The 576716-nt window shown below is 39.0% G+C and overlaps 6 protein-coding genes, 2 long non-coding RNA genes and 1 other non-coding gene across 11 annotated transcripts; 3 read left to right on the plus strand and 6 right to left on the minus strand.

Annotated features, from left to right (window-relative positions):
- Positions 1-36723: 36723 nt before the first annotated feature.
- ADM (adrenomedullin) lies at positions 36724-39840 on the minus strand. Its single transcript, XM_068398943.1, has 4 exons — positions 39747-39840; positions 39048-39158; positions 38609-38749; positions 36724-38073 (listed from the first exon to the last, which is right to left on the minus strand). Exons 2-4 carry the CDS (start codon positions 39143-39145, stop codon positions 37764-37766), a joined length of 549 nt encoding a protein of 182 aa, XP_068255044.1. The 5' UTR covers positions 39146-39158; positions 39747-39840; the 3' UTR covers positions 36724-37763.
- Positions 39841-45703: 5863 nt separating this feature from the next.
- SBF2 (SET binding factor 2) lies at positions 45704-334589 on the plus strand. The gene is given in 41 exon segments (XM_068398307.1): positions 45704-45871; positions 96231-96316; positions 159763-159900; positions 176167-176280; positions 177949-178059; positions 180415-180520; positions 202049-202181; positions 203760-203868; positions 204582-204695; positions 205485-205562; positions 207888-208001; positions 208532-208660; positions 209447-209545; positions 215694-215898; positions 219189-219298; positions 220785-220934; positions 251708-251776; positions 269393-269563; positions 271139-271401; positions 272687-272859; positions 273118-273191; positions 273582-273777; positions 274976-275103; positions 277363-277538; positions 278472-278617; positions 282537-282735; positions 284738-284934; positions 290125-290262; positions 297906-298090; positions 301352-301528; positions 304558-304659; positions 305901-306086; positions 312885-313011; positions 314399-314526; positions 316507-316707; positions 316709-316738; positions 326933-327037; positions 328518-328711; positions 329130-329217; positions 331573-331704; positions 332008-334589. Coding segments are annotated over 41 exon segments (5535 nt in total). The 5' UTR covers positions 45704-45816; the 3' UTR covers positions 332107-334589.
- Positions 334590-388394: 53805 nt separating this feature from the next.
- LOC137662736 (uncharacterized) lies at positions 388395-393249 on the plus strand. The gene is made up of 3 exons (XR_011048047.1): positions 388395-388562; positions 388819-388981; positions 392835-393249. It is a non-coding gene; the product is annotated as an uncharacterized lncRNA (long non-coding RNA).
- Positions 393250-394612: 1363 nt separating this feature from the next.
- LOC137662735 (uncharacterized) lies at positions 394613-400711 on the plus strand. The gene is made up of 3 exons (XR_011048046.1): positions 394613-394771; positions 395730-395856; positions 400383-400711. It is a non-coding gene; the product is annotated as an uncharacterized lncRNA (long non-coding RNA).
- On the minus strand, positions 398970-443194 carry SWAP70 (switching B cell complex subunit SWAP70). The gene is made up of 12 exons (XM_068399411.1): positions 443030-443194; positions 434813-434953; positions 428343-428516; positions 417936-418163; positions 414166-414312; positions 413824-413932; positions 411807-411988; positions 407905-408012; positions 406163-406329; positions 405183-405381; positions 401863-401959; positions 398970-401095 (listed from the first exon to the last, which is right to left on the minus strand). Exons 1-12 carry the CDS (start codon positions 443126-443128, stop codon positions 400977-400979), a joined length of 1770 nt encoding a protein of 589 aa, XP_068255512.1. The 5' UTR covers positions 443129-443194; the 3' UTR covers positions 398970-400976.
- Positions 443195-455538: 12344 nt separating this feature from the next.
- WEE1 (WEE1 G2 checkpoint kinase) lies at positions 455539-467744 on the minus strand. Of its 2 annotated transcripts, none has more exons than XM_068398814.1 (11): positions 467093-467744; positions 464499-464704; positions 462843-462909; positions 462587-462759; positions 461525-461646; positions 460685-460831; positions 460192-460287; positions 460025-460110; positions 459596-459766; positions 459360-459505; positions 455539-456862 (listed from the first exon to the last, which is right to left on the minus strand). In XM_068398814.1, the coding sequence occupies exons 1-11, from the start codon at positions 467651-467653 to the stop codon at positions 456712-456714; spliced, it is 1926 nt and encodes a 641-aa protein (XP_068254915.1). In that variant the 5' UTR covers positions 467654-467744; the 3' UTR covers positions 455539-456711. The 2 variants fall into 2 exon arrangements, with proteins under 2 accessions (XP_068254915.1, XP_068254914.1); XM_068398813.1 differs by having other exon boundaries at positions 455539-456886.
- A 7282-nt stretch (positions 467745-475026) lies between these two features.
- ZNF143 (zinc finger protein 143) lies at positions 475027-518250 on the minus strand. Of its 2 annotated transcripts, none has more exons than XM_068398313.1 (16): positions 518170-518250; positions 505067-505185; positions 504168-504260; positions 503607-503690; positions 503300-503380; positions 501980-502176; positions 497546-497620; positions 492936-493055; positions 491827-491902; positions 489907-490032; positions 486714-486893; positions 485398-485625; positions 484010-484158; positions 482173-482334; positions 481173-481319; positions 475027-477028 (listed from the first exon to the last, which is right to left on the minus strand). In XM_068398313.1, the coding sequence occupies exons 2-16, from the start codon at positions 505176-505178 to the stop codon at positions 476945-476947; spliced, it is 1914 nt and encodes a 637-aa protein (XP_068254414.1). In that variant the 5' UTR covers positions 505179-505185; positions 518170-518250; the 3' UTR covers positions 475027-476944. The 2 variants fall into 2 exon arrangements, with proteins under 2 accessions (XP_068254414.1, XP_068254413.1); XM_068398312.1 differs by having other exon boundaries at positions 505055-505185.
- A 2772-nt stretch (positions 518251-521022) lies between these two features.
- On the minus strand, positions 521023-560055 carry IPO7 (importin 7). Its single transcript, XM_068397856.1, has 25 exons — positions 559833-560055; positions 550619-550700; positions 548866-549019; positions 548356-548514; positions 545987-546143; positions 545266-545355; positions 544737-544831; positions 544549-544633; positions 540144-540278; positions 539510-539609; positions 538335-538411; positions 537861-537977; positions 535871-535960; positions 535175-535340; positions 534308-534468; positions 533295-533423; positions 531583-531649; positions 531379-531504; positions 530962-531059; positions 529525-529620; positions 528312-528532; positions 528001-528206; positions 526664-526870; positions 526198-526314; positions 521023-523992 (listed from the first exon to the last, which is right to left on the minus strand). Exons 1-25 carry the CDS (start codon positions 559914-559916, stop codon positions 523895-523897), a joined length of 3117 nt encoding a protein of 1038 aa, XP_068253957.1. The 5' UTR covers positions 559917-560055; the 3' UTR covers positions 521023-523894.
- On the minus strand, positions 535489-535670 carry LOC137663258 (small nucleolar RNA SNORA23). The gene has a single exon (XR_011048158.1). It is a non-coding gene; the product is annotated as a small nucleolar RNA SNORA23 (small nucleolar RNA).
- Positions 560056-576716: the final 16661 nt, after the last annotated feature.

A 576716-nucleotide genomic window follows, 5' to 3' on the forward strand; every position in this document is an offset into this window, starting at 1 on the left:
TCCAGTTTCATGTCCCATCTCTGCTCTCATAATGAACAATTGACATGTACCTTTGGGAAATGGAAGTAACACTAAGCTGACAAAAATGAAATAGCATATTTTCAACAGTAGATGTTGTTGTACGCTTCCTTTAGCACACGTAAAACATAAAGCATTAAACTTTGCGTCAAGGCTTAGAACACCCCAGTGATGCCTGTCAACACCTTGTTAAACACTTGCCGTCTGGCCCATGAAGGAGTCTTTCTGCCAGTCCAGTTTGTGGGTAGGTTATACTTTTCTACACCGTAATGAAAGTAGTGCAAGTGTCTCCAGAGTGATCTTAAACGTTCTGATTCGTTTTGTAAAATGTTAGTACTTTCTGAAGCCATCTAGGTTTTTGTTCACTTCTTTTGTGCAGCAAGCAGTAGTTCCCTCAGGTAAATTTTGCACTGTGTAAAAATATATTACTTTTTATCTTTTTAATCTTATTATACAAGACAGTTGTCCCCTTCCTTTTACCACAAAGTTACAAATGATTAAATTTCTTTATATTATTTTTTAAATTCTGTATTTCTGTTATGCCTTCAACTTGCTTTAAGCCCTACTTTAGAGATTATTCTTTTGGTGATAGTAGTAAAGTCATGATTATTCCAGTGTACATGGTATCTGGACTGCTCTCTCGCAGTCAATCTATTTTAACAAAAGGAAACGCAATAAAAGTTTTAAAGATTTGCTTGCATGTCATCATCTACTGAAGAATGGAAAAAAAGAAAAGCCTAAATATACATTTGTATTATTAATACTTATTTTTAGAAACAGATAAATCTTGTCTGGGAGATGATTAAAGTTGGAATGCATATTCGTCAAAATTAGGAAATGGTCTCTCATTCTCCCTTGAAATTGTTTCAGTTGTTATAATGTACTGCTTTCATTTGAACAGTGCCTTAAAAGCTAATGGATTTTGAATTCATTTTTTGAGATAGATTCATATTACTGACAAAGCAACTAATGGATCAAATGAAATATTTTAATCTATAACATACCCATTAGTGGCATTCAAGCAATATTAGACCTAGTAGTCGCTTTTTTGATCTTCAGTCAGTTCAGTTAATTATATGCTTGTCACATATGCATTTAATTACTGAAGAGTAACTGATATTCCAACAGCAAAAAATCACAGTTAAATAAAGTAATCTCCAAAAGCTGGAGCGGAGGTTTGTGCCAAATGTGAAACCTAATTGAATCGCATTATCAAATACTCTCTACTAGAAAGGAAGAATGATTCAAATTTTAGACAAAACAACAGATGAAAATTGTAGTCGTGCAAAAAGGGAGAAAGTGATTCCACTGAGTGATTGAAATTATACAAAGCAAGTCATATCTGTTTTATAAAGTCAGCAAATCCAAAAACATTATCTTTCTTATCCACTGCTTTTCAAAAAGCTTGTAGAAATTTGTCGGGCATGTAAGTGTTCAGTCCTGTATTTGAATTAGACCCAGTTAAGAACTCTTGATACGGATGATTGTGTCTTTCTCAGTACTGAGTTAAACCAGAATTTGTAAATCTGAAAGTTTGGTTCCTTCTCTAAATATAAGCAGCAAATTTTCAATGTTTTTGAGACTGCTGAAGGCCATTCCAGAAAGTATGTGAGAGGGGCAACAAGGAAGAGAAACTTTGATTGGGCCAATTTTTTCTTGGATAATTGTGGTGTTCGGAATGTGTACATGCAAGATACAACTATGCATATATAAAATGCAAAATGTTTTGAAAATTACTTGCACTGACATTAGAACTGATAGTAGGTTTGGAATCCTGTTTCTTGTTTTTTTCAGTCAAATGAAATTCTTCTTTCTGAAAGGATACCTGTGAGTATAATTGTCCTGTAGTATATTATTATAAAATAATATACATGTAGTATGGAAATATAAATCTGGTTGTTTAAAAACTGAAATGGAAGTGGGAGCTATAGAAATTACAGGAAAATGTGACTGTTCAGTCACTGCTTTAAAAATGAACTAGGAAAGTATCTGTACAGTCCTAATAATCTGAGTCTAGAATAACATAAGTTTTCCATGAGTTTATAAATGGAATATACTGTAATACTTTGTTGCAGAAGAAAGGTTTACAAGCAAGATGGGACTCTTTGGTGTGTTTGGAATTGTAAGCTGTCATTCAGATATTTGGAAAGCTTTCTTTCCAGCCAGTTGGCAAATTCTTTGCTGGCATCTAACTGCTTTGCTTTGTCACAACAGCCATGTAAAAATGCTAGTTTAAAACCAGTTTATCTCAAACCTACTTAGCACGCACTTTGCAAGCGTTTACCTTTGACGGAAGACTGCCTTGCTCTACATTGTACATAATTTATCTGAAATTCTGGAACTGTTCTAAGAAGGAGAGATCTGACTGTATTAGACAAACCTGTATGTGAAGCTGAAAGACCTTTAATCTGATTTATAAAAAGGAGAATTTTCTGAAAGTTGCATTTCACAGCTGTTATGTGATATGCAGATGAAATACTTTTTAACCACCACTCTGATGTACAATGCTGTTTTACTCAGCTTTGTTTTAAGAGGAATTTTATTTGCTCAGAATGCACATAAAAAATATTGAGCAAGAAACAGTCTAATAAATTAGACACTGTCTGTGCATGATAAATAATGAAACATAATGAAAATAATTACAGCTCACAAAGGGGAACTCTGTGGTCTATGTTGGAAACCCCTAAAATAAAGAATATTCTGAATTATTTGCTTTCTGCAAAATTCAGTACTGGAATCTAAACTGTATGTTTAGAGTTGGTTTACATACTATGTTTGCAGTAGAAATGCAAATAGCTCCATTAAGTGACACTCAGTTCTGCGTTTGTATTACTTTCAGATCACCATTAAGGTTTTCGTGATGATCTGTGACAAGGCTTTGCATCTGGATTATTTGGCCGTGAAGTCAGAAGTTTCATTCCCAAATAAGAGATATCTGTGTGATGCAGGTGGAGCACATAACTGCCCAGAAACTGGGAAATGCAAGATACGGTTTAGACATAACCTTACACAAACGTTATATAGCCTTAAATAAACTCATGGCTAGGTGTTGCTGAACTGCAGTCTTCCCTGTCCCCAGAATATTCCCCATCTTCTCTTTATTTTACAGGTGTGTTTTCCAAGTCTCTCCTTTTACAAGTGTGAGTGAAACTCTGCAACCTCCAAAGCTGACCAAAACATACAACAAATGTACATGGGGATTCCTAGTGGCCATTTACAGCCCAAATAAACCTTCTCTGTAGTGCTAAGCAGGCATAGCTGGAAAGAAATCCAACCCAAAATGTTCTTATTTTCATGTAGTAACTTAAACTTTCACCTGGGGGAGGGAGGAATTGCTTTATTATTTTTATCCAACCTGCCTGAGTAAAAAATGCTATGTCTAGGCCTGTGCAAAATGACTTAACCCCTGTCTTCTTTCCATAAAGCTCTTCTAAAACATTAGGTGTGGGAATCTACAGCTTGTGACATTTTCCATCATTTTTTCCTACCCTATAGACAATGGGAAAAATAACATTTTATTTTTTAACCGTGGTTTGCCAAGACAGCAGCGTCAGGCTGCCACTACCAAGTACCAGGATGCGGCCTGCGTGCCACTCCTGGGCAGGGCCGCGGGCGAGGCCTGCGGCACCACCGGCTGTGCGGGCCGCGGCGGGAGCTCGCAGCCCTCCCTGCGGCCTGTTCCCACGCCGGCGTTGTGAAAACAGCAGTTAGCAAGGAACATAGATTTCACCTTACATAACCGTTCGTGCCTGTCGGAGACTTCTTTATTTCTGCCATTAGTGTGTATAAATTAAGAGGAGGGAAAAGTGGGTTTTGCCTTATTACAGATATATCTCTCTCTGTTTCCAAAGTGACTTGATGACCTGTTTGCTGCTGTGGTATTTTTCACTCAGGCAATTTCATGAAACTCCCGTCTCTTCCTTAACCTGGAGGTTGTAGTGAAGTGGGAGTTGGCCTCTTCTTCCGGGCAACTAGCGATAGGACTAGAGGGCACAGCCTCAAGCTTCGCCAGGGGAGGTTCAGGTTGGACATCAGGAAGAATTTCTTTACAGAAAGGGTTATTAGACATTGGAATGGGCTGCCCAGGGAGGTGGTGGAGTCACCATCTCTGGATGTGTTTAAGAAAAGACTGGACATGGCACTTAGTGCCATGGTCTAGTTGACAGGGTGGTGTAGGGGCAGCGGTTGGACTCAATGATCCCAGAGGTCTCTTCCAACCTGGTTGATTCTGTGATTCTGTGAAATTCCCTTCTATTCAAAAAAACAGCACACACACCTAAGTCATATTTGTGCCCTTTTCTGAGGGTCTAAGAATGACTTTATTTCCCTTTGTCTGTATAGGATTAAGTTCACTCTGTGCAGTAACTATGAATCCAAGTCATAGAATCATAGAATCATAGAATGGTTTGGGTTGGAACTAGATGACCTTTAAGGTTCCTTCCAACTCAATTCCCTCTATCCTAGTTTTTGATCCTACAACTCTTGCATACCTTTCCTTTTTGATTTATTGCCCCTGATAAGTTGCGGGGGGTTGTGTGTAGTTTGGGTTTTGCTGGTTGGTTGGTTGGTTTTATGTTGGGTTTTTTCCCCCCTTTCCTTTAGCCTTTTTTTATCCTGGAGAGGCCTTGAATTCCATGGATAGCTTGAAGGACAGGTATACAGGAGTGCTCTGCTCAGGGTTTTGCTTTGATTCTCTACTTACACATTTTTGACCATACACCTTCATACCCCTTTCCTTTTTCATTTCTTGCTAATGCCCAGCCAGCCCTATAAGGAAAATCCAGTATGAACAGAAATACCGGTAGATAGTTAAGATGGTGTCAAAGACAGAGCTTTTCCTGCTGTGCCTCACCAGTATTGCTTTATAATCTTTATGAACTAGAGGTGAAATCTGGACTGTCCTAACTGATTGTCATCAGTCAGTGAAAGTCTTCCAAGAATAAATCCGGTTCCATTTTTAACCATGTCTATTTTGGTGTACATAACATCCTATGGTAGTGAGCTTGTCTACAGCTTCATTATGCACTGTGAGCCAGGGGGATGTGAGCCAGATTTGATCCAAATGTTGTATGACCAGATATAGCACAGCTCTTTGAACTCTTAGCTTTTGCTGGTTAAGACTACAGCCAGTGTAAGCTCATATCTGCCCCCAGAATACTGCAAAGGCATCCCCTAACTGATGCTTAGGTCACAGCAATGCACTATTGAGCCAAAGGAATGTGCCATAGATTACCACGCTCAGGCATATTGTGCTACCATGGAAAGACAAAGGATCTGTGGGGAGGGTCTCTGTACATAACAAACTTGTCATTTCCACAGGGAGTAGCTCAAGCGTGGACAAATTTCTTTGAGACTCAGGCAGCCAATAAAGACTGGAGCAGATGAAAGAAAGTATTAAATGAAAGGTGACCTGATAGATAAGTCAGCTGTTTGAATGGCTTATATCTGTCATCTCCTGTATGATCCAGTGGGCATAAGCAGAGAGCAGGGGAACAGCCAGTCTTCTCAGATGTAGACAAAAGTGGAAGAAAAAAAGAGCTGTTAAACTCATTGCCTGGCTTCCCTAGTAATTAGTTTCTGAATTTTGACAACCTTTTGTTTATCAGAGGAATCTAGAACTTAAATTAGTAGATAATTTTAAAAGAGATCACCACAGTGATATTTCTTCAACTTTGTTTTTTTCAATTCGATTTAGTCTTTCTTCAAAACTCAGGTTGTGTTATTTCATAGAAATGAAATATATGTTTTCAGCTGTTATATGTATGCTACCCTATAACAATGGGGAAAGTTAAATTTGCTGTATGCAACCATTCATTTAGTAATCTGGTACTGAAACTGGATATTTGGTAGAAGAGCAAGAGTAAACTTCACATACATTCTCTCTCTTGGCTTTTCCAGATATGCTTTAACAGTTCATAAGGTACTGAATCTGTTCATAGAAAACACAGCTGTTGTTGATTGCCAAAATGCTCTGCAAGGGGTACTACTCCAGTGATGATTTCTACAGGTGAAAATAGTGCACCAGGGAAGAACAAAAAAGTTTTAAAGGCGTAACTATTACGACCATGTCCAGAGTTGCTAAGAAAAAAATGCATTCATTTCTTTTCTGGCGTGAGGAAGTGTGCTCATTGTGGCTGAAGATTAGAGAAGAACAGATTGTAGATCTGCAACACCTCTGAAAGACATATAAATGTTTTCACAGTCCCAAACGAAATTAGTCATTAATTTTGCTGATTGATAATGTGGAATCAGTTTTCCCCCAAATTAAGGCTGGTTTGGGTCCCTTGTTCTGAAAAGAAGCTATCTGACTGCCAATCAGCCCAGCCAGCTCTGGGGTGATCACTTTATAAGAATGGAATCCAAGGATAACCCCTCAGGACAATTTTTCAGGATTTTGCAGCATTGTGGGAAGGAAGGAGTGCTTACATGACTTATGGATCCATCCTGCCTTAGCGGTGCCTTGAGTTACTTGTAACCAGCTCAAGATAAAAAGGATAGAGTTTTTCTTGTGCCAATAGCACACAGACTGGTGTGAAGTGGTTCAAGAAGTGGAAGAGCATATCAACAGCTTAAAACCATTTTTGCCAGCTTTTTCCATGCATGGGGCCAGAATCCATAGCCTTCATTTTTCCCATCCTTCACCACACAGGCGTCCCGTGGGCACAATTAACTGTGAAAATTCGGTAAAACGCAGGGGAGAAACTGACAGCCAGTGCATTTTTGCCCCTTGCACTGGCTATCAGTTTGTCAAAGGCTGAAAACAAATCTTTTTTTTTCTTTAATTAGCATCTGTGTTTTCTTGTGATCATTCACAATAGAGGCTCTTCTAGGAAAAGTTACATGGCCCATAATGACTGTCAATGGAGCACATCTCTCTGGATCGTATCTACTTTTCAAAACTCGTGCAGGCTTGGGCAATGCTGTACTTAAAAAAGCCAACAGAGCCACCTAGTGCTTAAATTAAAAATGTACAGTCTGGGGTGTTTTGGACTTACATGGGCAAGAGCAAGATCTAGGTGCGATCTCAACGGTCAGAGAGGGAAAACAGCTCATAGTCTTTCATATTAATCCCTGACAGTTCTTGTTTCTTACAAACTGTACAGTTATTGATGCTAGAATTAACAGTGTTAACATTGTACGTGGAGATTTCTATTACTTCACTAGAGACACACAAGACTGGTCAAAAAGCTTTCTCTGATATTTAGCCTCAGCCACTTTCACATTATTGTTTTTAGTTATACGTTTTCATTTCTTCTTGGCATTTAAACCCTTCAGATACCTGTGCTGCTTTGTTTCCTGCTGCTTCAGGGTGTATACTTAATCAGTTGTTTTCTGTAGTGCAGCCTTCCTTCTGTGAACTGTCTTTTTGACAGTCTGGCATATCAAACTCAATGCAGTGCTCTAGAGTTGGTCAGAAAGATGGGAAAAGGCCACATTGCAGGTTTCTTACTTTTTTCCTCAAAATACTGCAACAAGCTTCAATGGCTGTTGTCTCCCTTCCCAGTAATCAGCATGCATGCATGCATGCACACAACAGACATGCACACAATTTACACTGATTTTTTCCTCATCATTTCTCATGGTGAGCTCAGATATAGTTGCTCAACATTTGTTATGCACAGTCATTTCCCTTATTGCATATTCATGTTGTAATTTTCTGCCCTATGGATAACTTCTAGAGAAAATAAACACTATTTTTGTAGTTATTTTCTAAATAGTTGGACTGGCTTTGTTCTCCTAATGTAATGTAAGAAGGTGAGCACAAACTAACTAATGACTACTCAACAAACAGGTAAAACACAATTTTGCTGCCCTATGGAGAAAAGATTGGGGTCAAAGCAGAGCTGGAACCATGACTGAACCAAGCTAACAGCTTCTGCTGCCATGGGAGATGTAGGACAGAGGACAAAAGGAGTCACACTGGGAAGAGCCACTGATGTTTCTGAGACAAACCACCTCTTCCTGGGTCCGTATCAGAAGTCATTGTCCCATAATCATTCTCCTTTTTTTCTTTTTCTGTCCAAGTCTGGTCTAATAGTATGGTTTTCTTAGGCAGCAGTGATTCATTTAAATCCTAATGTCCATTTAACAATCTAGCATATGTGTAATTCAAAGGTAGGACAGGCTTTGGGCGTGGGAACTTATCTGACCTAACTTTAGATGTTTGAAAGATAGTTGTCTAAATCTAAGCTGGTGTTCTAAGATTCTTTATAGTCCATGAGAAGAAGCAAACACTGTCAACAAAATGGTTTCTTTTAATCTCCACATAGGTGCCTAAGAATGCTGGAGTCAATCATCATTCTCAAGAGTTGAATCCCATGTGGCCAACAGTAACTACTAAAAATCACTTGCTTACCAGGAATCTCAGAGTGAGGCAGAACTATATTTGTTATTTTGGAAGCTACTTCTGGATGGCCATCTTAGGAGGGGCTATGTAATAAGAATGCTGTCCTTTAAAGGAATCACTTAACAGCTGTACTCCTTTTAGTAATTGCCCAGTGTGCTCAAGAAGGGAAACTGAGGGAGTGTTCTGCTTTATAAACCTATTTTGCTTATTATTGGTGGTTCTTCTGCCCACTATATATTTAAAGTTTTTAAAAACCGTTAGTTTCTTCAGTGATAATATTGCCAAAAGTCAAAATTAAGGTTCTGATAATATCACAGTGCATTACTGCTGTATTCCGTTTACTGCATCCCTTCAAAGGGACTATCATATTATCACTATGACCTCAAAAAAATGTTAGTCATGTTTAATCATTAGAACAAAGAGCTGGAGGCCAGAAAGATCATAATACAACAATTAGGGACAGAGAAGAGCCAACAATGTGGTTCATAGAAAACAGAGACAAGAAAAGACCTGTTTGAGTCTGTGGAGTGTTTCCATTTTGCTCAGCTGATGTACTGCACAAACCCATGATATATCCAGTTTCTCCAGAATTTAAGTTTACATTAAAGTAGATCATGTGCCAAGCTGTCCTGTTTACAAAAACTTTTGTCTACACAAGGAAATTGACTGATCCATCTCTCATGGCATAAGCTATTACTAGCTATTCTAAAAGCTGCAACTAGTTATTTAAGAGCAACTATTGTGGAATAGCTTATGCTACAGTGGTTACACCCATCACTTTCCCTAGAGATAAAAAGATCCATTACAATATTCTAAACATGAACTCATTTTAAACTTTTGCAGCATTTTTTTCAGGACTCTACAAATAGGCAACTTGAAATAATATTCTGAATGATGTTAGTTGTCTTTGAACAGTAAAATCTAATGGCATGACTTGGAATGCTTAGCAAAACATTTTGATTGAAGGCAATTAGAATTAAGCATGAGAAGAAAGAGGAGTTATTATAGGGAGCAAAACTCAGAAGGAAGGGAAGAAAAAGACAGAAAAGGGGACTGAAAGGGAATGAACAGCAGCAAAAGGAAAACGATAAAGAAGAAAATCGAAGTGTAACAATAACAGTGAAAGTCAAGACAGGAATGTTTCCTCAACTGAGAAACAATCGTGGTAGTGAGCCTGAGTTAGCTACCACACTACAAAAGGATAGTTTATCCCCTTGATCTTAATGCCAGTACCCCACTGATATTAGTGTGCATCTTGCTGTAGATTAAGTGTATGATATTGTCCTAAATTTAGACAAGCAGTCATTAAACATGGAATTTGGCCTTCTCTGCAGAATGACTTTGCACATCCCTCACATAGATCTCAATGCCAAGACAATATTTTCTCCATTGCATGCCCATGTTTGTTCTGCCAGCCTTTTCATTACTTCCTTCATTTACTCACAATATGTCAAAGCCTGACTCTGTGACATTTCAGTCTGAGTATCTTTTAAAAGAACTGTTTTTTCTATCTGTTTTGAACAGTACAAAGCAACTTGCTGTTTGTTTCCCTCCCTGGGGCAGACACTTCTGTCTTTCTAGCAGACTTAAATGCTGTGATAGATTGAAGGAAAAGTGTGTTGTTTCCACAACATACAGTATGGTATGAGCTGTCGAGCAGGTGAAGTGACAAGGAGCCATGCTGTGCCACAAGAGCCAATAAGGACAGAATAGGGAAGCAGAGCTACCTCTGTCAGACCTGCCCTGAGATGCTTTCCAAGATGGTGTGCCCCTAGTGTGTCAGCTTTCCACACAATTCATGGACAGGTTTTGCACATCCTTACAGGATCGGGAGCTAAAGTGATTTTACAGAAGTGTTGCTTCTTGTATTTTCATAATTCAGGAGCTGATAAAAGATTACCTTGATCAAAAAATATAATTAATCATAGTTATGATAATTGAGGGAATGTTATCTATGTAATGGAAACTTTTGCCTGTTTTTTAATGTTCAGGTGTATTTTTAGTGCCTGTATATGAATGTGTATCCATATTTGCTAAGAAAGCCTTTCTATCTGAAATTAGGAATAAAAGAGAGTCCTTTGTTTTAGATCTTATAGTTTGACCAAACAATTAGTCAAGGAGATTAGATGAACATTCTACTGCAAATGTTTCTGCAGGGGAATGGAACTTCAACAGAAAACCAAAGAAGCCAGGTACTATGAATGGGTGTATAAAGTGGAAAAGACTCAAGCACATAAAAGTACTAGAGAAAGAAATGGAAGGATTTTATATAGGATGGAACTGAAAACATGGGGCAGGAGGTCTGATTTAGCTGCAGGAAGTGAGATCTAAGGAAGTGAGCTGGACAGGAGAGGCTCTGGCTGGAGCTTTCAGAGAGGGGTTCTAGATAACTCCAGATGATATGGTATCTACTTGTAACAAGTGATTTAGGATGTGTCAAGAAAATACACATTGTATTTCTTGGGTTATCCAAATGAAGAGCAGTAATGTTTTAAAAATACATGCAATGTCTGTTATAGTGTGTATACCTTCTGCGTTAGGTACTTCCTAAGGTGTAAAATGTAATTCCAACTATATTTTTGCAGAGAGTGCCTTGGGGTTCCCTTGGGATTCTGAAAACTGGAGACAGATAGTTGTTGTTGGGTCTATTTCTGTGAAGGGGGAACAGAGAACCTATGTCCATGTAATGTATGTACTGTGGAGGCTACTGGAATAGGTAATGCTGTAGCCTACTAAGAAAAGTTTAGCGCTACAAGTGGAATGAAATCCAGCACAGCAGATTGGGGAGCATATATTGGTGCAGTTTGAACAGATCTATGGGACAAGGGTGAGTAGATGAGTTCACAAATAATTTCTCTGTGTGAAGTTACCAGGGACGTAAGGGCTCTTTAATATTGTAGAAAGAGGCAAAAATGGGAACCAAGAGAAGTAAGGTTAAGCCAGCAAATGCAAATGGGAAGTTAGGCGTGCTTTTTAACAGTGTGTATGATTAATCAGTGTGGGGGCAGTTGTTGATTTTCTACCTCTTGATGTTCTCACTTCAAAGCAGTGTACTTTTCTGAAAGCAATACTTCAGTTGAACAGAGTTGTGGATCTCAATGTAGTAATAAATGGGTAAAATGTAATGGCCTTGACAAACAGGAGTCAAACGAAGAGATCTACTCGTTCATCCTGGCCTTAAATTCTCTGAATCGTTGAAATTTCTTCGACAGCTTTGACTTCCTCATCCTAGATTTCATATTGCTTCTTTCTGCATTCAGTTTAATGTTTTAAATTCATGCCTGAAGGCCAGAGGCGCTTTCTTTGTTGTTGTTTGAACACCAACTGGAGGCTGAAAACATTTCTGTTTGTCCAAATCTGGAAAAATGCGGAATGATTATATTACCAAAGGGAGAGAGAAAAAAAAGAAGAAGGAATACTGTGTACCCAACAAAACAGAGGCAAGAATGTAGGAATGTAAATGTGTTACAGGCTGTTATTAGGATTTTGGATGCAAAAATAAAACTTATAAAAGACTGAGGAGTTGAAAAGGCATAATACAATCCAATTTATTTAGACTAGAATTTGCCTTCCCTAGATTGCTAAGGTGACAGGAAAAAATTATAACAAGAAGGTAATCATATTTGTTTTAAGTCTGGCCGTTTCCACTGAAATGCCTGCCTCTCTATAATAGTTTTTTTGAAGAAAGTGCCTTGGGGAATTACTAGAAAAATGAGCTTTATTGAGTGTTCATGGCCATCTGAACTACCCACCCATCCAGTATAAATGTGTTCTGGCAAAATAAGTGTTTGTGTTGCCATGGCCTTTCCCGTGATGTTATTTTCTTAAGCAAAAGCATTTTTCTAGCTGAGATCTTAACAAGGACACAGGCAGGGCGCCATGATTCAGTCCTTGAAGAGAAAAATAATGGTTTGGAGGAAATGGTGAAGGAAAGGGATGGTCTCAGAGGGGGAAGAAGAGAGGGCGTAGATATCTGGTGACACTTTTGCCCAACAGAAGCAGTGATCCCTTCCACTGATCACTCCATTTGTGTGGGAGAGTAGTGCAGCCTCCACCAGCCCTGCAGAACCGCTGGTAAGCCCAGTGCTAAGATTCTCCTGTAGCATCCTCAGTACAGGGAAAATTTCTCTTTTGAAATAGCAGCTCAGTTGTTATTTGCTGAGCAAATCACACACCTCAGACTTTCTAAAATCAGGTCAAAGGGCCCTGTGCTGTGCACAGGTACAGGGACTCTATACAAAAATACATCCCCAAGGTCTATGTGGATCCATGTGATATATCTGCAAGATTTGAACTATTCTATGTACTGCTTTCTTTTTTTTCTTCCCCTGCCCTGCAAAATCACTTAGGGAAGGTCCTGCCTAAGTGTTTCACATCGGTTTCTTTCTTCCAGTGAATACTTTTGCAAGTGCAAATGATTGTGAATTTTACATCGTTTACTGATTTGTACTCTGGTTTGCTGTCAAAGTATTTTATCATAAAAACTAGTGAGCTGGTCACATAAGCATTGAACAACATTATTATGTAGTTAGTATACATCACAGCGACTAAAGCAAAACTAATGGGTGCTTACATAAAGGGCATAAGAACAAGGCAGGTATTGAGTTACCCTTTCTCTGCATGACTTCCCAAATTCCAGTAATCATCAGTTTGTGAGGTAGAGGTCATATCTGAATCCTTCTGCTTCCCATCCACCAAGGGGCCACGAATTCCTTTCTGAAGGATTAAAAGACAAAAAAAAGAACAGCAGGACCAAAGGCTGGGGTGTAGCTCTCATAGGGTTTCGATGAGATTTAGGCATTTTTCTTCCTTCGGCTCCTACAACTCTTCTCTCTCAAACTGCTTTCATACCCACACAGCTCCACAAAGCACAGCAGAACATTGATCTCACCAGAGAAAGCAAAGGGAATAAGGTCCTAAAACGTGCTAAATGTGGGTCCAAAGCCAGTTAAGTATTTATTTGTAGGAGAGAACACGTTACAAAAAAAAACAAGTATTGAAAAGTAAAAATAGAATAAGCCTCTTGGGTCATCTTACCCCACCCAAATTAATTTTCTTCATAACGCAAACCACGTAATTGAGCAGTACCCCTTCTGTTTTGAGGAATGCAGTCCGCTCTTACTGATACCTGAACGCAGCACCATTTTAGCAAACAGATCTATTACAGAACTATGACAAAACAAACAAAGCAACATAGAACATTTTCTTTACCTTTAAATAAAATGAATTAGCTGGAAACTAAGCAAATAGCATTTGATAGAAATAACAGAATATGCTAGAACTTTACTCCAAAAAATGTGTAGTGTGTTCCCCTGATTGCTGAGACACGTTCAGTCTCATGCTCCTGCTTTGAGATTACTTTTAGAAATCCCAGGAACAGAGCTCTGCTCAGTCCTCTGGGAAACAGTTCCTCAGCCTGCCACCTCACAATGAGTTCTTCCTGTTCAACTCAACACTTACCTGCCATTTCATTGATCTTGTTGAAATATCTTCAAAAGCTCTTACTTGTTGTCTTTCATATTCATACCCACTGGAAAAAATCACAAGATATCTAGTTTAAAGCTAAGAATCACTGAAAGGAGAACTTGAGCTGAATCCAGTTTGCTTTATGCAACTAATTCCAAAGAAATTAAAAGGCTATTTAGGAGAGGGAAGCAAACTTATACCATTATGTAACATCAGTCATATCTTTGATTTTTTTTTTAATATGACCTTTTGAAAATTAGATTAGAAAGAGAATTTCAAATTAAAATTGCATCAATTAAGTTTCTTGCTCTTGCAGTTCAGGAGGGACATGTCTGATACATGAGGCAATATTGGAACTGCATGTTGTGGGATGTATCTGACTCATGGTCCTAAGTGGATTTAGTTGTCACAGTGTGATGTAGGGAGTTTGCAAGCTCCATTCAGCAAGAAAGGGATTGACTTGGATAATGATTCTGGAGCAGAGGGAAAGGGAACCAGCCACAGAGGGTGAGAAAGCTGCCAGGAGAGCAGCAAGAATCACTCAGGACACAACATCACTTAGAGGGCGGCATTTCTAAGTTGATGCTGACAGGAATTCAGAGATATGGGGGAACCAAGAGAGATCTAGAGGCTGGAGACAGGACTATAAATTGAGTTACTGGTGCTTATCTGCTGTCACACACAGTGACAGTAATTTATAAGTGTACCTCAGTAGTCAGAATTCCCCCGGGTTGCTTGTAAAAACTCTTGAGAGAGATGGCCTATTCACATGCATTTCCTCTCCTGGAGTTTACAGCCCCTAGAGCAGAAAGTACTTAATGGAGGTAGTGTTCTCTACTTCAGCTACAGATAGGTGTATTAGTGAGAGCTGCTTCTGGTCTTTGAAAGGATCAGTCTTCAAGCTGAGATTACTGAAGGAGTGGATATGCGTTTAATTCAGCCATTAAACTAGATTCGAAGGGGGATGGGGTAGTAGCTGGGCTTGCACCACTGGGGCAACGCTCTAGTGTTGAGGTAGACCAGGAGGCCTCCCATCCCCCTGGGGTGAAATCGGTGTGCTCAGCTCGCTCCCTGAAATGCCTGTACACCAATGCACGCAGCATGGGGAATAAACAGGAGGAGTTAGAAATCCGTGTTCGGTCAGGGGGCTATGATCTAGTGGCAATTACAGAGACTTGGTGGGACAACTCACATGACTGGAATGTGGTCATGGATGGCTATGTCCTGTTCAGGAAAGACAGGCCACTAAGGAGAGGTGGTGGAGTTGCTCTTTATGTGAGTGAGCAGCTAGAATGTATTGAGTTCTGTCCAGGGGCGGATCAGGAGCGAGTTGAGAGTTTGTGGGTGCGAATTAAGGGGCAGGCTGGCAGGGGTGATACTGTTGTGGGTGTCTATTACAGGCCACCGGATCAGGATGAGGAGGGTGATGAGGCCTTCTACAGGCAGCTGAGAGCAGTCTCACAATTACAGGGCCTGGTTGTTACAGGGGATTTCAACTACCCTGATATTTGCTGGGAGGCCTACTCAGCCAGCCATCCTCAGTCCAGGAGGTTCCTCCAGTGCATTGATGATAACTTTCTGATGCAAATGGTGGATGAGCCAGCTAGGAGAGGAGCGCTGCTGGATCTGATCCTCACTAACAAGGAGGGTCTGGTTGAAGCGGTGAAGGTTGAGGGCAGCCTTGGTTATAGTGACCATGAGATGGTAGAGTTCAGGATCTCATGTGGCAGGAACAGAATAGCTAGCAGAATTACAACCCTGGACTTCAGGAGGGCCAACTTTGGCCTTTTCAAGCAATTGCTAGGGGATATCCCATGGGACAGGGTACTAGAAGGTAAGGGGGCCCAAGATAGTTGGTTAGCATTCAAAGACTGCTTCTTCCGAGCTCAAGATCAGAGCATCCCAACAGGTAGGAAGTCAAGGAAGGGTACCAGGAGACCTGCATGGTTAAACAGGGAACTGCTGGGCAAACTCAAGTGGAAGAAGAGGGTGTACAGATCATGGAAGGAGGGGCTGGCCACTTGGGAGGAATATAAGTCTGTTGTCAGAGGATGTAGGGAGGCAACTAGGAAAGCTAAGGCCTCCTTGGAATGAAACCTTGCAAGAGAGGTCAAGGACAACAGAAAGGGCTTCTTCAAATACATTGCAGGTAAAACCAACACTAGAGGCAATGTAGGCCCACTGATGAATGAGGTGGGGGCCCTGGAGACAGAGGATAAAAAGAAGGCAGAGTTACTGAATGCCTTCTTTGCCTCTGTCTATACTGCTGGAGGCTGTCCTGAGGAGCCCCGGACCCCTGAGGCCCCAGAAGAAGTCAGGATAGAGGAGGAATCTGTCTTGGTTGATGAGGGCTGGGTCAGGGACCAATTAAGCAATCTGGATGTCCATAAATCCATGGGCCCTGATGGGATGCACCCGCGGGTGCTGAGGGAGCTGGCGGAAGTCATTGCTAGGCCACTCTCCATCATCTTTGCTAAGCCGTGGGCAAGGAGAGAGGTGCCTGAGGACTGGAGGAAAGCGAATGTCACTCCAGTCCTCAAAAAGGGCAAGAAGGAAGACCTGGGTAACTATAGACCGGTCAGCCTCACCTCCATCCCCGGAAAGGTGATGGAACAACTTGTTCTTGGTGCTGTCTCTAGGCACATCAAGGATAGGGGGATCATTAGGGGCACTCAGCATGGCTTCACCAAGGGGAAGTCTTGCTCAACCAACTTGATAGCCTTTTATGAGGATGTTACCCGGTGGATAGATGATGGTAAAGCTGTGGATGTGGTCTATCTCGATTTCAGTAAAGCATTTGACACGGTCTCCCACAGCATCCTCGCAGCTAAACTGAGGAAGTGTGGTCTGGATGATCGGGTAGTGAGGTGGATTGTGAACTGGCTGAAGGAAAGAAGCCAGAGAGTGGTGGTCAATGGGACAGAGTCCAGTTGGAGGCCTGTGTCTAGCGGAGTCCCTCAAGGGTCGGTACTGGGACCAGTTCTATTCAATATATTCATTAATGACTCGGATGAGGGAATAGAGTGCACTGTCAGCAAGTTCGCTGATGACACAAAACTGGGAGGAGTGGCTGACGCACCGGAAGGCTGCGCAGCCATTCAGAGGGACCTAGACAGGCTGGAGAGTTGGGTGGGGAGAAACTTAATGAAATATAACAAGGGCAAGTGTAGAGTCCTGCATCTGGGCAAGAACAACCCCATGTATGAGTACAAGTTGGGGACAGAGCTGTTGGAGAGCAGCGTAGGGGAAAGGGACTTGGGGGTCCTAGTGGACAGCAGGATGACCATGAGCCACCAATGTGCCCTTGTGGCCAAGAAGGCCAATGGCATCCTGGGGTGTATTAGAAGGGGTGTGGTTAGCAGGTCAAGAGAGGTTCTCCTCCCCCTCTACTCTGCCCTGCTGAGGCCGCATCTGGAATATTGTGTCCAGTTCTGGGCCCCTCAGTTCAAGAAGGACAGGGAACTGCTAGAGAGAGTCCAGCGCAGAGCCACGAAGATGATTAAGGGGGTGGAACATCTCCCTTATGAGGAGAGGCTGAGGGAGCTGGGTCTCTTTAGCTTAGAGAAGAGGAGACTGAGGGGTGACCTCATTAATGTTTATAAATATGTAAAGGGCAAGTGTCATGAGGATGGAGCCAGGCTCTTCTCAGTGACATCCCTTGACAGGACAAGGGGCAATGGGTGCAAGCTGGAACACAGGAGGTTCCACATAAATATGAGGAAAAACTTCTTTACGGTGAGGGTGACCGAACACTGGAACAGGCTGCCCAGAGAGGTTGTGGAGTCTCCTTCTCTGGAGACATTCAAAACCCGCCTGGACGCGTTCCTGTGTGATATGGTCTTGTTAATCCTGCTCTGGCAGGGGGATTGGACTAGATGATCTTTCGAGGTCCCTTCCAATCCCTAACAGTCTGTGATTCTGTGATTCTACTATTGAAGCCATAAGCCCCATGGCTGGGTTGGGCCAGACCATGGTGAATGGCCCTGGGAATGGCTACAGCCACTTTTATTTTCTCCGTCTGCAAATGTGAGTAAGCCTCCTTTGAATGTGATTGTGGAAGATTAATCCCCATGGCTTCAAGATCTGAATACAAAAAAATAAAGGCACATTTATATGTGATGGGCAAATTAAGCTAAATTAACCTCATGAACAATGAAGGCTTATAAAATAGTCTGCCTTCAACAACATGCTAAAGAATACGATGTAATTACAATTTAGTTCTAAGTAAGTACTTTTTTATTATTAAAATTAATGGTACATTTAATTAATATGGAATTATTGGGAATGATATGCTTTACTGAAGTAATAATGATGAATTCCTGAAGATTAGAGATAAGTTTTGTGGTTCCTATGATAAAATATTTTTAGCTGGCTAACATATGAAGGCATTTAGAATTGTCCTAGTTTCTTTAATGGAAAATAATTTCTTTCATGAAATACTTTAAAATTATTCTTACATAACTTGCGGGGAACTTACTGGGCTTTTTGTAAGTTGGCATGTTGATCAAGCACACGTATTGCCTAATCTTAAAACAAATAGAAATCAGCAGGTATTTTATAGATTTCCAGTATGTTATGTACTTCCCAATATGCACGTGGGATCAATCAGACTCACAGTTCTCTGTATTCCCAAATAAGGTATGTGATTCTAAGTTTTGATTAAAGAGAGATCCAGAATCTCATTTATTATGTAGATGAAGAGTAAGATAACTCTTCTGTTTAGGACTTTGAGGATGGGCTGTGGGAGATGTGGGTTCTAATTCTCAACCTGCCTTATTAAGCATGGAAAAGCTGTTAAGAACCATTTCTTTGATGCCTTGATGGTTTGTCTGTCAATTAATTAGCTGTCCTTTAAGGTCCTATCATGGCCCTACATGGAGATGTAAGTGAGCATAAAGAGTGCCCGTTGTTTCTCTGAGCTTAATCCTACAGGTAAGAGAAGTAAAGCAGGCTTTGCAGAACTACAAAGGAGGCTTTGATTCACTTTCCCCTATCATTTGCTAAGATCATTGCACTGAAGAGACTTCAGTTTCATCTGATGCAAGACTGGAGCAGTTTTCTTAGTTTGGGGACACAGACAACTCCAGGCTACTACTTTGTTCAGGGCAGATTACAAAGTGATGATCCAGTCCTAACTGGGAGGAGGTGGGGGTTGTCCATCATTAAATAAACTAAGGCTTAACCAAATGTAAAAAGGAGATCTAGTCTAGTTATAAAACCTTAATTATAGATGGATACCTTTAGGTTATGCTGTTACAATGTTGCAAACTTTTACTATAAAAAGCTTGAAACAGTTTTGACCTAGTTAGTGTTTGCATTCAGATACCGATGTAAGCTGAATTGCAATGGTCTGGTTATGTATCTCTTAAGTTTTAGATGAGAATGATCTGGTTATGTATTTTACTTTGAATCAGCAATTGAATAGCATAAGTTCAACATTTGTCCACTGCTTTCTAAATGCCAATGCCAATGTATGTTGTAAATAGTCTATGACTGTCACCATTGGTCTATCACAGAGAGTATTATTCATATCTCAAGTCTTTGGAGGAATAAAGTCCTCTATTGAGATTCATAAACAATATGCCATTAATTTCCTGTGTAGAAATTAAGACAGCTGGTAATACCCAACAGTGACACAGTGGGATTCAGCACAGTGGGACTCAGCTTGGAAGTGGAGGCCTTCTCAGTGCCTGTGACTTGCTTCTTCCAAAGATTGTCACCTCTACTGCAGGGACAGCTGAACTGCATGCAAAAATGCTCCCACATCACCACATTCTAGAACATAAGCAGAATCAGTCCTGATTTTTTAGTGGAATAGTTTAGAAAAGGCTGGCTGGATTAAACCATTTCCCTGTTGTGGGAAGCAAAGAGCAATCATAAAGATAGGCAGCTGAAGGCCACCATCAGTTAAATTCACCTATGTTTGTGAGTTAACACCTTGACATATTAGGGGGGGCAAATACAAAACTTTAAAGGAAAATACTAACATTTATCATGGCAACTGGCAATCACTTGTCTGCAGCAAATCAATATAGGTAACCAAAAGCTAAGTTGTATGTTGAACGTTGCCTCCAAAATTTTAAAGGGCCAGAGAACTGGCAAACCTATCTGTATTGGGTCTGGCTGGGATGGGGTTAATTTTCCGCATAGCAGCCCTCACAGTGCTGTGCTTTGTATTTGTAGCTAGAAAGGTGTTGATAACACACCAGTTTTTTGGCTACTGCAGAGCGGTGCTCCCACAGCATCAAGGCTGTCTCTCCAACATCCCTCCTCACCTCCAAAGGCCAGTAGCCTGGGGGTGGGGGTGGGCAGCATCTTGGGAGGCGACATAGCCAGGACAGCTGACCCAAACTGACCAAAGGGATATTCCATACCATATGACGTGTGCTCAGCAATAAAAGCTAAGAGAAAGGAGGGGAGTGGGCAGGGCTTTCATTATTATGACTTTTGTGTTCCGGAGCAACCACTACACATACCAAAGCCCTGCTTCCCGGTTGGACATCGGCTGCTAATGGGAAGTAAAGAATAAATCTTTTTGGTTTTCCTTTGCTTCTGCACACGGCCTTTGCTTTTGCTTTATTAAACTGCCTTTATCTTGACCCATGACTTCTTTTCCATCTTATTTTCTCCTGCTCTGTTCTACTGAGGAGGGGAGTGATAGAGCAGCTTGGTGGGCACCTGGCAGCCAGCCAAGGTCAACCCACTGCAATATCAGACAGATGTTATGGAAATGTTGTGATGAATTTCATTTAAGTTGGATTCATTTTTATCCCTGTAAAGATTGTGACATGGCCAAGAAACGGAAGTATATTCTTGTCCAAATTCTGTGTTTGTCCTCTGTGTCTGAAGGACTGAAGGACGTTTGCCAGACTATTCAGTTGTTGGTCAGAAGCTGGAAGAGCTACCAGAATACACTTCCCTAATACTTATGAATTATATTATTTCAAGTATCACGTTGCTAGCTTTTGAGATAGTGCTAAGCTATCTAAATGACTAGTATGATCCAGAAATTAACTACATTGTGAATCTAATCAGTTACTGTGAAGGAGATCAACTGCCTTACAACACTGTGGCTCCTCATTGATGTTACTCAGAATATGTTTGTGGCAAGTGATCTCTGATTTCAAACTCTTAGAAAGAACTTGAGAATATGGATCACAGATTTCCAGCGCACTGGCAGATAGTCATCTGCACTGATAATGTGTTTGGGATGAAATCTTGACTCCGCTGAGGTCAATGCAAGTTTGCAATCGCTGCTTAATAGTAAGACCATACAGCTGAATGACGGGGATCGTTCTTTGGGGTTTTTTAGTTAATTTTGCCCTAAAGCAAATTATCCATCAAGGTGTTACCAGTTCTGGGAAACAATGAAATCTCTTGTTCTGCTTTCTGGGATTTCATGTTGTTGCATGAATGAAAAACAAAGAAAATGGGCTCTTTATCTTGAAACCTTCAGAAAGGGAACTGAGGCCAGTGAAAGTGTCTGCTCCTTTCAGGAGGTTTTGGTGTAGTTATGAGTCTTGGAGATCGGTTTGAGTTCACATGTTATCTAAGAGACAGCAGTTATAAAATTAAGCCACTGGAGGTCATGTCAGTGTTGCTAGGCACTGGACAGCCACGCTTCTTGGTGCTGGGCCATTGTGCAGAGCCTGCCTTGGGAGATATCCCAAGGATACCCGCTGAGGGTGAAAAGAGTACTCGTCCAAGAAAAGCAGGAAAAAGTGTCCTTCTGAAGTGGGGGAAGGGATGTTGTTTGGTTTCTGTTTTCAATCTGTAGAAGCCCAAGAAAGGGAACCAAAAAATTATGGAGTGGGAGGACAGAACTGGGAAGGAGAGAGTAAAAGTATCTTTTTACATCAAGAATGGCCAGAGCAGACCACTGTTTAAAGCTTGGAGCTTCATTATTCTTGGTCCAGCTGGCAGTCTGTTAGAAGAGTCCTCCTGGCTCCTGGGTATCCAGACAAGTTTGGAGAAATGCAGGTTTTCCCATTTCCACTCTTGCAAGAGTAACAATTTCCTTGCCAGAAGCACTGACTAGGGGAAAGCTACATATCTGCAACTAGAGTAAGGACAGAGAGATGGGTTGCTGCTTCAGGACCCCAGAGGGGACTTCCAATATGTGGCCAAGAAGAGTCTGTTAATGTTGGCATTGAAGACAGCTGACTGCATTGTGTCTGTGTTCACAAAGATTCCCTCAAAGTACTGTATTAGTCAAAGCCTCTGCTGTAGTATACAAGTTAGATTTCCAAAGGTTAACTGGTCTTTGCCAGAAGAAATTGGTTTCTGTCCCATCATTTCCTGCAGACCTTTCAGAAGCAGGACACAAACATGTCACCAGAGCCACGGGAAGGGGGTGGTTTGTCTTGCCTGGCAGCCCCTGAAAACCCACGTCCTCCCTGATACTTTTTCACCTAACTGTTTGAAAACATGTCACTGAAGTGCTTGCAGGCAATAGACATTTGTCTTTACTGCTTCAGTAAAAATGTCTGTCGTGGCAAAGTGCAGTGAGACAAACTGCGATGCTGCCTGAAGAAAAGAGTATTAGCTGGATAAAGTGTGCCTTGATATTGCAGTGAGATCAGGAAGTCCTTCTCTCTATTATCTGTATTATTTCCAGTGCCTTCTGGTAACCAAAAAGATCCATCAAATGTTACATGAAGAACAAAAGAGAAACATGAGGCAGGAAAAGCCACTTTTCTGGAGAAAAACTGAAGATTGTGAGAGATAAACTGAGCTCCATTTTGTTAATTTTGTTGAATTCAGCGAGGTAAATCATAAGCCTATAACTTTTAAAATTAATATTCTATGTTGTAATATATAACAGTCTTTATGAACTGTTACTTCTCTCTTACCACTTGGCCTTTCAAGGCATTCTGAATTGTGAAGTCTTCTGTCCAAGCAAGGGCATATCTGCATGCACCACCTAACCTCTTTAACCATGTATATATGCATATTTTGAAAAAATTGTATATAGAGGGAAAATAACAAAAATAATAGAAACAGATAGTCCTGGAACCTTAACACAATATTTTTGGTTTCCTTGAAAATTATTTGCAGATTTGCTGAAGAAAAACACGAGTTCACAAATACTACAGATTCCTACAAGAGGTAATAGGAAAAAGATTCTAACTTGATGCATTTCCCATTTTCTTAAACTTCCAACCAGCTTTTTCCAAAGCTTAACAGTAACACCTAAACACTGGCGTACACATGTAGATTTCATTTAGGATTTTCAAAGGTCAGTTCTGAGCACCTACATGGTTTGGAAACCCATTTAGGGGCACGGATACTGTTCTCGGACAATAAACAAATGTAGATGGACATTTATGCCTCTGGCTGAACATTCCACAAACTTATAGAGAAGTCCACACCTAAATAATTGTTATATTCAGTATCATGATATTCTGGGATTCTATACATGTTATAACTTTTTAGCTACGTTTAGTTAATTCTTATTATCAATAAAAGGTATCTTTAACCAGATATATCATCTCCTAACTACTTCTTGTATCTTCTGGATTAGGCACTGTTATACATTATGTATGCTATTATTTGCATTTATTTTTCTGGATAACTTTTATTGCACAAGGAACCTGTGTTGCTGTTCTGTAGAAGTGTATCCAACCCACTGTGTTCCCCTACAGACTAATGAATTCCTGGGTCTGTCCCCTGAGAACAGACTTCTACCACACATTCTTTAATCTGTGTTATGTCTGGCGTGTCTCATTCTCCTTGCCTATCTGCTCCAAGTGTCCACTTTTCAGGTTCTTGACCCCTTCTAGCTCTTTTTGTTTTGGAGTCTCCATGTTCTCATTTAGAGAATGAACCATGGCTGGTTTTAATCCAGATAGTCCCAGTTCTCCAACCACACCCCAGCTGTCAGCACAGTCATAAGCAACCACTCTGCATGGCGACGTAGCAGAGTAGGCATGAACAACATAGAACTGCTTGGCTCAGGGACCAGGGATTGCTCCTTGGAGGACATGACATAATCCATGAAGCCTCTTCACGTCCAGTTGTCTCCCAGACTCCCCAGGGTATCTGTGTTTCCTGTTCTTGCCTTAATGTGATTAGTGGTAACTATTTCCTTGCCCAGTGAGTCCTACTACTTTACAAAATGAGTGTCAGGTACACAGTAGCACAGAAAAAAAAAAAAAAAATCTGTCACCAAGCCCAGGAAGGGTAAAGTTTTGCTAGAAGAGGTAACTTACCTTAACAAGTCAGGGAGAGAGATATCCCCACAAGCTCACACTGTGCCATCATACAGGCTCAGCTTTCTAATTCTGTAATTACTTAAATATTTAGTCAAGTGCAGCTGTATTGCAGACTAATATTTCAATTTCTCAGTTATCTGTGTAGCCACGTTCTTCATAGGTGGCACTGAGGCAAGAAAGTAATTGTAATTTAGCATTTGGAAAGTTGGCATACACTTTTGTGTCAGCTTCCCTTTTTAGCCAAATGCTGTTTCAAAAATCTTCCATGTTACACATGGATGAAAATAACTTAGAGATTGGAGGAGCTTTTCAAACAGGAGTCAACAGAAGCAAAAATCCTACTCAACCTCTGCACAGTACAAGCAATATTTAAATATTCCAGGCATTTTCACAATGGTTTAAGTTGGAGAAAATCTGGACTGAACACAGACCATAATCTTTCTAATGGCATTTTAAATTCATTGAGCACATTGGCAGTTAGCCAGTTGTCTGACAACAGGAAAGGGGTTAGGTCAGAATGACCTAGACACATGCAGGAAAACTGTTACCTTCTCAAGGCATTCTTCTTGGGATAATAATTTTGAAACCTACAACAAGAAATGGATCATGTCATAGCAGTGAACCTAGGAGGGAACACCTGGGCTAATGAGTGCTACAAATGTGCAGAAGCGTTGATACTCCTCTCATTGCTGCTACAGAGTAAGAGCCCTAAAAGGCTGAGTGCTGTTTAAGTGGAAAAGCTTGACAGCATGTGTCTGGGAACATAGTTGCCTTCTGGCTCAGGATAACACTGTCAGACCTTACCACCCCAGGGTACCAATGTGGGCTTTTGGGCTCAGTGGGAAATGCTGTGGTTCCAAAGTGCAGTATCACTTTCAGACTGGGAAAGAGCAGCTGTAAGGGATATAACTGAGTGCAGCTACTACCAGACACGTGTGCTGAACAGAAGGCTCTAACGCTATGCTGTGGCCTGAAAACTGCAGTTTGGTACAGTTCCATCCCAGCTATTTGGGGGACAAAAGTACTCTGATCAGCCATCTGATCCATTTACTTTTCTCTCTCATGTCTGTGACACTATATGTTTGAGAGAAGTTCCAAGAAATCCAGAACAAAACACTGAATGTGTCATGGTAAGCAAGAATGTTTTTCTCCTCCTTTTGATTCCAAGGCTGTGAGCTTTGCTTTCCTTTGCCATCCACTTCTAACACATAAACAAGGCAACCACTCTTCTGTTGCAATGTGTCTGAGGTAGCTGTAATCACCATGCTGACTGACAGTAATTGGTATGTGCTTTGGTCAGCTTTAAAGTCATGCTAATTAAAACTAATTTTCCTACTCACATCTTGAAAGAAACACAGTATCTGGAGGCAAGATTGTGTTGTCAAGCATCTGGGGAAAACTTTAATAAATCCTCAGGCACCAATGTCTGCCTCCCTCAGAGCTGGCAACAGTAGCCTCCACGCTCCAAAAGAACACTGTCATATTCTCTAGGCTCTTGTCCTCTCAATGTGCATCAACAATTCTACTAGTAGGATAAGTAAAGCTTATTATGCTAGGTAGCAAACCAGCACATATTGTGGATTGGGCATTCATGTGATAGCTGAAGATACTTAGTATTTTTTCTGAAGTACTTTCTCAAGTACTTCACTGGAGCACTTTCTTGAACATGCATAACATCCCCAGAGACCTGTAGAATGGGGAATAGAAAACACTGAAATAGGAGGAAGAACTAGGGAATACAACGTGCAATTCCTCAGGTGTGGGCTTAGTCAGGACACTGGACTCAGTACAGAATACCTAATAAACTCTTTAATTATAGCAGGGTTTAACATTGTCTTAAAGTACCTCCAGCAGCCTGTTGCCACCCATTTTAAGTTGGTTCATTATGGAGTCAGCAGAAAGTGCTCACCTTTCTGAAGCATTAGCACAATGCTTGCTGTGCTGGTTCGGCTGGGTGTTGTCCGTTCAGTCACTCACTAGCTACTGGTGTTTGATGAGATTGGAGTTAAAGGCTTCAGAACAATAGAAAGTCTTTGTCTTGTAACCGCTGCCTCTATCTGCTCAACAAAAACGTCTGTAAAGACTTCAAGGTGATTTGAAATATAGCAAAATAGTTTTCAGAGGATGCCTTGCAGTTTCATAGGATATTACATGTTTTCACTTACAAAAACTTTAAATAGGTGCCAGGAAAACTAAAGCAAAGAACTCCAAAATCAGATTAAATAGATACCAGTGAATTTTCCAGGACTCTTCCATCCTTCATTTCCTAACTTGTTAATACAAATGCTTCTGCAAGAAGGAGGTTAGTACCAAGAAACAAATTATAGTGTTTGTGTCTTGTTCAGCTTTAATTAATGCTGTGTTATTTCATCAGTGTTTTTTATAAACCACTGATAAAACTAAAGATGTACTTGCTTCAACATCCTCCTTAAGATGTTGCCAAACTCATGTTAAGTATTTACAAAGATTTTATAACTGAAGATACATATGCATCAATTTACCTATGTTATCATTTGACAGCATTGTCATAAGATGCTATTTTTAGTGCCACTATTGTCTGCTTTAATTATTTTATTTTTTGTTATTCTGGCAAACATGGAACTTGTCTGAAAATATTCAGGTTCTGATGTGAGAAGCACAGAAACTGTAGGTTCCACATGACTACAAGTGCTACAAGATGTCATGATTAACCCAGATTTACCAGCGTGAATGTTAGCTTTTTCATTGTTCTGTAATACAGGACTGTACAAAGAAAATATAGTTATTATTTTGGTGTAAGACGTTTTGACAGTTTGGTAGACATTGCATTCCTACTTTCTGTCTTGTATGGCTTTGCTGTCTTCCATACCGTTTAGTAGTTGCGTAATTGTTCCCTTTCAAGCATACAAACAATGAGGTCAACTTGAGTCACGTCAAATAACTAAAGCAAATACCACATATGAAACCATTTAAGATAACAAATCATGTGATCACATATATTACCTCTTGCCTGGATTTTCTGGATCATACTAGAAGTGCGTTAGAATACACAAAAGCAACAGAGCTTACCAGCTGACTGTTTTGCCTATGATAAGCAACTGATGAGCAGTTTATTGCAAAGTATTTAACACAGACAAGCTAGAACTGAAAGTTACCTTCCTCTAAATCATTATGCTGCTTCTTTAAACTGACCTTTTCAAGGCAAAACCTGTGTTTTCCTGTAGAAAAAAATATGACAGGGATGAAGGTTTAATTTTATTTTAGTGGTTTTAATAACATTCAGCTATGTTACATTTTAAAGCTGCCTAATTATCAGATGTAACATCTGGGATACTGTATCTATCAGACTGTGTTTTATCCAAAACTGGGAACAGATACAAGAAAGTGTTATTTATATTTATTAACTGGAACATACAGAGAAAGGTCAACACTTTCCCTATTCATCCTGCATCAGCAGAGAGGCTGGTGAGAAAGCAGGGTAAAAGTAAAACTCCTTAATCAACAAAAACTAGTGACTTTAAAAATATGCAGAACACATGAAAGCAAAGAATAAGCTTTTTACCCATGCATTTTTTCCTTTTATTGAATATCATTCACTTCAGTTATGCTCATTGAGCACATCACAGACCTCTGCTGTTCATACTGAAGTCGAAAGAAGTGGTTTCGCTCTTGCTGCAGTGGTAGACAAGAAGAAAAGCATTAAAACACTGTTCCTAAACCAGCAGCAATTAGGAGAAAGCAGAACATGGTTTAAATAGTTTCCATTAATATGTTTTATTCCACTCTGTAGCACTCTTGAAGTAGTTAAACTGGTCAGTTGCTTCTATAACCCTCCCAACTCTTTGTGACAGTAGTTACAATTACTGGCCCTTCAATGCAAGTTATTCTGCCTCTTGTCCAGAGATTTTTGTGAGTCTTTCTCTTTTGTTATCTACACTGCAAGGCCTCACAGAGAAGAGTTAATTCTCTTCTAACCTTACGGTCTTACAGAGTTTCAAGCTGCTGCTGGAGGGTGTGTGCACACATACGCTGAACAATCCTGTTGGCATCTCTTACTGTGCAGACATGTTTCTATACCTATATGGTCTCATTAGCTAGTTTTCCAGTCATCTGCTACAGCACGGGCACCATCCACATTCCCCATATAGCACAATAGAGTGTCTTTTCTTGCAAGGAGGGGATTCTCAACACAGAAGCATTATTCATAATAACACAAGAAATGTCTGACTGCGTTAGAGCAGTAGCCTGCCTAGGCCAACGTGCTGCCCCCACTGTCTCCTGCAGTGAAAGGAGATACTGTTTAGGGCATCATGTGAACCTGGCCACTTCCTGTGGTCTGTTCTCCTCATACTCTCCCAGCATCATTGGATTAAGGACTTTAAAGAGCACACCTCTGCCTATTCCCTATTGTATCTGTTTTGATACTGTTATCTGGGATATCTTCTCTTTTTTGTTTTTTGGACTTGCTGATGCCGTCTACCTCCACAGCTTCTCAGGACAAGAAATTCCAGGAATTCACTAACTGCTATGTAAAAAAAAAAAAGTGTTTTCTTTTATCAGTTTTAAATCACTTCCCTGCTAGTTTCAGTGAGTGCCCCCCCCCGCCCCACCCCAGTTGTAATATTGCAGGGTTTGATGAATAACACTTCTGCATTCACCTTATCCACCACCTTAATGGTTTTGTAAACCTAAACCACTCCTCAGCCTTTCTAAAAGGACTGGGCTTTTCCAGTCCCTTTCTCCATCATAGATCTCTTTTTTTTGCTCCAGCCACATTTACTTTGAATACATGAGAGCTGCCAGAGTTAAAATTAGGGCTAATTCAATGACTGGTGGCTTTAAACTGCTGTGTTTTTGACCAGAGAGCAGAACAGAATCCTAACTGGAAACAAAAACTGAATCTGGAACAGAATTTGAAATATCATTTTGAAGGCCTTTTCAAATATACATGTATAAAAAAGTTACTAGTTCATGATAGTAATTTGACTGAGATCTGGCATCCCCTAGCAGATACTTGTGCAGTACAAGGACTGTTCAGACTAGCTTTTGCACAAGCCTTTGTTTCAAGAGAGTAGCAAGGGTGCCCTGGCTGCTCTGTGCTGCTCTTTAGATTCTCACTGGACTTGTTCACGCAGGGGCCTGCCTCCAGTGATCTCCAGTGAACAGCCTTTAATGGAAGAGATCTGGCAATAGCTTTGATTCCTGTTCTTCTATATCTGTCAATTGTGTGTTAATGTCTAATGACGTGCTCTGTAGGTGACAGTAAGCCTAAGTTTGTCAAACCTTTTCCCATCAGTCCTATGGTGTACCTTACTGGGTAGGTGTGTTTACATGTATGTGATTCTGTGCTTCCATGATCTATGTTTGTGTGTGTGCATTCATCTGTTGGGTAGTGGCAGCTCAGCCTGTTCATTGGTCCTGTCTCCCATTCCTCTGCCTGAACTGCCAGTAGTTAACTGCAGTGCTTCACCTTATTTGCAGCCTTACCTGGGGCCTTACAGATTGAGGCAGAGGGAAGCTGCTTTTCTGGCCTGGGAACATGACTAATGCTTGTTGTGAGGCAAGGAAGCAAAGGTGTAGGCTGAAGTAACTTCCTGGCTGAAGGTCCATGCTCCAAGCGTGCCCCATTCATACAACATTTCCATGCTCATATTTGTAACCGTCCATAATAGAGTATGTAATATGTAAGCTGAGCGAGCTGAATGAACCAACTGGTGAATCACTGTATATCCAGTGTAGAGCAAATTTAACCAGCACTGAATCCAAACCAGAGGTAAATAAAAAATGTGCTATTTCAACTACTTGTTTTAAACCCATTATGAATAAAGGGCTGAATGTTGTATGTAGGCATCATATAGTATATAATTTTTTTAAGCAACTCTACAGTCATAGAGGTGAACAGAAATATTTTGATGGAAAGCTCATTTTTCAATGCCTGTTTGAGTTACTCAGCAGGATTAAAAATAAAATTTAAAAAATCCTTCATGTAAGCCAAGAGATCTTTACAATCTTTTACAGATCATCTCTACTGTCTTCAGCTTCCTCAGGTAGAATTTGAAGAAGCCTTTCATACCAGATATACTGCTTCCTTCTTGTGTAAGTGTTGTTGGATTATAATAAAAGCATTTTGCAGCAGGTTATTTATTAAAACAAGAATACTCGTATTATACTAAGTAAATATAACTTACATAATTATATCAGAGTACATATGACTGTGATTTCAATCCAGTATAAAAATGTCATTGCACAAAATAGTCCCTTCAGTTGTTCGTAACAGTTAGAGGAACAACTTCAGTTCTGTGATCATAGAAGCTGACAGCTCACACCTAAGTACTGCTGAGGTGGTGCATTGTTTATGGCTTATTTAGATAGGTGGGAGAAACAGGTCAGTCTTGATTCATCACACTGATCTGATTCCTGCCTTTTTAACAGCTCTCTGTCTAGCAGTGAAGAGCATGTGTACATCTCTCCAATCATGAGTTCTCCTGAAAAGGCAGTACTGGTCTTTCTAACTTCATCCTTCTTTACTCATTAGTAAATAGGTAACTCCTGTAGCACACAGGACCCACTGTTCTCCTTTGATCCCTTCAAGTTACACCTTGAAAACATTATTTTCTCAAAAAACACTGCTGTGTTCACTGTTCTCTCAGTAGCCCACAGTGGCGAAAGTGGTATCAGGACAGAAGTATCCAGGCATCTGTTGGACAAAGTGTAACCCCTGAGCTTGCTCAGAACAACAGAAAGAACAGAATAGTTTCCTTTCTCCATCTCCTCAGAATATGTAAAGGTATTGTGCTGTTCCTGCTTTTTCTGAGTAAAGCCCAGGAGGAATGAAAAATTTGAGTCTCTGCCTTACTCAGCATATTGAGTAACCAGCCCAGGCCAGATATAAAATTCTTTTAAACGCAGGCCTCCCTGCTGGCAGCAGCACTGTGCCACTTTGACATCCAGCAATAATTTTAAATGAGAGTGATTTATTTTTCTTTAGAAGGCAGCAGATGGCAGCAAAGTTGTACAGATGTGCCAGACTAGTAGAAGAAGAAAAATATCTCAGTACACACACTCTAACAACATTCCATGGAAAAAACGTATCATTTGTTTCTGTCTGTCTTGCAGTGTGGTTAAGACAGTAAATCAGGTTTAATGGCCCTCGTGCACTTGTAACGTGAGGGGTTTTTTTCCCCCATTACTAGGAGTTAATGAAATCAGATTGAGGCGAGATGATGTGAATTATCACTCAGTAAATCATCTTTGTCTCTGCAGGAATCACTTTGTGCAAATCTTTTTATATCCTTCATTAAACAGATACTGACTGCCTTGTGAAAATATTATCACAAAGTGCTAGACTGTGTGTGCACCCTGACTGATGCAGGAGCTTTGACTGCCAATCTCTGCTGTGAGCTATGTACACCACTCACTTGCTCATTTGAGTTAGTTGTCTGGATACATCCTTTTCCGAGGCTTCAAAATAGGTGATGAGTTGTTTTTTTGAAAGTAGAGAGGAGAGAGAGAGGAGGAAGGAAATGCTACTAGATAAAGTCATAGTGTTTAAAACACTCCCAAAATCCTACTGCATTAAAGAAAAAATGAAGTCTGGGTTTTGGACAAGAACACTGGAAGTTTCTGGGATTCGATCCCTACTCATGAACACATTTAGCACCGCACTTGACACATGTATGTTTGTTGAAGTTGTCATTGCCAGCAGCACCACATCCACTTAAGAGAAGCAGCAATGATCATACATTGCTGAACTTATTTCAGAATGAACGGAGAGTCTGGATTTGGGTTACCTCTTTTTGATGGAGTTCCTGTCCTTTACTTCTACTTTTTAGTAGTTTCTTCAGTCTTCAAAACCAGAACTGGTGAATAAATGAAGTACAAAGCAAAACTTACAATACAGTCTTTCAGTATAAAAATAGACATGTTTTTGAAAGAGAGCTGGGGCTTAGATTTTTTTCCTGCTGAAGTCAGTAGAAGTTTTGTTTCAATTAGATGGGATCAGTCTCAGGCCTGGGATTTGGTGTTGAGATTCCTATCTGGCTCACCAGTCCATCACCACCAGAATGTCTGATGTCTGTAGGCAGTAAGGAGACTAATGATATATGCCAGTTGCATATTTTTCATGTTGTTTATCAATAAAGGGCCAGACTATGAATTTGTTCCTTATGCAGAATGAGATGCAGAGCTCTACAGCCCCAGGAAAAAAATTACTTAGAAAAAGTGGCTTAGAAATCCATCACTTTTGCCTTGTCTCTAAGGAGAACAAATTTACTTTACAAGGTGCAGCTGCCTTCTTCCAGTGTGCAAACTCAGATCTGCTCCTGAGTCCTTATATACAGACAAGGAAGTGTAGCAGCCTCTGAGAGTTTACTGCTTTCTAGCAGAGAGCCACGATAGAGTCAGGTCAGGTAAGGGGAAATGAGGAACCCTTTTGTCCTCTCCTGTAACAGCAGTGGGATGAATTACATGGTGGCCTTTTAGTCTTTGTGTGTTTTGGTTTCATGATAACTCCTGTGACAGTAACTACCTATTAGAAGAACAATAATTATGTTTGTTTGATGAACTGCTTAGTTTGCTCCTGAACTAACAGATAAGATCTGTTATGTTTGTTCCCCTGTTTCTGCCAATACCACTGGACATCAGAGATTAAGACCTGGACATTTGTTTGTTTATTTTTACACCAAGTTAGCAAAGTATTAAGAAAATATAAACTACTCCGTAATTGCTGGAAAAGTTGCATGTAATTTGCAAACTGACAGGTCTGGGAAGTGACAGTTGACTGAAAGTATTGGAGGAATATTTATTTTGCAAACCGATTCTGAGAGTCAGAATTTGTTACAAAATATTTGCCTTCAGCTGGGTTGAGCTGGTCTTTCCTGACTTTGGAAAAACCCAGGCTTTTTAAGTGGATGGGAGACTCAGGGAGGTCTAGTTAAATGATTGGTAAAAGTTATCACAGAATCAAAGTCAAAAGATTTCATTTGGCCTCCTCATTGCTGTTGCTGTTGCAGGGAATTTTGCAAGCAAAACACTCCAGTCTTATCAAATCATTAACATTGATGCTGGTCTTAATGGAAGCATTTGTTTTTCATTTGGGGACATTATAGTTATCAAGCATTTTGACTAGTGAATATAGCATGTAGTAAAAGGGCTTTTATGTAGCAAAGTTCTTTACCTCACGAACAAATTATGCTCCTTCTCCTCAGAAAGGATACATGGCCCTGCTCCAAAGAATTTAGTATTTAAAAATTAAAACAATTTTAAAGCTGACACAAATTATTTGGTGAAAAAAACCTGTTCTTAAAGACATATTTGGATAATAAAAGCAAACCCTAGTGAATACAATAAACAAATTTTAGTTTGGCATAATTAGATTTAGTTATTGGTTGTACTCAGTCATGCTGGAATTTTTTCTCCTGATGCCTGTGTGCTCTACACTACTTAAGTATGATGTGAGATAATATAAAATGGTGAATTGACGGCACAAGGAAAATATTTGGATGGCTGTCTGGAGTTGCCATTATTGGCTTTAATTATGACTTGCTGTCCTTTGGGTACTAAATGAGCCAGAAAAGGCTTCATATGTGCCAAAGTATTCATTAGTATTCCCCTTTCTGTCATTGTACTTGCAGAAAAAGTTTATATCTGGCACCTGACTGCAGTTCTTATTAGCACAGACCAAGATGCTTTGCAGATTTTGATAATCATCTGAATGCACACCAGTGTCTCTACTTTTTGGATACAGTAGAGGTTGTTCCTAGGTAACAGTGGCAGAACTCTTTGACCGCCTTCTGATGTAACTGGAAAACAATCATTTTTTGCAGTCCTCCATGTGACGTGGCTGCTTAAAATTAAGTTTTGTGGTACTGGCTGGATAAAGAAAAATAATTACTTGTTTCCTTCTTCCAGGTTAGAGGACCTACACTGGGACTTTATGGGAAAGCACTTGTATATTAACATTTTAGGCCTCTTGCCACCATTCCCTATAGCACTAATAATGGAGCCACAAAAATCTTTCTGGGATAAAAATAGCCTTTGGAATCTATTTTGGTAATGAAAAATTGTCTATAGTGAAATACTTTTTCTTTGCCATAGGGTGTCTCTAGGGTAGGTACAAAACAGAATAATAACTCATAAAGAATTTTCCATGAACTCTCCTGACACTTCACTGTGGAGGCTCTGCTGAGAAAGATGACCACTCCTTTGGCATCTGCTCTTGAACAGACTGGTGGACAAGGATGAATTCCTACTCTGATACATATTTACTGTTGCAAAACTTAATTTTAATTTAGAACATTGTTTGAACTGAACTTACAGTCCTGTTTTAAGCAGCCTTTGAAATGCTGGCCTGTGGGGCACCAGACTGTTCTTAGAAACGAATACTTTAACTGAGGTGTTGTGTAAACAGATGCTCCTGATTTTGGAGGCATTTGATGACAACTCCCACTTCTCATCTGCCACATTAGAGCATAATCTGGCCTTGACCTAAGCACACAGCTCTTCTTGAACTTCCAGGACTTTAAGAGGAAGCTTGCTTTCATGGGCTGATACTGTTTCACAGTCTTGTTCTCCCTGAGGGGTTTCAAAATCCTCACACGCCTCAGAGGTTTTAATCTCGTTTGGGTATGTATTTCGACTACTGTTTAAAGGTTAGTGCCCAACATTTTGCTTTGTGGGATGTTCATAGTGAAAAGGTGCTTAGCCAATGTTCTTCAGTAATGTCTCCTGCATGGGCAAGAGGAAGAGCTTGCTCTTTACACTTTAAAAGACAGGGTTTCAAAGAGTTTTGGGGGGATGGAAGGAATTTTAAAAAAAAAATCTTTTCTTTAGTTGCTGTTTATTGCAGCTACAGAGTTTTGCTTCTCCTTACAAGTGCGGCAGGTGGTGCTCTTGGTCCTTCCAAATGGAAATTGCATGCACTAATCTCCAGTAAGGTCTGTCTCCAGTAAGCATCCAGCACCAGCTTGCTGGTTTTAGCCCTGTCGAGTTAGGCCAAGGATCTTTCAGCTTTGAGTGAAGTGTTCTCTGTCAGTAAAAGGGAAAGGAGGGCAGAAAAGGTATTTTAAATGGGGACTGGGTTTTGGCAGTACATGAAGAAAAAATCAATATAAAAAAAGTAGCTAGCTGGCAAGTACATACTTAACCGCTGTATAGCCCAATCCAGCTTTGATGTCCCAAGTTTAGATGACAAAGATGCTAGCTGTGTAACCCGAAAGTAAAACATTGTAGCTATTAAATTGTATGGTTCTGTGGAAGTCATTTCAGTTGTGCTATGTACTTTAAGCAGAATCACGCTTTCACCTACACATTGTAATTTCCCACTGCAAGCACCCCAAAACTTACAAGCAGCAACTATTCTAGTTTCCAGATCTTTTATGATTTAAGAATAGCCACTTGCTTGTTTCTCAGCTGGTAGCTATAATCTGCGCTGAAGGATCACGCGTTTGCTGTCACCCCTTACATCTTACAAAATCTGAATCAGAAAGACCATCAGCAGTAGAGAGGTAAATTCCCTTCCAGCTGTTAACAGACAGACGGTAATTAAAACTGGCAAGTGTCAATATGTACGCTTTTTTTTTTAAAAAAAAAAGGACATTTCAAGTGGAAAATCCACCTCTCAAGATTCTGGAATTCTTAATTGAAAATGTTTAGGAAAGTAACTAAAAACAGGCAATTCTGAGCAGACCTTCAAAACTTTGGGGAGAAAAATTATTCTGAATATATGCCAGGTATCTAGTCAGCTGGATTTCTACCCGAGCTTTTTTGCAGCAGTATTCCTGGAAAGGCGTCATTGCCAGTTCTTTTGAATATTTCTTGTAAATATATGTTCCTTAGGCATTTAGTATTAGGCAAAAAAATATGCCCACTTCATTTATGCTAGCAGCATTAAGTGCTGCTGTTCCCCAGTCCTCTCCTGCGTATGTTAACTGTGTTCAGAGATACTGTAAAATAGGGGAAATTGTATGTTTTATCCAAGATGTTATTCAAATTACACTTGTTTAGTTTTTAGGTTTGTTTTCTTGGTGTGCAAAGAGCAGACACCAATAGATGGTGCTGTTGGTGCATTAATAAGGTTCAGTTTCACATTTGTTTTCTGGTCTGGGGTTGGAATTTGTTTTTTTTTTAAAAAAATGAGAACACACACACAAAAAAAAAGGAACAAAACAACAAAATCCCTAATGCTAAGCTTTTATCCAAGATGTTCTGCCCTCACTGAACCGGTCACCATTTAACTTTAACCTGAACTGTGGCCCAGGAAATCCGTCAACATAAATAACCTTGGAAGCTGCCATGACCATTTTTGGAACGTGCTCCCTCAATAAATCTGTTACTTTGTTGTGCAATGTTGAAGTGTGCAGTTGTTTCTCTGATTAATTAGGGCAAAAAATAAACTTGCACGATTAATCCAAGCTGTGACATGTTTCAGCCCTGGCTGGAACATGTGGGTAGAAAAGGCCTTAGAGCCTTCTCAACAGATCTGTCCTGGGATTTTAAGATGCATTCTTGCTTTTGAGTTTACTTGCTTTGACTAGATAAGGCGGCTGCTGACAAAGTCTGTAACTGAGGGGTTTTAGTCTGTCACAGAACTGCCATGCTAGGTAAGAACAGTGAGAAATCTTTCCCACCTGCCCCCACTAAAGACAACATAACAGAACTGGTTTATGTAATAGTGTTTATTTTATTTCACATATTACCCATGGAGAGCAGCTGATACATTCTCTACATCTTTCACCAGTCTGGAATGCAAGATTAAAAAAGGTATGGAAAAAGTTTAACGTTTGACATTTGCGATATGAAAAATAGAGGGGATACAATGTTTTAAAATGCCCTTATGCAATATATATATATAAAAATGTATAAAAATAAAATATATTTTAAAAAAAAGATACAAATAGGACATGACACAGGACAATCTTAAATATCGATACGTATCTCATGATCCACACACACCGCACTTAAAATTAACAAAAACCACATACAATTGCACTTTTCCTATCTGTGACGTTCAAGTATATCACAGTCCCCGCAGGGACTAGTTAGTGTCCGATTCCCTGCCGGGTGCAGATAACGCAGAGGGTAGAGCAGATGTGGGCGACCGGTCCTTGCCGAGGGCTGAACGCGCCCCCTCAAACACTTGGGGGCAGAGGGCGAGGCCGGGGCCGCCGTCCCCGGGCCCGGGGGTGCCGCGCGGTGCCCGGCGCCCGCCGGCGGGTCCCACTGGCCGCGGGACTCCCCTGAGCAACCCCTCCTCGGGGCAGGCGGCGCCCGGGCAGCTCAGAGCGCAGCCCGCCGGCAAGGAGGGCCCGACAGCCCCCGGGTGCAGCGGCGGGGCAGGGGGCGACATGGCGGCCGGCGGGGCAGCGGCGCCTTCCAGTCCCGGGCGCCGGCGGTGTCTCGCCCGGGGAGGGTAGAGTCAGTGACAACCCCGCCGTTGCGGCTGGCGGGGGGAGCAGCCCTGCGCGTCCCCAGCGGGACGCGGCCTTCACAGCTTCCCCGCGCTGTCTCTCCGCGCCGGGCGCGGGCGGAGGCCGCGGGACCGCCAGCCCCTCGCCCTGCCGGGCTCTGGCGGCGCGGCCCATCGCTCCGCCGCCCCCAGCCCAGGGAGGGCGCGCCGGGGTCCCATCCAGACATGCGCTCTCCACGAATCCGAGCGGCAGCTCCCGAGCGGCGGCGGACCTCCGAAGCGTCCGTGCCTCAGTCCATCCATCCGAGACGGCCTCGGACGAGTAGTGCGGCGCTCAGACCCCGAGAATGGGGGCGAGGGGCTGCTCCCGCAGAGTTTGGGGGCGCCGCCCGGCCCGGGCGTAGCGCGTCGGGCTGCGGCTCTCGGGCAGGGAGCGGCGCTTGCGGCCGTAGCCCTGGGGGCTGATCTTGCCGGGAGGGGCGGTGTCGTCCTTATCCTTGTCGGTCAGCTGGAAGATCTGGTGGGCCAGCTTCTGCACCGTGCATGTCCCGAACCGGCACCCCGTGCGCATGGCTTGGAAGTGGGCGAAGCTGTTAATGCTCTGGCGGTAGCGCTTGACGCGGATGTGAGCATCCTCCCGGCTGCTGCGAGGGAAGAAGAAAGAGAGCGGGCATGAGAAAAGCGCAGTGGGGCCCCGGAGGAGGGGACCCGGTGGGCCCCGGAGGAGGGAAGGGCAGGGAGCCCCCAGGCTGGAGGCGGGTCCGTCCCGACCGTGCAAAACTCGCCCCCTTCCCCCCCCCCCCCCCCCGCCGCCCCGGTTCTGTACTCCGCCGAGCGGCGGGATAGGGGCGAGCTGGTCGGAGAGCAGAGATTGCTGCCGCTGGGAGGAGAGGCCCCGCCGTTTTATGGCTGTTACTTTATCTACGGATCCAGAGCTCAAGTTACTATTTATATTTGACTTTCACAGTAAAGGCGCTGCTATCTCCCGCCAGCTGAAGAGCGCGGGGAAAGGGAGGCGGGAGGCTGCTTTCAGCGCGATGTGCAGCCCGGGCAGGACCTGTCTCCGGGGCTTGGGGGAATCTATAGCGAGAATGAGCCTAAACACGCGGAAACGAGGGGACCCTGAAACTTTCCACTGCCTTGAGCAGGTGCCCGAGCCCAGAAGGAGCTGGAATTTACCTGGGATGCGAGACTCGGGGATCCTCCTTCACGTCCTGGGTCCGTATGAGCGGCTGCACGTCGGCGGCTGCCCCCAGCCCTCGGAGCGCGCCCGAAGGCTTCACGTCCCGCTTGGCTCGGCTCAGTGCCCATTTCGTCCATCTGAAAGGAGCGCAAGGGAAGAGGACAGCCTGTTAGCGCAAGCCTGCAGGGCGGGAGCCAAACCAAATAGATTCGAGGGGAGATAATCTTTGCCAGCGCCGAGATTTTTTCTTTTTTTTTTTTTTTTTTTTTTTTTGGATGTTTCCTGAAAGGGCATGAGGCCTTTTAGGAGCTGTGCAATTCCCGCAGGGAATCCAGTCCCTCTGATCGCGGCCAGAGCCCGGCGCGGGGGCGCGGAGGCTCCGCAGCTCCAGCAGCAGGGCTGGGCGCTGGCAGGAGGGCGCGCTCCGATACTCACTTTCTTTTGAACTCTGTCGCTACGTCCACCCTTGCAGCATCCACCCCGAAGAAGGTCACAGAGCCGAGACACAACAGGGCTACGTGGACTAGTTTCATTCTGGCTGGACTCCTGGTGGAGGGAAAAGAGAAGAATTATAAGCGTGGATACTAATAAAAGTCAAGTAAGGTCTGTCCCTTATTTCTGGTGATTCCAGAGAGCTCCTTCCCTTGGAGAGACCCCAGGCTACCGGGGACTTTGTGCGCGATATGAACCAGAAGCTAATATTTGCTCAGCAACTTATCACAGAGTAAATAACAGAGCCTCCAAAGTTTACGTTTGTGGAGAGTTTTACTCGCAGAGGCGGCTGAAAACCAGCAGGATTTGCAGCATACCCCCAGCGGCTTGCGCTAGGATTTAGCAAACCCGTGAGATCAGAGCGAGCTGGCTATCAGACACGTTTCCAAACTCCAGCAAGTGTTTTGCTGCCTGGAAGTTTATCCCCTGATAGCTCATCTTCCCATTTCACACGCAGAAACAGCTAGTTCTTGATCTTATGTTGTAAACTGCAGCTGATGCCAAGAGCCAGTGCAAGGCTCTGCAGCGTAACACCAAGCTCTTCAAAACAGTCCAGATTTAGTAGATTTTTACTTCCACTCCACCTCTCCTGAATCGCTTTTTGTTGTTGTTGTTGAGGGAGAAAAAAAAAATAGTTCTTACCTGACAGTGAGGTTAATCCACTGAGATAGATGTTCTTGTAGTAGCGATCCGAACTTGCAGGGTTTCCTGAGGAGCGAGAACTCCTCCTTTGTGTGTCTGAAGTAACCACTGCCGAGCTTTGCTTCATCGCTCCCTTTTATAGAGCAGCGAGCGCGGGGGAAGTGGGTGGACCTTGGCGGACTGCGGAAAAATAAGATTACTGAAAATTATCTTAAACAACCCCCTTGGTGTTTTGTTAATTATAACGACAGCTTTTAGGTGTGGATTCCATAAGACCCTCAGTTTTCTTTACTGGGGACAGACTTTTTAACTGCTGATATGTAATTATGTTTACACGGTCCGTAGCATAATTTCTCATTCTGGGCATCTTAACTTCAGGTGGGTGTAAGCAGGGGAGTAGGAACTAGACCCTATTGATTTCAAAATCCGTGCAAATCCATCAAATACCGGAGTTCCATATTTGGACATGAATTATAATGAATAACTGTAATGAATGCCAACCTTTACATAAGTAATGAGGTGACAAATCAGACATCATTAGTATTTATGACTCAGCTTGGGTGCATTTTTTATCTAATAAAATGTATTTGATTTACTTGATTGACTCCAATAAATCACAACTTACATGGTTTTGGAAGACGAAGGTTAGAGCGCACTTCTGTACCTTTGAACAAAGGAAGCGGTATTGCTTTGGGGCAGACACAGGGTCACTGAAATGCTTGGGCTTATGGGCGCCAGGGAAGATTTCCCGGGCGTCGTTTTATCCCCAATCCACAAACCTGTATACATGTGAGTGCGCTTACTTCCCCGGTTATACAGCTAAACCAGTGCAGGGTCAAGGTCTCTAACAGCATTCTCCAGGCTGGCCGTCAGCAAAACCTTACTCTGCCCACCTTTTTGGTTTTTTTACAGTCTTTAACATCTTTGCTCCGTGATGCTTCAGAAATGCAGAGGTCCGGCTTCGCAGGGGGTGCGGGAAACCAGCACCAGATGGACTGTTTCTCTGCTTACTTGTCGCAATGGAAATTCAGTGGAACCGAGGGAAATGCCCCAGGAGACCTGCGCCCTGGGGCGTTAGGGTCCCCTTCCAACCGAGAGATACTCGGGAGTGAGGAATGAACTGGCGTGTGCGAGATATTTCTCTCACATTTTGCCCCAAGAAAAGTGTTTCAAAAAGCAGGTGAGTATGTGCTGGTGACTCTGCCTTTCTAGGTAACCGCGGTATATAACAACACCCTGGAGAGGTGTGAGCAAGAAGATGACGGAAACCTTTCTGTGCACGGCTGACTCGGTCTAAGGTGCTCCCCTTCCCTCCCTCGCCAGCAGCGTCCATGCATCTGGAGGCTTCTGTCTGCGGCATCTACCTGTACGGGGGCAGGCTGGCCCGGGAGCCGCCAGCCCGTCCGGCTGCCGCCTCTCCGTCTCTCACGCTCTCCGCCGGCACCCGCCGGCACGGAGGGTCAGCCGCCCTGTAGCTGTTCCCCTTCGCACCCTCCAGCCGGCCCGTCTTTCTGCCCCGAGCCCTCGGCGCGGCTCCCGCGGGGCGAGGCGGTTTCCCCGGCCGTGAGCTGGCCGCCGGGGCAAGCCCAGATCCGCTCCTCCGCCGCACCTGCCCGGCCGGAGCGCGGGGCGGGACGCGGCGGCGGCTCCGGGGGCGCCAAGAGCCACCGGGGCAGCGCGGCGGCTGCCCCACGCGGGAGGCGCAGCGGGAGCCGCCAGCCCCGGGCTCCCCCTCGTCTCTTCCGCCCGCCGGCTCGGGCAGGGGCGCGGAGCCGCAGTCCCGCTGCCCTCCCCACGGACCGTGCTCCGGAGTAGGAATGCACAAAGAGAGGGGCTTGGGGTGTAAACTCAGGGAGGAAAAAATGGGAAAATAGGTGTTCTGGAAGGGGACTGTATCATGACCGGAGCTGCACAACTGCATCAGACCACGACGATTGGGTTTTAGAGACCTCATGAGGCAGCTCAGGCTCGAGAGAGTTCAAGCGTTTCCTTGATCAGCAGCTGAAACTGAATCTAACTTTTCCGAATAAGAAAGCAGAATTTTGTGTGATGAGTATTGCTTTGATTCAAATTAAGTCTCCTGTTCCAGTAAAAAAAATCACACACTTCCCCAAATGCTGGAAAATCCCTCATTAAAATCCTTGGCTAAACGGGAAGTGCATTTTGTATACTCTTAGGCAAACAATGCAGAAATTGGTTTAGGAATAGTAACAATAGTAGTAACGCAACTCACATGGGAGTTCCATACCGACTACAACTGTCATTTTAGTGATACAAAATTAGCTCGTTCTAATTCATGAGCTGGCAAACTTTGGCACATAAAGTATCAGTTTATTGCTGATGTGATTTGTGAAAGGGCTTCAGCAGGTAAAGCTGGTTTGAATGTAACACAAAACATCATGTTCTTTGTTCAGATTCTCATTGTGTTCTCCCTAAGCACTTGCATTCCTGTGCAGTTTGGAAATGAGCAATAGTCACTGAATTTGTACTATGAGGTAACAGTGTCCCCTTTTAAAAAAATATTTCATAAATAGTGAGATATTTCCATTTTGGAAAAAAGTTACACAGAACATTCCATGGAAATATTATTCACAAACTATTATTCTGAGGCAAAGCCACGCAGTTCAGCAAGACCGGGCTCTCCTCTGAAGCGTAGGGTCTCCTCTGGATTCTGCCTCATCCATTGCAGGGAAGTTGGCCTGGAGGAACATCCAGCTCTTGTACTTGTTTAGGGATTATTTTGGGCATGTCATTCAACCTCTCGGTGTTGCCATATGTACAAAAGACTTTACAATATATATCTGCTCTGGCAGGGAGATTGTGAAGATCAGTTGCTGTTTGTACAGCATTTTATTCAGGCTGACTTTTACTCCAAAAGCAAAGGTCTGAAATTTGTAGGCATCAATGGGGAATCAGTTTGGGGCAAATATTCTGTGCTGATTATGCAAGAAAATTTGTTGTTTGAAGCCAGTGGGAGTGCCTTTGTGTGTTTCATTCTGGGTTTAAACAAATTTTACTGAATTCGTATGCCATGAGTATGAATATACTTGATTATGTTTCAGGCTGTATGAAATCAGCAGAAAGATGATACTAATAGAAGAAAGCACACAGTCGGAGTGTGGCAGCATTGTCCCTTGTGTGCTTTCAGTCTCCTGGAGGGGCTGCAGCCCCACAGTCCTACACCCAGGGATAAATATACGGCTGCTTACCGGGTCCTTCTGGAGACCTAGGCCTTGGTGTCCACCCAGAGCCACTGCTCCATGAACCCCTTCATCTCCCGTGAGGAGCCGGGCTACTCTGCTGCAACAGAGGGAATTATGTTTTTGGTGGTCTGGATGAAAGTTCAGTTTACTTTGCATTAGACTTCAGGTGAGCAAACAATCTGTCTATTCCACTTCCTCATTCGTCCTATAAGAACCTAAGATTGGTCTATACTTAAGGGAAGTTAAGGAAGTAAGTTCTGGGTGACTGACTCCTTTTGCTGTCCATGCAGGTACACAGCTGCATTCAAACCCAGATGAACAGTGCCCTTCCTGTTACATGGGTACTTAAGACGTGCCACTTCTCATGACATGCTTTATAAACTAACCAAGCTTTGGTTATATTGGTCTAATGGAAGAAGGAGTAAGGCTCTAAAGTGGGCACTAGTAGTACTGGGGAGTCAGTAAGTAGCATCTTCCTCTTGATCCAGCATTTGTTAATGCCCTGGGAAAAGTGTTAGGTGATACTCTTCTGCTAGAGGTGCTGGCTTAAAAGAGCAGTGAGACTTAACTACTGAGATTTGTTATTACGTATTGAACCTTTTTATGAGTGCAGATATGATAACCCTAAGATCCCATTTCAGCTCCAAATTAGGTAATTTCTTGGTCTCTCTATACTTTCCCTACAGGTTTAGCTGTACAGAACATTATTCCTTGCTTTTGTAAACTGTTGCATGTCTTGGCTTTGTGCTGTTGAACAACTGCAGCATCCCCCAGCTGGAGTTACTGCAATGATGAGCTTTATCCTTGTCCACCTCACAGAGGTAATGTGTGGCTTCATTAAGATTTGCATTCCTTTGTTGCTGCTTCAGAAATGCTTTTAAACAAAAAGCTCAGTGTTCTGAAGACAGCTTTGTGGGTTTCAGTCGTTAAAGTCTACAGGATCGTGAACCAAAATGCCTATGCATAACATAAGAAAGGTATTCCTTCTTCTAGCTGCTACCTAGTGTAGGAAGTGACTGACCCCACAGAGTGTGTCTCTTTCTCAGAAAGTATATTTAATCTTTTTGATGTATGTATTATGTGATTTTCTTTACTCCTAAAGTTAACAAGCAATTTTATTAAGCCTAGATCTTTCTACATGGCATCTGACTTCAAAGCAGTTAAGCCATGAAGCTGATTACTCCAGGAAGATTTCGACCGCTGCCCTCCTTTGAGAAGGCACAAGCGAGAACACTGTAACTGATCGTCAAAGCTTCCCGACCAATTTGCCTCTGGGTTATCAGCAAGACACCGCATTGGCATGTCTCAGCTACATAGGAGGTGTAAGAATTGCGTGTTTGAAACAGAACTGTCTGTGTGGAACCGCTAATGACTGTCCGCTGGGTCCCTCGTGATGGTGGATCTGGGTCTTCAGGAGCAAATCCAGTGAATTTGCTACATTTCTATGTGCACCATGGTACCCATGGCTGCTGCAGCTCCTCACTGGGGTGCAACTGATGTCCTTTGCATTGTTTGTTCTCTCTGTGCCGTCAAACAGGACGTACATGGAAGCTTATCAGAACGTTTTGGCAGACTCTGTCAGTTAACCAAGTGCTCTACTGTCAGACACCCTGCTTATCACCAGCATCTCTGCGACTCCTGGCAGGCCCACCAGGTTTTCGAGGGTGAGAGTCCAAAAGGTGTCAGCCTCATCTGTACGTTATAAATAGCAATGCGAAATCTCCCCGCTGAGTTGCGGAGCGCCCTGGCAGCCACTGCTGGTGCGTAGACCAGCATGTCGGAGGCCAGGAGGGTTACGTCGAGGCATTGCTGGCTGTCGCTTCCGTTAGCAGCCGACGCCATCTCAAGGCTCCCACCCCCAAGCGCTGCGACCCGCATGGAAGGGGGCACCCACGTCGGCCAGAAGGACGCGGCAGGCGGCAGGATCGGGCAGCCGCGCCCCGTAGGGCAGGGCAGGGCAGGGCAGGGCAGGGCAGGGCAGCCTCCTCGGGGCGCCGCTGGGGACAGCGTCGGGGGTGGCGGCTGCTGGTGTGAGGGAGGGACGGGGCTGAAATCCCCATCACTCGGCTGCCTGTCAGTCGGGCGGCGGGCAGGGCCGCAGAGCTCAGCCGGGCCGTTAGCGCCGCAGCAGCCGTGCGGGCCGACTTTCCCCCGCGGCGGCATATCCCGCACATCCCGGACAGAGCGTAAACAAGAAACATCCTGGAAACGCAAGTCTCCATTCCCGAGGCTGAGCTCGGCGGGGGGATGGCGTTAAATTCGCCGCCGCCGCGTTTTATTTCCGCACAGCCTGAGCGGGGTCGATGCCCTCCCACGGCAGCTCCTCTCAGGAGAGGTCCCCGCGGAGGGCGGTGAGGTGAAGTCCCGCTCAGGTACACCCCAGTTTTCCCGAGCGTGCAAATCGGTCAGACCTGCCGCGGTTGTTTTTTTTTTTTTATTGAAGGGAGAAAGTGTTGCGGGTGTTGCGGACCCCCTGCGCCCTGGGTGGGTGCTTCACAGGGAGGCTCTGAGGAGACAAAGCCCACCGCGGGCGGGGAGGGCCCGGACGTCCGCCCGCGGTGGGCTGCGAAGCGAGGCGATAGCGTTTGCACTGGTGACCCCCGAGGACAGCCGGCGGCCCGGGGACAGCGGGGCCGCGCCACCTCCGCCGCGTGCCGCCGGCGAGCCCTCAGCCCACGCCCAGCCCGGCGGGGTCACGGCGCAGCGGTCTGGGCGGTGCGCAGGCGCACAGCGCACCCGCGCCTCCAACATGGCTGAGGTAGTGCCGCTTCGCTTGCAGCGAGCGCGGAGGGGAGGATGCTGAGCCTCCCGGGAGCCGCCGCCGCCGTAGCAGGGGTGGTGAGGCCTGAGGCGGGCTCCTCTCAGCCATGGCCAGGCTGGCCGACTATTTCATCGTGGTGGGCTATGACCACGAGAAGACAGGTAGGTGTGGCTGCGCGCAGGGCTGCCCCGCGGTGCCTGGCCTCTTCCCCCCTCCCCTCGTTCCTGCCCGGCCCCGGCCCCTTCCCGCCTCCGGTCGGGCCGCAGGAGGAGGAGACTGCCGCGTACACGGGCCGCGTGTCCGGCCGTGGGGAGGAGGGCGGCTGAGGGCAGCGGGGCCGGCCTCACCCCCGCGAAGAGGCGCAGCGGTCGGCGGGAGCCAGGGAAGGGTTAATCCCCCTTTCCTGAGGCGGAGCGGGCCGGCGGGAAAGCGGAGGGGCTCCTCCACCGCCCGGGCCCGGGCAGCCTCCGGCCGGCGGGGCGGCCTCGCCTCCGTATGGCGACCTCAGCCCCCCTGGCAGCACCGTTAACCCGGCCCCGCGGTGAGCGGGGCACGGCGCAGGGCCGGGCGGGCGGCAGCCGGCCGGGGCGTACCCCGCGGCCTTGCCCCATCGCCCCCGCCCTTGGAAACGGGCAGCGGTTCCTTTGAGAAAGCGGGGGCAGCTTAAAATGTCGCCCACAGACGTGCACAGCACCGGCCCCCCGCCTCGACCGGCAGCCGGTGCCCAAGCGGCCGCTCCCGCTGGGCAGGCGGCGGAGGCCGGCTGGGTGCCGGGGGTGTTAGTGCGTGGCTGTTTCCCGAGCCGCCTCTGCAGAAAGCGGCGGTTCTGGCTGCTGTTCCCCCACCTTTGCACTGTGAGCTGAGGCACGTACACCCGCGGCCTCGAGGGAGAACAAAGACTGGGGGGTCCTGGAAAGCAGTGGGGCTTTTTGCTCGTTTTGACTGGGATCTTACAGGTTATCTCCTGTTGAAGAGGTGCCTCAGCTGACACCTGGGGAAGCGCTGTGGCACTCGGTAGGCTCTTCAGGAATGGCTGCTTTTCTTAGGGAATCGAGATGTTTTCTGTCTGCTCGGGTGAAAGTGATGTTATCTGCTATCGTTTTGTGGGTGAAGAGAGAGTGGTTTCTGTTATGTAACTTTCTGTTTTGATAACACCACATTTGTTGCTGGAGAGACCTTAAATCAGTGTAGAAACTGATTTGGAAATGAAGTGATTGTCTACTGGTATGTGTTTGTGCTGGGTATTTCAGAATGATCCTTTGAAATGTATGTTGCTAATAAACAATATTTTAAACAGTTGAATGTCCTCTTAATTTATTTGACTATGCATAAACCAAACAACACTCAAGTTTGTTACTCTAAGTAATTCTTTGAAGTAGCAGTTGCATGTAGTCTGTATTTGTTCCTTCTGAAAGTGTGGCTAATAAACTCTTAAGAGTAAGATCCTTTAATTTTTTTAAAGGAAATTAAATTTTCAGATAAGTCATTACATCTGTGTGTTTAAAGACACAGTGGATATTACTATACCAGTATTATTATTCCATTAATTATGGTGTGGTTTCCCTTCCCACCCCATTTTGCAATAGTCTTGTCCTAATTGTGGTGGCAAAATTATAAGACATGTGAAAGGGAGAGTACTTTAAGTTAAAAATAAAGACCTCCTCTTTTGCCCCTCTCCTGTTCAGAACATTTTCCCCAGCAATAGTAGAGAACCCAAATCAAAACAAAAAAGCAACCAAAAAATCCAGGGGTGCGTTTAAGGAGGAGACAAAGCAAGTAGGCTGCCTTCTTAAAGGGTGCAATCAGTCTGACATAGCCACTATGTGAAATAAAATCACAGATGACATTGGAAAGCTTTATGTTTGTAAATTGTCTTCATCTGTAGCATTTAAGTATGTGTTTAACTTCCTGTACCTAAATTGTCTCATTAAGTTTAGTAGAGTTGCTTGCATGGATGAAGTTGAGCAGATTCAGAAATAACTCCAGAACCTTAATTTGAAAAGGTCGTGCCCAGAAAGTAACTATTTAGACTTCATCATTTAAATTACTCGTTGCTACTTTAATGCTTCATACTAAAAATGCTTGAAGGAACAACATTCTCTTGAAGACTAGGCATGCATTGTTTTCCAAATTCCTTTACCCCCACATGCGATCCCATAATACATGGAGTACTGACCTTTCTTTTTCTTGTAAAAGTCATAGTCTCTTGATGCATTTATTATGCTGCTTTCTATATGAAAAAGCAGGGGCAGTCATTTCTAGGATTGTAGACGTATTACCATGAAGCTTTTAAATTTTTAAGTATTTTTTTTCTTTTTTTTTTCTTTTCAACAAGATTCTGGCTTGTTTTTAATATGTTTGCTTTTAATGTTGAGTGCAATTACATTTTGTATTGTTTTTTTCAGGAATAATCTGTGGAATATCTTTGTGTAAACAAGCAAACAAAAATCCTGTAACCTTCCCCTCTTCCCCAACCTGTACGTCAGCAGCAGTTTGGATAATATGCGCTTGTGGTTAATAAGAAAGGATGTTTATAGTACTGTTCTCCCAGAAAAACCTTACTGCCTCTGGTGTTTCTCTATAGCAGCCATCATCTGCTCTGACTTCACATGGGTTACATGGATTTATTTACATGTGCCAATATCTGCAATATACTGAAAATGTGGTAAAGAGATTGCCTTCCTGTGCAGATTACCTAGCTTTATTCAAAAACATTCACTATAAATATCTAAAATGCTGCATTTGTGTGCTTGTGCAATTTAGAAGCACATTTCTACATTTTTCTTGTTGCGGAAATACCTTCTGATTGGTGTTACAAGTTTTTTATCCAACATACTCAGTCTTAAGGGGAAGTGAACATTTTTATTGTCTTCAAATAAACCAAAGAGAGTATCCTTTGCAGGTCAAATGTTTTAAAGTTCATTCCTGTTCCAGTCTAGGCCTATGTAAATTGATGTTACTGCAGTCCTGGTGCTGTCATCCCTATTGTGTTAAATCTTCCTTTCATTTTCAGCTTGCTTTAGGGTGCTGACCTGTCAAAAAGACCCTTCTTGCTGAGTATTTTGTCCAGGTCACTGTATGATTTTTTTTTTTTTTTTTTTCCCCTGGGTTACTTTTCTGCTAAGTTTTCAAACTGAGTTGGCTCACCTGGATATCAGATGAATGCCAGTATCAGCATAAAGGAGAAGCAGGGCCGTGCAGAAGGAGGACAGGTCACTGCAGCCTGAATTTATATCGGCTTAAATGGTCCTAGAACCTTGGGCACAAAGATGTTAGTCAGGTGCCTTAGTCTCCTACATGCTCCACAGAAAGTAATGGATGCCTTTGAATAGTTCTGTAACAGGCAGTTCATTCGTGCTTGGCAAGATGCACGGAGATGCAACCTGAGTGGAGAATGAGCTTTGCCGTTGACAACTTAGGTGTCAGTAGACTTTCAGGCCCATAGGAAGTTAAGGAGAAGTCTTTGTGTTGCAAAGGATGATCTGATTCACCTAGCTTTTTATGTATTTCAGGTACAGTTGACTGTATTCCCACTTAAAAATTACTTAGTCTGTGTCTTTCACCATAAAAGTAAGCTTAAATATATCATAGTTCTAATTGCTTTTTATTTTAAAGACTCGTTCTGAGCCACTACAAAGAACTGCAATAGCAGTAGCTTCTATTGGAAGTTCATGTTCAGTGTCTTGACAGAGTTGGAGAAACCAGCTTTAATAAATCCCCTAGATTTAATAAAACCCCTTGTTTTTGTTCTAACAGTGGAAATGTGAAGGATTTCAGTGATATGCCAAGGTTGATTGCTTTACCGTGTTTGTTTTGCGTTCAACTGAACCTCTGCTAAGGTAGATAACCACATTTTTCTCCAATGTATCAGCACAATATAAAGCTGTTATGTAACTTGATACAAAAAGCACTTACAGAAGTCTCTGAAGGGAACAAAGGTGCTAGAAAATGTAGGCACTCTGGGTTAAAAGCTAGAGAAAATCCCAGAAGACCTTACTGTATATCTGTTTTCTTTTTCCATGGATTTTGAAGTGTGTTTGATGTGCTTCACCAAAAATTCCCATTTAATATGTTTGCATAATGGAATGTGGATGGGATTTAGGAAGAACACAGATGTTTGCAAAGATCACAGAAGGGCATGAGAAAATGCCTTTTTGCTTTGTTTGGTTTTGTTTTTTGCTGGTATAAGCCATAATCATAAATTTATCCCTGGAATTTACATGTAATGGTACTTGAAAAAAGGTAGAAGAGAGGACGTTTTGTGTCTGTCTTAGCTCAGCAACTGAAAGGTAAGGTTAAAGAAGAGAAAACTAAATACTGGATTTGATTAATTTGCCCGTACACCCATAATGGCTCTCTTGCAGGATGCTGTTGTGTACCCAGCAGTTAACTCTGAAACCTGTGAGATGGAGCGAATGTTTTCTGTGAGACTTCTTCACTGTAAGAAGACAGACTAATGTGCATTGTTCTTGCTTGTGTATGACAGAAGGCTTGCAACAGTATAGCAGTTTTATTTGGCTGTTGTCGTAACTGATAAATGCTGATATAACATGTGTAGGCTCTGTTGTGGTTGTTTCTGTTCTGATCTTTATCAACTTCTTTTCAGGGAAGCCTTTCTTGTCTGACATAGCTTCATATCTTGGTGGATTTCGAAACTAGACAAGTGATTGATGATAGAGTGGGAGAAGTTCCTAAATGCAGTTGTCTGATTCTTTTATTTTTAATGTGGGCAGATTCTGCCTGTGAAGAATATTCCTTTTATTTTGTGGGGTAAATAGCATATAATATCATGAGGATTTTTTAATGTATTTATTGTATATTAATAGTTCGGCATTCCTCTGGGCTAATGTGTATATAAGGAGTGGATGATTTCTTGGTGTCGTGGTATGTAGAAAAATAAGGGAATCAAGCTGTTACTTCAGTGGCTTTCTTACCAGTGCTGTGGCTTAATTTGATTCAAGTCCAATCTAGGGAATTCTCAAAGGGAAAAAAAAAAAAACAACAAAAACTAAATCCTTTTTGTGGCAGAAGAATTCTCGTAGCTGTAATTTAATGTAACAAGTGTACTATCAGAACTGAAGTGGAATGCAGATATGTGAGTAACTGTGTATTGGTAAGAGATTACAGTAGTTGGCTATGACTGGAGAAGGGCGTGGGTGCCCAAAAACTTTTCCAAACAAATTAGTTGCTCTTGTATAAGAAATTATCTCTTTCTACAAACTTTGTCCTTGCTCAGTTTAGTTTTCAAATACAACAGTCTCCACAATACCATGCTGAAACAGAATGAGAATAGTTCCGTTGCATGTGGGTTTTTTTTTTGTGGTGTTTTCTTTTTGTTTGTTTTTTTTGTTGTTGGTTTTTTTTGTTTGTTTTTTTTGTGGTTTCGGGTTTTGTGAGATAAGGCTATCTTGAAAATCTGCTTGGAGGGAAAAAACTGCAACAAACCCAGTATTTTTTTGGTAGCATGTCTTCCTAATATGTATTCAATGAAATTCTTCTAATATATAGCTTTGACTAAAAAAAATTAATGTTATTTTGATTTATGGATTCACTATAATTTTGGAAAAATCTTAAAATCAATAAAGATCAGTATAAATCTTCTTTCCCTCAAATGTCTGCTAATGAATATCTCTAAAGATCTTGGATTTGAAACTCTTTGCTCACTTGGTCTTGCCGTCATAACAACAGCAGCAATAAAAATACATTTTTTTCAGCCTTTCAATTTAAATCAAGACATTAATGGAGCCTGAATGTTTATTCTGTAAGCTATCTTCATTTGTCCTAAAATGTGAGGACACAGATTCTGTTAAGGGAAGTACCTTTTCATATCTTTGGGGATATTTTAAGACTAAATTGCAGTAAAGAAACTATCTTTCCCCTTTTCTGTCCTGGATTAACTTTGTGGATTATCTAACAAAAAGACACTTTTCCTGCAGCGTGTTCATGGAAAACAGTTTGTTATGCAAGCCTGGATACTATTTAAGCACTGGCCTTTTATAACCACAAGCATATTTTTCAGTGGGGGGACAATGAGAATGACATTTAACTCCTCCAATGTCACAAACATAATAGTCTTGTCTTCTAACACTGGGGAAGATAATTGTACTGCTATGGTAGCTCATTGACATGAGTTTAAAATACCACCTACCTTCCCAGCCATCGGTACTTAAAAAGTAAAAACAAGGGAAAACCACAGTTGCTGTAGAATCATTTTAAAAGGTGGAACAGTAGATTCACTCTTCAACCTTCATAAACCTCAGTGAAAGTTGTATCTTGCAAATATACACTGGTAATTGGGAAGTCTTCTTTTACTCCTCCTTTGCAGTAATGAGATTTTCAGGCTCCTTGCTTATATAGTGAAAAAAATTATTTCTAACAATAACACTATCATTATTGATGAGATTAATTTTCTTCTGCTTGGTGTTTTGGGAATTGTATTCCAGTTGCATGTATTTTTTTAAATAAATTATTCCTTTCGTGTCAGTGGTATATTCTGAAGTCAAGGACAATCCAATTAATGTTGATTGGGATTTGGCAGCTAAATCCCTGCTCATTGAGCCAAGAACATGCTTGTTATTGCTTATCTGTTAGTGACTAGATACATCATGATTTCATGTCTCTGATGTTCACAATTCTCAATTTTCAATCTTCTACAAATTGTGTAATATGAAAAAATGCAATCATTGAACACAGTTTGAATTCTTTGCTTTGTGGTAGTCTTGTGCTCAAGGTAACAACAAAGTAACTAATCACAAAGTTTCCCTTAAACTGGATGTAGGTAACAGACTCTTAGTACTGCGGCCAAAACCAGTAGTTGGTGACAGTTAGTACAGTCTGAGGTTTTGTGTAGCTGTAGTAGAGGAATACTAATATACAGAAAATACAAAATCATCGTAATTCTGGATACAAATTCAGGACAGCTGCATACAAAACCACATTGGACCCTGGGAGACCTCAAAGGATAAAAAGAGACAAAGGAATGTTACTGGGGTTACAAAATCAATCACTCAGAAACTCGGGGGGGGGGGCGGGGGGGTGGACAGTTAGGAATAATGTCCTTTTAATGTGGGTTGGATGTTGTTTCCTAGGATTTAAAAATGCAGAACTCGGAAAATTCACTATCTAACACTTGGATAGGTCTTCAGCAAGATTGGAAATGTCTTTTCAAATGGTAGACTTGCATGTTGGGTCTAATGGAATAGTAACTGGAAGGAAGATGAGACATTCTGGCAGAGGGTTTCTCAGATACTTGTGGACACAAAGGAGCGACGACTCTTCTTTCTAGAATCTTGACTTCAGTAGTGGAAAATTGTGCTTTGGAAAATGGGTTTCGCTGAGCTACTTCTGCCAGATGACATAAATATTAATGCCAGGAGTATTGAGTGTTGTAGGTTGGCAGCATCGCCTTCAGGCTCTGTAGTGGGCTGTGTATTGCTTCTATGTGGTTTGGGAACCCTTGCTCTGTAAGACAGTGGCCACTCTTCCTGCTCACTCTGACACATTCTGGTATTTTGAAGTTCTGTCTTCTAGTTTGGTTTTCTAGTTTACCCCAGAAGAATCTCTGACCTTAGTGTCTCTCTCTCTTTCTCCCTCCTTCCCTCTCTTCTCTCTCTCTTAATCTGTTTAGCCATTTTTATCTGCTCTGTGTTTTTCTGAGATGAAGTCCTCTTGTCCAGTCAATCTGATTTCTTGTGGTTTTCATCTTTAAATAAATATAAATTCATCACAGAAACACAAAGGCCAGGTTTCATCCCTGCTGTAAATTTTGGGCCTAAAAGAGGGTTTGCTAGAATTTGTTGTCTTTTCCAGTCTTACTTCTTAGAAACAGAAAAAGTGTTTGGTGTGAAGTTTTCTGAAATAATTGAGCTAGAGACAGATATTAAGCATTGAGACTTAAGGTGGTACATTTAGTTTGGCTAAGTAAGAAATAATTGAAAATAGTTATAGAATAAGAGGTTAGAGTGCCCTTAGTAGTGCTTATGGCCGTTAGCTGTTTGCGCATCTAAAAAGCATTGCACTTGTGTTTCTTCTTGGATTCTTATAACCGCATTAGTTGTAGCACAATAAACCTTTTAGCTTGATCGATGCATTGTTAAACGCTTTCACATTTTAAATGTATGAATTTAACACGTGTGTTTGTGCTTTGGACAAGGAAATACAGACACTCGTCCTTTCTTGTGACTATTGTTCTATGAACTATAAATGTAATTCGTTAAGTGGCAGTAAGCAGAAGCTGACTGTATGACTAACAAAATACTCAGAACTTTTCAAAAGGACAAAGTTGTGATCTTGTCATAAATACAATTGTAATGGGCTTTTAATTCTTGAAATACTGTTGAATGGGCATGCTGTACTTTTAAAATAACAGTAAATTAAGAAATCTGTGTTTTTTAATGCTATTACACAGGCTGCTTTTCATAAAAATGCAAATTGCAATTGCATAAAAAAAGAAGCAACCCACACGCTTTGTTCCTGCAGAGCCGTTTCTTCATAATTAGTCTCATTTCCCAGAAAAATATATAGTAGTTTTAGGAAGCTTGTACAATGACTGAGCTGTTACTCTTCTATATTGTTAGTATATGCTATTTTTAAACTAAGTTTAACAGAAATTCTAGTAGAAGTTGCAGGAGGATTTCCATTTTCCTTCTTCTTGACTGGTAACTTGTGAAGAGAGAAGTAGGTTTCATATTTTTGAAGAACTTCATTTTTCTTTGAAATCTTCTTTAAGAAATGCTGATTATACTTTTCCTTCCTAAAACACAGATTTAAACCGACATTTTTTCCCATATTATATTGGTAATTTAATCTATTTCTAGTCTCTCTCTTTTAGGTTGTGGGTCCTTAGAACCTTCAGTCTGTGAGAATTTTTTTTATTCACTGTTTTTTGTTTAGTGACGGACGTAGCTCTCAGTATTGATCCTGTAAGAGCTGGTAGCGGATGCTGATGTGGTTGATTGAAAATTATGATTGAATTAATTGTGTCTAGTAGAAGGGTCTGGATTTGTCCTTGATATCTTCTTCTTTCCCAGCTTTGAAAACTCATAGTACTCATAAACCCTGGAGATGGCTTTTGTGCAGTTCAGAAGGTCACCGCTCATTTGGTAAAGCGGTGGGTCCTTCTGGAGGCTCCTGGTGCTGTGACTGGCACAGTTTCTGGTGGGCTTCTAGGCAGAATTTGGTTTTTGTAAAGTAGCTTAGCCTGGGGCCTCTGCCTAAGCAACAGATTGTGCCTGACTGCAGCTGAGGAACTAGTTGGAATTCCCTGTGAAGGGAGGGAAGAGCTGCTGCCTGAGCATTGCCTTTGACTTTGGGCTTCACCTCACATTTCTTAGAAATATAATTAATGAATTATTCTTACTTGATGCATTTGAGGAGCTACATGCTTTTGCGAAATGGGAAACTAATTAGTGTGTGTTTCTCATGATCAGCAAGTTTCAGCAATACTAGAAAACCCAAGGTTTGGAATGGATGCTTTTAATAGTATTTCCCAAACAGATAAGATAACAAGGTGTATACACAGAATAAAAGGATGTTTTCCATGGTAATAAATAGTCAGAGCTTAGAGTTTGTGTTCACAAATTCATGCAAGTTCTAAGTGCTCGAAGTTCTGCAGAGAAATGTTTCCTCTCTGGATATTTTATAGTGGCTAAAACTTAAGTGCTTATTTTAAGTAACAAATTCTGGTCCACTTTGCTAAAGTAAGTTAAGATGATGCCTGTGGAAGTCTCGGATTTGCCTTTTAGCTGGAGGCAACTACCCCTACAGCAATTTTAGGCACTTGTGCCAGTTCTGTGCTAGTTCCACTAGTGAACTGAGGTTTTGACACAAGCTGCCAGTAAGCATACTTTAAGCTGAGAGACCTGGATTTGTGGTGACATGATTGAGGCATGGGGCATGTGTCCTCTTTTTCCGGCTCTGAAGGATTGATCTTTTCCAGCAAAGCAGCACCAAAAAGGACCAGAACATCCCAGACCATCTTAGTAGGTTGTACTAGGACTAGAGTGGCAAAGCGGTGCTGTGTCAGCTGTGATGGCATTATAATTCAGCAGGACAGCCAAAGCAAGTGTCATGTTTTTTCAGTTACAGGCAACTGAAAACAAAACAAAACCATAGAGAGCCACATGTTTGCGATTTGAATTCAGAACTCTTCTTTCAAAAGATTCTCTTTCCTGTTTGATTAATCTGCATAAATAGTGATACCAGGTTTGACACTGAGTAAACAGTGTTGATTCAAGTAGTGATACTTTTGTAAGGTTGTTGTTTCAGTACTGTGTTTTCCAAATATTTTGTTTATAGTGTTTATTATGAAGAGAGATGAGATCACAGATATTTAACAAAATATCCTTGTGGAGGCTGTTTTTATTATTTTGTTCTCTTTTGCCACATGGCATCTTTTTGGAAGAGGCAAGACTGTCACTGAAGCATTTTATTTTTTGTGAGAGTGTGGTCTTGAAAAGTGTCCAGAAAACACACTTTATACCTTTCTGACCTTGTGAGATGTTTTTGCATTTTTTAAAAAGTGTTTGTTTACGTGTTTGCTTATGGGTTTCTTTTTCTTTCTTTCTTTTTTTTTTTCTTTTAAGAAAATATGGTCTAGTTTTTTAGTAAGTGGCCCATTTTTATAAAATTGCAGTTCAAGAACATGTGACTTCAGTGGTCTAGTCTCTAGACATAGTCATTGATAGTCATAGCTTCTCTTCTTGTTAGTAGCCTAATAGAAGACAGAAGACAATTTACATCCATAATTAATTCTATCAAAAAATGAGGATTATTGCTCATTACAGTGAGATAGGATTTTAAAGGCCTGACTCAGAAGACTATTCTTTTCTTGATAATATGCCTACCATTATTTGAAGTTAGAAAACCTAGAGGTAAGATTTATATAAAAGTAATAATAATCATAATAATAAAAGGTCTTAACTTGAACTGGACCCATAGCGTCATATGTTTTATGGAAGTGACCTTGGAGATACTCACTTTCCCAAAGTTGTGATGACTAAAGATAGGATGCTGAAAAATAAAACCCACGCAACTCTCATCTTCATTACAGAGTTGTGTCCGTTCTATTTATTCTCAGCCAGTGTGCTTAAAGTTATAATAAAGTTTGTGGGTTGCATTGTCTCCCATTGCTAAGCTCTTTCCTCCTTCCCCTCCCTGTCCCCCCCAAAATCAGTAATTTTCTTGTTTCAGGTTTCTTGTAAAACTTAGGTCGTGGCTACTAATAAAATACTCTGAAATTCTGAAGCAGAAGACTCTTGAACTGCAGCATATAGTTCTGAATTAAAAATCAGTTCCTGTTTTATAAAGACCAATTTTACTAATTCTTCTTTAGGTTGAAAAAAAACCCCAAGGGTAAATATTTCAACAAAATATAAAAATTGATCAGATATTCTGATCAGTTTCTGGTATGCCTCCTCATGTTTGATAATTAACCTTACCATCCAGCTATCTGATTTTTCACTGTTTTCTGTCAAAACTACACAAGTTTTGTAGCAAGAATTGTTGTTCTGCAAAACTCTTCAACCCCCTCCCAACTCCAAAAGGACGAGCATATAGCTTCTGTGAAAAATCTGGTATAGAGGTGTCTAACTTTTAAAAAAATGAGGTCTAGAAATGAGCAGTAGTTATTGAGCAGTAGGAATCCCTAATTACTTACTGTCTAAATATGGTATGTACTCTAGCTAATATTAATTGTGCTTTCTTAAAGGTTTGAAAATAGATTTGCAGAGACCAAAACATAAATTCTATGTTTTACTAGATTTATTTGATTTATGGTTTTATGAGGACTCTGAATCTTTTTTATTCTTATGTATTTGATAATTACCAAGAAGAGATTTAGACTGTAGTAATCTTAATATAGTTGTACAAAGCATCGTGTGCTTTTTCAAGTTTTTACAGGAGATGAACCAAGATTTTTGTCAGCATTGTCTTGCCAATCTTAATTTTCAGCAAGTTTTCGTATCTGGGGCTTTTAAAGAAGCCAAGCTGTTGCTGGTTAAACGGTAAGAGTCTCAAGAGTTTTGAGTAGATTAAAGGATATAAGCAAGTGGTCACTATTCGTAGGGAAAGTTGGTAGCATGGGCTCCCAAAGTTAATTTTGCAGACCTTTTTGGTTCAACTTGTAAATATCTAGTACAAAGAGAGGTGGAATAGTTAGGAGATGAGACTTGCAGATGATTTAAAAAAAAATTAAAATAATTCAGGATAGCTGAATCTAAAGCTTATGGTGAAGGGCTTCAGAAAGAGCTTTGTGGTACTGAGTGACAGATGTTAAAATTTTGGATGAAATGCAGTTTTGATAAATACAAGCTAAAGTACAAGGAGTGGTGAGAAAAGATGGTCCTAACATATGTTCACAACAATGATCTCCAATTTAGCTATTGTCTCTTAGCAAAAAAGTTCTTGGAATTTGTTGGGACAGTTCTCTGTAAACATCAGCTTAATGTCTGATGATAATGGCAACAGTAAACTCAGAAATAAACAGTGTGGAATTGTGGAAAAGAAACCATCAGAAAAGCTTGTGGTGTTGGGAGTTGCAGCCTAGGGGATAAGATTGGATTAGGTGAATCCCAGAGGTCCTGTTTGCCTCTTCTTTCTGTAGTCCTGAATCTTAAGAAAGACTGGACAGGACCTTGGGAATCACCTGATCTGTTCTTCTCCCCCAAGGCACAATTAGCTGTAGCCTTTGCTGGTCGGGATGGATCTTTGATTAACTCATTCTTAAAACCCCTCAATAACAGCACTTTCCCAGCCTGCTTTCTCCGTCTGTTCCAGTGCTACTTGGTCTGGCTTTTGGAAGGGTTTTCATAGTTTTTGGCTCAAGTGGTTTTTGGTACAGTTTTAAGCCTGTTATTACTACTCTCCTTAAAGTGTGGTGGCCAAACTGGATGTGGTAACTTACATGAAATCTTACCAATGCTAAGAGTGAGACTTTTATTTGCTGGTTTTGCAGGCAGTTTCATGTGTAGACGTCACTCTAATTTTATTTTTTTTCTTTTTTTCTGTTTCAGTGTCACAACACTGAGGGTCACTTTGTGGTCTGCTTTACCCTCTACATCCCTTTTAACTAAACTGTTAACTATTTGGCCGTCCCATACATGTGCAGTCAGCTGTTCTGACCTAACTGCAGCTTTGCAGTTCTCCTCGGTCATACTCTTAACACATGTTTTTTTCATAACTTTTTCCAGTCTTTCAAGATCACTTTGAATTCCTAGCTTGTCCTCTAACGTTTATTGTCTGCATTACTTCTGAAAGTAATTAATAATTTACATCTATATATATTGTATGAGTGTATACATCTGCTTTATATATATATATATATAAAAAAAGAACAGCTTCAGTTATGTTTTGTATTTCAGCCTGCAGTGACTTTAAGCAAAAACAAACCAAAAACCACCCCAAAACAAAAACTGAGCATTAAACCCCATAATGACTCACTTATCATAGCTGGGAGATAGAATTAATGCTGCTGTAAGTATGATTGAATGTGTGTAGTGAGTAAATTTGCAGAAAGTATATTCAGTTGATGTTCCTAGGCATATTAAATTTGAGGTGCTTTGTGGTATATTTAAATAGGGGAATATTTTAAAAGTCAGGGTATTTGGAGAAACAAGTTAGCTAATTATTTCATAAACAACAGGTGTTGTTTATGAAAAAAAAGTGCATCTTTCTGCACATTATTGTCTTTTGTCTTGAATGTCCGTAGTAGTGTTGCTACTGAACAAGCAACAAGGTGTCTTGAATACAAACTTTTTTCCAAATCAGGGTCACTGGACAATACTTATTTGAGTTAAAGGCAGTTGATCACATAAACCTTGCTTCTGTGGGAAACCTATCTGAAAGTATCATTCTTACTTGCAAGAACATGATTTACTGTCACTTAGAAGGATATCTGCTTTCCTTTGTGATAGACACATTATAGTATGCTCCAGTTAATGTTCTGGGCCTGCCACAACCTCAGAAGGGAGAGGTTATGTTCTATCGATTTATTGTAGGCTCACAGTCAAGTGGCATTTAATTGTTTGCTAGGACATAGATACAGCTCTGTTTTCTTCACCTATGCTCTAATTTCAAACCACCAGTTCCTTCAGTTTCTTACAGTTGCAAAGTATGGATTGAGGATTTTAAAAAAATTATTGTTTTTACTGCTAATGGTGCATGCACTGGAAATGCATTTTGACGTGTAAAATCTTGGCAGTGTAATTTATTTATGGGGCAGGAGATGCCAGTAAGGAAATGGGTGATTTAGCATGTGAGCAGAGAATCATACTTTATTCTTGCATTACAGTTTTAAAAGAATTATCTAAAAAACAGAAAGAACATACTCATTGTTTGAAATCACAATTTAAACATTACAGTTTAAAAAGAATTATCTAAAAAACGGAAAGAACATATACATTGTTTAAAACCCCAATTGATGGGTTTTTTAGGCCTTTCTCTTTGTTGATGTGTTTTAGTTTTAGTCACCTAAGTATTTAACAGCATCTGCAGTACTTAACTATGCGTAGAGATCAGGTGAAATAATGTTATGCTACATGGACAAAATATAATTTGCATTATACAAAGTTCAGCTTTAGTGAAGACTACTAGTGTGAGAAGAAATACAAATACACAGTAACACTTCTGAGGTTTCAAAGTTCATATGTGTCGATTTAAAATAAATTTGGATACAACATATTCTTTTTCAGCATCTCTTATAAAGGACTACATTCTTTGTGTGGATCCCCACTTAATTTAAGTCACTCTGGCAGCTGCGTTCTTAGGGGAGGAGGGAACGAAATAAACTGTTAACCTTTGAAAGCCAGAACACAAACAAATAATGTTTAACTTGTAGACCCTTGTGGATATTTCAAACAATGGTGTTAATTTTGATTGCCTTTTTGAAGTAGACCCATTCTTTTTGTTCTTGGTTCGGAAGCTAAACATGTTGTTTGGAACTTTTCTGCAGCTGTGAAGAACAAAGTTTGTCATGCAGTAGTTTAGTAAGATGACATCATGAGATGATTTTGACTACTGTGGCAATCTGCCTGCGTTTGCCCTCCTGTAAGCGTGATCACTGGCATGTATTTGTTTCCATTTGGTTTAAATCAAGTAAGCATTGATGAAATTGCTTGCTGTGGCTATTTACTTGATCCCATTGTTCTGGGCTATTGTTATTTTGAGCTGAAAATCATTTTGCTCAATCTGTTTTCCAGGTTGTTCTCCTAAAAGGTGCTCCAGGTAAATCCCCTTATCTTGTAGACAGCAGAGCATTCCTGTAAGGCTGTGTCAGGCTGTTGGTGGGTAACTCAGGGATGTTTGAATGGTGACAGACCAGTTCTTTGAAATTCCAGCATGACAGAAGGCCAGTAACTGCGGAGCCTTGCTCATGTCTCCCCACATCCTTGGCTTATGGAGTACTGGAGAATGCAGAGCAAAATGCGTCTCTCTTGAGATCATCTTATATTGCTTTACAACACTGGCTTGCACGAACTTGTGTGGGGTTTAGCAGGTAGAAATGATGACCAGCCTGAATGTTGGCATTAATGCCATTCTGGCAAGTGGATGAGGAGCTAATTTTTGCTAAATACATATGGGCCATAAGATATGTTCACACTTACTGGAAATGCTTTGGTTTTGCTGTATTTTTAGTCTGTAGTCAGTCCAGACAAAATATTTGGCCTACCAGGATATGTGAATCATTCTTCTTTGTAAGGCTTCATTTATCATCTGAAAATGTTTTGCATGGGGGAAACATTGAATGCACTCAGAAATTTTATTGTTGATGTGCGTTTTTACAGCTGTTATGTAAAAATCATGCTTTGGTAAGGTCAAAATATTATTTAATTGTTTTAGCCGATTGGAACCACAGGAAAACGTAGGGTGGGAAGCTCCCAAATGACTTGTCATTCCTCATCACCTGTAGGTGAGCAATGGCCTGTAGACTTAAAAAAACCCACAAAAACCCCAAATCTTAGCAGCTGGTTAGTTCTGGGAAAAAAAGAGAAGAAAAGTTGCTCCTTCATCCTTTATGCATTGCTGATACTTACGCTTTGTGGAGAAAAAATACTTTATAACTTCCTTTATCAATGTAAAAATATACATACAGTACAAAATTAATGTTAAGGCTTGAATGAACAGATGGACTTGTGTTGTTTTTTTTTTCTTTGTAGTCTGGTTTTAAATGATACTAAGGGCATGTGTGAATGCAGATGAGGAGGGCACTGTCTAGAATTCTGTAAGGACTTTCAATGTGCATCTCATTACCTGAAGGAATGAGGCAGTTGCTGTAAGTTGAGGGGAAAATAATGTTCTAGTAGACAGTTGGGATAACCTTCCAGTCACAAAATTCTGTAAGTTTTGAACAAATTTTAATTTAAGTATGACGTCAGGAAGTTTGATGACGTGTGATATGTATGAATGATGTCTGCTGGGGTGTGAGCGTGTACAGTTTCTCTGTACGTGTTCCAGTTCCTGTCACTAAAGGAGTGTGGCTCTGTAAATGCTTAGAGGCAGGAAGAGCATTATAGAAAAATGTATTTTAAATAACAATAAGGAATAAAAAGGGCACTGGAAGAGGAGGTGAGAGATTGTAAACATTGTCTTTTAGAGAGCAAGTGTTCAGTGTCCAGAGGAAGAATCCTGTGAAGGCAGTGGAGAGATAACTAAAGGACTTGAAAGTTGAGGCAGCTTCTTATTACAGAGGATTGAAAAGTAGATAAGGAGGAAGTGAATTTCAGAGCAAACATCTTGCATGTTGAGATGTGCTAAATTATATTTACAGATTGGTGTTTAGATGTGAGTAGCTTGGGCAAGCTACAAAACAGGAATTTGCAGTGATGTGTGATAGGGAACTACAGATAAACACTTGATTTAAGTCTAATGTGAGGCAGTTGGAGAATTGAGTTGCATGATATCTCTGCAGCACTGTCACAGTGTGGGCTAGCAAAAAGGCCTTTATGAGGGTGATTCCATCTTTACAGATTTCAGACTTGGGGAGGATTGTTTTGATTTGGGACAGATGAAAAAGAGATGTTTCTGTAGATACTGCTTTCAAAACAAGGAAGTGAAGACAGAAGGGATTTATCTGTGCCTACTGCCTGAACTATGTTGTAGTTCATAGGCACTATGTTGAAAATTTCAAATGAGCTGGCTTGGTCACGTATTGCAAGAATATCTTGAACTTACAGAGATGTTAATTTTTAACATAGTTGGCAAATATTATTCAAAAGTATTTTTAAATTTTTGGAGATCGTGATAATTCCCTAGCTCTAGAGTGACAGCGTGTCCAGTGTAAAGCAGCATTAAGCTACCCTGGTGTTGCAATTTAGCAGGAAATGTGGATCTTGCATACTTGACCCAAAACATATTTGAATTTCCTTTGATTCCAAGCAAGTGCTTTTTACTGAAGATCAAGGTGTTTTTTGATGTTATGGAAATATTTCTCTTATTGGTCAACTACCCAACTTGAAAAGCTTTTAGAAGTGATGATGGTTTTGCTTAAATGTGCATCAGACCAACTTTAATAAGTTACACTTTGCTGTTTCTGTGGAGTATCTTTCTGGTACTGGAAACAACAAACCACACTACATCTACACTTAAAGTAGACTTAAAGCTTTGTTAACCTTTACCTTGAAAATTTCAGAAAGTGCATTACTTTCTGTATAAAGAATGTTATTTATGATGGATTCTTCTATTTATTGTAAAGCAAGATGCATATTGTAAAGCGTGCTTATTTTGGCTTCTGGTTTCTTGACTTGAAGAAGGGGCTGCTTTTTTGTTGCTGTATCTTTTACACAGATGTGCATTTTATTTCTTGCTTAATTTTACTGTCATCCTTCATGTACACATTTGATGACAAAGAAGTAGCAGAACATCCTTTACAAAGCATTTGGATACTTTACTGTGTACCAAATCATCACTTTGAATTCTGGGGGAAAAAATTAATATAATGAAACAGCTGAGATCCAAACATGTCAGAATTGAGCTTGAGAATGAACATTCTGCATTTTCAGCTGCTCTGTGCAAGATAGTCTTTTGGAACGTGAAATATGTAATTACTATGTGTGAGAAGATGCAAAAGGCTCTTTATTTGATGTAAACACTATCATAATTCTTCATGTTCTGTTTTACTCCAGTGTTGATGATTACTTACTTACTTACACTTTGTTTTATTTGGTAAGAAGACATAAAGAACTTCTGAAGAAACATCACAAAATATTCCGGATTATCTCGAGGATAAAACTGATTTTATTCTTCATGGCAATCTTTCCTTATTTCTGTGGGAAAAGCTGTATAATTTTTTTAAAACCAGAATACAAGCTTTTGACTTTTCAGTCTTAAACCAGACATGAAGCTCAAATCCTCAAGTTCAGGGTAAAAATACTGCTCTGTCACAACAGAACTTGTCATTCTGATATGGAGAGGTCTGTAGAGCTTCTCAACGCAGCCCAAGGCAAATCCTGCTCTGTCAATGGGATGGTGCAGTGAAACAATTGAAGGAGTCTGTCTTGGAGGATTTGTGTGCATAGGTTCTCCACTGTGGGAGTTGCCATGTGGGGCATACAGCCTCCATAGGTAAGGTCATCTTATCCTTAATTAAAAATTAAAATTAATAAAAATTAAAAGATTTTCTTTTTTTTTTTTTTAGCCTTCTGTTTAAGATTTATACACTAGTGAACTCAGTGACTAGTTCTTTGTCTGAGACTTTCCTCAGACTTCATGCTTTATAGTGTTTGTGGCAGTTCTCTTTAAACATCTTTAGAATTGTGAACTCAGGCTAAACTTGGTTTTCAGTATCCGGTTGTTGTTGGACATTCTTCATGGGCAGCCTGAGGATACAGTAGTTGCTCTTTCCAAATACAGTAGTTAAGGAGAGATAAAGTAACAGTTTAGTAATTTGCCACTAGCTTACAGTTCTACGGATGTCTTCCCTACAGCTGGACAATGGACATAAAAGAAAATATAAACTGATGTCTTTTCTATTTTTTGGAGTCCTTCTGGATACTTAATGCAATGGTTAGGCTGAGAAGAGTACGCTACAGGCACTGCTGTATTTGAATGCCACTGCAGCAGTCGCATTCATATCTTTATGCTTCTGGGTGATTCTTAGCCCAGTGCAGATGCGCAAGTGTAGACACCTGTGTTCCCTGTACAATCCAAGTTTTTCATACATTGATAGCAAACAGAATTGTAGCTTCCTCACCTATTCGCTTCAGACTAAGGCAGTATGCTGCTCATGTTTTTTAGTAGATGTAGGAGACTTGTATCAGTGTAATGAAAAATGTTCTCCTGAGCTGTTTTATCAGATGGTTTATCATGTAGTCCAAGGAAATTACCTCATTAAGAAGAAGAAAGCTCTGAGGGGAAACTGAGATGCTGTGCTCATCCATAGCTGTGCATTTATGGGTTCAGCATTGTCATGTTGACTCCCTCTCCCAGCTTCTTTGCATGGTATTAAGAATAAATAATCCCTGTATCTCTCCCAAGAGATAAGCTTTCTAGAAAGACCCGGAAAATCCGGAGTAAAATTATGATCAGTTCATACTCTACCTATAAACATGCAACTCTGAGGTAGCAGATGGATGTGGACTGTATATGCAATGCCAAAGAGACTGTAGAAATTCCAGGTCTACATTGCAAGTGTGTTGCTGTAGATAAGGAAATTGGGGTGCAGGAGGAGGTTGCTGTGGCTATTCGGAGTTGCTCTAGTAGGTTCTGCTCTACATATGATCTGAGCCTCCAAGTAAGATGGTGTGAAGCTGGGCATTTATGCTGCCAAAATGCAGACCATATGATTATGGGCATATTCTAGGTCCATTATTTTATTTCTGTCTGTAGGGCTGCCTTGTTAGATCTTGCAACGCTGAACTAATGTTCTGTCCTAGTCAGGAACATGAGAGGAGTGGCTTTGGCCTCTTCAGTTTAAATTGAAGGCCATAATTAAACTTTTTTCAATCATTGTTCTGTTTGGTTATGTTCTGGTTTGAGTCATGAAGGAGTTGCCTTTTAATTTTTTTATTCTCATTGACACAATAGAGTTGGGGTTGGGAGGATTAGTAAGGCAAGAGGATTTCTTGTCAGAGATACATTCAGGAATGGGATTTAATTTTTTTCTTCTTTTTTTTACTATTACTATTTTTTCCCTGAGGGGAAAGATGCTTACAAAAACAAGCCAGGATCCAGACACGTAGCACAACATTTTTTTTTTTTTCCCTTTTAAATTGAGTGTAGGTATCCTATTAAGTTCATAACTTCCTTTTCAGTTTTATACAGCAATTCTTGTACCTACATCAGAAAAATTGGATTTTTGCCATTTTATTTACCTGTAATAAAATTTGTTGTTTACAAGTCAATGGCTAAACATTCTGATTTTTCTCTTAATGCAAAGCCTTGGATTTTTTTTTTTTTAATTTTGAAAGTACATTTTTAACTTTGAAAGTTCTGGAGTTTGAGTACTCAGTCTCCAGTAAATTAATTTCTCCTGTGTTTTTCCATTGACAATAAACTTAACAAAAAAGTCCAAGAGGCTAAATAAATGTTGACAGGTACAGATACGGGATAAGGGTAACAGGATGATATGTCCAAACCCTGTAACTCCTTTTTGTAAATTTCTATTAAAACATGTAGTTATTGAGTAATACAAGTCCTCAGAGGCCTGGTCTGTGAGTTGTGCATACAACATTTGAAAGTCATGGTGATGCCAAACAATATTGGAAATTCCTATTAAAATTTAAAACTGCGCTCACTGTGTAACTGGACACAGAATGTACTATAAAGCCAGGGATACTGTTTCATGACTGCTGAGTTTTCAATGTGTTGTCTGTTGAGATTTCTGAAAAACAACTCCTGTTGAAAAACTTAAAACTTTTTACCAGCTGATAATAAATTATTTCTATATGACTGTTTTGCTAAACCAAGAGAATGGCAAGAAGTTACAAATGGTAGCCTGTAGAAAGTCTGCATCCTCTCTGTCTGCAGCTCTTCTCAATAATTGTCAAAATGTTTTTATTCTTGTTAGAAAGCATTAAGTAACTTGCCTCAGCTGCTACTTGAACAAAAATCAACCCCAAAAGCCAACCCTGATGTTACACAAAAACAAGGGAGACCTGGAGGGCAAACACATAAACCACCACCACAAAAAAACCAACCAAACAAAAAAACCCTGAACCACCACCAACAAAAGAACTAAACTAAAAATACCCAGAAATCACTTTTTCATTTTCCTCCTGTGTTTTCTATAGAAGTTTGGGGCCTTCAGATCCACGAGTGGATTCTGTCATTTAATTTATTTAAGTAGTGGATAGCAATAGGTTTTACAGTGTGCGTGGTCAGCCCCTTGAGGGAAGTAGTAACAGAAGGCGTGAGGATGAAAAGGTAGGATCTGCTTCTGCCACACAAGAGGTTTTTTTACCTCTGTATCAGTAAGACCTTTTTGCTAAATTGTCAGCCTCTTTATGGTTGAAATATTATTCAGTGATAGGGCAGTGAGGTGCTGAGCATTGACTCTTGTTCAACTTCTGTTCTGCAAACTTGTGATGCTCTAACTGAAGCATAATAAAAGTATGTGCCTCTCTTGGTTCTGTATACTGTGCATGTAAATTAAAATACTTCGGCGTTTCCAGTTTCCAAGATGGGGGAAGGAAGAAAGCAGTAGGGACAATATTTTGATTTTTTTTTTTTTTTTTTTTTTGATGAGAGGGGGTACCTTTTAGGGATTGTTTTGGCTATGTTCCTGTTTTATTTCAATGTACCTCTGCATTTAAATCTGTCCCACTTCTGTTAATTTCAAGTTAATACATGTTATGATTGTATTGTGGATAAGTAGGACATAACCTGAAACCTGGCTGAAGTATATGGACAACTACTTCAGCTCAAAGACAAATGACTTCTTTATAAGTTGCACCTTAGAATATTTATGTTGCAATATTATGAATGTGTTTGTCATAGTAATTGATTCAGTGTGGTGTATTAAGTCTGTAGAGGACCGACCACCTTACTAGCCATCTGTAGTACCTTCGTGATTCAAAGAAAAACCTTCAGAAGTCATTGGTGCATTTCTTCCCCTCTTATATTCTTTCACAGCACATGAGAGAATAACAAATAAATGAAATTAATCTAGCAAGGGTTTTTTCCTGATTAATTTAATATTACTTTTATTCAGTGCCATACCTGTTAGGGATACAGAACTGAAAAACAGGACTGAAATTGTAAATTGAACTTTTCTGTTGCAGTGCAATAATAGTTACTCTTGTCATCATGACTGCAAGAAAGTAACAGATGAGTAATAAGATGGATTGGGGAAGATTCCTTGCCTAAAGTTGAGACTGGGGTAACTGAGAAGCAAAGAGAAGTGAAAAATAGAGGTACATAGATAGAGCGTGTGCCCGGCTAAGCAAGGTGGGTAGAAGCTGTGCTATTACCTTAATGACGGTTGGTACAAAGTAAATGTTGTACCTTCAGGAAGCTGGCATGGTCTGTAGGAAGATTCTTACGCATCTGCCTGGTAGCTTTTTATGTTTTACTGGTATCGATGCTCCTCAGGCTTTTTTCATTCTGACTGAGAGGTTGTGTTTTTCCTCTTACATCTCCATGGAGACTTTTTGGAGTTAAAGTTAGCAGAGATTATGTACACACAACATTGTCTTGTCATTCATAACTTCTCAGTTCTCTAGACTAATCCCAAGCATTTGTTAAGTGTGTGATGACTAGATTGTAATACTGTACATAAGAAATGTTAGAAAGGAGAAGGCTGTTTGGCTTGGACAGTGTTTTTCTGCCAAGTTCTTTTTTCGGTGTCAGGGTTATGACTGATACCAAACGCTGGTTAGATTACTAAAGAAGCTTGCAACTATATAAATATAGAGAGCAGCTCTCATCTGCATATGTGTTTCAGTTATTCGGCATACTAAACCAGAAAATCAGGTAAGTAGATTTCAAAGTACTGGTGCTTTTGCTAATAATAACAATGATAAAACTTTTTACTTCAGCAAATAGATTGTTTGCAAGATAGAGATTTTGGTTTTGCATACAATATTTATCAAATAGAATACCTGTTAGTCCTTTGTTCTGTGGACCAGGCTTATGTGTTAAAATATCCTTCCTAGAAGGGCTAGTGGAAACAATTTTCAATGTGTTATACAGCATATTTCCTGAATTTTGAGTCTTAAGTTTACAATGGTTTCTTTCTTATTTCTAAAATAAGATGCACTAAGATATATATTTCTAAAATGTATACTATATATGCTTTTGTTGTGTATGTATGTATTTTTGGGGTAACATCTGAAAATATTGTCATCCTGAACAAACTAATAGGCCATAGTAATTTTTTTCCCCCCCTCATTTCATGGTCTCTGTATCAGATGTTCCAGTGGAAGAGATGTGGTTTGTGTAATTCTTCTGTGTTGTGGAGGGATTTTTGTTTTTTTTTTTTATCCCTCAGTAGCCACTGGTTATGTAGGGGAGGTTGGAAAAATGAGGAAAGGATAAACCTGGAAGTGTAGGGCTTTTTCCTTAGATTGTAAAAATTATTTCCTTAATGGATAAAGCAGTTAAATAAGATCTTGCAGGTCCAGCGAAGAGAACTTCAGGGATGATTATTGTTATTATGGAACGATAAAGCTGGAAGCTTTTACGTTACATCAGAAATAAATGTGACACAGAACACTCTGGTTTTCAGTGGATTCGTTAACTTTCTAAGGAGATATTTCAGATTGGCCATTAATACTGATGTGTTTGGTTGAAGTATAATGGTAGCAGAGTTTAGTACTTAATTTGTGAGGTTAAGGAATGCAGAGGGCTAGAAGTGTGTTGATGCACAGTAATTTTATAGCTGATGAATCGTCACTGAAAGAAGCTTTTGTGCTACCATGCTGTCTTGGCAATTTTCAGCTTGTGTAATAGCCACTTGAAGGGCAGGTTTAAGAACAGCCCTTAGGCTTTTTGTACATAACACTGAGGACTGGTCTTATTCCTACCAGGCAAAGGGTAAGGAAGTGGAAAGTGGCTTATAACCAACTTCCACTTGCCCTCTGGTCCTGTGCTGCTGTTCTGGGGCACCTGGCCAAGCATACATAATGTGAAAGACCTGCTAGTAAACCACATTATTTGAAGATGGAGAATATATGCAATTTGCAACAATTTGTACATATTACAGAAAAGGTTGCATTTAGCAAGTAGCAAAGAAACAAAGTTATGTTACAGACTTGTTTAACAATATGACTATTTTATAATAATGTACATTTAGCATCTCCGTAGTCTTTTACAAAAAAAAAAAAAAAGTCGAAGTACTTTCAGACATGTTACTCTCATATGACAGATTCTTCATTCATCAAGAGTCACATTCTTGCTGATTTTTTTCCCCTACTACAAAGTAGTAGCTCCCCGGTACTCTCCTCATCCCAAAGGCATTGTATGTTCTAAAGAATGTGAAACTTACATCTTAAAGTAAATTCTTTTGTACTCAGAGAAAGTATTTACTTCCATTGTTTAAATATTTAAACTTAACTAAAGTGCAAAATAATATTTTTAGTATCATTTATAGTTAACTCAGATTGTGTCATTCTGATTGTTCTATACATCTTACGTAGAACATTTTCCTACTAGTTTCAGTTTTTAGCTTGTACATCTCTACTATTCCTAGATCTAAAATGTGCTCTTCCAAAAAAAAAACCCAAACCTAAAACCACTCACCCCTAAAAAGCAAAAACCCTCCCAACCTTTAATGTTGTTATTCTCTCATAATACACCTTTGTTAGTAGCACAGATGAGGCTAACGTCCTTCTACTATGAATGTTCACAGGTCAGTGTTCTCTCCTTTCTCCTTCCCTTTCTGTGCAAGAATAAGGCAGTCACCAACTGAATTTTGTTTTCAGTGTATCAGGACCTGATTTTGCCTTTATTCATGGTTATTAGTTTGTGTCATTTGAAGCCAATTTTTAAGTGCATTCTGTCTTTGGCATGTTGAGCTACAGCATTAGCTGTTCTCCAGAATGCAATTAAATGATTGGAAGTCATTACTACTAAGGGAGAGAAAGCATCTACCATTCATCCAGAAATAAAACATTATTACAATTCAAGCCAAATAGGATAAATAGCCCCAAAATATTCTTTATTAAATTTCTAGGTCAAGTGCCTAAGCTTTTATCATGAAACATGTTGGTATGTATGGAGATATTTACAGGTATTTTTGTGTTTCTCTCTCCAGATCGGACTTACATTTGAAGGCTTTTTTTAACTCCTACTGAAAACAGTAGAACTCGGTGCTGGTATGCACTCATTTAAAAGATACAGCATATTTATTTATATGCCCAACTTTTATGGTTTTGTTTTCTTACTTGTTTTGTAAAATGCTATGTGATGTAAAGTATTCTGATGCTTTTAGCCACGCAGAATTGCAGAGGGGCTGCTGAAGTTGAATGCGTTTGTTGAAGTTACTGTGCAGTACTATGTGTATGTGTTTCCCAAATTGGAATTGATCCAATAAAGATATCCTTGAGGTAGTCCGTCAGAATCCACAAAGTGGCTGAAATAAATATGCTAAATAAATATGCTGTGTTTAAGCTAATAAGGAGTAACCACATCACTTCTGAAACTAACAGTAGTGTGATATAGGTGAGGATTTAAAAAAACTTTATTTAAAACTTAAAATTATTTTGAGTCACGTCCATTCCTTTTTTTGTGAACTGAAAAGAAAAGTTTCACTTCTTAAGGTAATGTTTACTTTTAAACCTATGGCAACCTTCCTCTAGAGTGTACATTGTCTATCTCAAAGTTGTATTAGATCATTCATTCTTTTGTTAATGACTCACTAGAATTATTTGTTTGATAATGAATCACAAAGCAGGTTTGAATGAAGCTTGTTGAGGAGTGTATTATTATCAAATTTGCATCACAAATGCTACATTCCTACATATATTTCATTTGGTTTTATTGAGTTACTGGTCCTGTTCTTCTCTGCTGCTTCTTTCTCCCCTCCCCGCCTCATCTCACTCTCTGAAAGGACAGCTTGAATTCAAGCTTACTACCTTTGATAGCCGTTGCATTTTCTTTTCTATTGCTTTAGTGTGATAATTTGCCAAGCCCATCATTTTTGTAGATAAGAATCTGCTCTAGCTGTAAAGTGCACCATTTACTAACTTTCACTAACACTATTTCTTATGAGTAAGATTAGGTGTAAAAATGTTTTGATCACACTGAAATTACCTGGGTTAGATGTTCAGAATTCTATTAAAAGCAAAATTTTGTAGTGTAAAATTAGCCAAGAATGTAGATATTAGTTTCCAGGTCATCTTAAAGAAAAGATGAACTGCTGGTGCCTGGAAGCAGTCTGTGCTGTGGAGGTGTATCATTCAAGTTTAGGAGTTAAATTATTGCTAGTTTTTAATCTTACACATCTTTGTATTGTACAATCAATTTGCATGTGAGTCAGATTTTAATTACGTTTGTTTTGATTTTCAATAAATTCTATGTTATCTTCAAGAGCTTTCTTCTGTTCTTCAAACTGTTGCAGTAGCATTTCCCTATCATAACAATATCATCGATGGCATCTTAGGTGGCATTAACAACACTTGACATCTCTGAGAAAACAGGGTTCTGAACATGTTGATTCAGTCAATAAACTCCAAAAATATGTTTTCTGTTACGGTTATGACTAGTTAGCTTAGCTTCTCTGGCTGTTTCTGAACATACTTGATTCTTGGTAGAAGAAAATCAGGTAAATGTACACTTGAAGTATAACTGGGAAGTTCATAATATGTTGAGATTTTTGTGTATCCTACTTCATTTTGTATGGTTCATAATGTTCTGGCTAGTTGGCTAGAGGATGTTCTTTGTGGAGCAGTGGGGATTTAGTGCTAATAACATGTTCAGTCTTAGAACTGCAAAATCTTTATTGGCTTAGGTATTTGCCTGAATTTGTTCTAGATTTTGTGTGATAGCTTTTTTTTTTCCTTTTAGAAGGGGAAAAACATGAAAAAGCAAAATAAAACAACAGAAAAGTTTCAATACAATATAGAATTTATGGATGAACAAAAAAGCCAAGTGTATGTGCATTAATTAACAGGCATAAGTTTTAGTTTACTGTATGTTTTGACACTGTTTGAGTTTGTTTCTGTGCAGGCATTTTTTTTCCCTGAAGACCTATGAGCTAAACGATGTGCAATCAGGATAGGTACCTTTTTTCCATGATCATACCCTTCCTTTCGTTTCTCTGTCTGCTTGTCAGGATGTACAGGATCTAGCCATTGAGATGGAGAGCTGTTTCTTAGTAGGTGTGATATTTGGATTTGCTCTTGCTAGGCAATGTCAAGGCTTTCAGCAGCCTCTGCTGCCCTCTCCTGCTGTGCTTTCTGGCTTGTGTTCTTGGAAAAGTGAGTGACTTTCAGGATGGAGCCAGGGCAAAATGGACCCTTCCAGCTTTGGAAATCGAGAGGGTAGAGGGTTCCATGCATCCTGATGCTCTTCTGTAAAACTGAGATGTTTATAGTTAAATTACAGCTTCCCCTACCTCCTAAAGCATATCAGCGTTAGTTATGGCCGGGGGAGAAAGACCTCAAGCATGCTACTTAGATTAACATGAAGGTGAATACAAACCACGTGAAATTGTTATACTAGTTGTGGTGGTAGCATAGTTTCTTACACTGAAGTAGTAGGCTAATCTTACATGTTCAGGAAATTCTAATACTATTTCATATTCCTGGGTCACAGGTAGTAGGAAAACCGCCTTCAATTGTATTGTTAGTGGTACAGGAGAAATAGATACTAAGTATGGAAGTTAACATTTCATATGTAATTTGGGTGATCTAGGCAGTGTTTGACTGTAGCATAGAATAACAGTTTGCTTTCCCTTTAAAAAAGGCATAATGTCTTATTTCATAAAATGTTTGAATATATAGTTAAAATGAGGAAAGATAATATTGAAAGGTTTGAAAGTAAAATTTCTCTGTAAAGATATGTAGTAGGGTATGAAAACTACTTTGATAATTCTTTCTCTAGGAATTAATTGCTCTGAGGAAAGTTGGTGGTAGCACTAAGGAAGGGATTAGAAGTTCATCCTGGAAAAAAGTCATGTGGGGTTTTGCATGTATTCCATTAAATGGTATAACAGTATCTTTAAAGGCTCCTTTTTTGGATAACAAATAGAAACACAGTTTAGAGAGAGTGTTTGAAAATACATTTAATTGCACGTTGTATAAATATGCAATGAAAACAACTAGGACTTGGATGACATTGTACAGGACAAAGAGTACTTGAAGTGCAGACCTCTGTGGGAAAAGTAATGTTTACTTCAGAAAGTATCATCTATCAGTTTGACAAATAAAGCTTAACTGGCATAAATTTCCATTATAAAAATCTGCTTATATAAAGACATTACTTGAATCTAGTTGCATAGTGAAACCTTCCTGAATATATTAATCTGAAATGGCAAGTATCTATTGTGTCATTTTTACGCAGTTATTCTGGCTAGCTATATTACAAAATATGTTTTATTTATCCAGCATACTTTTGGCTTTCAAGTTTTGGTACAAAAAGCTGCAGCACTTCACTAATTCAGTAGGCATGTGTTCTTGGGTGGAAATTAGTCTGACAATCCTGAAAATAAAAATACCATGTAAGTTGTTATCTCTCCTCAAGGGAACATTGTAGGTGCATTTATGATGTTATCAGTGGCTGCTGGCAAGTGTTTGAGCAGGCTTTAGCTGGATCACGAGATCATGTTCTTCCCACAACTGAGACAAGTTCCTTATCCTCCATGCCGCAGGTGATGAGGAACTTCACAAAAGGATTTGGAAAGGCTGTGTATTCTACAACAGGCATTGAGTAATTAGTTGGGTGCCCAGTGCACACTGATTGACTCTTATTTTCTGTGTCTAATTTGGGTCAAAACTCATCCTAGAAGATAAGAGTTTTGATGTTTTAAAAGTAAAGCTAGGTAACATCTTGTTTAAACTCTGCATACTAGGCTGTACTGTTTGACAGAGCATTTGGTAGGTTTCAGATAACCCTGAAGTTGAAAAAAATCCATACTGAATTAAGGTGACAACATGTATAAGGAAAGATATCTTGGAATAGTTTGATGGGGTGTCTTTTTGATGTGTCACTTTCAGCATGTAGAGAAATTCTTTCCTCTTTGTAGTAGTTATGTTCTGAAAGGATACATTTAAGAACAGTTGGAAGTAATTTGGCAATTTGACACTCAGACTGTATTACACATGGAAGTCCCACAAGATTTCGAAGTTTGTAGGGCTTTTGCACTTTAATATCCTTTTGCATGTAGTGGCAGGGCTGGATAATAGCGTAGTGCTTTCATTTGGAGGTTGCATGTTAAAGACAGTGGTGAGGGGTTCTTCAGTGATAACCTCCTAGGTCTGGAATCTGGGAAACAGTGCCATAGTGGTTTGCTCTTATTTTGATTTTTGTGTTTTAAAACTAAAAGTGCCACTTCTAATCAAGGATTTACAGTGGAGTTTCAGTTTTGTGATAGACATCTGAATAAAAGCAGATGAGTGAACTCTAATGTCTGTGGTGCTGGGTAATGATTCTGAATACTTTCTTAACATTTCTATTGAGTGTTATGGTTGTGGTATATGCTGAATCCAATTCATTACAATTATTGTTGACTTATACATTTAGACACTGATAAATGGCATGTAGATCAGATAGAAGGCATGCTAGAGTCATAGCTCATAGCTAGGATTGAAATGTGGTAGCTTTCTATGTATATGTGAATGCTTTTTTTGTTTATAGATAGCATAGTTTTAATACTAACAAATCTGGTGTGCCACTGTTCTTCACTGTTTTGCAATATGTACGTATGGATTATATGCAAAAGTGAAGTAAGTCGTTGGATTTCCCAGTCGTTAATCATTTATATCACTCGTGTTTTTTCAGCATGTTTGAACTAACACCTGAGAGCTTAATGTGAAGACAATTCTAGCCTAAGCCCATGGTCTTTATATACAGGTGATAATTATTTCTGGAAGAATTTTAGGACAGTCTTTCCACAGTTGAACTCCTATTAAATGATTTTCCTTTGGAACTTTGGATGCAGTTTTAATTTAGTTTCTTTTGGGAGGTAAGAGTGGAGTGTTGGCTTTGGTTTCTTTCCTAGACTAGTTTTTTTCCTTGTTTGTTTTGTTGGGTTTTTTTTTTTTAAATTTTTTTGAAGTGTTCTTTCTGAGTGACTGCAGCTTGTCACTCATAGGTAGGCAGCTCTCCCAAATGAAATATTTAAGGTTTTGTCATGTTTATTCATGTAAAGCAGACTTTGTCTGAATGTGCCAGAATGAAATTACTTACTCTGATACATCTGGTTGTGTTCCACTATTGAAATTCTTGTAGGGTTCAAAAATAAGAACAAAAGGTAATAGAGAACACCAGGACAGAACAGTTGTCCCTGGTTGTACTTTTTTTGTCCTTTATTCCAGAAGTGTAAAAATCCTTTTGGGTACTATTGATATAATTTTTCTACAGAATTACAGTATAATCAGCAGGAGGGCTTCCTGAGCCCTTTAACAATATTTCTTCTATAATGCATTTTTCATTTAAAGTACTACAGAATTTGTAGTTCTGTATTTGAATGTAGCCCACGTGAATATGAACACACCACTTTCACTTCAAAACTTGAGACTAGGGAGTATTTTCCTTGTACAGACTCTGTAGATGGAACATTCATATTCCATGCATGGAGAATGAGAAAACACGTGGATGCATTAGCTGGAATGCATCTGGCACATCTCTTCCTTGGGGAGATGGAGTGTTCCATAGCTGTGAGTTGTTGTTTTTTTTGTTTTTGTTTTTTTTTTTTCAAAGTGGCAGAAAAAGTTGTTCTGTGTTTGTTCTTTATCCAAGATACTCTGGCTTCCCGAATTATTCTTTTGCAACTTGAGAACTGACTCCATCTTGTACTCCACATATGTTGTATCCCTGTTACCACAGAGATGAAAATGTTAAGATGCTCCACCAATCATCCTTTATCAAAACAAAAATGACCAAGATCTTTACATTGGAAGATTTTGTTCTTGAAAAGGCACTGAGTGTCTCTCTGGATTTGAAAGCCTGTGGCTGTCACAAGTTGACATCACCTAAAGTCAGACCATTTAGCACCATCTTTAGTGCCAGGCAAGTTTTTGTCAGCAAGCTCATCAGGTGCTGCTATCCTAACAAGTCTATTTTGAGGATATTACCTCTATGTTTACATGATAAATTTGACAACCTGTACAGCATCAGGTCATTCAGTAAAATCTGGGAAGACAAAGTTAATAAATGCTTCATAGAATCATAGAACGGTTTGGGTTGGAAGGGACCTTAAAGATCATCTAATTCCAAGCCCCCTGCCATGGGCAGGGACACTTTTCCACTAGACCAGGTTGCTCAAAGCCCCATCCAACCTGACCTTGAACACTTCCAGGGAGGGGGCATCCACAGCTTCTCTGGGCAACCTGTTCCAGTGTCTCACCACCCTCACAGTAAAGAATTTCTTCCTAAAATCTAATCTACATCTAGCCTCTTCCAGTTTAAAACCATTACCCCAATGCTTGAAGTGCTATGTTTTCATGACGTCACGCCTTGGAGAGTATGGCTATTTGTGCCAGGGAAATGAAATTAAGAAGACAGAATTATGACAGTAGCAGTTGTCCTCCTTATCTGGGAGTTCTAGATTTGCCTCCACAAGACCCGCATTCTTTTTCTGTGGCTACAGTTCAGGCATTCAGCCAGTGTATATCAGTTACAATATGCTATCACAGAGAAAAATAGTGTAAATTTATTTCATTCTAAGCAGGTTCGTCTTTACTTTTCCAATGAAAATTCCTCACCTTCATGGAAGTAGTACCTCAGAACCTTTCCAGAAGGTGGTCTCTGTTGGAACCATTATTTTCTTCTTGGGAAAGGTGTACTGCAGTGGTTAAACTTGCTGAAATAAGCAGAGGATATCCTTCAGTGTGGAAATGTTTTGTGGTCATCTTTTATCATCTGTCTGCTGCCTGGATGTCATTGCCTGTTAAGGAAATTTGATTGACCTCCTGAATCCTATTTGTGGGGGGTTGACCCTGGCCAGTGGCTAAGCCCTCACTCAGTTGTTTGCTCACTCCCCTACAGTGGGATAGGGGAGAGAATCAGAAGTGCAAAAGTGAGAAAAACTTGTGGGTTGAGATAAAGACAGCTTAGTAAGTGAAGGTGGGAGGAAGAAACAAAAGAAAAAAAAAAGTCATGCAAAAGTAATCAGTCTCCATGTCGCACCAGCAGACCAAAGCCCAGCCTGCCTCCAAGCAACATCTACTTTGGTTGGAAAAACTCCCCCACTTTTATTACTGAGCATGATGTTATATGGTATTGGAATATCTCTTTGGTCAGTTTGGGCCAACTGTCCCAGCTGTGTCCCTTCCCAACCTCTTGCCCACCCCTGGCCCTACCCGCTGGGGATCAGAGTGAGAAACAGAGAAGGCCTTGATGCTGTGCAAGCCCTACTGAGCGACAACTAAAACACTGGTTTATTATCAACACTGTTTTAGTCACATATCTGAAACACAGCATCATACGGGCTGCTGTGAAGGAAATTAACTTTATTGCAACTAGACCCAGTACACTCTGTCCCCGAAAGTCTCCAAATCCTGTCATTTCACTGCTCACAGAGTAAATAGGGAATACCAGGTTTTTAGAAAGTGAACATTTGCTTTAATCCTTCTTCTTAGCTAAACCTTCCAGGTTCAAAAGGAAGCATTTGAAGCACGAGTCTGATTTCAGCAAAGACATTTGTTCCTTTGCCTCACTGCAGTTGGGCTCTCAGAATATTTTACACTGCTTTCCTGAAGTGAACAAGCTGTTCCTCTTTGACTTCCTGCCCACTGAAACCACAGAGTTACTTCTTACTCCAAGTTGTCTTCAGGACGTTTCTTTAGGAGTTATTAAAAGAGGCCTAGATGATACTGGTCTGTGGAGTTAGCTGTTGTGCAAAAGCTGAGCACTGTACCAGTGTAAGCTATGGAGTAACTGGACGTATTCTTGAATCCTTAGTGAGGAGGACTCTACTTCCTATAAAATCGATTCCAGTCCTTAGGTTTGGTTCTGTGATTACATACTCTGCTAACCACTGTGGTAAATCAGTATGTCTTCCTTCTAAGACAGATGACCTATTTATTTTATGTGACTCATTGCACCAAATGTTACCTCAAATGACTTCAAGTGTCTGGAATCATTCTGAGTTCTCCTGGCAAGTATTCCTTTGGTGAGTGGGTCAACATTGCTCAGATTTGCTGTGATAGTACTGTTCAGCACTTGTACTTCCCCGAGTCCCCAAAAAAAGTGACATCGAATGTGTTTCATGAGAGTTGGGAAGCTCATTTTCACAGTCATGTTGTGCAAGGACTGTGGTCTTTGTTAGAAAAGAAGTTTTACATCAATGCTGTAGGGCTCTGGACTCTTTGAAATGAGTGAAAGCTTAGATATGGTGGACAACCTCACTGCCTGTTACTAGCTTGACAGGTAACATGATGCAGAGTCATTTCTCTTAAAATAAGCAAATTGGTTTTTGGGATAGGTGCATGGAAATTCATCTGTCAGCATTTCACCCATGTGGGGCTTCAAACTCTGATGTACAAATTTGAGGTGTCTTGCTTCTAAACCATGAGCAGTAGACATGATATTCTAATTATGATGTTGGAAGTGGGGTATCCATCTGTTTTCCTTCCTACAGCAACTGGAAGCTCTTCTGCTCCTACATGAGTTTGTAGCCAAACTTTCTTGGATACGCTCCTGATTACATCAGGATGTCTGGCCATACTTGTGTTTTTCTGGTTCCAGTGTTAAAAATATTTCTAGCCCAAGGAAAGACAAGGTATGTCACTGATAATCCATTTTTTTAATATAGGTGAGAAAATTTTGATATTTGGACCTTATGCAATTTTTGTTTTGTGTGAAAGGGTGGTCTTTCACATGTGTGCACACACCTTATTTTTCAAGACTGGTTGAATGCATTTCTTATTCTGCATTAGAATGTTCTCCAGTCTCAGGTGACCAGGTATTCAGGACTGCATGAGCACTGCATCACTGAGGCTCTGGTTCTTGGTAAGTAAACTTCCTGTAGCGTGATTCCATCTCTGCTGTTTCCAGTTAGTATGGGTGGAGCGTAGTAGTCTGTTTTAGTCCCAGTAATTTGCCTTTTTCTGTCTCAAGTTACTGAATTGTGAGGATTTCTATGAGTTAGAATTCATATTAGGTCATTTAATTTATGTCCTGGCAGGACTTCAGAAGCATGTAAAAAGTGTTCTTAGCTGGTATTTTCTTCAAAACTATTGTATAACCAGAAATGCTCTTGGAGGATCACCATCTAGTGCCTTTCATGCTACTGAATTCTCACTGTTATATTAAGAAAACATTCTATATGTGGACTACATAAGAATACCACAAAACTAAAGGAATTATTTATTAAAGAATGTCTGTTATTAGGCTACAGCTGAGAACAGGTTATGGTAAGAATTGATTTTTGTGGCCATAGTACTACTTAATAAAAATGGCTTTTGTAAGAGTTTATCTGTGTGGGGACACAGGAACGTAAACCCCTGGGTGGAGACATGTCACTTGGACATAAAGTAGCTGTACGGGTGTTTTATCTATAGCTTTGTCACTTAGTTGTGGTTTTGAGCAATTAATCTTTCACTGAGTATAAAATGGGGAGGTCCCTGTTTTGACAGGTCATCTGTCACCATGGTAACCAAAGACAGTGACCTCTTTATTAAAAGTTTTACAGTATTATGATGGAAAGTATTTTATAAGTTAAAGCATTAAGTTTGTGTTCTGACATCTGTCACAAGAAAAAATGTCTTTGAGTACAGCTGTTAGGCTGAAGAGAAATTAGTAGGCAAAACCTTTGAGAACTAAGCAGTCTCTCTTTAAATATAATGGTCCAGGATAATGATCTATTTAGGAGACATAAAAAAGAAAAAAGGGAGGGTGGGTTATTAGCTTCCCTCTCTGCGAGTCACCCGTTCTACCTAGATAACATAGCCTCATGCTACACATGTTCTTACAACACATGATGTGGCCACTGCTGGGTTATACCCACTTCTCCGCACTGAGGTTCGGGGCTGCATCTGCAGTTGATGTAGGAGAAGTATTCTGTATCACACTGATGAAGCGGCTCAATCAGTGCAGCAGCAGTCATCATAAGATTCTGAAATAAAACTTTTTTTTTTTTTGTTTAGAAACTGTAGTGGTAGATGATACAGATACTACTCTTTTATAAAGGAGTAGTTCCTGAGGCAGTTACCAAAATTAAAAAACTTCAAATCTGAAGCTGACATGATTCTGTTCCTCTAATAAAAAATGAAGTAACCACTATTGGAGCTGTGTGGGTGGGTGCACTGTTGCATTTTAACTAACAGGGTCCCACTTATTCAAGCCTGTAAGATCAGGCTAATCTGGGGAAAATAAAAGCTGAAGGATGTTAGCTTGTAGTTCCTCCTTATTTATGAATATCTTAAGCATTGCATATTAAATCTGAACCTTACATTTTTACTTTTTTTACTTTCTATATTTAGAACAGAGCGCTCTTCTATTTCTTCCCTTGACTCCCCTTAAGGAACTTGTATGTGATGCATAAGATTATTCCTATGGAAAGCAGGGTAATTCAGTTTTCAACTGAGATCTGTATGTGGAAATGGAATAGTGTACTGAATTCTGTGCAGTGTGTTGACTAAAGAGAGAATGATTGTGATGGGTAACTCAAATAACACCTTTCCACCTGGCAGAAGAGTTAGAGGAGGCTCTTTGGTTATCTGTTACTATAGTAAGCTTACTTTATTTGCTAAGCTAGATTTGACATTAGCATCAAACCAATAAAGATGTTAAAAAAGAGATTATGCAGGTCTTACCTCATTAGCAAACTGATCTTCAAGGAGATTAGCTAATATAACTTAACTCTGTAGAAGGAGCCAGCATTTTTGGATGTATGTGTAATCTTTCAGATAATTTATGTAAAAAATAGAGGTCTGAGTAATGACAAATGGCTTGGGTTTAAAACGTTGATTAGTGTGTTTTGTTGATTTTTAAAAGGAAAAACCCTTTTCCTACTAGCTTTTTGTATGTTATGGATAGCTGCAAAATATGTGGCTGTTAAAATACTTAAAAACCGTTCGCAAAAATAATTTGAAATACTATAGCCATTTATCTCAGTATTTTTGCTTGGAGGTCAGATACACGAAGCTATGTAAACCTATAACTGCACATTTCTTTTCCTACTACGCCTATGTTCTTTATACAGGTCAGTTTACTTTAAAAGGTATAGGAAGATTTAGGAAAAGGTAGAATGTATTCAGTTTGAAAGGGACAAAAAGTATCTGATTTGTAGTGAAGATTAACCTTTCACTAAATATAGAGTCCAAACCTTCTACTTCAAATATGTGAACTTGGTATAGCTAGAACTATATGCTAATGCTGTATTTGCTCTTCCTCATGGGATGGAAAAAATCTGTGCAGAATCTTCTTTCTGTCTCTCAAAAAAATGTACTCTCTGCTCACTTATCATGGGTCTGTATGTTGGTGAGCCCTACACTGAACTGAAGTTATCAGCCAGCTCTGGGAAGTGTTTTGCTTACTCTTTTGCAACATTGCATTCCCTGCTAATTAGATACATCCGACTCTCTGGTGCCTTTGGAACAAGTCAGCGCTTGAGAGGACACATTTGGTCTTGTACAGTGACAGTTCTCCTCATCAGCAAAATTTTCAGGTGATAATTCACACTGGTAATCTAATTTTATCTTTTTTCAAAGATAGACTGCGGTAGGGATAAGATTCCTTGTGCAGTATGAATATTTGCTTGAGGTCCTTCGGACAGTGGGTCTCAAATGATGTTACACAAACCATTGTGATTTTTGGAGCAAAAAAAAAAAAATTGTGTTCCTCTTAGTGGTTGTTTGTGAATCTCTTTAACAGGGAAAATATGTAATTTTATATACATTTTGAGGAAACCCATTTGCTTTGCATTGTTTCCGTTTTTTATTTAGAGATGCAATAGGCACGAAATGTTTGTCTTTCATTTTGGAATGCTCTTTTGAATCACCGTTTTTATGAGAACTTGTTTCTGAGCTCTTTCTTTTTTGACTGAATTTGAGCTCTGTAACTCCCTCCCTCAAACAAAACCAGTTGTTCAGACCATTGGATACAAACGCGTACTTCAAGGGAAGTCTCATTGTTTGCCTTAGAAAAATGTCTTTGTCCAAGAGTTTACGCATCTCTTGTAAAAGAAGACCCAACCCTGAACTTTGTATATGTTTATTCCACCCTGTATATCCAGCTACTACTAATCTTATTCTGTCAAATAGACTGGATCTAATATTATTCTGGTAGCACATGCATCAGTTTTGGAAGCATTTCTTGAATCTAAGACACTATTTCTGTAGAATAACTTTTTCCCTACTTGGATCTTAGAATAAGCAATACAAATAGTAAGTGTTATGATGCCTTGAGTTTAATATAATTTCACCTTATTGATATATTTCAGGTTTTGTATTCCTACTTTTATTGTAAATATGTTTATAGCTAACAGCTGAAGGGAGTGGAGAGAAGCTGATAGACTAACACAATATGCACTGCATAAGCCTGATTTCCTTAGGAAACCAACTGGGGAAGGGTGAAGATAAACTGTTAAAGCCAAAGAGCAGCAGCTCAGAAGATGCTGAAAGTACCGAGTTCTGACATGTTTTGTGGAAGTAGGTAGTCTAATAGAAGAACTGTACAAGTATTTGAAGTTAGAAAAAGCTTACAGTACAACAAAAGTGCTGTTGCACACCAAACTGCTGTGGAGCAGGTGTTGCACATGAAAGAAAAATTTATCAGTGCTCAGACCTTGTTAGACTGAGATTCTGACAAGTGGGATCAAGCCCTTTAGGAATTCAGGCTTCAGTAGCTTGTTGCTCACAGCACTACTTGTTCTTCGTCTCCTGATCCAGATTTTCCATGTTTTTTTTTGTAGTGAAGTTTTGTGGATTTGTTTTGTTTGGGGTTTTTTTGGTCGACTTGATTTTTCCCTTACTCTTAATTTGTTATTTAGCACTTTTTTTATGAAAGTAGGATTGCAATATTAGGAAACTTCTTCAGACTTTTTATATAGGATTTAGTGTGCAACTTGCCTAAATTCTGTAGGGTCTGAAAGGACCTATTAAAAATTTAATTTCATGATTATATATATGGGTTTTCAAAATGAATAATTTATTGTGGTACCTTAGATGGCACTTAAAATTAAATTACTTTGAGCAGCTTTGTCTTTTTTTTCATTGTCACATGACTCTCATAGCTCCACAGAATGTCATAGAAGGTATCTTTTTTTTGTGTTGGCTTTGTAACTTTGTTTATCAGTGTTCACACAGGTATGAATGATGTTGATTTTGAAAGCCCCCTAAACTATATTCTTGAAATTTTCAATAGAGCGTAGTAGCATATTTCCATGTTCTGTTTGCTGGGCCTGAATTTTGTTTAGGATTGTTATCTGTATGATGTCATTCATAGATATAATTATGCCTTTCTCTGACTATTACCAAGCATGATTAGACACTTCCAGAAGCTGTAAGATGTTATTTTGTATATCTGAACAAATAGCATATAGTCAGTAAAATGATAAATGTGGGATTCCCTCCCCTCTCACCCTAGTTTAGCTTTGTTTCTACTCTGCTCCTAGGAAAAAAAATTATAGTAGAGGTTAAAACATGCTTGTACTTGAAATAAAACGTAAACAAGTGTTTCAGCATATTTAGGGTATGTTTTAATTATTGCATTTAGACCTGAATCTTCATATTCAGGAATCCTTTAAATGCGTGCTGATACAGAACTGTTGTGCAAACATTCTTCCTTGCCTTTTATACTCCTATAAAGGGATTTAGAAAAATAGACTTCAGCAGATGAACAGACTTTAAAAGCAGGCGTAGAAAGCCTTTTTGTGAAGTTGTTTCTTTGTTGGATTTTAGAATATGAATAGCCTTTCTTTATACTCTGCAAAATCAGATTACAGTTACAGCTACTTACGGCTCTGGACTGTAAATATCTGTATACTTATTCTAACCTTGCAATACGTGTTTGGTTAAAAAACCAGCCAAACAAAAAGTAAAAAAGGTAGAAGAGAAGTATTTACTCAAGCTATTTTTGTATAGTGTATTCAAATTTTGTATGCTGGAATGGGTGTTGGTTAATACATTGAAATAATAATACTGAAAAGTGAAATTGTTTTAGGGTAGAATTATAATCTTAGTTATGTTTAGGAAATTTCAAAATGGAGCTTAATTTTTAATTATTGGGTATATCAGTTAAATTTCAATCAAAGGGTGGTTGTGGGAGGAAGATAACTTACTGAAAACAGAAATCAGATTTAATAAATAGGGCAGTGTTATTTCATAGGCAAAGCAATATACAATCTTTATTAGAACTGAGAAGCTGCCTAAATTTTCTTTTTTTTTCCTGTGAGCAGTCTGAGAAGTTCTAAGACATTGATTCAGAATACAAAGCTGAGTACAGTTTTGTCATCTTAATTTTTATATCTTCCTTAAAAATAAATAAACAAGATTTTTCCAAGACAGTTGGGAAGTCTTGTTCAGTTCGGTGTGTTCAAAAGAATGTTTGTTTAGCATAGAGTGTTTATTTTGAAGTCTGATCTTCCCTTCCTATCCAGAAGCTGGCAAAAGTGATTTGTTTGCAAACAAGAAGGGGAATTGTCAGGAGCAGGAAACTTTCTCCCTGCCAGCCCCCCAAGCTTTTTTCCAATGTCTTGAATATTATGACAACCGTTCAATATAATAGGGAGTGACTTCAAGATTATTTTACATTCACTGTTGCTTTTTCTTGTCTGTTATTTCCTTTTAAGACTTTTGCAAAGCCATGTTACTGTCCACCCAGCAAAAATAGAATGTCTGTCGAGAGGTGTATTGTGTCCCAAACTTCTATTTGGAAGGAAGAGTCCTGAGATCCAGCTGTTACAGCCAAGCTGTGTTAATTGTATCAGTAACTTACCCAGATAAAATTTTGGGGGAGTTGGAATCCTAGTGAAAGGTGGAGAATGATGGTACTGAAGGGTTCTTCAGTAGTAACTGACACCTTCGTAGGTCCTATGACAGAAAAGCTGTAGTAGAAGCAACAGCAGCAAAAAGAAACGATTTTTTTACAGAACTTGCAGTTGAAAAATGTCAGTGAGGTCATTGCCACTGGTTGCTAAGGTTTTGGTCTTAAGCACAGCTTTCAAAATGAGACAGCACTTTACATGACTAACAGTTTTTCGGGTATAATACTGACTTGGTGGCACTTGGTATGTCGCTCTTCAGAAGGGTTAGAAGCTGACAGAGTCATGGCGACCAAATCGTTGTGTGCACCGTCAGCCAGTGCTGTTGTGCCTGATACTGAGAGCTATTAGAGGGATGGCATTGCAGCAGGTAAATATGTATCTAACCTATGGTGGTGATTATAAAATCCCTATTTATTCCCTCTTCTTCCTCTTCATACTGCCCATGCTTCCCTTTTCTCTGATTTCCTTCCTCTTCTGCTTTTTATGGTATTTATCCATTTTCATTTTGCGTTGCATTGATATACCTTGCATGGATGAAGTTCAGCCTTAAATGTGAATTTTCCCCAGACTTCTCAAACCTGTTTTAGAGGTTTTCTAACTGAGTAGCAATTGCTAGCCTTCTTTCAGCAGAAACACCTGCTAGTTTAGTAGAGTGAGATACGGCATATATTTCTTTATTCCCCCTGCCCCATGCTTTAACTTAATTAAAATACAGGCTAGAATATTTTTCTTCCTTTATTTACAAAGCATGGAAATGACTCCTGATATCCAGGAATAATGAAGATCATAGTTGACCTGCATAGGAGAATATCTATTGCAATAGTGGGAAGGATGATCCTGTGAGTAAGTTGCTAATCTAAGATTAGAGTGGTTTCGTTTGATCCTGTTTCTTGTACATCCTCTGGGGGCATAGATCACTTTCTCTGTGCTTCCTTCTCCTGGGTATAAGATGGGTTAATGGCTCTGCAAAATTGGGAAGTACCAAAATCAAATAAATTTTGAGGCGTTCAGGAATTTGGACCATCCAGGTAGTCCTGACTAGCAGTGCCAGTACATTTGGTGGAAGATTGAAGTACTACTTTTTTTTCCTGGTAAGTTCAACAAATTTTTCCTGTTTACAAAGAAAAGGGCCTGAGGATCATCTTATCCTATTATTTGTTATATCCTTGATAATATGGCAAGCCTCTGAAATGTCTGTTGTTCAAATTCCCAAGATTGTTGCATGCATTTCTTTGACGTGATTAAGATGAACTGACTATGAATTTTGCCAGTTGTACAAATAGTGTCTATGGTCATTGTGGGAAGCCTGTCTTCACTCCGTCTTCCTAGAAGTACCAGCATTTTGTTTTAACCTTTTGTAGCTGTTAGGCTGCGATAAAGTCTTTCTTCTCTAGAATACATCAGAATTAAATGCTCTTTATGTAAATTTTGATGTCCGGGTTACTTCAGACTTTAAGATGCGCATAGACTGTTATGTGCTATAATGGGGTCGAGCAGATTGTTTCAGAACTTCATGCCATGTGTTTTAGGCCTATCAAAGAAATGTTTTCCTTTTTAGGTATTTAATGTTAGTTCTCCTTTGGCCTCTTGTTCACTTTGGTTCCAGCTCTGACTTCTGTATTGGGACTGAGTTAAAATGGGGATATCTTTTTGTAGTATTTTCCGTCTTATGGCATCAAGAGTTCTGTAGCAATGTTTTTAAAGGTATGGGGAGACCTCAGCTACGTTTCTGTTCCCTTTTACAAATGGTGGCATAAGATGGAACATGAGTTGTCTTCATGCTTCCATGAAGAGCTTTTCCAAAACTCCTAAAAAGTGACAAGAATCCTTGATAGTTTAAAACTTCTTCTGTTTCAAATTGTTTAAGGGCTTTGATATGAAAACGTTTTTACTTCACAGCAGATTTTAGTGCTTTCTTTAGCACTAGGTCCTTTTGAAAAGAAGGATAAGCACTACTGTACTCCACAACCTGCATCTGTGTATCTTTCACACTGACAGTATGTTTCTAGCTTTGAACATGTAAAGTTGTACTTCTGAATACTCAAAATGATTTATTAACTTTACACGTAGGATTTGTAATGGTAGTTTTAAAGTGTTTTGTGTGGTGTAATTCCTTATGTTCTTTCTCTGTGATCTGTAGTGTTTTTCTTCTGCGCAGACCTGAAAACAATATCTTTTGTAACAAATCACCGAAGTTTTTACATTCAAAGCTTTCTTTGCATCTACGATTAACTACACTTAGAGCTCAAATGTATTTTTATCAGGGGTTTGTAAGTGAAAAGACAGAGTTTATCACAGTTCTCATTAATTTGGAATGTAAGTTGCATTAACAGCTCGCTTCTGGAATTTCAAGGGCAAGCAAGAGATGGCATGTGACCTTTCATGGGGAAAGATTTATATAAGAAGGGAATTTAGGGGACTAGGGTTCAGGAACCAGCAAATTATGCCAGAATTTTAATGTGTTGCATGTTTGTATTGTTTAAAGAAAAAGATGGGAGAAGAAGAAGGAGAAAGAGGGCAGATCAGAAGAGGTTAGCTGGGGAGAAAAGTTGCTTTTTCCTTAATAGCTTAAGGTATAGACTGCTCATTCAGCATTCTTACGGGCTGAAATTTTGGTTTTGGTCTTGGGTGAATTCACTATGTGTATGTATTGTCCAGGGACAAGAACGTAATGTCTGAAAATTTGAAGCCTGATTTGATTCTTAATGGATTAAAGAGTTAAGCCATCTTGAAGGTAAAGATACTATTGGATGATGATGAGATGATTATTATTATTACCCGGCACCCTTAATGAAAATGAAATTGCAATTCATTGCTGTAGGTATAAAATTACAATTTTCAAAATTGCTGCAATATCTTCACAATTTTTGTACCCCACTTTATATGACATAGAAATATTTTACTACAAGAGGAAAGAAAAAAATTGCAAAATTATTCAATTAAAGTATAGGAGTAGTTTTGCTTTTGTACGATTAACTTTATTAAGATAACAATATGGGTGTTTAATAATAGTAATGGCAGTAGTTTTGTTGGAAATGTCTTTTGAATTCTTGTTACTGCCAGGCGTGTTTTGCATATATAATTAATAATGAAAGTAATTACTATTTTACGTGGAACACATTGTTAATATGCAGTGATCTTCCATGCTATGCTCATGCACATGTATACTATATTAAATAGTTTGTTGTCTAAGTGATGTGTATAGTGCATCTGAGTTTAAGCAGTTTCAAAAACCTCCAGAAATTTCTGTGTAATTGATTTGAATTCAGTGAGCAGTGCTAGCTATGGGGTTTCCACCAGATTTTTGGGCAGCTTGCACATTGTTTGAAAGGATACCAAAAGACAGAAATCTTTGTATTGATGATACAAAGATCATTCTTGCTGACTGTGGCTATCTGAATCCATTAACAGTGGAATAACCTGTTTTTCCAAGTTAAAAACAAGATGTCAGTATTAATGAGTGCCAGGTCTTCCTGCCATTCGCAATAAAGGGAGTGGAATGAAGAGCAAAACCTCTGGGATCTTTTTAGATCTGGGATCTGTAAAGCAGATACTGGCAGGCACTGCCTGAGGAGGTTACTACTGGTATTCACTGGCTGTTCAGTGTGTGTGTGTTTTTAATGTGGTGTCACACTTGGTCAGTTAGTTTTGGTTAATAGGAATTTCACTTGGATATTGAAGGAATGTCCTTTTAGTGTTCTTTCCCCCCTCCCTCCTGTTCAGATTTTCTAATTTATTCTTTAATAGAGGTCTTTGCATTTTGTTAAATATTTGTAATAGATTCCTTTACATAAAATAGAATTTTGCATTATTGATTAAACATGATTTCAAATACTTGATCAGAAGAATTAAAAAAACCCCAACAACCTCTGTGTTTGAAAAATCATTTACAAATAAAGATGTGATTGAAACGTGATTTAACAATGAGTTAACATTTGGTATGTGGCCTTGGTATTTTTGGAAGGTTGTCAATAGTTATCAGTACCATGTATTGAAACAAATTATAGCTGTTGTTGAAATCCCATGATCTGATTTTTTTTCTGTTTCTGCCTGTTGTGCTGAAACAGTTGAGAATGTAAGATCACTTAGGTGTTGAGTTGCAGCCACTTCTTGAATAATATGATATCTTCAGACATAACTGCTGTGCTGAAAGGTGAATGACTTAATGAAAGTCAGCTGAAGGCAGATAGCATCGACACCCTCACCCCAAACCATGGGATTTAGGGACTTACTACAATTCTACTGTTATTTAACTAGCTGGATTGAAAAATGCCAACAGGGAATCAACAATAATTACACTATAAAGTATTGGAAAAATGTGGTGAGTGTACTGTACTGTACTGAATTGTTTTTATTATTAAATGGGAGTGCAGCTGCTGACTCTTCTCTTGCACAGGTTTTAATCTTGTGTAGCAACATTAAGGAAATTACTTTGTATTTGCATTCATGTAAAGGAGTAGAGCCCATAAGAACAGACCTTTTCTATCTATCTTTTTGCTTCTGTATAAGGATTAAATGTTAAATTTCTATATTTTGGTGAAGTACACTTCAAATCAAAGAAAGAAGCTTCTTGTGGCAAGAGCAGGCCAGGTCCTTGCTGCCTGTAGAATGGAGATTCTTTCAAGTGTTCCTGGGTCTAAACTTTTCACAAAGAATGCAACTTGCAGTTCAGTAACTTGTGTATTTGAAAATAATAATTTTATTCATTTTTCAAATTTACCAAATTACAATGAATTTTACTTTGTAATTGCAAACATATAAAACACTGAGATTTTGAAGAATTGCCATGATTTGGACAGAGTGTAGATTCATTAAAAAAAAAAAAAAAAATCCTCCTTCCCCACCCCTGCCTGAAAAGAAATCAAATTCTGGTGAGGTGGAAAGAGGGTTTCCCATCTATCTGTATTGTATACAATTTAAGAAACCATGTGAAATAGTGAGATTTTATGCATTATAAGTAGATTTGTAAATCTCAATCACACGACTTTTCTGTGGAAGGATTAACGGTGCTTTTTTTTGTTTTGTGTTTTTTTTAATTTTTTTTATTCACATCTGATGGATGTGAATACTTATTTTTCTTAGTTTTTCTGATGTTCATATCTTGGATACAGAACTATTCCTTTTTTTTTTTCCTTTAAAATGTGTTTCTATGATGTATTCTTCATGCATTCTTCTGTAAACTCTTTTTTTCCAACTTTGATCTTTCTTTATATTTAAGATGAATCTTCACAAAATCATCAACTTAACTGCTGTGGGCCTTAACTTCAACTGTTTGATATCTGGAATTTTTTTGAGACTTCTGTGAGCCTTTCTGAAAAGGATCCTTTTCTAATTTTTTTCAAAACTTGAATGCTAAATCAATTGCACTTGAACTAGAGATAGATAGAAAGTGTTTCCTTTTTCACGAGTGTTTTCCCAACAGTGGCCTCTAAGATGGAAAAATCAGGAATAACTGTAGTGGGCATAAATTGCAGAGTTTTGGGAGCAGGGGGCAAGTTGTACGAGAGGAGGTCAGGAACTACCGTGTGCCAGGCACAGCTGCTTCCAACCAGCTTTGAAACTGGTGTAAACACCCCAGTGTGTATCAAAACCTCAGCCAGCTAGAGGAGCTGGTGGCACATCTGCTCACACGTATTAAAGACAGAGCAACAGCCAGGAGAGGCAGGAGATGTGGAAGGGGACATTGCTGGGGACACAGCTAGAGTCACACTCTTGGAAGGTGCTCCATGCTAGAGGAAACACACTCCCCGAGGGATGCTGGCTACCGGCGACCTATGCTGGGTTGGGGACATCCCTGGAGGGACTATAACTTTGTAGATCTGTGCTGGAGCAGAAGAAAATCAACAAGAGGCAAGGAACAGCAGAATAAAACCGCTATGTGCATGACCCCAGCCCCCTGCACTGCCCAGCACCTCACGAAATGAATTGGGATGGATGGAGGGATGGATGGATGGATGGATGGATCAACAAGGGAAGCTGAGATTAAGGAGTTGGGGGGTAGAAGTGCTGGACTGAAGTTGAGTGGGAGAGGAAAGAAGTGTTCGCAAATGTCTGTTTAATTGTTTGTTGTCGTCTTTGTCCCTGAATCAGTGGCCAAAACTTTATGTTAATTGGCAAAAAATTAAATTGAAGTACTAATTCCCTGAGTCAAGACTGGTTTTCCTGTGACAATAACAGGTAGTCTATGAAGCAGCCAATTGCTTATAAACAAACAGTTGCCTAGCCCATATATACTGTGTAGAATCTAATTGCTACTCCTCATTTTTTCTCTTGAAAGCACTTACTTCCCACTGAAGTAAGAGCAACCCAAACCAGTTTGTGTGTATTTGTATTTGTATATCTTTGTATGTCTTATTTTTAAATGTAGTAACTTACTGAGATGTCAATTAGACCATGATAAAGCATCCAGTTGACAGCAATTTTGAAGGCATCTACCTGCCTTCAGTACTCCAGAGGAAAAAATCTGAAGCATGTAGGAGTGTTGTACAGAAACTCTGCTTGTGTTTGGTAGCAGAGGAGTAAAACAATTTGAAAGTAGAAGGATTTAAGGGTCCATGATAAAAATCTAGTTAAGGATTCACCTTGGCTTTACTTGAGACTTTAAGAGAAGAATAATGCATGTGCAGAGAAGTGCAAAATGATTTTTTTTCTAAGTAGTACTTGGAACATTTTATTCTATATATAATGGTTTCAAGGTATCTCCTCAACATGTGAAGCTTTCGTTTAATTATTAGTTGTTTTGGAATGATTCATCCCAGAGATGAACTGAAGTGCAAGTTCAGGTAGCATAAGAAGTTCAGTCTGGCTTTCAGAAAATGTTCAGAGGTGCAATTCTTTCAGGTAACTTCCTACTAAGTTTTATAATCCTTCCTGAAAGCAAGATGGAATTACATGCAGTAAGGTCTTTTAACACTGGTGGCCAGCATTAGTGGCCTTTCAGGGTAAGTAACCTGAAAAGACTGATAACATTTTGGCATAAAGGAGTGAATATTACAAATTTAAAAAAAAAAATTGTACATCTCTTAATTCTGAATTAGAAGAAGTTCCTATGCTGTAATGTAGGAGTCTCTTTCTAGCAGTCTAATAAAGAGAAACGGAACTACTGGTAGCTTCAAAATGTGATGAAGGAGAAGAAATTTTGAGCCACTTTCCTGGATTTCATTATTTATAGGTGTAGTTGGTAGTGTCAAAGGTCTCAGTCTTTTGAGAATTGTGGTGGATTCACCTATACACAGCAGGGACTGAACATTTTTTGCTGCTGTAATTCTTTGATACTTCCTGTCCAGGAAGCGTTGGTATCTCTGTTCACCTCAGTCCTTCTGCCCTTTCTTGCTGCTGGCCTCTCAACCATGAGTTCTGCTCTCCTTGGAGGGTGCTTGTGCTCACTGCTGTCTTGGGTGCGTTTGTTTGCTGTCTCTTCCTTGCTCCACCTGCCAGCGTTAGAACAACTAGAGGAAGAAGAGATTTGACAAAGATATGACTTAAGGAAAGCGGATAATGTGGTAATTTGAAACTTTAACTCAACAAGGGAAGAAGTTCTGATACCAAGTCAGTGAAGGAACAGCCCTCTCAGAATGAAGAAGAGAGTAGTAGAGGCTCTCAAGTAGGTGACTGCATAAAGGAATGGGAGGAAAGAGGAGTTCTCTGAGTGGGATACCAAACGTGAAGGGTAAGAGGAGAGCAGAGAAGGCTAAATGCTGTTTGTTGCATGCTAGCTACAAAATACATATCAATTCTTGCCATATCTAGTTGAAAATATAGCTCTTCTGTTCTTTTTTTTTACGTGGAAGAAGGAAACGGGGACTGGATGTCTATAGAAGAAAGGAGGAATGCAGGGATGTGTTTGCCTGCCTTAGGAGGGAAGGTGCGTGACTGTCTGCTCTTCTTAGAGCTGTTTAGGAAGGGAATGGTAAAGCCTTTCCATTTATGCCTCCTAATTTTGAAAGGATGTTGAGATGAAATGGAAGGGGGAGAGGAGTGATAATTCAGTAGAAGATGCTGCGTAAGAAAGAGTACATGAGGCAACAGTTCATCTTAAACAAGTGAAATTAGTGACTGGTGACCCTATTCAGTTCCTACAGTCTAATAGATCTGGAGTTCCCTTTTCTTACAAAAACTGCAGCTGTAGCCATGTCTGTATTTTTTCCTTGGTTTTTGGTATATCCTAACTCTGCTTTCACAGCACCTCTGCAGCTTCTCTCTATGATCTCTCCTTTGGCTTTTAACTTGCTGATTACGTCTCTTGCTGCTGCTTACATCTCACAGCTAACCCGGTCTGATTGCAGTTCTTCAGCGTGCTGCCCTTGGGAGTCACAATCAGCATGTGCTATCTTGGGGATCAGGTTGCTGTTTGGAATTTACTCTGTGTAGTCTATATGCCTATTGCACCAAGAATGTCTGTTCCTAAATTATTTTCAAGAGAAAATCATAGAATGTTAAGCGTAAAAATACATAAACTGGAGAAAATACTGCTTACTAAATTGTCAGATTGATTCTACCTAAATGTCCTGTAAAATTTCTTGTGGGTTTTAAGATAGAAGCAAACTCAAACTGTAAATTAGCAGGAAGCTTAAAGGAAGCATATTTTTTTTCTACCATAACATTGATTTATGAATTGCTTTATGCTAGTAGACTTGAGTTGTGTCAGATTGAAAATTTTCTCATGGTAAGGCCAGGAGTATAATGTATTTGTTGCTGCTGCTTGGGTGTCTGCAACACATATGGACTGCTACTACTAATGCAGAATTCGTACTGTTTCGTAATATCAAAGTATAGCTTTGAGAATTTCACGAGAAAATGTTTAAAAATTTTAATGTTTAATCTCAAAGCTTCATTACATGATTTTAGAGAAAGGGTGATCCAATGGAGTGTGATGGGTCAGCACAGATTATTAAAGCTATTAAAAGATATTTTAAATGGTTGCAAGTTTCAACTTTGCTGTTTAGGAAGCTTTATGTATAGTTTAATGAAAACTGATTTCTGAAATATCTGTTTTTATTTTAAATCAAACTTTTGGAGTGATGTCAGCTTGCTTCCTTATCCTCCCTGTTTCTCCTATGATCCACTTACTGGGGAAGGGAATGAAAATACAGTGGAGTCTAGAGCTGTGCGTGCTCTGGTTGGTTTGAATGTAGCTGCTGATTGCCTGGGTGGGTGCTGCCTTACAGAAGAGGTAACTGTTCAGCTCTGCTGCTTTTTCCTCCTCTTCAGAGTAGAGGAAAGAACACACCTCTACCCAGCAACAGACTTGCAAGCATATGTGTGTTTTGTGTCTGCTTACCTCTGAAATTACGTTGAAATCATCCAAGAGATGCAGAAATTGCTAGAGTGAGGACTGACAGATAGGTAATGTTATCACAGAAAACTTGTTTTCTTGGGTTTAAAATTAAAATGTGTATGGAATGTTAGACAGGTCTTTGATGTGCGTGTGAAATACCTGGCCATGTTAAAGCAGTTTCCTTCAGAAATCAGAATAATATTAATTTTTCGATTTGTTTAGTATGTTTGTAAGATAAGGAAAGCAGAGAAGTTGCTTTTTTGTGTAGCAAAAGGCAAGATTTGTGCAAGAAAAAAGGTCATTCTTCCCACTATTGTACCATGCTTTAAATGTGTAAAGCGTAAGCTGAAGGCTATTGATTGTATGCTTTACATTGTGTAGTGGCTGAATTTAAAATGGTCCTAGCTTGCAACATTCCTTCAGGGTGGTATTGATTAATGTAAAAATTGCTTTCGCTTTGCCACTTTATATTGTGGTGTATCCTAGAGCTAAAATTCAGTAAAAAAAAGTTCTGTTTTTTTTAAGATTTACTCTGGGACTTCAGCAGGTGAGGAACAAAATTCATGTTTGTATGTGCATTCCTGTACCATTCAGGATGAAAGGACACTACAGTTGAATACTTGTGGTGTTTCTGAAGGGCTTCCTATCTGTAAGACTGTGGCGTAAAAAAAAGAAAGGGGAAAAAAAAAAAAGACAGTTGCATCAGAGAAGTTATCAGAAATGAGCAGTTTTTCTCTACACCTTTCTGTATAGAAAATCACTGCTGAGTTGTCCAAGGAAACCAACTAGAAATACTGCCAATGAACTAGAGTGCCCTGGATAAATCATGTGTTTTTTTAATCTATAGACTTCTTTTTGAAGACTGCTTGTTGACAAATATTTGATTTTTTTTTTTTAAATACCACATTATCCATTACACTAGGTTTTAATTTACTACTGTTTGTAGAGAGAAACTAAAATTACCAACAATCGTCTGTCACTTTGGAAACATGTGTGATGGGCATAGGCTGGATGCAGCTTGCAGCTTCATTTCATGTAATGATGCCTTGTGTTACTACTGGAGAATATTAAGTTTGTATTTGTTACATGACTTGCAAGACACATTTGAGGAGCCTGTTCTGCCTCTTGTGCTGAAACATTTTCTAATATTGGGCATATTCTGAAAATATTCTCAAAATTATGACACCAGTTTGCCTTTAAGTAATAGAATTTTCTCTTTCAGCAGGTCCAACAGAAGGTTTGGGAAAAATAATACAAAGATTTCCTCAGAAGGACTGGGAAGACACTCCTTTTCCGCAGGGAATAGAGTTGGTAAGTTTGCATTACATTTTGTAATTTTTAGAATTTCTTTCACATACAATTGGAAGATACCTCTGCCTTCATGGAATAATCTGTATTATCTAACCCAACAGGGTATGGATAGAAATTACATGGGTAGAGGGGATACATAATAGCTTTAAGAATAATATTTTGGCTAACAGAAGATAATTTATTCTGCTTTGTACCTCTAAGTAGATATTCCTAGAATACAGAAAAAGTCTGCTGCAAAGTTAGAAACAGTGTATTTAAAATAAATGTTTATTTGTGTCAGTAAGTTTATCATTGACTATGTTTTTAGAAGTATTCTTCAGATGGCAGATGGCTTTTCATTGTCACGTTCAAATAAACACAAATGTGTGTTTGTATATTGTAGATTAAAAAAAGAATTAAAAATAATATCCCAATGGACTGGCTTGATAAAAATGGTCAGTCTTTACCCCATATTCTGTTCTTGACAGATGGCATAATGGGTGCTTACAAAAACAGTACACTGAACAAGGCTAGTGTACAGTGATGTATTTTAAATACCCTCTCTGGGAATTCATGAAGTACCACTTTTTTCCCTTCCTTGGTCTCATATTGTGAGATGCAATGAAAAGGTCTCTCTTACTCATCTGGATCAGGGATTTATTAAACATACGGCCCTAAAAGTTCTGCAGAGAAATGAAATACTGTGGTCACACTCTGCAAATTAGGTTTCTGAGAAGTCAGAGCGAAACTGTTACTGCTGTGAACTTAGGAACTTCTGAGGCAGAATGAGCTAGAGAAGGAGATGGCCCGTAGGAAGTGTTGCAATAGAAGTCTTTGTACTGTAGGACAAAATCAGCTGCAGAGGACAAAGACACTGAGTCTTCGCCGTATTTATTACACAGATATAGCAAACATAGCTAGCTTTTACCAGTACAATACCTTTCAACCAGTGCTCAGCTCACTTGCTGAGTCATAGCATGCTGTTGTCCAGGTGTTGTCTTCTCCAGTGAAAGAGAAGGGAGGGAATCTTGGTGTTTGCTGCTGGCACTCTGGTGTAGCAGAGGTTTATGTTATTCACTCTGTGCTGGTGTACGCGACTGGTTGCTCATTTTCTTCAACAGTGTGGTTTTCATTTCTTCATAGTCAAGCATAAGCATTATGTTTTGGGGGGAAGTCATACATTAATTACTGGCGTAAGCATTATTTCTGATACACGTGATGGATAGTTGCAGTGTTTGTGGTACACTTGCATAATGCTGCATTTGGCAATGTAGTGCTGTGCTGAAACAATGGAAGCTCCTGCTTTCTCTGAAGTGTTTCTATTACTGTTACAACATTATACCACTCTCTATAGCAACTGCTGTTTGCTTTAGCTGGTAATTCTCTACGTAATACATGTCTAGCCAGCATGTGCTCGATGACTGCTGACCGGGTTCACATAAGTGGCTTTTTTGTATAATACACACATTTGTAGATCATTAGCAGAGAAATAAACTTTTGATGCCAAGGCTTCGGGGTGTTTTCTTTTTTTAACCGCTCTCTTGGTGTTGAACTAGGTGGTTTGATCTTGCCTTAAACAACTACAAGAATTTGAGTCATACTAAGATTTATTTTGTCATACAAATCTCCCTTACCTATTTCAAAGAAAGTAATGTTTCTGACTTCCAGTGATGTTTTGAAATAAATGAGCACAGCTTCTCTTAAAGCAGTAAAACTTCTTAAGTGATATATCTGTATCCAAATGTTATTTCCCATTTAAGTTTCATTGTAGGATGTTAGAACTACAAGAAATACTTTTCTAAAGGAAGATTTTTTTTTTTCTTGATTGAACAAAACATTATTTTTGTATCTGTTCTCAAATGACTCATTAGGAAAAGCCATTAAGACTTTAAACTTTCCAAGTAAAATGAAATCTGACCACTTAAAAGTTAAGGACATCTGTTCAGCCAGTTGGCAAAATTAGTCAAATCTTGATTTGCTTTCCAAATGTGGCAATAAAATTTTAATTAAGATTGAGGAGTTAGACATATTCCAAAGATCAAGTACTACAGTAAATCACTTAGAAAATCAGATTTTGGCCGCATGTGTTTTTCCAAGGTTTTGGATGAGTGTAACATGAATCAACATTAATTCATGGAAAGGGAAGACAAAAAGCTATGTTACCCTTTTCCTTTTGTCACCTTAAGGGCAGCTTTAATATCATTAAGGCGATAACAGGCAAACCTTGGGGGGAAAAAAAAGGAGAAAGAAGGTAAGAATAGAATAGTTGACATAAATGTATATGAGAATGAAGGCAGACATTTATATGAATAGCACTTAGTTCTGTGAGCAATTTGAGTTAAAATTGTTTTAAATGTACTTCCTCTTCATTGAGTGAAGGATCTTTATGGAATTATATGGTTTCCCTGAAACAGGAAAAAAAAGCAATGGTTTGTATCTGAAAAACATGTTAGGCTCTCTTCACTGTGTTTTCATGAAGGAAACAAAACCCAAAGCTTTTTATGCCTAGCAATGGGATTGAAGGGAGATTTGATTTTTGAGTCTTGGCTTCTGTCAAAGTTATTTCTTCGGCCATGAATCATGGAGATCTTCAACTGATTATTGATGAAGATCTCACTGCCCTGTCCCGCCACTATTTTGTAAAGCAAATTATTTGCCTGTGAATTTGGACATGCGGATTTTTTTTTTGAAGTTTTTGCCAAATAATACAGGTTGAATCAGATAATTTGTCTTGGCAACTAATGGATGATATGATCTATTGTTTCCCATTCATGTATTTAATGGCATTTTATGAAACAAGGTCAGGGGAAAAGAGTGGAAAAGACCTATGCCCACCCCCAGGCTTTAATACTTTAGGATGGAAAATGCCTGTTTGGACACCTTGTGATCTCCATAGCTTGTAGAGATGCGGTTGGTCCAAGCTCCAGCCAAAAACTAATAGACAAAATCCTCTGAAACTTTTGTGGAGGGCTCTTCTTTTTCCCCATTTCTTGAATTCGTGTGGTCAGATTTCTGAGACATAAATTAAGACAATGTAGAGAGCAGAGCTGTGCAGGTAATTTTAAAGTTAAATAATAAAAACACTGCAAACAACATTTTTGATTTCTTTGAGCCCCGTTTTGAAAAATGGCCCAACATGGGAAAAACTGTGCCTAATGGACCTGCCCTTGCATGCGTGAAAAGGAACAATTTTGAGAACATCTTATCTAGGAAAGATGATGACCTTATTTCAACTTTTACTTTTAGCCTTGACTGTATTTGTAGTTTTGTTAATTTGACACAAATATGTAGAGAATTGGGTCATTATAAAATGTAATTGCAGTTTGAACTTCACTGAAGAGTGTCATATTTGGTGTATATATATTCTGTATTAAAGGATTAAGAGTTACATAAACTGTTTCTGTTTTTGTGTGTAGCATGTTCTGGTCTTGTTTAACAAACATGTAAGTTATGAAATAAACACATTGTCCAAAATTCAACAGAAATAGACTTTATGAAATTTTATTGAAGTGTTTTAATTTGTCTTGTTAAATAAATTGCATATCTTCTGCTTGTCAGTGGTGAGTGAGCAAAGCCATGAGTCCCTGTTGAGGGGAAGGTACTGTTAGTAGGTCTCGGTCAGTGTATCTTCTTAGAGCATCTACTTGTCTGAATCTCGTCAAATTACCTAAAGAGACTTTTCTTACTCTCACACTCTTTGCATTTGCCACTACTCTAATGGCTTCACAGCTTTTAACTTTGTTCTGTTTACAGCTGAATGCAGAAACTTTGATAAGTGAGTCACCTGCAAATTGCTGTGAAACATACCTGAAGATTTCTGTAATGGGTGACTGATCATTGCAGCAGCTAGTAAGGGCCCTAATACTTTTTTACAGTTTGTTGAATTGTGATATAACTGAGAATAAGATATGATATTTGTTAGTATTCTATATCATACATATTGATTGTTACTTCAAAAGCAGTAAGATGCTGCTCTTTGATTTGCTAGAACAAAGCAGTAAGGCATTCGACACTGTCTCCCACAGCATCCTCCTAGATAAACTGGCTGCCCAGGGCTTGGATGGGTGGACTCTTCGATGGGTTAAAAACTGGCTGGATGGCCGAGCCCAAGGAGTGGTGGTGAATGGGGCAAAGTCCAACTGGCGGCCGGTCACTAGCGGTGTTCCCCAGGGCTCAGTTCTGGGGCCGGTGCTGTTCAATATCTTTATAGATGATCTAGACGTAGGGATTGAGTGCACCCTCAGTAAATTTGTGAACGATGCCAAGCTGGGTGGGAGTGTCGATCTGCTAGAGGGTAGGAAGGCCCTACAGAGGGATCTGGACAGGTTAGATAGATGGGCCGAGACCAACGGCATGAGGTTCAACGAGAACAAGTGCCGGGTCTTACACTTCGGCCACAACAACCCCATGCAGCGCTACAGGCTGGGGGAAGAGTGGTTAGAAAGCGGCCCCGTGGAAAGAGACCTGGGAGTGCTGATCGACAGCCGGCTGAACATGAGCCAGTAGTGTGCCCAGGTGGCCAAGAAGGCCAATGGCATCCTGGCCTCTATTAGGAATAGTGTAGCCAGCCGGTCTAGGGAAGTGATCGTCCCTCTGTACTCGGCACTGGTGAGGCCGCACCTTGAGTACTGTGTCCAGTTCTGGGCCCTGCACTTCAAGAAAGATGTTGAGGTGTTGGAGCGAGTCCAGAGGAGGGCGACCAAGCTGGTGAAAGGTCTGGAGGGTATGAACTATGAGGAACGGCTGAGGGAGCTGGGGTTGTTTAGCCTGGAGAAGAGGAGGCTCAGAGGTGACCTTATTGCAGTCTATAACTACCTGAAGGGAGGTTGTAGTGGAGTGGGAGTTGGCCTCTTCTCCCAGGCAACTAGCGATAGGACAAGAGGTCATAGCCTCAAGCTTCACCAGGGGAGGTTCAGGTTGGACATTAGGAAGAATTTCTTCTCAGAAAGGGTCATTAGCCATTGGAATGGGCTGCCCAGGGAGGTGGTGGAGTCACCATCTCTGGATGTGTTTAAGAAAAGACTGGACATGGCACTTAGTGCCATGGTCTAGTTGACGTGGTGGTGTCAGGGCAACGGTTGGACTCGATGATTCCAGAGGTCTCTTCCAACCTGATTGATTCTGTGATTCTGTGAACCTTTTGTGGGCTATTCAAGAGGAATATAAGAAACATTTTTTTATAATTTCAGCTTAGAATCTGAGCATCTTCAGTTTACTGACAAATAGCAGTCCATCTGCAATTTACTGACAAATACAAGTCAGTTTTCTCAAGTTTCATGGAAGTAAGCTGACCTTGAGGAGTAAAGGAGGCTTGTACTCATTCTTAAAGTTAATAAAGTATTTGGCTCAGAAAACGATTGGTTTTCAAAAGAATGCAGTTAGAACATACCAATCTGATAGTTGTCCCCCATGATATTTCAAATGAACATGTTTGGGTATCCTTCTCCATAGTCTGTCTGTTTCAGACAAGTTATTTCAGCTTTACACAGGTATAGCTTAAGTTTAAAAATAACCCTCTAGAATCAGCTGAGACATATAGAGCAGTTTAAAATTAGGATAATCAAACATCTTGTTCTCACTTGTAGAAAGAATCCTTGAGAGAGTATGTTGGTTGAATGAATTGGCTTTATATTTCTGCATATTTTTCTTATTTATAATGCAGTTTTAATTCTGCTGTATACCTTTCTAGACATCATAATTAGTTTTACATCAAAGGAGGAAGCTTTGGTATGTAATGCTACACTGCATACTCATTTTTGTCCCGGGGCTAAATTAGCTAAACTAAGTGTCATCTGCATTACTCAGTGTTGGGAGGCTAATGTTAATTAGGCCAATGAAAGTCATGCCTAGAAATAGATGCATTGTCTGAAGTTTAAACTAGATACAATGTGTTTGTGCAGTTTGTGAGTAGCGGGGAAGAAAATTTCCCACTCTACTGGTGGTGATAGTGGTGGTAGTAGTGTCATGAATTAGTAATTTTCATTTCAAGTATGTGCAAGTATAGAAATGAGAACATACATTTCTAGACAAGCTAATCACCCATCCAAATAATTACTTAAATTGTAAAGTGTAATTGTGAATTGTAAAACCTGTTATTTAATACAGTCCTTTGAAGACAGCTTACACGTATTATGATACTAAGAGAAGTGCTTCTGAAGAAAGACTGTATGTGTCTCTTTGAGATCTGGTAGGATACCTGCTTCCTCCTAGAGGAAGAGGAGTTGGTGTTGTTGAAATGGGCATATTACTCCTTTGTGTAGAGCCTTATCTTTGCTATAGATTATAGCATTTCTGCGCCTTTGAACAGCGTCAGATATGAACTCTTAAGTACGTATGAAGTATGTCTTTTATGAAATACTGGGTTCAACTTTCAAATTCCAACTAACCTGAGATATGAAAAAAAAAAGCAAATGAGAGTAAGGAATGGTATTTATGTATTTTCAAAGTATATCTGTATTTTGACCGACCTAGTAGATCACAGTCTTTTGACAAAAACCAACTTGATAGTCCTGTACAGATGTCCACTTCATGATGACATACATAACTTACGAGTGACAGCTATACCTCTTGAGATCTTAAGTGAATATACAGTGCTGTTGGAGCTTCACAGTGGGGTTGGGGAGAAGAAAGCTGTCAAAAAAACCCTCACCAAAACCCAGCTAATTTGTCTTCAGAGTTGCAGTGAAGAACAGAATTTCTGTCACTCAATTGAAGACATTTTAAGGTAAACCAGATTTTAAAGTAGTGAACTCCTAAACTTTTGGAGATGCCCAGTGCAGAGTCTCTGAAAATAATTATACATGCTGTCAAAAGTAATACTTTTTAAATTTCCAGTGCTAATCACTTAGTGTTATTTTTTGTTTTACCAAGTTGGTGTAAGGCATCTTTTCTAGGAAAAAAATCTGATACTTGAACATTTTACTACTTATTTTAAATAAGACATAAGAGACAAACTGGGTTGCAGATTAGCTAGTTAAGGCCTGAAGTGATTAAAGTTTTAAGAGGGTTAATCTTTAAATGCGTCGGTCTTAGCTAGCTGATCTGTAAGCCAATTTTACTGCAACATTAATGCTTTTAAAGACCTGAATAAAGGGTTGTCTACAGCATCCATTTAACCTTCAGTGCACTTGGTCAGCTGCAGAGATTTTGATTTTGTGAGTTTTTTCCCTCTTTTTCCTCAAACTTTTTTTACCTCTCAAGAATCATTATGTATATAATTATTTAATGAACAAGTGCATGACAGAGCTCAGTATAGCACTTACAAATACATTGTGTTGTTCTTTCATTCTCATTATGTTGCAGTACAGGTGCTTTCAGCAGTTAGTAGAAAACAGATGATAGCAAAAGTACAGCTAACTTTATCGGAGTTATATTAGGGACTCAGTTTATATTCCTTTAACTTGTCTGTATTAGCCTCCAGTGGAAATCTGAGTGCCGTAAATGTGGTGTATTTTACAGTAGTGTCTCTGCTGTGCTGTAAAATAGTTATATTCTGGTTTTAGAATCCCACTGCTTTTACTGAGTGGATTTTAGCTCCTGGATTTTGTAGACTAGTGGGGTAAAACAAGTTGATATTGAAATCCAAGGAGTTGCAAGTAGTCCTGTGTAGCAAAACTTTGTCTTACTTGACTAAATACTGTGAAAGGTGCAATTGCTATGTTTTACCCAGGCAACATTTTTAGTAAAATGGTAAAATATTGAAGTGACACCTGTTTGGAATTTCAAGTCTCTAATCTTTCAATGGAGTGTCTTTAAGTGTAACCTTTTTATAGCTCCCAAGGTGTTTTAAGATACCCCCTGCCCCGCCCCCCCCCCCCCAAGATATTTTAAGTTAAATTCTTTTCAGATCTTCTGGAGGAGAAAGCCATTTTTATAAGCTTCCTTAAGAAGTGCCGATGTTTTTAGAATCATAGAATGATTTGGGTTGGTTTTCTCCATTCTTGCTATCTGTCATCTCTGCAAATAATACGTGGCTGCATAAGATGGTCTTTTTCGCTGAAGCTTTGTGTGTGATTCAGAATCTGTATTACCTCTCCATAAGTTTTTCACATCCTCTTTAAAAATTAGCGGAAAGACTGCAACACGGACATTTCTGTAAGTCTCTGCTTGTGGGGTTTTTGCATAACAGTCAAGCAGAGGAGGTTCTGAGACCCACAGTTAACAAGTGGTGTTGTGACTTTTACAAAACTCTGAGTATCTTGATATTTTCACCTTATAACTAATAGACTTGTCTGTGAGCGGTCTCCTGGAGACTCTGCTTTTCCTGAAGATCCTGAAATTTTGATTATTAAATGTTTTTTGGTGTTCTTTGTTTAAAAAAAAAAAAAGCTCCATATGTAGTGATGGAGATAATGGAGCTACTCACTGGATATAGTAATGCAAATGTGATTATGCTTCGTTTAAATAATGTTACAATGATGGAACTATATCAGTATCATCATTCCTACTCTTTGAGTTCCCTCTCCTGCAGGTATTTGAGAATGATCAGTAGTTCTTCCCCTCAACAGTCCTGTCTGCCTGTGTCCAGCCGGTCTAGGATTCTTACACAGACGTGGCATTTTTTTCTCCCCCTGTGCTTTTCTGAGATTTGAGAGTCTGCAGGATTACGGAGCATTCTTTGTGCTCTTCAGTTTCACAGGGTACAAGCCTAGAGTGTATAATACCCTTGGAATAAATGGTTTTCTGGCTAGTATGTTTCAGTAAGAACTTTTTCCCTATCAGTTTATCTTACTATCTGTATGTACTGAGTGTGAACATATATTTGTGAAGATTTTTCATGCTTTTTTTAGAGGAATTAAGAAATGGTCTAGACTAAAAAGGGAGAGCAACCTATAACTCACACAGTATGAAAATGGGCTATATCTCCAGAAACCAAAACTGAAGAACAGAAATCCTATTATATTTCATTTTTTGAGAGTAAAAATTATGGGAAAGTTTTTATTTTCATTTTTAAAAATTCTTTTCAGCTTTATTTTCCTTGAACACTTTATAGAATAGGCTGGTTATGGATGTGCCTTGTCTTTTTCCAAAAATGTTTCTTTATGCTTGAACATTAAACTTAGATGAATGCAATACATGACTGTAAAGTGCTGTATGTTTTTGAAGAGTTGAACATGTTCTTAATATCAGAGGAGGTTCTTTAAGTGACTTATTCCACTTCGGACTAATCATCATTGAAAGTTATTTCAGAATAAATCTATATGAAGACAAGTCATTTAAGTTTGGAATGCAAGCAACAAAAGAGGAATTTGTCCAGAAAGACACAAACCAGTGTACACTTTTAAGTCAGTTGAAAGTACTTTAAGTGCTGTACCTTCTGAGTTTACAGCACTGTTTTGGTGTTGTCCCAAATTCACAGAAATTAACAGAGATCTATTTATGTGCATCTGGATCTGTTGTTATACAAAATGCTAGTTTCCAATTTTTTCTTGTGTCATATGCAGTTGACTGTCCTCGTCTAAGTTAGCAGTATACAAGTGTCAGCATTTCTCCATCCTTTGTCTTGGCAAACGAGTGTTGTGCATCTTGAGCTAAGTGTATATTAGGGAAGTTTAGCTTTTGAAAAAAGGTAGACACTATTTTGAGATGGCCAGAGATTAGACATGAGAAGACTTCAGGTAAATAAAAGAAAGTTAATAAACTGTTCTCCTTGTCCTTTGAGAATAAGGTGAATAATCGTGAATGGATTCTATAGCAGAGAAGATTTGGTGTGAAGAGTAAGAAACATTTAAGTAGCTGGAGCTCGCACTGCTTAGAATGACATTTTTGAGCAGTATTATTTGGTTTTAATGTTAGACAGATACCTGTGAGGAATGACTTGTGTGAAGGTAATAGCATGGCCTGAAAAGGGGAGTAGCTTGGATAGTCTCCTGAGGTTCTTTTTAGATTTGTTAATCTGAAAAGCTAAGGCTTTGGCTCTCTATCTGCCTGCTTGTTTGCCTCTCTGCAGAGAGAGACAGTAGTAATTCATTGGGAAGATACCAAACTGAGACATCAGAATGGAGATGAGTGAAGACATCTGTGTGGATTACCATGAGAGATGAGATCTGGTTTTTAGGTATGATTGTCATGTGTTTGTCCTTGCTGGGAACTACAGCAAGCTTTTTCTTAGGAATTCTTTTTGTCATTGTCAGATCAGGTTCCTGTAACTACCTGAGAGGAAGAGAGAAAATTGAACTTGGACAAATGTAACAATCGAGTAAGGCATTAAAGTGAAGTACCTCAGAACCACTTACCAATTTGTTGTTTTAAATTCCTATGTTTTGTTTCAGCTCATTATTACAGATAAATATGTCAACCTTCTGTAAGAAATCCAAACACTTTTTTTACACTTGAAGTGCTGTAATTTAGGCAGTTTTTTGACTGAAGTTTCTTGGGGGTTTTTGTTTGCTTGGTTTGGTTTTTCTGTGTGTTTGTGCAGGGAGCTGAGAATTTGTGTGGTTTTGGAGAGAGCCAGAAAGCAAGACTGTTGTCTGTTGAATTTACAACTATGTATCCAGTTGTCACAAAGCTATCCTTTCTGGGGTTGTGTGAGGGAGCAGAAAGGCAGATAATGTGCATCTAATCAAATACAGTCTATTGGGCTGAATACAAGATTGTGAAATTTGAACTGGGTCATTGAATGTGTTCTGGGAATCCAGAAATAATTTATCTGTGAAGTTGATTCCTTTGACTGTAAATCAGTTTGGAATGTTTTCTAATAGTTCAAGAAACCAGACTAATGGAAAAATAAAGGCTATTTTATGTTTTTCTGAACAAATTTGTTAATGATTTGTGTTTTGTTAAAGCTCATACTTTTTGTACTAAGAATTTCTAATCAATAGTTCTTGTAAATCACGATATTCCCCCAAACGCCAAATTTGACCAACTGTTAAATTTGTACTCTTTATAGAAATTTTGTTATGTTTGATGCAGGTTTCTTCTGCTGGCTTAAATCATCTCACCGGTTTTAAAGAATGACTTCTTAAACTTGAAAACTTTTGTGATGCCTTTACACAGTATAAGCGCTTGTTCATAATATATTATAAAAGGTGTATCCTAGTTGTGTTCATTAAAAAAAGAAATAAAGAATAATAGATATTAAGGTGACCCTTCACAATTTTTCATATTCAGTGTGCTGCAGCTCATTGTATCAGCCCTTGTATTATCCAGATAGAAGCCAAACAGAAACATTGGTGCAGAGACTTTTTGCTGTTTCCAATTTGTGTAACTCCTGTTTTTTCTTTCTGGACTCAGTATGGGGCAGAGCAGCTGGGGCTCTAGACATACACCTGGCACAAACGCCTGTGCAGGCTTGGGGAGAAAGCAGTGGATTTCAGTGGTTCAGTGTCAGACTGAGACTGTGCCATATAGAGTCTGAGGCAAAGGACTTGGAGGCTTATTTCCAATGGTTTTCAAAAGCAGTGTGTTGGCCTCAAGCACCATCACTAACTTAAGTGTCAAAAGGAGTTGGATTTATAAGTCCTGAAGTTGGGATGTTGGCTGGTTTGTTTATAAAGCAAAACCTACTTAATATTGTTTCAGTACAGCGTGTTGATACTGTCTTTTAACTAATTGCATGGAATTGGCAAAGCCACTTTCAGATCTTTCAGTTTTTATTGTACAGATTTTTTAGACTCTTTTGTATGTTTCCTAATAACAGATAGCATATTGTTTTCTTTTATACAAAACCTGGTATTTGTAGATATAAAAGTTTATGAATGAACTTGCAGGTTAGAAGATACAAAAGGGAGCTAGGGTATTTAGATGTCCCTCTTCCTCCTGTATTATTCTATAATAATACAGTCTTTAATAATTTCTGATATGGTTCTGATGTCCTGATTTTAGTAAGGATTTGGTAAATGTTTATGAGAATTTTAATGAAGAAACCTCCTTATTTTAAGTAAAAATCAATAAATAGTAATTTTATGGAGTTTGCTTTAGATTGTAGTAAAGTAAAAGAATAAAGAAATAATGCGTGTTTATATGCAAAATACAATTTGTATTAAGAAGAATAATATAAATATATTGAGATCTATTTTGTAAATGCTTATTTTAGGGTCAGTCACCGATGAAGAATTTGTGTCTTTGTATTGAAATTCTCCTGAGTGGGGATCTCCCATAAGCATGGCTTCTTACCATGAATTTGGAGTATGGAACCAGTATTGTGGAACCAGTGATTTTGTCAGCAGTTTGCCTGGACTTGTCTTAGCAAAAACTTTTCTTCTTTCTCTGTCTTCATTGCTCTGTGAATGTCAGAAATAAATCGATACAGGCCAAAACCTTTAAAAGGGGCAAATTTCTAAGACGAGTGTGTTAATGCTGCAATGTGATCCATGAAGTGTTACAGCCTTACTTAATGTTGCTACAAGAGACCTCTCCCAGGTATGTTTAGTTGCAGTGTCTTTACGTTTTTCAAGGACGTGCTGTCATAGTATCATTTGAACAGGTGTTTTTATTTCGCTGTAATGGACACCAGGATAAACTAGAAAGGAATTTTATTTCTGTGTCAGCAATAGAGTAATAAATTAAGCATTTGAACTGGCCTCTAGTATGGATCTCTGAATCTCCAACTTTAACAGATTTGGAGATAAGGCAGTTTTCAGGCTTTAGTTGCAGTTAATGCTACTTGTATGATGATCCTTTTACAGTTTGTAGTTCTTTCTCAGCCTGGAACTCATTAAATCTGAGCTGTGGCGTGAACCTAGGCAAAGAGGAAGAACACTGATGCCCAAATCTTCTTTTGAATGGCTTTTGGAACTTATTCTCAAGAGCTTCCCTGACTGGATATCACAAATCTTGCAGGTTTTAATGCAAGTTGAGAAGATGGGTCATAATATCTCCCATCACCTTCTCTACAAGGGCCCATATCCCAACTGTCTTTGTTTTGATACGACTTTTACTGTTACCAGATTTCTTCTTTTCTGCATCTGTCTTTTTTTTTTTTCTTTTTGGGTTTTGTAGCTACTATGGTTTCCTTGAGAGGTAAAGAAAAAGTGGGTAGACTTTGAAATGTCACCTAAGCTCTGTGTGTTTCCCTAACATAAAAATATTTGGAGTACCTATCTCTATTTTGTGTGACTTCAAGAAAAAAATAAACAAACAAACCCCCTCCTGCACATTAAAAGCATAAACTTGATCATTATTTCATGGTCCTGAGGCGTTTTGTTTGTTTGTTTGTTTGTTTTTCCCCATCTTTTTGGATTTGTATATCTATCTAAGGTACTACTGATGTTTTTGAAGAAAATTTTCTGTCCAGATTTTTTCATATGGGTGTCCTCAAACTACTTGCTTGTCTTTTCCTTGCACTGGCTGGTTCCTTAACTGTTGTGAGAAACCATGTTTTATTTATGTCAGCAAGAGGAGATAAGAAAAACTGATCACACTCAGATATTGAACAGGTTTTCAATTATCCTCAAGTCAAAAATGTCTTTGTTCTTTTTTTGTTGAAAGTATACATATTCTGACTTGAATCTCTGCCAATTTACTTGAGCTAAAGCAACCAGTATATACATAAAATAAGGAATAAAGCAATTTTAATGTAATAAATAATGTGTAATAACACCACGCCACCCCCAAATAAATGATCTGCTGTTTTACTGAGCTGCTAATATTCCTGTTGTCATTCTGAAATAAATTGTGGGGAATTTAATATAAGAACTGGCTTTAACTTTCTGCTTTTTTTTTTCCCCCCCTGTCTCCGTGTCTTCAGAACTGAAGTTTTAGCCCTTTACCTAAGTAAAGGCAGTTAAAACCAAAGCCGTTCTAGTGTGTCTTTAAAACAAACTGGTGGAACAAGGCCAGACTATGTAATTACTTTGTGTAGATTGACGCAGTATATTACACTGGATTATAATCAAGCAAATATGCTTTTTAGTATTAAAAATGCCCAATGCAATTATGATTTTGGTGCTTTATCTTAGGCTTACCTGTGAGCTAAGAGTGCAGGAAACATACTTTTGTTCTAAAAAAGGTGAGTAAATTCAGAATTTTGGACCAAGAGAGAATATCTTCTTTTGTAATTTACTGAAAAATCTATGTTATATTGTAGTATTTTAAAAACTACCAACATTCCCCTTCTGTAAATGGCATACACAAAATCAACCTCACTTCATTTTTAAATGTATGGTTTCCTTTTCCACATGCGTTATAGAATGTGGACAAGAGAGATGTTCATTAAAATCATGGCTTATAAGCTTAGAACAAAGAGTGAATTAGATTTAATACCAAAATAGTGGGATAAGAAGTGGGTACTAAAGTTACAGTGTGCATTCGTGACCTCAATGTTTTTAACATTCTTCGAATACCAGATTTGTCTAGTTCTCGGTATCACCTCATGATTATTCACTATAACTGCATACCAGAAAAGCTTATTTCACAGTGATTTTCCTTCATTCTGGCCCAGTAATATACTTGTAGAGACTTGTTGGCATTTGCAATTTTTAAGATTTGTTAGACCGTTTTCATATCTGTTTCATGTCTTGTATATTGAATTTGATCTCCTTCTCCCAAATAACAGAGGAATTGGCAAGACCTCTCAAGAAGTGGATGGAGAGTACATTCTCCCCCCATCCCCAATTTAGATATTTTGCTCATATGGCCAATGCGTGCTAGCAGCAGCAATTTGTATATGAGAAGCTTTTGAGCATCTACAGCGAGTTATCATATTTGCACTGAGTAATAAAAATTGCCTGGAAAAATCACTTGTTGCTGATTTTGGTTATGGCTCCATTATTTATATAAGCACATCTTCAAAGTTTTCTATATTGAAATTCAAGATTTGTTTCTTGTTCCACTTTGATCAATAGTATTACTTAAAAGGATGTTCTTTGGTCATTTCACGTCTGAATATCTTTAATCTAAAAGATTAGCAGCATTTCTGTGTAGTTGGAAAACTGTTTGGGAATATTATAATAAATGAATATCTACAATTTTCTTTGCTCTTGGGTAATACAACTGTGAAAACTTCACATGAAGTGGGAAACTGTTTCCAATTTATATAACCAAAGAGATATAAAATGAATGAAAATCCATCAAATAACAATCATTTTGTCAAGTTTGATCAGACTTGAAAGATTGTTGATGTTATTTTTTTGTAATAGGATGCCTCAGCTGAAGAAAGTAAGTAGTTGAATTATTTTGAATATGCATGAGAAAGCGTATTGCAGTAATAAATTCTGCGGAATCATATGTGATTAATAAATATTTAAATACATTTCAGTTGGGTTTAAGATGAAGGCATATGAGTGTTGAATTTTGTTTATTGTGGCTGCCATGGACATAATTTTGATAGTATTTTGTATGGCAAAGACTAAGTAGTTAGTGTTAAGTGTTCAATAATACGTTTTTCCAGGATGTTTCTGTTTAGTGAACAGTGGTGAACAATTAGGGAAAATATAATTGAATGTCAGATTTTTGTGCTGACTTTGGGTTTAGACTGCAAATAGTATAGTGGTATTGTGGAATAGTTCAGCTAAAACCGCTTAACTCCTTAGTCCCTGAGTTCAGAGTGTGAATTAATAGAGATAACAGAAGTGGGTTGGTTTTATTAAACCATTTCTGCCTTTCCGTTTTAACAACCCAAGAAGCAAAGGCAGAAGCAATTTAACCAAAAAACCTAAGAGCCTATTTAAAGGTTTTTAGCCACACCTTGTCTTTCAAAACTCACCATTGAGCTTGCAAGAACACTTCAAAGTTCCAGAAAACAAGAGATCCTTTTCACTGGTTCTTCTTCCTTTTTTAACCTTTTTTTGTAGGAACTACAAGTGCATTCATTGACACAAATTTTTTTTTTTTAACAGTCTGTATTTGTAATTTGATGATAATGAAAAAGAATTGTTAGAAATGGTTATCTGAGCAGGAATATTTGGTGGCATGTTCTAGGTTTTTTTTGATGAAACATTTTGAGATTATCAGCCACTAAATATGCATCTGTTCTAAGTATCCTAATTTCAGTTGTTAAATACATAGATGTGATCTATAATGAAGCATTTTAGGGTGTGCAGTATGGGATAATAATGACATACTTCTTGTGTTATTAAGGTGTGTCATTATTACAGCATATGCACACCCTTTTATGTCTTACTGCTTAAATATGATAGTGCTTTATAAGCTTTCCTTTTAAAGTATTCATTCAGGGTGATGGGTTAGGTAACAGCATATTTATGTACACGATTTTACCTATTATGGATGATACCTTACTTGTGAGTTGCAAAAGCAATACTACAGTGGAAACCTTAATTAAATTAGGGATTGAATTTAGTAGTCATTTCTAAAGTGTGTTCAAAGAAGGAAACTTAATGACTCTTGTCTCTTCAGATTATCAATTTTAAGTGTGGCGGAAAAGAACATACCCTTTGAATTTTAGTTTCACAGTATTTTATGTCTTGCACTGAATGAAGTAAGAATGGAGTGGTCCTAACTGGGTCATCTCGCATTTTGTTTTAATGTGAGTTACCCCCTTCTTCAGGTTTTCTTGTTTGGGAGGGTGAGGTGGTTCTCTGTGCCAGCACTGATCCAGAGCGAGAAGAGAAAGCAAACTACTGAACTTAAGCATCATTCTAGAAATGCATAAACAAGATTTGCAAAGTGAACTTAGATATTTCAGACCCCAATAGAGAGAGAGTGCAGATAAGATGTATGCTTTCTACTGAGACAGCTTCAGGGTGATTTGCTGTTTAAATTTCATCCTATTGGCAAAAAGCTGACTGCACAATTTTTGCAAGGTTGTATTCTTATTAGTCTGTATGTGTTACCTTTCTCTTCTTTAAAGTATCTGCTTTGCGAGGTGTTTTACAAGTGGCTGTCAGAAGCCACCCGGTCGCTGGCCCTTGTACTCGTGTGTGACTTCAACTTGCCAGATGTCTGCTGGAAATACAACATGGCAGAGAGGAAGCAATCTAGGAGGTTCCTAGAATGTGTGGAGGACAACTTCCTCATGCACGTGGTAAATGAGCCCACTAGAGGAGGGGCCCTGCTTGACCTGTTTGTGAACAGAGAAGGACTAGTGGGAGATGTGAGGGTAGGTGGCCGTCTTGGGAACAGTGACCATGAAATGTTAGAGTTTTCAATAGTGGGGGAAGTAAGGAGGGGCAAGAGCAGAACTTCTGCCTTAGATTTCTGGTGGGCTGACTTTAGCCTGTTTAAGAGGTTGGCGGACAGAGTCCCTTGGGAGTCAGTTCTGAAGGACAAAGGAGTCCAGGAAGGCTGGATGTGCTTTAAAAAGGAATTGCTAAATATTCAGGAGCAGGCTGTCCCGGTGTGTAGGAAGACAAGCCGTCGGGGAAAAAGACCGGCCTGGTTAAACAGAGAACTTAGGCTAGAACTTAAGGAAAAGAAGAGAGCCTATTTGCTCTGGAAGAAGGGTCGGGTAACTTGGGAGGTCTAGAGGGATGTTGCCAGGTCATGTAGGGAGAAGATTAGAAGGGCCAAAGCTCAATTAGAGCTTGATTTGGCTGGTACAGTCAAAGATAACAAAAAAAGTTTCTACAAATAATCAACAGCAAAAGGAGGGTCAAGGAGAGCCTCCACCACTTGCTGAATGAGGAGGGTAGTGTAGTGTCAGGGGATGAGGAAAAGGCAGAGGTGCTCAATGCCTTCTTTGCCTCGGTCTTTAATGTCAAGACCAGTTGTCCTCAGGAGACTCGGCCCCCAGAGCCTGAAGTTAGGGACAGGAGGCTCTGTGTACCCTCCATAATCCAGGAGGAGATGGTTAGTGATCTGCTGTGCCAGTTGGACACCCACAAGGTTATGGGCCCAGATGGGATTTACCCCAGAGTAATGAAGAAACTGGCAAATGAACTTGCCAAACCACTCTCTATTATCTACCTGCAGTCCTGGTTAACTGGAGAAGTTCCAGCTGACTGGAAATTAGCAAATGTAACACCCGTCTACACGAAGGGCCGGAAGGATGATCCAGGGAACTATAGGCCTGTCAGCCTGACCTCAGTGCCAGGCAAGGTGATGGAACAGATCATCCTGAGTGCCATTACATGGCACATGCAGGACAATCAGGGCATCGGGGCCAGCCAACATGGATTCATGAAAGGCAGGTCCTGCTTGACCAGCCTGGTCTCCTTCTAAGACCAAGTGACCCGCTTAGTAGATGAGGGGAGGGCTGTGGATGTAGTCTATCTAGACTTCAGTAAGGCATTCAACACTGTCTCCCACAGCATCCTCCTAGACAAACTAGCTGCCCGGGGCTTGGATGGGTGGACTCTTAAATGGGTTAAAAACTGGCTGGATGGCAGAGCCCAGAGAGTGGTGGTGAATGGGGCAAAGTCCAACTGGCGGCCGGTCACTAGCGGTGTTCCCCAGGGCTCAGTTCTGGGGTGTCCGGTGCTGTTCAATATCTTTATAGATGATCTAGACGTAGGGATTGAGTGCACCCTCAGTAAATTTGCAGATAACACCAAGCTGGGTGGGAGTGTCGATCTGCTGGAGGGTAGGAAGGCCCTACAGAGGGATTTGGACAGGTTAGATAGATGGGCCGAGACCAACAGCATGAGGTTCAACGAGAACAGTGCCGGGTCTCACACTTCGGCCACAACAACCCCATGCAGCGCTACAGGCTGGGGGAAGAGTGGTTAGAAAGAGGCCCGGCGGAAAGAGACCTGGGGGTGCTGATCGACAGCCGGCTAAACATGAGCCAGCAGTGTGCCCAGGTGGCCAAGAAGGCCAATGGCATCCTGGCCTCTATTAGGAATAGTGTAGCCAGCCGGTCTAGGGAAGTGATCGTCCCTCTGTACTCGGCACTGGTGAGGCCGCACCTTGAGTACTGTGTCCAGTTCTGGGCCCTGCACTTCAAGAAAGATGTTGAGGTGTTGGAGCGAGTCCAGAGGAGGGCGACCAAGCTGGTGAAAGGTCTGGAGGGTATGAACTATGAGGAACGGCTGAGGGAGCTGGGGTTGTTTAGCCTGAAGAAAAGGACGCTCAGAGGTGACCTTATTGCAGTCTACAACTACCTGAAGGGAGGCTGTAGTGAAGTGGGAGTCGGCCTCTTCTCCCAGGCAACTAGCGATAGGACAAGAGGACACAGCCTCAAGCTTCACCAGGGGAGGTTCAGGTTGGACGTTAGGAAGAATTTCTTCTCAGAAGGCGTCGTTAGACATTGGAATGGGCTGCCCAGGGAGGTGGTGGAGTCACCATCTCTGGATGTGTTTAAGAAAAGACTGGACATGGCACTTAGTGCCATGGTCTAGTTGATGTGGTGGTGTCAGGGCAACGGTTGGACTCGATGATCCCAGAGGTCTCTTCCAACCTGATTGATTCTGTGATTCTGTGATACTGCTATGGGAATCGTGTGAATTTTGGGAGGCTATGTTTTAAACATCAGTTTTAGCAGTGCAACAGATAAATATGTGTAGATCTATTAATTCCGCTACAACTAGAAATGTTATGCTATTGATAGTTGAGCTGCTTTCCCCAGCTCAACTATGGTGTCCCCAGTCACGCAAGATTTTGATGCTGAAAAGGAAGTCTTGACTTCCTGAGGGTCTTGTGATAATTACATTGAATAGGAGTGGAAGTATTGATATGCAAGATCAGAATAAAAATTAATCAAGCTTATTGTCTAGAATCCAAAAGGAATCAGTGATGGATAGTTTGGGAAGTAGTGTTGAGATACCATGAGATGACGCACTGTTACTTCTTTTGATAAATACACGGGCATATGCTGCTCCAGGTTTCAGAGGCTTCCACAATGATAGGGTACATTTGGGCTAACGATTATGCTAGTTCCTCAGCAGCTTCTCCTCCATTTCTTTGAAAGCTTTGAAGCGCATTATTCTTTTGTCCTTCGTGATAGTCCATGGCAATGTGTTCTGCAGTTTCACTGCATTTTGTGAAAGACTTCCATATGTTTTGTACCTACACATGATCATTTTATATAATCCTCTCTATTTAATTTTCATGAGAAATAATAAATTCTTCTGTATTTACATTATTGATTCTGTTCATAAGTATGTAGATGTGTGTTCTATGCCTGTCCTAGACCATATTTTTTCCAAGATGGAGAAACCTCTCTGATACAATCTTTCCTTGTACAGAAGCTCTTCCAAGCCTCTGGATACTGTTGTTTTTCTCTGTTATTTTTAGTTCAAATGTATCTTTTTTTGAACTGCAGGGACCAAAATGGCAAGTCTTGCTGTTTGTGTGTACCTTCCAGCTCTGTTCCTAATAATTTTGAGCCTTTGATTTTTTTTTTTCCCCGTGGTTACTGCACATTAAAGTGAAACATTTCAGATTCTCTTTCCTGAGTGGTAACAGTGTAGTCTATTATTGCATATACATCTTTAGGATTGTTTTTTTCTCCTGTGCTTTAGTTTCCACTTCTCAGTTAGGAACCATGTGATGCTTTGTTACCCAGTTACTTGGTATTGTGAGACCCTTTCATGTGCTCTCACAAAAGACTTCAGCATTGACTGTTCCAAATACTTTATCTTTCCTAGACTTGACAAATTCATGGTTGAACTTTTTTTGATATTTTCAGAAATTGTCTCTAGAAAAAAAAAAAAAAACAAAAAAAGCCTGTCAATCAGCCTCTGCTACACATGCACAGATCTCAGGGGAGATCTTTGTGAATATTGTTTATAATCTGCCTCCACTGGGGAAAACTAACCATTTATTTATACTTTTAAAAATCGGTTCTTAGTCCACAAAAGAACTGTTATCCTATACCATGACAATTTAGTTTAATTGAGATTTTTTGATGAATATTCTTGCTAGAAGATTTTTGAAAAGTGAACTGTATTGTTGTATTCAGTATATCCATTTGCTTTTGTTGAAGAACTGTTAATAGATGGATGATTTATGATCTTGCTGTAGAGAAGCCTTTCTGATTATTTTACAGTATAATTTTTTTATCTGTAGGGTTACTAGTTCTGTATTTTGACATTTTCTACGAGTTTGCTACATGTAGAGCAAAAATTCTGGATAACTTCAGTGCTCTTTAAAAATGGATGAAAGATTTGCCTATCTTCCAATAACCTGCTATTGTCTCCAGGGGCAGAAAGTGAAAACCACAATTTATAGCTCTCTAACTTCATATTTTGTTAACACAGAACTCTTGGAATAATACTGTCTGTTCCTTTCCTGGTGGTTTGATGGTTTCATTTTCGTTTTCTGAAATCTTCTATATCTTCCCCTCCAAAATACAGTTTTGTTCTGGGAACTTCCCCAGGCACCTCTCTAGGGACCAATAATATAGAGAATTCTTACTGGGGTATTTTGAAGCTCTTGATTAGTCATGAGTGATCATTTTACCTTTGTCCTCATTTTATCCATTGTCCTCACCAGTTTTTACAAGCTTTCTACTTCTGATGCGTTTTGAAACATATTTTAGTAGTAATTTTTATTCCTTAGGAGGCTTCTCTAGCAAATTTCTTGATTAGTTTTATTGGTAGTTTTACATTTAACTTGCTGGAGTTTCTGCTCACTTTTACTTTCCTCAACTTGGAATAGACTTTTTCCTGATGTTTAGTTGTACTTTTTTCAAAAAGTAATTATGGCTACTGCGTGATATTAGGAAAATAAATTTTCCTGAAAATACTTAGAGTAGCAGATTCCCAAGAACAGGATTCCATGTGCATCTGTTGAAATGCACTCTAACCTCAACAGACTTCAGACTCAGCACCATTACTTTAGGAACAGTCAAGTCTACATGAGGTTTTTCACGTCGACATCCAACAAACAAACTGCTAGAGATTCTTTCTGGTATTGGTTATATTCCTACTCTCCTGCCTTAAGAGCCTGCTTTTCCTTACAAGCTGGGTTCATTGCTGCTGTGAGGGTGTCCTCTACTGAAAGAGGTTCAAGGCCACTAGTGTGTAGGTCCTATCTTAGGATAATGCTCTCCTAATGTGGCACTTCTCTGTACTGAGAAAGAAACAGCGGCTTGAAGCGGGACTGTTTTGTGTGGCCTTGTTGGCCCGGCATGGTCTGACTGGCCTGCTGCTTTCCCAGCAGAGAAGCAGCTACATTGCATTCAGAGGAGCAGTGCCTGGGCGTAGCTCACCAAGGGAACTGCATGGGCCACCTTGTCGTAGCCTGGGATGTGACAGGAGGAAAAGGGATGACTAAATGGTTATTCTGGGTGCTGATCTTTCAGCTTTTACAGACTTACTGTCATTTTTTTTCTTTTCAATCGGTATTTGATGCAGGAACATGTAATTAAAAAAATGTTTAAAAGTTGAAAAGAGTGAATTTTAATGAGTTTTACGAAGCAGGGGTTTTGACTCTGAAATTTCCAACCAAGTTGCCAAGGGTGTGCTTTCATGAAAGCCTGCAGCCAGCCCACTCGTGTTCATTTGGAACAGAGCTCTGGAGCTTGTGGTGCTTGTCACTGCTTGAATTTTCCTCCCTAGGAACAGTTTTGAAATTCCCATACCAAATCTCCTGTTTGTGATTATCTTTCCTCTTTGAAATTAATTTGTGTATGTTTACACTGCTCATTGTATATTTTTAATATGCTTACCTTTTCTTCAGGTTTACTTGAAAATAGTGTCTCTCCTGAAAACACAGGTGATGAAAATTGGATGCTAAATTTTTCTTGCTCAGATACACATTTCAGTAAAGATCTCTTCTACAAAAAAAAGGTATTTTGATATGTAAAAGATCTTTGATATTAAAAAAGAATCAAAAATATTTTCATACCAAAGTGGTAAGACTGTACTTGGTACTGTAAAACGTGAGTGCTTATCTTAGAACTTGTTCATACATCCTCCTTGGGATGCAGCTTTGCCGTTTGAAGTGGTTACAGCTGAGTCTACATGTAAGTCTTTCACTGCAGGCCAGACATACTCTTAAGTAAACTGGCAGAAGATGTCAGAAAGCTTGTATATTGATTGGCTTTAGTTTTATTTTTAATGATAAATTTATTATTATATTATCAGATATTAGTAGGAAGCAATACTGACTGTATGGTTTCTATTCACTCTAATCTTAGCACTAAGTAATTCCTAGTAAGAAGAACAGTCCAAATCTGTAAGTGTGGCTCTAGTTTAAATTACGAAATACTTTAATCTGTGTTACTTAGCTCAGCATTAAGTATTGATACGTGGAATATGTTAAAAGAACTCATAGTTCTAGGTTGGCAGTTTCTAACATATGTCTTTCAGCCAGTAGGATTTTCCTTCTGTCTTAGCTTTAAAAATAAATAAATAAAGAAAAAGATCCAAACAGTACCTTTTTTTACTTTGTACACAGAAATTATTTAGTAGAGTCCCAATGTTGGAAGTGGCCCTTGAGCATTCTGTATGACGTCCTTGGCAGGGGGGGAGGAAAAACTCCTGCAAGAGGCATATCCAAAACCAACCAATGCATTCAAGGGGAATATATGTGTGCTTGCATCTTCCTGCAACTGACTGCAGTGTCAAGGGCTGTACGGATTGAATTTTCCTGACCAAGTCCCTTTCTTGCCTCTGTGAGAGTCAGTATTGAAGAAAGCAAACAATTCAGGTCAGTCTCCTTCACTGAGGAACCGGAAGAAGATTCCAGATGCTTGTCTGGCTAGGAGGGGGAGTGGGCTAAAGCCTTTAGTTGGCAGTATTTCCTTCTTAGGGTTTTTTAAGACTTTCCTTTACTAAGAATGCTATTTTTATATTACAAAAACAAAAACCTACTGTCTCTGGAAACAATTATTTTAGATGAGACATTAGAATTATGCATAAATATGAACACTTCATTTTTTTTTCTTAACTATTAACACTTGATAATTTGCTCCTTATGTATTTTGAAGAATAAATTTGCTCATTACCCTTGATGTGATAATTTACTCTTTATATCATTGTTAATGTAAGTTTTGCAAAATAAACCAGCAGGCCTTATGGGAGTCAGTCATGAGTACTCTTTGCACATTTTTGCATAGCATGTAGTGCAAGCATGCACGAATATAATATTTTATTGTGTTGTGCCTTTTCTTTTTTTAGTCCTGGCATTAAAAGAATATATTTAGTCAGGTATTTACCATCTAAGGGTATTTTCATGGTCTTGTTTCAAATATCTGACTCTTGGTGCTCCAAATTGTGTCTTCGTTGAAGTGAATTGACATTTAAGAAACCCTCTGTTAGAGTAACCAGTAGAAGTTGGTTAGCATCAGTTACATGAAGAAACCACAAGTATCTGGCTTCCAGCAGATACTGGAATCTGGTAATAGAAGATACTATCTAGCAGATAGTAGATCCAGCAATCACAAAGAAGGCAGTACTGCAATCCAATTTCCTTTACTTTTTCTTCCTTTACTCTAAAGGAGAAGTCAGTTTATTAATTTTAAATGTTGCGCAAGGATGTGCTTTAAGTACTTAAAAAATCATGCTGTAATTTCATTTGAGGATGAGCATTATAAATTGTACGATTTGTAAGTCAAAGGAATTATTTTTTTTTTACTGTTTCTATGTGAGTGATGCTAATATTTACCACTTCCATTGTTACACTTCTGATTAAAAGTCCCATTCGGTTTTCTTGTAACTACTAACTACAACTAAGATTAACGAACCTAAGAAATGCTAGCTTGGCTTGATCTACCCCCTGTGCAGTTGCAGTCTATCAGTCTCTTGCCTCACATGACTCTGCAGTCTGCCTTGTCGATCGGATGCTGGAGTGGAGAGAAGCAGTGGCACTGTGGTCCAGCTAGAGCCTCTTTCCATCTGTCACCTGACCTTTCTTTTTTCCTTTCTCTTACCCTATCCCAATCAGTTCAAAAAATTATGAGAGTGGGGAAATTAAGCAGTTGGTAAACCATACTTGCTTCGTGGAGTAATGGTTTGACAATCCTTGGTCAATACTCTGGATAAGCAGCCTTCTCTTAAGTTCTGTACAGAGGGATAGGTTACCCTGAAGGGGAAAGTGAAAGGTGCTAAAAAGTGTATATATAATACAGTGGCCCTTTAGCAAAGAAACCAAACTTCAGTAGATGCATGAAGCGAATAATTGTCTCAGCATTAGAGGTCATCTGTTTGTGTCCAAGTGAATGTGTAGTAGTAGAAGGTTTGCAGTTTGGCTGTCATCGTACTTGTTTTCCTTTCAGCTGTCTGCTTGAGAAGGTGAAGTAACATCACATGATATACACTGTTCATCAGCGGAGAGAGCTCTAAAATCCTCCTGCCCCCATGTTTAAAAAGGAAATTTTTAAATAGCTGATCTGTTAAAAAAAAAAGATCTGTGTTCACCGAAGTATTTTTTTTTTCAGCTATTTGCTGAATCCCTTTTGCTCCTACAGATCAAATTGCAGAGGTGGAGTATTTGATTGTAAAATTGCCTAGAAGCTTTCTGCTTCAATCCATAAGTCTAAATATAATACATAACTGCTTGATTTCCTAGCTGATCAGTTGAGCACATTCCAACAGTACTAATTTTACTGTATCCCATTTCTGAATAATATATATGCAAATACCTCAATTTTTCTTTATTTTATATTTAACCTGGAACTTTGTAGTCTTAATCTATAATTCTTTGGATGCACTTGTTGAGAAAGTGCTCAAAAAGAAGAACTTCTTCTGTAAATTATTTTTTCCTGTGTTGTCCTGGAAATGTTTACTGTTCATGAGAAAGCCTATTATAAATTTGCAAGTTGTAGGAAATGAGTTATGGGCAACCTTTATGTTGGTATTATGGGTACGAGTTGTGCATCCATGAGATCAAGAAGTTGATTTACTTGGGGTGAAGGAAGAGTAGCTCAGCAATTTATGGTCTGGATGCGTGGGCAACCAGATGGGTAAAAAACTGGTTGGGTGACTGGGGTCAGAGGGTGGTGGTCAGTGTATCATATGCTATCTGGAAGCCAATAAAAATCAGCATACTGTAGGGGTCTGTCCTGGGACCTGTCCTAACAACTGCCTGGAGAAGGTGATGGAATACTTCCTGATAAAATTAGCAGATGACTCCAAACTGGGGATGTGAGTCCACACACTGAAGGGCAGGGCTGCCATCCAGAGGAACCTATATAGGCTGGAGGAATGAGCCAATGGAAGTATTATGAAATTAATCTAGGAAAAATGCAAAGCCTTGCGTTTGGGAGGGAAGAACCATCTATAGTGTTTCAAGTTGGAGACTGTCTGGGGAGCATCTCTGCTGAAAAGGATCTGGAGATCTTGCTAGACAGCAAGCTGAACACGAGCCGACAGTGTGCTCTGGCAGCAAAGATGACAAACAACGTCCTAGGCTGCATTAACAAGAGCACTGTTGGGAGACTGAGCGGATATTAATGTCCTTTACTTAGCACTTAATAGATCCCATCTGAAATGCTGCATCCAGTTTTGGGACCTCCAGCATAAGACAGTTGTCAATCAACTGGACCTATTCTAGAGTAGAGCAACCAAGATGGTCTGGCCAGGGCCCAGAGCACTTGCCCTACAAGAAGGGCCTGTTTAGCCTGAAGAAGGGACAGCTTTGGGTGGATCTAACAGCAGCCTTCCAATACCTACATGGAGGCTATTGAGAAGATGGAGCCAGGCCCTTCTCAGTGGAACATGATAGGAGAACAAGAGGTAGCAGGTATAAATTGAAATAATAGAGGTTCCAGCCAAATAAAGGAAGAGCTTTCACCATATGGAGAGTCAAGCATTGGAACAAGTTGCCCAAGAGACTTTGTGTGGTCTCCATCCTTGGAGGTTTTCAAGACTGACTTTGTAAATCCCTGAGCAATCTGTTCTGAACTCAGTGTTTATCATACTTTGAGCAGGAGGTTGGACTATAGACCTCCTAAAGTGCCCTCCCCAGGACCTCCTGTTATCAGCACTATCTTATGTGTCATACATGTGCAGAGATTGGTGCTGAGAAGGAAGAACTGTAAAGTGAGATTACATCTAGGTTAAAGCTGCATCCCACCTTGTGACAGATGGCTTTACTGAGTCAGAGAATGTTGGTGAGAAGAGAAGAGAATCCCTGTTGAGGAGTTAATATGGAGTAAAAAAAAAAGGCATGTCTTCCACTCGCAAGTTCTTCCCATTCTTGCAAGGTACAATGTAGTTTTAAATTTCCATGTGTCTTGGGGAAAAACTTTTGAGGTCAGAGGAAAGTTCATTTTAATAATAGGTAAGTAAAGGAAAAAACGTTGTAGAAGTCACTGTTTGGGTTTCAAGTTGTTTGAGTTGTAACATTGCATTCAAATATGTTGGATTTCTTTTGATGTTAACCTTAATTCTTAATTTATTGGCAGTCCATTTGTAATTTTTGGCTAAACATTTTCCCATCATCTGTTGCTGATGCGTATTTCCATTTTTTACCTTTAGTGTGAAGTCTAGAGGAGTAGAAATAGGAAAATATCGGCTGTTAGCTCTGCAGAGAGCAAAGCTGACATGGATTTTTCCAAGAACTTGACGGACTTTGTATTTAGACATAGCGGTTCTCTGTATTGAAGCATTTGAAAACATTTCAGTTGATATTTCCTTATATTTTTCAATTGTGGATGTTTAGAGAAACAGTGGATGGCAGTCTGAATAAAAGAAAATCTTTATCTAATTCCTGGTACAGATGTAAACATCAATTTTACAAAACTTTCTTTCCTTGGACATCATGTTCCTTCTGCATATTACTTGGTGACATATTTCATGGTAGTACGTTGAACCTTGGAATTCTAGTGGTTTGTTAAGGAAAAACTGTATATTGGAAACATATCTTGTAATTCAGCCTAGTTTTAGCTAGTTTGTCAGGGGTTTCTTGTGTGTGTGTGAACTATAGCAAAACTGTCTTTGGAGAAAATGGGCTGAAGTGTTTTGAAGTAGCTTGGCTCAGTAAAAACGTCTGCAATGTTGCTGTGCAACTTGCAGTTTCAGCTGGCATAGGAAATGAGTGAAGTTTGTTTTGCATAAAAAGTGACATGGCAGTTTCTGTAGTCTAGAAAGAACTTGTACGGAACAAGATGGAATTTTTCCACAGACCCTGGAAAGTATTTTCTTGTTGAGAAGTGGAGTCCCACAGGGCCAGGACTTTGCATTTGCCACTGTTGAACATGTTGAGGTTCCTGACCCCATCTGTTTCTGCAAGCTGAACAGGTCTCCCACAATAACAGTCCTACCGCTGGTCTGTCAACCACTCCCTCCCCACCCTGGTTGCTGTCATCTACAACTATGTATGAGTATCAGATGGCTTAGCTGAAACAGGAACATAAAGTAGAATTACAAAGAAGTCATTATTGACAGATGTGTTCAGAAATATTAATATTTTAAATCTTCTATATTTTAATAATCTGTTCACTGCACGTATAAATACTGTTCTCCTGTCCTCTTAAGCTTAGGGAAATGCAAATGATTATGGGCAAAATATTCAATTTGCAGTTGTAAACTGCTGAATTTTTTTTAAATGCTTTTTTCCTATATTTTCTATGTATTCCTATATTTTCTATGTATGCATATATTTCCAATGTATTCCTATATATCCTATAGCATTACAGCAATGAATATGTTGTCTTTCTCTTTGGTTTCGTCCTATCAATTATCTTACAGGAAAAGTTTGTCATTCAGACAACTGTTCATCTCCCAGGCAATATCACTTTTCTACATCTAGTTTTGTATTTGCTTTTATTGATTTTTTTTTTTTTTTTCCTCCATGATGTGAAAATACCTAAGAATCTGAAAACAATAATTTGGAAGTACACTGTATGGTTGTCATTGTAGTTTGATTTTTGTAAAAAAAAAAAAAAAAAAAAAAAAAAAAAAGCACAACCCCTGCATTGCAAAATGGCCCTACTACTGAGCAAGAATCCCAGCATGTAGCTCACTGAATGACTAGATAGGTCACACACATCATATGATTAACTTTGTAGTTGGTTTCTTATAAGCAACAGTGCAGAATTGTTTTCCAGCTCTCGTCGTTCTCCCTGCCCAGCATCCTAAGGGTAGTTAGTCTGGGAACTAGTTCTGGCTGCTGTTCCTTAGTCTGGCCGTCAGTGACAGCAGACTTCTTTCAGTTGCGCAGAACTAACAACTCCTGCAGTCGCTGCTGTGACCTGTTAGCAAAACCAAAGTGCATATTCCAGAAATACCTTTTAAAGGACCTTGTGGAAATAAGTACATGTTAAAGAATACAACATTGTCAACGTGCTGCGGTGTAATGTAGGAGATAGACCTATTTATTAATTGCTGCAAAATCACCAACATTTTGATGTAACTGGTGGCCTGCTTCACAAATCTGGATTTGAAAAAGATGAAGAAAACACCTAGTTTAAAAATACATTTTTCCTTCTTAATATTTAAGTTATTGATGGGCTGTTTGCATTTTATTGTAGCATTGTTTTCACGACTCCATCCAGTCACGTGGTTTCTGTTTCTTTTTCACATGTAGAACCAGATATACAATGTGTTGCTTTTAGTAGTCACTGTGCCTTGGTTTATGGTAGTAGTCAGCAGCGTCTTTTATAGCGGTGTGCAGTGTTCCTAGAAACCTGTAGAAGGCAGAAGAAGATACCGCTTGTAGCTCACCAAACCTCTTGGTCAAAAGTTGCTAGAGGCCTGGAAGTTCTTCCCCATGTGCCTGCTATCAGCCCTATCTAGAAACAGAATACACGCTTCATTAACTTGAGGTAGCCATTCTTATGATAAATAATTGCGATTAGTCGGTACATGATGTGTTTGTTAGGAATTTTGTAGGTGTACATGTATGTCTACTGAAAATGCAATGAAGGTAAAAATGGCAAACTTAATAAACAGTCTGAATATGTTTTCACATTTTGTTCTGGAAGGAGTGTATGTCTTCCGTGGGAGGTGGTTGTATGCAGAGCAGTCTTTCTCTTCACCATGTGTTGCTTGTAGTTATGGCACTTAGAATGCTGTGAAGGCTGGAGACATAAATTCACCTACTTTATCAACTGATCGCTTATTTTTCAGGAAAACAAACCCCTAAGCAGAAATTTGTTTCATTGTCAGTGTGTCAACTCACTCGTTTTCTTACCTCTTCTATCACAGATGTCTTATTGTGGCCAATAGGTAAATGTTTCTTTCCTTTTTAATTTTTTAAAACTTTTAAAACTCCTTAACAAGCCTAGTGGGCAAAACAATGTGATTTTTATTTTGCCTTTTAATTTTTTAAGAGAGTGATTTTTAATCATAGGTTGAACTTTGAACTCTTTTTTGATTATGCAACATTATTTGTATATATATTTTTTTAAATTCAGGAAATGATGTGGTAGATGAAGCTGTAATGTTTTGCAGTTATCTATTATCTATATCGTATGGATTTATTTTTAATAACTCATTTTTTGTATTTTCAAATGAATGTTCAAAATTTAAGTGACTCCATCTATTGCAAGTGCTTTTTAAATTAAAAAAAAACATGTTGGGGAAATAATATTTTTCTCTATAAAAAATATTAAATACTCACTCTTTTGTCTTTAATATCAGTATGTTTTGTGTTTACGAAATGCCTATGGAAAGTTTTGTGGGAATGGCTTTGAAAGATATCTAGATACCTTAAAGATGCAAATTATGAAAATGTGGTTTTGTATCTTATAGCAGAAATGTAATTAAAAAGATGTTTTCCTCCGGTTGAAAATAAGTGGCTTCTTAATGTGCCATCCTGAAAAACTGTTATTGAAAAGTAAAGTGAAAATATCTAAATGTTTGTGCTCCATTTGTTAGTACTGGAAGATTTCTTTTAATACAGAAAGACAGTGCTCAGAGAGCTTTAGGCTGAGACTGTGCAATTTTCCAGTGCAATTTGCATTTCAATAGTTTTGATGAATAGGTTCCATGAGGGAAATGAGAATGAAACTTAAACATGGCCCCCCCTGCCCCTGCCCCAACCAAAAATGTGATATAGATGGAGGCAACTTTATGGGTAATCTAAATTCCTGTAAATGCTTTTTTTTTTTTTTCAATCTGTTGTGTTTCTGTGTTTTATTTCATCTGAGGTTTGCAGGCCAAACCTGACTGGGGCTTCACCAGATAGTTATGCGTGGAGGTATTTATGTGACAGGGACTGCTTGACTTTTTAAACTCTTCTCATTGTTATAACGCAGTCCCAGCTGTAATGTGGAATGCAGCACGAGCTTCCGGGAAGTACTCGAACACTGCTTTAAAAAATGCCTAAATAGGAGTATCATCAGTTGGTGACTCAGGGTAACTGAACTCAGCTTAGCAATTCTTTTTAATTCTTTTGTTTTCCTGTCCTGCGGTGAGACATGGTCTTGGCAATGGGTGTTGCGATAAAGGGAAGGAAAGGTGAATGCTGTTAATAAAGCAGGAACTGCAGGAGGTTATGTTTGTTTCTCTTACTTGTTTTGTAATGAAATGTGTTGTTTCAGTGAATAAGCAAGAGGCAATGACATGCAGAATTGCACGTTCTAGTGAGATACTGACCTGCCAAGATTCTTTTCATTTACAACATATTCCAGAAAAAACTTTTGACCAGAAGCATCATGTTACTACTTAGTAAGCTCCTCTTAGAACAAGAGAATCCGGCGTTTCTGAAACTACAGTGTAGCATCTTAGTGTAAGAGGTTGGTGTGATTATAATCAGAGGAGTTACTTTGTTTATGCACTGTTGTAAAATTCAGTATTTTATATGTCGTTTTAGTTACTGCACTATATACTACTTATAGTTGCAATATTTGCTCACATTGTAGTTAAGTTTTTAAAATTCACTTCAATTTCTCCATTACTCTTAAGACCTTTCACGTGAAAGGAGATACCTATTATTTTTTTTTGCACCTTGAGAGGTTTTTTTGAGCTGTTTTACTGATGATGCATTAGAGCTAGAATTCATTGCAGTTCATAGTTGTACTTTGCTGATAGTAAACTAAGTACTGATGTCTTTTATTTAAGTGGGTAGCAATGTTTTCGTGACACAGAAAAATTTATGGCTATGCACACTAGCTGCTTACATACTTCTAGTAATACACTTATGGCTTACATATTTCTAGTAATTAAGAACACAGGAAAGACATCACTACTACATAAAAATACACTGAATGATTTAATAAGTACTGTACATGTCGGGTCTTAATTGCACAGGTGATTAGAACTCTGTATGGAGAAGGAAATGGGCACTATTTTTTAGAGACCATCTAGTGCATTCCTTTCGTATTAATAAAACTGAAAATAGCATCAAATCTTTCAAGTGTGTCCACTGAAAGGATGGTAGAACTTACCAGAACAACTAATAAAACTAATTAAACAGGAGATTAAAAAAAAAAAAAAAACACAACGAAGTGAGATGAACAGGATACCAAAGAAGAAAACATTAATGGTTCCACAATAGAAAACTGTGCCTCATGAATCTGTTCATGTTTGAGTGCACATTTGGAACTGGATCCAGCTGTACTGCGGATGGAGAGGCTGCTCAGTCTGTGCAGCTGATCCCTTTATCTTGTGACCTGGAGTGTGTGACACATTGGATAAGGGATTCATTCCTCTCTCCTACATGCCATTTCAGTAAATCCTTCCATGCCTGTCACCTCATCCTAAGCACACTTTTTTTGTGCTGTGTTGTTTTTTTTGTGTTGTTTTGTTGTTTGTTTTTTTTTTTTGTCGGTTCTGAAGTTATTTAGGGAAACCCCAGAAACAACGTACGCAGAAAGGAGGATGCATCCTGCTGACATGCTCTTCCTTTTCCAGGAACTGACGTTCTCTTCACTTTGACTGACAAACACAAGGGATATTAAGTTCTTAATAGTTGTGTGAAATAAAAAGGGGGAGGGGGACTGCAGTATTTGAGAATTTGAAGAGTAACTTCAGTTACAGTCTCAGAAGTTGTTTCATTTTGTAATTAGAGTACTCATGAAAATATGCCATTTTAAAAAACTGCAGCTGAACAAAATTCTCTTGGTTCCACAAGGGAAAACTATGTGTTGCTAATCTATTAATATTCTCTGAGTGCATAAACCAACCAGTGGATGCAGCTGAAGTCACTGACATAATTTATTTGAAGATTCCAAGTCCTTTGCCAAACCCCTTCGAAACAGGTGGAGGAAATTGCAAGGCAAGGGGCAGTCAGGAATCAGGTGGTGACCAAGAGAGCTGAAAGAAAACAAAAGGTTACTGTAAGTGTTCACCACAGCAGAAGTGTTCCTTGTTAGAGGTGAGACTGTTTATATGCAATAAGTATCAGGAATAGGATTAGCAAAATTGCAGATGTTAGAATTATTTATTAGGATCAGAGAAAACCCTTGGGAGAATTTTGGGGGAGCCAATTAGTTGGGTGAATAGCAAGACGGCAGATGAAATTCAATGCTGATGAGTGCAAAAGCATGCATATTGAAGGAAATAACTTGAACCATGCATAAACTTTGCTGTGTTATGAATTAATTTTACAAATTTAGAAGACATTGGAGCAACATTTTGGACAGCAGAGTTGAAGATCTCTGGCTCAGTAAGCAGCAGTGGTCAAAAAAAGCAAAAGCTAAGATGTGTTAAGAATAGCATTATGGAAATAAAACACATAAACTAATAGTTCCACTATTGCCTCAAACCACAGAAACAAGAAGTTTGGGAATGATTACTAGAACGACAAGGTAGATGAAAATCTGAACATTTGGACTGTTTTGTCTTGAGGAGTAGCTGTTTGAAGTTTGGGAAAAGTGTGCAAATTTTTGTTTGTAAAGCTCTGATACAGTAGAAAGACACCTTTCTGCTCATGTCGAGCGGAGGCAGTCAGTAGAACAGACAACTTGCGAATGCAGACCTCCCCATTAGCTACTGCTCTGTGCAGTGCACAGCTACGTTCTGACAGCCATTCCCAGAGGTTTACTATGGAGGTGAAGAATTTAATGAGATTTTAAAAGACTGTTCAAATCCTTTTGTAATGTAATGAGTAAGTACATAAGGGGCAGAGTGACCACTTCAATTTTTTCCAGTAGTTAATGTAGCAGCGTGGGATAGCAGACAAAGAAGCTGTTTCACATAAAACTGAATGGAATGGAAAGATCATCCTGAAATAAGAGATGGAGGTGCTGTAGCCCCTTCTGTTCTGAAGTCAAGAAAAGGAGCAAGAAGGAACGCATCAAGGAAATGTCTGTCAATCATCAGATAATTCCAATAGTTACAGAAATACTAGAGCTCTGTATTTGGCAAGTGGAAGTAAGTGGTTGTTGGAGGATATTGTTGTGTAAGACATTCTGGCCACGAAAGAAAAGAGATGGGTAGCTGGCAATATCTGTTGTAGTTCTCCTGTCCTGGTCATCTGGTTGTTCTTCCCGTTCCATTATCCTCATGTTATCTTAAGAAACCCAGGATGCAGTTTACCCCAGGGGGAGTAATATTTAATGAGTAAGATTATCCAGTTCTCAGGCTTGATGAATCCCTCTGTTCAGTGTTGTACAGCTGTATTTGATATCCCCAAAGTCAGGTTACTTTTCAAAATCTTCCCTGCATTCCGCAGCATGGATTAACATATATAGCTTACTGACATGACTAGAACATGTTTTTCTGAAAAGCAAAGCCTGCTTATCCTGGATAAAAAGCACAAACCTAGCAGCAAGTGCAGAGATTTGCAGTTAAAGCTTAATGTTCCCGGTTGTTTACACAGAGTACTCAGCTAGTATAGTATATCACCTTCCCTTTTTAAGAGCTGTGGGCTTTCTCTGAGCTCCCTGAATGCCCCCATCAGGCATCTCAGCTTTTCATTATGTAATTGAGCTGTTTGACACTTTGTGTCTCAAGGAAGCAACTTCTCTGAGCAGCTTCCTATGCCCTTCATTACAGAGCTTCCCCTACTTAGGTTGTCATTTGTTTCCTGAAGGGGGTGTTGGGTCCACCTCTTTGTGCCTAAAGCTAGATGTCTCTAAAATATCAAGTCTTTTAAATGTTGGTAATAACTGTAAAAAGGGAAGATTTTCTGTAGGGTGAGAGGAAGTTATGGCAGCATGATACTGTCCTAGAGCCTACATGTTAAAAATGGAACAAAACAGAAGCCAAAAATCCACAAGACTTTTCCAAGCGTCGTTATAGCTGTCAGTAAGATTCTTCTAGGCAACAGTAAGTGAACTTAACGGTGTATATATAACACGTGTGCCAAAACAGTAACTTGTATGTGCAGATAATGATGCAAAGTATTTAACAGTTAACGTCTGTATTGGGCAGTACGAAAGCATTGGTAAGCTGTAGGTAGCAGGTTAGTTCAGTCGGATGGTCTCCTGAATTTTGATATCAGTTATATGTATTTGGCTAAGAGCATACAAGGAGTTATGTTTGCTTGCGTGATAAAGAAACTGTTTTTGCTTATAAAGCTGAATTCAATCTATATGTGCTTATGTGTGTCTAAGTCGTGCAGAAATGATCAGCCTTTGTGAATTGCCACCTGTTTTTAGTTAGAGGAAATCTAAGGTTATCTGACATTACATATTTTCAGGCCTCATTTTCTTTGGCAAAAATGCAGGCAGGAGATGCATATGCTTCTGTTGTAAGAATACTGACTGATTATATTTAGGCACCTTCTTAAATTCTTGTATACATTGTATTTAGCTACATAGTAGAACTTTTCAGTCGTGGTTAGAAGACTAAGTATTTTCCTCTGTGTAGCCGGTTAATGTCTTTATGGTCTTGTCAATGTATGGATTTCAGTTCTATCATCAAGGACATTGCTTTTTGAATCATATTCAAATGATAGTCTCACATACTAGCTTTGATTCAGTTGACAAATTTAGGCTATGAGAATACATCTCTGTGTGTGTAATTTCACATATGTCTGCCTCTTTAATCTGGAATCTTATTAACCCTTATTAATGCTGATACTTGCGGGTTTTTTAAGCGTTATAGTTACATTTAAAAAAAACCCCAAAATACATGCTTGTTAATAGTTTCTTATTTATTCATCCTTTCTGTATTATCAATTTCAGGCAAGAGCGACCACTACTAGGAGTGCTCTGATAGTTAAAAATAACATCTCTGTTTAAACGCTTACAGTACTTTATCTTGTACAGACTAGTGATTTGCACTGAGATGATCGTATTAACATATTCGTGCCAGTAGCATAATTTTAAGCATATATATTGCTTATTGGCTTGGAGGATTAAATGTTCCTTATCATATATCATGGAGCTCTTCATGAAACAAACAAACAAACTTCAAGGTTTGGAATGTAGTCTCTAGTATCACATTGCCAATTTGTCTCTGTACTGCTTATGCATTTTTTAGTCAAAGAGGAATGTATGGTGGTTAATTTCAACTTTTGTTTTCAATTTATTTGTTTTATAAGTATAACCCAACTATTTGTAGTTCTGAAGGAGGAGAAACTAAAGATACATAGACAAACATTAGAACTATACTTTCAAAAATCTGACATTACTGTACATAGTAAAACCTAGTAAAAATTATAATTTAGTGAATGGTACCTTACGTCTCTGGTTTTGTTGCTGAAACTTGTCAGGGAAGATCCCTGTTGACTGAAGAAAGATATATGTTGTGTCCATCGTCAAAAACTGTAAAAAAACACTGTCTGGAGGAGGCAGGCTGCAACACAATCAGATTTGCAGCTGACATCAGTCTGAGGGGTGCAGTCTGGTGCACTCGAGAGGAGATGTCATTCAGATGAACCTGGACAGGCTGGAGAAACCAACTGACAGGAACCTCAGGAAATTCAGCAAGAACCATATGGAAAAACTTCTGTACTGGTCATCTCCATCTGTATAAGTTTACAGAGCTAAATGAAACTACCAGTCATATCCAAAACCCCACTATGTTATACTCTTACACCTAGTTCAGTTACCGATTCCATGATATATGTAAAGTTTTTAGAGCAGCTCATCTCAGCTTCTCTCTTTTGGAGCTTGGAAACCCATAAAAGTGTCCTGCTGAGTTGCTGTCCTTTAAAAACAGCCATGCTCCACTGATCAGCAACTTTCAGAGAAAGGACAAACAGCTAAAGGTGCAAATTCTTTGGCTTCTTTGAGCTTTCTACTCAACTTTTATAAACTATCATCTGATAGGTGAGCTGCTTTCCTGTGTACTACTTCTTAGAGACCCAATTTCTCCTTTCCCTCTGTTGGGTTTGAGTTTATTCTTTCACTTCAGGAGCCTGAGGACCACAGGCCAGTATGCCTGGTGTTGCGTGCTTCATCACTGATAGAAGCACAGAAGATTGTTATGCGCTGAAGACTCTGTTAATGCTAATGAGTAGAGATTTCACTGTAGCTATGAATGGTTCCTATTAAATTGAATGACTTTTGTTTCTACTGGGTTTGACAGACTAAAAATAACTGTCTGGTATGCAGAATTTATAGTGGTAGTATAATTCTTGTATTTATAATGCCTTTCTCTTAGTACTAAAAAAAGGAACTTAACTTGTCAGTTGTATTTGCTGAACTTGAAAATTGCAGAATGTAGTAAAGATTACAGCAAGACTATGATGTGCTTAGTCAGTATAAATATGCATCGTGATGGTTTTATGCTTTAGTAAAGTCTACTAAACCTTCAGCAGCCCATTGAGAATCATCCAAAGTGAATTTTCATTACACTTATCCAGACAATTTTTATAATCTTAGCAAACGTACTCCATCTTGAGGTTTATTTAGATGAATAATGTTTCAAATTTAGCTGCTCAAGATAACTGCTTGGGAAAAAATAGCTCTTTATGTGGAAAGATTGCTGTCCTTTTCAATGCTTGTCTATATATTTACTGGTACTGGGCTCAATAAAAATAACTTTCTTCATCAATACACGCAGGGTAGGTGTGTATTTCAGAGATACTTGCAAGCCCAGCTCCTGCTGAATACAAGTCCAGTTGTAAGAAAGCATGTTCCTCCAGCTCAGGAGAAATTCCAGAGCAAACTGGATAATCTCTCTGTTGTCTGTTCAACTCTTCTGGCTGTGTGGTGTTTTCTAAATCTTAACAGGAAACTTTCGCATCACTGCTAGTTTTCCAGGATTCATCTGTGGGCTACCCCCTGCAGAGCACTGAAGACACTTTATTGGGGAAGGCATAACATGGCTTTAGCCTCTCTGGCAGACTTTAAACTATGCATGGTTTTCTATAGACATTTTCTCAATTTTAAAAGAGAAAGAATATTCTTGGGAAAGGGTGTTCTTTTCAGGCCTTGTGCCTAGAGGACTTTGCAGTGGTATGTCTAGGATCACTTGAGAAGATGGTAGGTGGCAGAGCTTGGATGATTTGGGGAAATTAGATGCTGGTGGAGTGATTCTTTCAGGCTGGTCTGCTTTTCTCTGTTGTCTAACGGAGATCGGGGTTATGACAGGGAGCGTGTTTGTTCCTGGGGTCACTTGCTGTTCGGGACTCCAGATACTAGGGTATTCTTGCTCTTTCTCCTGATGTGTGAGAGTGGAGACTTACCTGTGTGCTTGCTGGGCCACCGTGAATCCTGTGGTCAGCTTTAGCACTACACGAAGCTATTTGCATCAGCAAAGATAGATGTTTTTCCAAAATTGTAATTTGAATAATGGAAATGTGGTCTATAGTGAAATTGTAGATTTGAACTGTGCTGGGGACCTGAAAAAGAAAGTGTGCCAGTTTTAATCTGCGTTCCATAAAACAACTGTGGTAAAGGGGCCAGATTTGCATCTTCAGACGTTTTGTCCTGCTTATGCTTTCTTTTTATTCTCAATAGAAGAGATTCTAATTCTGGTTAGTGTAAATGGAGTTAGACTAGCTAGACTCTGAGAAGTTGAGATTCCTTCTCTTTGTGTTCTTCTGTCCGCGTTTCATTTCTTAGAAGTTTAACCCACAGCTACTGCTCTGTGGAGCTTTTGGTGATTGGTGGTAAGAAGTAAGGCGTTTTCTTTAGGAACAGAATTATTGCATCTACCAGAAGGAAAGCAATTTATAACAAGTGCAAAAGGATGTAATGCAAATAACATTGAAGGCTCCATATTATACACTTTTTGCAAGAGGAAAAACCAAACCAGTAGAAGAGGAAGAAGGGATGGTTGGACAGTTTTTTCTAGTAATTAAAAATACAACTGTTAAAACCAGATTTATATTCAATAAAACTTAATAATTCTACCGAAGATTTATCAAAAAGATACATATCTCTATCTGCATACAAATTTCTTACTATGGCAAGACCTGTGCTGTGCTTCCTAGGAAAGCAAACTGGCAATTCTTGCTCTCTTACCTTGCTTGTTTCTAGTCATTTGGGCCATGGTAGGGGTGAGGGGTTGGGGCAGGGAAGGGGGAAAGGAGGTGGCGGAGGGGGAACAGCAGAGTAAAAATCCTTTTCTGGGCTGCACAGCCACTCTGACATGAAACAGCCAGCTCCTCACAGACAGCTGTCCATGCTCTGAGCATTTGAGTCACAGATGAACTATGGCCTTGATGCAGTTCTGTAAGGATGTTACTTTCCAGCTTCTTTGCGAGCCTGCTTTAGGAAACAGTCACACCCTTTTCTGCCTGTGCGGAGGGGAAGCGATACTGGCCTGGGGCTGATTTTGCCTCCAATCTGCTGGGAAGTCTGTGCATTGTGTTTCAAGATCTGGAGTAGTGGCGAATGCAATGCAGAAATTCTCTCAATGGTTGCTGCGTTGTCAGCTGGAGTCTCACTGGGTTTGTTAGCGTCAGGTACGAGCTCAATCCCTGTGGGACTATTCCCACAATATTCACTTTCCAATGCTCAGACTCAGGCAAGCTGTCTAGAATTGGGGATTTCATGGTCACTCTTGAGCTGAAATTAGTACGTTCCACCCTGAAGACAGTGTAAAAGTTCTTCCCAAATGGCAATGTGTGTTGTTTAGGGTTACTGATCTATGACAATTTCTGTTACCAGTTTGTAATCTAACAGTGAAAAATAGAAAATTTGAGTCTCTGAGTAGAGTTGAAGGAGGGTGGTGTGTTTTTTTTTTTTTTGCTTTGTTTCTGGGCTTAGAAAGGAACATACTCGGTTGAATTCACATCTGGTTGGCTGATTTTCTTCATGGAGAAACTCCAAATTCATTGTGAAGATTAGAGTAAGCGTTTATGGGTTTTCAGGATTTTGAATGGAATTTAAAGTATTGTGTTTTCAAGCAGTGGACAAATCAGTTTTCTCATAGGTATTTGTTCATGTTCTAATTTTGGCATTTCTTTGTCTACATTCTAATTTTAAAAATTGTTTTATACTTCGTGTTGTGTCTTGGGATTTCGTAATGTGCTCACTCTTTTTGCAGAACTGCACGAATCCATTAAAGTTCCTCATGACAAAAAGTTCTCATTTAAAAGACATTGCCAAGTTACTTGGAATTGACTTATTTATCAAAATAAGCTGCTTATTAATGAGAGTGGAATTTGCAAATCATAAAGAAATTGATAATGTATTAATATGCGTGATTTGTTTTAAGAGAGTACGAACACGCTGTCTTACTGTTGCCTTATTTTTTTCATGATAATGGTTAACAAATGTATTTGTATCCGAAAAGAGGTCTCATGAGCAAGATAAAGAAAAAATGGTTAGCCTGTAAAAAGTGCTTGCCAGCTAAAAATGTCATTCCTCTCAAACTTTATGATTCTCCTCTTTTGTATTTAAACTCATAAATTGCAAATTATGTAGGTTTTTTTTTCTGGATTTTTGAATGTCCAGCATTGCAAAACTTGAGAGTTTTCCACAATTTTGGTGTTATATTATTGACTCATTTTTGGCATGTCTCTCCATCTTTATTCATATCTATTTCTTATAAGTGTACTCATTCCAAGAAGCTCAGAAACGGAAATCTTCCACTAAACTTTCCTTTATCTTCTGTTTGAAAAATGATTTTTTTTCTCACAATTAAAATTAATTCTCAAACTAGTGCCTAGCTTTCATCTTTCTGTGCTTCATGTTTTAGATATCTGTTGTTTCTGAAGTGTAAGGTTTTATAGAAATTATTGTCCTGTCTATGCATCTGTCTGCGTGTACAGTAGCCTACAATTGTGTTTGAACCTTTGTGCTATGTCACACAGACAGACCAGTTGTCTACATTATTTCATACTAAAAAAAACAACCATTTGAGCCTTCAGGCTGATAAAAATGTCATGTGTCTTTACTTGACTATAAGTAAAAAGAAACAGTTGTATGTTAAGGATATGTAAGAGCAGGATGCAGATATTACTAAAGTACTTAATTACTCATTTTGATAATTGTGATGTAAATGGCAGCCACATAAAATGATCATGTGGTCATATTTGAGATTTGAATTGGTTGGTTGAAGACATGTTGTTTATTCTGGCTAAAGAAGAAGATAAAACTTTAGATTGGAAGTTAATGTTCTGAAGAGCCCTGACAACATTTTGGTTTTTTTGAACTTCAACATCTTTGCTTTCAGCAGGAACGTGAATATTGTCAACAGCTTGTTGCAAAACATCTGTGGACCACGAATCTAAAGACCAAGTCCAGGAAAAACTTTGCTGCCAGTTCCAAATGTTTTTAGAAGGAAGACTTGAGGAGGTTTAATTACTGTAAGATTTCTGGAGCTTTTCCCCAAGTCCTCCATGCACATTATACAAAATCATTGTAAGAGGCATTTGTCTAAAAAGCTGTCGTCTTTGGTTAGCCTTGTCAAAACAGAAAAACCGTCCTGAGATTTTTGTTACAATATGTTAATCTAGAGACAGAACTGCCCCAAACTGTCACTCACTGGATTGTCTTTCTAATTTCATTTTAATTTCTACACCATATTGGAAAAGATGATCTCCAAACTTGTTTAGGCCCTTAATTGGCTCAAAAGAGGAATATACCAATAGAATGATGCTGTTCTGGATTGATGGCTGAGTCTATATGCTACAAATTCTCTCTCTGGTGTTGGTCTGGGCTCCTTAAAGTATTATCGCCATTGATCTGTCACAGTTGATGAAATGAACTTAAAAAAATATCTTTTAGAATTTTTATTTTAATTCTCCCTAGAAACTTAAGCAGGCATCAACTGCATCAATTGACCATCAATTTCTTTTGGTCATGTTTCCATATTTTTTCCTCACAATTCTGTGGGTATGTTAAGTTTTGGTTCCAGTAGAGGTAGATAATCTATTTACATTATATTACCATACAAAGAGGGGTTTGAGGCATGACCGATGCTGTAACCTTGTTCTAGAAATGGTTGTCTTCACTTTGTCCTGCAGTTCTCTCCTAAGAAGGTTTTTTTGGTGTGTTATTTTTTTGTTTGTGATTTTTTTTTTTAAGGTAAGTATTAGAAAATCTTAACTTTTTATTGATTATAATAAATTTTAGTTCAGTACTTAGACTGAAGTAGTGGGTAACTTAGGGATGATTGGGAACAAGTAAGATCACTCCAGATTGTAGATAAATCTAGATCATAATCTCCTGCTGTGGCCTGTGATGTGTTGAAGGCTATTGTGGAAGGGTCTAAAGTCACTTTCTGTGCTGTAAATGGTTGGTCCCTGACACCAAGGCAGTTCTTTAGAGCTGCTGCATTCAAGGCTCCTATCACAACATCATGTTTTATTAAGATTTGACGGTTTTAAGTCTGCAGCAGCTTTCGTTGCCAAAGCTCAAATATCCATGACCCAGTTTTTTCAGACTGGTAATATTGCTGAATTTCCTGCCAAATGAAAACATTTTCAAAAGTATATCTGCTCAGCACTTCAGAAAGTCTGGCCCTGAGAGTGTGGTGTCCAGTTGTAGCAATTAGGGAATACCTGTAAAAAGTGGCTCTTCAACATCACACAGAAAAATCAGTGGCAGAGGCATGGGCATGTATGCCCGTTCCTAAGGCAGCAAATGGTCAACTGTGTGACTGATCAAACACATGTGTTGTTTTACTGTACAACACTTCCCTTGATTTCTTTTCTGCTTATAATTGCCCACATGTTGTAGTTGTTCCCTTTCTCTCTTAGAAGCAATGAATCTTCTTTGGAATATTTACATGATTAGCACTGGAATTAAGAAACTACCTTTAAATTTCAGCAATGTCAAATACAGAATTATGCATTTATCTTCCTTATTTTATAGTTAGGTCACAAATGCTTTTAGTGCAAGGATAAAATGTGTTTGGATTCTTTTTGCCTTTTGTTTTTTGTTTGGTGTTTTTTTTTTGTTTGTTTTTAGCACTGATTGTGTGTTGTGGCATAAGAGAGAGTGGCCATTTACGTGGTTGCTTTCATGGCAGTCTTCGTTTCACAGTCGTAGCTATAGGCAGTCTTGGTTTCATTATGTGGAATGTATCCTTCAGTGGTCTGGGGTGCACATCAGCATGGTTCTGCCACAGCGGAGTTGTCTAAAATCCACGTCCACTATCAGTAGGAACTTCACCGATGTATAGGAAGCTCAGCGTGTATTATACTGTCAGCGTTTTCTATCCAGCTCATCTCGCTTCTTTTAACAGATGAGATGCACAGCTTTTCCCTGCTCCTTCACTTTTCTGAAGTTTCCTTTTGCTGACTTACAGGTAACACATTTACAGGTGATGAATTTGCTAGTAAAACTGGTTTTCTGTGCAACAAGGAATTGTGAAGTCATCTTTATTTTCCATCCGAATTTGCTCATCGCCATAAAATGTTTCTAGTAAACTCGTTAGCAAGTGGCTGTAATCAGTTGTTCAGGGAGATGAGTAATTTCCCGCTCCCAGCTTTCTGCTACTGGGAAGTAGTAGCATCAGTTTATACCCTACTTTCTGGAGTTTGGAACAGTTTCCAAATCGGTGTGGAAATACTGGATTTGAAATAATTCTCTAGTTTTGGACAGTGTTCTGATGTGCTGAAAGATGCAAAGTATGTAGTTGAACATCATCTTGTCTCCTTAGACGTGTTTTGAACAATAGTTTTGAAGTGTAATAAAAATAAAAGGAAAAAAAGACATTTTATGATCCTGTAATGGTTTTAGAAAAGTGCAAGGCATTAGAGCAATTGAAAACAGTTCTTATTGCATTTAAGTAGTGCTATAGGTCAATGACACTTTGCATGCTAAGTTGGTTAGTGAAAATGTTAAGTAAGGTGCATATATTATGGTGCAACTTTTAAATGCCTCTTGAAGATGCATTTAACGTTACTCAAATATTTATAACTTTTTAATCCTAAGAATACTGACATCAAATCACAGAAAGTGCATCATTAAATCTGCATTTCACTCATGAAATGTATCTGGTTATTTTACAGCTGTTAGCAAGTCACGGGTTTTATAGAAAGAGAAGGATATGATCCAGGGTTTGCGTTTGTAGCATTTCTTTCCCTTCTAGTAACTTGTGTTGCAAAATGTTGAGTTGCAAGCTGTCATTCATAGATGGACACTTACTCTTTTAAGGCATGTATAACTCATAGTATCAAAATATGTACCGTTTTATAAATAATTTTCTTTCTCAGCTGTAGAGTTTCTACTTCATGGAGGACAGAATGTAAACCTTTAGAAACTCGTAAGAATATTACAGTGTAAAGATTTCCACCTTTTTTGTTTCATTGCTAATTGAAAACTTTTGAAAACCAAAGTAGTTACTTGTGCTATTTGCCTTTCTTTTACTAAATTATAAGGGAGACACTGTACTTGATCTTTATTCTATGCTGTACTTTTTCCTTTACCCTGCAAGCATGGCTTAGTTTGCTGTATAAGCTTTCTTTGTGGCTGTTGTTGAGCAGTTGGAGACAAAAAGAGGAAACAGACAGTAGAACAACAGTTTTGAGGAGCAAGTGGACCTAAAGATTACTAAGATAGGAAGAATAACCCTAGTTTTTATTGTAACCACATTTATTGGCTAACACACTATTAAACGTCATTGTACTGGGGATTTACATTGTCGTGCAGATATATATCCATTTGGGTTTGGAGAAAGACGAGTTATGGTTTTTCTTGCATGTATTCTAAGGCATGATCTGCTGATGTTGCACTGGCAGCTATGAATGCACCTGTTAGAATATGCCACATTTTCAGTGTTGGGGGGTTCCTTTTTTTTGTCCTGTTTTTACCACCAAGTAAATCGGAGAAGTAAGGGTAAGTCTTCAACAACTGAAATGAAAGATGTTAGTGAGGATCAGAATTATTCCATCCAATAATATTAAACAAGTGTTCCTAAAAATATAAAAGTCTTAATGCATTTAGCTAAGCACAACTGCATCTTACTAAATGCATAGTCACCACAGAAGTGGAAGAACGCCTGGATTGTTCAAATCCCGTCATATCATTCCAGAAATTGTAATCACTATTATTACGGTTAGAGGGTGGGGTCAGTGCTTAGGGCAAGAGGCCAACAAGTAACATATTGCTGTGCCAGTTTTATGAAGATGGATGTGCAGAAATGGACAGTGTTAGGCAGTTCAATTCCATCAGTTTAAATTGTACGTAATTTTGTTATTAGTGTTGCGCATAGGAAAACCTTCGTCTTGTAATCTACAACTAAAGAGCTAAAATATGTAACAGTATTTCTTCCTTATTACTATGATTTCATGTTTAGGAAAAAGATCATGGATTACTTTGTTTCTGAGGCAAGACCTGAGATTTTCTTTCTTCATCCTACCAGTTTCATTTTTACAAGACGTGAAGCCTCTCTAGGAATTGTTCATCTCTGAAACTCTTTGGGGTAGGATATTCAACATGTGCAAAGAAACATCAAATAAAATTCACAGCGGTACAGGGAAAGCAGACAATTCTCTTGGGATTGAGTCATGGCTAGAGCATTGCTGTCTCTTTGTGGTTTTGGGGAAATATTTTTTGGAATGGGCAGCTTTCGGTAAGACATAAAACCGAGGTCTGCCCACTGTGAGCACTAAAGATCTGTCCATGCAAACGTAGGAGTGTTATCCGCTTTGTTTTCTTTAAAATTCTATCTTGAGTAATGACATTCTACCTACATTTCTCCAGCAGCTTTCCTGTGATGAAGTGTGTTGTGTCCAGTTTTAAAATAGTTTTGAAATTTCTTGAATGGAGGAAAAAAGTTTCAAAAAGGGCCCATTACTCTTCATGAATGGGACACCACCAAAGTGTATGATCAAAGTGAACACTGTTGAAAGTCAAGCTGAATTGGATTGCAAAAGGTAGTTAAGAGAGAGTTCTTTAGCTGTACAAATGGCTACAAAAAGAAATAACAGGACTCTATTACACTATGGAGTTTGGATTAAGGTGAAAGATCTTTGTACAGTCCCAGATGAAATTGTCTGATGCAACTGTCCATAACTGCTGTAGTAGACAAGAGCTCAAAGGCAAGATGACTAATGAGAAAAGAATTGGAAAGTTGCATTGCATCTTGTGCCTCGCTACTAACCGAGATTTGATTTTAAGATTTATTGCAATGCTGTTGGTGGCAATTAGTTGAAGTATATGCTGATTGAATAAATTGAGGATTTAGAAGTAAGTACTGCTACAACAATTAAGGAAAATCATGTCCAGAGGTCTTAATTTAATGAAACCATTTCACAGGAGGACAGCTCAGAGATGAGGAGGCTTAAGGCACACTTGAAGGCTTTTCCAGTGTATATTGATTTTGGGAAGTGTTGAGGAAAATGAATACCTGCCTCAAAAAAAGTACGTTATTCTTAAGTGTGTGGTTAAATAAGAAAAATAGTAAAGAAAAGTAGTGTGGGGGAAAAAAAGAACATGTGTAAAAGTTTGTTTAAGGGGAAGGTAAATTCTTGGTCTAGTTTTTAAAATGTTGACATTGCTGTGTAAGAGAGAACCCAAAAAAAGGGTTCTGCAAAAGACCTGATGTAGTTGGAGCAAGGAAAAAGCAGTTGCTCAGCAGGATTTTTAAAAATCAGTTAAAATTATAGTGCTTTAGTTCTTAAGTATAGTGATCAAGGGATGTGGTATCGCAAACTATGTACTGATCAATAGAATGTGAAAGATAGATATTTATTAGAGGTTATAAAGGAAATGGTATAAGATAAAGCAAGATTAGAGTCAGAGGTAAGTGAAGAACAGGTCAAAAAGATGTGAGTCACTGGGTGACAGGAAGAGTAGGTGGTCAACTATGGCAGAAAATTACATTTTCCTGGATGCTGGTGGGAAGACCAACTGAAATAGACTTTGTGGATCATGATTCAAGTTTTGGTCGGCCACTCAGTCTGTAAACTTGTTTATATATACAGTCCTTACCCTGAAAGGCTGATATATCTTTGTATATTGCTAATTTCTTTTGGCTTAACAATAGTGAAGTAAATGACGTCTTTTTGTTTCCTTCTTTCCCTAGTGTGGTTATCATCTCCCTGGTTTTGAACCATAAAACATCTGAATCAGTTGGTGAATTGAGGGCATGGGGATGTCAGTTCTATTACTGGCAGCATGGAGGGGGCTGTTTGACGGCTTTGCTGTTACATGTGGACATTTGATGGCAACTTCTGTGACGTGGAGATGCTGTTTAGCTGTGGTTTACAAATGAAGAACACCAGTCCATGAGCGCTCTCATAACCTTTAGTTTCAGATAACATTGTCTAGATCCTGGCAGGACTATTCTTTCCGTTCCCTCTGCTTAATTTTGACCTGGTATTGTGGTATGTTTTTCTTTCCCGTATCTGCTGCTCATCTGCTTAAGTGACTTTTCTCTTGCATTCACTTGTTTGTTTTATTTCAGTTTTTTTTTTTTTTTTAAAAACGAACATGTGGAGGAATGTTTTTAAAATGTGTCACTTGTTCCATGGTAATACAAATGAAAATTTTTCGGTTTTAGCTATGAGAGGTTAAGTTATGAGTAGAGAGTTTAAAGTTTTGATGTTTTAGTAGATTGAGGTCATGGCCTGGGGAAGGCTACAAACGTTTTCAGTTGGCTTGTATGTCAGCTTATCTGTGTTTGCTGTAATGGATCGCTTTCCATTTTTGCAGGGGGACAGAAAGTTAAACCAGGTCTTTAAAAATCACCGCACAGTAACAATTAAGTCAATGTACCTGTATAGTTTTATTGTGATAAATTCCTACACAGGTGCAGGACTTTGCATTTCCCTTTGCTGAACTTGATGAGAACTCCTTTATATGTGAATCTAGGAGAATTCTTGGATGTAAGTTGTTTGGATCCAGATTAAATATTAAAAAAGCATGAGTCAGTATAGAACTAGAACTAGTGTCATCTAGCTGCATTTTCAGTATACACATATTATAGCTTTTTGTTATTTCAGTATGGGCTATCTCTGAAAGTATAAGCTTCAGTCTTTCAAACCAGCAGTGCAGCGTGAGTTTTTTCACAATAATACTAAGAGGAGCTGGTTCTTTTTTAATACATTTATTTCCTACCCCTAGGCAAAATTTAGCAAAAGATGAAATTCCTTAGGACATTTGCCTTTCAGGCTTATGTTCATGTATTCAAGATTTGAGCTCAATTAAAAAGAAATTAGAACATAGTTCTTGCTTTATGTGGAGAGTTCTTTTTGTTCTGGGTGAAGTATAGTTTATGAAATAAAGTACAATAACTTTCTGACTTCTTGCAGAAACGTGTAGGCCTGTGTTTATTACTTGGTCCCTACACAACCAGTATTTTGAAATTGCTGAGGCTTAAGTTTTTTAAGGACATAGTTATTATTCTGAAAATCTGGGGGGGTGGGGGATACTATTTCTTGAAAAATAGTCCATTGGTTTCTGTTTTGGTACAAATCTGTGTATAATTGAAAAATCATTTTGGCAATCTGCTCTGAGTTTATCTGTGTGGGCCAAAACCATTAGGTAGTATCTATTGCCTGTTATGCTTTTTTTTTTGTAAGAAAAATAAATTATTTCTTAAATTGCATGATGTTGACTAGCAAATACGGAAATAGCAGAAAAATTCTGTAACATTTTAAAGGGTCCTCGAATCCCCAAATACTCTGAAAAATCACTTTTCTTCTGTGCTGTTGTAGGTTGAGTGTAGGACAGTATTGTTAACTGTTCAAATGTCGTGGGTCAACACATGGTTCCTGGTATGCAACTGTTGAAAGGGGTTTTTTTGGCTTGTTTTTCAGTTTTTTTTTTTTAATGCAACCCATACACACATTGTCAAAACTCATGTATTATTCTTCCAATGTTTGTCCAGTACTGCATAGTTATTTTCAAATTTTCACTTAATTTGTTTGGAGTTTACAGCAAATATTTTTCATATTATTTTTCTTTAGTATGATCTGTTTCATATTTTGGAGACTTAGGAATGTAGGAAACATTGACGCATCAGGAAATGTTGCATGCAGCAGGGTATTTCTGCTCATCTTGTATCATTACTCCTGAGACAAAATTATGAATATGCTGATATATTTGTAGGCAGCTTTGCAGTCCTTGCTGTTCAGATGAGACCATCATGTCTGAGATGTTGTCATTTCGGCACTTATGACATAGTCATCATCTTACAGACACAGATTGTGTGTTGTAGGAGCATTTTATAAACGTCTTCCTGTTACATCAAATTTTAGTCTTACTGTGAGTGTAGAGCTAAGCTATATCTTATTATTTCTCTATTGAAATGTTACCTGACATTTTCTGTTGTCTAAAGCAGTGGCTTCAAACTTTCATGGCATTGTAGGTGTCAATGCTGAACTACTAATATATTTTAGAGCTTAGGTTTTAGTCTTCTTTCAAACTTGACTGTAGCAGCAGTGATTTACTCGGCTGTGGGTAACTTCAAACAGTTTCACAGTCTTCTAGAGATGGCTTTTGCCAATATAGTAATATTTAATGTTAGATGAGGTGAAAAATAAAGAGAACCAAAAGTAGCTCAGTGTTTCACTGGAACACTGTATAATTTATTCTTAGTATTAAAAAAGCCTGAAAGTTTTCAGGTGATTTTTATGTTGACTGTATCATGAAAGAATAAGTAGTCATTCTTTTAAAAGAACATGCTGTCCTTTTGGATAGCTGTATTGCACAAGTGATGTCCAAGTCAAAAGCGTGTTGTGTTTTTTTTGTTTTGCTTTTTATTTTCCTGCAGATGGCTTCCTCTTGGGTATAATTTGGAATAAAATTCAGTACTGTTAAGTGTTTTGGCTCTTTACTTTATTCAAAATATGTAAGACATTACAGATGCCTTGAAATATTTCTATTTCCTCTGTATGCTTATGGGACAGTAGAAGGGAACCCCCCACGGTTGACTAGCGTTTCTATTTTTATATATAGGAGTACCACTAACATTTGATTAATTTTGGGAAAGAAACATGTTAGTTATTTAATGTGGTCTTTACAATATAATTTTCCATGTATTGATTCCTACTATTCAATAGATCCTTCTATTGTGTAATAATTACTTGATAATAATTTAACAAATATATAATAATAACAACAGCAATATATTTTCCCTATCTCTTGTGCAGTCTACATGAAAAAGATGTGACTTCTGTTTCTACTCCCTGTATTTTATGACATGATCTATAATTGATGATATTCGGTGATGTTCAGTTTGCAAGAACTGTAAGGGCAGCCCAGGTGCCTTTGAATGTAAGAGTCTGGAATTATCCCACCAGTAAAGAACTAAGAGGGGGCCTTTTCTGGGCATGCTGTCACTGCAGGGGACACTTGTATGCAGCTGAAATGTGCAAGTGTGCTTATAGGGGATATTTTTTCTGCACTTGTTAGCTGTCTTGGGATAGAGGGGGAAACGTGCGTTTTTTTCCAAACAGTAAAGTTAACAGCTTACATTTTTCAGTTCTCTTAACATTGCATTGTTTTAGTTAATTACCAATAACTGGCATTTTTAAGCAGTAAAATATTTCACAAGTATTGAGTCTGACCAATTATTTCATATTAAGTTATCAAGCCAAGATAGAATTATCTAATCCCTACCATCCCACTTGAAAAATATTTATTCCTTCGTGTCCAGTCCTACTCAGTTCTTTCCAAGAACCAAATTTTCTGATATAAAATGATACAACATTTTGGGTATGTTGCTCATAAACAATGAATTTTACTTTATTTTTAAAACATGTCAGTTTATTTTTTAAAACTTTTTTTTCCTCTTTCTGGCTTCACAGAGAAGACTATATGTAATACATCAGTTTATTTAGTCTGACTAGGCTGTTAATTAGCACCACTGATTTGTGAGACAGTGTCTAGCAATGCTAGTTACACCAGCTAGTTTCAGTTCGGTCCAAATTGATAGTGTTCTTGAGATTAGGATGAGACCAGAGCATCTCCGGAGTTTAAGGGAATTGATTGCGCTGATGATACCAACATGCCATATGCTACAAAGGAAAACAAACAAGCAAAAGAAATCCCTGATTCCCTCTCAGCTTGGTTTGGTAGAAAATTCCTTCTCAGCCCTTGGTTTGACATATGACATTTAGTCATGTAAGCACAACAGACCAGCCAGAATTCTCTGCAGTACCTGCTAGTCCCATGAAGTGCTGGGTTGCTGCCACTGACTCTCTTGCAAAAACTTGGATTTCCAATTAGGTCCTCAGGTAGAAATTCTGTGAAAATCTCTGTGCTTGAGTGGTTGAAGCTCTGAAGTTTGAGATCTGATTATAATCATATCATAATGTAGAGCTTCAAGTGTTATGAGCATGTTCAGGCCCTGAAAAGGAAAGAACAAGGGGTTTCATATACAGATTTCCAGGTCCCACACTAGTCTGATATGACATGCGCCAACACACATGGACTGAACAATTTCTTCCAATAGCTGTTCAATTTCACTTGAAGGACTCCAACTCCAGCTGAGGGGAGCCTAATGCTTACCCTGATAACCTGTCCCAGTTTTCCATCCCCTTCACTGACTAGAGAGTGACATCTTATTTTGAGGTTTGAATTTTTATGATGATGACTTCTGGGTCTTGTAATACACTGGAACACTCTATCTGAAGTCCTCTTACTAGCAAACACCTTATCTACTAATAACTGCTCTATAAAGTGTGCATGACATAACACTTGTTTTCCAGCCCCAGGTGTGGGGTTTCTTTCTTTTTTTTTTTTGTCTTATTTGGAAAATTCTCTTCTGCATTCTCTGCACTATGTTCTAAAGTGCTTTTCATAGCAGTTCTGTGACTGCCCAGTAATGACACATGGGAAGGGATGAGGCTTTTTACCTGAGAGGAGGGTGGGGAATTAGGTGGGGAATTATCTTCTTCAATAGAGGTGGCTTCACTGATGTGTGTCTCTGCTAACGGTTATCTTTTCCAGTCTGTCAGCAAGCTAGTCTTTTAATCCATGGAATATATGCTGCACCAATGTCATCCAATGTACTTTTAAAATATAATTGTCGCAAAGCATCAAATCAAATGTCTTTAAGAAGAAAAAATCAAAAAAGTCTAAGTATACAATGTGGTTGTGGTTGCAGTTATTAGCTGCATTGTATTTCTGTTACCCCACCCCCCCTCAAATTGTTTTAGTGGCTTATTTTCTACAAGAACATACGAGTCATCATTCTGGTTTTGTCTTTGATTTTTGTCTCTTTGATTTTTGTCTCTGATACATCTTCAAATTACCTTCTGTTAATTCACCCAAGTTGACTGTTGTGCTGAACTAGTCTATATTTTCCTATGGATGTTCTTTTTACCCTTTTAAAGTGTAGGAATGATGTCTGCAGTCTCCAGTCCCCTGGGATTTCCCCCTTTTGGAAAACTTGTGGAATATTAACTTTAGTAGTGAAGAGCTCCTCAGTTCTCTCTGGCATGCAAGTTACTTGAGCAAATCCGTTTGAAAATGTTGAATTTTATCAGAGGTTCTCACATTTTCTCTTCTAAATTCTTTTTTTTAATTCTAGTAACATGTTATGACAGAAGCATGCTCCCCATAAAAACTTTTAATGCTTTATTTTGCTCTTTTAATCATCATGTGATGTAGAACGGAGAACATACATGTTGCAATCTTCTGGTGATTATGCAAAACTCAGTTTAAGATGTCTTCCAAACATGGAGTACACTGGAGAAATGGCAAAAGGGAGGATAAGCGGTGTACCATGATTAGATGAGAACTTAAAAGTACAAACTTTCTCAATGCCAAACCTTTCTGAAGTCTCACTTTGATAAGTTTTGGAATGTCTTGTTGTCTTCTTAGTTCAGAAACAGCTAAATCCTGCAAACCTACCTGGAGGAACTACAGTCTCTTCATCAAAATAACTGTTTACTGGCATGCTGACAGTGCACGTGAAAGCATCTACAGTGGCACAAAGACTTTTTGTTTATACTGAAGTTTTTGCCAGACAAACTCTCCTACCACACCCATTAAAGACATCCTGTAATGTAGTCCGGTAGTAATGCCCACTGGTTATAATACAGGCCTCCGTTTTGTGGGAAGAGAGGACAAGTATGTCTCATGTTGTTGATCCCATTTTTTTCTGCACAGGAAACTGAAACTCAGTGGAAAGCACCAAACTTTTCAGCTGTCTTTTCATGCTGATTATTTCACTGTGTTCTTGGTGCGAGTGCTGACAGGAAATGCATTTCATATTTTTCTTAATTAATGCTGTGGAAATGTAAAATTCAGTAGTAGCAGCCAATGTACAGAACTTCATTAATGGGATACATTTATATCGCAATCCAGTAAATCTTTTAAATTTATTTCAGGTCCTAGTCTAGGCTTTCACTCACATGACAAGATGTTTCTTTGTGAGATTTTTAGCCACATTTAATTTTCCTATGTTTATGTACTTTCTCTTCCGTTTCTTTGTGGAAACTCACCCCTGTAAAAGGGGAAATTGTGACTGTAAGTGGGAAATAGTAATACAAGGCATATAAGAAGTATTGTTAAATTCCCAAAATGAACAGACCAGAAATATACTGCCCTTTCTGTAATTTCTTTTGCTTATTTTTAATTTACATTCTCTTAGCTGAATGAAGCGTTTGGTGCAGTGAACTGTTGTAGTTAACTCTGTCCCTTGCATCTCCGATCAATTGGAGGGCAATGGGGTGTAGTGCAGTGGCTGGTGGGAGTTGTTGCTGCGACCGCGCATTTGGCAAGGTGTCAGGTTGTAGGATGTGGTCATGCACGCGCTCCCTTTTCAGGCTTTCTACTATAGTCACGTGGTTAGAGGGGCTCATGCTGGGCTAAGTGACTGCCAACCCGTTTAAACTTTCCCAGGCTTTCCAAAAGCCCCTTCCCCATGCCAGCCATCCCCTCCTCCTTTCCGTTGGTTTCCCCTTACTAGGTGTAAGCGTTGACGTTGGGAGGGATGCGCTGTCTCTGGGCTAAACTGGCAGAAAGCTGATTGGGGTGTGTTGTTCGTGTTCCCGATCTTGGAGGCACACTGCATTCTAACAGTATTTGGATTTGAAAATAAGAGTAGGACAGGGTAAGGTAGATTAATATATTTTAGCTTGGTGTATGGTGTCCAAAATGATTTAAAAGAGGTAATGATAATTCACTGGGATAGATGACACCACCATTTTGCTGGCGTTATTTCTAGAGGATGGTTAGATCTGGTCTCAAGAAACCTGTTTGTTTCAGGGGAGGTATCAGGCAAGGTGAGATTCAGAAGTTAGCTGAATCCTGTGCAGGTCGAGTATGACCTACCCCAAAACGTGGAGATTTTGTATAAGTATGGGAGCTTTGGAACAAATGCCCCGAGAGCCAGATCTAGAAGCACATATCCCTTCCCGGTATTACATTCGCTAACTTGCAACCTACCAGTTGTATTGATCTGGTTTCTGTCATTTGTTCTGCTGCTCCTCCAGGCACTTTTTGGAACTCAAAGTGAGTTTGAGAGTTGCATTATGAAGGAGTATATTTCAAAAAGAAATTTATTATCATTTTGTTTGGAGCAAGTGCATTTTATTCAGGGCTTTTGAGGTATATATTACCTTTTTGCGGTTTGTTCTATAAGCATGTGTTCTAATCTAGTATCTGCTCTCTATTTCAAGAGCGAATTCTGACATTTTAATTCACTTGCGTATTTCAAGACTTCCTGTTCTGTATTTTGTCATCTTGAGGCTGTTGGCATCTCTCTTAAATCTCTTAAGTCTATTTTGCTGCAGCAGTCACAGGCCCTTTAGTTGCTAGGCCTCTGTCAATGCAGATCAACGTTCTTTTTAGTGTACACTGTGTTACCACACACTTACACACACATCCCCACACCGATGTGCTTTTTTCTAAGTTTTGAGTCTTTAAACTTCTCTGGCAGATATATTTTAAGGAGTTAAAGGATCATGAATGCAAAAATCTTAATGCAAGACTGCTTCTACTTTTTTTACAATTGCTAGAGAGCAACAGAATGTGTCTTCAAACATGGTAGCAAGGCTGGACGTGGTATTAACAGTGTGGTTTAATATCTAATTGTGTAGATGTAAGCTATAAAAATAAGATAATGAGGACTTCGTGTATTACAGTAGTATTTTATATAACATTGACCAGTTCCTCTGGAGGAATACTTAAGCGTTAAAATGTCAAATCAAAATTTATGATCATATAAATAGCTTACTGTGTGCCAGTTGTAATTGTTGAGTGATGTACATTAATTACCCTGCTGTACTTTTTTTTTTGACATTCAACCAATGCAATAATTGTACTTGTACATGCTGTATATCTTTTGAGAGATAGTTTATAGCGTTATCTAGAAAATGAGTTGGGAAGTCATTAAAGACTTGAAAAAGTTTATGGCTGCTGTTGTAACATAATGCTACTACTGTCAAAAGAGAAAGAAAGAAGGAAGGATAGAGAGACAGAGAGAAAAAAGAGTGTATTAGGCAGGGTTAGTATTTCATACTTGACTGATAAATATGTATAAAATGCTCATTTATGTTTCTAAATGGAAACTGTTTTTCTAGGCTTGTATGCATTAGATGACTACCGATCTCCTCAAGTGTATAGACAGTGGTCAGTAAAAATAGAAAAATAAAACCAAAACAAATTAACTATTGTCTTGGTGTCACAGTACATTTTGGGAACCACTCCTGAGCACTGGTTGTTGAATAGGTTAAGAGGGACAAAGATGCTGCTTTATCTATTTTCTGCTGAAAAATAAAATACAAGCATTTAATACAACGAATGAATTTCTTTGATAATTATATTATTTTTTAGTGCCCTCCTTTCAGTATTGCTTCAGGAATATTCTAAATATCAGATATTTTCCACCCATACTGTCCTTTTTGTCTCATAACCAAACACAATTTATTTGCTATAGACCTGTATTCTTCAGATTGAACTATAATTCACTGAAGTAATGTCTCACTTGAAATTATTGCTGCATTGAAATTGTCTTTTCTGCTTTCATGTTGAATATTTAGTATTCAGACTTCCCATTATTTTTTGACCAGTGGGGTTATTGGCAGCAATTATTGCTGACAAACAAGCGTTTCTTGGTAAGAGAAATTTTGAATGAAGGCTATGCGTTCCTGGATTTCAGTTGCAAGTCTTGAGTTTAAATTTATGACTTTTTAACTTTTTGATGAAGTTTAAAGTGTATGTTAAAAAAAAAAATCTCTGACATAAAATATCTGTTTCAGATGCCTAACGTATTTGTATTTCATTTGACATATTGATGTGCATCTGAGGATTTTATAGAATCATAGAATGGTTTGGGTTGGAAGGGACCTTAAAGATCATCTAATTCCAATCCCCCTGCAACGGGCAGGGACACGTTTCCACTAGACCAGGTTGCTCAAAGCCCCATCTAACCTGGCTTTAAACACTGGTTACTGGTTTCTGGTTACTGTCCACAGCTGTCTCACTCTCTTTACCTGAGGTATCCAGAGCATGGTGGGTGTGTTGGGTTTTGTTGGGGTTAGTGGTGAAAAAAGAGATTCTGGGTCCATGGGTCTCAGAATACTTAAATTGCGGTAAGATTGTCTTGATGAGCATCTTGGCTAAAAACAAGAGGAGGGAGCATGGTTTAAATAAATGAATAAAAAGTTCAAACTATTAATTATTTGCACAAACCCACTAATTTCACTTTCTTACTAAACATGATTAGAATAGAGATGTTGGAAGTTCATTTTGAGAAGCAAACCCCATTCAGAATGGCATCATTAATCCTGTATTATTTCTGAAATAAGGGCATTAGACATCTGTAGTGTAGGTTGGTTTTGTTCAGAAATAGTCAAAAGATTATTTGACAGATTTTTTTTTTTTTTAATAAGCCACTGACATGGAGATATAAAGTGTTCTGAAAGCAGAAAAAGAAACTGGTTTCCCAGTGGGTGTAGTTTTCTTTCTAAAAGCCAGTTCAAATATTTTTTCAGAAGACAAACTAGGAATACAGTCCTTGTAGAAATGCTTTTTACAAGTTTGGGGTTTCAGCATAGCAGTTCATTGTGAAAAGGTGTTTAAAATTACACAATGTTACGAGGTTTTAAAAAAGCAAAGCAATGAACCTGAAACTGTTTTTTTGCATGTGTAGATGTGCACCCAGGCTTATATATTTGCTAGTATGTGGGAGGAGGTTAACCTAGTTCTTGATGAATTTCAGTAAAAGACTCTTCTGTCTCTATGACTTTCGAGGATGAATTGGCTGATTTTAGTTGAGATGTTCCCAAATATTTTAACTTTTCTTCATTTGTTGGACTTTTGCTGGAGGATCTCTGTGACAAACTTGAGCATCTGATTATTGAGAATCACTTTAATCTGTAGCTCAAATTAGAGTATGCCTCATCTATCACTAGTGCAGGATTAGTGCCATTGAGAGATTTTTCAGCAACTTTCAGCCTTAGGAAGCCCAAGAATGTGGCTTGAGGATCTTTTCTCTGAGGTGAAGTGTTTCTTAGTGTCTTTTTTGACATGGTTTTTATGTTTGACTTGAGGAGCCGACTGCTGAGGTGGAAATGTCTACAGGACGTGGGGAGAGTCTGTCCCAGGCAAGGAGAGGAAAGATTATTCACCTGTAACTCTTCTTGGACAGTAATGTCACCTGTAGTCACAAACAACCCTCCTTCTAATGTGATTCCACAAAGTATTTTAGCCAACTTCAGGTGTGAGAGGCTAAGGGGCAAGTAGTATCCAATAACACCAGCCTGTGCAGGCACCTAAGTGTGTTTTTTTGCGATTTGCTAAGGGGAGAAATCAGTTCCTTGATTTCAGATGTACACTACGTATTCATACTCCTTTTGCCTTTCCTCTGTCTCTGGTGTCATAGGTTAGAAAGTCTGAAATTAATGAAATATATTAATGTTGGCTACTTAACCTCTTTTCTGGCTTCAGCACCCCGACAGCCTCTGGCTGGGCTGGGTGGGAGAGGTGGGCAGCTGGTTTGCATGCACCTTTGTGGGAGATCCTGGCAGCGGGTTCCGACAGCTCATGGGTGCCAAGAGGTGACTGTGTGAAGGTTCATCTTGGGGAACTTTGTATTTCAGTGCATTCCAGGGTAGAAAAGGACTTTATATTAAAAGCTATTTTTTTCTTTATGAGTGAGTTTAATTGTTTACGGTTGATCATCAGAATTTTTTACAACACTTGAAACGGGCTTTTACCTGGACATAATTTGGAGTATACTTTAAGTGCACTAGTTTTATTTTAGACTAGGCTAAGGGTAAATATGCAGTTTCTTAGATACAAGATGTTGAAAGGCAGGAAGATGTTATAAAATTCAGTGTATATTTTGTATTCTGTTTACATTCAGAGATATCCCCAAAGCTCCAAGCATTTCCTCAGATTTACAGCTTCATAACATTGCTTTTTTATTATGCCAGTGAGCATTGTAATTGTTTTGTTTTGTTTTAAGTAGAGGTATGCATCTGAAAAAGAAAATTCCCTTTGCCAAAATTCCATACATAAGTAAATGGTGAAATGGTGAAATACTCAGCAGCTGGTGCTAGGTCATGCAAGTCCAGATGGAACAAACTTTCTTCACATAATGTCCAGAACATGGTTCTTTATTTTCAGAGAAGTTTGTAGAAAAGATGATGATGATAAATGTTAAAAACAAAGCACAGTTATTTAAAAAGTAAAAGAAAGCCTACAGAAGCAGACTTAATGAAATGAAACTTTATGCCCAGAGTGATCCAAGGGAGCATCAAATGTTTGATGAAAGAGTTAAACTAAAAAGGAGGGTGGATATATGTGTCAGATGTTTTAAATTCTGAAGTCATTTTGGGATCTTTTAATTCAAGTCTTGTCAATACAGTTCAAATGTTTTTTTTTTTATTTTATGTACATCCAGATTTTATTTAACAAGAAACAAGTGCACAAATATATTATGAAGAAAATATATAGTGTGAGAATATATTGTAAATATAACTACTTAATTATTTAAGTGCAGGGTGCTGTAATGGTATATCACAGACCTTGTCTTCTGTTCTGTATAGACTCTTCAAAAAATGCTTTCAACAGATGACTTGCAAAGAATGTATCATGTTGTAAGCTTTCTGAACAAGCTTTTTCCCCTTTCTACTTTGGTAGTGCCATCGGAGGTATTGGATTTCTGATGGAAAGCTGACCAGATCATTGATACAGAAAACAATGTAAAGTGCAGAGAGAGCAGTCTTCCCGTTTGTAGCAACACAGACCCAACTAGAATATTGGTTCGAGTTTTTGCTATGGACTTGGTTGTGCTCAGGGTGCAAGCCCAGAGGTAAACGACAAAGTTCTAACATGCAATTCAGCAAATGAGTAATTTCTGATCAACGGATATGGAGGGCAAATAATATATAGTTCTGCCATGGTAAGGATACAAATGACTGAAATTTTTCTCTAATGAAACTTGAACACCATATAATTACTGTTCAGTATAATAGTAGCATTTAGTCTTCACTTCTACAGTATCCAGTAAGCCTTCTTCCTACATACTAATTCCTCTGGTGTTTTAATAGAATTTGTGACTGTTTTCACATTTTCTTCAATTTTTCAACAGACTTCAGAGTGCTCCTCAGGGAAGTGGTCATGGCCTCAAGCCTGTTGATGTTCAAGAAGCATTTGGACAATGCTCTTAGGTACATGGTTTAACTTTTAGGTTGCCCTGTGTGGAGTCAGGAGTTGGGCTCAATCCTTATTGGTCCCTTCCAGTGCAGGATATTCTATAATTCTATGATTCTAGACACAAAAACAGTATACAGTATATCTAAGGTATATACTGATTTATGCAAATGATTTATTTTAATAGAGAAGGACAAGGCAAGGAGTAGGAGTACGAGTACAGGTATGGCTCTAGGTAGGAAAGAAGGAACAAATTCATGAATCAAACAAAGACGATGTTTTTGGCTTACAAAAATTAGAAGAAACAAATGTCAGTTTTAAACATCTGTTAATCACACCTAGACTTCAGAGAGAAGGCTTGTGGTGACAACATACAAAATTTTTAAAGGTAACAAACCCAGCTACACTGTTTTAAAACACTGGCATTTTTAAACCTGTCTGGTTTCTTTTTGAGTCTGAAAGCATTTGTGGGAATAATTAAGAGAAAGTTCTTAGCTTCAGTGGGCTCCTGCAGTTTCAAACGATGCTTGAAATGTCATTTCAGCACCTTGAACAGATGATCTCTGTTACATATTCTTCAGTGCAACTTCTGGATATTTGCACCAGATTTTAGAAGGCAATCAGTTGTAATGTGGGGTCAATTTGAAGCACTCACCACCATTAGAGGCTCATTTCTATAAATAGTGAGTTGGACAATCTGATTCTTTCAAATTTTCAATGTCTTTGATAGAAGCTATGTTCTGATTCCAAGAATTCTGGCAAATAAGTGAAACAATATGGGAGCGTATTCATTTTTAAACCTCTGTTTTTTTCTTGTTTACTGAAGAAGCACATGACCTTTGAATTATATTCACAGTGGTGCTTTTGTCTGTTTTGGTATAGCATCTGGTTTGGTAAGGAAACATTTTCCTGTTCTTAGTGGCCAGCCTCTGCTGGTAATCATACTGGATAGTAGCTTGTATTTATACTAATTTGGAAAGCTCTTCTCAATGTTGTTTGCATTTCAAATATTACACTAATATTTATTACCTTATTTTAAGGAAACTGAGAATCATTCAGTGTTTAATTTCTTGGAGAAGCATGTTGTCTTTATCCTCAATCTCTATATTTATAAACTTCTTCCAGTTTATTTGAAAATACAGATTCTCTGTGTAGCCGGTGGATGTACTCTACTTCAGCTGTTTTCCTTAACAATCACTAATTGTTGTTTTCTAGTAAAACAGTTAAATCTAGAAAGCATATGTGATACACAAGATCATTTTCAAATCTGGAAGAAGTCTCACTGACATGAGTAGGGTTTAAACATGCGTAAAGATCAAGGTTGCTATTGAGAGCAGCCTGCCCACATCAACAGTCGCTTCTGATAGTTAAAAATTTAGCTGTTGGTTTTCCCTTTGCATTTCCCAGTTTACGGGGCAGACGTTGGTATAAATTTTATGCAGTAGACCTGCTAATAATGGCTTATTGCAATAAAAAGAATTATTTAAGTACATTTTATTTTAAAATAAATACAAAAAGTATATTCAAAATGAACCTACCAATACTTGGAAGTTCAAAATTGGTAGATTCTGTGTGTATCATTTGAAAACCAGCTACGCGGAAGCCACACGTCCCAAGCTCACCTATTTGTCATTTGGGTGCAGAATACATTTTGTGGATTCTTTGGACATACCAGTTCTCCGGTGCCTTTAGTAGGGTGGTGGTTGGTGCCTGCAGAATCGTCGTTTGTTCAGGAATTCCAGACAGTCAGAAATCTGATACTTACAGGTGTGAGATGGGAAATTACCTGTGAAGCTAAAGGGCAATGGCACCAGCAAGGATCTCCTATCAAAACTGGTACACTTGGCCAATCTGAAAGAGTGTTAAGATTGGAAACTCAAGCGTTCGGAGCTTAAGAAGTGCCAGAGCTAGGGACTGCATGAGCAACCTTAGTTTGACCTACCTTGTATGAGTGATTCAGTTTTAACTGTATACCATGGGAAGGTGTTATTTATTAAGAGAATCTTACTGCATTCTTTACGTTTTGGGTCATACTTGTTGAACAAATAGCTATTCAGAGTCTTGGGGTTTTTATCTTATTGGAGCTATGGATTCCAGGCTGAATTTACCACATGCCACCTAAACTCTGAAATACATACAGATCTCTAATGATTTTATTGTCAAACTTTTAAATTATGTTTTTGTTATAATGTCGGTTTATATCAACCATATTACATTATCTTTATAGCAGTCCTGCAAGATTATACCGGTATCTTCTTATTTTTAACTGACATGGGATGAAAAACAAAGGGAGATTAGGCCAGTATTAACGAAATCATGGGCTAATACTGAATGCTTAGCTTGGAATGACTAGGATGTCTTTTCTTGGAGTACTTTTTGATGTTCAGAACAGTTATTCTCAGCTGCAGAAGGGAATGCTTAGCAGTTCTAAGGATACAGGCTCAGAAGTGTTAAGCTGACTATCTAGAATATGAAGAATGTAACATGAGAAAACTTTGGTTTTGAAGATTTTCCCAGGATCATAAAATAAACTGTATATCAGAGGCAGAGTTTTAACTGCTGTTCACCTAAGACTACCCAGGTTTTATTGTAGAGGTTCTAAAGATGAATCTGTAGTAAATGTTTACAACTTACTCCTCATGCTCTTTCAGTTTTTAGCAGCTGTCCAGGGGAAAGGAGCAATTGCTGGAAACATGAGATTTTGACCTTATCTCTCTGGTTCCTTTGGTATCTGCATTGTTTAACAATTCTAGAAATGTGTTGGTTTTTTTTTTTTATTCCTAATACATACAGGGGCTGTTACCTTTGCCCCATGTAAATTCTAAATTTATAATTTTACTAATAATAATGTACTTGTGAATGTTTCGTGTATGTGACTTCAGCCTTAATTAAAAGAAAGTGAATACAAAATTCCATAAAGACCATCTCAAGAATCTTCAGCAAACTGATTTCTGAATTTCAGCACACTCTTCCATTACTGGGAACGAGTTATGAACTGATGAACTGATGTTGTACTCCAGTCATTTAAAAAAGAAGAAAAAACATACACTTCTCCCTTTTCTTTTGAGATGTAGTTCTCTTTTTGTTCATGCTGCTTGTGCATCTCTGTTCTGAGGTCAGAATTGCTGTCTTTGGTTCTGGTGACTTGCACTGGCATGACCTTGGCCAGCTTGAAGGACCAAATGCTGAAAGGACTTAGGCTTATTTGACGTGTGTTTTAAGTATTGCACATATCTAGTCTGCTTATTTTTGCAAGGGCTTGGAAACGTGTAATATTCTAAGTACGTACGAAGTATTTGGAGAACTGCAGCCTCTTTGAGTCTGAGAAGCGAGTGATCTTCTTTGTCCCTGAGATCTATGAAGTCACGAAACTTGAACGTATTTTTCACAAGGGTGGCAAAACTTATATCTGTGCTATAGTATGATATCTTATCAAATTTCAAATGTTCACAATGAAGTTTATAGAGGTAATCAATAAATGGATGAAAAATATTGCTCTATAAATAGTCTTTCATAGGAGTAAGTATTGAATAATTTTGCAAGAAGGTATAAATGGAGTATCTATGTTTGATTAGATAAATTAATGGAGAAATACATGGAGAAATTAAAAATGTAGAGACATTCCAAGACACAACAATTTTAGCTTCAAATTCTAACCTGTTATCCAAATGAAACACAGATAACTTGTCAATTTATTGCTGTTGTTGCCTGTTAAGCCCCGCGAAGTTCATCTTGAACACTGAATTCAAAGGCACACATCTTTGGTTCATAGAGTTTCCCTTCATGTCTATAGATGTAGATTTATATCAGTCTGACCAACTCCATGATGTATTGGGTTTTTCTCCATTTTCTCCAAATTTTGCAACCCTGCATATGTTCACTTTAAATGAAATGAACTTCTTGTTTCAGATAATGTTCTGTTATACTGTTTAACAATATTTTTCATCTTTCTTAAAACAGTTTATATTGATGCTTAACTATATGTCTCATTTTTTTGTCTCATTAGTTTTGCCAGCCTGGAGGATGGCAGCTTTCAAAAGAGAGAAAACAGCCAACGTTCTTTGTGGTGGTTTTGACTGATATAGACTCAGAGAGGCACTACTGTTCCTGCTTAACTTTCTATGAAGCGGAGATTAACCTGCAGGTAAAAACTTTACAATAAGTAACAAAAAATGCAGAAAAAGGTGTCTAGAAACAATAGATTAATGTTATATAGGACAACTTTAGAAAGTACTTTGCTGTTCATGGAAAGGATGTATTTTTCTGTCATACAGAAATGCATAAGTTTTTTGCTCAAAGGTAAGCTTGATGTACTTGCTTGTGGTTTTTGGTTTTTATCTGCTTGTTAAAAACCAAAACAAAACAAAAAACCCCACAAAAACCCAGAAACATTTCATAGAATTTCTTTTTCTCCACCACATGTTTTCTTTAATGGGACAGCCAAGATGGTGTTCCTTGCATTTACTTGCATGTTTGACATAGCAGGAATGATTCTAATCTTTGTTCTAGGAAAAAAGGTTTATTAACTTCTGCTCCCTCTGCTGGCCAGCTCCGTCAGGCCAGCATAGGACAAACGGGTACAAGTATGCTGTAATATATATACATATTTCTGTAAGTGCACTTATTGGCCAGATTTGTGTGGGTGTAAATGGCAAGATCATAAAACTGATAGAATAATTCTTCAGTTTTTAGGTAGGTCAGATTTTGATTGTCAGCTGCTTGGCAGTGTTTGGTTTTGAACATGTATTTAATTATTTTTGGGCAACCTCAGTCTTTCAAAAACAGGCATTTTGTTTCCCATTTGATGTAAAGTACTTCACAGAATATCTGCTATGACACAATGCTTGGAATCTTTAGAAGCTAAAACCTAGGGAAAACCAAATCCAATCTGTAATTGCAGAATGTTACTGTTATGTTTTGAAATATTTTCTTTTCCGCATGAAAATTAAAAAATAAGTAAAACCTTGGCATTAAGTATTTAAGAATTAGTTAAGATTAAATAAATGGCTAGGTAAAGTATTATTTTTTCTCTTTTAGTGAAGAACCGTAACATTATTGATTATTTTAAGGAAATGCTTTTAAAAATCTAAGTTTACTCTCTTTAATACTGGAGTTGAAATGTTACTCTATTTGTAGAATAATTAAAAGATGCAGTGTAGTAATAATAATATTGTGCTTTTTTCTGAGCACAACTGGAAGCCAGAGAATAAAAGTTGTTCTTATTTCATTAATGCTACAGTTTAGGGGGATATTTTTGTAGACAGTTAAAAGCAGAAATGTAACCAAAAATTAGATGTATTTTAATCTTAAATTTTAGCATAGGTCAACTGACATCTTCCTGTTAAATATTTTGTCATTATTTGACATCTGTCATCTTTGCTTTATAAAAAAAGAGTGAAATATTCTGTAGTAATTCTTTCCCAGCTGATAAAAATTTACCATGGCTGACTCTTCCTCCACTCTATGTATTTCATAACATATGCTAAATTTAGCAAACTTGTTATTTATCTTGCGGTTTCTAGCAGCTGCTTTTGATTCACTATCCACATCTTTCAAGTAATGCTCATCACAAAACATCCAGTATTAACTAAAAGGATTTTTTCTTATATTGCCTAAGTATTAATTAAAAAAAAAACACAAAACAAAACAAAAAAAAAACCCAAACCAAAAAAAACAAACAAAAAAAACCCAACGGAGTGCAGCAGGATGTTGGTTCTCATAATGCCATTCCTGGCTGTGTTGTAAAGAATGCATATTTTTCAGATGAACTTGCTGTGGTGAAATTTATTCTGTGACTGCATTGTTTATAGCCAAACTTCCTGTTTCTTTCTAAAACCCAAAGAGAATAATTGAACGTGCCCTGTTACATGGTCATTAGACAAGAATTCAGCACATGTACAATCTGTAATGAAACATAAGCTTATGAAGCACTGGGCTATGAAAGTAATACTGATTTAACCATTCAGATGCATGCCTTATTAAACAGTCCATGAAACATAGCATCCAGGACTTGAAATCTGCACAGTAGTTTTCACAGTTAAATACAATTCAATTTTTTTTTTTTTTTACCAAATGATGTAACTCACTAAGACAAAAGTAAGATTAAATTTCCAAAAAAGAAGGGTTACTTATTTCCCAGTAGCTTTCACCAGGTAAACCTTGCGGATACATGAGACTGGTTGGAATTCAGCTAGAGCAGATCAGATGTTTGGCTTAGCAGAATAGTCTTTACAAAAAATTGGAAATAACCACTTGGAAGTTTCTGTGGTTAATTAAACTGCAAAGTGAAAACAAACTCATTTCTCAGCTGCTAAATGCTAGAGGAGAACTATTAACTTTTTTTGAGCCTCCTGCATAATAATAGACGAACTTTTTTGACACAATTTATCCAGTTGGGTCTAAGAAGGCCAATTCTGTCATTTCCAGTTCCCTTCATTCCTGCTTCAGCTGTTCGTTACATGATAATTTGTAAATAAATGCAACCTGAAAAGTAAGGAGATTGTACCCACATGGTATATCTGGTTGGCACCCATGATAACCTAGGGTGCAAAGATTAATATAGCAACTGCAAAAGTTATATAGTCTGCAGGAAAAAAGTATTCTCCCTGGTATCTCTGAAAGCCCTGGATTTAGTTTAATCTCTTGGCAGTTGCATGTCATAACAAGTTTTCTACAGAAAAGCACAGGCTGTAGTAATCAGCTGATGGCCTATTTTCAACTTGCTACCCCTGCATAGAAAATAAAATACTATTTTATTTGTTGACTTCTATGAATCATACTTTGCATCGTTGCAGTGCTGCAGAATTTATTATCTGCATGGATGCTGCTCAGTTTGATTAGCTATCAGCTCTCATAAAGTTGTGATAATATACCAAAAAGATTGATGTTACATTTCATCTGATTAATACTCTGTATCTGTACTCACAAGGAAGGTGAACACATGATATTCCATTAAATACGGGAATAGAACTCACTTGGTGCTATGAATGCAAAATGATACAGCTTTGCCATGTAATCCTTCATGAATTTTTCTGGTTTACGATCATAGTCTCACTTAATTGTTAAAGCTATATAAGGATATGTTCCTCATCTGAGATTACAATCAAGCATTTGAAAGTTTGACCTTAACAAGAGTCTGAAGTTTGGAACATGACTAGACTACTAGAGGCAGCGTACCAATGAATTCACTGTGGTAAAGCTTCATTTAAAGACTTCCTTAGTATGTTTCAGAGCAGTTCAATATGCAAGATATCTCTCTTACCTCAAGTTTCTACCAAGAGAAAGTGTAAAGAAATCTGAGATACTGCACTGGTTTCTCCTTCCAGCTTTTTATGTCTCCCAGCACATGCTTGGTCTGATCCACGTTTCTGTCTGGGTTAAAGTGCCATTTAGATGCTCTAGCGAATAAAGCTGGATGCCATACTGACTTGCATGTATCTACAGGAATTAGGAGGAGGAGAATAAGTCAAAACATCCCTATTTCCTCTTCCCTCACAGTGCCTTGAAGGGATTTTTTTGGTTGGGGTTGGTTTTTTTTTTTCTCCCATTACTGTATTTTGATTGTTGCCATGGATTTCAAATCTGATTTCAAATCAGTAAGATTTGAAATCCACTTGAAATCTCATTGATTTGAAGAAAACCTTATCCTATCAACCAAAAAAAAAAAGTCTAGTTAGCTTATTTTATTGGCAACTGAAGTCGGAAGCTGTTGAGGAGCCAAAGGGTATTCAGAAGAATCATAACTTACATCTACAGAATTCACTCAGTTACTCTGTGTGTGTAACTTTATTAGCCGTCAAAAAAATGCATATATATACACACACACATAGATATATATGTATAATTCTGTGTGGTGTGTACACTGTTTGCTAAAATGAGGTTCTTATTTCTAACAGCAATTTCTGCATGTTACCACTTAGCACACAAAAACTTGATTTAATATTTTTGACTCAGCAGATACTTCTACCGACCTCAGCTGTGCTTCTTACCAATTACGCAGTTAGAATTCATACTAACAATGCTTGGAAGAGCACCATAGATAGAATCTTTTTAAAAAATGTTGACTCGCATCGTTGGGAAACTTAATGGTCAAATTGTACATTGCTTTGCACTTTGAAAGAAATTTATCCTCTCCCCCCAACTCCGCCATCAACAAATTAGAGCATGATTTCTGCCAGTAACTGAGCCTGTGCAACTGCATTTCTGGCATTACAGAAAATTTGCTCGATGAGATCAGCACAAAAACCCAAACATTTGTTTATAACAAACTTACTACAAGATTGTCTCATTCTTGTGTGTTGCCTTAAGCATATGTACGTTAAAACATTGCGATCACAACGTTGGTAAGATTAAATACATCATTCTGGAAAATACACATTCGTAGTAATTCACAAGTCTCCCATTTCCTGCCGTTCACGTTCTCTTCCTCTCTCCACCCCCTTGCAAAAAGAGGAAAAAGAAATTGTAAAAATCCCAAACCATAAAATGGCAGATTCACAACGTTCACAAATATTTCCTGAGTCAAGGGAAAAACTGCCAACAAAATGACTTCATGCTTCATAAAGTTTTAATTTTTATGCTTGGACTGGAGAGTTAGTGATCCTATTGTGTGAAAGCACATGCTGCTTGATGAGTCTCTGATGTTTGGTTTGTAGCAGAGAATGAGAACACTCAGGTCAGTTGTACCCTTTTTAAAGTGTGAAATCTGATCCCTCTGTGGATATTATGTTAGCATGTTATCCTTAAGATGAAGTTTAATAACTTCTTGTCAATATCCCAAATATTAAATTTGTTCTGAAAGTGACCTCTTACTGTCAATGCCCCAAAACACATTTTGTGGGAAACCCCCCAATTTATAAAATAATGTTTAGTATATTACATCATCATCTTTCTAAATCTGCTGAAAAATGGATGGTGTGATAGCATACAGAGATTGAAATAATGCCTTATTTCCTTTCTGCTCCTGTGTAAAGAGAAAGTTGCAGCTAACGTTCTATAAGAAAAGAAATAGACCTGTATTTTTAATGTCCTTTTATACATTTAAGGTCCTCTCTAGACCAGAATTTAAAGTTAAGGTGAGAACAGTTGTACAGAGGAAAGCATATTTCCATCTTCCTAATAACTCTGGCAGTAATTTCTCCTGTCCTGTTTATCCCCTGGCTCGTGCATTCACAAACACACATCCCCAATTTGAACTCTTACTATTGCAGGGTGCAAAAGCTTGTTTTGGGTAAAGGTCTCCTTTGCCTCTTTACTCCTGTGCTGTCTCTACACTGTGCCCCCAAATCTCAGCTCACAGGATAGGGGGATACTATCTCTTAAGCAGAGACTTTTCTTTATCAGTAGAGATCAGATAATTTATCTGACTTTCAAACAGTAGTAATACTACATCAATGATTCATTGAAAGTCTTTTCAATGTGTTTCCCCATATGCAATTTAAAGTAATTAATTTACTGTATTTTTATTAAACAAAACAAAAATCTGTGCTTGTAAAATTTTGCCTTGGTATACTTCCACATATACTGTTCTATATTATATAAAAACCATTATGACTGAGTTAAAATACAGTATGAATTACCAGCTTGCTTAAGTTAATCTGATTTTTGCCATTTGTTCTGCTTAGGTTGCTTAGGTCTCTGCAGGCTCCTTGCCTTAGATTAGGTGTGTAAAGCTTGAAAGGATGGAATCCATGGATCATGTTTGCTGCATTTAGGAAAATTCAGAAAGACTTAGTAAACTCTAAGCTCTGAAATTACTATTTGCCTATGCGTAATTCTTGCTAAAGACTTGTTACCGTAGTTCTTTAACATTCTTAAGTGCCAAGGTTAATGTGTTGAAAGCAGTTACTTAATGCTATTGATTATTACCCTGTGGAATTTCAGCATTTATAGGGCCACTGCATATGCATTACCTTGGACTCCCCAGATTTTCCAGAGTGTATAGCCTAAAGGCCCACTCCAGGAGTATGCTTTGGCCTATGGCTGTGTAAGCTGGGCTGAAAGGTGGAAAACATGGGTACTCGTTTGCTTTTGTTCAAAAGTTCTTTCTATGTGTTTAGATGATAATTCATATAAGCACCTTACGGAGTTTTGAAAGTGAGGTACATTAAATGGTAAACATCTAATAGATGCTGGTGGTGTAAATTTTGTGTGATGCTGGAAGGTGCAATGCAAACTCCTTATCATATATGAGTACTCTGAAGTGTCAGTAGTATTTAGGGAGTGAATGAGCTGACCTGTTACAGAGGCTTGAGGTTACTGTATTTGGTAAGTTTACGATCTTCACATAATTTTCTATCTTTGGTCCTTTTTTAGTTGGTAGAATCCCTACTGTGAATTACTACAGTTTGTTATCCTGTTTTGAAATTATTAAATGAAGATAATGGCTTTAATGCTGGTATAACTATTCCAGTATAAGCTCAGCTGCAGTTGTGTGATTCTGTGCGCGTAGACAAGCCTTGAAGTAGATCTGTTCACCTGTGGCTTTAGTTCTGTACAGCAGGTTGAAGGCAGGATGCAGACTTGTCTTCTGGAGGCAGTCAGCTACGTTTATTTTAACTTTTGTATATGTGTTAGAATTTATCAGATGTGTGCGTTTGTATAATCTGAAAAGTAAATAACATGAATTGATGCTGAATGTTTTTTGGCCTTTGATTGTTAATAAACCAGCTAAGAGTGCATCTGGCTGCAAGTAAGACCAGCGGAGACTAAGTCACATGGAAGGAAAGGGATCTGTCCCAAATGAGCAATTGGCACGAGATTACTAAAGCAAACTTCAAATAATTTTTCTTAAAATAAGAAATCATGCGTGCTCTCTAAATCTCCTTTGCTGGGCAGTTAGTAGAAAAACAACAGGCTTGCTGAACTTGGCACAATTTCAGCGCAAAAATTTGCATGGGACTAACTGGTTCTGACAGTTATAATGAAGTATGAGAGTGAAAGTTTTGTAATGAGAGATGTTCATTCTCTCTAGGACTGGATGAATTAATAAAAGTACAATTCTAATTTCACTTTCTGTTCATGTTTGATTTCCTTTGAGTTTCAAATAATGCCTGCCAGCTACCACATTCAGAATGGTAAAGCTACATCTAATGCCATGTATTTTCTAACTTTTCTATTAGTACCTCAGTTTAAATTGATTTTTTTCACTCTGATATGAACATAAACCTGACTTTTTCTCCACTCAACATGAATCAGAACTAAATGCACTGACTTCAATAGCGTATACCCTTGGAGTGGAGATGGATGGTCAGCATGCCTGGATTATCCTCATGTGTGAAAATGAGCAGCATCTCTAACAAAGGCAGTTCGCAGAGCTGCCTGCCACAGAGGTGGCTGAAAGACCCAGAAGGACATAGTGATCCAACCAGGGGCAGTCAGAGCCAGTGTAAGTGAAGACTGGATGGACAGCTGATAGTCTTGGAGAGTTGGATAGCAGTTCAGAGTTGCTTTATCTAGGAGCCTTCAATGTTGGAGGTTCAATAAGTGGCAGATTTGGGCAAACATATTAAAGTATTAAGATGGACATGTCGAAGTTCTGAAGATGGGGGTGGAAAGACAGGAGAGGAGGGATAGTTACGGGTCATGTGTGCTATAATTCAGCTGCATGTTGATGGAGCAAATGCTAATGTGTTCTCAAGCTGTGTAAGTCCATTAACGTCAGCTACATTCAGTAATGGGGAGAATTTTTGGGGTATACTGGTAGGTCATTTTCATCTTTAAAAATTGACTTCGGTTCCTAAAGTAGATTCTGGCCAGGTTGTTATTTTTAAGTTAAATGTCAATATTTAGAAGCAGAGCTGACATCTTAAAATAATATGATTGTTGTGGCAATATTATGTTTATAAAAGTTCAAGAGGAAACCTTAAAGTTTGAGGGCTAGATCAGAGCAATGAATATCTGTAGAATAAAAAAAGATAAGGTTAATATAAGTAAAGATGGCTGCTGTCATTTGTTTTCTTGGCTGCCACATCTGTTGCCTCTAAATGAGTTGCAGTTTTTCACTGAAATAGCACAAAGTCAGTCATTTTTTTTTTACTAAAAGTTTTAACATATTTTCTTAAGCTCAAATTGAGGCTTACATGAAAATGTCTGTTTATGTGCTGATTTTCCATATGCAACATTTTAAACACATCCAGTGTCAGCCAAATGTGACTGACAGTAGAGATCTTGTACTTGCAGTAGCTTTTATGAAACTGGGTGGGAAGCAGAAAGATGTGTTTCATAGTCCACTGCCACATGAGGGAAAACTTGGAGTGTGAGATCAACTCTTATCAGACATCAGGTAATCCACAAGTGTTTTCAACTTAGACATAAATCTACAGAAAATGAAATTAATTCATAGCTACAAAGAGCTATTTGCTTGTTATGTGGATGCTGTAATTATTTTTTCTCTCTATTCCACATACCTGAGGCCAAGTCTGAAACCATGAATGAAATTAAGTCAGTTTATGTTTTACATTTGTATAATTTTTTTTATGTCCTTAAAATTTGTTCAGTTAGAGAGAAAAGAAAGAGGGGAATCAAAAATAAGCCTGTAATAACTGAATTGATTTTTTTTTTCTGTATTTAATAAGCTGTCTGACTTAGGCTTAACCCTGCGTTAGTACTTTTTGTGTGTGTGATTTGGGTATCAAAAGAGAATTAATATGTTGTTGAAACTATTATCTGCCAGTGAACACTAAATAAGATATTTTTAAATACATTACATTAAATGCTTGGAAGAACATAAGAGTTATCATTTTGGGTCAGAAAGACAAGACACCTTGCATAGTATTTTGTTTCTGTGAATGGTTAGGAGTGAATGTCTCGGGAACAGCAGAGGAACATGGCATACATAACATCTCCATGAGTGGTTACTTTTCTACCTCTACAGTCCAAGGACCAACTGAGCCAAATATGCCTAGTGCATGTTTAGTAACCTCTGTGAATTTCATTAACTTACCTGGTGTTATGACCCCATATGCATTTTTATTATGACCATTCTGTAGCAGAAGAGTTTCCTGAGTTCAATAACCGTTGCATGAAGAGCTACCACCATTTCTTGGTTTGAACATATTTCAGTTAGCGTGCTGATTATGGTGGTGGTGATTTTTGTCATTCTTCCTTGAGACTAACTGTGAATGACCAGTTTCCTTTGGGTTTGGTGTTTTGATCTGATTTTCAGGTGCCCAGTTTCTATGTGAGATTTTTGGTAGTAAAAAGTATATGAAGAGTAAAACTAAGCAATGAGAAAAGGACCTGATGCAAAGGACTTTCTAACAGTTTTGCTATCAGTTTGGTTGAGCTTTTGTCATGTTTCATGCAGTGTTACTACTTCTGTTTTGACAAGCCAGTACATAAAATAGCTCCAATGAAATGTCTCCATTATGCTCTGTTGGCGCTAAGCACAGAAACTAAACACTTACGCTATTCTTGGCCTTACAAGATGTCATTTAAAACTCGTAATTTTCAACTCTGAATATATATTTGTGATCTAAGGCAAACAAAATGCATTGGGCAGAAAATGTCGGACTACTTCATATTCACCTTTGTACCTGCTTATGTTTTGTTGAGTGGTGCACATAGTGCGTACTGAACAAACAGGAGACTGTGATGAAAGTTTGAAATGGTATCAATCATATGTTGTTAAGCCAAGCCTGTGTGCTCTGTAGTGTGTGCTTTCATAGCTTGGCAGTGTTCATTCCAGTCCCTTTAACGTCTCCCTAGATAGACTGGCATGGGTACGGAACTGGGAGAGCTACGTTGACTGCTCATCACTTGCTCCATTAGAATGTGTAAATCATTTTTCCACAGTACCCTGTGTGTAGCATATGAAGAAAACATTTAATGTACGTTTCAGTTTTAAGAAAGTTTTTGCTCATGATCTACACCAATTTATTTGAGGAAAATATGCCGTATTTTTTGTTAAATTTATTCTTTGTGTAATATTTGATATTTTCTTCTAACACCAAGCTTTCAAACTCTTATCTCATTATAGTGTACTTTATAAAACGCTGCAAACTATGCCCAGTTGTTCTTAACACTTTTTAAATAAATTTAGAGGAATTTTTAAAGCAAAAGGACACCAATTTAAAGCAAAACAATACCTTATTTAATAATATGTGTATCAAGTCCACAAATATTCGATTTTAACTGCATCTGTTAAAAATGTATTAAACCATTTTCTAGGCTGTGGATTTGTGACATCACGCCTGATCTGTTCGTAGGTAACTCCAGTTGTCGGTTACCTTCCTTGTTAAAAAATGCTTGAACAATTAGTCTGAGTTAGCCTAGCTTGGGCTTAATGCCATATATATCCCTTGGCTAAACTGAGAAACAAATTGTTCTCAGAAGACAGGCAAACAAATAAATAGCAGAGTGGTGATGAACAGTGCTGATCACAGTTAATTTTTCTAAACTGTTGGTTATCAGTCAGGGGATTAATGCTGACTTTTTTTTTTATTTGGTCATGTGAACTTTTCATTATTTTGTGAGGGTTTTTTTTTAAATGCTTGCACAAATGCATTTATTAGTTCAGGTACTTTTATTGACCAAGTTAATAAACTATGAAGTGATGCTGTTTGTACGATAACCAACTAATTGAACTTTCTCGTTTACGCCATCACTTTAGGTCACAAATATGACAAATGGATACTTCTCAAGGTACAAGAAGAAAGGCAAACTGTTGAAATATATGCACTCGTGCTCTCTCTAGTTCTGTGTTGTCATTTATGTAAAGACCTGTGAAACTCATTACTATGTTATGTCAGGAGTTGTATATATATATTTTTAGTGTAGATGTGGATGTGTACATTCATTAAAATACATGAAAAAATTTGAGTTGAAGAATGTATTGGTCTGCTTTAATGTACAGGGCACACAATTTTTTCGACCAGTCTCTTAAGAGGCCACTCTACAGCTGTAGCAAACAAGTTAGGCAAAATGAAATAGCATCATATGTCCCTCAAAAGAAGTTTCCCTATTTTCTGAGTTTGTTTATTATATATTATTTATGCAGGAAAAGAGGAAAAAAAACAACAAAAAAAAGACAAGAAAACAAATCAAACACCCTTCTGTAAAACCAGATAAGGTTTTTGTATTCAAACTTATCCTCAACCATGTTCCACTTACACAACAAATAAATGCTTGTTTAATTGTATTTTAAAATTTTAAGAATCTAATTCTGTATCTAGTTTTAAAATTGGTTATCTTGATTTTTCTTATACTTTTTTTGATCTCATGGGACGTAATTATTAACATCCATTACTGTGATTTTGTGTCTATGTTTTTGTGACAGTTTGGAATATGACAATTTAAAATTTGTTTAAGAAATATCTAAATTTTACAGTTTGGCAATGCTGTTTCTCCAAGAGATGCAGTGGGGGCTAGAAGAAAAAAGGCAGTCTTTAAAAAAACAAAGAGACTCCTGTGTACCTTCCATGTTTCAGACGCCCAGACTGTCACAATCATAGGTATGTGAAGAAGGAACCCTCGCAATGAAGAGTTCTGCAAAGGCAGTTTTTGTTAGCTAGGTGATTTTGTGGATAAGAAGTTCTGTAATGAACGTGTTAATAATTGTAGTATTATTTGGTAGATTTTGTGGACAAACTGCTCTATGGACTCGAGTCAGCCATAGTTTACAGATCTCTGCACTATATTCTTACAACTTCAGAAACCAAGTCAAGATGCAGAAGAAAAGAGGATTCTGTGTTTAGCAGACAGGGAACAGGATTCTGGGCTTCTGTCAAACACAAATGTAATTACAGGGGACCAAATTTTTTAAGCGTGGTGAAATAATGTATGATCACAGATCATCACACAGTTCCTTTCATTAATAAATTTAGATCAGTCTCTGTTACCTATTCCTTAGTCTACTGAAGAGTTTTTCAGAACTTTATTAATCTGATGTTAAAAAAACATTACTTGATTCCCAATCTAAAGGCACAGGTATTTCTGAATCACATTTTAAATCTATATCACCTTTTAAACTAAATTGATCTTTAAGCATCTGGAACTCTGGTTTGCTCTCTAGTGGTACATTTTTCTCAGCTGTTTTCAAAGTCTGCCTGTATGTAGAAATAAAAAAAAGGGATCTCTTTCAACATTTGATTGAAATTAAGAAAATTCTTAATCTGTTCTACTGTAGTATGAGGGGCTGCTAGCCAACAGTCTAGATGAGTGATATCAGGGAAGCCCTGTAGCAGTATACCAAATAACATTATCATCTTCCAACCAATATAAGTGCAAAAGGAAAACTATAATAATCAACGAGACTTAAAAAAATTAAATTAAATAGCAGGATTATCTTCTTATTTAACCAATTTAAATTCATCTTTCAGTTTATGTATTGTTAGCAAGGTTTTCCTTAACATCCAGTTCTTAATTTAGTTGTAAACTGAATGCTGTATTTATAAAATAAAAAATGTATTGAGGAAAAAAAAACGCACAACCCTCTTATTTTGTTAGTTTTGATTAAAGACTATTTTTTCCTTAGATAAGAAAGGGGATAAAGAAAGATGAAATGTGCATGTGTCAGAGCAAAAGCGTAACTAGAAAGAATTAAGTTTGTGGTTTTACCGCTTTGTATTTAATATTGCTACAGAATGCTTGTGCTGCTAATGCTTTGCTTGAAAAGTAGGTTAGAAGTCATGTGTTTGAAATGATTATCTACTTAGTCTACTGACTCCTAATAGTGTGCCTGCGTGCCTGTCAGAACATTTAGCCGTGGAAAAAATACGGCTCGTCACATCACATTTTTCCGTAAATCTTTTATGAAGTAAGAGAGTGGTTTTATAGTGTAAATGATTTATCAATTCAATACTGTGCTGCTATTGTGCCCTTAAAGTTTTAAATTAAATCTAATTAAGAATTAATTCAAGGCTTGATCTGAAGTTGAGTGGATTTTATGAAAATGGCCCCTTATAGAAACCTCCTCCCTGTCTCTGCATCCTAAGTTCTCATTATCTTAGTACCATGTGAATCTAGAGAAGCTTCCATATTCCCTTGCCTTTAGAAATGTGGAATATGTTTTAATTTCATTTTTCCTAATGTTGTCAGGGTCCACAATTTGTCAGATAGCCAGAATCTGTTGCCTTTATGCCTAGAATTCATAATTGCTCTTTAGAACAGTTGATACAATGAACTTTTGTTGATTATATGTTTAGTGGTGTATTAAGCACTAAACTGTAATTTAAAAATTCTTCTTGCATTTTTGGGGGCAGGGGTAGGGAACTGTAATTAATGTAAAAGCCCTCCCTGTCAACATTATAATGAATGGAAATAGATGAATGTGTGTGGGACATGTGACTGTTGAGTTATTGTGTTTCTCTATTAATTTGTGAATCACCGTTTTAACCTAGAAATGAGATGCAAACTAGACGAAGCATGTACACTGCGTTTGTGTTGGTTGCAGTTTAGGTAAGAATTAATGTACAAAGCCAAGTATATGACCACATGTGTATATATATTGCTGTGCCAATTGTTTTTACTTTGGTATGAAAATATTATACACATCTCTTAATTAAAACAGCTTGGTTAATATGAATGTAAGTACTTCCTCTTTAAACCATTTTTACTTGAATGCCGAATCATTTTTTAGATAGGAGGCTGTCCTCAGGTCAGGAAGTTCCTGAGCTGCAGATTGCTGGACACAGGGAGAAGACGTGGGAGGAATGGCCTCACTAAGCTTGCCCTCTGTTCGGGGGGCCCTTGACACCAAGACAGGGGACTAAACTATAGATGAACCTTTTGTCTGACTCAGTATAGCGATGCTTATACTTACTTTTTTTTTTTTTTTAAAATACCTAGCTTAGACAAAGGATGGCATAGCATAAGTAAATACCACCTAACTTTTATGTCCTGAAAAATCACAGTGGCAGTTTTACAGGAACCCCAGAATCTCATTTAGTTTGTGTATAAAAAAGCACCAGAATATTTTATAGCATTTTTGTCTCCTCTGGTATACACATAAAAAATTACCTGCCCTTTTTTGTCTATATAGTAATGAAAATAGAGCACCAAGGTGCGTATGCACACACACCTACCTATATACCTTATCCTTTAGTGGGGGCGGGGGGAGGTGTGTGAGAAGTGCTTTAGCATAAGTTGACACAGAACTTGCGTGAGGTTGAGCAGCTTCCAAGAGACACACGCCTGTGTTCGAGACACAAGCCTGAAAGGCCAGGTCTGACTTTATGGGTGGCAGGGCAATGGGCAAAGGCTCTGATGAAGAAACCTTTACCTGTGGATTGGGTTAGGAAGTAGCTCTTTGTTATCCTACAGCTGTCAGTGCAGCTTCTAGCTGATACCCAGCTACTGGGCCTTTTCAGAGTGACCTTTTCAATTTGGTGCTAGAACTGAGGAGAGCATTTATGTAACAAAATGCAGGTCTTGGTGTGGAGGCAAAAATGATTAAGTGGTTCCCAGGTGATGACTATTGCTGCCTGATAGCTAATGTCTTCAGCTGCCACTGTTTGGCTCTGACCAAGGCACTCAGGACTGGACAGCTGGAGTGAGTCCAGAGGAGGGCGACCAAGCTGGTGAAGGGTCTGGAGGGTCTGACCTATGAGGAATGGCTGAGGGAGCTGGGGTTGTTTTAGCCTGGAGAAGAGGAGGCTCAGAGGTGACTTTATTGCAGTCTACAACTACCTGAAGGGAGGTTGTAGTGGAGTGGGAGTCGGCCTCTTCTCCCAGGCAGCTAGCGATAGGACCAAGAGGACATAGCCTCAAGCTTCACCAGGGGAGGTTCAGGTTGGACATTAGGAAGCATTTCTTCTCAGAAAGGGTCATTAGCCATTGGAATGGGCTGCCCAGGGAGGTGGTGGAGTCACCATCTCTGGATGTGTTTAAGAAAAGACTGGACATGGCACTTAGTGGCATGGTCTAGTCGACATGGTGGTGTCAGGGCAACGGTTGGTCTCGATGATCCCAGAGGTCTTTTCCAGCCTGATTGATTCTGTGACAGGATAGGACTGTTATGTATTTTGTTTCAGTAGAAAGTCATTTACGTTAGTTAAAACAAGTGCTTTTGAAGGAACCTGTTTAGTTTCAAACTGGAAGAACAATTCTGCTGTAGGATGGTGGTCTCCAAACTTTTTTGATCCCATCAATGAAATTCCCACATGAAGCTTATTGTAAGTAAACATTTTTCATAATTAAAAGCATTTATTAAGTCAGCTTTTTAAGTACTTCTACTATCATTGTTTTAACTGATTTTATTTGGATACATGCATTTGTTTAAAGAAGCCTTACATTCTGAATTGAGGTGGTGAAGTAAAGCTCATGAACTCAAAGCATTCCTGGCATTTAAGAGCATTTCTATCGGGTTTCTTCCATTTAATAGAAAAGTGATGTTGGATTTTTTTTTTTAAATAAACTGAGATGATGACTAGTAATGTGACAGAAATAGAAGGCAGATATTTCATGTTGTCATATGGAAACGGAAGTAATTTTTCTCATATTCCTAATTAAGATAATATAGTGATTTTTGCTTAAAAGAATGTTTGGTCAGAGGAACAAATAAATACTTAGAAATTTGGTGGGTGGTTTGGGCGTGGAGAGAATTACGTGCAAAAATTGGAAAGCACGGACTTTCATTTGAAAACTTACTCAGTTAATGAATTTGTCAAAGAACGTGTGGAATTTTAGAAATTAAAGTATTTAGTGACCTCTTTAGTTTTGTCCATGAGTAATAATAAAATAGTTATGATTGAATAGTAAGCGCTGGCAAGGAGGTTACAGCAGCTTGCACAATATCGTGAACAACTTCCAGTGTATCTGCATTGTACCTTTCTCTTTTTTTTTTTTTTTTTTAGCCAGAAACTTAGTGGTGCACAAGTTGGAGGGTTTTTTTGAGAAATCTGAACTAGTTTTCTTGTGAATAAATTCCTTTAGATTCCAAATTCATTGGAGGATGAATTTATAGATAATGGCTGGAGATTACTTTATAGATAATTTTAGCTGTAACATTACTGGAAATTCTGTAAGAAGTTGAATTATATGGATATGTAGGACAATCATACATTTTTTTGTGAAATATATTGTTTCTGTATTTAGAGTATAGTTGATTGTAAATCACCTAACACTTCAATGTTAAAGGATCCCGTTCTGTAATCCACTTCACTATCTAAAATGTGAAACAGGGAGCATTTAATGTGAAACATTGTCCTGTTGAACTGCTGTCTCAGAGAACTTTATTTTAGGTACATTGGTGCATGACTTCCTAGATGAGTTTTAACAAGTTGAACTACATCTAGAAACTTTTAGGCAACCATTGGAATGTGCTCCTGATAGTTGACTTCATTACCAGTTTCAAATAATGCATTCATTTTCTTTTCTAAAGCTCTGAGAAATGCTTACTTTTTGTGAGAATGCTAACATTTTAGTTGGAGGTTTCTTTCTGCTTATTAATCGAAGTGTTTCTGTTTTCAAGGGAACAAAAGAAATTGAAGGTGAAGAGGAGTCTGGTTTAATTCCGCCTGCAGAAGTATTTGCTCCTAAAAGTCTGGTGTTGGTGTCCAGACTAGATTATCCAGAAATTTTCAGGGTAAAAAATATACAATTGCCATTTATAATATATGTCAGCAGACAGATCTGGTTTTAATGAGTAGCAGTGACAGTACTTTTGATTTAAAACATCTCAGGATTGATTTGGGAATTCAAAAGCAAAAGTAGGCTTAGACTGAACTAGATAAAATTCAATGTCTATGACAGTAAATAGCCCCTATAGGTTAAAGCAGTACTTTTTTACCCTCCAAGCAGTTTTACATCTACATAGAAGAAGAAATGGAGATTTTTCTGGGCTCAGTTTACTGTATAGTGAAGGGAATTATTAGGACAAAACCAGACTCGCTCAGGTAAAAACAACATGTTAACAATATTTGATTAAATACATAATGGTAAATTAATAGCGGAATCCTGGTTTTCCTCCATATGTAAGGCAAAATGTCAGAGCCTCTTCCAGATCAAATTAAGATGCATGACAGAGATTTAGAATCTTGGATTACTTTTAGCTGATGAAATATGACTGATCTGAGATAAATGAAAAGCTTAAATTTTTATTAAGCTAATACATGTTAACAGAAAGAAATATAGTTCAGTTTACAGATCAAGGGAGGAAATCATTCAACAGTTAAATTGTCATTAGACATTAGGAATGACTGTATCGAGTAAGATTAAAAGTCCATGTAGCCCAGTATTTTGTCTCTGACATTGGCCCATACCAAATGCAAAGCAAAGTGTGTAGGAATAGGGCAGGCTGTAAAAATAATTCCACAAAATACTTTCCTAATTCAATGTGAATTATAGTTAAATGACATCCTGAACCAGAGGTGTCAGTTTTGTGGTTTTTTTTTTATATAATTTGTCCATTTCTTAATGCTCAGATTTTACAACAACCCATGGCAAGGAGTTTCACAGCTTAACTATGTGTTATATGAAAAGTTACTGTTGGAATTATTTCTAAGAAGAGAATTCCTAAAATATTTGCTGATTTATCAAAATTACAGCACTTAAAAGGCACCAAAAGGATGCTGTGGAACAAAGTTATTTATTTCCTTTTTTCCAAAGGCTTCTTAGAACATAATGTTAAATCAGCTTACATGAAATTACTAGTAAAAATGATAGAGCTATGTCTGTGATTTCTCAATCAAAACTGGATCCATTTAAAAAATGGAAATGCTGAAGTGTTAATATACTATTCGTTTTAAAATATATTTATATTGAAATAATAAAATAAAGAATGTAAGTTAAGTAGCATATGGAGTTGTTGATCCTTGATGCTACTCTTAAAATGAGCCTCAAAACCTCGTTGATTCATCACTGTTCTACTCTGGAAACCGATCAGGTTTGGGTCCATAGAATTCAAAGCACAGATGAAGCTATGTTGATTTTATAATTTTTAAACATAACTTGTAGTAAAGCACTTTTTGTATAATGAACAAAGCACAAATATTAAACATTGAAATTCTTTTAAAAAAAGAATATATCTACACCTGCCAGCACATACATCCCTTCTAAATAGCCAAGCTGATTTTTTTTAAATGAATGATTGCTTCTATAGCAAATTACTTTGTCCTCAGTTGGAAAGTACTTCAGTACGTTAATAACTATTTAGACACACTTATTTTTTAAAAATTATATACATAGATCTTTAAGTAATTTGATATCTGCCTTCCCTGTATAGCAGTCTAATGTATTCTGTCTACCTTTCTAGGCTTGCCTTGGCTTGATCTATACCGTGTATGTGGACAGCCTGAACGTGTCACTGGAGACTCTCATTGCAAATCTGTGTTCTTGCCTTGTCCCTGCTTCTGGAGGGTCTCAGGTAAATGGAAAAAAAGGGTATTTTTCCTGTTAATTTAATTTATGAAGAAAACAAAAAATAAATTCTTGAAATATTTTTGAAAAAAAAAGATCATAGTTCAGCAGAGTGCTTTCCCTGTGGCCCGTGAGTGCTTTCCCTATGGTCTGTCTTCTAAAGACAGCAAAAATTCCTTTCCAAGATAAGGTCAAAGGGTTAATTTTGTCACTGAGTTGGCTTTTTACAAGGCACAGTAACAAATCAAGCAGTTTGTATAAGTTTAGTTTTTAATAATAATGTGCATTCAGGAATATTTCTGCTTGCTACAGATTTTTTTTTTTTAAAGGCTTTTTTTTTTCTTTGCCATTTTAAAAAATGTTCTTCACTTTTATTCATTTACCTGTGTCTTTTCCTTGACGCAGTTCAGGATTCCACTGGTCTTTTGGTAACTCTCTTAAATTTCTATTTTCATAAAATTAAAAAAAATGCTAAAAAGTAACTTGAACATGGTTTTCTCAGAGGTAATTAAATGTCCCAGGTAGCCTGTGCATTCAAAAATAATAAAGTTTTCCAGCAACTACACTTATTTCTGCTTTTTACCTATGCTTTCTCTGAGCAGAAGGTCAGGTTTGTTTGTTGATTTACTTAAAATAAATTGTTCCTATACATCTGTGGGTTTCTGACAAACCAGTTGGGTCTTATTTGCTTGGCCTTCACTTTATGCTATGACACCACTGGGAAATTGTAGTTCTTATCATTAAATGTACCTGGAAACTAAGTACGCAAATGGCGATATTTTAAAGTCAATTTCGTACACATTTTCTCACACTTGCCACCCAACCTAGGGATTATCAGCCTTCTTGAAATCCTACAAATGCCTAATTCTTTTCTGTTTTTCCCATAGCCCTGGCTGCTTTGGAATTTCTCTTAGTGCTATAAGTGGCAAGATGTCCTCTCAGCTTAGTCAAGATCTACCTTATTGCTCTCCAGGCAACCACGTCTCTGTTTTTTTGCATCCCAGCCTTTTGGTTTTGAAGGGGAGTAATTAGATTGTATCTCCTCATCACAAACCCTCTTTCCAGTGGTATTTGAACCTCATATTACAGGTTTTGGTGATCCACTTGAACTTCTGGCTCCTCTTCTATACTCTCTCCACCCTGCCACGCCCCCCATATGGCTTTCCCCGGTGGCTGTTTCCTCTGCTAGAAGAGGGAGGAAAATTCATGCTCCTCTGTCTATTCTCCCTTCTGCTTTTTCTCTTCAAATAGAATGTTCTTTCAGTTAGAACTTAAATTTGCTAGTGTCTAACTATAATTTTAATCAGAAATCGAGTTTTTATATTTTCTTTCTTAAGCTTCATGCTTCCAGGGCTAAATCTGAGTTATATATCTTAGAATGGGAACACTCATCTGATGTTTATCTCCAGAAGTCCACAGGTTATTCATGTGTCCATTGTTGAAATAATCAACTGCCAAATTAGTTATTGACCTTCATCCGGCTCTGCTGCTAAAGTGCCGAGGAAGAGCATCTCTGCTACAGCTTGGGGACTTGCTTTGTTTTACTGTAGAGCGTTTTGGTTTCAAACATCTGCCATGCAGCAACTAGAGCTTGCTCCCTTCATACATTCAACACCTTTGCTGCCAGATAGAGTGGAGTTGTACCACACTTACTGCTTGTACAGAAACGCCTCCCACCCATGGTAGTTAGTGGTTAGAGGTAACTGCTTAAAATCACTTGCTGCTTGAATGTTGCGTGGATTTACTCAAAGAGGAAAGCACGATTATTTTGCAGTTACAATGCTCTTTGGGATGTGATACACAAGTGCATTCCTTTCACTCCCATTTCCTGCCTCCCTCAAGGGAGGTATGTTCTTGTGCTGGAAAGGCAACTGAAGTTTTACCTCTACTTTAATATGCAGAGCAGGAGCATAGGAGTAGCAGAAGTGTCCTCTTCAATACCCATATATCACAAGTATGTTCATACTTAAAACATGCATGCAGACAGTAGATACCAAAGAACTTCAGTTAGAAAATAATATTTATTTTTCTGATTTGAGTGGGTTTTAAACTTTTTTTTCTGGAAGGTGTTTTAATGTATTATTAAATATATAATACCGAATACGTTCAAAGCCATAACTATTTAACTAATTCATTGCAAATTAAAAGAAGGCACTATCATGCTATCATTCAAGGAGACATATCATTGTCCTCAAATAATATTTCAGATCTTTATTGGTCAATTCAGTTATTCTTACTGACTTTAAACTTCTGTGTCAAGATAAACAATTTTTGCAGGATTAATCACTTATCTGTATGACAACAGCTTGTTTATTCTATATAAATTAAATTTATTCTCAATTAAAAAAAATTCTTTCTACAGAAATTGTTTTCTTTGGGAGCTGGAGACCGACAACTGATACAGACTCCTCTACATGATAGCCTTCCTGTTACAGGCACCAGTGTGGCTCTTCTCTTTCAGCAACTGGGTATGTCTAGATCTGTTTGAAAAAAAATTCTTTTTTTCAATTACAGAATGAGGTATTTTCTGTTCTCATTCAGTTTAAATCATGTGCCAAGAAAGCTACATGGTAAATATTAATTTATTTTGAATGAAAGAATGACTAATAGTGCTTTTATCCCCTAATCAGACATTCATATAACCTTTTTGTACATCTTGCCTGTGGTAAATTATCTCCAGTATTATCTAGCGTCTGTAAGTGGACTGTGAGCAGAAGTGAGCCTGGCCTCTGTTTAATTACAAAAACATTCACGTAAAAAGATTGCCCCCCCCTTGGTTAATGTGCAAACTCCAAACAAAACCAAGGAGGCTAATAATAAAACTAGTGTAACAGAAAAGGTTAGTAGCAAAGATACCATGTACTGATATTGGTAACTATGTGGAATTCCTATTATTCTGTTGTTATCTATTATTCCATGTCTTTCAAGAAAATGATCTAACGCAATCCTCATCAAATGCTTACTTGTTCGTTACAATTACAACATCGTTTCACTGTTACCCGGGTACCTCAATACTAATCTCGTGTCTCTCATTAAATCAAATGGCCTCAGAATTCATGTTATCATCCATTCTTCTCATAAATGGACAATGAGAACAGACGCAAACTTGAATAGTAAAGAGTAGTAAGAGCTTATATCACAGGAAGCAGTATCAGATCTGATGAGCACAATGCCATCTACTACTGATAAGATTTAATGGTATCCTTCCAAAAATAATATTATTCAAAAAGGAATATTATTATTTTGTTGATAGCAGTTAAAATTAAAAAACACGGCTAACATGGTATAGATGCTACTTATCCTCACCACAGACCCTGAGATTTTTAGTTGGCTTATTATGTCAAGATTCATTAAGATTATTCTGATTGGATCGCAGGCAATATTTTAAATGTGGATAGGCCCAACAACTTTTCCTCTGTTCTGAAGGTATAAAATATGGTGTGAGGTATCATAAGTACAATATGATATACCATGTGGTAAGGTATGTTTGTTCTGTAAGTACGATATGTGAGACGTAAGTTGAGGCAGTTTATTTTGGGCATGCTTACTAGGTGCCCTTTCCAGTTATGGTACACAGAAGAATAAGAAAATCAGCAGAAGGAGGGGGAGAGAAAGGGAGATATTGAAGGAAAACTTGCTCATTGCTCACAATTCTGGTTAGTGACATTTCAGCTGGCCTGAAGAAGAGAGAGACTGAAGAAAGTACCTGATTATAAAACCTGGCAAATCTTCACAAAGAGAAGCTATAGGCTTACATCCTGTTTCACTGAAGAGATCATACAAGTTCGTAGAGAGAAAAAAAAAAAAAAAGAATTGTATCAATACACCTTCTGTTCTGTTGTGGCATAATTTTCTCTTTTACAAGACTATCAAAACAAGGAAGAGCTTGTCTAATGGTCTTGTGTAGGTGCTTTTCCTGTCTCTCTCCTATTCTTTGGTGTGATGAGGACAGTAGTAGTTGCTTGGGAATGAACCTGAAATTAGTTAAGGAATAGGCAAATAATTGGCAGGTAGATTTTTTTTTTTTTTTTTTTTAAGCAGCTACTTGAACCCTTTGCAAAAGAGACTTACTTTTCCCATCTCCTATTTCTGACAGCTGCTTTTTTTCTTTTTTTTTTTTTTCCTTTGCAAGTGTGCCTCAGTTCCCAGCTGATGTCTCTTTTGAAGTTTTTTTGTCTAAGTATCTGGGGATATAGCACATTGTTAGAATCTCCTTGTATCTCTAAGGACACAAATTAAAAAATGTTTGTGTTTTCATAGCGTACATCACTTTACAGAATAGCACATAGTTCCTTTCACATGTAGGTGGTGGGCTGTTGTTGTATTCCTAAGGCCAAGGATTGTTAATGCTAAATTTCTGTTTGGATTTACTAAAGAAGAGTTGTTAATACAGCTACATAAATCTGTTTGCAATAGTTGTTGAATATAAAAAGAGGACCTGGAAATATGAACAGACTGTTTTAAATAAATTCTCATTTATTCTCACTTTTCAAGTAGTCTTATGAAGAGTTGAAGGCAGAGAGTCCGGAAGGATGTGGTAGAACCTATTAGCTCATCCCTTTGAAAAGTTTATTTTTCTAAGATAATCCTTTCCTCTGGAGATCATAGTTGGTTATCAGACTTTTTTTGTGCTTTTTGTAATGATATTCCCACTTGCTCTATTTCTCTCGTTCCATTTGAACAGGAGCTTAATGTGTATTTGTCTCTACCAACCTGGGCAAAAGCATTCTACTTCTGTTGTCCAGTGTGGTGTTGGATAGTTACTTTAATGGCAGCTGTTATCCCATCAAACGCTTGTGTTTAGGACACAAATATTGACTAGTCTGTTTGTCAAGTAACGACATGTTCAGTTATTTCACTTCTGGTACAAGTCACTTAATCCTATTTAAATTATTAGTAGAAAATTGAAGAGTAGCTAGAAAAATATTTGTGAACTGTATAGATCACCTTTTTAAAAATAGCTCTTTCTTTGAAAAAGATGGGCAGCAAGACAAAATTTCCCACTATGAATAGATACAAAAGTAATTTTAACATTTATTTTGAGAAATATTGTGCAATAGTAATCTCGTCATACTTCTCCTGCTTGGCAGGATAATACTGTGTCGGCGGATGACCCTCCCTGTATTACCAAGTTTGCAGCATATCTGGAAATAGACCTCATTTTTACTTAGGCGTTAAACTACGGTTGGGAAAAACATCCCCAAAGGTTTTAAGCTTAATAATAAGGAACAGCAGTGTTTGACATTTTAAGTCATACATTCTTTTCTTATTTAAAGAAAAATATGAGAATAATGTGATAAAATCCAGGCCTGTAGCTGGATCACTACACCTAAAAATGATTTCATCAACAAGGATTAGCTGGAAAAACAGTAATCATAAAGTTACTTTTAAAAATGATCTGTAGTAGCTGGAAGACTTTCAACATTGTTCCATTTCTCGTTGTCTGTTAGTAAGATGGTAGGTATCTATACATAGTATAGCCTTCTTCATAGCCTGTCTATACAGTAGCCTCCTTCAGGCTCAAAGGAGATTTTGGTCCTATTTCTCTTCTCTCTCACTTTATCAACAATACATTCCTGTATTTCTGCCTTAAGCTCTTTTAATTTCTCCAGACTCCGACCCTACTTGCGTCCTCCATTCTGCTGGCAGTGTGGTTATTCAGCATTGCCATATTCAGTCATTTGTTTATGAGACATACACCTCCACCTCCCCAACGGGCAGTTTTTTACAAAGAACCTAAGACACAAAATTATATTAGGGACCTGAGCAGCAAAACAAGAACCTAAGGTTTACCCAGCACTTTTAATTTTTGCATGTTTCAAGGACTGGTAGCATGAATCACAGTGCTAAGCTGAGCAGAACAACTATGAAAATTTATTTTCCTGAAGAAATAATCTTTCCCCCTACTTTCCAAACACTTAATCAAAGACAAAAGCGTTTTCCTTCCTTTCCTTCTTGTTTAGTCTCTTATCTGGGCTGTTTTCCTATCCCCTTATTTCCTCTGTTCCATTTCATTTGTCTGCTGGTTTTCCTCCTCATATCTTTCATTCACCACTCAAGTATTTTCAGTAGAACTCAGACTGACTTTCAGTGTTACAAAGAAAGTAATTTTTTAAGTGGCAAAAATGCAACTTTGAAGTAAATTCTACTTTGACTCTTCTGGATGAAGACACAAGGTAAGGTGCTTTTCAGTTCAGGGCTGTGTGGAATAAAGATTAAATAGATGGAACAGGATGAAGATGAATGGTAGTGCTAGGTTGAGCCAGGTTGCTTGGCAAACTTGTCTTTCATTTGTCCAACCTTTGATGTAACTTAATATGAAAGCGTTAAACATCATTGTCCTTCAGCCTTTTCGCATGTCTTAAAAATATTTTTAATCTGAAAATTGTGCGTATACCATCAGGCAGTATATGAAGCCTCTAAAACAAGTACTTTGTAAGTAATACATCTGAAGACTTACAGTGTCATTAAATATCATTAATTCCAGATGTCAGAAGTTATTGGTTGATTAAACTTCTAAAGATTGCTACAGTTGCACAAAATATAAATATTAGGGCAGATGTGTGTGGTGATGGCAGAGTTGAAAAGCAGGGAAGTACTTCAGTACAAGCAGTTTAAAATGTTCCACTCCAGTATCAATAGTACTAGTAACATGTATTTTTTAAGTATGCCTATTCAATTCCAGAATTCAACACTGTGACTTGAGACTGAGAAGTTTGGAGTATTATTTGTCCTTTCTCCCTGTTTACATGTTTCTACCTTTCTTTTGCACCAGGGCAGATAATTCTCTGGTACCACAGAGAGCCGCTTAAAATTAATTAATTAATTAATTAATTAATCAACACTAAGCATGCAAATAGAAGTGAATGATTTTCCACGTTTCCATGGTGAGACGCTGACAGTGATGATTTTTATTGGTTTAAACAGTCACGAAACCAAAACCCATTACTGTTATACAGTGATAAATCCATTCATAAGAAAATTATGGGATGATATATTAAGTAACATACCTGTTTATCATATTTTTGGGTGGACTATCAAAGTGTAGTGAAGTAAAAGAAATGTATTTTCTCATTTTTCAGTCATTTGATTTGTTAGAAGTTAATAAAGAATGATGGGTTTTTAAAAATATTTCTATTTCGATAATGAGTATACTAGAATTTTTTTGTGTGTTCAGAAATTTGTTTGGAGGGAAGATCCTACTTAATTACAACAGCATTATTTTAATTATTTTTTAACAAAGGCACACTGCTCCATCTCTGTTTGGAAGTCGCTATTTGTGTGTGCAGAGGGATTTTAAACTGACAGACTTGCACTTTACAATTTTGGTTAGCTCATTAAAAAACACATTTTTTTCTTACGGTTCTGTAGCTGTGCCAGTAGCATTCAGCATGCATTTTGCCCTCAGAAGACTTGAAATCTCTGCTTAGGCTGATAGTGCAGCAGGCTCTGTCCTTGGTTCTTACAAGTGTTTCCTTTGAAAGCTGATGTCAGGGCCCTGAGCACATCAACAGCCCCCTAAACCCCTCCTTGTAGGGTTGAGCTGCCTGTGCTCAAGGTCAGCATTGATGTAGCACAGCTGTGCAACCTTGGTGCACACTGTTGAGGAAAGAGCTGTGTGAAAGATGTGAGAAGGAGGGGCTTGTTGACCTCTTCACTTGGATGCTGCACTTAAACTCAGGCCATGCCCTTGGTCCTTGCCTGAGCCATGTTGCAGTGATGCTTGTGCCTGGCAACATAGCTCTCTGACCCAGATCCTCACCCATGAACTGCACATCCTGGCTTCATCTCAGGCCTTCTTCATGACCATGGATTTGCCTGGTGACAGACCTGGCTGCCATCACTGGACCTGATCCTGGCCCTGCCCTGTTGACTTGACTTTCGTGGCTTGACCTCAGACCTTCCTCATCACTGTGGACTTGTCTGGCTATCTCGACTTTTGGCTGAACCTAGCTGCTGTCATCAGACCTAACCAACTCATCTTTCTCTGGGTACTGTGGGACTCCACCACTTGTTGGTGAGGTCACTGCCCTTTCCCACCTTGTTTCCATACTTGGCACCTGCCTTGCCTTCTTTTATGGAGCAGTGTGCCATTGCTGGTCCCTGGCAGCTAGTGTTCTTCAATTTTCACTGTTGTCCTGGTTTGGCCTAAACCAGGCCAATTTTCCTTTCAGTGATTTTTACTTTCAGCTAAGTCTCCTCTAAGTAACTGCACTTTCTGAAACTAACTGCATGTTTTGCAGACAGTGTCTGCTTCTAGGACTGATAACACTCAAAGTTTGTAGTTATCACTGAGGCACCGGTAGGGATGTTATGCAGAAAGGCTCTTGCTGTACTTTTCTTAGAGAAACCAAGGTCACTGCTAAATTCCTCACTGCTTACGAGTGAAGAGCCGAAGGGGGGTCGCAGCTGCAGAGGGGAGCGGACAGGGCAGGTGACCCAAAATTGACCAACGAGGTATTCCATCCCATACACGTCATTCTCAGTATAAAGCGGGGGGATCACGAGGGTCTCGCTCTCTTTCTGCTATGGCCGGTGTCCGAAGAGGACTCTGTCCGTTTTCCTGCTGCCCCCGATCCCGATCCGTGCATCCCTGAATCCAGTTCTCGACCATCGCTGGGCCCAGCCTGGGCCTTCCCGGAGCCTGCCCTGCAGTGCCGGTGGTGACGTGGCCAACATCGGGGGAGCTCGATTTTGGTTTTGTATATATTTTTATATATTTATATATATATTTGATTATTCCAATATTATTATTATACTCTTTTTCATTATTATAGTTTATTAAAACTGTTTTAACTTTCCAACCCGTAAGTCTCTCTCCCTTTTCCCTTTCCCTTTCCCTTTCCCTTTGGGGGTGGGTGGGGGGGGAGGGTTAACAGAGAGCATCTGCCACAGGTTTAATAGCTGGCCCAGCTTTAAACCGTGACAACTGTTTACCTTCTAAAAGTCTTGAGAAAGTTGGTATTTTGGTATTTGTTCTTCACAATAAGTTTTGATCCCTTTGATATTAAAAATCAAGCTTTGCAAGTCCTACAAGAGATGTAGTCATGTGCCCGTACCTGCCTGGTACAGTTTGATCCTGAGGAAGAGATCTTTCTTGATCTTAAAATATGCATACTGGTCAGACTTTCAGCATTCTGAATAAAGTTGACTTTGTCTGTTGACAACCTTTCCAACATTTTATCGCTTTCCAACACACTACCTCAGAAATTATGATGGGAGCTAGTGGAGCACAATTGTTTATGTATCACAAAGATAAACATCCCACAGTTCAGCAACTGTTGACCTATGGAGAATGCAGAGAGATGAACTGGTGGAGATCATCTGTAATTTTTTGTTTCAGTTCTAAGTACAAAGTATCACTGTGCTGAGTCAGACCTTAACACCACTAGACAGCAGAAAAGTTCAAGTGCGAGGAATTTTGCTTTCCTGAAGAAAAGGGAGATCTTGTAGCTCACTGACAATCACAATTCAGAGTGCAAATGAGTGGACACATATATACCAAAAGAGCACAGTATTAACAGTGCTATCAAAAGTGAGTGATTTACAAGGCTGTTATGGTTAAACTGCATCCTATATAGGGGAGAGGCTGAAAAGTTGAGTATCACATGCAGCTTAAGAGCAGGAGAACCTGAATGCTTGGGAGAAGAGCGCATACTCGTGCGAGATCATAAGGCACTATCCCAAGTGTCCTTCATCATAAGTCCTTAACTTATTTTCTTCTTTTATGATAAGGGAGGGCTTAATTACCAAGGTGGAGATTTTCTAGAAAAATTGGATCCAAACACCATTTTGCATTTCTGATAGTCAATAGCAAGCAGGATGCAGATATTTTGCCTTTCCCAGAAGCACAACCCAATTGTGCAGGCTTATGCGTGTGGGTATTGTTTTCAATCTCTCTTCTCAGTGACCCTGGTCTCTTTTCAGTGACCCTGAAATTTGACTTTCTTCTTGCAGAGCTAACTTAAACTACCTTGTTGCTCCTTCACAGATAGTCTTTAGCTTTTGCTCTTGCTGTTCTTTTAGCTTTTTAGAATGTGTAAGCCAAGTAGAGGAACTGCATTCTGGACTACACAGTGTTGTTTGAGAAAGAGCCCAACTGTATTCTAAGTATTTCACTTCCAGTAATGTGAATGGAACTACTTAAATAATTCCAATGTCAGAAGAGAGTACAGTTCAACATAGAATAACTCAGTGCTGGCTTGACTGTAAGTCAAAGGATACATGTTGGCTAGTGGCATGATATCAGAATGACACTTGCTTCTAGTTTGTTCCTCCAATAAAATAGGTGTACTTGGTCCATAGTTAAACACTGGGATAATTATTCATTAAAAAAAAACATTAGCTAAGTGACAGATCATAATGTCTGTTACACCTCAAATAGTTCCTAAGGCAGGTGGATGTTATATTGAACCATGTCAGGAAAATAATAGGAAGTGGAGCCAGAACTTAGTACTTTTGTGATTAAGATTTTTTTTTAGGTAGTATTAGGTAATATTTGACATTTTATACTTTAAAAAAAAACCAACCAATGACTTTTTGTAACAGTGTTGTCATTTTCATGTAACTTGCATATAAATTTTATGAGATTATATAATAACAAAATATAATTAATTTAACCATGATTATAAGCAAATACCTATCCAGCCAAAAAGGGAAAAACTGAATTATGATAGCTAATTTTTAAACTGACAATACTTGTAAGACATGCTATGCTTTACGTTTTTATTCTGAATGAAAGTAAAAGTAGTTCTACTGCTTAAAAAGTGTAGCCTCCTTTAGAAAACATAAATCCCAAAATAACCCAAAATCTGAAAGGAATATTTAAATTGTTGGTCATATTATTGCTCATACTGGCTTTGAGAGGCTGCTTTTTGATCAATGTTAGGTTTTTCTGCTGTATTGTATGCTTTTATTTTGCTCCATATCATAGACCATACGTGTAACCATTTGCTGCTTTGGTGGTGAGCATCAAGAACAAACTAATGTAAAAAAGTCATGAATCAATTAAGGCTGGAAGTTAAAACATTATTTCAAACCATAGGAGGAGGAAAATTTGAAACATCTTCTATTGTGAGTAGTAATGACAAGCAATATCACTACATTTAAGATGAAGCTTGATCAACTTGGGATTGTCTGATATAGTCGTGATGGCAAAAGGCTGGACTCTTTCACTGTTTATAGACCCTTCAGTCCCATATTTCTTCTAAATCCAGAATATATTAAAATACCCAGAATTTTTGCTTTTGGCTACATTTGTTGATACTTTGAGGAATGTTTTCTGTAACGTAATAGTTTCTCATTATTTTAATTCTGGTTTAGGGGAGATATAATGTTCAGCCTCTCATGTAGGGTACTTTATGCCAACAGATGACTGTACTGAATTACGGTATAAATGGGAAAAGCCATTCCTGATAAATATATATGTATATTTGTATGGCTAGGAAACGTTATGGAAGGGTCACTGCACAGTCAGCACATGAGCTGGTTTCAACTTTTTGACTAAGAAAATCCTAGTATCTTCAACATAGAGCAAGAATTGTTTTATGTTTTAATACTTCATTATGTTCAGAAATAACATAAGAGCAGCTAAGCAATGAGAGATTTAATTTGCATGACATATGAAGCGATCAAATGCAGCTTTTTTAGTACTGTGATACCTGTAACTGGGAGATGCACCAAGATCAGAGCGTCAATGTGGGGCCCTTTCCACATCTCATGTTTGTTATGAGACAAACATGTCTCAGTATGAACCAGAATTATTTTACCTCTGTCAGGTTGTTTACAAACTTCTTACCCAACTCACTCAATTTTTTTTCTTTCCATGAGATGTCGTATATCCTGTGATGGGAACATATATACCCTTTGTTGGAATTTAACAGCATGTGTAGTTAAATTAAACTAAGACAGTTTTATTGAAATATATAAACAAGAAACTTAGTCTTTGATCTTAATAAATTGTGTTCCCTCCAGCCTATGGAACCTGGCACCACATGTTGCGTGAGTGGATGCTGCTGGCTTACATTGTAGTTTTGAGTTTGAATCCCAATGGCCACTGAGCTGCGTTTAGCTCTGTAACCCAGCAAAAGAGAATTTGCCCTTCAAGCTTTCCAGGTAGATTTGTGTAGTCTGTCAAAGAACAAATAGATTACCAAGGGATTTGATGCGGCATTTACTGCTAATGGGCCCTTACTGCTGCAACAGCAGAACAAAATGACAGTTTCTTTTAGATGCTGTTGGAAATAAAGGGATATTGTGATAGTGAATTTTGGACAGGGACTCTTCTGCACTCCCAAGTAACTGCGCTTTGTGGATAGTCACTGAGGCTTCATTTCCCCAGCAGCATAAACTGCCAGGCAGCCGATCCCATCTGCGAATGTCCATTTCCAGTTGCACAGTCCTACCCCATCCTCTGTACTGAAGTGGTGCTTGGCTCACCCATGCTGAGATATTTCATCTCACCAAGTTAACACAAAATATTTGGAGGGTGGAAGGAGGGAAAGTCACATCTGTTTTCTGTCAGCAGGCTCAGGTTGTGGTTTGATGCTGTGGTTAAGTCAGTCTAATAGCGAAGCCCTGCCATGAGAACAGATCCATCCCTCTTCCAGCGTGAGCTAGCTCACCTTGGGCTCTGGGGAGCTTTGATGCAGGTGGAAAGAAAGCAGCAGCAGCGTGTGGGTGGGATAAGACCATCCCTTTCAATGACAGCCATTAGAGCAGCTTACAGTCAGGTAATGTCAAACTATTCCTTCAGTACATGCTGCTCATTTTTTTACATTTGTTTGGCATGTGTGGATGCACGGAGAGCTCTGTCATTACCAGTATAATGCTGGTGCTGTGACATCAGTCAACAGGATTCTGAAGTGTGTTGGGAGGCAGTGGCCAATATTTCTTGTAGTGTTCACTGTTTTGCAGACTTACTTTTTATCCAGTTCGAACTTGTATTACTAATGCCTCTTCTAATGAGACAAAACATGCTGTAGTTCCATTTTAGGCAAATTATAAATCTCAGACAGAAAATTTATCTGACATAACTACTACCGTTCAAGTAAAAAAACTTGAAGCTGTGTATTTGATAAAGTGCTGTAGTTAATGAGCTGTTTTTTAAAAGGAAGCTTTTCAAATAAGTTGAAAAATAATAAAATTGTGTATTACTGTTTGCTCTATAACAATGAGGTGACATTTTTTAAATGGTTAAGTGAAAATTTCTTTTGAGTTATTTGAGAAGAGATTAATTTTCTATTTATAGTAGGACTTCAGAAAACACCTCTCAGAAGAGTGAAAACAATTTATTTTTTTCCAGAGATGAGAAAAATGTGAACTCCAAAAAGCAAATGTCAAATAAACAAACAAATTTAGAAAAGGCAAAAGCGGCTTACCTCTGCTTACAGAAAATGCTGAAACAAATCCTGCTTGGAACAGATTACTTTTCTTTCTACTTTTGCTGGTATGAATGCAGAAATAGCTTTTCTCATTATTCTGAAGCAAACTTGATAGCAGTTAAATCATAAGACTTTATGCAAAACTTTAAATTTCAAAACTTCAGTGTTAATACTTGTGCTGAAGAGGAAAGAAAAAACAGTTCTATGGAAATTTCGTTCCGTTTGATCTTGTAAAATCATGTTTAAATTATTGCTGCTTTGTTGCAATGTGGGCTGAGTTGTCAGTATCTCACGAGGTCAGGAAAATCTCGGATGATTTCACAAAGAAAGAATTTTTAAAGATCGCTAAACATTTTGCAGAGAATCCAAATATGATCTTTTAAGAAAATAAAGTGACTTTTCATGTCTAGGGTGTTTCGCAGTTTCCTTGATTGAGTATCTGTGGTTCTACGCTCCATGAATATCAACCAGCAGTGGCTGAGGGTGACTCTAACAGAATGTCCTGATCAGCCACCTCTGTTCTTGTTGTCTTTGCATTTCTTTGATTCCATTAATGTAATGCTTCAGTAGTTATGTCCGTTGAGAAAGGCTTTGTAGTCCTTAGGCAGGAAACAGATATGTTTGCGATTTCTTGTGTATCCTTGACCATTTTTCCTGTGTACAGTTCAAGAATGACAATACTCTTCTCATTCTTGAATATTTTCTTTCTAAGGATCATAATAGTATTACTCTCGCTCTGCATTGTTTTTTTTAAAGGAAGTTTTGTTAAAGGACATTTTTCTGCTTTAAACGAATCCAGTCAAATTATGGGTATCCATTTGGTCCATCAGGATTTAATTTGTAGTATTTCTACTAAGAATATTTTACAATCCATTACACGTGGCAGTCTTTCCCATATGTTACACTCTTTCATATTGCAGCTACTCATAAGTCTGTGGGTTTAATTCTCTATTTAGCCTGTCTGTCGGCTTTATTCTTAGCTATGAGTGAAACACTTGCTTTTAAAATTTTATGCAAATAAATAAGCTATGTATTTAACTGGAATTAGTCATTGTAGCTTGATTCAAATCACTCGAGACTTGCTGTTTTGTGTGTAGCTGCAAAGATGACAAAACCACCCATCAGCAAGATAAAAAGTCATTAAGTGTCTTCACACGCTTCTTGTGTAGGTGAAAGTGAAATGTACCGATTTCACACCTTTATCATATACCTTTGTATTTTCAGAAATTCTGGTTTGCACATTGCGTATGAGTAAATAAAGATTAAGGTTTCAAGATCAGGATCTATGATATGCTGGTATCTGTAAGTAGGCATCACCGTATCAGGTTTCTGATGCTACCTAGCTAACATGGCTAAGTCCCATAAAAAGGCTATCATTAACGTGTAAAAGTTGTTCAGACTTTATTCCCAGACAGTTCTTGAATTGTCAAGATTGACAATGAGGGAATAAATGCAGTAATTTCATTTTGACGTGCTTCTTCCCTATTAGGTAACATACTTTGCTAATTAGCTTGTATACAGAATAATTTCCAATAGTCTCTAAAAAGTCATGGTTAAAACTTCACTTTCTATTCATCCTACCATGGCTTTGAATCTGTGGTCAGAAAAGTTAATATTTTTTTTGTTGTAATAATTTTCCCGATTTCTAACGTGAAATTTTAAAACCAAATTGGATTGTTTGAAAATTTTTTAATGCTCTTTCTGAAGTTTAAAATGTCTGTTGGTGGCTGAACAGAAATCCTTTTTTACTTTCAGACAATTTACCATATATGAATCAATTTAGAGAGCTAGTAAATTACAGTATCTTTTTTGATTACTTAAATAAATCAGCAGTTGCAAATAATTTCTCTTTCATATCAAATTATGATTTTAGGTTTGCTGTCAGAATAAAGAAAGATAATTTTGGCTAATTTAACTGCTATAAATAATTTTTATAGTATGTGCTTATTTTTCCAATATATCTTCTGATATATGTGGGAGAGAAGGTTTCACAAAATATTTGGTACAAACAGTAAATTTGTGTTTCTTAAAAGGGCAGTTCTAAAGAAGGAAGGTCAGATATAAAAATTTCTAAAAATGTGGGAACATTTCAGTAGCACTCTCCCACCTCTACTTAGGGAAATCGGGCAGCACTTCCATTCATTAGCATGTATCAGTTATCCCAGTCCACTCAAATTCTTTTTTACAGAATCTTTCATTGAGTTTTGGTTAGTGTGGGCCTGTGAGGGTTATACAGAAATTCTGTATCCTGATATTAGTTTTCTGCAGCATTACCATTTATTTCTACTTATGGCTTTCTCAGGGCTGGAATACTAGGTATTTATGGGATAAACATCCAAACCAAATAGCTTCCTATTTTAGGTATCTTACTAGATAAACAACTAAATAACTAAGCAGAAGATGAGATGTGAAATGAGATGTGAAAATAAGCCATATTTGAGCAGAATAGACTATTACTCAAATGTTAATTGAGTAATAATTATGATGCATGCATACAGAGACAGACAGTAAGACAACAAAAACTTCTGGTTTAATCTGATAGTTAACAGTTCAATATTGAGAAATATTGCTCGCCACCCACCCTGTAGGAGAAAAAAAATTAATCTCATATAGGATTTGCATGAAGATTATCTTCTCCTTAACATCTCTGAATTTAATTTTATATGTAAACCTACTTTGACTGACATTCTCTTGGCATTTATTCTTTACTAGAATTTCGCTTTGATATGTGTTCAGTTAAAAAAAATACAAAAACAACGTTTAAAATAAAGTAACTAAATCTGTTTTTTAGTAGCACCTATCAATCCTGTCTGTATGAGCCAGACATACAATCAGTTGCAAACCTTCAATTGGTAATGCAGGTTGTGTTGGTATAATTCAAAGTTATTGCTTTCATGTAAATTTGGCATTTACCTCCATACCATGTGAATACTTTCTATATATGAAACCATTATTTGTCTGTTTTACCTTCCATTGTCTTTTCTGCTTTACTGGGAAAACTCACTCAACACACTCATGTAAATCTTGAGCTTCTCAGCCTCACTTTGGATATGTATAGCTTTAAAACTGTGCATGTGAACTGGTTTTGTGCTTCTCTCTTTCAGGGATGAAGACCTTATTACCTAAATATTTTGTTATTAATTGTCTTTTAACTATCATTGTCTCTGGAAAAAAATATGCTGATCATGTTTACTCAGTGTATTGGCAGAGTTGTGTTCGAAGGCTCAAGAAATCCAGAGGGTTTTTGCTGCTCCTTTAAGTAGGTCTGCAGAGGGATTTAATGAAATTGGTAATAATGAAGTGATATCAACATGCAAATGACAGACATCACTGTGTGTCTTCCTAAATAGATCATATACTGTGCTTAATCCCTGTTTCCTTGTGCCTGTGTAATTTTGGGTTTGGATGACAACCATCTGCTTGACTCAGTGTTGACAGAACACAGTTGGTATTGTTAGACTTTAGGGGAGCAACAGTGGTAGGAATATTTATCCATCAGCTGAAGAGATCTTTTTTATATATACTAATTTTCACAGTCTGTTTGATATGCTGTTTAATGATCAGTTGGCTTTTATGACTTTTATACCAGAATATTTCATATCATAGAATCATAGAATGGTTTGAGTTTGAAGGAACCTTAAAGATCATCTAGTTCCAACCCCCCTGCCACAGGCAGAGACACCTTTCCACTAGACCAGGTTGCTCAAAGCCCCATCCAACCTGGCCTTGAACACTGCCAGGGAGGGGGCATCCACAACTTCTCTGGGCAACCTGTTCCAGTGTCTCACCACCCTCACAGTAAAGAATTTCTTCCTAATATCTAATCTAAATCTACCCTCTTTCAGTTTAAAAATGTCCCCCCTTGTCCTGTCACTACATGCCCTTGTAAAAAGCCCCTCTCCCGCTTTCCTGTAGGCCCCCTTCAGGTACCGGAAGGCTGCTATAAGGTCTCCCTGGAGCCTTCTCTTCTCCAGGCTGAACAGCCCCAACTCTCTCAGCCTCTCTTCACAGGAGAGGTGCTCCAGCCCTCTGATGGTCTTCGTGGCCCTCCTCTGGACTCGCTCCAACAGCTCCATGTCCTTCTTATGTTGGGGGCCCCAGAGCTGGGAGTATGGTTCTCCTGTTCCTTACCTCTTCTCACCCTCCTCAAAGGCTGGTTTGTAGTGAAGCCTTCGTTCTGCCCTGCTTCTTACGAAGAACATGCAACATTCATGGTTCAGATACTGAATTGTCTTCACTTCAGTTCCAAAATCAAAAGTTTATCTCTAAACATGTGTTTTGATTTCAGTACTGCGTGTCATACCTATGTTTGCTTCTGTGTGCTCAGAAATTAGTATGAACACTTTATTCATTAAATGTTTGATTCTTTGAGGAAATCTTAGCTGAAGGCTCTGTGCTTTAGATACTGCTTCTCTTCCTCTTCGGTCTGACAAAGACCAAATAAGTTAATCTCTTGGGGTACTCGTCTGACTCGTGTTCTCTGTTACGCAGGCAGAAAGCAGGATAAATTAACCCTCACAAAACTCTGCTGGCACAACTAGATTGGTCCCCATTTGTGAGCAAGTTTGGCTATGATTTCATCATGTAGTGTGCAGTGCAGTCCTACTCTAATAACAGAACTGCACACTTTTCTAAATGTGAATTGATCCTGACCTGAGTGATGTAGCAGGTTTGGGGGTTTGTTTTAACTGTGTGTAGTTGATTGCGGATACCGTGTAATTTTTGGATTGACAAATGAATGCAATTTGGCAAGGATTACCTATATAAGTATTGAGTACAATTGTTGCCTCTTATTTATTAGTTAAGCTTGTATTTTGTTCATTAGCAGTGCAATGCAGCTACATCTAAAAATAAAACTGAAAAGAGTTTTGTTTTTCTCTGCTTTTTCCCAGTTATCTTTAGAGCTTGACACTGCCTGGCACAGAACTTGTACTATGCACTCTCCTGTGGCCTTTCAGAAAGGCTTTTCAGTCTTTGTTGACCCATTTCCTGGATTAGCCTGGCTAAGTTATGGATTATTTTATCTGTTAAGCTTTTTCTTGTGTCCAGTAATTCAAGAATGGCATATTGGCATAATAATATATTCAACTAGTTGAGTTTCCAAATCTCATGTTTATAACTCTTTACAAAAGTCTGAAGAAGTTACCAATAATATTTTGATTTCATGCAATATAGAAGACAGTTAATAATTCGTCAAGTACACTTTATGTTTGAGGTTTTTTTAATCATGCTTAAATAAATACTTAAATTCTAGAACAACAGGAAGCAGGCAGAATGATACGTTTGTTGATGTAGGATGTCAGATAATTTAGTACAAATTACAGATTCTTTAAATACTTGAAAACAGTGAAGGTCAGGAAGCCTCCATTCAAAATTTTCCAGCGTATGTATAATATTTTACAGGATGTCTGTCTGTCTGCAGAGTGCGAAAGAGTAATCTGTAAAAATCAACTTGTTTGTTGTGTTTCGTGTTGTCTATTTATGCCATGACAAATTAGCATCGGATGTAGTGTGGAGTCTGAAGACCAGTATACGGTTCAAGGTTACAGACAGACACAATTGTGTCTTGTAGCATGAGGAAACTGGACTCAGGCTGTTATTCAGAACTGTCTGTTTTCAGTAAACAACATGCAAGGCTTGAAACAACACCTTGGTGGCTTGGTCAAATAATTTAATCAATGGTTTAAATGGTTTAAAAAAGGGAAGTAATCAAAAGTCTCGCTATTTATAATTTGTTTGATTCTATTGGATGAAAACTTCCTTCAAAAGTCATTATATTGTTCATAGTCCTGAAAACATGTATTCCGAGGTACATGTGGAACAGTATTTGTATTGAGTTAGTGGCTATCTTTCTGGAAAGTAAGAAAATTCCAGATTAGAGGTCTGTATTGTACACTTGGTTTTATTTATTTTATATTCTTCTGTGTTGTATACAGAGTATTTTAAAAAAAAAAAAAGAGAGAGAGAGAGGGAAAACAACTGGTACCAAAGAAGTTGTCTGGGCCGTAGAAGTTTTTCAGTCAGTGGAAGTGGTTAGCCTGGGTTTCACTGCCCAAGTGCATTTCCAAGCTGAGTAGCCTGTTTTCAAGAAGTTGGTCAGTATTGATGATTATATCTTCTCAATGGAAGAGGACTTCTATTATGCAAAAAAGAAAAAACCCAAAATAAAACCCCCCAAAACTTCAGAACCTCTCCTTAGGTATAAAATTAATATTTCTTAGGCTGTGAAGTGTTCATTGAGGAACAAAAGGGGTAAGAGCTAGTGAAGTTCTCACTTGAAACTGGCTTTTGTGAAAGATACCTAAAGAAATGACCTAGGTTATTTCTTGGGGTTGGTGTTTTTTTGTATTGTATTGTTATTTCTTGTAAGTTATTTATGCATTTTTATAAGAACTCTGATTACATAGGACGAGTCAAAGACTCTCATTGTGGTATATTCATTTGTATTGTAGGCACCTTGCAGAAATGAAAGTAATGCTGTTTTCAAATGCAAACACACAAGATTCTTAGTCTGATTTTTTCTGATTCTGCTGAAATGTGGCCAGTTTTGGTGAGGTGACTTTCTGCTTTTTATGCATTCAGAACACAGAAAATGGTCAAGAGAATTTAGAAATAACTTTTAGGTGGAGATTCAATCCATTGAAAATTCCAGGTTCAGCCTTAAGTTAAGAACCTCTCTGAAGTTATGTCAGTTACATTAGGTAACTATCACACGTCTCCCACACAGGTTTCTTGTAGGTGTTTGGCCTTCGCCCAGGTGCGCAGACAGGGTGTGCAGATCTGTATCCTGCACTTAGTTCTCTGCTGCTCTGCTGAGGTGTTTCCTTGTGCAGGGATTTTAGCCAATATAGATTGCAAGGCAGTAATGTATGCAGTTCGCAGCTGCTTTTAACTGCTTTTTCCAAGGACCTGCTAACTTGGACATGTGACAGGGATTGGCAAACTGGAGAGACAATGCTTCTTGTCCCTTTTGATATGTGAGCAGTTGGCGAGTGAGCTGTCCTTGCCCCTACCAGCCTGTCTCCTTGCTTTGGTGATGGCTTTCATTTGTCCTTGTTCAAACTCACAGAGAAGGTTGGATCTTTCCCAGTGTCCTTACCATTTTTTTCCTGCTGTTCCTTACAAGACCTGCTGATTTATCAGAGAGACGTGTTTAGATGCTCTCAATTTTCATCAGTTCCATAAGTTTTGCAAATAAAGCAATGCTTTTGTCTAACTCGGCAAAGCTGGGGCTCCATCTGGCACATTCATATCACAGCAAACATTTCAAAGTCATCTACCGTGGCCAGTTAAAACATAGTGAACATCTGAGAGACTAACTAGCAGAATGTAATAAACACATGTTTGAAGTAAATATTCTTCTGTGTGGCATCAAGTTTATACATGGGAGGTAGTTGCTAAAAATAGTCATCTTGAATATCAAATTATATTGGTGCTGATTAAGCTACAATGAGGAATGCCTTTGTGGAGTAGAAACTGAAACTTTATCTGTGGCCACTAATATGCAGCAAAACCAGACTAATTTCCCTAACGAAACCACGAAAGCCTCACAAACTGTATCATCACTGCTTAATAGTTTAAATAAAAAAAAAAAAAGGCATTGGTTTACTTTTTTCCCTTCTTTTTATTCCAGTAAGTGTTGCCTTTTGAGTAAAGTCCCTTTATCCTCCAATAAAACTTTCGGAGGAAGGTAGAACTTGTGAACTCCAGGCTTACTGTAGTTGAGTTCAGGTGACAAACCTGTTATTGTACTTTTTTTTCCCCCCCTGAGTTTTATAGAAACGAAGACCTTATTTTTCTGGTTACCAAGAATATACTCTACTAGGTAGAAAAGCTGAACTTCAATGGAACTTCAGCGCTGAGTTTTGACCTGTCCTAACATAGTGTGCATAAACTTGGGTTATCAAACTATCAAGAAAAATCAGCAAGAAAAAAAAATTACTCTGACTAGACATCCAAAATTTTCTGTAAATTGAAGACACTTACCAAATTCCATTTCTTACAGCGGTAAAAATGAATATCTAACAGACGTACAGGTTAATACTATATATGAGCATGAAGATTACCTCTATTAGCTGTATAGTAGTGTATCATTTTAGTAGTCCCTAGGAGACTCTGTGATCTTGTGCTTTACAGCCAATGTGTTCTCAATTTTTTTAATAGAACAAAAAAGTCAATGTAACCATAATATTTTGTTTTGGCTTCATAGACAGGTATCAACACTAGAAAGTCAGTGTGTTTTATGCACATCTTTTTAGAAGACCAATGTTCAAATACTATGAAGTACTTGCAAGTGTCCTCCTTATACCTAAGCAAAATCTTGATTTCCACTTCATTCATGTATTTTGTTAGGTAAATTTTTGCTTTTTTTAAAAAGTGCTCAATTATTATATACTATTGAGAATCGTGTATTGTTTTGATATATGATGAGGAAGCCTACATTCAGAAGAGATTTCAAGTGAAAAATGCTGATACTGGATACATTTTAGGACTTTTACAGGTATTAGAATCAAGCTATTCCTTCTAGACTCTTGAATCATCATAGAATATCGTATAGCTATAAAAAGGGCTAATTTTTACACAGCTTCATTTCAATTGAATACTTTCAGTAAAGGAATGTTTTCATTCTTTGTAAAACACTGTTTAAAGTCAATAACATCTAGAAAATATTTTAGAACTGTTACCTATCAGCCTAGGTTGCAGTTTTAAGATGTGCAGAATGGAAGACCATCTCTTTCAATAATTTTTAGTTATAGATATTTTGATCACAAGAGGTTGTTTTTTTACAGAAGTTAGTTGTACGAAATGTTGTTAATATTTCTGAGTTTTTTAGGTATTCTTTTCCACAGCAATACCTACCAGAACTTTATAGGTTTATAGAGGATTGTTTGAGAATTTTTGTATCTGATTATAGGTAAAAAGTGTCAGATGTTTAAAAAAATACATTCCTAAGTGTCTTAATAAGGTATTTGGTATGGAATGAAATGGTGTAAAAAGCCTACTTAGCTTGAAAACAAAAGCTTAGTTTAAACAAAAAGTGTACTCCAAAACAATCTTTAAAATCTTCTGGGAAAGGAACAAGGGCAGTCTTGCATAAAAAGGGCAGTTCAAGATTTTAATTTCTTACAGAGATTTTTTTAAACAGGCAGCAGTTTCTCACTTTGTCTTCAGCTATATACATACCCTCCTACATACATACACAAGGAAGGACGCAATTTCAAGTTATCTCCTAACCGTTCACTGATGAGTTCTATTTCATTCACATGAGGAAACTAGTTCAATTTTGCCTTTAACACTATCTTCACATAGTGTATTCCAAAGCAGTTTGTTTTATACTAGCACAATACTAATTATGCCACTGAAAACAATAGCAAATATTTGCAACAGTAACTCAGTGTTATAACAAAGCCTTCTGTCCTTGAGTCCTCTCAAGTCTCTGCCTTGGCTTTCATGAGTCTGTCCTTAGGATTCTTGGAGAATGGAGTTTGAAAGCACAAGCTATTATGTTGTTTGACTTGTTCATGCTAAGAATTAAGTCTTTTTCTCAACAACCCTCTCTGAATCCTTGTCCCTTTATATTTATGAACCAAGTTCCACTCCAGCGAAGCAAATTTGCATACATCGTAGAAGAAAAAGATTTGTCAAAACATGTAATAAAAATTACTTAAGCCAAATAAAGTGTTAATTATATGAATCTAGTGGCTCTCAATAGTCACACTTCTTATTAGGAAGATTATTGCAAGATAAGCAGTAGCTTTGTAAAGGTAATAGAGGCTGTCTTACTGATAACACAAGCTATGTCCTCAGGGAAACATCGTGCATTCCAGCATATTACAGGAAATTTCATAAATTTCAGCATATCTCACATATCTCAGACATGTCTGCTTCTCAGGATGGGACTTTGTTTTAAAGGAAATGTATTTTTGGTTTTCCCTGAAAGCACATGGCTTTGTCTCCTAGGTAAATTATATTGTCTTAAAAAAAACCCCATTATCTGGTTCATGTGTCTTACCCTAAATCTAGTAGGGCTTGTTCAAACAGTCAGCTCTTCTTAACGTATCCTTCTAATGACATGTACGTTCTTACTGCCCTTTTTTAACCTTGTGACTCCTAGAACGCTCTCCATGGATAAAGTGTTATTGTATTTACTAGGAAGTCTTTGTCATTTTCTTTTGAGCTCGGCAGTATTATTCCCTACCCCCACTTCATGGAGATACACAAAGGTTTAGAAGTTAAGCCTAGATCAGTGACCAGAATTGAATTCTAGATACACAGAAGGCTATGCAGAAGATACACATAATACCGTTTGAGGTCATTATTAAGCATTGCTGGGTTTTGTGCTGAGAAGAGGAAATCCTTGAAAGTGGTATTGAAAGGGAGATACAATACAATGTATTTGAAATGTAGAAATACATTCAGGTAGTATTTTAGCAACCTGAAAAATAGGAAGGAAGCTGCACTAGTTAAATAAAAGGTAGAAAAACTTGGACTTTGGCAAATTATGCATTTATCATATGCTTTTTGAAAATTCATCCAGAAAATGGTACATTTTAATGTAATTTTGATTCTTCTTTTGACATGTTGTTACTTTTCCTTATTATATTTTTTTTTAAGGAATCCAAAACGTACTCAGCTTATTCTGTGCCGTGCTTACAGAAAATAAGATTCTCTTTCATTCCGCAAGTTTTCAGAGGCTCAGTGATGCCTGTAGGGCTCTGGAGTCTTTGATGTTTCCCCTCAAATATAGGTGAGTTGGGTTTTGGTTCTTTGAATTCTTTGACTAATTTCATAACTCATTTTATAACTCGTATTACATTGTCCTTAACAAAAGGAGTTATGCTGTGTTTGTTCAAATAAGAAAAGGTTTTCATGGTCATATATACAAGTCCTAGTCTGTGAACATCATCAATAAATATCTGATTGTATCATGGCAGTGGAAACAAAGGAGAAACATCCTACCTACAAATACAATAGAAACCCTACCCACGACGTCAGGGGGATGGTAAAACTTGACAGTGATGATCCATGAGTAAATGCATAGAAAAGATATTGGGGAGACCTAGTAACAGCCTGCCAACAAGTAAGAGGAGGTGCAGGACAGGAGAACAAGAGATTGGGGTCAGAAACCAAAAGAGGGGAGAGGGATGTTTCTGACTGGATGCAGGGAAAGCATGTTTTATTATGAGGATAGCTAAGAAGCGGAACAGAGAGCCTGTGGTGCTTTTATCCCAGTAGCTTTTCAGGACCCAAGTGGGCAGAGCCAAGGGGGCAACTTGATCCGGATTCAGTCTTGACCCTGCTTTGAGCAGAAGGTTGTACTAAATGATCTCCTGAGGCCCTTTACAACCTGAAAGATTCTGTGGTTCTAAGATAACAACTACATTAGCTTGTATCACAGTCTTAAGTCACTGACAAATCTCCACCAGAGAATTAATTTAAATAAACAATTTTTTTAAAAAAAAAAGCCACATCTGAATCCAGTGTTTTGAAATGGAAAACTGAATGTGAAGCTATTTGGCTTTTTTGGGAAGAAGACATCTAATTCTGACTCATCTGTTTTAAAAGATGCTTGTATTTTAGTAGCACATTTTTATTTAAAATATTTCAGAGATGGGCTTCATTTTAATATAGAATAAGGAGGAAAAAAATTGAAAGTGGGTTTTGGAATATGTTTCTTAATGCTAAAATAGTAATAAATGTAAATTTTTAATAACTATAACTTAGGTGTTGAAATGCATTGATCAGTTTAGATACGGATTTTCATGTTGCTCTGATGAAACACTACATTTTTTTAAATTGTCAAATCAAGTAAATGGTTTCTGAAATATAGAATTCTGTACATAATGTTTAGTTGTCGTTTCAATATCAAAGCAAAAGATTTCATTTAAAGACTCCTTATTAATGATATTTTACAAAAGGCTGAATTGTAGGTGTTGGGCCAAAAACTAGCCATTTTTTAAAATGGAAGTGTTACGCGTAACTTTAATGTCCCTAGTTACCTAAAAGTGGTGGACAAATATGATGTTCAGGTAACATAAATGTTGCAATAGATAGTCTTTTCTTATTTTCCAAAATACTCATTTGCAATAAATTGTAGACCCTATAATGTAATAATCTCTGGAGTTTACATGACAGATATTCTTTTAACATCGTGGCACTTTATAAAGAATATTTAATAAATACTTTCATCTTTTGTGTTTTTAAAATATAGGTATTCATAGTAAATTTAAGATTTTAAATTTTTTTTTTATTTTAAAGAAAAAAGGTGCCCTATGGGAAGGGATAGTCGTGAGCTTTTATTTTATTTTATTTATTATTTTCACAGTTATCCCTACATTCCAATTCTTCCTGCACAGCTATTGGAAGTTCTCAGCTCACCAACACCTTTCATAATTGGCGTGCATTCTGTCTTTCGTAATGACATTCATGAGCTTGTAAGTATGCCTACCCAGCGTATTCATAGTCACAATGTCATTTGTCATGTTCCATTGCAGAGATTTTCCATGCTTCAGAGATGTTTATATCAACAATACATATACTTTAAAAATATTACTGTAGAAGATGAGGCAAGACAATCAGGAGGAGAAAAAAGAAAAAGCATCAATTCTTTTGTAAACACAATGAAAGGAGGGAAACAATTTGATTCTAGTGCAGGATGGGAAGGAATGGATCCATTTCTGGCTTTGTCATGTGTTTGTAATGAGTTTGAACAATTCACTTACAATTTTCAAATGTAGCAATTATTTTTATCCTTACTTTTTAAGCACATGCTTGGAGAAACTGAACCAGGGTTACAGAGGTACCTAGAAACATGTAATTTTACTTACAGTTGCCCTCACTGTGTCCTTTTGCAAACAGCCTATTAGATCACTGAACACAGACCTGGAACATCCAGAAACAGAAGTCGCTTTTGAAAATTTGGCCTAATTTCACTTTCTTTGGTTTACATTAATTTTTTACAGCTAGATTCAGTAATATGAAGTATTTGGAGTATTTCCTTTATCAAAAGCATTCTATACATTAAAGTTAATACTGTTTTATTTTGTTTATTTTAACTTATGTGCAGATCATGAAATTTGGACTGTTGTGTTTTTGAACTATGCTCACAGTATGCATGACTGATAATGTTTTCGTTTGTCTCTTACAGTTAGATGTAATCATAGCAGACCTGGATGGAGGCACGATTAAAATTCCTGAATGTATTCATCTTTCTCAGCTGCCAGAGCCACTGCTACACCAGACTCAAATGGCGCTTTCTTTAGTATGTTTTCATACAAACCCCATTTTCTATCCTCTCACCTATTTTTAAAGAATGAAAAATGAATTTCAGTATTAAATCACTTTCAAACACACTGGAAATGTGAGATTTAAAACTATGATTCCTGTCAACATTCGTATTTTTAGAAGAATTTATTATCTGAAGTTAGAGTTAATCAGTAATTGACTACTAAAATGATTTTTCACTGTTCAAGAGGAAGTTAGTGATTTTTTCTTCCTAATAATGATTTTTTAATGACTTCAACCTCAGTGTTTGAGCAGCTTTGTTACTATTAATTTTAGCTTCTTTTCTGTTTTCATATATTTGTTTCAAGTATACACTGTCTTGAAGTTTAACAAATGAATAACTAATTAGCCTTAAAGTTTATTTATATGATGGCCCTATATCAATATTCAAGAATGATTGATTCCACATTAGGGAATCACCAAAAAAAGTAGTTCAGTTTGTCATAAGTTAGAAAACACCTTATTTGGAGGCTTCTGAACAAATCTCATCTTAAAGATAAGACTTTCCTGTCTCTTAATCTGTTTCAGATGAATCATCTCTAAAATCCCTGTAACAGGAGCTTGTAATAACTAGCTCACTTATATATAGAACCTGAAGATGAGAAATTAATCCCACCTTTATTTCCATACAGTCTTCATGATTTAACTCAATCTATTATTTGAGGTACTTAATATCAGTGAATATTAATTTGAGAAAGAAGAAAAAATAATTTGTCCTTTCCTCAGCAAAAGGAGGGAAAAAAATTTTGTTTAAAAAATTCTCTAGGTTTTGCATCCTGATTTGGAAACAGCAGATTATGCATTCCCTCCCCCACGAACAGCTTTATCACACTCAAAAATGCTGGTAAGATTTCTGTGTTATGTCTGACTTTCTTAAGTAGAAAACTGTTGAAATTTTAGACTGATTTTCTTTTAAGAATTTCTACTTTGTGTTTTCTTTTCCATATCCATATCCGTTATAGTATTATTGGTGGAGCAAAGAAATGCCATTGGACTTTGCGTTCTGCCCTCTAATAGCATTCTAACGGGTAGAAGTTTTTATAAACGTATTTGTATTAATATGGAAGGACATTATTTTCTTTTGATATTGCTGTCTGTTGAGTTAAATCTGTACCTTCTCTCTATTGTAGACCAGTAAAGCTGCAGAATTTTACATGAGTGGACAATCTGGTCTTTTTGTGTGTCAGTGTAAATGTTAAAATTAAGTTCTCTTATAGACACCCCACCCCAGTGTCCCCACGAAAAAAAGTAGTTCAGAAGCATTGAAAATGTCATTCAAGATCTAGATTTTAGTGTAAATATGAGTAAAGATAGAAGTGGTAGCTGTGTCAGCAAAACATAAGTCACTGGTTTTACAATAATAATTATTATGCATTGTATGCTTGGACATCCTGGGAAATGCGTTGCATGTTTTTTAACATTGGTTTTGGCTTTAATGAACCTCAACATGAATGAAACAATATGTAATTGCTATACGAAAAAAAGTCTGTAGAAAGTTTTCTACTAAAATCAAATTAATTTAGATTAAAAATAGTTGTGAAGCCGTGGTAACTTAACAACTTGGTAAAGCTGCTGTTTTTAGCTTGTTGGAGTGTCTGGAATTGAACATGAGTTGGTAGTCCAAACTAAAATCCAAAAGCCAATTCAATTTAAGAACACACTTCAGTTTTTTTGTGTAGGTGTATTCAAAAACTTAAAACTCTGAGGTGGTAAAATATATTTGTTTTTATATTTCTTGCTTTAAGATTGTTTTTTTTCATTGCTGAAGACAGAAGATGTCATCCAGATCTCATTTAAACTAGTGGCAAAATTCAGCTAAGATCTCACTTTGAAGAAGTTATGGTGAAGTTATAAATTAATATAATTTTGTATCAGAATAAGAATTTTGTTAAATCTGAAAGAAATTACTATGTTTTCAAGTAGTCCAAAAAGTCAGGGTACAAATGTACCTGTTAAAATCCTAGAGAGCAGTCTCGACGCAAAGAAAATGAGAATATCCCTCAGTAAAATGAACCCTCACAAAAGGAAGTTCAAAATAGAATAACACCCATCATGTTCCAGAGAAGAATAAACAGACATCTAGAAAAATAATCCAACAGGACAGTTTTATAGAAGCTTGTATATACCTAAACTTATTTAAAAATTCGTTACAAACTTTAACTTATTTAGGTTGTATTTCCGTGTTGATTAGCTGATCAGCAGTTTACCTGATTTGTTAGTCTAGTATTCGTTGCTGCTTCTAACTTTGAAAGTTAGAGCTTGTTTTAAAAGTCCTTCGAGACACCATAAAACCTGAGGTCATAAAACAATTTTTAGGACCTTAGATTTTAGACGTGGCAGCAGTCTGAGTAGGTGCCTGAGCTAAGAGAAAATAACATGGGTGGCACAGGATTTGATCAGTCTTTAGCTGCATCTGGGCCAGCTGAAGATGTCACTGCCCCATGTCTGCCCCCGACTGTTCATGTAATTTCCATTAACCTGTAGAGGTTTATGTAAACTCTCCCTTACTCATTTAAATCAAAATAAACCAGGACTTTAAAGATCTGATGTTTTAAACTTTTTAAACTAACTCTGGCTTATTTTGGCTGCAGTAGATTGGCAAGTGCTTAGAGCAGTCTCTGCAGCCGGCAGAGCCACAGCGGATGACTGTGGTGATGCCTGTGATGCTCTGAGCCCAGTTCCCCCAGCAGCACCAATGCCAGCTTAGGCTCCTGTGGTTCCCTGCCGCCCCTGCCCACTCCAATGGCACTGCTTGTGTAGTGCTGCAGAGCCACATGTATTTTAGGGAATAAATCCAGGCCAAAATACCCGCTTTCCTTTATTTAGCATCCGTTTTCTCTCATGGCAGTTCCTTCATGTGGTTCACCACATGACCACCCTGACAGTTACACTTGTGTTGCCCAGAGGCTGTTGTACAGGCATAGAAAAGAGCAGCGGGAGTAAAGGGGTGGATGTGTACTGAATCTATCATTGGCATCTGAGGGCAGGTCAGAGAAACTGTAGGCTCGTAGAAGATCTCTTCATATATGTACAAGTATCTCCACTTCATATGCTACGCTGCTGCATTGTTTGATGAATTTGTAGGCGTTTCTCAGATAGCTTTATACAAAGTGTGGAAAAGTTCAGAAAGTGAAAATGTTTTGACAGCATATTCAATTACTGCTTACAGGATAAAGAAGTGCGAGCAATCTTCCTTAGACTATTTGCACAACTTTTCCAAGGATACCGGTCATGTCTTCAGCTGATCAGAATTCATGCTGAACCTGTAATTCATTTCCATAAGGTAAAAGAGAAGCAGTTATGTATATTTAGTTAGTATTCATTTTTGTCACGTTATTCCCATGAGCTTGCCTTTTGAACAAGTGTTAACATTTAAAAAAATAAAATAAAATAATCGACATGTGATAAGCATCTCATTTTGACATAGCACTATATCAATGCATTTTAGTGGGACTAATTGCAGGGACAGTGATAAAATGTGAAACAAAGTTGACATTAAAATTTAATACAAAGAAACATTTGAGGAATCATTAAGAAATTTTTAAAACATATGTATGTAATTAGAAAACAATACTTCAAAGTACTAGTTTTCTGTTATTGCCCATGAGATTGATAAAATGTGTGCATCGGAGTTCCTATTACATCACTCCTGAATTTAGGTATAAAAAGATACTAGGTAATATAAAAGATTTAATTAGAAAGTACCACGTGTTACTATAAGCTGGTGAAAATGTTTAACTGCTAGTACATAAATAGTTGGATGTAGTTCTGATACTGATAAAATACATATATTTTTTTCTGTCTTTATTGCAGGCAGCCTTCTTGGGGCAGCGAGGCTTAATTGAGAATGACTTCCTAACCAAAGTTCTCAATGGAATGGCATTTGCTGGTTTTGTGTCAGAGAGGGGTCCTCCTTTCAGAGCCTGTGATCTTTTTGATGAGGTGAAAACTGTTTCTGTATTCCCAAGGAAATTAAAATGTACCTATGATATTTCAGCAGGTGAAAAACTATTGAAATGCTTCTGAATCCTCACTGTTTATTATATAAAGTTTATGCTAAACTTCTCAATTCTCATTTTCTACTAAGCATGCATTTCTAGCTTACTTCTGTAAAATTACGCCTTGCTCATATGTATGAAGTTAAACAGTTGTGTAAATCATGGTAATGCTGTTCCTATTGTCAGGTTTGGAACTTCATAATGCATCACATGTGCTAGTACAGAATTGTTTTGAGTAATTTAATTATATTCTTAGAAACATTGAAAAAGTAATTGAGAGATATTGAATTAAATACATACCCAACAATATAAACTGGGTCAAACATTTTTTCTTTTAAAAAGTAATGCCATATTTTTACTGTGCCTGGCTTTTATTTGAATGTAGAGTGCAAACAGAGTTTGGTATTAATTCTGTATAGTAGTACTATATATGACAAATATGGATTGTGGTATTAGAAATGTTAAAGGAATGTTTTAGGTATGTAGGACTTTCGGTGTCAGGTAGGACTATAAAATCTGGCAACAGAAGCTCTACAAGAAAATGAAAATGTCTCATGTTCCAGAGCAACATGACGTTGCATATTTTTCAATGTTCAGTTTTCTTTGTTCAGTTTCAATTTAAGATTAAAGATTTTCAATTTAAGATTAAGTTTTCATAACTTAAATAAGAAAGAAATTATTTTTAGTTGAATTACCAACATTTTTATTCTTTTCTTGTTTTGTTTTAAAGTTGGTAGCCTTTGAAGTTGAAAGAATTAAAGCTGAGGAAGGTAATGCACCAAAAGTGATAAAACATGTTAGAGAACTTGCAGAACAGCTCTTCAAAAATGTGAGTTTACTATACCTGCTGCAATTTTAAAATTGAGATAGTAACATTGAAAATTCTTATTTCTGAGATTGATCCACTATGTGAAAATGGAAATGACTGCTTGTCATAGTCATCATCTGCATTACAACAGAAGACTTTGGAACTTTAAATGTCACCAATTTTGTACATGTGAAGGAAGTTCAATATAGTAATAATGATTTATTAATGCTACTATTGATTTATGTATAGCTACTGCTGTTTAGCATTCTATTTTCTTAGTGTGTATTCACATAATGTATATAAACTGTCATTTTCTCTGCTGCAACCTGTCGGTGCCAAATACATCTCTTTTCTTGCCTCTCAACACTTTTCCATATGAAAACTGTGCATCCAATTTGGCATAATGTATACTTGCAGCAGATCTTTCCTGCTGTGTAACCCAGTCCCTATGGCTTGTGTGCTCAGCAAGCACTACTTTATTTCTCAGAGCCTGTTTCTTGCACTCTTTCGGTTTCCTAGAATACCATTTCCAGTTTCGTTCTTGCCTTCCTATCATGCCTTTATGTTACGTGATGCTTTTGTGAAATCTCTTACCATTCCATTAGCTGGGTTTTTTTGTTGTTGGTTTGGGTTTTTTTTGGCATCAGCTAATCTCCCTCCCCCTCAACCTCCTGTCATTCAGACTCCACAGAACAATATCTGTTATGCAGTCAGTTAACACTTTTATCTCCCTTTCTTTTCTGTATCCCACTTCCCCAAAACTATGATTTACATCTATACTTCTGTAAAAAAGTCATAAGAATTACTACATTCTGCTAAGTTCCGGGGTGTTGGGGGAGGGAGGGCATTGAGTTGTGTGTCTTGTCTTTTTCCAAAATGAATTGCCTTTGAGCATTTTGTCAGTGTCTTTGTTTGGGGTAAAATTAGTATCTTTTCCATAGGAAATCCAAAACTTTACAACCAGTTCATTCAGTAATCTTTTGTGTCGGTAGATTTTGGATGTATTACATCTGTGTATTTCAAGTAAATGCAATATATGAATAGTAAGGTGTGTGAAATGAGGTTAGTCTGGCTTTAATATTGTCCTTCATGGCAGAATTTGTGTGTCTGTCTTTAGACACACTCATTCACTCATTCATTCACTCACTCACTCACTCCGTCTCTTTTTTCCTCTGAAATTGCCAAATGACTTATACTTTTTTTTTTGAAGGAAAGAATTCATACACATTTTAATCTACCTTGTATGATAAGTACTGATGGAATAATCTTCTATTACAAGCTAAAATTAAGTTATCGGAAATAAAAACTTTTGAATAAATATTAAATTCTCCACTACTAATTTAATAGTGGTGCTGTATATAGCAATGCGCATTTCCCAAATTCAGGTCTTTCTTTCAGGTTAACACTGTGAGAAGGTATATAAGTTGACAGTTCTGTGATATTTAGAACTGTTAGTTTCGTTAGAAAGTCAGTGGGCAATATTAAAGTAAACTAGTCTGGTTCTTTTTGATCAGATGGCAGAGATGAGGGAATCCAAATTTGGTGAAGATATAGCAGAAAAAATGAAGAATATTGCACTAAAGTTTCTTTAAAATCAATCTATCTTTTAAAAGTTTTGATTTCCCAAAGAGGTAGGGCTGTAGTGTTATAAGCATATGAATATTGTAGTATTATGCCATAAATATAGGAAATTGCTGCAAACAACATAATTATTATTATCATAGAATCGTTTAGGTTGGAAAAGACCTTTAAGATCGAGTCCAACTGTAAACCTAACACTGCCAAGTTCATCATTAAACTATGTCCTTAAGTGCCACATCTACACATCTTTTAAATACCTCCAGGGATGGTGACTCAACCACTTCCCTGGGCAGGCTGTTCCAATGCTTGACAACCCTGTCGTTGAAGAAATTTTTCCTAATATCCAGTCTAAACCTCCTCTGGCACAACTTTAGGCCATTTCCTCTCATCCTGTCACTTGCTACTTGGGAGACGGCTGTTGACCAACACCCCCAGGTTCTTTTCCACCAGGCAGCTTTCCAGCCACTCTTTCCCAAGCCTGTAGCGTTGCATGGGGTTGTTGTGACCCAAGTGCAGGACCTGGCACTTGGCTGTGTTGAACCTCATACAACTGGCCTTGGCCTATCGATCCAGCCTGTCGAGATCCCTCTGCAGAGCCTTCCTACCCTCAAGCAGATCAACACTCTCACCCAACTTGGTGTTGTCTGCAAACTTACTGAGGGTGCACTCTATCCCCTCGTCCAGATCATTGATAAAGATATTAAAGAGGACTGGCCCCAATACCGAGCCCTGGGGAACCCCTCTTGTGACTGGCCACCAAATGGATTTAACTCCATTCACTACCACTCTTTGGGCCCGGCTGTCCAGCCAGTTTTTTACCCAGCAAAGCGTATGCTTGTCCAAGCCATGAGCCAGCAGTTTCTCCAGGAGAATGCTGTGGGAAACAGTGTCAGAGTCTAGGTAGACAACATGCACAGCCTTTCCCTCATCCACTAAGTGGATCACCTTGTTATAGAAGGAGATCAGGTTAGTCAAGCAGGACCTGCCTTTCATAAACCCATGCTGACTGGGCCTGATCACCTGGTTGTCCTGTACGTACCACATGATGACACTCAAGATGATCTGCTCCATAACCTTCCCTGGCACCGAGGTCAGACTGACAGGTCTGTAGTTCCTTGGATCCTCCTTCCAGCCCTTCTTGTAGATGGGCGTCACGTTTGCTAACCTCCAGTCAACTGGGACCTCCCTGATTAGCCAGGACTGCTGAAAAATGATGGAAAGTGGTTTGGTGAGCACTTCCACCAGCTCCCCCAGTACCCTTGGGTGGATCCCATCCAGCCCCATAGGCTTGTGTATGTCTAAGTGATGTAGCAGGTTGCTAACCATTTCCCCTTGGATTATGATGGCTTCATTCTGCTCCTCATCCCTGTCTCAGGCGACTGGGTACCCTGAGAACAACTGGTCTTACTGCTAAAGACTACGGCAAGGAAGGCATTAAATACCTCAGCCTTTCTTCATCCTTTGTCACTATGTTTTCACCCCAGATCCAATAAACCATTGAGTTTCTCCTTTGCCCTCCTTCTGTTGCTAATGTATTTGTAGAAACATTTTTTATTGTCTTTCATGACAGTAGCCAGTTTAAGTTCTAGTTGAGCTTTGGCCCTTCTAATTTTCTTCCTGCATAGCCTCATGGCATCCTTGTAGTCTTCCTGAGTTGCTTGTCCCTTCTTTGAAAGGGCATAAACTCCCTTTCTTTTTCCTGAGTTCCAGCCAAAGCTCTCTGTTCAGCCAGGCTGGTGGTCTTCCCCACTGGTTCATCTTTCAGCACATGGGGACGGCCTGTTCCTGCGCTTTTAAGATTTCCTTCTTGAAGAGTATACAGCCTTCCTGGACTCCTTTACCCTTCAGGACTGTCTCCCAAGGGATGCTGTCAACCAGGCTCCTAAACAGGCCAACGTCTGCCCTCCAGAAGTCCAAGGTGGAAGTTCTGCTGACCCCGCTCCTTACTTCTCTGTGAATCAAAAACTCGTATCATTTCGTGATCTCTATGCCCAAGACGGCCTCCAACCATGACATCAGTATTATGATGCTAAATTACTCCAAAGGAGATGGCAAACATTTGTATTTGTTTTCTAGTGGATATAGATCCTTTTTAGAATGAAAGAGCCTGTAAAGCATAAGTGAATGTGCATATGTGCAACTTTCTACTTACATTTTTTTCTTACAATCAATGTCAAAACCAGTTCGTTTCGGTCTTTTCTTATGATGAGATTTATTTATACCATTGTGATTCACCTGCTACTTCACTACCACTAAGTCAATGACTTAGTGTATTTAAAAGTCAGATTTTTAGTGGTTATGCATAAAGCTGTCTTTGAATAAAGCACTGTGATGAGTAACATTGCTTCTGTAAGTTATGCCTAGAACTGCCTGATTTTAAACTCACTGCATGACATATTTTGACATCTTGTTCCACAGTTCAAATAGTCATCATATTGTAGCTGTGACAGTCTACATACATATGAGAAACAAGGTTTGTTAGGGAGAGATAATGTTTCTATTAGTCTAGCTGGTACAAGTGGAAAATCTAGACAAGTTTTTGGCATGTACTGCATCAGTAGTTGAAGACATTAGACCTACATTTCTCATAGCATATACAGCTGAGATGAGGTTTGTGATGGCCAAGATTAAAGTCACTCTTTCTGTATCTTTCCTCTGGGTCTCTCTTCTCCATAAAATGGAATGTGGAATAGTTATTCTCCCTTTCTGGCTTTTTCTGTTGTGTGTCATCTGTTAGCCCCTGCTGAGATTGTGTTCCCTTTCCCTGCCTTGCTTCTCCCGGCATCTGCTGCTGTCATCCCCTTAGCTAGATTTTTGGCTTGTTTCATTAAACTTTCCTCTGCAGAGGCTTTGTATGGCTAAGTAGCTGGTTTGTTTTGACTGCTGTTTTTCAAGTTGATGCATTTGATCTCCTTGTTGCCTTTTGCTCCAGTAAACAAAAGTATCAAGCTAGCTCCTGTTTACAACTTTTATTGCAAGCTAGTTATGCTTATACAACAGAAACCTAATTGATTAAGTAGCACTCTTTGGCAGTGGTACATACCCAGTAATGAATAACAGCATAGAGTCAAATTGGATAACAGTAAATTCAGTATGATTAATGATAACCCCTGGTATATGAATGAAGAGATGAAAATACCCTGTTTTGTTTGGTTGATCGTTGCACTCCTCAAGATGTGAGATGTGATCCTGTGAATGGTGGTAGAATCCTTGTGGAACATGTAGATCTCAGCTGTATTTTGGAAAAGGTACAACCTGAACCCAGAAAAAAACCCAAACAGGAAAGATTATCAACCATTTGAAGAAAAAAAATTAAAAGATATGGTGAATTTTCATATCTCACTCTTTTCAGGATATCTTTCTGGAAAGCGTGTTTTAAACAAGCTGAAAGCAATGTGGAGGCAGTTGAGTGAAACTTAGTGGCTTGTGATGTACACGGTCTTTCTGGTTGCTGAACACCAGAGGCAGAAGATGCGTGTCCACATGTAGGAACACATATTGCACTGATACTGCATCTGGTATTGACAAATGCCAACAGAGCTTACCTACATAGAGCAAGTATTCAAATGTCCCACATACAGTCACATCTTTGTTGTATGGTACAGGGCGTACTTTGCTAATGTCTTCAGTATTGCATAATAATGTCAAGATTGAGACAAATATAATATTGCATAGTAGCAGATGCAGCAATTATCAGTGTTCTGCAATGTGAAACTGATTTTTACATTTTTTTAATTCTGAAGACCTCTGCCAGAAAACCCAAAAGCAAGGATAAAAGCTTTCTTTGGGACTGCTTATTACATTTTCTTTTAAAGAAAAAGAAAACAAAGACCCTAGAAGGATGGGCGAAAAATCATGTAGGCAAATGTTTACAGTAGAAATTCTGATAGTTTTGCAACAACAGAAGTCTCTTGTGTCATTTGAGAACACCACAAAAATCTGACATGATAGCTGCTTTTTACTTCCCTTGTAGTTTAGACCCATCATTCACTCTCTTTGATCACCTGTACTAACTTTTTTCATTTTTTTTAGTGCAAACAGTGAGCTGCATGACATATTGTTATGGGACACACAGAAGATAGAAAATTGGTCCCTAATGAGGGATGGCCATAGTTTGAGACAACATGGTACAAAAATGAATTTTCACTTCGTAGTCTTCTAGATGAGATGTGTCTTCACATCTCATCAAGAAGAGAATGTTTCTCAGTACTCAGTGAAGTGATTGTATGTTTTAACATTCTTCAACTGTCTTTCTAATGAAGAGGTTGATTGTCAAACTAATTTCTGTTCAGGTCTTAAATATTCATTAAGCTGCATAAAATCAACATAAGTTGTGAACTTCTTTTGCTCTCTTTTTGAATTTTGCATGTTGACAGAGATAATTTCATAACAGCCTTTAACAAAGTATTACAGATAATGAATCAAGGATGATACAAATATGAAACATGATGTTAGTCAGCTGCATTAGATACTTGGCTTCTTAATCTTTCAAGTATGACAGATACATAAAACAGCAATAAAATCGGATGAGACAGATGGTAACACTGTGTAACACATTTGTGTATAACCTTTTGCTTCTGACCTGCAGGAGAATCCCAATCCACACATAGCGTTCCAGAAAGTGCCGCGGCCCACGGAGGGCTCTCACCTGCGGGTTCACATCCTCCCTTTCCCCCGGATCAATGAGTGCCGGGTGCAGGAGCTTCTCCAGGAAGGCCTCACAAGGAGTCAGGGTGCCCCCCCTGCTACCCGGGGGGACAAGAAGTGCGTCGTTCCAGCGGGTCCCCCTGTTGGTATGTTTACTTGTTCCCTCAACTTACCTGTTTGTCATCCTGTCTCATGAGTTGAATATATAATTAGCATGACTGCAATGTGTTTCTCCCAAGTTCACGTTAATACAGTCTTTTTAGCAATTGTAGTAAACTTTAGTACATAGACTTGCCTGTTTGCCTTTCCAATTTTAAAAGCCCTTTTTCGTCAGCCTTTATTAAGAAGTCAAACATCCAGAGCATGAGTGGCGTAATTACTAATAACAAAAAAATATTTGATCTGAGTTAGACTAAGCTATTAAATTAGATATTATCTAATCATCTAGGTCTGGTGAATATCACCGTAGGTTACCTGTAGGACTGGCTGAACCAAGCTTTGAACTATTAGGGTTTCTCCTTTGACACTAGTGGAAGACATGTAAATTACTGGAAAAAGGCAAAGAACAAACATGGCATCTGTCTCAAAAGAAATATACTGGTATTTAAGTATAAAGAACAGATGTAGACATTCTAGGCCTGTCAATTTCATTTTAATGCCAGAAAAATTCTGTTAGTCATAGTCATATTCATCAATGTGAATGATGGAATAAACAAGTATGTTTAGTAAACTTGCAGGCCACACGAAGCTGGCAGAGCTTGCAAAACTTTTTAAGGATGGGATTAGAATTCAAATGAATCTTGAAAAATTAGAGATCTTGTCTCTGTCGAATTTTGTCCTTCTCTACTGTTTTTCTTCAAATAAGGTATTGCACTTGCATAGGCATGCTTAGCTGACTAGGCAACAGTTCTTCAGAAATTAATTTGGGGATTATAATGATCATAGGGCAAACATGACCCAACTATATCAAGCTATGGCAAAAAAGACAAACATCTTAGTGGGATGTATAAACAGGAGTTCAGTCAGTGAACCCCATGGAGAAATCCTTTCTCTGTACTCAGTAAGGCCTCAGCTGGACTGTTTGTATCCATTTTTGGACACTGGAAGACTGTCTCTGTTTTTGGTTCTGTTGGAGAGAGTTCAGAAGAAAGCAACAAGAGTGACCAGCAGTCCGGAGAATTTGACCTACAAGGAAAGATGGAGAGTTGTTTAGACTGAAAAACAGAAGACTGAGGGAACACGTAATAGCAGTCTTCAATTGCTTAAGAGGCTGTAAAAAAAAAATGGAATAATCTGTAGTGATAAGAAATAATGGGTTTAATTGCAGCACAGAAGTAGAGTTATTTGTCAGGAAAAACTTGGTAAAATGAGGATTGTGAGGCAGTTGAATGGATTACTTGTGAAGCCATGGAGTCTCTGTTATCATAGAACTTTGGGAACATGTTAGACAAACATGAGAAATAACATAAATACAGTTGATCCTCCCTAGGGACAGCAGGATGAACTAGATGGCCTCTTGAGGCCCCTTCCAGGCCTGTTTGTCTTTGGGTTTATGTAAGAAGACAAACAAACTCTATTCACCTGCCTTTGCTGTTGACTATATCATTGAATCTGTTACTTGTAGAAAATTTAAAGAGTATGTGCTTGTGTTCTGTTGTCTTTCTTTAAAAGGCTAGGTGCAAGAGAAGCTTTTCTTTCTTAATAAGTTATTTTTTATGTCAAAGTGTTTTGTTTTTTTTTTTTCCAAGGAACAACTTTCACACTCATGTTCCCTGCTGTCCTATGTGTCAAAGTCCTTGCATATTGGGAGCTTCTTATAATCTACAAGAAGGGCATATTCTGCATTTATATTCTATTTACTTGATAATAAAGAGAAAAAGAGAATGTTAGTTCATTCCATTCTGAATTTTCTTGACAATTCAGAGCGAAACACTGCATTAAGGAAATAATCTTTAGCTCTCAGCAAAGTGGAATCTAGATAAGAGAACAGGTTTTTCAGGTTTATTCCATGTCACAGATTTCTTGGCATGGCCAATGAATTCTTTAGGGAAAAATAGTTATCTACTCACAGAATCACAGAACATTAGGGATTGGAAGGGACCTCAAAAGATCATCTAGTCCAATCCCCCTGCCGGAGCAGGATTACCTAGATCATATCACACAGGAACGCGTCCAGGCGGGTTTTGAATGTCTCCAGAGAAGGAGACTCCACAACCTCTCTGGGCAGCCTGTTCCAGTGTTCGGTCACCCTCACCGTAAACAAGTTTTTCCTCATATTTATGTGGAGCCTCCTGTGTTCCAGCTTGCACCCATTGCCCCTTGTCCTGTCAAGGGATGTCACTGAGAAGAGCCTGGCTCCATCCTCATGACACTTTCCCTTTACATATTTATAAACATTAATGAGGTCACCCCTCAGTCTCCTCTTCTCCAAGCTAAAGAGACCCAGCTCCCTCAGCCTCTCCTCATAAGGGAGATGTTCCACTCCCTTAATCATCTTCGTGGCTCTGCGCTGGACTCTCTCTAGCAGTTCCCTGTCCTTCTTGAACTGAGGGGCCCAGAACTGGACACAATATTCCAGATGCGGCCTCAGCAGGGCAGAGTAGAGGGGGAGGAGAACCTCTCTCGACCTACTAACCACACCCCTTCTAATACACCCCAGGATGCCATTGGCCTTCTTGGCCACAAGGGCACACTGCTGGCTCATGGTCATCCTGCTGTCCACTAGGACCCCCCAGGTCCCTTTCCCCTACGCTGCTCTCCAACAGCTCTGTCCCCAACTTGTACTCATACATGGGGTTGTTCTTGCCCAGATGCAGGACTCTACACTTGCCCTTGTTATATTTCATTAAATTTCTCCCCGCCCAACTCTCCAGCCTGTCCAGGTCTCTCTGAATGGCTGTGCAGCCTTCTGGTGTGTCAGCCACTCCTCCCAGTTTGGTGTCATCAGCGAACTTGCTGACAGTGCACTCTATTCCCTCATCCAAGTCATTAATGAATATATTGAATAGAACTGGTCCCAGTACCGACCCTTGAGGGACTCCGCTAGACACAGGCCTCCTGCTACAAAACATGCAAGGCTACATAGTTCACTGCAGAACACACACACATTTTTTTTTCCTTAATTTGTATTTATATATTTCATTACTATGTTAGAGGTTGGAATCTTTGTGCCTGTATGAGACAAATGGAACAAGTTGTAAAGAGAATCAACTTCTCTGGTTAAAATTCAGAGCACTCTCTTCTTCAGATAGTATAGGAAAACCAAAGATTTAGGATCTTATGTTCCCATCTGCACATGTCTGCTAATGGTATTTGCTTAACAGAACAAAATGGAGGGCACTTTTTTTTTTTTTTTTTTTTAAAGAACTTTCTGGTATTCTTTGTGGCTCTTGCAGAAGACATCTCACAGAAGTGTATTCTTCTTTTTCTTTGTTAGTTTCGATAATGGAAAAAGGAAGCACAGTTTTCAACAGTGCACAAAGGCTGGAAGTTGTTAGAAACTGCATCTCGTTCATTTTTGAAAACAAATTTTTGGAGACTGAAAAGGTAATAAAATGAAGTTTTAACTTCCTCAAATAAGCCTCCATTCTGTTAATGAGCAAATGGAGACTGACCTTGTCACAAAGTACATTTTGAAGTCCTGTTTCAAATACTAATGATTATTTTAACCATTTAAATGAATGAAGGAAGCAATAAAACTAATCACCTAAATGCAGAACTGTGTGTAATATGAAGCTAATGGATTTGAAAACCTGTTTGTAATACTATGTGTGTGTGTTGATGCCTATTTTGCTAATTTATATTACCATTACAAATAGTATTGTCCACATGATTTTTTTAAAAAAGGAGTATATATTGGTCTAGCAGTATTGATTAGAAGGAATGTAAAGAAAAGGCATACATAGATGTTGCAGTGTTTGTCAACCAATGCTCTTTTGAAATTTTTAGTACAGTAAAGTTTGCTGGTGTTAAAAATCAATAATTTGATAGAACTCAGAGTTTAATATAAATATTTGGCATGTCTGTCTTCACTAAAATGTACTAGTGAGTTGTCATGCTTGACATTTTTTCACATTAAGAAGTTGCCACGTTTTGTAGATTCTATCCATAGAGTTTTCAATTATTGATTCTAGAACACTCACTCAAACTTACTCTCAAATCTAATTCTATATATGAAAATGACTGTAAAATTATTTTAAGAATTTTTTTGATTTCTCAGAAAAGTATCAACTGTACATCTCTGAAGCTGTGCAGCTCAAGATGGAAAATGAGCATTTCTTGATCTACAAGTTATGTTGTGGGAAAAGTCCTAGTAAAATGCATAGCGCTTTAAAGAGTTTTGATGCATGTGTAACACAGTAGTTTTTAACCTCTTACAACTTACAGGCACTTGGAAAATTTCAGTATTTTTTTGTCCCCCTGCATGGTAAATTTCTCCTAAGACAATAGGCTGCCTTTTCTTATTTATCTGTAACCACACATCAAATCTAGTCGAAAGGGCCACAGTTGATACTTGCTGCATCTTTAAAACATTGGTGTAAATATTACATTGGCACTGGTTTAGGGTAAACTGCCTAACAGTCTTGTGGCCTCATTGCTATGAGAGGTATGCCACTCTGAAGCCGTTTGTCATTCACTGCTTATCAAAAAAACATACCGGTTGGCATTGATATGCTAACTCCAGACCTGGCCTGGCTGGTACAGAATAGAGCTCTTGCTTTCATGCACAATAATCCATTTCTGATTTGACATCTGTTCAATGCCTGTCCATATTCAATCATTTCTACTTAAAGATGTAGGTGAGAAATGCTGTTTAATGCATTTGAGAAAAATATGGGAGAAATGTAATACTTAATGACTCGAGCTAAACCAACCATTGTGTGAAAGTCTGATATTCAAGCTAATGAGTCATTTCCAAATTTATTCTCTACTATACTGTAACTTGCAGTTTCTTAATGAAGAATGAATGATCTTCAGTATGAATAGAGCCATGTAATTTCATTTGCATAAAGTTAGATTTTCTTATCTCTAGACCCTGCCTGCAGCTCTGAGAGCCCTAAAAGGAAAGGCAGCTCGGCACTGCCTGACCCAGGAATTAGGCCTGCATGTTAAACAAAATCGAGCAATACTGGACCACCAGCAGTTTGACTACATTGTGCGAATGATGAACTGTGCTTTGCAGGTATGTATGCGAAGGTTTTGTTCTTTGGTTGTCTTTGTTTTGTTATTATGATAAGCAAAAAATTGTTGAGAGTGATGTGGAGAAGCAAAATAATTAAGTTATAGGACCATCTACTACAATGATCTAGCAGATACTACTGACAATGGATTTAAGATATTTTGTTGTTGAAAGGATAAAGGACAAAACACTCAGGTCTATACAGATCTGACTGGTATGAGAAACAGAAAGAAAACTGTTCCCATTATTAATAATTTAGATATAATTTCATTTTGGTAAGTATTGAAGTGATTTATCTTAATGGCTTTAAGTACTTTTTAATGAATGGGCATTGGCTTTTCCAGGTTATTTTCAACTCTGAGCTCCTAAAATGTATTATCCACTGGTCACTTAGAAAACCTATAAGTTTGTCCTCTTTGTCATCACAAGTGTGAACATACTTCAAGAAGAAAGCATACTTTCTGCTTCCATGGTTCATGGTGATAGTTCTACTTGTCACAGTGACATCTTAGTTGGTCAGAGACTCACTGAAGGTGTTTGCAGTTCATCTACGAAGTTATTCTACTGTTGAATTAAATAATCCTGTGCTGAATAAACATCAACATATGGTGGCAGCTACCTATGAGAGTAAAATATGTGAATGACTTATTTTGACTTTCATTTGAATAATTGTTCTGTTTTAGCTTTACTTGTTGGCAATTCATTGTCAGAAATATTTTATAGACATCAGTGTTTTCAGTCTGATATCCAAGAATGTAGTAGTATTTTTTTTAATTTGTAATGTGATCACATTTGGTTATAATTTGCCTCTTGTTGCCGCGTCTAAGTTAGTTTATCAAATTATTTTGATTCAATTGAGGGATTTGATTGAGACATTGATATTTTAACCCCACTCTTCTCTAACCTAAAAAACATTGAAATTATTTTGCAGCAGTTTGTTGACCCATATTTTTTAAAAAGTGAGTGCTAAATACAAGTTTCACTTAAGTATAAAAATAAATTAACATTGACTGAGCAAATGCTACCTGAGGTCACCATCAAATGTAAGTTTTGTTGTCAGTTGTATTTCTTGTTTGTTCACAGTAGATATTTTTCTACCATTTGAAACAAAATTCAGCTTTGCCTGAGCAGTGGTCTTTTGAGTAAAATTGCCTGCAGTTAGCAGATGAAAACTGAAGTCGACTGGCTAAAATTGCACAGCGTGTACCAGAGTGTGCTTTTTTGGCACAGGCGTTGGCCTTTTCCAAGCTCTAAGTGTAGCCTCAGAGTTGGAAGAAAAATGGAAGTTATCTGTGAAACTGTATTTCTCTGCCCAAAATCATGACCAATGGAATACTGCACCTGCTGTGTATTCCAGAGTTAGAAATTTTCTTTCAAATCAGAAAACAGAATTGTCTAGATGTGCCACAGATTTTGCTTCTACTTTTTTGGTTGTTACTGGGATAAAAAAGTCGAGATGTTTTTGGACAATAGGAACGGAATACAAATCCCTTTTATTTGCTGTATCTTAGTACAAAACAGATGGCAGAGGAAAATGAGGAGTTGAGGAAATTTCCTTTTCTGAGGAAAGAAATACTGACATCACCTTTTAATAAAGCAATAAAATCCAATTTTTCTCTAGGAGAAAAATGTTACCTTTCTTCACAGTGATTTGAAGACCCAAGAAGGACCTTAGTGTTTATAGAAACGAATGTGTCTGAAGATTTACTGAAGTTAAAATTGAATGGGTTTTTTCCTCAATAAAGCTAGCAAATACAACTTAAATCATGCAGAGGAAACAGATCAAGTAAGGAGGCATAGTTTTTATGCTTTTTTCCCCCCCCAATATTATTTACATATCTTTGAAAATATAAGATGGAAATTTTCATTACTCAGGAGTAAGCTCGGCCAATATGAAAACATCTGAACTCCTGACACTGGGCAGCTACTTAGAAGCAAGTATTTAATACATCTACTTTTATGATGTATGAAATTATTTATTAAGATAAAACTATGATTTATAATTTGTCTGTACACTTTGTTCAACTGTATTATTTGGAACAATGTGTAAATTGTGACATCTTGGAGCTTCCCTGTATCGGATCAAGAAAAAAATACATTACAAGAACTTACTTAAGTTTGCCTTTGCTGCAGTGGGACTCAGCAAGTCAACATTTTGCTGTAGAAACGTGAATTCTGTTAGCTGCAGGTCATAAGACCAAGTAATTTAAACAGTGTCTGTTTAAAAAGATACAAAAACCTAATTTAAGAAATGTGGTCTTAACTGTAGACGTATTAAAGCTTTAGGGAAATACCACATTAGTTATGACAGAATTTTGGGGGGAGAGTTAGATTGCAGTATTGCTTTAAGACCTCACCGAACTATTGGAGTTGTGGAAACTATCTCAGTCGTACCACCAAACGTCTTGTCACAGATTTTTCTGTTAACGTTATTGCACGTTCCCATTGGCTTCTGAGAGACAAACTAAAATATTGCTGTGGCCAGGAGGCATATAGCAGCTGATGCAAAAGCTGAGAAGAAGGGAAGGCCCCGGGCATAGTCGATAGGTTGGGCAGAGCCCTGGCTCTCTACTGTTCACACTCGGTTGAGCTGGGATATGTGTGTGCTGCAAGCCCCAGCCTGATGGTTTTCCCTGGGAAATACCAGTCTCTGCTGGCTCACTTACTCATGAGGATACGAAATCTGATGCTCCCCAGCCACCAAACCTCTGCTACTGATAATGTGAATTGTTGCAAACCATGTGTATTTCAAGAGGTACAGGTTGGCCATTTCTGAAAATGTCTTTTGAACAAGAAACTCTATTATTGGCATGTACTGAATTCTTTGTCTTACTGGGAACAGTGCCACATATTACAAAACCAGGAAGATTGCATTCTGCACGTTTACTGCAGATCCCTCCGTTACTATTCAAGACTTTCCTGGTTGTTTAGTGTCAGGTTTTTTCTTTTAATGGAATGTATTCTCCTGTTTTACTGGAGTCCATAAAAATAAAGGTCAGATGCTTTTTCAGAGCTTCTGTATACTCGTTTTGTAGATGAAGAGCAGTACGTTAACAAAATGCTAGTAATAATCCCACCATGTATATTGTTGCTGGTCTCATTATATCTGGTGTGACATGTCTGCTACCACAGTGCTTGAGAATAGATTAAGGAAGAGGAATAAAATACTCATACCATTTCACAGAATCACAGAATCACAGAATGTTAGGGATTGGAAGGGACCTCGAAAGATCATCTAGTCCAATCCCCCTGCCGGGGCAGGATTGCCTAGACCATATCACACAGGAACGCGTCCAGGCGGGTTTTGAATGTCTCCAGAGAAGGAGACTCCACAACCTCTCTGGGCAGCCTGTTCCAGTGTTCAGTCACCCTTACAGTAAAGAAGTTTTTCCTCAAATTTAAGTGGAACCTCCTGTGCTCCAGCTTGCACCCATTGCCCCTTGTCCTGTCAAGGGATGTCACTGAGAAGAGCCTGGCTCCATCCTCTTGACACTTGCCCTTTACATATTTATAAACATTAACGAGGTCACCCCTCAGTCTCCTCTTCTCCAAGCTAAAGAGACCCAGCTCCCTCAGCCTCTCCTCATAAGGGAGATGTTCCACTCCCTTAATCATCTTCGTGGCTCTGCGCTGGACTCTCTCTAGCAGTTCCCTGTCCTTCTTGAACTGAGGGGCCCAGAACTGGACACAATATTCCAGATGCGGCCTCAGCAGGGCAGAGTAGAGGGGGAGGAGAACCTCTCTCGACCTACTAACCACACCCCTTCTAATACACCCCAGGATGCCATTGGCCTTCTTGGCCACAAGGGCACATTGCTGGCTCATGGTCATCCTGCTGTCCACTAGGACCCCCAGGTCCCTTTCCCCTACGCTGCTCTCCAACAGGTCTGCCCCCAACTTGTACTCATACATGGGGTTGTTCTTGCCCAGATGCAGGACTCTGCACTTGCCCTTGTTATATTTCATTAAATTTCTCCCCGCCCAACTCTCCAGCCTGTCCAGATCTCTCTGAATGGCTGCGCAGCCTTCCGTTGTGTCAGCCACTCCTCCCAGTTTTGTGTCATCAGCGAACTTGCTGACAGTGCACTCTAATCCCTCATCCAAGTCATTAATGAATATATTGAATAGAACTGGTCCCAGTACCGACCCTTGAGGGACTCCGCTAGACACAGGCCTCCAACTGGACTCTGTCCCACTGACCACTACTCTCTGGCTTCTTTCCTTCAGCCAGTTCACAATCCACCTCACTACCCGATCATCCAGACCACACTTCCCCAGTTTAGCTGCGAGGATGCTGTGGGAGACCGTGTCAAACGCTTTACTGAAATCGAGATAGACCACATCCACAGCTTTACCATCATCTATCCACCGGGTAACATCCTCATAAAAGGCTATCAAGTTGGTTGAGCATGACTTCCCGTTGGTGAAGCCATGCTGAGTGCCCCTAGTGATCCCCCTATCCTTGATGTGCCTAGAGACAGCACCAAGAACAAGCTGTTCCATCACCTTTCCGGGGATGGAGGTGAGGCTGACCGGTCTATAGTTACCCGGGTCCTCCTTCTTGCCCTTTTTGAAGACTGGAGTGACATTCGCTTTCCTCCAGTCCTCAGGCACCTCTCCCGTTGCCCACGACTTAGCAAAGATGATGGAGAGTGGCCTAGCAATGACTTCCGCCAGCTCCCTCAGCACCCGCGGGTGCATCCCATCAGGGCCCATGGATTTATGGACATCCAGGTTGCTTAATTGGTCCCTGACCCAGCCCTCATCAACCAAGACAGATTCCTCCTCTAACCTGACTTCTTCTGGGGCCTCAGGGGTCCAGGGCTCCTCAGGACAGCCTCCAGCAGTATAGACAGAGGCAAAGAAGGCATTCAGTAACTCCGCCTTCTTTTTATCCTCTGTCTCCAGGGCCCCCACCTCATTCATCAGTGGGCCTACATTGCCTCTAGTGTTGGCTTTACCTGCAATGTATTTGAAGAAGCCCTTTCTGTTGTCCATGACCTCTCTTGCAAGGTTTAATTCCAAGGAGGCCTTAGCTTTCCTAGTTGCCTCCCTACATCCTCTGACAACAGACTTATTCCTCCCAAGTGGCCAGCCCCTCCTTCCACGATCTGTACACCCTCTTCTTCCACTTGAGTTTGCCCAGCAGTTCCCTGTTCAACCATGCAGGTCTCCTGGTACCCTTCCTTGACTTCCTACCTGCTGGGATGCTCTGATCTTGAGCACGGAAGAAGCAGTCCTTGAACGCTAACCAACTATCTTGGGCCCCCTTACCTTCTAGTACCCTGTCCCATGGGATTTCCCCTAGCAATTGCTTGAAAAGGCCAAAGTTGGCCCTCCTGAAGTTCAGGGTTGTGATTCTGCTAGCTATTCTGTTCCTGCCACATGAGATCCTGAACTCTACCATCTCATGGTCACTACAACCAAGCCTGCCCTCAACCTTCACCTCTTCAACCAGACCCTCCTTGTTAGTGAGGATGAGATCCAGCAGCGCTCCTCTCCTAGCTGGCTCATCCACCATTTGCATCAGAAAGTTATCATCAACGCACTGGAGGAACCTCCTGGACTGGGGATGGCTGGCTGAGTAGGCCTCCCAGCAAATATCAGGGTAGTTGAAATCCCCCACAACAACCAGGCCCTGTAATTGCGAGACTGCTCTCAGCTGCCTGTAGAAGGCCTCATCACCCTCCTCATCCTGATCCGGTGGCCTGTAATAGACACCCACAACAGTATCACCCCTGCCAGCCTGCCCCTTAATTCGCACCCACAAACTCTCAACTCACTCCTGATCCGCCTCTGGACAGAACTCAATACATTCTAGCTGCTCACTCACATAAAGAGCAACTCCACCACCTCTCCTTAGCGGCCTGTCTTTCCTGAACAGGACATAGCCATCCATGACCACATTCCAGTCATGTGAGTTGTCCCACCAAGTCTCTGTAATTGCCACTAGATCATAGCCCCCCGACCGAACACGGATTTCCCACTCCTCCTGTTTATTCCCCATGCTGCGTGCATTGGTGTACAGGCATTTCAGGGAGCGAGCTGAGCACACCGATTTCACCCCAGGGGGATGGGGGGCCTCCTGGTCTACCTCAACACTAGAGCGTTGCCCCAGTGGTGCAAGCCCAGCTACTACCCCATCCCCCTTTGAATCTAGTTTAAAGCTCTCCGAATGAGCCCTGCTAATTCCTGTCCCAGAACCCTTTTGCCCCTACGACATAAACCTTTCCCATGTATCACTGTCACACCTGTTGTCCTATAAAACCAGCCATTATCAAAGAACCCAAAGCCCTGCCTGTAGCACCAGTCTCGTAGCCAGGCATTAATAGAGAGAATCCTACTATTCCATCCCACGTCATCACCCGAAAATGGAAGGAGGGAGGAGAAAACAACTTGTGCCCCAGACTCTTTCACCAACCATCCTAGGGCCTTGTAGTCTTTCTTCATCCCCCTCAGACTACGGGATGCAGCTTCTTCCCCACCTGTCTGGAAGATCAGCAGGGGGTAGTAGTCTGTGGCCTTCACCAGGTTGGGGAGTTTCCTGGTGATATCCCTGATTCGGGCTCCAGGCAGGCTGCAGACCTCCCTGTGATGGGGGTCAGCTCTGCATATTGGGCCCTCAGATCCCTTTAGGAAGGAGTCTCCAACCACTAAAACTCTTCTCTTCTTCCTTGTGGAGGAGGTAGCTATACACCCGTCAGGTTTTTCTGACTGTGGTGGGACCTCTGATATAGGTTGCCTCTCCACCACATCCCTGTTGGACCGGCTGTATTCCACTAGGGCTTCATATCTATTGCTCAGAGGCACCTGTGGAGGCAAGGTAGGCAAGGAGGGCACTCGCCTTTTGCCACGGCCATAGACTTGCCTCCACTCACTCCTCTCCTCTAGGTTATCATTTTCCACCTGAGAGGGGCAGAGTACAGGGGTCCCTCGATCCTGGTTATCGTTTTCCACCTGAGAGGGGCAGAGTACAGGGGTCCCTCGATCCTGGGAGCTCTCCGGCAGATGCTCCCATTTTTGTTGCAGGGAGGGCAGAGCCTGGCTCCACCAGTCTATCTCCATCTCAGCCTCCCGAATGCTCCTAAGCCTTTCTACTTCGGCTTGAAGCCTTTCAGCCTGGCTTTGCAGCTGTGCCGCTCGGCCGAGTAGATCATCTACTTGCTCACAGCGCACACAGCCCCCTGACACCACAGAGACGGTGTAGCATTCCCTGCAGCCGGCAACCTGCACCATCGCCTCCTTCCGTGGGAGCTCTGTCTGGGTTCCCACATCCATTTTGGTCTTCTTCCACCGGGTAGATACCATTGTTCTTCCTCTGAGCTGGGAAATACGTGTTGGTGCCACCCCTGGTTCACAGCTCCTTGGCACCTTCAAGTTAATAGCTGTTTTATTTTAGTGAAAAATTACTTAGGCTGTATTTCCCCCAGTATCCGATCTCTAACCATTTTGCAACTGCGAGGAAGGGAGGGTGGTATTTTACTTATTTCTCTAGAGATGGCAAAACTTGGGCTTGCCAGATCTCTGGTGTTTGTCAGCTTGAATCTCTCAGTCCAAGAGTGACAGTCTTTTGACTATTCTACTTTAGACTATTTACAGTCTGAAGGTACTGGGCAGGACCTCACTGGAAATTTTTAATAGGCCTATGATCTATGGAATAGTACAGTAGAATTTCATATTAATCTGCCATATTTAGCAGGTAGGCAGCTGCATGGCAACCCTAGTGGTAGACTTTAGGTGGCTTTATAACTGCATCATGCCTTACCTTAACTGTATTAAGTTGACACTGAAGTGTTAAAAACATGCTTTATTGTGTCTTTTTATGTCTGGGAAGTATTAATATACTGCTCCTGAAATGAAAATGAAAGAAGTATTTCAGATCGTTCTTAGTAGTGGGAAGATCAAAATGACACGGAGATTGTATTGCTCATTGATTAAAGCAGATTCCTGATGAGGGTGATTAAATTCCCAGTTATTTGCTTTTATCTCTTATAGAAGTTATCATTGGCCACTTGCTAAAAACTTTATTGTCATGCCCTAAGTGTGAACTTATCTCCTGACAAATCATATACTCTGACAAGCATTTAAATCAGCCTGTATTACAGCAGTGATTAATATCTGATAGCGAAGCAGAAGCTTTATGTTCTGTTCCATATGCTATATAACTAAATTACTGTTAAAAACCATCTGCAGTGTTCTGAAAGCTTAATATATTGATTGACAATTTATACAGATAGCACTTTAATGAGAAAAATGTGAAATTATTTCTCTAGACACTATTGCCATGGTGTTTGTTATCTGCTGCTGTGGTTACCTCAGAATAATTTACAATTACACATGAATTCCTATTTTAAAAGTTTTTTTCTCTTTAACTTTCTATAATGAAATGCTTTTCTCTGAGATTTCATACTTAACTTTTTTGCAACTAAAAAGCCTATTTTTTACCCGAGAAACACTTCTATGTAATTATGTTTCCAGCAACACAGTGTATTTTTAACACTCATTAAGAAATAATGGCAAAAACCTTCTCAAGGCTCAATTTGCATAGTTCTCCATTAATTTATTACGAACAACATGACTTGTCCAGATTTTCAATTGTCTGACTTTCCTCTGGCAGCAGCAAGTGAACTCTGTATTTTGAAACATGGTAGCACTTAATTTGATAAGATGGCAGTAAAGGCAAAAAGAGGCCTGAAGATGGTAAATTCTCCCACTGTGTAGGTGGAGAGTACTTGATAATCAGAAACAATTTTTATATTAAAAAGACATTCTAAACAATTTGCATAAAATACTTAACAGTAACAATAAGGCTTCCTAAAGAAAATTTTTTCTGGGGAAGAATTCGCTTGAGATAGCACAGGACTATGAACTAGCTTCCCTTGGCAGTTGGAACAGATAAAACCTTTTGTTTTAAAATAACAACTCCAAAACTACGATGTTGCAATATAACATTTCCTCTGTAAGATGTTGGTCAGTAATATTGCCTAACTTTAATGCTTTTTTTTGGCAAATATCGGTCAAATTGGAAAACATATGTGCCCCATACATCTGGAGTACTTAATCTAAATGTGGTTAGAGTGGAAATAAGGTGCATAAAACTGTTAAATACTTAAATACATTCAAAATTCTGATCTTTAGGTGTAGGAAAGGGGTGGGATCTTCTAATGCTGTTATTGAATCTGACTACCTACCTGAGTTGCTCCAGTGTCACATCTGTTGTGACAACACATATGTTGTACCAGTGTAACTGAGAGAATATCTTTAATAGTAGACAAATGAGTCATCATTTTAGTGCTTTAGATAATTTCTAATAGATCACTAGAGCTTTCCATAGTGGCAATAAGCAGATGTTTATCTTTCAACTAGAGTATACTGAGTATTCTGAAAGTATACTTACAGTATACAGTATGAAAAACAACTGTAGGAAGTCTTAGTAGCAACCAGGGCAAAATGAAAAATTTAACCTCTATTAGGTTATAACAAAGGTACATCTGGGCCAGCATCTGTTCTCCCAACAATGTTCAAAAGCAGATGAAAGATAGTATTGATTAATTTTGCCTCTAGAGTTTTGCTTGTGACTCTTCTGTATAGCTTTGATGTAATAAGGGCCTATTTCTAGCACTTGCTATACAGTCTGTTGTGAAAGAAACTTTAATATGCAAAATTAAAAACAGTGGCATTCTATAAATAATATTAAATTTATTTTTCTTATGCAAATAACTTTTGTATTATGTTCTGCCACCAGATAAAGTTTAAAAATTGTCAGTCACTTCTCAGAAGCAGGGGTTTGCGAGTACTGTCCAATAACAAGAAAGATTTTTATTACTCCTGAGAGAAAATCAGGCGTGTGTGTGTCATATGATTCAAATTCTTGGCAATATAAAGCATAAATGAACTAGCATTTCTCATATTTTATGTTGAAAACTGCGTTGCCAGACATCTTTATTTTGGAAGGTTAGAGTAAGTTTCTCTCCTTTCAGACTTTTATTTCATGGCCTGGCTTTTTTTATTCAGTTTAACTTGTGTTTCTGGAAGTAGAGACTCTCAGAAGTAATGTTTGAACAACATCAGTATTTGAAAATATTTTAAGGTATATTAAAACATAGAAAATAGATCATGAAGAGAAATCATGGGAGTTTAACGTGGCCACACTTAATTCTATTAATTCTTCAGTTATTAACAACTTATCTTTTTCATCCTGTTAGACATAGTCATGGTTATTATTTAAGTGAAAGAAAGTAGATTCCAGTGTTTAAGGCTTGGACTTGAAACATTTAAACAGGAATTAAACAGGATTTATTTCCATATTGTACTGCAGATTGTTTTTTTTGTCACAATGGGCACATCACATAGTTTCTCTGGTCCATGGTTTATCACCCAAAAAGTAGAACTAACAGTTTTTCCATCCTGCTGACTTTTCAGGGGTCCACTTGTAATATTCTGGACTTAATAAAAGAAGCTGCTATTTCTGAATCTTTCTGATGATGCCTCTTTCCCAAGAAATTGCAAGATGCTAGAATATAATTGCACATGACTGAACTGATGGCGTTCACATAATTTCTCTAGGAAAAAAAATGGAAGTACAATGTAAAAGATTGTTTTGCTGATCTGTTTATTTTTCCTTTTTTTTTTTTTTCTCTGAAGAACATACTGTTATACTCACCCCATCTCATTGGATGGCCATACAGTCCAGGAAAAATCCATTCACAGACATCTTTTTATGAAATCCAGAAAATACAGTTTCTTTCTTTGTGGGATTGCACATGTATGTATGTCACTCAACATTGCAGGCTTTTTAGCTTTATTATGGCTGCTAGAAGACCAGCCCCAAGTTACCTACTCTGCAGGTATCAATGGAGTTGACCACCTTGACATAGCAGTAGCCATTCTTCGGTGGGCCAGGACTATCACTGTGGAGGTGGCAGTGTCCAAGTAATTCCTTTTTGCATCGCTTAGGAAGATTTGTTTGTGCAGTGGTCTCCACAGAGAGATGTCTGGCTGGTTCTGCACATGTGTCCAGGCACCAAGGTGTTGTCTCAAACTGCGTTAAACTGCCTCTGTGATTTTAGTGAGGAATTTCTTTGATCATGAAAACCATGGCTGCTTTTCACAGTGGCGCTGTGCCGGTGGAGGTGCTCAGGAATGAGCTTGTGTGTCGCTGGGCACTTCCTAAATAGCTGTTTCCCTGCAAACTTCCAAGACCCTACTTCTGATAATCTGAAACTGTTTGTGACTTCTGCTTGGACCTACCCTCCGTAAGTATTGCGCGTGACTGTTACTTAGAGAAAGCAAAAGAGAAGGATTAGCAGTAATGAGAGTCCCGTGACATCCTGTCCATACCTACATCTGCCTTCAGCCTCCCCCTCCTTCTTGCCTTCTCACCAAAATGTGTTGTGTTCACACACTGCCTCCAACCCTCTATATGTACACGTATGCATGTGCATACACGAGGCACAAGGGTGGTACAGATATCTAAGTCTGCTATATAGAAAAATGTATATACACAGATACACATAATTTAAACTCGGTAGTAATGTAGAAGTTAAGATAATCCCCAATTCCCACTACGATCAAAGCAGCCTGTTTGGAGTGTGAATGAATGTGCATCTCGAACATACATCTCGAGGGCTCTGGTTGCACAGAATCCCCTGGTTTGCCCCAGGTCTCTTGCTGCTAACGTGAAAAAGGATCAAAAAATGCCAGAATAAAAATGTGATAGTGTCCTCCTTTCTGTTGATATAACTCGCCATAGCTATAACTTGTTTTCTAGACTGCAGGGTGTGAGGGTATTGATTATGCCTTCGTTATGTTCCTATGCAGTTATCAGAGCAGGATTCAGCCTTGTTTTAAGGGTCTCTGATAAATATTTTATTACAAATATCAAATGATGGAAGGGTATCGGTCTTAATACAAGAATAAACAGAAATACACGTGAGCAGCAGTGCCACCAGCTCCTTAGGCTGCTGGCAGCTCTGGGGCTCGCCATGGGGTTTGCAGCTGCGGCCGTGACTGGCTGGAACCGGCCGTGACCAGCCCAGGGCGCCCGCAGCCCCCTGCTGCCCACAGCCTCAGTCAGGCCCTCAGCGGTGTACAGCATGATCGAAATCAGGGCCCTGAGCCAACACAGCAGCAATAAAAATAGGTATGTTAAGAGCTGTGATGATCTTGAAGAGTTTTTAGCAGATTTTCCATGGCATTTACACAGCAATGTAGGCATTTTAGAAAAAAATACAGGGTGTAGTATCCAAACTGCAGACAGCTGGTCTGTGTCTGGGTTACACTGATTTCAGTTGGGTCGTTATCTGGCTTACAGATAGATCAGTAGAAATGTGATAGCCTTTTGGACACAAATGTAAGCACCAGAGCATCAGACACCGAATGAGTGTGTCACACCAGGTAGACCCTGGCAGGGCTAAGGAGAGTGGTGCAAACCCACCCATCCCGGTTGGGTCTCTGGGACGTTTGTCTGCTAGAGCAGTCTTTACTCTTAATGGACGTCTCCTGTCACTGGCCTTTGTTCAGTCCTGCTATATTTGCTGTTAATGCAGGGCATGCTCGCGTGTGTGTGCTCACACATAGGTATCTTATTGAAACCATGTAGCTTCTTGGAGCGTTGACGTGGTAGGCTCTGACTGCTCTTAAGTGTTCATTACTGTTAATTGTGGCCTTGTGGTTGCCAAGTGTTCCTAATAACTCTGTGTTCTAAATATTTTTGGTTGTCTTGATGAAAAGCAGACATGTGCTTGTACACTACTCACTGCTGTAAATAAAACAAGTCTGGTTTAGGAATTGTGTTATACTGCTGTGTAGTTGCTGATGAAAGACAGTAAAAGAAAAAAAAGACCTTTGATGTTGGAAAGAATAGGCATTTTGCTAATAGAATAAGTGACATGAAATCAGTGACTTCTGTTTTTACAAGTTTTATATTTAATAAAAGTACGAAAGGAACACATGGAATTTTGGTTTTATTTTAAATTTTATCTATGTGTATAATGTGTATTTCAGTACAGGTACATAATTCCATATAGATTTGCGTATAACACTGTTAGGTATGTATACATGCGCTTAATCTGAAATGAGTGTCATTTTATGTATACAGTAAGTAACGAAATATTATACCGTATTCATGTACTCTACCCATTCAGTGAACGTACCTCTGTGGCCACCCATGTGCATGTGTGTATTTAGCTTTAGTTCAGTCTTTTATTACTGAAATGAAGGGCAAGAGTTTGCCTGTCTAACATAGTCTCACTCTGGTCTTCCCCCACTGCACTTCACCCTTCAAACAACCATTAAACTGAGATCTAGTAGAGGAGCTGAAGTGGAATGCTTCTCTGCTCTGCAAGCAAGGTGTGTGCTCCCTTGATCGTTGATGGTACTTAACTTAGTAGAAGAAACATGCCATATAAAGACTCGTTTGTTGTTTCTATAAGGAATTTTATGAAGTCTGGTTTTAAATGTTTTATTTGCGGAAATTTGCATAAAAGTTGACAATGAGTGGCTGTAAGATCAGAATCTTTTCATTATTTTTCACATACAGTCATTTCTAAAACAGAAAGAACATTGAAATATATTCAAAATCTTCTCATCATTTAGTTGCTATAATGTTTGTATAACCTTTGATTTAAACAATTGAAATCTTGGCAGCTTGTATTCAAAAATTGAAGTGTGATATTGAGATATATACTATAAAACACAGGCCAGTTCTGGGTTTTGTCAATATTTTGTGTAAACTTTGACAAATGCATTAATATGAGAAAGATAAAATAGTGAACATAAGTCACATTTTAGAATGATCTTTAAAGAAAAAAGCATAAGAATCAATCTCTTTACAGTAACAGACGTACCTATACTGTTACATAAACAAAAAGTGTGTGATGTTACAGAACAAAAACAGAAAATACGTACGTTGTAAAAAATTCTTGCAGCAGTTGACATTCATTTTCAATATTATAGCCCAGATTTATGACTTAAATGAATTGTTTGCTAGAATGCATGGGAAAATGCTATGTAAGCAGGCTATGGTGAAGATTACTTTTAGTAATTCCCCCCACACCCTCTATACACAGTCAGGGGGCAGGCTTTGGTATCTAGTGATCCAACAATTTAAAAATAACTTCACCTAATGTCTACACATAAAACAAACAAAACTCACCAACCCACTTCCCTGCCTCTCTCCTCAATTCTTCAACTCTAAACTCCAAAAATCCATTTGGGAGCTAGGAATTAGAATCAAAGAATCATAGAATTGTGTAGGTTGGAAAGGAGCTTTGAGATCATCAAATCCAACCGTTAACCTGGCACTGCTGAGTCCACCTCTAAACCATGTCCCTAAGCACCACATCTACACATCTTGCTAATGTTTTATATCTTTTCCTGTACTTTTAAGTCTCACAAAATTTTGCTTCTGTAAATATCATGTATGTTCTGATATTTTTGACTTGCACAAGAATATTAGCATTAGTACAATCTGGATTCACAGGTGGCACAAAATACAATGCTATGCACAACATGTTTCTTGATCCGTGTCTTGCCTATGTGCCAGCAGAAGCTGGGGTTCACACCCTTAAACCAAGTAAAGTCTCTACTAAATAATTTTTTTTGTATTAGAACAGAGTCAAAACAAGTTGTTGTTTTGGACATTTTTTTCTTTATAAGAAGAGGAAAAAATTTAATGCCAGCAAAGCCAGTGGACTAAAACGACCTTTAATTTATTGTTTGCAGGACAAATTCAAGATTCTAGACTATTGATTTCCTTGGAATTTAGGCTGTTGTATTTATGAAGTTAAAAGGTATTATTACTTTTGTGAAAAACAATTTAAAGGAAAATATTTATTTTAATGGACTATTTTGGAGCCTTGCCTTTGTCATTTGAGAATAGCTGAAATACTAACCATATGTGGTTCTGTTTAAAAGCCACAGGCCACAACTACAGTTATGTTAACGCAATGTGTTACTCATCCTCTGAATCGCATGTGTAAGAAAGTCATAGACTTTGATCCTGATTTGATTATGATAGATGGCTGTTATCTTCACAATCCCCTATCCATTTAGCCTCCAACCCTACAGAGCTAGTTACTGTGTAAAACATTTTCTGTGAAGAAAACTTAGTTTACGTAGACTTGGGGTTTTTCAGTTACTTTTCACAGCCTCTCAGGGATAGTCAGTAGACCAGAAGCGTTGTATAGATCAAAACATGAAAACCATAACTACAGAGGAAATCCAGACCAGGATGCTGAGAGGTATTATAATTATCACTTCTTTGATTATCCGTATTTCAGCTAAACTTTGTCAAAGGGGCTCAAACTGTCACATGTGTTCATTGCAAAGAACTGCTTCAGGATAATTTTGTATGAAAGTACCATATAACAAAGATTTGAATTCCATCAGTCTTGTCTGATTTCTAATTTCAAATCGAAGATACAACATGTGTATGAAAACAGGCATCAGAACTGATTAACTTAAAATCAGTCCAGCAAACCGTAATTAACTATTCACAGAATCACAGAATGGTTAGGGTTGGAAGGGACCTCTGGAGATCATGTAGTCCAACCCCCTGCCAAAGCAGGTTCCCCTAGAGCATGTTGCACAGGGTCGCGTCCAGGCGGGTTTTGAATATCTCCAGAGAAGGAGACTCCACAACCTCCCTGGGCAGCCTGTTCCAGTGCTCTGTCACCCTCAAAGTAAAGAAGTTTTTCCTCATTTTGAGATGGAACTTCCCATGTTTCAGTTTGTGCCCATTGCTCTTTGTCCTGTCACCAGGCACCACTGAGAAGAGTCTGGCCCCATCCTCTTGACACCCATCCCGAAGGTATTTGTAAGTATTGATAAGATCCGCCCTCAGTCTTCTCTTCTCCAGGCTAAACACACACAGCTCCCTCAGCCTCTCCTCATAAGGGAGATGCTCCAGTCCTCTGATCATCTTTGTAGCCCTTCGCTGGACTCTCCCCAGTAATTCCTTATCTTTCTTGAACTGGGGGGCCCAGAACTGAACACAGTACTCCTGGTGTGGCCTCACTAGGGCAGTGTAGAGGGGGAGGATAACCTTCCTCGACCTGATAATAATTCTGAACCATAATTATCTATTCATGAAAAATCGACTTATGGAAAGGTGAACGATCCTACCTGAAGCCTACTCAGAGTGCCATTGGTGGTGTTCATTCCTGGCTTCAAATCTGGGGGCATTCTGTGCTTAAGAGTAAGAATAGATATACTAAAATATATGAGTATTCCAATTATCTCTTTTATAAAAACATTCACTTTCTTCAGTAGCGTACTTGAAATTCGTCTCATCTGAGATCACCTAGGAGTAATCGAAACTGTGGGGAGAATTGCTGATTCTTGGATACATTTTTCCACAAAAGCACTTTAAAGATTGTTTCTGCAGCCAGACATTTTCTTAATATTCCACAAACATTTTTGAGGTTACATGTTCTCCATTCAGGTTTTATCGATCTCCATAAATACAGTTTTTGGAGAAAGAGATTAGAATTTGTTGGGGGGAAATGACTTTTTTTTCCAAGCCAGCTTGAACCTAATAATGTTTAACAAATATACCTAAGTCAACGTATTTTCTTGGTGCGCATTGTTTCCATGAGAGTTTGAAATTTTTTTTGTTTCAGTTACTGATAATACATGCTCTTGGGAGCATGAAGATAAACAAATAAAGAGGCTTGCTAAGAGAGAAAGGGAGCATTACAAGGGATGTCATATGTTCCCTGTTACCTCTTAACAAAGGGACTATGTTCCGTATTTTCCATCTTAACAAAAAATTAAAGTTCCTACATCTATTCCTATCTAATTTTCAACATTTGAAACATAATTATGTACTTAAAAAAATAGAATGAACAAGTATGTAGCTCAGTTTTCTGGTGAGTGAAAAGAAGCTGACCTTAGAGGTCCTTGGGAGTAGCTGAAATTTTGGTGGAGCCTGTAATCTCTATGTTAGTGATGAAACATCTTTGGCTACTCAGGCAACAGCCTAATAAAAAAGAAATCATGAACAAATTCATTTTCAATGAAGTAATTTTAAGTCATAACCTAAATAATTTCTAAATTCTCCAATAAAAGTTTTCCTAAAAAAAGAAGGAAGTTTTAAAGTTTTCCTTTAAAAACCTTACTGAAAAGACTAAAACCAACATTTGATCATGAACTTTATCTAGTGCAGAAACCCTAAGCTTGTACCATACCACTGTAAAGCTTGGTTCTATAACAATTTTGTATAAATATGTAGCTTCTATAGAAATAAAAACTGAAGTACTTATTAAAAAATGAATTTTGGTTAGCAATGTATGCAAGAACTATAGTGGCTAGCAGCATTTAAAATCTGTATTATTAACAAAAAATGTTGATATATTTCTTGTGCTAGTCAGCATGCAGCTTTCAGTTCAGAACAGATGACCCTGGAAGCAACTAAAGCAATGTTCAATGTGCTTTCTTGGTCTCATTTTTATTCTTTTCTGTATTCTTTTCACTGTGTTTGGTAGTCATCCTTTGGCAGTAATTTTTTAGCTAATATTAAATCTCTTGCATTTATTTTATCATCACTCCATAGTGATTTCTTCAACTGTTTTTTTTTCCCTCATGACAGACAATCAACTTTACTAATCATTATTACAAAATAGTTGAATCTGTTGACTATGTTTAGGAAATAGGTATGTCAGTAAAAGACGTATCTGGAAACCTGATGTTTCAAAACTTTCTGCAATTCAACTGAGACGTGTTTCCTTAATTTAAGGTTTCTTCGTGTATCAAGAGACACTATTGGGTTATGGGACTTTTACATATTCCAGAAATTATTGCAGTACTGTAGACTCTGCTGTGATTATCTAATGATTACCAATATTACCATATAGATTTCCTTTATCTCACTTCAGTGATTACTGGTATGCTAGTAAAAGTTGGCAGGTAGTATGCTTTCATGAGTACTATATCTTTAAATTTGTTTTTTTGTTAACTCTGTGTGTGCCCAGATGAAGTAATCATATTATTTTAGGTATACAAAAGCTTCCATTCATGTGTTGATCTTGCTAAGTTCATTACTGTTGTAAGATGAGGTAGGGTAATCCTTATTTTGTTGTGTACTGGCTGCAGTGATGCCATTGTTAAAAACTAACAAAATAAAAATGCAACATAGTATATCTCTGTACTTATTCAGGATGAAGATAAAGGATTTGAGTCCAACATCTAATGACAAGGTATTTTCTAGAGATTTTCATTAAAATCAGATGTGCAGCACCTCTATGGTATTGTTACAGCAATGGTGAATTTTGGCTGACACTTAGCTGTCAGATTTAAGGTCAGAAAACAATCATGTACTTTGAAGGCAATGATGAATTCTTTTGGAAACTTGGGAAAGTATTTGTGTTGTTCCATACCAGATACTTGGTAAATTATCACAAAAAAGCAAGTCTTTTTTATCTTTGCATTCTTGTAATTTGTAAGAATTTATCAAGTTTAACATATTTCTTGAGACACAACTGTATCTAACCTATAAATGATATGTACCTTTATTTAATACAGTAAATCTCAACAGACATTTTGTCTTATAATATAAAATTCTGGTGCTTATCAGGCAGCTTTTTACTTATTTCAAAAATAAACATGAATGTTTAGAATTAGCTATTGTAAGACAAAAATACTTAATTTTCCTTTTATTGTTATAAAAATACGATATTAGCAGATTAGCACCATGCAGTTATTCCCAGATATAGAGTTAAATGAAAATACTATAATCTAGTCTAAACTTCAGTGATAGCCAAGGGGACAGGGAGAGGAGAAAGGTTGTTTTGGAGAAGAGTCAGGCTAATGTAAGTATTTATGCATTTAACTTATTAATTCATGAGTATAAATAAAATATAACAGGTAAGATCAATTACAGATTGAACTGTGAATGCAAAATGGTGAGATAATTTTTTGACAATATATAATACGTGTAATGTTTGTCTATAGTGTCAGACGAGCTTTGTCCACTCAGAGGGAGGAGGCTATTATTAGTCCACTACTCAGTTGTGGTGCATCGAAAGGATTTCTGTTCACACAATCAAATCCTTGGAATGCATTACCTGGCAACATAGCCTATTTTCTGCACCTCACTGAAAATGCAGTTTGCTGTTCAGTTCATGCGCCTTTGTTCAGGTGGATCCAGTGGTACTGCTGCAAGTGCCATGCTATGTGTTTGGCATCATTCCAGACTTACTCTGTTTACGTACTATCTGCTCTCAGGAATAGCCTGGACTGCATGTCACTACCCTTCCTATACAGTGCTGCATCATGCGTTCACGTGTCTCACTCCACAGGTGGGCATCAGTATACTGCACAGTAGCATTGTGCTGTGCTTGTGCATCCACCTCTCTCACTGTGTGTTAATGTAGAAAGCCCAGATCTTTATTATTTATTAGTTTGTTTTCTGTGGAGAGGAGAAGGTTCAATGAAGAAGGGGAAGGATGGTAAATAGATTATTTGAAATTTTTATTGAATTGTTGACAAAGATCACTTAGCAGAATGTCTCACAGTAGTGAATCAAAAGCTACGCTTTTAAATCTCCTTACAAAACAGCAAAGAACAAGATCCAAAAGCATAAGGAACTTGGACAAAATGTGGCTGTAGGACACTAGCATGGTACTGAAAGAGAAGGCAATGGGCACTGCGGGATTCATGTCAGCTCTTGATAGTTGAGGTCCTCCTGAAAGCCTAAGAATTTCTTTGCTACTTAGAACTGCAGGCAAGTTAAAAGGACTGAGAAGATGATGAAATCGATCAGGCTATCTGCTCATATTTCTTGTTAGGAGCAGACACAGATTGGAAATATTTATCTTTTGAGTAATCACATTTATGTTTATTGTACATGGCTGACCGTTCATGCTGATACAGTATGTTTCATTCAGTATATACACTAAATAATGCCATGCTGTCCAGAAATTATCTATTGATCTTCAGAATTCTGTCCTGCACTCATTTGGTAATTTGCTACTGCATTTTCAGGAATTGGAGTCTTGATGTTTTTAGGATGCCAAAGCCATTGCTAATGCTTAAACTTCTCACCTTTATTTTCACTACCCACTCTTTTTTTTTTTCAGCCATTGCAACTGGCTCATCCTTCTAAAAGCTCCAAATATGAATTGCGTTGAAGGAATTTCAAACAGCATGAGTGTAGTTGGGACTTAATACTTCACTAATATTTCACTGTACTTCAACTTGCCTTTCAGCTTGCCTTTTCTGAATCTTTTCATTGCCGTTTACTATGCTTCCATAGCAGAACTCGCCTTTCTGCATTTTTTTCCCTATAATTTCAAGAAGATAAGAACAAAACAGAAAGGTGTTTGGAGTAAAACCCTCAGGAAGGAACATCAGATAGCCTAGGAGATCTGTCAGGGTTTTTAAATGGATTAATTGGCAACCCAAAAGCTGGCAGAGGCGACTTTCTCTGTGGCTAGTTAGCTGGATGTTGCTACTAGCAATGATATAGAAGGCTGTGGAACAGAAAAGGATCGTACGAAGATTTCTTACAATTTGTATCAAATAAACAGTTTTGCTGGAAGGCAGCGCCACAGCTAAGTTCCCTACTACCTTTCTGCTTCTTTGGTCCACACAGCAAGCTCAGGGATTTCTTCTTCCCTTTCGTAGTGTTTGCCCTGCAGAGCTTTTTTTACAGAGAACAGGAATTTGTTTCGACATCCAAACATGCCCCTTCAACTAGATGACAAACCAGTATGTTTTGGGAGCTTACTTTTTCACTTCTGTAACCAAAGTCGGAGGAGTTACTTCATGGAATTCTAACCTTCAGATTTCCTGGAGCCATTTGAAAATCCCAGAGAAAAGTATCAATACAACAAGTTTTAAGACTGAAAGATTCAGGGGATAGTTTTAAAATCGCCCATTCAAAATAGTTTTACTGTTTCTTCCCTTGTCTTTATTTATCTCTTACAAAAAATGCTTCACGCTTGTTTTCACTTGTATTCTGAGAAAAATAAACATTTTGTTAACATTAAAGGAATGTACTTTTATTAAAAGTTTCATAAGAAACAATTCCCACACCTCGCATGCATTTATCATACTTGTCTTACTGAATTACAGAAAGTGTAAGATTTCAAATAAAATCTGTATCCATATTAAAGAAGCTGCTGCCCATGCACTGGAAAGTACAATCTTAATGCTTAAAACACTTCACATGAAGTTAAATTAAGATACTGTATTTTTCTAAGTTTTCTTTGCCATAGTTTAAATATTTGTATTAGAATGTATATATTTCGTTGATGAATGTTATCTTGGAGGGAGCACTTTACTAAATCAAGCAGCGCTTGAAATCTCTGAATCTTTTGGGCTTTCCAGGCTTTGCAACAACATTCTTCCTTGATCACAGAAATTTGATGTGTTAATCAAGATGGACACCGCTCTATAACATGCTACCTAATCACGCACAACATACGTCCTTCAGTTTCCCAAATTTGCTTTAGGTATTCTTTTCTATGAGCCATTTAGCCTTTGAAAGACTTTATCAGCCAGGGTTATAAAGCCTTACATTTTCTGGGAGTTTTTTCTCCAGAAAAATGGGATATTTCTGACAATGGCTTTAGTAGCATGGTTTTTTCATGCTGTGGAATGAGCCTATTCTGATGTTGTTACAAGGTTGATTTTTGGATTAAGCAACTTGTACAACTTGTATTAAGTTGTTAAAACTTTTTGAAACACAACAGAAAATTTACATTCCAGACTATTAAGGAACTGAGAGGTCTGGCAGCAGGGTTGGCAACAAGGGATTTCCGGTTCTGTCAAATTCACCAGCGCAACTAATATACTGCGTCATTTGTGCCTAAGCATGGAAAAGCCCTTGCTGGCTGAATTCAGGATTCACAACCTTCTAATAAGCAGAATTGCCTCAAAAAAACCGCAAAACTCCCCTTTGTCATCCTTGAAATTCTGCAGCCATTGCAGGTCATCCCAGAAGTATCCTCTTCCAGCAGCTGACACTTGTTTCTTGAATCCAGAAACGGAGCTGCACCAACAAAGCTGATCCAAGAAAACTTCTTCCAGAAGCAGCTGGTCATTGTCGTTCTTGTCCTTTGGTGCAGCTGTAGACAGACTTAACTGGTGCCTCTGCCAAAACTGTAGCGAAGCTCCTAAGTACTATCAAGGTTGGCGTAGAAAAACTGAAGCTCTCCGGCAACAAGATGTCAAATATGTATTGAAAAGAGACTCCACTTTTGGCAGTTTGTGAAAAATACATCTCCCAGAGGCAGTGTTACATCCACACAAACATGTACTTCAGTTCCCAGGCACACCTGCCAGAACCCTGCAAATGCATTTGGTGTCTGTATATATATTAAAAAAAAAGATTTGGCATCAGCTTTCTCTACAATAATTTTTGACTGTGATGGGTGAGAATAATGTTTTTGCTTCATATACTTATTTAGTTCTTCTGGACTGCTTTCAGTTCTGCACTGTCCTGACAGTTTCCATCTCGTGGACGAGATCCTTAAACTCTCTGATTATTTTGTTCTTTTGCACCTGCTATGAGTGTATCTGTTGGTGAGGCTAATGTTTTTAACATTTTTGACTTGTTACGAGATATTATTCCTCCTCCTATCTTCCATCGGTCTATGCATTGTTTCCAGTTATTTACCTCATGTATTCCTTTGAGAAACTTAATATCACTACTGTAAATTTGTTTGCTTCTTCTACCTGTTGCTATTCTTACGGTGGTTTTTTTATGACATCAAGGTACTTCATAATATTTCCGTTTCCTCTCAGGTTGAGTGCCTGTTCAATTCAACTCCAATATTCTCAGTATCAGCCCCTGAAAACATGACTCATAACCACTTGCCTGTTAAACTTGGAACCATTGACCACTGTGTTTTGAGTCTGATGGTGCAATCAGTTTTCCACTCTTTTGTTTAGACCGTATCTCCTCAGCTTGCCTACAAGGATACCAAAGGAGCCTGTGTCAAAATCCCTGTTAAAGCTAAGGTAAATGAGACATGCTGCACTTTCCTCAGCTACAGAGCTTGTTATTTCATCTTAGAGGTTGATCCATTTGCCCTTGGTCAGCCTGTGCTTTCTGTTCTCAATCACTTTTTTGTTCTTCATGTTTCTAGAAATGCCTTCTATGAGGACTTGCTCCCTACAGTCCAGCCTGTAGATCCCCTGTACCTGTTCCTTGCCTTCTATGAGGTGTTGCTGAAGGTTTTATTTCTGTTTCTTCAGAAAATCAGTTATAATTGACAAGGTACCTATAAAAGACTAAGTATCCCAAATGGAAGACTTTGGGGTTTAGAAGTTCTCTTTTCTCAGATTACGTCAGTGAGGGTTTTCAGCCTAAATAAAAAATTATTTTGCCATGATATTCATTGGATAATTTTCAGTGAGCCCTACTTCCAAGTTACATTTCATCAGTCATTGTTTGTTCAATTTCTCCGTAGTGAGCTAGGCCCAGAATCTTTTGGTAATTGACTTGAGCTGAGCGTTGACTCTTTGCATTTCAGAAGATAGATGTAAAATTCCACTTCTATCCAAACAGTATTTTTCTAAAATGAAAGACTGATTTTTTCAGTTAATCACTTTACATACCCATAGAAATCTGGTTTTTTTTTTAAAAAAAAAGTGTAAAAGTTGTATAGAATGTGCACTGATGATGTGACGCATTTTTATTAGAAGTATATGAAATGAGAAAATCACATGAAACTTAGAGAAGAACAGTGAAATTAAATTAAGCAAGATGAATGTATTCTTACATGTTTGAAAGTTTGTGACTTTTCTTATAATCTAGGAGAAGATGTGCTGCTGCGCACCGAATGAATGTTAGAATGCAACAGAATGTGTGCTGTGTACTTGTGAACTGATTCACTAATAGATAACTGGACTGTACTGGAATATTGCATCTATTTTAATAGTTCTTCTAATATTTTAGGATTTCTCTGTTGTTCCTTAACTCAGTTAACCAGGCTCGTTTACAAAGTATCCTGTATTTATGTTTTGCAGTCACTGCACAAATGCTTTCGTCTACCAGGGCTTTAGGAGTACACTGCAGTCTGTAGGTATATTATGAGTTAGTCGCCCCTTTCCAGCTGAGTAGTTAATGGATATTGATCACTCATTTGTCATGAATTGCGATGTATTCTATCATTTGAATGTTGTTTGTCAAATACTTTTTACAAATTACTGTGCAGGACCTTGTATCACAGCTGGTGTAGTTTAAGGTTTGGACAGAGTCACTGTGAATGAAGCCCTGCTGTGAAATAAAAGTCAAAAGGCATCTTGGCATCCCAACCATTTCCTTGGGAGAAGATTACAGCCTGAGTATGTTGAACTTTATTGCCATGGGCCTCATGACAGTATTCAGAAACATGCATGGCATTTCTGTTAAAGAAACTCAGATGTGCTTAGACGCAGGAGATGGCATTCTTGTGTTTATCAGTATCTTGCAAAAAAAAAAGTTAAATGTTTTTATGCTTTTGGGGTACAGTAAAAATACAGTGAAGAATGTGTAATTTGTGCGCATGAAAATTAAGGTTCCTGATCTCCTAAACATTTATAACAAGAAGGCATAAATGACTAATCTCAACCCTAGACAGAAATGTATTTATTGAGAAAGAAGGGAGGGGGGGTACTCGACAGCTCTTCTTTGAGTAAAATGTTGTTTCTTGTTGTTACTTGCTGTGAGATCAGAAGTACAATAGAGCTGCATAGAGAAAATGTGCTGCATTTGTTAACTTGTGAACATGCAGAGTAAAGCAAAAGGAAACTTAAAAATCAATGAACATTATGTGCTTGTGTAATTCCATCTTAATTGCATCAGTTGAATTCTGTCCCTTATACAACTATGTTTCAAGGACAAACCTATGAGAATTCAGGGCCAAGAGAAATATGAAGCTCTTCAGAAAGTAAAATCCTTCTAAAATGGAACTGGATCTCCTGCTACCTGGAATGGAGGACCTACAGCATTGCGCATCCTGTTGTTGACGTGATAGGTTCCTTAATGAAATGGCCATTATGACGGCTTCTAGTCAGGCAGAAAGACCACAAAGTCAAAACCAGTTGGTGAGGATTCTTCTGAGTTGAGTGCAGTTCCTTTGTCTTCTGCATTTGCACTCGTATGAACGTAATGGCCATAGAGGATGAAGAAAGTATTACATCTAGCATAATTCAGAGCACAGGTGAAGTCTGTCTAATGTGAACTTTGTGTTGAATTACTGCTGTCAGATAGTAACCAGGTAGCAGTCTGAGAAGTTGCTCCTCAGAAGCCCGGAGTGTGATTCTGGTCAATGTTAAACCTGGAAGCAATAGACAATGAGAGTGTACATTTTTGGTTTTATTTACTGAGAATCACTGCGACAGTGTTTAAGTAGAACAAAAGTTAAATTAAAAGCTTGTATTAGTGAGTAACACATAAAATGTGCTAGGGTCATTTATGAACGAATATGGGTTTTCTGAGTTAATAATTTTGAAAGACTGTATATATCCTTTTCAAAATGAAAAGTTTTAAAAGTAATGAGAATTACATAAGGCAGTATCTTCCAAGTTTTGAGTGTGTTCTTGTAGACACAACACAAATCTGTTACTGGCAGATAAGTCCACAGCTATATGGGCCTCCTAGGTATGTCTGTGTTCCGTCCCGTTTCTCAAGTTCCAGAAGAGTTGCATTTAGCAAAATTGTAGCTGTCTCAATAAGGTTTGATTTCACCTTTGGTGACAAGAAAAAAAGAAAACTTTGATCCCGTTATAAAGCAGAGGAGCGGCTAGCAGTGATGTTAACTTCACTAGGCAAGACTGTATATGAACATTAGAAAGAAAGTAACTGTACATTAATTTTCACTGAAAAAAACAACTTTGCTTATGATTTCAATAAGAAGATTCCAAACTTTCCTTTGAAGTTAATTATATGCTTTTAGTAATAAGAAATGTAAGTAATTAGTGTCATATTGGCATTTATTCCAGTAAATATGTAATTTTGACTATTGCTCCAGATGATGGCTTTATCTGTGGAGTTAAAACTTGTAGTTTAAATATTTCTAAAAGTTAAATTGGAAATTCCAAATAGGACTATGGTTTTTTCACCTCTCTTTCGAGGTAGTATATAATTCTATTAGATATAAACAGTACATTGTGAAATTGTTGGTTTATTTACTTGGATTTTTAACTCTGCTGATATTGAATATAATGGACATTGATCATAGCATCGATTAAAATGGAATAGCTTTTCTTTAATAAAAGCTGCCATTTGTAATAGTTCAATTGCATTAATATTGTATTTATATATGGATGCATAAACTTTATTCAGCTTATCTAATGAAAATTAATGATTTTTCTAGAATCAGCTCATTAAAATTCAATTCTAGATTTGAATTACATTGCAGTTCTACATGGTGAATCCCTATCCCTTCTAACAAACAAAGAATTTTTTCAAAACTGGACTACTGAATTCTCTTACTACTTTAGACAAAAAGAATAGTCTTGTGCGTTAGGTTTGACAGTTTGTATTTCCAAAATATGAACTGCATCAACAGTAAAAATTCTGTGATTCAGTAAAACTCTGCCCACGTAACATATCTGTAACAACAAGGATTAAATCCTGGCACTACTGAAATAATCTGTTGAATTTGGGACCAATATCTCACCTGTAATTTGTAGCCAATGTACTGCACATAGTTTATGGTTACTTTACACATGCTGACTTAACAATTCTTGTCTTAGTGCTTTAAAAACACATATGAGACGAAAGTTCCTGGCATTTTTTCTTGATTCATTATGAGCTTAGTCCTGCACGGTGATGAATGCTCTTGGTCTTCATGACAGTTAACAGCATTCAATACTTCTCAAGAGGGACAATGCAGCGTTGAGGGTTACTTCAGCAGTATTTTTAGTAGAGCATACATGCATCATACTGTACTACCAAAAAAGTATGGATCAAGAGCTGCCACGTTCAGCTTTTCAGTTTAAATGCATTCACTGCATGTTACTTTAAATTCATGCGATAGTCAGGCCTGCGGGTAATTCCATTTATTTATAGTGCTGCTGAATGTAAAGCAAAATTGAGTCTCAAGTTTTCAGCATACTCAGATTTCTGTAGATTATTAAAAATGTGGTGTCTGTCTGAAAAGCTTACTGCCCAAAGCAGAATGTGCTTTAACACAGGAAACACACATAGCAGTTAGCAATTAATGAGAGAGACTATCAAGATGGATTTAAAAAGAAAATTGTGCTCCAAATGTTACCAGATATTTAATATCTCTTCTAGATTTCAATCATGTGACTAAGTAGAAATTCCTAAGTATCAGTTGTTATTTACTGCACCCTGTTCAGAAAGGTACATAAGCTTCTGTTCAACTGTCACTGTGCTTCACTGACTTGCGCTTGCTTTTGTAGTCAGTGCAGCATCAAAAGGTGCTTAAGGGCATTGTTGAATCTGGGCCTGCACCTTCAGCAGCAGATCAAGGAGGAACCTTTACCTGGGGTGGCTTTTCTTAGCTGTTCATTGCTAGGATCACATTGTGGAGGGCATCTCAACTGATGACACACGATACCTTGTTTTCCAAACAAAAGTTCAGGTCAGTACTTGTTCTGAAGTCAAGAATGAGGAGAAGACTTGCCTCTCCTCTCCAGCATCAGAAGCCTAAGCCACCTACCAGATTCCAAAAGCCATCAGTGCCTCACCAGATAGTAGGAGTCCCACGCGTCCATCCAAGTGGTCAAAATCTAATTTCCTAGCTGTCAGTTCTGCAATGTAATGACAATATCTAACCACCAAAGTTTTGCTGCATATTTAAACTGAGGAGAACACAAAAGTAAATCACATGTATTTATCAAAGTAAGTAATGTAAGGAAAAACATTCTCATTTTGTTATTCACTTGTCAACTCAGTATAGCAAAACTATTTTAAATGTACGTGAATTCCTGTAACGCTTCCAGTCTGCTACGGAGTTCAGCAACTATCTGAATATATGATCAGTATGGCCAGAAAAATGGGCCAGGTCCTCACTCGATTAGGTGTGGATTCAAAGCAGTACTCTACATGGCATGGTGGAAGTCCGTATTTCACTGTGATAAGACATTGTTTTTAGGAAATTAATTTGCCGAGAATAATTTTTGTTCCCCAGATGTGTTTCAGCTTCATTTTGTGCAAATGAGGGGGAACAGCTTTAATTATTTTATGGTATTTGATTTGGCTACTTCTGTAGCAGTAGTAAGAGATATTTTTCACAATTGGTAAAGACATTATTGTATATAAGGCAGCTGGATTGCTTTGTTTCAGGAGTCTAAATTAATTGCATACGATACATATATGACATTTTCAGTACTTTGGTTTGCCTGTAAAATTGAGAAGCTAAGATTTCAGTGCACCATCTCTGTTAAACTATAGCATTCTGTCTCGTAGCTATAAAGCAGATAAACAACTAATTTCACTATTCTTAAAAATTAAAACAGCAGTATTATACTTTATTCCTAACTGAGATAATTTTACATTTCTTATCTTGTACTGGAGAAGAAATATATGTAGATAATACTTCCATATTACAAGTCCAGGGGCTACTGATGACATAGAATATGTGGAGAATTTCATACTTGCAAGAAGGAATGGAAAAATAATCTACTGTGTTGTTTATGTGGTGATGATATATATCTTTGAGACATATGTTAGCTCTTGGAATATTGAATGCTCTCTAGGTGAAGATACATTGCTGAGTTTTTATAAAGATATTTTTATGTATATTTTGGGTAAAAGCCAAAACTCTTACAAATAATTTGAGCTAAGGGATTAAGCAGATAACTTGAAACAATGAGGATGGATCATTTTATCCCTGGTTATAAATAAGCATGTACAGAAATAAGATATGTATTTCTTTTAAAACTGTTGAGCATTCCTAAAGGTTGTAAAATCTCATTTTAAATGGGAAGTTTTCTGATGAAGTGAAAAAATACTAACAATATTTATCATATCTTTATACTGAACTACAAATACATGTGCTGAATTCCGAATGGGGGTTAAGGGTATGGATAACAATAGGAAATAATGCAGAAAATGAAAATGGAAAGCAGCTGAGGCTATGTCCTTTACTCTTACTGTTCTGCCGGTATACAAAGTAATTTGGGTTTTTTATATACGTCACAATACTGAAAGGCATCATTAAAACATGTATTGAGTTTCTCAGCGTCCACTTTTCTGCTCTTTTCCTCTACCAGACTGGATTGTGTTACGAAGTGTGAGCACTTGCACACCTTTGTTTTCCATGCACAGTTAGCAGACATGCATGCATGCAGAGTTAGACATGTTAAAACCTGCAGTAACTCTGTGCAGAAATAAAGCTTCACATCTACGAACTTCTTGTACACCTTTTCAGAATACATATGTAAGAAGTTGTCTAAATGCTACTACATTTAACTGTGTATGGACATTGGTATTCTCTTTAGATGAGCTTGATTAAAGTAATTGAAGATGAAGTGTTTGTTATTGGAAAATCACAAAGGATGAAATGGACTTTTAAAGTAACGAGAAGCAAAATAGTCTTGTGATGAGTTTTTTGGTCTATTGTTTTAAACCCGCAATCCATAATCACTCAGCAGCCATTTGAGAAAGAAGAGTGAGATGAATACAAATAACATCCTAATGATTCTTAACATGATTGGTCCTGTAATGCAGATTTTATATTTCTGCTATCACAGTTGGCTGGTGCCAAGTTTTTGCTAGTTGCTGTGTTTTAGAGAACTCTGATATGAGATGAAGGCATAAATGAAAAGTCTGGCAGCGGGACGCTTGAGATATTTCAATTCTGGAATTTGGTCAGATTTTATAGATAGTTAATAGGAGTGTGGTTTGAGTTTGAGGGTGCCTGTTGTAAGAATGAATGTTTAAAATATTTAAATGAATTGTTCAAATGGAAATGTTTTGCCATTCATCATCCAGGGGCACAATGGTGATGCATTTGTCTAGGAGAACTATGTGTGTTATTGTGCTCTTCATTGTTGGCAAAAAGAGTTAATGAAAAAAATCTAGTCACTTTAAAAAAAGTCTCTTTTTTAACTCTTATGTAGTATTTTTTGTTCTATGTTTTTAAAAAAAGTCTTAAAAATTCAAGTAGTTTGTTTTTTAAACATTATGTTGCATTCCAATTCTGGTTTCTTTTAAAAGACTTCCGTAATAAAATCGCTATTTTCATCAATGCAATTAGTAGTTGATTTACTTTGGCATACCCTTTTCAACCTAGAGAGACAGGAATGACACACTTGACTGTTGAATGAGGCATTCTGAGACTGTGAAGAGAATGGGTTTTCATCTTCTTTTGAAGTTAACCTTGTGCCAAACTTTTGTAGACTGTGGAGGTGATTATTTCATATTAAATAAATGTCAATTTCTTTGTGCAAACTTTCTGAAAGTACATTCTTTGGTCATCACATCACTTCCATTTTAGTCAGATTTGCTGTTGACCCAAATGGAAGCAACCTACCTTTTTATTGTTTCCTAAATGAGGAATACTTTCCTTTTTGTACGTATACTGTGTTGATGAAATTACAATTCAGACATGGGAATGAGAAATCTGCTAATAAATTCGTTAAATGGGAAGAATCATAGCAATACCTATCTAGCAGAAATCGAGGGAAGACATGTATATGTACACACAAATGCACACACATAAATATGTGTTATTCTTACATGATATCAAGTGATTAAAAGTTACACTGCGTATAGGAAGGATATCAAAGGGACTCCATAAGGCAGAAATGAAATTATAATACGTAACATTGAAAATGGTTTTGCTTATTTTCTTCGTATGTTTTCCTTGAAGGATTGTTCATCTTCAGAAGAATATAGCATTGCTGCAGCGTTGCTACCCCTGACGACTGCTTTTTATAGGGTAAGTTTTTATTGAAAGCAACTCCTATTTTCTATTTTTTTACATTACGTACATGGTTAAAATGAGAAAATGATGACAGGGGATACATGGCGGGTAGAAAGGTTCATTCTAAAATTGATTGATGTCAATGGAAATCCTTTAATAGGCTATTATGGACATTGCTTCAGAATTACACTTATTGATGTTGGGTGATGATGTTTATGATAAATTTACCCAGAACTAGACGCAGGCTTATATGATGGGTTAGAGAATTATCATTGAAATCTAACTAGTCACTAAAATAATTTAAAAGAATAATTTCTGATTTTATTGTGTAAAACCTGCTTATTGGAGTACTTTTTTTTGTTTAATTTGGCATGTTAAGCATTGGCCAAAAAGTACATGTTAAGTTTTCAGACTGTGCGGTTGTTAACTTTGGAGAATATTATGAATGGCCTGTGTTAACTGTATAATTGCTTTCAGTTTCTTGTGTTGAGTTTTTTTTTCTTTTTTTTGCGTAATGTTTGATAGTGATAAAATATAATATGATAGTAAATATGAAATGTAAATAATGAAAATTCTGCAAGCAATTATTTTAAAAGCAGAACTTTTGTGATATTGCTGTAGTTATTTCAGTGTCCCAATACAGCAGCGTTTCACCAGTTCTGGTTAGCTCAAGTGCCACTTGTTAGGATGTACATATCTGAGGAGATAAGAAGTTCAGAACATGGACTTGCTTGCAATATTAAATATTTTTGTTTGATGCGAATATTGTTACACAACTCAGTTTGGGAAATAAGTGTTTAATTATTGGTAATTGGTACATCATGATACTGCAAAATAGTAGTTACTGTGACAGTCTAGCTAGACATTAATAATGTGTGATAGAAATTAAGAAAAATATAACCTTTAATCCTTCAGGTGGTATATGAGGCATTTATGAGTAGCCATAAATAAAATGCAAAGAGATTCCTATTTTAGATGAATAGAAATTAAGGTTTCTGCAACACTAAGCTGAGGTATCAATCAGTGCTTTTTAATTTAAGCTATACATTCTAATTGAACAATTTCTGGTTGTTTTAAACTAGAAATAGATTCTGTGATGTAGTTTTAAGAGAAAAAATATGTGGAACTTAACCAGTCATAGAACACAGAAATATCTGCTGAAGATGAGAGCAATTTTGACAAAGTCATATGCATAGGAAGTTTCTTGAAATCTCCTATTTAAGCCAGTATTTACTACATATATAGAGCATAAAGTGGTAAATTTTCTCTCTTCTAATAGTTTGAAATGTGAAAAAGTTTTATTTAAATGGGCTTTATTTTAGAGCTGTGCATAATACCCCAATACTACTTTCTGGAAAGAGTCTACAGAGTATTTTCCTTCTCTTATGTAAGCTAGCATGATGAGACATTAAATTTTTCAATCCAGCAAATAAGCTTTCTCCCATCTTTAATTAGAAGTTCATCTTTTTCTGTCCCCTTTCTTTGAGTCCTTGAGTAGCAGAATTGTGAGTTGTCATTTGTTGCTGCCACTAATAATTTGGAGAAAGAGCTAACGAGCTATAGAGATTTTCCATTTCCCTGTTCTACTCTTGCTACTGCATTAATCCTATATTATGAAGAAAGATTGACTTTAGTTTTGTTTTATTTTCTGATTTTTAGTTCCTCTAATAAAAATGGCTAAGAGATTCCACATAGTTCTTTACCTTGAGAGGTATAGAGATTATTTTGGGGAGTTGTAGCAGTTTGGTTAGATTCCTCATTTGGTAAAGTTTGATCAAGTAGGGAAAAAAAAGGCAGTAAAAAGAATACTTTTTTTTACATGTAGTGTCATGAGTGTTGAAATAAGCTTAAATAAGTTTTGATTTCACAATCAAGGAGAGAAAAAGCTGGATTGAATATAGAATATCTTTAAGTAATTTCTTCTATACACTTGTATTTTTGGTGGGAGTACTGAGATCTCACACCATTTCTCTCACAAAAAGTTCTCTGAAATCTTTTGTGTAATAACCTGGTCCCATACTAGATATTTAACTCTAAAGCTATACACTCAGGAAACTGTGAGTCCCTGGATGTAAGAAGCATGATGATTTTTTTGATGTTCCAGACCTGAATTAAAAATTAAAGTAACCTGACTGTTAACTTGCAAAAGCCAGCTGTTAATGCATAATAGAAAAAGAATTTTGTTTTTCCCAGATCTAATCCTCAGGTTCAGTGGTGGCCCCCATTGGTATGTCCCATTAGATACAATTCTTTGGCAAAAGTACTTATTTTGGTATAAAACTATTCATACTAAACACAAACTGATGTTTTGTTCAGAACATAAGATCAGTAGACAAACTTTGCAGCGATTAGTTAAAATGAAGATTAAGTTTAAAGTTCTGTTTGGAATTGGAGTAAAAATGAAACTTTTTGAGCATTTTTCAGCTTCTCTAGAGGTTTTCAAAATTTTGTCCTAGACTAGAGCGAGTATGTTCTACCTGGCATGAACCTATGTAGGAACAATGTTCTGTATTAGTATTCTTAAATTAAGAAAAATGGGTGTCATTTTTCCACCCCATTAAGATCTCTGTAACCCTTTGGAGGGATTCCTGCTCTAGAGTTACACTAAACTAATGTTCCTCTTCCCCTGTTTTGTGGAGAAATAATATCAAATCCTGCTGCTTTACTTTTTCTCCCTTGAGCTTCCTGCTTTCTAATGTATTAACAGTTTATAAGTTCTCTTTTCACTGAGTTTCCCTTTACCGAAATCTTAGATAGAATGATTGAAGTTCTGTTGCTTAACACAGCATATTGCTATTCTGTCTCTGGTAAGTCCAGAGGAATGTACAAACTAAAATTAAGGTCATTTGGGGGATTATTTGTTTTTTATTAAAATACCTTCAGGAAAACTGGTATGTTTGCCCTGTCAAACTATGTCATGACCTTTTCTGCTGAGTTGCTTGTCAACTTATTTAATTACCATATACAGTATAGTTTACACACACATGCACACACACACTTCAAGCTGTATTTCATTTTTCTGTAGGCAAAGCACAGGTATTCCAATACTGTTGCTTCAATATGCAGAACTATCTTACCTCTGCTGTAAGTGTGATTGTGTTTATGCTTTCCAAAAAATGGTGAAGTAGTGCTTGGCAGTATGTACTTGTTTTTATTGATGTTTCCATTATCAGTATACCATGTGTAATGCCAGCAGCATATTAAATGTTATTTCACCTAGCCCTGCTGAAACTGCACAGTGTTCTTGGTAGCCAGGAATACACAGGAATTGTGAATCTAATAGTGACACAGGTTTTCGTTTGTGTGTGCATTAGATCTACTGTGAAAGTGGTATTCCAAATCAAGTTATAAGTGAGAAAGCCTATAGTAAATCTAAAAATGTTGTAGAGTTATATCAGTCAAATATGTATTTTACCATCTATGTTTGCTATAGCATTTTGATGGGAAGTTATGATGGGCTTTCATGTCACAAGATTTTATTTTTAATGTAATTCCTATTGCTTCAAATAATAAAAAGAAGTTACACATCACAGTTCCTTTGTGAAAGGACTGTTGTGTACATGAAATGGTAAGTTTCATTTTATTTACCTAACACAAATCAGAGCACTAATGAAACAATGATGTGTTCTTCCTAAATAGCTTTGCTGTACGTGGCCACACGTAGTGCAGACACCAAGTGTTTGAGGTGTAGAGAGAAAGATGTGTTTTCGTGTGAATCCAGCAGATGAAACCAAGAAACTGAGTAGTAAGAGAAACATACTCCTAGAGGTGATGTTGGTAAGATTCTGGAATGGTCTTCTCATGAAGTAGTCAATGCTCTAACCTTTAGAGGTATTTTAAAGTATTCTTGGGAAAACAGTAAAAAATGTATAGAAAGGAACAAGCTTGCATGATCTAACAGGTCTTGGCTTAATGTCTTTGCTTATGTAAAGATTAGTCTAGGGTATTTCTACATATATCTAATTAAAATAACGAGAAACATCACCCTGTGTACAGCATGCTGTCAGCTCTTGGGCAGTCTGGTGAAAATTCAGAATTCCAACTCCTGAAGTCTGGTGAGTGGTGTGTTGTGAAACATGATCAGGCAGGATTTGATCACACTCTAACTCATAACTGGTGGGATTAAATTCATAGTTGGGAAGTCAGTACTGGTTGCATATTTGTGGCCTGGAGAAATAACTGAATTTTTCTAGGAAAAATAGTCACAATGCTTTTTAAAAATTTTAAATATTGGACATGAGCTATTAGCAAAACGTGACTCATCAGTGACAGTGGACTTTGGTGTGTACTGTTAATGTCACAAAAAACAAACACATCTTTTGCTTCTGGGTTAGAAAAAGGTTTTAGTTTACCGTTAGTAATACTGTTGGAATTTTGTTTAAAATTGAAACAGTATAAATAAAATGTATTTATACATGAAGATAAAAGAATTTTTCCATGGCTTTGTGGTACACATGACCTGTGCGTATTTGGTATGCGGTTGTTTTTTCTGTGCATAAAATAGAAATGTAGTATTCCCTGCTACTGTGGAAAAGGGGTCTTTTTCTACACATGGGAAGAAAGGACAACATGAAAAGGACGTATTTTAATAATATTTTCATTTTATTAACTCAACAAGGAAGACAGTTTGATGATTGTATAATTGGCACTGTCAAATTCATAGGATTCGGATACTCTGTTTCCATTATGTCTCTTTGCCAAGGTGGCAAGATGACGTGTAGACTACACTGCATTTCTTGAAGGTTTAGTATGCAGCAAGAGTGATAATCAATGGCAGGCTCCAGTTTCAGCCTGTCTGCTGGACAACAGGCAGAGAGAGCAAAAGCTCTCTTCCTCGCTGCTGTTCCATGCCAACTCACAGTCAGAGCCCACTTCTCCATCACAGAATCACAGAATCACAGAATGTTAGGGATTGGAAGGGACCTCGAAAGATCATCTAGTCCAATCCCCCTACCGGAGCAGGATTGCCTAGACCATATCACACAGGAACGCGTCCAGGCTTCCCTCCCCTTTCAACTAAGGTGATGTTTGGCAGTCTGATCAAACATTCTTTCCTGCATCCCTTAACCATTGCAGAACCTGAATGTGCAGATAATATAATTTTCTCACTTTCAGGACATTTTTTTCAAAATCTAATAATTAAAATTTTATTCTTAAACTGTGTATGATCATCTGTGTTCCCATACCTTTCTAAGGATATTCTACCACATTAAATAGTAGATAGTAATGCACTTGCAAATTTTTCTTATTTGGCATTCAGAAGTGACGGTTCTGATCACCTGTGTTTGAATAAAGGAAGTGGCATAATAAAAATATAGTATTCCAAAAGTTTGTTCTGTGTAGAAATGAATGGAGTTCCATATTTTATAGACGAGCATTTCTTTAAATTGCAGTAGCCAGGGCAGTATTATTTTTCAGAATCACAAGTATTTCATTTAGATTTCTGAGTCAGCTGTTGTTTTTAATGGCTTGATGTACACTTGGATAGTGCTCATCTAGTTTCAGCAAAAATAACCCAAATGCAGTAAACTGTCTCACAGATTGGATGTGTTATGTTAGAATTGACTTGTCATTTAGCATAACGCAGTGAGATGCATTGCAGACTGCTTCATAATTTTTATGTGACTAAATTATGTAATTCTTGGAAGTGATGGAGGGAGAAGGGTTTTTTTTTTTTATTTTTTTTATTGTAATGCTTGTAAACCACCAAATTTTGAATAAAATTTCGGTTGGATACTGATGCTAATTTTATTCTAGAACTTGCAATGAAACATCAGAGAAATATTTTGCAGACTAGGGCTAACTGAAGTCCTTAGGGTATGCTATTGTTTGACTGTTCATCTGTATGTCTGCCCATTTGTCATTTGTACTCCATATGCCTATACCTTTGTCTATTGAGAAGGAACTAAAATTCCATAAAATAGGAGAATTGCTTTATTCAGTGTTTTTAAAAGATTACCAAAATTTGATAAATCATTTTACTTAAAACTTTTGAATATAGTACAGAACATTTTTTCAGGTCATCTTAGGAATTATCCTAGTAGCATTTTTGAGATGAAAAAGATGTTGGTCTGTGTTTATTGGAAGTGGGTTTTGTTTGTTTAAGTTTTCTTTAATAATCTTCAAGGTGAGGACAAAATTGCAATTTAAGAAAAAAATTTGAAGTTAATGATAAAATGTGAAACTGGAAGTATTTCATGTTAAGACACCGATATAAGTAATTCTGGTGTTTTCCACAGTGAAATATATGTGCTGTTTTGCATAGCATAATAATAAGATGAAATTAATTTGAGTATATACTTTCCTAGTTGAAATTAATTACCAAGTTTCAGTAATGTTATGACAGACGTTCAATGGAAGAAAGCCTGTACTCCCTGAAATGCCTAAATAAATGACCACTTTACTGCAGAGCGTGTTAGGTGTGGGAGGGATTCCCAGTTGTAAGGATAAGGGCTTTCTCTGAAGATTAAAGAGGCAGTACTAGAGAAATTCAGAGAAAGTTTATCATATTTTAATTACTACTATCAAATGCTTTTCCAAGAGAGACCCAGTTCAAGGTTAATTATGTAACAGAAGCATCATAATTTGAAATGTGCTCTCTGTTGTATAGCATCAGCTACAAAGTCACAGAGAAGCTACCTGATGAAAGGCTGTTGTGTAAATCTATGATGATGGGTGAAGAGTTGATTCATTTTTATGTCTTTATCAGGCAAATTTTACAGTTAGTATAAGCTGGAATAAGTGGAATATCGGTCTAACTGTACTGTGGAAAACAGTGGAAAATTTGGTACTAACATTATCTCTGTTACTTTATAATAAATAATAATATATTAGTCTTTATTTTAGAATTTGTGTAAATACCAGGGAATTGCATAAAGTTGTTGGATGATACAATTAATTTTGAAAAGCAAGGTTAATGGGGTTAACATGAGTTTTCATTCTTAACTTGTATTTCTGCATAGCTGTGATTGGCCCAAGTAATTCTCATAAACATCAGCATGCTCTTAGCCTTCTATAAAGCTAGAAAGACTTTCTGTAATGTGTTAGCTTTCTGTACAGAAATATTTTCATTCTTACATCTAGTTACTATATTTCTTTCTAAATGTTTCTGTCTTACTCTGATGTCCTTGGGATGAAATCACTTCTACTTTAAAATTGTCCACTCAAATTGCTGGCTTTAATTTAGGAAACTCCCATCCTGAAAGACTTCCTTTATTGTCTTGGCAAGAAGTCTTGTCTGCTTCCATTAATTATCTTCTTGTATCTCTGTTCTGCCAGTTCTGATACTATCTTTGTCTATGGAAATGTTTTTGTGACTGAAATTGTACTAAATAACATTATTTTTAATACTATATTTATTTATCTATTCTCAGAATGGTAATCCCTTAAATGTAGAAATACATTAAGTTGCCTGCTTAAAAAAAGCAAGAACATGCCTGTATCATATCAGGGATACTATGGAAGAAGCTGACCCACAAAAGAAAATATATGTAGGCAGACTTTAAGTGGTTCCTATTTTTTTACATAACTCTTCTAAAACAAACAGCAGCAAATTTAAGGACATCACACAGAAGAGAACCAAGGTTTTTTTTCTGCAGTACTTCAAATGAAGTAATAAGTATGAAAAGAACATATATTAGCTTTCATCATTGGCTTTTTCTGCTGTTACACTATCGGATCCCTAATGCTTCTTTATATCAGTGGAGATTGTAATGTTTCAACTCCAGATACCAGTCTGGTTTGTTAGGAGAAAGTGAGAGGTAACGGTGGTGAAAAGTGTAGAAAGGCGTGATACACGTGCTCTGTTTTGCAGGGGTAGAGTTGGATGTTAATCCTTTCAGGTGATTCATATTTTGTAAGGAAAAAATACATGTTTATCCTTTAGGTTGAGGTCAGTTCCTAGACTTCTGACATTAGTTTAACTTAAAACACCATGCAGTGTGTTTACAATATAAGCTAGATTTTAAAATCTTAAGTTAATTTAATATGTAAATTGCTTTTCCATATATCATCTTGTTTAACAATTCTTCATTCAGAGATCTCACTGATTTTGCATATATTCAGTTTGACAGGCAAAAGATTGATTAAGGGTACTTTACAGTATTATCAAGTGTGTATATTAGCATTATTTGCATTACTGGAAAATCCAGGAGTGCTAATTATGACCAGAACTGCTGGTCTTACTTTCGTGCAAAAGAACACAAGGATGAAGATCCTTATCCTCAAGAGCGTAGAATATGAATTAGAAATAAGTAATAGTACTGGAAGCCAGGCACTTTGAGGCACTGCAAGGAAGCTGTGGAGCAGTATTAGTCGTCATTATTGTTGGTGATTCTGTCCACCGGTAGGTTAACTATGGCTGAAGTTCTTATAGACATGACACAAAAGCGATATTTTACTGAATTTTGAGAGAGGATAATGTGGTTATTTGGCAGGTGCTTATGAACATGAGTGGAGTCATGGAAAAGAATAGTAAGGTGATGGTCAAAGTTCTGTCAATATTTCCAAACACTCTCCCAGTCAAGGATTTTCATTACATCCATTAAAAGTTCCTTTCATATGAAGATTATAGTTCAGTAGATTGTTTTGTAAAAGCAAATATACTTTTAAAGTTAAAATAGGATCTGGGGATTCTTGTTAGCTATGATTGAGTGGTTTTGCAGTATCATTTGCAAACACAGATGCCAAAATGTCATCTTTGATCCTTAAGATTTTTAATTAGTGTACTTTGATTTTGAATGGATACATAATACATGTCTGTAGAACAGATTTTGTCTCTTTGCAGGTAGAGCATATATCCCTTCCAAAACTATTTTTAGGTGAAAAAAAAATCTGGAAGAAATAAAACAGGAAAGTGTAATATGACAGTTTAGCACATTGGTGGGAGAGACTAACTAGAGGATTTTTTAACATGTGTCTTTACAAGGAATTTTGGAAATTAATTACTGTAGTAACTTCATTCTGTTGAAGAAGCTTGCTTTCCCAGAATGATAACGTCATGTGAACTATTGAAGAGAACTTTGCAATCTGCAATTCCTTTCCTTAGTGGTTTGTGGGAGGAAGTACTTGGTCAGGAAAAAAAAAAAGGACAAACACACCCCCCCCCCCCCCCCCCCCCCAATTAAAATAAGAAGTAAAGATAAATGTTGTAGTAACTATTTAGTTCTGTAACTGAGGAACTAATCCACTATCTCCTAGAATAAACAGAAACCTTTCCATTGTATCCCCACAGGCATTGGATTACATAACTTGTAACTATCTCTGATTCCGCTTGAACTCATTTTCTAGCAATGATACAGAACTCTGGTCTGACTGTAACCATTTTAATGTAGTTATAGCCCATCAGTCCTACAGAAATACTGCTTCATTTAGAATTTTCACCATGAAGGAATTTCTGGTGGTTTAATTAAAATTTCTGGTAAAGCTTCTGACCTTAAAATGAAGGAATGTAAATCTGAGGTAGCAGAGTCGCATGCATTTTCCATATCTGTAAGTTCAACTTCACCTCCTGATCACTACGTCCTTATTCCAGTAGAATGGAACTTAATTTTCTGCATGAAAATACAATTCCTTTTATTGAATTCAGTTTCATTGGAGCATTATTATCTGTCATGATTCGAGCAACATTATTTTTTGTTTCCAGAAGAGAGCAAATGCTTACAGATGGTAAGGGAGATAAGTTGCTGATATATTTGTGTATATTGCCTGCTTTGGTGTGAATTTCTGTGTCGCCATCCTAGATATCTCATCAACAATTTAAACTGGATGCGGCCAAAGAAATTGGGGTGTCACAAATGCTTTCCTGTCTTATGGCTTTCCCCTTCACTCATACACACTATTATTCTCCCAGTGATTCAAGCCCATAATTGAAGTTTGTGTCTGCTACTCTTGTTTTCATCCACATCTCTGCATTTTATCCACTTGCTGCTTCTTTATCCTTCATAGTAGTTCCTACAGTTGAAATTCTTGTTAGGATCTTCTTCTTTGCTTCCTGTGGTTAATCACCGGCTTTCTGAACTTGTGACTACCACATCAACTCTCTGTCCTTAGTTCAAAACACTCCTGCCAATAAGAATGTACTAGGCAGATGTTGTAGCTCTCCTCTTCCTCATGCACTGCTCATGCCATATCTGGATCTTATCATTTGGCAGAAGGGTTCCTTACAATATCCTGCTCTCTAATACACTTGCATCCCAGCACTTCCACAGTCATTTTCTTTGCCTGTTGGTCAGACTGGATCTTCATTTAATTTCTCAAATTACTTACCTCAGAATGCAATAAGTTCAGGTTTATTGTCCTTACTTTCAGAATTCTTCATGGTACTGCTCTTCCTGTTTTTACCCATCCTCTCTCTTTCATCTTCTGAACCATGTAGTGTATATATAATTTGTATTGCCAAGATGAGATCTAGTACTGTTATTTTTATCAATTTGCAATTTATATTCTGTATTGTACACTTACATCTTTCTGACTATTTTGCTCATCCTGTTCTTGAGGACTATTGTTTTAATAGTTCCTTCAGATAAGGGAATGCTGTGTATTGAGAGAACTTCAGAGAGAATTCTACCACTGAAACCAAAGAAAGATGCCATAGGAGAAGGAAAATAGTGATTAAAGAAATACTAGAATAAAGTGACAAAAGAGCTTAAAAAGAATTACTTTATTACCTCTTTTATAATCCCTTTTTGGAATTACTTAGATGCTCTATTAACTGGGCTTTAAGTTTCATATCAGGTCATCAATAATTATAAGAACCACTATCTGAATATAAAGAAAGACATAAACTTGTGAAATTTACAAGGTTTATTTGTTTCTGAGCATAGACCTGGATAACAACTTTGTTCCTGGGTTTTTTTTTTTTGTGGGTAGAGCCAATACCACCATTCCAATGCGGTCACGCAGGTGCACACTCACTGCTGAGCCACCTAATGCCAAAGGAATACGGTGACATTTTAGAAGATTTTCAAAATAGCTGTGTCACAATTTCAAAAACTCTTCAGATGGATTCAACACTGCAATTGAGAATTTGTGAAATCTGTAACTTAACTAATGGATTTAAACCTTGGTGAATAGAGTCATGGTAATCCCTATAGTGAAATTAGATTTTAAAAATACTTCAATGTACTGTAGACAGGGGAAAAAATCAGCATATTTCTTATCCACTTCTTGGAACTTACCTTATTTAGAACTGTGAAGTTTTGGTTTGAAAACGTCTTCTCTTTCTTTTTTGCGGGTTCTGAACATCCTTCATTCTAGATTATTTTAGTTTCCTTAGTGTTTTCCATGGATAACAGAACTTTGTAAATCTTTTTGTTATCTCTTTGGAGAAAGGAGAAGTGTGTTATTGTGCATTATTTAATGTTGCATGTAACCGTATTAGCATATATCTGTCTGTCTTGATACATCTATATAGAAATCTGAGATATTCTGTATGGCTTTAAGTAGTGTATAGTAAATTATACATGATCTTCAGGAATCTGGGGATAAAGATCGTGAGTAGTTAGATGTTTAAGTCACTTTTGCAGAAAATGTACACAACAAATAAAACTCCATCCAGAATTACATCCCAATTTTGCAAAATTCTAGAATTCTATTGCCCTCTACTGGTTTAGTGTACCTCTCTGTGATTTGGTAGCACTGAATTATAAGTGAATTGGCTTTTCTTTTATTTTTCATGGTGAAATAATAATAGATAAATGGTGTAATGAACTGCTTTGCTACTCACACTTTGAAGTATTTTAAAAAATAAATAAATCTTGAGTCCAATCTTGTTTGGTGGCTTTCTGAAGGTAGCGGAGGTGGCAAATTGGTTTCTTTTTTGTTGCTGAGATTTTCAGATTGGAGAAGCAGCTTAATTTAGTATTTTGTCTTTTTTTTTCTAAAGCAGTAAAACCCAAAACTAAAAAATTAACAGAAGCTTCACAGTTCTTACTTTATGCTTTTATGAACTTTCCCCACATTTGTGTGTACAGTACATGTGGATATAATTCTATATTTTAGACCAAATGGGAAAACCATTTATTGAATTGAATTTTCTGACTGATGTTATCCATGCAGCGCTTAGTCAGACTTGAAAACGTATTCGTATACACTTACACTTGTTTGAGTATGTGCGTGCTGTGATAAATATCGAGATATATACACGGTGTGATTCAGTGTTGTCTGCAAGTAATATATAGATAAGCCTCACTCCTGCAGGTCAGTCTGTATAGGTTGACCCTATTGGACTTCTTTGAAGTCTCCTTGAACTTACTAGATATCTGTGTGGGCACAACATAGTTCTGAATACAGGACTGGCTCATAGAATATGTTCATTTGCAGAACTTGGTTTACACCGCCTTGGGGAGGGGCAGCATGTTGCCTACAGTAAGTGGTACCTATTTATGATTTGCAATAGGTGATAATTGACTGAATGTCTATATATAAATAGCTCCTAGATGGGGAGTAACCCTTTAAAGTAGCAGTATCACTAGGTACTGGATGATCTATAAGCTTACACTTGCAGACTTCCAGGGAGAACCTTAACCAATACAGGAGAGGAAGTTCTGTGATCTCCTTTGGTATGCAAAGAAGATCAGTGGGTAATTTCACAGATGTTGCGATAGTTTTCTCACAGAAGTCAAGCAGATAACCCACAGCACAGTGATTCCTCGAGGAGCTGAGGAGGAAGCTATTCCTTGCTTTCAGCAGCAACGTCCTTTTCACCACTTTCCCTTCCTCTTCTCACAAAAAATAACCAAACCAATAATCCAGGATATAAGTTGGAGACAGAAATCCAGTACTTACTTCTGAAGTAAACTGGATTTTTCTGAAAAATAGAGTACTGTTGAGTTTAGCTCTTCGTTTCCATAGTCAAGAGACATGCAGCAAAATTCTGTGAGAAAAGAGCAGACTCAGGTATATTTATATTCTGTTTTTTACTCTTTTTGTTTTGTGACTCTTTTCCCAACTTCACAATCAATAACTGGAACCTTTGCTTTGCTAGGATAAATTTGCTTTCTTCTTTAAGCTTTTGTGGTGTAAAGGATGACTGATGAGTGATCAGCACAAAGCGTGCTTTTCTTTACCAGAAATAAGCAATCTAAGTAATATAATGTCATAGAGAAGCTCTTTGGGGACCTGCACCTCACAGTAAGTTTGGCAGTCTTGGAGTTGGTGCACGTTTTTTACTGAGCTGCAAGTATCATTTTCAGAATCAGAAGTATCCAGTGTCAGGCAACAGAGAAAAAATTCTGCACAGGTATTATCCAGTGCCACTCAGTAAGGTGGAAATAATGGAAAGATAATGCCTGAATTCAGGAAGTTGCATATAGTCACACCTAGCAAGTCCCAAATCTACCTTGTGCTTTCACAAACTGTAGAATGTAATTCATTACTTTGATATGGGTAATGTGTGTTTCATATGTAATTTAGGAGGGGAGTGTTTGGGTTTCTGTAAGTGCCATTAGTCTATTGAAAGAACTCGATGTCCTTTGCAGAAGTTAACTCATTTCCTGTTGGTTATTACACTTTACACCTCAATGCTCATTTAAGCTATCATACAGACAGCTTTAAATAAGGACTTTATCAGTTCAGAACTATTTTTATTATTTTCTTCTGGGGTCTTTTTTAAGCTGTCAGTCCTTAAATCCTCCCTTATAAGTAGGAAATTCTTTTGCTGCCTCCTACGTTCATTCTGTCTGGCAGAAGTGAATTATCAGGACAGGGAGAAAGAGCATAAATATCAGTATAGTTTGGCTGCTCTGTGGAAAGATACGTGAAGATTTGTTTTATACATGTAGTATTGCTTGATGAAAAACACTGAACTGCTGTTTTACTTAAATTGGAGAAATCCTGAGCAAATTCTTTTGAATACAACAGTAAACATTGGGGCCCTTTTGATGTATTGGATTAGTTTCCATTCTAGTCAAATGAGCTGACTAAGCACTCCAAGGGTAGAGAATATAGACACTGCAAGCTTCATGGAATGCTTATATTTGTACCAAGAGTATTTTTAGTCCATGGATTTTGGCTGCATAGGAGCAGCAGTGCATTTCTTAAGGTTGGTATTCATATTGCTTTTTTGAAAACAAACTAACCAAAGCAAGCTGAGAATCCAAAGCGGTTTTGCGCAAAATAACTGGCAGAGCTGAGCCTGGAACTACAAGTCCTGACTTTGATTCTGTGCTCTGGCCACTATCAGGTTTTGCCATTTGTTTCAACGCATGCAGGTGATGAGAAGGATAATGTTTATGATTGCTTTGCTTTTTGATGGATTTTCTTTCATCCTTTTGTAAACAAACTATTTTTACTTTGCCTACGACTTACTGTCAGTGTTGATTTGTGTCGTTATATTTGAACATAAATCTCCATTGTTTAAAAAATTGTGTTTTTTACATGGCTGTTCATGGTTTTGAGCACAGGAAGAGCATTTAGAAGTCCCTCAGCTTTCCTGTCATGTTTGTCCCCGTGTGAAAATTATTTGTTTCATTTTTATTTGTGTAACACTATTACTATGGACCCAGGGTTATGAGGTTAAACTTTTTTTGGAGTTTGTGCCAAAGATCGTTCCTCTTTACCTAGTTTACACAATTACCTGATTTGGGCTGAGGCATCAAAGGCAGCTGGACAGATTGATAGTCAAACCCCTCCTTTGTGTGGCATTCGCTACACAAATTGGCATGAGTTAACTATACCAACTAGCTAGGCTTGGACAGACATTTACCTTTTCCTTTTTCCTTTTTACTTTTCCTGACATCATACTCTCTTTTTGCAGCTGTATTGTGACTGGGAATTATTGCCAGTGGAAAAAAATAAAAAATAAACCAAAGTAAAGGTCATGATATGGCTTCAGCAGTAATTTTTGCGTTCAGGATGTGTCATCCATATTTATATTCCATGATTTACCTGTCATCCCCATTCCTCTGTTACACAAGTTTTGTGCATCTGGATTTTGAGTTAGGTGAATGATTGGGCCAGATCCATTCTGTGGGCCCTGTGTTAATTACCACAGCTGAACAAATTAAGCCATTTTAAGCTAGCTCTCCTAAGGCTCTGGTTCTTGTGCATGTCTTTAAGTGTAAAATAGCTGCAGACATACAGCATGGAGTCTGTACAATTAAAGGTACAAAAGTTTCGGCAGCTCCGCATCCTGATTCCTGCCAGACAGTTCGTCTTCCCTTTGCCATTCGGTCCATGTTATACCTGGTGGTGTTCGTGAGGTCAGAAGAGCAGTAGGAGAAAATACCCGTCTGCCCCAGGCAGGAGGGATGGAGGGGATGCTTCTTGCTCTGTGCTGGGCTGAGACAACACACACTTTTTTTTTTTTTAATTAGTTCTAATTTAGAACCACCACTAATTGAAAAATGTTTTGTTTTAATTATGCAAGAGAGTGCTCAGCTCTGCTAAGGAATGGAAGTCCCCCCATTTGGACTGGGTTGTTTAGCCTGGAGAAAAGAAGGCTGAGGGGAGACCTTATCGCTCTCTACAACTGCCTGAAAAGAGGTTGTAGCGAGGTGGGGGTCGGTTTCTTCTCCCAGGTATCAAGTGATAGGATGAGAGGAAACAGCCTCAAGTTGTGCCAGGGGAGGTTTAGATTGGATATCAGGAAAAATTTCTTCACCAAAAGGGTTGTCAAGCAGTGGAACAGGCTGCCCAGGGCAATGTTGGAGTCACCATTCCTGGAGGGATTTAAAAGCCATGTAGATGTGGTGCTGAGGGACATGGTTTAGTGGTGGCCTTGGCAGTGCTGGGTTAATGGTTGGACTCGATGATCTTAAAGGCCCTTTCCAACGAAAATGATTCTATGATTTTATGATATAAAATGTGTACAGCTCTTAAAGAGTAAAGATTACTGTAAAGGACGTAGCTTTACAGGAGGATAGAGGTAGTCCTCCTGTATATTTTTTGTTTTAATATTTTCTAATTTTTTACAATTAAAAGATTAAATTTTCTGTACAGTTAGTTGTCCTGCTAATTAACAGGCTTGACATAGTAATGAGTTAGTATATATTTTGTATGCCTGAGATTTTTTCAAGGGATGCCCAGCAGTCAACACAAAAATCAGTAGGACACTATTTGAGCTGTCCTGTTCTGTGATTTAACAGCTAGATCAAGCATGTAAACCATTACCGTGCAATCAGTTATCATTTCAGGTGAGCTACCATAAACTGCATCACAACTGAAATTCGGGAATCTGTTAAACAAACCAGCTATCTTCTGTTTCAATCTGTATTGAATAAACAAAGTCATATTTAATGAAATTTGAATCTTCCACACATTCAGATTTCTTAACAGGTTGCCAAGAAATTTTGATGAAATTCTGCATGATTAAATAAAATTTATATTTCTCACTGTTTGATGGTTCATCATGAGAAGGTATTTCAGTTGGGTAAATTTTAGTAGCATGTCACGTATCATTTCCTCAAATAATACCATTTCAAAGGACCTTGTCTTTGATAGGGAATGAATACATGGCACATGATCAGAACTTTCAGTTCATGATGTACTTGGAAGAGCATAGTGTGGAAAACACAATTCGAAGAATTGCAAAACCAGAAATCTGTAAACCAGACTTCAAAATTTTCAGTTGTAATTTCCTAGCCTTCCACTTGAATGCCTGGCTGCCAACTGAGGAAGTATTATATGTACTGGCTGTTCTGTACGATTGTACAATTATAAATATTAAATTGAGTAGTATTCGTGCTCTACAGGAAAGTGGTTTACAACCTAATCAGTAAAGTAAAATTTAACTTCTAGATATAGTGTATATTTCAGGTATGGGTAGTATTCTGAGTAAAAGTCATTAAGTGAGGCACCCAGTAATGTACTTTATTCTTCAGTTCTACTGCAGGAATAATCATAAGCAGATATTTAGATTACCTGCTTCTTTGCTATATGCAGTATCCAACACATTATTTTTTTTGTGGCCTTCTTTTTTTTCAAAAAAGTAAGTATGTAGGATATAAGATTTCATTCTTCATGATTCAGGTCATTGAAATAAATTTCCTTTCATTGTATGTGGTCATCAAGAATATTAAACAACTCACTGGGAGACTAGTGCTTCCTACATAAATAGACCTACTGGAAAAAATTGGTGTATTCATGATGAGTAATGCTGTAACAATTCTGGGTTCATTTGAGGCCTTATAGGAATCCAGACCCTTGTGACTTCAAAGAACACACCCAATTTAGTACTCTTTCAGGAGCTGGATTTGGGTCATACAGTGCAGTAGATAACAGTGAAGAGAACAATTTATCTAATTTTCTGCTGTTGCAACAAATGCAGCTTATTGGAATGACTCAGTTGCCACTTACAATTATTTAAATTTCATTACTGTAGTTCTGACAGTCAGAACACATTTCTAATATAAAACTATATATAAACTAATATAAAAGTCAGAAAGCCATGCCTTGCACTGGGATTAGATTTGTATACAAGTTTACTGTATGCTAATTTCTTTAATGGCACAAAACTGGAGATAATTTATCTTTCTTATATTGCAGTACAAAATATGATGTATATTGCATATTTCAGTCTGTACAACTGATTTTATATATTTTTTTTTTTTTTTTCAATATTCAAGCCATAGCCTCTAAAGGAAATGAAATAATAGGACTAATTTGTCGATTTTGCATGGTTTTTGCTTTCAGAAATTAGCACCTGGAGTTAGTCAGTTTGCTTACACCTGTGTACAAGACCATCCCATCTGGACTAACCAACAGTTTTGGGAAACAACCTTTTATAGCAACGTGCAAAATCAAGTTCGCTCCCTCTACCTTACAGCCAAAGATGACAACCATGCAGTACAGTTGAGACAAAAGGTAGGAGAATATATTAAAGTAAATATCAAGATAGTATATTTATTCACATTTTAATTTTCTGCTAAGTTATAGAGAGCTAAGTTATGGTTTCTCAAATTTTACGTATTTTTCTTTCATTTTTCCCATATTAAACAGCATATAACAACTTGAAAAATATCAAAAATTTACATTTATCTGCAAAGCATTATAATTTGATGTTGCTCTTACGATTTTTCAAACAACCACTTTTTGTGTAATTTTCCACACTTTAAGGTATATATTTTTCCTGAGAGTAGTAACTTACCATATAGCAATGTCATAAACTAGCGACAGTTCTATTATGTGAACAACCTAAGCTAGCAGCAGTTGTAGTCTCCAGTGTTAGATTATTACCAAACCCTAGGCTGGTTTCTGTTGAATGGCAGTCAGTCTGCTTTATTAAAATTGGACAGATCTTCCAGAACACAAATTAGGAGGAAAGTACATCTGTAATGCAAAAAAATACTGGGAAGCCTTGCAGCATGCTGAAATAAGATTATTGTTTTTAAGAAGGAGCACATACACATAGTAAAGAGCCATTTGTAATCTCTCTTCTTGTATGAAAATACCGTTATCAACTATGTGACTGAAAAGTGTATACTACCCAAAGTCATACAGCATTGTAAAGAGATGAAGTAAAATAGACAAAGAGACTCCCACCAATGTAGTCAGAATGAAGAATTGAAAAGGCCTGTCAGACATATCAGGGATAAAGAGAAAAGGACTGTGGGACTGTGTACGGGGAGCCCCTTCCAATCTGACACTACATAAAGAAAAATGTGAAGAATAGTAGAACTTACAAGGAAGCACATACTTTAACCCTCACATGTGTTTATATGGAAAATTAGCTCAACTTTAACTTATTATGGCAAAAACATTTACGAGATAACAAATCCTTTAATAATTTAACATCAGGTGTTAGGTCACTAATATTGGCTGCCTGGTTCCTGTATTCTAATTTCCTCAGGCTGTAATATGACTTGACTATGTGCCATCTACCTAGTTTGCTTCAAGAAAACGCTAGAATTGGAATCCCAACATGTGAAAATATGAATGTTTCAGCTGGTCTGGAAACTACTTATGTAAAAGCTTGCCTCACCTGAACATCCTAGGAATTTGGAGAATATCACCTGCATCGAACAATGAGCTGCATATTATTTCTCAGTCTTGATTTATGCTTGTTCTTATGTGAGCTAAGTGGATAAGCTAAGGAGAGCAGCTGTATTAAAATCAGTAAACCACTATGAAGAAACATGGAAGATCGTATAGCATAAAAAAGAACTAGAAAGAAATTATGGTTTTTAGATCTGTCCACATTGTGCTACTTGCATGTTTCAGTGAACTGCCTTCAAAGCTCAGTTACTAGTATCATAACTCTCCTTAAACCCTATTGAGTGTAGTTACTTGCTTTTTCTTTTTAAATTAATATATAATTTAAATAACTGAAGAAGTTTAATGAACAATGTAATAAATAAAGTTTTGACTAAACATTGTTTTTTAACTTGTAGTTTTCTTATTTCTTCAATGTCTTTGTATTTCTTTCTATATGTCTTCTAGGAGAAAAATTCTGTAGGTCCAGACCAAGATAAGACAGCAATGGACCTGGCTGCTGAGCAGTTGCGATTATGGCCAACTCTTAATAAACAAACACAGCAGGAGCTAGTCCAGAATGAGGAAAGTACAGTTTTCAGTCAGGCAATTCATTTTGCTAACCTTATGGTCTACCTGCTAGTACCACTGGATACAAGTAAGAACAAGTTATTGAGGACATCGGCTACTGGTGACTGGGAGAGTGGAAGCAACAGTATTGTCACAAACAGGTGGGTACACAAGTTCAGTGGTAATCAGTCAGGATGGGCCACAGTTTTCAAAAGCTTCTTAGTTTTCAGCACTTATTCTAAATACCAGATTATTTCAGTATCTTCTCTTCTTTTCAAGTTCATTAATTAAGGCGGGCAGAAGTCTAACATTATTCCTCTTAAATAACAGAACTTTATCTGGAGTAATTTAACACCATATAAAGGAGCATAAAAATTTTATTGTCGCAGTAAGAATTTTTAATCTAGTAATACAAATAGTGAAGACAAACAGGATATGATGAGAAAGAAAACAGCAGCCTAAAAACTACTCTTAGTTTTTATATAAGTTGGAAAAAGAAGTGTATGAACCTAAAATCAAGAAAACTTTTATATAGCATCCATAAAATCACAATTTCTGTGCAACAGCTGCAAGGAAGAAAGGCACTGAGGTCACAAAAAGCAAGAGGGCTAAACCACTGTGGCAAAGGTTAAATTACTAAGGAGGCAGGAGGATTATAACACCAGTTACATTCCCTAGCATGCAAATCCAGCACATTTCATAACAAGCCTTCCTCCCTCTCTATTTATTGTCTTCATTATCACCTATGATCCAACAGAATTCCCACCTGATAAAATTGTAGAACACTATGTGAGAACACAGACATCACATAAAAGATAGGCAGGCTATCAGTACCGAACTCCCCCTGGCTGCTCATTTCTGCTGACTAAACACCTCTAAACTCAGGCATTAGGACATGCTTAGTAGACAGATTGCAGTATATGTTGCAATGTATGAATCTGGCCCTTAATATTATTATGGGAGGCATTTTTAGACTTTCAAAGTACATCTCCCACTTGCTTGCATTTTTATATCTGCTGCACAAAAAACTTTTCTTATGGTCTTTTTAGCTTTTGAATGCTTTGCTCTGCAACCAAAATATTCATTTAATGTATTTTTCTCTGTGTAACTGGATATTTGTTTACCCTGGGTTGCAAATAATGTACTTGACTCTATGAAGAGAGGGTATAGAGCTCACTTCCAAATAGCTTTTTTTTCTCTTATGGGCTTGTCTGTGCTGGACTCATGGAGTGAAAGTTATCCTATGTCATTATCCATGCAGTTCTGACAGTGTTAATGACAGTGAAAATTACGATGTAATTGTGGTACCACCATATGCTTTTATCAAGGTTTGTGTATGGTAACTAGAAAAAAAACCCCACACTTTGTCTGTATCTAGCCAGGTATCTCATGTGCATCACCAGCTGAATTTTTCACACTTCAAATTTCTTTTATTTATTCCTATAGTATTGCAGGCAGTGTTGCAGAGAGTTATGACACTGAAAGTGGATTTGAGGACTCTGAGAACAATGATGTTGCAAACGCAGTTGTACGCTTTATCACTAGATTTATTGACAAGGTTTGCACAGAGAGCGGAGTTACACAGGATCACATCAAGGGTCTTCATTGCATGATACCAGGTACGAATTGTGACAAAAAAGTAGTTTGTAGTATTTCTTTTTTTTTCTAGTAAGAGAAATGCACTTTTTAGTTTCAGTTACTTGCAGTGAAGTTAAAAGGTTAGATTTCTTTTCTGGACTATAATTGCTATTGAATTTCAAATAATTATTCCCTTGATGTTTAAATTTGAGAATTTCGGCATATCAGAATTTTAATTAGATTGTAAATTTCTCTTTCATATTATGTGAGACTTCATTTATGGTATTACTGCTTTCCAGGCATTGTAGCAATGCACATAGAGACCCTGGAGGCTGTCCATCGTGAGAGTAGGCGTCTTCCACCAATACAGAAGGCAAGTATTATGAAACATATTTGTGTTCTTTACAAGTATTAGAATCATGCAATTTAGTAATCTTTTTTTCCCCCCTCATAATGTTAGGAGGAAACATCAAAACATTGAAAGAAAATTTCCACCAGTGATAAATCAAGTGCTTGGCTTTGGTCTCAAGAAATATGAACTTATGAAACTAGTAGAGCCAAACTTCTGATCATAAACAAGCTGTTGCATGCCCGCTGTTTTTTGAGACCCATTTCTCTTAGTTGAGTCCAAACTCCATCTCCCTTCTTTGGACTCAGTCTCATAACAATTTTGTTTTGAAGCTTTTTAAGCCAAATTTTATAACTAGACAGAGATATAACACTGGTATCACCATTACACTTACACTTCATTTATTTTCATCAGCCCAAAATTCTACGACCAGCTTTACTGCCAGGAGAAGAATTTGTTTGTGAAGGTCTCCGTGTGCTACTGGATCCTGATGGCAGAGAGGAAGCTACAGGAGGACTGCTTGGAGGTCCTCACATCCTCCCTGCTGAAGGAGCCTTGTTCCTTACCACTTACAGAATTATATTTAAAGGCACTCCTCATGATCAACTGGGTAAGAAAAATTAAACAGTGATAATTGTGGTCCTTCAGATAGGCAGGACTTTGAGCTGGCCTATCCACCTATTCAGGCATCAACATCAAAATGTATATACCTCACAGTATAATTTTTCATGTTTATCAGATAAGAATAATCTCTTAATATAACTTTTTATCACTAGATATGGCAATGATTGATTCTGGTTTTGCAATTAGCTTAACTAGAACTTATTTCTTCAGATGAGGCATTAGATGCTAAATGTTTGTCTATTCCTGCATATTGGTAGATATTTAGAGTGCTGTCTTCAGTAATTTATGTAATATAAAATCATAATATGTACTTGTCTTAGAGGAAATTTCAGTAGGCTGGCACATGGTGTTATGGGCTTTTACGGACTACTTAAAGTTGGAGACAGAAAATAAACATTCCTGACCATAATTTAGTAATTTCCGTAGACTTTCAAATGGATGAAATGCTTAGTATCATTATATCTCAGTTCCATCTGTAAAGTTGGTCTAATAATGCTGCTTTACAGAGCAACGTTTGTAAGCTTCTTCACCACTAAGAGAGAACATATATACTGTATGAGATCTGCAGCTTCCACTACCCCTAGCTTTTCATTAAACGTTTTTTTTTCGGCCATTGGAAGTGTGTTAAATGAAAAATATTCATAAGCTAGTATTCTTCCTAAAACGATTATTTATAAATTCAGTGTCCTTTTTAATATGTAGTGGAAATAGCTCTTCTGAATCATAAATTTTCATATTTTGACATCTGCCATTTCTAAGCGGATTGTCGTTCAGAAGTCTAAATTTATTGTGGGAAGTTCATGGTCATATGTAAAGATACCAGTGTATATCGTTCGTTGTTTATAAGTTGTGTAATGCAATATGAAATTTGAATGAGCTTGAAACTGTTTCTTCACCCCCTACCAACCTAGATTTTGAGGGTGCATTTCCATCATGTAGAAAGACTCGGAAGGAGAATATTTTTCTAATCATCCCAGCTGAAATTAAGCAGAAATTCAGTTTACAAATAATATTTTAGGAATTTACCAACTTTTCAGGTGTTCTGCCTGAAATTAATTCTGTACTGTTATTTTCACGTTGCTTTGTATTTACTCATTCCTGTCTATTCAAAGTACAATGTGACCAAACCAGATCTGATTCTGTGATCTAACAAGTATTTGTAAATACAATTTTATGGTCCTCAGTTGGAGAGCAGACGGTGATCCGGAGCTTTCCTATTGCCTCTGTTACAAAGGAGAAGAAGATCACTATACAGAACCAGCTGCAGCAGAGTATGCAGGAAGGACTGCAGATCACTTCAGCTACCTTTCAGGTAAAAGGAAGTTTTGTAAAATTTTATGTGACAACACATCTCAAAATACTTATGAGCAGCACTTTGTCCTGGTATTTATGAAGAGTTCAGTTTTCTGCCCTGTAAAGTTAATAGAGAATGAATGCAGTCCTTTCATAGAAACCCTGGTGTTTCTTGGCCCAGTTGATATGGGCCAGTGATGAGGGTTACCATTTTCATATTTGATTTCTTTAACCCCTTTCCTCACCTTTCTATTTTGGATCCAATAAAGTGCTATTTTGGGTCCAAAATCTCTTAATGTGAGTAAGTAGAGGCCTAGGTAAGCCTGTGGAAACATGCTTTCTCTCTTCTCCAGCTACATGGAATGAATATGGAAAAGGTATAAATATTGCTTTCTTCTCAAGACTTGTCACTTTACCAGCTTTGTGTAAAAATCCATGGCAGAAAGTCATGGTACATCCTACGTAGAAGCTGCACTTCCAGGAATCTTTAGGATAGGCACCATCAGCCAGAATCAATGAGCCTCTGTGTGACTTGCACAGATCCTGCTAGTTTCCTGTCTGTAGGATCACCCTCAGTGTGTTCAGCAGAAGCATGTACTGCAGAGCAAATGACAGAGATGGACTTCTAAGAATTAGGTATCATGAAGTCTCTGAAGTTCTTCTCTAAATGTTTGTTCTTGGTGGTGATTTTAACTGTGGTCAAACCCTAAGAGAGGGAAAGTTGAAGGCAAAGAATTTTATATCATGGACTGCAAGTAGACTGCAGTACTTAAGATATGAAATATTTTGTTGGATTGGCTGACTGCAAAAGTATATTTTCATTGAGAACAATAACATTTGAGAAAATAATAAAATAGATCATTGGCATTTTACTACTTCCTTACAATAATGGACATTATTTAGCTAATCATCCTTCAATATCCTATTCAAAAGCGTAAGATTAGGAATACAAGTGAGTAAAGCAACCAAAAGAAAGTTGTTCTTGTGGACTTTTGAGAGGACTTCATGAGGACATCTATTTTCCAGAAATCTTTTTACTGGAATAGTTAGCATGCTTCAATGATGTGCTAAATACAGACACAGTTCAGTGGTTTTAGTGCTGGATTCTGGTCAAACATCATCTTTGCTTTTGTTTAGCATAGTTATGAGAACAAAAACAATCAGGAAACAGTTTACTTTCTGTTCCTTTTGTAACAGACAGAGTTCAATACAGTATGAAATAGCCCCTCCTCTTTGTTTATTAATTATGACTTTCAGAAGGTTTTGGCTGCAGTTATGCTATTTAATATCTTTAAAACTTAAAATCAGTGTAACCCCTAAAGATTCAAGAGCTCCTTTCAAGAAGTCCTAGAAGAACAGAGTTATTAGTCATTTGGAAAGTATTTACAAAACAAGTGAAATTAATGATGAAATCCACCTTCTAGATGGCAAACAAAAGACATTCAAAAGGTGTATGGGTATGCACTTAGAAATAAAGCTCTCAGATATTTCTTTTGTTTGCTTTTTCCACAACCTTAGTTCTCTTGAGGCCTTTTACGGATTCCCTATTTTCTCTCTTTTTTTTTTTTTTTCCATTTTTTTCCGCCCTGAATTGCTGACTGTCATCCTTTTGGCTGAGGATGATGGGATGGGATTTATTTTTTTTTTTCCAAAACCTTTCAAAAAGCATTTTTAGTGGGGTGGATGGATCAATGTTGAATAGCACAAGGTTAGTTCCTTTTTAAGGATCAGATTTCACTATTACATTTTTATTATTAGCAGTTTTCTATAGTTTGCAAAGTGAGGCAAAAATTGGAATGACTAAGTAATGGAAGTATAATGGTTGTGACGTATGAATGCTGAAATTATTGGTTTGCTGAGAGTCTTTGAAGTGCATTACTAACCTTAGTTCCCAGTATATGGGCAGAGTTGGCAGAATATTTCCAAGCTGTGCTGTCCCGTGTGACTAGTATTTGAACTGTTGTAGACATCTTAGTGCCAGCACTACTACTTGGATTTACCAAAATATTTTGTGTTTAATATTATGAGAATTTCAGATGCTTCTTAGTGAAAATACCTTACTATTAGGACATAAATGTAAATATTAAATAAAAATTAATAAGCTGTGTATTATCCCTCAAAATCAATAAGATTTATGTACACATATTTGTATTTCCTGATGGGCATAGTACTGCATAAGTATGGGAATTTTGCTAATATATTTTAGGATTTTTAAATTTCCTTAATTCTATAATTTTTTTTTTTTTGGTTTCTAACATGTCGTGTCTTTAATATGCAGTTAATTAAAGTAGCATTTGATGAAGAAGTCAGTCCTGAAGCGGTGGAAATATTTAAGAAACAGTTAATGAAGTTCCGTTATCCTCAGTCTATCTTCAGCACTTTTGCATTTGCAGCTGGACAGACAGCACCACAGATAATTTTACCAAAACAAAAAGAAAAGAACACTTCATTCCGGTATAGTCGTTCTTCTTCTTTTATTGCTGATGTTCTTGTTTAGTATTAGTCAAATACATTGAACAATCTGACAGCTTTGCAGAAATGCAGATCATTCAAGTAGTTTTCAGGAAAGTCAAAATAGCTGATTGCTATTCTGTGTCTTTTTATACTTACTGAATAAAAGGTATATTAGTAAGATATACATGTCAGTTTGGTATAGGAATATATTATTTATCCAAACTTATGCCTGCAGTAAATTTGAACAAGCATCTCATTACATTTTGAAACACACAATGTACGTAGCATCTTCAGCTACGCAAACGGTGCCAACATAAAAACTAGATTTCATGTGTATTGCTTTATAGGTTAATAACCTAATGGGGGTTAGAATTAATTTTACCCTTAGTATAGTCTGTACAGTTGTCTTAGTGTTTTTTAATCTGGAGTTTGAGCTTTGGGTCCTCTTTTGAAATTTATGATGCACATTAATTTTTACTAGACTAGATGGATCATTAGTCTGTTCCAGAGTGGTAGTTCCTGTGGTTCTCTATTGATTATTGCATTGTTGACACAGGAAAGTAGAATCCCAAGCTAGTTATGAAATCCTAAAACTTCAAGGTAATTTCTATCTTTCCTGCCTTTTCTTTGTCAACTTTGTAGATTTATCACATTGCTAGCAAAATACGAATACCTAAAGAAAGATGGTGGCTGCTTATTCTTTACCATTAGACATAATAGACACAAATTTATCTCAAAATAATAAAATTGGTGTTTAAAAATTAATATAGGAAGTCATTTTTCTGGAGGCTATAATTTTTATCATTATTTTAAATGGAAAAATTACCAAATACATTTTATTTAGGTAAGTGGGTTCATCATAAAAATCTCTACATGCTATCAGGGAGAATCATATGCATCTTTCTAAATATTTTTATTGCTATGAATTTATAGTACCTTCTCAAAAAGCATTGTGAAAGGAGCAAAACGTGCTGGGAAGATGACAATTGGACGCCAGTATTTATTAAAGAAGAAGACAGGCACAATAGTGGAAGAAAGAGGAAATCGCCCAGGCTGGAATGAAGATGATGATATCTCTGGTAATAGTAAAACAGTTTTTTCCATGTTGGTCCATAGCCTATCCTATTATGCTTCTATTCCAATATATTGAATAAGAAATGCCTTCAAGAAGAAATTGCAGTCTTCCTAGACAAGACAGAGAAAGGTTTCAAATATGTACATTTAGTAAGTCTTTTTTTTTGTGATGACGAGGCAAAAGAGGAAGTTGACTTCACTCAGCAGTAAAGCAAAATACTAGATTATTATTTTTTAATTATCAAACTATTTGCATATAGTATCTTTTTAATAATTCTTTACATCATAATAGTGTAGATGGAAACTCACAGAAGCATGCTGTAGCTTCCATTTTTCTTTAGACGTCGTAACATCTGCAATCAGTCTGTGATGAGAAAGCAGTAATTGGTGAGATTCAAGAAAGAGCAAATACTATGGGAGACTTCTGTGCATGAGGAAGTGACAAATGATTTCTGAAAGCAGCAGGAGTCATTACTACTGAAAATACTATTTTTCCAAATTTTGGTTGAAAGGATTTGGGGACAGAAGGTAGAAAATGATTTGGGCACTTTGTACAGTTCGTGTGATGGTGTGGAGTTTGACTTTCTTCCAAATACTTCTTTTCCTACCATGTGCTGCTGTCAGTATATCCTTATCTGGACCAGTGCTAATTTATAATAAACCACTAGAGGGAACCAGATTCTCCTGTACATAAACAGGTATTGTTTCGTCATACCATTCTTTCTTTTTTTTTTTAAAAAATAAGCATTTTGGATAACGAAGTGTTTATCAAACACTAATGATTTCTTCAAAACATCAAAGAAGCCAGATTTTCCTTTTGAATATTTGGTCAGTGAGCAAGTCAACTTATGTCACTTGTGAGCAGATATATAAAAGTTGTCTGACGCAGGACTGTGTAACTGCACTGTCTCTGTTCTCTCCGAAATGGAAGCAAGCCATTCTAGGAAAGCTAAAAAATATTGATTCTTTTCTTTCATTCCAGATAAAAGTGATGGAAAGAAGGCAAAAAGAAAGGATTACAAAATACAGAATGTCTTTACAGTGCTGAAAAATTATGTTCTTAATTGAATTTCCGGCATCTTCCTTAAGTGCTGAGTTAGTATGTGTTCTGATGTTGCAGATTATTTGGGTCAGAAGCAATTCTGCAGGCTGCACCTGTGTGATTTTTGGGTGATTTTGTGTCCCTCACCCAGAGACACCAAGCACAGTCTTACCTGTGTATTTGTACTTCTCTTGATGATGAAGAAATTTTAAGTTTTTTGCATTGCTGATGTACAAAACAACTCCATTATTCCATGAACACAGATGTTATGTAAACATTAGTGGTAGTCACTTTTTTCCTCCACTAACAAAAGTATAAAAATATAAATTGTGGGGCTTCCTACCTGCTGCTTTCCAGATGTTTTGACTGGGAATGTGTAAGGTCATCAAAGTCTGACAGTTTGCCTTTCTTTCCAAGCTGCACTGACACCTTAGGTATAGTCAGCTGCCCACAGTAGTAACTCTTTCCTTCAGACAGAGTACAAATAGCCATATGAAATTTGCTATTTAGTCACAGCAATTTCTTTTATATTGCCTGCTGTGAATGACTTCTCTTTGCAAGCCTCAGAATCTGAAGTATAGGAAACTGCAGCTATACCAACAATGAAGCAAACGGGAGCTATCTGCAGCAAGTGATGCATTGTCTTAAAAAATAAATGTTAAAGATAGGGTTGTAAGGAACTTCAAGAGGTCATCTACTCCATCTCTCTGCCCCAAGGCAAGATCAACGTACTTAATCTGTTCCTCATAGATATTTACATAACTTTTTCTTAGAAGCTTTCAAAGATGAAGGTTCCACAACTCTAGGCGATTTGTACTAGTGCTTTAACCATCCTTAATGCTAGAGAAAAACAAGCAACTTTCTGATATTCAGACCTAAAGATTTCCTTGCCGCAATTCAAAGCCTTCACTTCTTATTCTGCCACCATATACATATAGAAGAGACAACTCCCTTCATTCTGATTGCAGTGCTTAATGTATTTATGTACTATTGTACTATTTCTCTTCTCTGTTCTTTTCTGGATATTAAATATCTGCATTTCTTTCAGTTTTTTGTTTATTAGTCTTGATACACTTCTGGTCATCTGTATTGCTCTTTTCTCAGTCCTCTTTAACTGGTCCACGTATAACTTGCAATGTGATTTCCAAAACTGGTCACACTACTCTAATTATTAGTTGTTGCTAATGAACACCCTCCAATTCCTCCCCATCTTTTTATTTTCAAAGTTTAGAATCTCATCACTACTAAATTCTGTTTCCTATAGGTGGTCATACTGGTGTGTTCCATAAAATAGGAGACTATAAAACCAGCTTTTACACACAGTCATATCTCAGCAACAGTAAAATAGAGGGATTATTCCTCCTCTTTTCAAAATCAGATTTAAAAAAAAATCCATTTTAAACTTGAGACAGCAAACATCTTCATCTTGCTCTTCAGGTTAAGGACACTGATAATAAGGCTCTTATAATCTCTAGCTTTTTATGCACAGGAAAATGTTTTGCAAATTCTGATCACCAATATACCTGCTTTCATGAGAGAAAAATGCATTTAGGAAAAAATATTTCAAAAAATGCACCATCATCTTATCTGAGTCCGTTATAGCTTTCCATTCAAAACTGTTAAATACAAGTTTCTGTATGCCCAAAAAGAGAATGATTTCTAAAACTCTTTTAATTTGTTTCTCATTAGTGCACTTTATACTTGTAAATGTTTTGTAACTTCTTTCTTACCATGACAAATATGAAAACACAGAAAAAAAGAGGAGATATCCACAGCGTTTAACTCTTTATTACTTAGGTCAAATAGAGAATTGTAGTTTTTGTTCGATGAGCTGCAGGGGCAATAAAATTATTCATTTAGCTTTTATGCTAAGATGCACAAAAAAAAAAAGTATATGGGTTCTACTCCTGTAAATTCTGAATGTTGTCTACTGCTGGTAAAATTTTAATTGTAGCATAATTTTTATTTTTTAAAATAATTTTAATTTCCAGTTTTATAAAGTCCTATTTTAATTTAAATCCTTGTGTACTTTTCAGTGCCTTATTCATGAAGAAATACTTCCCATCATAGGCACATATTTCAATGCTTGAGGTGGTAGCAAGTTAACTGATATATGCTGTGAACAGTAAATCTGCTTTCAGAACTATCTGGAAATAGTTGGAAATGTCAGTAACAGGCAGGTGGCAGGTTTTGTACAAAGACCTTGCTTGACTTGAATTTCAGTGTAGTTTGAACTTGTGACATGGTTTTTATCTCTCATGATTAAAGGTTTTTCTGCTTTGGAAAGTGCAGCTGACATGCATGGCTGAAGAAAGCTGCTGTTTGACATTGAAACTGAGGCATTAAGAAACCAACAGTCATTATTGTGAAATTATGACACAGAAACATTTTTCTATTTGAACCAAGCTTTAAAAAGATTGTTGCATCTTTTGAAGATAGTTTAAAAGAATTGCGAGGTCCATTTTATCTTGGATGTTTAATGAATTTATATGCACATTTTTAATTTTGCTGTCTTGTGTACATCTTTGTATAGCAGTTGTGAGACTACCAGGTTTTCAAAAACTGTTGAAAGAAAGATTATCTGCCTTTGGTTCAGTTCAAATGAATATATGAGAGAAGTTTTTCCAGGATTTTAGCAAGAGAGTTGTCAGCCATGCCAGTCACAAGTGCAGTAGGTAACTCTGCGATATATTCAGGTTTTCTGACTAAAGTATTATTTTATTGCTTACTATTTCTATATACTGTGGTTTGTATGTATTAGTTCTTGTCATTCATCACTGACAGTAAGACAAACTAATATTTTGTTCAGAAGAAAATAGCATCGTTTTCTGTGTAACTACTGGCCTCCCCAATAGCAAACTCGTAAAGATTTTTAACTTCAGTTTCAGATGACAGTGAGCTGCACACAAGTGGTACCCTAAAAGCATCAGAAAAATCAACAATGGAGCAATTAGTAGAAAGAGCCTGTTTCAGAGACTATCAACGTTTGGGACTAGGGACCATGAGTAGTAACTCTTCTCGCTCAAAAACAGAATACTTAAGAATAACTGCACTGAACAGGATGTATTCACTTTGCAGGAGGTGAGTTTACCAATTCAGTCAAGTAGTTGAAAATAAAGACAACATGAAACATACCACATGTTGTATCCATTTAAGCAACTTATTCTGAGAAAATTTTTGTGGTGGATGCATATGTGTTCATCAGATTCTGAAAGATTGCCAGCAGTGGTACCTGGAAGTGAGCTTTCAGAACTGCCCCAGAAGCTCTGTCAGACAACACAAGTCTTTCCTAGGTTCTTTCTATAGCCAATGGAAAGAGAGTGCCCCTGGTGCTTTTGGAGGAGACTAACCTAGATACTCTGAATTGCCTTTTGAAGGAGTTTCTCTCTCTTGGCTGTCTACACTGATGTCTAAATCATTAGGCTATTTTTCAGCTTTCTGACTTAGCCAATAAAGTTAGCTGGTAGAACTCACTCTCTCAGTATGGTTTCTGTAACTTGCTGTGTTGGTACTGGAAAGTATTTATGTAATGTAGTTGCAGATAAAATCTATTCTGTTCCTAAATAAAAAAGCAAGCCTCGGAAAAAATTACACATAACTATTTTTTTTCAAATTAAAAATATGTTTTAAAATTGAATTCATGAAGGCATCTACACTACTTTAAGTTTGTCGTGCTGAAAGTCACATGCTGTGTTTTAACACATGAATGTTACTAACTCCTTTTTTGTTGTGAAAGCTGATGTAGTTTATTACCACTACCAACAAAAATTCTTTTAAATACAAAAGCATATCTGCATGAGTCATATCAGAAGAGTATTTGCATTCCTAAAGCCAGTTTTGGCTAGTCATTGCTTTCATTATGGATAATGAAACTGCCAGTTCTTCATGGAAGAAGGACACACAAGGAAAATATTAGATCCTTTCTTGTTTTCTGACTTATCTAGAGTAACAGACTAATAACTGGTTTTGCTCAGTCACCGTTGAGTACAATGCAGATGAAGGCATTAAATCTGTACATTTTTGTTATGCTTTGAACATTATGCAGACAACTCTTTCCTCCCCTGAAACCACCAGTTTTTCATATTCTATAGGATTTTTTGGAAAAGATAATTAATATATGAGTAGATTACAAATCTCAGGATATAAATACTTATGTAGTGCCATATCAGTTTGGTTACTGTGTTTTAAGAAGTAGACTGTAAATATTATGTACATTGATTTCGTATGAGGGCAGTTCAATAAATGTCAAAGAACTGAATTTACAGGAATGGTGTATATTGTAGAGGAACTAAGTTGTTTAGTAAGCATTAACTTTTCCCTGCTCGTCTTCTTAGTTTCTTCTTAACATATGAAATTGGCACTTAAATTGAATATTTTTGGGAGGAGATAGAAAATAATCTTTCATATTGCTTGAATCTTTCTTTCACTGACATGAACACAACTACCATCTTGCTGCGTTTTCTGTTTTTAAAGGTATTGTATCAGTGAATTTCCTAATCTCTCTATATGTTGTAGTGTTTTAAAAAGTACACAAAAGTGCACTTTCAAATACACTGTTCCAAGGAATCTGACTGTAAAATTTAAATGTATTTTGACATAAACCAAAAACTATTGTTTTAGTTGTGATACTTCAGACAATCTAACATTCTTTCCTTTCAATTCTCGTATTTCATATACAAGTGTCAAGACAAAACTACTGCATCATTTGTATGCCTCAACATTCTCTTTTCTGTCATGCTTAAAAATATGGCTTCATTGTAGGTACAGATAAGAGAGATACTAAGAAGAAAAATGCTACCAAATAAAATATAACCTTATGGAAAGAGACAAGCAGTGATAGTCTTACAGATTTTTCATAATTAAAGTTGTTTTTAAAATGCAGTTTTCTTTATAAATTAATGTATTTGCTAGGATTGGATTAAAAATGAGAGTTACTAAATAAAAAATAATTCTAACAGTTTGAGATGTATTTTCATTAAGATGTATATTCAGCTTGTAATTTTAGGAATTTTTTTTCATTGTTTAAAATTTTAAAAACATTTTTAATTCTTGTTCAATTTTTTTCACCTTTTTGTCAATACAGTTATCCCGGACTTCTGGTAGTACCTCAGTCTGTTCAAGACAGCAGTCTGCAGAGAGTTGCTCGCTGTTACCGTCACAATCGCCTGCCAGTTGTCTGTTGGAAGAACACTAAGAACAGTACTCTTCTACTTAGATCTGGGGGCTTTCATGGAAAAGGTGTTGTTGGCCTCTTCAAATCCCAAAATACACATACAACAGGTGAGCTGTTGCAGCTAGGCTTTCTGTATAAGTAATTTTATGTAGAAATACTTACTTTTCTAGAGGAAATCAGTGATACGATTGAATCAAAAGTCTCAGGATATGAATGGTTATCTGATACTATATTATTTCAGTTTAGTTACTGTATGTCAAGAAGCAGATCCTGAGTGGTATGAAAGTGGTTCAGAAAATGTCAATGAATAATCTGAACGGAGATTATATACATACCAAAAGTCTTCAGTAAAAGCTGGTATCTGCCAAATGCAATGTAAGCTTCCCCTGTTTCCCTTAAATTATCTTTTCCCTTTGCACTGGTTTATGTAATGAGTGTATGTATAATCCCTTTTAATAGAGGATTATATAAAATATTAGAGAGACCATTATCCATTGGATTTTCTGATGTTTTTTCATTGTAATACTAGTTTAACTTTTATCTTTCTTTTACAAAGCATAGAACTGAAAGATTCTAGTTGGAGTCTTCGCATTAAGTAAATCTCTACCTTTGTGTGATCAAGACTGGACCAGCACAAGATTGTCAGAATAGTTAATTTTTCAGAAGAATATAACTTTAGAGCAACATTAATTTTGGAAAGACCATTATCTGGCTCATCATTCACAGGCAGTGTTTAAGGATACTTACTGTGACTGCCTGGATTTCCATCTCTTATGCTGATGGTTTCTTCGGAGTTATTTTCATGCCAAGAGTGAATTTGGCATATTGCTGAAGAAAAAGTCAATATTCTCTTTAATCAAACTGATAGTTGTTTAGAAATTATTCTAGAATTAGGCTATAATTTTCTTTTTTGAGAAAAAGAAAATCTGAGGTAGAATTAGAATACCAGGAACTCATTAAGGTAGCAAAGAAGTTCCTCAGTCCTGTTTATGTTTGTATTTCACCCCACTAAAGACTAAAATGCAATTAAAAGGATTGACTCTCCTGAATAATTTGTTCTGTAGAATTTTTCAAAACCTATAGCAAGCGTACTGTAAAAATATGTGCAAGTCACATAAAAGTAGTTTGAAGATTAGATGATTTAAATATATTCTACATAGTCCTCCAGAATTTTTATCAGACATAATGTTAAGCTATATGAGATTTTGTGTATAGCAAATTCACCTTTAAAATATCAAAATTTCAGAGATACTAGAAAAACATTTTTTACATCAGGCAGTGTCTGGACTGGCTATTAACACTAATTTGGGAATCACTAATTATCTGCTGAATATTCACTGCTATAGCATTGATTCAGTGTGTCTCTTCAGTGTTTTGTGGGGGTGTTTTTTAGTTGGAGTGAGGAGCAACAGAATGAATTGAGTTTTATATAATTCCTTTTCAACAAAAAGATTCATAAAATGTATCAGTGAAGTACTACCAATAGTTAACACAGCAGCTGACAAAGATATGAGCTACACCAGTTGTTCCACAGGTTTATGGTGTGAATCCTAAACATGATAATTCAAATGTTAGTCTTATAAACTGATTTAATACTGATTGTCCTAGCTGCAATACTGGCCAGGCATCTTTACCCTGGTATAAATAGAATAAATTGAAAAAATTCTGCAGGAATAGTCTGCAAATTATATAATGACAAGCACTTCCATGTTTTCTGTAGCAGCTATCATTTCTGTGTGCATGGGAGTATGAAAGCCTTCCAAAACAAGAATTTCAAAGCCTAACCCATTAAGGCATGTTTCCTGTGTGTAATCTCATTTGTAGGTGGTTTCTTTTTTTAATTTTATGTAGTCTTTTATATTGCCATTGTCATTGTCATACTTCCAGCAGTATATTAGGCAATATATAATCCGATTTGCCTTAACTGTATCTGTCAGACATTAGTTTCTGGAGTTACTGTTTCCTTTTAAAATGTGAAGAAAATTGAGACTCTCCTCAGGAAGGTACTGTAAGGAAAATGAAAAATATTTATAGGATATTTATTTTATTCATAATGAAGTTGGAGCTTGGTGAAACAAAACTTTTTAAGAAACTGATCAATAAGGATAGTTATACAGAGGTGTATGTATTTACCTCAGCAGGAGTTGTATACAGTGAAGGAAAGTCTATAATGAAAAACGCATTGTGATGCAAACTAAGAGGACAAAGATAAGATTAAGTTAAATTTAAGTTGGCAGATGCATATCTTCCTAAGCAGAGATTTCATACGAGTAGATTTTTATTAGGCAGTATTGGATTGATACACAGAAACAAAGCGAACCTGCTGGAACTTAATGAACGTTTTTGTGATTTCCCATTACATCGTGTGTGTTAAGCAAGTTTTCAAAGCATAGTTGAGATAAATATTTTATTGTCCTGGTTTCAGCTGGAATAGAGTTAAGAAACACAGAACATATTTTTTAGAGAAATTAGGCACAGTACTGAATTGCTGTATGGAACCAAACTGCATGTGCAACAGAATTGTATTTTTCTAACGTCCATCCACAAACGATTGTTAACAGATGTTTGAGTATGAGATGGAGAGTATACAGGTCTTTTCAAAAGTTCCTCTGAAACATGAAAGTTGGTTTCTGAATTTCACTTTGGCCTTTCTGGGAATTTTTTTGCAGAGCATTGTAGTTCTAAATATGACATTATACACCTGAATTACAAAGTATGGGTCAACTGCCATGCAGGAAGATCATTTATGTTTCTTGTATGTAGTAACACTATCCAAGAGAACAGTTATCTTGATACAGGCTGGATTATTGACTATATTAGGACCTGTTGTAAGATAAAGATGGAGAAACCTGCAACCAGGCATATAGAGCACATATTAGCAGATAAGGCAATCTTAACTGCATTACTGAGCAATGTGTTTGTTACCTGGGATTTATTACTACTGGGATCTCCATCCCCATCTTTTGTTTAAATCCATGCTGTCTGATGGCCTTCATGTATGATACAGCACTTAAAAGATCAGTCATTTTATAGAAATCCCTGTTCACCTGTGCAGGTAAGTGGTTCATGCTCTGAGTCACCAGTAGTCTTTCATCTCTTTGTACTGCTGTTAAGCACTGTGTGATGGGATGACTGGTGGTAAGAATGAAGGGCAAATTTTCCATCTATAGTCTTCCACAAGGACCTTATTGCCCTCAGTCTTTAACTCAGATATCTGCCCAGTTCAATAACAGACTTTCATATAAGTCAAACTATTCGTCCCCTGAGTCTCTTTCCTAAAACACACGCAATACTCTTCACAAAATAAAACTTTTTAAGTGCAGGTGGTAAGGACATTATCCTTTCATTTAGACATTTCATTTCCTTTCATTTAACTAAATTGTTAAGACCTAAATTGACTTTTTGTGGCATTGCTTTAAGGACTAGGAGACCCAGAGATCATTCAACTGGATTTCAGGATGTGTAAACCCTGCTTAAGAGTTGAAGAGAAAATAATGTTTTTCTTCAGACTTGTTTGTCAGACAGAAACAGCATGATGTTTCCTGCATGTACATTTTCTAATCGCTTCCTAATTGTATTTCCAATTCAGATAATAATTTTAACAGGGCTATTTAGATACTAATTTTAACAGGGCTATCTTGAAATTTCTTTTGCCACCTCCAGCTAATTAGGTTACTGTCTATTAGTCTCCAGCATAGAATCTGATTGGATCATCACTGGAGAAAACTATTCATAAGTTACCAATGTGGTTCGTCAAAATGTGCTCAGTCAAATTCTTTTGACTCTCTCTCTCATTGTCTCTTATTCCAAGTCTTGGCTCTTGTGGTCAAGATACCAAATCCTGGTTTAAGCAGCTATGACGTTTTTGTCCTATAGTGAGTCCAGAGGTGGCTGCAATAAACTAGAATTCAAAAAAGGTTTGTTTGATATTTGAAAAAAAATCTCACTCATTGAGACTGTATGCTTTTTTGTCATCATAGTATGGCCCAGGATCTGACCTTCATCTCCTTCCCTTCCTTTAAGTCCTTGCACCTGGGCACAAATGAGTGGAGTTTTTCTGGTTAAGATTGAATTTTTAATTTTTCTTATTTTTGAGGTTTCTTCCCTAGTTCTGTGTTTTGTTATTGGTTTCTTAATTTTTTCAGTCTTTAATTGTCCTAAGTGAACTGTCTATTTAACTTCAGTACTTTCTCAGAGCATCAAAGCTTCTCATCTTTTTTTTTTCCCCCTCTGCCCTCTGTTTTTAAACTGTGTCTGTTTCCTCTCTGGCTTTGCTTTCATCCAGTCTTTTGCAGCCACTTCTCTTTCTCTGGAATGGTTCTTCTCCACGTCTCCAGCAACTTAAGCAACATCAGTAACAATTGGAAAATCATTCTGAGATCTGTAGAGTAGTCATCTGAAACTACAGGCACGTAAAGGATTATTCAGAGGTTTTCAGAGAAGGAATTGTGTTCTTACAACAATGCAACACCCCCTCCTTACAAGTTACCTAAGCATGTGGGAAGACACTTCCTGAAGTTACCTACTGGTGAAGGAGCAGGTGGACTGTCACTAAGGAAAAGGAACGTTACTTTTCATAAGTGGAGATCCCTTAACATGTGTTATCCAGATGCGCGTGCACTGTCCATCCTCTTTCCTCTCTTCTTTGTTCCATTGAAAAGGTCACATTCTGGGGGTAGGGGATCTGAAGGACATGTAGATTGTGTCCGTTGATGTCTCTAAATGCAGCAGAGTGCATGAACACTGGTTTCTTTTGATATATGTATGCTTTCAGTGAATGGGTAATATAAGTCAAGGAACCTCCAGTTATAGGTAAGTAACCTTCCTTTACTGGAATGAGGAAGAGCTGTTTGAGTATGCTTTTAACTTACTTTTGTTAAAGAAACAGTTCTATCTGTTCTCTACACATTTTTTAAAAAGGCTGAAATTTGCTGACAAGTAGCACAAATGTTACTTTTCTTTCTGAGTGTGAAGGGAAAACTACGTCATCTCCATTGTGTTTGTATTGATCGCTGGCTAATGATGAATGTTTTAAGTAGCGACCATGAGGTAACAGACACTTTCAGAAGTTTAGCTTTGTGGAGTGGAATGCAAGAGAACATTGCTGGGTGCTGCTCTGCATCCAGGTGATGAACGTCTGAGCATTCTTTGTCATCAAATGAATGACTTTTTGAACCTTTAATGGACAAACCATGACATTTTCAGTGCTCTGCTTTACATAATCTTTTATTTTTCTATTCTATGTATTTATAAATGTACTTGTATTTTAATATATTCCATTCTTTTTGTGACTCTAGCTCCTGCTTCTTTAGAATCCTCAAGCAGTATAGAACAGGAAAAATACCTACAAGCCTTACTGAATGTGATATCCGTCCACTGCAAAATGAATGGCAGTAATGCTCTCATTGTTAGGCCAACAATTGCTCTGTCTCCAGGTAAAATTGGTTTATATAGTGCTTTTCTATGGTTAAGTTGAAAAGTGAGTTTTCTCTGATTTGGTGTTAGTTCAATGTCCCATATGAATTCTGTTGTTTCTTTATTGTTACACTTTCCAGATAGCTTATTCACTCTTAGTTTCAGTGAATGTGTTTTCCATATGTAAAAAATGTTTATAATCTTTCCCAAAATACTTTTCAGTATTCTTAATCTGACAATAAATGATTATCCACCTGTGGGTCATAGCTTTTGATGAAATTCACTTGAGTATGATGGCCAGTCTTGAGGCATTAGTAATTTATTGCAATTCTGGAACAAATAAAGTAAAGTTCTCCAGAATATCAAGATGCCAAAAATTTCCAGGTTTTTTTTTATATCAAATGCAACAATTACATTATATAACAGAATCAAAATCAAACATGCACTTCAAAGTCTTTTATAACAAATTAAGTGTATTGAAAACTGTATATTGAATAAGAGACTGTGAAAATGAAGAGAATGCAAAATACTGTTCTATTTCATATAATGAGAAAATACAAGATTACAAGCTCATATTCTACATGAACAGATACACTATTTAGCTGTAGCAGCAATGGAAGGTATATAGGCATTTTCATGTGTATTACATACTTATAATGGGCTTTTAATGTCATTTCCAAGTATAGCTTTACTTGCAGTGAAAACTCTTTCAAAATACACTATTTGAGTTATGCATATGTGGAACCATGAAGAAATGAATCCATGTTTTATTTCAGTTATTATGTGATGAAACCTGGTAAGGTTTATGTGAAGGTAACCACAATGTCTTAGAAAGGAGAGTATGCTTGAAATTGTGCCTGTCTTGTCTTACTCAGTTGGTGGTAATTGGCCTAATATAGCCAAACAGTGGCTTTTCTTGTAAAATAACACCATTCCCAAAGTGTGCATGCTTTGCTTCATTTGTTGTAAAGTATGTTGATTGCTTAGCTGTATCTAATGTCTTCATACTGTTGCCAATGTATACATGTCTTTGAAAATACATCTGAAGTACAAAATTGGCAAGAATTAGCTGTATTGTGTGAGAAAGGGCATTTTATCAGTTATGTTAAGTGTTAGTCTCTGTAACACTGTAGTTTTTTAATCTTCTATTCTTTTTTTGGCTGACTTTAGGCACTGAAAGGAGGGATTCAAGAATGTCTACTGTGTTTAAGCAGGTAGTGCCAGGACATTTGGATGTAAATCTATCCAATAGCTTTGCTCGAGGAGGTTAGTAAGACTAGCTCAAAATCTATTATTTGAATTAATAAATGATAACAAAATGTTACTGAAATAAAAATAATTACTCTGTGAAACAACAAAAGAGAAATTACAGATTAGCCTCAGTCCACAACATTATTTAAATATGTAATTTCTGCTTAAGTCCTTTACTTACCATTGAAATAAAGCCTGTTTCATGTTGGAAATTAGTGAAAAATTACGCACTTCATTTGGACTTAATGTTTCTAAATACTTTGTGATTCATCCATATTTTTATTTGTCTAAAATGTATGGCCTGAAAATGCATATTTTAGGATTGAATGCACTTTACAGTCTCCAGTTACATATCATTCCAGCATTTGGCTGAAGATCAGCTGATGCTTCATAAAGTTACAAATAATCTATCTGAATAATTTTACTCAAGGTAAAGGAGGGAATTATGTGGCCAGGCATAGTAAGTAGGGAGATACAGTGCCTTCTTTGGAAATAGTTATTCTTAGGTACAAGGGCTCATCAGTGTCATTACTACAAGAAGCTTTTATTCTGTGGATTTCAACTACTTTTACTTTTCTAGTCTGATGAAATTGTTATGATTTTTTTATCAGCTTCCTTAAATATATGTTTGTTAGGATAGGGAGGAATCTGTTTCCCAAAAGGGAGCATTTTATATATTGTTTATTACCTTTTAGCCCTGAAGGCTCTTCTTAGAATTATTTCTAAGCATCTAAAAGTTGCTTTTCTTGCTTTTTGATACCTCATCTAAAATCAGTTAGACGTACTTTGACCTGCTGAGGTCCATTCCAACCTAAATTATTGTGTGGTAGAAAAACTACAGCTTCATGTTGGGAAGACTAAAACAATTTTGTAGAGAAAAACTTCCAAAAGAGATGGACAGAGTTAAAGAAATGAAGGAAGGAAGAAGGCAGGAGGGAGGGAGAAAGGGAATAAAAAGGAAAATACTCAGAGCTGTATAGAGAAGTTATGTGAGAATTGTAGCAGAAGGGAAGAGAGGAACGGCAGTTAAATGGTGATCACCAGAAAATGGAAAATTCTGTGCATTTTCATTAATCATAGTCTATGCATATTTCATATCTGAAAGTTCTGTTTATGTTCTGTACTCCCTGTCTTGCTATTGTAGTACACGGAGATGAAAAAACATAATTTTTTTAATCGGATGGGTAAAATGGCTAGGGACCTAAAAGAATGGGAGTCAATAGTGTCTGAAATTCTTAGATAAATTGGTGGCTGTGACCAGCCTGACTTTGTACTGAAATAGTGAAAATGCTGGGTAGCTGACAGCAGTCGTTTGGTTGTATTCCATCCCCTTCTGTTGGGACAAAAGTGCCAACAGCGAAGGGGTGCTGAGGGGCAGTGAAGGTGCTCCAGATAAGCAAGGGAAAGCTTGCTGGTTGACTGTATGGAAGTTGTCTTTTGAAGATAAAAGGATTACTGAAATAACTATTGCTGGTTTCGGGGATTAGAGTCTGTAGTAAATGTGATAGGATGAGTTTGTTGCTACTCAGTGAAGAAAAAAGGAGTCCCAAGGCAGTGTTAGGTCACAGACATGTTGTTTTGTTGGACATTGAAGTCTTGGCTAAATTTCAGCAGTAATCAGGAAGAGGGCAGAGAAGTTATCTTGTGTCTTGCTGGATTGATGCCACACCTTCTCTATATATCTGAAAGGTGTAATTACAGCCCAGTATCTGCAGTCTATTCACAGTTCAGTAGGATATGTGAGGACTTTGCTGAAACATAAGAATGTTTGACAAGTACAATGGGAGCCCTAGTGAAGGTGAGAAGTTGACAGGGTAAGAGAGAACAGGGAAAGGGAATATCTCCCTCTAGAGAAGTAAACACTAGGTTTTTTTAGATTAGCTAACAAAATTCTTTAAAAAGAAACTCTAAAATACACAAAGTATGTAGAATCTCTAAAGTTTTTGTTCTCAGATAAATTGATTCACATGATTTATTGTTGCAAAGTTTTTTATGCCCCAGCTAGTTGTATTTCACATGTGAAGAAGTGCCACAAGACTGTGTGCAGGACCAAAAATACATGGTTTTGGTCAGCTGAAAAAACAGACTTATGCAGGTAGTCTGAAAATGGTGATTTCTCTCCCCTTCATCTTCCTAAGAATAACTCAAAAAGCAAAAGCAGAAAAAGGAAAAAAAAAAAACACAATGGGGTTAGCTAGTTACTTTATCATAGCAAGCAGCTATGGATTATGCACCACACTGTACAAAATGCAATAGCAGTATTTTTGTGGTTTTGATTCTGGATCCCTCTTTCTTTCCTTGTTTTTGTTCGCACACATACCAGGGCTCAAAAGCCAGATTCAGCAATGATGCACCAACTGAAAATGACATTTTCTGGTTTTTATGCCAGACAATGTATTTTTAATACACGTCCTTTTAAAATTTAAGTTAAAAGATAATGTGCTAGTGCTTGAACAATATTTCTCATTTTTAAAAATCATCATTGTTCTGAATACTCATCAGTTGTCCTGATTATTTGTGTCTGTGACAGGTACAGTTTTTTACTTTATCTGGAACATTGTAACAAAGTATTTGCCTACAGCCCAGTTAATTTGTTTCTGATCTGAAATAGTTGGCCAAATACTTACATTTCATAATATATTTTCATTCTTGGACCTTTTTTTTTGGCAATACCTTGGCTGATATCTTTTATAAGAATTGTAAGTTCACTCAAAATACATACCTTTTCTTGTTATGTTACTTTATAAGTATAGTGTGGTTCTACAGAAGAGCTCTTCTTACCTGGCATTGTTTTGTAATTTAGTAGAATAAGATGTTTTCTCAGTATATTTGCTGCTGTTGGAAAAATACTAGGAGATTTATAATTAATAAATACAGACGCATCTCAGATATTTATTATAAAAGCAGGAGACATTAACACTTCGAGTATGTTTTAATAGAATATTTGTATTAAAAGAAGTTGCTTGTGTTGATGTGGCTTTTGAGCCAAAAATATACCCTCTGATAAGCATATAAGGCTCCCACTGAAAACAAGAATTTTTGCAAGGAAGAAGAAAATCTCTTTGCGTGACAGATATTGCATGTTTTCTAAATTACATACTTTTACACAGTCTTTTAAAAATGTTTGTAGGTGTATAGAACTAACATCTTGCACTCTGATTTGATTTTGAGGTCCATCAAATTATGTACCTAAAATAGACTAAAACAGTTTTTAAAAAAAGCACTGAGGTTGGGATTTTTAATTAAGCTAACTTTCAGCTGGGTAGAAGCTTTCAATAAAGTATTCAGTAGAATGATTTAATCATTACATTTCCTTTGGTATTATAATTATGGAAAGACACATGATGTCTGTGCTACATGTTTGAAACTATTGCTATGACAATGAAAATTACTCCTTTTTGATAAATGGGTACTTCCTTCCCATTTTATATTGGTTTTCTTGCTTGATTGATGTTTTGTCTTGTGATGACTAAGATTTGTGCTGTCTGATAAATCATGTGCTATAAAGAAATTCAATATATACTAGATCTTTGGAAATTAATAAGTAACCCTTTTCTTTTCTCCTGCAATGTGTCTCGCTGCAATGTGCATTCTATTCCTCCTCCTTCTGTCTTAACTGTTATCTACCAGTGCTTGGGTACAGAGATAAATGTTTCACTCATTCAAATTCCAAATCAGCAACTAAGGGAAGAGTCCATCAAGGTACTGTATTCTGTGTCCTGAAAGCACATTCTTTTCTACCATCTCCATAACTTCTATGATATCTTAATACATGCTAAAGTGATACTGACAGAAAGCCTTGATTCTGCATTAAGAAAATTTTGGTTTTTTAGTTCAGTGTTGTGGTTTTGTTTTGTTTTGGTGTTTTTTGGCCATTGAACGTACGATGAAGTGACAGTGATTAGTCACACCCTTCACCATGTTATTCTTTAATAATGTTATGATCTAATGCGGAGTGATGCGTAGAAAATTTTCTGTATGAAAATTTTAACAGCAAAAAATTAATACTGCAAAAAAGCATTTAGTACTCCTACTGCTTTAGTAAAATAGTGAAGAAATACTACCTAGTTAATTAACTTTCTTTCCAAAATTATTGTTAATGTTAGTGAACAGGGAAAAATTGATTTCTGCCAAATTATAGAAAGTCATAATAATACCATACAGACCAAATAATGAAGGCTAGATACTGCTAACAAAAAATAAGATACTAGGCAAAATTAGAATAGAAATATAAATGTGTCTTTTAATCACTGTTATCCATCACTGATAAACATGTTCACCTGCATGTATTTGTAACCAGTTTTGTTGCTTTTGATGTGCTACAGGTGCTAATGATGGCCTGCATTTGTAAAATGTTAGAAAGTGGCACAGTATATTTTTGTATATATCATCTTTGGGGACAGTTGTCTGTGTTGGAGCTAGCATTTTTTCATACCAAATGAACAAGAAATTATTTCTCTTATTAAATGCTTGCTGTTATTTCTGCTTGCTAAAGTCTATTATTTCATCTGTAGTAGTTGAGATGTGGAACAAAAGTTTATACTAAACATACTACTTTATTATGTGAGGTATTTTATAAAACTGTCTGACTCTGAAGTGGAAACTGTTTAGAACTGTTGCCAATTCATAGTTTCCTACCCAACCATTCTCAGTTACTCCCATTCGTTTGCTCACATCTAAGACTAGCAGCCAGACAGGCAGACAAGCTAAACTGTACAGACAAGTCCTTGTTGAGGATTACAGAATTATTCTTTAATAGAAACATAATCCTGCTTCTAAAAAAAACAGAATAAAATTATTTTGCTGGTTGAACTATCTCAGTGGAATTCTACTGTTATCTGCAGCTTTATTTCTTCTATGCTAGAAATGTTAACTATGCATATTATTGGATTTTTCTGAAGGTGTTGGAGGGTTTCTTTGGTACTGTAGTATCTAAATTTCTACTACTGTGAGGTATTTCTGGTGCCTCTTTTGGATATCTTGCTTCACAGATTTATGGACAAGAGCGTCTTCTGATAATCTGATTTACTGCATATTGGGTTAAAGAATTCCACACTGCCATTTGAATGCCAAATTTAGTATACTTTAAGGGATTTGATTTTCAAATAGTGCTATTTATATTCTGAAAAGCAAGTACCATTCACATACCTCACATTGGACACACAAAAACAGTGTCACAAAATCATTGTTACTAAGGCACAAGAAAGAGAAAAATATTTACTATTTGTCTTTTCTTCTGCTAGTGCTAAACAGGCCTCGTCAATCTGGTTTATCACTACTTTACCTTATGTTGAAGTCAGAAAACTTACCTAAGCATGATCAGATCAGAGCCTGTCTCTGTGCTGTAGGAATTTACTCCTCTGGAAATGACAGTAGAGCTGCACCGGCAAGGCACAATATGCAAACAAAAAATGCTGTTGAGAGGCAGAGGTTAATAGGTTGGTACAATACCATTCAGATACGACTGTGCTGCTTTCAGATGCAAGTCCCTGGTTCCATGTCACACTGCACTGTTTCAAGCTCATGTTGTTGCTACCTTTGGGGTTCCTGTAGCATGCCCTGATGCCAGAGTAATGGTGATCTTACTGCCAGATTAAAAATGTAAGACTATGAACTAGGCATCCTTCTCTCCACTCACACAACTGTACAGTAATCACATCTGCTAGAATATAGTTGTGAAACACATGATTAAAAAAAGAACTTCCTTAAATTCATTTTTATTTCTAATTGTCCATTAGACATGGGAAATTAAAAAATAAAATTCTGCATTTTAATTGTGGCATTTCAAGAGTAAATATGGACTACTTTATCCTGAAATGTAATATTTGAATTGATCATCCTTATATACATTTTCATTATAATATGATATGGTTGATACTACTACATTGCATAGGGCAAAAGGAACAGAAGAATTCTAGGTAACTGTGAATTTTAAGTGATACTATTTCCATTTTTAAAGAAGGTAATTATATAATATTCTTACTAGTTCGACTTCTAAAATATTATGCCTTTGACAAGGAAATACATCAAATTTTTGCCCTACTTCTGCAAAGAACAACACTAGCAATTTCATTTCCGTATACTTAAATGAATGTTAATTACTTGCAAGTTGTGATTCATTTTATCATTGTATCACTGATATCATAGCAACCATTTTCTCTACAGTAGAAAGCGCTGTGCAGAGTTTGATTAGTATGTTAGGTTAGATGACAGTGCAGTAGGATGCTTTTGACAATTTGTGTTACGAAAATATTTTTTTCCAGTATGTGCTGTTAATTATGTCCTCTGAGGGATGCAAATGACATGTTTAAACACTCTACTTTCCAAATTATGTTTTAGCATGTGCCTTAATAATTATGACCTCCAGTGCCTCATGCAAAAAGGTTTTTAAATATTTTTCATCTTTATGAAGGTGTATGGGCAAGTCTTCGTTCAAGCAACCGATTTATCAACACTCAGACTCCATTCATTGATGTTGGTGCGAGACTTGCAGGGAAAGATAACGCCACTTCCTACAGCAGCAGCCCTTTTCTGCAAAGTCAGCTGTTGAGACGGCAAGCAGCCCTCTATATATTTGGAGAAAAATCTCAGTTACGGGTAATGGCAATTTTTTTTTTATGTTAACATAGTTTTTGTTTGTCTTAAGTTTAATAACCCTAATGTTTTTACAAAACAATAGATAATGTTCTAGATAAGGCGAATGGATAACTCTCCTAAAGGTGTAAATTCTTATGAAGATTATTCCTATATGCAGAATAGCAATTAAGGCAATATAACTCAGTGCGGGGCGGGGGGGATGAAAAATCAAGCTCTGTGGTTATATAATACAACAAAGTTAAATAAAAACATACTAAATTGTCTTAAAGAGCAGTTAAAGATCAGGCTCCAGCTCACAGCAGTTCTGTGAGTAGAGCACTATTTGTCACTTTCGGTTAAGTTCTGATGTGTAGTAGAGCTAAGACATACAGAGATGGGTAACAGATCACTAGAGGAATGAAATAGCTTTTGTACAAGGTAAGAGCATTCAAACTGGGAAAGACATGGCTAGGAAGGAAATACATTGCTAGGCAACAGACCATCCAGCCAAGCCTTCATGTTCAGAAGTCACCATATCTTAACTGTCTCCCTGCATTGGCATTGCAGGGAGCAAGAGCAGCAGAGTTTGGCTCTGCTCAGTGTAGCTGCTGGGATAAAGACGAATGATGGGATTACAGGCAAATGGAGTGGGGCTGGTGTAGCGGCAGTGGAGCTTGCTGCCCCTTTTAGAGACTGTTCAGAGCTATTCCAAGGGAAGTGCTGGAGTTCTGTATCTGTAAGTTCATGCTTTCAGAGCCACACTTAAGTACACCTAAATACATACTACTGTACTTCTGATTCTGCTGACTACTCATCTGATGTTCAGCTGAGTCGTCATCTCAGTGATTTCTAGTTTGGGAAACATGAAACAGACTTATTTGGTAATTTGAAGTGCAATTTCATTTTTCCTGATGTGTTGAAATATGTTATGAAGCAAATGGAATCCTGTTAGTCAGGAAAGTGATTACCAGAGAAGAAAACCTTCATTACTGTGGGCAGCACTTAAACTCACATGAAGCCAAATTGATATGAATAAGGCTAACCCAGAAGTCTGTCCATCCTGATTTGATTACATGAAGAGGACCATGATGTCTACAGTTTTGTAAATTCTTTGCAAATTTTATTTCTATTTTGACATTTCATTGTAATTTCAAATGTTCTTTTATATCTTATTTGTATTTTCAGTTGTATTTTTCAGTGATGGTTATGTAACAGGTGTCAGTTATTATTTCATTTTTATTTTGTCTTTTATAATTGGTTTGCAAATTCATTTTCCTTTTGGCTTCTTCATTACACTTTGGTACACAAAATCTAATTAGTTAGATTTCATTTGACTTTCTATCACTTTCTAATATCATTACATAACAATAATTTACAGAAATACCCTGTTAGGTCTGTAATCAAAGTGTTCTGATTTAATATAATAAAGCGTAAGAATATAACATGAAAGATTAAACAGAAATTTCAAAAGTAAACATCATTTATCATTATTAGAACAAACTGTTCTTTTGAACAGTAAGAAAACTTTATTTTCCTGCAAAATTTTTCAGTTTTATTCAGTTGTCATTTTCATTTGCTTTTCTGGAGAACGTTCTTCCCAAAGTTTTCAAACAGGTCTATTCATGTCAATTTTTCATCTTGTTAAGTTTTGGAGACACTTTGATTAAAAGGAATGTAGGAAGAGTAGTGCAAGAGAAACGATTACATAGAATTAAATTGCCATAATCCGTTAGTAACAATTACTCACATTTCTATTCGTTTGATTTCTTAATGAATGGTAAGTGAAGAGTTCAATCATGCATCTAAAGATACATAGTAGAAACATCTTTAGTCTGCTGCTTTGAAGTGACCCTTTAGACCACTTGGGAAAAAAATGGAAGTCATTTTAATGTATCAGCAGTTGCAAACTAGGTGGGGATAATTTGTTAGTGCTTGATATAGATTAAAGCATTTTTAATATATTACCATATAGGTGTGTATTGTTATGCAGAATATGAAAAGAACTGAATATTGGATGTACAAACTGTAAGCATTGGACAAAATCAATATGAAAAGAAATCTTGTTGATTTTTGATTGTGAAGTATTTTCCTAGGGTTTTTTACCATCCTGCTAACTTGGAATTGCTGGCTTTATAAAGGGCTTGGCAGAGCATGCATTACTGACATTGACTCCCATAAGGACCTGCTTTATTCTGCTAAATATCACATCCCATAAATTGATGATACAAACAGAAATATATAACGTTTTAAGGAAATTGTGCTGCTTTTCTCAATTGATTTTATCATACATTATTACAACTTAGCATTCTAAAAACAAGTTTGGTAGTTGAGCCATTTAATTTATTTTTGAGCCATGCCATAATATAAACAGATCTAAATCTGGGCTTTGACTTTCCTACATTTTCACTTGGCATCCTATGAAGCAACTTAATGAAGATTATTTGCAGTCCTAAGTTTAATTCCTTGAAAGAGCAATTTCTGAAGAAAACTGAAAAAGTTTGCTGTGAAGATCTTCAGTGATGCTTCATACATGAGAAGTGTTTTGCCTAATAATGTTCTCCATATTATCCTTTTCATCATAGTTCTTTTTTTTCAGTTAGCTAACTTGATCTCTTAATTCAGTCCTCCTCTCTTATTGCTCATTTTCTAAATGTGGTAAGTAAAACAAAACATGAAGAATTCTTCTAGGAAAACCTCTTGGAAATTATATCAGGTATTCCCTGACTGCTGTTCTGTGTTGAACTAGGTACTTTAGACAAACAACTGTCTCAATGTGCAGTGACTGCTTACATGAGTCAGCTAGTTTGCAGTTTTGGGTGTTCTTTTTTGGATTTGGGCATTACTTTTTTTCTGCTTTATTGAACTACTAGAACCTGTCCTGCACTGTTGGTATGTCATCCATACAGTTATGTTATCTGTTCATTGTTAATTTGCTCTAAAAATCCTAAAGGAAGCACATTATGTTGTGTATAAAGTACTCAACGATTTATCACTCAACTTTGTTTTTTTACTACTCTTATTACTGTTATTATTATTAAAAATATGACTGCCATGCAATACATTCTGTTGTTATGAGTAGTAGATGGGTGCTTTATTATGGTACATTTTGCAAGTGTTGTAAGGATTTTTATTATCCTGGGCAGGTGTTTAACTAAACAGATTTTTGATCAGGAATTGAAATATTCAGCAATAAAGCAGGCAAGACTTTGAGATTTGATGAGACTGTCAGTGAAAAATATGCTTCCCTTTGAAATTACATCTGCTGGTGTCCTTTTCACACAGGGTTTCAAACTTGATTTTGCTTTGAATTGTGAATTTGTTCCTGTTGAATTCAGTGACATCCGACAGACAAAGGCAAGCTTTAAAAAGCTGATGAGAGCTTGTGTTCCCAGCACTATTCCTACAGATTCTGAGGCAACATTCCTTAAAGCACTTGGGGAGTCAGAGTGGTTCCCACAGGTAATTTATATGACAGATACTTCTAATAATCTGTATGCAGTACTTCTTACACAAAATGAATTTCAGGCTCTTCTGACAGAGAACTTTTGTGTTCTAACCCGCTGTTCTTCTTTGTTCATTGTAGCTATTTTGCATACTATCAATTCTGTCATTACATAAGCATTATTATTTTAATACAATCGTAACATTTACAAATGTGGGAGGCATTTTTGTCATGTAATTTATGGTTTATAACATGGAACACATACACAAGTAGAGAAGACCATTTGTTCTGCCTATATAAATTTGTAGTCTTGGTTTTAACTGCTTTTTCTTATTTTATATATTTTAAAAATCAGAAAAAAAGTATAGAACAATAAATGAACCTTTTGATTTTAAAACCGATGTTCTACTCTTCATGTGTGTTCCCACCCTGAATTTCCATATGCACAAGTATTTAACAAATAAGCTAGCATCTGTTATCTGTTGTGGGATGTGGGAAAGTGTTTGCGGGGAAGAGGGGTTTGTGTGCGTGTTAATCTGTTCTCTCTGAATCTGTTCCTTTACTTCCCTATCCCATATTTCCCTTACATAAAGATTAACCAAATGAAGGCAAGACTGGAAGTAACTTTGCAAGGTTCAAATTAAGAAGGATGTGGGAAAGTCATCTCTTTGTAAATCTAAAACTATTTTAATTATAGTGAATGTTTTTTTAACAGTTACACGTTATGTTTGGAATCCTCTGCTGAATAAATTCTTCTCAAATGCAATTAATCATAGTAAACAGAATAGACTCATGCTGATTTCTTAAGGAGGAAATACATGTGAGTAGCACAGTCATTTCAGTAATTACGCATCAGAAAATGTACTCCTGGTTGAAATGTGCTACAGTGCAAGGAGTGGCTTAACTTCTTCCCTTGAGGTGTGATCACTCCGTAGAGAGCATAGGACCTGGTCATTGCTGTGTCGGGCCACCACATTGTTCAGGAAGGGGAGAAGTGGGAAGAGCATGAAGACTTGACTCCCTCATCTTGTGAACATTTTCAATCACAGAGTAGTTGAGCAAGTTGATAAGTGTAGATAACTCAACTGAGTGTCACTTTGATGAAATGAACATGTACCTGTAGTAGCACAGATTTCAAGGGAAGTTTATAACATTGGAGTTACTCTTTTTTGGCATTTTTGAGAAGAAAAGTAATAGTGTATCAGTCTCTGCTCGGGACTAGATCAAAATGTCATACGCTAGCTGTGTGACATTTAAACCACATTTCTGTGGTTTAAATAATGTCCTATGTGACTTATGTGATAAAGTTAATTTATGACTGATTTGACACATTTTCTACCATTCCTGAGAAAGGAAGTAGATCTGTCATCTTGGAAGTATGGTTTTATTGTATTAAGCTTTCCTCTCCGGGGTCGTAGAAGTTACACTATTGATTTTAACACTGTATAGGCTAAATGTTTTTTTATAAGGATGTGAATACATAAGAAGAAATTTGAAGTGCTGCCCTATCTTCTGAATACAAATGATAAAAACAGTATTTTGCTTTTTTTTATGTTGAATCTGTATAACCAGATTGTATATCAGTTTCTTCATTAAGGATGGCAAAAAACAGCCTTTCTTCTCTTCTACTGCCTCAGAAAATATAGAACAACAAACAAACTGCTTCGTTTTAAAAGTGGTGCTCTTTTCAATTTTTCATATTAAAAATTGCAGGAAAATTAGTTTATTTTATTTTCTAAGTAATGATTATGTGAATGTTCAGAGGAGTTAAGTGTTTTCTAAGACAATTTCCGTGGTAATATTCATAGGATTGGGGTGTTTTTTAAGAGGAAAAAATCAGGCTGCCCTGAAGAAGGATGAATTTTCTAGGGTTTAACTGTTGTTTGGTTGATCTTTTTTCCTCTTATTTTCTCCAATTTAGTTTTCTTCTCCCTGAGTCACTTTCCTGTGCCTTCTGTACTTTCTGAACTTACTTTTTTCCTTGCATACATGATCTTAGATGTCTCTTGCCATCTTTTGTTTATTTGTTTTCCTATATTGCTTTCTCGCTTCTTTCAGGCTTCATATTTCCTACTGCTGCTGTTGGTTGGATTGTGTTCAGTGCTCTGCAAAGAGCAGTTTCGTTCTACTATAAAAATCTGAATTGCTTATATATTGTCTATTATGATGTTTACCAAGAATGCTATAATAGTATGACAAAAATGGTAGAAACATCATATAGATTTCGCTTTTAGTAATAACAATGTGAAGTTTCATAGTAAGATAAAATTGCTCAAATTCGCCTAAATTTTTTAACCTGCTTATACCTATCATGTTTGAATCAATCTCATTTAAGTCAGTAACCCTTCCCAGAGAAATTACCTAACCTGCCTGCGCAAGGAAGTTTAGTATCACTGCATAATGAATATTGGAATGCAAATTATTAAGTGTCCTCTTCCCATATGTTTTAGCCAGTATGTCCAAAAGCAAAGTGTAAGAAACACTGTTTAATCTTTCTAAACTTTCCAGTTTATAGAAATAGGACTTTTCTGTTTGTCTTTAGGTTTGTGGTTTGTTTTTTTTCATAATTATTATTATTCAATTCATTATTTTCCAACTTCCATGTGATTGAACAGTAGAAATATTATCTCGTAAATATCTGACTTGGGTTCTCCCATCTAAGTACTTAGTGACTTTATGGAACCTTAACATTTCACAGGAAATTACTTTAGTGTTAAGCCCAGGATGGAATTTCTCTACAATAAATCTGTCAACTGTGTTGTTCCTATTCTCCTTTTTATGACAGCTATTTTATTACAGTACTCATTGGTTTTAATAGTTTAAGTTCCTATCTTCAAATCTTTGCTTAGTTTTGTTGTAGTTCAGATGAAAATCCTGAGATTGTTACGTTAGAGCTTTCTGATCTGTTGCATCAGTTCATTTCTCTGTGCTATATGTAGCTTTCAGAATACATATTTTAATATTAAATATGAAAAGCTTCAATATTGGTAATATCTAGAAATGTATCTTATACTTGAGTATGTTACTTATTTGTAATACTTCATAGCTTCACAGGATAATGCAATTGGGTGTGATCATCTCTGAGCTCCTGGAAAATGGTTCTTCTGTTATGGTTTGTTTGGAAGATGGCTGGGATATTACTGCGCAAGTAAGCTGCTATTAAAACCTTGAAATAGCTAAATATTAAGAAAAAAACACCAGGCAATACTTTTTTACACAAGTGACTGATGATTTGGTGTAACATTAATAAATTTGTCCTGTGGCAGCAGAGAAGAAACTAGAATGCATGAATCCTTGCATTCATTTGCAATTTACACCATGAAAGAGTTCCTTAAAAGGAATTTGTTCCAAAGGTCCTGATGCACTTACAGTTCTAAGGCTTAAGTATAAAATCAGCATTCCTGCACCTGACCATATGTAAGAATGAAAGCTGAAAGTTGCCACAACAGATCATTTATCTTTGTAAACTTAGTACACTTTAAACACAGGAGGGAAGGAGAGGAATGCTTTCTTTTGCCATTCACTTTCCATAAATGAAGTTAGGAGACCACACACAGGGAGAAAACTAAATTTGTGCCAAAGCAACTGTAACACCTGCTGCAAGAACAGATCACCAGAACACATAACTTTGTGAAACAAACTATAAATTAGGTGAATGAAGACCAGCTGCCTCATTTAATAGATGCATAGTGTCCATGTAGTTGCTTCATAATTCAGAAAATAAACATAGATATCAATAATTCTAGTAAATAAAAACTTAATGTGCAGCCAGCATCCTGATACCAGGTAAACAAACCCACAAAAGAATGTTAACATCATTATTGGAATCATTGTTGAACAATGAGGAATAGAGAAGGGGACATACAGAGCTGGAAGTGATAGAAGTCTATGCTGCATTTTAAAGTCTTCTGAGATGCTGTCTATAAAAACAGGCTGAAGTTGGCTGGTGAGCACCATAGCATGGCAACACTGCAGAAACTCTAAAGTCTCCCTCAGAACCAATTCTTTAACACTTTCTTTGGTGAGGTAGCCGATACGATTTTATAAGTGTTTGTTATCCTTATTTTATTAATAAAAGTGTTTTTATTTAAAATGTGATTTAAATGTGGTAAGCATTATAATGACTTAAAAAGTCTATAGTTGGTCAGATTTGACTTTTATAGATATCGTGAAGTCTCAGTTTAATTTAAGCTTTTTCATGTGAGATATTATTTGGTTTGTTTTATAAAAATACTTAAATGTATGTGATAAAATACTTGTAATTGAGTTTATATGAAGGCTTTTGTTTCCTTGAACTATAAATAGATCATGGAATATTTATATTCATTGACTATAAAGTGTTCTCCTAACTTCTGTCACTAACACAATATATCCTGTCTTATGATCTAGGTAGTATCTCTGGTGCAGTTACTCAGTGATCCCTTCTATAGGACACTTGAAGGCTTCCGAATGCTGGTGGAAAAAGAATGGCTCTCTTTTGGTCATAAATTCAGTCAACGTAGTAATCTGTCTCTCAATTGTCAGGGCAGTGTATTTGCTCCTGTTTTCTTACAGTTCTTAGACTGTGTGCATCAGGTAAGTCAATCTCTATCTAATTTTAATTTAAAGAATTCATAAATAAGTGCATAGATGCCACTATTTCAGATGTTACAGATAATGGTTTGAGAGAAAACTAGTAACCTTCTTCTCTAGGTTTTATTAAAGTGAACAGATTATTTATTAAATAAGTGAATGGATTTATTTATTAAACCTCAGGAAGAGTTGGAATGGTTGCCTAGAGGAGACTGACCCATCCACACAAAACAGACTAAGAGGGATGGTTGGCATTACGGATCTTTTAAGGTCATTTATGCAGAGATTTCAAATAGACTTTTTTTTAAGCTTAAAGACTGGCTTTTGGCAGTCTGGAGTACTTTTCTTCAGAAGAAGAAATTGACTGATTGTTAGCACAGTGACTAGACAGTTTTTAATTCCTTGTGCTTGATGATGAGCATTGAAGAGGCCTTGTACTCCATCAGTTCTGGAAACAAGCAGCTATAAACCAGGGGGACCTAAGATGTTCTTACTTTTATATATGCTGCATGTTCAGAAGAAGACGAACACCAGCAGTTACATTGTGTAGGAAGACATTAGGTTAAGAATATTACTCTCATTTCGGGTTAATTCTGAAGTCTGTCCTTTGCATCATCTCAAACCAGTAAATACAAATGCTTTGCAGTCTCTGTGGATGCAAACACAAGATAGGAGCTTGCATAGTTCCTCTTGTGCATATGTCTGTCTTTTCCCACTTCTCTCATTCTTCTCACTGAAAAAGCTGAAAAGGCTCTTGGACATTAACCTGTATTAAAATGTATGGATGATTGTGTCTCACAGAAGATGACTGTTAATGCACCAGCTTTCTTACTGGGAACAGGCATTCATAGTGAATACTTGCATGAAGTAGACCTTGAAAGAGAAGTCAGCAAGTAGACTTACTCTGCTATCTTAAGCAAAGTCCACATATTAAATAACTTGCTAAACCAATGAAAAACAGTCTTTAGATATCTATGGGAGACTGATAATGAATGAGCTTATAAGAAGATGAGTAAAGACTTACTGAAGAACATGTTGCAGAAAAGAAAAATTTTGTTTGTATACTAACATTGAACACCAACAGCCATCATTATTGCTGTCTTGCAAGTTAATAAATCATGTACTTGGAATTTGGTTCAATTCCTACAGCATTCCCCATTAGAAAACCTCAGAAGTATTTTTCGCATCTCCTGTTTCATCAATCTGTTTCCCAATGGCTGTGGTCCTCAGGTTAATTTTTATTTGAAATGGGAAAATTTCTCTAAAGAGAATCAGTACTGCATTTTTCATTCAAACAAGTTAATTTGCCCGGTTGTCACACTAACTGTTCCTTACAATAGCTTAAGGTTATTGCTCCTTTTCTGAAGTAGAAAAAACAAATTCTTGGTTGCAATAGCTACAAGAGGACAGAATAGCCATATCTTCCAATACTGAAATCCATCTGCTTGGTGGTTCATTCATTTCTGTGTGTAAATCATTCATCTGGTGCTGTCATTCTCTCTGCTGTCAGCTATCTTCTCTAAACTTTAATAAGCTGAGTGGATAACATTGTCTCTTAGAATGAAGTAAACCTACATTTTATTTCAAGCAGTAGTGTAATTTTGAAGTGAATCCCTCCAGCATCTCCCCTTACCATTAGTTGATGCTGTTTTGGTGCATGTGTACTAGATTTTTCTTGGAAGAATTTAACACAAAAGTTCTGCTTCAGGTATGTACCAAATGCTCACCAGCTCTTAAAAGGATCTGAACCAATGATTCACCACTTAGCTTAAAACCATGGGGGTCATCAATTTACAATGGGGTTATCAACTCAACTGGACTAAATCTAGTACAAAGTAAAACAACAAATGTGTAGTATAGCTGCAGGGACCTCAGCATCTGCTGCTTCAGTCTGTTTGTCTGCTCCTTTTGCTCTGAATTACTTGCTAATGTAGACATAGCCTACCTCCTGCTTCTGACCCTGGAAACACTTTGCCCAAGTTTTACTGTAAGAAATCTTAGAAAGTTGGCATAAAGAAAAGCAAGGAAATTATCCACGCATACCTGTACAGTATTTTTTTCTCGAGTCCAAAGATCACACAAACTTTGGAAACAAATGGCTTATCTAGAACAAAAATAAAAATTGAATTCGAGGATTTTGGTTTATTGTCATCAAATCGAATGTACCATGTTTTCTTCATGGCAAAATTATTGGTTTTTCTTTAAGTTATGTTTAACACAATCTGCAGTTCTAAGAACATGGAATAATGGATTATAATCATCCTGGCTTTAAAAGTTAGGATGAAATGTAAAGTGGGATAAATCCTTGCTGTTAACAACTGTCAGGTGTGATCTTGCCTCAAGCTGCAAGGTGCCTAAAATATTCCTACCATAGATGTGAATGTGTCAAGGAAACAGAAGAACGTTGCCTTTGTAATTCATCTCAGCAGCTTTGATGCATGTCATTAGATATCTGACTCCTGTCTATCTTTAAGAGGCAATATAGAGTATAAAGTTACTAACAGATACATTTTACAGAAAGACCTGTATTTTCTGGTTTTTGGTCTTAAGCTGTGTCTGCATGCCCTGGCTGCAGCTGTATCAGCAGGAGGATTACCTCCTGCAGGGCATCTGGAGCTGTTCATCACTTCTCTGGTGGAGATACCACCCTTCCAGTCTGTTAGCTAAAAAGGGTTCATGTGAACCTGCCTGCCTTTTCCAATCAAAATGGTAGAAAAAAGTTGGTAGAAAAGACCATGTTGTTTGATGGTGGGGATTTAGAAGCGTTTCAGCAAGTCAATCTGAAGGAGGCAGTGACTTCTCATGAGGAAAAATAGGGCTGTCTAGGGCTTATAATCTTTTCAGACAGTGTTATCTTCAGCCAAGAAAGGACATGGGAACACAGCTTTACTGCATAATCAGTGTAATACAGATAATATAGATTTGTCTGCTATTAGAAAAAATCTTTAAGCTAAATGACTTACAGTCCTATTTAGAATGAAAATCTGAGTAAGTTTTCTAGAAATAGACTTATGAAGATTAGTCTTCTAACTCACGATGGCATAGTATTGACTTACCAAATTCTAACGGTATGGTTGTAAATTCTAGGGAAATTATTTTTGAAGTCAAATTAATGCTTGAAGTTTCATAGGATTTTACTATGAAAAATAAATATACTTAACATTTGTACTTGAACATTTCTCTTAAGTTTCATTGGTTTCTGTGCAACTTGTTAGACAACTACAGAATCCAATTAGACTGCAACTTCACCCTGAAGTGTAATATGTTATGATCAGTTTTTAAAAATTGCCCATTCACTGGAAATAAACATTTGGTCCTTTCAAAATATTTTTAACCATTATAGTCTCAACATACTAGGTGAAGTAAGAAAGTTATCATAGAGCCAGTATGTGCATTAAATGTCATGAGTTAAACTAAAGATACAGAGAAAACAAATGAAGCAGTGATTCCTAAATTAGAACTGCATCATCTTGTAAAAAGTCATTGTTTATGCCAATATCTCCAGGTGTCAGCTGATTTATTAATGCAAAATCATTCTTTCACAATAGCAGCATCTGGCAGATACTCTCTCTGCTTCTAAGACGACTGAGTTTATGAAAGTGATGTCAGTGCAGGAAGCTTTTGTTATTTTTCTTCTGTATCTATTTGGTAATTTATTAAATATAATTAAAACGGAATGATTTTCTGGAACTGACTTCTTTTAAGCCCAGTAAGGAGCTCTGTTACAGCACCCTGTGTAAGAAGAAGTGGGTGTGCTACTCCCATGGTAGATGTATTCAGTTATTCCAGTGTTTGCAGGAGTAGCCTCTTAGTGATTACTAGCACAGGACATTTTGGAGTACTATATTTCTTATTTAAACTAAGTAAATATTGATATATAATGAGATTACAAAACCAAAACATATTGGAAAACTAAGGAAGGCTGATAGAAGTGTAAGATTATTAGATACATTTAGGAGATATTTAAGTTAATTGGGAACATGGTGATTTGAAAAAGAATTCTAAAATACTGAGTTTCTCTAAGCATATTAGAAACACCCACCAGCTTACTCAGGTTTAAAATGTTCTTATATTGTAGAGATTAAACATTTTAAAAGATGGTGCAGTTGTAATTGTCAAAGATACCCTGTCCCTGTTGACTTATCTTTCTAGGTGGTATGTGTTGAAGCTGTAAAGTATAAAACATTGCTTCTAATTTACATGTAAATTTTTAGTATATCCCTTAAAATCAATGAATTAACTGTAATGGCACCAAAGAGTTATCAGAGAGAAACCAGCTATATTTAACCTCAACCTAAGTGGTTATATTCCCTACAGTAATAAAAATCTCTCTTTTATGTTTTTTTGTAATTTCTTAAATGAATGCAAGTATTTTCTCCTATGTTAGATTTCTAATTTGTCACTTCTGATGTTGGAGTTGTATTTTATCAGGAGCTTTTTTCCCTGATAGCTAAGCCATATTTTAAATTTTGCAGACTGCACTGCAGATAAACAAATCATCAGTAACAGTAGTCACTTCACCTAGCTGTGGCATCTATCCCATCTCCAAGTGCGCTCAAATCAGCCACAGCCGTTAAAACACAGACAATAACTACAATATTCACCTTTATCGAAGAAATGTTTTAGATTAGTTGTTTTCACTTAAAAAGTAGATTATATTATTATAACTTCTAGTTACTTGTAGTTCCAGAAATCTCAGAAATGGGATCACTCACAATACCTAGATCCATGACAGGATTTTAGTAGCAGCTTATTCTTGTAACTCTTCAAATGGATTAAAATAATTACTGGACCGTAACTAGAAATTAGGACCCTGTATAAGTCACATCAAATAGCAGAATATAGCCTCTCCTTCTTACAATATAGTAAAGACTACTTTTCCTAACATAAGATGGAAAATGTATACTAAACTACTTGTATATGTGTGTCTAAATGCACACACACATGCAGAGCTTTTTGGATGTCAGCTCAAAAGTACATTATGTCATTTTTGAACAGAAATAGCGTACTCTGATTATATTTTAATCTAATATATGCCAGAAAAAAATCTTTTCTTTTTTATAAGGAGAACTAAAAAGTTACTTTGTCTATGAAGTTGAACTCTTGAAGTTATTGTAGAAAAAATTCTGCTTAGCTTTATTCTTATAAAGCAGTGCAGGAATGTAGTCATCTGTATCGGGGAGAAGTGGGGACAAAGTGTGGCTATATTGAACTGAGGTATCTTAAAAGTATCTTAGCATTTTAAATGACTAGCTACAAGCTAATATTGATATATGATAACAACCGAATTCTCTGACTGAAATGCTGTGTATGTGTTTATAGGTCCTTTCAAGGGATTTTCCTGTCACTGTTGTACGTTTGGTAGATAACCTTTCCTTGCTAAATGTGTATTTGTTTTCTTTATTTAGTTGGTTGGGTTTTTTTTCAGCTGGCACACATGAAAATCTAATCATCAAGGAGCTTCAAGTAGTCTAATACTAGTTTCCATAATTCCAAAAAAAAAACCATTTATCTCTTGAGGAAACTGATAAGTAGATATTAGAGAGAAAAGATGGTATGGGAAAATGAGAGTGGTGGGAAGGCAAAAGAGAAGACATGGGAAGATTGCAGAACTAAAGGTATTTTACAAGTTTGATGTGAAGCTAGACAAAGCACAGTGGGCCATATTTCAAATGTGAAATTCAATCAGCAATTTCTTTTATGGTTGCAAACTGTACTTGTTTGTTTTATTATTATTCCCATTGTAATTGGGAATTTTCAGTTAATTACCATGCTTAATTCTGAAAATAAAAATCATAATTCATTAACTCATTTGAAGAGTAAATTTTAAGTCTGAAATTAACACATAAAATTTATGTGAGCAATGTCTCATCAAGATTAACTTTAGAATCTTGAATTTTATATGCATATCAAGTATAAATATCATCTATAATTAATGCAAAAAAATTTTGCCATGAATATTAAGCTTCATGCTTAAAATCTTACACTAGACTCTTTCTGATAATGTTTGAGAGGAAGCAATTGTGAAGAGCCAAATATCTCACGTTTCTGTACTCTGATAATCTTGTATTGTCTTCTTAAATATCTACTCCTGACTCGTGTTGGAAATATTCAGTGAATTAGATAGATCCCAAGCCTGAGGATAACGATTTAAGATGTTACATTGGTTTTACTGTTCTAAAAGAATAATAGCAAGACACCTCCTCAGTATGTTTTTCTTTTTTTTTTCATGCTGTAATATTTTGGTGCATACTTTGAAAAGGAAGAAATATGTGTAGACTAGCAAGTACTTCAGCAATTATCTGTTTCAGTAATGGTAGGTGGAGTATCATTTGGAGCATTACCTCTGTACATGTCTGCTATGTTGGGTTCTGAGCAATAGTAAGAAGTCTGCTGCAAAACCTTCCAATTATAGTTTGATTTCCAGCTACATCCAGGAGTAGCATCTTTGCCTATGAAGTTACATGGTGTCTCGTGAGTTATCATAAAAGATTTATATCCAGCTTGATCACTTTGAAGAATAGTGGGTTTTATACAGTATAATACTCCTTATTATACAGTGCACTCTATCTGCTCTGAAACATTTTTGCAGCATAGACAATACATTCATTTAAATAGCTTTAAAATATTTTTAGACAAAATGTAGGATTTGTGTGTACAGAGAAGACAGTTGCCTATGGATGTATTTGTTAGCATTCACAGGGCAATTATTTTGCTATCATGTTTCACATTATTATTTATTACATATTTATTTGCATTGCACCTCAATATCCTCTTTTTCCCCACTTTTTTTTTTTTTAGATTCATAACCAATACCCAACAGAGTTTGAGTTCAATCAATATTATCTGAAGTTTCTGGCTTTTCATCACATATCAAATCGATTTAAAACATTTCTTCTGGATTCAGACTATGAAAGACTAGAACATGGTATGTGTGACGTTTGTTTATTGCATATTGGTTTTGTAGTTATAAGTATTTTTCTCCTCAATATTTGGTCTACAAAAGTTTGCCTAGGTTGAGATGGTCCAATAATTGCATGGTGATGATGTAATGAATTCCATTTCAGGAATATGAAGGAAAATGGAGGTAAAGAACACGTGGAATTTTCTGAATGAATAATTCCTGAGCCGCGTCACTGATAAGACTAAGAGAAAGTGAAAGAAATTAGTGCCATGCCTCAAGGTTTTTTAGCAATTTATCCACATGGCTCAGTTTCCCCTACTAAATACCTTATTCTAACAGAAACAAGGTCCTTGGGAATCCTTCAGAGAGTGCATGAATTTTCAGGAAAGGAAAGCCTTTCCATCTATTATCTCTCACTTCTTTCTCTTGTATTCTCTTCCATGTTTCTCTTCTTTTATATTTCCTTTTTACTCTGTCTATTGTGTTGAACCTTACTGATTCCAAGGCCTTATCTACCCTCAGAGCCCTCTTAGTAAGACTTCACAACCACAGTTGAGGCTATTCTTGGAAATTGTTCTCTAAGCAAAACACTTAAGTGCTCTGAATTTCACCGCTTCGTGGGGTGTTTCTCATGGCATATGGTCAATTTTAATGCTTTTCTTCAAAACTGTTGTAACTGTGGAACAGACTAAGCTTCAGCAACTATTTTATTTTAACAAAAAAAGTTAATATCCATTGTTTACCTTCTTTTGAACAAAAGCGAGGAGTTGGGAGTCAATGACCTCCTGTGGTTCCTTCCAACCTGGATTGTTACATGGTTCTACAATTGGGTGGGGTGGTGTTTGTTTATTTAGGGTAGTTTGCTTTCAAATACCATTTAATGCCATATAAAATCCTGTTTCCAGGAGTCTTTGGATAAACTATATGTCCTTCCAAAGTAATTTCAGATAGCACAAATCTACGGCTAACTTATTTACACTAGGCTGATTTGTTTTCCCTGAAATGAGTTAGCAAGTAATTTCAGGTGCAGCTGGTCCAGCAAACTGGAAGGGCTGGTAACCTTGGGTAGTGGAGGACAGAATCAGTTAGCAGGGCTTGGTGATCTGCTGAGTCAACATAGCTGCAGGCAGAAAGGGACATTCATAAATACATTCAAGTATTTCATTAAATTTCAGAACAGGTTTATAAATATAATGCTACTGAATACTTTTTCATACAAAATTGATATTCTACCAATTCGTGGCAGAGTGGCAGTAGCAAAGCACAGTTGTTTCATCAAATACAATCTCTTGTTGCAATGGCATTTGATAGTAGATTTCACATTTAGTCTGTGAAATTCCTTTTGGCTATGCTTTAGTGTTTGTTATGTGTGATCATAAAGCTATCTTTTTGCTGCTATTATGTTCCCTAGGGACATTGTTTGAAGATAAAGGGGATAAACATGCCAAAAAAGGAATTTGTATCTGGGAATGTATTGAAAAGATGCACAAAAGGAGCCCTATTTTCTTCAATTACCTCTATGCCCCTGCTGAAATAGAGGTATGATTTAAAAAAAAACAGGTGGTTTGCTATTCTGAGTGATTCCTTGAGTACGTTTTGATATCTTAATTTTTCTCAACTGAATTAAGCATTTGGCGGACAAAGTTTGACCCACCTTGATTGATTGGAGTAGTGCCTCACAGGCTTATATTCTCAGTCATCTTAGTTACGGAAATGTCATTTAAAGGGCCAAATTCTGGAACACGTATTTATGCATCCCACTGAGGTAAATGAGAATCTGTGTTTGATTTCATTTAATTATATGAATGATTATAAAAATTATCTTCAATTTTGCACAGATTGCTTAAAAAAAAATTACGTACTGCAATCCACAGTTATGAGGAGGTGAGTTTAGAGTTGTAATGGGATATGTTTTGTAATGATCTGATTGAATCACATTATCTATATCACTGTCTCACATGATAATGTATGTCCACTAGATTGGACTGTGTCTTGAATAATTATATAAAGTACACAATACACTCACCATTATAGAATTCTGCAATAGCCAGGGAAGAAGCAGTCAAGATATCTCAGGAACTGCAAGAAAAGAGTGCTGTTCTTACTGTAGTGATGGAGACAAGGCTGTTTTAAGGTGTTCCTGCCATCCACTGCCCCACAGATGATCATTCCTGCACTGCTCTCTCCTGCTTTGGCAGTGAGCTTCATCCTGATAAATCATTTGTTTGCATGTCTGTCTGCTGCTGGTGACCAGAAAACATAATGATGGGCCAGTCTCCACTGTCTCAGAGGCCATGGTGCCACTGATATTTTTGTTGGTGCTTCTTGGTTTTCTTTTTTCCTCAAATTGTTTTACCACGTTGTATCTTAGCATACATAGTACCTTGCACTCAAATCTGCCATATAAACTGACCTCATTTTACAAAATGAAAAAAAAATATTATTTTCTTTAAGGTATTTTGAGTCTGCATCTGATCACTATTATAGTCAACAGTGCAGCCTCTTTCCACCCACACACATACACCACACGTACACATACTTATACTCGCCTGCTGAAGTGGTGGTGCAAGAGGGAAGAGGGAGAAAACAAGATGGTGACATTCAATGGATAGAAAGTGCTTCAGTGCTTGCTTTGTTTTAGAGAAACATCTGTTTTCTCTGTAGAACCATCCCTGTGATGAACTTGGAGCTTGATGGGCTGCTTGTTCACTGTATGTTTTATCCATTTTGCTATAAGCAGTAGCCTGATTAGTAAGCAATCAGGAGTAGCTTTTGGTGTTTTGGTAGTGTTTTCTTTCTCTTGTTTTAGAAGAAACTATTTTTTCCTCATGTGAAATGGTGTCATAGTATCAGAATTAGTCATAATAGCAGAATTATGACATAGTCATTATGACTGAGCATCACTCTTCAGACTTTAAAATTGACTTTTCACCTGAGGTAGTAATTCCCTTCAAGTAACGTGCTTCCAAACTGAAAGTCTTACCTTGTTTTTTAAAAGGAAAAAAAAAAACCCACATTTTTAGTACAAAGTGATCTGTTTTAAACTACTCTGAAAGATCTACAGTCCCTGGCTGCATACCTCATATTACTGTGATTTCTCCAAGTAGCATGTCCATCTGTGTTATACAGCCTGTCTCCTTTCTCTGATAATGAAGAGTCTTGGATTTTCTGCTGAGAAAAATTGAAAGGTGATTGCTCTCGAGTGCCTTTTGTATCTTTAACAGGAGGCACAAAGACTGTGAGGGTACGAACTGCGTATGCTGAATTAGAGTTCTTGGTAGGCACCTGGTTTAGTAGAAGAATAAAAATGAGTAGTATATTCTCAAAGCTACTTTAGTTTTGGGTTTTGATCTGACTGAGCCAAGATCTTGCTGTGGAAATTATCAAACTGCAGCACTACTCACCCAGTGCAATATACTGTTCAATTTAGAATAATCTTGAAAATATAAGTATTGTATTGTAAGTCTGAAACTCCAAGACTTCCTTTCTGCCATTATAATAAAACTTTGTTTCAAATAGGCACTGAAACCAAATGTAAATATGTCCAGCCTCAAAAAGTGGGATTATTATGTAGACGAGATTTTGGCTACTGGTCCTTCCTATGACTGGACCGTAACTACAAAATGCAGCGTTTCAGAGGAAGCTGACCAAGCGGATGGTTCACGGTCTCAGACTAAGAGGAAAATAGTATGGCCATGTTATGATGATGTTAAAAAAAATACAACCTGATGCCATCAGCAGCCTTTTAAATGTAAGTACATGTGTTACACAGGAGAATAAGTTCTCTTACGCTCATGAAATTCGTATTTACTTTTTATTTAAGTTATTGCCTTATAGATATACTGTTATTAAAAGGATGATGATAGATGTCAAAACAGGTATTTAGTAAAACTGACTGGTTGATCTTGAGAAATGATGGTTGGTCTGGGAATCAATCAGGCTTTCTGCAAAGCTTATGTTGTTCTGAATGAACACTTTTCTGGGAGTACACTGTAATAGTAAATAACTATGAGAAAGCCAGTCATGGATTCATTTTTTTTCACTGTCTTTTTTAAATAATAATGTAGGTAGCATAATAAATTTTTAGGTTGTCTTTTATAAGAAATGCAGGAACTGTTATTTTAATTTGGGCAAATGTTGACTCTAGATTTCTTGTCCTCTTTCTACTTAGTTTAAAGTAAGTGTGTGACACCTTTAAATGATGAAGACCCGGATTTCCAGACAGAATCTGACACTTGTTGATTTTAGCAAGTGGGAGACAGATATACAAACATAAACTGAACATCTTGGCCCAAATTCTTCAACAAAGCTTTCCATGATTGCTTTTAGTTTATTCATGTTTACTAGGACTGAACTAATAAATTTAGATTCTTAAGACTATTTTGGTACTTGAAATAGATGTTTGATTTTGGCTTTTTCTTGTTTGGGCTCGTGTAGGCTGCTTAGGTTTTGTCCTTTCTTCATTAGAAGATGAAAAAGGATCCCATTATCATGATAATTGTTGTAGTTATTTAGAATGATTTGACATCTGTATTTTCTTAAATGTTTGGTTTTTTATTATAATTAATTAACAGTCCTAATATCTAGATTATAATATCAATTGATAGCACAGGAAAATGACAAGGGCATTTTTCACTTCCTGGAGCTACTGTTTCAAGCCACGTGCATATTCAGATACACATCACTAGGTACAGTTTTTTATTTTGAAAACTATTTGCAGACTTTACCTTATATTAGAGTTGGATTATGGAGCCTAATATTGCAATGCTTGGAAAATTAGGATATGTCGTGGGTCCCAGAACTCCCCCGAATCAAAGATGATTTTTAGCAAAGTCTTAGGGCAGGGAGTTTCTGAATGGATTTGAGTCCTTGAGGATAGACTTGCTTTTTCTAAAGAGTTAGCTTTATTCTGGCACATTCCTCAAATTTCTTTTGGTCCATTCCTTCCAATCATAATTGATAAAAAATAGGAACAATGCCTGATTAAAAAAAAAAAAAATAATCACCTGTAACACTCCTCATGACTCAAAATAAGATAGCCAGAACTTCTCAGAGCTTATAATTTCACAACGCAAAGAAAGAGCAGTCTCTCAGCAGGGGTCATATCAGAGATTCTTTAGTGAAAAAACAGAGAGCTTTCATATCAGGTAACTAGTGACCAGAAGTACAGCAGGAATATAGCAACAATGTTCTGCATTTCTTCCTGGGGTCCCCTGAAGCAGGAGCAGAGCTCTGCAGCAGACGGAGATGACTGATTCAGCGTCAGCATCTATGCATGCTGTAACCTGCATCTTGGACTCTTTCCTAACGAGAAGAGCTGAAATCAGCTGCCTGGCTCCCTCTCACAAGTCTAATGTCACAGGCTCTCCTCTGCTCTTGTGTGCTTCTGTCATCACAGAGTTAATATCACTAAACCCAAACTTCCAGCCAAACTGTCCATATCCACAACTGTGAGAAACTGCCATGTAACAGGGAAATAAGCCGTATTATATTCCAAAGATATGTGGGTCAGGTTTTATGGAGTTTAAATGTTATTTGTGAATTAGATTATAGTAATAAAAGATAGCAATGGAGAGGAACATTTGGAAAACTTTGAAGAGGTTGTATAAAGGTTACAAAAATATTCTTCTAAGTTTAAAAAGCAAAGTGAACTTTCTTTTAAAACAAGTTGTTAATTTAGGGCTATTGCTGATGTAGGAGGAAGACCTCTCTTTAATCATAAATCCATTGAGAATGTGTTGGTATCTAAAAAATGTTTGAACTGAGACCATATTTAGCAATGGTAAATTATTAGGGAAGATTGATTCTCCCTTTGTTTATAATGATAAGCCCAAATTTGTTTGTTCTAAAGATATTTTTCAATTGAAAACTAGATAGTGCTCTTCAGGATGTAAAGCTGAAACAGAGAAGTTATTGAGTGTCTTTATTCAGAATGTTCCCTGGTAAAATGTGACGCTTTTTTATTAAGAGCAAAAGGTGTAATTTTCTAGTAGTAAATGTTCTAATGTGTTTTGGGTACATAAAAATCCACCTCTAACCAGATGTGTGTGATGGCTCTATGGTTTCCATAAATCCTTATGTTTATGAGTTTTAGAAAGTTAACCAATCTGCACATTTCATTCATTTAGTCCTAAATGAAGCCTTTTAAAGACTGCAGATAATAAAATGCATTTTAAAATAGAGATTTCTGTATAAAGCTTTTCAGTTCACTTCTACCACACCAGAAGCAGCCAACAAATAGGTTGTTTAAATCTTAAATTCTCAAAAGTGTACTTTGGAGATAAATATTCAAAAGTGGATCCAAACAGAAGTGCTTCCCTTTAAGACCATTTTCTGATGTACTTTCTGCATGATAGAAATCAGAAACAAGGTACCAACAGTAAGAGTAGCTACTCATCCATTTTTTTGAAGAAAATGAAAGGTAATTTTGAAACAGCACACCTATGCCTCTATTTTCTCTTTCAGAGATTAGGTTTTAAAATAATTTCTCGATTTAAAAAGGTAGATTTCTCCACAAAATTAAAAAAACAACTTATTTGACAGGAACTTTGAGGTTCCTGCTGCTTTGGTTTTTTGTAAGCATTTGCTTTCCTTGCCTGTAAAATTCAACAGGATTGTACCACAGTGTAGCACATCCAAGAGCCGTGTCTTCAGTACAGGCTAAAGTTCTGGATTAAATGTTTCCCATAAAGACTAGCTCTTCAAGCAATCATTTGACATTAGTATGTTGTGATACATTATAAATGAGCTAACTTATCTGAGTGACATTCAACAGAGGGAAGTGCAAAGTCCTGCACATGGGGAGGAACAACCCTATGCACCAATGTATGCTGGGGGCACCCAACTGGAAAACAGCTTTGCAGAAAGGGCCCTGGGGGTCCTGGGGAACAGCAAGCTGACCGTGATCCAACAACGTGCTCTTGCAGCAATAACGGCTAGTGGTATCCTGGGTTGGATTAGGAGCGTTGCCTGCAGGTTGAGGGAGGTGATCCTTTCCCTCTGTTCAGCCCTGCTAAGGCCAAACCTGGAGTACTATGCTCAGTTCTGGGCTCCTCACTACAAGAGAGAGATGAGGCTACTGGAGAGAGTCCAGTAAATGGCCATGAATCACAGAATCACAGAATCACAGAATGTTGGGGATTGGAAGGGACCTCGAAAGATCATCTAGTCCAATCCCCCTGCCGGAGCAGGATTACCTAGACCATATCACACAGGAACGCGTCCAGGCGGGTTTTGAATGTCTCCAGCGAAGGAGACTCCACGACCTCTCTGGGCAGCCTGTTCCAGTGTTCGGTCACCCTCACCGTAAACAAGTTTTTCCTCATATTTATGTGGAACCTCCTGTGTTCCAGCTTGCACCCATTGCCCCTTGTCCTGTCAAGGGATGTCACTGAGAAGAGCCTGGCTCCATCCTCATGACACTTGCCCTTTATATATTTATAAACATTAATGAGGTCACCCCTCAGTCTCCTCTTCTCTAAGCTAAAGAGACCCAGCTCCCTCAGCCTCTCCTCATAAGGGAGATGTTCCACCCCCTTAATCATCTTCGTGGCTCTGCGCTGGACTCTCTCTAGCAGTTCCCTGTCCTTCTTGAACTGAGGGGCCCAGAACTGGACACAATATTCCAGATGCGGCCTCAGCAGGGCAGAGTAGAGGGGGAGGAGAACCTCTCTTGACCTGCTAACCACACCCCTTCTAATACACCCCAGGATGCCATTGGCCTTCTTGGCCACAAGGGCACACTGCTGGCTCGTGGTCATCCTGCTGTCCACTAGGACCCCCAGGTCCCTTTCCCCTACGCTGCTCTCCAACAGCTCTGTCCCCAACTTGTACTCATACATGGGGTTGTTCTTGCCCAGATGCAGGACTCTACACTTGCCCTTGTTATATTTCATTAAATTTCTCCCCGCCCAACTCTCGAGCCTGTCTAGGTCTCTCTGAATGGCTGCGCAGCCTTCCGTTGTGTCAGCCACTCCTCCCAGTTTTGTGTCATCAGCGAACTTGCTGACAGTACACTCTATTCCCTCATCCAAGTCATTAATGAATATATTGAATAGAACTGGTCCCAGTACCGACCCTTGAGGGACTCTGCTAGACACAGGCCTCCAACTGGACTCTGTCCCATTGACCACCACTCTCTGGCTTCTTTCCTTCAGCCAGTTCACAATCCACCTCACTACCCCATCATCCAGACCACACTTCCTCAGTTTAGCTGCAAGGGTGCTGTGGGACACTGTGTCAAACGCTTTACTGAAATCAAGATAGACCACATCCACAGCTTTACCATCATCTATCCACCGGGTTATGTCCTCATAAAAGGCTATCAAGTTGGTTAAGCATGACTTCCCCTTGGTGAAGCCATGCTGAGTGCCCCTAATGATCCCCCTATCCTTGATGTGCCTAGAGACAGCACCAAGAACAAGCTGTTCCATCACCTTTCCGGGGATGGATGTGAGGCTGACCGGTCTATAGTTACCCGGGTCCTCCATCTTGCCCTTTTTGAAGACTGAAGTGACATTCGCTTTCCTCCAGTCCTCAGGCACCTCTCCTGTTGCCCACGGCTTAGCAAAGATGATGGAGAGTGGCCTAGCAATGACTTCCGCCAGCTCCCTCAGCACCCGCGGGTGCATCCCATCAGGGCCCATGGATTTATGGACGTCCAGGTTGCTTAATTGGTCCCTGACCCAGCCCTCATCAACCAAGACAGATTCCTCCTCTATCCTGACTTCTTCTGGGGCCGCAGGGGTCCGGGGCTCCTCAGGACAGCCTCCAGCAGTATAGACAGAGGCAAAGAAGGCATTCAGTAACTCTGCCTTCTTTTTATCCTCTGTCTCCAGGGCCCCCACCTCATTCATCAGTGGGCCTACATTGCCTCTAGTGTTGGCTTTACCTGCAATGTATTTGAAGAAGCCCTTTCTGTTGTCCTTGACCTCTCTTGCAAGGTTTCATTCCAAGGAGGCCTTAGCTTTCCTAGTTGCCTCCCTACATCCTCTGACAACAGACTTATATTCCTCCCAAGTGGCCAGCCCCTCCTTCCATGATCTGTACACCCTCTTCTTCCACTTGAGTTTGCCCAGCAGTTCCCTGTTTAACCATGCAGGTCTCCTGGTACCCTTCCTTGACTTCCTACCTGTTGGGATGCTCTGATCTTGAGCTCAGAAGCAGCAGTCCTTGAATGCTAACCAACTATCTTGGGCCCCCTTACCTTCTAGTACCCTGTCCCATGGGATTTCCCGTAGCAATTGCTTGAAAAGGCCAAAGTTGGCCCTACTGAAGTCCAGGGTTGTAATTCTGCTAGCTATTCTGTTCCTGCCACATGAGATCCTGAACTCTACCATCTCATGGTCAATGAAGATTATTAAGGGACTGTAGCATCTCTCATATGAGGAAAGGCTCAGAGAGCTGGGACTGTTCAGCCTGCTGAAGAGAAAGCTCGGGGAAATCTTATCAATCTATATAGATATCTGAAGAGAAGGTGTAAAGAAGATGGAGCCAAACACTTTTCAGTGGTGCCCAGTGACAGGACCAGAGGCAATGGGCACAAACTGAAACACAGGAGGTTCCATCTGAACATCAGGAAACACTTTTTCACTGTGAGGATGACTGAGCACTGGCAACAGGTTGCCCAGAGACGTTGTGGAGTCTCCATCCTTGGAGATAACTCAAAAGCCATCTGGACACAGTCCTGGGCAACTGGCTCCAGGTGACCCTGCTTCAGCAGGGAGGTTGGACTGGATGACTTCCAGAGGTCCCTTCCAACCTCAACCATTCTGTGATATATGCCTGGTTGCATTAGAGGTAGTAATCTACTGATATTTCAGTGCAAAGGCAAGTCAAATCCTTGAGGGCAGACACATCTCCACCATTTCCCACTAATTTGCTGACATTCCTAAAAAGGTATTCAGTCCCCATAATTCCTTGGGAGTGGCTCAGATTCCGGTACTTTCAAGAACTGTGAGAGATGAACCTGCATGTCCTATTCTTACAAATAAGCAGTTACATCACTTAACATTGGATGGTGATTGCTCAGAGAGAGGCTGGCCAACTCAAAGATGCCACTTCAGGATGCCAGTCTGAATTAACTCTGCCATAAATATATGTCATAAAGAACTAAAGCTATATAAGGGGTCAATGAATAACCAGCAAAACAACAAAAATAGCACTTCTGATTGTGAGCTGTTTTGCAACTTTCGGTTACGTGCCAAAAAGACTGATCTGTCAAAGTGGACCCTGAACCAAAAAGTTTATTCCAAATATTGAACAACTAGTCATGTACAACTCGTTGCACACACAAGTCTGAACACTTGACAAAGGCAGCAATTCAATCACTGGATACGCGTTCAGCATTTTTTCCATTTGCAGTCAAAGTCTCAGAAGCCTTCTAGCCCAGGAGCTGAAAAGACTGACAAGGAAGGGCTTCCAAAACAGGGTGCTCTGTCACAGTCAAGACAGTTCACTAGTATAGGACTTCGTCCAGATTGTTTTGGGTGTGCACAAACACACTGTGGATACAAAGGAGGTGACCAGTCTCTACAGCTGTGGAGTGTCTGCAGAGTTAACTCCTGTCTATACCATTCAAATATTACAAAGCAGATTACTTAGCAGATATATCTTTTGAAAGGCACAGTAGTGCTAATTGCTTGTAATTACTAATTTCAGGAAATGGATATTCATACAGTTGTATTTGTTATAACCTTTCTTTTTATACGTATTGACTTCTGCTCCTGTAAGTCTAGGCAACAAGAGATGAATCAGAAAGATAAATTAAGGAATTTTTCTTTCAAGGAAATGCAGCTATTCATAGTCCATTTGACACATGGAAGGAAAAAAAATCTGACATTTTCAGTAAAATTTAAAACTGAAGGGGCAAGAGTAAATCTTAGTGATTTATTGCCGTGTAAGATTTTAACATGGAGTTTATTAAAGGAGAATTTATTCCTAACTTTTCAAGTTATATATAGGAGATTGTTGAAAGTTTTTCATTTTAAGTTCTGGAAGCACTACTCATTGTGGAGCCAAAAAGAAGGAATGTGACCCAGTTGCTAAGTAACAAGTTTCAGTTACTTCCAGATTCTGCAGAGAAAGACTCGTACTCAGAAGTCAAGACTAGGGCAGAAGGAGAATGATCAGATTAAAACCTGACTAACTTTTTGCACTAAAAAGCTTATATCCTTTTGCAGCAATTTGGAAAGCCTTTTACATAAAAAGCCTGTGGTAAATCGATTCCGTCCTATGTACCCCAGCAGTAAGCATTTTACACTCAGCACTTTCAAAGAGGAACAAGTGATCTAGAGAAGCCTTTATTCTGGCTTGTGTTCACCATTTCTTGTTTTTGTATCTACCTATGAAGATACTCCAACCGAAACTATTCTGGTTTTACTTCTTGGCAGGAAGAGAGTCCCATGATATTTAATGTATATGTGGCTTTGAACTACCTTCAGTATTTATAACTTCTGGTTTGATTCCTGCTGTTAAGCCAAATTTATTATACTTAGTTTTACTTTTGAGTTTTCTGATTTACCTTCAGCAGGGAAGAGTTTGTAGAAATATTTTGTTCCTGTTACACTGTCAAATACTGGCTTTTTTTTATTTTCACTTCAGAGTTCAAAATTTAGTTCAGGAGTTAATTTCCTTGTCAAAACCTTAAAAATATTTCAATTGATAACGATTTCCTGAAGAAACTGTCATTCTAAAAGACCAATAGGAGTTGGAGAATATTATGAAATCTGCTTTAATCATTTGGTATAGTAGAAGTGAGTAAAGTCAGAGACTTACTGACTCTACTTTGAAAATAAATGTCTTGGGTTTTAGCATATATAGTCTTTTATATAGCATGGGAATTCTATGTCCTATGGCAGTTTTTTGTTCCATCATCAGTTCTTAATTGGATTTGCAAAATTGAGTTTTTATTTGATTTCATTAAGAATCAGATTTTCATAACAATATAGTTGTTGAAAGTAAACATATAGAAAGGGAGCATGGCAAGGAATATGGACCACAGATCAAAGTAGTGGCAAATGTATCGATGAGTCTCTAGGCACATCAAGGATAGGGGGATCATTAGGGGCACTCAACATGGCTTCACCAAGGGGAAGTCTTGCTTAACCAACTTGATAGCCTTTTATGAGGACGTAACCCGGTGGATAGATGATGGTAAAGCTGTGGATGTGGTCTATCTTGATTTCAGTAAAGCGTTTGACACAGTGTCCCACAGCACCCTTGCAGCTAAACTGAGGAAGTGTGGTCTGGATGATGGGGTAGTGAGGTGGATTGTGAACTGGCTGAAGGAAAGAAGCCAGAGAGTGGTGGTCAATGGGACAGAGTCCAGTTGGAGGTCTGTGTCTAGCGGAGTCCCTCAAGGGTCGGTACTGGGACCAGTTCTATTCAATATATTCATTAATGACTTGGATGAGGGAATAGAGTGCACTGTCAGCAAGTTCGCTGATGACACAAAACTGGGAGGAGTGGCTGACACAACGGAAGGCTGCGCAGCCATTCAGAGAGACCTGGACAGGCTCGAGAGTTGGGCAGGGAGAAATTTAATGAAATATAACAAGGGCAAGTGTAGAGTCCTGCATCTGGGCAAGAACAACCCCATGTATGAGTACAAGTTGGGGGCAGACCTGTTGGAGAGCAGCGTAGGGGAAAGGGACCTGGGGGTCCTAGTGGACAGCAGGATGACCATGAGCCAGCAGTGTGCCCTTGTGGCCAAGAAGGCCAATGGCATCCTGGGGTGTATTAGAAGGGGTGTGGTTAGCAGGTCAAGAGAGGTTCTCCTCCCCCTCTACTCTGCCCTGCTGAGGCCGCATCTGGAATATTGTGTCCAGTTCTGGGCCCCTCAGTTCAAGAAGGACAGGGAACTGCTAGAGAGAGTCCAGCGCAGAGCCACGAAGATGATTAAGGGGGTGGAACATCTCCCTTATGAGGAGAGGCTGAGGGAGCTGGGTCTCTTTAGCTTAGAGAAGAGGAGACTGAGGGGTAACCTCATTAATGTTTATAAATATATAAAGGGCAAGTGTCATGAGGATGGAGCCAGGCTCTTCTCAGTGACATCCCTTGACAGGACAAGGGGCAATGGGTGCAAGCTGGAACACAGGAGGTTCCACATAAATATGAGGAAAAACTTGTTTACGGTGAGGGTGACCGAACACTGGAACAGGCTGCCCAGAGAGGTTGTGGAGTCTCCTTCTCTGGAGACATTCAAAACCCGCCTGGACGCATTCCTGTGTGATATGGTCTAGGTAATCCTGCTCCGGCAGGGGGATTGGACTAGATGATCTTTCGAGGTCCCTTCCAATCCCTAACATTCTGTGATTCTGTGATTCTGTGAGTGTTCACAAGTAAACATAAACTAAAGAAATTGCCTCTTTTTACTTAACTTTGCATGCACTGTCTTATTAACAGGAAATAACCCTAACTGGAGGTTATCGACATAGGTCATATTCCCAAGTTCCACAACAAGAACATGTTGTTACAGTTTGGCATCCAAATTGAATAAATCTTTCTGTTTCGTTTCCTTCATATTTTATAAACCAGGGTAAATGTTAATATTGGCAATGTACAATGGTGGTGTCACAGCACAGAATTTGTTCTTTGTAAATATTTTTATAAAATACAGCCTATCCTTATCATTTTCATGTTTCTATTATGGCAATCGGTGTTGAATTTTGTGTGTTCAGAAGAACTGGCAGAGAATTGAAAGCACAATGGCTCCTCCAACCTGTGACATGCAAGAAGAATGATGTGGCTGATGCTGTACTTCGTTGCCTTTGACTCCTGATTCTGGTTGATTTCAGTTTATAGCTGGTTTGACAGAGGTTTTTGTTCTTTACTGGGCAACATGGCCTAAAAGTTCTCGGTGTAAAAATATTTACTAGAAAATGGTTGTATAAAAATGATTACCAGGAATGTTTATCCTTAAGAAAACCCTTGTTACTTGTTTCAGGAAATCGAAAGGTTGGAGAGTAAATTAAATCAGAGCCCAGAAAGGTGGCAGCTTTTGTGGGAAAGGGTCAAAATGAATCTAAAGGATGACACCAGACAAGACAATGTAAGTAGTAAAAGAGCTCATCCAACAGAATAATTCCATTCCTGCTATATAGGCTACCTGGGGTACTGACAAAAATCACTGTATTTCTTGGAGCAAAATACTGCTTTTGAAAAATTGAATATGTTGTTCTAATCCATGATATTGGCTCTGTATTTCTGCATGTAGAAAATTAAATTTATACTTGTGCTATTTATCTAATTGCTTTTCCAGAGTAGATTAAGGCATACAGACAAAATGAGCATGAGCATTTTACAAATACACAAATATATGACTTTATATATTTAAAAGATTCTTGAAGTACAAAAACCCTCAGTTCCTGAAAGGAGCCAAAAGGACATCACAGAGTTTCAGAGATGAGTAAAGATATTTCCATGTCTAAATGGAATTTTGGAATTGTAGGAAGGAAGTGTTCATGCTTGTGTTTCCAATTCTTGACTGCAGTAAAAAGAATAGCTGACAATGTAGATATTTTCTAAATCAAAGACTGCCTCTTTGGTGTCTACATGCACTAAGAACAATGTTAGATACTGCTTTTTGTGAGCTTTCCCTGTGAACTTGGCACAGTGAGTTACCAGCTCAAGACTGTACCCTAACCCTTCAGCTTCATGTGCTTGTTCAAATTTTCCAGCCTCCATGCAATGGCTGGTTCACAGCACTACTTAGTTACTTGTCCTTTGCTCTCAGGAAAGCAATATGCTTTATGTCTGTCAGAGTCATTTATACCCTGAACAAATTCAAGATGAAAAAAGTTTTATCCTAGCAAAGCAGAGGGTTTTTTTTATTTAATTGGAAGCAGAAAAGAAAATGCAGGTATAAATATACCTGATATCAGTCTCCTGTCCTAGCTGTTATTTAAGGATTCTCAGATAAATGCAATAGCTAAGGGTCAACCCCAAAGAACTCTTTATCTCTAGGATACTGACATTTAGATTAAGACCAAACTCAGGATCCCTCTTGTTCCAGGTTATTGAGATTCTACTAAAACGATTTGGATCTATAAAGTAGCTGTTGGAAACTCCACTCTTTTCCCTTCCCTTCCCTTCCCTTCCCTTCCCTTCCCTTCCCTTCCCTTCCCTTCCCTTCCCTTCCCTTCCCTTCCCTTCCCTTCCCTTCCCTTCCCTTCCCCTCCCTTCCTTTCAATTAGTGAAATTTATTGTATCCAAATGTCTGACTAGTTCTAGATGCTTCTGAGAAAGCAAGGGAAATCTTGTTCAAGATTACGTCACTGGAATATACAAGGCTTTTCTGAAATGTGATTTCTCACACCATGTGAACCCTTCTGCTTAAGAAATTCATTGAATTGCCATCTCTCCAACTTCTTTTCTGAGGCAGCACTGACTTGTATAATGAAGATTTTTTTGGCCTCATAATAATTCAAAACTTACATGTTGTACCACGTATTATCAGTACAATGTTGAGACAGTCTCACAATGCAAGACACATTGCATTACATTTTTTCTTTTATTTTCATTTTTTTTAGCTCCGGAGGCATCCTTCTGGCTCCTCAGGGATGATGTCAGCTAATCTACATTCCTATCAAAAGAGGTCTTTGTTGGAAATACCTGACAGTGGGCTGGGTGAGGAACAGAGTGCAAGCATCTCTCCCTCTAATGGAGTAGACAGAAGAACAACTACGCTATACAATCATTTCACATCAAAGAATGATGAAAATAGGTAAACTGAATAGTCAGAGTATTTATGAACCTTGTATCAGCTTGGTACAAGTCTCTACCTTAGGAAAAAATTTTCATATGCACAGAATGCTTTGTGACTACTTTATACCTTCATTGTGGTTTTGGTTATATTTAGTTGTCTTGATGGGTGGGCCTGTATCTCCTAGCAGTATCTTTCAGTCTTCCCCTTTATAAGCACAAGCAAATTCTAGCTGCACATTTAATGCATCCAAACTACAGAAATGGTGTTTATGAGTGTATCACAGTTACCAATAACTAAACTATTGGTTTAAAACCGATTTGGTTTACTGCAGTAAAAGAAGTGTTTGAATATGTATGTACTCATTCTGGGGCTTTTATATGTTACCAGTATTCATATTATGGAATCACATGCCATTTGTATTTTCTATACCTTTCAGATCTTTTGAAGGTACGCTGTACAAAAGAGGAGCTTTACTAAAAGGTTGGAAACCTCGCTGGTTTGTGCTGGATGTGACAAAACACCAGGTAAAACCTTTTCAGATAATGGATGTTTCCATGAATAGTTTGCTCCTTTTTTATTTACTGGGTTTCTTTAGATTGATTTTACAAATAATACTAATAATGATTATTTTCAGATGAGATATGTGTGTTACATCATTATAGGCTATGTATCTATGTTTATCTTGTGTATCTTGTAGCTGATACAGTATTCTGAATGGACAGAGGTTTTTTTAGTGTTTCGGTGTTTTTAGAACAGTGATAACTGTTTAGCATATAATCATAAAAGACTTCTCGGGCTGGAAGTCATGCATTATTGTTTGGGCGCAAACATTTTTGGACTGCTTCATACGTCAGGAGAAAAAAGCCAGGTAGTGCCTGCGGACATTTTCTGGGTATTGTGGTATACAAGCAATTTTTTAAAGCACTGCTAACTCTAGAATGTCATTAAGCAATTAAGTGGTGAGCATAATTTGCCCTTTAATATGACCTCTTTAGTTTCCAAAAGAACTGAAAACTCTTTCTGAACTAGAGAGTGAAAAACTTAGAAGGTATTTCCTAGAGTGCAATTGGGATGCTGAGAGCTAATATGGTAACTGATAGCAAGTTTAATTCAGGCATTCATGTTGAAACTGTAGTAGTTACTGTATGTTCAGTGTGTATTTTACAGCCTCTTTGTTCCTCAAGCAGTTTGCCATGAGCATTTTTCGTTGCAAATGAAAGGGCATGATATACTCTGGAAAATCATAATCTGAATTGCTTCAGCAGAAAAATCAATTTACCTCACTTGACTTTTTAGTGTTTTCTGTAACCCATCTTTGAGAAAGCTGACCTGGAATCTCTGAATTAAAGTCTTTTCAAATATGGAGAACAGGATCACAGATTGCTCTGAAATGAGTTTGAATTTCGTAAATTACTTAAAATGAGTTAAAATTTAATCTCAAAACTGTATTTCTAAAAGTCCTGAAATGCCAAGTTCCTGATTGAAGAATAATTTCAGGTACCAGATATAGGAGTGTTTTAGATTAGTCATAGTGACATAAATGTAGTAGCAAAAGTATTCATAAATATTCTGACAAATTATTGTGCAGGAAGGAACACTAAAATCAGAGGAGATCTGTTGGTCTAAATATTTTACCCAATTTACAATGTATGCTGGATTTCTGCAATGGAAATTTGTGGTCTCATGTACTTTAAATAATGTTGGGTCATCAGGCAATAATATTCATTGAGCCAAATATTCCGCACAGTGTGGGTTGTAACCTCTGAGATTCATGTATGCTTTTGTTTAAAAATCTTAATTTATTGTAATCAATATACCTTAAAAATATGTAATATAGATAAAGACAGTCACCTTTTAAAATGTAGTTGAGAATTTCTAGATTAGTGTGGTAAAACACCAACAAATGTGTTGATTGTAATTATTCTTCCTTATATACAGGAGAAAAGGTTCATTTTGCAGAAAAAAAAAAATACTTTAACATTTTTTGTACATCCACATATCCTCCTGAGTATCATAGATGTAGGATTAATACAGGTCAATCTTAGTTGGAATTCTGTTGTTTGACCTTTGCTATGAAGGTTTGCTTTCCTATTTTGCATTGGTTTATGGGATTTATTTTTTTTTTTTTGAAAAGCAAGTATCAGATTTTCTCTTCTGGAACTTGTTTGCATATTGAAACTCATTTTACAGAGTGGTTAACGTTCATATCAAAGTATCTTTGCAAGGAGAAAAAAAAAGCAAGCTTCATTCAACCACTAAGTGCAGTATAGGAAAATGTGAGTTTTCTATGTAGTTTATAATTATCTAAAATTATACTTAAATTTTTGCTGATCATTTTAAATTCTTGAAATATAGAGAATAAGTGTTCTGTTAACTCCTTGGTGAAGTAAAGCTTTTGTGTTAGTTTCAATGTAATGAACAGTGAAGAGGTGGTTTCTGTTAGAAAAACTGATAAGGAATGCTGACTCCTAAAGACCTGGTTCTGCTTTCATCTGTCACACTCCTCTGCCCAGAAGCAATGCATGACTATTTGAAGCTTCTCTGCTCTGAAACTCTGGTGACGAAATGCTCCTCCCCCAACTCTGTGTCTGCACGGGAGTGGATGGTGGAGACTTTGCTATTACCCAGAAATGTCAAATGGACGACTGGCCGTTAAGGGCTATCACCAGTCCCACCATTTTGTATATACCAAACCTATGGTTTCTGTCAGTTGTGTCTTAGAAATTTCCCGTATCTGATGTCCTCAGATCCTAATAATATCTGTGCCTCCCACCCTTACCCCTCCATGCCCCCAGATTGTACCCAGGAAAAGGGAAGAAGTAGTGAAAGGTCCATCTAAATAGCATATTTGGATTTTTTTTTCCTCTCTTGTGGTCTAGCTGCGATACTATGATTCTGGTGAGGATACAAGCTGTAAGGGACACATAGACCTTGCAGAAGTAGAAACTGTGATTCCTGCTTCTCCAACAATTGGAGCCCCAAAACATGCAAGTGAAAAAGCATTTTTTGATGTAAGTATGTCTGGTCTTTACTTGATCTTTATGTGAAACTTTATTTTCTTGGTGTGTTTAACCTACTACTTTCAGTCCTGCTGGAAGGTGAGAGCTAGGAAGGAGCTGTCACGCCAACTCAGGACAAAAACTTTTACACAGGTAGCATCTGGCCCTCACTCTCAACAGCAGAAGTTCAAAAAATGTTACATTCAGACCCAGTTAGTACATTGAATATTACAGTTTAAAGTAAAGTTTGCAAGTTCCTTTTTGTATTTTGTGTGTTGACTTGTCTATCTTCATGTTCTTATTTTTCCTTTGCAGTTGAAGACAAATAAACGTGTATATAATTTTTGTGCCCAAGATGCACAGAGTGCTCAACAATGGATGGATAGGATCCAGAGTTGCATTTCAGATGCTTAGAAAGGAAAGACCTTCCATAATAAAGACACATTTAAAGCACCTCTTCCTGTAAGAAGCTAAGTTCTGAAATGTTATTGACAGACAACCAGCCTTCCTTACATTTCAGCCATAAAAGTTCATAATATGCTAAAGTTCCTTTTCTGTTTAATAATTATAACCACTGTAACGGCTATTTTTTTCTGCAGGGAGGATTTTGAAAAATAATAATCCATTTATTCTGAATTTCCACTTTCTTCAGTATAATTCCTAGCTATAAAATGGGCTGTATTTGCACTATCATCTAATCCTGGTTTTCTCATTTCAGAGCTATTCTGTTAGGAAACGTGTCCAAATGAAATTGTAGAAATTTTCCCTCCAACAGGAAGTGTGTTTTCACTTTATTTATATTTTTAAGCAGAATGTTCTTATTTCCAAGCCAGTCATGAATAAGAGGGAACATGTCTACAATTCCTAAAAATAAATAAATAAATGAAGCTTGTGAGTCCAGTGACATATATATCAGGTTGCCAATGTTTATAGACAGTTGATATTTTTAAAGACCAAAAAGTGAAATTGCCCGATACTAGACTTTCAAGTGTCTTCTCAGTGTGCAGGTCATTCTCTAATCTTGTGCTCTACTGAGTGCTTCTGCAATGTTGTTGTGGAATTTCAAATTGTAGGGATTATCTGAAGATCATAGCATTTTTATTTTAGATTCTGTTTGCAGTTACAATGGGATAAATGAAAGAAAACTGGCCGACACTACTTGGGAGAAATGCAAAACACAAACTGGGAATTCAGTAGAAGAAAGGTCTCTTACGTGTGAATTGTATATGTTAATTTATATGCTGTTCTGCTCACTGTAACATAAAAAATAACAAACATGATAATGCACTAAACAATGAAGCAAGCACTTGCACTGAAATCTTTAAAATACAGACATTTTGCAGGACAGAGGTAAGTTATTTATAGCAGAACAATACTAGCTAGTTAACAACATTTACAGAAATTAAAATATGTACATAATCGAGTTTGATGTGTCATGGTTTGTTACTTTTTAAACATTTTTTGCACATGAATTGGAAGACTGTTTATAGATTTTTACATTTGATAAAATTGTGTTTGTTCAGCTTAAAATCCTGGCAAAACATTTTTAATAGCCCCAAATTAGTAGAAATTTTACAGTCTACAAATATTGATGACATTGAGTAGAATATGTAGGTAATTAAGCCATTGTTTTTATTTTGAAATGTTAATATGTTAAATAGCACACTAATATTACAAAAGGTTTGTATATATGATTCACTATTTTCTCATTTTTCCAGATGTTCTGCTTGTAATTTAATGTCAGCCTAACCAAACTGACTATACTTACAAGATTTTTCAGTTATTAAATTGTTTGTGTTTTTTTTATAACTAATGTATTTTGTCAGAAAGGAACATAAATTTCTCACCGCACACAATAGGAAATGCAGCTGTTTTTAATGTATTTGCAATTTCAAAACAAAAATATGAAGGATTTTTCTAGCATTTTTCAATTGACAAATTTCCACCTGTGACAATGGTGTTTGCACATTTGTATTTTTCTTTGTATATGAAGTACTTTTATATGTACTTTGTAAAATACTGATCCTGTTCTTAGGTTACATGAAAATATACATACCGCTGCTTATTTTGTAACTAGTTAATTTTAACTCTTGTATGTTATGTGATATATGTATGCTAACCATCTTGTAATAAATAAACTTCTTAAGGAAAAGTAAAACCTTTCCTTTTACTGTAAAGAGAAGAAGCAAGACCCACATGTTGAAATATTTCCACGGGCACAAGACAAATCCTTATTTACTCTGTATTAAGAATAGTAGGTGTATTAAAAACTATGTGGTCTTTTGTATATTTGTAAATATTCTTACATAAAAGTTGCACTTGAGCATCCTTAACTCAAACGCTTGTCAACAGTAACACTAAGGACTAAAGAAATCAGAATTTAAAGCAAAATTATCATTCTAACAAGTCTCAATGTATAGCCTTTACTAAAAGGCTAAACACATATAATGTTCATACTAAGTTTTTGAATAATGATGTTAGATATATTTTTAAAAAAAAAATCCTATGTGGTATCACAACATAAATCAACTGCATACTTTCAACCTGAAACATATCTCGCTCATTTATATCCCTTATGCAAAAATCTAGTTCATAAGAAATAAAATTTAAAAATGACAAGGTCTTACTTGAGAATGTTGCATCTAAACTGAATTACTGAGTGTAGCGTGAGATAGCAGAGTTAAAATGGAAAGGGAATGTGTAACGGAGGTAGGGGACCTGTGACAATTCTTGGATGCTGTGGTGCTTAGATGATAAAGTTTGCGTATTGAGCTTGGTATGGATGCTAATGTTGCCTTAAATGTTGATCTCAATTTTTAGTGTTTGTTTTGATCGAAAATGGACTTGAGCAACTTAACTTAAAAATATCCAAATAAAAGCTGAAATAAGATGTATGATATTTGTGGTGTTTATGTAAGGAATATACAAAGGAATGGTAGGCATAGGCTCTTGGTGTGAAGACACAAAGTTTGCAGTGTCCCTGAGAGTCTCTTCTGTACAAAATGAAGATTCAAACAGAGACTCAGAGAAAATGTGAAGTTAGCATAGCATAAGCATTTTTATGCTTGTCAGTGTGTTTGAGTTGTGGCAGCAGAAATAGGGAACTAGGAACAGAGAATTTGCTTGGGAAAAATTATGTGTACGAAGGGATCCATCTTCATAATCTATGAAAATTTTCCTGAAAAATGAATCCATCCAGGAGTTGGGGATGAGGTAAACGTGCTCCCTCTGGTGTGTTGTGTCACTGTTCCCATACTGTGTATCATAACATTCCTACTGTAGAAAAGAGAGAGTATTATCAAGGGATTTACATAAGGGAAGAAGATTGCTTGCCCTTCTCTCTGTTGAGTAACAAAATGCCTGCATAATAGGTGACGGGATGAACTGAGTTTGTTTTGAAGAGTTTTTACTGGTCTATTATATTAGTAATTTCTCTTTCCTATCTAACATACAAGTATTTTCTATAAAAGTCCTTACTTTTGATAGAACTTTAGAATTAGTATACTAAATAATAAAATACTTAGCATGCCACATGTGTGGGCCACTGGTTATGTAATAATACACAAACAGCTAACAGACTCAGGAACAAATGTTCAAAATTTTGTATCACATCCCACACACATTATTTGTATCTGATATTTTGTGAATTGCAGACATAACAAAAATGTGGTGATCTTGTCCAAACAATGTCGTTTTGCCTTTTCATCCTGTAATATTTTTGGAGTATGTCTTAAGTGGCTGCACCACATTTCTCATTTTTCATATGTGTGATCATCCAAATATTTTGTCTGTTCATGATTATCCTGTGGTTGCTTTGGGGAGTCAGAAAACTGAAATGAATCTACCAGTGCCCCAGTTATGCTAAAGTTCATGCTGAGTATCACTGTTGCACCTACTTTCTGGGATTTTGTCTGTATTTGATCAGTTTCTTCCCAAATTTTGGCTACTGTGCAAGCCAAGGGCAGTATTAGCATCCACATTCTAATTTAGGAAATTTTCATCTTTGAGTTTTTTCACATACTTTTTCTTAATTGACTGTCAAATAAGGATGCTGCAATTCACTATTGTTTCCTCTCTTTACTTACTAGTCCAGCTAGCCTCTCAAAGGAATGGATTACTAATACAAATACTGTTGATAAGAATTGGTTTTGTGTTTCTTTTTGCATAATACAAAATAATACAAAATCTCCAACGACTAATTTTACCTTTTTTTATTTTTCTGCAGTAGTTTTCCAGTCTAAGCTGATATGACTTTTCACCCAAAGGGACTTTTCAATTTTTTTATCTTTATTTCACTACTCTTTAAGATTGTAAGAGCAAATCAATTAAGTGTAATCAACTATGGCTACCATCTTTATCCACAGTCATACTCCAGTAATTAAAACCCAGACACTAACATCCCTTCTTACCACTGACAGTCATGGAAGTTTCTCCTTCATCACAAGACTACCCATAGAGAGCTGAATGGACTGAACACTGATGTCATTTCTGGTTTAGCAAGTGTGGGAATATAACAGAAGATTGACGAGGAGGATTGTAAACACGCTCAAGTGACTTGCACCTGGGGTATCGAAAAGCACATATATCATACTACTAACGGTTGTTTAGTCTTGTGTGCCTGACAAGTAGAGCATCTGCATTCAGATAACATAGGCCTGTGATAAGACTCAGGGGCACCTAATTGCTGAGGCCGGAGATTCCGGCCCTGCTGCAAGAAGATCAAAGCACAGTGGAAAACTACCACCTGCTAGAAATCCTTTATATACAGGCGAAAGCAGCAGGCCCAGAACCTCTCACTCTCTGTCTAGCAGGAACCGAGCTCCGCGGTGCCTGCGTCCCCGCTTGCGTGCCTTTGCCCCGGGTGCTGCTTTGGAGATCCCCCGGTTTGTGAGATAACGGGAATAAATCTGCTCTTTGCATTTTATCTGTGGTCTTGTGGCTGTTCCTGCATCCTGCCTGTGTCGGCTCACACAGCAAGCAACTATGAAATAAACACAGCTTTTACTGAGTTGAGATTGTCATACTGCTCACCCCAGTCATTCCTGAGAAGACAAAGAGTCTTTCTTAAACTGAGATATTTGATTTCATATGTGGACTCCATATATTACTCCTAAAAAGTTCTCAAAACCCAATCTTGAAACAAAAGGTAAAAGCTGTTTTTTAAAGGCAGACTCTCCAACATAATTTATTTGTTTATACCTTGATCTCTATGCAGACCCTACAAACCAGGAGATGTGCTAGTGGTAGATGAATTATAATTCCAGATTGCTAGTCATATCTAGCCAAAATACTGTCTTACTTATCTTTTTCATGGTGGTCTAATCTGATTGATCTCTGCATCTCTAAAATATTGCTTGTCAGCATCCAATGGGAAATTACATTTTGTCCAGTTTCAGGTTGCACCATATAGTTCAAGAGTCTTCCTTTCTTTTCAGTTTTTGCTTACATGACAGAATTAGCGCATTATTAATAGGAAATGTTGCTTGATTGTAGCAAGTTTACTGTTGATGTTGTCTGTTGCCTACTCTGTGGTAAAGATGTTTTGTTTATGTGTCTTCTAGGATATTCATAGAGAGCCTATACTTTTATCTGTAAAATAAGCAGTAATAGAAGATGGAAATAGTTAGGCTAAAAGGACCACAATATTATGCTGGAAGGAGACACGAAGGTAGCAATTATTTCAGGTACTGAATGGTACTTCTTCCTGCCCCTCATACTCACCTAGAAGAACCTGAGGCATAGTCTTGGTTTATTTTAAGATTTATTTATTGATGACTTATTTATCAATGTATATTGACAAAATATCAATGTATACATTGTTGTTTAATGAATTTATCTCACTGTTCAACTCAGTAAGTATTCTTGTATTTCAAACCCACTCAGCCTGTCACCAAACAGGACCTCCAAAACTTGTAGCGTCCCTTTGTGTTAAAAGTCTCCATTAATTGTCCAAAATTTATACTAGGTACAACATCCCTGTTTAATGATGGGCAGATGAGACTGCTTTGAATTCTGTGCAAAGCTTTCTCAATAAGGAGAAATTATCAGGTAACTTAAGAAACGAGCATCACACTGACAGCACTGAGGCTTTGCCAGGTTACACTGGCTGTGGGCCATCTTCATTAGTAGTGCCAGTGAGTTCAAAATTCTATTCGCATCAAGACCTCCAGTAAGTTCAAAATTATAACTTCATAAAATTGTGTATAATTATGAATTAAGATCAACGTAGTAAGCTATAGCACAGGTAAAATCACTCTCGTTTAAATACTTCCATGTTCAGGTTTTGCATATGTTGCATTGTTTGTGTGCCACCACAATAGTTAAAGCTTTGATTTTTTTCTGCTGTGCTCAGATTATCACTGGCAAATATTTTAATGCAATAGTTAAGGCAAATGGTTACACTAACATTTTTTTAAATCAAAAATACATTGTTTAGTATAAAGCATTCAAATCTTTGTAGCGTTTTGTGCAGGCAAAATGATTTAGGATTGGAATTTTGAAAAAAAGAAACATTGGAGAGTTGGTGACGCAATTACCATTGAATTTTGATGAAGGTGGACAGCTTATTTCTCTGATATGCCTGTAAGATATTTTTCTTTATGATATTCTCTTTACATTTTCAAGGAACTTTTATTTTGTATATCCAGCTTGCTCCTCCTAGTGCTCCTGAATTAGTGTGTCAGTAATTCATGTATTTGCTTTAAAGTGAAATGAAATTAAGTTCAAAAATCTCTTCTGCTTTCCTTAGTTTAGTCAACACCACTAGTTTTCTTCATCTTTAGAACTGTTTTTCTGACAAAAAAAAAGTCAAAATTCAAGTAAAAATTAACTTGACTTCTTCCACTTCAGGTTACTGACTCAAAAGGAAGCTTGCAATAAGTCTTGTTTTCTGGTAATGAGTATGTAGCAATGCTGAAAACCTGGAAAATATCCCATCGAGTGATAATGACCCAGAGCCAGGAATAAATTGAGGAGTTAGTTATGGTATGTAGAATCGTGTCATTGACCACTGTGTGTATATATACATTAGGCAGTGCCAGGACAGGCTATAGGTCTTAGTACAATCTCAGAAAGTATCATACTGTTGCTACAGCAATCAGACATCTGTTTTTAACCCTAAAACATCTAAGCTTTGTATCCTCTTCTTCCTGCAGAAAATAGTCTTCTGAGACTTTGTCTCTTCAGTGACACAAATTTCTGTAGAGAAATAATTAAGATAAACTCATTTTTATCAACTATTATTTCAGTCGTTAAAACCACACAGCTGACCCACACAGTGGCATATGTGACAAGTTTCTCAGCCTAGGAATAAAAACCAAACATGTAGCTATTTCCTGTGATACCAGATGTGTTTTAGTTCAAAGAGTACTGCACACAGATTTTTGTCATGTGAGCACATTTTCCGTTTTTACTACCAAAACTAAATATTGCTGTCAATAAGGTTATGTGTACCCTAGCAACTTGCTATCAATAAGGTCATGTATACCCCAGCAACTTGCTATGGACTACCACAAAATTTTTTAGCTGTTGTCAGAAAGACCTCAGTTTAAAAATATTTCTCCTCTGTCCTAGGTCACTGCACGCATGTTGCCTTATGTTATTCAAATATTTCCTGAAAACACAGTTCTGTGCAACTTTTCCACTTTTTATTTTCTCAGACCTGTTCACCAGTTCACAGTGAAACATTATGCGTATTTAAATTGTTTTAAATTAAATTCATATAATACTTGAGATAAGGACAGCTTTCCTTACTTGATGATGGTATCTCAAGACAACATGATAACTTTATTTGGACAATGAATATGTGCAATCTAAACAGATGGAGATCCTTCCGTTTATATTGGGATTCCAGCCCATTGCTTTCTATTCATTTTCATTATCAGTCTGAGTTACATGAAAGTGTAGTGAGGCCTTCAGTGACACTTGAAATTACAAGTGACTGTATTACTGCTCTCATTGGTGTATATTAGAAGTTAGGATTTTAGATTAACCTTTGTATACATTTTCTTCTCATGAAGCCAGGATGAAGAGAGATTATGAAGGCTATGGATGTCAAAAGTAGAGAGATGCAGGTGAAAAGCAAGTCCTGGCTGGTAGGTAGTGCCTAACACTGCAATGAGTTGATGTCAGTGTAAAGCAGAGATCAAAATAGCATGTGAAAGCAGCTTAGTGCATATTCACCTATTGGACAGATGATCTAAGAATTAGAAAGGAAAAAGGCAGGTATGTGTGACAGAGTGGAGTGTAGGAAAGCTCATACTGCAAATGGGAAGATTTGCAGGTAAGCAGGCCATGGAACTGGATCCCATACACCCACATCTCCACTAGCAAAGGAAGACTTCTGATCTCCTGTGCTATCCTCTGAGCAGTTGTGTTATCTGTTCACCAAAATCTCCCTTTATATTTGTCTCACTCCCTGTTTTGTGTTTTTGACCTTTACTTGTCTGATCATGTCTAAATTTAGATGAGAAGTTTTTTGAGAAGCAGAGATGATCAGTATTAACTTGTTCCCTAGACATGCCTAGAATAATTGCAGGTGCTGTGATATAATTAAAGCCAAAAGGGAAGGAGTCTTTGTTTTTCAAACTGCTCTGAAAATAGTGGCCAATTCAAGTTGCACATCTATATTTTGAAATTTTTGGGGGGTAGGGGAACGGGGTTGGTGATTAAGTTTGGTCTGCCATGAGGGATAAGGGGCCACCTCGTAAAACTGGATCTGAGCCTGGATTTCAAACACTCTCAGCATTTGACATGTGATTATCGTTCTTTGGAATTAGATTTAACAGCACTGAGGAAAGAGGTTAATGTGAAGCCAACATCAAGTATGCTGAACTCTGGTCATTGAAAATACCATTGCTAATATTACTATAAGTGTATTTCCAGTAGAACATCACAGCTTTGTTTATCAAACAGAGACTTAGCCAAATTATTATCAGCTGCTGGAGATGAGTACAAAGGATGCACTGTCAAGTCTCTACTTTAATTTCCAAATTTGGGCCATTCTTTCCATGATGTAACATACTTATCTGTTATATAGATATTCTCAAATGTGGAATAATTAATAATACAGAATTTTATCCACATAGTAGAATATAGATACCTTGGCTTAATGTTTGTTGCTTTAACCAGAACAATTTAGTTATAAATTTTCTTGCGCTTTCTTCAGTTTAGCTGAGCATGAGCTACTGTCAGCACAGAAGGCAAAATGGACCAGTGGGCTGACCAAAAATGCTAATACAATGCTGTGTCCTGTTACTAGGGTAATTATTGCTAATATTATTTTGAACTATTATGTAATTCATATGTTATTTCCTGTAACAATGAGAGAATTCCTCATGGTTTGAAACACAAACAGCACACCTAGAACAAAATCTCCTCTGATGCATATAATGAATGTTTTTCACCCAGAAACCATGCAGCAAACATGCCTCTTCCATTTTAGGTGCATAGGGAGGAAGCAAAACATAGAAGTGACATGCCAGTAAAAATGGGCCCAAATATCACTCATTGGTGCTAATAAGTACTTGAGGAACGTAATGCTACTTAGAACTATTACCTTTGCTCCTCTTAAAGGAACTTGGTAAGTAATATAATCACTTCATTTTTGATAGACTGCTAATACGTGGTTAAAACAAACCGGAGCTTTTGCTGCATTGAGTAAAGCTGTTCCTTTTAAAGGCACAAGCACAATAACACTGTACACTAGACACTGTAAGAAGAAATAGCCATACAGCCCTTGAAAAAGATGACAATTAAAACATTATGCAGGACTTCTTGCAAAATCAGAAGTGATCATTATCAAACTCTGATTTGCAAGGCTTGAAGAGAATGGGAGAGGAGAGAGAAACATGTAGTCCTTTTTTTGAGAACAAACATGTATAGTAGTTACAAAGGGAGGTGTGTACTTAGAAAGCAAACCTTCATATTGGCCAACATCTGAATTATTCACTGCTGGCATAAAAAAATGAGTGCTAATAAGGTACAAAATGCTTTTTTCTTCATTAGGAGTGTTATCTTGAATTTCTATATAAAATACAAAATCCAGGCTTTTATGAGAGGGCGTGTACAAATACAACACATGCATAAGAAAAGTATAAAGTAGATCCTAAAACTGCTAGCCCTTGCCTTGTTACACAAGGTAGCATTAAATGAGGAGGAGAGAGACAGAGGAGCGAGCTGATCTAGAGTTGGCAGGACAGCAGCCAGGCAAATGGAGAAAATGGGAAATTATTTTTTACATACAAGATTTGAAAAAGGCTGCTGTGGTGCTTGGTATTGCGTAGGCTAGCAGAGAACTTAGAAGAATGAAAGACTAGAAATCTCAAGCCCAGGATGGACAGAAATTGCAGACTGCATTTTTATCTAGGTTTGATGTGTTTGAATTATGTTGCAGTAGCATGGCAACCTTTTCTTCTGAAGGAAAAGACTGAGGACAGCCGTAGAGGTGGAAAAATGTGTGATTTGCATTAATTTTACCATTTTAGTAGATGTTATTTAAATTATTACTTTGTTACTCTGAAAGGGCAAAGAGGATTGTCATGAGGACAACAGATTATTAAAGCCCTTGTCAGAAACACATTCTGGATGAATGAAATGACAGCTTGTGCACCAGAGGAGTTGCCCTGGGATGGTGGCCTAGAACAACTGAAAGTATGCAACACAATACAAATCTTTGGGAGTGGTTAATCAGCATGAAAGTGTCTGCAGCTGCAAGTGGCTCTGGTGAGCTGAGGGCAAGGACTGGCTGCTAGCTGTGCCTGGCAGCAGTGGGGAGGGGGGCTGCTAGTCTCCACAAAGATAGGTCTTAAATCCTTAAAAAAGGATAGGCCTTAAACTGAACAAACACAGTAGAAGAGAAACATGCTTAATGCATCCTGAAACGCACTCCTCTTGCCAAGTGGGGTTCACTCCTACTTGTCCTGGGTGCCCTCTCAGAAATAAAAGGGGTCCTGAGCCCAGGTGTGCCTCGTGCACAGCCCAGCTGGGGCAGCAGGTCCTGATAAGTGGCACCTGTGCCTGTATCTGGGGTAGGGCTGCGTTAGGCAGAGAAGGAGCAGCAGCCATAGCCGTGCTTATTGACCCTGCCTTTGTTCCTGCCTGGATGGATGAAAGGTGATAGACACGGGCAAAAACAGTCCTCAGTACCTGCGGTAAAGGTAAGGCCGTGGAGCAGAGCTCAGTTGCCAGAACTCCTTTTTATTAGCAGGGTGTGGGGAGAAACTAGTCCCCAGGCTCTCAGCTGGGTGTAAGGCGGAAAACCTATTTGGGACGTTTGGGGACTGTGACCCTTGAGGCATGGCCCAGTGACCAAACAGCCCCATGGCACTGGATGGTGTTAGGAGCCACTGAATGGGAAGCAGCAGGGGTCTGTACCAGCTAGAAGCTGAGACTGGTCAGGGGAGGGCTTCCTGCAGCAGAGCAAGGGCTCGCACTTGCAGGAGTTCCCCAGATGCAGCAGGACTTCTCTGCACCTTGATTGAGAAGGGAGCAGAAGCTGCCATGTTGCCAGAGCATGTGGGGTGTAACCCAGTGCTCTAAATGGGATTTTGCCTGAGGAGCTTCTGTAAGATAAGCAGGGGGCATATAGCGTTTGCAGGGCGGTGTTGGAAGTTTTGATATGATGGTGTAATTCCAAGAATTATTGTCCTCTAGAAACCACTGAAACATGAAGGGCTTTTGAACAGTAACAGTTCTGTATGCAGCAGTCTTTTAGCATGGTATTTTGGGAATATGGTGTTGCTGTGCTTGAGCGTATGTTCTGTTCTGGATGGTTTGTCTGCAGCCTGTGTTGGGAAGATATTCAGAGATGTCCTTTGTGTTAAGGGACCTCTACCTGAAATGAAGGAATTCCCTGGTGATTTTTTGGTGTGCTATTTAGCGTGTCACCTTCATCTTGCTTCATAGGGAGCTCTGAAGTATGTGGTATGAGACTTGAATGCTATGATCCACGTGATGAACTCAGCCCTGAGAAGGAAAGTTTCTACTTACTATTCAAACCATTGTTCTAAGAACATCAGCATGACTCGGTGGTTAGTGTTTGAGATGTGTTGCACCACTCTCTCACAGTACGTTTTATGCAGAGTTGTTAAAAGAAGCATGTGGATGCTGCATCTTGAGCTGCTCTCTATCAGCTTTGAGGTAAATTCAAAGGTGTTTTCCCTTTGTTTAAGTGATAAGACCTAGAGCTTTGCAAAGTCCTAGCAAAAACTGCTAATATGCTATAGAAATAGAAGCAAGCCAAAAGGTGGCTGCAGCTGTTGTTTACTACATGATTACACGTTTTGGTTCCATATGTGCCTCTGTGGAAAAGTGCTTCAGAATAAGCAAATAAAAATTACACAAATTGGAGAAAATATGTACAGCTAACCCACCTTCAGCATCTAATTTCTACATTACAACAGAGCTTTTCTGTATCCAATCCCAACTCCCCAAAGGATTTAGTGTAGATCAGAAATACCTCTGAGCCTAATCATGTCAGTGGAGTTCTTCCACAGAAAAAATAAAATACCAAATCTGCACATATGCTGAACGTGTTGAAGTTGTGTAGAATAAAAGTTTGGACATTGAGTTAATGTGATGGAGAATATTTTTATGTTGTAATTTGCTTAAAAAGCATGTGTAAGTAATTGCTGCATGAGGCACTGAAGTCAGACTGACTGTTCACAGATGCAAACATTTCCATCTCCCAATCGAGGATTCCTGATTCATTTTGCATTACAGTGTGTTATAAAGCACTGATAGGTACTCAGTTTTTTCCTGGTGTTAACCATGTCTTATGTTTTATCTGAAAAATTTTCATGCTTCTGTAATCTTACAAAAGATGTTTTTTGTTTTTTTTTTTTAGTTCTGTTACCATTATGAACAACAAGAAATCTCCTGTGCTCAGAAGAAGGAATAAGATGTTCCTCTCTGTTCTGATCATGGGAGTAATATACTTGCATGCTTTGCATTTTGTGCTTTACATATGTCATTGGCATGTGTATGACATGCCAGTTGAGGCAGAATCTTTTTACATGTTGTTGCCCATCCAAACAGCTCATACTAGAAACCATGATATGACTTAGTATGTGGCTAACTGAAGAAATTCCCTATAGGTTGCAGGTGAATGAATAGGTGAATTCCATAGAGGTGGCTGTTTTGGGAGACATGGAGTAGGATGAAACCTGCAGTTAGCCCTCTTTCTCTGTGCAATAGGGTGAGTACATCATCTTAAACCACTTTTTAAAGATCCCTCAGCTACTGTATTTTAATGGTTGTAACAATAACTTCAGTTAAGCCTACTGTTAAATGAGATGGAACTTCCTTTGCTTTACCACAGTACTTTTGGATGTAGCTGACTCAGAAGGGATCAGTCACTCTGCTCTTCAGTGATAACTGTAGCCAACCAGTGCATTTCTCTGTGATTACATGAATATAAACAGCATATATTGGATATTACAGTACCTAGTTTGACTTATAACTATCTTCCTGAATAGTATTGTCAACAATAAAAATATTTGGAGTTCTCAATTTTCTTGGCACATTGAAACAGGTCTGTTTCTTTGCCGTCATAGGTAGCAAAACCCAGGAAAACACGTAGCTGAACAGCTGTCACATATGTGGGACAAGGAGAAGGGCTATTTTTAGTTCCTTTGGTTTTTCACTGTTGTTCCTGAATTCTTTCTGGGGAGGTGAAATTATGGCCTGCTTAACTCTTTGGCAAAGCTCACTCTGATTTCAGCAAAGCAGATATTTCATCCCTCATGAAGGTTATCATATCTATTAAATTGAGTATGAACTTTGGTCACATGGAAACCAATACTTGCTGTTGTTATTAAAGTTGCTTTCCTTTTAGCAGCATACTTTGGAACTGTGTTTCTGTCCTGTCTGGGTTTACCATCATAATTTCCAAAACACTGCGTTTTGGAAAAAGAACAAAAATAATACGTGTTAATAACCACGAGATGAAGGGAAACTTTAGCTGGGTTTGAAAGTAACACCATAAATTGCTTTTAATTCAGTGGATTTATGATTTCACAAAAGAAATTATGGGATAGTGTTTGTTACAAGTAGTAATCAAGATGAATATATGATGCAGGAATTATTTTCTTTCAGAGTCAGCTTGTTTGATTGTAGCTCTTCGCTAATGCGGCAACTATAGAAACTGGTTTGTACTTCATATGCAGCGTATTCTGGTTATCTGTAAAATACATACAAAGCTTTTATGTCAAAGCATTCAGCAGTCTGAGTGCACAGCCAAAGGAGTGACACTGAGATCTTGCTCAGGTGGGTTATGTTTACTGTGTTAAATGGGACTCAATCCTTCAACCCTTACTTATAGAGACATAGCTCAAAATAAGCTAGTGTAGAGTCGTAATTTATAATATAGCCTACAGAATTTTTCCCAGTTATCTCTGGAACTATTTATAAGTAAAACATATATTCCTAGATGTCGGGTCAATATTTGATGGTATGAGGTATACAAAGTTCATTACTTTGTACGTTAAGCAATTGCCCCTGGATCGGGAGAGGCCTTGACTCAGGCCAAACTGCCAAGGGAGGTCTGTAGACCTGGGGATGTGCAGGGCCCCTCTCTGAGGCTGGGCAGTGTCCTTGCCTGCCAGAGGTGGGTACTGGTGGAGAGGCTGTCTCACCCAGTAAAGGAGCAGCAGATATTGGGGTGGTTAAAGTCTCCCGTGAGTACCAGGGCCTATGAATGTGAGGCTTCTTCCAGTTGTCTGAAGAAGGCCTGGTGTACTTGTGCCTGATTTTATGGTCTGTAGCAGATACCCACTGCAGCATTGCTCATGTTGGTGTGCCTGGCTAATTCTGACCCATGGGCAGTCAGCTGGCTCATTGTAGGTTCATGCATTCCTGCTGCTCTCTCACGTGAAGGGCAGCTCCTCCTTTTCACCTTCCTGGCCTGTCATCCCTAAAGAGCCTGTATCCGTCCATCATGGCACTCCAGTTCTGTGAGCTATCCCACCGTGTCTCTCTGATGCCAATGAGATTGTAGCCCTGCAACTGCCTGCAGACCTCTAATTCTTCCTTTGTTTCTCAAGCTGCATGTGAATGCACACACACTTCAAGGAAGCATCCAGACGTGTTGATTTCCCAGAAAAAGTACCATAGTATGTTAGTATTGCTCTCGGTGTCACTGAATATTTTAACTTGGACAGCTCCAGTATTAGAAAATGGAGGCTGGCCCAGCACATAGGATAGGAATCTGTTCCTGAAGTGGTGTTCAGTACAGGGCAGCTCTTTGCTTCTAGTACAGCATCTTGGAGTGAGCATAATTATTTATAGCTAAAGAGAAACTTAAGCAGGGCTATGTTTGCTCTCCTAAAGTCCTGTGCTGTGAGATATCCACCTGGATAAGTAACACAACTCAGAAATGTTCCCTTGTGTCATGATTCAGTGTAGGGCTGGACTTGATGGATCCCTCCAGTCAAGTTACAGAGACCAGCTGAGCAGTTTGAATCCAAGAAATCCTTTAAAAGCACAGAGAAATTCAGATCTGTTGTCCTGGTTCAAGCCAAACTAGTGAAGCCACGTGACATAACTTACACTGTTTTATGGCAAAGAAATTCAGCATTCCAAATATTTTACAAAGCTAGTTAGTGTTTACGTAAGCTTGACAGGCTATGCAATGTGACGTGTGTCCTGTTCTAGCGTGGTTGCCAACATGGTTTGCCAACGACATTTTTACTGTGGGAGCAAGACAAGCAATATTTTCAGATTTGGTTTTGCCAGTATTTCTTTACATCAGACCCTTCAGATGGAGATTTTTCATATGGTTTGCATTGAAAAATCATTTACATTGCATTTCGTATGGTTTGCAATGCATATCTTGCACTGCTCTGTATTTGGACAGGGCTTTGTATTGGTCAGTCCTAGGATTCCACTTAAATTTTCTAGTCCGTCCTTACAGTGTGTCACAGATAAATCTACTATGTCAAGACACCACAAAAATGCTCTTGTGTCTTTGGCATCTGTGCTCCGCATGCCAGAACCATTTATTTAATTTATATTTTTTCCTTTTGAATATTCATTATTTAGAATGTAGAAACAGTAGCCTATCTTCCTTCTGACTCTGGCTTTGATAAAGTTAAAAACATTGCTTCTGAAGGGTCTGAGGCTCTGTTCATTGGGAAGAATTCTGCAGCTAATTATTATACAGGGAAAAAAGCCTGTGATGCAGTAGCAAGGATCCACAAGGTATATAAATGAGTTGCGGGGGCAAGAGGTGGTAGTCTTTGTTGGTTTGGTTTTTGTTGTGGGGTTTTTTTCCTCCCCCAGCTATGCCCCCTCTGCTGACAGAAAAAGCAAAAAGGATATTCTTAGTGGATATGAGCCCTACTAGTTAACACCTGAATGGGTACTACAGTGTGTGTTAAAGCACCAGGCTCTTAAGTGCACTGTATAGAAGGCATGATAAAGTTCCATCATCTTCTGTTATCAACATCTGTAAGACCTTCTCTTCCCTTTCCTCTCTGCCCCCAGAAAAAAATTTATATACTTTCTTGGTTGCTGAAATTTTTAAAAAGAGAAATTGGTGAGAAGTTGCTATATTCACATTAGAAGAAATAGACCAGGTGTTTTTGATATTTCTTTCATTTTCCCAAAGACACAAATTCAGAGGCATCATGAGGTCAGCCTCATGACTTAAAACAAAAAACAAAACAAAACAAACAAAAAAACCACAAAAAACAAAGCATAGACACATAGTGAATAATAGCGTTAGACTTCTATAAGGAATTTGTTCAAGCCCACACAACCTCAAGCTGAATATGAAGTATTTGTGTATTTAACCCATGAAAACCAGAACTAAATCTGGAAGTGCTAACTGAAATCTGTAGTGCAACAAAGACCTTGTGAATCAAGAAGCAGAAGCAACAGAGAATTGTACTTAAGTATCCTTTGCTTTTTATCTTAGCAATCAGTTTTCTCAGAAACTGAAACCAACCACATCTGTATCCCAATGTCAGATTTGAAGGTGAAACAGCACAATGGATGCTTGTAAATGAGGAACGTTACATGAAGGCCTGTAGTTTTTCCTTGATGCAGAGAAATCTCAACAGAAAGCATTCTAAGCCTGGTGCTTGGCAATACGGGCAAATACGCTGTCTTTATGGACTGCCTGTTGCATAACAAAATAGTGTTGTTGGTAATACCAGAGAGCATTTGCAGTCTCTAATGTCCTACAAAGTACCTTGCTGTACCAGGGTTAGGCTTTCGGTCTTGCAATGTGATAGTTTACTCATATTTTTTTTTCCTTTGTTATCCAAATTTTCTACTTATTCTGATTATCCTGAGTTTCTCGTCCTGTCATCATTATCTAGGGAAGTTCTTGGCTCATAAAAGATGACTAAAGCAAAAACTTACACTCTCTGTAGTTTTTCTGGGTGGCCATTTAAAAAAAAAAAATGGTGTATTTCGGAATTATTTATGTACCTTTGCTCTAGATCTTCTAGTCCTTTGCACAGTAAAACCAAGATATCAGACAACATAGTATATTTTTTCAGGTATAGCTCTGTTTTTGTATGCTGTAGTTTAAAATATAGAAGAGAGACCCTAATTTACCGTGAAGGTGGCTGCCACTTTGGATTTGTCATATTTTATTTTTGAGGCTTTTTTTTTTTCCTTCTTAATATGAAAGAGTTTCTAGACTGCAAATATGACCTGGTCTTTGTGCATTGTGGGAGATGATGTGTTTGGATGAGGGGGTTTTGGGTGTAGTTTTTGCTTTTTTTCATTGATGCTTTTTTTTTTTTTTTTTGGTCTTTAGAAATCTTATTTAAGAGACACTCTTGGCCTAAAAATTCCTTTTGCTGTTAATAATATCTCTGCTATAGAGGATTTATGAAAGTGCTGCAATATTTGGTTTGCAACCAAACAACACTGTATGGAAGATGAACTGTTTTGTTTAAATACAGATGGAAATTTTTGTTTTGCTACCCTGTCCTTGACTGTAACAAACACTATTTAGATGGGAAGTTGAAAACAAAAAGGTTTGAGAGGTTAGTTTTATGAATATCTTCCTAAATGAATCCTAGGACTATACAGTATGTTTCTTAATGCTTTTGAGAGTATTCCTAAATATGACTTCAGATCGTTAGACAATGTCCTTCAGAAATTTTTGCAAAATATTCGAACACTATGCTTTTCATACCAGTGAGTGAAATTCACTGCATGCTGTTTCACAGAAACAAATAATCTTTATTTCTAACTTTATAGTTCCTAAAAAAATAGGTTTTATGAGAACTTAAAACAATTCCGATTAGACTTGCTCAAGTTTCCCAAATATCTTATTCCAGATGACAGCTATTTGTTTTTATGCCACACTTTGAGGTATCTGTAAGATTGGATTCCAAAATGTTAATGCCATTATAGAGTATACATCAAATTTGGGGCAGGGGGAGGGAGGGAAGGAGGAGGGACTACAAGAACCTGGTTTGTTTTCAAAAGACTTCATGCAGTTATGTGGTCTGGGACATACATGAGGTCATGTTTCATTAGCCTTTGGTAATAGATTGAGTTTAGCTCTCACTGGTACTAAATAATGCTGATCTAACCTTGTCTAGGCACGTGTGTACCCTCCCATACCCCTCCCCGTAAACTTACTCCATCCCCCACCCCCAAAGATTAAATGTATTTTTATACTAGGTATGGATATTTATGCTTCAGCAGTGCCTTGTGAAATCTGCCATGGTGTGGTTTATTTAGGAGCAGACCATCTGAACCTAATTCAGTTTCTTGTTTTCAATTTGTTCAGGAACTATTATTATAAACGTTTAAATGTGCAAATAGTCATTGGCTTTTACAGTGTGCTTAACCTTGTCCTCTTTTTGCCTTTTTTAGTAACCTCATTTAATGAACAACGCTGCTTGCTGGGATATGTGATTAGCTGTAGCTTCCTCTTTCCTCAGTGGTTATCCACACTGATTCCCTTAGTGTTCAAGACAGTCTTAGTTCATAGGCTCTACCTGCAGCTCAGATTCCTCTCTCAGTTCTATGGGCAGCTGGCACCTACTCTGCCCAAAAGCAGAAAGGACAGTAGCAAGGCTATGCTTTGCTTCCTTTCTACTACTGTTGACAGTGAGGCAACCTTTAAAGTCCAGTCACCCTGCGTACGTTCCTATTTTTATTTAGCTTTGTATGGTTCTTCCCTATGGTAGTAGGGGAGAACAAGCAAAACCTTAGGAGGTACCATCTTTCTTTGCATAAATCTTTTCTTATTCGAGAAAAGGTTTCCAGAGTCATCCAGGAAGTTACAAAGCTGTTCCTGCACAATACTCCGGTGCTTGCTATTAAACCCAACCTGACCTCCTGAGCCATTTGTGCCCCTGTCCTCAGCTGTACCACTCATTTGGGGCTCACTTGTATAGGTACTGCTAAGTCTGAAAAGGACTGTTCTTGTAACTAGGTACCAGCTTTACAGTGTATGTGATACCTTCTAAGAAAGCTTACCTAATATAGCAAGTAATTTTCAATATGAGCATTTTAAAGTCACGTATGCTCAATCCTCCTGTGAATGAGAACATGAGAACCTAGAGCCGCATCAAGAAGCACAGAAACATCCTGAGGAAGAACATATGTAGCTTAAGAGCTCTGTTTTTTCACTTAGTCATGAAGAGGAGATAATTATACTCATTCTGCAGTGTAAATGTGTTGAATTGCTAAAGGTTTCCTTAATACTAGAAAGTGATGACTCGGATAGGAAAACTCAAAGTCTGTCAATAGACTGCAGCGTTTTATTCCTTCCTCAGAAGGTGCTTCAAAAGGCAAAGAGGGGTGGCAGGATTTAATGTTCTGCAGGTAGCACTGGTGTCATCAGAGGGAAGGATCCTGTTTCGCTCCTTGTGGTTTCAGCAGTACAGAGTTTACTTTTAGTTTTATTCTGGTATCTTTCCTTAAGGGTAAACCTTAGATAGCATCCTGCAGTTTATTGAACATAAATGCCTTGACCGTATCAGCACAGGGAAGTGTGTGTTCTTCTGCCCCAATTTATTTATGCTTTGATAATGAATTTGGAATTGTTTTTAGCTCTCTACAGGGCCCTAATTCTAAGAATAGATGGAAATGCTAATGTCCTTGTTCAAAACAGCAGTAAGTATGTTCTTAACTTATTAACTCAAACAGAACTTAATTATGGTAGACATGTATTTACTGCTGTCCTGAACCGAGGTCAGTAAGACCTGGCACTGTCAAGAGAGTTTTTGATTTGGTTGCTACAAAATGATTTATATAGATGGAAAAACATGCTTGTTTTTATTTTGAGTCCTGGGCCTCTCGATGCATTATGATTAGTATCTTGAGAGCATAGTTCTCAGTATATTCTAAAGGATTTAGTTATAAAGCTATGTCCTTGTACACTTCTTCGAACTAGCCCAATAGGTAAAAACTTATGCTTATAAATATTTTCTCTGTTCAAGAGAGATTACAACTGCATTTACCTGATTTCATTCAAATGAATGTTAGAAATGCGCCTCAGTTGGATCCAAGCTTTTTCAAAGTTCGGGAATACTCCTGAACACATCTAGGGCTTCAAGGGGAAGGAACTGTGAAGTTCGAATTCAGACCCAAATGTTTGGAAAGAGCAGACGCAAGTTGTAAACCCTATAATAAATACTGTGGAAAAGGAGAGGTATCCAGTTGGAGTCTCTTGAAGTTGTTCATCGGACTGCTTTAATACATATGAATCCCACCTTGATTTGTGAAACAGACCATTTGCTTTCAGGAAAGGAAGCTTGTGGGGGGCAGGGAAGCAGTCCTGGTTTTCTATATATCCTTTAATATTCAAGAGTATTCTGGCAAATGCCTTGCAACCTTTCTGCAGTAACAGGCCCAAGTCACGGTGAGCAGAAAGTACAGTCTGGCTGTGCCCTTGACGAGGGAGCTGATCTCCCTGTTACACTGTGGTTTGTCTAGAGGAGCTCAAGCCTTGTACTCTGGGGGTGGCATTTTTCTTATTTATTTGTTCTTTGTTTAGCCCTGCATTTTTACGTGCTGGCTGCAGGTCAGTCATTGCTCAGCCAGCAGCTGTACTGGCCAATTCAAAGAGTCGCTAAGATGAACTAAAATGTTAGTTTGTCTGTTGGTCCCTAGGCTTCCCAGGATTTCCAGCAGTAAATCTGGAAAATACATCTAATCCCACTGAAGCATTCACCAGCTTTTTTGACATGAAGGATCGTGTGGTGGCCATTGTGATTTGTGTGCAGCAATGGAGTCTCTGGGACACAAACCGGTGATTAGGAGCTGAGTGATTTGGGCGGAAAAGGGAGAGTTTGTTTGCTATTTCTGGATTAGGGAAGGAAGGCAGTTAAACTTTATATTAATGAACTGACTAGAGGAAACAGACCCAAAATCCAAAGATCCTGCCAAATATTAACTTTTTGTTGATGGTAGAATTTGTTCAGTTTATACACCTGCTGTAGAAGTGCTTTTTATCAGAATTTGGCTCATCTCCAGAGATGAATATAAACCTTTGGCCAATAGTAGACAGAATAATAGAAACAAAAACAAAATCACAAGCATCTGTCCATAATGATTTATTCGCATTTTCATCCACATTGAAAGCAAATGTTTTGATTAATTTGCTGCAAGTTTACTTCTCTTGTTTTCCTTAACATTTTTCTTTATTATTAGATTTACATCTTAATACAAATAGTCTGCCATATATTTAGATATATTGTTTTGCTTAAACAATATAATTGGAAAGAAAGATTAGATTGAAGATAGCTACTGAGATACAATAAATTAAAGTTTATCAAATTTGTTTTCAGATCACTGCTGCCTCTTAACTATGAAAGGTAGAACACCAAAATTTCAGTGTAATTTTGTTTTTTTGTGTTGTAGAGATGGTGGTGCTGACAGGAAGGTTGACAATGGCAGTGTAAAGTTTAAAAAAAAGAGAGATAAATACATGTGATTTCTCTAAAAAGGAATGAAAGGGGATCTCTGCTAGTGTTGTACTATACCTTTCTGTCCATACATACGGTACACAATGGAAGTATTTGGCTCCAGAATCAGCTTGCCAAATAAACCAAAGAGGGATTTGAGAAGTCTGGTCTGATGCTGTAACTCCTTGTGAACTTGGACTCTCTTGCAGAGCTGGTGCAGGAAAACTGGGAAGCCTCTGTGCAGAAGCAAACGGGTAGATATTCCTTGCTAGGCTGTTTTTATTTATTTAAGCATTCTGAACTGTTGGATCCAGTTTGGGGCAGAAACTGAAGAAAATCTGAAGTGGTATTACTCAAGATCTTATTTGAGTTGATTCCACAAAACTTGTGCAGTTGTATGTTTCATATACTGGAATAAACACGTTGACTGTTGGGTGCTTCCCTTTGGAAAAATACCCAGCTCTTAACATCTTTTCCAGCATCTGCCCACTGTTAGTGCTTTCACAGTGGCTGATGGGGAAATGAGCAGCTCTCTTCCGACGATCTGAAATGAGCAGAGTGATTCTTCCTTTTTCCTTCTCCCTTGCTGCATGCTGGGAAAGGGTGGCTGGCTCTGGCTGTGTGCACCAGCGCCTGCCTGTTGCTTTCAGAATCAATCAGGTTGGAAGAGACCTCTGGAATCATCGAGTCCAACCGTTGCCCTGACACCACCCTGTCAACTAGACCATGACACTAAGTGCCATGTCCAGTCTTTTCTTAAACACACCCAGAGATGGTGACTCCACCACCTCCCTGGGCAGCCCGTTCCAATGTCTAATGACCCTTTCTGAGAAGAAATTCTTCCTAATGTCCAACCTGAACCTCCCCTGGTGAAGCTTGAGGCTGTGTCCTCTTGTCCTATCGCTAGTTGCCTGGGAGAAGAGGCCAACTCCCACTCCACTACAACCGCCCTTCAGGTAGTTGTAGACTGCAATAAGGTCACCTCTGAGCCTCCTCTTCTCCAGGCTAAACAACCCCAGCTCCCTCAGCCATTCCTCGTAGGTCAGACCCTCCAGACCCTTCACCAGCTTGGTCGCCCTCCTCTGGACTCGCTCCAACACCTCAACATCTTGAAGTGCGGGGCCCAGAACTGGACACAGTACTCAAGGTGCGGCCTCACCAGTGCCGAGTAGAGAGGGACGATCACTTCCCTAGACCGGCTGGCTACACTATTCCTAATAGAGGCCAGGATGCCATTGGCCTTCTTGGCCACCTGGGCACACTGCTGGCTCATGTTTAGCCGGCTGTCGATCAGCACTCCCAGGTCTCTTTCCGCCAGGACACTTTCTAATCACTCTTCCCCCAGCCTGTAGAGCTGCATGGGGTTGTTGTGGCCAAAGTGTAAGACCCGGCACTTGTTCTTGTTGAACCTCGTGCCGTTGGTCTCAGCCCACCTATCTAACCTGTCCAGATCCCTCTGTAGGGCCTTCCTACCCTCTAGCAGATCGACACTCCCACCCAGCTTGGTGTTATCTGCAAATTTACTGAGGGTGCAGTCAATCCCTATGTCTAGATCATCTATAAAGATATTGAACAGCACTGGCCCCAGAACTGAGCCCTTGGGAACACCGCTAGTGACCGGCCACCAGTTGGACTTTGCCCCATTCACCACCACTCTCTGGGCTCTGCCATCCAGCCAGTTTTTAACCCATCAAAGAGTCCACCCATCCAAGCCCCGGGCAGCCCGTTTGCCTAGGAGGATGCTGTGGGAGACAGTGTTGAATGCCTTACTGAAGTCTAGATAGACTACATCCATAGCCCTCCCCTCATCTACTAAGTGGGTCACTTTGTCATAGAAGGAGATCAGGCTGGTCAAGCAGGACCTGCCTTTCATGAATCCATGTTGGCTGGCCCCAATGCCCCAACTGTCCTGCATGTGCCGTGTAATGGCACTCAGGATGATCTGTTCCATCACCTAGCCTGGCACTGAGGTCAAGCTGACAGGCCTATAGTTCCCTGGATCATCCTTCCAGCCCTTCGTGTAGACGGGTGTTACATTTGCTAATTTCCAGTCAGCTGGAACTTCTCCAGTTAACCAGGACTGCAGGTAGATAATAGAGAGTGGTTTGGCAAGTTCATCTGCCAGTCCCTTCATTACTCTGGGGTGAATCCCATCCGGGCCCATAGCCTTGTGGGTGTCCAATTGGCACAGCAGGTCACTAACCATCTCCTCCTGGATTACGGGGGGTTCACACATCCCCCCATCCCTAACTTCAGGCTCTGGGGGCCGAGTCTCCTGAGGACAACCAGTCTTGACATTAAAGACCGAGGCAAAGAAGGCATTGAGCACCTCTGCCTTTTCCTCATCCCCTGACACTACACTACCCTCCTCATTCAGTAAGTGGTGAAGGCTCTCCTTGACCCTCCTTTTGCTGTTGATGTATTTGTAGAAACTTTTTTTGTTATCTTTGACTGTACCAGCCAAATCAAGCTCTAATTGAGCTTTGGCCCTTCTAATCTTCTCCCTACATGACCTGGCCATGTCCCTATAGACCTCCCAAGTTACCCAACCCTTCTTCCAGAGCAAATAGGCTCTCTTTTTTTCCTTAAATTCTAGCCTAAGTTCTCTGTTTAACCAGGCCGGTCTTTTTCCCCGACGGCTTGTCTTCCTACACACCAGGACAGCCTGCTCCTGAATATTTAGCAATTCCTTTTTAAAGCACGTCCAGCCTTCCTGGACTCCTTTGCCCTTCAGGACTGACTCCCAAGGGACTCTGTCCATCAACCTCTTAAACAGGCTAAAGTCTGCCTGGCAGAAATCTAAGGCAGAAGTTCTGCTCTCACCCCTCCTTACTTCTCTCACTATCGAAAACTCTAACATTTCAGAGGGGACCAGCCATCGCTTGGCCTCCTGACGCGTGGTTCCAGAAGAGGAGTGCAGAGGCAAATTCCACCCAGGCTTACCTCTGCTCTCCAGGACAAGCTAAGCAATTCTCACCAACTGATTTGCTCTACCAGAAGTAGCTCTAATTTATTTAAATGAACAGCACATCTGACTGTCCTGTTTGCTGTCTGAAAAGCTGGATACTGTTTTCCATGGCCTCACTCCTCCTTCCACCCCCGCTCTTTCCTCCTTCCCCCCAGAGAAGGACAGCGCTTCCATACGGCATAGCAATCGGCACTGGAAGTGGCCAGTTCAGGACAACTGGAAAGGAATTTGAGCCATTACTGGAATTCTAATCTCAGACCCTTCTAGAAAAGGGTTTAACAGCTTTTTGCTTGTCCTCTTGGGTCTGATGTTTGACAGGAAATGAGTTTGAAGGGTTCAGGAGCAGGTCACAGAACTTGCCTTGCTGCCAGCTGCTCTGCCGACCTTAACAGTGTGTTTGCAGAAATCTGATACACTTGCTTATTATTAAAGCCTTTTCTCTGAGAAAAGTTACTTCCAAAGCCAGGTCCTACCAGACGTGTTGCTAGCATATTGCATCCTTGCCTCTCTGAATTCTTCTCCGCTGACACTTGTTATGACCTAAGACTCTAGCCATGTGAAAAATGCTGTTTTGTAATTCAAGGCAGAGTGAACAATTGTGTTTGCAGGCATGTTTATGTTTGTCTTTTGCAGCACTTATTTTGTTTGTCCTTTCTATGCCATCTGTGGGATCTCAAAGAAACACGGATACTTTCCTGATCTTGCATAATTAATGTTAGACTTAATAAAATACCTCAAATCTGGTCTTGAGAAAGCAATTTTAACAGATGGGCTGACTGTTTCCTGTGTAGCAGCTGAGAAGTATATTCCCAAGCAAATTTAAAAATAAAGCAGCCTCCATACTTTCTTGGACTCTTATTGACAAGTCAGTGTTGTGTTGTTCAAACTAGTACAAAAATCAAATAGGCCGTGGAGACTGACGACATGTCCCTTTCTTCACACTGTTTCTGATTTAGAAATTGCTTTCCAAATTAAAAATATCAGAGCAGAGCAGACCAGATCAGGACAGGGTGGAAACCCAGTAAGGGAGCTACGCTGGCAGGAATATTGCAACTAGAAAGCTATAGCAGAAGTACCCTTCATCACCTGCTTTGAGAGTGCCTTGTCTTCCCAAGAGGACAGTTTAGCAGCTGTGTATGCTATCTTTTAGAGGGACATGTCTAGAGAATAATCCTTGCACAGAGCCTCTGCTTCAAACCCAGGAGGCTTGCTTTTCCCCTCTTCTTCCTCCTGCCAAAGTAGTTTAGGTGTTCTTGAAAAAATAATTAAGGAGATTAAATTAAAATAACAGAAAATATGTAAGACTAATTGGCTATATCACTGCATTTTTTAGCACCTTTGTCTTTTTATTTCTCAGGTCTTCAATTCTGTAGGAATTTGGCTCATCTGCAGCTTCTGCTGCTTTAATATATTGGTCAGTTTGCACTTCAGTTCAGCCTTCTCACGTGTCTGCTATCTCCAGAATCAGTGTGTCCTGGAAAACTAAATGTGTGCAAATACACTGACAAAAAAAAGACACATGGAATACAGAAATGTAGCATTATTTTGACTTTTTAGTTTAACTGGTGCAAAGTCTTCCAAAAATGTTGAAGAACAACTGAAATGGGCTTGCAAGCTCAAAAGACCTATCATTCATGGATAACAACTACTTCAGCCCTAATCATTTGTGGTTCCTGCCCCAGCTTAAAAATTATTGCATAGGCTAGTCTACTATTAATGCAGGACTGAATGGTAAACCTCTGATTCAACAGTATGATTACCAGACTTGATAGCACTAAGCAAAAATAAGATGTACTTTTTGCTTCAGCACTACATATGTACAGCACTCTAGAACAGAAAAGCCAGGAATTAATAACAAGTAGAATCCTGACTTGAAATGTTTCTGGTCCCCTTGGCTTCCTTAGGGCTTCTTAAGAGTAGATAATGGCATAGATAATGCCAAAGCCAGTTGAAGAAGCTGAAGTTTACTGCCTGCTCAAGACCTCCTCCTCGTAGGATACAGTCAGGGTTTTCCATGTAAGAGCTGGAAAGGGGAGTGGGGAGAAACCCACCATGTAAAAGCAACAACAAAAAAGTAATCAATGCTCCAACAGTCTGGTCCTTTTGCAAATGCATCCTTCCCCAAAAACAGAACCACTTCCCTTGCTGTTGGAGAAGCTATAACAGACTGCATAGTTTCCCGTGAGAGTACTTGGGAACTTTAAAATAGCAAACAAGCTCCTTAGAAGGAATGGTCTGCGCACCTCCTTGCTACCAGATGAGGCAACAGTCCTGTCTACATGACCCCTCAGGTGAAATCTCCAGACCTTCAGCAGTATTAAGCAGCAGCTCAAATTCACATGGGATCAAAGCACTCACTTTCATGCCACGGGTCTTCAGAGTAGAGGACATGTGGGCACTGAGAATCACTGACTTAGATATTTATGAACTTCTATCCTTTCCTGTGGTGTAACAATAGTTTGGGATGCTCTCAGTGCATCGGGAGAGATGTGTTTAGCATGTGCAAGATAAGAAACTTTGGGGCAGTGTGGGTAGGGATTAGGCACACTGATAGTGGAGTATGCATATGACATGCCTCAAGAAACCAGCTATATTAATTCTTTTTCTAGATGAGATGAAACATGGGACCAACCTTAGCAGCAGGAGTCAGTACTAGCTTTAGAATCAGAAGAGGACAGGTGATTTTTCTTCTTTTTTTTTTTTAAATTGCTGAACGATGCCTTGTTGAGATAGGCCTAATTAAAAGATTTCTTTCCATATACATCACTATTTCTAAGACCTGTTTTGACTATGGACATGGGAGGCTATTTGTGTTTCATCTTTGTTATGAACAGTTTAGGTTATAAAGAAATGAACGTGTCTGTTAGTACTGCAATAATGGAGTTGTAACATACCTCTGTAGTAAGGCTGGACATATCTGGAAGACCATCTGTTGCAGCCATCCAACGAGGATAAATATTTATTCTCCAAAATAACAAAATCATCAAAATTATCTAAATTAATAAAGTGCTTCTGCCTAATTCCTTGAGAATATCATATACTTCTCATTAAGGAAATGGAAAAGTTGACTTGTATTCATCTGTATGTGGACTCATATGTGAAGTATGATAGGGACAACAATAAGACTGAAGCTTGGCTTAAGCACACTGAAGTGAGAATGAAGCAACTGGAGGACAACCAATTCAGTGCTAGAGGAAGAGATGGGAAGAGAGACAAAACCTCATCTCAGTAATTTGATTTACAGCAGGCATATAGTGGCAAAAGCCACAATAGCCTGGTTCTTAGTTAATGGTGACCTGCTGAGACAATGATGCAATACACTGTCCCTCTAGACCATTGTAAATTAGCCATGCCTTTGCTGAGGGCTTTCATAAACTTGGGGTTAAGGTGTGAGAATCCAAAGACTCTAACTCCTTAGCAAAGGGGTGGTCAGCCTTCCTGACCGCTTTACCAAAATATCTGTGCGGCAGGGGCCACAGGACGCGTTTCACTTCTACATCCGTATATCCAAAACCAGAGAATGGATAACCTTCACAAGTAGCTCACAGAAAGGGGAGAGCAGTAGCTCTCCAGAGAACTTATCTCCCTGTCGCAGAGGCTGCAATTCTGCTTACAGCTTTACCCTAATCACTGCCTCAGCACAGCACTGGTGTGGTGGTGTTCTCCTGTGGGCACTGCCCTGGAGGTGTCTCAGCACCACAGGTTTCCCTACTTGCCCACGTGAACTTAATTAGCTAATTCTTTTGATCATTCAGTTGCTCCTCTGCATTGTAAAGAGCTAAGAACTGTAGCTTTTAACTTCCTCTCTGCTGGCTGACTTTTTCTTTAATTTTTGAGGCATATTAGCAAAGTACACTAACAAAACAACCATCAAAAAGGAAGTCCAGTCTTGGAAAGGTTAAAGACAGGAATGTTTGTAGAGGAGCTTCAGAGTGCAGACAACTACTGACCAAGTGAAGTCGCTTGGATGGAACCGCTGAACATTACTTCACTGCATACGGTATGGCTTTGGGGGATTCTTTTGCTCATGTTTTCATGGTTTTGTTTTTCTTAAAGAAGAACATTCCATTTTACCGCAATGGAAGCTGAGAAACCTGTACTGTTCTTGACTGGGCCTTTGCTTCAGAAATTTTGTATTAGAAAAGAATAACATGACCCAAAAGATGATAATGATTCCAAGAATAGTTAATTTTTTCCTTCTGGACAGAGGCCTGAAAAACTTGCTTGTAAAGGCAGAATTTCAGGAGAAACTCTAAATTAAAGAGTCATCCTTGACTCACAAGCCAAACACTGTAAATGATGAATTAAGAATAGTTTAAGTCAAATCTGTGTGTGGATTCTCCTGGTTTTGTCATATGCTATCAACTTTTCATATTTAAGTCTTCTCCTAACTGTTGTAAAAGAGCTACACAAAAATCAGAGGAAACAATGAGCTTGACTTTGCACAAAGTATTATCAAATGTGCAAGTTCAGCGGGGTGAAGAGAAGGAGCAGACCACCACTATTTTTTATTATCACTTCTAGTCATTCTAGGTATGCTAACAGTAAATGGGTGGAAAAAGATGTTGAAAACAAATGTTGTTTTCTTTAATTGATGCTATTCACAGCAATTCATCCTTGAGTGCCGAGGCTAGATGCATTGAGTTTTTACTGTCTCATGGGATCTGCGATTACCTTAAAGGAAAATGCTGATTAAATATTTTTTTTCTGAAACAAACTTGATTCTTCTTGCACAGCCACTTCAGTAATCATCTCTTGTGGCCCGATCAAAAAAAATCCAGTGAAGCTGCAGTGGGATTCATTTCATTGACTTCAATAAGCTCTGGATCAGACCCATGGGGAATGAAGAATGACTTTCCCCTAATCTCTTGAATTCTTCTCCTCTCTCATTCCAAAGCGATTACAAAACTGGTGAAATGGAAGGAATAGTTTCTCTTAGTCTCGTGTTCTTCATCAATCTTCGGGTTTATTTTAGGCTATAAATCGCCCTAATCATGGATGCTTGCTTGTTTTTCTGTCTTACAATGTTTAGCTGCAGAAGGCCAAAATGCATGTTTACTGCCTTTCTGCAGCTGCTGTTGTACCGAGGTTGTTTATCTGCATAGTGCCTGTCTGCTGTGGCTTCTTAGGTATTTCACAATCTGAGAAGCTCAAAACCCTTTAGCAGAGTTTTCAAATTGATAAGAGAAGCGAACCACAATGTTCTGGGAAAGAATCTATCACACTGAAAAAGCTATTTTTTTTTTCCCCTTTTGTGAAAGCATCGCTGAGGGCCAGCATAATAATAGCAATTCTCTGTGGCTGCGCTGTCTTGCGGTGCTGCATGCCCCACTTCATTGCTGGCAGAGCACAAATGTGTGCAGCAAACTATTTGCTTAAGGGTTTGCATAAGGCTCGTAACAAGATACGTACAGTGGGTTTATATAGTTGAATTGTATATCCATAAATATTGTGCAGTGAATACTGTCACTCTACAGTTTTCGCTGTGTATCACTACAACTGTCCAGTGTTGCAGTGTTTCCAAACAAGTGCTGGGCTCTTCAGCCAGGCTTCCCAAGATGCGTTGCCACTTCTGTGTAAGATCTTGGGACTTTACATATTGTGTGTTGTGGCATCCAACTGCAAGATGATGGAATTTTGAGGCTTGGAGTGAAATTTAAATTCCCGTGATTATTCTTATCTCACATCCATCTTGGTTTTTGCAACCCAGCCAGCACCAGTTTAAAACCATTGGCAAGCACTGAGATGTTCATGTGATGAATATAAACAGGCTGTTGCCTACATGTCTGAAGACATGCAAAGTTTTCAGGACCAGGGCAATAAGGGTAGCCAAGGAGGAATCTGACACCAGGCACACAAGAGTCCTGCCCCTACCAGGGCAGCCTCGCTCAGTAGAGTGTGGTCCATCTTAGGCAGCCAGTGACAACTGGTAGCAGGTTAGTTTTGTAGATCTGGGATTACAAATTGGTTTAAAATCCCCTGTGATCAAAGCCTTCCTCAAAGCCTCTACAGAAGCCCTTTGGAGGGGTAGCAGCAGATTCGTTATATAAAGGCAGTTCTCCCTTTGACTCATGCTTCTCCATCCTTAAGCATGCCATGAGTTAGCTGCTGACTATCTGTGCCAGGTAGAGCAGCTGACTGACTATTGCATAGGAGCCATGTGCTGGTGTCATGAACATGGGTTAGGCTGAACGATCCATCATAAGTACTTGCAAGTCTGTGCATTTGTGAGTCCCCAAGTTGTTTGATTTGGATGACTCTCTTGCTTACGCTTGGAGCCCCTGGAATAATTCTGTAAAGAAGGGCCCACAAAGCCTGCAATTGCTGTGAGAGGTTCACCCGTATTAAGGCATAACAGTCTTGAAAAGCCCCTTGTGCCAGGCTTACCACAGCCACCCTTGTGATTCTTGGCCTTGCGGCCTCTGGCTGTGTCCCTCACTGCTACTGCGGTGGAGACACTAGTTTGTTTGCCTGTTATCTCTGCATCAGGCATGTCACCATCAAAATTTACAGTGACTGCTTGAGCTCTTCTGCACAACTTTTCATGAAAGAAAGGGCTGCAGCCTTATGCAACAGATGGGGGGAGGAAGCTGGTAGACCCTGAAGGCAGATTTATCCTATAGCAATTCAAAACACTAAACAAATGCTGCCATTACTGGACTAGTCACTCATGCTCCTGCTTTGAGGATTAGGACTGCTCATGGAAAAATGTATGTTGTGCTTTGTTTGGAACTCATCCTGCATATTAATGTTGTGATGTATAGCCTCCGTCCTCCCCTTAAGTGTGTGGCTGGAGTGGTGAACATGCAGAAATACTTTATATGGGGAAGGGTTCATGCTTTGTACAGAAAGAGAAGATTTCTAATAATAAACACATTTTGTGTGAGTGTGTGGCAAGTTGTTTGTTTGCTTGGTTGTTCTTGTTTTTTCTAAAGAAATTATTTGTGAAAGATCATAAGTATGTGTCCTCAGTGCACGCTGGTCATTGAAGGCAAGAGAGAAACTATCCTACTGGTTGGAGTCAGCATTAAGGGCTCTCCTAGTGCCCAGAATTCACTTTGCCATCACTTCATGCAGAAATGCATGACGGTGCGGGCCAGACGGCAACGTACAGCGTGCCCCAGAAGAGGATGGTTGCAGAAGCAGGGGCTTGCAGAGGATGCCTGGGCTGCTGTCTGCGATCTGTGGTAGACTCTTAGAGTCTGAGTTCCTAGCTGGGTGAAGCAGGCTGACTCTTCAACCTTTACAGCAGCTGCGTCTGCGAGGCCGCTTCTCTATCCCCTGTTTTGCTTCAGGAACCCTTTCCTCCACTGCTCTGTCTCTTTATTCGCCTCCTGGGATGTCCTTGCGAGCATTTTGAACATGTCGTCATCTCTGGAGCTCTTCTTTTTCCTACGTAGATTGGATAAGTATTTGCTTAATGACAATAGCAGCCCTGTCCTTAGTTGCCATGGGTTGTCAGCTGTTGGGGGGAAGGAGAAAATGAGCTATTGTAAAAATGATGCTTTCATGCCAACTGGGACAAAGAGCTTGGGTTGCTCCCCCTTCCCCCTTTGTTTTAGCTCTCTGGTTCTTCCCAGTCTTGGAGACAGCGAGACATTTTCAAAATCTTTTGCCTCTGAAGAATGGGGGGCATTGGTTTACTTTGAGGAGAGGAGTTTAGAAAAATTCAGTGCAAATCAGACTAATGTCTACATCTGTTCTTACAGAGCGTGTTGTGGCAAGGGGAAAACAATGGTGCATACAGAGGCAAGGTGGTGAGTGTTTGCACGTTGGTACTGGCTGTCCTTACTTAAGCAGGTATCCCTTTTCCAAAAGGCATGGGAAAAAGGGTGCTGTTGCACTGGAGTAGAAGGACACCACTGGCTCTGAATGGTACCATCCATTATGAGTCACTTTGAGAGAACTGCACTGCTGTGCAATTCTCTTTCCTAAATTAGATTTCCTTAAGGTTGCTCTTATTTTTTGCTTCTCTTACCTTTCCCAACAACTGCAGTCAGCATGAATTGCACAACAGTTAAGTGACCCAACAGTCCAGAAAGAGGTATGTGAAACCCTAGTCGTGCCTTGAATCATTTGTATTTTTGCAATCTCTGGCTGCTTTTTTTAATCTTCATCTGCTTCTTTGCCACTACAGTTAGAGCTTGTGTTTCTGTTCTGTTAATTGGTGCAGTGCTGCAATCTTCAGTTAGGTGACCACGTAGGGTGGAGGGGAAGAGAGAATGTTAAGAGCAGCCACATAGTACATGGCAGGACTGAGCAAGTAAAGTGGTCATTCTCGCTCATCATTAAGGGGAATCCAGAGAGCTTGTACTTTTTTTTCCAGCATGGCCTCTACTCGCAGTGAGTGAGCAATACTGCCTTTCTTAAAAGAGAAGGTGGGGATAGTGTAGATGAATACAGCAGCCTTTGTAGGCCACCTGGAACCAGGCTGCCTTAGTGATACAACTGTAAGGGCAAGAGGAGCCCTGACAGTAGAAACATTCCGACCTTCAGCTCTGTGGTGCACCTTGTTTCACTGATCAGCAGCATGGTCTTCAGACCATCTCTTCTCTGGCTGAACATACTGAGGTTGAGTGTTTCAGTGTTACGTTGGTCCTGTTTGGCTCCCTAATCACCTGCAGCAGGGAGAGATTTCTTCTGTGACACCCACAAAGTGCTGTAATGGGTTTTATTGGAAGTATATCCCAGTTCAGGGAGCAGTTAGGTTTGGGTTTCTGTGAGCACTCGGGTCATCTGGGGCTCTGTTCCATCCTGTTGGCCACTGTTGGCAATATCATCTGGATAACTGCCTTTGTGCATTAATTTATCACAGTGGCTGCAGCTCAGATGTGTCCTGCTGCCCACCTCTCCCCAGGGCAGGGAAAGTAAAGGCCTAGGCACTGCGCCGGGCAGGGGCACAAGCCATGACTGCTTGTCCTGGCAGAATGGGGAATGCAACATAGCGATTGCGAGATCCTTATGACTGGATCTGCAAAAGAAGGTCCCAGCTGCCTATCAGCACTATCTGTGAGGTGAGCTATGGTTGGGATGATGGCAGAAGAGTGACACGCATGGCAAAAATTATATAGGTTGCTGGGAAACCAGGGGGATGTGGGGTGGGACCAGCCTCCGGCCTCACTGGGAGAAAGCTGAACTCCCATCTCCCTCATGCACAACTGCTAGAAAACTCATAAGTAGCAGCAACAAAATTTGAATTCACAATCAACTTTTTGGGGCTTGGGGTATTTGTTATGTTTGTTTTGTTGTTGTTGTTGAAGTGGAAAATTTTTCTCATCAATGCATGGTAAATTACAGCTAAGTCCTAAAAGATGATATAGTGTAGATCATACAGTCTGTTCATAGAATCCAGGCATGGGGTTATATTGAGGATTTGTCACAGACTGATCATAGTTTAGACTTTATCCACTACAGGTTTAGGTCTAATTCCTAAAACTGTAATTCATGCATGTGATCCTTTCCCTCCCTGAAACCTCATTAAATGTATATTTAGTAAATTGCTTTATGTTTCTAATGCAGTTGACTGACCCCTAGTGCTTAATGGAATTTCTTGTAACAGGAGTGTTGGAGCTGCAAGGGGATGATGGATAGCGTCAAACTGTAGGACAGCTTGTGAGATGCATCAAAAGTGAAGTCAAAGTGTGTGCACGTATGAGGGACAAATAGCCTCCAGCAATAAAAATAGTTCCCTATTGCCATATGAGTTAGTATGTTACAAGAGCATTAATCAGTATGTTTATTCCAGGAATTATTCTGGGGCTGAAGGGCAATCTGATCATCAGTAGAAGGGTATTGGTGCTGCCAGAAACAAAGCTGCAAACGGCATAGGAATTCGAGAAAATGCATTCAATGCTGTATTTGTAATGGATTTACATATTTGTATAACTGCAGAATAAATTAATTATATTCCCACTGCTTACAATACAAGGAAATTTGAGAAGATAATAATTTCCACTGATGGTGATAATAAATGTGATCTGTATTAAGTAGTTAAAAGTATTTGAGCCAAAATTCCATAAAAATTGGCAAATCATGTATGGGCATTTTTTCCTGAAAACTGGCAAGAAAGTGAACTCAAGGACTGTTGTATAAATCTGTATGTTTAGCTATGCTTCTAACGCTGCTGGAAAAAGACAGGAGGTTTTATACTGGCTTATGCAAAAATATGTTAAATTACGAAATGCTACAGGAAACTGAAATTATTTCCCCACCACCTTTACGTTGCTCAATGCAGCTGCTGTGCCAGCCACCTCGTATTGGGGCCAGGAGGCACGGCCACTTTGTCAGCCCCCCCCCGGTTCCTCCGTGTCAGGGCTGGGCCAGGGGTGCTGCGGGTCGGCAGGGCTGTGATTGCCCCTGGTCTGCACCACCAGCCCCTGGTGCCTGGGAAATACCTCCTCAACAGCTCTGTCCATGCTTTTGGGTCGGGAAGGCTAAGATGTTTCTTTCAGACTCCTGTGGGAGTTTCTGGTATTCCCAAAACAAGGTATTTTTTTCACCCATTGAGAAGGGGAAGCTTTCAAAATGAGAAGCTTTCAAAACCTTGTGTGTATTTATGTGGGTATATAAAATAAAGATACCTCTTAATATATATATTTAGAACTATATTTATCTGTAAAATAAAGATATCTCTAAACATCTATATTTAGAGATGAGACTAAAGCCAAATCTACCTTTTAAGCCCCAGATTGCCCCTGTCCCTTTTCAACTGGCAGACACGCAGCAGAGCCAGCTGCAGAGATAAGAGTCAGCCTCCCTGCAGCACAGTGATGAAAACCTCCTGATCTGAACTCCCGCAAACTCCCAGTACTTCTGATCCAGATCTGAGCTTGGTGGCATAAGCCTGTTTCTAGCACTAGTGCAGATAGCTGAACCACTACAGCAATCACGGCCAAGCACTAGAAAATGGAAGAAGTGAGTCACATGAGGGAGATGAAAGCCAACGCTAAGTGCTGTGATTATTCTATCAAAATGACTGCTATAAACATGTCTTTAAAAAAAAAAAAACACCCTTAGCTAAACAATACCATCAGGTGATATTAACTGGTGACACTTTCTAATCTGGGATTGTGAGCTCGCTGGCTTTCTCTGTGCTTTGCTTTGCAGCAGACTGTCAGGAGCAGAGGGGTGGCTGCACTCGCCAGGCTGGAGGCCCACCGGGGTACGAAACACCGGTGCTGGAGAGGGGCTAGCAGCTGCCCGGCCCAGTGTCACATAAAATTTGTGCAGGTCCCACCCTGGAAAGGGTTTTGCCAGCTCCCTAGTGAAGGACAGGGTGATGCTGCAGGTGGATGGCACAAGGAAGTACCTGGTTACTCCTCCTCAGGGCCCTGGGTGATCCCTGCCTGCTGGCAGCAGGGGTAAGAGCACCATGCCATGGGCTGCGGTGGGAGAGGAGTGTGGGACCAGGCGTGTAATGCCGCTCGCTTACTCCGTAAATGGGCTTAGCAGAGGTGGATTCAGATGCGGTTATGTAATGTGACAAATGATCTGCTGCCAGAGCAGAGACCTAACCCATAATCCCCAGGAGGGTTTTGTAACGCTGCTTCCTGTACCTGTGCTAGCAGCAGCCGGAGGTTCACTGCAGGCTGTAAAACCTGGCCAGAAATCAGAGTGAATTTTTGGGACCTTGACTGGGATCATTTCTGTATAGTTGCTTGGGATGGTAGTTTGAAACTTGTTTGTGGTCTTTACATACACTGCAGTTACATTGTTCAAGCTGCACTGTCAATGTAACAGGCAAAGCTATGCTTGGGCGAATTCAGAACTCTGCTGTGGTTTGGTTCAACATCCATGGCTCACACAGTTACGGCTACTATGAAACCAAAAAGTCACAGAATCACAGAATCAATGGGTTGGAAGAGACCTCTGGGATCATCCAGTCCAACCATTGTGCTGACACCACCACGTCAACTAGACCATGGCACTAAGTGCCATGTCCAGTCTTTCCTTAAACACATCCAGAGATGGTGACTCCACCTCCCTGGGCAGCCCGTTCGAATGTCTAATGACCCTTTCTGAGAAGAAATGCTTCCTAATGTCCAATTATTTTAGTGCTTTGATGGGTGGATGAAACCCACTATTTTGCTGCAGTGGTTGCACTTGCAAGTGCTGTCAGCAGCTCTCCTCACACACTTTGCCAGCAGGCTGTTTTCTGGAGCCCTCCTCAGCAGGAAGAGCCTCTCTGTCTATGATCAGAGATATTGACCATCCCTTTCAAAGAATTCAAGAACAGGAGAGGAAAGGGAGATTTTTCTCACACTGCTGACTCTTTTCATGAGACCAGGAGAGTTAAACCCTAAGAAGTCTCTTTAAAATGTCAAGATGATGTAAGGTACCTGTGTCCCACCCTTCTTGGGTGTTCTTGGCTCCACTGTGCTTGACCTGAGTAATTTCAGTACTATTTGTTTTGAGTAATTTTGGTTTTGCTGCTGCATGTCCCTGTGAATAAGAAACAATGTTTCTATTGGCAGCAGTTAGTTCTCCATCCACCCATGTCTCCTCAAGTATGATGAAAGCGCAGGATGAACTCTCAGTCTCTGACCTTTAGGGCGTGTGTGTCCATTTTGTCACCCAAGTGGACCAAGAGCAACATTTTATCCTTTCAGTGTTCATGTGTAGTGGGAGAAGTTGTAAAATTTGGGTCTAGACTTTGAAGATACCTCAGTATTTGGATTTTGAGGTTTGGTTGATGCCACTTGTAAATGCAGCTCCAACTTCTGTAACTTGAGAACTGACTGTGTGAAATCACTGGGAGCGCTGCCATGCCTATTTGGGTGTTACAATTTTGTACTCATCATTTCCTGGGTTTGAGATTCAGTGTTTCTATCTGAACCAACATATTAAGTAGGGAGAAGCAGGTTATTAATAATGTTAGCTCTCCAGGGATTATTTTTTTTATTTGCATGTTCACATTTCTGGGAACTCTACACTGCAAAACTTTGGACCAAAGGTCTTCTCAGGTTTAAAAAAGCAAGAAGGGTTCTTACAAGTCTGTGGGAGGCATCTCTTTGGCGTCTGTATGCTCTTGGCCGCAAACTTCAAGCCTACTGGGAAATGAGTGAGAATCCAGTCTTCTGCACACAGTGTCAGAATACCTGCTAGTTTTAAACTTACATTTTTTAAAATGGTTAAAACACTTTCTGTTTAAGAAGAATGAATCTCCCAAGAAGTACGTCTGCTGCAAATGAGAGGACTGCAGTTCCCATAAGCTTCTCCAAATCTTGATAGAAGTTCTCTGCTAGATGTGTAAGCACACCCTGTCAAGTTCTGAGTTATGGAAGGTATCTCTGTTGAGTTCAGATTTCACGACTATTTGTTCCTTGCACAGACTATAATTTGTTTACTCTTCACTGAAATGTGAATCACTAAATAACATTTACTGATGTCAGTGGCTGCGAAAGGTAGAAGCTGTCACTTATCAGGAGTGTTAATAGACATGTTGAATGACTTTGTGGGATGCCTAGCTTATTTTTGTTCTGCACTGCTACACAGTCATGGTTTTTATCTTCCTATATTCCCAGAACCAACAAGACCTGCTCTTGTATCTCCCTCACTCCTCCTTTATGGCCTAGAATGGAAAGCGTAATGCTGCTGCTGTTCATGGCGGTGCACAGTTCTGTGGTAACAGGGGTGCATGGTGGTGCACCCCAACTCCATGCTCTGCTTTCCTTTTCCTAGATGGGATACTCCCAGTCTATGCTGGAGTAGCTGCTTCTCAATGCGTGACTGTAGCAAGATAATCATCTTCTAATGTGAGATTCTTGCTTGTGCTGTGGCCAGGACATAGGTTATTATTATTCCAGTACAGAAAAGTATGTATAAAGTATACACCTATACAGTATATATAAAAAGTATATACCTGAACAGAAAAGTACTTATATTGTTTGCAAGTGAAATGAAGTGAGGCTGGAGTGATTGTTTTGTTGTTGTATGCTCACCTGGGTCTCGTTCTCTTTTTTCCCTCCCGTTAAAAAGGTACTAAAAGCCTATATCAGAGCAAAGAAACCCCTTAACTTTTTGTCAGGGTCACATAGTGGTTACATGACAAAAAAGGGGACGTATATACTTGAGCAGACCGTGGCTTACTTGACCTGGTGGAATCTTAGGGCCTGTGATCCCATGAGAACTGGAAAAACTGTGGACTTTGGACTTTTTCGTATGCATCCATGTTATTTTGGTCGGAGGCTCCCTTCACAGCTCTTCTGCTTCTATGTGACCCTGCATGAATCCCTAAACTTCTTAGTTCTGCAGTCTTCTGCTCAGTGAAATACAGAAAATCTTGATTTATCCCTGCCTTACAGGGTTCACATGTGGCTTGTTTGCAGTGTTGTGTGATCCCCTGATGAAAGCTATCATGTAAACTCTGATAATCCAGCATGCCTACACTGAAAAGCACGCAGTCTGAATAGTTAGACATGCTTTCTTCTCACTTTCAGAGAAGACAAGTCTTTCAACATGTTTTGTTTTCAGATTTTGATCTCGAACCTTGATACTTATGATGGTCAGAAAAGGGAGAGGGTTGACAAGTGTGTTTCTGGTAGACATTAACCAGATCAAGACCAGTGGAGCAGCTGGGGGGGATCCCAGCTCTTTCCTGCACAGCACACCTAGCCCAAGAGTAAAGTCTGTGTCATATCAACAAGGAAAGATCTGCCTCCACTTGGCAACAAGTCCCTAATACTAAACTTGCTTTCTTGCTGTTCTTTCTCTCAGTATTGCTGATATTTTATTTGCCTCCCTATGTCAGCTTTCTTCAGCAGGCACAAGGAGGGTCACCACTGTGTTCTCTTAACAAACTTGAGATGAGGAAGTAATGCTAAAGGTTAGTCTTTTGATAGCCCTTCAGAATCCCTCTTTCCCGCCTTGTGAGAGGGGAGAAGATGATGTGGGGAAGTTTTAGGATTTTGTTTTGACCTTGATTTGCCGAGGCATAGAAACTACGTGAAGCAGCCTGGGGTTTTAGTTTCATTTGTTGTGTCCTCTGGTTTCATTATTTTTGAAATGTAAACAATGCACGAAGTGTCTTGTTGCAACATCTTCCGATAAGACCGGTATAAAATTGGCTTGGTTACATGATAGTTTTAAATCCCTGTTGCCTGTAATATTCTTTCTGATTAAGTAATTCGAAGGTATACATCCAAATCAAGATGTTCTTGATCTCTCTTGTTGCCATAGAGGCTTCTACAATTGAAAAGACTGTAAGACTTTGCCCACTTTCTGCAGTGGCCAGTCTGCACTCCTGTAGCTTAAATGTTAGTACAATATTTTGCGAATGCCTGATACCTTTGTAACACTGGGTGAAGAGCTGCAGCAGTACTCCCCTCCTTGGCTTGCTCTAGGACGGGGATGGAGTGGAGCGGCAGGGTCCATACCTACTGGGCTAACTCCTGGATGTTCAGAGAAGTGCTCACTGGGCATATTGTGAATGATTCCCACCTACATCCCCAAAATGTTCATTCTTAGAGAGGTTTTGCATGTGTCTGAACAAAGCCCTTCATTTGTAAATCTGGTACATTTGCTATATACCAGTAGTGCTATGGTAATAAACAAGTGAGAGTTCTCGCAATTAATGCCAGCACGTGACTAGCTACTTTCAGACTAAAATAAGTAATTCTACGGTCTTGTGAGTGCGACTATGAGGAAAGAGATTCTGAAACGCTAAGTACTTGAGAGGATTAGCAAAAAATGTGAACGTTTGTCTTTCAGGTTAATAGCTTGTGTGGATGCTGTCATTCTGCCCTCAGGACCCTGTGCGTTGGCATCAAGGTTGTCTCTGAGCGTGTTGAGAGAAGTTAAAGTATTATTAATATGAGCCGCATTCCACTGATGTGCAGCTTCGAGGTGCTCAGGACGCCCTTGTTAAAATCTTGGCAGATCATCACAAGCATCTTCCATGCTTTTGGCCTGGGGGAGGTGTTCCTTCATGAGCTCCATTAGTCAGGAAAAAAAGGGAAGGTTTCAAAACAAAGCCAGAGTTCAAACTCAGGAAAAAAAATTCTTTTGCCTTTTTAAACTAGCGTATGGTTCTGGGGCATGTAGTTGCAGGCATGTGCAAAGCCACAGGAGTCGTGAGGAAGGTGTAAGGTGTGCTGAGAAGGGAGCTCTTGAGCTTGCTGCGTGGTCTGACAAGTACTGACTCCTCTGCTAACTTGCACTTTGCCAGAAGTTTTCCAGCTCAAGCAGACATGTTCTTAGCAATGAGAAAATACAGCTTACTGAACTTCAATGAAGTTGCAGAAAATGTCTGAATTTTTACTGTAAAAACCTTTTCACCATGCAAGTGAATGCATAGGGCTTTATGACTAATGGCAAAAACTTTAGAGCAAAATGAGGGTGTCATAATGTCAAAGGCTGTTCCTTAGCACCTGGCCTCCCCAGGAGGCTGCTCAGAGGGCATCCTCTTTGGCTGGCCTCTTGCAGCTGCATGAGGAACGTGTTGAGAAGTGTTAATAAAATAGATACCAGTTCAGCTTGCTCTTCAATGGCTGGGTGAACACATCAGGAGCAGTGTCCTATGCAGTCTTACCCTACTAGTCCCTGTCCTTTAAGCATGACAGATGAACGTTAATTCTCTGGAAAGGGAACAGACAGGATAGCAATTTAAAAAGCATTGTAGAAATAAAGAGAATCCCTGATACACTAAAACTTTGTATCTGTTGTGCATTACTTTGAACCAAGAATGCTGGAAGCTAGTTTAAATAAGTGAGCGTGCTTTAAGTTCTTCTCTGCTTTGTACTAAGTGTTTTCAACCCCAGCTCTCACGTACAGATAGATAAGTCCAAAGAAAATGTAATTATCGTATATAGTTAACTTTTCTCCCTGCCTCAAAGCTTGGAAGCTGGTCATTTTTACAGTTTGTAAAAATTCAGTTGTCAGGCTTGGTGAAGCAATGCTAACTTCTGCGTAGCTGGGGACCTCCGTTCCCTGCTGTATTCTTCACGGAAGGCAACTCCTGACCACTGTAAAGACTCAAGTGGTCCCTGGAGTGGTCATCAGTTCAGGCAAGGTTGTAGTTTGAATATTGCTATGGTTTTTATGCCTAAACCTCCTGGTGAGTGGCACAGCAGCTGAACCTGCTGGTCTGCTCTGGCATTGGTGATAGACCTGCTTCAAGCAGGAGGTTGGGCTGAGTAACATCCAGGGGTCCCTGCCGACCCATGTTTTGTGGTAGTTCATGGAGATGATGCTGAGGTTCAGTAACATGCAAAGCCAAACAAGCAGGCAAGATGTGAAAACAGACTGAATAATTACAATAGTATTAGCCCATGAATGGGTGTTGAGGGATGGCAGTTGGGTTCACATGCCTGTACATATGCTGAGGTTTGCTTACTCCTGCTGTGTTAAGCTAGAAGTGAAAAGATATAATTCTCCATCTCAAGTGATATCCAGCCTGCTTGAAATGTATATAGCAGTTAAAGTTTCTCTGTTCTGAACAGGCCAAAAAGATTGGTGTGCTTTGGATGAGTGTGTCTCTATTCATATTTCAAAAAATGCCTGCATCTTAAATTACCTTCTGCAGGCTGCCATGAAGAGTGAAATGTCAGGGAAGGGCCTTAATACATTCGTAAAATGATACATCACACTGATGTTGTATTTGTCATCTGATTTTGAAAAAATTAGCACAAACAGAGGAGAAAATGTTTCCTATTTTAAATCTGTCTGATTACTCTTATCTGTGAACAGTTTATGAATCCAGTTGGCCTGCTGTAAATCTGGGAGGAATTCTTTGGACAAAACACCTAGTGTATTTTGTACAGTTTTAGCTGAAAGCAAGCGATCTTTTCAACTGTCCACTTTGAAAGGTTGTTCACTGGTTAAATTCAACAAAATTTTAAGTGCATGTTGGGGGGTGTTAAGAGAAGTCTGAAAAACACTATTTGCTGTTAAGAAAAAACTTTTATCAGGGTGAAGAGAAATTATTTGGGATTGATATTGAACTGCAAATAAAGTGGGGAAAAATCAATTCTGCCCCATAGCTTATATTGGTAAGTAGAGGATGGTCATGCTCAGCAGTTTACTGCACAGAGAAAAGAAACTACAAAAATTACTTAAGACTCCTTTGTTCTCCCTGATGCATTTGCAGGGCGACTTGGTGGTTCAGCAAATTATTTCTGAAAAGCTTGGTTGTCACCCCCATTTTCTTCCCTATGGGCCCTTCAGGTGTGTATAATGCTGTGCTCCCAACCATCATCCTGCACCCCACTAATAACATCCTGGGCCAGGGCTCCCCATCCTGGGGGAGGTAAGAGCTCTCCTGCGTGGGAAGCAGCACTGTATTTGCAGCTTTCCAACCTGCCAGAGAGAGCGCGTTGGTGGTAGTAGCAAGCTTGTCCCCAGCAGCCATACTGGCTGCAACCCACCACTTTGGCAGGGGAGGAATCCACAGCCCAGCCAAACCTGACAGAAGGGAAGCATATGGCCCGTGGGGAGGGAGAGCAATGGTGCCCTGGGGTGGCAGGAAGGTCCACTGTGAGGATGGGACTTTCAGCAACCTGGTCTAGTGGAAGGTGTCCCCGCCAATGGCAGGGGAGTTGGAACTAGATGATCTTTAAGGTCCCTTCCAACCCAAACCATTCTGATTCTGTGACCAAGACAGTCTCCCACAAGAAATCTAGGGCATGTTTAAAGTCGACTTGGTTCAGCATCTGCCAAAGGCAGATCCAGGAGCCTTGTTGAGACAGTCAAAAGGATATTCAGGGGGATGCTGGAGCAGAGCTAAGCCCAAGAGCACACAGCTGTTTTACCATCGTAGAAAGTCTGACTTATGAAGAGGAATTTTTCCTTGTTGATTTGTATGGTTTTCTTTGGAGAGGGACAGTCCTTTGGGCTCTCTGCTTTTTCACTCATCTGTTAAAAAGCCCCATTTTGGGACATCCCAATTCTTCCAGCCAAGAAGAGCTGGATTCTGCTCCTGGCTTGCTCAGAAGTGGTTGCTCAAGAGCAAAATGAAGCATTCCTGTCAGGAATTGGATGCATAACATCCAATGAGCTCCTGGGGTCAGAGAAATAGGTCTTAGGCTCAAGGAGAAATCCTCCGTATGGCAGTCCATTACGTCAGTACAGAAATGAACCATCCAATTTTGCATTCCAATATGAAACACAGCAGCCAGGTGATATGTCCAGCAATATGCAAGTTTAATAAACTTCCTGTTTGACTTGTGGACAGAATAAATAGTTCCATGATGTCTGCTTAACAAAGCCAAATCGCACACCTCTCTATATTGCGAGAACTAGAACTGCTACAGTTAAGGGACTGTCAACATTTCCCATCTGGATGGATGATTTAGCTGCTTTGCTTCACATCAGGGCTAACTTGGCATTTGATTTACCCGGTGCTGCTACACGATTTCTGTTTTTACTGAATATAATTTGCATCCACTGGCTATGTCATTCTTGGGCTTGAAAAAGGAGTTTTAAGCAGCGTTAGAGAAGAGGGAAAATGAATATTTAAACACATAATTTTGCAAATCCCTGGAGAATGAGAAGAAACTTAGAGGCGGATGCACACAGTGTCTGGAGATGGCAAGCATTCCCCTCTACTTGCTTTTAGTTTTAAAAAGGTCCATGGGATTGAACTATTACTCATTAGTCTCTGCCCGCCCCAGCTTTCTGTCCCATACCGGACGCACAGTGTTTGCATAGAAAGCAAACTTATTGCACTGTGTAATAAGACTTGAATGCAAACATTTAATTAATGTTATCTGTTCAGAAGCATTGTTTAAACAAAAGTTAACCTTTCTGTGCCAAAGCTGAATGAAAGTTTGAAACTGAAGATTAGTTTTTTTGTTCCTCTGACCAGTGCCATGGATTGATGTGCTGTTGATACAACCGCTTTCTCGGATTTCACGTATGGAAGCCTACGACAGAGTAGTAATTCCATTAATTTAGCCCATACTGATTCAGTTGAATACTAATATTTTGACCTTATTCCCTAGGAAATATTCTTCCTGCTGCACAAACTTGGAAAGCATGGCCATCCCTGTGGTGTGAGCCACATTTATGACAAGCTTTCAGAAAGATAATATTTCACACGTAAATACATGACTGTTGGTCCTTAACACTTTGTGTTATCAGAAAGAGGTATGAGTCCTCATCGTCCTGTGGCTTTTGAGTGTTCCTTTCTTTCCCCTTTTTTTAGTACTCTGAGATTTATATTCCTGCGTGCCCTGTAACCCAGGAGGGACAAGGATGTGAGTCCTGTGCACAGCTGACCTCGCCTGGGCTGACACAGAGTTTTGAACCTTGAGCCCCAGCACAGAGGATAAGGATGCATATCTACAAAGGTATTTAAGCAACCAACTCCTTTAATGCCTTCGTGCATCTAAAGCCCTGTAGTGGATCCACCAGCCTCCATTAAGTAGGTATGTGGAGAAGCTGGACATCAGTTATACATTGACTGACTCCCACAGTCCAACTCAGTAATCACTGAGGTGGAATCTGCCTGGTTATCTCAAGGAGGAGGAGGAGGAAACTGGGGTAGGAATTATGTTTTGTGAAAATACAATACAAATTCCTAACCCAGTTTTCAGTCAGGAGAGCATGTTATTGTTGAACAATTGATACCACTTCATGGAAGCTTATTTTCTGTGCCTTAAGGGAAATTCAATTAAGTGAACTTCTATTTTAAAACACTGCTCTTTCCTGTCACTGATGAAGCAATAAGAATTGCAGAACATGGGATTTTCTGGGAGTGTTGGTTGTTTGTTCTCATCGATATTAATTTTGCTGCCTCTATTTGAATCTTATCTACAATACTCCCTGAGGCAGCCCACTAGCGACCTAATTGATTTCACTGGTGACTCCAGGCTGGTGTGTACTTGCTGCCCACTAAGGCAAGAAGAAAGGCATGTCCCACAGCTGCAGGAGTTAGCGCTAGAGGTGATATGGCCCTGATGAATAGGGCTGTACATGACAGTAGCCGAAGTTGGTGGCATACTCTACCCATGGGCTGTTGCTGACATCCAGACAAGCTCGTTTCTCTACATAGAGAAATGCTTCTGTCACTAACCAGCCCAGAAACCAAAATGTTTTCAAGTGGTGCAAGTCCATTGTCTAGTCCTTGCCTTTCCACTCTCATTACAGCTCAGCAAATGCAGAGATTTGAATCTAACATGACAAGAAGTGTCAGAATCGGGGATTAATTCTCTGTGAAATAATTTCTGCGATGGGGTGCTGCCAGGAAGCTTGACTCTGCATTCCTTGGACACCCCGGATTCCCACCAATTGCGAGGAGAGGACTGTGTGGGCAAGGAATGCGGCATGAGCTTGTAATCTTTTCAGCTAGATAGAGATATCTTAGCACATAAGTGGGATGCTCTCAAGAGGCTGCTGTGCCAAAAAGGCGACCCTTCTAGGACTGGGACCATTTATAGAATGATGATTTTTAGTGCAGAGCACGTTTTTATAACTGACTTCTATAACTGTTAAATACCAGGCCAATTAAGCTTGACAGTGCTGACAGAGTCTTAATTAAATCAGTGTGAACAATATCAGTCTTGCATAACTATGTTTCCATCAAAAGCATCAGAAATTATGATTTTTTTTTTCTTTATCCCTTGTAAGAGATGAAGTTCTGACAGCTTGTTCCCATTTCCAGTACTGCCTGTTCATTAATTTGTGTCCATAATTCTGAGCTTTATACTCCACTCCCATCTCTCTTTCGTTCTCTGTTTTGCTTCCTTAACATTGACATTTTGGCTCATTCCCTGCAACACTATATACTGGCTGCAGAGAGTTCAAGTGTGCCTTTCCTGTAACCCCTCTGTCCCTCCATTTAACAGCAGAGGGTACAAACCCTGCAGTCCTTCAACAAGGATGGATCTTGCAAAACACTAACTACCAAGAGCTTGTATTTGGTGTTCAGCACTTTTTCTTTTGAGACCGAGTTCCTAGGCAAAACTGTCATTTAAGCACAGTGGAAATGCTGCATGCAAGTAGGTTGCTGAGCGAGGGCTGCTCCAGGATGCTGGCAATCCACGTGACTTCTGTGAAATGGGTGCTGATTAGTTACGGGGTATGTAAGAGTTAAAGGTAATGTAATGTCTGGTCTTGCTGTCAGAGTCTCCTACCTGTCTGCCCATGCACAAGTGGGAGGCTCGCATGCCAGCCTTTGAGTCACGCAGCAAGACAAGGGCAGCCACAGGTGCGAAAGAGCACAAGCTAGGGCAAAGTCCTCTGGTTTCTGCACAGATGAGGGGCAAAAATCCTGACAGGCCCCCTGGTTAGCAGCTCAGCTCTTTCTCTGGTTTCGGTAGCTGCAATTCGATACCCACCAAAGCAGCTGTTACCTGAGGCGAGGGCAGGAAATGCTCATGTGATTTTTGCAACTTCACTTCAGCCTGCTGGGCTCCTCTCCAGGGGACCACATGACTGAATGCTGGTTGTCCCCTCCTGTTGCCAGATAGCTGGGGAGCACCTGCTTTGTCAGCAGGGAGCGGACAGCATGAATCTGGCTTTGTCTGGCCTGATGCCACCCATGGGTTCCCCCAGGAAAAGGAAATTCCCAGCTGCTCCCTAGGACAGCTTGAAGTCCTCTCTTTTTCTGGAAATGGCGCAAGGGGAACTTAACCTGGACATGATAGCTGGGATCTGGCCTGAAGTCTCCTGTTCAGCTCGAGAAATAGTTTGCCTGTTTCTCTCAAAACATTTTTGGCTGTCTCTGCTTAAAAGCTTTATATAATTTCACAAAACTACGCACATGTCCAGCACTGCAAAACAGATAAACAGGGAGAGGAGCTGAGTGTGTATAACAAGCTGAAATACAACCAAAAAATATTTAAAGCCTGTGATCAACTTGGTAGCACACAGGGCCTACCAGGAATGGTCACAAGGGTTGACCTGAGTTCTGCTCACTCCCTCTTCTGTTTTCTTATCCCATTTACATCCTTGGTCTCTGAGTTAATCATTCTGTGATGACTTAGCCTTGACCAAACCTTTAGCTCTTGTGAGTAAATGTTGCTAGTGTCTTCAGGGAAGATGTGAATCAAGTTCTCAAGGTCTTGAAAGTGCCACGTGTCCTGAAATCCCATTTCTTAGACTGCAGTTCATCTTTTTGTCTGTTCTCCATTTGATTTGTGTTCAGAATCAGACCGCATGATGTAGAATGCAAATAAAGAGGATTTGTGGAAGACTACTAGAAGATTGTAATCTTCTAGTCTTATCTCTTATTCCAGACGTATCCTGAAATGGCTCATTCTTTCTTCTAATTTCACAACGTAAGCATTTCACAGAGGAGGTGACATCTTTCAGTGCTTTAGCATTTCATCTCCCTATGTCTTCACATTTTTTTTCCACTTTCTCATCTGCGTGTTACCAACTTAATTAAACTGCACAATGACTTTAAAAATACAAACTCTAACAAAGACTAATGAAGATGTTTCTTGCCAGTTGGTCATTGTTTTGCCTTGGGCCCATAGCTTCGCTTGCTGCTCTCCACTGGGCGCTGAACCCGTGCTTGTGTTTAAAGATAACTGCTCCGAGCATGATTATATCACAGTTTCTGTGTATGCTTTCAGGAGGGTTTAATGTTGTATAATCAGCCCATTATAACCACATTTCCAGACAATAGCAGGCTGCAGAATACAGTGCAATAAATTGCTAGCAAACCTTGTCCCCGTTCATTCCTTGTCATTATATTTATGTTTCGATGAGCTGGTTTAAGAGCACACAGTAAAAAAAAAAAAAAAAAACAAAACACAAACAAAACAAACCAAACAAACCATGAGCTCAAAGCAATGTCTGAAAATATAACCAGTTTCTTAGTCCACAAGCAAAGATGACTTGGCCTCTACAGAGGTACGTGACATTTTTTTCATCTGAATGTGTCTGCCAATGCAGCATAAGCTTAAGTAAGACCTTTTTTTATCTAATCATGCAGATTGGCTAGTCATGTTGATTTGGCTGGACCAGCTTTCAATAAAGGCATTGGAGAATAACTGCAGCAGCTATCGTCTTTCTCTGTGGGATTTCAGGTAAATTTCTGCAGCTCAGTGTGTCTTGCAAGTATGAGCAAGCAGAGCCTGTTGAGAGCAGAGGAAGCTTGCCATTCTTATTGTCTTCTTATGACCTGTTTTCCACAAGCAATACCACAATGCTAATTACTTTTGTAGCAGAGCAATTTGTCGTGATTTACTTATTTCTTCTATAAGCATAGTTAGTAGTTGACGGAGTCACATTCCATTCGAGTATAAGTGACTTTGCCTCAGTTTCCTGTCTTGTTAAAGATATAGCTGATGTTTAAAGAGTTGGGAAGTCATGTTCATTGAAAGACTTGTTCCTTCGAATTCCTGTAAACAAACATCTTTGATTTCTGAGTGCCATGTGTCAGCAAAATCCTGAAACCATGCTGAAGGCATGTTATTGCTACATAGGTGCATGGGTCAGAACCATCTTTTGCAAGACTAGAAAGGATCTGATCTTGTCTCAAATTGTACTCCTGGTTCCTAGAAATACTCTTGCTAAAAGATAAGCAAAATGATGTAATCATGGATGTCCACTGGGTATTCTGGATTGAATGGAATTCTCCTTATGTACCATGGGAAAGGTCATAGAATAATAATTCTGGATCGGCTAATCATAACACAAACATTTACCAAGGTTTCAAGCTGGGACATCTGGGAGAACAACTATGGAGCAAAATGCTAAAAAGAAAAGGTGTGTTCATGCTGACTGGGTAAGGCTCTTACCTCAGACTGTCCAGGGCCCCTTATTGAGGGGAGATGCCCTCTTTGTTTGGCTGGCATTAATTAATGATAGGATTTCCCAGCCAGTCCGCGCTTGGACTTGAAGATGAGCTTTTGAAGCTACCTGTTGGGTGGGAAGAGGGGTCTGTTGAGGAGCCATGTCCCTGGGGAAGGGCATCATGGAAATCCATGGTGCCTGGGTGAGGCTTTAGAGCAGTGTCCCCTGTTTGTCTTCATTAATGTTTAAAATCATTGTGTGGAGAATAAAGCTGACCTTGAGTTTGCTCTATATGCCATCTACAGGTATTGGGATGAGAGAGACTTCTCCCCCTGCTGAAGCTGTCTTTATGCTTTGCATTTAATGTAAACAGTGTGTTTAGAAATGTATTGTCTGTGGCAGATCTGACATCACAACCAAATTCTTTAAAATAAAATGTTTAGGGAGAATCATGTGTCAGCTGCCTAGCACTGAAATGTATGGAATGGAATTAAGCAAACCTTTTCTTAATTAAAAAATGAAAATGGATTCTGAACTTTATCTAAGGGTCACTTTGGGATGATTTCTAGACAGAAAAAATCTTGGCTTTCTGGCAGGACAGCTGTGAGGGAGTGTTCTATTCATTAGAACACAATTTGTCCAAGAAAATATGTTCCAAGTCCTAATCAATTTAGATGAAAACTTGCTGGACAGGGTTCAAGCAGGCCAGTTATGGAGTCTTATAAAGCCAAACCCACATGTCTCAGTGGGCAAGATGCAAGATAATCTTAGCTTACACTGGAATGTTTAAATTTATACATCTAAGACACTGACACAGGCACAAGGGTTGGTTCTTTTGTGGTTTTTTTTTAACCAGAAACATGTGAAGAATCAGAATTTTTTAAAGAGAGGGAATGTCCCTTTAAGACATAATCACTCATGGTGAATGGACTGTGGCCAGATTAATCCTTGCTTTAGCGTCTATAGAAAGATTTTTGGAAAAGACCAGCTTCCAAAGCACTAGAAACGTAGGTGTGCCTCCAAATGAAGGTCCTTGGCATTACAGGCTCTTGCAGAGCTTTATAATTCCCAGCTGTATAAGTATTTTTTTAATGAACTGCTTCAGCAGTGGAAATTCAGCAGTTTGGAGAAGCTGTTGCACAGTTAGCCCTTGGGAAGGTGACACCATGCACGGCATTGTTCAGCTTTTAAATGTACGCTTTTTATGATGACACATTGCTACCAAGCACAGAAAACCACAGGATAACACACCCCCCGCAGCCTTCCTGGTGTTAATGGTAACTATTTTAGGGTTTGCTTTTCTGTCATTCAGTTAGTTTCTCCATTATTGCAGCTAGTGTTTCAGGCTGCAAAAGGGTACTTAAATAACTTTCAAACAATGCATTTTCAGATCCACACTAAAAATTCCCACAGAGATGAGATATAGCCTGAGAAGTCTTTAACCTGGGGAATAGTTCATTTCTTAACTTGAAATGGTTTTCTAACTTGCAGAGTCTTAGCCAAGGTTAATCTCCACCACAAACTTGAATCAAGTGTCTTTCGCAGTAACTGTCGATGCTCGGTAGAAAGCCACAGCAACAAGTTGATCTCTGAAGTGACAGCTTACATCCACCTCTTTGCTAGCAGATCCTCTGCTCTCCTGCATCTGTTGCTGGGAAGTGACAAACACACCATTTCTCCTGTCTCATCATTCTCTTCTGTCACTTGAAGGTCTCCACTGACTTCAGGGGGAGAAAAAAAAAACCTTTCTAGCTGCAACTGGCCCTGTCTACATCACAGGGCAGTCCCTCAGTCCCTGACTTGTTATTCACCAGCCCTCTCCCGTCCAGGGACCGAGACCTGAGTCAGGAGCTGTCTTTTCTCATCATGACTCCTGTATTTTCAAGGGGCAGTGAAACACCCTCTCTGCCGCTCCTCCTCTTCCTCCCTCAAACAGCACCATCCACACCACCACCCGTGCACCTGTGTCCACTCTCTTGGCTCGAAGGGGGATTTACCCACATGACTGGGGCTGGATGTGAAGGAAAAGGAGCATACAGTATCATTAAGCAACTTGTGGTCAAAGTCACAACCTCTGGAGACTCCTCAACTACTGTAAATGCCAGCGGTTCGTTGTCCCACAGCCTCTTCCTTCCTTCACGCCCCGCTCCGCCAAGTTGGCCACCTGAGACTCTGCTCATTGCTCTTGTTTTCCCTGGCTCTTCTCACTTGTTTACTTAAAAATCTCTTTCCCTCCCCTGCCCTTCATTTGAATTTCTTGCAGGAGGGTCTTATAAGGACACCTACTTTAATCAGAATTTCCTGTGAGTTAGTAGGCAGCTTTTTTTTTTTGTTTTTGCATATTTTGAAATAAAAATGTAATCATTTCTTAAATGTCCCTTTCCCAAACTCTGCTTCAAAACAAACTCTTTTCTTACAGAGAGTAATGGTTTTAAAGCCCCAGTTTAAAAGACAAACTCTGTACAGAGAAGGAGGGATACTTTGGATGCAGGAGGACAGCCTGTCACCCAAGGGAAAACAGCAGACATGCTGCTGAAGCTGACTGCATATTTTCTTTTTCAAAAAGCACTCAAGACTAAAACCACCTGTGGGCGAGTCTAGCCTCTCTGCTGATTTAGTAGGGCCTAGTGCAGAGTGTCCTGTCAAAAGGCACGCTTATTTTCACAAGGCAAATGAATCAGTTTTTATGTGGCAGGGCTACAACTCATTGGGATGAACTCATTAAAACTTTGTAAAACAAACTGCAAGTGAGAGGTGCAATATTTCATTATTCAAACCCAGAGAATAGAGAGGCGTCCTATGGAAAAGTGAGTCATATTCTCTGTGGTACATTCTGTTCATTCTGTTATAATAAACATGAGTGTTTGTTTGCTGAGCCCATTAGCATCCAGCTATAAACTTGATTAGGACGAGTTCCTCGGCCCGCTGCTGGGTTAGCGTGTGCACTGCCGTTCGGTCGCTCTGTTGTATAACAGCACCAGTCATGTCAGACTGCCATTCCAAAAGGAAATAACAGCACTTTCCTTATTTCTTTCATATCGCATCCCAAATTTCTATTACAGACATCAAAGCAATGACTCTAATACTTTCCATGCTTTCTGAACAACTCATCTTTTAAAGAAACTACTGGGAAATAAGGCACCACCGAGGTTCCTTAATTTCAGGGTTTGAGACTTTTAAAAATCTCATGGAAAAAAGTCAAAACAAGAAGCCACAAACCCACCTTCTCATAAAACTCTTTTCCATGTTTTATGTACTAGTATTCATTTCTGTGCTACTAGTTTGAGCTGGTTTTACAAGCTACGTGTCAGAAGATAAAACAGGTTGTTAGTCTAGCTTCATGATTGCAGAAAGTAAATTAACTGATCAGATGTATTTATTGCTACCATTGTTGGAAGATGATGACTAAGGGAACGACTTTTAAATAGGATGATGGTTGGTTGCATCTAGAACCATAGTGAAATAAGGGATCGTCTGCTGGAGACAAAGGGACTTCTGCTAAAGAAGTTTCTGTGCGGCTTAAATAGCATTTTGGAAATGCAACTCTTGCCCAGCTGTAAGAATGGGCAAGGTCTCCAAATTTGTAAATGTTTGCTGTGTTTCTATTGACTGTAGATAGGGTGGGAAGGATTGCTGCTGACTTCAGCAGGAAGAGAGTTGGAGATTAGCCATGGGTTAGAAACTCGTTGGGTTATAGCTTGAAGTGTTTAATCTATTTCCATAGAATCGCTTGCTTATTACAATTATTTGTCTGACGCGGCACTCCAGGAAGTGAGGTTACTATCCCGCAGTATCTGAAAGGAAGGTCTGAGGACGATGAGTATCCACTGTCTGGCTCTGACAGGTAGGCATTCCCAGCTTCTGGGGTGCATGACAGTATCCTTAAGACTGCTTATTTGGCTGACTTTTTTCTTCCACCTTCTATCCACACGTCAGAGGCACAGTGGCATGTGGTTGCAGACTCTCTGTAGCGCAAGATGGAGCATGCACGGAAAAGCTGTGGAGTAACAGCATGAGACTGGGTAAAATGGCTACTTCACTCCTTAAATGGAACATGCCTTGGGGCGCTCAAGTAGGAAATAAGGAGTCTTTTGTCTTTTTACCATGACAAATATCTGGTGATAGTTTTTGGGGTGCTTTCTGTCCCCAATAGTAATTTTTTAAAATAAATTCCTCTTCAAGGTATCCCATTACTTAAGTCTTTTTTTCCTTTTAAGTCCTATATTGCAGGTATTTTTAGCAGTCAAGGAAAGCCCTGTATTGTCCCTCCTCAAAGTCTCCTTATGCCATTCTTTGTTGAAGTGGAGAAATGCTTCAGAGCCATGTCAGATGCTTTCAGCTTGCAGCCGTGTGGACAAGCCAGCCCCAAGAGCCAGTCCAGCTCCAGGTTCCTACCCAGCAAGATGTCTCCCATCACACAGCGATGCAGCAGCCAAAGGATCTCCTCACCTACTGCAATTCCTCAGCTTACTTCTGTGAGTCACGTATCGTGGGAGGGCATCTCTTAACTATAAATGGAATGTTTAATAAACCTGAGTTTTTTTAATCTTTAGATGTTCATAGCTATTCACAAAGAATAAAATACATGGTCCAGCATGATCAGCTACACACTGGGAAAAACATACAGTATTGAAGCGTTGTACTTGAGCAGGGCCAGGATCCCTCAGTGGGTTCTCTGGCAGGAATTGAATGGTTGGCATCGTTTTTTTCTAGGTAAAATATGAGAAGTTTATCTAGTAATAGAGTCTTTTGAGTCTAGAGCAGCCTGAAGTCTTATAACACTCCCTGCACACGCGTGCCTGTGTTGCAAGTGGAAACACCATGTTTAAGAAATAGAGAATGACTTGATTTCTGCTATTTTCTTACTTTTCCCTACCAGTAACTGTCATCTTCCCATCGTGGAAACTGTCACCCTGTGGACAGTGATTTTTTTTTTTTTTTTTAAATCTGCTGTCCCTGGAGAAAGGGATGCTATATGTGTGTGGATGCTTAGACCAAAGCAGGGGATGTTGGGAGTTGCAGGTTGTGGTCTTTGCTGTGGCTCCTGGTGAGGCGTGGATGCGTAAAGCTGTTTGGTATGTGCTGCTGCAAGAAGTACATGTGCAAGCATGATGTGATATCTGTGGGTGCAGGAGCATCTCTTTGAGAACTCTGACATTTGGTTTGCTTTTAGTTACTTCCCACCTCAGTTTGTTTATCTGTAAAATGGGAATGGGGAACTTCCTAGAGAACCTAGAACTAAATATTTAATTATTCATAGCTTTTGCATACCCTTGAGGAGAGTATAAGCTGTAAATCCCTGTAGCTGCATACCAACATTTCTGTGGTTTAAGCATCAGGGGAACTGCTTTTATAAAGACACTGCTATATTCTCCTGGTTACATGTTTTGTGGCAAGCCTGTGTTCAGCCCTTGGCATGCAGTCCCAGCACCTAAACACCACGACCCCTTTCTGTGTGCAGACCTAGTATTTTTCCTCTGTGGAGCCTGTCCTGCTGGGGTCTGCAAGTTCACTGTTGGAGCTAGGAAGGTGCCTATCATGTGTGCTGTGCTTTTGAGGTGCAGAAAGCAGCATCTAGCAGACCTGGGCTCCATGGTCTGTCGGGATATGGCGCTAAGATGCACAGGCAATGCCCCCCTCCCAGCATTGGCACACAGGGCCATTCACTGCCAGGGCGGTGGGCATGCACAGTGCCTCCCAAACCAGCTGGAAGGTCGGTCGGGTCACCCCGCACCTCTTGGTAACGGGCCCCAATGCTTTACCGTCAGCCCCTGGGAGGCTGTGACATTTGAGCTTATGCTGGCTGCCCCAGCGCAGGGAGGTCAAACAAGTTGAATTACTCTTCAGATTAGCTGGATACAGCTTTGATCGCTGTCCATTTGAGACCTTGTGTGTTTTAGCTGGAAAAATGCACGCCACGTTCCAGCCACCTCCTCCAGCCAGGGGAGCGGTGGTGCCACTGGCAAACGCGTGCGCTCGCTGAGCATTACTTAGCTGGAAAGTTACCACTGAAGCATGTCCTCTGTCAAGAACGATCTCGGCTTCACTGAGCCTATCTCTTACAGATGTTAATTCCTTACTATTATCTTTACAAGTTCCAACAGAATAGTAAGTTGCAGTAAAGAGGGGATATGTTCAATTTAAGCAATGAGATTACTATGCTCTGAATAAGGCTACTTTTATTAATAATTACCTCTCTGCCGTGACTTTAAATTCAAACAGCTGGACAGCCTCTGCTCTTTATTAATTTCCTTGGATCCTTTGGCACGAAGCCCTCAATTCCTGTGATGTAATGGTATAAAAAGTTGGCTCCTGCCTGAGCTTCCACCCACAAGTTCTAAATTTGGAGCATGGCAAATTTCTGCAGATTCCAGAGACAGGCTATGCTCAAGACGTGCTGATGCCTTCAGCCCCATCCTATTGCACCAAACAACAAGATTGTGTGCTTTTTATAACTGGGATCATAAATATGACTCAGATGCACATGTTGTCTATGTAAGCACTTGGGGCTGGCTATCACTTTATGGCACTGGGAAGAAGCCAAGGCAAATAAAAATTGTTTTGAGTAAATATTACATTTCTAGAGCATGAATAACTTTTCTCTGCAGCCAACGTGTCACTAGTGGGAATAAAGAAGAAGACATGGTGGGAGGAAAGCAGTAACTAAATCATCCCATTAAAAACAGTCTGCAGCAAGACCTGTTGTTTCGACTCATCTGGGGTGTAATATCTCAGATAATTTGTAGCAGGTCTCTGCAAGGCCACAAATGATGGAAATAAAAACAGCTATATAGTTCAGTGCCATCCTGCCGCATGGCTCTCTCTTGGGTGGGATCTCTACCAGTGGTATGTAAAACAGGCAACCCAAGAACCAAGTGTCCTTCTCTCTCCCGCTCCCAAACGTGCAGAGGCTCAAGCATGTGGATTGCTCCATGGAGATCAGTGTTGCTACTCACGTGCTCAGTGCTAAGCATGTGCATATGTCTGTTCAGGATCCGGGCCAAAAGGAAGGATGAGTTTTTCATCCTGCGTCCTTGGGACTCCGGGAGTTGTCTGCGTTGCAGAACACGGGGAAACAGAAAATGAGCCCACATGCAGCTTTACGCTGCTGCACTAGAAGGCAAAGTGGCTTATCGACAGCTCTGTGGGACAGTGAACTGTCATCCCACCACCAGCATGCACTGCTGCTGGTCGGCATGGCTGCTGGCTCTGCTCTGGCTCTTCCAGCAAGATGATATGTCTCAGCCTCCCTCACCCCCAAAAATCCCACTTACTCCTGCCCTTGAGCCGTGCTCAGAGAGCAGCTTATGAAGTGCTTCACCTACCTGAAAAGCAAAGGGGTAAGAGCAATACTCTTTCTGTAAGAAATTATCAGGAAACATTCCCTGATAAAAGGAATCTTTAAGTCTCCCAAAAATAATAGCCAGATAGGAATAATGAGTGAGAGTCTAGCTTTGAAAATCATTAGTGGCTTTCCTATTTTCCTAATGGGCATGTAATCCTGAGCGTTGTGCATTCCTTCATGTTGCACCTGTGAGCTTTTGCATATCAGATAAGTTGTTTTCCTGAACTTTGCTGTCTTTTCCTTATTTATAGGCTGCTTTGGCACAGCAGGAAGAAAACTTTGCTTTAAAAGAGGCGTTCAGACAGGAAGCAGCAATGTTCCAGGAGGATTTCTGAGTCAAACAGGAGAGCAGCTGGCTTCTCAAAGTGCGTATTTCAGAGATCCCTAAAACATGCTGCTGCACAGTTGGAGCAGGTGAGTGGGGAGGCATCGAGACCACTCGACATTCTCATGTCCCAGCCATCCCAATCAGAAGCATTTGAAGAGCTTTTCTGTGCAGTGGGCTGGACTAGGGCTTGCTGATAAAACGTTTCAAGGGCTCTGAGCCCTGCAATAAGGATGACAGCCCTGACGTCAGTAGACCTGTACCTTCAGGAACTAGTGCTGAGAAATCGGTGCTGATTTGCCCAGCTAAGGCAGCTTTGACTGTGTTTCCAGGATCTGGGCAATAAGTCTTTTTTCCATGCCTTGCAAGCTGCCAGTGGTCAGTTTCTGCCAGGGGACCAGCCCAAACTGTGCAAGGGACTGACTCCCTCCCCTTTGTAACGTATTTTACAATTCAGAGAAACTTTTGTAACACAAGAAAGTGTTTTTACATATTAGAGTTTCTAAATTGTTAGAACAGTTGTAAAATCCTAATTGCCTTTAGTAGACAAGAAAAAAACAGCAAAGAAAACATTTTGGATTGCAGAATTAATAAAACTGGGAGCTGAGGATCAACTTCCAAGAGCAAAAACATATTCAGGGAGTCCTGTTGTACTTGCAAGTTTAACACAAATACTCGAGCCTTCCAACAAGTGAATTGCATTTACCTGCAAAATTTGTTGCTCTGAGTTGCAGAACTTAAGCTCTGAAAACTGTCCAGAGATGCAATGCCCAGTTCAGTCATCTTTATATTTACCCCAGGATGTTTCTGGAGCTCCACATGCACAAGGGAGTAGAAAACCTACCTGGGATTGATTCAGTAGCCTGGGTTAGAGATGACGAAAGAGGGCTTGGCTGGAGCACAGCATCACTTTATGACTACTGGCTTAATTTTCCTGACACTTCGGGGTTAGTTACGTGGTGGTTTAGCTTCAGTTAATTAGAGAGCTAAAGGCTGCTTCAATTTGCGGTTGTTACCCAAGAGCTCAGAGGAGTTTTTCTGGCCAACAGTGATCATGCCTAAGGGTGGAGGAGGTGGAGGTGCCCCTGCAAGGGGCTGGCAGGGGATGGTGCCAGGGGGCTCTGGTCATGCAGGGGTTGCCTTTGTATGCATGACCCTTTCCAAGGCCTCACGCAGCAATCTCTGGTTTGCACCTTGTGGATACAATTTCAGTTTCTCATGGTATCGCTTAAAGAGCTCTCTTTTTAGGGACAACTGAGTATTTTGCAGAGCTCTGTGTGCTTTTGTAATGCGTAGATATCACTCATGTTTCACCAGTGAGCAACTGAGGCATAAGGAGATTAAGGGACCTGACGAAGGTGATAGCAAGTCAAATTGTTTGGAATTTTGTAGCTCTGAAATATCATCTTTCTAAAACAGGAAACCCTCTCAGGAGTAGTAGGTTTTCATTAAAACAACAGTTCAAACCTGTCGATCTTGATATATCAGGAAAAAGAGGAATGTAGAAAATGCGAGAGTTAGCTTAGTCTGTCTTAAACTAAACCACCAGGTTCACGTTCCTCTGGAGCAACAAATACCCTCCAGGCATCATGGTGTCTTTGATTTATTTTTGGAAGCTGAAAACTCCCCCTTTTTGTGTCTGAGCTAAGAAAAAAAACAAGGATTTTGTGGGACAACAAAAGATTTCTGGAGGAAAAAACCTCCAGTCCCACTTCTCAAGAGTTTATGACATGAGCAGTTAAGCTAATGTAATCCAACTCAACCTCCCCTACATTTCAAAATTGGATTAAAGTTTGTAAGTCATTGAGGGAAAATGTTATGCAACAGAGTAACTGTATGACTCTCAAATCAGCGTCAGGCCTTCGCAGCTGTGGGTGCAGACCCTGGTTTCAGTCACCTGAATAAATCGGGGTAACCAGTGTGCCCAGAGCACAGGAGGGGTGAGGTGTATCCCTGCCGCTCAGCCTTCACAGTTAGGCAGCAGCCCACCACGCCGTGATGACTGGGTATGCCGACAGCCTTGTCGTTCGTAATCTGCCTGCTCCTCACTCTTTTTGCTTTTCTTTGGTGAGATAAGTCATCCAAACCCTAAGAAAAGGTTTTGGTCTGGCATTACGTGTGCTTCCCTTGCAAAGGAAGAGTGGGTTTTTCCTCCTGCAGTAGCAGTGTGTTGCTGCACGTACACAAGTGACGCAGCTCCAAGGGCGCTACCGACTCAGCGGTAAAAAACCCGTGTGGTACCGCATCTGTGTGACTGCCTTTCAAAACAGGATCTGCAGATGTGATTAATTACGAGCCTGTCGAGGAGAGACTTCTCTCCCGTGAGCTGTTTGAGGGCTGGGCGGTGGTGTCCGGCTGCCATCTGCCGTCCAGCTCCCTGCGGGGGCCATGGCGAGGCAGGGCCCCACGACGCACCCCCCGAGTCACCCCGGCCCGACGACAGGGCTGTTCGAGTGGCAACCTCTGGTCTATGTCCAAGCCATGCGCAAATCCTGCCCAGACTCACCAGGGCCCCCCGCCACGGTATCTCCCACATTCCTGCGGCAGATCTGGTATTTCTTATTGTTCTCCCCGTCTCTGGGGGAGCAGCTGCAGCTGCCTGGCCAGCCTGCCGAGGCAGGAGCTGGCGGAGCTCTGTGCTGTGGGTCCCAGAACTAGCCGGGGGCTTTGGAAAAATCGCGTCAGTCTTCTCACCCTGCTTCAGCACGTAGAGAGTCGGGGCTGATCAGGAGGGGCGAGATAAAAATGAGAAAAGTACAGAAAACCGGGAGAGCAGCGAGCGGCCGTGCAACACCATGCGCCCGGGGGTGGTGCGGGCTCAGCACACGCTGCCCTAGGCCCAGCGCTTGCCCAGGAGCTTTCTGCTAACACAACTGCACCAGTCTGCAGCGACAGAGTGTTTGCTGGGCGGTAAACGCCTGCAAACTGGTACTCTGTCAGCTGGGTTGCAGGGACACCAGTAGGAGTGAGTGGTGTGAGGAGGGGAAGCAGAGACAGAGCTGCCTTCGAAGCTGTGCAGGGCTGGTCCGTGCTCTGCGGAGATGGCAGAAAGGCCGGGGAGCAGCCCAGCCTGGCGATGGCATTTGGCACCCGGTGTGGGGGTTTTTTTTCCCTTTTCCTTTGGTGAGATGTTCTGCCAAGCTGGTACTTGTATCGTGCCCCATGCCTGCACCCAGCCCTTGGCTGCCCAGCCCTTGGAAATATGATTTCAAGGAATATACACTCTAGACTTTCTCCTGCCAGCGGGGTGTATTTGCTGGCCAGAGGTGGCCTGAGAGCAACTGTGGGTTTGGCTTTTGCCATCTGTAATGGTGACAGCAAAGGGAGCATGCGGGAGCACAGGAGGACAAGTTTCTTTTGCAAGCACAGCCATGTACGGCTATGCTGCGAGACCAGGCTTGGGGTGGAGGTTGTTTCTGGCCAACCATCTCCCCAGGATGCTCCACGGGCCAGCAGCGACCCCCTTGGGCGTCATGCAATCCTCACAGTCCAGCAATGGCCATGCTAAAGCACAACAGCAATGCAGAAGATGCCACCTCCATCCCCATAGGGAGCAGCCACACACTGAGTGACTGGGCCCTGCTCAGCTTTTTGAGGGGGACCCATGTGAGAGCAGACTGTACCCCTCCATCATTTCCCACCTTCTCTGGGAAAAAGCAGCCCAGGGCCAACACAATCGCTCTGGGAGGGGGGAAAGCCCGGCTGCGAAATGAGGCATGCTTCTCCCTCGCAGGCAGACTCGGTGGTTGACTTCACAGCTTGGAAAGAGCAAAACAGCCCAATGCCTCGCTGGCAAAGGAAACGGCTGGGAAAACACAACCTTCAGCTGCTCCGAATGCAAGATTTCAGTCCCAGCTATACTGTGGGAGGGACTTTCTAAAGGTGTCTAAGCAAAGCCTGATCTTAAATAGGTTTTTAAGTGGTTTTATTTTCCTTTTTTAGTCAGGACCAAGGAACCAACGCCCCAGAGGTCCTGGGCTTCCCCAGCACTTGCATGACGTGTCAGGGCTGAGCTGCACAAGCCTCTTCGGAGTGGAAAGAGAAATCCCCATGCTCTGGTAGGCATTGAAACAGCTAATAAATGTCAACACTAAGAAAGCCCAGGCTGCTTTTGAAACTGTCTCATGTCAATGCTTGAGGTTTTAATCCCATCTGAGATACTAACATGTTCAAATTAGGCTTGTTGGCCAAATTAGGTGAAAGGACACGGGCGCCTTGTGCAGTTGTGGGCGAGAGCAGCCGGCACAGACCTGTGCGAATCACGCTCAAACATCCTCACAAACACCCTGGTAGGTTCCTCCTGGTGAGATCTGCATTGCCTGAGCAAATCACTGTCGTGTGCTCAGAAAATAGGCGATGACAGGAATAACGACAGGTGAGCGTTTCCAAGAAGCCATTATGCCTGGATCCTGTAAAAGCTGTTTGTGTGCCATAGCCATGGCAAGTAGCTCTATTAGTTAGTTAATTAATTGATATTAATAACAGTGTATAAAGCTGGTGCTAGAGCAAGCTCCTTTGATAGGCAGAAGAGCGATGTGAGCAGTGAGCACACTGACTAAGGTAGAAAGGGTTATTTTTTTTGTGCTTATTTTATTTATTAAGGAATTTAAAATAATGACCAATGGGGAAAAGTGAGTGCAGTTGTTCTGGGGTTTGTGATTTTTTTTCGTTTTATTAACCTTCTGCCCAGTCTGTCATGGGTTTTCCTCTGGCCAGCTGCTCATATCCTTTTACATTACCTCTGTCAATTAGGCTAAAATATCAGAAAGAAGCGAGGAGAGGGGCTCTCGTCAAGCGGTCTTTCCGGGATTGTGCTTGTAGGTGTTAAGAACTGCCTCATTAAATCTCCCTCTCAAGGCTTTTCAGGATGTTTTTATCTTTTGTTTTGTATCATAATGTTCCAATTTTAATTTCTTTTGGAGGTGGGAAGCAACTACATTTTTCTAAATCTTTTTACATCTTAAGTGTTAAAACAACCACTGGCCTTTCCATTTTTTGAAGGGTGTGTACTTTTGACATACCCAGAAACCCAGTTCATAAACCAGCGCTTTTCTGCCCTTGCGCTTCCCTGGCATTTCCGAGGAGCTGAAGTTCGCAGTGAGACTCGAGGTATGAAAGTCACAATAGTCTCTGAATTCATGTGGTGTTACAAACTTTCTGTTTGGGTTTTATTTTGGAACTCAATATTAGCAGTTGACAGGAGTCCTTAAGACATTATGTCTGTATAGCTGCCTACCCTGCCAGGCCAGGAGCCCTGAAATGTTTCAAACCACAAGCTGGTCTCTTTTTTCTTTTTTATTCTTCCCCCTGCCACCTTGTGACTTGAAGGGATGGGTCAGGGGCCTGCTCCCAAAACAGAACTATGTGTGAGCTGGCACATTGCACGTCCTTCTGTCCTTCTCTCAGTCCCACTCCTGCAGCCTCGGGGCTTTTTTATCCTGCAAGTCAATGAGCACTGTTCAGTAGGGCGAGGGAGAACGAACGGGATGGGGTGAAGGCATGCACGAGGCACCTGAGAAAACACTACTTGCAGGTAAGTAACCTTCCTTACACATTTTTTCCTTGCTGTGCTTTGCTCCCATGAGGAAAGCTGCATGGCAGCCCAAGCTTTGTGCTGCAGCTAAGAGCTTGCTGAATGATGTATCCAACTGTACACATTGTCCTTCTGTGGTGCCATGGGGTGGGGTTTTTTTTGGAAAATATGCCTGAATTAGCTTCAAGGCTCTGAGCATAAATTTCTCCTAAGCCAGTGGTAACAGTTGTATTGTAAAATCCTTTTTCCTAGGTTCCTGGGACCAGATACACTGAGCTGAGATAACAGGGAACCAAATTGGCTCGTGAACCCGAGGACAGCAATGCGCTACAACGACGGCAGTGAGGTAATTGTAATACAGCAGGAGACCTGGTTCACGTCACATTTTTTCTAGCCTTTGTATGTCGTTGTGCTTCTCCCTTGTAAACGGCTGCTGCAGCTGCTGAAGGGGACTGAAGCTGGAGCGTGGTTTGCATCGCCTCGGACGCCTTCGCAGGGTGCGTAACCCCCTGCTCCCAGCGCACGGGCTGGGGCGCTCAGGGCTGAGCCACCACCAGGTGGCAGCTGGAGCCCGAATATGGGACAGGCCCCGCGGCCCGGCCTTTGTTCCCGGCTCCGCGAAAAGATTTTGGGAAAAAAAAAAAACCACAAACCAAAGGGAGCCACAATTACCAAATAACCGGCATAGGGCAGGCAGAGTTGGAAAGTCCCTAACTGATGAGTGGGGGAATTAAAATTTTGCTGGTGTTGGGGAGATTTTCATTCTGTTAGAGATGACAACTGTGTGGCATCTCTAACAGAATTATAATTCCTCTCTTCTGTGCCCTTTACGAACAAATAATTACCTCTCTCCCCAAAGCAGCTACAGACCTTATGGATATCCCCTTTCCTGGCCACTCACCAGTTTGCTCAAACATCGTTTACTTAACTGCTTCACATATTCGAGATAAAAATCAGAGCAGTTATTTTCAGTTCACTTTTACTGACACGGCTGGTGAAGCTGCTGTTCCAGCAGGCCTGCGTGACTGAACAGTTGCTTCTTTTGGGGTTGGGTCCCCCCTGGCCCCAGGATAAAGGTAGTGTTCCAACATGCTGTTACTTTCCCATATAGGCTTTGGTTTTGTGGCTGGTCATGCAGGAAAGTTTAACAGAAGTAACAGGAGTTGTTGGAAACCTGCCTGTTCCAGTTTGGGAATGCGCGAATAAGGATGCATCAATAGGCTCCATAAAATGGTCACAGGGCAAAAAAAACTAAACCAAATCCTGGTTTTAGGAGAAAAAAAAGCATGGTGCTGTGCTATTAGTTTGCAGGAGTATTCCAGCATCAGCAGCAGGCGAACCTGAATCTGACAGACAAACCAAGAGGACTAAGCCCTCCAGGGCTGCAGGTTCAAGAACAGCGGACGCAGCTTTCCACTGGCCTCTGCGTAGGTAAGCCTGGCGTGTACGTAAGGCACTACAGTGTTGCAAGGCTTCTTGAGGTGGAACAGAGACGTCCATAGCATCACGTTTCATTGAGGATATCCTCACCATTAGCAGCCTCATTGGTTTCTTGGAATAAGCACACTGTAACCTTTGGGCTCACCAGAGGTGACACTGCACCGGGGGTAGTTTTCCATGCTGCACTGTTTCATGAGATGGGGTGACTGACTCAGAGGCTCTATTCTCTCTTTGAATGCTGTGTTTGAATGCCCTGAGGCCCCAGAGGAAGTCAGGATAGAGAAGGAATCTGTCTTGGTTGATGAGGGCTGGGTCAGGGACCAATTAAGCAACCTGGATATCCATAAATCCATGGGCCCTGATGGGATGCACCCGCGGGTGCTGAGGGAGCTGGTGGAAGTCATTGCTAGGCCACTCTCCATCATCTTTGCTAAGTCGTGGGCAACGGGAGAGGTGCCTGAGGACTGGAAGAAAGCAAATGTCACTTCAGTCTTCAAAAAGGGCAAGAAGGAGGACCTGGGTAACTATAGACCGGTCAGCCTCACCTCCATCCCTGGAAAGGTAATGGAACAACTTGTCCTTGGTGCTGTCTCTAGGCACATCAAGGATAGGAGGATCATTAGGGGCAGTCAACATGGCTTCACCAAGGGGAAGTCATGCTTAACCAACTTGATAGCCTTTTATGAGGACATAACCCAGTGGATAGATGATGGTAAAGCTGTGGATGTGGTCTGTCTCGATTTCAGTAAAGCGTTTGACACGGTCTCCCACAGCACCCTTGCAGCTAAACTGAGGAAGTGTGGTCTGGATGATTGGGTAGTGAGGTGGATTGTGAACTGGCTGAAGGAAAGAAGCCAGAGAGTGGTGGTCAATGGGACAGAGTCCAGTTGGAGGCCTGTGTCTAGCGGAGTCCCTCAAGGGTCGGTACTGGGACCAGTTCTATTCAATATATTCATTAATGACTTGGATGAGGGAATAGAGTGCACTGTCAGCAAGTTCACTGATGACACAAAACTGGGAGGAGTGGCTGACACACCAGAAGGCTGCGCAGCCATTCAGAGGGACCTAGACAGGCTGGAGAGTTGGGCGGGGAGAAACTTAATGAAATATAACAAGGGCAAGTGTAGAGTCCTGCATCTGGGCAAGAACAACCCCATGTATGAGTACAAGTTGGGGACAGAGCTGTTGGAGACCAGCGTAGGGGAAAGGGACCTGGGGGTCCTAGTGGACAGCAGGATGACCATGAGCCAGCAATGTGCCCTTGTGGCCAAGAAGGCCAATGGCATCCTGGGGTGTATTAGAAGGGGTGTGGTTAGCAGGTCAAGAGAGGTTCTCCTCCCCCCTCTACTCTGCCCTGGTGAGGCCGCATCTGGAATATTGTGTCCAGTTCTGGGCCCCTCAGTTCAAGAAGGACAGGGAACTGCTAGAGAGAGTCCAGCGCAGAGCCACGAAGATGATTAAGGGGGTGGAACATCTCCCTTATGAGGAGAGGCTGAGGGAGCTGGGTCTCTTTAGCTTAGAGAAGAGGAGACTGAGGGGTGACCTCATTAATGTTTATAAATATGTAAAGGGCAAGTGTCATGAGGATGGAGCCTGGAGCCAGGCTCTTCTCAGTGACATCCCTTGACAGGACAAGGGGCAATGGGTGCAAGCTGGAACACAGGAGGTTCCACATAAACATGAGCAAAAACTTGTTTACGGTGAGGGTGACCGAACACTGGAACAGGCTGCCCAGAGAGGTTGTGGAGTCTCCTTCTCTGGAGACATTCAAAACCCGCCTGGACGTGTTCCTGTGTGATATGATCTGGGTAATCCTGCTCCAGCAGGGGGATTGGACTAGATGATCTTTCGAGGTCCCTTCCAACCCCTAACATTCTGTGATTCTGTGATTCTGTGATTCTGTTCAGTGTAGCTTTAATGGACTTAGTCTAAAGTGGTATTTTTGCTCAATATGCAATTGGTTAATTTTTAAACCAACCTCTTCCCCCACTTTTACTGTGCAACACTTCACACAAAGCTTTCTTAATTTGTCAGAGCAGGCAGGGACAAGAAAGCTAAAAGGAGAATCGTCTCATTTCCTCTTCTCATAGTGACTAAGAAATAACTCGAAACATTTTAATGAAGGACTCTTTTGCACTTGTTGCTGTTAAGACAAGTTATATTGTATTATCTGGGTGACCATTGCCTTTATTACGGCTTTAATCCAAATCCCATTCATCAGACCATTAGAAGTGTATTTCTTCCATCAAAGAAATGCACACAACAGTTACTGGATTTTGAACTCCAGTGTCCTGGTTTGGCGTAAACCAGGCCGATTTTCCTTTCAGTGATTTTTACTTTCAGCTAAGTCTCCTCTAAGTAACTGCACTTTCTGAAACTAACTGCATGTTTTTGCAGACAGTGTCTGCTTCCAGGACTGATAACGCTCGAAGTTTGTAGTTATCACTGAGGCACCGGTAGGGATGTTGTGCAGAAAGGCTCTTGCTGTACTTGTTCTTAAGAGAAACCAAGGTCACTGCTGAATTCCTCACTGCTTACGAGTGAAGAGCCAAAGGGGGGGTCGCAGCTGCAGAGGGGAGCGGACAGGGCAGGTGACCCAAAATTGACCAGCGAAGGTATTCCATCCCATACACGTCATTCTCGGTATAAAGTGGGGGGATCACGAGGGTCTCGCTCTCTTTCTGCTGTGGCTGGTGTCCAAGGAGGACTCCGTCTGTTTTCCTGCTGCCCCCGATCCCGATCCGTGCGTTCCTGAATCCAGCTCTTGACCGTCGCTGGGCCCAGCCTGGGCCTTCCCGGAGCCTGCCCTGCAGTGCCGGTGGTGACGTGGCTGACTTCAGGGGAGCTCAATCTTGGTTTTGTATATATATTTGTATATATTTGATTATTTCTATTATTGTTATTATACTCTTTTTCATTATTATAGTTTATTAAAACTGTTTTAACTTTCCAGCCCGGAAGCCTCTCTCCCTTTTCCCTTTCCCTTTCCCTTTGGGGTGGGGGGGAGGGTTAACAGAGAGCATCTGCCATAGGTTTAATAGCCGGCCCAGCTTTAAACCGTGACATCCAGTAATCCAAAAGAAACCCATGCAAAAAGACATCAGTTAATTCAGAAATGTAAATGACTTTGTATTACTTTATTAAATAGCCAATTCTAAAGAACAGTACAAAATATGAAAACATGCATCATTTGGTGTTCTTAAAAAAAACATTTGTCCGAAATAAAGACTGTTAGAAAAATTAAACAAGTTTAGCCCCAATACACCTTCTGCTCTCCACATAAAAGATGTCTGGTAGTTATAAATACTGTTCCATCTCCTTTAGCAAAGTTTAACGATGTATACATTAGTATTTCTGTTACAGGTATTTTTCACATTTCTTCTGTAAACATAATCAATTTAAAAAACGCCTTGTTAGCAAGCTTAAGGAACTACTGCTTTCCTGTACAGTAAATACAAATAGGAAGATCCTGGATTTTCCTGCCATTCTAATCAGCACTCCGTTTACTGAAACATTAAAAATTTCAATTAGTACAAGAACATAACTAGAGAAGAAAAGACTGAGAAGATTCAATATTTGAGTGAGTCTTAGTTAACAGGCAAATAAAATGCTACTGACTTCCAGATCTGAGGATCACTTCTGTACAGCTTCTGCTCTTCTGAGACCCAAGTGTCATAATACCGTACACAAACGCACAGGTTGGCCATCTGAAACAATCACTGCTTATTTATTAAAAATAATTTAACATTTAGCTGAACTAAAAAGCAGGTGCTCAGAGATGGGTGTCCATGTCCTGTTTACAGATGAAGGTCAAAGCTGAACTCACAGGCCACACCAGTGGGCACCTGCTCTTCGGGATGGGGGACTTAATTCTCACGACATCTGTACAGTTCAGCAACAATACTATTTTACTTAGCAACAGACTGACTTCTGGTCTGGTGTGGGAGGCGGACAGAGCCAAATCACAGACTTATTCCTCTTCCCTACAGAAACAGCAATAACTGGCTTCGTCCCTGGAGAGAATGCCAGGGCAGAGCAGTAGGCTCTTTGGGAAGCCTTGTCACTAGAAACGCTGAAATTATTTTATTGATGGGAATTAATTTTTTCTAAAGCACTATTGTTACACATTTATCATTTTTGTCTAAAATTAAAATGTCAATTTAGTTTTCTTCTTGCCTTTTTTTTTTAATCTGGCCTCCAATTAAGAATAAGACAAGAGTGCTGCATCTGAAACAGTGGGGTATGTTATAATTAAGATTTCTTGCACAAACATAGCGTTGATGCTGATGACATTTGGCCTGTGTGTGCTATCATCTTCCATTCATCTGCTCCAGAAATCTGTAAGTCAAAACTGCATCTTTTGAACTGTGAAGTGAACTCTCAAGGCTTTTTTTTTTTTGGCACTTCTCAAGTATGAGACAGTACAAGAACAATCTGGCATGACTACTTTTTGCAAGTGTTTTACAGCAGCATTTTGTAGGTGCCTATTTCCAGTTCTTTTGTTTGGATTCCTGCAGACAGGGGTAAACAGGACACACAATCCGACCAGCCAGCAGGTACCAAGTGATGCCAGTCTACCCTCGCTAAGGAAGAATCTATCTGAGCACTAAGCACAGTGTGAAGAGCAACAGATGGACAGAGCAAAAAATAAAAGGAGACTCAAAGGAAGGAAAGGTAATGCTCTATCTCTGAGTTGGACCAAACCTCCAGGACTGATTTATCCTGGGTTTAAATTATACTAACTGAACCAATTGCTTCCCTCACTTTTTGGAATGAAAGTGACGCTGCTTGATGTGTTAGATGCTGTCAGATTGTTACAGGCTAGCATAGAAACAACTCTGTCACAAGCTACATTTAAATAAAAATCTTCAGTTGAAAAGTTTTGTATGAAAGAACTGAATTTCTGGAAATGGGAGGAAAACGGCAAGTACTGTCAGACACCACATACTGTAATTACTGAGCTGTGAGTAGACACTCCTATGTGGTAAATGGTATTTCCTTTGTAGAAAGGCCCAACCTGCTGAGCAAACTAAGATCTTTAGAGGCGCGAAGCTGCTCTGTCCAAAGCAGAACGACGGAAGGTGGGCTTCTATTCACGAACGATACGTCAGCTACTGTCGTTCCTCAGAAGTGGCTTTTTTCCCTTTCCAGCTCTTTTGTCGTTGCTCGAGTTCAGCCTCAGTGAAGGCGGCCGGGCCCCAGTTTGTGATTAAGTGAGGATTCTTGGAGCCTGGAAGACGACAGAGTGCAGTACTTGAAACAGGCGTTTCTGACAGGGACATCGCTCACCCACCGTCAGTGGGACAGGCCAAGTGTTGCCACGGGACGATTTGGTAAGTGCTGTCTCTTCTGTGACTGGAAACCTTCTCAAAAGTGACCTGAGGACCTGCCTAACTGAGGAGGGAGGAAGGCCTGGGACACCGTCAGCGAAGGTGCTTAGTGTGAGAAGTTGTCAGCTGCTGCAATCTTTTGCATCTTTATCTCTCAACTTCCCCCCCACCCCAAAATAATTCTATCTTAGTAAACCCCTCCTCTTCTTGCCTTTAGAGATGTCATTGAAGGAAAGTGATCTCTCCAGCACTGCATTACAAAGCCACTTTCCTCTGGGCTAGCATGCTGTTAATTAAGCTAAGAAATTAAAAACTTTTCCAAAAAAATCAAATATTTTAGCTATCTTTACTTCATGTTTTTGGCAATTAGCATTTATGCTAACCGCACTAAACACCCAAACCATGCAATGTTCAGGTTGATCCTTGCTTTGTTTTAGATAAATAAATAAACAAATAATAATAACAAAAAAATTAATTGTTATAGTAGGCCCAGTGGAGGTAAAGACTTGAACATTACCCTCAGCAGTTGTCACCAAAGTGATATTTATAGGCTGCCATGAAACCAATAAGCTACAGGAAAAGGCAAACTTCAGTAAATCAGTAGGTGATCTAAGTGTATGAGACAGAATTAATACATATTTTTGTAACTTTTCTGTTGGTAACTTACCTGGCTCTATTAGTCGAATTAATCCCTCATGATGAGCTACTTTATCTTTCCAGCTCTTGGTGTTATTAGCTGCCATTTCCAACTTCTTCTTCACCTCCTGAAATAAGATACAGCCCACTTGAAAACAAGGACAACTTTACTCTGTTCATATAAAAAGGAAAAACACCCTTTTAAATCTAAAGACAGAACCATGCTAATTCAGCCACCACTCCATGTCATGAAGACAGGAGAAATTAATTTCTAACCATGCTAAGTAATTTAGTCAGTCGCTAGCTGTATAAAAGTAAGCTGTCAAACCAGAATCCACAAATAACTAGGTTTTACAAGATTCTGTAGCTGCAGAAGTAGGGCTAGTCTTCATAAAGACTGAAGGCATAAACTGCCCGGAACACTATCCTGGGCCTCGAAAAGCAAATCTTGTGGCGACATGGCACACCAGAGAGAATTGAGTCAGATAACGGTACTCATTTCAAAAACAGTCTCATAGATAACTGGGCCAAAGAGCATGGCATCGAATGGGTATATCACATCCCCTATCATGCACCAGCCTCTGGGAAAGTTGAACGGTATAATGGGCTGTTAAAAACTACCCTAAAAGCAATGGGGGGTGGAACCTTTAAAAACTGGGATAAGCATTTGGCACAAGCTACCTGGCTAGTTAACACCAGAGGATCTATCAACCGAGCTGGCCCTGCTCAGTCAGACCTTTTACATACAATAGAAGGGGATAAAGTCCCTGTGGTGCATGAAAGGAATCTGTTGGGAAAAACTGTCTGGGTTCTTCCTGCTACGGGCAAAGGTAAACCCATTCATGGGATTGCTTTTGCTCAAGGACCTGGATGTACTTGGTGGGTGATGCTGCAGGATGGTGGAGTCCGATGTGTCCCTGAAGGTGATCTGATCTTGGGTGAGAATACTTAATTCTGAACTGCATGATGTTAATTGCTGCATAATACTAACAGTGTTCATAAGTGTCTTTCAGGTTGAAGCAGTGGTGATGAGACCGGAGCTAGCTGCAAGTGGCTTCCAGTAACCTCCTCGAGACTGACATCTAACCTGCAACCCGTGGGCACGAACTGTGACAAAGCTCATATCATCTCTCCTACCCTGGGAGACTCCTAGCCAGATGGAAACCCACAATCCTGAACTAAATGAACTTGATGAACTTTTTTTTTGTATAGAGATGAATCATAAACTAATGTTATCTGTATATATTTTAAAATGAAAAGTTAGTGGTGATCTGAGTATGACGTGAATGGTATGGAATAAGGGGTGGAATGTCCTGGTTTGGCCTAAACCAGGCCGATTTTCCTTTCAGTGATTTTTACTTTCAGCTAAGTCTCCTCTAAGTAACTGCATTTTCTGAAACTAACTGCATGTTTTTGCAGACAGTGTCTGCTTCCAGGACTGATAACGCTCGAAGTTTGTAGTTATCACTGAGGCACCGGTAGGGATGTTGTGCAGAAAGGCTCTTGCTGTACATATTCTTGAGAGAAACCAAGGTCACTGCTGAATTCCTCATTGCTTACGAGTGAAGAGCCGAAGGGGGGTCGCAGCTGCAGAGGGGAGCGGACAGGGCAGGTGACCCAAAATTGACCAACGAGGGTATTCCATCCCATACACGTCATTCTCGGTATAAAGAGGGGGGATCACGAGGGTCTCGCTCTCTTTCTGCTATGGCCGGTGTCCAGGGAGGACTCCGTCTGTTTTCCTGCTGCCCCCGATCCCGATCCGTGCGTTCCTGAATCCAGCTCTCGACCGTCGCTAGGCCCAGCCTGGGCCTTCCCGGAGCCTGCCCTGCAGTGCTGGTGGTGACGTGGCTGACTTCAGGGGAGCTCAATCTTGGTTTTGTATATATATTTGTATATATTTGATTATTTCTATTATTATTATTATACTTTTTTTTCATTATTATAGTTTATTAAAACTGTTTTAATTTTCCAACCCAGAAGTCTCTCTCCCTTTTCCCTTTCCCTTTCCCTCTGGGGGGAGGGGGGGGGATAACAGAGGGCATCTGCCGCAGGTTTAATCGCCAGCCCAGCTTTAAACCGTGACAAGTTTCAAAACAGGAAGATGCATTTTCTGTTCCAAACTAAGACAAGCTAGTGAGTACCTCTCTCTATCAGAAATCACAAAATGTAAGCTAGGAAAAGGACCACTGCTGTTACCCCCAAGCATGAAAGAGGTATTCTTCAGTCTAAACCAGTCTTTTAGTCAATTCCAAGTGGAAGGCCAGAATGTTTAATTATTTCTAAAATAATGAGTCAACTATTGCAGTGACCTACTCTACCATTTGTTTCGTGGATTTGTTTGTTTGTTTGGGTTTTTTAATGTCTATTGTATTCAGGAATTCCTTTGTAGTAGTAAATGATGCTTCATATAGAAAAAAGCCTGAGATGTCAGCTAAAAAAAAAAGTCAAGTATTAGCCAAAAGCAATCCGCAGATGGCGTTAGATGTAACACCAACGTAATAAGTTGTAAAAGTGGCCAGAACTGCCCCACCTGGGCCCTTGCTTGCAGTCACTGCGTCGTGACAGCTCACTGGCTTGTCCTTCAGAGCTAACCTCAAGAACACAGGGACAGCATAAACACACTCCCTAGTTAAACAGAAATCTAGTCATGTTTTGTTTCCTGACCTAAATACACGCAGGATCATCACCTCTCTAGCCCTAGAAAGTGTGCCACACTTCAGACTCTGTACTTGCTGGATTCTTCTGACTCTATTTCTTCCATGAATACAGCTGCTGGCCTTCCCCAAAAACACTCAGTGGGGCAGAGAACAGGCCTGGCGTTTGGGACATGAGGCACTGCTGCACATGGAGAATCTGGGTTAATTCCTAACTTTCCTTGACAACAGTTCAATGCTTAAATACCTTTTTGAGGAGCAAGGGCCTACAGTAGCACATTGATTTTTCATCTGTAGAAGACAATATTGCCCGATGACATCACCAAAACACTGCAAGAATAACTAATTCAAAAGCATAAGGCATTCGGCTATGACAGCAATGGGACTGCGTAAGAACAGTTAGCCTACAGCAGCGGACAAATGTATACAGCATATTTCAGGATATCACTTAGCTGGCTTGTGGGTGAATTGGGACAAAAGAATAAAGGAGGTGGTGTGTCTGAAACATGTCCTCTTCTTCAAATACATCTACTGGTCTAGGCCAAAAAACCCAACACATAACTATCCTACCTGTTGTTATAATTTTTGTGCCATACTAATCCTTAAAGAAGCGTTGATATTGATGAACTTCAAATTCAGTTAAATTACTCGGTACCTGGCTAAGTATGAGAGGCTGATGAACAGAACAGCTCACCTCATATTGCTCAAGGGCCTCCTTCCTTTCCAGTTCAAGTTGTTCTAGTTGCTGCATAGCAACTTGAAGAGCCTGTTCCTTTATCATTCTCTGGTTTTCTAGCTCTTGCTTCTCTGCTTCTGTCAGCTGAATGGTCTGTTGCTGCTGCAAGTGCCATTTTTCCAGTTCAGCTCTCTTTGCTGACTCCTCTTCCAGTAATCTGCAATGGAGACTGCAATGTTAACTGCACTTTAAAGTAAGCTGTATCCATTAGGTAGCATGTAGGAAAGCCAAGCTAATAATTTTCTTTTTTTTTTTTTTTAAAAAAAAAAAAAAAAAAAAAAAAAAAAGCTTGGGAAGCAGGGAAAAAGTTCAGTGTAAAGCTGAAAATCATGCCAGCAGTGCTAGCAGTCTGCCTGCCACAAAGGGCTATTCAGAAAATTGAGTCGATAATGCAAATACACAACACTGAAAACCACAGAAGAAACAAGCATGCGTAAGTTAGCTCAATTGTCTTAGGAGGCCTGAATATATGAAGAAACAAACCACACTAAACAAAGCCCATATGAGTAAGAGGACACATAACCCTTTATCAATTATAATTTCAACCTGTGATAAAATACAGCAGAAAGTCATATTTTACAGTTGCTGCTTTGTAAAATACACAATTGAAAATTCTGTACAAAGTGATGTCAGTTTTTCAAGTGCTGACATGCACAACACCTGAGGAAAAATAAGTGTGCCTGCTTTTCTGAAATTGCTGCGCACTCCCACTGCTATAAGGGCCAACCAAACATTTTTAAAATCATAAATGCAGCTTTAGCCTTCATAGCTTGAGGAAGAAAAAAAATCTATTCTATGTTTGGACTTCAAGCTAGTTCCCCCATTCCAGCAGTGTGTCCAAGATGCAAACAATCTTTCATAGTATGGCACAGTTATTTATTATGGCAGGGCGGGTGGGGGGGGAATTGAAATAAATCTCTGCTAGGTTAAAGCCATACCTGGCTTGAAGTTTCCTTACAGTTTCTTCATCTTGACGTGCCTGTTTCTCATCCTCCAAAGCTTCCTGTAGCTGCTTATACATTTCTTCGAGTTCACGTACTCTCTGTAAATACTGTTCCAGTTCAGATGATTTCTGAGCAACCTGCTCTTCCATTTTTTGTCTCACCTAGCAGCACAAATTGAGGACACGTATAAGCTACCATTCAACTCAGGTTTCCAATTTTGAAAGGAATTGCCAGGTTTCCCTCGGATAATGTTTTCAGAGACAAACCTTCTCCTGCTGCCTGCAGAGCAAAACTGATAAAATTGAGTCTAGATTTGTAGCTGTGTAACTAAGGGCATTTAAAAAAAAACAACAAATAACGCAGGTTACTTACGTTGCCCTACTTCATGCAGCACAGGATTTTTACAGGGGTTTAAACCTAACTCAGTCAATTTGATCTTGTCACTTAGTTTACAGATACACACTAAAGTGAATGAAGAGAAAGCTCATAGACACAAAGGTCAGGCTGGTTTAATTACACTGTTTCCACTCCTTTCCTCAGGCAAGCCCTCCCTTGGCAGCAGTGTATTTCACATGCTTAGATCTGGACGATGGCACCACGACAGCACAGGATGGATAAAGGGTTGGAAATCAGCTAAGAAGATTGGCTTTGCTAAGAGACGGCAACTATAACAAAAAACAACGGTAAGGGACAGAGGAAGGTGAGGGGATGCCTCACCTTCCTCAGTCCACAGTCACCCAGTCTCTAATCCTCATTCCCCGCCTTTCACTGACCTGAGAGGGAAACCAGGGGCACTGCGGCACCAGAGCCGTCCTCCCGCTCAGCCCCTCGCTGTGCTGGGGACAACAGCTGTCAGCTGGCTTGGAACTGAGTCGGGATAAAGCACCAACATCTCAGCATTTAGCGACACGTAACATGTACTTCACAGAGGTAAGCACAGCTGAAGTCAGCAAGAAAGGCTTGCTGTCAAGTGTGGGGGGATGGCACGTCCTGCTCTGCTGGGCTGCAGTCGTCTTTCCCTCAGCTAACCGAAATCCCACTGACCCGGAAAGTGATGGTATTCAGGAATTCACACTCAGCCCATAAAGCAGCACCGTGTGCATTTGGTCCCGAGATGTTCCAACTTGACTGTTTCTACTTCTGTTCTCCAGCTAACAGAAAAGCCTGTTATGCCTGACAAAGCCCTTGAAGATTTAAAATTAGTTATTTTGGAAATTCTCAGTGTGGATTATAGAAACAGCATTGTAAAGCTAAAATATTTATTTTATTTTTTTTATGTTTGTGCGTATGTAAATATGAAAGAACACACAGTATAAAAAAGCAATAGTTTTAGGAATACATTCAAGTCAGAAAATTCCTAAAATGCATTTTGATTATGCCTGTGTTCTTTTTGCATACTCATATAGTATGTACTGGTCTCAGGTTCTCCATCTTTGAACACTGCAAGGATAACTTCAGTCTGCATTTATCTTTCAAACAGTCAAATTTTCCCCAATTTTCCAATAATATTTAAGCTTTGAATGCTATACAAATTGTAGGCAAGCTGATCCAGTGTTTGAATTCACTAGTAAAAATATTTTATTCCTACATCTCTAATAAATGCAACGCAGGTTGCATTCTCCAGCCTCCTGCAAAATCTGCGGAGTCCTTTCAGTGACTGCCTGTGAGGGATGTTCATTGCTGAATGCGTTGCTCACTCTGTGTAATCATAGCAAAAACCTGTGTGCACTACTCACCATTTTTTCTCTCTCCAGCTCCAAACTGAAGCGATCTTGTAATTCGACTTGAGTCTGAAGTCTTTTCTTCTCTTCCTCAGCAGCACGAGCAGCTGCTGCTTCCAGTTGCTGGAAGAGAAGGAGGGGGGAGAGAAAAGAAGGAAAAACCAGTTTGTCAAAACTAAACATCTGAGGGCAATGGAATTTTATTTAACAATTTGTTTTTTAAAAAAAAATGGAAGAAACCTTCAAAAGCAGTAGGGCACCAGCTTTTTTTTTTTTTTTAAATGTCTGAGTCTATTCTCAATCTCTAAATATAATTTTAGATCTTGTTATTTGCAAGGTGATTTTAAATTTGTCAATGGAAAGTTAATTATCAGGCTTCCTCCAAGTTGCCCTTGAGTCCTGCTTTGCACAACCGATAGAAATCCCTGCATTTCCTTCTCTATCTCATATGGGATAGAAAACTACGATGGAAAACCACATCGCAGGCAGGACTGCACAGGAGTTCCAACAGTGAAAACACGCCAGTGTGCATAGAGTTCATACAGAAACAGAACTGAGAAGCACTAAATTGCCATGGGAAAGCAGAAGTGCCACACACATCGACTATAATAAGTACTTGTGCTATTCTGAATCACATCCCTTTAACATCCCCTAAATTACCATGTACGGTAAATAAAATTCTAGTTAATAATCATCACTTGAAATTAGGGGAAAAATTAGCCTGGTCAGAGCTAAGGCCTAGGAAACAGCTGCTGGTACTGTCACGCCTTCTTGCAACTTATTTAACTTCTTTTGCATCTTGATTTCACAAATAAGGATAGTCATTACAGTTTTTCCTTTCATCAGTATTTAGATAGCATGTGTTTTTAGAATGCACAAGTACCAGCCAAAACTTCACCAATACTGAAAATAAAATAATTCTGTCACAGAATTTTCCTAAGAAACTTATCTGATGCTTCAGAGGAAACAGAAAGCAAGCACCCTTCTTTTGTAATACGCTAGGCTGGTGAAATTGCTTCCGCCGACCTTCAGTAAGAGTCGGACACCCATCTTCTTTTGTATTTTTTGTTAGGTACCACATTGAAACCATCCTCCCTCACACAACCTAGATGAACTAATGAGATGCCTAAATGATTAAAACTGCCAAGCTAAAACTTTCATTCCTTTAAGTGCTTGTGATGTCACTCTAGTCTGAAATAGATGGGAAGAAGGGAAGGAGAAGGCTCCTAGTTTGTTTTTAAGCTGTAGATGTTAGTACAGAATTGCTTTCCTTTAAAGACTTAAATGTCAGTCTTTTAGAAGTAGTATTGCTCCTCTGCCAGAACATTTAAAAGCACGTAATTGTAGTCAAATCCAAGATGCCTATTTAAGTGAAATTTTCTTTTGATTTCCTTCCTCGCTTTGAAATTAAACAAACATTGCCAATACTGTGAGCCGAGAGGACGAACGTGCAGAGTCACAGGCAAGGGTGGGTGCTAGGCTTTTGCCAGAGCGCTCAGCAAGAAAATACAGTTTGTCCACTCTTTATCAGCAACTTCCTGCTTAATTAACGTCAGAGGACATCAGTTCCTGGCAGGTAATGTTACTGGCACCCACTATGCAGTTTAGGGAAAAGTCCTAAACATTGGCAGGGGGGGAGGGAAGGGGGATAGACAGGAACACACCATTCCAGCTGGGGTTCGGTAGCACAGAGTCTCTGAAGCCCATGCAAGACCCCAAACTGAAACAGAAAGGGTGCACAAGTCTTGTGCATGCTCTCTTGGCAAGAAAAACTTACCTTTCAGTCTGTTCAGTGTGTGTATCTTAAAATTCCATTTAAAAAAAAAAAATGAAAAAAAAAATCTCTTTTAGACAAAGGCTCTTATTCTTCTGAAATTTTCTACTGCAGGCGCTATCAAAACACAAACGAGTCTCAGAGTGCACTTTGGCAGATGCTGCATAAGTGGTGGCTCACTCAGAAGCAAATCTAACTCTAAGGTTTCCAGAACAATTCAGTTTCCTGAACTATTTACAAAGCCTTTTTCTTGAAGAACATTTTTCTAACTAATCAAACACTTTAAGTTCTTCCAGCACAGTACCTCCCCACTAATTCCACTTAGTCAAAGCGCAGTAATTCATGTTAGAGACTAAACTACTTTCCCAGAGAAGTCATTTTAATCCAGTCCACTTCAAAAGCTGCTTCTTGCTGCAACTCTCTTTAGTTTATCCATTGTGATTTCTACAAAACTCCCTGGAGCCTGTCAACATCCTATGCTCCTTTGGGGTTGCTCTCACGTTATCTTCCCCCTAACTTTTTCTCCATAAAGTAAACTCAACACTGAAATCCAGTCCTACAATTTCTGTTAGCAGGTATATTACTTACCAGTAACTCACACGTAACACAGGCTAACCTTTAAACCATATTTTTGCATTCTGAATCTTAAACACATGGTGCTAAAATTAAATTTAAAAATGGTTTTCCACTGTCAGATTCCATTTAATGCAAACAGAATAGTATGCACACAGTACTGTCAGTGCAAGGGTAATTAAAAAAAAGACACATTTCTCCTCACCACAAATTGTGACTTAATGACTTTTAAAAAAATATATATATTTTGGATTATTTTATTTGCTTTCTCGACTTGGCACCTTTAACACGTTCTCACAATATTTATAGCTCCCCAACCTGCCCACCCGCCCCCGCAAAGATCATTAATTTTTTTTCTAACTAACTGAGGGATAAAATTAGTGTTTTTCATTTATGAAAAAGTCAAGCAAAATGCAGACTTGTCCTAAATGGGAATGCAAAAAAAAAAAAAAAAAAAAAAATCAAATTAATTTAGGAAGACAGTGAATGAAAGACTCTCTAGACTAAGCACAGGCCAAAGATCTGGACTGCTCTAGCAGCAGGGACTCAGCAGCCAAAATGGTGGGGAGGGAGGCATTTGATGGCATTCTAAGTTATTTCCAAGGCACACTCCTCATTAAAAGGTATCACGGCAATAAAAGCCAGAGTAACTCTTCTTTCAAGTCTTTAAAAAGAAAAGCCAGAAGATATATCTGGATACTAATCAAGTCTCGGTGGAGAACTATAGCAGAGGTACCAGTTGTTCCAAAGCACAAAGAGCCATCAGCATGTTCAATCTACTGTTACGAGTGTGCAGGCACAGCAAAGGCACCTTGGTCTCTCCTGCCAGTCGTTAGACTGAAAAGCTGTCTACAAGGAAAATAACATATTCAGCAAGTCTTCTGCTAATACTCAGAAGTTTCTAGTCCAGTTCTCATGCTTTTACAAGTCAATCCAACACTTACAAGGAACACGCATTTAAACAGTTTATAAATGGTTGCTATGTATCTCAGCTCTATAAATCTCTCCCAAACTATTCTAATAAAATTATGCCTATACATACTCAAAAATCACTTTGCATCTGTGGACTCTTTGTAAACCAAATTTATGTATCATTTCTGGAAACTACGTTTGTGTGAAGAGAAGCGTTCCCCCACACATACAATTCACATAACATAACTTTGGAATATTAATGAAAAGCCTGAAGTTTGACAGATGTCTGACAGCAAAGAAAAACAAAAAAAACCCCACAAGTTAACTGAAAACACTAGACTCTCGCGTCCGCAAACACCATCCACCCAGCTGAGGTTTTTCGTCTACACTTGTTTCACAACACCCTCGTAAGTACAGGGGACAGGGCTGAGCCACATGAGTTTCCCCAAGCCTGCTGAACAGTCCTTAGAAACTGCTGCAGTCACCACTGAAGGCTTTACTGCAGGCTCAACCACCAGATCCACTTGCTTAGGGGGCTGGTGCTGACAAGAGCTCACCTCCTCTGTCTGAACACCTGAACAGGAAACAGATGCCTAAGAAGCCCATCTCAACCAGAGACTGAGCTCAAAGCATGACGGTCAGCAGCTCGCACTCCCACCTTTCGCACAGTCTCCAGTTCCTTCTGCTTGTTCTCGTTGGCCATTTGCAGTTCTTTCATCTGCCGCTCCAGCTCTTCTTGCTCAGCTAACAGCTTCTGGCGCAATTCTTTTCGTTTTTGGCGTGCTTCTTTGTGGGGTGGAGGGCTCCCTGCTCTCAGCAGGTTTACAGTGGTCTGTATGGCTGGAAAGGAGTGTGCAAGGCAGAGGAAAAGTAGAACACAGAATCACAGAATGGTTAAGGGTTGGAAGGGACCTCTGGAGATCATGTAGTCCAACCCCCTGCCAAAGCAGGTTCCCCTAGAGCACGTTGCACAGGGTCGTGTCCAGGCAGGTTCTGAATAGCTCCAGAGAAGGAGACTCCACAACCTCCCTGGGCAGCCTGTTCCAGTGCTCTGTCACCCTCAAAGTAAAGAAGTTCCTCCTCATTTTCAGATGGAACTTCCCATGTTTCAGCTTGTGCCCAATGCCCCTTGTCCTGTCACTGGACACCACTGAGAAGAGTCTGGCCCCCTCCTCTTGACACCCACCCCTAAGGTATTTGTAAGCATTGATAAGATCCCCCCCTCAGTCTTCTCTTCTCCAAGCTGAACAGACCCAGCTCTCTCAGCCTCTCCTCATAAGGGAGATGCTCCAGTCCTCTGATCATCTTTGTAGCCCTTCGCTGGACTCTCCCCAGTAATTCCTTATCTTTCTTGAACTGGGGGGGCAAACCAAACACCAGTGAAGAGAAATGCTAAACTTTCTGGATAGCCTTAGTGAATGAATACCTGTGGTGGTGTGGGTTTTGGTTTTTGTGTTTGTTTGGTTTTTTTTAATGTATTTTAAAATCAGAAATAACTGTTGTCAGTTCTCCTAATTCTCATCAGGCTAGCTGTCAACACAAACCAAAAGTGAAAGACACTTGGCTTTCAGTACTGGCTGTGTGCTACAAGCATAAGGTCCAGCAATTCCAATGCATTATGTCAATTCCAATGTTGATTTCTTACAGGCAGCAGACATACATACAAGTCACTTGTACACCTAGCTAAAAAAAGAAAAACCAAACCCCAACACTTCAAGATTTCTTACTACCTAGATTTATTGACACTAATCAAGCAGTAAGATGTTACCTAATATAGACATCACTCACTCACTCCCCTAGAACCATCCTTAAACCCTTTATTCTTACTGATACTCCAAGGGAAAACTTTCTCCCAGTAAGAAAGTAGCTCTCATTCACTTATATTCACTGAGGAAATATTCAGAAAGCAAACCTGAGGAGTGGCAGATGGTTTTGATATTTTATTCACCGACTACAACTGTGAAAAAAGATCTCCTTTTGGAACTAAGTAATCATTCATCATGCATCAGACTCTGGTGCAATTAAACATGTGCTTTAGGTAAAGAGTGAAGCACAAATGAAAGCACACAGCTCCAAATAGTTAAATGCTGTACATACTTCAATGGCACTGGCAACAGTGGCTTTGCACAGGCTTCTATCTTGCTCTGCAAAACATGCATGTAACTATCACTCAGCACACATCTGGGAAGGTCTCACAGAAGGAGTAACTTCACCGTGGGAACAGAAAAGGAAGCCCCAATTCCCAGCCTTATCCTCAGCTCACCAAATCATATTACCTCAAGCAAAACTGCAAAAGCAAAGACAGTATTTTGTGATGCTGAACTGAACAAGCTTTCCCTTTCTCCCCAAAAGCAACAATTTACAATGTATTCCCCTTCCCTTTCCCATCCCCTAGAAGTACAGCCAATATAGAAAAAAAAAAAAAAAAAAAACAACAATATCCATTTCATTTTAGTTATGGCTGCTTAAATTGAGACACCTCAATGACAAACTGATTCCCCTTACATGGATCCTTAGTTCTTCCCGAGTCTCATGCTCCTTAAAGATCCTTTCCATGTGCCCAAAACAGAGACACCAAAAATCACAAGACCAATAATTTCAAATCTGAGTAAAGCACAGCTGTAAGACTTCAGCTTACCTTAACTTGCACATAACTAAGATTTTTGAAATCTCACCTTGAATCCACTCCTGCTTCTTCTTCTTATCGGAGGCACTGATCTCAAAGCTTTTATCAAGACATTTTACGAGAAAAAGGCATTTCTTTCCATCTTTGTCAGGCAAGGCCTAGAATGGGTAACAAAGGATTAGCCTTGCAAACACTGAAATCTAAATTATATTGTCAAGCCCCACGTATGCAGAGCTACAAATACCAGCACTAAGAACCTTTATAAAAAGAGCGTTTATGAACTGTTTTTATATAAAGTAAAAAAAAATTCCATGAACGAAAGTATCAGGAGTCCATCCCGCACACAAAAAGGATTGTTATCTTTAGAGACATTCATAGGGTTTTTTTTTACCTCTACACAACAGTTGCCATCCAGTATGATGTCTCCCTTCTTGTCCTTTAAATCTTCACTTACATAGTAGGAAATAATATTGGGTTTTAGCACAAACCATCGTTCTGTCCAGTTTTTCCTTTTATGACCTTTTTTCAACATATAGCCCTGTAAAAAGCAACGGATCAACTGAAATGCCCAGCCTCTGCTGAACCGCCTGGTCTTTTGGTGTGTGGCTTAAAGGCGCAATAAAGCACATAGAAAAGTTAGCTCAAGGCCCTAAATACTTCACCTACACGCTTCCACTCCTAATACCAGCACACTGCTAATTGTTTAGCCCATAAGAAACTACTCACTGTTCTTCTGTCCAGTTTTTAAAGTAATTGTGTTATCTGAAGAACTGAACAATTATTATTATTATTATTATTACATCATTATCAAGTCATTATGATGACTCTGATGACCTTTACTATTTAATTTTGGTCAGTCAAGCAGAGACATTTACCACCGTTAAGACTCACCTGTAATACTTCAATGACATTACCATTATTAAAAGTCAGTCCTGTGTGGATGCACGTCCCAGTGACAGACGTGGGCCTGCCCCTACACACTGTAAATCCAGTCTGTTGCGGGATTTTCCCAGGGACAAAGCAGAAGCACCTCTGTCCTGGGAGTGGCTCCACCCTGCCAACACACTTGTTTAGCTGCACCCCACTGAAGAAGTGATCCCATACAGGATACTTCAACGAGTATGTTAGAGAAACCGATAGCAGAACCATACTCCTGGCTTCTTTATTGGACAGGATATGGGAACACTGGAGAAGCCTGGATTTTCCCTTAAAGGAACAGAGTTGTATCTTGATTTAAATAATGCCAAGATTTCACTCACAGTATTTTATTTTCCTTGAAAGATGATCCACTCAACTTCCTATGTGAGAAAAACACTTGCAAGCCTTAACAAGACTATTTCAAAAGAAGGAAGAGAGGCCCACACTTTGCCACTGAGCTTTATACAAATAAAAGAATAAAAATTATAGTCTTCTGTAATGACAATAAATAGGGCTGGTATCATGATCAAATTGTACAGTTTGCCTCTATTGAATATTAACATATCTAAAACAAAAGCAGCAATACTAAGTGCAGTTATACCAGTAACCCTGTTATACATTATCCAGCGTGGCTACGGCAATTCAAAAACCATCTCATCGAAAAGAGGGTGCACAGGGAATGACATAATAATTGGTCCTTCTTTCAGGCATTTGATTTTTAGTGATCTTATCACAGGCACTGCTGTGACCTAGTCAGTTTTTAATCCAGAGTTTCAAAGTTTGCCAGTATTTCAGCTATACCTGCCATTTCTGAAATCATATTCCCCAATTACTTACATACTTTTATCCGACTCCTAACTTCAGAAAAAAGTCCAATCACAAATGAAACTGAAACACCTACATCAATATCGCTGTGAACAAGCCATACAGAAAGCACTGTACTCGAAGTATTCCAGATTAAAAGGATGGAAAAGTTGGAAAGGAGACCAGGGTACATTTTTCTGTAATGCCTTTTAGCTATAGCAATTTTGGGTACAAGCAAATAAATGTGCTGAGGCATATTTAAGTCAAAGGTGTCTTTCTGTACAGGTCTGAAGGGAAAAAAAATTCAGGACAGCTAGAGAAGCTGTTTTGTTTAAACGCCCTCCCCCCCCCCAAAAAAAAACCAACCACCACCCTACACATACAGCTTATCTGTGCTCAGCTTTTCTAGCCAGTTAAACGTGGCCAGAGCCAAGGCCGTGCCTATTCCCTTGCCATCTCACCCCCTTGCTCCAAAACAGGAATGCGCAGAGAAGCAGCTTTGCTCGCTGCCTCCATGCTCAGGCCCAAGGTCTGGGTGGTCGCAAGGGCGTGTGAAGGATTCCTGCAGCTTCACTTTCATGCCTTACACAGTTTAAGTCATAACCAGGTGTTTTTCCCCCTCCTGACATACAGAATTTTCTTTCAAGCCAAGTCAGAATGGTATTTTCCCCTCAAATTTCTGCAATATCTTTATTTATTAATTCTGTGCACCAGCTGCTTCTCATCTTCCAAGATGAACTTCAACAAGAATGTTGAACAACTTCCAAGATGTTCTTCCAACAGTGAAGAACTGTCTTCACTGACAGTTCCTGGGGATCTTGTCACACCAACTATCACGAGGGACACATCTTTCAGAAAACTAAGTATGACAAATTTAATTATCACTGTTACCCTCCAGAAGCCATGGAGATCCAGGATAAGTGTACAATAAAAAGGGTAGTATGAGACTTGGCTACGATACGGTACGTCATTCATTAATACCTTGAAGTAATCATATACTGCAATAAACAGGACAATTCTGTGAATCAACAAGGTTATCAGGGTACAAGCTGTGACTGAACCAGACGTCTGTAAGTCATGCGGGGAACTCCATTCTCCATTAGGCCAGTGACTGTCCAGGAGGCCCTGGGCCAAACCTTGACGCAAACTATTTTTAAGTGTCAAGGAACCATTCAAAGGCACTCAAGATATCCTTGAGAAAGAGGCCCAGTCACCAAGAGAGGAAAGACAGGAGACAGCTAAAAGAAAAAAAAAAAGGGGGGGGGGGCAGTGCAGGGAGGAGAAAGACACACAACGCAGTATCAAAACTGAAAAGAAATCTGATTTCCTCACAGTTTCAAGCGGAAGGACTGACCTGACACCAGTTATTTTATTTTCATGATATTAAACAGCAGAATGACTTCATTTTGCCCTCATCTGACCATGTGTGTGTGTGCGCGCATGTGTCCCCAGCCCTCACCTCCAACATGCAACCAGCAGTTAACAAAAATAGACTTCTGCATTGTTCTGTGGATATTCTGAAAGAATTTCCTGTGCTAAGACCTTCTGATGGTTTCTTCAGAACAGCTTAGGAAAGCCTGCCAAGAAAGCCTTTGTTTCTCTCCTCACCAAGAAGCCAAGAAATCAAAGATGAAAAAAATTCTCTGTCAGGTAAAAGTCAATTTTAAAGAGCTCTCTAGGTAAGCTCTGCTGTGACCCCCTCCCTGTGATATTTATACTTCACATGAAAGAAATGCAGTTTTAAAAGCCATTCCTAAACTGATAAAGCAGCCACTGGAAATCTGAAGAAACTGACAGAAGTTTGCTAAGACTATAAAGGCCAGCATGACTTCTGGTGTTTGAGTACAGGTAAACAAGTTGTCAGTCACATAGCCTGCTAAGCAGAAGAAGGGAGAGAGCTCTGGAGCTCTTCTACACCATTTTGCCCTGTTGAAGTGGGGGCAACTTAGAAGCAGACCTTTCAGATGGACCAATACCTTTGACCAGACCTCCTTGTCAGAATATGGAGGTTATCATCAGCACAACTTATATTTGCTACAACATAACTGCAACTAGAAAAAGTATTTTCAAAGACTGAAGAGCTGTCACCAGTTTAAGAACTGACAGCATGTTGCAGCTATTCTGTCAGCTAACAAGCAGTTGATACTGGTATAAAAAAGGCTGTATTTCAAGTCAGAGCACACTACTTTTACTTTCTAAAAACAAACTCTACCGACAAGCAATTCATTCATAATGCTTCAACAATTACAACAACCCAAACAGCGGCACAATTTCTCTTTTATAAAAATAAGCTCATATTAAAGAACCCTTATAAGTAATTTACCTAATTTCCCCTTGCTCATTATCCATCAGGTAAAGAAATTTCAGTCCAAGTTGAACATTTTCTAATTATGCAGCAAATTGTTCTACTTTAAAACATTACTTCTCCGTGGTTCTTACCTGTTTGAGTACATCTAATATGAGCTCATTAAAGACTTCATTGATTGCCATGGACACCGTCTGTCGGTCCATCCCTTTACTAAACTGCCCACTTCCGATGAGATCAATGAGCTCCCACGCAGAAAGACCTTCTCGACTGGCATTGAGAGTGATCTTATAATGGTCAAACTGCTCTTGCTGCCAGCCTGCTCCCATTGCTTCAGTGAGTTTTTTAAGTAAATATTCAATCTGTACAGAAATACAAACAGAAATTAATCATTTTCAGCAGGCATTGAAACCAAGCGTTTCAGATCTATAAACTAAGCTTCTCTAGAGACTATCACTACAAACAGATTCCTACTTTCACATGTAGGCCCCCAAAGGCAGGTGGTTTAATTAGCAAATATTTTAGGCTCCTGTCTCAGCTGAACTTTTGACTGCCAAGCCCATCCCGCAGCTACTCTCTTCATAGTAAAGAAAGAAAGAATTGAGTCTGACAGCCTCTTTTAATATTTCAGATTCCTACAGAACACACGGGACCTTCCCTGCAACAGCTTCCAAACCGTGATGACTGAAGTGTGAGAAAGCAAGATGTTTCAAAAAGTATTCTTGTAAGATAAAAAGCAAACAGATTAGAAAAAAATAAGAAAAGATGGCAGTTTGGACAAGAAGTGAAATGAAAAACTATCAAGGTACGATCACATATCTTAGTCTTCACCTGACCCATCTGCTCCAGCTCTCAAGCACTCCATCACTGGACACAATCTTGGCAGATGTATCAAGAGAAGTTATAGAACAAATTTTTCACTTCCACTTTTATTGTTTCCAAAATAAACTCTCCTTTTCCTTTAATCTTTCATCATTCTGTAAGCATTACCATACACAGGGTAATAACACTAATAACACTAGTCAAAATAAACACAAGAACGAAAAAGAGGGAAAAAGGGCTGCGTTTCTTCTTCTGTCTGGTTTTTATGTTGTTTTTAAACTCATCACTGTTCACTCTTTAAACAAGGTAGTATTTAAAACTAAGCCCATCTACAGCTTTGAGCTGTAAAATGCTTTAAACAGCTCTTTAAACAAAAGAATTGGTGAGAGCTTTCCTACAAAGACCTCTACACAGACAAGTAAAAGCCACACTTCTAAGTTTCCATGACTGAAGTCACAGGATATCAAGTACAGCATTTAACCCAGACCAAGCTAATGTGGCCTTCTGCTACCTTGGGTTATGGCTCACTGTGTTTCCTCGCCAGCTTTGCAGGGAACCCAACTGCCTTCAGCAACCAGCCAAAGCAGACAGTAAAGCTGCCTGCACCCTCCCTAAGGAGGAAGTCTGGGGAGAGGGTGCTCAGTAACCTCACACCGGACCACCCTCCTGCACCAGCCCACCGCAGGGACAGGGCAGCACCAGCTCCCCCAAGGGCTGGCCTTTGTCTCCATCCACCACACGGCCAGCACAGAACCAGTTCCTGGTAGGTTCGTCCACAAAGCTGCAGGAGGGCTCCTCCTGGCTGCCCGGCTTCTCTACAGGCAGGAGGGATGCGACAGGGTAGCAACTGCTGGCTGCCCAGCGGAGGTGGGGAGGGAAAGCAACACGACCCTTTCAGGTTCTCTCTGTGCACGTGGAAATAACACAAATTTCCTCAAGTGCTGCTTTTCTGAAGGTTAGTCCTTCAGGACCGTCTGCTCCATTTTCAGTTTACCTATTTTTAGGTGTGGGTTTGGAAACACTGACTCACGAGTCTGAATCCCATTATCAAAAATGACTAAGGTGTACAGCACAAACATGCCTCATTAAAAAGCAGTGGAAACAAATGCTTTCCAGGACTTCATTGTTCTAATCACTGGTGCTGGTTCGCCTCTGTTCCTCAGCACTGCTTGAAAGCACAATGCAATTTCTCCTACAGGTAAGAAAAACCCCAGCTGAGACAGCCAGAGGATGTTTCACCACAGAATAAATTAACTTCTCAGCTACAGCTCAGAGTCACCTTTCAGCTGGTCTAATAGGCTTTTGAGCACCCGCCTGTCTCTACGTAAGAGATTTGGGAGTACAAAGAAATAGTGTAATGTTGCTCCCCACACATTTCACCACAAGAACTCCCAGGCCTCAAGGTTTTGATGCAGCATGCATGCTAATTTTGTGGCTGCTGCTTCTCTTTCTTGCAACTAGTACAGGCAAATCCCTTCCTTTCCCTCCCATCTATGATAAAGAAGCACATAAGTGTGTACCAGAACACATGCATCTGGCAAAGCAGTAAATTACCCAATTCACCCTCCAGATCGGTGGGCTTTGCTTACTATTTCAGCTCAGTAACTGTTCTTAGTCTCAGAGCCTCTACTCTAGTAGCACATGGACTAATACCTTAGGGGTGGGTGTCAAGAAGATGGAGCCAGACTCTTCTCAGTGGTACCCAGTGACAGAACAAGGGGCAATGAGCACAAGCTGAAACATGGGAAGTTCCATCTCAATACGAGGAAAAACTTCTTTACTTTGAGGGTGACAGAGCACTGGAACAGGCTGCCCAGGGAGGTTGTGGAGTCTCCTTCTCTGGAGCTATTCAGAACCTGCCTGGACACGACCCTGTGCAACGTGCTCTAGGGGAACCTGCTTTGGCAGGGGGTTGGACTACATGATCTCCAGAGGTCCCTTCCAACTCTAACCATTCTGTGATTCTGTGACTAATGCTACAGCAAAGTGGAGAAGCTACTGACAGCCACTGCATGGTCTAGAGGAAAGTTCCCGCTCCGTTGAATGAGTGGGTAGCACATATCCCTCCCAGATGTGGCTGTCGTATCTTCCTCGTAAACAGTGTGTTAAGAGAAGACAGGCTAACCATGCAGAAAATACGCCTCCAGGGTGAGTACAGAAGTTGTAGAGAGCATTGCTTTTCATTTGAGCTTCACTGACTAAGGCATTTAAGTATTTTTAGCTTCTCATGCAATTCTTACTAGCAAATATGCGATTTGAACAGAGGCCTCTACAGAAGTGGCATTCAAATTGTAGACACATGCAACTATCACAGGGTACAAGGTTTATGGTAATCAGCAAAGATGACTTTCAGCTCTGTGCTGTGCCCATCTGCCGTTTGAGGAAAGCTCTCCCAGGGGAGGGCATACGCACACGTCCGCTTCACCCGCTCTGCGCAGGCAGTGTGCAGCAGGCCGCGGAGGGTGGCACGGGCGTCCTGCTGCTGCAGTGCCTGGGCTCGGCTGTGCCACGTTCACCCCTGCTCATGCTCAGACTGTTCACCAGAACAAGTCATAAAACTCTGCTTTGCCATGGTTCCATGCACGGCTCTGAATCACTGAAGTAAATATAGTCACATGACAGCAAGGAAATTCTAGCATGCTCTCCCAAGCAACCAACACATCACTTTTACTAGATTTCTGTAAAATTCAGTAACTAATTCCTTTAAAAGTCTTTAAAATAGGCTTTCACTCTCCAAAATCCTTAAGTCAAAAAATTAATCCAAGGCTTTCAAGCATCAACTACCATAAATCCTCAGCAGCCTGTTAAAGGCAGGAAGCAGCTTACTTCCTACTCCAGGCAAGTTTTATAGAAAAAAAACCAAAACAACACCCAAAAAAGCCCTTCACAGCATGCAAGAACAGCAGCACTGCAAACTTGCTTCAAAACTAACCTCCTAAAACCTGGATTTGATGAGCTCAAATGAGCTCTGGCATCAATGCAGGAGTAACTTTTTCCCCCATGTTCAAAACACATGCTGCCACTCAGCTCAGTCCCTCTGAGCAGCTCCAGTTCTGAACGACAATCCTGTACTTCAGCTGAAAGGAAAGCTAAAATAACTGAGGCTTAATTAGGTAGATAATATACCTGCCAAAATGCTAGACAGTAGTTAAAAAAAAAAATCATTAAAACTTAATGAACTTTAAAATGTATTGTTCCAAGATTTCACTTGGAAATTGCACTGCTTGAGGCATGCAGCTCTCAAATTCCTTTGGTTAACTATCTCAAGGTACTAGGACCCCCTTGCAGACAAAGGGACACACAAAAAAGAAACACACCCCAACAGATTTTTTTCACTTTTTTGCTCAAGCCATATGAACAACGTGTATCAAACTAAAGGTCCGGAAAAGAAGCAATGCAAAACTCTTGGCTAGTACACATTATCATGTAATGCACTAAAAATAAGTCAACATAACCTTTCCTTTAATATAATTTCTTCATATTTTACCTTATTTTGATTATCAGAACAGATTTAAACATTTAAGTCTGCTAACCCCCATCTACAAGTCACTAATATGACCACAAATCCCATTAAAGTACCTAAAATATCTCATTATTTTAAAATACATTAACTTTTCTTAACTGAAAAAGAACCTGTGCATATTACATTTTAATTTCTAAAATTAAAAAAATAAAAATCAAGCTTTATCTTGCATTCAGATAAGTACACGGCTAACCAAAATCCCCAGAAAAATTTTATCTAACGTATCTGCTCAATAGCAACAGTGGGTGTTGGGGTAGGGTATAAATATGGAACAGTGCTGGTAAGCGTGGAAGCAAAGAAGAGACCATTCATTATGTGCTCAAATGAGGAACCTCTGAGAGCAAATGACATTTCCCCTTCTCCACAAAGCGATATGTCAACTCAGCAAATAACTGACACATTAAGTCTACTGGCTCAAACATAACCTACTCTTGTGGTTAAAAAGTAGAGCGCCAAAAAGCAAACATGAAGCGATGTTTGCTGCTATTCCAACTGGATCTTACTCACTTTCAGACATGAACGTAAAAACACAAGGGGGCTGCTAATGCTACATACACCAGTACGGACCAACTGGCTCCACAGTATGAAAAACAGCTGCCATCTCAAATCAACAGAAACTTTTCAGCCAGAATTTTGCAAGAGAAAGCAAAAATAATATAAAGAACAGAGGCTCTTTAACATGAGCTATGCGGCCTGTTTGGTGCCTTCTTTCAGAGGGCACTTTCTTTTCCCATGTTTCAATACCTGTTTGCTTTGCTTTTCCAGGTATTCCTGGCACTATCCTCCATGGGGAATGAAGTATCATAGATGTTTCACATATTTTTCTGATATACAAGTGGGTCTCTTAGAAGATGAAAAATGAAAAATAATGTCAAGGAGGCTTTCATGCCCAGCAGAGCACAGCAGACAAGGCTATTCTGGTTCATGCTATTCAAATAAGGCTTGTGATATTAACAGAGCAGATGTAAAAAGTCTATTCACGTTGCACAAAATTCTGTGGAAGCACATGTTACTGCACAAGAGACATGAAAGCAATTATATCCCCTTTCACAGTCATCATCAATTCCTTTTTTTCATCCCATCAGAACATCACTTACTTTTAAGTCAAATATTTGTTTCTTCCTTTCCACCAACAAAAAAATCCCCATACTAGAATTTATTAAACTTCAGGGACAATAACTACTCTGGATTAATAGACTTTGCAAAAACTATGTTCATTATGCAGTGTAAGCCATTATCTTCTTTTTTTTTTAAATTAAATTAAATTACCATTAAGTAATATAATAAAGGTCAACTCAAAAAACAGTGTAACTCGTAAACATGTAAATCCTAAGAGCAACCTACGGCATAAGCTGAAAACTGTCTTTTTTTTTGCAGCAATCAAGGAAAAGAGTAGCGAAATGGGAAGAACTGACGCAAGTCGTAAGTGACTAAACATCTTTCTAACCATCAACTTGTAGACGTCATGGGTCAATTAAAAACCAACACAAGCAGCTTTCATTCTAGTTGTATCAGTTTTGATTATATTTCTGAACGGCCAAGGTTCAATTCCCAGTATTTCATTCATTGTATCAGTTTCTGATACTAGAATGCAGAACAAGGAAGCAAACGTGGTCACAAAAAACCTTTTTCTGCAAGAAATGCCTCCAGAAGAGTCACCACTGGACAGCTTCAGCCTTTCACCTCCTCAGTCTAAAAAACATCACCTCATCTTCAAAGGCACAGAAAGCCATACAAGGTTTAGACCCTCTTTGTCCTAACTAGGAGGATTAGATATGCTGCATGTTAGTTGAAGGCTAGAGGACAAGTGACAAATGGCTGTACAAATCTTCTTCCCTCAAGAAGACAGGCTTGAACAGCAAAGACACCAAATACATTTGGCTTATTTAAAACGAGTTATCTGAACACTAGATTACAACACACAAAGAGTGTGCAGCTTGCAGTGTAAATATCTGCGAGTTTCACCATTAAGGATGGCCCAGAAACACAGCTAACCACATACCACAGCTTTCAGGCGATAAAGCATTCCCAAGGCTGCAGTCACATGTCCCGAAATAAGAAAGGGGAAGTGTTTGGAACCCTTTTTATAAAGCAGAAAATGTCTGGTTAAACAATACCAAGGCACACAAATGAGTCTGTAACAGCTAAGAGGTGAGTTGTCAGGGAAGCTCATAACAGACTAGAAATATTTCTCCTCCTATGGCTACAGTTCTCTCCACCTTTCTTCCCTTTATTTTGCCCCTCTCATGAAGAGGCAATGCATGCAAGAGCTTAAGGAAACACACATTTGGATGTCTGCATCTCAGATGATCTAGTGGAAAAGACTGGCTGCAGGGAAGGGAAGGAGCTCCCACCCATGCCCCACTTTCTGGGCACATTAGTGATGTAGCTGCTTGGTAAAGCTCTGCCCCCTGCACCAGGAGGCAGTTCTGTTGTTAGCCAAGAATTGCATTAATTCTGAAAGCTGTCCATCAGGACTAATTTTAACTAGAGCAAACAAAATACAGCATTGTTTTTCTCCAGTCCATCTGTATCTCTTTGAAATACCACATTTATCCCGTTCACAGAAGTGTTTCACTTTGTGTATAGCAAAGCTTCTCACTTGAAAGTGGATGAAGCTTTCAGATTTGATACCATTTCGCATTTCCCTGGGACATGAGCACATGGATCTCTGTTCCCTTCCAACTCTCCTAACTTCTCTCAGCTGCCCACCAGTTGCCAGCAGAAGCTACACTGGAGCCCAAGGCCACTACCAGCTCAGCCCAGTGCCCTGCATAGCCACTAGCTCCCGTCTCTCTGTGACCTGACTTCTCCCTGATCTTCTCAAGCTTGAAGTCACAACCCAAAACTACACACCCCAACCCAAGCCCTTCCCCATGCTGGATTTTACTAACCTTATTTCCCTCAAGTGCAAGGCTGCCATCTCTCCTTCTATGGCAGGTGAGGAGCACAGGCCAGATGCTGCCTCTGGCTTTCAGTCTGGCCTCTGCTAAACAAGCAACTTCTGGTCCTTGTGTCACCTCTCCACTGCTTTCAAATTCCTTCTTTGTAACTGTTTTCCTCACTTTGCTCTTTCTAAAGCTTTCCTCAGCCTGTGTCTCCAAAACCTTAACTAAGTAGCCTGTTTTCCCTTCTCTGGTTGAGCTGCAGCTGTTCCAAATTTGCTGTCCATTCAACACCTGGGCAGGGAATCAACATGTAACACTTTGCAGATGGGGTTAACAGCTTCACCACAATTAGCTGTCTAATATGAAAGGCCTAGCACCACAGCACTAGTGCAAAAGTACACAACATGGGCAAGAAGGAAGGACAGCAGCCTCAATACTTAGTCAGCGCAGGGCAAATAAGGTGAAACTGCACCCAAGCAGGAGAGTTTTCCAGATATGAAATTGTTCAAATGAGTGCAGAAACCACTTATCTCATTCGGGGCGGGGTGGGGAATCAGATTCCCATGAAGGTCTCAAAGAGCAGCTCCTCCAAGGAGGAGGAGGAGAAGGCATCCTCATAGCCACATGAAGTTCTATCAGCGCATTCACTGGAGACCTAAGAAGTTCTCTCATAAGCTTCCCATCCACAAGATGGGACGCAAAAATCTTCAAGGGATCACCCTTCCAACCTGAAACTATGAGGCAAGTTTACTAGTTACTTATAAAGGGGAAACAAAACCCCCGAAACCCAAAAGCCTACGACGTGGAAGTGAGGGAGGAGAGGAAACAGCTGGATCCCACACAAAGGACTCTGAGCCAGAAACTGCAGTAAATCGTGTGTTGCAATGTTCTCGGCCAAGGATAAGAGCAACAGACAGGGAGGGAAGGAAAGCTTGCTCCCTGGCTGGGAAGCTATGGTCACCCATGAGAGGTTTACATTGCTCTCACCAAAACATAAACATCACAGAACAGCGATGCTTCCATCACCCTCTCCTCTCTTCTTCACTTTGCAAAAATGTCCTCACTTTATACATGATGTGCAAGCCATTTTGTAATTAAATGACAGGATGCAATATAAAGTGGTGAAGACTAAATATATAATCAAGCTTTCTTATGAACTCGAAAGGCGTAAAAAGTAAGTGGAAAGAAAAATGCCTTTACTATGTACCAGTATAATTTTGAATACTATTGAAAAGAGTTACATTCAGGTAGAAATTTCTCAGTGCTAAGACAACAACTGCAAGTTTGTACAAAAAAATGCTTTGCAAATCTGGAGTTTAGATTTAACACTAAAAAACTGAGACATAAGAACTTAAAAGGCAGATATGAAAGGTCACACAGAACAAAAAGCAAAACTGACCGAAACTGAGACTTTGCATCTTTACTTTTGGAATGTTGTGTAAAAGGGTAAATGAGTAAATGTGGAATTTTCCAGATGCACAGAGAAGCCGACGAGGACCAATGCAAACCAGAAAGGAGTGCATTCAGCAGACAGCATTCCTCCACTGGCTGATTACATTACCTGTGTGGTCTAAGGCAAAAGGTTAGTGTGAATATAGGCATTGTATATGATAAGAACAGAGCAATCTTTCTTTGTCAGGCTCTGTAAGCTTTCTTTAAATAGTATTGCACAATTTAAATCTTGCCATAATCAAGGAGATGCAGACACAGATCCACCCTAAGAATTTTAAAAATAATCCAAGTAGAAGAGCAATACAGGTTAACCCTGAACATTAAGGATAGGAAGGAAAGCAAACAACAGCAGTTATGAAATCTGGAAAACCTCTTTTGGGCTTGGAGATGACTCTGCAGCCCGTCTGCCAGAAGGCAGCACGAATCCAGGGGCTTGCTTGGTGGAGGGGGAGCGAGTGAGCCACGCTGACACCCCAGAGCTAGCAGCTCTGAAGCTTTTAACCATGCCAACAAATAAGGAGATGTGAAATATCTACCCTCAGGTAAGCCAGGCTGCGCAGCAGGGAACACAATGACAAACCAGAGACGTGGATTTGAGTCACAGTTTTGACATTTATTAGTGGCTCTGACCTTCTACCAAAGCCAAATCTGGCACCATTAAGAAAGGAGCTGTCTTAGCTTTTATAACCATGATCCCTGTCCCAGAACTGACAGAAAAAAAACCAGGAAGGCAAGCAAGAAGACTGTCCCATTTCTCACGGGAACATAGCATGGCAGGTAGGGCCCTATCATCACCAGTCTGGCAAAACCAGAAACATTGTACAGAGTGAAAGTCTGCTAAAAAGTGAGTGATAAGGCAAAACCGAGCAGTTTATTTTGATAGGGGAGTTATCTGTACTTAATGGTTTGGCACAACAGCTTGGAGTCCAACAGTTATGTTGCAGTGACAGGTAAATCAGACTGTTTTGATCCCTGACTGTTCAACAATTTGCAAATATTTATTAGTTAGTACTCCAGTGCTGAACCGCAAACCCCTGGGATTTCTGTATACAGTTTTGCAAGAGATTATTTATGCCTACAGTTCTGATCTTTCTGCTTCTTCCCTCGCCCCTCCCCATGGGGAGCATTGGGGAGATACTGAAATCTTGCTTTAGGGTTGAAATACCTATTTGAGTGTTGCCCATACTTGTTCATGAACTTAAAGTATAACGAGATCTCTCTGGTATTATTCCTTGAACCTTTTCAAGCAAGAGTGTTCAGGTGGTGGCTGCTTTTGATCAGAAACAGACATCATCAGAAAAGTTCGTACTTCTCCTTTTCATCAGGAGGGTGACGTGAGACTTAAGACTCATCTTGCAAGTCACGGTAACACAGAGCAGAGGGGAGAATTTTTTTTCAGAATCATACTAATGTACTAACTCTGCAAAACTTTAATCACACATAAGCAAGTGCAGTAATTAAAGATCATACACACACTACTCATGAGCAAAGCAAGAACCTCAACAGCTCCGAGTGCTGGTACTGGAGCTAGTCTCCCCAGCACCAGCTAGTTGTCACAAAAAGCAAAATAAGCTATTTATTGGGTGGCAAGCAGCATGTCCCATTTAGTCCAGGGTGTTTAAATGACAGACACACATAGCCATCAATATCTAAAGTATCCTGTGGGAATCCCCATGTATGCACTCTGGAAGACAAAGAAAAGCACACGAGGCCTTACATCATTAAAAGAGGGGAATAAAAGTTTTATATTAAAGAATTATTTTATCTTCACTCTCTAAAGAGTAGCAAACATTAACATAGTTCAGCTGGGACATTAAGCAAACTGGTGTTAAACAGCTTAAGTTTTTGTTTCTTACCTCCTCAGGTACAATGATTAAAGGGTATTTGTCCTCTGATAAGAAGTTAAAAATAACCCACACTTTAAATGCATCTTCATCACTAATCAGCAAAGGACTTTTAGATAGATTCTTTTTAGCACAGAGAGTCCAGCACATCCTGTTGAATTCAACTTTGTCAAAGTTTCCTTGAACCTAAAATGAAGAAATTGAACAAAAAAAAAAATAGGCATGAATGGCACAGAATAACCAACAGGCTAATTCACACAAAAAGCACTGAAAAAATTCTAGTTTGCAAGAAATGTTAAGGCCCAAACAGAGCACTGTAGCAGCATAGTCTGACTTCCTGCATGGGGTCAACTAAGGAATTTCTTCCAGCAAAATCTACAACCAACCTCCAATTTCTGGTCGAGTTAATAACACCCTGACTTCATGTGAAGGAGGCTATGCTGCATTCTGCATTTCCTCTAAGCACATTAGCTTTAGCTTCCAAACCATCTTCAGAAGTGTGTTAGTTCCAACTGCCCTTCTATTGCACTGAGTTACTGAGATTTTATATAGCAAATCTGGCAACCATTACAGCCAAAACTGCATGTGGATATGCTAAAAGCGACACTGGAACAATAGTGGGAAAGACCTTTAATACGTTTTTCCATTTTATATTACTCAAACGTAACTCTTCTAGGATATTCATAAACATGTAATAAGTTTCTTCTCGGACACTAATCCACTTTAAAACCTTTCCTTTTTCTCAGACTTGCAAACCTTCACCCTATTGATAAAAAAAATTCCTCTTGTTTTTATTATCATACCTAGCAACTGTACGTACCCATCTGTGAATTATTTACATATGCAAAAGCTTTCATTTCCTCTATTTTCTTTTTAAACCCTCATTTATGTTAAGAGATTAAATCTTTTCATCTCCCTACAGTTTAGCAGTGCTATTTCTTTGCCAACACAGAACTGATAAAGGCATGTTCTACACTGTAATGGAAGTCCCTTGAGATTTCGGAAAGCATGTCTAAGAAACAAGTTCTCATACCTCTTGTGGTAACGACACCAGTAATGTTCAGTGACTTTTTCTTATGATAGGCCAAACGATATATTTGAGATGCCTCAAGGACACCATTGCAAACTGTATGATTTCCTATCCAGGCTGGTAAGTGGTCAAATATAGCAGAGGGTAAGCCACAGTGGCGAAGTCAAAGATAGACTAAGGAAGGGATGAACTGATGTGGGTGGAGGAAAAAAAAAACAAACCAGAAGTAAACAGGAAACCAACCCTGTGCCAAGAAGCACTTTACAATACAGTTTCCAAGACTAAAAGTGAGACTATGAAAGCAAGTCATAAACTTTGTATGCTTGCAGAGCAGGCCACCAATGTAAGTGACAATGCAAGAGGCTGGCTACGGGATACAGCTGTCCTTTGAAGAAGGTGGAAGCTGTAGGAGCTATAGCTGCTATAGCCACAAGCTCAGCATCCTGGTTGTTCGCACAAGAAGCATGGGTCTTGAAACACCAGCTAAGCAAACAACACTTTGGAAGAAGGGCTAGAAGCCAGGTTTCCTTCTCCTTCCTTCAATTTGCCAGCACCTCATCCCTTGGTTACTTTTGCCTGTGCTTTTTCCTGTCTGTCCACCCCACCCTGCCCAATGAAGCTTGACTTCTTTTCTAAAACAGCTTCACCCACACAGATGATGAGCAGCTCCACCTTGGAAATGTCCTCGTGGTTATGCTAATCCTGAGGAAGATGCTGACAGGGTGGGAATCTCCTTTCCTACAGCCACCACCTGGCAAGTGCTCTAAGCACTATAAATAAGGTGGGTTGCTCTACGAGCAGCTCATGTTTTAAAGCACAGCAGCAATCAATGACCACAGGGAGACAGGTGGAGAAAGGCATAGGCCCTGGTTGGGGTAAAGGCAAGTGCATGGTTTCTGCTCACATAGCAAAGCTGGATCGTGTGTGCCTCAAAAACTCATGTTAAAACCCAAGTCACCTACAGCACGTTACTGCCACCATGACTAGGCAGCAGCCAAGCAGGAGGTTTCAGGACCATTTTGCCACAGGGGACTAGGTCACACTGTGCCAGAGGTTCCACTTTAGACATATAAGACCTTTTTTCAGAATCTAGACTTGATTCTGAAATGGACTTCACGGGGTCCATGTGGCATCTGGAGCAGAGACACTGCTTAGGAATTATTCAGGAGCAATAATCAGATGAATGCACAAGTCCTGGCTCTCCAAAATAACTCTGATTTGCATCTGTGGGTTTTTTTCTAAATGATCAGGTTGTCTGTTAAATAAAGGATATAATCACAAAATTGTTGTTCTGGGGATATTGGGAGTTGGAGATGGAACTAAATAGTTCTCTGTAATAAAGAATAAAAATTTTCCTCAGCAATTTCATGTAGCAATGCCAACTATTCCTGGTACCTACATTCTACAAGTACATTTGCTTGGGATGGGAGAGGAAGAAAGGTGAAAATCCCGCAACTAAACCCGAATTGCTTTAGAGCGAACTCCATACTACAAAAGTCTTGGCTGTGCTACTTTGGCTTCCTTGACTGGCCACACTCCACTGTGGGTGGCTACATAATATTACTCTGAATGAACAATCTCTCTGGATTTATGAGAGATCATTTCTAAGCATCATTTCAAAAATAAAAACATTCAGACAGTTTCTAAAGTTATACTTGAATTTACCTGCAAAAGTACTTCTAACCTACTTAAGAAACTGTGAAAGTAGAAACTTTTCAAACAGGAGGTACTGATGTCAAAAAAAAGTCATAAACAAATACACACATTGCTTTTTCATGACATGAACAAAACACATATTTATAAAAACAGATTGGGTCAAAAACTATCCTGGATTTTAAAGAGGATTCCCCAAAACATCTTTAATTACAGTGAGACTCTACTATGAATCCTACACTGAAATCATCTTGATGTGAAACTAAAATAAGAAATTTATGACACTCTACTGAGAAACCAGAATTTCAGTTGTGTTTGGCCAGAATGCTCATCCTGCTTGCAACCTGTGTGAATATCACACAATTCTGTTGCTTAATTAATGAACAAATCCTTGTACAAGAGATTTTTCCTGTGCACTAGTGTCTGTTTTTAACTGTACTTCATAATTTGTTCAAATTATTTGAAGTCACCGTTTCATTTGGAAACTTCTACAGTGCTCCACACCATTAACTCTACAGCAACTATCACTTTTATTTGTGCATCTGTCCAAATGACGAAACATGCAAATGAACTGACCCCTCCAACCTTAAACTGCTTAAACTCATAGAAATAAAAACATGATATGTAAGACACCTACTTTCCCTTTCTAAGAAGTTTCACAAATTAATCAAAAGAAAAATGCAGCAAAACCCATACAATTTTCTAGATCTTTAATTCCTACTAATATGCAAAGTATAATTTACTATGATCGATATTCTACCAAGTAACTCTAAAACATAAGGAAATACAGAAAATATTTGGCTTAAGCATGAGTGATCAGATCAGTTCCAAAAATATAACAAGCACTAGCAGCGCAAATAGCATTCACTCGCTGTCTGGAAGATGAGATAACCTGAGGTTTAGAACTATGTCCTTCTTTGTCTCACCCCACTATGACTCTTCTCTGCTGTAAATAAGGCGTGTTGTAAAATACCACCATCACCATAATAGAAAAGGAAACATTTTCAATTGGTATTAAGACATACATTGTAAATAATGGAACATGCTAAAATACAGTTATGAAACCAAGTAAAACAAATTATGAAGACATTATACTGGCAAGGGACAGCTTCCTCCTGAAAGGGACACTTACAGAATAAGAACACATTTTGTTTCAGATGAAGGAAAATCCTAGATACATCTGTCTGCTAAGTAAGAAGCAGCGCGATACTAGAAATCATCAGTAAGGCAATACTAATTCTTCAAACTATTTATTCAAATTCCCTATTTGGATAAAGGAAATTAGTTGCAACCAATTTACCTCATTAAACTACCAACTTGTGCCTTTCTTGATGACTCCTTGGTTCTATATAAAGAGGCTTTATTGCAGGGTAACACAGGGTAAGCCAGCACTAAAAAATATGAAACGCTACAACTGCATTTAAAAGTACAACAGAAGTTATTTCAAAAGGTTACAAAGTCCTCTCAATAAAATTATAAGTCACAGTTACGTATCTGTTTTAAAGAAATCTAAGGATTCATTCTTCAAATGTTTTAAAGCAAAATATCTTGAGATAAAAAAACCTCTCTTGAGCAGGTTGCTCTTGCTCAAATCAATTAATTCACCAGAAGATGTTTGACTGGAAATTGAGAGAATTTCCTCTGTATTTGGGGGTATAAAGCACCAGTCTTTCTTTAGTACCTTTGCTGACTAACATAAATTAATAGCATTTGTTCTACAATCACCCCATCTAGAAGAACAGATTATGCCTTGGAAGAATGAAAAAAGAAGGGGTTTCCTGTTTGCTTTTTTTGCTTGTTTGTTTTAAACAAAGGAGACATGGTATGAACCAGTGACTTCATCCCACTGCATGTTGTCTTTTGGCACTGATGTAAAGTCATCTCTAAAAGATGAGATGTCACAATCAAGATTTTTCCAGTCCACAAAGATAGCCTTCTATCTAAAGAATTTAACTGATTTTTAATACTACATATCTAAACGGTGTACAAGCATTCAGTCAGGATTAAAATTTAATCCTGTTCCTTAACACTTTCATCTTTTAAGACGAACTAATGGTATGGGCATATTGAGCAATTATCGGAAGCCAGATCAGTGTATGAATAAAACAACACAAGAAACTACATGCAGTCATGCTTTCATGAGAAAACAAAGTAACTTGTCCTTTATTTTTACCATGGGGTAAGAAGGTGCCCCAGAGAGCTAAACCCTGTAAATTCACACCAACTTGCTTATGTAGCCAGGTCTTTAATTTTCAAATTAGAGTATTATTTAAATGCAATTGCTCCTCACTTCCGTAACTATTCTTCCTATAAACACCCCTTAACAATAAAGCATGTTTATATTTGAAAAAGCCTTCCATCTTTATCTTTTTTTTTCACTTAATGGCTTGCTACTGCCTAACAAATGGTATTAACAAAAACCACTGTGATTCACATTCTACTACTGTAATCCTTCGGTCAAAATAAAGTAAGGCCTTTTCTTTTTCCCCAAAATTTGTATAAAAACTCCTTGGTCTCCATTGAATCCTACAGGAGCTCCAACAGCCAACACAAAGTGGAAATGAGATCACGGTCTTCTTAGGGACAAAGCTAGATTCTCCAACATCAAAAAAAGACATTAAGTGGGTACGTGTATCAATGGCCAACAACTCCCACACATAAAACAAGACTCTGTTCCTGGGTATGAGAAACACAGACTAGAGAAGCAAAGGAGCTGATAAGTCTCAGCTAGATATATGAAGCTACTCCTGCTTCCAAGCTACCAGACTGCATTATATATATCACGTTTTCCAACAGTATTAAATGTAGATTAAAGAAGCAGAAAAAATAGCAGACTGGGCTAAGGAGTTTGCATAATTGGCAATTGCTGCATTGGACTTTTCAGCAGCATGTCATTCCTGGACTTCTTAACATTATAAAAGAAAGCAAAAATCTATGTATCTCTCCAGCCACAACATCAAAGTTTGAGGGTTTCTGGGCTCGGCCCCCAAGTGTATGAGAAATCAGTGGTATTGAAGCTGATATGTTTGCACTATCACATGGGCTGTTTTTTACCGTCTAGACCAGTCTCTCAACAGAAGTGGTCAGCAAAAAAGCAAGAAGATAGTTTTCTTACTTTCAAAAATTTCAATGTAAATCTCAAACGCACAGCTCCCAGAGCCCAGCTCCGACCCAGTGACTACCTATCTTAGAAGAAGATGGAGAGGAGAGTAGGAGAAACCCTGCTGGCTTTCCAGAGCTTCCCCCAAAACAAGGCAGAACAGAAGACTGAGGAGTGCTCAGACACGACAGGAAAGAACTTACAAGATGAAACTTAACAATACTCCCTAATGTCACCCACTGTAACTATTTGAAGGGATCTATTTATTAAAATACTTTGTGAATACACATTAAAGATATTTTTGCCCTTCCTGTTTGCAAAGGAGTTTGTGATAATATTCTGTTATAGCCATAGTATAAAGTGGGACAATCTATAGCTACAAGACACTTCCAAATAAATTCAAGCTGAGGTGCTTTATTAATATGAACATGGTTCTGCATCAACACAGCTTAGACAAGGACCAGATGTAACAGGAAACAGAAACCAAGGAGAGAAAAAAGAAGTAGAGAACAGTTCATCCTTCCTTTTTAAGGCACAGGCTCTCCAGAGTACCCGCCCCATCACGACCCCACACAAGCACACTCACAACCAGAGTGTCTTCACACCAGCATGCTTCCTGCAAGCAGAAGTCTACTGTAAAGACTCACTAATACAAAACCTGGTAAAGGGAAAAACAGAACACAGGAATTCAAAACTTACCTTTTCCAAGATGAATTTGTTTAGATAAGGCATGTAACCCTGATTGGAAACTGGTCCTTCATCATCGTCCCTAAAGTGCTCTTCCAAGGCCACTGGATCGTGGGGAACATTTAACACTGTGCATAAGTTGTGAGAAAGGACCTAAGGACAGAAGAGAAATCAGTGACACTGCTGTTGGCCTTAACCATGCTGTGTTCTTTCCAGAGTTATCTCCAGATTTGCAAAACCATGCCCAAAGTGACACTTTCATGTCAGCACAAGTTATGCCCTGTGGATTTTTGTCAAAAAACAAAGCATAACTAAAAAAGTTGACTCCAAGGACTCGACAGCTTCAGCCAGTTGCACGTTTACAGAAGCAATGCAATCACAGATAGGTCCATTCCCACAGAAGTGCAAACACAGCTACAGAAGCTACCTTTTGTACACATACACATTTGAAAACCAGGATAGGCATGCAGAAACACCAAAGTAATATTTACAGAGTGAAATTAGATAGCTATGGAAAACAACCACAAACACCTAGCCTTTGAAATTATATTTACTATCTAGTGAAAACAAGTAACGAAGAAAACAACTCAATATGTACCTTTACTTTACAAAGAAATGACCACTCAAAGTATTAACAATGGATTTCTCTCATCTGCTTGCTTTTGGGTTCTTCTCAACATTCACCCCATGTTTCAGTTAGCAAAGGAAAAGTAATGTTACAGAAAGGGGAAGGGTTTGCTTCTCAAATTTTTATTTTAAAAAGGTATTTGCATGAATTATGTCAAGAGCTTAACACCCATCAGCACTCATGTCTGTTCTTGAGAAATGACCTTCAAGAAGAGGCTATACGCTTGATTAGTGTTAAGGAAGTACTGAATTATTGAAAACTAACTGGTAGCCAACGCATCTCAACTTCTTCAACTTAGGCTGAGTTTTGCATGCACAAACGAATGCCTCGGTACCAACAACACGAAGGCAGAGCCTGGGTAGCAGTCACTCCTGTGCCGCCAGCGCTTTCCTAAGAAAGGCAAAGCACCATCCCTTTTGTTGTTCACACTGTCTTCAGTCAGGTCAGTCCTGTAACATGCTGCCCACTGGAACTTAAACGCGCTGTCACTCAGGAGCCCTCTCCCCTTGGCATGATGCAGAACTAAGCCTCTGAAGACCGTGTAACGGCTACAGGAACTGGGTTAAGGGTTTAACTTCACATGCCCAGGAACAGTCTGCATTGAAAAAACGTAACGAAGAACGAAAGGCAAAAAATACAGGTAAAATAAAATTAGGCAGAAGTAAAACAGATTGCATCTTTTGAAAAGGCATGCTGCTTGTGGTATTTTTTTTTTTAAATCAACAACTAGACGGGACAGACTGCAACTGAGTTTTGGCATATGTTTTACTTTTTCACTGTGCAGCATAAAATTTAAAAAAGAGACCCAAATGATGCAAAAAGAAAGCAGTAAAAAAAGGTGTAGAAAATGTATAAGCAGCTCTGTTTAGGTGAGCAGACATAAAGCGGTTGAGATGGGGTAGCTGCAAAACAAGAAGTGAAAGTCTGAAGTCGTCAAAGCCTAGGAAATCAAACCTATGTCATACACTTAAAATGTCTGGGGTACGTGTGATAAGGAGACATGTAGAGTGTAAGTGCTAGTGAGCATAAAATCCTACAAAGACAGCCCAAGATGCAAGTTCAGTTCAGAGGATAATTCCTCTCTACACGCCTTCAAAGTTACACTTTCTTTTAGGAAAGTACAGCTTTCCACAAGAAATACATATTTGCATTGTCGTATGCTAACATTAAGCCACTGGAGCTAACCAGAGGCAAAAGTTTAAAAACAGAAAAACAATAGCATCAGCCATATTACAACAAAAGCTGTATTTCCCAAAGTAGCAAAATAGTATTTAGGAGTTATCACATTTCACGCTACCCTCCATCAACAGTCTATTTCCCTTCAATCCACCCTTATTTTTAACCACCACATCAAATCAAGTATTCGAGTCCATGTGATTTACATATGGGGGGGAAAAAGTACTATCATGCGTGGTTCCCCTTCTATTTAAGGCTTCTGCTGTTATTTATAGAAGACTGAGGGATTCTTGAATTTGAGAGATAAAGATGATCTCAGTTTTCCAACCAGACTGTAGTTGGTAATACTATAACTAAAAAAATATTCAGCTAATAAAAATATTCTAAAAGCATAACTGATTTAAGCTTATTACCAAAATAACTTCAAAGTCTCAATAAAACACTTTCTCATCACATCCTTTCTACATGTTTCTCTTCTCCCTTTTTCGGCCTTCTTGCTGTACTTGGGCTGTCAGAAACCTAGGTGGTTTCCACATCAAGCAACCAATTTACCAGGAAAGAATTCCACTGTCAATCATTTTCTAAGATCTGCCTTATCTGCGATCACTCGTGTGCCCAGTGGTCTCTTTTCATAACTCAGGAAATTCCTCGGCACCTGCCAAACCCTGCCATTCTCTAACACGGACAAGCGCCAGCTGAATTCTTCAGTTGCACGGCAAGCCTAACAAATTCTGCACTGAGGTCTCGTTTTGTTTTTTTCTCTCAAATCACATTATCTGGACCGTGATCTACTCTATTTTAATGATCAATTAAAAGAAAAAAAAATCTAGCAAAGTATTAGGTTAATTGGGGAACGAAAAATCGCCTTGCCTTGCAGAAGCTCCGTCAACCATGAGCAAGTTTTGCACCAGTAAGGATTATTCCCCCTGTGCCCACACGGTTGCTAGGCAGCTTTTTCTTTCAGCACTTATTATGCTCTGGATGTCACATTTAACAATCTACTTCCATGTCAGAGCCAACTTCTACCCCAGGCCGGAGACTCATCTCTGTGCTGCAGCAAATGAGTACAGCCATGGTCTGCAAAGTGCAGTCCATGAGACAGTACAAGTGGTCTGCAAAGGGTTCACAAAACCAGTGCACTCTGGGCACAATTCTTCCATTTTCAGTGAAAAGTTTCGTAAGAAAGATGCCTAGTGGTGCCCAGGGAATACTGAAGGTGCTCTGCTGTAAATATAAATAACCAGATGAAACAAGCAAGCTGAACACCAAAGGTCCGTTACAGACTTATTTATGGCCAGTCTCATGCTGCTTTACCTGGAGTGCAGATCTCCAGCCCAGCGCTACTCTGCCACAGCTGCTCCCCTCTGAGCTCCTGTTTTCCAAAACATTGATCTTCCAAAACTCTAAGCACGTGTTGAATTGTTACCATCTGAGTAGTTCCATTTAACTTTGTCCATAAAAGTGACCTGCGTTTCTAAAGGGAAAAAGAAGATCTGCTAGACTACTTGCTTCTCAGCAACAAAAATTTGGCCTAGATGATAGTAGGAGCATTAGCAGGGCAGACTAATCCTACAGCGGCTATTGTCAGCTTCTTCAGTACTTTCTTCTTTTCCATCTTTCAGGGGGGTCTTCTCCCTCCCCCATCTCTTTTTAAGATTTTAAAATGTTGGCATTGCAGATCCCGACAGCTCCATTCAGTGACTTCGTGTGAAATCATTCCAAGACATTCTTGGCTCATCTCTCGCTGACATCCATGTCAGCAGCTAGCCAGCCAAAACAAGGCTACTCACAAGTACTTTCCCTTTTCCTTTTTTGACCAGTGTGGAAACCAGCATCATATATGCCCCTTGTCACAAGCTCAAGGTCTTTTCAACCAGGGTACATCTTAAGCGTACAGTTTCTTGCATTACAGCATCTCCTAGGTACAGCTTCCTTATACACCCAGGCAGCAAATGCTCCATTCAGAGCCTCATTATTTAACATCAAGGTTAGTGCAGCAACCTCTTTCCCAGTCAGACGAGTGTATTCAAGCCTGGCCTCTACCAGCTCAGGTTCCTGACACTAGTGCCCTTTGCCCACATCACCTCTCCATTCCTTCATTTGCTCCCTTCTTCCTTGGGCACTCACAGACCCCTTGTCACCATTTTCAATAACCTCACCCTTCCTCTTGTCTTCATTACCAGCATGCCCGCTCTCGCTCCCAGTCACATATTGGTGCCAGCCAGCATCTGTCCAACCACCCAGGGAATTGCCTTTCTGCCCTGCAGCTCCCAGCCCTTAGGAAGAGCTCCCAGTAAACATCCTCCATCTACCGTGCCTTTCTTCTACATCTTCCTTGAAACCAGTTGACAAAACCTAAGGACAAAAGTTAAACAGGCTGCTGATGCGCCGGCAGCTGCTCCTCTCAGGTGCAGTATCACGGCCCCATTGTTTCCTAATGCCCTCCCTTTTGGTCTACAAGCTGCCTTGGTTTGCCAGCCCTTCTGGAAGAGGGGCACCCCTCTCCTCACACCTTACAGACATGATTCCTCATGGCTCCCCTAATACAAATGCTTCTGAGCCCCGTTAACAACGTCAGAGTACAACTCTCTCACAGTGAGTCACGATGACTAATTTCCTACCATCCTTCAATGCTGTACAAAGCCAATTGTCCGGCTGGGGTCCTGCCCACTCGTCACAGGCTCTCAACCTTTCCAGTGCCTTGCTACATTGTTCAAGGTCTTCCTCTCTGTTCGGACCGTCCCTTTTGCCCCTGATTACACCATTCTTCCTCTTCCCGCTGGCCACTGACTTCCCATTCAGTAAAAATGCAAAACAAAGATAAGAGGTATAATAATCCTATAACATCCCAGATACAATTAAAGACCAGTGTAAATTTTCCAAGCTTGACTAGTAACCTTGGTGACCCACATATTATGGGCCCAAATGCGACTGTATTTTCATGAGGTGCTCACCATCCACATTCTGTAGATATCATGACAGGAATCCAAGACTTTGAAAATCCACCCCAATGGCAGCACACAAAACAAAACAAGAACAGCCAAATAACCCCATTGCCTAAGCAGAGACAAGTCACAAGGCAATGTAAGGAAGACCTTCTGGACAGAGTGTAAAAATTAATTGATATGTATTCTTTCCACATGTCATATACACATACTACAAGGAGTATTGCTGGCTGCTAAGTGTAACTACATTTAAAACCACAGTGTTTCAAGATCCGGATGAAAAGCAGATTGAATGTTGACACATTGCAGAAACTTTTAAAACAAGTCAATTTTAAAATTGCAGATTGCAAGAAAGATGAAATTGGATTTAAATACAGGAAAGCAAGTATTTGCACGTAGCTCGTGCTCGAACCACAACAGCAGCTATAACTGCATACAGAGAACTTATACTTTAGCCTTGCTATGTCAGTGTTTGAAAGTGCTGAAACACACTGACAAAATAATGATTGTTTCCATATTTAAAGGTATAATTTAAGAACAGAATACACAAATGTTTCTGCTGATGTAGAAAAAAAGGTATGATCTGCAGCCAGCACAGCAGTAGAACTTCTGAAGATTATTGATTAGACAAAAAAAAATAATCAGTGCATACTGGAAGAGAATATTCAGAATTACACAGAGGACTGATTTGACTGTTTCTTTCAGCAGCTCAGAACATACAAAGATACAAATGGATAAAAGGCATCTCATGAAATCCTTCCTATTCTAAGCAAGTCCTAGTTTTCCCTCCAAGTGTTTGTTGTCTCCAGACTGTGAAACAGATCCAATCCACTCACCTCCATCCCTTTGCTCTAGATACAATAAAAATTGTACATTGGTGTGATGCACCAATATACACATTGGTGATACACATTGGTGTGATGCAAACCCTTCACAGTAGGGCCTCAACTACATAACATACATTATTTTTTCTCATAGCATTTAATGAAAATTACTTATTTTTATGGAAGGCTTAAAGACTACTTCTAGGTAGAGAAACTAGAAATCACTCTCTTTAACAACCAACACCTTATATTTAGGACTTTCTATGCAACATGATGGCAATACCTTATACTGGATTATACAACTCAAAGATCCATTTTCAGTTAGTTTTCTTACTAACTGGAGGGAAGAGTTTGGCAAGTTACAACACTGCATGCTGTTCTCAGAAAACAAATAGATTTTTACCAATTTTTTAATAACAGGAGTTTCACTAAATTATTAAACATATTTTTCTAATGCCACACATCTCTACTAACCTGTTTATCTCCAAGCCTCATCTCTCAATTTTATAGGGATGCTCTATCTTCCTCATGGCAATGTGGATGAGAAATACTTCATTGTGAAATTGCTTAGTACAACGCAGCCCTAAAACAATCATACAGGAACTTCTGTTTTGCTGTCCTGCCTACCCCTTCCGCTGCACAGATGTGGGGCTACTGCTATAACGTACACCTTTTCTCCCTAGTAGGACTATTAGTTGTACACCACAATCATCATTTGCCACAAAAAGCCTACAGAAGAACACTCTCCACCCCTTCCTGTGTTTCCTGAAAACTAACTCTTGGTGGCCATGGGAGAAGGCAGAAGCCTCATTTCAGACTTGTTTCTGCATTCCCGGATCCCCCACTTGACACTTCCCTCAGGACCCTTTACATCACAGACAGAACTGCACAGACCACCAAAGACCCACTGTTTTTTCATCCCTTCTCTCTCACAGATAGACAAAATGAAACATCAAAACTGTTTAGGAAGATGTTAGATACGTAATGAGGGGACAAGTTTAATTTCCCCTCTCCTTTTTATTTTTTTTACCTTTTTGAAACATAAGCATTTGTAGATATGGGGCTCTAGTCAGACATCAGAGCATGACAAGACAGGTAACTATGCTTCAGTCTGGAAATACAACTGCTGCTCTAATACACCTAGGTCAGTCAAAGATCTTAGAGAAGAAGTGATGACACCTCCATCAGAGCAAGCTGTACAAGCCCACCAGCATCCTGGCTGCTTCTTTACCCGTTTAATTCACCCCAGCACCTGTGCGATACAGCTTCTTCACCGACCAGCATGATGACACCTGCTGCAAACACACCACCCAGGTGACTGCACTGAGCGCACAAATCACGGCAGCACACACAAGATGCGGTAGCGTGACAGGAATACAGGATTGCTTTAAAAAGCAGGGCCATAAAAAACCACCTCTCTGCAACCTACTTCAGTTAGTCCTGCAGCATTGCAAAAGAAAATACTCACTTTCATGACACCACCTGTAAAAGACCTGGGACCTGCACACGTTTTCAGCTTGAGCTCACAGTCAGATCTGGCCTCTTGCCTGACTCCTGCCCCACAGTCACTTTTGGCCGAGTGAGGCTGGATCTCACAGCCTGATTGCCCCAAGCAAAGAAAAGGAGAAGAGGAACAGGCTGCTTGCAGCACATTGCATATTGTGGATGCTTATTACATAACGCTAAAAACAAAGTCCATTTGCTACCGACCACGCTTGGAAATACTGCCCCCAGCACGGCCACTCTCGCTTGTGGAGTTAATCCCACAAAGGGCGCGAACTTCAGCTAACTGTTGCGGCTGACACAACTCCAGCACTCAGTACAAGGACCCACAGTCTCAAACGTCAACAGGTGTTGCTTTCCCATAAAAAATATTTATTTAGCTAGATTCCTGCTATTATTCCCAGGCCAAGATGGTCCCATAAAGCAGGGCCAAGATGGGATCGGATTCAGCAAGCTGCCTGAGCGCTCTTTTAAGAGCTCAAACATTGCCTCAGCATATAAGCTAAGGAAAGAATGGCGCAGTTGGAGCCTCTTGACTAATTCTCCTGTTTATAACCAAATAAGAGAGCACTGTGGAACCTCACTCTCCCCTTGGCAAGCTATGAATTTCACTTGGATGCAGCCAACCCCTATAGATGGGACCTTGTGGCTACCCCACAAAAGATTCTGGCCAGAAAGGGTACCAAGGACACGCAGTTGAAAGCAGACCAGAAGCACAACACGGGTTTGTGCACTGACATCTCGGGGAGGACAAAGCGCTTGCCTGGGCAGAATGAAAATAAGGCTCCTCGAGCGCGAGGAAGAGCCTGCACAAGCCTCCCGTGGGATGGAGGTGTCCAGGAGCCACAGTGACTGGCAATGCCGTGTGCCAAACGACAGCCTCAACTGAGAAAATGCAATTTATGGCCCCCAAGTGGGGTTTGAAAACCAGTGGCTGTGTTCCCTTGTCCAGCCCCGAGCGTGGCCACCTCACACAGGCCCCAGGCCCAGCACCCCCCTGTCCACTGTGGAGGCGGCCGGTGGGGACAGCCCGGGCCCGTGTCACGGCCTCTCACGCTCATGGCGGCAGCCCCTCACACCCGCAGCGGGCCCCGGCCCCACACTGCGGCCCCTGAGCTCGCCACCCCCCGCCGGGCCGGGCTGCCCCGCTTACCTTGAGCTGGGACTTGGAGACCTTCCCGCTGCGGTCGAGGTCGAGGGCGGTGAAGGCGTGCCAGATGGACTTCAGCAGCTCCTCCTTGAGGCCCACCATGGCCGGCCCGCCGGCTGCCGCCGCCCCGCTCCACGCCGCCGCTCCCGCCGCCGCTCTGCCTTCACCTCGCCCGGCCCCGCCGCAGCCGCCGCGCCCGCCCCAGGGGCGGGTGCCCGGCCCTGCCCTGCCCGGCTCCCACAGGCACCGCCCCGGGAGCCGCGAGCGTTCCGCCTCAGAGGCAGAGGCCGCGGGGGGGCCGGGGCGGTGCGAGGCGCTGCGGAGCGGGAGCCTGGCCGGGTGCGCCCGAGCGCCCCGCTGGCTGGGGCAGGGGCGGCCTGAGCTACCCGCCTCAGCAGCGCCGGCTCCGCCGCCCCTGCAAGCGACCGGCCCGCGGCTGGTCGTAGAGGAGACGCCGTCTGATGCTCACAGTGGGATACGCTCACACAGAGTAAAATAACTTTCCTCGTAGGCTCTTTCAGCCCCGAGAATTTCAGAAGGCAGCTTGCAACGAAGGCTGCGTGCAGCTGGAGTGAACGACGTTCAAAAATAACGGGGGGAGGGCTAGAAACAACCTCACCGCTGCTTCCAGAGCAGGAGTGGTACAAAGTGTCATCACAAGGAAGCGGTGGTGCTGGGCGGTTTTGGGGGTATTTTTTTGTGTTAAGTCCTGTTAAATGCTGTGGGTTCAGGCTAAGCAATGGTGAGAGCAGCTGCTGTGTGAGGACTTCAGATGTCTCCACGCTCCTTGTGCTTTCCAGCAGATCCTCAAGGGTATTTCTCTGCTGTAACAATACAGTTAGTGGCATCTAGAGCAGAAGTGGCAAGAAAACAATGCTGCAATGTATGTTCCTTTGAATACTGCAGGTGAGATCATTCACAGTACACAGCTCGTGATCAAGTTAACGTTTAATTTCCATGGATTTTAAGCACAACCCAAATTCAAGACGCACACCAAACAAGGAAAAAATGAAGATTTTAACTTTTTGTCCAATTTTAGTCTTCATTCAACTGCATCGTCAGAACAAAAACAGCACTCCGCAAGTGAAATAGTTGTGGCAGGTACAGCAAGCTGATTGTTCTGCACCAGGTGGTGTTGGTTTGTTATGATCCCAGTAAGAAAGGCACATAGACTCCAAGGTGTCACTCAAAATACTATTTATTAGAGCTAACACTACAAATGGAGAAGACAGTATAGATAATCTTACATTCCTTCAGGTGCTGGGAACCCTGAGCTGTGCAGCATCAACCAGGTCTCTGATGAAGGCGCAGCATGTCACACAGCTCCTGCCCATGGAAAAGTTACACCATTTTGGTCACTCAAGCTATTGCAGGATTTCCGTACAAGAAAACAAATCTATACATTATTTCTACTGCCAAACAGAAAGGATATTCACATGTGAACCTCTTGCTGCATTTTCAGACAAAGGGCAGGCCACACAGTTGGTATAAACACAGGTACCAAGCGGGAGCTGCCCGCAGGCTCCTCTGATACAATCAGGCAGGTAAATTGATCCCACACCACAGGACACACACAGTCCCACGTGGGCCCAGAGGCCAGGCTGGACGGGCAGCACGGTGCAGCACAAGCTAAGGAAGCACAGGCCTAACTTAGACAGATCGCTAATTCTCAGTGTGCAATGGTCTTCTGGTCAGGATTGCTACAGATACGCAGACAGCAAAGTCCACTGTAGGAATTATTTTTAATTCTCATATGTGATAAAGTCATCAAATTAGTTTTCTATATGAGGGAAATTGGAGACTAAAATAATCCACAGATTTCTGGTAATTTTTATTTTTTAGTGTCTTCTCTACCTTACAGCAAGCAAGAAAAATACTCTAGCAATGCAGAGATGTCATAGTCTCTCAGTAGCACAGTGAAATAGTCAAACACAACCTGCCTTTTTCATGAGGCATATCGTAGCACCCTTTTTCCCCTCTCATTTTTCTTAATCTTTTTCTCCATAGTTTGTTCAGGACTTTGGAATCCACAAACAATTATTTATGCTCTTTCCTCAAGATGGATGGTGTGAACTATACCATTAACATCAAAGATTAATTGGATTAAATTTCCTAATGAACCTGATTTGCTAACATTATAGCTATTAATATTACCAGAAACATCTATCATCTTGAAATACATTAGCATTTCTCCAATTTGACCACAGCTATTCCACTTAAGGAGGAAGGAGACATTTTTGTATATGGGGATAACCTAACAAACTATTTTATTTTATTTGGTAGTTGAGCAACCACAAGGTCACCAGTAAACACAGAACATCCCTATTAAAGTGCATTAAAATACAGTTAGGTTCTGTGAAATGTCACTGAGGAAAAGCAATTCATCTAATTCACATATGAATCTCTTCATGGCAGGGACAATTTCTGTTTTGAACAGAGTTCAGTGATTTTTGGCAGCTCATTTTTATAAAAACAATAGAGTGGAAAAATTAAAACAAAATGCCCCACAAAGTTATTGTAAAAAAAAAAAAACAAACCTGTGTGCTTCTCTTCATTCTTTTTGCTGGCTTCTGTTACTCCTGATTTAAATGACATGCTAAAATCCTTTGCCAGAACAGGACTTGTTTTCCACTAAGAATATAAATAGTTCCATTCAGGTCAACAAGTTAACAGTCCATGCTTAAATGTTTCATTAAAATTAGTAGTTTACATAGGCCTCAGCTGCTCCAGCTTTTAGTATGTTAATCAAAAGGATACTCACAAGTTATGCATAAAACTAGTACATGATTTTATAGACATATTTAAAACAGTTTTTATAGGATTGAACTAATTGAGCAAAAACAGTTAAACTGAAGTTCATGCAGATGTAAACTTGCTGTTGAACAAAACCTTTGTTTTTTATACTTACCCAAAATAGCTTTAACAAAGTTACAAGACCAACTGCATCCACACCCAAAGCATGAGTTATTTTAAGCAGCTCTTCTCTTTTAATGTGCGAGTCTGGATTTTTGCTTATCAAAGACTTTACACTTTAAATTTTTAAGATAAAATTGATATATAATCTACAGAACATTAATTAACAGTGATCACACTTAACGATGAAGTCCTTGATAGCACTACGTAAACTCTAAATTGCTTGTCTGGTACAAAAGTAAGTTCTGATGCAACTTCACATACTTCTGCTTTTCTTGAAAGTTGTCTGAGATCTCTGCAACTTTATTTTAAATCTGTGCATATTCTAGTCTTGTTTGCTCACCACGGTTAAAAACATGACTGAAGAGTGGTGAGGAGATCAGGGAGGGAAAACTGGCTCACAGTCTCAGTGTGACTCACGCTTTCAGGAAGAAGCTTAGTTAGACCCTGCTCATGCCCAGCCTTAAGAGGTCAATCACTTTTCCTCCTCCCTGCAGAAGCTTCATTACTGCTTGTTAGCCAAATAAGTATTTGTCAGGGAGGTTCTAACCAGAGGAAAGATTACACATTTGAACTGTTACTAATTTTGTTTTATACCACAAAGTCAGTTAAGCTGCCATCAAGGAAAGAACTCAGACACATAAGCAGCTCAGTTTTCTGTTCATTGTTAGCCCAGAGAAAATCTTCCTGAACTAGACCAGTCGTTTTCACTCTCCACAGGAAAATGAAACTGAAGACCATTAAGCCATCTTCATGGCAAACTGTTTCCAGTATCTGCCATCTCACAGCGATGTTTCAGTAGAAAACAAAACCAAAGCAAATGCTGGTGTTCATGATTGATGTGTTATAGTTTCTGAACAGACTAGTCCCACCATAAAACATCTCAAGGAAGCATTGGGGGACAGTGTACCAACCAGTAAATATATTTGACATTATACCATAACCCAGTCCTCAAGCCATTTAAGGAATTTTTTTTTCTATTATTTTTAAATACTTTTAAAAGTTTTATTTCTGGCCTTATACATGTGCCTCAAACATTCTCACTGGAACTATGTAGCAATTAAGCATGAAAACTATTTTAGGTGAAATGGTAAGCACCATTAGATGATGAATCAGAATGGAAGCTCAGTCTCTCCTACCAAAAAAAAGTTAATTTTCCATTCACTTCCAAGACTTGTAGAGCAATCTTTAAAGCGATTCCAGCAAAGCACACCTACTTTACTAGAGTTTTCTGCTATTTATACACATATGCACAACACATGCATTTCTATTCAAACTTGACAAAAGAAACATAATGAAGAGGTAAAACACAGGGCATTAAGTTACCTTTCAGTTCCTCCCTGGTAACACACATCTTGCTCTACACTTGTAGCTGATAAGGCATTTCTCACCAAGTTACAGAACTCACCATAGAACAGAATACCACAGATACCTTACTTTCACAAAGGAAGAGGAAATTAAATCCCAGATGTGTACTGCAGTAGCCATCTGATACCATGTTTCAGGATGGAAACTGGAAAAAAAAAACCACATTTAAGCAGGGTTAGTGTAGAAGACTGTCAATCAATATTGACTCAGTGTCTACAAGACCAAAAGGAGATTAAAATCCCATTTGCTAATGCATGGAACAAATATATGGGGAGATTCCACCCTAAACATCTTAACACCTAAGTAGCTGAGAGTGAAAAGCAGCAAGAGGAAACAGCTGTAGAGGTAGGAAGATCACCCAAGATCAGTAGTTGGTGAGACTACTAAACACTGGGGATAGGAGGTATTTCTCCTGTCCCCTTCATCCCCACCCTGCAGAAACCTTGTATAAAATACTTTCATTAGCGGCGCATTCTGTTTATAAATCCATAGATGAACAAGATCTTCTCCATCAGGATGCAGGCTGAACACACAGAATCTTTTCCTGTGCATAAATGGTAATTCAGTAACAGCAGCAGATTTTATGTCCATTAGCCCACATATCTGGCAGTAACCCTAGGGACACAGAGAAGATCATTAATTAGAATTAGACCAGTTATTTTGCTTTCATCTTGAGTCAAATAGAGAAATCAGTTTAGACCAGCATGATTAATTCAGATGTCATGCTAAATATTGATGCTGAATATTAGAGTCAAATGACTGGCAAAAGGATGATCTTTGAAGCCAATTCTTCAAGACTACCCAGAATCTCAGATAATTTTCAACCGTGTGCAACCTCAGATCTCTGAGCAACATGTTAAACAGTAACAAATTGCTTCCTGTTTAATTAGGCACAGCAATATTCTCTCCTCGGGGCACCTCCCTTTCCCCTACCCCAATCCCATTATACTTTGGGAAGATAGCATCTTCATCCAATTCCAACTGTTTCAACAGAAGCAGGACCTTCATCTGCTGTGTGCTGTCTTGCCCAGTCGCTGCTTCTTCCTGCTTTCTCTCTGCCGTGTTTCTTGAGACGAGAGCCTTTGTGTCAGCTCAGCAGCCTCCAACCGGGGGAGCTCACAGCTCTCCCCGATGGTTTCCACAGTTCACTGAAAGACGGTAAGCTTCATGCTGGGAACATGACTCTTGCTGGCCATTGCTTTACTCCCAAGTCCTCAAGCACAGCTATAGCAGTGATATTCATATGTAACACACATGCACAGATTTATTAAGCATGCATACATGTTATATACCAAATCACATATACGGTGAAATCATGACGATGCCTTTTCCAAGCCTACAGAACCAAGGGGGTGGGTGTGGATGAAAAAATAAAAATCAACCCTTACCTGAGCTACTGCTGGCAAGAGTGCTCTATTGTAGAGGCTTGGTTAAGTGAGAAGGGGCACGATCTTGTGCCACTGAGCAGTCTGAGCAACCCAGGCTTTGAGCTACGCAAGAGTTAAGTCCAGAGCTCTGAGTATGTAAATCTGTGGACCGATTGGGACGCATGATTAGCAGCCCCGCCTATATATCCGCTGCGTGCTTTGCGGATAGGGGGAGAACCTCCATACTCACATTGAGATCGTGTGGTTACTCCGGACCGCCGCCCGACACCCGGTGAGCCGCCGCCCCGCTTCAACTGGTAGCAGAGGATGGTTCCCTTCGGCGTGCTCTCTCCAAGACCGCGGTAAGCAGCAATAAGGAGGGTGTTGGGAAAAGGACAGCTGGGAGTGGTGCTGCTCGGGTCAAAGAAGGCAGAGCAGACACTGGAGACGGCTGGGTGTGGTGCTGCTCGGGTCAAAGAAGGCAGAGCAGACACTGGTTGGTGCTGCTCGGGTCAAAAAAGGCAGAGCAGACACTGGAGACGGCTGGGAGTGGTGCTGCTCGGGTCAAAGAAGGCAGAGCAGACACTGGTTGGTGCTGCTCGGGTCAAAGAAGGCAGAGCAGACACTGGAGACGGCTGGGAGTGGTGCTGCTCGGGTCAAAGAAGGCAGAGCAGACACTGGTTGGTGCTGCTCGGGTCAAAGAAGGCAGAGCAGACACTGGAGACGGCTGAGAGTGGTGCTGCTCGGGTCAAAGAAGGCAGAGCAGACACTGGTTGGTGCTGCTCGGGTCAAAGAAGGCAGAGCAGACACTGGAGACGGCTGGGAGTGGTGCTGCTCGGGTCAAAGAAGGCAGAGCAGACACTGGTTGGTGCTGCTCGGGTCAAAGAAGACAGAGCAGACACTGGAAGAGTTGGCCACTCAGCTCCCAGAGTAAAAAAGGGCAGCCATGGAGACAGAGGCTGCAGCCACGTTACTCGCAAGTATCCTCTCTAAGAGAGGGAGCGAGACAGCGGAAAAACAGCTAATTAAGCTGATAAAGTTGGGCCAGCGCTGGGGACGTTTTAAAGACACAGCGCTTGTATTTTCCATGGAGGAATGGAGAGAAATGGGAGACATTATGTGGGAAAAGACTATTGAGAGGGACCCCGAGGAAAAAGAAATTAGGGAGGTGCGTGGACTCTGGCAAGAAGTGATAGAGACTTTAAAAACTATGAGGGCAGAAAGAGAGGTCGCCTGCGCGGCCGCTGAAATGCGGGCGGCTCCGGCGTCCGCACCCCCCGCTAAAAAGGAAAAAACTTCTGGGGCTCTGGCTCGTTTCTTCGGGTTACCGGCAGTTAAGGGCATGTCGGCGCCGATACAACCGTCTGTAGCCGAAGCCCGTGCGGCGGTAGAGGCGGCAGCCTCTCGGGAGCAGTGGCGCAGCAAAAATTTAGTCATGCGGCAAAGGGAGCGGAAGGCGGAAGAGGAGGAGGAGAAGGAGGAGTGGTCAGCTCCTCCCGACCCTGCCTGGCTGGTGGGAGGAGAGGGGAGCTGGCCCCCTCCCTCGGCGCCGCCGGCGTACCCACCCCTTCCTCCCTCGCCCTGCTCGTCAACATCGACGTCATCTACCCCACCTGACCGTGGGAACCCGGAAGCCGACCCCACTGGCCTCTTACAGCAGGTCTTGCGAGAATTAAAGGATTAAAAGGTACAGCAACAAAATAGAGACAACGCCAGGGATGCTCCGCTTCCACCTGCACCTCGGGCACCAAGGTGGAGTGGGGTGATTCGTGATGCCATATTAGAAGGACACTGGAGTGCTGCTGCGGATCTAGGTGGAGCGGGAGCTTTTCCAGTGCTACAACAGAATGGAGTAGCTACTTGGGAACCACATGATTGGAAAATTCTTCAACAAGCAAAAGCTGCAGTTACACAGTATGGAGTAAAATCAGACGCTACGAGGAATATAGTCATAAGTGTATTTGCAATATCGAATATACAGGTTTAGTACTTTTGCCTGTTAGTCATTGTTTTACATGTGTAACGTTTTGGTTGAGATGTTAAATGGTGGAAGAGTACTGTGGATGTGAATATGGGAAGTAATTTTAATCGTGTAATTGGTCACAGGGCCTAAGCTGCAGTAATTAACTTTTTGCTGATTTATTCAACAATGCCTTGTTGCTTTGTATGCATTAACGTTTGGGTGTAAAGATTGTGTGTATATCCAACAGGGAGCCACGGTATTTAAATTGACCAACCTAATGTTACAACTGCTTTGAGGTGGCCAAATGTAACTGAATTTTCTGTGTTTGACAAGGGACTAGTAGAGGAACAGTTAAAAGCAGGACACATCAAACCCTCAGTTAGTCCTTGGAATACACCCATTTTTGTCTTATTGGTGTTACCATGTCTATTTTCTTGCCTGCAAAAAGCTTTAAAGAAACTTGTAAATCAGGCCTGGCTTGCTCACAAACAAGAAGGGGTAATTGTAGAGGCTTGGTTAAGTGAGAAGGGGCACGATCTTGTGCCACTGAGCAGTCTGAGCAACCCAGGCTTTGAGCTACGCAAGAGTTAAGTCCAGAGCTCTGAGTATGTAAATCTGTGGACCGATCGGGACGCATGATTAGCAGCCCCGCCTATATATCCGCTGCGTGCTTTGCGGATAGGGGGAGAACCTCCATACTCACATTGAGATCGTGTGGTTACTCCGGACCGCCGCCCGACACCCGGTGAGCCGCCGCCCCGCTTCACTCTATCACTACTGCAGAACAAGATAATGATTTCTAACATTCAGGGTCGAGTGTCATTCTAGCACATAAACACGTTAAAGACAAATTTAGTATACAGTTGACTATTTTGTCCAGCAGATGTTGCTGGAGACTACAAAACACATTAACAACAAGGTCAAGCTGGTCAGCTTTTGGTACAGGATCAAACAACGCATGGCACTTCCTCCTCCTCAGTTCAACAAGAAGAATAGGGCGACTAAGTGTACCTTTATGCATGAAACTTTAAAATGTTATAGTCTAAAGTAATGCAATCTACGAAATTGAAATCCTCTTTTCAAATATACAAGCAGTGCCTACCTCCATTTCTAGATGGAGATAGAGCTTGTCTATAACTTCATAAAAAAGCCAAGTAGTAAGTCTTTCAGGTTCTACATCTTACTAATTCAGATGCATCCCCACTAAAATAAAACATGTTATTAGATCTGTGGTAATCAACAGCTTGCATCTGGGGTGAGAGGGAAGCAGGGAATCAGTGAGCTGACAGGACAAGGTCAGGTTGGACAGGGCCCTGAGCAACCCGATCTACTTGAAGATGTCCCTGCTCATTGCAGGGGCATTGGACTAGATGACCTTTAAAGGTCCCTTCCAACCCAAACCATTCTATAATTCTATCTCACTTGGAAACTGCAAAAAAAAAAAAACCCTCCACAACACTGCTGTGTATCAATAGCTTAACACAAAAAAAAAAAAAAAAGACTAAGATGACCTTAGTAATTCTAGCTGGATAACCCTGTGTGAATTCATGGCAAAAAATGCTGGGAGTTTGATATGCAATCTATGAAAGCAGAATGATTTCTAGTTTTGTACAGTCAAATAGAAGATAATTCATCCACAAATAAATCATTTAGATGGAAAAATTTCAGAATATTCTTTTGGAAAGTAGCATTTGTCAGTGTTAAGTGGTGTCATGTCTTTATATGAAACTAATTCTGTAAGAGCTTTAGTCCACCACACCACCCAGTCTTTGGGCACAAGATGCAGCAAGACTAAGCAAGACTAGACAGGTAGTGTTGTCCAGTAACATATCATTAGAAGATGGATTACAGACACTGGACTTATATTCAAAGACAGAAGACAAAGCAGCAGACAAATACTAGAGGAGGTGGGGATATAAAATACCTGCCTTCAGTTATTTTAAAGTTCTCTTTCTATGTAGTTGTTCAAGTCAGGGACTGATCAAAAAAGTTAAGGTACTATGCTACCTCTGTATTGGAAAATTCAGCTAGCTGAATTCATGAGAAAAATGGTTAAACATTAAATGTAGCTATTTTGAATAACACATTTGCCACCCAATTCTAATGCTTGCTTTTTAAATTGAGATAAAGCTTTCTTCTTAAAGTGCTGAAGCTCATCTTGTTATACCATGCTTGGTAGAATTTCTTCGACTGACATCTGACTTCCTACATTTTGTGAGAGGCTAGTAGCTTCTTCTTCCACCTGAAAAGATGGCTTGCTTAACCACATACAAGTTTTGCCCAAATATTGTTTTTTCAATAAACTCTTAAGCTACCAAAACTACTGTAAGACTGTTTCTATTAAAAAAACCCCAAACCTTCAATGTCAGTAAAAATAGACAGCACTTCTCACTCAGCAAGCATCTGAATCATGAATCACTGAATGCTGGGAGTATTCATGAGAAGCATTAATGCACATGTTGCAAATTCTCAGCCTCACCATTGGCCTCAGGAAAGCTTATGAAAATTTGAGGTAAAATTTCATCATTCTTACTGCTCCTATAAGCTACTTAAAACCCCTGAAGCTCCTTTTTAAACATTTTCCTTGGCACACAGGAGAAAGTTAATACATCCAAAGGCACTTCAGTTGCATGGTTTAGGCTGAGCATCCCTTCCATGGCAGAAACAAAACCTGTGACCAGCAACAGAACAAAACCATGGAATCATTTAGGTTAGAAAAGACCCTTAAGATCATCAAGTCCAACCGTTAACCTAATACTGCCAAATCCACTACTAAACCATGTCCCCAAGTACCACATCTGCACATCTTTTAAATACCTCCAGGGATGGTGACTTTACCACTTCCCTGGGCAGCCTGTTCCACTGCTTAACAACCCTTTCAGTGAAGAAATTTTTTCCTAATACCCAATCTAAACCTCCCCTAGCACAATTTGAGGCCATTTCCTCTTGTCCTATTACTTGTCACTTGGGAAAACAGACTGACACCCACCTCGCTGCAACCTCCTTTCAGGCAGTTATAGAGAGCGATAAGGTCTCCCCTCAGCCTCCTTTTCTCTAGACTAAACAACCCCAGTTCCCTCAGCTGCTCCTCATAGGACTTGTGCTCTAGACCCTTCACCAGCTTCGTTGCTCCTCTTCAGACTCTCTCCAGCACCTCAATGTCTTTCTTGTAGTGAGGGGCCCAAAACTGAACACAGTATTCCAGGTGCAGCCTCACCAGTGCCGAGTACAGGGGGACGATGCCTGCCCTAGTCCTGCTGGCCACACTATTTCTGATGCAGGCTAGGATGCTGTTGGCCTTTTTGGCCACCTGGGCACACTGCTGGCTCATAGTCAGCTGGCCATCGATCAACACCCCCAGGTCCCTTTCCACCAGGCGGCTTTCCAGCCACTCTTCCCCAAGCCTGTAGCGTTACCTGGGGTTGTTGTGCCCCATGTGCAGGACCCGATACTTGGCCTTGTTGAACCTTATACAGTTGGCCTCGGCCCATCGATCCAGCCTGTCGAGATCCCTCTGCAGAGCCTTCCTACCCTCCAGCAGATCAACACTCCCGCCCAAATTGGTGTCATCTGTGAACTTACTGAGGGTGCACTCAATCCCCTCGTCCAGATCATTGATGTATTAGAGAAATGGCCCCAACACTGAGCCCTGGGGAACCCCACTTGTGACCAGCTGCAAACTGGATTTAACTCCATTCACCACAACTCTTTGGGCCCAGACATCCAGGCAGTTTTTTACCCAGTGAAGCGTACGTCCATCCAAGCCTATGCAGCTACTGTGTACAGCTTGTTTACACAGCAATACCCTATACTGATGTTACAAGCCTCTGAAAATGAGTGATGCAAGAGCAGATAATTACCACAGATAGATCAAATTTATTTACACTGTAGGGGAAGAAAGGCTTATTAAGTTTATTGATCCCAAATCAATTGATATTTATGACTGTTTAGAATTATGCTTTAGGAGAGATCTCATTTGGCGTAAATGAACAAAACCATGAGATATTGTAAGTCCTCTCACAAACAAGACAGGACTATCACACAAAGTAAAAACTTAAAGGTATTCGAGTCTATCAGTTTTTACTGATGAGAACTGCATATTCAGAGAATAGTTACCTAAACCAAGCCTCTGAATTTCAGTCATGTATGAATAGCACCGAGACCTCTTACAAATCAAAATACTTAGTTTTCATTTGCTAATTGCAAAGTTAAATTTTATGATAGTCCATTCAATTCACATACAGCTTCTCTGACAGTCACCTGCGACTCTTTAATACAGCAATGTAAAAGCTTCCCCAATAGACTAATCTATTAAGCCTTTATTAATTCGACCATCTCTCTTCTTTATGTGAGGTAGAATACATATGCATAAATATTTTGCATCCATGCCACATAACATGCTGTTATTGTCTTCCATAGACTACTCCAATTCCTCCCACGGTTTTCTTCCCAACTTCTAAATAAGAAATTCTCTTCCCATTCTCAGCAATTCATGAGTTCCTCCTTACCTCAGTCCCAGGTCTTTCTTCACATAAGTTTCATCCTGCATCTTCACAGTCATGGGTTCTACTTCAAATCTTCCAGGGGCTTCATCTTTCCAATGTGCAGTACCATTTCTAAAGCTGTAGACAGACTGCTATAGATCCTAATGCACAGACTGCAGTGCTTCTCTCCTAACATAACTATCAGCAAGTATGTTCTCTCAGTCCCCCTCTCATGAGAGGGAACCACAAGCATTAGGCAGGAGCAGGAAGCAGATCTAATCAGGACTTGCCATAGTATATTCCTGACTCAATATTTTATTTCCCCAACTATAGGAGTTAAATAAGTGTGAGACAATATTAAACAAAACTTTTAACTTTAATATTTAAATTCAACACTAGTAAGAACAAATAAAGCACAAAGGGGAAACATTGTTTTAACTAACATTAATGAAGAGACAAGCCAGTAATTAACAGTTTTAGTTTTTAGCAACATCTGTCAGCCTAGGTCTAACATCAGTACAGGTTCTGATGGCCACGTTCTGTTCATTTTGGAACTTAAAACTGCATAGGTTAAGCTTTGTCTATTGGCATCTCAGACTACAGTTTCAGTATTGTATACTATAGGCACAATCAAATTTATGTACATAAACAATGAGGAACAACCTGAACACTTACACTAAACAATTATTTACAAGTACTCCAACATAAACAACCAAAATATATACAATAGCTTCAAGAATGGAAACTGAAGAGAATATCAACATTTAAAGAACCTTATTAGAAAGAATTACAAAACATCAATAGCCAAGACAACCATTAACAATTGCACTACTCTAATACAGAATCCAAATATTAAATTGGTGCATTATTTCACAATGCACTAGCTTTGAGAGAAAAATGCTGCCTTCACTAAAATGCAGCTTAGATTTGTTTCACGGAATTGTTTTAACAAGAAGCCTATAATGATTGTTTTAATGCTACAGTTTACCCCGAGGACAACAAACTAAAAACAGCAGCAGTTCCACATGGCACTTAATTCCACAGGTTTCTAAGCTGTGGTTTATGCAATGCCTACAAAGTGCTCCCAGTTGAATATACAAATAGAATTCACAATAGAAGTCTACCTGACACCAGGTACGTTGAGTGTAGGTGACCTTAAAGCCTGTCTTTCAAAATTTATTCCCCTCTGCTCCAAAAAAAATCAGTAACTATCAAAGCAAGGCCCCCTCCCTCCCTCTTAAAGATCATTAGGGATATTACTTCTTATTACAATGCCATAACACTACAAAGCAGCACACCACTGTAGTGGTTAACCCTGGGACAATGTAACATCTAACAGTGTAACTGAAAGGCTTATGGATTAGTATCCAGGATCCTCTATAGACAAAGTCATAACCGAGTCCATTAAATCAAAAGGTTAATACAGCTAATCAGCCATATTGTACAAGAAAAAACCCAGAAGCAATTCCTGTAAAACTAGTGACACTAATCAATGACAGGACAAGAAAACAAGAATTAAATTAAATTTCTTAGGCTTCAGTCCAGCAGAGATGCTGTAGCCATCCTCAGTAGTTCTTTTAGACTTCATAGTTAGTATATAGTAAGACTAACTGAGCGGTTCATTTTCTTTCCAATGAGTCGAGATGGTCTATTTTGTGATGTAGACCTAGTTGTCATTCTGGCAATGACCAGTGCTCGCGCTTCAGCTGCGGCCTTCGCCATCTGTGCCTTCTTTAGCTCTCTGCAAGACATTGAGAGAGTCACACTTATGCAACGTTATCAGTAAGGACTACAGGTGTATCACAGCAAGATTGTTTCAAATGAATTACAGCAGTTCAGAACTTAAAGACTTGACATCAATTTAGGTCATACTAAGACCATTATCATTCACATCCACCTGTTTACAACCCAGAGGACAGAAGTGGGATGTTCGTTACGTGTCCAGATGTTCTTTCTTTTGAACAAGGGAAGGAAATGACAAATTCACACAACTCAGTCAAATTTTGAAATCCAGCCTTTTATAAGCAGCTCAACACTTCATCTCATGCATCAATTACCAGAACATGGTAGGATGCTGTTTACTTTCTAATGCAAGCCCTATGATAAATCACTGAAGAGCTAATTACAGAAGTTTGCCCAAATGAAGCACTCAGCCACAAGTGAACTTCTGTGGAAGATTCAGACAAGCAGGCACACGCTTAGATGAACACAGATGAATGTAACTGGCAACAGACAACTCAGGAAGCATCCTTTTGCATACCCACATCAAAAGCTTATCACCACCTAAATCTTTGCCTAACATAAGAATCTGAGCCCAAAACTGCAAGGTTGAGTCACTCAAGGTAGCACAGGCCATTGTCCCCCTGTAACATTCTGTCAACTATTCTGTTTCATAGAGTTACCAATACTCAGTCTGAGGATGAAGTTAAAATAAAACTCAGGATAAAGTTATGAAATAGTCTGACTAAAGAGCAAGGGTTATCTTTATCAAGGGTTTCCCCACAAATCCCTTCTTTCCTTAAATGCTGATATATGGCTAAGTGTAAGGATTCCCCCCATACTCTTTTCCTTCTCCTATCCCAAACTATCCCTCAAAGAATTTTGTACCATAAGAACTAGTATTTGTAATCTCACTTCACATCTGGACTCCAAAGCAAGATCAAATTTTACAAACTTGCTGCACATTGGTGTAGTTGAATTTAGTTTTAAGTTACATGTTTTAGTTTAATAAGCTAATCCCATTCTTGTAAGCCAAACATTCATGAACACCCGTGCCCCATCTAATCCTCCCCACGTTATCACTGTGTCAGTTCACTACAAGAGAATGCAATCAGTTTTTAGTCATCTTACCTAAAGATTGAACATCAGTCACAAATGCACACACATGTGCACACCAACCCACCACACCATTATCAGGAAACTAAGTTTTACAATATACTTCCATTCTTCCCTAGAAGTCTAATCTTGAATTCTTCCTTCCTCTGAAGTAGACGACACAGTAGAAAAGCTGAGTTTCCTTACAATGATTCCTTTCACTGATGATAGCTTACATACACAAGTGGTATCTTAAATGGGTCAAATGCAGGAGTGTTAAAAAACCAAAATAAACCAAAATAAACCAAAAATACCTACCTGAACTATTTTATGGAACACTATCCCACATGTTAAAAATTACTGTGGATAAGTGTTCTTTTTAAATTATTATATAAGGATGTACTCTACTTGTTGCCAGGTCAGAAGTAGTCTTCACAAAATATTAGCTTTGCCAATTTCCCCTTTCACAAGATACAAAAATACGTTCTCTTTATACAAGCAAGCAAATTACCTCAGCAAATCTGTCCTTGAATAACCTGCACAAACTGTCAAATTATTCTTTCTTCAGTCAGTGTAACTCATAAGAAGATTATAAAGATAACCATCTAAAATAGCAACTCTGGCTACATTCAGACTGTAGCAATGGCAAGATAAGCAGATAGCAATGGAGAGAATCCAAATGCAAAGTTAACATCTTCATTCAAAACAAGCCAGTCAAAGTAATTGCTGTTCTATATTCCCTCATAAAAGCCTGCCTATTATGGATAATACATGCAAAGTTAACTGCAGTCAAAGATTCAGATGATTGCTTCTTAACTTACTAACCCTTTCTCTGAAACTTAAGCAGAAATCAGACTTTCCTAAAGGGAATCTCTCCTTCAAAGCTTTAATTCAGAGTTGAGTTTTTGAGCAAGGGGTAGGACAAGATGACCTCCCAATACAAATGATCCTCTAGTAACCTAATAACACTGCTGTGCACAAGTCAAGTTAGTCCAAAAACATTCCTGATGTGCAGTTTCATTCAAGTTCAAAACAGCTCGTTTAAGTCATGCTTTCCAACATGTTTCAATGTACAGGTGACGTAGAAAAACACAGACTCAAATACCATAAATGTAAGTTACACCATACATGTCACAAAAGTATGCATTATGCTTGAAACATTTTTTACAAACTGTAACGTTTTGTATGCCTTGAATACTAATAGTATAGTTGAGATTCCCTTAGAGTGTTCAAGAAGTTCCTTCTACGGAGAAAGTTCCTTTTAAAGTTATATAACCCACTTTGTACTCTCAGGTATATACATGCATACAGATTTGTGGACCTCATGCAGAAACAAGGACGGCCCTGTTTTATCATCACTCTGCTATCACGTGAAAACCCATTAGAAATTAAGTTATATTTAAGGACCCCAAGGAACTACTTACTTCTGCAAGAGCGAGTTTTTGAATTTTTCAGCATTCAGTTCTATCCGGAGCTGCTCTGCACTCTTTTTTGCGGCAGAAAGAAGCACTGAGTGCTTGATTAGTGCCACAGCTGAAGGCCTTTTCTCTGGATCAGGATTAATCATAACCTTGGAAAAAAGAAAATAAGGCATTCTAGTTGAGGCCAGTAATACAGTAAATTACACTAATCAGTGAGCCACTGGTACAAGAGTTCTTACTTTTAGTAAGTCTAGTAATTCTTGAGAAAGCACTTGTGGTATTCTAGGTAGTTTTCCTTGTCGAATTTCATGCCACTGGTCCCCATTAGTTGGAAGTGGTTCAGCCCCAGCAGCACAGACAACAGTGAGACCAAGAGCAAAAATATCTGCTTTTGGCAAATGAGCATAGTTCTTGAAAAATAAAAGAAAAACAAATTTAATACACATACCACTCAAAAAGAAGAAATCTAACAGACAGCTAAACTATTCAGCACTGAACACATCCACATCCACAATATTACATTCCCCTTTAAGTACTACGCAGTGTTCAAGGGGATACCATTTAGGAAGTCTCTCCTCCAGCAAGGAGGTAGCAGACAGCAACTCATTACTCAAAAGAGAAGAGCATGCAGACCTAACATCACTATTTTCCACAAACAGAACAGTTACCTCTTGTAGGACTTCATTTGCAAGAAAACGGCTATCACCTTCCTCCACCTGTGGACTAGATACTCGAGTTACATGACCAAGATCACCTGCAAAAAGAAAAGAAAGTTATTTTTCCGAAGACAAATAGACAACGCAATTCTTTTGAGCACAACTGTGCTGCTTCTCACCTATTTTAAATATGACTCTATCAGACGACCAGTCATCATCATCACCTTCTTCTGAAGTTGTACTTGGGACTGAGGTCCTAGATATGAAAATATTACCTGAAAGAGAGCAGAATTGTAAAAACAACCCCATTTCTGTCCGATTTCTACTTTGTCTGGTTTCACTACAGTTTGCTTTCGCCACACAGAAGTTTTAGTTGTACACATACCCAGTTCCTAGAGCAAGAAACTATAACTTACTCGCGCTGGCCCCTCTGCTGGGAGAGGAGCCAAGTGTTATGCAAGTAGAGTCAATTACACAAACAGGACGCAAGATAAACTCAACAACAGTTTAAGTTTGCGAGCCAATTTTATAACTGCCATTTCTGTACTGCTATTTAGAACTTCAGTGAAGAACTTGCGGTTAGTAAGGTGTGGCTAACTGCACATTTTTCTACAGCAGATTAAATTAACTGAGGAAGTTGTCAATACAGAGTAAAGCAGTTTACACACTTACTAGGTTTGATATCCATGTGTACCAGTGACATTGAATGAATGTACTTTAGGCCTCGAGCCACCTGAAGTAGCAGGTCCTTCAGTTCTGGTTCAGTAAAATAACGCATATTCCTGTAATTTTCACTTATGGCATCTGCTAAACTGCCACCTAACACAACATTAAAGAAAACAGCTGATTATTTTACATCAAACAATTGACAAAGTAATGACAACTTGCTTCCAAAAATAAGTAAACTGGCTTCCAAAATTAACAGTGAATATATTGCCAAGAACTTGCTGATGACACATAGGAAGCGTAAAACCTAGTGCTGTCTCCCCTTCTTATAACCTTGTAATATAATAAAATTATTTTTCTGCTGTAGGTGCCATGCAAATTAACAGGATACCAACACAAGGGAAAAGACCCCTCTCCCTCTTACAAATCTCTGGCATGGTATCAACCATAGCAAAAAGCTTCAGAAATCAGGTCCACCTCCCTTTTTAAAGGAAACTCTCTGGTAATTTTCTCTAGTCCGGGCTTGTACTACTGTACAGAAGAAAGAACAGTTTTGCTGCTCACAAATGTCTCACTGTACTTCCAATATTCTTGAACACTTAAGACTTTGTATTGCATAGTATCATGCATTGCTCTTGGCAATTTTGTGTAGTTTTTGCTTCACATATCTGATACGCCTTTTCCAATAGAAAGGAACATCAGACTCATTTGAGACAACGATGGTATGAGCTATGTGTAGGGCAATCAGTTCCTAGCTAGTGTTAGGGATCTGTAGAGATACCTGTAGATCTCCAAAAATTAGATTTTTTAAAAGCAAGTCCATACCAAGTGATGAACTTTACTTACCATTGCAATATTCATTCTGTATAAGCATATGATCATCTTCTGCCCATGCAGAGTAGTATCTTACTACATGAGAATGCTGTCCCAGAACTGCGTGTGCATAGACCTCTCTTAAAGCATTTTGCCTGTTACAGTCACAAAAAATAACAGCACAGAATATTATGAGGTGAAATTAGTCCAGCTTCAGCTTGATAGAAACTTATTGTAATATAATGCCCCTCTGCCAGCTCAGGTTTTTAATTAAAATCTTCATATTCAGTTCTGTGGCACCTTAAGGTGGATTTGCATTTGTATCCAAACAGCTAAAATAACTTACATTGTATTAAAAGACTAAGTATATGGAACATCAAGAAACAGGTTTGTTGCAGGTAATTCTTGAGTGAGCTGCCACTTTTCCATTACATACTTCCAACCAGCAGCAGCAAGCTTTAAGAAGCATCACTGAAGTTTTAGGAAAAAAATAATGATGATCATAAGCCAGGAGTATGACTGAACTCAACATTCCTAACTTCTCGTGTGTAAGTCTGAGTTGCTCAAAATTGCATACTAAACTCGTGGAGTTTTATATTATAACTATTAGAACAGTGGGGGGGAAAAAAGTTATGAATCGCAGGCTCATTCACAAATGCCAAAAAATACCCTACAACTGACTTAACTAATCTGCATGTCACTCAAGTTGACAAGGATGAGGACCGAGTTGGGAATATTGCTTTCCTTTCGTATCTCAAAGGATCATCACTGCACAGTTTATTCATACAGTCCCTCCTGCCATTAATGCAAGCAAGCATTATCCCTACTTTCCAGATGAGAACAATCTGTTCCTACACAGAATACTGGGACAAACGTCTGCTAGGAGAAAGGCCGAGTAGCCTTTCCTCCCTAGTATTGCACAGTATTCAGAAAAAAAAAAAAAAGTGACTTCAAAATTGTACCTGTTTTACATTTAATTCATGTATATTTACACTTTTCTCTTAAATGCCTTCTCTAGACACTGATACAGAGAGACACAGGAGGAAAAAGCACCAAGAGGTGACTTTTTAACTTTTAATAGGAGGAAATACTCACTCATCCACTGAGCCAGCTAAGGGTTTCTTGGATCGCTTTATTGCATAAATATAGCCATCAAGCCTCTTCACACATTTAAACACAGAACCAAATTCACCAGATCCAATCTTCTCCAACTCATGAAATTCAATTGCATACCGTGACTTCATATTACTTTCTGTTATTGTTAACCTCTGCAAAGATTAGAAAGAAAGATACTTAGATCTGCAGATACACATACTGCAAAATTTAGTATCAAGTTCTAAAGATTAATTACCTTAGCAGGTCTGATAGTTTCATCTTCAGGCTCTCCATCACTTGCTTCCATGTCCTCTCCATAAGAGCTGAAATTCACACCAGTTACTTTTGCAGAACTAATATGACTTAAGTAAACTTAAAACTGAAGTCTAGCAGTTGTTGATTTTTAGTTTAACTAATTGAACACAAACTCATAAAATAAAGGTACCATGCTGATATCTTTGTATCTAAACTTCCGTAAGGCATTTGACACTGTCTCCCACAGCATCCTCCTAGACAAACTGGCTGCCCAGGGCTTGGATGGGTGGACTCTTAAATGGGTTAAAAACTGGCTGGATGGCAGAGCCCAGAGAGTGGTGGTGAATGGGGCAAAGTCCAACTGGCGGCCGGTCACTAGCGGTGTTCCCCAGGGCTCAGTTCTGGGGTGTCCGGTGCTGTTCAATATCTTTATAGATGATCTAGATGTAGGGATTGAGTGCACCCTCAGTACATTTGCAGATGACACCAAGCTGGGTGGGAGTGTCGATCTGCTGGAGGGTAGGAAGGCCCTACAGAGGGATCCGGACAGGTTAGATAGATGGGCCGAGACCAACGGCATGAGGTTCAACAAGAACAAGTGCCGGGTCTTACACTTCGGCCACAACAACCCCATGCAGCTCTACAGGCTGGGGGAAGAGTGGTTAGAAAGCAGCCCGGTGGAAAGAGACCTGGGGGTGCTGATCGACAGCCGGCTGAACATGAGCCAGCAGTGTGCCCAGGTGGCCAAGAAGGCCAATGGCATCCTGGCCTCTATTAGGAATAGTGTAGCCAGCGGGTCTAGGGAAGTGATCGTCCCTCTCTACTCGACACTGGAGAGGCCGCACCTTGAATACTGTGTCCAGCTCTGGGCCCCGCACTTCAAGAAAGATGTTGAGGTGTTGGAGCAAGTCCAAAGGAGGGCGACCAAGCTGGTGAAGAGTCTGGAGGGTCTGACGTACGAGGAACGGCTGAGGGAGCTGGGGTTGTTTAGCCTGGAGAAGAGGAGGCTCAGAGGTGACCTTATTGCTCTCTACAACTGAAGAGAGGTTGTAGTGAAGTGGGAGTCATCCTCTTCTCCCATGCAACTAGTGATAGGACAAGAGGACATAGCCTCAAGCTTCACCAGGGGAGGTTCAGGTTTGACATTAGGAAGAATTTATTCTCAGAAAGGGTTATTAGACATTGGAACGGGCTACCCAGGGAGGTGGTGGAGTCACCATCTCTGGATGTGCTTAAGAAAAGACTGGACATGGTCTAGTTGACATGGTGGTGTCAGGGCAATGGTTGGACTCGATGATCCCAGAGGTCTCTTCCAACCTGATTGATTCTGTGATTCTGTAATTTCTTCATGTTTCATACTAGTATTTAATGTGTTTTTCCCTGCCCAAGAAAAGACTGTGTGTGTAGCTCATTCAGTCAGATAAAACGACTGTAGGACACAGCCTGGTCTATCCTCTCTGTACACTAAAAGATCTAGTGCTAAATGGTTCTTTCATAATATCGTGCATCTCAAAACAGGTACTTTAAGAGCTATATTATGCATCACTAACAGATTTGCAAGGAAAAATACCTTCATAGAAGCGATTTGTAACAAAATTTTTGCAGCTAGAAGTAGTTCTAAAGATAAGCTTAACAAAGGAAGATACAAGTTACTCACTCATTCCAGTGCATTCTCTTCCTCCTACGACATTTTCCTTCAGAGTTGTGAAGGAACATGGAATCGGGAGTGAAGGGATTGATGTTCACATGAGGTGTTTGTCTAATATCTTCTTGCTTCTCCGATTTCCCAACATTCATAAACAGAGAGCCCCCTCGAAGTTTGACTGAGCTGGAGCCTATTCCTTGTGCTTTAGAAAGCAAACTCTATATTTAATTAAAAACAAAAAAAGACGACAAAAAAAGACATTTATAGCCTCCATATTGCTTTAGACATAAACAGTCAGGTCATGCTTGAAAGCTATCATTACAATATTGTCTAATCAAAGTTACCGTGAGGTGTTTAAATATCTGCATTTCCATCAAAAAGAATTCCAAAGAAACTATTAGGCTTTACACTCCACACAAAAAACAGTTAAAGGAAACACTGAATGTTAAAATATTTTTAAAACACAGATAAGATTATAAGAGCAGTGTTTTTCTGTCTTTAATCATGTCATCACCTAAACTTCTTGGGACAATTTGTTGTCCATGAAACAAACAAGAGATGAAACTCATGGACCATCCTGTGCTATATCACCGTGATTTTCACATATAAGATACGGAAGTTAAATCAGACATAGAAAATTATCTTTGGTGACTAAAAATTTAGGTGGCAAGCTAAAACAGTAAGTAAATAAAAGATTTAATACTGATGCACAGATACCTCTTCACGAACGTACAAAGAATTGCTCAAGAACTGACAGCACTGTTGTGCTGTCAGTTCAATATCCACAACAGATCTTTTGGGTAGTAATTTGTCAGACCAGGCATTTTCCTGGCACATGATGAAACCTCTCCCAGTTACAGGTAGGGAAGTTTGCACCTGAATCTCCTACATCCTGGTGAGGATGCCAACCACTGACCTATAGGGTCACAAGCAAGAGTATTGCCTTACTCTAGCAACACCTTACAAAATAAAAGAATTGACGTAACTAAAGCCCAAACCACCACAGGGAAAAAGGCTCAATATTTGGGAATCTCGACTGCACTCCCCAAATCTGGACTAGATGAAGACCTTTAAGTCACTGTGTGTCTCAATACACATTTCAGTACTTCCACTGGATACCTTAACCAATTGATTCTTCCAGATGCAAAGGTAACCTCTCCAAGATAACCCATGTAGAATTTGGGCACCTAATTTAAGAATCCCACCGAACCGCAGTGTTAAGACCTTGTTTTTAGTGTCACAATCCACAAGACTCTTGCATCTCTAAAGCGTCTGCTCCTGACTCAGTACAAGATCATCACCAATTTTACTATTTCCAAACACGTACCACTGATTTCTACCAGTGAAACCTCATTTGAGATGGAGGTTGTAGAAAACCAGTTTAGCAAGGTTGCCTTCCTCGCACCTTAAATCAGTTGGTTTTAATCTATAGTCTATAGACCCCTGGGAGATTATCCCCAGGGATTATCCCTGGATTACTTCTGAAGGGCTATAAGAAAAAGTAATGAAGAAAGCAAGCCTATTATCACTAGATTTAAATTCACTATATGGTGTTTTACATGAGTGTCGAGTTCAAAAGTTGAAATACCTTCCAAAAGTCTGTTATTGACAGACTTGAGAGCTACCTATCCCTTTAAGCTTTCCAGTCCATCAGTTTAACAGCATCAGCTACTCAAACAGCATTTTACATTTGATGCAGAAGAGTGCAGAGTCTGAACTCGCACTGGCACACGGCACAACCACAGGAGCACTCAAACAAGACACACCGATTTACTGACAGACACGCAGAAGCAAATTCCAACTCAGGCTTTAACTTTCCGGTTATAAAGGTACAAATGCCAACACGACACTAAAACATTTATTTTAATAGTGTAATATTCTGCTTTCACCTTTAAAAAAAAAAATCTTTTCCACAAAATATAGCAAAAGCAGGGTACGTGTATATTTATATATATAAATGGTATATATAAATGCAAAAATGTATTTCTAAATATACTTTTTTGTATCTATAAGGGGAGGTCGTTCTACGCCCCCAGTTACGCTACGGGACAAAACGCACGAACGGGAGGGCCACGGTTCTACTTTCGCTTCCCCCTTGGCCCGGGCCGCGGAGCGAACCGAGCGGCGTCCGCCTGGGCCCCGCGGGCGGGCGCGCGGGGCGGCTGCGGCCGGGCTGAGGCAGCCACGCGGCGAGGCAGCGCCTCCCCGGCCTTTAACGCGGCTCCCGCAGCCGTCCGCCCCCGCCGGGCCCACCGGCGCGCGGAGGCCGAGCTTAACGGGCGTAACGGGCGTAACGGCCGGGCTGTGGGCTGGTCCCGGGGCAGCCGCCAACTCGCCGTTGCGGGCAGGCGGGGTGGTGCAAGCGGCTCGCGGGGCGGGCGGCGACCCCGCCGGCACCGCCCGGACCCGGACCCGGGCCCCCGCCTCCCCCTAACCCCCACATTTCAACCGCCGGCCGCTGCGCGGTGCCTCCCGCGGCCCCACAGCCCGCCGGGGGCAGGCCGGCCGCCGAGCCCTGCCCGGCCCAGCACCCCTCTCCGCCCTCAGGCCGGCCAGAGGGCCCCGGGGGGCGGCGGAGCGCTCCGGCGGTGGGGCGGGTGCCTCACCTTGGGGGTGTGCGGCGTGTCGAAAAGGCGCAGCTTGCGGAAGGTCTTGTGAGGCGGAGTGTCAGGGCAGTCGGGCAGCGGCGAGCTAGGCTCCTCGCTCCCCAGCTGGTAGCCACTAACCGGGGAGTGAGGCGGGGAGCGCCCGCAGTAGCGGCGGCCCTTCTGGAGGGACAGCGGCGAGGGCGAGCCAGCCATGTAGTAGGCTCTGGGCGACTTCACCGGAGAAGAGCCGAACCCCTCCTCCTCCCACGAGTCCCCCTCGTCCGGCAGCGCCGCCGCCGCTGGCTCCATCTCCTCCTCCTCCTCCTCCAGCAGAGGCGGGTTGCCCCGAGGCGGGGTGCGAGCCGCCGAGAACGGCGAGTCTGCCTCCTGGAAAGCCGAGTCCTCGCCGGTGCTGTCGCCGATGCTGTTGCCGCTGCTGTTGCCTTCCTCCTCCTCGTCCTCCTCCTCGCAGTCGCTGTGGCCGCTTAGGAACAGCAGCTTCTGCCGGATTGGGGCGGACGCCCGGCGGGCCGAGACCCGCCGCGGCGGCGCCGCCTGCTGCAAGCCGAGAAAGCTCATGGCGGCTTGCTAACAGGGCGGCTCGCTAACAGCCCCGCTCACACACCTCTGGCTGCGGCGGCGGCTCCGCACAGCACTGCCCGAGGGCACCGTTAGCCTCGCGCTGTTCGGACTCCGCGGCTTTCCCGCGACCGTTAGTCACGTGGAACGCACGCCAGCCAATCATGCCCACCCACTCGGTTTGAAGACACGGGAGGGCGGGGGCGGGCCTACACACGGCCGCGTCACGGGGCGCTTTGGCGCGAACGCCGCGAGCGCAGGGGGCGGGGCGGAGTTCGCCACTCGAAACCGCCCCCCGGGGCGGCCACACGTACGGGTCTGCCCGGGGGGGCGCGGGCGAGGCGCCATCTTAGTCCAGGGGCGCAGTCCCGCCCGGCGGCGGCGGCGGCGGGCCCGGCGCATGGCTGGTACCGCCGGGGGAGCGGGCGTTGAACGGGCGGGGAGCCCGCGCTGCCCAGCCCGGCCCAGGCGGGCCGCCCGCCTGAGGGTGCGGCTCCCCGCCACACAGCAAGGTTGTTCTGCTCCCCTTTGGCTGCTAAAAGAGTGCGCAAAAATCTCCGGTTTATGTGTCTGAAAACAGTAACTCCTTTCAGGCCCGTCAAAGACGGCCTTCTTTAGCTAAACGAAAACATTGATACATTCCAAAGAACTCGATTCACGTGATTTGAAGCACAATCAGAAAACACAGGAGCCTCAAATACAGAACTCCATGATGTTTACGGTATCTCCTACTTTCAAACAAACCAAAAGTCTCAGCACAGCAAATGTGATTCACAGTGGATGCTATTTATCAGGCTGCCTCCCTACAGATGCCACAACTTTGCCTCTCAGCTTCATTTTCCGTCTCGTACCACCTTGATGAAATGCAACCCAACAAATAAACCTGCCAATCTCTCCTGTACCAAATCACCTTAAAATGAACCTCTTGGGTAACAAAGGTCCTAAAAAAAATCAAGTTTTTCCAGCCAGAGGAGGCCTGAACACCACGAAGAAACCAGGTGTGTATCCCTGTTGAGCTCCTCTCTGCTTCCCCAGGCTCTCTGGGCAGGCACACCATCCTCTGAATGTGCAGGTAGTGTCAGGGGTTTGCTTCCCTGACAGCTGAGGGCACTTGGGATGCTTGGACCCTGCAGCACAGCCCCTCTTCTGTCAGCCTGTACCCCTGGCCAGCCTCTTCCCCAAAGCCTACCCCTCCTCGCCTGGAGGACAAAATCCTCATGTGCTGCAAATGGGACACCTCTGCAGAGAGCAGCATGGTCTGACTGTGAGTCTGAAAGCTCCAAAGATCATGAACTAAAACACCTAAGGCCTAGTCAATAGAAAACAGAAGTTTGTACCTAAACATGTTACCATTGTTTACCGATCTTCTCTCACTGGGCCACTGATCCCCCATGTCCATGGGCAGAAGCCTCAGAAGCAACTTCGGATGAGGTTCCAGCTCCCACAGCTGGGGCGCTGACGTTCCCACTGCTGAAGGAAGGGCTGTGGTCAACAGTGGGGCTCGGAGACCCTTTCCTGCTGCCTGCTGAAACACAACACCTGTATCTCCAACAGGTAATTATTTTTAGACAGATTTTCTATTGAGGCCCAAACCAAAAATACTGGGATGCTTTTTTCTCCCCTTTTCACACCAGTGCTGTTCATACAACTGCTGCTCTCCAAGTCCACGTGCTTTTGGAACGTAAGAAACACCACGGGGATGCTAGTGTCCGATACTCCACTTCTGCTAGCGATTCTTCCTTTTTTAATCTCTCTGCCTGAAAATACCTGTTTCTTTGCGGAGAGCTGCTGTGCAGGGCAGCACAACTGTCCCCAACAGCTCTCGTGGTACCCTGCAGGGACTGAATGAGCAGCATGCGGGGGCGTGGCTGCCTGTGCCACCAGCATTGCACGAACATAAGAGTGTTTTAAATTAATTTGGCTAATACAACTCTGTACTTACACGCTCCCTGTGTCTGCGCAGTGAAGTGGTTTTGCTCAGAGCTCCGTTGCCTCAAGACGTGTGGGTTGCTACCCTTTCCTTTTGTAAGGCCTACATAGAAAGATTTCCGCTTAAATGTCACATACCTATGTATTTCTCACACTTTCAATGGCCTGAAAGATTAAGACAGTTTTTATTTTCAGGACAAGCAGTGGCGAGCTCCAAGAACACAGTTTTTGAGATTATGGAAACCTCCTGAAAACTAGTTTCAGAAAACTGAAAGTAGCCAACATAACCTGTGAAAATGGGATTGGGCAGCATTCCACTGCACCATACTTTACAAGCCAAATTCATCCCAAATTCTCTGAACCTGATTAAATTGCACCTTTGAGCCTCTGTAGATCTTGCAAACTAAAGCCCTGACCCTCCTAATAGATGTAACAGCACATAACCTGATGTTCAGGCAGTGCCTGACTGATATTCCTACAAATTTGAGTGGTTTAAGGGTTTTCAGGATGTATTTGCAAAATTGGCTACTGCTTTTCTTTAATACTTGCCTTTAAATTTAAAAATAAGTATATCAGCCTGGTGCACTGAAGATTTTGCTACCAGAAATACTTATCTGGGACAGCACATACTCACTGACAAACAGCTACTTTTAACTAGGAGTTTTCAAGCTCAAGCTCAAGGGAAACAGTCATTCCCTCTTTTGTGGGTAGCAGAGGAACCCAAATAATGATGCATGGGAAAGAAATGGAACAATGGCCAATTTGTCTATCTATCACGGGAAACTGCCACAGAAATGGGTACACTGCCATCTTGTCAGGTTTTCCTGCACTTACAAGTTCATCTGCAGTCCCCCAAAACCACTTTGATCAAATTGGAAGAGTTCTACCAAAAACTAGATTAAACCTATTCTACATCAGCCAGCATAGTCATGAAACTATGATGAGTTTATCTTTTTATGAGAAGGGTAAATGGAGTCAAAAAGCAGAAGAGGAGAAAGGTCAAGTTGCTTGTATGAAAAACAGAAACACTACAGCCACCTGTGCCAAGGCTGTTGCTGGAGAACCAAGAGCAGGGACAGATCTGAGTTATTCCCAGCTTTTCTCTTGAGTTCCAGCAGGTACCTAGAGACTAGCGTGCTTGTCACCAGTGCCAGTGATGGCCTTCCAGTGTTCACACAAGACTTGGCATATACAGGGCCAGTGGGTCTCAGTGGTAGTGTGCCAACTGGGAGATGTTGTCTCTGGGCCACTGACAGCTTAAAGGTGAACAGTTTAAAGATTATTTTATCTGGGGTTGTGCTGCTAACAGCTGCTGTTAGCTGGCAACCTCTTTTTCTTTATTACGAGGTCCAGAGTTGAATGGGTTCTCCATCAAAGGTGGACTTCGTGTCCAAAGACATGCCTGTAGTTGATGCTGCCAGTCCTTTTACTCTTCTCAGCCTATAATCTGCATGATAGAGCATTTCTCAAGGATGTATCCACCCAGGAAGGACAAATAATAGAGCAAGAGCACAAGGTGGAGAGTAGAATGGGGAATTTGACAGCACCCAGGATGCCTCTCAAAGTAAAGAGCAGCTTCTGGGCCCAAAACCTGGGAATTTAAGGGGAGATCTGAAGATACTCAGAAAGAAGTGATAATGTACAAGGTACATTAAAAAAGCACAGGTTTTGCCAAGCAGTCACATACAATTCAATATTTCTGTGTGACTATGAGAGCACACACTCTTAACAGGTTTTTTTGTGACTCCCTTTATGCCTGTATGTCTGCCTCTTAACACTTGAAATCTCTGCTTACAAAGAAAATAGCAAAAGAATCTGTTCCCAAGAGTTGTATTCAGATCAGAAATTTCCTCTAAAACATCCAGAGTTGAAGAGACAAAATGATTGCCATGACTAAAACCAGGTACAATTAGAATGCCCCATTCCTGTGCTTAAGTTAAAATGATCAGAATAGAACAGAAGTCAAGATTTGGTATCTGCAATTAAAAACCTCAAAATGTCTAATGGACAGAAACTGAATAGTCACTACTAATTTACCAGTATCACTAACCTTCTTCCTTTTCTCCTGCAGAGAACATGCAAAACCATAAGAGAGGTACTCAGCCTTTTTTCAAATTTACTGCTCTTCATTTTAATAATCTCTTATGCATATCATTTAAGGTAAGACATTTTGCAAACATTTTGTAGAGATGCAGATAAAAAGATAAAAGTCTTCGAAGAGTTTCAAGACGCTCAGCCACCTTCTTCGCACTAACACCATCCTCAGGAATTTACATGCATTCAAAAATCTCTCTCTTGTTGTCTTGAATGTATCTGTTTAAAAACAAAAAGCAGCTAATCCTGTCTGTTCCACAAACCACTCTTGTACTTTCTGATTTTTCAGTCATTACAACCCATCTTCAAATCTGAATTAGCTCTACACCAAAGCAAAAAGCCCACTGGAGATGTAGCTTTGGTACATTGTCGTTTCTCCAGGAGCTTTCTACAGCCATGTGGCATGTTATGCCAGCAGACCTGTCAGATATTAGGAAGTCAGCCTCTTTTCCTTGCCTTGCCTCACTAAGATACCTGCTCAGAAGCCTTTCAGCTAAATACTACAGAATCAAGCAGTAACACAATGGAGAGTCTAAAACTCCCCAGAAAAATAAGTGAAATAAAGCAGCCAGTCAACCTAAAGGCTGGTGAGGGATTTAAGCAAAGGAAAGGGTAAAATGCTGGGGTTTTGACAGTAACATACATAGAAAAAATTCGGCACAATCACTTGTGCCCTGAAAGTGTAAATGTTTTGCCATTCCTTTGAGCAAAATGCTTCAAATAATCTAAACAGAACAAAAATAATCCAAATAAAATCTCTTACTGCTTCAGAACCTGAGATGGATGGGATTTAAGGGGGTCACATTTCCATGAGAGATAAATACACAGACTGTGTAGGACAAAATGTTTGCTTGTATGTTTATTGGGATAATCAAAGTCTGCTTTGAATATAACCCTCAGTTGAAGAAGTCTGGTATCACATTGGTGATAGGGTTAGGTGTCAACCACTTACTGCTAATGGTGATGGTCTAACTAGATCGTTAGATTTTCCTTTGGGCAAGTGAACTTTACCAGCAGAATGAAAAACAGCATCAAAGGAATGTCAAACTGCTGGCAACACCTAAGCTACATTTTAAAATACATATCACACAACAAGGGAAAATGCTTGTTTCTATGCCTTATTTGGAGTGCAGTTTACTATTTATGACACAACTGAAAGTGGCTCTTGATTTTTTGGTCTCTTGTCATAGGGCTCCAAGCTTTGGAAGGTTTTTATCAATAGAGCAAAAAATACTTTTGGGGGATCTGGTGTTCAAATATATGGTGCTTTGCAAAAAAAAAAAAAAACAAACCAGCAGTACCTTACTATCAACAACCAGCTGGAGTTTGAATTTATGCATCTGCAAAGACAAGACATGTGTTAATTTCTATCCTTTTCAAGACAAAAATGATGCAGGCTGAATAAATATATTTTTAAAGTTCCAAACAACTGTGAAGTAATAGCTGAACAGGACACAAATTATCCTTCATTTACAGTCTCTCAACGCCTTACTGCTTAAGAAAATCAGTTTGCTTCCCATCCAACTATTAGTGAAATTTCATCCATGCTATATTTGGAAATTAAACAGAAAATTTTACAGAACATTGAATTGTTTTCATTCAATGACAAACTAAGAGTGACTTGAATAGGTTTGTTACAGGGCACTTCTGCATGTTGGTAAGTAGAAGCTATGGTTCACCTAAGGCAGGCAATCTGACTAACCTCAACAGCTGTAGTGCTGAAGTTGCCAGATTCAGAAACACTCTTGATCACATCCTTACTCGGCACCATCTTTTCCTGGTGGCTAAATACTGATTAAATAGCTTCCTATACCTGGGGAAGGCTCCCTGACTCTACACTCTGAGAAGCACACAGTGTGCAGAGTGATTTTACCATATTCTAGTACAGCATGATCATCACAGAAAGCAGAGCATCCAGTCAAACAAACTACTCCTGGCAGTATTTGAGGGGTTATGAGGGTTAGGAACTAGAGTAAAGTTTAGGAAGAACTGCCTTCCAAGCCCAGCCGTTTGTTTACCTGGACTATCAGCTCTGTCCTTCTCTTGTGTGCTAAGCAGACACCACACGCCTTTTCTCCCACACTGTGCCTGAATATCTCTGGTATTGGTCAGCTGCTCAGTTGCTGAGATTAATTATACCATCAGGGACTATGGCTGTTTACAACTTTGTTGTCAGGCTTCAGGATTTATTCTTATAAAAACACACTCTTCCAGTGTCAGTCTATTCATGTGTGCTTTGGCATTAGCTCTTTAGGGTAAAAACAATCCTGTTGTTATGCGTGTGTGTCTGGCACAATAGGTCATCACCCTGGAGCACTGAAAATAATTTACCTCTCTCTTTTTACTATCAGGAGAGGCACTGAACTACAGTAAAGAAAAGCAAAGCCCACAGTGGTGAAAAACTGTAGAAACATTTAAAAGGGAAAAGTTGATGCAAAGTCTAGAGAGGTTTCGTTTTTGTTCCTTTAAGGGAGGAGTTGGTATAGGCTTGGAATTCAAATCTGAAAGAAAAATTGTGACTGGGAATGCTAGAAATGTGGGAGCCAATTTGTAAGAGGAAGTGATACACTGAGTTGCTTTACTTTATAGGATTCCTCTTTTACAAATTATTTCCTTCTAATGTGCCAAAGCATTCCCTTTGAGACAGAACTTTCAAAGAGAGGACTAAAATCTATGGGGAAAGGATAGAGATTTCTACTGCCAAACACCCAATCCTTTTTGTCATATTCTTTGTTTCCTCCTCCTGAAATCCTTTTCACCAGTATTCCTATCTACCCCGATTTTGTCCTGTCTAATCTCCTTTACAGGTCCTTCCGACACCAACACGCAGCATCAGCTTACCAAAACAGCTCCTTCCACTCTGGTCTGAATAGAAGCAGGGTGCAAAATCACACAGGTCTCTCCACTCTGAAAACAAGTCTATTATGGATACAGGCCTCAGAGCTAAGACGTGTATAATCACCTCATCTTCTCTTTAAATGCTAAGCAGTCTAAGTCAGTCTAGCTTATTTACTCAGTAAGTATGTTTTCCTTTATAGGGGTAGCTAGCACAACATGGAAGAACAACCTTTGACTTGGGAGTTTTGCAAGAATAACTGGTAAGATACCAGTAAGAGAAATAATTTAAAAAATACTGCAGCTTTTACTGACTGAGCTAGTTCTGAATGTCTTGCAGCAGACCAACTAGTATGAAAGAGGAAAGAATACTCACATTTGTACAGTGGTCAGAAATGTCCTGGGAAATAAGAAGTAAGAACTGAAGTTATTTCTTTCCTATGTCAAAGCCACAGTTCCAGCCACCGTTTCCAGAAACTATTAGCAATGAAATTTAAGAAAAAAAACCTTGAACATTCATGTGAAATGATACATCTTTAATTTGTAAAAGGTGATAAGTACTAAGAAACTGATCTAGTTGACAGGCAATTAATCCTCCTTGCATAGTACATTTATCTCCATGGGATATCAAGAATTACAACACTTCAGGAAAACTGGCACCTACGTTAGCAAGCAGCCTCAATCCTATACAAAAGTTACAGACAACCTCAATGTTTCCAAGTTTTAGTTTGTAACAGATCCAGAGAATAGTCTTTGCTTTCTCCACATCTATCCCACAGTACCGTATTCTTTCAAAGCACTTTTCAGTTGGCCATCTGTATGAAAAACATAAAAGGCTGAAACCCACACTGATATAGTAATTCACAATAAATTAGCTTCATTCTATTCAAACTTGGCCTTTTTGAGGTACCTCAAGGTACATAGTAATGGACTTTATTTTTTGTGTAAAAGGTGTACCTCACAATACTTATAAAATGATTACTTGATTAACACTTCATTCAGAAGATGTTTAATCCTTTCCTTGAGAAGGTAGAAGGTGAGGCTTCAGTTTCAGAAGTGCTCTTGACACATCTAAAATAAGCACCAAATCTTACATGAAGCCAAAAAATTTTGACTTGCTTAACAAGCTTACTAACAAGACAAAAGACACTTTTTCATATAAAAAAAAGTTACATTTTACTGTATGTGTTAGACATATCTACAGTGGATTTTTTTCCTTTACAGAATGATAGGTGGAGAGGAGCATTGTACTTACATCATCATTAATTAATCCCTTTTTTCTAGTAACTTGCGTCCTGATTTTCGAAAGTGCTGATTATCAGCATACCCTAGGTACTTACTGGTAGCAGCAGGCACTCAGAACTGTTGAAAACAGACTATTAATATCTGTACTTATGCAGCAAATGCAGCACCATTTGAAAATATTCCTCTTGAAAACAGGTAGTTTACTTTTTAGTCAAAACTGGTTGACTAATTACTATTTTAATGATTCTTGTAGTGTTTTAGAATGTTTAAAATAACTATTAACACTAATTAATACACTATAGTGGATTATGGTCAAAATTAATGTCAAAAATTTATGATAAATAAACTTTGGAAAAATTTATACAAGGCCGTAAATAAATAATTTGAACTTCAGTCTCATTAAAAAGTAAAAGAGTACGTCACACGACAATATCATCCTATCTAGACAATACAATCTGGCTATATTTTATTGCATAATAATTTGAGAGTAACATCTTAAGTAAAATATGTAAAGAAACAAAATCATTAGATTTACTTCCTTTAATATTGAACAACCAAAGTTTCTCCTTTGTACATAATCCAATTTAAAGATAATATAATTAGCACTTCCAGCATTAACAGTCTGTATTTACAATGAATGAGATGGGGTGGATAATCTAAAGAGTATTCAAATCTGTATGAAACAAATCAAAATACAAAGATTTACAGTAGGCTCAAAATCCAAGACTTTTCCATTTATGGAATGCAATTTAAAAGGCTTTGTTGTCTTTATTACTTGTAAGGGTTCCTGAAAAGATGATTTTTAAAAGTATTTTTAGCATTTCAAATCTTAAGTAATGCCTTCATTATTTGTACATGACATTAAAAATTAATTCCAATACTTCTATTTAATTTTTCACTTGCTTGTAGACCAGTCTGAAATCTGATGAAAGGATAACAAGGAAATTTACTACATAATCCTAATTCCATATTCCTGAATATACAACGGTTGGAAGTAGATGATGTCAGTCCATTCCAAGGGTTATGTACACAAAACTTACAAAATGTTCTTCGCTCTTGCATAAAATGTGTACACAATATCAACGAGTGGGGAACTTCAAAGTTTTTATGGGTTGCTGCTGGCATGGACCTTTGTTGATTGAAAATAAAATACTTTTCACTCTATTGTTCTGGTAGCAGTTTTAGAAGTTAATCATCAATCCCTGGTGTTTCACCTTGTTGTATTCTGGAGGCTATTCTAATGGCTTCTTCCAGAGACTGTTGTTCTCCAAGCTGAAACAAATGCATTTAAACATAAACAAATCCAAAATGTTACATATGGATATAAATGTGTAAAAAAAAAAAAATTAAAGTGAAACCAAAGATCTAGATATGGATCAATACTTTAGCACAAATAAGTGTGATCAGTATTGTCACACCTCTTCTGGCTAATATCTAATCAGCATGACAATTAAGATAGCTTCTGATAGCAGATTAAACTGAGTTTCTATGTATCTACCAAATAAATTTTCTTCAAAGAGCTGCTGCATGGTATATACATTTCATGACAAACAAAGTAGATGATATTTCAACTTGGCAGATATAACAAGCTAAGATAAGGCTTTCAAGTCGTGGTGGCTGTTGAATTACATTTTAACACTGGTAAAGCAAACAAACATCTTCGTTTTTCTTAACTCTCTTGCAGAAAGTCAGCTCTTTGGAACACCATATGACATTAATATATATAAAAAGTGTATACTTATTGCAGAATCCTAACTATAAAAAAAGCAGTTATGATGACACTGTTCAATTCTATATTAGTTTAGAGAGGAAATTATCTTCTGGTTGCAACCACAAGGCCATCAATGTATCTGGCACTGTGAGAAGCAACACCAACCAACCCTGAATAAAGACAACTGGACACAGTTTTGGGAAAGAATCCATGGAGTTTTATAATATGTACACCATGCATATACATCCAGTGATGGGAACACTGCAGACAACCTCAGCCTAACAAAACCATAAAGCTGGTCATTACCTATTGTCTCAGGAGAAAGATATATGACTGTGAAAAGTATAACCAGATTATTTGACAGATGGATAGACCTAATGGGACAGTTCTAAATATTGCTTGTAACTTGTTTTTACAGTCACTGGATATCACATTCTGGAGCCACTCAAATCAAGAAGAGCTCTGTTACCACCTCCTTAGGACTTCAATCTGGCTATCAGGTTATTGGCTTTATTAGTATTTAGAAACAAAATTAATTCATTTATTAGTATCAAAGTACAAAAGAGAAACAATCAAGAACTCAGGAATAATCCATAATATTTTAATTTTGAATTCCCTCTCTTCTATTTGTACTGTATATTTTAAGTTTAATTAAATAAAGATACTTCACCAAAAGCTACAGTGCTGGTAACAAAAGAGGGGCATGTGCAGAGTGCCTATGTTTTCCTTTTTTTCAAAGGACACACTGCCAAGGGTGCAAGTTACTTTTCTTTCTTCCTCTCATGGAAACAATTGCCTTCTGATATGCTTTCTCTTACATGCAGTTTTGATTCCTTTCAACTTAGCTCAAAAGACAGGAGTTCAGAATGAAAAGCTTCTCGACTTTCATTGCTCTTCAATCAGCATCTGACTTGCTATTTTCCATTTAGCAAAGGGCAAAATAAGTCTCTCATTTCTGCTTGAAGATATTAACACAATTCCTTTCAAGCTGAGCTTTTAAGAGAGTACCATGCATACACACACTTAGACTGCAGCATTAATTCTGAGATTCAAATGCTCAAAGGTTTTGATCTCATACTAGTTCAGCAAATATGAACAGTTTGAAGGAACTAGACTTAAGGTGCTGTTACTTCCACATGCAAAGTATATTTTACCCCCTGGAAATGAAATCTGTGAGTACATTTTCTGAATTTCTTTTTCTATTTGAAGCTATTTCCAAGAACCTTCCAAGAACACATATTAACTTACACTGCTTAATACTGTTTTGTTTAGAAACTCTTTTGAGCATCTCCTCTCTGCATAGCCACACTGATGTTCTTTTGTATTGATATTTGTCAGAGCTAAGGCCCATCATGCAAACCATACTCAACGCAGTTGCATATACTCAACTCCCTTTGAAATTCATAAGGGTGTATCACATCCACGAAAATTATGCTCCTCCTAATTGTATACTGTTTCAGGACATATGGTTCCTGTGATTATCCATGTTCTCTGGAACAAAATGTGTGTACGTGGTGATACCCAGAGAACATTAGGATCAAACCCACAAAGTGCTGAGTCCCAGTTCCGTAGTAAATTTGAATACAAAACAGGTTCTTTACATTCCCCTGTTCCCCAGGGCCCAGTATTGGGGCTAGTTCTTTTCAGTATCTTTATCAATGATCTGGATGAGGGGATCGAGTGCATCCTCAGTAAGTTCACAGACAACACCAATTTGGGTGGGAGTGCTGATCTGCTTAAGGGTAGGAAGGCTCTGCAGAGGGATCTCAACAGGCCGGATCAATGGGCCGAGGCCAACTGTATAAGGTTCAACAAGGCCAAGTATCGGGTCCTGCACTTGGGGCACAACAACCCCAGGTAACGCTACAGGCTTGGGGAAGACAGCTAGAAAGCTGCCTGGTGGAAAGGGACCTGGGGGTGTTGATCGATGGCCAGCTGACTATGAGCCAGCAGTGTGCCCAGGTGGCCAGGAAGGCCAACAGCATCCTAGCTTGCATCAGAAATAGTGTGGCCAGCAGGACAATGGAAGTGATTGTCCCTTTGTACATGGCACTGGAGAGGCTGCATCTTGAATACTGTGTTCAGTTTTGGGCCCCTCACTACAAGAAAGACATTGAGGTGCTAGAGAGAGTCCAAAGAAGGGCAATGAAGCTGGTGAAGGGTCTGGAGAACAAGTCTTATGAGGAGCGGCTGAGGGAACTGGGGTTGTTTAGTCTAGAGAAAAGGAGGCTGAGGGGAGACCTTATTGCTGTCTACAAGTATCTGAAAGGAGGTTGTAGTGAGGAGGGTGTTAGTCTCTTCTCCCAGGTAACAAGCAATAGGACAAGAGGAAATGGCCTCAAGTTGCGCCAGGGGAGGTTTAGATTGGATATCAGGAGAAGTTTCTTCACTGAAAGGGTTATAACACTGGAACAGACTACCCAGGGAAGTGGTGGTCACCATCCCTGGAGGTTTTTAAAAGATGAGTAGATGTGGTACTTAGAGATATGGTTTAGTGGTGGACTTGATAGTGTTAGGTTAATGGTTGGACTCTATGATCTTAAAGGTCCTTTCCAACCAAAATGATTCTATGATTCCCACTGGACTTCCTATTTATGCACATAGTTAAGCACAGAATCAAGAGTGCTATGAGGTAGACCAAAAGTATTAGGCACTTTGCAGAACTGATTCTACTATGCAACACAAAATTTAAACTAATTCAACTCCTTTTATTTTACTTTGAGTTTAAAATTGGCTTCTGTCATTGGAATGCCAATTTCCCTAAGATCCTTCAGTCATTTATTTGACCCTTGACTGCAATGTCATTTAAAGATATGACTTTTTAAAATACTAAATCTTTCAGATTCAAGATTTCCAAAAGCTTCTATTAACTTACCATCATGTCATATGTAACAAAAATAAAATATACACATAATTAATTTAATGTTTGAGTAAGGTAGCATACTGGCCATTGTTTGCGCTAGAAGTTTCATTCAATCTTCCAGTCAAGCCAAGCTTTCCTCTGAATAATCTATTCACAAAAATACTTTCCCAGGCTTTTGTTTTCGGTTACTTTCTAGCTAAAAGCTTAATTTGAGCTTGGTTTCCACCTTCTTTTAAATTAACCCAATTTAAATTAAACTCTTTCATACCTAGAAATTACTCTTTCATTACACTGTTTGGACAATGTAAGGAACTATTTACAGAGACTGCTGCTTGTCCTGTGCTGGTTTGACACATAAACAGAAGGTTACTATTTCCAGAGATTTCTGATTATTAATCTTTCTATATAACTGTTTACACTTTTTTGCTATTAGCATTTCAAGGTTCAAATAACATAATTCAGTAATTTTATTTGTATACGTTCATAGTAATTTACCCTTGAGAGTCTGGCTTTATATGTATCAGCTTTATATGTAATGCTGAAGGATGAATGAATGTGCTTTTGCACTGAAAACCTGTGACTCCATGAACGAGTTAGTTGACCTGCAGTTTCGCCCTCCCCTAACCTCCCCTTTTTTTGGAAGTTCTACAAGTAGATTTGGAAAATCAGGCGCTTATTATTGCTCTTCCTAACCCTACCTATTATTTAAAATATGAGACCATATGGTAATGGACTATTTTTTCAGGGGAGCCAAGCTCATTCGAATAATTTTGTTACATGACTAGGAGCTTCTAGCTCTAGAAGTAAGAAACACTCCAAAAAAACATTTATCAGCATCTTACCTGTACTGCAATTTGTGTTCCATTGGATGTAGCCAACAATGTAACAGGTCTAGTTTCTGTAGTCACTAAATGGTGCCCATGTTGCTGATGTCCCATTTCTGATGAGGCACTATGAAATGCTGCTAAGTCTTGAGCCACAATAGCAACCTTCAAGACCAAAGGAAGAGAATCAACTGAATGACATATCTGTTACCGTTACTGACCTCATACAACAATTATCTTCAAAGTTCAAGTTAAATTCAAAGCTGTGATTAGTCATGAGCATAATTCTATTGTACAAATGATACATTTTTTTAAGAAAGGTTGCCATCACTGTGTTCTCAAAGTTACCTATTAGCTCTCAAAACATAAATATCCTCAGAACTGCACAGAAGTTCAATAAATGTGCCTACAAGCCTGTGATTATTTATACACACAGAGCACGGTGGTTAATAAGTATCTTCATTTTCATGTGGCACATTTTTAGAACAGTGGAATGCATTTTAACTTAAAGATTAAAAATTATATCACTATATTTCTACTAAAAAGTTAGCTATTGTGTTTGTATATTAAAAACAAAACCAGAAATATATACTTATACAAATGCTTCCTATCTGCCAAATAAATTACAGTCCCATAATATTAAGTTATCACTTAATTGTAATGAGTTACAGTTCATAACGGATTCTATTCTTAGTTCTGCCACTTATTTACTATGTGACTTAGGGAAAACGCTTAGCATTTCTAGGTCTTATTTTACAGATACCTAATGAATTACCGGACCGGTACCTCAGAATTTTTTCTTGGTGCCCAATTGTTTTTAAAACATTCTGCCATATGTTGATGTATAGTACTGGAGGAGAACACATCATACTCTTATGAGGGGCATGCTATGGCCAGGTGTTGAAAACTGCTTTACTTAGATAAATCTATGTGAATGACAGAACTATGATGGCCTAGGTGCCTATTTTATATCATCTTATAAATGAACATTACACATGTAGGCAGGGTAATATCTTACCTGCTGTCCTTCGGTGCCTTCTGCAGTAACCATCGCTACAGAATGTGTTCCTGCAGAAGAGATGACGGCATCGTGGGCAGGGACTGTGATGGTGGTGCCATCTTGTGTTACCATAGTGATAGTATTGCCAATGGCCTGCATATCTGCCTGGGATATGTTGACCTGAAATACAAAATAATTCCTGAAGTAAAAAAAAGAAGGTTTGATTGCTGCTCAAGTCATACCTGAGTCTTAGCTTTTGGCAACATAACATATGTTTTTAAGTAAGGTTTGAAAAAAAATTATGATATGCATTTGAAGTGTAACAACATTTATCAAACAAATTCCTGCTAGTTGGTTCAGCAGGAATACTCCTCCTAATTCAATTTTTTCATGTGAAACAAAATGTGTAGCAATCCAGAACAAAAAGGCAACTTATTCATAATAGCAGGGAAAAAATATTTTAAGCCATTATCAGAATGAACATACTGGCCAAAAGATCTAGTAGCCATTATTTCACCTCCTGACCGGCATGCTCATGCATTCCTTGGGAATCACCGTCACTCTTTGGCCAAGTCCCATCTTGAACAAAGAGCCCTTATCGCATTCATCTTACTGATTGGGATCTAATATTCCATGACCTTTCAGACACAGTTATCTGTTTACAGAAATAAAACTATGGCTCACAGTAATAAGAAAAAGGATGCATACTTGCCCCCAGAGTCTACAACTCCATGTTAATCAGATCATATCCCAAATAACTGCATGATATGCATATCTATGCATATGTCTTACACAATAGACAATGTGACTCAAGGTAGTACCACCTGACATACTTTTATCTTAATGGAAATACTAGAGAGGCCTATGAGGGCTTAGAATTTAAACCATGAATAAACAATTCATAAAAAAATGATATAAATTACTGATGCCTCCATTATAAATGCATTAGGGCATCAGATATGTGATTTGATGTCTGATTTACAAGGTAATAAAACATCCCAGAACTAAAGCCAAGCTGAAGGATAATTTAAATAAATGCGAGAACTCCATGTCAAGGCTTCTGCATGCCTTCATTTTAGAGGGTAAAAATGCCAGTTACTGAGTACTGCTGCAATGTTCAGGGCTGGCAATATAACAGCCCCCTTTAATATTTCATTTCTAATTTGAATTTAGAAGATACCTTTCATATGCTACTGGCATTTCAGCTACCCTTCCAGATGAGATATAAACTTTTCCCCATATGCCATAGCCAAACAGAAGAGTTGTGTTGAAATCTCCTCCCAATGAAATTTCATATGAAATCCTTAAAAAATATGCCCATAGGAATTTTCAAGTGGAGGTAGTATCAAAGCATTCCTTATCCTCTTGTTTGTTAGAAATGGTAAGAACTGCACACTACCAAACAGCTTGTAAAGCAGGCACCTGGACTAGAAAGATTTCCCACCCCCCCACAGTGTGTGCAGACAAGACGACAGTGAAGATGACCACCAGACAGTAACAGAATAATCAAGGAATTCTGAGAAACCTCAGGAACTAGGCTGTATATATAACAATTGTTAAAATAGCCCATGCCTACTTTAAGAGTGACAAAGATAACAAGGATAGCCAAAAAGTCTAGCTTTGTGTTCATACAGTTTCAGATGTCAGAACATGTGGTTTAATTTACGTATTCCACAGGAGGCCCAACTCTGAACATACCCTGACCCAGCTCCAAAGAAGCTTCTTTCCTTAAGAAACACACATATGTATTTATCAAGAATCCTAACTGATTTTAGAAAGCACATGGAGTATCTGCAAACACCTGCCTCAATTCTCAACATATTTTTGTCAGCTCTTTAACACTGTGGTTACTTACATGTTGGGTTCCGTCCTGGGATATTAGTGCTACTTGTTGACCTAATCCTGACTGAGTAACTGTAGCAACCTGTGCAGAAATTACATCTTCTCCCTCTACGCCTGTCACATAGGTTATCTGGGAGCCTTTGAGAACATCTTCACCTTGACCTATTTGATACAAAGAAGGGAAGAGGATAGTTTACGTACTCTAAATGCTGCCAGGAAAGCAAATGACAAGGATTAAGTGCCAGCCTGGTTTGAAGGTTTTATACTCCAATGCTTTTGGTATCTTTCCACAAAATTTTTGCAAGTCAGGAAGTCTGTTGCTTTGGGAACACGGGCTATAATCTTTTAGCAATGAGTGTTAACACACGTAAATACTATTCATAAAGAAAATAGACATTTAGTTTATAAGCAAATATTAAAATGGTGACAAACATTTCTAATTCATTCATTAAATGTTAACCTCTCCATACAAGAGGCTCCATGCAAACACAGCTGGCAGCTTTTTAAAAGTTATTAATTAACAACCATACAGGAGAACACATTGATGCCTTTGTGTGAAGATTTAAGTAAGTTCATTATCTTAATAAATGTTTAACCTCAGCAAATGAATCTTATCATTCCCTTAAAAGAAGGAATTAGACTATAGCAAATCTGCTTGAGGCATTCAGTGCAGTTTCCCACATACATGTAGTAAAACATCTTTTCTGACCAAAACAGTTTGCACATGTATTTCCTATATTCAGTCACATCTATAAACCACAATTTGACAAGTGATATTTGTCCTATCACAGTACTTCCTTCAGTCTTATCTTTTATAGTCATAGGATTCAGTACTCATGATACCATGAAAAACATATTCTAAGGAGTACTGCAGCACATGAGCTTATTTTCATCTTTGCCTCTAGGAGAGTTTACAGAAACTGCTATTAACCGCAGCAAAAACAGCACAGTCTCATGGTGCTGCAAAGACAGATTTTCCTTTTCTCAAGGCAGTGCCTTTACTCCTGAAAAAAAGACTCTTGCCGGCCATAGTGTTATACATACTCTTACAAAAATCCCTAAGGAAAATCCAGTAGGTTGCAAACATAAACATTTTAGATTCTCTCAGCTTCCTTACCACATTCATGTTTATAGCAGGTTTGCTGGGACTGCAACTCAAATTTCTCTCTTATCCCCAGGACTGCTATAAATGAGTTTATGATCCGGTCAATTACTCTCACAGGTTCTGTTTACAAGTTGCCTACCACACTAAAAAGTCCTACAAAGAAGTCAAGTAACTTTTTAAAGTACTTCAGATTTTTATCTATGCTTTCATTTCCTTTGTTATAAAAAAAAACAGCAAAATATTATCCAACCCATTTTTTTACAAGAAGAGGTTCAAAGACTGAAACTCTAACCTACCTGGAGGTGGCTCAAAAAAAGCCTCTTGTTCTTCTTCAATGGGCTCTGTGTCATTGTGTGCTGTCCGCTTGTGCATAGCAAGGGTAGAAATCTGCTTGTATGTTTTCCCACAGTGATTGCAGTTATATGGTTTGGAATGAGTATGTACAACATGATGTTTGTATAAACTGGAATACTCTGTAAAACGTTTATCACAGCCAGGAACTGTACAGACATAGGGCTTCTCCCCTGTATGGAAAAACAAAAGGGATAAAGAAAACTTTATCCAGGATGCACAAAAAAATTGTCAACAAATGATATTTAGTGACACACCTTCATTACCAACTGTACTTCAATTCAAAGGCAATAGTGAAGCTCAAGCTCACAAAGTGTATCAGTGCAGCCTCTCATTGTCTTTTTTAAAAAACTGCTGTCAGTAAAAGTTGGGCCCTTTTTTCTCCCTGTCATTCCATCTAAAACATCCTTCTGATGAAGACAGAATGATACAGGCTGAAAGCTGTGATATCAATTTGGCATCGTATTGAGAATTTTGTTCTTTTGTTACTGGAAGCCCCATACTTTTCCTCAGTGATCAGGTATGTTGATACACTAGTACAATTTCACTTACTTTTGAGTCTCTAAGCTCTGAAGAAATCTACAGGAAGCATATGCTTAAACAGTTATGGTTTCACATTAAAACACCTTTCCTTTAAAAATCAATGAAACAAATGTCCAAATTAGATACAAAACGTACCTCCATGAAACTTGTCTGTGCTTCCATAAAATATATAAGGCTATCAAGATGATATGGCCATCACTGGCTTTTACATTTTCGAGAATTTGTGCTGATTACTTCTGCTGACTAACCCTGACAATCAAGTTGGAGAAGTATTTTCACCTCCAGTCTATAAAAAGAAGGTTTTGAACACTGCTCCAGCAGTAAGGAAAATACAGCTAGGATGAAAGGGTGACTCACAACAGTGAGCCAAAGTCAAGCTCAGACTTGTGCTTTACTGTTATTTATTTAAGAAACAGCTCACAACCCAGGCAAGCCCCAGAACTATATTAAGGATTTAGCCCAATGTCCACTGAAGACAAGGTTTTGCATTCGTTTTAAAGAACTTTGTATCCAAAGCAAAATTATTCTGCCTTGACAGCAAGGCAGGAAACCTAACTGCTTAACTATCCTCAGCTGAGGGGAGAGGAGGCCCGAACAACAGTACCAAGCCAGGTCATATAAACATGATTATATCCAATTACAATGCACCAAAAAAGGAGAATGACACAGCCTCTCCCAAGCAGATTCCACTTCAAAATACAAAACATCACTCATATACCTGTGTGTATCCTCACATGATTCTTATAATTCGTTGCACTGGCAAAAGCTCTCCCACATCCTGGCTCTGTACAGTAATAAGGCCTTTCACCTGTATGTGTCCTGATGTGAACTTTTCTAATATTAGATGTTGTGAATGACCTGCCACATCCTTCAAATGGACACTTAAAGGGCCTTTCACCTGAAAAAAAAAGAAAGTAAAAGGTACATATGCAAAAGTTATAAAAGAACAAAAATCCTAAGTTACACTTAGACTGAATGTAGGAATCTAAAACTACCTAATTCTCTCTTTCAGATCCTCAGTCAGAAATACCATGAACATGCCACTGTGGAGTGTTCTGTTTAGCCAAAACTGGCAAAATTCAGAAAATCATACAGTCTGTAAGCTAAATTATGAAGCATTTAGATTAGTACTTTATGATGTATAAAACAGACACAGTTGCTTGGATTAGCTTCCACATTGTCCATATTCTAACATGTATTTAACAACCCCCCAATTCATACATACATTATCCAAAACAAGCGTATCGTACCATTTGTACATTTGTCAATTGTAATTCATAAAATGAAAAAAATACCTTCATGATTTAGCATATAACCAAGATACAAATGGATTAGTAAAACTCATTATAGAAAGCACCTAACCTTACACGAGAAGAACCAATGTTTTAAAGAGAGAGGAAAGAAACTCATAGTTTCTTTGAGCCCCGAAACTCAAGTTTCAAACCCCAAAACCAAAGCAAGCACAAATACAGGTTCTTTTTAAAATAAGTCTATTCGTGTAATATAAATGTAAGCACCATAACTTACATCACTGCATCAAAACATTTCACCATGAACACTAGATAAGGCCAACCCCTGTCTAATACCCCAATACCCCTGATCTGTCACATCTATCAAAGCACACCGAGGGGGGAGAAGTACGAGCCACCTGACATGCTGTCCTGTTGTAATTTCACACTTCCTAGAGCTAAGTACATTCCACTCACTGCACTGCTTACCAAAGAGAAGAATCTGAGAGCAAGAGAGGGTAGATTACCACCTCAGATACAACATTAAGTACTTTGAGACAGAAATAAAAATCAAAGTCCTGATAGAGACATTAATACCATGAAACTCCAAAGTAGGTAGCTCCTTGGCAGAGGAAACTATAATTCACTCCTTAGGGCAGCTGTTTCGGGAAGGTTTTTCAGCTTTCTGCCAAGGCAGTGTGTGCGTATTAGACCTACTCGCCTCAATGTTGTGTTACCATGGCTCCCCCAATCCTTGCTTCACACACGACCTTGAATCATGCCTGAAAGGAGCAGGGTTGCAGAGTCAACCCTGCCCAACAACAGCCCCTGCATGAGTAACAAAAACAGACTGCTCTTAAAGAATGCCTGCAAGAATGTCATCCGACCGGTTGGCGAGGCCAGCCTTTTAAGTTTCTAATGTTCTTGCTAGAAAAGTGACCTGTTTCCAGGTGACTGAGATTTCTAGCACTAGAAATGCAAAGCCAGTCAGAAGCCTTCAAGCTCTACCCCACAGCAGCTATGAGGAACTATGCACACCAGCTTTTCTGATACCAGAATAGCGTATCTGGGGAAGTCATGGAGGAACCCGAGGCAAGCATTTGATGGCAACAGAAAATGAGACTGGACTGCCACTGAGAGGGAAAAATCACTTTTGGCTAGAACAGGCAGAAAATGAAGAAAGCGCTAACCCTGCTCTACATGACAAAGGAACGAAAAGGTTTGAGAGCCATGGGAGAGAGTGGGCAGCACCCAGACTTGCCTCCATCGGGTGCGCTGTTGCAGCTTGCATAGGGTATGAGCATACACTACTCCATCCATCTGCACAAAGGGCTTGGTGCAATTTTCTTCTCATTCTTTGGCTTCCTGCAACTACTCATAAATTGAAAAAAAGACAGCCCTGAACTCTGGTCCCTGGGCTGCTAGGAGTCTATGACTGTGTTATTAATATTGTTCAAATGGGTAAACACTTACATAGGACTGGCTCAAGTCTTTTGTCTCAACTGCTAAATTAGATTAAAGCAATTAAATTACCATACAACTTCTATGGCCATAAAGAAGTAAAGATGACAGTCTACAGCTAATCAAGTAGTTGTCCACACTACAGAAAACTTTCAGTTCATAGTCTGTGCTTGACGTACTACATAACAACATCAAACACTTTCCTTCTACAACTGGAAACAGATGATACTTTTATGTCTTCATCCCGATGACCAATTTAACATCAGGATAGCACTAATCCCAACAGACTGTCTTTGAATACAGAAGTCTAGGAAAGCAGAATTATCTCAATATAATCTTGAGGTTTTATAATTTTTATTGCCTGCCTTTTATTCCCCCCTCCCCCCCGGCATTGTGCTTTTCAACCTGAGAAAAACCTATTTCTTTTGTTCTTTTTTTTTCTTTTTTACTCTCTAAGATTCAGAAAGTTCAGTGGAAAAGCCTGTCAGTGTTCTAAGCAGGCAAGTAAATATACTTAAGGGAACAGGTTAGTAAGTGATAGATTATTCTTCCTACATTTAAGGTTTTTTTTCTTTTTATTTGGAGATCTCAGGAGCAAAGGAGACATTGTGAAAACTTGTTTACACCTGTGTGCACCCATAGAGTTTTGCTGTCGACAATTTATCTGTATTTTGGCTTTCAAATTTTTAGACAAAATGTAATATCTTATTTTTTAGGCATTTGGAAGTTTTAATAACAGTTGGTTTTCTATGATATTTTTGCTCATTTTTCTGCTGCAAGAAGAGAAGGGAAATCAGGGTAACAACAAGCTCAGAACTATCAACCTTCATGAAGCTGGCATGCAAGTTATCTTAAAGCACCAAAACTTAACCCTGATGCCATTTCTAAAAGGCAAGCCATATTATTGAGGAAAAGTTCCTTGTTCTGTTACAGCTGCAAATGAAACTGTAAAGGCACCAGGTGACTCAGTGACAACGTAAGTGAAGCACTGCTAAAAGTTAGTGCATTTGCAATAGCAGTGTGAATGCTTAGGTGCTTTTTCCAAGAAAAGCATGCTGGATTTGCAGTAGATGCTTACCATGCTGAAATGCTGTTGAGCTCACTGGGCTTCAGAAAGAGAAGGCTGATTTCATAAGTATAAAGTCACAGAATGATGACAGAGAAAAAAAAAATCCACCTAAGTGAATAAGCAAAAAAAAAAAAAAAGGGCGATAATCGTACCTGTGTGGGTTCGGATATGTTTCTGCAGGTCTCCAGAAGTCTTGAATGATTTGGTGCAATTTTCTTCTGTGCACCGATAAGGCTTTTCACCAGTGTGTGTTCGGACATGACTTTTTAACCCATACCCTGAAGATCAGAACGGATGTTATAACAGTATAAACACAAAATCAGGATACTCATAAACCATCACCATCAAAAGCTACGCTTGCCATTCCAACAAGGAAGCTCCCTGATGAGTAAAATTTGCTCTTTCACTCTTCACAAGCTCTTCGTTCTACCATACAGAGCAGCAGAACTCTAGATGCAGTTTAGAAATTCATCATTTATGACGGAAGTACACTTCCATAATGCTTCTCCTTCCCTTCAAAAGGATAAACTGTAATGATTATAATGTGGATAAATATTTATTCTGTCTTCTGAGGAAGCTGTATGCTCTGTATTCCATCTACTCTTAATCTCTTACCACTACTGTCATCAAAATGACATTTAATTATTCGCTCATACAAAAATCATTACCATTAATGAAGTCAGCAGTAAAAGCTCTACTGCTATCCAGGCTCTAAATTCTAATTATTTTAAACCATATTACTAACATCAACACATATATAGGTGCCAATTGACAGCAGTCATGGACACTCCTTCCCTTTAAGATTACTTTCTGCACTTCCCTAAAGAACCCTGAAACAGCCATTTTAGAAAATGAACTTGAATTTTACTTGTGTCCACGAGTGATGAATATATTTCTACAAAATAAAGTAACAGTCTGTAAGAAGATGGCACCTGCTTTAGTTTCATAGTGTGTTCTCCCTAAACAGCTGAAATTCCTATTCTTGATGCTTTTAAATACACAAAGCATGTCTACCAAGCTGAGCATTAATTCATTCTTACATCTAAAATAAACTCAATTTCATGATCCAACCCAGGAGAGTTCTTAATATTTAAACTGAGAGCATTCAGTACTTAAAATGAACTTTATCAAAGGCAAGGATTGCTGAACTACAGTGGTACAATGGCTCTGACCAAAAATATGGTATTAATAGACAAACAGCTATTTATAGCCATGCATCAGTCTGTTGCAATAGAGTATTTCATTAGTAATTTTGAAATCCCTTTACAAACACTATGCAATTAAACTTAGGTGCAACCCTTTAAGTGTGGTTGCTTCCCCCTTGACCTTTCTCATCAGCATTTCTTTTGCTTGTTTCTATTCAAAGAAACAGTATTAAATGTATTAGAACAGAGGAAGTTATTTTAAAAACATCTTAGGGTTTTTTTTAAATAGAACCTAACTTTTCTAAGCATCATACTAATTTGCATTCAAAGTAAAAGAATAACATTTGAAATGAGTTTTGCTCTTTCACTGTCTTCCATATTTCATTCTTCGTAATTGCATTCTGCACAACCAAATTAAATCTCAAGGACAGCATCATTTATGAACAGAATAGTCTGTATAATATGTAGAATTCACTTCATGAGAAATGTCATACTCTGATATAAATCCAATAAAGAACACTTAAAAGAGCATCTTCTATCAAAGCTCCTTTCAAATTTGGAACAGAAGATCAGGTATTTACCTCTAGCCAACAGGTCCAGCTTCTTATTATCACCTCATTTAACTCATACAATTAGTTTCATGTTAAGAAAGTTTCATGTTATTTTTTCAACATAAAATCTGACTGTAGCATGACAGGTGAAGAGTAAGGGAAAGTGTCAAGTGTTTCACCTCATTCCTCCTTCAGTAACTAAGAGTTAAATCCTCTGTCCTTTCTATATGCTATGCTAGCTGAAATGATGACTTTTTTTTTGCAGTTCTCCCAACCGAGTTCTTTACTTTGCAGTTTAAAAAAGGCAATATTAAGAACTTACTTTATACAGACACAAACACTAACAAGCAGGAGGAGCTAGTCTACAAAAGGTTACCTGTTGCAAAGGCTTTGCCACATCCAGGATGTTCACACTGATACGGTCTGTCTCCTGTGTGTGACCTTTCGTGCACCTGTCAAGACATCCAATACACTGACTTAATGAAATGTTGTATCTGATTACTTCAACACAGAAACAGTTCATTCTCAAAGACAACATATTTTATTTCTCTTCCTAAGATTCACATTCAAGTGTCTTCTTTTTAAATCAGTGATAAAAAAAAAAAAAAGAAATATGGTAACAATGTTTTCCCTAAAACTAAAGATGTCTCTTCCCAAGGTCTAACTTGATCTTTTCGGTAAGTTTTGCAAAAAAACATTTCTGTAAATACACACAGAGTTGCCATCATGCAACTACATTTAAGACAGCATGCAAACATGCCTCAGAGTCCACTCTCTATCTGATTTTTTACCCCACTGAGCGCTTCTAATGATCCTCTTATATCGCATGAAACCTCTACAGCAAGGATACCATTTTAACACATGATCCATAGAGTCAATTACTCGCTGACTCCAGAGTGCTTTGTCAGAGACAAGGCAGCACTGCAAGGAGTTCACCTCATCAGCAAGTGATTATCTCAGCCTAAATTGGAATGTGAACAGCTCTACACCCTTACTGTTTGAGTAATTCCTTTACTTAATTTAAAAAAGGAAGAGAATTAAGGAGCTGCCACCTGTAAAGAAAAGATGTTCCAGCTTTTCACTTTGAATGTTGGATTGTTTTGAAGAGTTAGACTTTGTATTATGATGGTAACATCTTTCAAAAATTTGAATTTTTGTACGATCATGCGTACAGATGAAATAGATAAAGGGAATGCTAGATTTCAGAATTGCTGTGACACTACTGGTAGAAACTATCTCAACAAAAGATTTCTTACATGCAGGCATATAGGAGCCTAACGTGATCCCGCACCTGCATTTATCAGAACACTAAGCAAAATCAGCTGAGCACCTGGGACAACCAATTATTGTAAAATCAATCCAATAAACATTTGACAAAACAGCACCATTGCAACAGCTCTCTGTGAATTTCTGTTACTTTTAACCACAATCTCTCAAAAAAAATCATGCCTGCAAAGTAACAACACTCATTTTACATATCATCACCTTAAGATGGTGAGCTGTTGTGTACAGTTTTCCACAGCCATCATAATCACAGCGAAAGGCTTTCTCTCCACTCTGCTGAGATTTTGCAGTCACTCTTGGTCCATGTCCTTGCAAGACAATCTGAAGTTAAAAAAAAAACACCATTAAAAAAACCCCAACACAATGGATCAGAAAAGTCACACACTTTATTTTGCTATCAAGTCAGAGCTGATTCTGACAGGTTTCTTTTGTCTCTCTTTGCTATGCCATGTATTTCTTAGTCCTCACTAAATAAACTAAAAATAAATAACTAAAAAGCGTACTTTCTGATGAAAGGGAAGAGAGAAACTGTAACGCATATTTTCTTGTAGCTAGCAAATTTAAATGCATGCATTAATTAGCCAAACAGCAACAAAGACAAAATAATTTGAAATATAAGCCCAGTGGTAAGATGACCAAATTAGTAGACAGAAGAGGCTTAGATTACATCTAAGGTACTGGATCTGTTCCTAAGGGAGATTAGCTATAAATCAGACCACATTCAAAGATAAGTTCATGCAAAGGCCAAACAATAATTAAATGCACTTATAATGAGCACTTCTTGAAAATGAAGGAAAGCATTTTGTACTTTGTCAGTGATGCATGTGTTTTGATCAAACTAATTGGAGCAATTTGAGCTAGGTTCTACTCTCCTTTCTGGCATGACACAACAGGAAAATATACAGAATAGCTTTGTGTTGCAACTTAAACCCCTTTTAAAGACTTCTTCATACACTTCATACACAAACATTTATACAGGCTGAAGAAAGAGGCAGAAGCCCAAATGTAAACATTTTGATACAACTGTATGCAAAGTAATTGAGACTATTTTAAAAGGTCTATCCTTCTTTTAAACCACCCCCCTTTTCTTATGGATCCAATTCTATTCTGAATGGTCAAGAGAACATTTCGCAGAATGGATGAGGTGGGCAGGCACCTCTGGAGATCTTCTAGTCCAACACCCCCTGCTCAAAGCAGGGTCAGCTGCAGCAGGTTGCTCACAGCGGTATCCAGATGCGTTCTCAGTATCTCTAAGGATGAAGACTCCTGCAGGCTGCCCCCAGCCTTCACATTCCCAATTAATTCTTCTTGAGAAGTATGAGGTCCACCAAAGTGCTTCACCTTGCTAGCTGCTCACTAACTTGCTTTAGGTTGCCAGTTGCTATCCCTGAACTCCAGAAACCTCCTGGATTTCATGTGCCCTGTTGCGATGCTCTTCCAGCAGATACCAAAGTGGTTAAAATTCCCCATGAGGACCTGGGCCTGTGAACATGAGGCTTCTTCCAGTTGTCTGAAGAAGGCCTCATCTTCTTCCTGATCAGGCACTCTGTAGCAGACAGCCACCACAACACCACCCACACTGGTCTGCCAGCTAATTCTGACCCATCGGCTCTTGGCTGGCTCATCACCCATCCCATCCTGCCGTCCTCTCACATGAAGGGCAGCTCCCTCTCCTCTCCTTCCCCACCTGGCCTTATTAAAGAGCCTGTATCCATCCATCACAGCACTCCAGTTATCTGAACTATCCCACCACATCTCCCTCATCCCAATGAGACTGTAGCACTGCAACTGCACATAGACCTCCAATTCCTCATTCAAATAGATCAGAAATTTGATTGAGAACAACTTTCCTACGGATTCTTCAAGGAGAATGCCCCCTGTTACCTTCAGACTGTTCTTAAGACTTAAGATGCAAAGTTGAATATGAAATTTTTAATCAACTGAAATGTGCAACTCCACCACTTCAGAAAAGGTTCTCTGGAACCATGGAGAAAAACATAATGTCATGAATCAAGAAACCCATTACTAATACTATTGTTTAACCTATGATATCATGAATCACAGAAGTCACTTTAATACATTAAGGATCGTGAAGGAGATGCTTGGCTGAGCACCTGCATTTAAGCATTGATTTGTTTTTTCTATCAGTAAACCTTCTAGTATTTCCTTGTTGTTTCAGCATATAAAAATGTGTGTATAGTTGCTGAGATCTGCTATAAAGCTGAAGTATGCCAAAGTTTAAATGAAAATTAAAACAGTTCTATAATCAATGTGCTAATATCTGTAAGGAAATAACGAGACATAATTTTACCAATATTAAGATTGATCCAAAGAGGGAGGAAAAAATAAAACAAATCGACCACTTAGGAAAAAAATCAGTTGAACATCACAAGCATTTGTTTGTTCAAACAACTGTTTGCAAAAGTATGTGTTTCTTCACAATATATTAGTTGGTATGACTTGAGGATTATTACGAATTCAGCTAGTAGTATCATTCAACAAGGACAGATATAGTATTAAAATTACTGTTCTTAGAAGATAATACACTCTAAAGAAACTAAAAAATTCAGATGTTAGGAGACACAAAATCAGAAAAACATAGCAAAACATCAGAAAAACACAGCAAATAAAGCACCTTTATAATAATATGAAACTTGTTAAGAGGAATTGTGTATTTCAAAATACTCTTAAATAGACAAAATTTTAAAAACCCCTAATTTTAAAAAAAATCACAAATGCATCCTGAGTTCAGACAGGTAACACAGGAGAACAACAAAGGTAACAAAGATCTCAGCTAAGATTTTTATACTGTATACATACAAGCTTCAGTCATACGATTCTGCTTTTATTATGAACAGATGGGTATGACAGGTTTGAAAGGAAATTGTGATATCCATTTAGGCACATGTAGTCTTTTGTTTTCACATGTAGAAATCAAAAAGAGGGTTTATGCTTTTTTCTTTGGTGAAAAACCTAACCACATGTAAGTTCGAATGACTACTTAGCAGCATGACATCTGTTCTGTTCTTGTGTTACTTGTGGACTTAAAAAGTTTATAAATATACACCTTTTTAATACTATATCTAAATATGAGACTATTTTATCCCAAGTATTATTTCATAATGAGTTAAAAGTAGGTATCTACTTAAATTAAGATATAAACACGATTAAGATTTTCATATATAATTGATAGCTTTGGGACCCTTCAGTTGGCCAACTGAAGTCACCTTATAGGGGTCAGAATTTGAGACTAAGCCTCAATACCTTTTGAAATATTAGATCTTTTTGTTTGGAACATATAATGCTCCATAAGATTGGCACATTTCCATATGGCATATATGTTGCCATACTTGTAGAAGATAAAACAACCTCCAGATTCACTTTGTTTGGGGGCTGAGGCTGAAATCAACATGTAACTGGATACTGGTTACAGGTCATTTTGCTTAATAGGCTCTGACTTCCAGGTAAAACCCAACCAAGATCCTATCTTACTCTTCCTACAAATTTGCATTTTGTTGGGAGTTTTATCCCTGTTCCAACCTACAAGTGTACACAACCTCTAAATTTCTTGATCTCATTTAACGGAATATATTCCAATACCATAAATAATGCATGTATTAGCTATTCATTCCTTTCACAGTCATGCCACACAGGCAACAGTGGAGTGTCTGCATCTTTAAATATTGTGGGACCTAGCTTTTAAAAAACTTAAGAATAGAGAATTTTGATGTAACTGTCAGAGGTGAGCCTATAATTCTTCCTTTCACAGGTACTGTATTTTACCTTGGAAGATATTTTTCCTCCTTGTCTAGTTCATTATATCTTAAATAAAACAAAAAGGAAAAACAGGGCTTCTCTGACCAAACCTTCCTGTGCAATGACTTTTCCATTTTTGATTTTGTTGTTTGAACATGTGAGGGTATAGGGGTTTTATTATTAGTTTTGTTGTTGGTCATAATTCTTTGAAGCCCAGAATATGTTTTGCGTTGTCTTTTCCTTTAATAAAATATGTTATGATGACCAATACCACTCTCCTTACATAACCACACGCTCTCTTTGCCTTGCCATCTGGGTGCAGCAGAAAAGCAGATCGGACAAGACAGTATCTGGCACAAAAAGCTTGGGACTTAATAAGTTGCACCTGTATTTTTCATTGCCCTTTGAATTTTTAAGTTAGTATTTTCACATTGAAAAGGTTTTTATATTTCTACATACTAACAACATGAATACAGAAAAAGAAATGGAAGTATTTTTCTGCTGCTTTAAGCATGCACTAGGAGCCACACTCTTACCTACTGATAACTGACAAAACCCGCAATAAAAGTCAGGCACTCTTAACAGGGCAAGCGGAACCAAAATAAGTTATCAAAGAGACAACAGTTCCAGACATATGCCTGGAATTGTCTCTCTTGAGAAGAAAATAACTCATTAATTGAGTCAGCATTCCTTCTGCTTTAAGGACTATAAAAAGTCAGTTCATTCTCTGGAAAAGAACTTCTGAAATACTTACACCCTTACTGATGACATATTCAGGTCAGCTTGAAAAATCTTAGAAATGCAACATAATTTTTATTTACCTTTTAACAAAAAAACAGTAAATATTAGATCTTTTTAGAATCCTGTGAAAGGATCTTGTACAAAGTGAGAAATATGACCTATCTGTATAGGTCTGAGATCTAAAATCTAAAATTCCTGAAGGGTAGCAGCAGACCCTGGTTCATGGCTACACGGGCTTGCCTATCATGCACGTTGCTGGACAGAGAAGACAGAAGAAATAGATATATTGAATTATTTTGTATCGGGCTACATACCTGCATTTTTTTATCTTGCTCATTTTCACCTATCATTCCTGTACCACTAACACTGTCATTTCCATCAATAGACACCTGAAAAATGAAGTTGAAATGGTAAAAACATTTACAAGTTATTTTTATTAATCTGAAAAACAGAGGGTTACAGACAGTGCCTGAGGGCTTTTTATTTCATAGCTCTCTAGCTCCCTCTTGAAACATGGTTACCCTATAGTACATTAGCTTACATGAAAATCACCACTTGTAGCACATACATTATGGAACAGGTAAAGTGAGCATCTCAAAGTTGTCTCAAAACAAGGTAGGAAAGACTGCAAGAACCAAGTATGTTAAATTAATAGACTGATGAAAAGTATTAAAATAAATTAATAAATTTAACAATACTGAGTTCTGACAGAAAAAAAAAAAGACGATGTTTACTTCTGTTATAATAGGGATGTATCTCTCATTCCCTCTTAAGCAGAATTTACTTGTTTCAAACAGCACAACTCCTTTGGAATCAAAATACCTAAGACAATGTGTTACATCTCAATTCCAAATAGTCAAATTACAACAGCTAAGCAAAGACTTGTGTATTGTTCCATAGGTTTATTTTTAAAAACAGTCTACAGGAGGAGAAAGGTATTGCTGCTTTCCAAGGAGCTTATAAAAATATTGAAAAGAGTATTAGATGTTAATTTGAAATCTTTATTTAAATAAAAATGTAACTGCCCAGTTTAAAAAACCCACACAAACTCTCTCACGTACATCAACTCAAAGAACAGCATCTTATTAGTCACTGTAAAAGAAACTACTTTAACGTATACATTACATAGTTTCCTGTTCCTTAATTGCCTCTGCATTGAGCACAGGGATTCACAATACTCTTTGCACCCATTACACTCAAGGCTGAGACTGCTGCACCTAAATCGTCTAAGTGATTTTATTATTCTCTAAAATAGTTTGTCAGGAACCCTACCTCAGCTGGTATGCTCATGCCCTTTCACTAAGGAGGTCATAGCAGGCTCTGGAGAACATTAATGCCTGTGTAAAGTATCTCGCTCAAAACATCAGCTACCAACATTTTGCTTGGAGACTGAAGATGAACTTGTCCCATATGACGTTTTCAAACTGTACTATCTTTCTAAATTAGACAGTTGTGAGCAATATACTTTTGGCAACTTTGAGCTAAAACAGTGAAGAGGAAAGTGCCCAAGCAGAGGCAAGTTTACACTACAGAGAGACTGCAAAGAGAGTCTGCAAGCAGGTAATTCTCGGGTGGTATTTTTAAAGGAAACAATAGCCATTTTGGGACCTTCTCCTGCAGAATTTTTGAAGGGAGGGGAGAGAACCTGTACAGAAAGGAGACTTGAATCACTTCATCCTGAACTTCCTGTTGTTGGTTGAGAAAGGAACTGGTGACATGAAATTAAAAGTTCATCAACACCACTGGAAACAAATGATCCAAACGGAATGTGCGTGCATGTGTGCAGACATACAGAAATCCCAGGAACTGTACTCTCCAGCAGCTGGGATGTCGCAAGAAACAGCTTATGGAAGAAAAGTATGTGTTGTAACCTCTTCACGATTCCATTACATGTCTTCTGACTCGATGTTCACTGAGAGCAATGATCTTTTTCTGCCTTGGTTGCTCTAGGAGCAAGGAGGAATTGACTTAGCTCAAAATTAAGAGGACTCTAGTTAAGTCTTTGCATGTGCTCTGCAAGACGTGGGAAAATAGTTCTATGCCTAAACGAGAAGCAAGGGACAATGAAAAATGTACATCTTCCACCACTTCCAGTGAGCTTCTCTGTAGTCTTCTTGGATCTCTTGGTATGAACTCTCTTACAGAGTTTCTACGCTGATCTTGGGCAGCCTACTGATCTTTGCTATTTCTGCCTGTTACGTAGGACACGGGAACATAAAAGAACCACCATTCTCCAAATCCGCCTTTAAAATTTTCTCTGCCCTTTTAAGTTTTGAAGAGAAAACCTTCCAAGTTAACAAAAAAAGCAAGACACTCAATTTTAAACCTCTTTTTTTTCAGTATTGGAGAACTCTGAAGGGATTCCAAGAAAGATCTTTGGGTTCCTCCTAGAAGACTTAGATTCTAAAGAAAGATTCAGTCTGCCTTCAATTAAGAACATAAGAATGCCTATAGAAAGTCAAACTAAAGGTCAATCTAGTGTAAAGGTCAATCATTTTGTCTCCAACAGCAGCCAGTAGCAGATGCTAGAGAAGACTAAAGGAAGAGGCCAAGCATATAGTGATACATTCCCAGAAATATTCTCCCAACCTCCAAGCAATTCGTGGCTTAGGAACTTCCTGAACTATAAGTCACATGTTTCTACCTAATAGCCCTGGATACATTTTTCTTCTATGAATTTATCTAATTACTCTTTGATTCCAGAGACATATTAGCATCCACAATATCCTACAATCAGTGCCATGGCTTTACTTTGTGCTGTTTCAAGAAGTATTCTTCCCTTGTTTCTCTTGAACCTGTCACCTGAGTTTCATCTGATGTTTCCCAGTTCTTACACTGGTAAAGACAATGACAAGTCACTACTCTTCTCTGCGCCACTTTAAATTTTATAAAGTTCTATCATATACTTACCTCATGTATTTCATATGTTTGGTCGTTATTGTTGCCCCTTCCTGTACCTTTTTCAATGTTCCTATACCAGCTGCTATGAAAAGTATACATTGCCTCACTATGAAGCGTACATGGACATGGAGTAGAATCACAAAACCACATTTCTCCTTTTAAGAGAAAGACAGGGTTGTGATGATTGAGCTATTATTTGCTTTTGTACGTAAAACAGATGCAATACTTGGAAACTTACTTCTACTGACTTTCCCTGAGAGGTTCTAGCAGTACCTTTCAGAATACTGTTCTGAGATGAAAGCTTAAAGAAAACAAATAGAATTTTTCCCAGACATACACAAGTATGCTACAGAAAACAAACTGACATTACAGAATTAAAAAACAGATGTTGAGATAAATGGGATAAAAATGCAAATTTATTTGCATTTCTTCTGTTTCTCCTTTTTCACCTTCTCAAAACAGAAACTTGTAACAAATTATGACTAATATAGCTCCTTGTTAAGAAGGACAAAGTTATCATAGAATCATAGAATGGTTTGGGTTGGAAGGGACCTTAAAGATCATCTAGTTCCAACCCCCCTGCCATGGGCAGGGACACCTTCCACTAGACCAGGTTGCTCAAAGCCCCATCTGACCTGGCCTTGAACACCTCCAGGGAGGGGACACCCACAACTTCTCTGGGCAACCTGTTCCAGTGTCTCACCACCCTCACAGTAAAGAATTTGTTCCTAATATCTAATCTAAATCTACCCTCTTTCAGTTTAAAACCATTCCCCCTCATCCTATTACTACATGCCCTTGTGAAAAGTCCCTCTCCAGATTTCTTGTAAGCCCCCTTCAAGTACTGGAAGGCTGTTATAAGGCTCCCCAGAGCCTCCTCTTCTGCAGGCTGAACTGATTGATTTATGATTGATTTAAACCTATATTAAATAGTAGCGAGGGAATGTGTAAAAGCTTGTCACTACAGCTCAACTAACCTTGAATTACCTTTTATTTAATGAAATGTTAAGGCATAGCCAAACATAACACAATCTGACTTGCTCTCTTAGGATCTCCTCAATTATAACAGACAGAAGCATAATGGAAAGAACAGTTTATAAGCCATTTAATTATGCTAACTGGCCTTCTCCCAAAATTTTACAACTCTCAGTGACACTAGAGGACAGATTTTAAAATTTATTCTACTCTTTTTCCAGAGCAATACAAGCACTGATGGTAATCATCCAGCAACTGGGACACTGCTAAACTCTAAAGTTGCACTGCCCATTATTATACTTACATCACGCTTTACAGAAGTCCAGTAAAGTGGACAACATGAATTTTGAGCATCATACTACCTTTTACCATTGAAAGTATGGATCAAAGAAGTTTTTCCAAACTCAGTAACTGTCTAATTGTCTATTTTACGCTTCATACCATGCGTTATCCTTGCCCAGTACACCAGGCCCTACTCTTCCCAATGCAAGAAAAAGAATTTAAAAATAAAAATCCAGCAATAATGCCTGAACAAGGATAATTTAACTTTGTCCTTCTTTCCAAACAGTGTCCTCTCAAGAGGCTCATTTCCAATGCTATATTTTAGAGAAAATTATTATTTAGTTGTCTAAATCACTTTCCCAGTCAATCTGACTCCACATCATTTCAGGGTTCAATCTTCTGTACTTTTTACGCAACACTACAAACTGGGGCTGCTCATGATAGTGAAGCACTGTCATGATAATTTGGTGTTCTCTCTTCTAAGAGTCTGAAGACTCTCTTAATTATCATTTTAATTCTTAGATCACAATTGGCTTTTGCTGTCAAAAACATTAAAACGTTACGGATAGAGAAAATGTCTTTCAGTATACCTTGGCTGCATATTGCTCCAAAGCACTGATGGTATCTGCATCAATGGCAGCATCTCCTGTATGAAGACCTGCCACTGTGCCATCAGCTTGAATGGCTAAAATGGTATCTGACTGTGGCATTTGCACCGTGTGGTGAATGTAGGCAGTAGTTCCATCCTCCAGCTGGACTGCTTGTAATGCACTCTGGTCGTAACTGTCTGAGAAATAATATTAGAAAGTGTTACAAAAGAAAAGGAATAGCAATGTCTGCATGTTACATGAGAAACTACTGTTGTTTAGGAAATGTCTCCTAAAGTCATATATATGCATGAAATATATGAGAAATATAACCACTAGTATACGAGAAATATAAACACAAAATATTACTGTGAATAGCACTGATGAAATTTTTTTCAAGACAACACCTCCCATAGCTTTATTTCTGCACACTTACAAAAGTGCAAAACCAATTTGATACTGGTCTAGCTTTATTTACAAAGGAAACCAGGAACACAAATAAGCTTTCCGTTTTGTATTCACTCATAATAAAATGAAAATAATGTAACACATGTACCGATGTCAATAGTTCAGATTTTAGAATTCATAAATCTGATCGTTTTAAGAACAGAATCATGCAAATATGCAAAAGAAGCACATAAAATATCGGATGACTTTTAAGGAAGAAACTTTATTATATTCTCTCCCCTTAGTATTGCTGCTTGTAGAATGTAATTTTTGTCACACTAGTTTAAACATACTTAAAATATCTACTTGTTCACTTTTTGTAGTGAAGTAGTACTATGTCCAAGACTAGTGTAATCATCTTCTGCAGAAATTTAAGTTATCATTTAAAAAAAATACGTTTGCATTCTTGACTGTCAGCTGTCACGTTTTCTGCGCTGCTACCTAATGGCAAAGTCATCAATAGCATGATCTTTAAAATTTAAGTCAATCTCTACATTCTGTAGCTCAAGAGGGATTGACTGATTCTTACCTGCTTTCTCTTCTCATTTTCACATGCAGTTATTGCTGAAATCTGTATAAGAGCTCACATTCTCTACTAACATGACATATAGTTAACCTTAATGTGATCCTAGGCTAAAAAAAAGTGGGGTTTTATGGTGGTTTTGATTCTGTTTATAACTGTTATATGAGGCCCAAATAAGGAACTGAACGAGTCTCATTTCAACAATTTCCAGATGTCACAAAGTAAAAGCAACAAGTAGTCTACACTGGGAATCACACTAAATGACGTCACAGTCTAAAAAGAGTACCATATTTTATACTGCTGTAGTTCTGTTGAACCCTAATGTAATAAATCACACTTCAAAAAAAAATTACCTTTCGAGGTGTGATGAATAAATGCCGTAGTTCCATCTTCCAGCTGAACTGCTTGTCCATCTTCCAGACGCAAGCTGTCCCCTGTTCAGAAGAAAGAATTACAATGCTTCAACAATAGTTTGAAAAATCCATTAGTTGGAAAGATGAAGCACTAAATACCTAGGATTACAAAATACCTAGGCTCTCTTCATGACTATTTCCATTAAAATAAGAAATCAGGCTATTATAATGACCGTTAATTACTTAATATCAATATTTATCATTAATACATCATTTTAGAATATACTTCTTGTATTATTCCACTTACTGCTTTTAGGCATGGGTACATGTTGAACATAAGCAGCAGAACCATCTTCTAATTGAATCACTTGGCCATCCATTAGTTTACCATCTGAAATACACAATCAGAATTCTTAAAAAATATTCTGTATGACACATCACAGTTTAAACACACAGTTGATACTTTCTGGATTAAAATATCAATAAAATATCACAGAGAAATAATGTTTAGTAAAGAGTAAGCACAATATGACTATACTGAGGTTTTAAAATTCTGGGATAAAAAAAAGGAAAAGGCCTGATGTCCTATCCAGTAGGCAGAATATTGATATTTGGGTCTGAAGTGTAAAGATCATCTCACTTTTGTTTATGTTCTGCATTTGATACCTGCATCTTATTAGTAGCAGAAATAAATATTTATTTTATAGTATTACTGTAATACCCGTAATTCCCAGCTGGAATTGGAACTTCATAAACATTGTATACATTTTTCCTGACTTTACAATCCAAATGGGTTTACAATCCAAAGTCAGGGGTTAAAAAGGGGAATACGATTTCAATGCCCATCAACTTCTAGTCATTTGCCTACCTTTAGAATTGTGCTGTATATAAGCAGTGGAGCCATCAGCAAGGGTAACTGCTTGCAAACTTACACCTTCCATGTTTTCTAAGTTGTCACCATCTAGCAAGGAAAAAAGTTCATATTCACTACTACCAGCATCACACCCTAAAAATCACAACGTAACCACCTCCATAAATTATTACATCCCCTTAAAGCATAATGATTTCAGAAATAATAGGAAACAGTTCTTACTTGCTTTCTGGTTTTTGAACCACGAACATATACTAGGATCATATGTTCAAGATTTTGCTCTGAAAACATGACAGCTAGAATGTTATTTTCCTTTACTAAAAAAGCTACAATGTCACTGAATAAATAACTACAAACCCGAGGTTTTAGGAGAAATACTAATTAGGTCATGAGTGTAAACAAATATATATATATATGTATATACTTGTATCGATAATTTTGTTTTGTACACTACTACCTGTCATCAATACACACAAGTCTATTTAGAATAAAACACAGATTTAGAAAAAAGTTCTAAATCATGTAAAATCATAACAAAGCTGTCAGAAAACATCAAGTTTAAACCAATCCTAGATCACCAATCTATTTTAAAACTCAACTTGTTTCATACCTACTTAGATATAATCTGAAGTTGCAAAGTATAAAACAGTAAAACTATATTGAGAATAAAGTCAGATTTTATATTTCCTATTTGGCACATTTACAAACCTATTACCTTAATTAAGAGATAATTTCCTTTTAGAATTAAACTAGTGAACATAATCAATGTCAGTTAACTAAGAATAATGCATGTTAGCTTTTTCATTTAGAATATACTACGTGAGTTTGAGAGTTTTATCTGAATTTCAAACAGAAAAGACATAATAATGTAAAGATATTTTAACCTGAAGGTTCACCTTGCACAGCTACAGCTTCTGTTAGACAAAGAGTCACATGCTGGGCCTCCATTCCTCCTCCAGAAAATTCAGTCATTCCCTGAGAGTCTCGATTTATCTGAGCTAATAACATTGTCTACCTAGAAAGAAAGTATTCACAAAACATAGACAGAAAATTTAAATACAGAACCAGAACTAGTTAAAGATAATCCAAGATTAATCAGATTTTTATACAGCTGCTACAAATATTTTATGTTACCTTCCACATAAAGAAGCAGCAATGAATGACTGACTTACCTGGAAAATACTTCAGAGGAAAAGTTATTTGAAATAGGTAAATATTACTACCTCAATTAATTAAGCTATTAAGAACCCCAGGTAGCAGTTACTACACTGAAGTGCATCAACCACATTTAGATTTCAATTAAATATGAATTATTCAACCAATGTATAAAGAATAATGGTGGTAATGACGGTATAAGTAATGATATCTTTTTGTCCTCAGAACTAAAATAAAGCTGACAATTCACCCACAGTCACCCATGACAACAGCAGGGCTTTAACTATATAAATTAAACATCTCTCCAGTGCCAGTAAGAGGTTTACAATCTATCACACACTGGGAAATACACACTTCATTAGTAAATCTGACTGAATGATCCAACTATTTCCCTAAACTTTCCAGGAAGGTTTCTCTTAAAGAAAAAAAAAAAAAAAAAGAAAAAAAATCGCTCCTTGAAAATAATAAAGTATCTCATGATAAAATGTATTAATAAGACAACAGGATAGTGATTGGTGAGCTACAGTCACAACTCTGCATGTACCTCGTAGGACCAGATATAGCCATCCCTTTGGATACTAATTTTTTACCCAGGTGTGTTTCAATATGGGAGATTAAGAAGTCTACTGACTCTGAAAGGGTATTAGTAATTTTCTGTATTACTAGATTAAGAAGCTATAAAGGAAATACATAACATTGCATTCTACTAACTCAGATGTTGGCTTTCACCACGGGGAAAAAAAAACCAACCAAAACAAACCCAAAAAGCAACCAAAAAAGAGTCACTGAGTTCTGCAAGCCCTTTAGTTAATGTAACATACACTTAGATGTGGATGCAAGGGGCAAAAAAAAATCACAAGTATGTAGGCTACACAGCATTAAAGCAACCTTCCCTCCACCCCATTCTCTTGATAGTCAAGATTTTTTTCTCACAATAAGATGCAGTTAGATAATCTCACAAAAAGGTTACAGATAAACAATCAAAGCTTTTAATCTTAGTACGGTTCTATGATCCGCTGTTTTGTAATTCAAGGCTGAGAAGAATAATCTAGGGGGTTTTAATTTACTTATGATTACATTACTAAATAACTAAACTATTTTTACCTCTGCAATCCAGAAATCTGCCCTTGAATGAGCTACTCATTGACGGTCTTAAAGACCACTGAGAAACTCATGCTTACGTCAAAACTAAAGAATAACGAAAGCAAAATTATACCATTTAGATACTCCAGCATGCCTGCAGTATTTAAAAGGTTTGGTATGCTAATTTAGTAGCTGAAAATTATACCTGAGCAATATTTTCCAAGTACATCCAAGTGACTTTGAACCAGACCCTATTTCCTAGAGAGGCAGGAGGCAGCTACATAAGTTTCTTAGTCTCCGCAGAGATGAAGCTGACCCACCCCCAGCTGCTGCAGCTCCACTGCGTTCGCTGGCTGAAGGGCTTTAACCCGAGTGCTGTGCACAAAGCAAACGCATCCCTATGGTCCAAGGCCCGCTAACTTTTAATGTGGTGTTATACCAAGTACCCACATTACCTCCTGAAATCGGACCTGGAGTCTACATCACCTTGGCCTGTATGAGAATATTATGGACAGTTTGTTTCACTGTTAAGAGCCCAGTTAATGGAATAGATACAGTTTATTAAAGAAAGTGGAAGGGGGTAGCTTTAGGGAGGTTTTAAACCTCCTGTAAAAAAAGCAAGTTTTTTAATGCACTATGTTGAAAATCATATGAGAGAGGAAAAAACCCTACTAATTATCAGTTCACAATTCAGTAAGAAATATACCTTCCAAGATTACAATCCTACATAATATCTGGAACACTAAGGAGATTAAAATATAGACTCTTAATACATAATTTGAACCTTGAACAACTCTGAGCACCAAAAAGAAGATACAGTTAAGAAAGAAACCAAAATGTAATTCAAAAGAGGTAGGAAAGATTTTTTTTAACCTCCAAGGGAAGATGGGAAATTCTTGTTCCCAGCATCCTTTTCAAGAAAAGCTTTTCTAGAAAATGGCGTCTCTAAAAGTGATGTACCACAACAGAAAAAGAGCCAGTGCAGAGAAGCCATCCAGACTAAATCGCATTTATACTAGATGTTTCTGAAGAAAATGAAATAGCTAAGGTTTTTTTTGGATACTACAATAGAAGGGACAAGGAATTGTATGAAGACATAAGAGATCCTGAGTCCTACTCCTTCCTCTGCCATCTCCATGTTAGTGACTTTGGACTAGTAAGTTCTTTCCCTACTACTCATTTTTCCCCCCATTTCAAAACAGGGACAAAACGCTTACTTAGAAAGCACTTTGCTCGTAAACCAAAAATGGGACACCATGCTGCAGCTACAGGATCAGCTTAAAGAAGCACTGAAGTGGCCCTACCCTCAGTGTTCATGTACTGTGCAGCAAATAAGATTAGAAAACTGATGCAGTTAAAAAAATAAACTAGCACCAAAAAAAGCTTTATTCCAGATCAGTTTGCAAGGACTGCTTCTCTGGAGGTACTGCCAGCTTGTAGCAAGTTAAGTAATTATGATATGAGATGCTAGTGGTGCACAGAGGTCGTCCGTCTTCTTAACTGCTAACAGTGTTCTGTATTGCCAATGTTTTCCATACGCTCAGTTTTCAGGACACCTCACAGAAGCAGGTTGCAAAACAGCTAGACCATTTCACACAATGGAGAAGAAAGGCTATGCAACCACTGGTTTTGACTAGAACTATATTCTGAAACAATTCCAGCAGGGACTGCATCTCAAAAGCCTTTCAGCTCGGGTCTACTTTAGAGTATTCCCTCTCTTAGACAAAGTACCTCTTAAGAAGCCCCCAGCATCTTTAATATACTATCTGCCTTTAAAATAGAATAATGCCCTTCCTCCAGAGCTTATGTCTCATCTCTCAACTTTGGGGAAGCAGGGAGGAAGCCAGTCAACACAGACAACTGCAAAGGCCTGAAGAGTCAGAGCAGAACCAACTGCTTAAAGGGCCAATGGCTATTTTGGAAGAAAAAAAAAATCTAATGCAAGGTAAATTTAAGGGCCAAAGGAGCATCTCTTCTTCCTCCCCAGTGGAGAGGACAGGCTAACCAGACACAGCTATGAGCTCTGAGGAAGAGGATGGGGAAGAACTAAAGAAGACAAAGTTGGCCTATGTTGTAGAGAAATGGGTCAGGCTATCACAGAGATATTGCTGCTACACTGTTACTTTTTTTTTCTTCTTCCTCTGTAAGAGTGGTCAAATACAGGAACAAATTGCCAAGAAAGGTTATGGACTCTCCATCCTTGTAGGCGTTCAACACTCAACTTGTCAACAGCCCTGAACAACCTGATCTAATCAGACCTGCCTTGATCGAGGCTGGACTAGATAACCTCTGGAGGTCCCAGGTCCCTTCCAACTTAAAACTGTTCTATGGTATCTAATAATTTTGATATTTTATACATTTAAAACAGTATCACCATGCTATTGGTACATCATCCAGCCTGCAAACCTAGTCTCCTATCGTATTTTTATTCATTTGCCTTGTTTTTTTGAAACCAGTCTGTTTTCATCACTCAAGCCTCTTCCCTTACCTCAGCTTTAGTAACTGCCTTCCCCCCCTTTTCTGCTAACTGGCTTACATGCTGCTTTCTCCTCAGCTTCCAGCAGATTTGTCTTCATTCTTCTTCCAATCTGAATTTCACCAGCTTCTTTCCCTAATCCACCTCATTGCTTTTATTTCTGTGCATTTGCATCACACTAAGCTTTTTCTTTAAACCTCCTGTCTGCCAGGAATTTTGTCAGCAAGAACCTGGGAGAGAAAGATTTCCTTTACCCACTTCAAATATTGCACCTCATTAGTTAAAAAGCAGCTGAAAGCACCCATTTTTAGGAAAATACATGAACCCTGGGGTGGGGCCTGCATGGCTGCTCAACAAGACTGATGAACATGTATTCTGCTTGTTCTCAAGAGCTGTCCTACAGAAAAGACACAGGCTTAGTCATGAGAGACTCACTGAAGTGAAAACTTAAGACTTGACTTTGTGAACTCTTGCAGATCTTCACAGATCATACACAAGTTACAACTTTCAAAGGCACCTTAATGATGATATTTGGGAAGACTTTCACAAGGACAGTAATGCATATTGCATTCCTTAAACAATTAGTCATCAAAATACTCCTACGGTATTCATGCAGAGAAAATCTTACCATTCTTTAAGACAGTTAAAATACTTCCCACAAAAAAATCAGCCTTAGACAGAAAATGGTTAGACTGAAAAATCTCTTAACTGAAAACAGCGTCTGATAGAAGGAAGCAAGAGCCAGTCGCAAGAAGTGATGCTGAAACAAGTCTCACACTGTTACTTACAAAGCAAAAGCAGTTAGTGATGTGCGTTGCTGACTTAATTGTGCTTTTTGACAAAAGCTGCACCAGCGAAGTAAACCCCCAGTAGAACACTGATAAAATACACCATCCAGCAGGGTACATAGGTGCAATTTTTTATTAAATAAAAAACCCAAAACCAAACCAGCCCGCCAAATTGTCTGAACAGAAGAAATTGTGAACTCAAGTATGCTTTAAATTCTCAACACCCAGAAACCAGAGGGATGCAGGGAGGGGGGAGCTGGGGGGGGAAGGCTGGTTAAAAATAAAGGATTTTTCATGAAGACTTCATCAAGTTGTCTATCTAGAGAGCACCTCCTGCATTATTCCCTCCAGTAATACTCAAACAGAATCTTTTGGATGCTGTCACTTGTTTTGGAGAAAAGATGCAATGTTAAAAGAGAAGTTTTAATGTAAACTCAATCTAGCAGCCGGAAACAGGAGTCTCCACTAAAAACCAGGAATCAAACAACTACGAAACAGCAGGTGGGATTTAGGCAGCTGAAAAGCAAAGCAAGAGCTGGTAGAGGGCATGCTGCCATGGAGCAGAAAGTGGGTTTGGGGCACTTGGGAACTGTGGCAGCTGAGAGGACAGCACGAGGAGACCCCACATAGTAGAGAATGTGGCAAATAACAGCTGGAAAATAGCAGGAATTTGCCATTTAGAGAACGACTATACCACTGTATTGCTGGGCAAAGGAAAAAACCTGCAGTGACAGTCGCAGAAACTCCTTAGAGGAAAAAAAAGATTATGCTCAAAGGATGATTAACAGGAAATGGAATTAAGTTTGTAATAGCAGTCATGGAAGAAAACTTATGGTTATAAAATGCAATCTAGAATGCACAGGAATAAAAAACTGTGAAAGAAAGACAGGAAAAAAAGACAGACTACTCCAGACATTCAGCAACCTTGTGATTGTTCACTCTCCTTGCGCAGACAGCACCGAGAAGTTTGAAATAATATCCTTTTATTTAATTTGAAAATAAACACTTTTATTTTTAATACACTTCTAAATAATATACAAACACATTGTAATTTTATAAAACTTACAAAAACAACACATAAAAACCCATCCAGACATGTAAAATAGCAAATGACACACACAACTCCACAATACAAACTTTCATTAAGGAATTTTAGGAAACTGCATTCCCATGTTTGACAAAGCTGGATCCCGAAATCAGTTCGTATGTCAGCACAGTAACATAATTAAGGTTTTTCTGAAGTAAATAGTGGCTGCATTAGGGTCCTTAAACAACTGATATGATTGCAAATATCATTTCCCAAAACTAGTCTGATTAACAAATATTTGTGAAAAATCAGAATTAGTACCTACAATTAACATTCTGGATAAATACATTTCAACTGATAATTAATATGCATTACAGCCTTCCAGGTCTCAGTGCAAAAATTGACTGACACGGACTGAAAAACTGACCAGTCCAGACAAAGTTTTTTTTAGACGACCCAAGTTTATAGCTTACTAATTACATAAAGTAATTTGACAGCTGTAAGCTCAAAAATAAAAACACAGGAGAACTAAGGCTCTCTGAAATCTGTTCCCATATGTATCTGTATAATAACATTTTCCAGTATTACACTGGAAATCTGTAGGAGGGTGAGAAATGAAATCTAGAACCTGTGGATGCTTTGATCAAATGCTTTAATAGACGAGACATGGATTTCTTTCTTCATCAACAGCCCCTACCTTTTTCAGTATTTTACCACTGCACTGGAGCATTGATTTCATGCTATAATTGGTCAGACTGACTTTTAGTGAACAAACATAACAAACTACTTAATGTTAGGCATTTCTAAATTTCTTCGTGCTTTCTCCTACAATCTTAACTCCTTTTACTATATTGTTTTCCAGTCTCTTGTAAAGGCAAGCAAAACATAATTAAACAGCAACTTCCACCACATCAATCATCCACTGTATAAAATGGAAACAAGGCTGAAATACAGAACAAAAGCCTCTGCAAAAGAATCTGGTAACAACAGTTGGATTCAGATAGAGGGGTAAAGATACACCATTTAATAGCAAATTACACAATTATTTTCTAGATAGCAAAGAAGCGTTGTGAATTACGAACCACGGGCTCTAACCCTGGCCCTGAAGAAGAACCTAACCAAGACCTACAGCTCTGTCAACTGCATAAGCATGATGTATGAGTGGCAGCACAGCTAACTTGCAGAGACTTGTGTTGCCCAAAGCAGAGGTTTGCAGTCAAACTCAAGGTTCCTTTCTACTCTTTTTGCAGTATTCCAACCTTTCTGCTCCACTAGAGATACATCCTGATTATAATACTGTTAAAGACTAATTCACTGCCACAGACTTCGATATTTCTTCACAAAAAACATAAATGCAAGGTCAAATTTATCACTGCCATAACCAAGCACAACTCATCTGATTTCAGTGTGAGCAGTGAGAATGACATTTAGCCTTACATAATCACTTTATGTTCCAGCAGCCTTTTTTTCCCCAAAGTCATCACCACGCGTTCAGTTTACATTGTGAATCCCATCTACAGAATGTTAAAAATATTGTCACTGAGCAATGCTTGCATTTTATATATTAAAAAAATTGGACTAACCAGTGCAAATAAAGAATGTTTACAAATCCTTACTCTAACCAATATTACGCGATTATGCATATGTGTGAAATTTCACACTTTGGAAGTGCTGAGGATGCTACGATTTTCAGATGTATGCCACTTAAACGCAGGCATATCAGAAAGCCACCCACCAAGTCCTACACATGGGGAGAAGACTCAGGTTGATCCCAAATATGACTAACTTCACGTGTTTCTTAAACATGTTAGAGAAGAAATTACTGGTTAATCTATGTAGGTCAGAGTAGTTCCATCAGTATATTAACTGTCAGCAGTGCTGACAGAAAGCTAATTAAACTTATGCTGCAGCTCTGGGACAAGCACCTCGCCAGCAAATGCTTAGTTCAACGATCACATTTGCCTTGGGCAGCACTATTACAACAGCACTGCTTCTAAGTAACTACACCAATGACCAGCACGGCTTCGTAAACCAGATTTGAAACAGATTTGGGAGTCCAAAAACAGATTTTGAGAGATCCGATTCCAAAAATCCTGCATGAAAGGTAACAAGTAATTGAGATCCATACAGCGCCGTTTGCAGAGGTACAGAGACCAGGATTCTGAAAGCTTTATTTAAGTACAAAAAAGTATACTAATGCACTTGGTCAACGACCAATACATTAGTGAGACAGCTGTTCTTTGTAAAGTGCCATCCAGATTTAGCATGAGAAAGGGCCATATAATCTGTACCAAAACACCAAATTCAAATATGACTGAAAACACCTATGCATCATTCCGAATACTTGAGAGTGTGCATGAAATGGCTTGCAGGCACACTGCGACAGGAACAATGTAAACTCACCTACCAAAACAAGCCAGCAAGTTTCTCTGAACTCAGACAGTCTTCCTTGCTCAAAGTTAAGACACTTTTCTTCTTTCCTGGCCAAACATGTATTATCAATGCTCATGCATACCTTCTTTTCTAAAAAAAAAACCCAAAACAACAAAAAACCACCCAACCCTATTTCTCTATTGCAGACTGACTGGCAATAAACTATTTTTGTTTTAGTAGTCAAAAAAAGTAAGGATAAATAATTATAATGTGCACGCTCAGAAATTGAATGTTGGACCTGAGATCAGAAAAAAAGCTTAACATATGGTAGGTTGTCTGATTTTCTGTTTTATACTTGAAAACCTTAGAACATGATTAACAAAGCTGAAAAAAAACCCTTTAAATAATCTTTCAGCACGCATGTTAGTGAGATAAAGCACTAGATTTCGTTCTAAGTGGATTTTCCCCCTGCAAGTCACAAAGCGAGAAACAGATTAAAGCACTTAACCAACGAACCTGTGTGTTTTCAAAACTACCGGCTTTGGGGGTTTGTTTTTTACCATCAAGTATACATGCACAAAATACTGGCTATATAAAGAAGGCATACAGATGATGCATGTCAGAATTGTATTCAAATTACTCCTAGAAATGAGCAGTAACGCCTACCTGCAGTTAAAAAAAAAAAAAAAAAAGATACACTTAACTTCTGAAGCACTTCAGGAGGCTACTTAATCCTTAAATCATAAATCCTTCAGTTATATTGGTGAGTGTTTTAAACAAAACAAGGAATATTTGGTGAACTGGTGAATACTTAAGTGCTAAAAATCTGAAAAAAATCGAGACCAACTATTTCTATCAATGTTTTACTTTCCTGTCAAACAGACGTCTAACTCTCTTAATTGTCAAGAAATCACAAAGGTGTCTAATTTACATCAGCAAAACAATTAAACTTGGCTGTGCCCCTTCAAATCCTGCAAATCTGCTGAGACTGCCACAACAAAACAGGGAATTTTGAGTGGGTTGTTTTGTGTGGTTATGAGTTAATTAGTAATCTGGTGACTACATTACAGATGTATCAATATTAGCCATGACAGTTAACAACAGTGTTTTAGTCTATGCGTGTATTTCAGGAACTACACAGATGACCTGCTGAATTGACAACGTTTACCCCGAACTGCAAAAAAACAGATTACAAATGTAAATTGAAAAACAACACATCTAAATATATTACAAGAAACTCTGTGTAATACCATATTAGCTGAGCGTGAATATACTTAAGATATGGGCAACACCAACTAACTTGCAAATACAGATCCATCTTCCAATTCTAGAGAAGTCTGTCATCAGAAATTAAGATCATAAAGCAGATAACAAAATTTCCCCCTCAAGGAATGTATAGAGGAAAACATTCAGCAGACAATAAAATACAGACTGAGGGAAGTGGAAGACTAAGTAGTTATAGTAGGAAGTTATAGTAGGAAGACTAAGCAGTTGTAAGTGTAACTTTGATGTCAACTTTGAATATCGCAGAACTTGCTGGAACTGTAAATTCCCTTCAAAACTGAGAACTTCATTTATTTAACAAGTGTTGTCTTGGTGGAGCAAAGTACAAAGTATACAACCAAAAAAGCAGCGCAACCCAGAAAATTTTAGCAGACTAAGTCACTGGAAGCATTCACTAATTTAGTCCAATTCCGCTTTTGAGTAACTGATCAATGATTCCTGGTGTGCAGAGCACAGAGTAAGAGCACCAAAACCATATTCCCTTAAGTAAATCCAACTAAGAGCAGATCAAGTTACAGACTTAAGGTACAGGCAGAACCCCATGATCTCCATTGTGCCAGGATGGGTCATAAGGCTTCCCTTCCCTCCTCCCCCAGAAATACGGCACCTCCCTCAGATTCCTCACTCCATCCTCAGAACAATTCCTATGCACACCTCTATTTACAGGAACTTGCATTTCAGAGCTGAATTCTCAGATTCCAGAAGATCCATCTGTTAGGATCATGATCTTAGGGATCCATAAGCTAAGCAGAAATCTTCCTTCAATCTTTTGGGATCTTTCATGGCACAAGGCACAGGAATAGGCTACCCGATTCATGCTCTCTTTACCAGGTGTGCCAATTTCCTTGCAGCACAGAGGAGATGAAAGAAAAAACTGCCCACCTATTAATGCAAAAAGAGCAGAAAGCATGCTGTTGAGCTGTAGAAATGTGCAAGAAATGTGACAATACAGTGAAAAAGCCAGTGGCAAGGAAAGGCAAACAAAGGTTGGCCCTGGATGCTATGGTATGTACATACACGTCAGAGGCAGCAGAAGTTACAAAACATCGCATGGGAAGCAGAAATCATGGGGATGATTAAGGACGAGGGTACAAATCAAAATGCAGGCAGGAAAAGAGTAACGAAGGAATCCGCCTACAAGAGCACTGAGACAAATTAGATCTTCCTCATGAGTATTTTCATTCTGTCCATTACAATGCCTGAGACTGGAAGAATTGCCCTGATTATCAGGAATGTGCTGTTCGCTTTGTGGATGGAAACTCATCCAAATTCAGCTGAACCCTATGCTTTGGAAAACAAATAGTTTCACACATGCCGTCTTCATGTTTCTCGAAGACTCCACCTATGCCAGGAATGTTTTAACCCAAAACTCATTAAGGCCAAGACCTACATGCAACTGCAAGGAAACATCCCACACTCTAAATGAAGCCCAATTACACTCTAAGAGAAGCAACCCAGTTCAAAACTGTCTTCTTAGCTTTATTTTAAAACTAAACACATACATTTTATTAAGGCAAATACATAAGTCTGCAAGAGTAAACACACATACAATGTTTTAAAGAATGCCCAGAAAAGACAGTGTCCAGGGAGAGACCACTACCACCACCAAACTTCAGCTGAGTAACCCTCAGCCTAATCCCTCTGGACATCCCACAGAGCTGTAGGTGAGCAGGCAGCCCGCGCACCAGCAGCATGGCTGCGAGCAGGCACGGCCACAGCAGCCTGCTGCTCAGATCCTGTTCACTTCTCAAACTCCTACCAATTCCCTTCTCCTGGACAGTACTGGACAGCAAAACATGGGCCAGCGGCAGTCTGCTGAGATTAAGTAGTATACAATTTGAGATATTCTAGGAACAAAAACAAATTTACAGCCTAACTGTGGCAACCATTACCAGGGAATATTCATCACTATTATCGCTGCCCCCGCCTCCTCTGAGAAAAGAAATTGCCAGCTCATGATAGAAGTTTTGATGTTTAAGCATCAAATGTTACACAGGCAGGACAGAGTGAAGCCCGTGTGACTTTCTAGCTACAGAAACTTTTACACTTGCTTAAGTATTTGCTTTATTTGAGCCTTTAATATAAGGCAAAATATCTCTTCCTCAGATAGGATACTAGAAATGAAAACATTATTTCATTACAATAATGAGAATAGTTTATGTAAATTATGCTATCAATTTGAAATAAATTTCTCAAAGCTGTTTAAAATGTTTATTTTTACATCTCATTTAAGCTGCAATCTATTACCAAATCATGTATTATTTGATTTCATATTGCTTTCATTTTCTGCAGTGATTCAGATGAACAGCTTCTGACATACATACAGCTTGAAAGCTCAAGACTTTAATGCATGAAATACAAAGTAACAAGCCATGAAAACAGTTATGTTGTACTCTGCCATTCTAAAGCTGTATGGCAAGTATGCTTACACAAAGCTAAAATATACCACACACACATACTATTTTGCTTAAAAAGCTACTAGTCAAGGACAAAGAAATTTAATTTTTCAGGTACGATCACCTTGAAGCTACGACAGAATATCTGGTATCTAGTCCTCTAAGGCATGACAGATTTACAACACCTGAAGCAGCATATTGAGAAAAATGTATGACAAGAGAAAATGTTTTCTTTGGAAGGCTATAAGGCTGAAGTTTCTGTATCACTGGAAACAGGAATAACGTTCCTGAAAAGTACTGTTATCACTCTGAGCGTAATGTCACATATAATTCTTTGGCAGTTCAAAACAAACCCTTAAGAGATTTTATACACAACTGGAGCTGCTCAACCATAGGCTTATTTTAACAGAAAATTTAACTTGCATGAAAGTCACGTCATTTTTCTTGACAAACAAGCACCGCAAAAAAGACCTTATCAGAAAATTAAAAAAAATCTTTGCGTTATTGCAGCTAATTTTTCTGGAGGAGCAGCTTCTCGTTATCCTGTTCTATTAAAAGTTCAAGCCGAGAAAAGCTGAAGGAAACGACAGGAGAGCAGGCTGTAAAACGCTCAAAATGATTTTTGCACGGTATGTTGCCGAGTTGAAGGCGATGAACTACAGCAGATGATTTCACACGCTCCGCGCAAGGGCCTCCTCCCGCGTTAGCACAGCTACCGCCGCGCTCACGGCACCACCCGACGGCAGCGCTAAAAACGAGCAACTTCGCGCAACAGCGAACTGTTCCTCCCCAAAGGTGCGCGTACCGAGCACGCTAGGCCGAGGGCTCGGCAGGCGATCGCTTTAACGCGGCTTCGCAAGCTCGCCCTCCGCCAAAACGGAAATATCGTATTTAAAAAAAAAAATAGAAAATCTAAAAATAAATGAAACCCCGAATTTATGCACGGCGAGGGCCGGGCGCCCCAGGGCGGGAGCAGGGCACAGAGCGCGCCAGGACCCCCCCCCGCCCGTCAGCAGCGCTGCCCACCGTCCCCCCGCGCGGAGAGCGCGCTTGCCGCCAGCAGCCCCCACCCTGAGGGCAGGGGCGCCGCCCGGGGCGGGGAGGGGGCGGCGGGGGCCGCGGCCGGTGCGCGGCTCGGCGCGCCCCGTGGTGCGGGATGCCTGCGGGCAGGCCCGGCGGGAGGGGGAGGAGAGGGGCCGGGCCGCACGGAGCGGGCGCGCGGGCGGCGAAGCGGCAGCTCTATCCGTGTGGGTCGGTGCCGGCGCTGCCCGGCTGCCCCCGCTCGCTGCCCCTCGCCGTCTCCCTGCGCGCGGCGCGGAGCGCGAGGCCCGGCCCGGCGGCCAGGCGCGGCGGCCCCAGCCGAGATGGCGGTGGTTAGAATAAGGCACACTGGGTAAAAACACATTTATATACGAACCTCGCCGAGAAATTTTCCAACAATTCCTCCGTCCGACCACCATGCACCAGGACAGGAAACGGCCGCCTCAACGCCCGCCCGCCTCAGCACCGCCCCAAGCCCTGCGGGCGGGCCTTGCGCCCCGCGCTGCCGCAGCTCCCATTGGGCACGCCGCGCCCTGCGTCAACACCTCCACTCACTATTGGACGCCTCCAGGCCCCGCGCCAATGCCCATTGGCTAGGCGCCCGGGGCCCCGCCCCGCGGCTTCATGGCGTCTCGGTTATGCTGGGTTCGGGGCCGCCGCCGCCGCCATTTTGTACCGCGGGGAGTGAAGCGCTTGTCTGTCAGCGGGGAAGCGAGGGAGCCGGGCGCCATTTCCTTCCCCGGGGACGGCGCCTGGCGGCAGCGGCGCTCGGAGACGCCGCGGGTCCCTCGGCGGGGGCCGCGGGGAAGCAGGAAGCGAGGGAGGGGGGCCGGGCGCGCCGTGAGGCGGCTGTCCCTGGAAGTGCGGCCGGCCCCCCGCCGTGGGCACGGAGCGGCGCAGCCCAAGGAGGCGGGCGCCTGAAGCTGGGCCGCCGGGCCCCGCTGTCACGGCCCCCACAGACGGCCCGGGCGCGTCTTGCTGGGCCCGGGGCGCCGCTGTCCCCGCGGAGGCGGGCGGTGCGCGGGGCTCTGTCGTGTCGGTGCGGAGCCGGAAGGCAGGAGGCCGCTGGAAGGGTGCCGGGGCGCGGTGCATTTGCGGAGGGGCTGCTCGGGCCAGGGCGTGCGGGCAGGGCTGAGGGAGCGAGCACCCAGCCCTTCCCCAGCCTCATTATCTTCTGCTGGCATTTCAGCGTAGCTCCCGTGGATAAGGGCTGTGTTCTTAAAGCTACGCTTGAGAATATTTATCCTTACGTGATTTTTTTGGTATGGAAACATACAATAGTCCAACAACAGCTCCATATGCAATTAAAGGGTATTACAGTTATGTTGGTAGGAGATTTTTGAAAAAAAAAACTGTGCAATTAACATGAGCTATCACCATTGACAGGACAATATGCCCAGCTCTATAGGCCTCACTTGACCTTCCTGAACATGACATATAAACGCATTTAAGATTTTTTGCCTGAAACTCCAAAATAAGAGTTCTAAATCCTAGCAGTCATACAAACAGCCAAAAATAGCTTATTCCTGAATAGGCCTAATACAGAGCGATTTTCTTAGTTTCAAGTTTTCTTTCTTGTTTGTTAATTGCAAACTTTTGCCCAAAATAACAAATTCCAGCAATCGGTTTGATTTAGGGTACAATAACAGTGACATAGCCAAGATAAAATTCTACTTTGGGTTTACCTACTCCTTTATGTTAATAGATTACTTTGTTAACATCTGTCAAATCCTACAACTCATCCTTCCCCATTCTGAAGTGCTTTCTGTTTGTAGCATCAACATCTGAGAATGTCTGGTTATAAAAACAGAAATATGCAAATGAATGCCACACCATTTAAGTTAAATAAGCTACATGCTGATTGCAAAGCAATTTATGATCCGTGCCACACGACCACAAATGAAGCTTTCCCACATTCCTGGTTCTGAGTATGTGGAAGGTCCCACAGAGCACAAGGAAGAGAAAAACCCAGCTCAAGGGACTCAGCTCTGGCTTTTATAGTCCATAGCAGCATACTATAGACAGCTTTGGACCTTCCAAGCTTTTCTCAAATTTTGATAAACCTTTGTTTTTTTTACTACTGCATTCAGGTTAAAACTTGAGTAGTGGATTGAGCAGAAATGCAGACGTGTAGCGCTCTTCCCAACTACATTTTTAAAAATAAACCAGATGCCCACTTTTGCATAGATTTTCAGAAGCAGTGTTCATCCACTCCTGATCATATACCAGGGATAAAAACTTAATTACTAGCCCAAGTTATGGAAGACTGGTAAAGTCTTAACCAACATACAAAGTCTGGACCAGCGTTACCTGAGCTTGACCACATCTATTAAAACCCATACATGGACAACGCTGGGTCTACCATTAATACTGAATTTGGAACCATGTCCTTCCTCCGGGAGCCTGCAGCACCCATGGAGGAGCTGTCCCCTTGGCTGCGCTCTTCGGAGCCATCAGCGAGCATCAGTCCGGTTGGTGAAACTCCAGAGAAGGATGGAGCTGTGTATCTTATCTTGAATATACACAGAGAGCGCATCAGCAGGGGTATGACTACATACAGTATGAACTGCTTAAGAACAAAGTGCTTACAGTTTCTGAGCAACATCTCAAGGGAGTTAGAGGGGGACAAATTCAGGCCCAGGAAGTGAAAATGGTTAGCAAGAGAAAGTACGTATGAGGAAGTACTGAAAGGGAACTTGACAGAAACGTGCAAAGACAAAATGTGCTGAGCAGCTTCATGATGTTTCTACTCTTCAAGAACTGATAGTCACAAGAGGAGGAAATTTCCTTTAGAAAAATACAACAACTCATAAAACTTATCAGGTATCAATTACCAGGCACAATTAAAACCATCTGCACGTTTAGCGTTGGGTATTCTGTAATAAATCCACTGCAGACTTCTTGAATCTTGCAGTAATAATTCTAGGCTACAAGAGATTTGAACAGAGCTTTGCTGTACTATGCTGACACCTATTAATAATTCTTTTAAGATAGTGATTTAGGAGAAAAGGGTATAAAATTTACCCAGTCTGTCAACATTTTAAAAAATCGTGTATGACATAAGCCTTTTGTATTTAACACAGTTCAGAGAACTGTGGTTGTGCCTAACATTTCTGCTCGAAGAAATATTTTAGAGAGGAAAGTACAAGCCTTAGAGCTATGTAACTAGAACAGGACTCCCAAGTACTGTAAGGATACAGCTATGTTCAAAACACCACACTGAAATAAGTGAAGATAAGGATTTGCTTTAGATGTTTATTAATCCAAGGAGATCTTCCATAATAGAAAAAACAGAGGCTTTAAATTTCCCAGCTCTTCCTTTAGAGTCGCATTATCCTTGAAAATGGAATGGATAAGTGCAAGTTCTAGGAGGAAGATCAATTTTAAATTTGACATAAGTGTATCACTGAAACTGATATATTGCATCACAAAATGCACTATCACCACCAACAACAATGCAAAATTGTTTTGCAATTTATATAAATACATTTCTTGGAGCAAAGGAAAGCAAAGTTCTAGATCCATTCTTAAAAAAGATGCTCCTTGCTAACCAGTCTAGTGACACGTAAAAGCACCCTTGAAGCAAGACTGTATTCCTAACACCAAGATAAATTTCTTCCCTTGACTTGTGACTTGAAAAATGTAACTGTTCCAGAAATGACAGTGGCACTAAATTGGTGATTTTCCCCTCGTTTTCTTCATCTGCTTTGTATACAGAGCCTTCTCACTGCTGCTCTGTTGTATCTTCTGCCATGAGGCAAAAGCGTCTCATCTGTCCTAAAAGGTTCTCTTACATTTTTTGGGATGTGTAACAAGATAAGCAGACACCCAACAAGCAGATGTTCAGAAATGATTTATGTCAAACTGGGCATTTTTCAAGGTCAAGGAGTGCACAGGAAAAGGCATGCTGTAATTATCTCTCTCACCTTTTTCTACAAAAATAAAACCTTGTCTAGAGATTATCTTGAGGCCAGAGTACACCTGTACGTGCTCATGAGTTACACATTTACAAAAAAAACCAGTTCTGCTCTATGTACTTGGCCAGTCAGCTAAAGATTCAAAAGTACTACTGTGGTTCTTGTACCACTACTATAACGGATACTCTGATGCAAGGCTGAATTTTTTAGGCTTTTTCACATCAGGTGCAATATCCATCCTTTTAAGTCCAGAATTTGCTTTTAAAGTATCCCTTTGGTATTCGGCTAGAGCAACGTGGCATTATAGTCCTGGCTCAGTCTCACATTAGCACTCTGTGCGCAGGGAACTGTATTTGCCAAAGGCAGGCAGACCAGAGAGGAGTGACGGGACAAACCCATTACACCTGCCCAGAGAAGCGCTAGCGGTTGTGCAACAAATGGAAGGCAGAGCATGATGCTGGTCAGCTCGTCAAGAAACCCCCAAACCACAAATTCCTGCTACTCTGCTGATGCAAAAAACCACACCACACAAACCAATTTTCTGAAGACTGCATTTTGAGTATCATAATATATATATGTGCATTTCATTTTTACAGATATAAACGCAGTTTATTTTTAACCTGTATTTAAATTTTGGAGGCTTACATTAAATTAAGGTAGCTTGTTTAATATCAATTGTAACAGCAGGTGACATTTCTTTATATAAAAACAGCCAAAAGAAAAAAACCAAACAAATATTTGATTTAAAAGACCTGACACCAATGATCTCAAGGCAAGATCAAAAACCTATGGATTTTCGCTTTTAGAAAAGAAAAAGGGGGCATTTAAGCCAACCCATTCACAGCATCTCCCCTGCTGGCTTCTTCATACAGTGGTTTTGATAGTGGTCCCAGAGGGAACTGTATTTTGCCTCTCTAGCTAAAATACTAGTTACTATAACAACTTTGAAGGAAGAAAATTGTGGCTTCAAAAATGAAAGACTGGCAAAACTTCAAATACACTGTCTGGATCAGGCAGACAACAGCACACACTAATGCTGGGAGTGCAAAAAGAGGGGGAATGAAATTCAATAGTGCACCTGTACTACCACGTGCTGGAAAAAGAATATTTTGCAACATCAGGGCAAAAAATTGCATTCATAGATCATAGCCCAGATTAGCCAAATTAAATTGCTGTGTTTTTAATAGATTGCATATACAGATGTTTCATCCACACACTTCAACTGACTCTTAAGAGCAGAACTTCACATCTTATTTACCTGCTTTAAAGAAGATAACTTTTTCCTCAGTGCTTACAGTACACATTTGTATCCAAATTTCACCTTGTACAGTGAGATCTTTAAGAAAAACAAAGGACACAGCGGGTGTTGCTATTTTTTTTTTAGCAGCAATGAAATATCACTAACCCCTTTTTACATAACCGAATTCAAGTCACAACCAGAGGTGACTGCACCACAAAGTCACCAGGTACAAAACTGCTAGTTCATTTTAAATTAATAACTTGAAATTATTTTCCCCAATACATCCCTTATTTTTTATTTTTACTTTTTATAAACAGCAAACATTTTGCTATTTTTGTACATAGGCTAGCAGGCTTGTTTCAATATGAAAGTGCTAATTCATTTACAGATTTCTCAGTTATGTAGTGCTACATTAAGTGTCCAATATTCTACATATGAACAATCTTGATAAATGGAAATGACGAAGATTAAGTAAGGCTATTTGATTACCTTATCTTATTTACATTAAAAGAATAGACACCCAATAGGAAGGGAAAAAAGGGAAATAAACTGGGCAAATAATCATACCGCCACAGATGTAAAAATTAAGTCTGCCTTCTAGCTTGTCCTGTAAATGAGACATTTTAAATAGTCCTGCAGCCCATGCCTATTTTTTTCCTCAGAAAAAGAAAAGCTGCCTTCATGACATCCCCTCTTGATTTCCGATTTCCAAAGTGTGTCATTTGAAGCTTTAATTTCAGATTCTTCCTATCTTCAAAAAAACCCTCTGGTTTGCTTTCCAGTATTAGGTTGCATGATCAGGTCCCACTTCTGGGGCTTTTGTCCAATCTATTTATCAATTAGTTTAGAGTGAGTTGTAGATAACATGAACCAGTTCTGGAACCACTATTGGGAGGAACACAAGCTCTTTACTACAATCACACAGTAGCAGGAAAAGTGATAATTCAATTCATTCCTGGGGCAGGGCCTCCAAAATTAAATGAAGTTGGCACAACTGGAGCATTGAATTTGTATCCTCCATGCTTTTCAATCATTTTGGATTCTAAAACAAAACAAAAAAACCAGAAGATATTTTTAGTGCATGTGTAGGGGGGAAGACAGATTAAGATTTTGTGACTGACCATTTTGAGTCTCAGAGATACAGGTTTAAGCTGGGGTTACCCAAGGAAGTAATCAACACCCACAAAGTGGAAATGTGCCAGGCCTCAAACAACAGATGGACTGATTATGTATTTAAGTTTCTCAATATCGTTATAGCTATGCTTAAATGATTTTATATTTAAGAAAGCCCAGACTTTAGCTTTTGGACATGAGTATGTAATTTTCACATTTGAGAAACAGGACCTGAATGAATGCTGGACTTCTGAACTTGCTAACAGGCACCCAATTCTTTCTGATTAATATTAATAGACTTTTCAGTCAAATCCATAACAGAGCACACGTACAAAAAAGCAGTACACAGATAATGAGCTAAACTTTCAGTGTTCCTATCTCAATTCAACAATATAAGCAGAAATAGCCACTGAAGCACCAGAAACGGACTTTTTCGTATACACGGCATTTTCCCCCTCATACCCAAGCAGATAATTTGGAGTTTAGGTACTAGACCATATAATATAATCCTGAGAGAAAATGACCAAGTTCACCACTTTTAATTTTCAACCAAACTTAAGATCTTTAGGCATCCAAGGTCCACATAACCATCAGTGTAACTAACAGTGATAGTTAAGCTGTCTGGTTTTACTAGCTGCATATTCCATCCTTTGAAGATTACTGTAAGACTGGTTTTTACAAGCTCTAATACATGGACAACTGCAAATTAGGTTGGTAAAGAGCAGATAGAAATGTGTATTTCTAACTACTACAATTGAGATAACACAGGTGGTTTGTATTATTCGCAGCTCAAGATAACAATGCTTATTAACGTCTTATTTCCAGTCTAAGAGCCTTCTCCTACCTCAAAATAGTTGCAATCTTTCTCTTTCTGGGAATACAGGACAGCTCATATTATCTAGAGGATCTGCATTTTGTCTCTGTTTCTTTGGAAACAGGCCCAAAAAATGTTGCCCATGACCTGGGGAGCATCGCTTTGTTCCCTCTTGGCTCCATACTGCACAGAAGACAAATCACTCAGCTTATGGAAATTCTTCTTAGCTACACTAATGAGAGATAATTATATTCCAAATCCTAACAGGATGTCCCCATATGTGGCAGATAGCCTAAATGGAGAGTATCAGTATGCTCCGATAGGACGCAAGAATGTCCTGTAAGGATCTAGTTGCTTAAGTTAAACTTCAAAATCTGAACCTAACTTGCTCTATGAGTAAGCAGCTGAAAAAAACCCATTTTCATAAAATGCACAAGTAGTGTATAATCTCATCAGTAAGATGTCTAGTGCTTGACAGGGATCACAGTGAAACTGTATTTTATAACCATTAGAAGTGGACAATTCGTGGATACTGACAAGCTTTGTGAGGTAATTTAAGCTGTTTTCTGCCCAAAACTACTTTTAAAATGTACATTCTTACTACCAATCTTTTTAATGAAAGACTTCTGAACTTCTATTTTGAAACATCTTGTAGTAATTGCTCAATAACATGCAGGATATGAGACTGGACTGATCACTCAGAATTCAGCCTTGACTTTAGAGAGTGATATATATTGGCTTACTCTCAAACACCTGGGAAAACTTGCAAAAAAAAAAAAAGAAAACTGAAGATCTGCTCACTTCCTATATTTTAAAATCTGTATTATCTGTATTGAAGAATAACAATCTGCAATATTTAATAGGCTTAATAATGTAGCTTTACAAATGGATACTACTTCCATAATTTGGTATTTTCCTACCTATAGAATCGTCTATCCCAGCTGGACTCAGTCACATCAGGAAATAATTTGTCAGCCACTTAATGTGTTTGTTACCGTACCTAGAGTTCATCCACCTCAGGTAATCAAATCAATTGTTTTAAAATCCAAGCAATTATGACAAATATGCTTTTACTTACTTGGCCACTTCATTAAGACATTTCTAATATTCCTTACACCTGTGGTATGCCACACTATTTGTGCATTGAGGCTTTGTGACCTGACAGAGATTTCAAACATCTCTGCAGTGTAAACAACCCTGCTTTGATGAAGACATTATCAGGCTTGAATTACAGGCATTTTCTGTATTATGCTTCTTGAGCACATAAGCAATATTCAAACAGTGAAAGAAGCAATTAATGGTATAAAGGGGGAAAAATACCATGTGCTGCCCGCCTCTGATCTGCCAGAGTTGCTATGTCCTGCAATTGTTTCCTTTGTTCTTCATTAAGACCCTGTGTCAAAGCTTGGTACCACACAGGGTTACGACTCTGAATTGCTGCAAGAGAAAGAAAACATAAGCAAAAGGAAAAGCGTTCATTAAAATGTTCTGCAACACAAAGCTTACTAACTCACTACCATTTTAATTGGAATAATATTCTGTTAGGGTTACATAATTCAAGACACGTTAAAACACTAATACAGCCTCTGACCTCTTCCCTCCCGCCATAAATTTATTCAAACGTTTCCCTCTGCTCTGAAACCGCTTTCCAAAGAACGAACTTGTTCAAGGCACATATTGGAAAGCTTGTCTGGAAGCTTTCAACAGGTTCTAGTTTACAATGGTATACACCAAAGTTAAGTTAAAATATAACTTGCTGGCCAGGAAAGGAAATAAAGTTACTTACTCTGAAAAATTGTTTTAAATATCTGATATTCATCAATAGGGTTGTCTTCATCATCAATAATTGTGGAATAGCCTTCCAAAGCAGTCTCTTCAGCATCATCTTCTTCCCAGTCGTCTTCATCTCCATCTTCACCTGCCTGTTTTGCTAGAATTTCTAGATATTCTTGACCATCTTCATCAATGTCATCTTCATCACTCCCCAATTCCTCTGAGTTAAATATCACACATACAAAAAGTTTATCCCAAGAATAGTAAGAATAACTTTAGGTAGATGGCCGATTATGCAAAACAGGCAATGCAACTGATAACAGCATAGTGCAGACTAGAAAGGGGGAAGGTCACTTAACTCCTCTCCCAGTACCATGGTCTTCCCCCCCCAGACACTCTTCCCTCACTTACACCAGCTGTTTAAGTGGGAAAGAAAAACTTTATTGTCACAAAAATGTATATAGAAAAATGTATATACAGGTAGTTTAGAACAGCACTTGCTAAAACTTTTAAGCAAAGCAATATTTGTGCTCCAAAGGAAGTCTGAAATAATTTGGTGAAAACACTTTTAAAGACACATTCAAAAGGGCTGCTGAAAAGAATGCTTGAGAAATACAAAATATAATAGTATGAATTATGTATGACAATAGTCTGGAGAGTCCAGAAATCAACAGCAGGAATCAAAAAGAAAGTGGGCTTTAAGTAGATAGATGAAAACCAAGAGAGATTCCTTTGTGTGGAGAACTGTTCCAAACAATCATTCACAAAGGCACCATGCTGACAATGGAAAGATAAAAATAGGGAAAAAGAACTAAAAGCTTAAGCTGAGTATAGGGAAAGGTGAAAGAAAGAAGTACAGGGAAGTTACAGGTAATTTTGAACTTCATATAAAGAAGACTGCAAAAGATGTGAAAGTTTGTGAGATGACTATATGAAGAGGAAAGTCTATAAAGGCTGATGAAATTGAGATTACATTAGACCGGGGTGGGGGGGAAATCACAAGAACTGTCATTTTCAATACACAGCTAAAACACCAGCAGCTCATGATGTTTGTAATATAGTGTCCAAACTGTACAATGGATTAGAAGGATTCCCGGTAGCTCCTTCTACCAACTCTTACCCTTCGCCCAAATGGGAAACATGTCCCAGTAATAATTCCTTTCAGCAATGACAGCATCCACACACAAAAACTAGCTTGATGTGACTTTGAAGAGACTCAGCCTAGGAAGTTAGTTTTTAAGACGGATTGGAAAGTAAGTCAGATATACTTGAAAGTCATTACAAGATCTCCAGTGTTCTACTGCAGCTTTTGAAAAATATAAAGTAACAGTGATGTTTCAGTTTCCATACCTGTTTCCTCATCTTCTTCAGCTTCATCATCATCATCGCTGTCATTTTCATGCTCTGCATGACAGGCATATGCTCTTTTCAATCCATTAAATAAAAGGATAAAAGCTGGCAGGATCTGGTCAGCAACCTGATTTAAAACCTGTGGTATTTGCTCCAGATCAATAAGAGCACACAAGCCAAGCACACACATCTTTCTATCATGAAGTCTACAAAACAAAAGAGTAAAAAAGTTGCAAGTTTTGTTATGATTTACAAGCAGGTAGTATACAGGTATATCACAGAGAATAGCCTTCAAAATTAGAAACACTTACCCCAAGAAACAGTCCACGTCATTAAGCCACTGTGTTATGAAGTGATTAGTGACAGGCTCCACGTTATTGGGAAAGCGAAGATTTTCCAATGTATTTAATAGCAAATGAGGACTGTAATACAAAGCAGCTATGGCAACCTGGAGGCACATTGTTCGCAGCTCACTTGTTTTAACTTCTCTGGTCAATCTCTCTAATGCAGCTTCCACAAATAAGGGTATGCACTGAAGAGTGAGAACCGTTACAAACTTAGTCATCAAAAATTAATTTTGTAATTCTGTATTTCACACTAAAGTTGAGAAATAGCATAAAACCAGTCTGGTGCATAAATACAGAGGGCATAAAATGGGAATAACTTTTAATTGCCAGCAGAAGTCATATACAAAGATGAAATGAAAAGGTGAAAAGATTTAATCTACTCCAAGCACATGGATTTTGTGACGTCATGCACAGCAGATGTAATTCCTGGTTCTATAATCTTGTGTTTTAAAAATGAAAAATAGAGGAAATGTGTACACTAGGAAGTCCAGAAAAATCAACTTAAGTATTTTTTAATATCCACAACAAAGTCAAGAGATATTACTAACATTCCAAGAAAACAGCTATTCAAAGAAGTAGTCTCATCAGAGATGTCACACTGACAAAAAAAATTCACTATAGATTTTCTTTCAAATAAATCAAAGTTTCCAGGGACCATATGCGCAGGTATTAAAAAGCATACAAAAAAAATGTTTAAACAGCTATTATACCGCGCTTGTCATGTACACAGCGGAAGCATACAAACTCATTTCTCAAATTCCAGCTTCCATATGTGCATAATGAAGTCCCTGGTTCCTCTATGATATTAACTGGGATTCTAGGAACTTCATTTTCATTCTTAACTTGAGAGATGATTGAATAATTTTAATGAAATATTCACTAGAATTAACTTAGAATATAATTAATCGACTTTTAGAACCAAGATGCTCCTAAACCAGTACTCTTCCAGATTCATGAAAACACTTGAGTTTTGCAGTGTCCTAAATTCTGGAGACAAAGTGTGCAATAACTCTCTCTGCAGTTTGGTTAACTGAGTAACACTGAAATAGAAGGCAGGATTATTAGTCACACTACACAAACTTCTCAGAATGAAACTCATGTTAACACATAATCAATTCATATTTGAGAATAAAATATTTTTAAAATATTAGTTATAGCAACCAAAGTTGTTACCAACCTGATCAATGCCACGCCCTTTACACTGAAGAATAATTACTTCTAACAGCTTTGCTGCATGACATTCTGCATCTTCTCCAGCAACTCCTGTAAGGACCTGAAAAATAACAATTACTGTTGACAATATACCTTCAAGAAGTATTTTCTATATACTGCTTTGCTTTGAAACTCTGATACAAGTTTACCCACTCTGTTACAATGCTAGCATAAACATCCATCAGTGAAGCAGCCAAATCTACAGCAGTGGCTCAGTATCACAACTAGAGACTGAAACATTCCTAAATGTGGGTAAAACTAATCTACATGTACAAATATTCAATAACTCTATGGATGCAGAGCTTACAACTGTAACTGTATAAGCATCAGCTGCCGTTTTGCAAAGGTTTATTTCCATACACAAAACATAATTTTTTCTTACGCATTCATGTACTGAATTTTGTAAAAATTATATTTACAAATTTGGGATATCCAGTGGAAGACCACACAATACCTAAAACTTCTGCGTTAAAGATTCGCTGTGCTCAGCTAATAAAACTACTAATCACTAAGAGGTTATAAACAGGCTAATTTTCTTTTTTACATATATATAAAATGTTCAAGTATTTACAATCAGCCTAATCAGCCTGGTTGCCACTTGTTTTCAAATAATGGCTCACAAGAGTTATTCACTATAATATCTGAACATCTTCAAAAGAATTACTCAGGAAATACCATGGGCAGGGCAGCTGACAGCTCACCGTAGTTCTTATATAGACACAACACATGATATCCAGAAGTGGAAAACTGGAATCTCCACAGATTGCTATTAGAGATTATAAAATATTAACAACATCTTATAAAGAAGTATTCATTTCCTCACATAGGGCTAACATTCTGGAAAGCTTTGTATTCTACATATTGATTGGATAAAGAAAGCCCAGTTGGCAGCTACCTATAACACACAGGAGCTGAGAAGCTAAGATAAATACAGAAACATTGCCCAAAAGCGACTGGACTGAGTCAGAACTGCATTCTGCTCCCAGCTTTCATCATTGACTTGGGAAAATAGCTTCCTATTCCCATCCCTCTACTTTCCATCCCTGCTCCATTTGTTTTAGTTAATTATTTAAGACCTTTGGCATACATACAGTATGTGGTATCCTAGCCATAGTGAGGCTATAAATCTCAGATAAAATAAACCATCTACCTTTTGCAATATGCATACGTGTGTTTTGCATGCCCATATGCACGAAGTGTATGTATTACACAAAACATGCATGTAAAAAACCTGGGCTGTTTAATCTGCTTTTGTTGTGTATGATTTTATTTTTCCCTTTTAGCAAAAGCAGATATCTGAAATTTGATGTAACCTCTTTAAATTTGTGGAAAAAAGTACCCAGTTTAACAATGTATTACTTCAGAGATCACGGGTTTTGTTATCACAAAGGAATCTACTTACCTTCTTGCACATACTGTAGATCATTTCAAGATATTTTGTGTCTGACAGAAGTGTATCTGTATCAACAGTAACATAATTATGCAAGAGAGGCATCATGTCTGTATTAAAAGAAGAAAGTCCACAGTTAGATATTGTTTGCATGTTTTATTAGACAAACTGTTAAAATCCGGTTGAAATCTATGTATTAATAAGTTCATTACAGTTCTTGCTTAATGTTTGTCAAGATAAACATGCATCTAGTCATAGATGCCTTAGCAAAACAAGTCTGGTTGCAGCAACAGCAGAATAAAATACTTCAAGTGTAACCTCTCTTCAGCATTCTCCTAACATTTCAATCAAGATGCAGTTCATTGTATGGTTGAAATCACATATATGAATCACATATATTTGGCTTTCTGATTTATTTGTCTTACTTACCAGTGAAATAATCAAAGCCATCCTGCTGAAAGACTTCAAAAACAAGAGGAAGAAGCTGCCACATTTGTGCAGAAACTTGTTGACACGTCAGACTGTGAGCCAAGGAAAAGATTTCCTCATAAAACTCTAAAACAAAGAGAATCTAGGTAAATTTAATGCCAATCCCATACCCTTAAAAAAATAAGCCAACAAAAGTACAGATACCTAATACATGCTGCTGCAAAACTGTTCCAATCACTTGCAAACAGATCCCTTCCAGCTGCTGGGTAATCTGAAAAAAGGAGATTTATGACTGTTTTCAGTACTTTGGAGTTGAAATTAAACACATTTAAAATAAAATTACTCAAAGCAGGTTTTATTTGTACAATATAGTCTTCTAAAAACAATTCAAAATTTCTTACATTTTAGAGCACTACATGTATAAAAGCAGCACTCTTAGCTAAGGATTTGTAAGACAGCTTTTAATACGAGGTGGTTTTGGAATATTCTTTGAATATTGGAAGAATCTCATTATAAGGTATCCTTTAAGAAGAAAAGCCTGACAGTAACCCTATGCAATGGTTCAATCCCATTAAAACACAGTAAGTAAATGTATATATCAAAGGGGTAAGCGATGCAAGTTGCAGGAAGTGCAAAAAAAAAAAAAAAAAAAAAAAAAGTGTAATTTCCGGAAGAGTCAAATTTCAAAAAACAAAACCAAACAAATACCAAACCACCTCCCAAACCTAGCTTAGGATGTTCATATGGTATGTGGACTATCAGACTAAATGCTGGTCTACAGATTCAGACATTCTTCCCAGTTAGTATTTATTAGTTCATGAAACAACTAACAAAACAGTCATTAACCTGTTTAGAGCACTTACTTTGCATAGGGACAAAACAGGGTTGAGTTTCTGGTCTTAGCTATGCAGAACAGGATTTGAAACTAACCAGCTAAATACCTTATCTCTTGGAACACTGGTCATCCTGTGCGAGATGTCTCTAAACATAAATGTTTACTGATCAACATTTTACAATTGAGTTCCTCAGGACTAGCATATTGTTACACAAACTTTTCATTTAGATAGCAAGAATTTGCCGCCAAAAACAAGTACCTGAAAAGCTTGCTGAGCAGCTTTAGCAACAAGTAAATGAGCCAAACTGGTCCTTGCTTTATTGCATGGCAGCACTGGATTCTGACCTTGGACATTCAGAATTCATGTTATGCTGCTTCCTTAGTAAAGTCTTTGGAGCCCTGAGAGTACAATTTATTACTTGATTGTTTAGTCACTAAAAAACTATCATGTATTTATCAAAAAACAGTAGCTGACTTTGTCAAGAATTATTTTAATCAGCAATAGGAGCTTTTGAACAAGCTGTACTTAGGACAGAAGTTAGTCCACTCAGTATAACAAAACTAAATAACAAAATTTTTCATCACACTGGAGAATTCTACAGTACAGATTAGGCAGGTAAACAAAACTGTCATTTACATAGCCACAACAGCTGTATTTACAGACACTGATTCTGTTGCAGAGAGTAAACTAAGTCAGCAGAGTCAATGTTCAAAGCTAACTGAAGTTTCATCTATTTTCTCTGAAAGGCAGACCTCATCAAATCAGATGGGTTTTTCCAGCTGAGCTGACAACAATTCCATCTGTTAGAGACACACTGCTTCCACCTATTTGAACTAGAACTCTTGATTCTTATGGGAAATGCTGTAGCAACATTTATGCTCTATTACTACACGTATTGCGTTAGAAATGTGACCCACTCTGTTACAACTTTTTTGCATGATAAGTACTTCACTGGTTTCTGTTTTAAGATATTTTTGGCTGAAAAAACAGCTTTTCAGATAACATCAGGAACACTGAAACTGCAAAAGACTTCCAGTGTCTTAGACAATACATATTAGCTTTAAAGTAATTTTTACTTACTTCTTTGTGATCTTCAACTACACTGAGAAGCGTATCAATAGTATTCAAGATTCCCATTGCTGTCACTGCTTTGTCATCACTGCCCTCTTCATCTGGTCCAGTCTGGATCACCTGGTTAAATGTCATTGCCTGTATGTAATAGCAAAACAACCCATAGATATGTCATTTAAAGAGGACACGCTTGGAGATGAAGAACAATTGTGCAAGTCTGGTATTCTACACAATTTAAGGAGGACTTCTGCTAAGAAAATGTGTATGAATGTTAGAAGGTGACTGCTCCATTCCAGAGTTTGTTTTCAAGATTGAGAAAATTTGAATGTTAAGCCCATTTGAGCTGTCATACTTTATTCATTCATGAACAAAAAGATATAAATGGTGTTACTTTCCATGCAAAAGAATACATTTTCTATGAGTAAGTTTTTCTGACACAAGGTTTAATTGGTAGCTGAACTAAACTGGACCACTTTGCAGGCATTCCCAGAGAGGACAGGCAAACAACTTGGTTTTAACTCCAAGGCAAGGGCCTTTAATAGGGAAGCACTAAGCTGACCTCTGCTTTTGAAACCATTAGTACAGCTGGCTAGATGTGGCCATTCAAGCTCTGTATTTCTCCTGCAGATTCAAATTTATTTTCACATTACATACAACATAACATTATTTTCACACCAGATTTTATGCTCTTTAATTTCCCATTTTAAAACAGAAAACCTAAGTCACATTGTAGAGACTACCTAAAATGTGCTACCAAAATTCATTATTAATACTATCAAGAGAAAATACGTACAAAGATTTCTCAAACACTTCCACAATCGTTTTTGGAAATTTCCATTTAGTTCAAGTTATGAAGCCACTTTTCAGAAAAAACAGTCTAAATGTAGAAGAAAATTACTTGTATCAAATGCACTTAAGCAGACTGGAGTAACAACAGCCATTGGTTGATGGACAACTATCTTAATTTTAAATACAAATCTTTCACATATTAAACATCTTCCTAAATCACCAAAAAGTCTTACCAAATGCTGTGTCATTTCTACTGCAATTGGGGTAACTTCTTCACTATATTCACAGATCATCTTCTGAATCACATTAGTAAGATCATCGTTTTCAGTCTCTCTTATAATATGAAGTAAAGCTTGCATTACAGGTCTAATGAATGGAGTAATATATTCTTTAGCTGTAAAACAAGTGGAAATATTTGAATTGACATTCTTACAAAACTACAGTTTCAGTATAAGAAAGTCAATATATGCTTTATTAATATCTAGTGCTTCAGCATTAATATGCCAAAACCATGGGTATATAAATCATTATAGCAGTAACAACATTCAGAACAATTTTTTAATAAGAATGTATACCAAGAGGATCACAACTGAAGTATGAAAACCAGAGTTCTACAGTCCTTATGGAATGCAAGGTTACTTATCAATGCAAACTTTAATTGAACAGGAATGGGTACATACGCATTTCTGTCCAATTAGCCACAGTATTTAACACAGAATTTATGTTTGCTTTGTGGCTTTTTATGCCAGCTTCTGGAACACTAAGCAATATAAAGGCTGCCAGGATAAAGACAACTTTTTTTAAAAAATAAATTTTAACATGAATGAATGTATGCTGAGACAGATATGCTTATATTGCCACTGTATTTCTGATTCAGTGATTAGGTGCTATAAAACTGGATTTCTTGTACCATGAAATTGCGATCACGTTATTTATAAAAAATAACATTTTCCAGCTGGAAAATTCCAGTAAGTGATTACAAATTAAAACTGCAAGCAGTAAATTAACATCAGGAAATAAGAGAACAAGTCTCCCTGAACATCGCAATATTAATGCCTATTCCATTAAAGCTTTTTGTAGCTTTAAGAAAAGAGGGTTACCTTTCTCTTGATTACTGATCAGAACTTGAAGTGCTATTGCAGCTTCCACTTTCACAGGCATTTCCCTATCATCTATCAGACACCGTCTTGTGAGTTCTAAGGCTGTCTGGAGATTCTGGTCACTCTTAAATTTCACTTCACAAAAATAATGAAGAACCCAACAAGCCTGAAAAAAAGACATTAAATAAATTTAGAGTTACAAAACCTACAAACAGGATTATCGACTACTCGTATACCCATAATATACACAAATTATTAAATCTGAAGTACAACTACCATTCAATAAACATACTGTAAAACTTTTTAACAGATGAAGATGTTTGAGAGTGTGGAGGCTGGCCAGTGGGAGGCTTGTCTTTCAGACATCACTAGACCAGTACTATGATCTCAAGTTCATCTTTGGCCACAGGTTTTGTGTGAGCAGTACAGTCTAAATGCAAAACACAAATAGACCATACCACCAGACACAGATGGAAAACTATGCACACAATTCTGCAGCCATTTTGAAAACTACACAGTAGCTATCTATAATCACACATAAAGACTGACACTGATCTCTGAAATAGGCATACAATTTATTACAGAAAAGGTGCAGAAAGGAGTGCATTTGTTAGAGGGGAAAATTTAAAGAATATTCCTGAACTCTTCATCTGGAACAGACAGTGTACCTTAACAGTAAATCTTACACTTTCTTACCCGTGCTCTCATGTAACCCAGCTCACTGCTGAAGAGAGGGAACACGTGATTCTGCAACATATATTCCATCTGATCTTTATATATCTTCTTCTGTCAGAGCATGAATAGAAACACATTAGTTTAAAACTTTATATAAAAATGCCTAATCCAGTTAAAAAAAGACAGATATAAAAGTGTAAACAGCATAACAAAACCCTCACACTTTTAACTTCCTGCTTTATTCAAATCCATTAAGCAACAAGATCCCATATTAGTAATTAAATTTGGATCCTACATGGACTGTTATAATTTTCAGTCAAAATAGTGACACTGTCATTTTTTGACTCCTAGAGACACCTTTTGCTTGGCTGTACATTACTTGTGGTATCAAAAGCAAAAGTGGTCAGGGAAACTTCTCAGAGCCATGGTCCAAATACAAGTCCATGCCCTGCATCTTTTTTGCTACCATTCTAATTGATGAAGGTTGCTGATTTCACTTTGTTAACTCTCTCCTATACACAGAAAAGATCTCATTAAATCAACAGCCTCTCACTGGATGGATTTTTTTTCCTTCCTTCCACAAAAAAAAGGGAATGTAGTTAAGTGTAGTGCAGGAAACGGTGTAGCAGTTCTTACTAGAAGCAGAGAACTTAAAGGAACATAAAACAATAATCTGAACTTGAACATAGAATCACAGAATCACAGAATCAATCAGGTTGGAAGAGACCTCTGGGATCATCGAGTCCAACCGTTGCCCTGACACCACCATGTCAACTAGACCATGGCACTAAGTGCCATGTCCAGTCTTTTCTTAAACACATCCAGAGATGGTGACTCCACCACCTCCCTGGGCAGCCCATTCCAATGTCTAATAACCCTTTCTGTAAAGAAATTCTTCCTAATGTCCAACCTGAACCTCCCCTGGCAAAGCTTGAGGCTATGTCCTCTTGTCCTATCACTAGTTGCCCGGGAGAAGAGGCCAACTCCCACTTCACTACAACCTCCCTTCAGGTAGTTGTAGACTGCAATAAGGTCACCTCTGAGCCTCCTCTTCTCCAGGCTAAACAACCCCAGCTCCCTCAGCCGTTCCTCGTAGGTCAGACCCTCCAGACCCTTCACCAGCTTGGTCGCCCTCCTTTGGACTCGCTCCAACACCTCAACATCTTTCTTGAAGTGCGGGGCCCAGAACTTAACGCAGTACTCGAGGTGTGGCCTCACCAGTGCCGAGTACAGAGGGACGATCACTTCCCTAGACCAGCTGGCTACACTATTGCTAATAGAGGCCAGGATGCCATTGGCCTTCTTGGCCACCTGGGCACACTGCTGGCTCATGTTTAGCCGGCTGTCGATCAGCACCCCCAGGTCTCTTTCCACCAGGCCGCTTTCTAACCACTCTTCCCCCAGCCTGTAGAGCTGCATGGGGTTGTTGTGGCCGAAGTGTAAGACCCGGCACTTGTTCTTGTTGAACCTCATGCCGTTGGTCTCGGCCCATCTATCTAACCTGTCCAGATCCCTCTGTAGGGCCTTCCTACCCTCCAGCAGATCGACACTGCCACCCAGCTTGGTGTCGTCTGCAAATTTGCTGAGGGTGCACTCAATCCCTATGTCTAGATCATCTATAAAGATACTGAACAGCACCGGCCCCAGAACTGAGCCCTGGGGAACACCACTAGTGACCAGCTGCCAGTTGGACTTTGCCCCATTCACCACCACTCTCTGGGCTCGGCCATCCAGCCAGTTTTTAACCCATTTAAGAGTCCACCCATCCAAGCCCCGGGCAGCCAGTTTGTCTAGGACCTAATAAAACATGACCTAATAAAACTCATGTAATTAAGCTGACAACAAAACCAAAACAATTAAGTTCAACAGCTTTAAAAAAAACTGGCAGTGAATTCAAAAACATGTCAATTCAAAGAGCTATTCTTATTTCTTCTAAGACACTATATGTGAAAGAAAGGAAAAGGAGGGGAAAAAAAAGAACCAAAAGAACGACCAGATTTGTTATGCTTACTTTTAGGAGAATTTCAGCCAAAGAACCGATCATATGTAAAGCACCATCTTTTTTACGAGGGTCAGCATTTGGCTCCGTAAGGATCTGATAACAAAAGCCCATTGTCTTCTGCAAGACCTAGATTACATGTAAGGTTAGTCAAAGTATTTCGATCAATCATCTCATGTACCATTCTCAGTGCTCTGAAATGCTTAAATCTCTAATAATCAGCTCCAAGTCTGGAATTTGGAGAACGTTTTATGTCTTTGTTGTAAACACACAAGATTCTTGATAGATAGGTCCTAGGAGAACTGGCAAACACAAAAATCACAAATAGATCAGTGCAAAATAAATTTGAGAGAAATGATAAATTTCAGTGTACTGTTATATGACAGAGAGCAGAAAAGTAAAACTTTTTATTAGTAGCTCTTTCAGCAAATTAATACTATAAATCTAGTTAACATTGAATTTAAGAAATATCCTTGAATAGCTTACCTCTTTCCTTTTACTACATGATGTAAACAATAACGTCTGAGCAGCAGTTGTTGGAGAAATGAAGTCTTCAAATACATCTAATAAGTAAACATATAACAGCTATAAATTTTGGTCCTTTACTACAGTTCATGATCCTAATGTGATCCAATTATTTATATGAAACAAAGGAGCAACAATTTTCTTTTTTTTTTTCAGGTGGTTAATCATGCTTTCTTACTACAGATATTCCAAGACTAAACAACAGTAACATATGGCTGGAGATTCCCGATACATGTTTCACCTTTTTCACGATCACTGGCTCTACATCTCTAATTTGAAATTATAAGTCTTCCTTATTTTTAAGATTAATCTTTTTTAACAGCAGAAGCAGACAGAGAGGTCAATTTTTGACATATATGTTATTTGCTGTACAGGCAAGCACACATAATTGACTGAGTTAAAAATGCTCAGTTTCTTATTTCTCTGCAGAAGAGGATTATCAGAGCCTTGTATAATGCCTGTACTGTTTACAGGTCTGCCTCTGATCTGAGGGATAAGAAACTCCCAAACCGATCAAGACTCCTTGTTCTAGCCACATAAAAGTCCTAGCGGAGGGAAGAATGTGTTCAGGAAGTCTGAAGCATCTTCCTTCTTCCCCAGCCTGAAAGGACTGCATAGACTTATAGTAAACACCAACAAAGTATCAAGCCACAGAAGGTGAAATTAGACAAGTCTGGAATGCTAGGCTTACTTCATGATGTTTCATTTGCCACTGCGGTAAATGTGTTCTGAACTGTGCCATGTGTGAAATTCCTTAAGATCGTAAAAACTCCAGGGCTTGAAATATTAGCTGTTGTAAAGCATAAACTTTTAATAACATTAAACTTATGTAATTATTGTTAGCAAGACTTGGAGTGTTTAACTTATAACAACAACTTTGTAACTGTCAATATTGGCTACTTTTTCAAGTGCAGAAACACCTGTGTCATTGTTGACTGTCATATGTTATCTGTCATTTCCACCAGTATATCCAAAAGTTAACCATACGAAGTTGTATGATTTGGATAATACAAACTGTTTTTATCTTTCTTTTTTTCTTCTAAAGATTAAAGGCACCTCTATCTTCACAAAAACCTATAAAAACCCCATCTTTGTGTGAAGTCCTATTTTAACATGAGTAGATTTCAAATTCTCACCAAATTTCATGCGAATGTATTCATATGGATCTTCTTGCCAAAGCTCTTCATCAGCATCTGTATAGCACATCAATGGAAAAATAACATCTTGGATAATTCCCTGCAATAAAAAAAAAGTTGAAAACAGGCTAGCACTACTAAATCAATCTCTATATTCCATCCTGTATTTCAAAGATTTTGCTCATCCTGTCACTTCTCATATAAAAGGGTAACATTCTAAAACTACCTGGACATAGTGGTTTTTATGTGCTACCTTACAAAAAAGAGATCTTTTAACTTAAGGTAGAGCTACTATACAGCCAAGCTATTGGATTTGCTTTGGATAATAGCATGTAGAGATGATTCAATACCATAAATTCAGTAGTTAACACTATCCCCAAATTTGTTGTGTTGCTGTGTTACACTGTAATCCTTAACAAATTAAAGCACAAAGGAATGACAGCAAAAAAAGCAATTATCTACCTTTGCTCATGTATCAAGGTAACCTTCACCAAACAGACTTAAACTCTTTCCAACAGCAATTTATAAGGTAGGTCCCTAAAACTTGAATTCTAGCAAGGCTAGAAACACCACACAACAGACTGACGAATGTACTACTGAGTCATCTAAGTATTAAACCCCGAAAATGGTTTACTTGAATATGAGGTTTCAGATTCTTCCAGGTGACTGCATGTGACACTCCTTGATTGATGTAATTCAGCGTTTGCTGCAGAACTCTAGGAGCCATGTACTGCTTTTCCTTGTATTGATACAACACCTTCAGCAACACCTAGAAAAAACAGATCTCATCAATAGACTATACTGAGCACAGACCATTTTAACCAGAATTCTACCCTCCCTCACAATCCTACCTAAGGACTGCTCTAAATCCAACAAAACCCATGTTTATTCATTAGACTAAAATGGGTACTGACTAATCCTTCTACTAAATGTCTGTTAATTTTATAAGGCAATTTGCAGCTCCTATCAGGCACTGCACATCTTTTAAAAATACAATCATTTCGTAAGACAAACCATACATGCTAATTCATCACCAGCATAGCCCAGAGCACCTTTACCTCCAAGGTTTATTATTCCATCTTGCCACTCTTTGGGGGCAGAAATTCATGCCCAAACACTGCATTGGTAAAATATACTACACACAGTCTACTGATTCTTGCTTATGTGCAGCCTTACAGCAATGATGCTGTATGAAGAATGTATGTGTATGAAGAATGATGAACCAGCCTCTCCCCTTGGCTTTCTGGCCCCAATTCTCCCGAGGTGGCATTCAGAACTATTCACAGGGATTTACATTTGTTGAAGTCCATGGCTCTCCACAAATAAGGACATGAAATGGACGTGGGACTGTTACTAGTAATTAAATTCCACCTCACTGGAAGGTTTGGTATTGGTAATGCAAAGGGGTTTCCTTGTAGCCCAATCCAAGTGAGTGGCAACACTGCACCTTCAAGAGCAGCAGCACCAACTGGAGAGAAATGACAAATCCCATTTCCAGGGTTTCATTTAATTCTTCACATAAAACAGCAATGTTTAAAAAAAATCCAAAACTGAAGGAACTGAAAAGATATCTATCAATCTGTAGTATCACCAAGATGACATTTTGGAAAAATGAGATTCATCATTTTGAAAAGTAATTCCATGGATAATATTTATTACACAAGCCCTGAAGCATTTCTCCCAAAGGAGATGCCTCACACTTGAGTTCAAAGAGGATGTATTCATTCACCATGAAATTCATAGCTTTACAAACGGTTTTATACTCTGTTTAACTGCTAATGTTTAAAATCCACCTGGACTTAAGAAAGAAATTACTGGTTGTTACCCGCATCTGAGTACAAGGCTTTGGTGGCATTACATATTGACTTAGGACAGGAAAGGAAAAGAGAGCAAATGTTCGGACTTGCAGCTGTTTCGAGGATTATCAAAGAATACGTATGTCAAAATGCCTTTTTAGTCTCTTGTGAACTAACTAAAAAATGATTCTCTGCAAAAACAAAACCTTAGGTGACAGATGTCTGTACTTCCAAAATCAGTAAAACAAGTACATGGTAAGACTAACATGCTGCTTGAAGTTAGAACTATTAAGAACAACGTTAATCATCAAAAAGAGTCTAACAAACTGGTAACAAAATTGACTAAATGTAATCAACTCTGCAACATATTCTACTACTTTGATCTTATGCCTTAAATACAGTTTTTCCAGAAGTAATTGGGAAACTAATGAAGACTGGGATTTCTTGCGGTTTTACAGAGAGTACATGACATTCTAAAGCTTGGCATCTTTTATAGATTTCAACACAGGCAACAAAGAAATGACCAGCACTGTATTAACATCATATACTGAACTTATATAACACATGGATCTGAGACAGGCTCCATGGCCTAAGTCTCACCATGGTGGCAGCTCAGGAAAGATTTAAAAAATATAAATTAGGGGTTTTTTGTTCTAGGCAAAAGTAGTAATCCTGGGTCTTCAATAAGCTAGAACTTAACATATAGTAATACAATCTTCTCTGTGGAAAAGCTTATACAAGAAGGTCTGGTTTGCTGGTGTATTTGAATTTTAGAAGGATCTGAAGTTTCTTCACAGAGAGAGAGAGAGTGTCCAATGTACCAGGACAGCATACAGAAAAGCCTAAACTCATCTATTGTCAGTGACGAAATGGGGAATAGTCTCCGGAAATGAGGAAAAAGCTGAGACCTAACAAATGGTCTTTGCAGCCATACTACTTCGGACAGGTGTTTTGGTCCTCTCTTTACACAAATCTAGGCAGTTACCTCCTATGATTCAAATGCAATTCGGAAAGAAATTAAAAGATTAAGAAAAGGTTTAAGAATTGCAGTAAGGAAAAGCAGGATGTGGGATGGAGGCTCGAGGCCAGATAAAATTCTGCAGCTGTGCCAAGGAACAACCAGGCAGTAGTGTTCGACCAGGGCTTAGTTCTGGCTCATCAGGTCTTTCAAAATGAGAAATGTCTTGAGCAAAACAGCTGCTAACACAAGGGATAAGAATCAAGGTATTCCAGCTAGGCAGCTCAGCCTGTTTTGGTCAAGCTTAAGAAAGTTTAGCTAAAACTAATGCTGAGTGTGCTGGATTTTTTTTTTTGGTTGGTGACATGCACATGACAAAAAGATATAGATTAGATAAAAAGAATAATCAATGAGAAGTAACTGGGAGAATAATATTAGCAGTAGGTTTCAAGTTTATACTTGAACAACCTGTAATCCCATATCATATATTTATCTATTAGTCCTTTACTGAAATGTTGCGTACACTTTGGAGAGTAAAGAGAATGCAGCCAAGCATGTTATCAGAATTTGTATTCTTCAGTACAGATTTTCAATTTCTGTAAAGAAATACATCCTGTGTAAAAATCTTCCATAACATTTATCGGAAGGATTCAATTCCTTGAGCATACATCCAAGATTTATCTTCTGCACAGAAATAGAGGACATCACCTTAAAAATAATCTGTATTTCTATACAAGTTACATTATTGTACAGGAAGAAATTGTAAGCATTTTGAAGTCTTGCTTTTGAGCAATTTTCATTGAAGACTTGAATTCTTGGTGTCTCCTAGATGCAATAACAGTAAGGATCAAATTTGATTCAAGGAAAATGTAAAGAAAAACATGAAGTATTTTGTTGAACTGTTTAAATTTATCTTTTCAAAGACTGCTTTTGCCCATACAGTCTTTTCTCAGAACTTCATTTTATCTTTGAAGTGCAAAGCAACCAGTAAGCTCTTGAAGAACATGTAATATTTATCTGTCTGATGTCATCTACAGGTTTGAGCACCTCAGAAGGTGACGCTGGCTCCACTTGTCGGAGTAGAATGAGTATTTCCTACCACTCTATGTGACAAATGTTCTCTTCCCTTTCAATACTTTGGATGACCTTCAAAAAACACGTATTTAGGAGATGCTTTCCCTACTTTTCCTCTTTTCAAGTCCTGTAATTCATTATACTTTCATTAGGAATGAAAACTAAGAAAACTGAACTAAGAACTGTTGTTCTGATTAAAATAAAGGCTTTCAAGAAAACATTCTGCTACCTGAGATTTTCACAAATTGATAATCTATTTACATTTACAACCTACTCACCTTAATATAAACAGATTTGTGAGCCAATACAAGGAAATTCTACAAAAACTACTTGAAGTTTTTTTATAAACAAACTTGTTTCAAAAGAACAAGTCAGCAGTACAGTCAGGAGCTGAGAATCAGATCCAAAAACTTCCCAATATTCATGGGAATTTTCTTGCCAGCTCAAAAAGTTCAAATTACTGACTTTAAAAACATGCAGTATAATAAGAGAGGCAGATGACAATTCCTGCCCCACCAATCCATTCTGTCCCTTCAGGAAAACCTGTAGGTTGCTGCCACATGGTAGGACTATTTGAATGACAAAGTTACTCCAATAAAGGTAAATCAAGGATAGTTTGGCATAACATTAATACATCAGGCTATAAACTGCTATAGTCCAGAAAATGCTTTCTGTATTACAGACCCCGTAGAAGTGGCGACCCCCAGGCAGGAAAATGAGTGGGAAGTGACCATGAGACTTACCTGTTTGTAACCTAGCCTCTGCTTGATCAGGCTTTTGCAGGAGGCTACGAAACTTAGTACTTACTGACTTTGAGTCAAAAAAGAACTATATCATCAGAGTTAAGCGAGTAGGTAAGAAGGTCAACTATACCACATAAATATTATACCTGTCTCTTCCAGAAAGAGAAAAATTTGATAGCATTTATCTGAAGCTCATCTGAGAGCTTGTTAGATGACAGCATTTACTATATTTACAGATTATCAATGCTGCATAGGCTATTTTCAGTGGATTGTCCTATGTGGCAAATTCATATTTTTTTAAATCATTCTTTTCTTTTAACTCACAGATGTCAATACTTTCCATACCAATGTGCTTCAAAAAAGTCAATTGTGAAGAAGAACAAGAAGCCTTTTCAGAAAATAATGAAATAAGAAATTACTACTAACTCTAAACTTATCCTAATACCCCCCACATTCAGTGTTTCTTACTTGCTGAACACCAACAGCGAATGCCTTCAGGAACACTTCGGCAAACTCATTGTACTCCTTGGAAACATTACCAGGGCTTCCATACCTAGAATTACAAGCCAGTATGTAAATTCAAGGGTGCAGCAATATTATTGACTTAAGTATTTGTTTGGGTGGTTTTTTTTTAAATATAATGGAATAGAAAATACCTCTCAAAAAGTCTAGCTAAGATATGCAAAGCCCACTTCTTGCATTTCCACCAAGGCAACTCAGGTCTATCATCTTCATCAACTTGAAGGGTTTCCTTTAGGAGGGAAAAAAAAAGTAGTGATTATTTGCCAACTATTCAGAAAGAGTTCAAATTATATGTATTTTGAACAACTATATAGCATATTTTGCCTTTAACCTGCCATTTGCACTTCTAGCTTAATAGAAGTATAAAGTACAGCATATCTAAAAATAAAATTCCATGATATATGCTGCATAAATGGTCAACAAATTCTTGAAACAAGAAGCCAAAATAAGTTGTGCCATAACTTGAAAACAGTAGAGCTCCCATACAAGCTACGTATTTTCAAAATCTGTCTAGTCTGTTTAAAACATGCTATTTAGTTTAAAAAGTTATTTTCTTGGCATCTGTTGAGAAAAAAGAATGCAGAAATAAAGCTAAACTTTTTAACATTCTAATGACTGGAAAATATTTAAGCTTAAAAACATAAATAGCTAGAAGCCACTTACAGCTGGTACATCCCTATCGACAACAGTCTTCAGGATTTCTATCCATTCAGTCAGGTTTTGCTGATTTATCAACTCCAAAGGTAATGTGTACTTATTTAAAAAAAAAAAAGGCAAAACACATTTATTGTAAAACAATTTGAAAGTAACGTTACTTTCACAGTTTGAATTTTAGCTCTTTCAAATCTTCGTCTACACTTAGCTACCATGAAAGATTAGCAAACAGCTCAGAAAACCAGGCTAAAGAACGTAACACAACCTAGTCTGTATCCTCAATATCCTCAAATGTGCTAAAGGTCTTTACTCCAACTCATTCTGCTTAGACAATGCTAAGACACTACTTAAATGGATGATACACTAATTTCTGAAGCAATTAACAGTTTCATTCCAAACTGATGTATTTACACTGGTAAATATTCTATGTAGGCTGGCCTCTACAATCTGTCATTCAAAAACTGATTTTCTAATCATTTTTCTAGCAAACACTCTACCTTAGGATGGTATGCGTAAGTTCTATCTAATGCAAACCAGGAATAGTACTGTACAAAAGTAAAAATACAGCACAATCAAGCATATCAAAAACCTGTGATTCATAACACAGTTTAGTAGAGGAAACGATTCAGATGTAATCTAATATTATTAATATTTCTGTCACTATTTTATGGAAAAGCACAATGCTTTAAATTAAATTACTGATCAAGTATACACAAAATTTATTTTTTACCTGGACAAGGGCATAAAATATTTTGAAGATCTGTTTCTGGATGAGGACAGACTGATCAGATGGATCACTCAAGAGCTGAATGAAACTATCTTTCAGAACTGGTAGAAAATGTTGCATTGCAGCTATCAAAGGACTCCGCTCCTCTGGTTTCTTGTACCTTTAGATAAGAACAAACTAGTTTTGTAGATCTTTCAGGGTAGCTTTTTGAATTTAAAAGTCCACCTTTCCCTGATGTAGAAACAAGTAGGTTATATTGCAGCTCATAACAACATACGATTTTAAAAAAAAAAACCTAGCCATTTCTTTGTTACAGAACTTGAAATAAAGCTATAGCCAGACAACATTACGTTAAAAGGCAAGTTCAAAAACCGCTGAGTGTCCCATTACTCCACTTTATATCCACATTAGTTTTCTGCTGGTAATGCATTCCTGCCAACTTACTCACTTTGAATACTACATCATGTTCAGCCACACCATTATTATAGTGAAAAGCAATCAGAGCGCTACAGAAACTGCACGCAAAAGGTACACATTTATTGCCAAGAATGGCAGATGTTGGGCTAGTCAGTAAAATTCCAGAAAGACATTTATCAGAGTCCATAATTTATCAAAATATTTCCAGAAGCTAGATTACTTTACTGACATTGAAGAAAGTAAACTGTGAGGCCTCTCACAGTTTACTACTGATGTCTCTCACATTTTACCATTTAATTTGCCTAAATCTAGCAATTTGATAGAGAATGCAGGCTTCAAGGCTATGTGGCAGACTCTGAGCAGGCTTCAACTGCAACCCCCCTTGAAACAGTGCCTCAGACCTTCCCATGCTGGTGACAGTCCACCAGGTGTGTCTATGCTGAAAACAAAGCTCCATCACCTTTCTCAAAACATACTTTAAGATTGTACAGCTTTGTTTTTTGATTAAGCGATTAATACTATAATACTCTTGTGGGTGATTTTTGGGTTGGTGGATTGGGTTTTGTTTTGGTTTTTCTAAATACATTTTGGTAGACTTTTCACTAATACTAAATATCAATGCTCAGCCTCTTAAACAGTGCCAATTTGCAGAAATATAGGATAAACTCTACTCAATCTGCTGCCAGATGGCATGTTCTGTAAAAACTACTACAGGACACCGAGCTCGAAAATCCTGTTCAATAATATAGTTTCCATGTATTTTCTGAAATAGAAACCTAAATCTAAGGACTAAATGATGCTCAGGAAAACTCAGTTTCTGATTTCCACAAAAGACACAATTGAAAAAGACCGGAAAAAATGACTATGCGAAGAGCAGCCATTTGATCTTCCTGGCTGGATTTGGAGAAAAAGAAATAACTTTGAAAAATCCCAAGATATTTACCTTTTACATTATGACAAAAAAAAAAAAAAAATCAATAGCTGAAGATTCCTACAACTCCAGTAGTAAAAACTTGATCAGTCATAATGTTATGCTGATTTTTTTCCCCAAAAAACTGACAAAAGTAATTTAACAAATTTTACACAGATCTGCTTGCACCCATATTGTTAGCAACGAAATGTGCATATTCTTACATGATTTGTGAAACCAGCCCTTGTTGACTTCACCAGAAAGCTAAACAAGTGTAAGCAGTTGCTGGCCTCAGCTAAAGTGTTTGACCAACTCAGATTATGAACACATCTGTTACCTTAGTTCACCACACAATGACTGAGCTTCATATCAAAATTCTCCCCTAAACAAGTGTTGCTATAATCGTAAACACACTACCAGTGAACATTTCACATTTTCTGTCTCACAGATCTCTGCTGTATATTTGGTTAAAGATGTTTAATTTGAAAATCAAGTGAGAAATTAGTTTATTTTCCTTTCCTAACAGTATTTGCAATTTCTAGCCACTTAAACTCCAACATGGGATTACAAAGGTCTGTAAGGATCATACAAAAGTCAGTCAACTAATTCTGAACTTCTTAACATTCAAGATTTGACACTTTGAAACCTTTATATGTTTACTGTCACTGATACCCAGAATACAAATTGTTTAATAGTCCAAACCTGGTTTAAATAAATAATAATTTTCTGCAAAAGTGAGGATTTTGAGCAGACTTTCTTACTGCTATCAATCCATAAAACACAACTACTAAATTAAGGCTTTAAAACACCCTCTTTTTTCTGATCTCAAACCTTTAATCAAGGCAGTTTTTCTGTGATTTCTTAGTGGAGAAAATATATGAGCCAACATCTGCACAGCGAGTATTCAAGATTTTCTAAAATCAGATTTCCGTCACCTTTGTGCAATCCCACACACAATTCTACATGGCTACAATATACATACAGAATACAAAAAATACACACAAATACATTTATTCTGTTGTTTCATATGGTAGAAAAAACTTACTCATAGTTTTTCACAAGTTGATAAAGACAAAGAAGAATTCCAAGCCAACAAGCACTATTGTCAGACTGAAGGTAAAATCCAATTTTCTCCACAACTGCAGTCCAGCGACTAGGGTAATCATGCTTGATAATATGGTGAATACAAGTAGTAAGCTGTACTCTGGAAATCAAATGCACAACGATTAAATAAGTTACTACTACTATTTTAATAATATTCTTGTGGTGTCGAAACAGCTAGTATTACCCAAACTTAAGACTTATTTCAAGTTTTGTTCTTAAGGTTTAGGTTCTGTACTTTCTGCTTAGTATTCTGCATTTGAGAAACTTGGAATTTCTACATGCTACACAAGCTGAAAACTGTTTTTCCATCTACATTAATTCTATGTTTAGGATACACAGTGTATGACAATGATGCTTAGCATGCAGTTGATCTTAGTTGTGCAAAAAAACCACCAACCCCCTCAACAGTCAGAAACCACAGCCAATTCATAAACAGGTTAAAACTGCATACCTAATCAGCTCAGGAGAGTGAATAATGGCTTCTACAATATTTTCACGAATACAGTGTCTATCTTCTTCTGGGATGGAGTAAGGTGGGATCTCTCCTGGTGCAGTTTCACGATCTGGCCAATACTGGGTTATCATATTTTTCAAGTAGATAACCCCTGTGAGACAAAAGTGGCAAATCAGCTGATAGCCATTCAAAGTACAAAACAAACACGCATTTTGCAAACAAATCTATTTTAGAAGAAAATTGATTGAAATTACTAATTCATTGACCATTTCTGACCAGGAGAATCAAAATACATAAGCCATGCAAATTATTAACCTAATAATTTACTAGGTTGATATTCTTTTATCCATTTATTGAGATGTTTGTATTTTTTGTTCTGTAAAGAAAGGTTTTATATAAAAATACAAAATGTATTGCTTTTATCTGTGCTACAGATAAATAGTTGTGCAACATTTTAGCAACACACTTCTGAAAAATACTAATGGCTATCGAAAACATCACTTGTAAGAAAAAAAAATCTAATTAAGTTTGTGATACAGGAGTGAACGCTGAAGAGAAACAGAGCTCCTTTATACCCAGGTTATGGGCCATAGCACTTTGCAGCAATCAGGTTGCCAGCAGAAATGCCTGTGTTTACCATTTGACAACCAAATCCTAACTGCTTACATGGCAGAATATAGATTACAGCACTTGGAAAGAAAAGGACTTACAAAATGCAACAGGAAATCTCAATTTACAAACTAATAACAAAGTTACTATTAATCTAACTCTACGTACAAATCCATAAAGCAACTTCTCTTCCCCAATTTCATATGCACCTTCTGAAGATTCAGAAACCAAAGGGTTTCTGAAGGGGTCTGTAAAGGTAAGAAACACTCAGCAGATATGTGCTATTACGAGACTGAAGTGATGTGGACTTCAATCTGTCCTCAGTGGGATTTACCATGCCATTAATTGCTTTGCAAAACATGCACTGTTTGTAAGCTACACATTGCATGAGTTGTCTCCACTCTCTACAGACTGCTTTGTTTTTTAATTGGCTTACACTGAGGGTGAATTTTCAGAGATTGTTCTCAAACCTCCCCTTTTTTTGCATGTTATACATGTTAAGCAGTAGCTTTTTTGAGTCATCATCTAAATGGCACCCCCAAGTATTAAGATAAAAATGCAAGTTAGGCTTATGCTACAACTCAGAATATTCCATCTACTACATGGAAGATCCAAATAAGTGATCAAGATCACAATTCCTGAATTGTCAGAAAAAACACTGAAATATCATAATAGAAACCTCTATCAAGTAATCACAGCAGCTTTAAGATGATGTTTGGAGATGCTAATATTCAATATCCAATTTTACTGATGGCTCATGTGCAAATCAGCAGGGTTCCAAAAGACCGAATTTGTTTTCCTCTAGTTAAAAATTTTAGAAACATTTGCATTACTAGTAAAAGGTTAAATTACCTCCCTGGACCAAGTGTACTAGCACCATAAACCACTTTCTCTCCCCAAAGACCATTATTCACTAGAGATAAAGGGGAGCAATCACTGAAGAGCCAGCCACCTTTTCTTTCTGTCTTCCCTATTCAGCGTATGGTGCCAGATACAGTTCATGATGACTGTAATTCAAGTGACTCCCAACTTTTGAGTGTTTGAGATTAAAACCATTATAATTCTTTAACAGTATCTGCATATGTACTTGTGTGTATGCACCATTAAAGTACATATAGTGAAAAAAGATTTGAAAACTTGCCTGCCTGTCTCACTTGGTAAATCCAGTTGCTCGACATAGTGATCTGAAGCAGAGTTGAAACAAAGTTCACTGACTTATGAGCCTGTAGAGGGGGGGGGGGGGGGAGGGAAAAAAGAACATTACTTAATCATAGTTTGTTAAGTTTTAGAATACTCCCGTTAGGTTTTACAATATCTGTATAATGATGTAATGCAATCAGTAGAATACAAGCAAGTCAGACAGTTTCACAGTAGTCAGCTAATCAACCAAAGCATTCCGAAGTTTCATGCTCGCTCTATTCTCAAGACAGCATGGGTGAGGAAAAACCCTACCGTTTAAGGTAACAGAGTTGAAGAAATCATTAAACAGGCTTCAGGAATCAGCCTTTTACATCACCAAATATGTTCTTCGTTCAGAACAAATACTTGCTTGAAAGAAAAATACCTAAATAGCCAGAAAAACCCAAGCGCAGTGAGCTTACAGTGACCTTTAACAAGGTATGAATTCATTATATAACAATCTAAGAAACAGATCGCAACTATGCTTTAAAACTAAGCCCAGCCTTAAGCAAGCCTGTCCAACTCATAGTTCATCTTTCTAAATAAACAGCTTCAAGTGATCATTTATGCATTACTGCAGCAACTGTCAGCATACCTATACAACAGCAAACCAACCATATAGAGACCTAAACGGCGCGACATTCACAGAGTAACAACTTTGCAAGGGTGTACTTACAAAGAAAACAAAACATGTTTTTTCTTACAATAATGAGAAATGTCACTGGTACACTAAATGCTATATTGTATTTGCAATATGAGGAAACTAACCTTAACATTATTATAGCATCCATTACCCACCTTTCCTAATGTCTCAAAAACCTGAGACATTAATTTCCCTGGGAAAAGTGATTGTAATCCTTAAAAACTATCTCTACTTTTTTAAACTGGAAAACAACAATTTTCCTCAAGGTCAAGAGTCAATGGACATCAGCTGCAGTGAGGGAAATCCCTGTTTTACAAAAGGAAAAAAAAAAATTCACAAGAGTGGCCAAGGTCTGTAACAGTCCTTCCACAGAGGCTGGGGGACCTCGTCCTTTGAGATATTCAGAACTCAATTGGACAAGTCCCTGTCTACCCCATTGAACTTCAAAACAGCTTTGCTTCAGGGGGCTGGACCAGATGATCCACAGAGGTCCCTTCTAACCTAATTATTCCATGATTCAAATTGCCAAGATATATTTCTGCTTTATCTTCACTGACACGTCAATATCATTTCATATACTCTTTGCAGCACTTCTATCAAAGATAACTGCGTAGATCTACATAACTTAACCTGTTAAACTCTTAGGAAAACACCACTTACCTACTTATTACTCATTTTATTACTCCCCACATAAAGCAAACAAATTAATACTTTGAAAACCATTGAAATTACACTGTCCATTTATCAAAAACAAACCATTGTCTCAGTTACTGCAGCAGAGCAAATTAATATCATAAAGAAAAACAACCAAAATTTATCTTTCTATTCTTTTAGTAGGACTAAAAGCTCTTTTGACGGTATGAAATGATGTCAACATTCCTTAGGAGGAATGCTGCCCAGCTCACTCCTACAGCACTAGGTTCTTCTCTCCAACTTTAACTTTCCCTAGTAAGTATCTTCTATACATTCTAGTATAAACAAGAGTAAAAGGGTCAGCCTGGGACATGACATTTGTTCATGCATTTGTACTAAGATTTGATTAATGTAGCTTGTTTTCTATCTCTTGATATTTAAAATTAATTTTAAATGAAGAATGAACTTAAGAATCTCCCCAAAATGTTAAAATGTTGTTGTACGTATTCATCTTGTGCACTAAAAATCTACAGGCTACAGAAAGCCCACAGAAGCAACACTCGCATCTGGTCCAACTGAAATGTTTATCTGCAGAATACGTTTTGATGAATTGGGACTAATGGACACTGCAATATGAGCACGCATCTTTCTGACCCGTGTCCCTCTGATATCCCTAAAGGCCTGAAGAAGCAAATACACTTTCAAGTAAAAAAACTATTTGTTTTCAACTGGCAAGTAATGGTTGAATAAATACATTTAAAGTAAATGGTATTAATTTCTACTACAGCTCCAGGTCCGTTAAGTTCCTTCTTTTCTTAAGTAACACCAATAGACGCACCTCTCCTGCAACACATACCAAATGACATTAGACCCTAATTCAGCACAGTATTCAATTATATGCCTAACATTAATGTCAGCGGAAGTACTCCTGTACTTAAATGTGTTATCAACTTGCTGAAGAAAGCTTTCAGTTTCAATAACCTTTAACTCACCTACAAATAAGGTCATATTAGAGTCTGCATAAAATGGACTTAAAAGTGCAAACTGATGTCTTTCCACAATGACTGTGATAAACTTAACAGCTACCTTTTCAATAGTGAAAATTTGCAATGTATTTCATGTTTGGAAATTAAAAAGCATTCAATCCTAGCATTTTAAAAATGAAGGATTACTTTACCTTTTTAATGATAAATGATAACTACCCTTTTAATATAAACTATCCATTTCAATAAAAAAATATGGAAATTGCTTAAAAACTATCAAGGAACTGAATACAAAAATGTTGTGTCTTAAAAGCAAAAAGCAACAAAAAATAGACAGCAGTCTACAAAACTGTCACACATTGAAATTCAATAAAATACCAAAGAATAAATCTTTTCCTCAGTAAAAAAATCAGGACTGAGCCTATGACTGTAGCAAGCTACAGAAGCTCCCTAGAAACGTCAATTATATTAGTATGTGGGATTAATATATTTTCACTGGATTCTTTAAACTATGACAACTTTTAAAGGATAGGACCAAAACATCTATACCATTATCTCGTTTTTTTTTTTAAATCTTACAAGTATCGTCCTTATTAACATCCCAAGCATCAGACACCAACCAGCCACGAAGACGAGCTACTTTATCACCTTTAGTGGTTCAAAGCAGAGATTCAGACTAAAAATAATTTGTGCTTTTAATACAAGGTAGCATAAGTAAAATACCTTGTACTTTCCAAACAAAGCTTCCTCTTAATCCATTCAGTTCGTAACTAAATTCACACAGAGCTACATTAACACTTCCATGCATTCTATATGGAATATAAAGGACGTCCAAACTCTTTACAATGACCCCCTTCCCATGCCACTGAAAGAAAGGTGATTCCAGAGAAACTGAAATGTGGGGAGAAGTAAGGACAGCTACATGAAGGCATGTGTGTCCTGAATGGTCAAATAAAACCCCAGGTACTACTGTCACTTGCTCCCGTTTTGCTTTACTATTAAAAAGAACAATCAGTGTTTTATTGGCACCAGGAAAAAACAACCGAACTTACAAAATTGGCACCTATGTGGTGTCTTATTCTATCTACATTAAAAAAATACTGAATACACACCCATTTCAGCTATTTTAATCTTTAGTATTTTTACTCTCCAAAGATGGCTGCCTCTCAGGACATGATGTTCCTCTTCACTGACAGCACTGCTAAAAAAACCCAACCAAACAAGAAAACACACCTATTTTAGGTACATATTCTATAAAAATACTGGCTTTTGTTCTTAGTGCATGCGATTAGCCAGAATACTTCGCTATACAAAAGGTGAGCTGCAAATGAAGATTCATTAAAGGTCTATCAGGGAATTATCTGAATGTAGAGAATTCTGCTGGCCCACACGTGTCCTTGTCTCCAGAAGAATCAGGCGCACTGATGCTACTTCAGTGAAAGCCACTGGCAAGTAGTGTCATTCTACACGTAAGTCCCACGGCTCCAGCATGCAAGAATTAAAATCAGGATTTCACAATGGTTGCTATCACATATGTTAAACTGTGTGGAGAATAGAAACAATTTCTGTTACTTCATAAAGTTTTGACATCAGTAAAACTTTGTCTTATTCTCTTGCTTATTGTTTACAAATACTCTTTTAAAATAAATATTAAATTTAGAGAACTACAATGATAACTGAAGAAAAAATGGTTCTGTCACAGTCAAAGACTGTTTCCCAACAGGTAACTTAACATTTGGAAAAAAAAAAAAAAAACTAAACACAAAACTCATCTCAAGTCCTTCCCTCTTACAAATCCTCCAACATGCCGTGTCACTGCTATGACTTTGTTGTCTAAGAGCCAAAGAATTCAGGGACTTTTCCCAAGAGCAATCTTTGCTATGTAGCCTCACTAGCTGAGGAATGTATTCTATCAGACCACAAACGTTGCACCACTGTCTGTTAATATCAATCACTGTTCCAGAACATACAATCTTTTTGCATATTTCATTGCAGCTTTTCCTGGCAGAGTTGGTTTGTTAGCCACATGATAAAATACACTTTTGAGAAAAGTGTCATGCCAGCTACATAATCTGAAACATAAATGAAGTTTGACGTTGACATTAAAGAGACCAGTTCATGGCATATGAACTATCAATAGTTAATTATGATGCAAAAAAGCACTTTTCCCCCAGTAATGATACCCCCTAAAGTCAGTTACGTTCATCTTTAATACTAGAATTATTCATATCTTACACTAAACCCGCATGACACTAAATGATAAAAACAAGAAGTTTCATTTCAGGTCAAAAGACCTCCATACATTCTTCTTAGACATGAAGAATTTAACATACCATAACAGACACACTACTACAGGTATCTCCTTTACCGTTACCAAAAAAAGCAAATCGGAACGGTAATATTTACTATATGTTGCTGAACTAGAATCCCAGTTTATTTATATAGTTATTCAAAGTAGCACATATTTAAATAAAGGCTACAATTTCTTTTTAAAGGAGCTGAAAAAAAATACAAATTCAATGCACCTCTGCCTTTACAATTTTGAAAAAAATCTATATGCAATTTTTGATCTAGACCATAACAGGACTAGGTGAACACAACTATTACACTGAGATGGAACAGTTTGGTTTTTTTTATAGAAAGGTTAAGGTGAGGAACTGTAAGGCCACGCTGACTCAGCAAACTGCCCTGTAGCACTCTTTCAATTCTTTTTTAAGAACTCAGCAGGTGTGGAAGTCATTTTGACCTCAGGTTTTTGCAAGCCAGTTCTGCCACCTCTTATGCAGCTACAATGTATATGTAAATCCAGTTTAAGGACCACAAAAAATACATACATGCTTCTCAGATCTTGCAAACACCCTTGATGCTCATTTCATCAGAATACTGTCTGCAAGTTCCGAAGCCTATTTGCTCTTCTGTTCGCAGAGGAAAAAAGGAATCTGCTCTCAGCAAAGGCTAGCTAAGCGCACACAGTAACTATTTGCTAAGTCATGAGAAAGTGGCAAGTTGCCCTGTCTGCTAGGATTTTACCTTGTACTGGTTAACATGCATCAAGCATGTAACTTCTTCCTAACGAAGACAAAGCTCTCTTGGTTCCTTACTGCCCCCAAGGGGATTTCTGGTGTTGGACCAGCCTTGATACATAAAACGATCTTTTCCCAAAGCATCTCTCATCTAGCACACAGCAAAATATATAGATGGAAGATAAGGGAAGTGAAAATAATCAAGTACTTTGGGTAAAATGTCATACTAATAACTTTAAAAGAGAACCCATGATCTGATAATCAGAGAGCCAGGAAACTCATGCTCTGTTCTTGTTCTTACTCACACTACAATATAGAGTTGTAGGTGTCATACATGAAGACCGTGTTAGGAAAGGTTAAAAAAAATTAAAGATGAGGGTAACACTATAAATACCTACCCCAAAGTATCCAAAACACAGCATTTCAGCATTTGGAAATTCCTGGGTGAAAGGTACTGCATAATAAGCTGCTTACTTTTTCCCCTTTGACAACCTTTCACTCCAAAGCTCCCAGTAGTTAGAATCCAATAATTTATTTTAATCATTCCATCATTCTGTCTTTTGTATCTATTAAGCAGGCAATAAAAGACACTGAACTAGGCCCTACTGTATTCTGTTAAACCGATGGTGTGCTATGGCGACCAGTCAACAAGCTAAAGCATTTTTCCTTCCCCTGTCACTTACATTAGAACGTAAAAAAGCTTAACCATAACCTCTGAAAGGTACTTTTCCAGTACAGCAACAGGATAACATTTTCCTAAACAAACTCTGTTAAAGTTTGACTTAAAAAAATTATGAGTTATTGGGGACGGCTGGTTTGTTTTTTTTTTTTAATCATTCTCAGACAGAAAAATTGAGTTGTTAGTCTGAAAAGATGTCTTAATAGCTCATATGTACTGGGGTTAATCTCAGATACTTACAAGACATACATAACAGTTAAGTCACAAATTCCCTGGAATTACAAAGAAGGAACCTGCAAGGAAAGTATTATCTAGCAACTGCACCTTTATAAATATGCTGATATTAAAAGATAAAAACAACACTGTGTATTATTTTCAGAGTGTCATTCCATAGCTGCATAGTTAAAAATATCTATTTTCACCACCATTTCTAGGAAACACTTTATACACACAGTACAAAGACTGTTTCAAAAGGCAACATCTTCTTGCTGCTTTCCAATAGCTTACTTGAAGAGTCTGGTTCTAAGTCCTTGTAAAACACAGCTTTCCCCTGTAAGACAGGGACAGAGGTGGGCAAACACCTCAGGGTACATCATCAGCTGGAAACTGCATGCGAAGCTGTCGGACACAAGAGCTAGTGGTATCATTCTCTATAACTTATTTTCACAGTGAGGAAAGTAAAGCCAAAAGACTGAAATACCTGCATTTTTTTTTAGCATATCTCAACTCCAAAAGCTCTCACAGCATTTTATATGCCGGCAATATAACCTGATAAAACTTAGCGGAAGAAGAAATAAAGCATAGAACAATTCATGACTTAGCCAAGGTCAAAGGAAAAATAACAAAGCCTGGACAAATCAAGAATCATACACCCTAGTTCCCTTCTCCAGTCAGTGGAAACTGTTGATTCTGAAGACAAATCTAGACACTTAACTCTTCCATTAATTAGGAATATCAATTACTGAATGAAGCACGTTCTTTTCTGATAATGTAAAATGTCCATTCTACTGAAAACCAGTCTCATCAGCTCAACAGAGACACTTCACACAAATTAAAGGTAAACTAAAAGGTCAACCAAGGACACCTACTAAACTTAAAGCATAAACACACTTCTGTGTGCCTGGCCACGTGCAATAATAGCATTCACTGCTGTATGATTTCATCTTTACAGAGAAAGAGACTCCCACCCATACTTGAAATAAAATAACAACTGGCAGCACAATTGCCCTAACAGTTAACAAATTTAGACCGGTATTCTGCAAGCAAATGCATGACTTCAATAAATCTATGCAAAACCAAGACCATGCATGTGACTAAAACTACATATATGTACGAGTGCTTGCAGATTTAGGGTTTAACAACTATTTTTATCACAAAAGTTCTGTGAAAGATCAGTGAGGCTACGCTTCCAATAATAGAGAATTCTTACGCACTGGTTCAATAGTGTCTGGTGTTTTTAAAGGGGCACAGACATTTGGATTTTATACCAATTTAATACTTGTGTAGTACATGATAGACCACGTTGTTTTGATTCAAAAGCGTGAACCAGTTGCTGGTGAGCATGATCCTTCGTGCAACTGAGTTAGCCATTTGCTGAAGACCCCGACTGGCAGAGAACAATTTCCTGCACGTTCAGCAACACAATACCTGCAGAAAACAGCTAAAATAGATTTCAAGCAAGTTACTATATATAGATATTGACATGCATTGAACATAAAAAATTGAATTTTGGAGCCAGCTTAAGATTTCATAGATATTGCTGTCTTTATATGCAATTACATTATTTTCACTTTTGGTTTAAATAAGAAACACTAAAATACTTTTTACTGAAGTATATGGAAAAGAGAGCCAATTACTTTACACAAAAGTCAATTAAACATTGCGTAGTTTTACAGCTATTTCAAATGTACCTAATATTTATTTGCTATTCACTTATTAAATGACATGCTGGAATTCAGCTTAATTACACTTTTTTAAAATACAAGAAGCTATACCTTTAGTTTTTCAAAGTTTCTCTACTGCCAGCAGAACATTTGGCCCACCTTTATCTAAGCTTTGCCAAACATCTGTTGCATTAAAAGTATTTTGTCAGGCCTGAAGTCTGCTTAAGAGCAACAAAGAAAAACGTTTGTGGAAAAGGCCAACCAAAGGCACCACAAGAGCTGCCACAGGGGCTTATCCTTCACCTCCTCCATCAAGTTATCACCTTTTCTCTGAGTCAAACACTAGAACACCTTTTTTTTCAAAATGTCTAAAAGTCCCATGGCTGTGTCTCATCAATAAAGAAAAGTTTTCACCTACCGAGTGGAACCAAAATAAACCTTCTTCCAAAATTGAAACCTGTGGAACTAGGATCTGCTAGTTTCATTATATATCAATATGACACATGAATGTAGTCTAAGCAGATGACATATCTGGGTTGGGAACCCTGTCTTCCCCCGTCTTTCGGGCACGTGTCCATACTACACCCAGAAAGCACACCTACCTCGACAGCGCTGCCGAACTCAGAGTCCAAAGGATTTGTACGAACATCAAATAACGTCAGGCTGTCACATTTATTTCTGAACTCAGCCCAGGCCACTCTTAACGCTAACAGGCTACACTACTTATAAAGTGATGCGGGTCTTGCTACCCCCTTTCCCGTTGACAAATTACTGCCTTCCACATCCAAAGACTGCCCTGAGATAGTCCCAGGAAGGACTGGGTCCGGCGTCTGAGCCACCGGGGGCCTGTGCCACTGTCGATTTTAAACACCCCTCTACAGATTACCCCTTCCCCCGCTGAGCAGGAAGACAATGGAGGTAATTTGCTACCGGCGGCAAAGGCAACGGGGATCTCCTCCCCAACGCTGACCGCTTTCTGCCACTAAACCCCCCCACATTGAGCAGCCCCACCCGGTACGGCATGGCTCGGCCTGGCCCCGGCCGGAGGCCCTGCTGCCATGTGCCGGGGACAATGCGAGTCGGGAGGCCGGGCCCGGCCTGCAGCCGCCGTGACACCAGGCGGGGCCCGGCGGCGGGAAGGGGCCGAGGGCGCGGGGCCCCCCTGCTCCCTCAGCACCGTCTCCCCGCGCCCTCGGCCCCTTCCCGCCGCCCCCGCCCCGCTTTCCCCCTCACACAGGCCTGCCCTGACCCCACCGCCCGCGCCGCCGTCCCCCGCCTCCCCACTTTCCAGTATCGCAGCGGCCGCGGCCCAGGCCCCGTCGGCGCCCTCACCTCGTTAAGCTGCCTCTCGGCGGCTTCCCGCAGCGCCGGATCCATAGTACCCCGCAGGGCCTCGATGATCGTGTTGGGGTCCATGGTGGAGGCGGCGGGGGGAAGAGGAGGAGGCAGAGGGCAGGGGCCAGGGCCGCGCCGCGCCGTGCGCACATGGACCCGCCGCCTCACAGCGGCCGCCGGCGCGAAAGGAAGGGAAAACGCCAAAGGCCCGGATAGAGCTGCCCCCCGCCGCCGCCAGGGAGCGTCACCCCTTCCGCCGCGCCGCGGGGCGACACGGGACCTGTAGTCAGTCTAACGGCCGCGCCCCAACGGCGGCCGCCGCGCACGCAACCGCCGACCGCCCCGCCAAACCGAAGCGGTGGGCGGCCGGCGCACTTGTAGGGAGACTGCGCCGCCGCCCCCCGCCCGCTGGGGAGGGACGGAGAAGGGTCCAGCCTCCGGTTCCCCCTCCGTGGGAGAGCTTCGTGCCCGGCCCGCCACCTCGGCGGGGCGTGTTGTGTTCGGGGCAGCCCGGGGAGCGGCGCTGGCCTGTGGAGGGGGCCTGAAGGCGGCCTCGGCCTCACAGTAGGGACCGCTGGCGGCCGGGGGCTGGGCTGGGCTGCTCGCCCGTGCGGGCGGGGAAGGCCGGCGTACGCTCTGCCCCGAGCTTCTCGACCGCGTTAAGATTAAGCGGAATCCGTTGTTTTATTCAAAGTCCCTCCTTTTACCGCGTACGCTTCCCGCTTTCGGAGCGGCTTGGGTGGCTGGTGAGGAAGGAGGGATGCGTGGAGGCATGGGTTTCCTTTAAAGGCACTGGCTGTACAATGGGCACAGGGCGCAAACAGTTCTTAAGCATCTGGGAAAACCCAGCGTTTTGCTCTGCTAGTTTTTGAGAAAAAAAAAAAAAAAAAAAAGTCCCGAAGATGTGTCAGAAATCTGTCAGAAAATCAGTACAAACAGAGCTGTCATTTCTGGAGGGGTTGAGTCAGTCACAAAATCAGATTTGGACTGCTTAGCTTGGTCCTCTGTAGCATGGTCACTTCTGCAGGCTTTATCCTACAAGCGTTTAGACACTGAAGTAATTTCACTTACATGAGTACTCGCAATAAAATAAGCAACGCTTTTTCTAAGTTAGGCGCATAGTGATTTGTAAAATTTAATTGTTAGTATACAGTCATTCACTGTCGTGTCTTCATTTGGGGGATGACATGCAGTGATATACTTGAAATTTTGAGAGTTGTTTTTGTGAGAGGAGCTTATCAAACAGTCGGATAATACAATCAAGAAAAAAAGTTTCACAAACAGCCCATCCTGGAACAACTCTGAAATGAAGGCATGTTAACTAAGAAACTGCATATCAAATAGAAAAGCAGGAATGCAAATACATATAGAAAATAACATAAACTAAAATTGATACAATTCAGAAAATTGACAAAGGACACTATTTCTTTACTTGTTTAGTGAAACAGTTTCAAGAAGTCCCACATTAAAACTTGATTCCCTTTACCACCCCATTGTGCTAGTGGTCTTGCAAACTTTTCCCAAGCACGGTGTTAGTGTGGGCTACGGGCCATTCCCAACACGTAGCCTGGATGGAGCCAGCTTGGTTTTGAAGGCCATGCTCCCTCAGTTGGCCACCGTCCCAGAGAATGGCCTAAGGCAGGCTAACCAGTACCATCTCAGCAGGCAAAATCTGCACTAGTCAGGTTTATCTAGTGTGTCTTTTCATATATGAAACAGCTTAACAGACTTGCTTTTGTATATAAATTTTCCAAATGAGTAACTTTTCCATGACTGTTGCTGAATTAAAAAACAGATTTCTCAGTTTCTCTTGCTACTGGTTTGTTGTTTTTTTTTTTAACATAATGCTAAAAACTGTGATTTACACTACATGGGTTTTTTTTTTATTGCAAGTATGAAAATGAGCATCTCATTTATAAAAATAAACGGTGAAGCAGCAATGAATGGCTGGCTTTCTAAATAAACCCAGGAGACACACGGACCCAGAAGACCCAAGTGGCAATGTAGCATAATTTCAGGACATGATGTCATAGGATGTTCTTCTATAAGTTGCCCAGATCACAGTCACACTCCAGTTCTAGATGTTGCCCAAAATGTAAAAAAAAAAAGATGAAATACTGTAGATTCGATACCATTAAAAAATGCTACAACAGAGTCTTTTCCATGCTTTTGTGTCAGCACAGATAACAAGATCAAATCTCAGTGCTATTTGCATCAAAAGAGCAAAGCAGTAATGCCTCTAACTAGAGAGAACGTAGATGCTAAGCTGATCAACAACTTATGAAACAGAATATATCTCCTCTAAAAAGAAAAACAAGTACTTCAAAGGACAAAGGGCTCATGATGTGCTGGTTATACATCTTTGTCAGATATACAGATGTGAAATGCTGCAAAAAAAAGGACAACGGAGTGCTAACCATTGTCAGCAGAGGTGCTGTGGCTAGAGAATTTTGTCAGCAGAGGTGCTGTGGCTAGAGAAGTTTATCACCAGAGCTGTTACTATTTGTATACAAAAGTGAGGAGGACAAAAAAAAATTATGCAGAAGAATATGTAAGCAATTGTCCAGAGTCTGAGTACTCTGAAACGGAGAACGTTGCATGTCAAGGAGCGTTTGCATTCACAAGGATGTTTGCATTCTCATCTTTGCCCAGGAGTAATAACAATAACTAACCTCACAGCAGGTTTAATTGCATAAATGACTCACAGAAATTAATAAATGCAAGGTTCAGTCAAGATGGATGTTTCCTGTAGACTGGACACCGGCTTTGAGAAGAAGCATCCATGAGGTTAAAAAGCAATTTATCACAAATCTGAACAATTTGTTGATGGATTACATTTGCCACAGGTAGTTTAGTGTTAAAGAGGGAAATAGTAAAGATCAAAGAAAACAGACATACTAGCAGTCTGAGTGGAGCAACCTAACAGATGACAACTGACATCAAAGTACAAGAGACTGGTGAGCTGTGGCATCTTGAACACTGAAATTCTGTTGGGATTAAATAAATACACCCGCTTCTGTCAGATACTGTCTTTGAACAGTATTAGCAGGACAAAAGAGACTTTAAGCCTCGCCATCACAGCACAGCAATTGGCGAGGACTTTGGCCAAAACCGTTTAGCAAACAAAGGAGGGGAAAAATCCCTACCAAAGCATAAATAAATATCTTGCAAGATGCAACAGATGAGTTGATATAAGAATTTAATTTTTAAGTCAAATTTCAAATCACGAGAGTTCATGTTGGAGAGAAATATGTCCCTCTTAGCCAGACAAGCCGCATCAAATTCTTGGTGTCAGAACAGAAAAAATGTATACACGCTGCAGAGATTAGCTGTCCAATAATGTTCTCTGTTGTGTATGAACACTTGTAGACAACCTCAGGCCGCTGTGGGAGAGCTGAGCTTCTCAAATTATCTCATAAAAGGCAGATGTGGTATTGTGCAGGCCTCAAACATTGGACACAAATCAGTTGCAATTACTCCTGAAGATAAACATACTCTCATAGACTGTCTTGGGTTTAGCAGTCATGTATATTTTCCCTGGAAAGTTGGAACAATAACAAAGACATTATTTGTCAGCTTTAATAAATTAGTATACTCCCTTGGAGCTGACTGCAGAGGACTGCTGAGCATGTCTGCCTTTCTGGGGTACCATTCTCTTTACAGTAAATGAAAAGCTAGAAGCCAAAAATTGTGTATAAAAGGAGCACAGCTACTGAAGATCTTTCTTGAGCTTCGTCAAGTTTGGGTGCTTTCACCAGATCTTTCTAAAAAATTTTGCAGAAATGTTTATGCCATGTACATATACCAAAAAAGGTAGTAACTGATAAATGCTGCTATCAGCTGTTCTGTGCCGGAGCAGATCTGACAGCAGCCAAACTCTCTCCAGCTATGCGAAGACAGTGTATTCCTGCATCAACAGCATTCAAAATATCAACCCAGGATTTGGAAGAAAATACTCACATGTGAGTACTACTACAAATACAAAGGGAGTTTGGACATGGAGTGCGTGGATGAATCACCAGCACCCAAAGCTATCCTGGAGCTACTTCTGCTAAATCAAAGATGGCAATAGGAAGGAAAATTGGCACAGAAATATTGTGCCAATATGCACAGTTTGCAAATAACTATTTATGTTAGTCTTAAAAGAAGAAGCTCAAATGGGATTCAGATATGAAGATATAAAATGAAACTGATGATAGTTAACATGATTTGGTGTAAAATCATCAAACAAATGTGACTGTTTGAGGAGTTCTCTAGTTTGGCTGGGAAAATGGTACAGAATAAATAGACTACTTTTCTTTAAAATATCATAGCAGGCTATAACCCTGAGCACACATTGAAGGGACTGACAATGGGCTAAATTACAGTTCACAGTAAAAAGGTGGTAAGTGAAGAGCAATACCAGTTTCTATTGGATTTTTACTGATACCACTGGCTGACTGTTTGCTATTTGATACTTTAAGCAGTTTTGAAATAAATATAAAAATTGCTGCAGATCATTGTGAGGATGACATAAGATTAGCAAAACAGTCCTATATGGATGGGACAAGCTGGTAACCTGAACAACAAACAGAAATGCACTTCAGTGCAGCCAAATGTGAAGTTATACATTTAAGAACAGAAAATGCAGGCAGCTTTCTGTAGACTGATTGTTGAGGACACCGTGGGCATGCAGGTTGACATGAGCTCCCAGCAGCACATTGTGGCAAAAGACAGTACAATCTTTGAGTTGAAAACAGGTCTGAAAAGGGGGACTGGGGAAGTGATTTGTCTCTTCCTCTGGTGCTGGAGAGACAGATGCTATATTGCCAGAGAATAGCTCTAGCATTTATGGTTTTTAAGTATTTACAAACTGGATTATATAAAATAGCCATAAAAATTATTTGAGATGTAGAGTTTATTTTCTTCATCTGTGTGAGACCTATTTGAAATGTCCAAGTTAGATTTAAGACAAAAGTTGTGAGGAGTCTTGATTACTGCGTGTCACTACTGTAACGATGAGATAAAGCGGAGATCTAGTGGGCAGCATAAGGAAGTTCCTTATGGAGTCTCTGCTCTGGGGTTGGCTCTAGCTGGGAGAGCAGGATGCTGTACCGTGCCCATCCCGTGGTTGCATAGCTCCCTTTAAACCCCCTAGTCAGCTGGGAGTTGGCTTCACCCCTAAGGTAAACTTTGCTGAAATTTTGTTCAGGATGGATGTAAAGAAGCCACTAAGCTCCTTTATGTAGCCATGAGCTCAATAGTCGCTCCAACCTACCAAAAAAAATCCCAAGTCACCCCCACCCTCTCCAAGCCAGATGGCAAGTCTTGAGCAGATGCTGAACCCCATATTCAAACAGGTTTCTCAGGGGACAGAGGCTGAAAACAAGATCTGGTCATTAGCTGGTGGAGATGTATGCAAGTGGAACAGCAAGAGTAGGAATGCTGAGATGAAGCAGCAAAGAAAAAGTCACTGTAATAGAGCCAGTGATATTAAGGTCCCGAGTAAATGCCAAGGAGATAGAGCTCTTATAAAGCTTTTAGACCAATGGCTTATTAAAAAAAAAAAAAAGCTTGAGCAGTGTGAAAAAAAGGAAAAAGCTCTGATGCAGGATACTTCTGACTTCAGAAAAACTGGACTTCTAATTTTTTTTTAATAAACGTCTCTTCAAAGGTACAGGACTCCCCTGCCAATTCTTACTTTTAGCAGTTAACTCTGGGCAGCAAGTTGGGAAAAAAGAGCCACACTATTTCCTCAGGAAAAAAATACTAGGTACTGAACAGCTCTTTAGTGAAGAAAGATGTAACAGGATCAAGTATCTAACATGAAACTAAAGAATTGCAGAAACAAATTCCCAGTGGCAGTTATCAGTACTCTCTCTCTCGATGTCTTCTGACTGGGACTGGATGCCGTTCTGGAAGATATGTTTCAGTAAAAACACAATCTGTGCTTCAAACCAACGAGATTAGGGCTCTAATAAAAAATACGTGCATAAAACTTGAATTGTCAGTACTATACAGGATGTTGGACTAGATGATGTGATCATAAACTGCACGATGGTTTGTTTTTTGCTGTTCGCTTTCAAGTTAGATGTATCTGCTCCTGAAGGCTTGGTTCCCACAATATGGAAGTCCAGCTAACCCAGCCCAGAACCTGGTTCAGGCTCTGTGCGACAGGGAGAGGAGCAAGAGTGTCTGTAGCGACAGCAGTTTTATCTCCTCCGACCTCATGCACTGTTTTTCCAGCCTGTATATTTATATTTGTATACGCATCTATGCTTTTAGCTTTCCTTTATCGCGATATGGAGTCCCCTCCAGCTCTGTAACTCTACCCCCTCCCAAACTGTGCAAAAAATGTACTTGCCTTCGTGCAGGGAAAACAAAACAGAAAGAGGCAGTTCCAAATAAGCCTCAGTGGCACACAGACACAGACTATGAATGTCGTACACTAGAAAATGGTGAATTCTGTGCGCAAAAACATGGAATTTCATGGCCCTTAGGGAAAATGCCAAACTTACAAAGCTGCAGAATGGTGCATCTGTGACACCCCGGAGAGATAAGCAGAGATAGTAACCGGCACTTGTGGCACTAGGATGGCATTAACAGTTTATGATCTTTCCATGTTTTTCATTCAGTTGTGCAACCACAGAATTTAACAAATGCATTGATTGGAATGTGTCGTATTATTGTGAAATGAAAACTCATGCTGAAGATCACAGAATTGCTGCAAGTGAATACAATATGTCGTCAGAAAAATGACTGTGATCAGTGTGTTCTCCAGGAATGTTTTCTTTTTATGTGCATTATGGGCATAGTTTTATTTTATTTTTACAAGAAAACAAGTATGTCCTTTCCTTACTGTTCCTTAAGTAGGACCCCAAGCTCATCTTATGTGTTATGATTGTTCCTAAAATGGACACTTGTGGATCAAATGTAATGCAGACTTGAAATTTTGAGGAAACAAATTTATAGAAAATCGAAGTATAAGGGATGTGCATCCATGATTTATTAGCATTCAAGCGGATGCTGATTTTTAAAAAACAAGCTTTCTAATGCAGTTTTTACAGCCAAGACACAGCAATAAACTGAAGTTGTTCAGAAATAGCTGTGAAAATGTTCAAGCTGGGGAAGAGGCAAAAATTTCTGAAACCTTCTAAGAGTAAAAAAGTACATTTAAGCTATAACTTTAGCCGTATTATTAAATATGTGTTCAAGTGAGGCTCATGCAAGCATATATACATTTATCAAAGTATAATATTTCTATTTAATAAGACAGAGGGTTCAAGTTAGTCCTGTTTAGAATAATTTTTGTCTTTATAATCATATCCTGTTTCCATTTAAATTGATTAAATAACAGTGAGTACAGTAGAACAGGACTAGGATTTTATTATATTAAAAATTCACTCAGAATAAATTCTCAGCACTTAGGAAAAGCTTTTCATTTGCAAGGAACTACATACACGCAATAAGAAATTTAGTAATTGAGTCACATATCATTCAGTTTGTTAACTCTTTCCAGTCTGGACAGTTCTAGGCAGTTCCCTCCATAACATGCCTGAGTTTAGAAAGCGTGCCGGTGTGGCTCCGCGGCGGCAGACGTCATTGCCTGTGAAGCACTTCCAGTGTCCTGACAGCCAGGGTGGCTGTGAGGCAGTCAGGGGTGCTCAGGGCTGTGGTGAGGAACCTCTGGGGTGCCCACACCCTTGGCCATCAGTTCATAATGCCGCTGTGAGGTGACACCACAAGCCAGTACATTGGGAAGCTTGGTTTCCTTGAAGCACCTTAAATTTCCAGTAGGTCTTTAGACTAAGCAGTTTTCCACAGATGGTGAGCAGCATGGATGTCATCAGTAGCAGTGAGGATGTATATAAGAGGGGAGAGAAGAAGAAGAATGTGGAGGCAGCAAAAGGAGAAAAAAGAGGGAAAGAATATCAGAGGTGGAAAAGAAGGAAGTGATATAGGAAAAGAAGGTGTAAGAAAAGAGGTAGAGGTAAAAGGGATGAAGTTGATCATGAAGTCTATTATGACTGTTATGCAATATGAATGACATCAAATGGCTGCCGTAACACTCATCTAAGGATGAGAAATCAGTAAATATGATTGACCTCTAGTGATGACCACAGTCTTAATGCACATTTGGGATTTATTATGTATTTATTATAAAAAAGGAAAACACATTTTGTTTTTGCTGGCATGGTACAATATTCCTTTTTCTTACTTTTCCAGCTTTTCAGATCTACCTTTCCCTCTGTCCTTCCTAAACTTGAGGAGACAGTTATGTATACTACTGTCCTGGTTTTGCTGGGATAAAATCACAGAATCAATTTTCTGTTACATTTTGTTTTAGTTCTCGGCCAGCCATGGCATGCAGGCTTCCATGGTGATCAAGGCCATTAGCAGTTTTGAGTTAGCCAGGTGCTAAAGCTATGAGGAGCAAAAGCCAGGGCAGCTGACCGCAGCTGGCCCACAGGTGTATTCTATACCATAAATATCAGGTTCACTATAAATGGGAAAGTGTGAGGGCAATAGCCCTTACTCTATGCTCCATTTCCTCGATGGTTGTTATCCCTGGAGGGTCTTGCCACCACTATATGGGGTAAGTGTAACTTTGTGTATTAGTATTGATATTGATTTTCTTATTTTATTAGAGCTGTTTCAATTTCAATCCATGAGTCTCCCTCCTTTTCCCAATTCCCTTTCTCAGCTGGGTGATAGAGCTACTGGTTATTGTTTAGCTCTGGGTGTGGGCTAAATGTAGACAACTACTAAGTCAATATAATGAACAATAGTTTATCTTTAAATAAAAGACTAAACTGAACCTTTTAAAACTTCCCTGATTAATTTTCATAAATAGTGAGTTCAAGATAGCTGTTGTCCAATGCCAAACAGATACCCTTAAAATACATTCTGTGCCAAAATTTTTAAGATTCACATTTAGGCCAGGCAATTAGGTATATTCTCTCTAATCCCTTCCCCATTTGATATGTAAACATCTTTTCTTTTAGAAAGGTAAAGTACATGGAGAGTACAGTTATGAGATTTCTGCGTAGTACAGGGGAAGCAGATAGATAGAGAAGAAGCCTTTTATGCAGGAAAAAAAGTAAACCCAGTTCTGTTCCTTTGTGGAATATATGGCTGAAATAATCAGGACTGTGTTACAAGCAGAGGACCTATGCAGGGCAGGTGAAGAATTGGAGCTACACGGCCAAGTGTTTCTTTGGGTCTGACTACAAATAAAGGAGATTGTTGTTTGGTGAATTCTCTGTCTAAGAGGAAGCAGAATAAAGGCATCAAAGAAATACCCAGAGGCAGGCAGGGAAGTGCTTACAGCTGGTTGGGAGAAAAACTAAGATTAGATACAGAGTTAGTGAGCAGCAAGTAAGATGGAAAGTTTACTTACAAGTACTAAAAGAAACATAGTACCCTTTTCTGCTTGATACCTGCTACACTAAGTGAGGCACAACTTTTGGTACATCTTCTTAAATAAATAGTATTTCATAAAAGTACCTTACTGCTTCACCAAACTACTTTTCTATTAGAAATAGCTCTATAGATTGTAAGCCTTAGATAGCTGCTTATGTTAAAAGAGTCAAAAATAACAAAATTAGGGTTGAAAAGTATGGAGAAGTGTATTTCCTAGATAAAGCAAAGATAAATATCAGAATTTGAGTGCATTAAAAACACATTTTTTGTTATAAGACCAAAATCTTTTAATTTCCTTCCTGTACTTGCATTTTAGGTGTTATCTGATTAGCACTTTTATTAGGTGACTCATAGTGTTTACTCTTTGCAAGTCTTTACAATTCAGTATTGCTGTCCAAATGGGATGAACATGTTTTCTGTTGGGTTAAATTATTTTAAATATTAGTATTTTCTTATTTAACAAAAGTGGTTACAATGCTGAGGAAGGGTAAACATAGGACACATTCTGACCTGTATGTAAATTGCTACAGAAATACAGATATTAAAACAAGTGATGAAATTGGTATCATTCAACTTTATACTTTACCTGTAGGCATGTGTATGTGTTTCTTGATGACTGTTGGTGCACCACTAATGGTTTATGTGGAATAATAGGTGGGTGAGCTGGGGTGTGTAACAAAGTGGAAAACACTTGCCCCTCATTTCACCTTTTGAAGGCATGTGAATGATGCATCCAGGGCAACATTGTACTCTCAGGATAACAAAGAGCTGTGTCAGCTTCTTCTCTGGGTGCTCCTCATACACCTTAGTTCCTGCTTGCCAGCATTCTGCTGTTCTATTTCTGGTCTTTCCTGAGCATGATTCCTCACTTCAGAATGTGAAATGAATTTTCATTCATATTTCTGCTGGGTTAACAAGATAAAATAATGAATTGCTACAGCTAAATCAAGCTGAAAGTTTATTAAAGTATTTGCATGAAATTTTATCACCAGTACAGCAAGTAATTCCACATTAAAAAGCAAACATGCTGGTTCAGCTACAATAAGGATTTCTACAGAATAATGGCATACCAGCTTTTTTAAGTTCTTATAAAACCACTTATCAGTCTTCCTGTGGATTCCTTTTATTTTCTCTATGCTAGCCTTGCTTATTCAGAAGTTATTACATCATATTAATTAATAATGTCTTACACAAGCACCTGACACTTCTTTTCTGTAGTCATTGGCTTTGGCCTATTTTGTTGTGGGAAGCGGGCCAAAAAGCTGATCCTGTAGTCTGTCCACAGGCAGAAAGGAACCAGTATTGTGTGCAGTAGAAAACATGTGCAAATGCCCTTATCACAGATATTTGTAGATCTAGATTTCTGCATTCAGCCAAGCTATTTGACAGCAAACTTGTCTAGGACTGGGTGCATAATGTTCAAGAGGATCGAAATGAAGAGGCTTCCTTCATAGAACTGCCTTAGGTGAAAACAGTCTATACTTATCAGATCATCCCCATTTAATCTCTAATCCTGATTAACAACTGACTCCATGATGCTCACTTATGATTGTAAGTGCTATCAGTCATATTAAAGCTTTTTCAATTAATTTAATAATTCCCATAGGAATACATGTACAGCAATTAATTTCTCAGAATGTTAGCAGCTTGTCTAAAATGTTTCAATTAAACACATCATGACCCCTTTGATGTTGCCCTGAATTTTAATTATTTTCCATTACAGAATACTGGTTTAATGATAACCTGAATGTATTTCTTAAAAACTGTGTAGTTGCACATAGCAAGGGTGAAAGGTGTGTTCCTTGTGGATTGGTTATCAGCCCACTCATTATGAATGGTTAGTTTCTGGAAGAACTTAGACCTTAGAGGCCAGATCAGGAGAAATACTGGGCACTCTCACTGCAGACATTTTGTATCTCAGAAAAAGCAAAACTGAAGAAAATTTGGCATGATATTTGCACATATTTTGATTAGTCTGTGCATTCTTAAATTGTGAATTGTGAAACACAATGTAACAGGAAAAAAATAATTCTATTAACTTTTCCCTCCTAATCTCAAATGCAATTCATTTATGTGAAGGTTGCAGGGACTCCTTACAATATGGGAAATATTTAGAAGTTCTAACCTTTTTCACCAGAAGTCTTGCTTTTTATTGAAAAAGTAACACTGGGTTTTCCTACTTTTCCTTTTTTCTTATCCTTCTTTCTTCTACAATCTGTTTTACACTGTCATTTTACATGAACACACTTTTCCATCTTCCTTTCCCCATGAAAATTATTGTTCCACATTTTCTTCCTGAATCATGTGTCTAACCACTACGTCATTTTTCTCCAAATCTTTGTCTGGTGTCCAGTTCCAAAGATCCCCAATTCTTCCTCTCTTCCTCCTCTAAGATAGAAGAAATTTTCAATCAAAGTAGAAACTCTGACCTCTCTCTCCAGGTCTTCTGAGACCCTTGAGCAACACCTGGAAATAAAGCAAAGGATCAACTAACCTGCAGTCTTCTCCCTGCTGGCCACCAGCCAGCAGTTCACTGATGACTGTAAGTAACTGCTGATCAGGCTATTTAAATCCAAAAATTATTAATTCTGAAAAGTAAGGTGCATTTAATTTTGAAAATCTTCATTCAGGTTTCCAGTGCAAATTGGGAAAAACTGCAGAAATAAACCTTCAGCTACCTGACCATACTGTTCTGCAGTATTTCTGTACAGCAGGTGCTTTCTGACAGACTTGGAGATCACCTGCTTTCTCTCCTGAGCAGGGGCACTACCTCCAGTTTCAGCCATTTTTGATCACTGTCTGTTGTGCATCAATGCTGTCAGAAATGGCACATTGTGAGCAGGAGAAAGAGCCTCTGCATTTGTATGACTGTGTGATGAACTATATATTCTTCCCCTCTTATTCCACACATGTACACACTTACTTCCCAGGTTAATATCTCTGCAATGATGCTCTTCAGCAATGAAAATAACTGCCTCTCAGAGCATGAGCAGTGAATGGCTTTGATCATTCAACCTGCTATGATTTGCAGGTACATTGGTGATGAGAATAGATTCAGAAGCAACACTAAAGGCAGCAGAACTTCAAGCTGATGATTTCATGAAGAAGGATGAGTAAACTAGTGCCCCTGTCACTCATAGCACTGCCCAGTATAGTGTATAAGGCCTTGTGTCACAGAACAGGCTGCTTCTGCTGTCAGACCAGAACTGTGTTCCCCCTGTGTGACATAACACTGTTTACCAAGTTATGTGGGTAAGAGAGAAATGTATTCCCAGCACATAAAACCCTAGGAACACAGTGTCATATCACATAGTGCTACATTGAGACATTTGGAGCCTGAATTTCAGAGAAGCTGAGGTCAGAAGTCAGATAGTCAGCGTTTCTGAAAAGCTCAGTCTTTGTAATTTCTCCTTTGCCAGGCATGGTTACCATAATCTGGGTCACACAGCTTAAGGTCATTCTGTTATTTAGGTAATTCATGAGAAGACACGCAAATCCTTCCTAACACTTAAGCAAGTGTTAATTTTATGCTTTATGGGTCTGTTTTTAAAACTATGTGCCAGTACTGCTGGTTTGCTCTTGCTTTTCCAAGACCAATGCATTTACTGCTTAACACCAAATGATGATGAAAACCACACTCAGAGCGTGACATGGAAGATGATCATAGATAATCTAACCATTTGATTCTGCAATGCCATTAGGCAATTGGCTGTTGACAAACCCTTTCTGCTGGTAACCCAGTTCAGGTAACCAAGTGGTGTGTTGTGTAAAGACCACATTCCAAGAGAGCTGTACAATAAATGAGGAAGCTGAACTGGTTTCAGATCTCAAGTTCTCATTTTTTTTTATCTTTCAGTGTTTTCTCTCTGGTTTGTATCTTACTAGTTTCAATTATTTTTTTATAACCACATTTTCTTCTCTAGCTTCTTTCTTAGCATTAGGGGACAGAGCTAGGACCTCAATTCAGGGCAAATCAGAACGAAAGGAAGCTTTATGATAGCATAACCTGTTTCACCTACTTTCAGCAAGAAAGCAAAATGCAGAAAGGAAGTGACAATAGACAGTTGCAATGATCTAACCCTTTGTCTACTTTCTGAGAACCTGGCAGCAAAAGGAGATCATTTGGGTCTTGGTGAGTTCCAGTGGGTGGTTCCACTTGGGCCTTTGTGAGGATGGTAGAAAAAGCAGGTTAAAAATACCTGATTGCACTCTGCAGCATTAATTTCTGTCATTACTCCAGCAGACCAGACACTGTCAAAGCTACACACCCCAGTATGTGTTCAATACTGGGAGGTGGCCTGAAGCTGGCTGTCCAGACCAACAGTCTTTGTGAGTTACCTTCACATGACCAGCAAGCTTTCCAGATAAAGCACGTTATGGGCCTGTACGGCTGGATAGTGCGATGTGGTTACATCAGGAACAGTGACCTGGCCCACAAAATGGTGACAGTAAATGATGGGGTTGAGACTGGACAGAACAAGCCTCAGACACAGGCTGTTTAAATGAGCACTGGAAATCTCCTCTTCTGACTTTTTTTTTTTTCTGCCACTATAGCATTCCCAGTGTTGCTTTTAAACAACTCTGAAGCTGTACAGTGAGGCATTTCAGGAACTAGTCCAACAAAGAATAAACCAGCAAAAAGAAACTGAGTATTATTCAGTGAGATCAAAGGTCCCTGCTCAGATTCACTATTCACCCCCTCCCTCTTGAATTTGTGTGCCCAAGAACAAGAATCAAAAGACAAACTTCTGCCACCACCCCAATATATATCCTAAGCCTCAGTTTAACTGAGCTGAAACTTCAATTCTGCATTTGTAGAGGCAGAATCTGTAAAAACAGTCTGAAAATTATGTAATGGCATTTAAAGATAAATTAAAATGGGTCTTTGATAAGATTAAAGATAGTGTTTTTATCAGCATGGAATAACTTAGATTTGGGAACTTTCACCCTGCAGACAGGTATGACCAGCTACCTTACTGCTATAAATTAGGAGGAGTCCTTGAAGGAACATCTTCATCCTTAGAAGGAATATTTGAATTTTCAGCTATGTTAGTATAAACTCGGGTGCAGACAGGGTATAAATTTGATCATTACACTCAATCCTAACCTAGTATTAAATATGAATCATGACTAAGGGATGTATCCCAGCATAAGGGCATATATGTTCTCTACACAGAAATTTACAAATGTCTTAGTTATCACAAGTAATAAATGCCAGATTATAAATACCTCAACTGCTGACAAGCGCTGCATGGCTGAATTCTTGTGCAGCTGTTTTTGAGTTAAGCAAGGACTCTCCTTGTAGCTCTGCATACTCACTGTCCTCTTGCACTGCCTCCCTTTTATCTGTCTGTGATTTGGGCTGCTGCTCATGTTGGCCTCCCCCTACAGCGCTGTGCTCCCTTATGTGTGGGTTGTGCTGTGCTTCACAGGTGCCTGCAGAGAGCTTTGAAGGAGACACTGAGCAAGAATAAGGTGCCAGGAAGATTTTCTTGCTTTGGAAATATTTTTACTTCCCTTGCTACTCATCTTAAAGAGCTGACATTGGCTGAACTCTTCAACATATTTTCTGCCTGAGCCTGTTCCCAGAACTCAGATGCTGTAGGCTAGTCTTAAGTGTTGGGATGAGGTAATTGACAGAGTGAGGTGGAGTTGTTCAGCCCTCTTCCAGTTACAAACAGTAAGTTATTTATTTCTGTCAGGAGGACACTTGAGATTCCCTGTACTGTGATGAGAACTCCCCCTTTTCCTGGTATTTTGAAAAAGTCAAAGAGCTTTGACTTTTTAGAGAATTTGCTTTCTGAGTCGGGGGGGGAAAAAAAGAATCAGAAATCAGGCCTCTGAAGGTTGGTACTAAATTTAAGGAACCTGATGGAGCTTTCATGACTCTTAGTTGGGATGGCATAAGCTTATTACAGGGTATGTTTCAGTCTTAATTCACTGCAAGACAAAATAACCTTTAATTTCCATCTTCTTGCATTCAAATATAGGATATGAGCAGACTAACCAGAAAAGTTTCTTTCCCCATTTCATGCACACCATTGGCACAAGCAATAGAAAAAAAAAAAATGTAGCTGGCTATTTAAGGTGATCTATGAACTATTAACTAGGAACATGAGCTGCATCAGAACTGAGAATCTGGCTTTTATTTTTACCTTTTGGGATAGAAACATCATGGCTATCTATTTTACTGTGTTTCTAATTAATTAAGCAGTAATGAAAATAGGTACACACTATTAAAAATGTGCATTTTGTACATAAATCTGTGTACAGTGTATTGTATGTACATATGTACAATATGTACATAAAAGGTACAATTGTACGTAAAATGGACAATAGGAGTTAAGAAACATACCTTCCATTAAAAAAATAGCAGGAGAGAAACCAATCTGAACATTTATGATTCCTGAGTTCAGATTCAGCTCATTTTAATGCTTACAAGTTTTGCTCTCACTTGCTGTTTAATTCATGTTTCAGCTTCTGTCCTTGAGCACTGACTTTTATAAATAAAGGCTTTCATTAACTCTCCTTCTGTCTCCAAGATATTTCTAGCCCTTCATTCTCACAAACAGAGCTATCCAGCTACAAATATGTGCTTATTTGTATTATCTCACTTGTTGGTGACATTTTTCTATTCATTTTAATCAGTGCATTCCATCCTAGCTTGTCTTCTGTGCAGATGCTTATTCACCAGTTACATCCTCAAACTTTTTACCATAACTAATGAAAGTATGAGCTCATCAAAACACACAAACCCCATTCCTTGCAGAGGACATAGGTTTATTTGGTTTAAATTAGAATTTGGATAGAATAACAATCAAATGTTAGAGGTTTAATTTATGACAGGTATTGCTTAGTTTACACAGTATTCAAGCATTTTTAATTATACCATAAAACGATGTTTAATTGTACTCCAGCAAAACCATAGTTAGGAGCACAGAGAAGTGGACTCTCAAAAATTCTTAACTCCTTTAAAGCTTGTTTATATATGAACATTGCATCCATATAGCTAAATTAATTTAGATGTGCTTTGATTACAATAATGCCAACTTCTTGAAACAATGTCCATATACCATACTGATAGCATCTTCAAACAAATTCATTGAAGTTGGTAAAAAAACAAGTAAAAAAATCACTAAGGCCAAATGCACTTTGTTTACCAGTTACATCAGTGTAGTTGTTTATTTGATTTTGTTGTCTTGATTTCCTTCCCAAGTGATATAAAGGAAGCTGAGGAAAGATCTCCCTCTAATGTAACAAGAACACCTGCACAACTTGGAGAATTACAATGGTGTAACTCTATTAACACTTATGCCTCAGATCCAGGTTTCATAGGACTGTAAATCTTTTTTTTAAGGCAAAAGTGAAATAAAAAAATGCATCTGCCACAGAATACAAATTCCTTTGTTGATTAAAAATGGATCTGCTAGTATAATTTTGTTCAAAACTTTCAAAAAGGCAATCTTACTCCAGCAGACT

Source organism: Nyctibius grandis, chromosome 4 (genome assembly GCF_013368605.1).
Source record: "Nyctibius grandis isolate bNycGra1 chromosome 4, bNycGra1.pri, whole genome shotgun sequence".
NCBI lineage: Eukaryota > Metazoa > Chordata > Aves > Nyctibiiformes > Nyctibiidae > Nyctibius > Nyctibius grandis.

Excerpts from the sequence above, each read along its gene's own strand:
- ADM (XM_068398943.1), bottom strand. The coding sequence starts at position 39,145 with ATGAAACTAGTCCACGTAGCCCTGTTGTGTCTCGGCTCTGTGACCTTC. Across the intron at positions 38,750-39,047 it reads GCGACAGAGTTCAAAAGAAA|ATGGACGAAATGGGCACTGA; the intron begins GTGAGTATCGGA and ends CGCTCCTTTCAG. Across the intron at positions 38,074-38,608 it reads CCCCGAGTCTCGCATCCCAG|CAGCCGGGAGGATGCTCACA; the intron begins GTAAATTCCAGC and ends CTTCCCTCGCAG.
- WEE1 (XM_068398813.1), bottom strand. The coding sequence starts at position 467,653 with ATGAGCTTTCTCGGCTTGCAGCAGGCGGCGCCGCCGCGGCGGGTCTCG. Across the intron at positions 460,288-460,684 it reads ACACATGGATATCAAACCTA|GTAATATTTTCATATCTAGG; the intron begins GTAAGTGTGTAA and ends GCTCTCTTTCAG. Across the intron at positions 460,111-460,191 it reads TAGAGTCATATTTAAAATAG|GTGATCTTGGTCATGTAACT; the intron begins GTGAGAAGCAGC and ends TTCTTTTTGCAG.
- IPO7 (XM_068397856.1), bottom strand. The coding sequence starts at position 559,916 with ATGGACCCCAACACGATCATCGAGGCCCTGCGGGGTACTATGGATCCG. Across the intron at positions 535,961-537,860 it reads TGGCTGAAATTCTCCTAAAA|AAGAAGATATATAAAGATCA; the intron begins GTAAGCATAACA and ends ATGCTCTGACAG. Across the intron at positions 534,469-535,174 it reads GATCAGTAATCAAGAGAAAG|CTAAAGAATATATTACTCCA; the intron begins GTAACCCTCTTT and ends CTTGTTTTACAG.
- SWAP70 (XM_068399411.1), bottom strand. The coding sequence starts at position 443,128 with ATGGTGGGCCTCAAGGAGGAGCTGCTGAAGTCCATCTGGCACGCCTTC. Across the intron at positions 434,954-443,029 it reads TCTCCAAGTCCCAGCTCAAG|GTCCTTTCTCACAACTTATG; the intron begins GTAAGCGGGGCA and ends TTCTGTCCTTAG. Across the intron at positions 414,313-417,935 it reads TATTAGATGTACTCAAACAG|GGCTATATGTTGAAAAAAGG; the intron begins GTAAGAACCACG and ends TGCTTTTTACAG.
- ZNF143 (XM_068398312.1), bottom strand. The coding sequence starts at position 505,178 with ATGTTATTAGCTCAGATAAATCGAGACTCTCAGGGAATGACTGAATTT. Across the intron at positions 497,621-501,979 it reads TGGAGCAATATGCAGCCAAG|GTGTCTATTGATGGAAATGA; the intron begins GTATACTGAAAG and ends TTCATTTTTCAG. Across the intron at positions 491,903-492,935 it reads CAACAGCTCACCATCTTAAG|GTGCACGAAAGGTCACACAC; the intron begins GTGATGATATGT and ends ATGTCTTGACAG.